At 39.1% G+C, this 576716-nt stretch overlaps 8 protein-coding genes and 1 long non-coding RNA gene across 14 annotated transcripts; 6 read left to right on the plus strand and 3 right to left on the minus strand.

Annotated features, from left to right (window-relative positions):
- Positions 1-4893: 4893 nt before the first annotated feature.
- PLS1 (plastin 1) lies at positions 4894-27554 on the plus strand. Its single transcript, XM_065640117.1, has 15 exons — positions 4894-4963; positions 8284-8447; positions 9659-9788; positions 11370-11502; positions 12439-12520; positions 13840-14005; positions 14101-14243; positions 15757-15852; positions 17393-17588; positions 22441-22519; positions 23694-23808; positions 24503-24636; positions 25567-25690; positions 26848-26972; positions 27419-27554. Exons 1-15 carry the CDS (start codon positions 4894-4896, stop codon positions 27552-27554), a joined length of 1893 nt encoding a protein of 630 aa, XP_065496189.1.
- A 2819-nt stretch (positions 27555-30373) lies between these two features.
- TRPC1 (transient receptor potential cation channel subfamily C member 1) lies at positions 30374-54235 on the plus strand. 3 transcript variants are annotated; one of them, XM_065639770.1, is made up of 13 exons: positions 30374-30578; positions 32331-32497; positions 33725-33826; positions 34695-34897; positions 36265-36396; positions 37642-37837; positions 39516-39852; positions 43484-43623; positions 45578-45721; positions 50199-50374; positions 50553-50754; positions 51302-51496; positions 52330-54235. In XM_065639770.1, exons 1-13 carry the CDS (start codon positions 30443-30445, stop codon positions 52555-52557), a joined length of 2358 nt encoding a protein of 785 aa, XP_065495842.1. In that variant the 5' UTR covers positions 30374-30442; the 3' UTR covers positions 52558-54235. The 3 variants fall into 3 exon arrangements, with proteins under 3 accessions (XP_065495842.1, XP_065495843.1, XP_065495844.1); XM_065639771.1 differs by having other exon boundaries at positions 32343-32497; XM_065639772.1 differs by lacking the exons at positions 30374-30578; positions 32331-32497; positions 33725-33826; ... (2 more) ...; positions 37642-37837; positions 39516-39852 and adding an exon at positions 42150-42562.
- A 2838-nt stretch (positions 54236-57073) lies between these two features.
- PCOLCE2 (procollagen C-endopeptidase enhancer 2) lies at positions 57074-81359 on the minus strand. Its single transcript, XM_065640413.1, has 9 exons — positions 81111-81359; positions 80027-80135; positions 72202-72457; positions 70695-70819; positions 67532-67668; positions 65087-65241; positions 61407-61490; positions 59189-59356; positions 57074-57595 (listed from the first exon to the last, which is right to left on the minus strand). Exons 1-9 carry the CDS (start codon positions 81197-81199, stop codon positions 57459-57461), a joined length of 1260 nt encoding a protein of 419 aa, XP_065496485.1. The 5' UTR covers positions 81200-81359; the 3' UTR covers positions 57074-57458.
- On the plus strand, positions 73716-78842 carry LOC135991645 (uncharacterized). The gene is made up of 3 exons (XR_010606534.1): positions 73716-73759; positions 74718-74800; positions 78773-78842. It is a non-coding gene; the product is annotated as an uncharacterized LOC135991645 (long non-coding RNA).
- A 6002-nt stretch (positions 81360-87361) lies between the features above and the next one.
- PAQR9 (progestin and adipoQ receptor family member 9) lies at positions 87362-111665 on the minus strand. 3 transcript variants are annotated; one of them, XM_065640203.1, is made up of 2 exons: positions 110125-111665; positions 87362-87492 (listed from the first exon to the last, which is right to left on the minus strand). In XM_065640203.1, exon 1 carries the CDS (start codon positions 111617-111619, stop codon positions 110384-110386), a length of 1236 nt encoding a protein of 411 aa, XP_065496275.1. In that variant the 5' UTR covers positions 111620-111665; the 3' UTR covers positions 87362-87492; positions 110125-110383. The 3 variants fall into 3 exon arrangements, with proteins under 3 accessions (XP_065496275.1, XP_065496274.1, XP_065496273.1); XM_065640202.1 differs by lacking the exon at positions 87362-87492 and adding an exon at positions 104062-105039; XM_065640201.1 differs by lacking the exon at positions 87362-87492 and adding an exon at positions 104062-108090.
- Positions 111666-121045: 9380 nt separating this feature from the next.
- Positions 121046-167358, plus strand: U2SURP (U2 snRNP associated SURP domain containing). Of its 2 annotated transcripts, XM_065640055.1 has the most exons (28): positions 121046-121107; positions 128478-128525; positions 132473-132571; positions 133652-133766; positions 134169-134302; positions 135443-135484; positions 136250-136317; positions 138319-138413; positions 138505-138540; positions 138647-138729; positions 139210-139375; positions 140471-140682; positions 141626-141669; positions 144944-145048; positions 146123-146189; positions 146277-146440; positions 147573-147735; positions 148245-148324; positions 149375-149462; positions 150813-150935; positions 152292-152448; positions 152780-152875; positions 153458-153524; positions 154512-154674; positions 161922-162032; positions 164468-164586; positions 165462-165638; positions 166834-167358. In XM_065640055.1, the coding sequence occupies exons 1-28, from the start codon at positions 121063-121065 to the stop codon at positions 166970-166972; spliced, it is 3006 nt and encodes a 1001-aa protein (XP_065496127.1). In that variant the 5' UTR covers positions 121046-121062; the 3' UTR covers positions 166973-167358. The 2 variants fall into 2 exon arrangements, with proteins under 2 accessions (XP_065496127.1, XP_065496128.1); XM_065640056.1 differs by lacking the exons at positions 121046-121107; positions 128478-128525; positions 132473-132571; ... (7 more) ...; positions 139210-139375; positions 141626-141669 and having other exon boundaries at positions 140545-140682.
- Positions 167359-180685: 13327 nt separating this feature from the next.
- Positions 180686-184105, plus strand: CHST2 (carbohydrate sulfotransferase 2). Its single transcript, XM_065640069.1, has one exon. It carries the CDS (start codon positions 180820-180822, stop codon positions 182113-182115), a length of 1296 nt encoding a protein of 431 aa, XP_065496141.1. The 5' UTR covers positions 180686-180819; the 3' UTR covers positions 182116-184105.
- Positions 184106-232099: 47994 nt separating this feature from the next.
- SLC9A9 (solute carrier family 9 member A9) lies at positions 232100-429190 on the minus strand. The gene is made up of 16 exons (XM_065640255.1): positions 428897-429190; positions 421813-422015; positions 417698-417775; positions 417238-417314; positions 385117-385232; positions 377229-377334; positions 350888-351026; positions 349941-350046; positions 340374-340462; positions 321927-322040; positions 320011-320122; positions 314435-314588; positions 288963-289011; positions 283051-283130; positions 236942-237047; positions 232100-236421 (listed from the first exon to the last, which is right to left on the minus strand). The coding sequence occupies exons 1-16, from the start codon at positions 429069-429071 to the stop codon at positions 236206-236208; spliced, it is 1920 nt and encodes a 639-aa protein (XP_065496327.1). The 5' UTR covers positions 429072-429190; the 3' UTR covers positions 232100-236205.
- A 28601-nt stretch (positions 429191-457791) lies between these two features.
- Positions 457792-478123, plus strand: DIPK2A (divergent protein kinase domain 2A). The gene is made up of 3 exons (XM_065640095.1): positions 457792-458505; positions 472548-472851; positions 475301-478123. The coding sequence occupies exons 1-3, from the start codon at positions 457852-457854 to the stop codon at positions 475630-475632; spliced, it is 1290 nt and encodes a 429-aa protein (XP_065496167.1). The 5' UTR covers positions 457792-457851; the 3' UTR covers positions 475633-478123.
- The last annotated feature ends 98593 nt before the right edge of the window (positions 478124-576716 follow it).

The raw sequence follows: 576716 nt of genomic DNA on the forward strand, positions 1-576716 counted from the left end.
GGTATTTGCACCAGAGACAGAGGAGGTGTGTCCCTAGAGCTGCACAAAAAGAACAGCAACAAAAGAAAACAAGCTCTTGAGTCAGCATTTGTCATGTCCATTGTTGTTGCAGAAGCAGCTGCACATGGAAACAAGGCAAATAGAATTTGAAATGAAAAGCTGGAAAAGAAATTGCCTGCAGGGATGGAGGAAACTGTTGGGCCTGATTGGCAATTAACTGCTCTGCTTTTTCTGACAGCTTTGATAACAGGTGAAAAAAGTGGCAGAGACTGCCATTTGGGCTGCTCACTTCATCCTCTGTGGTTGCTCAGGCACAAATACTCCTCTGCACACGAAGAAATACCACGATGGTATCAACAGTAGTTTGTGTCTGTATTAAGGTTCAATGTGGAATGTTTCCAGGAGACCCCAGTAAATTGTCTTCAGATACAAAAAGCCTTCCAGATATAGAAGGCAGGCTAGGGGGAGATGAATATTGTCAGTTCATGTTAAGGCAAGGTGAGGACTTAAAAGAGAATCAAAGGCACTTTCTCACATTAAAAACCGTGTTTGTACCGACCCTGTCCTGGGGCAGCAGGAGATAGTTTAATGTAAGCATAGACTACAGAAAATCCAAGTGTCAAATGAACACTACCAGAGTCCAGAGAAATGTGTTCTCTGTAATCAAATATATCCTTCAGCAGGTAGTCATAGTTCCAATAGAGATGTACCTTTAGAGGCTTAATGTTAAATCTTGTCAGAATTGCATGTGGACTGAGTCATCTTGGGTGGTGCAAGGTATTTATTAGCTTAGGTCCCTATTTCCATATTGAAATTGTCTGAAATGTCTGACTAGTTTAGGTGTCTCTGATTGCTCAAACTAGATGTCTCATGAATGCCAGAACCATGATTGCAGCAATTCTGCCATTTAATTGTCTGGCTAATTTAGCCTGTAATTATATAATAGGGTGTTTAAGATTGTCTCTTTAGAGCAGAGGTATTGGCTTTATTTATCTGCTTCATTCAAGAGCAGGCATTTCTACTGTGTTGCTAAAATAATCATTGTCTTTGGAAATCAAGCATTGGTATTTTCTGAAATAGAATATGATGGAAAATCTAAAATATGAGCCATAAAAGGGGAGGGGTGAAACTAATTGCATTGCAACTTCTTTGAAGTTGTTTTTTATAAAACCTGGCTCATGGTAATGGTAAATAGTTAAAAAACATGAACAGTATGACAGAAGTGGTGTTGTCTTCTGCACCTGTGTGCCTAAATATTTCACTTGTGCTTTGGCATGATGGTTTTTTTACTGTTTCTGTATTTCAGAGGATTGTCTTCTGAGGTTTTGTCATGTTTTGGTTTGGTTTTTTGTTTGTTTTGGGGTTTTGTTTGTTTTGTTGCAGCTACAGAGTCCTTTACATTTCCTTAGAAATTGGGATTTAAATGTTTATTTTTCTCCCCCAATTTTTCCACAGTTCATTATTTCTTTATTTGCAATTGCCACACCAGGCTTCCATTCAAAGTACTTGCACCTCCAGAAACATCTGTAAGGTCTTTTTTTTCTTTTTCTGAATATATATTTCAGATGCTCATTTTGTTTTGTTATGGGCTTTTTTTTTTCTTTTGAGTATGAAGACTGGTACATGCTGCTAGTAAGCTTAGCAAAATGGATGAGTAGGATTTTAGTACTTAAATAAGATCTAGTGACATGAAGGAAAAAGACTTAACTTGCCACCCACACTCAAGGCCACATCCTGTGTGACCCACAGGAGCAGTCCCAGTGAAGACACAGAAAATACTCATCTGGGTAAAACAGACAAACTCTGATTAAAATAACCCACTGTTGTTTAAGAACCCTTTTTATATATCATCATGGAAGAAAAGTAAACTACTGCTTTAAAAGAAGCAGAAACATTTGCTGAGATGAGTTAGTTACATAATGCATGTGACTTGGTTTTTCTCTCTCTTACACAGCAGTGTCAATGGAGATAAATAAATGCTTACGCAGATCGGGCCCAAATAAATATTTTTACTTTTGTACTTTGAGACAATAGTCACATACTCCTGTGACAAAAATGTTCTTGTATTTTCTTGAATGGTCTGGCAAAACAGTTGCTGTCTTAGAAGGTTTTACCACATCTCATGACTTCCAAGTCATTTTCTTTTTGAAGGGGATATCTAACTCTGGTTTCAGATAAGCACAAACCTCAAGACATAAACCCCACAGATATTTAAAAAAAAAAAAAAAAAAAAAAGAAGAAAGGAAAAATACAAGTGTAAAAATGTTATTTAAAAGAAAGTCATGGTATTTTATAGTATTTTGAACTAATAGGTGCTATATTTATTTTAAAAGAGTGTTTTGAAAAAAGTTGCTGGCTACTCATTGCTAACTTCTGAGCATTGCTTGTGTCACTATACATACAGGTTTAGCTACATGTAGGATACCTCGTTCAGCATTTCTTTTTTTAGCTCTAGAGACCTTCCCAGCATTTCCTGCAGAGTATGTTTTTCATTACAAATAGATCAAGAATTCTTAGTGAGTACGTCATAATATGGGATATTCTCTCCCAAGGAGAGTTCTTTTACTAGCAGTAAAAACACCAGCAAAAAGATTGTCTCATTGCCTCTTGTATTAGAAAATCAAAGGTGAGAGCTTAATTTGTGTTTATGAAAATACTGTTGAGGGAATCAAAATCATCCTATTTCAGAGTGCCTAGCGATGTGAATGTGTGCATAGTTAAAGATCTCTAAAAAGCTGAGTTTTTCGTTCAATAAATATTATTTATATAGAATATGAATATAAATGACACAAAGTATGTAATTCTGGGTTCAGCAAAAGGCAAAATAATATGAGGAGGCATGCCATGATACATAGCTTTGGATTGGCAGGTTTGAATAAAATTAGATCTCAATATTCTGGTCAAGTTCTGATTTCTGGCTACCTGAATCTCCATCCAGTGACATGCTCTCCAACATAGTATCCAAGTATGTTGAATAACTATATTTCTTAACAATTTAATATTTTCCCTACTTTCTGTAGCCGCACAAGACAGGTTGACCCTGTGCTCTTTGCCCTCCGAGCAAGGGAGGGCAACCCATGAATGCCATCCAAACCAACAGCTTGTGTGAGGCTTCTCATTTGGTCTTGTTACATAGGTAGGCAGGGAGAGCCAGTTTGTGATACACAAATGTTCTGTTCTACTCAGTTGCAGAATATATCAGGGTTCGACACCACTAATACAGAAGTGTGGTATCTTAGAGGAATAATTCCCAGCAGTGCTGTCACTGGTTATATTTCTGAAATCAGGAGACACTTAACATAGTAAGGCAATGTTACGTGTTTGTGGCTGACCACAGCTGATTTGGTTTGTATTAAAGCTGTTTTCACAGTAGAGTGGGTATCAATCATACCAGCAGTATTGCGGGCGCTCCTGAGGAAACCTCCAGGAACTCTGTCGGACTTGCGTGTGCTGGTGCCCTGTGCGATTGCTTCATTCGTATTTTTTCTCATCGTCAGATCGGCAAGGATTGAAAGAAAACTGACACAGCTAGAATAGTGAAGAAATTATTTTGGGGCAGAAATAAAGATTGATGATGTTTAATTTCTTTAATTCTGAACCAAATTCTGAGTCCATTAATACAGTCTTACGGCAGACCTCCCAGGGATCCTGTTGTTGCTGGCATTGTACAGCCACCTGGTTCTGCGGCAGTTCTTGTGCAGGGAAAGTCGGTAACCTAATTAGTCAGAACACACAGAGGTACGGCCTTGCCCAAGGACATTCAGCAGGGCCATGGTAAAACCAATTGTTGAAATCAGGTTTCCCCTTCCAGTGTCTAGTCCAGTGGGTACAGTTCTGTCGATATGCATGATTTTGGGGGAGAAGCAACTGCATAGAGCAGATCCAAATATAATTATTATGAGCAAATAATACCCTGGCCAGTTCAGGAATATTTTTCTTGCTCTAAAGCAAAACCACTAAATTAGAAGGGAAAACATACACAAGTACAGGACAACTTTGATGAAAATACTTATGTAAGGTGGATTTTTGTTACTTTAGCTTAAAAGCAAAGACAATGCTTCTACTTTCTGGTAGGCACAGCAGCACCTGTAGCACATCGCGCTCTCTACAGCCCTGTGCAGCAATAGCAAATGCAGATATAAACTTGCATGTTGAGACAATTGTGTGTGACTTATGTACAAACTTACGCTTACTTACAAGGGTCTTGCGAAGGTGCCTTCTGTTTTGTGGGGTTTTTTGTGGAGCTGGGTAGAGAAAATAGATTCACATCGAGACTCCAATCTCTGTGCTCACTAAAACACTTTATTCAGCTCTTTGCCAGGCTTGTCAGAAGGGTGGAGGGAAGGGTAACATGCAGCAGCTCTGGAAGGGCTCATCAGCATTCACCCACCTGTAAGCAGGTGCTTGAAAGTGTCCCACTGAGTTTTACTACTGTGCAAATGTTGGGGTGCTCAGTGCTTTTCAGGACTAGATCCTAGCACTAAACACTGGTGATGATGCTGCATTGCACTTAGAAAACAATTTTTCTAAAAATTGTTCCTTGAAATGTAAGGCGATAATGTTGGAAAACCACTCTAGCAATAGAGATAGGTGGTTGTTGGTCAGTGCTTATTCTGTGCAGACGAGAACATCATGTGTATGAAAACAGGTGCTGCTATTGTGAATTCCCAGTCACTATTACAGTGAAAAGAATTGGTAGGTGTGTGTACTTTAAAGTGTTGTTTGCAATGTTTTAAGTGTGCCAGGCCTGGAAATGTCATTCAGGTCTCATACCTTGTATTGAAAAGATCAGTAACTTTTATTGGTATGTGCTTGGAGTTAAAGCTTTATATATTTCCTTTTTATTATTATTAGGTACAAGCAACCGAGGACGACACTTCTTGCTGTCCAAAGATGGAAAACAACATAACTACTATCTCTCGTGAAGAACTTGATGAACTAAGAGAAGCATTCAGTAAAATAGGTATGTTTTAAATAAGAAAGTAATAAGGATGCCATTAACATTACAAAGCCATGCAGGATTTGTGGAAGAAATCTTTATGGATCACTTTGTTTTGATAGGGCCATATTTTCCCTCTGTGTTGCCAGTAATACGTAAGAAAATAAGAATGTTTACATAACCCCCCTTGTTTTCACTGAAACTATGTGTGTTTGTTCACTTATTTCAACTTCAGCCATGACAACAGATACATTTTCTTGCTCGGCAGTTGTGTTATTTTTGCCATTGTATATGCAGCATGATAGGTCTCAAAATTATTTTTTTTAACTCCTTAAATCTGAAAAAAAATTGATTAAGTTTCAATTGTTTAATATATTTTCATGTTAGATGGCTGACACTTCAGTTTTGCTGTACTTTCATGCTTTCGTGAACTAGTATTTTATGTTTTCATCTATTGGATCAGATTTTACGTTTTAAGTAAGCTAAACTTGGAGATTTTTTTTCAGCTTGCTTTTGTAGCTAGCAGGTGTTAATAAATAACTGTACAGTTTTGTATGCTTGACAGGATGTTTGCAGATTAATTGGAGAGTAAACAGAGTGAGAAATTATATAGCAACTAACCCTTATTTCCAGGTTACAATACTGTCGTGAATGTTTAAGTTCACATCTGCTTTATTTCTTGTTTGCTGCAGTTCCGAGGGGGTGATGTGTAACTGTGCAGCTCAGCAAATCAAACAAACATGTTTGTAATCATTCATCATGGGGGAACAGGTTCATTTTAGGCAAGAAGTCTTAAATATTAGGAATCGTCAGCTTGGTAAAGAGGCTGTTGGGAAACCGTATGTTAGAGATCTGTAAGACCATGAGTAGTACGGAAATGGTGAAGAGGGCATTATTCAGTTTCTGTCAATACAGGTATCAGGTGACACCCAGTAGAGAGTCAGCTTAAAGTAAAAGTAGTAACTTTCATTCATTGACAAATAACAGAACCGTGAATCTGTTAACTTGGCATGTTGTTGACACCAAAAAAAGATAGAAATGCTAAAGGAGTAGGATACATCTATGGAAGGTATTTCATGAGTTGCTATTAAACCACTATCTTGATGCAGTCTGTACCTCAAGGTGTCAATAGCCTGCAGGAGCTGCAAATACAGACCAAAGAGCATTGTATACATATATTGACCTCTGTTGGGAGGTGTTAGGGTAGGTAGATACTCCCTTGTGTTGTCTGACAGCTTTTCTATTTGTTTGGTTTTCCCCATCTGCATTCCTCATTTATTTTCCCTTTCTTCCCTGCATGTTTTCACATTTCTGCTCCAAGAATTGTCTGTACTGCTTCTGCTCACTGAAAAGCATTTTCTTCCTTACTGGATTATCCTTTCTGTAAAAAACACTTCCAATGTCTTTATGGATAAATTGCTTGCAGCTATATTGGTAAACTGAGAGAAAAGGCAAGTATTTAACTCTCTGCTTGTCATAATGGAAACTTACCCTCAGTGAAAGATGAGCCTAGAGAAATAAAATAGCTGGTAATCTGAGTGAGCTCCTCAGCAGGTCCTCTGCTTTCTAGACCATCCCTGTTATAACGTGTGTTGTTACATGTCTGTGGGCCAGACAGTGGATGGATTAATAACATATGCAGACGTAAAGTTTGTCTGTGTAGTGATTTGTGAATTGTTGGTAGTATCAAAAATGTAAAAAGAGGTTTTTGTTTATTAACAGGTGTTTTTTAGCTTTTCATCAGCAGTGAAATGAGGCCTTCTAATGAAGCTGTACAGAAGCTACGTAGTGTCGTATGGATTACAGGGAAATTACTGTGTAGCAATCAGTTATGGCTGGAGATGAAAGCATGTGTATCTGCTTGCCCTTCTGTAATGTGATGTGTATTCATCCACTCTGGTATTAGTGGCCAAGTTCTGATACCAGAGACAATATGAAGAGAAGTCTTTTAACTACCAAACAAACAAAAAAAAGGTGGGAGCACCTTGACAAGTCAGAAAAGTGGCCACATCATCTCGCTTCTGCCTCATTGTGTTACTTGTGACGTTCTCTTAAGATGTACTTATCTTGGATGCATCATTTGTAGAACTGGCAAAATACTATTTGTATTTTTCAAGAGCTTTAATGTGATCATGAAAGAGATTGAAAATTGTTGTCAAACATGGAAAACATTAGCATTAAATATATAAAATGATGGGCATTATATCCAGCAGTAGCTATGCTGGAAATGATTTCTTGCATTTGATTGAACTTCATCTATACAGTGTATAGACTATAGCTTTTCTGCTTTTCAAAGTACTTCTTTCCATTGCATAGACATTGTGCTACAGCTAAGACTATTTTAATGGACATTCTCAAATTCTGACAGATGTGTATACATATACATGGAAATACACATAGATATAAAAAATAGGAATAGTTAATATCCATTTATACATTATGTTGGATAAAAACATACTATAGGTTTGTAAAATGGTGCTTTATTATACTAGGACAAGAATTCATGACAGCTTTCTGCATACAGATTAAACCAAGGTGGAAGTACAAAGGGTATTTTTATCATTTCTTCTGTGCTGCTGCGTTATTCATCATGAGTAACACAAATATACTGCATTTTTCTTAATTTATTTTTACGTGATATAGCCATTGATTTCTTTCCACCATTGTGGAGTTATACCATACCTCTTTGTATGCTGTACATGCACATTCCTGACATGTGGTCTTAGGAGCCAAGTGTCAGTGAAGATGACAGTGCAAATTGCTCCCAACAGAGCTAGTTAACAGATAAAAGAAGGGCACCTTTAATAAACAGATGCAGATCATCCTGGATTTATTCTTGACAGGTAAGCCTGACCACATCAAAAGTTTTGAGGAACAGAAAATGTTTATCAGGTATTAGGATAAGAAACAGAACGCAGAGTTCTTGTGTAAGCAGTTTTCCTTGCGTAAGTGTGCTCTTCTAATGGCGAGTTGCATCACATTTGAGTTTACTGATTGCCAAGGGTGTAATATCAACAAAAGGAATACAATAATTGATCTCCCTTTCACTTGAATGTTCGTAGAGAGTTTTATTAGGAGTCTTAAGCTTAAGCTTCGCTATTTAGAAATTTGCCATCTTGTTATAGCTGTGCTTTGGGATTATAAGAGAGTTCCTGAGCAAATGCATAACAAGATGGCACAACTCCTAGCCAGTCGTGCCTCTAATCCACAAGTATTCCTTCATGCTTGCTTATCTATGTCAGAAGAAGAAATAGTCATCTCCCAGAACTGTATTTTTCACACTTGATGTATTCCAAACAGTTACTATACTTGTTTTTTCTTTCTTTTGTGTTTTAATTTTACAGATATTGACAACAGCGGGTATGTGAGTGATTATGAGCTTCAAGACCTGTTTAAAGAAGCAAGTCTGCCCTTGCCTGGTTACAAAGTCCGGGAGATTGTAGAAAAAATCATTGCAGTGACAGATAGCAACAAGGATGGGAGAATCAGCTTTGAAGAATTTGTCTCAGTAAGACATTCCCTTTGGATGTTTCTCTGTTGTCTGATATCTGTTGAGACTATGATAGAAAACTGAAGTGATACAACTAAGTACTATTTTGATAGAAATAACTAATATTTTGGGAATGGGAAAGTTTTCTGTGACAATTTACAATATCCTATATAATTATTTTCTAGTCTTTGTATTTCACTCTCCCATTTGATTTAGTACATCTCATTCGGGCAGCATGTGAGAGCACAGTAGTTTCAATCAGTCTTACTTTCTATTTCCTCAAAAATGAGGGGATGGGCTACATATTTTAGGAACCGTTGGGTTAACGCTTGCCCTGACAAAAGAGTAGATAATTAGATACCAGCCTCTGAATTATCTTAGTGATAAAGTAATGCTTGTGCTACTATGCTTAAATCTCTATACTAAAGGTTATTTTTTACTGGGAATGAGGTAGAGTTTTTCACTTTCAGTGAAGAAATTTGAAAGGTTTAGACTTTTAAAAATTTGGTTCATTGGGTGGTGTGCTTTATTGAAGAGAAACGAACTTTTTAGGCTGTTATGTGTGTATGTTTGGAGATTATTACTACTTGCTTTGAATGTAGAGTACTGCTGCTAATTGTTAGTTACTGATCTTTCTTTCAAACTTTCTAATTTGCAATGGTTCATAGGCAAGATGCAAATAGTTGCATCCAGGTATTGAACTATATCTGTTACTTATACGTCATTGCCCATCTTGAGACCACTACAGTACTTGGGCAAATTTAAAACATACCAGTATATCCAGTATGGTTTGCATATGATGAAGTGGAAGAAATATGCTATATAGTCATTGAAAATGTGTATATCTTTAATTGTTTTCTTCAGTTTACCTAAGTATCTCTGGAAAAATTGTGTAGATTGTTGAATATCTGCTTTTTTTTTAGATGGTATGGCTTAATAAAGGTAGCACTTGAGGTACTCACTGGGAAATAATATATTAGATATCCAGTATGCAAGTTTCATGAAGCGATTTAAATTAATTTTACCCATACAGCTGGGTGGTTTTGTGTTGTGGGTTTTTTGAGGTTTGTTTTGTTTAGAACAGAAGTCAATAGAAATGCCTGAGAGGCAGTCAGATTAAAAACTGTCTCTGGAGTATATACATGAGTTAACACTTAGTTATTTGAAGGTATTATCAATCACAAAATTCTTTCTTCTTTTTTTTTTTTTTTTTTTTTTTTTGGTTCCAGGTAATTCAGGAATTGAAAAGTAAAGATGTTAGTAAATCTTTCCGAAAATCAATAAACAAAAAGCAAGGTATTACAGCAATTGGAGGAACATCAGCAATCTCTAGTGAGGGCACCCAGCACTCTTATTCAGGTGAGAAATGATTAAACACAAGCAATTTTGCATGGAGGAGCGCTCTTTAAATTTGCACTGCAGACAAAGAAAAAAAACAACTGGAAAATTTTGCTGTTGAAAGCAAATTAACACAGAGAGACCATGTGGAGATGGACAAGATAAGTGTGGGTGGTAGTTTATTAAAATGTGGGCTGTTCAGCTGTTGGTAGTTTCACGCTGCAGTCAGAGGTAATTTAGACATCTTTGCTAGACCAAAAAATGAAAACAAGCACTGGCAGCATGTGGGGGTGGGAAATAAATGGTCCCTTTGGTGTACTTCGAGTAGTGCTAGTCAAGTTCTTGGCTTCATTACGTGCTGATCTACTCTTATACCTATATGCAAGAAGAAATGGGTGGAAAGTCCTCCTCAGTTGTCTCTTTGCCATTACAGGATCGTTCACTCCTATATGATTTTTGCATAGTCTATCTCATACTTGAGAAGTTGCTTTTAATATTTGATCTGTTTCTTTCTACCTCCCCATGCTGCTTGTCATTTGTTAATGGTGCCTAAATTGCATTGCAGCTCCTGGTCAGAATGTTAACCAGCTTCCAGGATTCTATTGCAATAAGCAATATCGCAACTTATTGACTCAAGTCTGGGATTTGGTGTGGTTCCAGAAGAGTGTTAAGATTCTATGAATGATGAAGATTCACTTCAGTTAGTTGAAGGCGGTGATAACCTCTCTCTGAGGATTATCCTTATAGCACCAGCTGCACTCGGTGTATCTCCAAAGCAGGGGATTTATTCCATCTCAAAGGCTGCCTGTAGGAGGGACACTATTGCAGCTAATTGTTTAGACTGCCTTTCATTTCTGGAGGAGAGAAACTGACCCCATTAGAGTGCAACTCATCTGATCTGGCCCCATCAGCCATCTAGTTTATGATGAGGTGAAGTGTGCGCTAGAATTGCATGTTTCTTCCTACTGACAACAGCAGAAGTGTAATGAGTCAAGCGTAGATACCTGTCTTGTATGCCTCTTGAGGTGAGATGGTTTTCGCCTGGATACTGATACTTGATTGACTGTCCCAATGAGCATTCTTAGATACACAGTAATAAAGTTTGCACTAAATATGAAAGGGAATTTAAAACTGAAGTGCTAAATTTTTGAAGTTTCTCAAAGTGAAATAAAGCACAGTAACTCAGATGATAGTCTCAAAAACGCTGCCAGTCTCTGAAGTCCTAGTAGAAGGCAGAAGGAAATGCTGCATTTTAAACCAAGCGTATAGACTGAAATGTTGCATATTTCAGATCACAAGTTTCCCTCTTTTCATTGTAATTGCTGAGAAACTGAATTCAATGTCCTCCATTATGACCCATTATGTTGCTCTGATTTTTATGTTGTCCTTCAGAAAATCACCAGGTGTTTAGAGGGTACACAAGAGGAAAGATCCATCTGTGCTTGCCTTTTTTGCATAATTTCCCACCAGTCTGATTCTTTTCATAACTGGCGCCTGTGAAACTAAGGGTTTTGTTGCAGAGGAACCTCTTTGACCGAAGTCTGGTGTTTAGTAGTACGTGTTCATGGAAATGGCAATAGATTAATGCTGGTTTTATTTCAGAGGAAGAAAAAGTTGCTTTTGTTAATTGGATAAATAAAGCTCTACAAGATGACCCAGACTGTAAGCACCTCCTACCTATGAACCCATCAGATGCCAGTCTTTTTAAATCCCTTGCAGATGGCATCCTTCTTTGGTGAGTCCAGGACTGTGAGAAAGAAAAGAAATTAATCTCAAAGGTTAAATGCTGATCACAGTGACATGAATTGGAAAACTTCTGATAGGTTTTAATGTCAGGACTCTACTCTTAAATATTTCAACCAATGTGTAACATGGGGAAAATCTGTTTGTCCACAGAAATGTTATTTTTAGTAATTTTTTCATGTGACTCTCTGAATATATTACAGAAGTGGGTTTCTACTTCAGATCCATAATTACACATGTCAGATGTGTGCTTGCTGTTTATAAAGGAGATAATTGCACAGTTCATATATTCACTCGCTGAAATAATTAGAAATCTTTGCTATTTCAAATATATTATTTTTAAAAGTTACTAAATGTAGTTACTAAACCACAGGATGGGAGGAACAGAAATCTGAATTAAGTCCACGGCAAAACAAAGAGCATATAGTGGGTCCTTTAACTGTAGTCTGCTGTAACTTCCTAGTTAGACTAATAGTACTTGTTCATACACTGTGGTAACAAGGGATTAGTTTATCAGTATTGATGTGAATTGCTCTTTGAGATCCTTGTACATGCTAGATACTATAGAAATGCAGTGCAGAAATATATTGGTTATATTTTGAAGGTTTTCACTAGAAACTGTCTTTAGTTTACAGTTTTAATCTCCTCAAGAAACTTTTTTGACTGCACACACATGCTCATTAATTAAATATAAAACCCAATTGCTCAAGTTTCTTATAATTACATATTATCTGGAGGTTTCTGGATGAATGTGCAATTATTTAACAGGGAGGGGGGATTTAGAGGATGAGGTGTGTTTTGTGTGGTGGTATTTTTTTTTTTAATATTGTCAGAAATATTTACAGCTAGTTTAAAGTGTTAGAAGTTTATAATCAAATAATACGTTTTCTGAGAAATGAAAGAATAATCTCTGACTTTCCTCCTTTAGCAAAATGATCAACTTTTCACAACCAGATACAATTGATGAAAGGGCCATTAATAAGAAGAAACTCACTCCTTTCACTATTTCTGTAAGTACTGCACAGATAGGAACTTCCCAGACATGAAAAAGTAAAAATATTTTTCTATTGCTTTGTTTTAATGACAGTTTTCCTGGTGGAGAAAAAAAAAAGAAAGTCCTATGTATTAAAAAATGTCAAAGCTTGAAATTGTATTTTTCTAACCAACTCTGCCAAATTCTCTTGTTTCTTAGATGATGTACAGGAAAACTTGTATTTTTCATGCTTTCCTTATTTCTTTCCCTGTTCATTATCTTCACCTTGCTTTACTAAGTATCTGAAGAAAATTATGTTACACTTCTGAGTGGATGGTCTGGTCACATTTTAGCAATGCAGAAAGTATCTGTATGGATGTATACTGTATGGTAGGATGATGCATTTTTAGTAGTGGAGAGTGGCTTGGACAGAAGATGAGAAGCTCTATTTTTAATTGTGTATGGAGTCCTGAAAATATTTGAGAGAGAACATTAAGACCTTAGTTTGGGTATATGAAAACAGGTCTGAATCTGGGAAGTAGATCCATAAGTTGCCAGCCTAATGAGGAAAAAAAACCAATCCTGATTAAAAGCCTCAGTTAACTGGCAGACTTTCCAGGCTGTGATATTAAAATGTGAAAAGTTGAAACCTACCATGTTCTAAATCTTCCACATGGGTTTTGTAATCTCTACTTCTTTAAATAAGGTGTGTCAGCAAAGATGATACTACATGTGTTTATGTTGTCTCCGTACATAGTTAGAATATGACACAAGAAAATAGAATAGTATTTATGAGAGCTGCTAGGTATGTTTTTCTTGGAATGTTTCATCTGTGACAATCATTAGCTTTACTTTCAGTGTCAGGATGTTGAATTGCTTGATTTTCTTATGCTATCTGTTCAATTACAGTTTAACAGTTGCTTGAATAAATGTCTCAGCCTATATAAGATGCAAGACGGGATGACATCCTCCTGCACAGCGCAGAATTCCACATAAGCATGTTTTGCCACGGGATCACATCCCTGATATTTTGAGCAGTATTGTTTGATTTGTGTATGTGATACTTATGAGTTACAAAAATATTTTGATTAGAGTATTCCTCAGCAATCCAGGCTGCGGAAGGTGGCCCATGAGTTTTTTTGGTGGGTCCATGTTAAACACTGTCAATGATGTTTTTCGTTAAATTTTTATAAGATACGTGATGGTTTCTAAAAAGTCTCCAGTTTTCCCACTGGGACCCAATGAATTAATGCATTATTTCTTATTATTTTTTCTGAAACTTGTAAGATTTAATATGAAGAAATTTACTAAGACTTACAACCTCATAAATTTGTTAAACAATGATATTCCAAACAGGAAAACCTAAACCTGGCTCTGAACTCAGCATCTGCTATTGGCTGTACAGTTGTCAATATTGGATCACAAGACTTGCAAGAAGGAAAACCACACTTGGTATTAGGACTCTTGTGGCAGATCATTAAAGTTGGTCTTTTTGCTGATATTGAGCTCTCCAGAAATGAAGGTAAGATCAATGCCAAGTATAGCAATATCTGCAATTTGGAATTAAATGAGACCACAATAGCAATGATTTCAGCTTGCTTTCAAACTTGCTTTTAGCTCTTATCGCCTTGCTAAATGAAGGGGAAGAACTAGATCAGTTAATGAAGCTTTCCCCAGAAGAGCTCTTGCTACGCTGGGTGAACTACCATCTGACCAATGCAGGGTGGCAGAAAATCAGTAACTTCAGCCAAGACATTAAGGTATGTAGTTACCACTCTGATAATTGAACATAACAGTATTTTAACCCACTGTGTGTAGAAACAAATGAGCCAGATCAGAAGTATTTAGAAAAATAGTCGTCATCTGCTTTTTGTAGCTATAGGTTCATCCTGCACCACTGAAAGAGCGTTATTTTGATCTCTCACATGGTATGAGCAACCAAATAGGATATATTATCACATCACCATGCAAAGAAAACATTTCCAACAAGCTCATATCCAGGGAAGTGCTAATGTTCTAAGATCGTTATTAGTTACTTAGGACAATTCATACTACCTTATTAGTTACCTTTCCCCTGTCCATCCTTCCCTGCTCCTGGGTCTTCAGAATCCTATCTTTTCTTTCTTTTGTTGTTTTAAGGAAAAACTGAGTGGCTTTAAATCTCTTCCCAGTGCATATTTGCTAATGGTCATTGCCCTTTGTACCTATCATTCTATAGAAGATCAGGAAACCTCTTGAGCAAAGAACAGCTATTCAGGGGGCTGTCTAGAGGAGCTGTTGATGCTTGATCCAAGGAGAGAACAGCCCCCCTCTATCCCTGTGCTTTGCTGGTGTGCCAGTTTACTGGTGCAAGGGGACTGAAAGGCACGCGGTCCCTTGGGGCAGGTGGCAGGCCCGCGTAATTCTTCTCTCTTCTTCAGTCATTCTGCATAAGGTATGCAGAGTGCTGTAGTAAGTCCAGTTGAAGAGAGAAAACCCTAACTTTTTAAAACTAAAAACAAAGGAGAAAGATTACCTAAGGTGGGAAGACCTCTTTTCATTGAAGAAAACCATGTCATTAATTGCTAGTTATATCTTTTGAAATGCCACCAAGAAGGTTGTTATTAAACCAAATTTTAACTAGGGTTTTATATGAAGACTGCTACTGTAGTAAAGATCTTACATGCTATTTCAGAGAAGTATTAAATACTTCTAAAACTAGCAGGTTTTTGTGTCATTTTCCTAGTTTCTTAGTGGGAAGAAAAACAAGAAACATACTGAAAACTGCATCAAACAAATCTAATTTATGACTATTAATTCATCCTAAAAGAGCCACTTGCTCTCCATTTTTAATTCCAGTTACCTCATTGATTAAGATAATCTTTTATACAACAGGCTATTTGAAAAGGATAGCAAAGGAACAGAATACCAACACTGAAAATAAGTTGTGGTTTTTGTGGTTTGTGGGTGTGGTTTTTTTTTTCTGTGAGTAACCTATATAAATTTACCCTGGGTACTTTAATTATAGCTGTCTAGTTCACGTCCAGCAGAATAAATTTAACATTGTCCAGAATAATTAGAAGGCATTCCTTTTCTCTGTCATCTGGCTAAATAAGTTCTGTGTGAAATACCATGGCAGAATGGCTGTATGACCTAACCCATATTAACTGAAATTAGGGTGCAATACTTTTGACTTCTTTGGCTTTTGAACTCGACTATCAGAGCAGTAAATAGCTATGAAAGGCTACATACTTGCTCATTTTGTTTTTAAAAATATTACACTGCTTGTTTTAGGATTCAAGAGCATACTACCATCTGTTAAATCAGATTGCACCCAAAGGAGAGAACCTTGATGAATTGCCCATTCAGATTGATTTCTCAGGATTTCATGTAAGTACCCAGAAATGTAAAAATAGACTGGTATTATCTGAGACCCCTATGTATGTATCCAACATCCTGGTTACAAGGCTGTCCTGGGATCTCCTTTTGTTTTGTAATGCGTACAAATGCTCAGTCGGATTCCTCAATGTCACAAAAGCTTAAATGGGTAAAAAGTTGAGTAAAGGTCCAGGGCGCTGCTGAAACAGGAAAATGCATCCTGCATTGTAAAATTTGGAGATACGTTTTACTTGGAGTAGTGTCTTAAATATTTTTTATTTTCAGTTGGGTTCTTCAATAGAGATATTAGAAGATCCTGCTCAGTTCTGCTTTTCTGGAATTCAGACAAGGAGAAGGAGTAGACTTTGGAACACTTGTGATCCTTCCTCAAACCAAATAGCGTTCAGAAATAACATGTGAGCCTTTCCAAGAACCAGCAGGAAAGGAAAGAGTGGCAGTCATCAAGCTTTAAGTTGTGAAGGGATAGAGGGCCTAAAACCAGCCTAGGTAGATGTGAAAACACTTTTCTCTAAGCTGCTACATAATGCTCATTGGAAGGATTACTTTGACACAAAATTAAACTGCCTGCCTAAGCTATGGATATCGATATATCGTTCAGAATCTTAAGTAGAACCTCATTATTAATTGTAACAATGAAAAACCACATGTAAAATTATATTTGCATACAAGCTTTAGACGCCTCAAACTCCTTCATGAGGAAAGCTCTGTCTTGTTTGCTTTTGTTTGGGATTTTTTCTGGGAATGAAGGAGGACAGTAGTCATTTTTTTCCCTGTAATTTCTTACAGTTCACATGATTGTGTTCTGTAATGGGCTATAAACCAGTATCAACAACATGTAACAACTTCTCCTAGAGCAAGTTTCTGGCTGAGCATACCAATGCTGAATTTCTAACTGTTATTCAGTTCTAACAGAAATTCAATTACTAGTCATTTCCCTATAAACAGTAACTCTAAGTGTTGTGAACATTAGAGGCAAAATGTATATGCTACACAGTTTTGAAGACTGATTTATTCTTTGTAGATTAATAATGAGGATGAATAAGCAAAATAACACATAGGTTACCAACTTAAGATGATTCAGATGCAAAAATATTAAAGGGAGAGCAAAGTAGTGGATTATCAGATTCCGAAGCATTCAGATTCTTATTGAGAGTTTTGGGTATCATCTGTAATTACTATGCTTGAGAATATCAGTTTAAAGCAGTGATGGTGAACCTATGGCGCACATAGCAGAGGATGCACTGCAGGTATCAAGAGTCTGGAAACAGAAATATAACCACTACACTTCTGGCTGCTGTTGCTGTGATTCATGAGGAATACTGTGCAGGCAGTCACAGAAATGAAGGACTGAAAGCAAGCTGAAGGAAGATGGGATGAGGGGAATTGTTATGGGCTGAGCTAGCTCAGGTGTTGGGGGAATGAGGGAGAGACTGGCATGGCTCATTTAAAGATTTGCCAAATTGAAGTTTCAGTAAAGAATGAAAACGTGCTAGTATTCATTACAAATTAATTTTTTTTTTTTTTCTTTTAGGATAAAAATGACTTGAGGAGGGCTGAATACATGCTCCAACAGGCAGATAAATTGGGCTGCAGACAGTTTGTAACACCAGCTGACGTGGTTGCAGGCAACCCTAAACTCAATTTGGCTTTTGTTGCAAATCTCTTTAACATATATCCAGCCCTACACAAGCCTGACAATTCATCTTATGATCTCAATTTGTTAGAAGGTACTCAACTTGCTAAGCATACAAGAGAAAAGAATATTAATGATTTCTATTTAAGTATTCCTTCTAGGCTGTGATAGAGTATCCCTGTGTGATGGTGGCTGTGTTAACACCAGCATATAGAGCTTTCTCATTAGCTTTCAATATAAGCCTGTAGTAGCAGTCCCCGTTACTGTGAATGTTGTTCACTCATGTTCACCTGACCAAAGGCTATTTCTGAAGAACTTTCTGTAACTCATTTACAGGAGCCAAACTTGTCCTCTTACTCCCTTCCCAGTTTCCTGTGCTTCTTTCCATACTATTTACATTTTAGCTGATGCACTGATTCTATCTTTTCCTCATTTGCAGTGCTGTACTATGCAGCTTTAATAGTTTTTTAAAGTACTTTTCACATATTGTGTTTAAATATGTGTGTGTATGTGTATTGGTTTGTTGTATTTTAAAGCAGGAAACATTAAAAAAAAGGCTTATGTGTGAGCAACTTCTGTTAATCTATTGCATCAGCAGCCTGTATAGATCCTAGCATATCAGCAAGTTTGGACTTTACAGTCCAGATCCCTAATGCTAGAGATAAAGGGAGAATTGGTAGCAATCTTTGGCTGTTACGCTTTCTGTGGACCAGCTAATCCAGCATAATGAAACGGCTCCTGCCAGTGTATTTCACAGTTGTTCACTGATCTCAATGGAATGGTGAGAATCAGGGGTGCTGCACTCGGGAGAATCATCAGCAATGTTCACACATTCCTCTGCACTGCCTACTCCTGCCTTCCTCTTACTGTTCCTATCAGGTTTCCTTTCCATCTAGGTGAGTCCATCTTCCTTTGCTCCTCTTTTTTTCATTATTTATCTGCTCTGCTGCACCCCTACGTCACAAATCTTGTATCCCTCAGACTGCTCCTGTTTGAGGCTTCCTGCTCTAGTTCCAGCTGAGTGCCAGCTGTGGTAGAGGTATCACACAGGAGGCAGTCCAGGTAGTCTTCCCTTTCCAGCTGTGATATCCCCAGTCACTGCAGTCCCTGCTGGCCAGGACAAATGATGGAAGGAAAGGCCTGCTCTTCCTCTGCTGCAGTTTTGGTAGAAATATATGCTCTCGGAAACATATACAGGAGCTCTGTGGAGGTGGAACACGTTCAGTTCAGCTTCTCTGTTCTGAACGTAAAGATGCAGGTTCCAATTCAGTCAAATTTAGAAGAGTTCTTACTGGCATGGCAAAAACCAGCTGAACTACTTTCTGAACTTTCCTGAAATAATTTGATGAGATCAAGGTCTTGGCTAAAACAGTTTGTAAAAAAAAAAAAAAAAAAATTGCAATCACCTGAATGCTAGAAAAGGATTCTGTAATGATAAATACTGGCCAAATTTAAGTTACTGTTTATAGTATATTTTTAGAGATAGATAATCATGCCAATGTTATCTGTTTAAAGGCAAGTAGACATCTCTCCTTTGTCCTCAAATAGTAACTCCTGTGGTGTCATGTAGATATAAACCATGAAAATAGTTATTTCAGCCAGAAGACAATGGTTTTGATGTGGTTTTTGGTTAATATGTTTTATTTTTTCCATAAAATCCTGCATTTTTACTAATGTTTTCTGAAGGTAGTGGTATAATATATAAGACATTCATTTCTTTATAGTTTCATCATAGACTATTGAAATCTGACTCATATTTTATAATGCTTTCCTGTTTTGCTTCATGAAATCCAGATTTGACCCCTCCTAATGTAGGTACTGTATTTAGTACTTTTCTGTACTCCGTGAAAGTGTTTACTCTGCATTTTTTACTAGTGTTTTAATCATCTCTATCCTTTTCTGGTTGATTTTTGCATTGTTCTTGTATTTTTCTATTGCTTTAATATGCCATCATCAGTAAAAGAGGAGGAAAAAAAAAACCAAACAAACCCACAGGTCCAACATGATGCATATAAAATGGGGGTAGGACTTACAGTAAGTCAAATGCCAAATAGTTATTTCTGTGGGTTTAACCAGTAGGGGCTTTCCATGAGCAGAGATGTAACACCCTAGGCATGTGTGGGTGAGTAGAGCTTTCTGAAAGTCTTTATTTTCCCGCATAAATTCCATCTTTTCAGTGACTGTTCCATCCAAAGAATATGATGTGGTTGCTGTTCTCTTTGGTTTATGACAGTGAGCATTGTGCATAAATTGACATCTGCTCGGACAGTGCTGAACAAGTCTGGTGATGTGCACCTGTACGCAGAGAGCATATCCCTCTGTGTACTGACATGGCAGTTGAACGTTTGAGGTTATGTAGGGATGGAGAGGGGAGTCCTGACCTCAGCCACTGCACGACATTGAACTGGGTGTTGTTGCTCCGAGGAACCTCTTGCTTGTGGGGAAGGCAGCAGAGTTTGGAGTTGAAGTCACACAGAAAGCTGAGTTCTTGGGGGGAGGAGGGGGAGGGACTTCTGTCCACCCACTTTTCCTCTGCTGCTGTTGCTTAGTCCACTGGAAGCCTTCAAGGCTGTTCCCAAGGGTTCCCTACTCCTGCTCAGGCTAGCTGGCCTTAGGGTCCAAATTGCATCTTGAGCTCTGTTGCATTTGGAGCCCTCTGACCACATCCCTGGGGCTACTCCCCACTCAGTTCCATGGCGTAATGATCTCAAAGAAAGAGATGGCAATAAATATAAAGGACACTACCAAGTTTGCTCCTCTCTCTTTTGTGTAGCTCTGCCCCCTTTCTGCAGTTTTCCAATGATTTTGGCTATCTGCTGCACCACTTAGCAGAAGATATGCTCCTGATAGGATCACAAGGTATATTTTGAAAAAAAGAACAGAGAAAAAATTGGTCAGTTCTGAGCCATCTGGAAACTTATGAACACTTGTGTTGCATGATAAAGGGATTTGTTTAGAGTGGCATATTAAATATAGTGTGTTGGGTTTAGTTCCTGGATTCCCTCTATCCAAAAAGGTGCTGCCCGACTTGTATGCTCTTCCTCCTGCTTGGCTGCTTTGGATTCCTTTGGCAGTATTAAGCATGCATTTAAAAATTCTCAATCTGAGTGCAGTTGCTGAGTATCTGGTTTTGTAGCTACGCTTTGTTTAGCAAGAGTTCATGAAATACTCTTGTTACTGTCTTTGCAATAGATGAGTGTTCCTAGAAGCACTTTGCAGTCAGTGTTTTGAGTATTACAAACAAACTCAAAGTTCAGTAAGCCTAAAAACTTCAAAAAACAAAAAAAGCAAGAGAGACTTGCTTCAAAATACTATAAACTCTTAAGCTACTCTTTATAAGCTTATATATCATGCTTGTATTTTGATTGTATGTTTTTATGGAAAAACACTGGCATTTTTAATAACTTTGTTATAAAATTTGATTCTTTGTCTTTTAAATTTTGGTGTGGGAAGAAATATATGAAACAAAGCTGGTTTTCTTTATAAACATATTTTGAAGTCCAAAGCTTCGTGTTTTAAAAGGGGAAGAGACCTCTATTAAAATTGTAACCTCTATCTAAAAATCTGTTACGACATAGTATTTTTTCCATGACAGAGACCTATTTAAAGGGGTTTTCTTTCTATTCTAATGATAAACATGTGTTTATACAGTAGCTTCATTTTGCAAAAACATCTATTGTTTTGTAGTCAAAGTAGAACTGCAGTACTAAATGAGACCATTTTTGTGTTACATAAACCTCATTAGACAAACTCAGTATTGTTATCCCAAGGAACAAAAAAAACCAAAACAAAACCACCACCACCAACAAAAAAACCCACCACCACATAGTGGGGGAAAGAGGGGAGAAAAAAAAATCCTACTCAGATTTTTACATGTTTCAGGCCTGAGAAATCTGTGCTTTTCTTGTTTGGGGAGGTTTTTTCCCTTCTCAATATCCTTTGTGTTTTCTTAACTGTGGATTATCAGCCCAGGAGAACAAAGCAATGAGGTTATTCCAAGCTCACATATTCAGGCTAAATATTTTCTTAAATGCTGCTTTTTTGATGTAAGGGAAAACAGCTCATGCAGCACTGATTCACATGCAATTGGCCACCGATACATTGTTAAAATTTAGGTAATGTATGTAGAAAATTCATGTATTACTGCGAACTGTAACTTTATTGAGAAAGAGCATTAGTTTAGGAATTCACGATTACAACAGATGAAAACAATCGAAGTCAGGAAAGTGAAGGGTGGTTTGGTTTTTGTTTCATTTTGTTTTTCTACTGAATGTTCTGCATTTCTCCTAAGTAGAGTTCATAGTTAGAACTGCAAAAATAACTATCCTCCGTGGCAATAGAAATAGCTTCACAAATTTAACCAATGCAATACTGCTTTGCTAAGTGTCCAGTGTTTAAAATGAAAAAGGTGAGGCCTGTTGCTTTGCGGAGGACCTTCACAAATTAATAGTGGGAAATTCTGCGTGGAGAGAAGTGGAGCTGTATTTTCTGGAGTTTGATGCAATTGCAATAAGGGAGTTAGTGCTAACTTATAATAAAAATATGCCATTTCAGACAGATTTAAAGACACTGTTGAATGCAATTTTCACTGATTTTTTGGTTTTAGGAAATTATTATTAATCATTATTTTCTCCATGATATATTAATTGTCTAAAGTATGTCCAACAAGCTGTCTGTTTGTGTATTCTATCAAATTGTATTTACACAGAAAAATGTAGTTTAATAGTGCTCCCTGTAGTGCCTCTGACCTTGTGCACAGAACTGAGGGACTCTGGGTGCCATGGGATTGCCTCGACTTACAGGCCAATAGAGACTGCTCTCAGGGAAAGGGTGAACTCATTTTTGGTGGGGGGAAGAGGATGGAAAGAGGTTTGAGAGTCATTTAAACATTGCCTATTGAAGTGTTTTCTCCAATAATTTATATAGAACTATATTTGTCACCATAGGAGAAAGTAAGGAAGAAAGGACCTTCAGAAACTGGATGAATTCACTGGGTGTAAGCCCATATGTTAATCATTTATACAGGTATGTATTTTTTTTTTTAACCAATAGTTTGATTTTTTTTTTTTTTCCTTGGATGAAAGGGGAAGAAAGAAGAAGAGAAGAACAAAGGAAAGTTGTATTTCTGCTAGAACAGTGATTTCCAGGTTTCCACACAGTGTGATAGGAACTTAAAAACTAGCCTGTAGAACCGCATTAAGCAGTATCTGACTCAGATATTCTATTCACAACCTAGAAATACTAGAAAACCTAAAAAGTTCTTATGTACTCCTTTCACTCGTACTTTATGGTGTTTTTAAAAGTTGAGATAATGGTGTTTTATAATGCACGATTTTTATTTTATCTCTTGATGGATGAAATTACCACAAATCTATTAAAACAGTAATGTAATTGTAAACTCTAAGAGAGGATAGATGTATGTCTGCTGGTAGACTGTAAGAATCTGTGCAGTGTGGTATTTCCTCAGAACAAAGGGCTTTTTAACATGCTTTTTAGATGCTTCTGATCACTTTCAAATTGTGCCAGCAGTTGATTCAAATTCTGTCAATAAAAGATGGGATACAGGGAGCAACCGGGGACATCTGCTTGCGTGTATACTTGCTGTTAGGTTTCATTGTTTCCGTTTTCTGACCTCTGTCAAGTGATACCATCAGTAGGTAGCTTAACGTCAAGAATTTCAGTTAGCAAGTAGCTGAAGGGGATTATCAGGAATGCAGTTTATAATGGGAAAATAGTATTTTTCCCAATATTCTTTTTTCCCACAAGATAAGTTGGTTTTCGTGTTTTTTTTTTTTTTAGCAAAATACATCTGTAGGTGCAAATAAAGCATGAGTAACATTTTTGAATCTTCTGGGAAAACTAAAACTAGATCGAGAAATGAAAACTCTTTATCTAGATGTTTTATCTTTGCCTACCCTATGAAAGCAATTACTTAATTAAAAGTTGGTAAAAGCCATGGCTATGCTTACTTCACTGAGATTTGTGAAAATAATAAAATGAAACATACAATTCAAGGTAAATAATTGCAGAAATCATGCAATAGCATATAGGCTAGTTTCTTCACAGAATGACACATTTTTATTTATGTGACTAGAATTTTTCAGCAACTTAATTACACTTTGGGAAGTCCCAAGTACTTACCATTTTCATTGTGAACATGAGCTTTTGTACTAAACCCCATTGTTTTACTCTGGTTTAGTGACCTCTCTGATGCTTTAATAATTTTCCAATTGTACGATATGACTCGTGTGCCAGTTGACTGGAACCACGTCAACAAACCTCCTTATCCGTTACTTGGTGGTAACATGAAAAAGGTGGGTAAATATCCTCAACACAGGCCAGCTTCATTGTCTGCGGTTGTGCTGTGGGTTGTCTAGATTTGGATGCTACTGAGACACTCCTGGGAAAAAAAATAAGAGGAGGCAGGGGAATACCTTCCAGATATTATCCCAAGAAATAAATAGCAGTTATAGCATATATCACTTTAGTTTCTAAATGTGGACACCTTTGGGGAATATTTAATTTAGGGTTTAATTAGGGTATATAAGTAAAAGTTGCAGGCCTGACACATTGCCTGAAGCTCTTATTTTGTATGGTGTTTCCTCACAGAGCAGTTTCACAGTTCTATATGCTCCTAGGAAAACTTGTGCAAGACTTGCAGAATCCAAGCTTTCAGTTGGTTTTGTGATCATTATGAAGCCAGAAATGTAGAGGAAAAAAATTTGTCTAACGCATTTCAATATTTTTCCAAATTCAGTTTTGTTGTAAGTATATATTAGTTCATTGACTTCAGTCGGAGCGAACTTGATTTTTTCAAGTGTGAAAAAAGGTTATCATTGGAATCTTCTTGCATTTATAATAAAAGCTGTTATTTCAGTCACAGTGTAGAAAGGCAAGAAATCTTTATCTGGCCCCCCATATTGCTATAAGTAACAGCAAGCCAAAGCAATTGAAAATACACAGAGATAATAGGTCTGTATTATAGAAATAATAATAATTTATTTTTAGATCGAGAATTGCAATTATGCAGTAGAACTCGGGAAGACAAAAGCCAAATTCTCACTGGTTGGTATTGCTGGACATGATCTAAACGAGGGTAATCCAACCCTGACTTTGGCTTTGGTATGGCAGCTGATGAGAAGGTAAGTTAGGCACAGTATACAATAGATGTGTATATATATGTGTATACATGTGTCTCTGTAAATCAAGACAAATTAAAGCTAGTGTTCAGTTCACTCAATGGGTATTCTAGAGAGCCATCTGTAAATACGCCTCTTCTCAAAGATAAACTTTCATACATTTTTTTGTAGTTTTATATACTGTGTAGTGGTTGAAACCACAGTAATGTGTATATGTACACATCCATATAGAGAGACAATTAAAACCTTATGTACAACTGTGATTAAAACTATAAATCTTGCAGAAAGTAAAAAGAGCACCACGTATTTAATGTTGATTCCATGTATCTTTCTGTAAGTAGACAGTAATTTAAATATTTGTAAAGTCAAAGATAAATAGGAAGAAGTGATATATGCTATAGAAGTTAAAATTGGAAGAAATTTTTAGGCCTTTACAGCTATAGTAATGTAAAAAAATAGATATAAACTATCATAAAATCAAAATCTTGCCAGCGCACTTGAGTGGGAAAAACGTAAGTTGATTTCAATAAAGAGTACTTTATTGCAAATATTTTCCACAAGTTAATTTTCTTACACCTACTCCAGAACACTCAATGGTTTTTGTTTCCTCAGACTGTTTCAATTCAGTTTTTGAGGTGGCTTGGATGGTAGAGATTCATTTAAGCTTATAAAGTAAAATTAGTTATGATGTGCTGAGTAAAACAAATATATGAAGAAGATGTAACAGAGAATAATCTGAGTTTTAGGATGTTATTTTGTTCTTGCAACAAAAGTACCAAATGGTTTATAAGGTAAGAGTACCTTATGAAGATGAGTACTTGGCATTGTTACTTTGCTGAAGTAATATTTTACTTTTTCTTGTAGCTTTGTACTGTTAGCAGAGTTGAGTTCTACCACTCATTTTAACTCTGACTCTTATTTTATTTATTAAAGGTATACTCTGAATGTACTATCAGACCTTGGAGAGGGGGAAAAAGTAAATGATGAAATTATTATTAAATGGGTGAATCAGACACTTGCAAAAGCAAATAAGAAAACTTCAATTACAAGTTTCAAGGTAATCAAATTAATTCTCTTTTTTTTTCTTTTCACATATGGTCGGAGCTGGGATTTTTAACCTGATCTGTTAACAACTTGGTTTTAACAGCGGCTCTCCTATCAGCTAGCATAATTGTGTAAGGAAATATTTCTGACAGGCTGTGAATCTTCAAAAGTATCTTACAAGTCTATTAATAAGAAACAAGAATAAATTATAATGGCTGCTGCACAATTCAAAACAAAGAGAAAACAACAGAAGTCTGAACTTTCAAAGGAGCTTCTGTGTGAAGCTACCAATGTTCGGGCATGGCGTATGTCTTGCAGATTTTTGGATATGGGCACTCATGCTTGTACAAATATGAAGAACAATTTTGGAAATGCTGAGGGGCGGGGTTGGAATCACCATTTTTAATCACAGCTGGTCCAAAAGATGCGCTCTTGCGTGAAAGCCGCGAGAGGGAGCCCAAGGTAACCAGCGACATCTCTCTTCATGGGCACGGCTGATGTGCAGCAGACCTGTGAAAAACAGGGGCTTTTCCCATTCAGCAAATATCAACAAATTGATAAAGGAAGCTTTCCTTTCACATTTTTAAAGTGTTAAATGCAAAAGGAATAAGATGAATGTCGTGTGTCATGCTGTGTTAATCTCATTCTTTAGAAAAGGTAGATTAATAATTGCACTTGCATGCAAATAAACATTCTTACGCAGGTTCATTGTATACTCTGAAACAGTTATGTCTGTGGTTCACAACAGGAACCTAGGAAGTTAGATATTTGATAGCTCACTGTGGTATGAAATTGAATTAGATAAGCATTAGGCAAAAGCTAATATCAAATAATTTTATAGAACAAAATATTTATTTCTTTACTCTAGAAGGTAACTTAGGTCTTCGTCTTCTCAAAAGGGATTGCTGCTTCCCTAGGGAAGGTGGGAGTTTCTTTCATTAAATAAATGTAAACCATTTGTGTAGTAGTAATAATAACAGCAACACTGAGTGTGAATCTTACCATTTTGCAGAGAACATTAGACCTGAGGGGGAACCTTCACACAATAAAGTAATAAAACATGCTGTTCTCTCTTTCAGTAGGCTTGTAGGATGTGCTGTATGGTTTTTTGCATTGTAAAGGTAATAAAAGCAAATTTCTTATACTAAGCTTTTGAGTCTTTTCTTTTAGGACAGATCGATCAGCACTAGTTTACCTGTCCTAGATTTAATAGATGCCATTGCACCAAAAGCAGTTCGTCCAGAAATGGTCAAGAGAGAAGATCTTTCTGACCAAGACAAACTGAATAATGCTAAGTAAGTTTTAAATGAATGCTTTGTATTTTCCTCATGTGCAGGATTTACTGATTTGTTAACAGAGAAAGATTACACTAATATTAGTTGACTTGTTTCAAATAGAATACATTATGAATTCTCATATTCTAGAGCTATTTTTCTAGCATATTTAAAATATGAACCTCAGATTAATAGCTGATGTGACCTACCACCACTGCACTGCAATTGGTTGATTAATAGCCTGCCGTAACCTGTACTGGTTTTGACAAAAATAAATGCTTTGAAAACCAGAAGCAGAATGTCTGCTAATACAATTTCTAATACGTGCTTTCGTCACAATGTCCATTTTCTTGTAGTGTGAGTACTGACCAAACAGGCATATCCTGCTATTGAAATCTGTTGTTATTGTGAATCTTTGCACACTAGTAGATGAAGGGAAATAACAATATTTTCTCCTGTTTTCCCAGGTATGCCATTTCAGTTGCTCGAAAAATTGGTGCTCGTATATATGCTCTCCCAGATGATCTGGTTGAAGTGAAGCCAAAAATGGTGATGACTGTGTTTGCGTGTTTGATGGGAAGAGGACTGAACAAAATTAAATAGTGAAGATATGTAACGTAACTTTCTGCCATGTTAAGCACAATGAATGCCTCACAGTTTACAGAGGTCTGAAGCTTAGTATAAAACAAGAAAATTTGTATTCACAAATATACTCATTAATTACATTTTAATAATGTTCATATTAGTTAAAATTTCATTCAGTTTCATAACACTGATTAATTTATGGGTAATATTGTTTTCAGAACATGTGCATTACCGAATTAACATCACAGATTTGTATTGCTTTTAAAAACCCCACACCATATTAATCCAGCTTCATTTGTATTAGTTTCCGTAACATTGTAAGAATCTGCATCTTATTTCTTATTTCAGGAGCTATTGTGAAACACTGCTTATTTTTTCTTTTGTGGGTGTTACTTACATGTAGTCATACAAGTCTGAAGGTGCATTCTGCTCCTATAATATTACTCCTAACTGCACAAAAGTTATCGTCCTTGCCTTATTCTTTGAGAGCTTAACTCCTGTTGAAGCCAATGAGAGTCTTGGCATTTACTTCAACGAGAGCAAGTAAAGGCCCGTGATAATGTCTGGAAACTAATGAATATTGATAAAGCTGATTAAACTTTTTTTGTGGGAATAATCTTTAAATATATGCAGTAGTTCTGTCACTGAGCAGAGGCTTTTATGTTATGTGTCTTAAGAAAAAAGAGCAAATAATAAGGAGCAGAAATTTAATACGTCATTAGGTCTGCATATGCATTAGCTTTTGCAGTTGGACTAAACATCTGAATTTTTTTTAATTTTTCATAAAATATTGTGTAAAAAACAATAAAGAGCTGGCTAGTCCAGTTTGACGTTTCACATTAATGTATTGCATTTTCTTATAGATTGATCTTTAGATTTTTTTTTTTTTTTTTTTCCTAAAGTGTGTATCATGTGTGCAGAGGTTTTGTCTTGAAAGACTAGTGCATTGTCTGGATGAGATGAAGTCCATAATTATTTTCTTATTAATTTTCAAGTAAGTATTTGTACTCCTTTCTCTGCAGTCATAAATTTTCATTATACATTCTGGAGGTGGACTTTTAATGAAGTTGTTAACAGAAGCCAAACAGTAAGAAAGAAAACTAAAAAACGAAATATTTCATTTTAAGTATGAAGCTGCTACTTTTTCTCTCAGCTCCTGAAAACAGTCGGAAGTCTGGCAAAACCCAAGAAATGCGATGAGTGAACAGTTAGACTAAACTTTGTCTTCAGTATCTTCCACAGCGTATTAACAGAAAGAGGATGCACCCATTTTGTTTCTGTTACATAAGGGAATACTGGGAGTTGAGGGAATTAAGTGCTTGGATTTAGATCCTTTTTTTTTTCTGTTTACTGGTTTGAGTTATCTGGACAAGATCCAGTTATTAGTATTTGATAGTTACCTGGTTTCTGTTCCCAGTTCCAAACAAGGACATGGTGTTGTACAGCATTTGAGTTCTTTGCCCTGAATCTGGAGCCAAATGAGTCTAAGTCCTCATCAACATAGGCTAAATTGAGCCTTACTTAATCTCTGTACTGCAATAATAAACGATCTTTAGATGTGCAAATCTAAAGTACTATATTTACCTGCCCAGGTAATCAGCAACTTACTCTGTAAGGGTCACTATTTCCAGTTGTGTAAACTATTGCTGTAGTGTTTTGTTCACTTTAGGAAAAAATTTGCTATGATTATGTGGCTTGCTAGTACATGTTTAGAATTACTTTGAAGTTCGATTAAATTGAGATGGACTTTCAGTAGGAACCATCTCTTCTCAGTGTAAAAATTTGACATACATGCTAACTAAGAGCTACATCTTGAAGTATAAATGACAGCTAATGCCATCTCAAAAGAATTGTCTTCTCAGAATAACAATATTTTGGAGAGTGCAAGTGTTAACCAAACAAGATTCTTCTAGAGGAGATTCAAACAGCAGCTTTCAGCTTACATCTTAGTCCTTCTAGCTCAGCTGAAGTCAGTACAGCTATGAGCTCTGGTTCTCTGCCTCTGCGTGCTGCAAACAGATGCTAAGGAAGTAAGTGTTAAGTTCTTAATTTTTTCTGCATTATTCTACTATGATATATAAGTTTGTGTCTGGTAGATCATATAATATACAAAGGTCTTTTTGAAGTTTAGGGACAAAATGGCACACTTTTAATGTGGAAAACAAATAGACATGATTTCTAGAAGTGTTCCCAGAAGGGGAAAGTGAATGACACTCTGGCAAACGCAGGGTGTTTCAAAAAGATGAACCTAGCTTCGAGTTGCAGTTGCCTTCAGCTGGGGTCCATCTCCTTGAGCCACCGCGTGTTTGGCCATCAGGGCCCGGCGCGGGTGCCTCCCGCAGTGTGCGTGAGCTGAACCGCCTGCCGCTGGAGCGGCTGGCAGCAAAACACATTCAAGGGCGAAAGCAGAAGTGAGGACTATTAATAGTTAATGTGCTGCGGTGCGGGTGCTCGGTGCCTCAGCGGGCGGCCAGACAACGGGCTCTCTTGAAGGAAACCCGCGAAATCCCCCTCGCAGCTCCTGCCCGGCGTGGCCCGCCCCCCCCCGGCTCTCCGAGCGCTGCCGGGAAGGACGGCAAACCGGGGCCGCGGCACGGGAGAGGGGGCCCGGCGGCCGTGCCCGGGCTGCCTCGCCACAGCCCCGGCGGCGCCGCTCCCCGGCCCCTCCCGCTGCCCGTCGCAGGGGGGCGCCGCCATTAGAGCCTGCGCAGTGCGGCGGGGAGCGCTCGCCCTCCGCCCTGCCCTGCCCTGCCCTGCCCTGCCGTGCCGGCCCGCGGGGCTGCCGGGGCTGCCGGCGCCGGGACTCAGCGCCCCGCTCCCGCCGGGCTGGCAGCGGGCACCGGGGGTCGCGCTGCGCCGCGCCACCGCCCCGCCCGCGCTCTGATGGGCCTGGCGGAGCCGGCGCCATGGCCGCCCTGTACCAGAGCGCGGACCCGTCCGCCTCGGCCTCGCCGAACAAGCTGCTGGCGCTGAAGGACGTGCGGCAGGTGAAGGAGGAGACTACGCTGGACGAGAAGCTCTTCCTGCTGGCCTGCGACAAAGGTACCGGCGCCGCTGCCCGGCCCGGCCCCGCCTGCCTCGCCCTCGGGGAGCGGAGGCCTCGGCTCCGAGGGCCCGACCCCGCCCCTGTCCCGCACCAGCGCAGCGGCCCCGGCGCTTTGGGCGGGGGCTGGCGGTGAATACTGCGGGTGCCCGCGCCTCGCACCGGCGGGGCCCCGCTGTACCACACCGTGCCCCGCTGTGCCGCAGCGGGGCTGCAGCGGGGGCACCGCCGCGCCTGGCCGAGCCGCAGCGCCCGGCTCGGGGGCGCCGCCCGGCCCCGCCGCCTCCCGCTGCCCCGGTGCCCGCGGGCGAAGGGGCAGGCGCGCTGGGCCGCCTCCTGTGCTTGTGAGGAGTTTGGTTTGTGTCAGAGTTCCTAAGATATTTGCTGCCTTCAGTCTTAAGTGAGTCTGTGAGTAGGTAGTTATTGTAAAATTGGGAGCTTATCTAGGCGTTTCCAGAATGAGGGAGACTGGCTTCCTGTGATTTGCGCCCATGGTGGTGGATGGGAAGAGATTTTGCTTTCTAAAATACGCTACTTACTTTAAGCATGTATTTAGTTACTCTTGAGTAGAAACAATCTTGAACTCATCTGAGTGTGTCTGAAATGTTGGACCCTGAGACAGGCATTTAATCATGTGCTGAACAGTTACTGTAGCTCAGGCCGGTTGGAGAAGCCGGTGTGTACGTGCAGAGCTGTCCGCTGGCCGTGTGTGAGGTTAGTTCCCAGCCCTACGAGTATTTCTGCGATGTCCAGCAGCAGGGTTAGCAGGTTTGCCATGGTGCTCTCTGGCGGGATGTGTTGCTGTCAGACAGCCAGGCTGCCCTGCTGCAGCTGGGGCCTGGCCTGAACATTGGACCGACCCACAGCTTGCCAAGTATAAACAGAGGCTCGGGAAGCTAAGAGGTTGCACCAAAAAAAAACATTAAAAAAAAAAAGCGTCTATAACAGCTGGTTTAGTGCTCTTACAGACTCTGTATGTGTTCTGCTGCATATAAAAGCATTCTACATATACTTCTGTAAGTATTTTACAGTAAGGTCTGTTTTTGTCACGGTCTTCTATGTTGCAAAATAATTTGTTATGCTAGAGAAAAATAATTCAAAGCTTTTATCTTTGGCAAGAAGAATCAATTAAACAGAATAATACTAGACATGGCAGCCTGATGCATCTATACTTCAGTCAAATTGAAAAGTGCAGCTTATGTACATCTTACCGTAGTTAGCTTTACTCGCTTATCAAATGTTTGAATTTTGTAAGATTACAGAATCATATTACACCTGCTTTGATATATACACTAAAATTGGAGTGATAACAGAGAATAGTAATGCGGCTTCTGCTCAAGGAAGGTGCAAACCTGTTTGTAGCATTGTAGAGTGGGCTTCTCTGAGCCAATGGCTCTTTTGAACCGAGAAGCCTTCTCTGATGTAGTTGAACTTAATGTTTCTTCTGTCTCACAGGTTATGTATGAGCTTTTGTCCCAGCTTTGAAAAGTACCCATGCTTGTGTGTGTGTGTTTTCAGGACTGGAACTAAAGGGGTGGATTAAAATACATCTTGGTACTTTCCTGAAAGAGATCTCCTGAAATATCTTTAGTTTCCTCCCTGATGAGAGAATGCTTATCTACTTTGACTTCTTAATTGTCTGACATATACAGCATCTGTTGTCAGCTATGGAACATTGTCTTGTTTGATGGTACCTGGTACTTATAATGTTTATCTGCTTTTAGTACTTTATAGTAAGTGACATTCATAAGTTGCTTGTGCAGGTGACTATTATATGGTTAAGAAACTCTTAGAAGAAAACAGCTCAGGCGAAATGAACATAAATTGTGTGGATGTGCTTGGACGAAATGCCGTTACCATAACCATTGAAAATGAAAACTTGGACATACTACAGCTGCTTTTGGATTATGGCTGCCAGGTATACAACACATAAGTTATTGACATTTTTCAGTGTACTTATCAATCTGTGTATTCCACTTTTGATATATTTCCTCTGTTAATCTGTCAGAATTTGGAAGGAAATAGAAATCTGTCTTTATAGGCAGTTCATTTCTTTTTCTGTTTAGTAATTGTGGAAGTGTTTTCTTCTCACTAACTTGCATGACAAATGTATAGTAATATTTTCAATGATATTAACAAATCAGAATTGCATTTTAAATGTTATTCCTGTTGCAGAGATAACGTGTAGATTATCTTCAAGCAATACAGTGTCAGAGTCTATCATATTAAAAAGTGTAGAATGCAGAGATCTCTTTGGATGTGAAATATACTAACTTTTAAAACTGTAGCACAGTTAGAAAAATGCACATTATATGATTTTAAGTTAAGGAAAGCATGTGTTTCTGTAGTGCTTTCTTGTTAAACTGTATCTGTGCTTGATGGCAGAGGCAGTTTCATACCAACGATATTTCCTTAACATAATGTGACATCTCTGCTGCTGCTGGGAGAGTTGCAGCTGTGATGACTTAATAAGTAAGACAAGGAAAAGTAGTATTGTTTGTTAGGTTGTTTGATATTGGATGGAAAAAACCCAACAAGCTTTCCCCTCCCCAGATCACCTTTTTAGTGCAAGAATAAAAGCTGTGTCTTTTTATTTTTAAAGTAAAAATTTGAATTTTCTGAGGTGAATTAAAAAGAATAATATCAACTGTATGGAAAACGAAAGGCTGCTTAGCTCAACTTAAGAGAAGTTTCAGAAGCAGTTACCAGCCTAGAAAAAAAAAGCGCCTATGTTCCTGGCTTTACCGTAGAGCTGTGAATGCGGGGCTGCATCATCTCATATGCCTGAGTTTTGTTTCACAGATACTTGCGAAAATCAAGTCCTAAAGTACAGTTTAACAAGTTATTAAAAACATTTATACAAGCAAGTATCCTGTGTCATCTTTGCTAGAAAGTAGTTTCTGCAACTGGTTCTTCTGCTGTTCATGCAATGAAACAAATCGTCAGTAATGCTGTGCTAACTCCTGGAACGACAACCTCAATATGTGTTCTGACCATACGTGTAGTGATAATACAGAATATCATTATAGTACTTTAAAAATAAGTTAAAAGAAAACCCACATTAAAATGCAGTTTGGCTTCAGATTGACTCTTCATGCTGTTTAAGTCACTACTGTTTTCACATTGACTTGTTTTCTTCCCTTAGTCATCGGACGCACTTTTGGTGGCTATTGACTCAGAAGTGGTGGGAGCTGTCGACATTCTACTGAATCACCGACCAAAAAGATCCTCCAGACCAACCATTGTAGTTGAGTGTTGTTATTCCTTCATTTTTGGTCGGGGAGGTCAGGGGCTGTGCAATTGTGTTCTGAGTAACTGTAGTATGTAAAACAATGTTCTTAAATGAAATTCCACGTCTCTAATGTGGTAGAATCTGTACATTAGGGATTATTTTTATTGCCTCTTTTGTCTTAAAGAATAGAATATGTTGTTTTGCTTTACGACCTAGGGAAACCGGTGGCTTTATACATGCCAAAGGCTAACAGATGCCTAGTTAGTCCAGAAGAGAAAAAAAAAATACAGTGACTGTAAATGTTTCTTGTAGACTGTTTGCAAGGTAATTAGGAGCCTTGACCTATAATGAATATATTCATGTGTTGAAGCTTCCTAGATTTTTCAAGTAAATCTATAAACATCAGATCTTCACCTTGAAATTTAATCAGTTGAAACCTGACAATGCTCAAGTATCAAAGTTTATTAAAAGTTTACAAGTAGAGGTGGAGGGAGGGAAGGAATAAGGCATTGTGTAACAGAGTATGGTATAGTTATGATATTTTTTTCTGTGCTTAGATAGTAAATATAATCATTTTTCTTAAATTAGAGCAAAATTCAGTTTTTAATATCATGCATGTATACTGGAGAAGGTAGGCACTGAATGTCAGGTTTTCTGTGGAAATAAACCAGAAACATTTCTGTGTCCATTCTTCATTTTCCAGGATTTATCTGAGAGGTGTTTAAATATTGTTACAAATTTTTCTTTATTTTCATGTTATGAAACATAGGAAAATATTCTGAAGGAGGGATTCATTGTTGAACAGTCAAAAAAACTCCTACATTTAAACATCATCATAGAACTGTATGTAATAAATTTAGATATTTGCTACATTTTATTCCAGAAACTAATGGAACGCATTCAGAACCCAGAGTACTCAACGACCATGGATGTGGCACCTGTCATTTTAGCCGCTCATCGTAACAACTATGAAATTCTCACCATGCTGTTAAAGCAAGACATATCATTACCCAAACCTCATGCTGTAGGTTGTGAATGTACACTGTGTACTGCAAAGAACAAAAAAGATAGTCTGCGACATTCCAGGTAAGACTTACCAGTCACAGGCAGTGGTAAAAAAATTCTTATCTTAATTCTCTGGTAGTGCTTGGGTCAGCTTCAGTACGTTCCCTTTTTCTCTTTAAGGTGAAGCTTAAGAGTGGATTCCTTTAATATAATGTAACCATTCTTGTGAGAGATGGTAATTCTCAGGGGTGGGTTGTGCATATTAAGCTAAGTGCCGAAACCAGGACTCTTTCTTTTCTACCAGTTGTGTCACAAACATTCTAGCTATGTTGGGCTAGGAGCACTGGAATTATGCAAATAACATTTTTTTGAGTTAGTTAATACTTGGGGTTTTTTGAGCCAGAATGAGGAGGTGGATAATTCTGTACCCTGTTTCTAAAAGTGTTGATGTAGCATATGTAGCATGGATTGATGAATGGAAACTAAAGCCCTTTTTGTTTGTTTGGTTTTTTGTTTTCCCCCAGTATTTTTGAAAGTAGAAAGCTTTTTAATAAAGGCTCAAATAAGGAGGGGGATTTACCAGTCTTAACAATATTTTTTCTGGTTAACTTGACTACATATTTGAAGGTTGAATATGATATAATATGTGAGAGAATGAAAAATCACAGAGCTCAAAGATCATAAGTGGACTGCAATTACAATATATAGTTAATTATTACATAATTACTCTAGTATGTATCCAAAATACTGAAAAATAGGAGAAGTGAAAGGATATTTGTTACTGGCATTCAGCTACTACAGGCTCCATTCTGGTGTCCATCTGATACACCGTGTCATTAACTTCAGTATGAGAAAAAGTGTCAGGGAATCCCAAGCAAGCAAACAAACAATAGAAAAGCTTGAGATAACAGCTCTTAGCTTAAACTAGAACGGATAACATACTTTTTAGTGTTCATGAGGTACTAATTTTGCAAGAGGCAAACATCCCTTCAGATGCTTTTCCTGAATTAATTTTTTTGTATTGCACATTAAAGCTCCTCACTGTCTTAATTTATTTTTTAAAGTAGAAGGTTGCCTTGCATGCTTTACTTCCCTCTATTTATTTCCACTTGAAAAACCGTAAGAACTACTGTATAACACGTAAAATGTCAACATTTTACCAATAATTTTAGCCTTCTGCTGATGTACTGGTAACAACTGAAGTAGTGAGGAAAAGAAGAGGGAACCAGGTGGGCCAGTTTTTGATACTTGGAATAATAAGGATTATTATGTGAAGGGCAGTATCTTCCATGATGTATCACTTTAATGCTTGTAGTCTCTGATTTTAAGAAACCCAATTATTTCGTCTCTCATCTGACCGTTTTAAGCAAACTTTTGGAATAGGTTCTGATTTGGAACTGCTAATCAAATGAAACGTCTTCATTTTGCTTAATGTTCTTTTGTCACAGGTTTCGTCTTGACATTTATCGGTGTTTGGCCAGTCCTGCTTTAATCATGTTGACAGAGGAGGATCCGATCCTGCGAGCTTTTGAGCTTAGTGCAGACTTGAAAGAATTAAGCCTTGTTGAGGTTGAATTCAGGTAGGAATTGAAAACACAAACCAACTTGATACGTTCATGAAATTACATATATAGAAATGTGTATGTATTAGAAAAGGTTTATTCTTAATTTTTTGTAATTGAAGTGTTTAAACCAATAATTAGACATAATAACAAGTTATATAATTTATGCCTCATTAGCAGTCATTCTGACAGTTTAATTACTTTAAAAACTTCTAGGTCTAGACAGTTCAATGCGTATAGTTGCACCAACAGTTCAAATTTCAGCTCTACTCTGGAAAAATAAATAGAAATTATGCTAAATGCTGACATATTTCAAGATTGCACACCTATTAATCATATCAATGTTTCATTAGTACTCTGCACTTTATTTTTCCCTGCATCAGGGTAGAAGTATGCAACACCCTGTTTGTACTGACCTGACTCATGTTGGGAGTTGTTTTGGGTGTTGTTTCCTAATTTTGCTGCTTTATATTATAAGACTCTGAAGAGCATGTAAGATTTCGTGCTGAAAATGCCCTGTCTATTTAATGAACAAATTCTCTGTATAATTTTATGTTTAAACTCTGTAGGTTTCTACTATTTTGAAGCTTACCAGCACAAAAGCATGTATTTTTTCTGAGACCATGAAAGGGAATGTTTGTAGGGGTAAAATTCTACTTTCCTAAACAACATATGAATTTTCTGGTTTTATAGCTGATTGTCTTTCTTGATAAGAGTTTGAATGTTGCATTTACGTGATACAACTTGGCACTAAAATGCACTATGTGCCGGATGAGACAAGCAAATCATGTGCTTTCTTTTCTTGTGTTTATTGTATTAATAAATAGTATTCAGTAAATAGACTTTAATTTTCAGATGACAGGAGTAAAGCAAAACTCAAAGTAACTTCCCTTCCAAGTAGAAAGTCCACATGATAACTTCCCAGTGTGATGTTTTGTGACTACTACGCTTTCTCATCTCCTGGAAATAATTCTAAGCTTTAAATCTTTATATGGAACTCATAAGAATTTGTATACTGCAAGTAATTTCTCATTTTTTCTCTGTCTAGTGGAGTTGCAAACTAAACCGAAGTGTAGTTGTTATGTCACATGGTGAAACTTACTTGGAATTGCCTTTGGAATGCTTGGACCTTGACATGATTGTTGTTTGGTTTTGTTTTTTTTTAAATTTGTCTTAACATACAATCCCAACCAAAAACAGTTAATGATTTGATGGAAAATATGTGAGCAGTGTAATAGTATGTACTGTTTCTATGTCCTTCAGAAATGATTATGAGGAGCTAGCTCAACAGTGCAAAACCTTTGCTAAAGATTTGCTTGCCCAAGCACGGAATTCACGGGAGCTGGAAGTTATTCTGAATCACACATCTAGCGATGAACATGTAGACAAGCGAGGATTGTTGGAAGAGAGGATGAACTTAAGCCGCTTAAAACTTGCAATCAAGTATAATCAAAAAGAGGTTTGTCTTTGCAGTAATTAGATTTCTGTATCATATTTTGCTACTAATTAATTTAATTTTTTGTTCTGCCTCTAGACATAGAAGTGGAAATAAATTTGCAAGAATTATAGAAGAGGTGGTAATACACAGAACATCTGCATGTGAAACAGGGAAATTATATTGCGAGATACTGAGTGTTTCTTCCGTATTTACTGTGGAGAAGAATTTAGTATTTTCTGTATTGGACTATAGACTGCTCTCTTATGAACAGCTCTCATAGTGGCAATTATTTGTTCAGATCCTCATTAAATCCTTGCCTACGGAGGCACGGATCTGTAGGTGCCATACATGATTTATCATCTTCTTGCTTGTCATTAGCTGTTCAGTTTTGGCTCAGGCCTTGTCTGTGCTGTTCAGTAATTATGCCAGACCTGTGTGGGTATAACTGAATGGCGCCTCTGTTCTGGAATAGTGGCGCCTTTCGTGCCATCAGTATGGAACTTCTTTCATGCAGTAAGTCATTGTTGTCTTTATCCATTAACAAATTATAACTCCAGTTTTGCTGTTCTAGAAGGCAAGTGGGTATTTGTAGGATTCTGGTACAAGAACCAGAGACAGAAAGTTTCCTTTCCGTGCAGAATCCATTTTTATTTAGCATTTGCAGAAGGCATTATAACTCTATTCTATGCATTTAGCCTTAAACTGTTTGTGAAACTGTTAAAGTACATAGTGTTTAAAAGTTGTAGTTACAAAATATCCTAGAACCAGCATTACACATTTTTGGTATGCATTAAACAAGAATACTGAAGTATTTCAGATGTTCTGGTTTTGAGCATAGTTTGTTTTTACCATGGTGGTTGGAGAATAACAACATTTTTTTGTGTGGTATGAGGAAGGTATCTTTGAGGAATTTGTTTTATTTCTGACAAGTGAACTATAGAGACAGTTTTTCATGGTGCTTTCTGAAATGTGATTATAACATCAACGTTCTTTTTCTTGATATTTTTTAAGTGACATGGCAAACCATCTTCTAGTGAAATATGTTCTTTTATAACCCCATGCAAATAAGCATCTGAAATTTCAAACTACCTTTGCATATTCTACATAACCTTCAGAACAAAATTATCTTCTTTTGAGTGACCGATACAACATAGCTTACTCTGACTTAAAATTAACCCTGCTGAATAGAGCCAGAATGATTTTAAGAACTGATATGTATAAAACTTCTTGGTCACTTTAGTCCTCATCTTACAAGGTGTTGTGTTTTACAGTGTGGATACTATTGTACAATAACAGTATCTTACTCTTCAGATAAGATCACTGTATTTTATTATAACAGACAATGAAGCTCTCTGAGGTATGATGTTATTTATATGCTAGATTTATAAATAATTATAAATCAAAACTCATTCTGAACCTGAAAACCATTAAAAATCCAGTATGTATAGTTCATGTTTAGTTGCTGGCTTTAGAATGAAATTAAAATATTGGACGTTTATGATCATAATAGGTCCATAGAACTTTTGTTCTCTTATAACTATTTCAGCTTAAAATTCTTGCCTTTTCCTGTTCATTGGTGACTACACATAGTTTGAAAATGGATTTTGTTAATGATAATGTAAGTTAGTAATTTATATTAAGAAACCTGAGACTGATTTCTTGTTTATTTCTTTTTTTTTTTTTTTCCCCTTTTCGCTAGTTTGTCGCTCAATCTAACTGCCAGCAGTTTCTGAACACAGTATGGTTTGGACAGATGGCAGGCTATCGACGCAAGCACACATGCAAGAAAATTTTGACTGTTTTGATGGTGGGCATTTTCTGGCCAGTTCTGTCCCTGTGTTACTTGTTAGCCCCTAAATCTCGAGTAGGTCGAATAATTCACACTCCTTTTATGAAGTTTATTATTCATGGAGCTTCATATTTCACATTTCTGTTATTACTTAATTTGTACTCCCTTGTCTACAATGAGAATAAGAAGAATACAATGGGACCAGCCCTTGAGAGAATAGACTATCTTCTGATAATATGGCTGATAGGTAGGTATGATTTCAGTAGATTGCATGACGATTGCTGATACTGATCAAACGATAATGATTTGTACTACCTTCTTAGGAAATTGGCATGTTACTCATTGCTCCACTGAAGTTTACTTTTTGGAGGATAGTGTTACAGGAAAAACAAAACAGACAAACAAAAAACCCCACTGACCCAAAACATGTTTTGAGGAAGGGTTGTGAAGTGTTAGAACAATCCCTGGTTATTGCAGAAAGTGAAGTATCAAAGAGAATTTTGTAGGCTCTAACAGAAGAGTGAAATTTTTCTTCAGAAGGACTGGTAGCATTCTGAGTGATACAAGTGAGATTCAGTTGTGCAGTAGCAAATTAGTGCAAAAGCTGTGTTGCTAGACATTTTAAAATTCTCATCTTGAAAGAAAGAAAAATAACCTGAAGGCAAAGCAAATGTGTGTTCTTCAGATAGTTTTGTAACAGATAAGAGTCTGACATCAACTAGATGTCGTTAGTGGTTGAGGAATGAAATTAAATCAGACATCACTTCAGACTTTTTCCAGTAATTTTTCATTAATAGGTAGTATTATTTAGTGTGCAGATGGTTTAATCATTGTAAGTCAAACTTGTTTTGTTTTTTCATCAGCAAGCAATCCATTAAACTTTTAATTCTTCCAGCTCTCTTTCACAAGAAGTGTTTGGACAACGCTTTTAGATATATGGTTTAACTTTTAGGTTGCCCTGTGTGGAGTCAGTAGTCGGACTTGGTGATCCATGTGGGTCCCTTCCAACTCAGGATATTCCATGATTCTATGAATTCTATAAAATAGTAGTAGGAATGATCTGAGCTTCTTAATTATTTGTGCGTCTGTGTATGGAATTATGCCACAATATGAATATTACTAGTAAAGTTACTGTTTCTTTGAAAATCTAGCTAAGACCTTACATAATCATAAAGTAAATTAGAAATATTTGTGCATTGTATGCAAGTTACTTATATTTTTTTCTGGATTGTAAATAGTTGGACTAAGCATGCAGTTGCAGTCATAAAATAAATTCCTGCACTGTTTTAATTTCTATTTTATTATGCTCTAACTAGATAGAACAGGAGGATTCTGTACATTTTTGTTGGCCTAGTCCAACTTCAAAGAACTGCCAAATTTAGAGTTCTGCAAAATCTCTTTCATAGCTGTAAATGTGAGATTTTTGAGTATGTACAAAATTGCCACTTCAGTGGTACATCAACAATAAGTAACAGTTGGTCTTTCATGACTATTCTGTAATTCTTGATTTGAAAAGTAATAATAGAATTTGGACTTGTTGCAGAGTTGGCCTGTTGTTTAAAGAAAAAAGTACATATGCTGTATGATTTTGTCTGCATACGTATGGCCGCATGCTCCATCTTAGTCTAATAAATCGAAGGTGTGCGTTTCCCTCATCCTTGTTTTAAAACACAGAAACAAGTGTCATTTTCCCCTGTTACTTTCCCATTCTGTGTGTCATGGTCACTGATTATTGTAACTGTACCCAAACCGCTGCATGTTAATTCTGGTTGATGCAGTAGAGGGAGCACAGGTATAATTTTTGTTGAGTCCTCATGAACTTTTGTCTTGGTTGGAAATTCATAAAACCTTTTAACATGTTTTTGCTTGTTTGGTGTGTGTTGTTTTTACATTAAATTTTGATAAATAAATTAATGGAAATCTATGCTTTAATGTAAGGTGATTAGATATGTACCATTTGATTGACTGGACTTCTAAAAAGCAATGATATAGTTGAAAACACCACAGTTTTTATCTAAGTAGTTGTGAGTGGCTTATTTGTTATTCTATGGTGGGGTTTTTTGTAATGGTGATTCCTTTAGTTGTTTGGCTGTGTTAAAACTGTTGGGTAGTTCATGCAGATTTTGGAAATAGTAAGTAGCCCACACACAAACACATGCAGGTCTTAAACTTGAAAGCTTCAAATGTCGAGTACAAGTCAGTGTTACAGACTGTTCCTTTGTTAGAGATTCAATATCTGATTCTAGAAATTCTTTTGTTCCATCAAATCTAAAGTAGGCAGAAAGAGTGTCATTAGGTGGTCTCGGAAATTTTAATGAAAGGCTATAGAAACATGTTTTCTTCATATAGTATTTTAAGGTGGATTTCAGATAAGAAAAGTAACCTATAAGTAACATAATTATTAAAATCAGGTTATTTTTCACATTATTAAGTCTTAAGATTTTTTTAAATAGGAACTGCATTTATAGCTTAAATGCATATTTTATAATCACATATTGTACTGTTGAAAAGGAATTAATTTAGAAAATGTGTGACAAAATCGGCTGGAATAAAAAGAACCAAGTAATAAGGATTTACCTGCGTTATTGTCTTGCATAGTCCCATTAAAATACTTTCTAACAATCAATGTCAAAATAGCCACAACAGAATTTCTCATACTTAGTTAGCAGCTAGTTTTGTATTCTGCTAGATTAACTTTCCAAATCATGAATACAGTAATTCTCTTTTCGAAGTTATTTAGCCTAAATCATACAAGTGTCTTCTCTAGCAAAATAAAGCAACAGAACTCAAATTCTTGTGTGTGTAAATAACATCAATTATAGCATCTTCTACCTCTCCAGCTCTTTTTACTGATTCTGTGACAAGTTTACTGTAAAATACATGATGATCATATGGAAGGAAACAGAGATCGTGCCTTAGAAATATTGTCTTTATGACCAGGAAGGAGAGAGATGATTGTGAGTCTTCTGATGAACTGTGCACAGCATGCTTTTTTCTTTTTATTATGCCTTCCAACATAGCAGTAGAACTCGTTGAACAAATAAAGTCATACATAAGTATCTGATTTTTTTTTCCATTCACTAGATCTTGTTCTTACTGGGCCAGAGTTTTAGAAAAATTGCAAAGTCTCCAAAGCTAACCCATGTCTAACAGTTTTTAACTACCATTTATACATATTCTGCTTTTCTTCTTGTCCTAAATATAGTAGTATAAGTCTGAAGTACTCAAAAAACCTTAAATAAATGATTATTCATAGAAATCAAAGGTGCCATTATATTTCATCTAATGGTCCTTTCAAATTTTATAAAAATGTCAAGTCTGTAAGAGACATTCAGTTAGTAAAAATCTTAGCAGCTATATTTTTTCATATAGCCAGACATGATTAACAATGGTAAAATTAAGTTTGCTATAAGGATCCTGAATATTTAAATGCATATAGCTCTAAGTCAAACTTTTGATTTTTGCAGTCTTAAGTCATGGTCTCTTTTTGCTGCTAATGTTATTTAATACCAGTTAAGGTAGGAAAAATTTCCACATTTTGGATCGTTTCAGTAACACCTACACACTTCTGAGAAACACTTGATACTTCATATAGGAATGTAATGCTTTCTATAGTGCTTTTCATTTCCTCTCGTGCCCTTTTTTATTGGAGAATGTGTTTCTTAGCTGGAAAGTAGGTTTGAAAAGGTTAACGTTTTGTTGCCTTATGATTAATGCTTTTAATCCAATACAATGCTTTTAGTAAATCTACTTAATTACTCCACTTCTTTCTCTTAGCTAAAATATCATTTACAAAAGCCAGGTAAAAGTGCTTTAGTTGTAAAATAATATCTATTCAATGCAATGGCTTGACTTTCCTGGCTTTTTTTTTCTTGCAGGAATGGTGTGGTCGGATGTTAAAAGACTCTGGTATGATGGTTTAGAAGACTTTTTAGAAGAATCCCGTAATCAGCTTAGTTTTGTCATGAATTCTCTGTATTTGGCAACTTTTGCTCTCAAAGTAGTTGCCCATAACAAGGTGAGCACCCATCTTCAGAGATCCAAAGCTCCTCTGGGACCCACTGGGCAAATATAAATTTAGCACATTGCTGCAAAATATGCAAAGATATGTTATATGTAGTATGTTTAGTTGTAGTGTGTTGTAGTTAAGTGTACTCCTTTAGTAATAGCCTATTACATGGATACAGTTTAGACTTCCGAGTTGTGTTCTATGTGATCTAGGCCATTTGGTTGTCAAGATTGCTGGTCTTGTTGCATCTTGGGCTTCAGAGAGAAGTTGATGAGGCAAATGGGGGCTAGAAAAAGCATCAAGACATCTCCAAGTACTCAGGGACCCCAAACAGGGCAGCTGCCTTCCTTGTAAGAACTGGCTGCTCTTCCAAACAGCTTGATTGGCATTTGGGGAAATCTCCCCATACAACTCATCCGATTTGGCATTTGAGTTCACCCGATTCCATAGAACAGTACCCTCCAGAAAGCTCATAGTAATCTCTGTGTTTAGATTGTCTAACACTTTTTTGTTAGAGAAGATTTTATTTGGCTTTAGATTACATATGCTCAAATGTCATAGGTGGATGTGTTTGGGTTTAGTGTTTTGTTTTGGGGTTTTTTTGTTGTCATTTTGGGTTTTTTATTGTTTTTGGTTTGGTGAGAGGTTTTTTTGGTTGCTTGGTTTCTTTTTTTTTGTAAGGAAAAAAGCACAAAGACCACAGAGAAGCCTTGTCTTTTCTCTTTGAAAAGCCATCTGGATTTAATTGGAAATACAAGTTTTGAAAATTATCATTCCCATTCTGTTGCATGTGTTGTTAGCTGCACAGCATATGGCAAGCTGCCAGACCAATCGAATATGCATATTCTGGCAAAATTCAAGGCAGTGCAGTAGCACCATTATTTTGTATTGCAGACTGTGAGCTGACAGCTGTCTGGCAGCTGGGAGGGAAATAAACTGGTTCAGTTCTTCCCAGCTCGGTATTTGGCTCATTTCCCTATCCTTGCCTGGATTCAGAGGCTGGTAATCATTAGGAAAGCTTCATTTCTTGAAAAAAATAGAGAATACCATGTTGGGCTGCCTTCCCAACCATTTGCTTTGCAACCAGCACGTCTGCAGTAGTAGTTCCTTTGCTGAGATAAGAGCCTTTTGCTGCTAATTTAAGTCGTAACCTTTTTGAAGATGCAGGACTCCTGTCCTATGCAACAGGCACGTGATGGTTTTTTTGCCACTTTTACATGGCAAAAATTATTTTTATAGTTTATATTATTTATAAAACCAAATAAAAATGCTTGGTTTACATCGTAGGTCCATAGTTTAGACACTGATGCTGTAAGAAATAAAGGATGAGTCTCTGTAACAGAAGGATTTGTACATGCAATTGCAATGTATAAAAACATGTTTATCCCTGTTTCTTGCCATCTTTGTGCAGCACTGTTTTGGGCAAGTTATTTTAAGGCAACTTTGAGTTTACTATTTTTTTAACATCCATTTTGAGAGATCAGAAGCTGGTAATATAAATGCTGGATGTTTTCAGCCAAGCCGAAAGTTAGGGATCTGTGGATTATTCTATGAACAGCTGAATAGTACCTAGTGGGTATACTTTAGGGGTGTGTTTACACCAAGTTTACTTGTGATTCCCCTTCTCTGTAGTCATTCATAAAATCCATTGAAGGAACCTCAGATCCTAAGTACTTCTATATCTTTCTAAAGCTGGTTAAGACCAGCTGTCACCACATTGAAATTGCATGGGTACATTAGTTAGGTGTTGAATTTAAATCATCTGATTTCTGGCTCCCCCCAGAATGGCTTTTAAATTGGCTTTGTCTAAAAAGCGTGAGATATCTGAAAGCAGTAAGCCATCTATGAATCATATGTGTTAATTTCTTTAATGCTATTGCCTGTTTTGGAGGCAGAAGTAGAGAGCGGTGCATGTCTGTATTTACAATGTCAGTGATCTCAGTTTGTCCTTTTTGTATTGTAGTTTCATGATTATGCCGAAAGGAAGGACTGGGATGCGTTCCATCCTACCCTGGTGGCAGAAGGTCTTTTTGCTTTTGCTAATGTTCTTAGTTACCTTCGTCTGTTCTTCATGTACACAACCAGCTCTATTCTGGGACCACTCCAGGTGAATATCATTACTGCTTGAGAAAGTGTTAAACTTGATCTTAATTTGCTATGAAGTCTTATGGAAAACAGAAAAAGGCGAAATTAAAGTAAGAAAGTCAGAAAGTAAAAAGTAGAAAGAAGTAATATTGTATTGAAGTTTGGTTTTTTAATCTCTCGTGTAAAACATACTGATTTAGATGGAAAAAGGTAAGAAAAAGAGTTGAAGACCTAGTGTACTTCACTTTCTAACAATATTTTTTTTTCCCATGATAACTGTACCTATACTGTTTTCATCTGTTCTTAGCTTAACAGACTGCATAAGTATCTGCAGTTTGAAAACTGTAAGGATCAGGTTCTTCAGTAAAGTTCTATGCAAATGATCGTCCTAACTCCTCTCTAAAAGGTAAAAGAATGAGATGTGTAGCAAGTGAATAGTAATCAAAAAAGCCTTTTTATGCCTGTGATCTCACTGAAGTTAAATACTGAGTTGAATTGTGTAAGTTGCTTTATTTGAAAAATATAAATCTCTCAAGAGTATTGAAATAGTAATCTATTTACAGCCGGTTATAAGAATCACAGAGTGACTGGGGTTGGAAGAGACCTCTGGAGATCGTCTAGTCCAATCCACCTGCTAAAGCAGGGTCACCAGAGCAGATCACAAAGGAATGTGTCCAGGCGGGTTTGAATGTCTCCAGAGCAGGAAACTCCACAACCTCTCTGGGCAGCCTATTCCAGGGCTCTGCCACCTCAAAGCAAATAAGTTTTTTCTCATATTCATATGGAACCTCCTGTGCTTCAGTCTGTGCCTATTGCCCCTCATCCTATCATTGGGCACCATTGAAAGGAGTCCGGTCCCATCCTCTTGACACCCACCCTTGAGATATTTATAAACATTTACGAGATCCTCTCTCAGCCTTCTCTTCTCCAGGCTGAACAGACCCAGCTCTCTCAGTCTCTCCTCATAAGAAAGATGCTCCAGATGCCTGATCATTTTGAAGCCCTCTGCTGGACTCTCTCCAGTAATGCCTTGGCTTTCATAAACTGGGGAGCCCAGAACTGGACACAGTAAAGAAAGGAGAACAGGTTTCTTCTTACGTTGAATGTGCTGGAACCTTCCCATGAGTAATAATGACAGTAAAAACCCCATATTTTAATTATGTAATACATTTAATCCAGTCATCCAGAGATGGTGGAGGGAAGCATTAACAGTCTTGTGTTGTGATGCTGGAACAGTAGAGACCACAACAGCTTCTAAACTAAATTCGAATTTTTCATTTAAAGTTGGAATTTAACCTGGTTTTGTGCAAAGAATTTGGTTTTCTTTTCCTGATTTGAGAGCAGACATGGAGTTTTCTACTGAGTTTATGCCATGTAGTGGTTTTTTTGTTAGTTGGTTTCTTTTTTAAGCACAGACCCTCTCATCTTAGTCTTGGTGCTATTCACTGTGATAATCTTCAGATAAACTGGGTGGACCCGAGGGTGCAATAATACAGGTGGTCTCGTACCTTTGGGGGTAGGGGAGGGAACATGGACTATTATTAAGATATCACATTCAGATGCAATTACCTCCCTTCATCCTTTTTTAGATTAGAAGGAGGAAGAAAGCAACCTTATAAAAAATATTGTGAGTAGAAGTCACCTCTTATTCTACTGGCAACATTTTTTGCCTTTCTTTGGTTTTTCTGTTCAGCTTTAGTCCTCAGCACTGACTGATTTTGTTACCTTGCCAGTGAGAAGCCCTTACAAACTAAAGTACCTGTTATTAAAAGCGGAGCTCACTGAGAAAAGCTTTGTGTCAGTATTCTTCCAGCTTCTCTGGCCTTTCTGGGAGGATTATGATGATAAATCAGATCAGACAAGTCACTGCTTTTTTGTACCGATGGTTTATTTTTGTATTTATTTTTCCCCTGATAGTGATACGGTTTAGTTAATGTAGCTGGTTGTCAACATCATCACTGGGTTTGCAAGTGTCTGTTGAATGAAAAGATGCTTGGAATAATTAAGGTCATCATCCAGTGATTTATACTGATGGAATTGTCCTAATAGGTCAAATCAGTGCTTTGCCTTCTAAAGCACAGGACTGGTTTTAAGAGCTTTGTGGCAAGAGGATGATCTGCACAAAGGCAGAATAAGTATTTGGGAGCAGCATTTTTTTAAACTCTTGCTCTGCAGCTGGAGCTATACCAAAGCAGGTTCTGAAGTAGATAGTTTTGACTTGCATCACTAGGTCTTGTATCAAGGCTTTAGGATCTAGCTGAAAACCTCCAGCTTGAAGGTCCAGCTCATTTTAATGAGTTAGAGTGTTTGATCTTGCTGCACAAATAATTATCTTTTACAATATTTTTGTTTCATACAGAAAAGAAAAAGAGTTGCTTGTTAAATTGGTCTTCTAAAAACCATCATAAAAAGTGCTTTAAAAAGAACGTTCATAGTTCTTATAACCAGTTTAATATTATTGGAAGATGCCTTTTTCTCCTCATAGCGTTTTGTTTGGTTTACTTCTTGCCCTTTTCTCTCTGGATGTGTTGTTGTTAATTATTTTTATATAAAAAAAAGAAAAAACTTTAATACATTTTTAAATGGAACTGTACTTGAATACTTTGCAAAAAATACTTAAGTCTTGGTGCTGCAGTAAGCATCAGACTTGTTATACAAATTGATTGAACACTGAAGTCTCTCCACATTTTAAAGAGATTCACTGTTTAATGTGGATATTTATTTATGTACTAGATCTTTCACAAGTTTTTTATTAGGAGACTATGTTATGAAATTTTCCAAGTAAATAAAAACAGTCAACAGTCACCCCATTCAGTGGCACACTGAAGCTTATGTTATTACTGTTGGCCAGTATAGCTTGTGCAACAACTCTTACAGTATTTTCTGAAAGTAGGTCACAGAGTTCAAATGGTGGTAATGAAATATGGCATGGAAACCCCACAGCCTGGCGGGGGTGAAGGCAGTTACTATGTTCTCTTAGCTATTAGAGTTCTTTTTAAGCATTCAGTTACTTCACTTATTGATTAATAAAACACATTTTAATACAGATTTGTAAGTTGGCTGTGTGTCATGGTTTTTTATTATTAACAGAAGATCAAGTAATATTTCCCTAGATTAGATCATTAGATTTCAAATGCTTAGAAATTCTAAATACTTAAAAAGGAATAGCATGACTATATGAAGAAAGCAACTGGTATTTGGGCTGTGTTGTTACACACTATTCCAGGCAAAACAGTTTGGGGCGGTTTGCACCATTTGTGCATTTATGTTTCATCTACTTTGTCTCTCTCTCGCCTGCAACCATGTGTGAGTTAAACGGTAAATGTTTTGTTGTGGGGGTTTGTTTGTTTTTTTCTTTGAAAGGACAGATGTGATAAAATTATGATGGGGATTACACTCATCCTCTGACCAAACAAAATAATTACTGCATAGCTCTGCCTGCAGTTGCCAGTTCTCCATGTCTATGGCAAACTGTGCGAATACCCAGGAGCTACTGTACAACAGGGATACTCACTGAGTTTCCAATAGCGTGGGAGGGAGCAGGAGCTGGTGCTTCATCTCCCAGTAAAATCGCACTTGCAAAACCTGACCAGTGATGCAATTCTGGACTAGGATTTGGTACAGATTGTGATTCATGTAGGATTAGGCTTTCCACACACCGGTGTATTTAGACGATTAGATTTACCTGAGTCCATTTTGTGTATTTGCATTGTTTATAACAGTATATTGTTCTCTGAAGAAGTTTGTAGGAAGAGTAGTTGAAACGCTGTAAACATTTGGTGCTGTGTCTGTGTAAAAAATTGTGCTTAACGACAAAAGTAAGTCAAGGTCCTTTCTGTGTTGGAAAGATGCACAAGCATGATTTTTTTAAACAGGTGTTATTTGTATTGTTGCAAGATTCTGTATAGGACATTTTGAAGTGGAAACTAATGATCTGAATTTCATGTCATATCTTCTATATTTTACACCCTTCAATGTTTATGTGCTTACACACCTACATTGTGTATGTTTAAAATCTCACATAAAACATACAGTGAATTAATTCTGTGTTCTGCAGATGGGCTTTGATGAATTATGATTCCAAGTGTTTTGATTAATTCAGTATCCTTATGAAGTGTTTTCTTAACTTCTATGATGGTACTGATGTTCAAGTGCGTTTCATTTACTGCTTTTATCTATTGACTTGTGAGTTCTTTATTACCATTGGGATTACAAATAAAGAATAAGGTGTACATACTGTTGCTTATGGCTAATTGAAAGTAATTAACTCATCAAGTGATGTTAAAACTACTTAAATTTTCTTTTAACATCAAGAATTTTTCACTGAAAAATGGTACAAGGATACCTCCTCGTTTTGAGGTCTGGTTAGCATCTTAAAATTTAAGTAAAACATTTGAAATGTAAATAGATATGTTTTCCTTGATTAGAACCTGAAGGAGAGAGTACGAACAAAAATAACTACATGATTTACTAATACTGGAAATAAATCTACTTCACAGATTTCAATGGGACAGATGCTACAAGATTTTGGAAAATTTCTGGGCATGTTTCTTCTTGTCTTGTTCTCGTTCACAATTGGATTGACACAACTTTATGATAAAGGATTTACTGTAAATGAAGAAAAAGACTGTGCGGGGATTTTCTGTGAACAACAGAGCAATGACACATTCCATTCGTGAGTTTGTTATCTATGAAATAGCTGTGTTGTTCCAGCCCTTAGTTCCTAGTAATTAAATACAACTGGAATTTTTCACTGAACTTGAATTTACATGAAGTAAACATGAAGTGAATTTACATGAAGTCCATAAATTTACATGCTTTACCTAACCATACTTTTTTCTCTTTCTTTGTAGGTTTATTGGCACATGTTTTGCTCTGTTCTGGTACATATTCTCCCTGGCACATGTAGCAATCTTTGTCACACGTTTTAGCTATGGTGAAGAATTACAGTCTTTTGTGGGTGCTGTTATTGTTGGTACCTACAATGTGGTGGTTGTGATTGTATTAACTAAACTCCTTGTGGCAATGCTTCATAAAAGTTTCCAGCTGATAGCAGTAAGTGGTTTCTGATTAATTTCCAATAATCGCTAGCTGTATCTTTGGATTTTATACAAATTTCTTCCTACGATGTGTGGACTAATCTACAGACCTCCGTGGATGAACTCTGTCTCTGAGCTCACAAGGGGCATCTTTCCTTCAAATATGAACTTTTAATTTACTTTGATCCAAATAAAATGGGTACTTTGCATGTCGAACATGTGCAAGGCTTTGACCCGCTGGGACTTGAACAATTTCTTGATACAATGGCTGTTCAAACCAAGATGCTATAAGGTGTGGGGCTTGGGCATTTGGTAGGGGATTTACACCTTCATAGCTGAAGTTTTTATTTACACCAGAGTATGTAGTGAAGAGATTTTTTTTGTATTTGAATTATTTAATATTAGTTACAAATTTATTAACATACCATATAATCTATATGTTAAAATACTATATAATCAAAGTTGAATAACGGTCAGTTTCTAAGGTATGACAACATAAAACTTACGAACTAACCTGTTAATAGTGTTGCTTCTGATCTCTGTTAATGTTTCTGATGCTTTAGAATCATGAAGATAAGGAATGGAAGTTTGCTCGTGCCAAGCTTTGGCTTAGCTACTTCGATGACAAATGCACGCTACCTCCACCTTTCAATGTCATTCCCTCTCCCAAGACTATCTGTTATCTTTTCAACAGTCTCAGTAAATGGATCTGTTCTCATACATCAAGTGGCAAAGTGAAACGTCAGAACAGCCTAAAGGTAAGAAATGATTGGGAAAGCTGTAGGCTCTGAAGCTAGAAAGGTGCTGGTTGCTAAAATGAATCAGCAAATTGCTGCGTGAAGCTGCCTGACACGTGGTGAGTGCTACTAAGATAAATAGGAATTATAGAATAATGTGTAGTGCATCCAAAATATAAATAAATGTTACCTGTGTGTATAAGTAAGGTTCTATTAACTTTCCATTTGGGGAATTTCAACCCCCTTCCCTCTAACCCTCTGTTCCTCCAGAAATAGTCTGGAAAAAATGCTTTTCTTGATTGAAAACTCATAGTAACCTCAAGGCAGTATGTGCTAATCTCAAAAACGGTGAGGTTAGAATGTTCTTTGGGGAAAGTAATTGGCTTTAAACATGTTAGAGAAGTGTCAAAATAAATAACCAAAAAGGATCACTGAAGCCTGTCATTGTTGAGGGGAGGGATTTTTTTTGTTAAATAAACATTTTTATTGTACCCTGTAATTTTGCATACTAATTTTGCATCTTCTTGCTGACAAAAATAGCATTAAGTAAACTAAATTTAAAGACTTCACGGTATGTGCACTGAGAAACATTCAGGATTATGGAACTCTTAATTGCTTATAGGATGATTACCAGCCCAAATAGATTAAAAATTTTCAGTTTTGCTGGTACAGCAAATGATAATATAATTTAAATTTTGCTGGCAATTTGCACGCATTGTACATTTTTGTGCATCAGGATGTATTTTTAAAATAGCTTTGTTATTTTGTTCATATTTATTCTCTGTATAATTGTATACTGGCTTTAGGGCTCAAAAATCACTTTTGCATAGTAAATGTGTCATGTTTGTTTAAAGGAATGGAGAAATCTGAAGCAAAAGAGAGATGAGAATTATCAAAAAGTGATGTGTTGCTTAGTCCACCGTTACTTGACGTCCATGAGACAGAAGATGCAAAGCACGGATCAGGCAACTGTGGAAAACCTGAATGAACTACGGCAAGACTTGTCAAAATTCCGAAATGAAATGAGAGACCTGCTTGGCTTTCGAACTTCTAAATATGCTATGTTTTATCCAAGAAACTAAGGCCTAACTTTTAAACAAAAAGTCTGCACTTTTAGATACCTATAGATGAAAGTGTTGACTAAATAGAAAATATGATTATTGCACAATAATACATTTGAAAATTCATTTGCATGAGTTGCAGCTAGATGCAGAAGTGGTGGAAATAAATGCAAAACCAGATATAGTAATTTTCTTAAGCTTTTAGTGTGTATATAAAATTTGTATATAGGATTTTTTAATGTTCCTCAGATTGTGGCTGCCAGGTGTCAGAGCTTCATAACTAGCACAATGTGTTTATTTCTTCTATTTTTGCTGGCTGTTCCTTTTTGATACTTGTTTTTCAAGTTGTGAGAGAAGATAGGCTTTTTAAGACAAAAATCCAGCCTATGTATATTTTTAATAGAAAAGTCAGATATAGAATAATAGAAAATTTCCAGCACAGTTGGAAATTATGTTTGACTGTAGGTTACAGTGCATGAGAAGACTGTTTGGCTCTGAAAGAGGCAGTTCTAGTGCCAGGTTTTGTATGTTACCCTGGACTGTATGCTAACATTTACAGAATACAGAAAATCAAATCGTCAAGGCTCTTCCCTTTCATGAGAACATTCACAGTTTGAACTCCAAATAGACCAACCATTTCTTGAATATTTATGGTTATATGTAAGACCATCAATTCCTGCTTGGATTTTTCAGCAGTGCTTCAAAAGTATGTTTTACTATTCATGTTAAGATTGGGAACAGAATTTTAAAACTAACCCGTAAACTTTTAAAATTTAACATCTTGGGTTTTTAAAATCTGGATGATAAATTATTTGAAATATTAAAACCTGTGATTTAACAAAAATGAGGGGGAGCACGTGAGTGCTGTTGTTTGCAATGCTGAACAATTCCCGTGGGACACGGTACACATCTTTCTGAGAACATGCCTTGTATCTGCTCGTTGGACAGCTTTAGGCAGGTTTTACACATCCTACTTTTAAACTTGTCTTTCTTTTTTCCTTTTTTTTACCACAGTTGTTGCCAAGCTAAACTTTTTTTTTTTTGGTGTCAGGAATACTATGTTTTGTGAAAACATGTGATTTGACTTTGCTTACAATGGACAGTAAGGGCTTCATGGATTTTCTGTGATAGAGGGTCCGATATGGCTTTATATGCTTACATATAATTCAAGTTGATAAATTGTAATTGAGAAATGTGAGATTCCTGTATTTTAGTTATGAAATAAGTATATTTATGACAGCTAAAGGATTGATTGACAATTTTACTGTTATGATGGTGCTGTTCTAAAATGGTCTTATGTCCAGAAGGCGCAGGTAGCCACAGTGGTCTTTGACCACAATTGATTTGGGGAGGTTGATAAGAGCGGAGGCTTACATGAATGTTTACTTTTTTGGAGGAATTCTTACAAAACTCTTTCTTGTAAAGGTAATATATTTTCTGTACTATGAAATTATGTATATCTGAACTAGGGTTTCATACTTCGCTTCCAGAAGTCTTATAGAGGTATTCTGATAAGTCTGTTGGCTATTCATGTGAATAAGAAGCTAACCTCTTGTGTTCAAAGCAAATGGGATCACTGAATTTTGTATTTGGACTCAGATCTCACGTTTGAATAATACACCAACATAAAAAGTACGTGCTGTGTATGTTATGTATATCCAAGAAAGGAAGCAGACAAATAAAAGCTCTTTGAAAAATATGGTGGTATTAATATTAGTCATATTTGAAACACATTGTATCAGGTACCCTATTAAAAGTACTGTCTTTGTCTTGTTAAGATAGTAAGCTTAAGGAAGGTAGCTGGTGTTACTGTGTTATTACCTTTTTCCCTTGTGGAACCATCCTGTGAAATTCATTGCAATGGCTTTGTGCCGTTCCAAACACGCTAGATTGGATTCCAGTTGCAGTGTTGGCTGCTTGGCGCTCGGCTCCCACTCAGTTCTTCTGGGAAGGTGGGTTTGTGTATCTGTAGGAAGCAGCACGCTAATGTTGCTATTTCTAGTGGCTTTCAGTACGTTGAGCAGAGTCCCTCAGAGCTGGCCTGGTCATTGCACGTGGCGCTCTGTTCTACTACAGAGTACACATGCCCTTAGGAAGAATTGTCTTATTTCAAGGCACTCTTAGGGGGCGTTGGATTGGATGTGGGAGTTGCAGAGTTTTTATTTATCCATAGAAATATACACACACACACACACACACACACATATATATATATATGTGTGTGTGTGTGTATATATATATATATATCTCGATAGCAGAGACAGAGAAGTTTGTTCCCTATAGTACCTTAGTTGTATGACATTTTGCATCTCTGCTTCGTTTGGAAGCTGTTGTAGTCTTCCCATCTACTTGTCTGCTCATCAATCCAGAGTGCTTTCTACTATTTGGTCAATCTTGTCTTATTATTTAGATTTTCCTGCTTCACATGTATTAAACATGCCATTGCTTTCTCATTTAGCAATGTAATACTGGCTGTTCCAGAGGTTGTCTGCAGATGTTGGGGCTCTGATACTTTCCTTCTGGACACTTGGAATGGTTCTGGACATGCACAGAGACAAAATTTTACATGTCTGTTATACTTCTTTAAACTGGGAAGTAAAAAAAAAAGTTTGGAGAAATGGGACCTTACTTGGCTATAGGATTCAGAATTTCATTGTACAAATCTTAGTGCAAGTCATGAAAGGACCAAGTGGGTTTTTTGACACAACCGCAAAACGTTGATTTTTTCTTTTCTTTCACGTTAATGTCTGTTTTGTCTTAGAGCTAACTTTGCCTCGATGAATGAAAAATCGAGATGGAAGTTTTCATGGTATCTCCATTTGTAGCAGAAAGGTCAAAACCATTCATTACTGAAAGTCAGCTTACTCTATGCTCTTGCTAAACTATGGTTTCGATTATTGTTTCTGTTGAAATTATTTCAGAAATTGTATTTCAGATAGATAATTTTGATTATGTTTGGTTGCAGGTTGGGTTTTTAGTGTCTTGTAATAGTTGTTACCTACATTTCGTAACTGATTCTTACTTGACTAAACGGGCGCCAATCTGTTAAGTCCTGGCTCCCGTTCCCTGTCGCGGGGCGGCCGCTGCCAGTGCTGCGATTTGGGAAAGAGACTGGTCTAGAGGGAGTGTTGAGAAGAACAGGCAGGAGCTTTCCCTGCTTACCGGCTGGGGGAGGAGAGGAGCAGGCTGCCAGACCCTCCTCGCCCCGCCGGAAAAACTTCTGTGACAGATGGTTATGTCATCACAAATAAAAATAGATTATTGTAGTTCTGGACAGTTCCGAGCATGATTTCCACGTTGCTGCTGCCCAGGCTGCTGCTGAGGAATGCGGAGAGCACCATGCACAAAACCCCTTAATCTGCATAGGAATCGATACTGGAGAATCAAAATTGCAATTTAAAATTCTTTAAGCTACAGAACTGGATCTGCTTTGCAGAGGAGCGCTGCTGTCGTTTCCCCAGCGGAGCGCGGTTTGGCTGAGCCGGCAGAGCGGAGCCCGGGCAGCCTGCAGCGCGGCTGCAGCGGGAGCGTGCGGAGCTGCGGGGCTCCGCGCTCCCTGCGCAGCCCGCGGCCCGGCCGAGCCACGGCTCTCACACGGGACACGCAGTAACAGCAGGAGAACGGCAATCCACGTTCCCCTACTGAAATAGGCAAGTAGTACTCGGAGTAAGGACTGGGGCTTTCAGCACAGCTTCCTGCCTGTGGTTTCAGATTATCAGAACTCTGCTATGGTATTTGTACACAAGGAAAACAAGTACTCTTAGGTTTCGTTCCGTCCATGTCATTTCTATTAGTGCTCAAGTTTTACCCGGTTGGAAAAGCATATATTTCATATCTGCTTTTGACCAAAATGTTCTTCAACTTGTCGGTATTAATCTTTACCTATAACCTGTTCATATTCCTCTGTCTTTGGTTATAGCCTTTCAAAGTATCAAATAACTGTGTACAACTGACAGACCTGACAAAGATCTCTTAACGTTATGACATTGTGTAACTGCTTCCAGTCTGTTCCTTCCCTTATCCTCAAAACAGCTACTTGTTTAACCTTTTGCATATCGGAATGAAATAAAGGAGACAGATAAGCTCCTATTTACGCTACTGGTGCCAGACTGAGCATTGCTGTATTGTCTGTCCTTTCACAGTAGAGACAAAAATTTAAACTATTTACACGTGTACTTTACTGCCACTAAATTAATTCCTTCTTACCTCCTCCTTAATTACCTTATGGATCGTAATAGTGACATTCACTAACTAGATTATAGTCATCAGTAAAGTATGGTGCTGTTGTACCGTTGTCTAATTCTTTGAAGAGTAAATCCAGTTCATATTAACATCAATGATTCACTGACTTCAATGGAAGAAAAATCGGGCCCTTAATGAACAAGAAGTGTAGTGTCAGTCACGCTGTGCAAGACCCAAACCATCAAAAGCATGTAAATGATCAAAAAAGAGTTTCTGTTTTCAGCCTGCCCCACTTTATACATAATGAATAACTAGTTGGTGTATGATTTAATCTTAAAATATTTTATTAAGCACAGATAATAATGCAGAAATCCATGTAATAAAACAACTTTAGAGAAAAAGCTAAGTTAAAATGAGTTACTATAAATATTGCACTTAGAATTCTTATTTTACATACACAACTCCTTAAAAAAATTGGACACTTATAAATTAACAGCTTCCAAGTAACTGGAATTTGGTATGTTTGAGATCAGATGGCTGTGCTGCAAATCTTCGGCTTTAAGACTTAGGAGGATCTGTTCTCGTCTCGGTAGGTACATGTGATGGACGCCACTTTGTGCCAGGGCGTGCTTAGGTGGATGGGAGGGAAATGGGGAGCATGGTCTTAGTGTTGACAGTCAGTTGTATTTTCATGACTTATAGTATTTTTCAAGAGAGATGATAGAATGCAGCTGCAGAGTTTAGTTATAACATGTTTTGTTTTTCAAGGCATTTAGGATCTTTGAGTTCTTAGTCTTAAAACTCATGACGAAGCTGTTGGGAAAGACTTTGCCTCTACCATCTTCTTCTATCTGGCCCATGATGATGTAGTTTAAACCTACAAAGGAGAGCACGATGTTACAAGACAGGAATCCAGGATGTGATATGGTAAGTATAGTTCTTTATCTGTGGTCTCTATTCATTTGCACTCTGTTACCAAGGCCTTCTAACATTTTTTTTCCTTCCTACCTAAAGCATGTACTTCCTTACTTATCTTTACCATGCTTGTTATGCAATAAAGTACAAGTTATGTAAAAATCAGGTATATAGCTAAGTACTACATAATTAAATATATAGGAGATATTCATTAAATGTAGATTGTCAAATGAGTCTGAAAGACATTAGGAATGTAGTATAAACACTGGATAACTTAGCTACTAACACCCAGAGCGGAAAGTATCACATTCATTTTGGATATTTTCTCATTTGCTCAGCCTGTAGGATAATGCACTTAAGGAATAATGCACGTAGGTCTTTTTGTTCCCTTTTCCTCCCCCAAAGACATGAGCATTTTCTAGATACATAGAGAGGCAGTCAGGCAAGCAAGGTGGGCTTAATGTGTGATAAGCCCTGGCTTTGCAGAAATCGGACGGATTTGCATATTTTTATGGCTTGGAAGGGTTAGGGGTTTGCAAGGCCTTAGACAGGAAGGAGTGGTGTTACAGGGGTATAAGCAGAAACGTTGAGATATTAAGTAATGGCTATTAAATAATTCACAGGGATTTAGGAAGAGAAACAGCAGTGCGTGGCTTGGAGCCGGCAGTCTGCCTGCAAGGAGACAATTTGTTCCACCAAGGATATTATTATGTCTCCCAGACAGGTGTCTGGTTTCCAGAGAACTAAAGGTAAAAGCAAAACCTACTTTCTGACAAGGATTTGTCACTTTGGTGCTTGCTGCCCACTTTGGATGCTTAAACACCAGTAGTATCCCCAATGTTATCAGGGGTTTTTTGATGCTTATTAAATTATTTTGACTGCTTCCTGCTATGGTTCCATTTATGTTCTCCTGTTCTACCTGTTCACTCAGGAGGCAGAGCTGAAAACTGGTTTCTATTTTACTTAGTTACTTCAATGAAAGCTATTCTCAGTGTTTTCTGTGACACCGCAGAGGTAGCCCTTAACTGGAAATTATCTTGATTGATCTCTGTATAATACTGTTTAAGATAGCTGTAGAAATACTGACTGTTTGCAGATATAGAGTGGGCTTAATACCACTAGTATTTCTACAGTAAATGTGTAAATATATACAGGAGAGAAGCAACAGGGAAACATTGATTTTTGTGATTTGCTGTGACATACCGCTTTCCTAGTGTAGCACGCTGCTGTTTTTCCCTTCTAAGTAACTGTGTGTGAAAACTAGCTCCAAAATACATACATGAAAAAACAAAATCTGAGCTTTATTTGAGAGCACAAAATCAGGTTTTACTTTATATCATGTGCATTTTAAAAAAATATATATATATATTTCAAACTGCTTTGATCTGAGTCTAATCCTTTATAAGTAAAACTTAAAAATGCAATATAAACCTGGATAACTAGTTACTTATATCTTAAATTGATTATAAAAATAATTGCTGTAACGTTACTGATAGTGTTTTTCAGAACTGTCTTATATTATAAACAGACGAGGCTGTTATATTTGTGTACTTACCTCTTCTGATGAGAGGACACTGCTTACATACAACAATAATCTTGGCACTCATACTCTTGCCGGCTTGTTGAATTGCTAAATTTCCCTCCTTATAGACATTAATGATTGATATTGTTGCATGCAGGCTGCCAGCCCGTGTTACTGCTGTGATTACAGTTCCGGTTATTACTAGAAGAAAATACATTTGATATATTTTTAGTATTTTTTAGACATATATGTTGAGGCATCATAAAAACCAGGTAAGTATATTAGTCCATAATAAGGAAACGAACAATACTGGAAACAGTGATAAAAAAATGTGGGTATCGCCTGTATTAGGTAAGTCACTACGGACAACGTTTGGTGGCACCGAATATAGAACTGTTCTTAGGATTTATCAGTCTTTTGCAAACCCAGTTCTAGGTTTTGATCATTTCAATTAAGCAGTACAACAGATATTACTTTTAATGACTGATTTTAGAACAGCGGTGAAGTTGAATTGAAAACATTCCAGCAAAAAGCTGAATTCCCAGCTCTGACACCCTCACATGAGTAGCAGGGAATAGTTAATGCCCTAGGAGCTAGATTTTCATCTGTCTGAGGCCTGATACTGATACAAATTTGCCAATTTCAGCTAAATTTAGACTACAGATTAGACATCATATCTCCTAAAGACCTCTCAGTAGGAAAATAAAGATACTCTTTTCTTCCTAGCATGACTAGCTTAATTTGTAGGCCATCTTTATTTATCAAACTGGAGTGGTAAATAGTATTAGCAATTTCTTTTATTCTCGGATCACCTTTTGTAAATAAGCTACTCTATCCTAGGATCAGTTAGAGCTTCAGTTATCAATTATGTGCAGCTGGATTTATTTTACAAATCTTCATAATCCACATTTTGGGTTAGGCATTTGTAAATTTGCATATTATCTTCCTTTATTCCAGAGCTTTTAATTAAATGGGAATGTTCGTGTTCAATTGAAAGAGAGCTGTGGATGTTAAAATGCTGGGTATTGCAGTTTTATTTCTAGAAACAATAAAAATTAAATGCATGATAAAATAGTTCTTATTTCCTAAATTCATTAAGTCAGCAAATGCACTTGGAATCAGTCACATTCTGCAAACAGCACATGTTCTGTTCTTACCTTAGGATACACTTGCATTCACAGTGCATATAAAATATTTTTATTCTTACTCATGCCATGGAAAAGACTGAAAAAATTAATATATTTGACAAAAGGTGAGAGTGAATGTGATGTATTACCCTGGTTTTAGAGGAAAAAAGAACAAGTTTTATGTAGTGGTGTTTACCATCACTCACAAGAGCTGAGGTACGGTCAGTAAGAAGAGACTTTTTTTTTTTTTTTTTTTTTTTTTTTTTTTCCCCCTACCTGCTTCTTTTGGTTTTGGGCCAGGCTACACTGTCTGCAAATTAAAACAGGCAGGTGTTGAGGAGAGGCAAAGGGTCACGCTGCAGTGACTCCGCTCTGCCCGGGGTACGGCCGCAGCCCTCAACTGTTTTTCTAGCAAAATGATGCAAAGCTGCCGCCACTTTCCTAAAACAGCAGATTTCCCCAAATCTCATGGGATTAGCTATAAAGTTAGAGACAGATTAAAACGAACAAACAAAAAGCAGGGGGGGGGGCAAGTTGTCCCATCAAATTTTTAGGCATGTTACAGGGGATTAAAAAAAGCTTCCAGTATTAATACAGGGAAATACTCTGAACCAAAACTGAATAAATCAGCAGTGACAGTGCCATCCAAATATACAGCAGACATCATTTTTCCTGAGTGATTTGCATCTGTGTATGGAAAGCAGCGCTTGTAAACTTCATGCCTTCTAACTTCTTTTAGAAGTATTTTGGAAGTCTATAAACTGCACTGTGGAACAGTCAGCAGGTGCGGCATAAAATGAGTATTGGCTGGTTACAGAGAAATGAGATGACAGTACAGTAACTGAATCGATACTTTCCTGTAGGAGATTGTCTGACACTTTCATTTACTTTTCGGATGGAGAATGTGTGTTTGTTTGAGACACAGATGCAGTGCCTATTTCAGAATATTTCCAAGGATTTGTTGAGTGAAACACAGATACTAATGTCAGATACCCCCACAAGATGGTGTAAAAATATAGCCTATCTATGAATGATAACTTGGAACTACATCTGGTAAAATTCCTATGAGTCTAAAAATACAGTGCCAAGTGAATAGTTAAAAAGAATCAACTTTGCTTCCTTACCAAAGTTGCTTGAACAATAATTGCTTTCGATAGTCCCGCTCCTCTTACACTTTTGCTGGCACAGGGCAACTGTAGGTTTCACAGCTTTTCGAAGAACAAAAAGTAAATTGAAATTAAAATGAGGTGTTTGATACAAATGCAAAGCAATTTGTTTAAAAAAAAAAAAAAAGAAGAAGAAAGATGAATCATCCTGATGTATAATTAACTAGCTCTAGTATTGCAAGGGATGAACACAACAATGACAATATTTCTTTTCTCTGCCATTGCCTCCAAGCATCATCTTTTCACACGTGTCTCAGCTATGTCTCTGTTCTAATGACCTTACAGAATGAGATGTTACAGAAAGTTTACCTTTGATTGCAGCGTGATCTTAAATATGCCACTTATTGTGCCACTAATATTTACTGTTGTTGCCATACAGCCCTAGTACTACATTTGAAGTATCGTAACATTCTATTACAGTGACACTTCAGAGGGAGGAGGTGGCCTTTTATCTGAAATTACTGTCCTGTGATTGAAGAGATCAGAGTTCAAATTCCTGACTCTTTTTTTCTAAATTTTTCGCATAGCTTCATGACACATAGTACTGTATAATTGTTACTGATGACATTTTGAAGCACAACATAATATATCTATTTAATATTACGGGTCAACATTTCATTTCCGTAACAGAATGCTTTGTTTATAAACAAGTGAATACACTTTGCATTTTTTCCTCCTTGGGTGGATGTGAATGGTTTCTGTACTTTACTCAGCTGACCCTTTCTGCGTAATGTGTTGGGATGCAGTATTTTTAAGGCTTTTATGTCCTTTTCAAATTTGTTCGGAATTGGTCAATGACATCATAATTATTGGAAACAGAGCTGAGACGGACAGATTAATAAAACCTAAACCCCTACAGAACCCTAATTTCCAAGAAAAATGAAATTAGTTATGCAGAATATATTTGCATTTTTTAACTTTCTTTAGAATGGAGCATTTTGCAGAACTTTTATTCAGCCTGTACTTTCTGAAAAATAACTTCTGACTAATTTTCCAATCAGTAATCTACACATGTACTTCTCTTCTAATTGCATGAACTCATTGATTCTTTTTATAAATTTCCAAATTTCTGAGATTCAGCTGAATGGCATTAAAATTACTTTGTCTTCAGTGTTATGCCCATGACTGTTAGAAGATCTGCAAACTTGCTGTTTTGCCTTTCAACCCCAAAATTTTAAAATTGGATTCCATATTTTTCATTGATTTGAGACTTTTTGGTTTTGTTAGTGTTTTGGGTTTTTTTCAGTCTTCACATGACTGGTATTCAGTGTGACTCTTCAGACAATTCAATGCCTCCCACAAGGAGTGTTCTGCAGAGCAAGTCACTGTGTCTGTGGAGGCATCTCTAGTTGTATTGTACATGATGTAGCCTCAGTCCTACTGTCAGATCTACATGGTCATGGGAGTGAGACTCCCACTGTCATCACTTCTGCTGTCTTGACGTTTTCTCCACAGTTCTTTCATACCGGTGTGTATTTTCTATTTTTAATTATATGCTGTGTTGCTTTTTGTAAAGTGACTTCTGTGTAGAATACAGTGTAGAAATAATACACTATGTTCAGGTCCTAGAACTTAAAACTAAATGCTAATTTTTTCAAATTATTATTTCAAATTACAGCTAGTGCCTGGCAAGGTGCCATGCCATTTAATTAGTTCTCCTGTCTCACAGCATCCGTTGGTAGGTCAGGCAAGTCGGGTACCTCCTACCTCAATGCCACTCGCAGCACGACCAAAACTAAGATTTTAATGTTCCTTGAGTCTTTCAGTTCAGTGTCCATAGCAGGAAGATAAGAAATGTAGTAGCAGGAAGGTGAGTCGCAGGTGCGTGCCAGTATGGTAGCTGTCAAAAATTTATTGAGGGGCTTTGATTTTTCTAAATTTAAAACTGGGATTATGCATTACAAAATATTCTTGTTTGGTCCTTGTTTTGGTTCAAGTTTTACTTTAGAGTTTAATAAATGTTGGTTGGTGACTTCATTATCATTTGTCAGTAGAGGCTGCCTATTGTTTAGCAAAATATAAATTGCCTACCATTTTACATGTAGCCATATTGTCAGGCAAATGCATGAGTTGATTCAGTGAAATAAGAAAATCAATTACTTAACCATATCTTTTGGATTAATCTTCATTACTTTTATTAGTGTATTGTATAGCATTTATTTGTTTCTTCAAGTACCAATATTTTGATGTAAGACAGAGACTGAGGTAATTTTTGAAAATGTCTGCTAAAGTTAAATATTTCATTAACGCCTGGAGTTCTGTGCAAGTTTGAATAGGTCTGATTTGCAAGATAATAAGCTAAGTCTGTTTGAACTGGACACTTCTGAATGCAAATGATTGATCAGAAATTTAACTAAACTGTAGAAATTTAGTGTACTTTGGTTTGGTTTTAAGATCAGAAATGCCTACACCATGCATAATTGATCAGACGTTGAAAGGACTTATTTCTGTCTGTCTAATAAGTCCTTTTGAACACCTTCCCTCTGTTGTCCCCCATTGCTTTTATTATCTAACACTGATGTTGTCATAAAAACTGATTTGGAATTAATTAGTAAAGTACATCTCTTTCACATGTGCACACACAAACAGCTCACAGAGCAAAATTCAACGGCAAAACCCTGAACACAAACAGTGTGAGATATCTGACAGAGCTGAATTATTTATTATTAGAGTAGCAGTCACAACGGCATGATTTACAGATCATTATGATTTCATTTGTATAATGTTTATTTTCATCTATTTTAAATACCTTTCATTATCAGTATTTAAGCACCACAGCTGCTTGGATTCCTGCTGACAGGCCATTGCTGTCCTGACTTTCGATGCCTTTTAAGTATAAATCAGGTTATGTGTTGCAAAAACATCATAAATAATTTGGTTTTCTGCTATAACGGCATCTTAAATCTCTCACGTCCAGGTTACAGAAACTGTAAGAATTTATCCCTTCAGTATGTCTGTAATGAGGTGGTTTTGGCAATACCTTCAGAGAAATCCTCCTCTGATCTTTCATATATGCTGTGTAGTCTTAAATATAAAAGGAAACTTATTTTTATTGTGACATATTTCTTCATAAGTTCCAAACCTTGATCTTTTTCAAAATAAAAATAATTCTAGGAGGGTGTCACGTTGACAGGATGTCGACAGAATCTGAAGAGGGCTCAGGTGGCTTCCATACCAATTTTCCTTCATCTTAATAACTAGATGAAGAAAAATATGGCCGGATTTTTACATATTAACGCATACGGAAGAAAGAGTTCCTTTAAATAAAACTATTTCTTAAAATATTTAGAACTTCTTATGCAAAAGACTTTTGTTCATCCATTGTTCTATGGAATTTGCTAGTTAACTGTCAGAAATTGAGAAAAGACAGGAAAACTCTCAGCAGAAGCGAGTTACTGTTAGACTGATCTCTTGCCTGGATAGATTTCCTTTTAATAACGTTAAGTAGATTCTCCTTTGAGTATATTAAGATATTCCCTTGAGTATATTAATTTTAATTCATTCTCTCAACATTTGAAATACTAACAAACCATAAAACTAATTTTTCATATACTTTCTATGACATTTTTCCACAACCTTCTCCTTGTACTGGAATAATTTATTTTTCTAAGAAATAAAATAAAGCCAGTAAAACTTACTTGAGGTAGCAGGGAGTGTTGTAGTAGTAGGCAGAACTGTAGTTGTGGGTAACTTTTTTGGTCTAAATTTATAATGGCCAATAAAGCCATCAGCTGTTAAGCTTAAATCAGACAAAAACTGAATGAGCAACTCGTTTCTCTCAGACAGAATAGGCCTGAAATAGAAAACCAAAATATTTCCATTGTTTTGAATGTCGAAGACAAAAACCACTAATAGCATTCTAACCAAAAAAAAAAAAAAAAAGTGCACTTCACTTTAATTATTGGTCTGCATGCAATATCTGCCCTCAGACTAATACTGAAATACACGTTTCTTTGCCGGCATGTCAGACACTGGTGCTATGAGTGTGAAACTCATTCTGATGAATCATGTGAACCTCTGGTTCCTGAAGGCTCTGTCAGTATGCGTATCTGTAAGTTCTTCCGTGTGACTTCATTGCAGACTTCACTTCCATGGAATGGAAGGAGCTAGACTAACACAATGGGAAAATATATTGAAGAAACGCTCAGTGTGCAGCCGAGGTAAGTAAATGGGTTCCTTTATTTGTTTTTGTTTAATGAAAAACACATTACACATTTGGAAGGCCTTAAGAAAATGAATTTAATGTTGGGTTAGGTAATTCTTTGACAAAAACACTACAAATAAAATGGTTTGGGTTATTATTTCTTTCTGTGGTTTCGGTTTTTGTCAATGTTTGGATACTCATTACCAAGACCTTGGAGGTAATTTCTTAGGATTTGAAATGTCAGGGACAAGCACTGTTCAGTGTATTAGTTTTCAGTTCATAAACTGCACAGTACCTACTGCGACACTGCCTCTGGATGTGGATGTGGTGCAGTGACGCCCCATTCAAGGCCACGGTTAGAGAAAACCACGTGGAATGCAGGTCTTGCCAAAGCAGCACTTCTCTCCTTCTTTTGGGCCTTCTACAGACCTTGTCTCAATATTCATTAATAATTATTAACACAAATTTTTCAAGCAAAGCCACAGTTTTTGGAAAAAGGAAGAAAAATATAGGAGCAAAAGAATCTTGGTGAGGGGAGAGGAAAATAGAAAGTGGTTTTAAGATGTAGTTTTACTAAAATAACTGTGGTGTTTCTTCCCAGGAAGTCTGACAGTTCCTGAGCAGTTCTTCAAAACATTTAAATAGGCCGTCAAGGTAAAAAACTCGTGATCCTCTCCCAGTTTTTTGGCAGGTGTTCCAGAAATCAGTTTACTCTGATAGCTGAGTGTGACAAAACCAAAGTGCCTGGTTATGTGGAGTTCTCTAGATTTACAGATGCTGTGGCAGTTCAGGCTTTGCTTGCTGCAGAATTGACCCAGGCTGTGGCCGTAGGAGGGCACAGATTATCAGCTGCCCGAGAGCCGTGCTCTGCTTCCTGAACACCAGGGCTACGACAGCAGTTCTGAAAAATCTCACCTACTCTGTGTGTCCTGTCTTTTTAAAAAAGGCTTTTTGTGTGAGAGGCAGGGTTTTTTGAGTAATTACTTCTCCTAATAAATGGTGATTATTATGTATACCATTAATTTATGTATCCTAATAATTGTATTTAGGAATCAGGTATGTGGCTACACTGCACGCTCACTGGTCTGCAGTTGGATCTGAATTCATCACTGCATCACCAAATCAGTTCAAGGTATCCACTTTACTCATACTTTTTATGTGTACTGTTTCTGTTACACAATGCCATGTTACATTATCTTCTGGTTAATGAGTTCCGCCTTACATAATTAGTGTCAGACAAGCAACTAATACTCTTTATAGAAGGCTTGCTCCACAATTCAGTTTACACACAATGATTTCAGGTTCTTTTACAACACTGGTCTTGTCCTTACTGTTTTTCTGAACCCAGCTGACAAATTTTGATGAGAATTGTACAAAGCTAGTGGAAAATCCCCAAGAGCCATACTTTCCCCCTTCCACTAGACATATAAGCTGCCTACATACAACTCTGCAAGGGAAAGTGACTATGTTGATGCTCTATCTTGGATTTCTGGTTAGAAAGCAATGCTATCCTAAAAGTCACTTTCAGGACACTTTAACATTCTGTAACGAGAAATCTCATCTCTAAGCTCTGTAGCCTGGGTTTGAGCCCAGTCTTCTGCCCTTGCACAAAGTCCAAACTAAAATCTCTGGATGTTGAAGCCCACTAGGTTGGGCAGACCCATTTACAGCTTTGAGATGCTGGGGGATAGGTGCCGAGCCACAGCTGAGAGGTGGTTTAAGAAGCTACTGGTTGGAGCCAGGGCTAGTCACAGACGGAGAGAGAAAAGGGAAAACCTAGGACAGACAAGATACTAAGCAACTCCTGGAAGTCCAATTGGACGTAGAAAGTGTCGTATTTAATAAAAAAAAAAAAACACCTTTTTGAAGCCTAGTACAGAACAGTTAGCAAAATGACACATAGTGGTAGTGAAATTCATAATTGAAGATAGTTACTTACGCTGGTGGACTGTCTCCGCAGTACTTCCCAATTCTTTTAGCGTCATTGATTTCCCCACCGTTAAACACTGCGACATAGTCATATCTGCAGTAGTTGTCTCTCTCCACATCAAACTTCTCAAACTTTAACTCTATTAGCTGCAGGGAAAGTATAAATAACTCATGCAGGTTTTATTATGCAGAATAATTAATGTTTCTTATAGTAAGTGACCTCTTCATATGAACTACTAATTGGTTTTCTATTAAGTCCTTAATCCACTTAATTGTGGAGTAATGTATTTTAATCCACGTGACTTCTCCCCAACAAATAGTTCGACATATGACTCTAATATTCTAGAAAACATTTTGTTCTCAAATATATGCAAGTAACTTCTCATAAAGTTGTTTTTATGAGTGAATGAAAACGGGATAGTATCTGTTAAGTGTTACGCTGCTTTTAAAACTATAACAAATCTAAACCGGAGAAAAGGGGCTTTTAGTGTCATTGTATCACCCAAGATATGCTAAAAAAAGCAAGGGCAAATTTGGCAAGAGCCATTTCACTGACTTCATTAAGAGCAAGGTCTGAATCACTGTGGTTGCCAATGCTGTGCTTACTTGATGCAGAAATAAAAAGGTCAGAAACAAAAATAGTGATAGAAATAAAATCAGTAAATAGTAAGACTAAAACCAAGAGAAAGGAATTGTATTTCCATACACAATTTCCATAAATGTTGGGGCTTTACAGTTTGTGAAAACTAGTATAACTCTGGTATTTCCAGTATTGATGCTATTATCTCCAGCATGACTTCTATTTATGGACTTTTCTACTTAAAAAAGAAAAACAATGGACAAGAAAACAGAAATGGAATTTACTACTCTGAGGCAAAGTCCTGCAGTATGATTCTGTCAGTTGTGTGTAGCAAGGAAGGAAAACACAACATAACCGCACAGTTGAAACTGAGGCAATATCTGCATTTAGGCTGCACAACAGTATTTAAATCACTTTCCCATAATGAGGCTTCAATGACAACACTGAATTGTGTTGATTGTAGATATGCAGAATTTCTCTTTAAAGGTCTGTCTCAAACAAAGATGGTATGAAATCTTTTAAGGCTGTACAAAGAAAAAGGAATCATTTGTACATCGCATGCACTTTTTTTGATTTACTGACATAGTAAAAATGATCTTGTTCCACATTAATAGTAATGATAGCCTGATATCACCTGATGTCTTAGTTTTGCCTGGCTATGCTTTTGCACTATTAAAAAGCGTAAGGCATCATTTTGTTTCCCACAAAGTATGAGTAACCTAGGGGGACTTCGTTTCAGAGATGAGTAACATGCTTGTTTCAAAAACCTTGTCACCATGATGAAAAAATGCACTTTAAATCTAAGTATCCATCAGAATAATACGCTTCTGATCAAAAAGATGGTATAGAAAGAAGTAATGCACCTAGGAGCCTAAGTGCTAAATTTTTCCACACACAGGCAAAACAGCAGGCCACAATATCTACTTTACTACTGTTCCTAAATGAACTTCGCACTAATAAAGAACTACTTCAGGATAGAATAGAAGCTCTTCACAATCATGAGAATCTCCTCCATGTTCTGTAATAAATGAAGTAATTATTGGGTCGTATTAGAAGCAAAGGAGTGCTTTGTTTTACTGCTCAGATGCTTGTGAAAGGGAAGTACAGACAGCAACACCTGAACTTTGGCAAACGAAGAGTGAACAGCTTTTCATGTGCACTTGGAGAGAGATGCTTATTCACTACTTCCAAAAAAGGCTTTTGTCACTGGCAAAATTCTGCCTCATTTGCATGCAAACAACCATTACTGCACTACATGAGAAATATGTATTTGGAAATTTGTAGATTCGTGGATGTTCAAAAGGCACAGCGTATAATGTCCTTATTTTTATGCTTACATAGCCTTTCTTAAGTCTTCTCTACCAGCTTAGGAAAAGTTTTAGGCTTATCTAGAGATATTTGGAAAGAACCAAAGTAATCTGCAGTTTACAGATAAGGTTTTAAAAATCACTGCCTATCTACAGGATTGTTAAATGACCTGTATCTAGCAAGCAAGGAATGTGGATTAAAGAGCAGTCCAGGAAAGACTAAGCTGACATATTTCTTCAGTTCAAGGGAGAAAATATCTTGGGAAATGGAAAAGTATGAAAGATCTGAAGAATATATTTCTCTGGGGCAGCTTTTTTTATACGGAGGATTACAGTCATGAGCAGAAGATTAAGAGGAAAGTTGTCTTTACACGTAGAGGAATTTAAGAAGCTGGACATGGTTAAGAAAAGCAACCTACCAAACATGCCTGGTTGACCAAAACATCCAGTCATTGTAGAATTCCTGCCAAGGTACAGGGCAGATAGCTTGGCAAGGACCAGAAAATGTGAAGCTAGGATTGCAATTAGCCCTACAGTGTAGGGAACACACTTGTGTTTGCCCTGTGTGGCAAACGGTGGCAAATGAGCCCTCTTCATCCGCCGCCACATCTCTTCAGGTCTTAACGAAGTAGTAACAGATGCTCTGACGGCATCTGGCTAATTAAGCAAGCATCTTATGAGATGGAGCCTTCAGAATAGAAATAAAACAAACTTTATGAAATGCACATTGAAAATCCCTGTGCAGGACACATCTGAATATATTCCCTGTACCATAAGCAGAATAAATAATTTCTGCTTCAAATAAATTCAATCAGCTCTGCCTGTGTACCTCAATAACAAACTGCAGCAACACCAAAAATGCTTCAAATGTTGTTAGACTTAAACCTAGAATTTGTCATCATCGTGTTTGGTCCTGAGATCATCACCTGCCCTAACTTAATTTGCATGATGTTGTGCTAATTAACAAAATCACCTTCAAAAAAAATATGTTTTAAAAGCCTCACCAGTCACAGATGCTTTTAAAAGTTAAATTCAGGGGAAAGTAGCAATGCACAGAGGAGGACACGCAATGCTGGGAAGGCACAGGAGTCACTGGAGCGAGGCAGGCACCAGATCAGAGGAAGGCGGCTATCACTGGAGGGTAGGTGTCCTGTGCTCCTCGCACGAACATAACTCAGATTTCAGCCAAATTGTGTTTTAATTGTTTCAGCGCAAGGCGGGCAGCGTGCTGTGCGAGCGGGCTGCTGGTGCGGTGTCGGTCCGCGCAGGCGACGGCAGCCCCTTACCTGGTTCTTCGGGGCGACGATGTGCCAGGAGCAGGTGACTCCAGCTGGGTAGTCTCGCTCTGGCCAGTTGGGTGTTTGGAAGGACCCCGACGGCTTCTCCAGTCGTCCCCCACAGTACTGATCCCCTGCAAGTACAGCGCACGGTGTGACCACAGTGGAAGAGGGACGTGGGTGACCCACAGAACAGGCTCTGTGGAGAGCCAACGATGCAGCGGGGCGTTTTCCTCCATATCTCCCCTCCCAGTCCCAAATTACAAAGCTACATCAGGTGTGTAATTCTTATTTATAACCCAAGTATGAACCTTCTTTATTAAGTTATGACATCACAGTCATTTACTATATCTTTCCAGAAGTTATCAATACAAGGATAGAACTGAAAGGACTAATGTATTACTCACCACCTGCATTGCGTCTTCTCCACAACCTGTCTAGGCTGGTGTGATGCTAACACCAAAAGCCTTGAAAATGAGTCTCTCAGCAGGGCGATACCACCTCCCTGCAACCCCCCAGCTTCTCCCAGTTCATGGCCTTCCCCAGCACAAGGCAATGCCTTTATGTTTAATAATCCCTAAAAGATTTTTCTTTCACGTGTTTTTCTAATTGTTTTTAAACCAGTGTAGAAATTGACAGCCCCCAATGTCCCCTGGCAGAGAACTCCACCACTTTACAGCTCAGACAAACACCACCCTCTCCTTTCCTTTGCCACCACTTGCTCATCTGTTTTTGTATTAGAAGAGACAGCAACTGTGGTCCCCATTCACCTCCTCCGGACCGGTCATGACTTTAGAGCCCTCTCCTACGCTGCCCTTGCCCGTCTCTTTTCCAGCATGACGAGGTCCATTCTGTGCAGCTGATCTTTGTGTAGAACATGTTCCTTAACTCTGTCATATTTGTTGTCTCTGATCCCTTCTGAGAGTTTTATTATATCCTAGTATGAGATGGGAACATCAGAATGGCACGCAGTATTCAAGGTGCGGATGCATTATGGATTTAGAGTGGCATAATTTGTTGTTGTTGTTTGGTCTTTATTCCCTTTTAAAAAATTGTTAAGTTTCTGATTCTTTTTTGATAACTACTGAGCACTGGATTGATGCTCAACTATTGTTTTAATAAATTATCTATTTTACACGTAAGATCTCATTCCTAAGTGGTAGTAGTCAATTCAGAGCCCATTGTACTGTACATAAAGTTAGGGTGTTTTCCCCTTATTTGCAACATTTATCTATATGGAATTCTGTCTGCCATTTTATTGACCAGTTATTACCACATTGCTACTAGGTGCAATTCTTCTGCAAATCTTACAAAGTTAGCCCTCTTCTTTACTATTTCTTTACTAACTGTAGTGGCTAACCAGTTATATTTTGCTATTTGCTAAGCGAGATAATGAATATGTTGAACTGTACAATCCCTTGTATCTCTGGCATCCCATCTTTTTAAGCATTAATGTGGCTCTCCATGGAGTTGTACAATTATATTTGTCTTCAGTGCATACGTAATTGTTAATTACCTCTTTCATGGGGTTCTGCTGCAGAAAACTTTGCAATGAATCCACTTCCAGCAGTATTAGCATCTGAAGTCATCTGCACCAACATTTTATTGCTGTTGGATACGAGGGCACCTGGTTTCACCGTACCACAGAACCTGCCGATGCGTTGTCCATTGGCATGGCCGTTGTATATATCCACAAAATCATACCGACACAAGTTGTCACTTTCCAGATCTAAATATCTAAAAGAAAGAACCACCACTTTTCCTTCTGGGACCTGCAGAGAGAGAGGGATGGAGAGATGTATCCTGAAATGTGACTGACACCACACATCTATCTGATCCCACTACTTGCATGAGTATTTTCATATCCTTCCCTTCTTGCCAGGTAAGCCTTTTTTGTCAACTATAGTCCAGGCAGCGTGGTTTTGAAAATCATATTGGACCAATCATAAGAACAAAGCTCTGGCCATCTCTGTTGCCATTATTTTCTTCCTGATTCAGAGGATTGTCTCACCATCACCACCCAGTTCAGCTTGGCACGTTTCTCTTATTTTCTGCTGAAAGTATGCAACCAGCCATGCAGCTCCCTGTCACCAAGTAAGGTGAGGAGGATGAGATTAACATGGTTGAAAAAAAAAAATGGAACAAACAATTTACAATTTTGAACAAATGAAATGGCCTCTCTTATCTTGCTGATTTGTGCCATAAAGTTTCATAGTTTGAAGGGGTCTTTTTATTTACTGACACATGATTACATTTATAAATAAAATTGGAAACTTTATGGTTATTGCTGTACAACCCTAAAATGTAGCTATTGGAGTAGGTACAATTAGCTTAAAGGCTGTGGCGAAAGAATTATTTTGGAAAGAATATGTAAAACTATAAACAGAGAGTTCAAAAGAACCATTAGTGGGTGTCCTCAATACAGAAGAGAGTTTTGTTTTCCAAAACGTCTGAGGAAACATAAGTCAGGGCAAATCTTTACATGTCTGCATCTGTGGACATTGCAAAAGAGGCAAGACTACTGAGAAGGATGTAAATTAAGAAAGCATAACAGTTTACAAGGAGGAGAACATTTCCAGAGATAGAGTTGCAAGCTTTTAAGAGAATAAGCAGCATACCGAGAAGTGAAAACTATTCTAATAAAGCATTCAATGCTATATTAACAGGACAGGGAGAAGGGAAACAGTATTTTAAAGTATAGAGAGACCTTAGACTGGCAGAGTGTAATTATCTGCATTCAATTCATAGCCCAGTAGAGTGGTTACCCATTAAAATAACTGCAGCTGTTCTGTTTTACTGAGACACCGCTATTATTTTCCGCTTTAATTACATAACACACACTTAACGTCTGTAAGTCAGTCCGTATTTAAGACACTTTAAGAGTTCATGATTTTTTTTCTTTCCTTAACAGTGACTCATTTTAAAACACCAGTTTGAGATAAACTACAACTAAACTACTCCTATATGAAATTGGCAAACAGTGTTTGCATTCTGTGAGTTCCAACAATTAAAAATGCCTTGTCAGGTACAGATGGAAGTGCGACATGTGGAAATGACCACTTAACCCACAGAAGGTACTTAGACAGGCAGCAGCTCTAGATGTTGTGAAAAATGTGCTGTAGATACGTTCGGGTTACTCAATCATGCAGCTGCTTTTATGTCCAGCACTGATACTGACCCTGCAGCAGAACAGACTTTTGCACGAGCTGTTTCCAGCTGCCTGGGTCCACGTACCCGCCGGCTGACCAGCCCCACTGCAGCTCCTGTCGCTGGCGTCAAGAGTATTTTCCTTTGGTCCTTGTTCAAAGTTCTCTCAAAAATGCATTCCATTCCCCTGTGCTGACGTACACCACCACCACCACTACTACTACTACTACATCAAAACCACAAAACTCATCTAATCTTATCCAGAAATTCCAAAGCACAATGACTATGTTTCAGAAAACTTTAAAGCCAGATGTTAAACTTACACTCCTGGAGTGAGCAAACCTTATAGCTGGTATTAGAAAATAACCCACATGTATATTTAGTCCGCATAAGGCCAACACAGACACGTGGTCACACTGTACGATATTCTGTGAAAGCAATATGATTCTCTGAATCGCTGCTCTCATAACTAAGTCTCTTATTATTGCATTCACTTGTCTTCTGGTCTTATTCACTAAGAAGCATTAAGATATGGTCATTTTAACAGGAAAAAGAGCTAAAAGGAATTTGGTATTCCTGTCAGAAGACCTAAGTGTTATTTATGGTTTACTACAAACTTTACGTGACCAGACAAATCAGTTCAAAAATGCTTGCTATATAGTTATCATGTTTTAATATAGACCGAGCTGCTATGCCTAAGATTGTCCAACATTTTCCACTACAAAACACTGCTTACAGTGTCTTGCAGCTTGGCTGCAACTTACTCATCTTTAAGAAGCTTCCCCTTTTCCTCCCACCGTTGCTGAAATTTGAGCAGAAACTGCTCCATCGTATTAGATTAAATAGTTTTGTCAGTGCTTATGAGATTTTTCCCTCCTTTCTCAGCTTGAATTGCTTCTTTGAAGTCACCTACTCCCTCCCTGAGTTTGAAGAAGGAAGTCGAAATGTGAGAAGTGGCTGGTTCTGGGGTAAGAAAAGGTCTTTTTGCTGTCCTTGTAGAAATGCATTCAGATTTAGCCACGTGGTTATCCCTCAGTAAGGCTGGCGGGCGCTCACCGGCAGCACGTTGAGCCAGCGCTGCCCCGCTCACGCCAGCCTCCCAGCACTCAGCCTTGCCCTGGGTTTTCTGCTCCCTCGTGCTGCCCCACGGGACATGGGGAACCAGGACGTGGGACTGACCCGCGCTGAAAAGCAAGAGGATGCTGGCAAAGCTGCCCAACTCCAAATTGCCAGACAACCATTCACTCAAGTCCTGGGTTTTCTGTTTCACGGTGTAAGTAATTCTGGGCAGTGTTGTATGCTTCCTTCTCCACTCTCCACCACTGATTATGTTATAGTATACTAAGTTACATTATCTATTTCTATTTCATCATAGTATTTAATCTCTCTAGCTTCTATTTGTTCAGTCTACCTGATCTTGATTAAGACTGTTCCCCATAGATGTACTGAGTTTCTCAGTTTGGTTTCATGAAAGTTTGTAAGAAAATGTGTAGGAGAAACTGAGCCACGTGGTCATGAATGTTTAACAAGGAGCCAACTCCAGACTTCAGTCGTCAGAATCATCCTTGCTCATATTTAGCTGAATTTGGGGAGAACTGGGTCCCTTAATCACAGTCACTGCTTACTGCCATTACTTTACAAAATAATGTCATTGCCTATTAAAATAATTTTTGTCACTATTCACAAAAATAACGGATTCGTTCCAGCATGTTAAATCAATTAAAACTTTGTGATCTGAGCAGATGACATTCACGAGGGCAGAGGATGGTGATTCCACATTCTGGCAGGAGCCGGTCCAGTTTGCAGCTATTCCCAAGGAATCCCACCCTAAATACAGGCATCTTTGCAAAACAATACTTTTCTTTCATTTCCATCATTTCCCTTTTTTAAATGTCGAAAAGTAATGTGCTAAAATCTGCCAATGTTTATCCTAGAACATTTAAAGTATTGCTTCATGAGAAACACAGGGGAGAACGCAGAGGCCAGTATGACTCAGTTGTGTTTACTTTGAGCCACATCCGAGCCCGATGCAGTAAGAGGATGGGATACCTCAGAGGGAGAATTGGAAGGAATTGCAGCTCTTAAGAAAGAAAAAAAAGAGAGGAGTCAAAGGAAGAGTGTGATGCTTCCCCTGCAGGGTGTGCCTTATTTTTCTGTTTTATCCACCCAGCTGGTATCTTTCAACAGAGGCACTTTAGCTTCTGCCTCTCTTTGTCACACGGTGGGTGACTGACCCATACTTGTCCTTTGCTTCCCTTCTTAACTCTGTGAATTCTTTAGGATCATATATTATGATGCTAACCTCATATGAAGGATGCCTTATTCTTATCGAAGGTTATAGGAAAATAGCACTCTCTGAATTTTTTTAGGGGGAGTTTTGCTAGACCGTAATTCCCTAAAATAATCCATGTCCATTATTAACCTCTTGAAAAGGGCATGATTATTTTATATATACAACCCACCACAAAATAAGATCCCTAGATGTCTTTTTGTTATCATTCTTTGATTAACATTATATTAAATACCTGCAAAGTTCACTTACATTTAAAGTAGTTAAGCTGTGTTTCTGTAGTTGTTCTGACTAAAAACAAAGCCCTCTTGATCATTGCGTCTCTTGCAGTTTCTGGGGGGGATTCCCAAACCGTCATACTTTTCAAAATTACTTGACTTCGATTATTTGCTTCGAAAATAATCTTTTGATGGGGAAAAACCCTTAAGTGCCAGCTTAGTAAGAAAATATTTTGCCCAATTTTTAAACCTATACTGTACATGGGTTTAATATATTTTGGTATATGTTTAATACCAAAATGCTGATTGTATGTTTTGCCATAGCAGTCCTAGGTAGACTTGGAAAATACCTCAGCCACTTGCAAGCCAAACATGTTATTTCTCTCTACTGAGAATGAATGTGAAAGTTTTGGTTTTACACCCTGGGAAGAACCACAGCTCCAGCCTAGTTGCTGGTTCCCTAGCTCCATCCTCTCCAGCCACAAATGAACAATTAAAAAAAAAATCATATTAGCTTGCTCCCCCTGACAAAGGCATTAGATTCTGTTCAGCTATTTCTTTTCTGGCAATACAACCACGCATAAAGATCTGTTCTCTACTGGAAGGGCAGTTTCACAGTGATAGGAGAAAATGAATGCTAAAATGTAGAGAAAATGATTTAAAATACTTCAAAACCCCAGGGCAGATTCCCAACTCCCCCGATAAGTAAATTTTTCAAACCTTGCTTATTGTCAGCAAACCTGCTGGAACACAGCTCCTGAACTTATAAAAATACAATGTTACATAACTCTTGACAGTCTTCAGTAGTATTGTTGCACATAAAGTCATCGGAGTTTTATGGGAACTACACAGTCTGCCAGAAAACAGTCCAGGTTCTCAGACTATGTGACACATTTATGTGAGGTGATGGCCAGGAAGGATTACAGAGTATTAAAAGTAAATGTATATGACATATTTTAGATAAAGCCATATACATTACTATAGGAAAGGAAATAGCTGTACAAATGACTTCTTAGCAAAGCCAGCTAAAAGCTGCTGGGTAGTCTGCCAAAGTTGTAATATAACCACAAGCATGTGCTGAACACTTCTTAGAGCTCTTAGAATAGAGAAGCTGTTTTCTTTAGCCAGCTGAAAAAGTCCCAGTCCCTTGAAATAACAGAACCATAATTGAGTTAGAGAGACTCTTCTAGCTTTAGCAAACCAGTTGGAAAGATTTCAGCTGATGCCTGAATGCCACATTGCTTTATCTGTATCACCCATAAGATTTTCTAAACTTATTTTCTTCTAAAGAATGAATTAGCTGTCACTCTGTTCCTCTGTAGATTTCTTCTATAGACGAGATCCTGTGTTTGAGAAAATAACAGCTTCATGTCTCTTGTGAGCCAGACGCAAAGTGAACCAATGTGTCTTGCAGACTTGTCAGATCCTGCACTAGACAGTGTTTTCAGGAAGGTGTTCACAGCCCTTGGCTAAAATGGACAGGCAAAAAGTCTTAGTCACCTTCTAAGATCAGATGATAAATGAGGAAGCCTAACCGTAACTACAGCATATTTCTTCATGGCAGTGTAACTGGCTTTTAGTGCTATTGCAAGCTATTGTGAGCCTCAGCAGTATCTGGTGAAAGGATTTTGTTGTTTAAAGTCTGGCTAACCAGACCCTTGAGTGTACCACTTTGCCTCAGTCTGGTAAATCATCCTCTTTTTTTAAAGAGGGTTCAGGCTTAGTCTTGCAAATTTTGTAGTCCTTGCCTTCTACACGGTTGACGGGGGGGAAAAAAATCAACTTGGCTTAGTGAGCAATATTGTCTAATAGGGGTTAAATGAGTTGGGGGCGTAAGAAAGCCTGGACTACTACAGTCATGCAGCCCTTCTCTGGCTTTGGGAGAGCTCCAGGGAACAGGTACGCAGCAGCTGAAGAACAGGAGTAAAGGGCAGCACAGCAGAAAAGTGGGAGACGGGATGATCATGAAATGCCAGAAGCCGAGTTCCTCCCGTGGTCAATAAAGTCCAAGTACGGACACAGCTCTGGTACGGCTTTGTGGTAACACTGTTCACAATGTTCAGGCTAACCTGGACACTCACATCTTGTTGGCAAGAGCCCCATTAAGTCTGCAATGAAAGCACTCCGTATGGACTCTTTAAATACAATCAATTGCTCTCTTCTCCCTCTACCCCCAATATATGATGAAGGGCATATGCATGGGATGCTTGAGTAAATGCTTCTTCAGTGCTGGCTCCATTTGTAATCCAAATTTTTTGAATGGTAAAAATTTTATGCTGTTATAATCAGAATTATTATTTACCTGCAGATTCAATTTTGAACTTCTGAAGATCTAATACTGAGTCATACTGGTAAACTAACTTTGGAGTTTTTTCCCTTTTACTTAAGGCATGTGTGTATGATTCCAAATGCAATTTGTGTCTGCTTTTCAGATCGTAAAGTGGGCCATGCTAATTGCTGTAATCTCAGCCCCTTGACCGCAGGAAACAAGTTTATTGATGAGCATACACTGCATTTCACATCATACTCTTCTGAAAAAAGTCAGTCGCTGATTAAAGGTAACCTCTAACTTGGCCCTAATAATAATGCAACATAAAGGTGCAGAAAGCAACTGTTGTAGCTTTACTGGTGTCCGTCAGATAAAACGATTAAAATTACATCACTCGTTTGGTACGAGAATCATTTTAACTGAACACTGTAAACAGATCAATGTCTCCTGCTTTGCGTCAGCATCTCTATAGTAGCAGGAGACAATTATCCTGTGACATCCTATTCTGCTGCCAACACCTAGCCTGTAATGCAGTCTTTGAACTGAAGTTCTCTTTAGTGATCCTGTCAACAAACAGACTAATTTATTTTTTTATGCCTTTTTTTGTTTTTAAGCACATATTCTAGGTCTGAATATCACAGGAGTTCTTAGTGAACTGTACCTAAAAAATTTAGAGGAAATTTGGTGGGCAATTTTGGACAGCTTAATTTGTGCGATGTGAGGAAAAGTAATAATTCATTCACACCCTTTCTGAGTCTGTGGGTAAGGTCACGTCCAGCACTGAAGTGTTTAGTCCCAGCTGTTTAATGGCATTTGCTGTCCATGAAGACGATGTTTCTGCCCTGCAGTCTCATTTCAGCATCAAAATATCAATCGTACCACATGCTTTTGCATGATCATTTATAAATGTAACAACACCTTCCTGTTGCTTTCTCAGCTTGCTGTACGACACGCTCCAGATGTCCTGGCTGGCAGAACACTGTTATTAGCACATTGCAGGCAAACCTGCCTGAATTTTTGGGTTTTGTTTGAAACTTTTTCTACGTCTTCTTGCCAATGAATTTTGCTTTTCATTATGTACACCTCAAAGCTTTACTTTAATCCATTTGGTCTAACTATTGCTTTCTGCAGTGACTCGAAAGGGTAAAAGTTTGTTTCCAAGTGGATTAATTTAAAACAATTGGAGATGTATCTATGGAAGTCAATGAAAATTTGCTTCTGACATTAGGCAAGGTCAGTTCTATTTCAGCCACTATTATCATATTAGAGAAACCCTAAAAAGTTCCAGATAGTTGAGCTGCTCTGAGTTACTGAGTTCATTATTGCATATATGTTATCCAATATAAAACACTGGCATTAACAACAAATAGCTCTTCATTGTCTTCAGCACTGTTTTTGTGATATTAAAAATTCTTACTGTGATTTTCCAAGTACATTTGCTGTTTGGAGGGTAGACTCCAGGAAATCCTTCACTCCCAATAAACCCTGACTCTCCAGATACAACGCCTCCACATGTAAATGTAGGCCTGAGGATAATAGGAAAAATAGTGCTTAAATTTAAAATATATTTCATTTATTCTTTATATAATAGTAAAGAGACATGGACTGTCTTATACTTAAAAACACAGCTAAAATACTTAAAAGCATTGCTAACTTTAAACATATGTTTCATTACTTACATAATTTAATTATTGACATAGAATATGCAATTTAACATGCAAACTTAGGTGTAGAGAAAATGAACTGCTTGGACCTTAATTCTGGGTTTACACAGATTTATCCTTCCCTTAATTCAAAAGATGGAAGACGCAGTGCTGTGATACATACATCATTGCAAATTGCTATTATAATGAAAAAAATATTAAAAAGTCGGTAGTAATTACTTTTTATAGCATGTATAATAGTTAAAATGGCACAGTAGTAAAAATAACTTTACATTCCTATCTGTTCCACCCTGAAATGCTTTGCATTTAACTACTTTAATCAAGTAAGTTGCTTTGGAAGTTTTCTGTACACCACAGGAACACAATCCCCGATGCCTGCAAGTCCTGCTACTCCAGTCTGGTGATGCATCGTACGTCTCGATGTTGACGGAGTGAGATGTGCAGGGCTACAAAGGTCAGGTGGGGGCCCCTGCTCCGGCACCGCGCTGCGGGGAGCCCAGACAAACCCCTGAGAACCACAGCGCTAGTGCTGAGGGCAGGAGCCCTGCTGAGCTTTAGATATTGGGGTATAATATAACATAGTATAGTAGAATATATCGCATCGTATCGGATTGTAGCACATCGGTGTTATGTTATACTCTGTTATCTGGGCGCTGTTTCCGTGGGAAAAGCCCGTGTCCCTGCCCTCCCCGGACGCACTAAGGGGCTGTGGAACACCCGCGGTGCCGCCCGGCCAGAGCGGGGTGTCCGCGCACCCCACGTACGCGCGTTGGGCACCGCTCCTGCGGAGGGAAGGCGGGGAGGGCCGCTGCGCGGGCGCGGAGGGGGGCGCGGTACCTGTGCGGCGGGGCCGCGGGTCGCGCCGCCGCCAGCAGCAGTAGCGGCAGCAGCAGCGGCAGCGGCGGCCGCGGGGCGGCGGGCGGCATCTCCGGGCGGCGGCGGCCGGGGCAGGGCTGGGGCAGGGCTGGGGCCGCGGAGCCGCTCCTCGGGCTGCCGCCTGCTCCTCCCGTGTGCGCTGGGGCCGGGGGAGGAGGAGGCAAAGGCTTCCGCGGCCCTCCGCCCCCGGGGCAGGGCAGTGCCGCCCGCCCTGCCTCCCTCCCTGCGTGGGGCGCGGCGCTGCGCGGCCCGCGGAGCCGTGGGCGCTGCTGGCTCTTCCCCTTCCCTTGGGGCCCGGCCCGGCTGCGCCCAGCCCCGCCCCGGTGTCCCCCGGGGGAGGTGGGCGGCGGTGCTGCAGCCTGGGCCCCGGGGGCAGCCCCGGCACCCCGTACTTTGCGCACGCAGGGACCCCGCTCAGCGGGATCGCCCCAAAGCCCGCGGCGCCCCGCGGCGCCCTGCCGCGCCCTGCCGCCTGTCCTCAGGTGGCACAGTGGGGGTGTTTGTCCTGGTCATGAATGAACTCAGTGTCACCGTTTGTGCAATCGTGTACGGCTTCACCAGTGCTAGAAAAAGAGTAATGCTACTTTAAAATTTCTTCTTTATTTAAATTCTAAAGTAAACTTTAAATGCTTCGTTTTGTTTACCAGTTGGTAATCTTGACCCATTTTAGTAGCCTTTTCACTCTGGCTGTGAAAGATACTCTTTAAAGGGCTGTGGCAGAACTCACAGTAATGAACTCAATACTTGTGTGTTTGTAGGATTTGGGCCAAAGTTGTTTGAGTGAGAAAAGAAATGAAAAATTAAGTCAGTATTCTTACAGAACACAAGAAAACTTGACATTTTAAAAATGTTTACAGAAACCACATTGTTAGTGCTACTGGATGATGACATACAGATTATCATGTCCATAAACGATAATTGATCTTTTAAGGATTGTTTTAAGAAGAGCCTGCTCCTCTTCTTGCTTTAAGTCCTTCTTCCCATATACGCCTCTTGCAAGAGAAGTAAAGTCTGTATTAGTGTTCAGGCACAGCCGACTAAAACAAAGACTGGAGGAACTAAACAGGAATTTTGCTGCGTGCAAGGCAGAATACAAACCTAGTATCTTATTTTTAGCTTATTGATTAAGCACTTAACATTCCTGTTCTTGCAAAATACAAAGAAGGGCAGTCCCACTCCCGAGGCTTTAAATACGTGCTGTGGGTTAGAGAGGATGCTTTGAGGATTAAACAGAAAGAGGATGCTGCAGTTTAGCAGATGTAATACCTGTAATTCCTTTCCACAGTGCTGGATGAAGAAAGCAGTAGAATAACCTGGATCCACGCTTGCTAAATTTCCAAGAGCGTTTGTGTGGAGAGGTGCCGCTGCTATTGGGATGTCCTAGATCTTTGAAGGCAGTCTTCAAGACAGCTGGTAAGTAAGACATGCCAACAGCATTCCTGTGTGCACAGAGGCAATGGAAGACAACAAAGAGCAGGGGCTGAGGTGTGCACGGGCTTTGCAGAGGCCCAGGTTTCGTGTGAGTGCACGTGTCGGCAGCCAGGAGGGAGGGCCTGGCCTGCAGCCCTGAGGAGGGGCAGCCCCATGTCCCCAGTGAGGCTGGAGCAAGGAGCAGGACACATCTAGGTAAGGCTTGGTGAGGGATTGGGGCAGGGAGCTCAGTCCATGAAAAGGAGACTGTGGAAACAGGGAAAATTGTAATGTGATCAGAGCAGCGATAATATTTGCAGCTGTGTTATGAACTGATTTGAAGTGACAGAAATAGGAAATAAGACAGCTAAAAAGGAAATATATGCTTACTCCATGACCAATAGGATGCTGGTTAGCAGCTAAAAGTTTAACCACTCCCTCTAGGTATACTGAGTTTGGTCATGAAGGTAATGTAACATTCATAAAAATTGCTAGATATCTAAGTTAATGTATATGACAGAGAGTTGTATAATCCTCATACCACAGACTTAGGTGTTCCTAAGTCTAAGACTAAGGTGTTCCTGTTAGGTTGACCTCTCTGATGGTCAACATTTTTGAAGTCTAGAGAAGACCCATTACTTAAAGACAATAAGGTATTTCAGGCCTTATATCCACAGAAGAACTGGCCTCCATGCACAACCACCAACAAAGGCTGTTAGTTCCCGTGGCTTACATGTTCAAGGACTCTTTTACATGTGGTTGCTGCAGACTTTTAACCTCTTCCAAAGGTAGTTTTAAACTTCTGAACAGTTAATGTGATAACAGGTTCTGCATTGCTACCCTGGAAACATTCGAGGCCAGGCTGGACAGGGCTCCGAGCAACCTGATCTGGTTGAAGATGTCCCTGCTCATTGCAGACGGGTTGGCCTAGATGAACTTTAAAGGTCCCTTCCAACCCAAACTATTCTATGATAACATCTACAGATCTGTGTAGCAAAGGAAAGTTCTGGGCTGATGAGCAGATCAAGGCAGAGAACAGGCTGCTGGGAAAGGCTGAGGGAGCTGGGTCTCTTTAGCTTGGAGGAGACTGAGGGGCAACCTCATTAATGTTTATAAATATGTCAAGGGTGAGTGTCACGAGGATGGAGCCAGGCTGTTCTTGGTGACAACCAATGATAGGACAAGGGGCAATGGGTACAAACTGGAACACAGGAGGTTCCACAAAATATGAGAAAAAACTTCTTCACAGTGAGGGTGACAGAGCCTGGAACAGGCTGCCCAGGAGGGTTGTGGAGTCTCTTTCTCTGGAGTCATTCAAAACCCACCTGGACACCTTCCTGTGTAACCTCATCTAGGTGTTCCTGCTCCGGCAGGGGGATTGGACTGGATGATCTTTCGAGGTCCCTTCCAATCCCTAACGTTCTGTGATTCTGTGTGAAAGCCCCACGTAGCATGTGCAACCAGGCTCCTGCACCTTTGCTGTATGAGGAACAACAACAGCATCACTCCCTGGCATTGGCTATCTGGGAACACACCCTAAATTACAGACTACAAACAAGGCACTCCATCTAAATTAAACTGTATTTACCCAACGTAAATTATGTTGCTAGAGAGAATTCACCCATGAACTAAACCAGAGACATCTGGCTGGTTTCTATCAACAGCTGCAGAAGGAACAGAAAAGTAAAAGGCCAGTAAATAGTTACCCATAAATAAAGATGTTAGCATTGACATTAATCTTAAACAGATTGGTATCTGTTAGGAATACAGAAATAGGAGGGGCCTTTCTTCTTCACCAAGCACAGTCCCCTACTGTTGCAGGGAACCAAATCCAATAAACCCTTTCATAAACTGATGACACTTCATTTCTGAAGTCAGGAAGTTGCTTGATCAGCATCTGTCAGACTCCCTGTCTTTGTGGGATAAAACTGTGAAATGCATGGTTAGGAATTGTATGTAGGAAATTGATATAGATTAAGCTACAAAGGTTTTAAGCTCAAAACCAAAAGGTGGCAGATTTACAGTCTCTCATGCAGTCTTAATTATGCTGCCTTGTGTATGTATTCTTTGCATAAATGATGCATAGGTTACATGACAAAAATAGTATGGGTTTGCATAAGCATAGAGTCTGTATTAATGTGTGCAAAAATGTCTACCTTCTGACAGTTGACTTTGCAACACAAGTAACTTTCTTTTCTAAGTTTATTTTTGAAGATAGAAGAAAATCTATTTTGTGTTGTATGTGTCTCTGAGGTGTGGTATCTAGAGGCGTGGAAGTGATAAACTATTTAATGTTTAAACTAGAGAGCTAGTGCCATAGTAATTATAAAAACTGCCTGCTGTCCTGGGGCGACATTTCCTCCTGTAGCGGTCTAGCAGAAATGCGCAGCCCGAAGGACCCCTCATCTCCCATCCACACGTGCCAGTGCCCCGGGACTAAGGCAGTGGTGCTGGTCATCCAGGGGTGAGTCCTCCTGCCTCCCCGCCATTGGACAAAGATACTTTACAAACAAAGCTAACGAGACAAATTTCCTAATAAATATCCGGCAAGTGTGACCTTGTCTGCCTGAAAATGAGACAACTGCTGAAGTGGAAAGGGGAAACCTCTACCTGAAATGTAACCCTTAGCGACAGTCCGTCGCTGAGACGTTCTTTGGAAAGACTGGGTAAACGATGTGGCGCTGCTCTTCCACATGCCCCTCCATGCATCCCTTCCACCTCCCTGTACCAAATTTCATAATGCTGTTGTGGTGAAGCAGCCGAAATGGCCTGCTGATCTGACTGAAAATGAACTCCCTCCCTAAAAGCTTAGTTTCTTAATCTTTATGCTCCAGATTTCAGGCTTCTCACCAAATCTTTTCCTCTGTGGAAAGCCATCTGTACAAAATCCTTTGTATCGTGACAAAAAGATGTAAGACCTCTTAGTGCTCTTTTAGTGTTTCTGCACAAGTCCTGTTTGTCTGACACTGTGAAATTATTTTAATTTAAATGTATGTAAATGCTATCAACACCGGCTCTTTCTTTCATTTGAATCATAGAATCATAAAATGGTTTGAGTTGGAAGGGACCTTTAAAGCTCATTTAGTCCAACCCCCAGCAATGAGCTGGGACATCTTCAACTGGATCAGTTTTTTCAGAGCCTCACCCAGCCTGACCTTGGGTGTTTTCAACCATCTCTCTGGGCAACCTGTTCCCCTGTGACACCACCCTTGTCATAAAAAATTTCTTCCTCATATCTAGTCTGAGTCTACACTCTTAGTTTAAAACCATTACCCCTTGTCCTATCACTACAGGTCCTGTTAAAAAGTCTACCCCCATCTTTCTTACAAGTCCCCTTTAAGTATTGAAAGGCTGCAATGAGGTCCCCTCAGAGCCTTCCTTTCTTCAGGCTAAACAACCCCAACTGTCTCAATGCATTCTTAAGTGCCAAAACTTTTATATTTTCACTGCCAAAAGAAGTTTCATATTTCCTGGAATTGCAAGTTGTCCCTTTTCAGAATAGCACTGGACAACTTGCAATAGAGAGGACGTATCCCTATTTTCTTGATAATCCTAGCACCTAAAATGACTCTTACAAACTGATGTACCCACCCAGTTCCCAGGATTCCCAAATTTGCTTTGGTCTGTAAGCCAAGGATTTGTCTATGTTACGCCTTTAATTGAATCTGCTACTTTACAGAAATTAAAAAAAAAAACCCACACAAGAGTTGTCACTGAAAAACTTGCAGAGCCTCCACCCTTCCCTGGGCTGGAATTCCCCACTCTTCTCTCTTTTTGTATGTCAAGCTTCGTTCTCGATTCGTTTATCAAATGATAATGTGGTTTCTGGATTAATATAAAAAATGGCTGTGATGAGTCATAGACCTCCCCCTCCCTTGCTTTCTTTTGATACTGAGATACCAAGTGCAAATGCAGGATTGACAGTATTCCCTCACCTTCCTAGGAATTTAGGAACTCCTTAGGAACTGAGCTTACATTCTTTAATTAACTTTTTTGTCTCTTTGCTGGCTTCTCCTCCAGTGATAACATATTTAACACAGTTGCAAAATTTCATAATTCATATTATTATTTAGAGAGACCAGATGTGATGCATTAATAATATAAGTGCTACAGTTTTTCATTACGGCTTTTCTAATTACCTTCTGGTCCCTTCATTTGTCAGTTTGGGTAATTCTGACACCAGCTTCTAATTGCCTCTTCTCTTTATAGGAACACAAGCTAGTATCCAATTATTCTTTTTTTTTTTAACGTTTTACCCCCTATTGTTCAAAGTCAATTGCTTATTTGCCAGCACAAGAAAATATTAAGGAGAATGGTGCTGATTTATCATTAGTGGAATTGCTTTTCATCATAATATAAAAATGATAAATTGGACAACTACTGTGAAATTGCAAATATTCCTGTAAGCAAAGAGATCTAATAATTATTAACCAGACTGTCTGCTGTCAAGCAGGATGCTCTAGACATTCATAATGTTGTGAACAGATACTCCGTCATAGTACAAGCCTCCGAAAGGATTGTGTCAACATTTCCAATGAAGCATCCCAGGGTCCAATAACCAAAAGCGTGGCTTACAATGACCATATCTCACGACAGGTGGAGGAATTGCTAAAGTATGGATCAGACAAATGGATTCTAAAAGAATATTTTTAAGCAAGAGCTATCTCCCTAATAGTGCATTTTAAACACATCGGTCCAAGGAAAATATTCAGTACATAAAAGGAACAGGAGAATAAACCATGAAGTAGAAGGCCATAAAATTAAAAAGGCAGAAGCCCTGAGTTGCCTGCAGGTACCTGTGACTCGGGCAGTCCCACGGCCGAATCTTGCAGCAGCAGACAGAGAGGAGCAAAGCGCTGCGGTCTCTGCAGGACAGCTTCCAGCCCCAGCATGGGGCAGGTCATCATCAAGTGTCCGTAAATGCTATTCTTATCTAGAGAGCCGTAAAAGCAAGACAGATTAGCTACTCAGTCAGTCATTATCCCAGGCTTGATGTAATCTAAATCAGCAAGTATTCAAGTAGATAATATTATGAAAGAAAATTCCAAAGCAGGTTCCCTTTGCTTTGGTGGATGCAGGAAAGAAACATGAGACTATTAATTATGCTAGTGTTTGGGCAAGGAAATACGAGAGGAGTTAGAAATAGGCTTTCCATTTCTGGATACAAAATAAAATTATTTTTATGTGGGATATAAATAACCAATAATCCTTGGATCCATTGTCCTTGTATAAAGACAAGACTAACTCAGGTCTGTGTATGAATAAATTTCTGGAGACTTAGAGCAGAGTCTGCTTTATAGATTAAGAGATGAAAAGGGTCGATATTTCAAACAATCTACAGCACAACAGCCTCCTCTCCCCTCCAAAAGTGCCACCACCACCACCAGAGACTTTTAAGCTCAGCTCTGGCCCAAATGAAGAAAGTGAGAGTGTGGAGTCCTTGCTGTGTTACACGACACGCTGGGCGGTGCTCACAAACCAGGGATGATCCCAGCCATCTTCCCTTCAAGTTGCCTGCAAGCAACATTGGAAGCATAAGGTAAAGGCACACGTGGATCCACTCAGATATTGTGACTGTGCAGTGAGAGACTTTGTCAGGTACTGTACCTGCAGAAGCAGAGAAAGAAAAGTTGGAAAAGGCATCAAAGGTGCTCCAGAGAAGTCTGTTTCAGACTTAGAGTGTGCTTTTGGAAAGGAAGCTATCAAAAAGAGAACTGGAACCATGAGCAAAGAAGCTGCCTATTTTTTATGTGTGCTCTAATTGTCTTGTGTTCAAGGAAGAGAAAGTTTTATGTCCTCTATAACAAAGTAGGTTTGTATTAAGGCACCCAGCTTCAGTTACAACATGGACTGGAAATCAGAACTAAGTCCAGTGAGAAACTATTTCATGCCAATACCCTCATTGCTTTTCCTGGATTTCCCTCTACTACTCTTATTTATAAGGCTATACACAAAAAGGAGAAGAGTTTGATCTCATTTACTTACTTCAAATGTTCTTAGGAAGAAAAGTGTTGTCAGCAATTTTGGTTTGGCCAATTAAAGTACTGTTTTCCTACTTTTACTGATAAGAAAATTCACTATCTGCTTCCAAACTACCATAAACTGTATGGGAAAGGGGCAATGAGGAATGATCTGTTTACAAAATGTGCAGATTGTATGATAGCCTGTGCAACAAGAGATGGGAGAATACAAGGAAATTACCGTCAGATGTAATCGTTCCTGCACTTGTTTACTTGACTTGAGTAGGAGGCCCTAACTTAACTGAGCAGCACAACAGCTACATCTGAATGACAAAATGGGAGGTCTACGTCTGAAGGACTTTGTTCCTCAAGGGTGAAAATCCAGATCAGGGAAAATACCCTTTCTTCAACAGGCAGACTAGATCGAGAGACCTGAAGCATTATATTTGGAAGGAAACATCTTGATACAGACATTCTCCGGCAGGTACAAAAAGCCTCACTGGATTCTCTTGTTGTTTATGCTATACCCTCCGCTGTCCTTATTCAATCTTTGGAGCACAGAGTCCTTGGCAAGAAGGAGGGTGTTGCACCACTGATGTAAATTAGGGCTGTTCCTGTACAACAATAAATTGTATCAGGGCTGGGCAGTTCTGACTGGGGGAATTGCAGTCAGTCCCTATGGCCTCCTTCCCATCAGAGTACAGGGGTCATGGAATGCAAAATCGGGGCCAGATTGTTCCGTTGGTGGCTGGAACTCAGCTATCTGCCATGTGCGTTACAATGGTATGTTTACTTTTTCTAAGTCCCGAATTGCTGCCCTGGGAGATGCACACATGCGTTCTGGGCCAGAATTTGGAGTTTAGCCTAATATTATGTTTTTTGAACACATCTGGGATCTATTATATTGCTGGGTAATGATTTTCACAGAATCATCATTACTTAATATGTAAAGAAATGTCATTGTCAGTGTCAGTCTCAGCATGGTATTGCACAGCAACACATCCGAACTCTAGATGAGTGCTTATTGCTATGGGAAAAATACCACAGGTCATTAAAATGCTAAAGTATGAGGCCAGAAGTCATAAAAAATGGACCGAACCGATATGGAAATCTGAGGAGCCAAGTCCAGAGACTTCCAGAAAGTAGCCATTTTGTTTACAAAATGTATCACAAAAGTAACCTACACTGGAAAAGCATTAGGGAACTGAAATTAGACATATAGTCAGTATAAAAATACTTCAGTATTTTTGTTGTTATATGGAAACAACGGCTTGAAACTTCTATGCAGTGCTAACTCAGCAACAGTAATTTAGTACTTTAGGAATCAAAAGTGCAGAGCTAGAACCCAGCAGCAGTTTATACTTTTTGTATTCCATGAGTTAGTTGTTTGAATCTTTTCAAGAGCCTCAGACTGGTTTGGTTTTAACAGTCTCTGAGGAAACTGCCCATATCCACCAAACAAAGAAAAGGCCAGACTGAGTCAGTAATATGTCACTTAATTTCAGTGCTCCTGAACTGTATTAACTTCAGTTTGGAGGTGGACAGTTGAGCACAGGCAACTGTTTTGAAAGAGTCTTTATGTTTAAATGCTTCAACTCACTTATTGAAAGAGTACTTTGAGACGAGAAAAGTCATTCCATATTCTAAGCCTGGTCTTTGGACTCATTCTTGAAATTACAGTCGAATTCCTTTTTCATCCTTGCAGGAAAAGAACCAAGAACACCTGCCTCTACCACATAATGTTTTCTAGTGGATGTATAGTGTCTTTGAATAAGGAGCCAGAGAATTTGCAAGGATTGGTAAGTATTTATTTAAATTTCTGTTGTTGCCTGTTCTACAGTTGGACACCTATACCACTGTAACTCCTTCCACTTCAAAAACATTATGCCTGGCTTTCAGTGCATCTGAAAGACTAATCAGGCTCTTGTGCTCCTGCTTTATGTACCCTATCATTCTTTAAAAGGTGCGGTACTTTGCCTGAGGTATGCTGAGAGAGAATTCTCTCATATTTCCAGATATACTGCAGTGCACTGGTAATAATTATTCTGCACAGTGACACCTAGTAAGGAGGTCTTTGCTGCAAATGGTACAGACCCAGATATGTGATGCTAGGTATAAAAGCTCTTGAAAGGGAATCAGAGGGACAGTTTTATATGCAGCCTGAGTTATAAGTGCAGCCAATGGATTGTGATTATTATACTGTCTGTCCAGCACAGCATCTCTGTATTCAGCTTTCCAGCTAAGTTTTCAAAGCTCTTGGTTCTTAGGCTCTATAAACTCTGATGACACTTCTTTCTGCCTTGACCCTAAAAATGCCTAAAATGTTTGCTGGCCTGTGTCTTGGTTATCACCCTCTCATGGCTGCAGCTTTTATCCAGGTGAAATTGTGCTTCTATGGATTCCTTAATAGTTCTCTGGTGTTATTAATCCCAGAGTCTCTCCTTAAGTACCATTATTCAATTATCTGCTTTAAATGTAAGTGAATTTCAAATACATCTAATTAAAGAAAGTGATTCTAAGGTCAGTGTATCTTCTGAAGCACCGCTATGTCTCTGACCCGCCCTGGATTGATAATTTATGAATTTATAGCTGTAGTATCACTTTTGCATTTTCTGTAACGTAGAAGAAGGCTCCAGCATACATTCCCAGCCAAGCTCTAATGCAAGACTTATACCCAAAAGGTTATAGCTATAAAAAAATGATGAGAGGTCTGATGCAAACACCAAGTTTTTTGAACAGGACTTTTGATTATATTGCGTCCTCATTGTGTTCAAAGTTTATTTTGACAATTTGACTCCACTTCAGAATTCTTCAGATACTTTGTATTAATATGAGAATCAGGGGTTAAATCTCCCATTCAAATTTGGATAGTTTAGCAGTCCATTCCACTCCTAAACCTAGTTTGTCTGGTTTGGTTTGGTGTGGTGTTTGAATTACCCTCATAATATTAATCTATTTGTTAAACCATAGGCCATATTGAAGTCACACATCTCCCTAGAAGGGATGAAGTTGATCTAAATACCATCAAAATGCGAATGCAAGCTCAATAGTTATTAGAAGCACAGGTGTAAAAATCACAACTGAAAATAGAAAACCTGTATTATTTGCTAAAAATTAGTTGATACATTTTGTAAAAAACAACCAACAAACTCAAACACTTGATTCTGGGATAAAACAGTCTCTTTTTTGGGCTTTTCATATCCAGCTTTTAAGTCCAGAAAAGAGAAATATAGAACTGTTGAAAGAACAAGAGTTGCTGTTAAAATAATTCCTATAAACTCCTCAGTATCCATGGTACTGGGTGAATGTAGATATTGTGATCACTACCTAAACCAGCAAGAGGGCATCAGAGTAACCTTGCTTTTGCATATTTCTTCAGCAGATGAAGGGAATGTTTTCCCGTTGGTGGAAAGGAAGTTTTTCCAGGCTGTGAATTCCCAGGTTACCCCATCTTTCACAGAAGCCCTTCACTCTGTGACGACAGGTACTATTCACAGTTTTTAAAGCAGAAAGCAAAGATTATCTACCTGAACTCTGACTAGACCAAGACAGAAGCACAGAATTTGTGGAACGCATACTGGTAAACAAGACATTATTTGGAAAGACTTTCCAAATTATTTTCAGCTAATAGTTGAATGAATACTTGGACAGGAAAGAAAATCGCAGTACCTGGCAGCTGAACGTTATTTTTTTTTTTGTATTTCTAAATGAAATTAAGTCCCCAAACTCAGTTTCATCTGGTACAAACTATTCCATTTAATGCTAAAAATGTATTTTATATAAGTGTTTGTCAAAATAATGACACCAATTGATGTGTAAATCCCATAGAGAAAGAGATCATATTAGCATTCCCAAAGAAGTCAGTGCACACCTCACAAAATCTAAGTCTAACTCCTACCTGTGTTTGACAGAAACTTCCCTCTCCCTTCCCTCTCCTCTCCTCCCCTCCCCTCATTAGGATTTGCCTCACAGCAGTGACCCGACCACCAGCCCCTTAGCCTGGAACAGTCTCACTTTGTAAAATATAGTTAAATATTCATGGAGCCAGCTGGTGAGAGAAAAAAACAATGCTCTAGTTTGGTGGTTGGGTAATCCTCCTGGGGAGGGTAGAGATGTTAGTCCCAGTCCCAGTGAATATGTAATTATTTATACAAAGTAGAACAGTGTCAACAGGAGAAGTGACAAGTCCTGTCTCCCAAAAAATTTCCTTGCAGGAATGAAGAAGGCTAAAGAAACAATAATGCATTTGCCAGAAATCTGCCAGGTATAGTTAACAACAGTTTAAACAAACTCTTAAAATAATTTACAGATTATTCCTGAAATAGCTAAGCTTTTGGATGAATAGATGTTCTTCCACATCTCTGAGACAGGCCTTGTTCCTCATATTAAGTGAACAGACCTTTCATCCTCCAAAGCAAAACAGCTCTTAAAATACGTTCCGAATGATTTCTATTTTAAGATCTTAGCATCTCATAACTTCATACCTCTATCCTTGCTCCTATTGACATCAATGGGAGAAAAACCAGTATTTATATGTCCCACAAGCAGACCTGTCTCTTGGAGAATGCTGCTCTATAATGGTTTGTGTCTGACAGGAATAAAGAACTCTTGAGACCTGCTGCCAGCTGAATAGTCACGGCTGTATGGAACTCCAGCAGGAATGTTTTTGCAGTGTGATTGCCGAAGGCATCAAGCAAGGCAAGGTTCTTAGGCACAGATGAGTTTTCATTGAACTAACTAAAAAGACAGACAACGTTTCAGGCAACAAATTCTTATTCAGGGCTAAGACAGAAGGAGCAAGCTTTCAGCTACATGCAGTCTGAGGAGAACTGCTGTCACTTTATCTTAATTTGTGAATTAGACAATGTGACACACTGTTCTAACATTTTCTTACAGTTCATGAGTTAGCATTAGAGAACTCACAAAAATCATACGTAGTGCCAGTGCATTGCTGTGATTTTTTTCAATATGCACATTTTGCTAAATTCTGAACCTTAGAGAGACATTTTGCATGTAGACACTTAACTGTTACTGACACAAAGATGGTATTATATCTTACTGATGACTTGTGTATAATGTGGCACCCTAAGCCAAAATTCTTCTGATGACTAACATACAACAGAAATGGGTATATGATGGGATAAAAGCATAGGAAAGCTATGAAATCTGGACCAGGGGATGAATACGCCAAGCAACACTTAGTAGGGAATTGTTACACTGATAAAATTTGCACTTTAAGAAGGTAGGTCCCTGTGACACCTCTTCCACCACTGCACATGTGAAACCTGGTCCTGAATAACAGCTGTAGGTGTGAAACTCCTGTGACGGGGCATTGAGAAGCAGCAGTGAGTCTCTGCTGAGATCAGGCATCAGATCCATCAGCCTGGCTTTTATGGCAGTGGTGCTACAGCTACTAGCAAATAGGTGAAGTCACCTTGCCACCTTGTTCATCACCCTGCCTTTACTCTCTCTCAAATCTCTGCTCGCTTCCAGCTGGGCTGTCAGACTCTGTGTGCTGGTTCTGCGCAACTGCAGGCGGTGGAGGGTGTAGCACAAACACTGCCTTTGATCTCCCTCTGTCCACCCTCTCCCAATTGCACAGGTGGATCATTACCTAAAACATCTGGAGGCCTGTGGTGGGTGACATTTGGCTGTATAGTGAATTTACCCTGGGCAAAGAGAGCCACTGTTACTGCAGTGAGCTGTTCAAGTCTAATTGAAGCTACTTACTTAAGGCGTCAGAACAAGGAACTTGAAATAGGAGAGTTTCTGAGGGCTTCCAAGCAGTGAGTTTCACCTTGTATTTCTGATCTATAGACTCCTATGCCTAGCCTGACAAAAAATGGCATGAGGAATTAGGAATTCACCACCTCTGGCTTTAAGAGGGAGTAAAAAACCTAAGAGGTTTAAAGCTTTAGTCACCAAAACCAGAGCTGCCTGAAAATTGCTTTTAAAGCTCAGCCGTAAACAGTGTAATAATTCATATTACAGTAACCATAGAGTCATATCCCCTTTGTTAGTCATATGTTTTGCCAATAAAATGACTTTCATGAAACAAAAAAAACTTTACAGAGTATGGAAGGTCTTTCAGGGGACTGTATAATTAAAACACAGTATTGCCTGGCGTCTAGAAAGAAATTCTTGACTGCAGAACAATACATGACCTTTGACATTTAAAAAATATATTTTCAGATAAAAGATTTTCAAATCAAATTTTGAAGGAAAGCTGCTGTAAAAGCAGAGAAATCTCTGTCTTGAAATTCAGGGATGGGACACAACAGATTCCTGCACTTATAACCTATGAAAGGACAAGCAGCTGTCAGCAAGAGGTATGAATCCACCAAGTGATATTGTGATGAATACTCAAAAGTTAAGGAATTAAATATTACATTGGCTCTGGCAGATGGAAGGAGAATGACTGAGCGGCAAGAACTGCATTGAACTTGGTATATGTAGCTGATATAACAGGTGAGCAAGTAAAAACTGGTGCAGAATCTGTATGAAGATTTAGATCAAAGGAGATGTGTGGTGCAAGTATATCAACCAGAAAAAACGGCTTGGAGAGTTTAGCAATAGGTCTGTCCAGATTCTGAGGTAAAGATGAACAAAACTTAGATTGCTGCAGAAAAAAAATTTGAAAGTGTTAATACTTCTAAAGCCATAGCAAGAAAACGCAGAATTATTGAATATTCTGGCATCTTTCCTGTGTGGGGCAGGTCAGCATTTCAGGCCCTTTTCTTTAGGAAGAAATCACAAATTCTGTCAAACACAGACTGAGGCAATTGCAGTGGTCATAAAACTAGATGCTAACACATTTTTCCAGCACCACATTGCTATTGAAATTCAGCATGAAACTGGCACACAACTCTACCTGGTGTCTTGCAAATATGCTCTAATGGCTCTCCGCTACCTTACAAAATTTCTTGAGGCTGGTGTCACAGTGACGAAATGAAGGCACAACTGTATACATATATTCTGAGTATAGTGTATTTTGCTTTTGCAATTTAGAATCTGGAAAGATCTAATTGCAGACATTACAATATGTACAGAAATGTAGTAAGCAAGTGTAGCGGATGTGTATGTTTTTGGAGGAAGCAGCATTTCTCTGTTCCTCTAACTGCTTTGCTATGTGCACCATAGCACCTTGCACAAATCACAGCCCAGCCCAGGAAACAGACTTTGGGCTGAGAGGGTGAGGGCATCTGGCCTTGGGAAATGCATGCAGTGAGCCACAGCCCAGCTGAGGCTTAGGCATCCTGCAGACTGGCTGCCACTGGCCAAGTGCTCACAGAAAACAAACTCCTCTCCAGGCCCGGGTTTCTGATGTGTAGGTGATGCGGCTGTAAAACTGCCTACAGCTGTTCGGTTTGTAGCTGCTTGTCTTTGGGTTTCTCATCTGGGTTTTCAACCATGACTGCCTGACTCTGTCCAGCTCTGCTTCTGGCTGGGCTGTGGTGCACGGTGCTGGGCTTAACCTGGCTCGTTGCCTCATCTTGCTGTGCTGGTGTAGGGGATATATGAGGCTGGGGTGGTGGGGCTGCACAGCAGAGAGCATGAGGCCGGGATCCTTTGAGAGCTCTGGTTGTGCAGCTGCAGGGTATGGGAGGATGAAGGTTTTGCATACAGCTCGGAGAGCCATGAAGCCTGGCACCTCTGCATCAACTTTTTTTCCACTCATAAGTCTGTGGTGTCACACAAATTCTGTGTAGGCTTAAGACAACTATTCAGATGAACACTGGTGAGAACATTGCACTGTAATGCCAACTGGGCCAGAGAATTAGTCTGGAAAATTATCCGCAGTAGTCACAGCTGAGCAACAGCTTAAAATTATCTATTTTTCTTAACAGCTAGTCCCAAAGCAACTGATACTTCTGAAGCTTGATCTCTACATGAAAATAATTTAAGTGAATGTGAGAATTTTCAAGAAAATTGTTTGAGCTAAGAGATGATGTGGGGAAAGTTATATTTCCCCATTACGTTCCTATTTGTTCCACTATGTTCCCATCATAAAATAAAAATCTCTGAACGCACAGCTATAAGTGAGGTCTGAAATCTGAGACTTACCATCAGCATACTCTGTGGATGGTTGTCCTTCCTACTTATGAATGGCCTTATGAAAACCCCAGAGTTCAGTGCATGCTGTGGTAATTTGTGTAAGAGGAATTGTAAATCTTTCAGTGAAACTCACCCTGCTGAATCCTCTAGAAGAGTGTTGTAGGTGAGAAAACTCCCCTACATGTGAAACCTTTCTGTTCTTACCATGTCAACTACAAAGACTCACGGTTTACTGCATTAAGTCACTGTTTACTGCATCAGCTATAATCTAATGAGATGCTTCCTGTGGCAGATCCAGGGCTGGAATAGCTGGACAGATTGTGGTGGTTCTATTATTAGAAGCCTGTTATGTTTGACATTGAGCATAAAAGGTGGGGCTGGTACCGCAGAACATTTCTCACACTCTTAGTTGAGAGTAAATCCCTGCAGTTGTTATCAGAAAATATGGTCAGGCCTCTGGATTCTCATTTATCAGACTTGCAAGTCAGTCACATTGAGATACACAAAATCTGTCAACAGAGAACTGATGACTGATATCCTAAGAACAAAATCTGATAAGAAAAGACAATAAATCTTGCTATTACCAAAGCAAATTCTTCAGAGCCTAGAATTTCTGTCTCACAGATATTTTGTACGTAGCTAGGCTGTGTGTAGGCTTAATTTATAGGATGTGTTTGAAACATCCAGAAAAGCTTTACCTATAGGTAGACTGTGTGAAGAAATAAGTGCGTTCAGTTTTCAGTGGTATGTCAGAATAAATTATTGTGTTATTATTGGATTCAACTGAATGTACAGGCACGATTGCATGTTGTCGTATTTTGACCATACCTCAGGTGGGATGTAGATTTACTCTGCTTTAGTGCTAATACAACCGATGGGATAACACAGGAAGAGATGGCTATCGAAAGGCCACAGGTAGATGTATGTCCTGTCTGTGTCACAGCAGTACGTGTAGCTAAAAGATGTGAACAAGCCTGGGGCAGGGCATTGGTGTGGCACTGACACGGGGGGAAGCTCCCGTATTCAGCACGGGCAGCCTTACTGTCCGCTCCACCTTGGTTTTCCTTGGGGAACTTCCACCCCCATTCGAGGCACTTGTCAGAGCTCAGCTTGCCCTGAAGGAGCCAGAACTAAAGAAATATGGCTTCAGGCTTCCAATTGTGAAGAGAAGGTGATGACTTTGTGAAGAGAAGGTGATGACCTAGTGAAGTTGAGTCAGAAAGTGTGAAGAAATAAACAGCTGGGGAGAACGTTTTTGAAAGGAAGAAAATAGCACAGTAAAGACATTCGGAACCACTTTGAGATGCTAGATCTGTGTCCATGCGGGCAGGCTGCTGACCTGGACAGTTTCTGCCAGCACAAGATGTAGGGCTAACTGGGCATCTTGCACAGGAGCTTGTATTGTAAAATACTTTTCAACATGTTGGTGTTACGTGAGAAAGGAGTGCACCCGACTCGCTCATATCCCAGCTTCGAGGGGCTGTGGAGATCATCTGACAGCCTCAGGGCAGCTCTGATGTGTGCCTGTGCCCAGAATAGGCTAATTCGAAGGATGAATAGCAGACAGGAAAGCAGGGCTGTCCCAGAGGTGCCGTGTGATCTTTGGCTGCAGGTTGGGAGTGAAGTGTCACTGGCCAAAATGAATTGGAGCTCCCCAGGAGAGCTGGAAGGTCATGGCAAGCCAAGAGCTAGGATCCGTGTCTGTCGCTGAGCAGGAGGGATGAGTGGCAACTCTGCTTTACGAACAGCATGGCTGGTCCAACAGCTCCTGCTCAAGTGGGAAACTATGAGCAGGGGGACGATATGTATACTCTGCAGTTGAAGTAGGGGGAAAGGGCTAGTTAACTAGCAAGCATGGATTGAATCATAGCACTGTTATAACACTTTGATTGTCGTTTCAACATTAGAGGGAAAAAGAGGACTGCAATATTTCAGGAAGTACTTTTTAATGCTTTAAATGTTGAAAACTGCAGCATGAAACAGATGTGCATGGTTTGATATTAGCTGGGAATATGGTAGATAGGCTGTGCTGACATAGACAAGTCTGAAAACTGAACAGCACAGTAAGAAGGCTGGTCACATCCAGCAGGCACAGGTCAGCTGTGGTGGGGGGACGTGGTGTCCTGCCAGCTAGGCATGTGCCTCATGGCTAACTTGGGCTTTACCAGGGCTGGTCACGCTCACTTGCCCTGAATTTGTCCTGAGAAATCCCCCCAGAAAGTTCTGGGCCAGAAAGGAGCTATTTCTGAACTGATGACTTTCAAATGCTCGACCTTGTAGCCCTCCAGGTACTGGAGAATGAAATCCTACCTGTTGCCTGTTGAGTTTCTTTGCTTGTTTAGCACACATTAATTTTTAACTGATATATGCATATAATAGGTATGTCAATCTGTGTCTGCTGTGGTATGCATATGGTAAAGGAAACAGAACAAATGAACTTATTTTAGTCAATATATTTAAATAAGAAGTCAACATGGCAAGACACATACTCTTGCTCTGACTGACTCATACTCAGTTTAAGTTCCAGGAATGTCTAAGAGGGCAGCGTCATCCTGTCCAAAACAGTTTTTCTTTTCATTTGGGATTATATCAGCAAGCAGCTGCCTCTAAGGTATTATTTTTGCCAGACCGTCTGGCCCTCTGTGCCAGCTTCTCCCTTAAAGCTTTCCATGGATGGGGCATCCCTTCCAAATCAGCCCTGGGGCAGTGGAGGTGCCCGGTGGTCCCCGAAGGGCAGCGCCGGCAGTGGCTGTGCTGCAGCCGGGGGACACAGGGCGGGGGGGTGAGCGCTGCTCTGCTCCCCCGGCGCGCTGCCAATGGGAAGTACAGGGTGAACTCCCACGGAAAAAACGTGTGCTCGCTGCAGCCACGCAGCTTCCCGGGGCCCGGCCGCAGGGCCAGCCCTGTCCCGAGCGGGCTGCGCGCTCCTCCTGGCGGCCCCGCTGCTGCGGCTCCGGCCGCACCGCCCGCCCGGCCGCGCCGCCGCCCGCGGGCTGCGCAAACCAGCGCAGCCCGGCGGGGTTAAAATAGCCATTGCACTGCACTACACTTCGTTTGGTCTTCACACTCGCTACTATGCTACTGTTTAGGTCTGTGCATTGACTGCCGCGGATTAAAAAAAAAAAAAAAAAATCAGAGTTAGCTGACATTTTTTCATTACATGGTTGGTTGGTTGGTTGGTTTTTTCCCAGGCTGGTGAAATATTAGGTGAGGATTTAATCAAACTCTGAGATTTCAGAGCGCCGATGGCCAAGTTTGAAAACGGAGGTTTGTTTTCTTAAAACTGAGTAAGACCAAATCTTGTCTAGGAAACTCCTGCTGGTTGACCTCAGTGTCCTCTGCAGGTCTGGTGGGCACAGACTAATGTTGCAAAACTTTCTTCTGAACAGCAGGCCCGAATCTCTTTATTCTTCACTTGGCACGGCAGGCAAGGCTGTAATTGCCTGGTTCTGAGGCTGCTTTGACTCAGGCATGTGGGGGCAACCCTTGTGGGATCACTGGGGGCTGTGCGCCACAAATGGACTGGTTCAGCGTGGAAGAGATGTGCTGTGCCACTCTGCATTCCTGTTGCATCCTCTCTGCCAGCACTGGAGTGATGTGATTAGGGAACAAGTAGGGTCAGAGGGCTTTTTACCAGCCAGAATTATTCTTCAGCCCGTTTGTGCCTTCCAGGCAAAATGCAAAGGGAAGTGAGTTGAGTCTGGTCCCTGTTTGTGAATCGAGCTCATGAATCACTCATGAAGGCAACCTCACTGCCACTAATCTGTTATAGTACACATAGGAAGTTTCACCTTAGAGACTTCATTTACCAGTCTGTTTGTTGCAGATTGTTTCACTCATGAGATACTGGGTGACTGAAACAACTTTTAAAACCAAGAATGCTTGATGTTGAGTAATAAGCTGGAAGTCACACTGGGACATATCTGGCAGTTCTGCTCTGACACTGAAGCTAGAAATGATAACACTTCAGAGCCTGAAAATCATAAATGTTTGTCAGCTATATGTGCATATTCGGCTAATGAATAACATTCCTTAGGGTTATTTAAAAGCATCAATATACTGCATTTGATACTGCTAGTTGAACATCCAGTACTTTCCCTGGCGGACTTGCACTCGGAGCCACAACTGCTGTGAAGGTGAGATGACCAGATTCACTGCGGCTCTTCTGTAACTCTGCCTGGAGAAGGTCACTGTGACTTTCAGAAGGGAAAGCAGTGATTACTTCACTTGGTAATATTTCTAAGTCCACCAGTTCATTTGCTTTGTGCGAATCTATGAAACGAGTGTGCCAGTAAACTCAAAATCAACAACTCTTGTCAGTTCTATGAGATTAATTTTTCCCTTTTTTTCATTTAATAAGGAGGACTTCTAAAACGTCTTGTTGGTAACAACTGGAGAACTCAACCATAGTATGTAGGGTACTACCAACTTTTTAATAAATGTTGCTGTCTGAACACAGTTACCATGTAAGTAATTCAGCCTTATGTCTGAACACAGGACTCATCTCAGCTTAACTGTAGTGGAAGTATATACTATTTTCCATTCATTATATCAATTCACTGTATCCTTTGGATTACTGATTATCGCAGTAGAAGCAGATCGTAACGTGCTGGCTGTATAGTCCCTCTGAGGTTTTATGGCTGCTGAGTTAGCCATGACTTTATGTGATCTTAATTATACAAACTGAATATTGCATTTGAGCAGGGTTTGTACTCTTGTATACCCTCAATTCCCTATGTTTCACTGAAATCAGTTAAGTCAAATTATTTTTTATTGTCCAAAGTACATCTGAACTTTAAAATACAGGACATGGCATGCTTCTGTCGGAGTAGAATGCTCATAATTTGAAGGAACATGCTCTGTTGCTGGGGACAAAGGTATTCGGCACAGAATATTTGGCTTCTGTATTTAATCTTTGAGTCTATATAATAAAGAAATAAACATTGTTTTCAACCAGGTAGGCTACTGAATAGATTTTGTAGTGCTCAGTGAGTTTGATTACTGGTCCAGACTGGTTTACTCCAAACTATGGTTTTCTACCAGACTACAAGAAGTGAGGTTTTGTTATTGCAATTGCGACAGTTGGGAAATGTGCAGCTTTATTTCATGACTAAGTTGGTGCATTTCTAGCTTTTACATAGGTATTTTGCTCTTTGTTTCGTATTAAAATCTTTCAGACAACAGTCTGAATGGAGAATGCTTTAAAGGACTAAGGCAGAGGAGAGAATGTGAGTCTTGGTTGTTGGAGGGCAGGACGCTGCCTTTGGGGCAAATGGCTGAATTTGCTGTGCCAGACTCTTGCTGGCAGCGTTTTCCTGGCACTGTCTGCTCATTAGGGCCCTGCTTGTGTAGCACACTTAAACACGAGGAAAAGTTCACCCTGTGAATGAACAAAAATAAACATATATTCATATTAAAGTTAAGCATGTGCTGATGAGCTTTGCTAAATTTGGGATAATAAGAGAGAGAATGTGTGTACAAAGGTATCAGAGAAGCTGTCTCAGGGACCTGTTTACCTTTTGCTCATTATTTATATTATTTCTGAGTGCTTCAGATATTGCTGCTTGTTATCCACCCCGCTGACATTTCATAGTTGTCTTTCCAAGTGCTGCTAAGAAGGAAAGCTGAGATTTTGGGACACTACTCTGTGCCAGTGACTTAATTCCATAGCCCCAGGACTGCAGATGCAGAGAGCTCAGCATATAAAGAGGGAAAAAATCAAGGTTTTTCTTGTTGTACAAGTGGCATTGCCCAGTTCCTCGGGACAACAGAGGAGAGTGGCAGAGAATAGATGTTTCCTAGCAAACAGAGGATAAAAGATGAGAAGTATGCTTAACACCAAAAATGAAGGAAAAATATTTTTTAATGTTTCATCAATCAGGAGGGACACAAACAGATAGATCTTGGAGGCAGGGGAGACTCAAATTAGAGAGCTCTATAAAATTGTTTACTCTTAAAAAAATTGTGCGGTATTGCTGTGTCATTCTCCTGTGGAGCATATATCATACAGCCAAAAGCTGTGCTGCATGGCAAGAGAAATATTTCCAGCTCCACACTAACAGAAGTGTGCTGCCACTCTCGATAAGAAATCTGCCTTGTAACAGCGGGCTTTCTGATGCAGAAGAGTGCATCTGTGGTTGTCTGCCCCAGAGGCTCTCCTTACTGAAACCAAGACTTAGCCTTAGCATTAATACAAATTTGCTTTTCGTTTTTACTAGCTTTTTAATTTTTTAATGAGTTTCATCTCCACTCACAGATTCTACTAACCATACGTTATCCTATGATGAGAGATAAAAATCTGAAGGTTAAAGCTGTGTATAAAACGTCCCTTTGTACCTCCACAAATACACTGTCCTGACTTTTAGGGCCATTTGTCAGAGAAGTGACGTCATGGTAACAAAATGTAGATTGCCTTCAGATTTCCAGCTGGTTATCAGCACAACTATGGAGCCATCCCAACTGCAGGCTGAGGTACTGACCTCAATAAATTGCCTGTCCTAGCAGTGACTTCCATTGTTTTCCATTTTGCTCAGTATTTTGCCATCCTTATAGGCTCCATCAGTTTTGTGAGGTTTTTCTCCAGCATGTTCATGTCCAGCAGTCAGATCCAGAGCCTCCTGATAACATTAGGAAAGGGCTTACTTGTCAACAGTAGGATGCAGTCTTTTGAAGCATCCGTTTGTGAGGTGGCAATGGATGTTTTTGCTGCGCGCATGGAATACTTGAAGTCATTACCATATTTCAAATAAGATGTACAAACTCTGCAAGTAAGAGCTCTCAAGAATTTTAGAACTTTTGAAGGAATTATACAAACCTCAACTAGAAGTTCCTACCATTTTCCTTTGTGTTCAGCCTTTAACAGTATTGGGGGGTTCCTGCAATTACGCTAGGCTACATTGCGTCCTGATCAATTTTGACACAGAAGGCTTAAGCAGATACTTTCTGTAATTGCAGTTCATTGAGTGCTTTTTGGTGCCTGACTTGGATTGAAAACAATATTCTGTCACTTGGAACATTCCTAGTCTGCCAAACGGGAGACTTTGTTTGATGCCAAATAGACCTCTTCATTTTGCAGTCAATATTTTGCTGTGATTCTTGACATAGCTGTTGCTACCAATTTCATGTTTTTTCAGTGAGTACTGCAGGCAGAACACTAATCTCCTTATATGTATTAATGGATTTTAATAAAACAGAGATTCCTATCATTAATTAGTTAGCATTGAAGAACTAAAAAGGCAATGATGCTATTTTATTGCTTTAAACTGTAAAAGGCAATGAGATGGCAACAATACTTTCGCAGTGGTATGGTGTTTACAGAAATACCAACACCACTATAAAAGAATTGGAAGTTCCTGTACTTATGCTAACATCATCTGTGTTTGAAGATAGCTACATTCAACACACTTCTGATCCTACAGGTGTCACAGTAATTTATATTAAGAAATGAAAAAACTTTATAAATGCATTTCTGCAAAAATGTACTCAGAATCAACTTTATTTATAATTCACATTTTTTTTTTTTGCTAAAAATGCATAGTCATTACATATACAGTAGTCAGCATCCAAAAGTGTACAAAGAGTAAATTTTCAAACCCTCCCAACAGAACCAAACAAAATTCACACTTTTTGTTCATTGCATGCACAGACCCTTAAATGTGATACCTCTTACTAAAGCGTGCTTGAATCTCTAGCAGGCAGACTTGACTTGCTATAAACTGTTTCTCCATACTATTAACCCCAGCTACAACCACAAATCCTAAGGCGTTCATATGAAATAGCGAAGCCCTACTTCAGAATCCTCCATGTTCTGAGTATGGCCCAGGAAGCGATTGCCCTGAAAGCAGAAATCTGCTGGTGATGTTTCCTTGCAGGGAACTTTGAGCAAAAGCCTGCTTCCTTTGTCTTGGTCATTAACTTATTACTGAATTCAGTGGAGTGAAGCAGCATCTGTCTAAGCCAGTTGTGAAAATAATTTCACGTTATTCCACACCCAGCTCCAAGACACGAAATGTCTTGAATGGAGGTCTATGTCTTTCAGCGCATCTGACACTTCCTCAGCATCTTGCGTCTCATCTGAGGAAAAGAAAGTCCCAGCTGTAACCTGGGTGTTGGTTGTGTAGCCCTGACTTACACGTGTCTAACAGAAGCTAGGAATATACTCGGGTAGGGTGAATTTCTAATGGTAGAAGCTTTGACTTAATGAACCACTCAAAACCTTTGATGTCTTTGTTCGTTGTCTGGTGGTTGTTTTTTTTTTTTTTGGTCTCTGCTACTGCTGCCAGTTATAAAAGCCCTTAAAAACATCGTCCTCTACTCAGTGGTGCTGTTTATATCAGTCGTTCCAGGACAAGGGCAAAGTGGGTTAGCAGGATGATTAGTCAGGGCTCCACAGCAGAGGAAGGGTACACATCTGTGATAAGAAGATCCAAGTTCAGTTTTCGCTCGAGAATAGGATTGGCTCCATGCTGTTGATTTTGGGGAACAGGAGGGGAAAAGAGAAAGTTGTTTGTCTGATCAATAGAATTTTATGTTCCCAAATGATTACACATGTTTATTTAAAAGCTTCATTTATTTAAGGTCTTTTTACTCTGATAAGAAGTAGTTTGAAGTACGTTGAAATTCCCAATGGCAACTGAGACATAATCATTATCTTACAGACACTGATGGGAAATTTTACTCCATTGCTTCGTGGTAACTGGAATACAATCCATGGCTAAGCGAACAAGGAGGCCTCATGTCAGCATTACAATGCTCCTCGGTACAAGTCACCAGTGAGAATTTCTGAAGAGAAGAATATTTAACTCCTGTATGGTTTTTCTTTACTCCTGACCCTTAAGCATTTAGTCAGCCTGTTTGCTACAGCTTAGGTCTCAATTGCGCCCTGCCTGAAGCCAGTGGAAATTTTGCCAAAGGACACAGGATGTGAACCTCCTAGGAGCAGGGCAGTGATGAGGGTTTGTCCCGAGAGTTCATGATCTAGAAACGTTCATGTTCCTCTCCCTATGAGATGAGGAGCTATGGAAAAATAAAACATTCTCTGTGCCGGAGTTCAATAATATTTCTTCTTAGCACCTAGGAGGGTCTTTGCATTTTTAAGTGCTTTACAAACATTAGCTAGTCTTCGGAGCAACCCTGCGAGGTAGGTAAGGTATATTCTCCCCATCTTACAGATGCGGAAACTGAGACACAGAGGGTCAAATTCAACCCTGGTACAATTCCAGTGTTTTAAATTAATTCAAAATGAACACAGTTTAAATAACTTGCCCTAGATTACAGAACAGGTAGTGGCAAAGCAGGGACAAGAACCCAGGAGTGCCTGACTCCTCAGCTTGTTACTAGCCACTTGGTCATTTTTACTCTCATAGGCAATGAAAAACGGTATAATCTGGGCAATTACTACAGGTATGATTTGCTTCTGTAAGGCATGTGGATGGTAATCAACTGAGTTAAGTGCAATAATGCGCTGCCTCAGAGAGTTTACTTAAACATGAAGTAAAACTTTCATTTTCTACAGGGGCACTGTTGACAAAACCCCAACGTAGTAGCTGGGTTCAGCAAATAAATAATAAGCACAACACTTGGACAACTGAGCAAAACTATCATTTTAGCAAAAACCAATGTGTTTCTACTTTTAACTGCTAAATTTCTACAAGTGCAGCACACCGATGAAACCTTTCCCTTTGATTCCAGACTGCAGACTCCAGTCGTGCTAACGAAGCAGCTCAGAGCTGCACAGATATCCTGGAGAGTGACATTCAAATGATTACACTGCAGAAGAAGAAGTGGGGTGTCGCCAGAGAATATGGGCTACTTACTACAGACCAGGTACATTAGTCTTACACAAAGATGAGCTTAAAGCTTACAGGTTACTCGGCAGTGCCCAGAAGCTGGGCGTATGGAATACATGTAGAGTGCAGTTCTAGGCACGTGGTGATTGCAAGGGGGGGTGTCTGTGCCACCAACACTCCGGGAACTGGCCCCATCAGCTGTCACTTCACACTGGCACAGGTGTGTCAGTCTGAAGGTCAGTGTTGGCCAAAGACAGAAAGACTCATCGGTATTTTCAGGCCACCGCCTTGTGCTCCAGTCCTCACCTCGCCCCCCATCCCCATACAGATTCTACCACAAAAGGTCTGAAAATCCTTTTTGGTTTTAAAGACGATCTGTAAAGTCCATAGTGTAGACCTTATGGCAGGTACCCAGACAATAAAACCATTATGACAGGTACTTTTGCAAAAAAGTTCATTTTCTAGGATGTCCTTATGCATCTAGTCTGCAGGTTAGACCTCCTGTCTAAGCTCCGGACATACTTATGGATGTTTAGCCACACGTGCTTTTACAACAAAAAGAGATCCCACTCCCTTACAAGCCACACAACTGCTGACATTCACTTGTACATGAGCAAATTCAAGCACTATAGTCATAGATGTCTTGTTCCACTTTTAACGTTTTTCACTCAGTTTTGTCCTGTCCATATTTACGGAGACTGGTGACCAGACATAGTAAATGGAGCAATTATCTACAAACATGTCCTTCACTGAATAAACACAGACACTCAGGTAGCATTTCCCTAGATATTCTCCACACTTATTACAACTTTTTAATTTGTAGCCACATTTTAAACAAACATACAGTAATTAGGACTGTTAAAATCTAATCACGTCTCCATGTACCCGTTCATACAGCCTGCTTACAGCGGCTCGGAGAGCAGCACTTGCAACCAGCGTTTACAAATAATTCCACAAAGTGCTTCGGCCCATACACGCGCCTCAACATTTTGCCAATAGAAACTTCTAAATGAAGCAATATTCTTAAGATTAGAGCCAGGTACCAAATCTGCAGCATGACTGGGGCTCACAGGCAACTCTTATAACAGCAGTGAGATTCCAGTAAAATTTCAATTGGTTGCAATCCAACCTTTATACTGTTATCTGTCGTTGAGATATATATAGACGACCCTGCGTGGCCTAACTGCAAATATCAAATGTATTTTTACGAGTTAGCAACAGCCTTTTTTGACATTGCCTCTTGAGATGTCCTCTACATTGTGACTGACAAGCACAAATATAATTCATTATACAACATGCTTTAAAAGCCTTTTTTTAAATTTGGCTTTTGCTGTTGCTTTTCTATGAGACGTCTTCTAGTGCCGAGATTTGGTCTCCCCAGCCTTTTTGATTTCTTTCCTAGTTTTTAATTGCTGGTTGGGCATGCTAGTGGCATCTCCCAGGCAAACCCTTTCTACATAATTGGTTTTGAAACTTGGATGAGTCATTGGGCTCTAACTACTATGCCTCTGTTATTCTAAGTTGAATACAGCACATCTCAAAGATTTCAGCCTCTTTTTGCAGTTGTGAAAATTCATACAATGACATGGTTGCAGGTCTTGATACATTTGCTTTCTATTGTGAGTTTCCAGGCTTTTTTCACAATATAAAGCACATTTCAGGGCATGACAGTGTTGTGGACCAGCATCTTCTCCCAGTGGTGCAGATAATTTTCTACTTCACTGGCAGCTGAATAAAGCAATACCATTATTTATGACAAAAGTTAATGAAAATATGTAAAATTAAAAATACATCATGTAGTTTTAATTTTCTTTTAATGCAGGTTGGCAAATGAAAACAGAACACAGCCAGCCACATAACGCCACGCTGATTTTTATAGCTCATCAGAGATAACTCGAGAGGCTGCAGTTTGGGAACTGATGTTTCAGAAAATTCTAGCCAGTTTCTTCAAGAGACCACATGTGATCCTTCCACAAATTATATAGTAGCAGAATTGAGGTTGGCAAAGAATACATATTTTTGTTAGGCCATTCTCATCATTCACTGAGAATCTAAAAGATCCAAACCATTATAGTTAAAATGGGTTGAGATAAAAGATAGAAAGAAGTGGGTGTAATTTTCTTTTAGCTTATACACTTTCATAGGGCAATCTTCACAAAGCTGACATTAGTACAGGACGTATCAGTTATTGGTTTTTGTGATGATTCTGACCTGTCTTAAGGATTTGACCTCATAATCCCTAGCTATAGTCCTTCCTGTATTCACAGTATAAACAAGTGGGGCTTTCTCTTACAGAAGGCTATGGGACTGGACTCAAAACGTTTTATTGGGGTTCAGATGCCATGTCTGTGAAAATGGGAAAGATCCAACCAGAAATGTATTTCCACAACAGGAGCAAAAAGGCTGAGTTAAAGAGCCACTACACTATTGTGCTATGCGACACCACTGTTTCCTGAGGACGTACCACTCTTCTTTTTGAAAACAGGGTATACGAGCAGTTTCTCACCTGAACTTCAAGTTGTAACCCCCTTGTGTAATATTATTGCATGTCAGACAAAAACAAAATGCATCCATTTAAAATCTGCACATAGTTTACAAAAATGTCTCTTCATATAGAAAGTTCAATCTCTAGTTAGCTGTTTGTCATGGGAGAAGGATAATACCTGGGTTGCTGTGAAAATATACTGCTTTGGAAAATATCTCATAATTCTTGTATTTGATATGCATCCTCCTCCCCAGCTTCTGAAAGAGGACTTCAAAACACCCGGCTGCAGCCACAACTAATCAAAATAGGAAAAGGTGTGGAATGATGAGAAAATGCTGGTATCCAGTACTTGTAGAGATAGATTTTAGGTCCTGAACTCAGATTCAGCAGTACCTTATGCTGCAACTAATTTTATGATGGCAGATCTGAAAGAGTGCTCTAATTAAAAAGCAGAAGAAACCAGTTCCACGTAAGTCTCTAAAAGATCCAGAATGAGATCTCATGCATCAGTTACTCTCTTTACATCCACAGAACTCCCACTGAGCTTGGCAGAGGCTTATAGAAAGTCTGGCATCTGACTTTGACTCTAAAGGGCTGATTTGGGGGTGATTTACCAGGGAAGATAAAGGGGCCCCTTAGCAACCCCCTTAATGCGACAGATGTTTCTGACCTGCTGGGGGAAGAGCCATGCCATTATGCAGTGCCCTTCATTTCCCCCCACCCCTGCTCCAAACTAGCTTGACCCCTTTCTGGTTCAGTTATTCTACATATCCATCTATTTTATTTTGGTACCCGAGTGGCTACACCAACCACTCACTGCCTGTCTAATTAAAGTCTGTCCATCAACTGGTAATTCTGTAATAATTCTCAGCTGTTTTTCCTCCCTCTGATAAATCCATTGTTCCCTGGCTGAAAAGGCTGAAAGACCTTAGAAACTATAGATAGCTATCGATTTGTTTGCATTTAAAATCCAGTATGTGGCTGCAAAGGCCTGTTACAGTATCACAGAGGAAGATAAATGTCAGTGCATAATCTGCTAGGAAATTTCACATAGGAATTGATTAAAAGTCTATGAGTAATCATTGCACAAATGTCTTCATATATATATACATATATATGTAGCTAATAAATATATAGCTATATATATAAATATATATATGTATAGGCAGAGCTAGTTTAAACCTAATTGTTATGAAATAAGTGGCATTCACAGTTCATGCATTCTTCCTAGTAGCAGAGCTAAATTACTTCAGCTTATACTCTAAGCAGCAACATACCAGTAAGCGTTTGCTTGCTTCCCCTGGTAACCTAGTAGTTTAAAGAGCACGAGCAGTTCCACCGTGGTCATTTTCTCTGGCAACCCTCTGCAAAGGGGACCTGGCTCTTCCACAGGTGCATTTCCCCCAGGTTTCACAGCATCTTCAGGACGTGGTGGGGCCAGTGTGAGGGTCACCAGTCTGAAGGTCATTGGCCCAAGGATCTCCAGCTCAAGGGTCACTGGTATGTTGGTTACTGTCTGGAGGGCTGCCAGCCCAGCTAGTCCTGCTTGCAGAGGTCTGTGACATTGAGGAACCTCCTGACGACCACGGCCAGGCAGAGTGTCAGGAGTAGCATATACCCCACGGTGCCCAGGTAGGTGGGGGCGGCCAAGGGTGCCTTGAGAAACTCAGCCAACCCATCCTCTACATAGTGCACCTGGTCATAGATGCTGAGGAAGGTGAAGATGTGGAAAAGCTGGTGGCTGTGCCCCACGATATCGAAGAGCCCTGGCTGGATCCGCTCGGGGATTTTGCTGACGTTGAAGAAGGCGGCCACCAGCAGCCAGCAGTAGCGCCGGTAGAAGTAGACGAAGAGCGTGGGGTTGCGGGTGCGGAGGTCAAAGAGGAGGCTCTCCAGCATGATGGGGCAGGCCATGCTCAGCGGCATGGCGAAGACGAAGGTGCGCACAGCAAAGGGGTAGGCGCAGCAGGCGGCGCGGCTGCGGCAGCAGGCGGCCGTGCAGCCCACGGCCAGCGCCAAGGCCACGGGCAGCACCAGGGCGCGGTAGGCTGCGATGGGCAGGCTGCAGTCCAGCTGCCAGCCCAGCCGCTGCTGCATGTAGCGGCTCATGGCGCCGGCGTCCAGCAGGCTCAGCCCTGGCAGCAGGTAGTAGGAGTAGGCCACGGTGCTGGCAAAGCCGTAGTAGCTGATGGAGGCGTAGTCCAGGTAGAAGAAGGCTGCGCGGAGGCGTGGGGAGAGGCAGCTGAAGAGGTGGGCCGTGCAGCTCATGGCAAAGGTGAGCAGCACCCCGGAGGCGTAGCACCAGAGGGGCAGCAGGGCCGGGTGATGGAAGGGCACGTCCCCGGCACCCCGCAGCAGCAGCAGCTGCCCAAAGCGGCTGAGGAAGAGCAGCAGCGGGATGAAGTGGGTCCAGAAGTTGAGGGTCTCGTTGGTGGGCTGCAGCACCGAGGCCAGGCATTCCTGCGCCGAGCAGTGCAGCCGCCGGTAGCCCGAGAGGATGAAGCACTCCACGAAGTCCTCGGGCACCTCGTCCCACCGCAGCAGGGCTGCAGGGCGAGGAGGCGGCGCCGTCTCCTCCTTGTCCCCCTCTCCCGCCGGCATGCTGCAGCCCCCGCCGGCCCCGGGCCCCCCGGCCGGCCCCGGCCCGCCGCCCGCCGCCGCGCCCCGCCGCCTGGCCGAGGTGAAACCGCCGCTCCCGCAGCCGCCGGCGGAGGAGCCGCGGTGCCTCTGCGCTTCTGCTCCTCCGCCGCCGCCCCCGGCAGCATCACTCATTGCAGCAGGGGCAGTGGCGGCACCGCCGCGGCTCCTCCCGCCCCGCCGCCCGGCATCGCGGTAACTGGAAACCAGCGGCGCATCCAACGCAGCCAGTGCTCCCGGGGAGCGGGGAGAGACGCCCCCTGCGCCTCGGGTAGGGTTTCCCGGGGAGGGAGGCGCTGGACACCCGAGCCGCCGTTAATGATTGATGCGGCCGCTGCGGGGGGGCGGGCCCGGGAGAGCCTCCCCGCAGCGAGGTGTGCGCCGGGCCCGGCCGGCAGCTCTCCCGAGTCCCGGGGGTAGGGACACCCGCTTTGCACGGGGCCCTTCCCTCGGGCGCGTTTTGGTGTCAGCAGCACAAAGGGAGCATCGGCACCTGCTGGCCGCGGGGCCGCGGCTGCGCCAGCGCGGGTGGCAAAAGCCGAGCAGAAGCCCCGAGCAAGGGGAGGGTGACCCCGCGGGGCTGGGAGGTCCCCGGCAGGCGGGGCAGGCCTGGGAAATACCCCCCGACACGGGACATTTGTAGCTGTGTGGATTTCTGCCGTGTGAGCTCCAGTGAGGCCGCCTGAGAGCTGATTTCTTGGTGCCATTATCGGTCGATGGGCTGACAGTAGCTGCTCGGCGTTGATCCTTAGACAAATCCCACATTTATTGGTGGTGTGGTTATGCAAGCAGCACAGTTACATAATTGGAATATAAAAATACAGGGGAAAGCGCTGTATGTGTACTACTGTACCTTAGCGCGTCTGATCTACAGTGCGGTGCAGTGCAGAAAGGTAAGTAACTTTCGCAAGTGGAGGTAGGAACCAGAGTAAAGAATTGGTCCCCGCCGTTTCGACGTGTTTCCTTTTTGTTCGTTTTCAGATCGTCTTAAACATCTGATAGCTCTAGGTTTTCAAATGTCTGTGTTCCACAGTGATATTCAGATATATGTGTATGGTCATATAGTATAAACTGAGGTCCAGTGGAATTAGGACATTCTGCCTAAAGATTTTTATAAAAATCTTATATTCGATAGTGAATTATTACAACATGAAAAATCTTCTGAACAAGGAGGTAGTCAGAAATATGTATCACAAAAAGTAGTAAAAATGTGTTGCTGAAAGAGATTTTCAATGCATTTCTTTATTACAGTAAAAAAATATTGATTTTATGGAACTGTCAAAAGTAGGGCAGACTGGTGACTTTGCTCATAATGTTTACAAAAATTACACAGGAGTCCTGCTAGGAAAATAAATACAACTAAACAGTTCTGACAAGTCAAAAGCAGGGGTAAAATATTAAACTGACTGATTTTTTTAGATAACGGGCCCAACGTGCTCTGATGTCCAATGTGTTTTAGAGGGGGCGTGGGCGATGTGCAGGGCCATACCAACATCACACTCCTCAAGGAGTGACTGACAGAGAGAGGGCTTTGGGGACCCTGCCTGCAGTGAGCCTCAGCAGCATCCACAGCGAGCAGGGCCCCACACACCGGGGGCTCTGCCATGTGTGATTGAGGCAGAGGAACAGCTCTTCGGGACTAAATGAAACATGCTCAGCCCCTGGCCAGGCTTCTCATGGGCTGCTCTGCACTAGACAGGCCCTCCTAAAGAAGAGAGAAGCTGGGTGCTGGCTCGTTTGCTGCATCAGTGTAAATGCACCTGGTGGGGAGGGGGCTGTTAGTTAAAAGGTGCTGCCTCCCCTGCCCTGCTCACACCACGCCACACTTGCAGGTGCTCCCAGCAGGGCTCTGGTGATCATTTCTGCCAGTCCCGAAGCAACAATTCAGTTTATGGTGATGAGTTCCATTGCAGGCCCCAGGAAAGAGGGCTGAAGTCACTGCAATCTTCAGCCTCCCTTGTGAAGGTCAGATAAGGAGAGGTGGGTGACTCGGAGCAGTCTGGTTTTAGACCTGCGCTAAAGAGCCTGTTGGAAAGCCACCAGCAGCTGTCGCAACAGATGGTGTCTAAAGAACAACAGCATCCGCTGCTGATTGGGAACGGCTGGCCTTGCAGCAGGGCTCGTCCAACACGTTCTGACTTTCCTACAACCTCCAGACTTTCAGGGAAGTGGGAGGTTTCCAGCACTCCTGCCTCAGGGGGTCCTGAGGCATCACCTGGCTTCTTAGGAGAGACACCTGCTGGGTTTGTGGTTTTGTGGGGGCAGCTCAGGCTGGGAGGAGCAGGTGGGGTTTGCTTGTGGTTCAGGACTGACAGTCCCAGTGGCCACTAGACTGTTGGGGCACTGGTGGAGATACACAGAGAAGATAAATGTCTGGAAATATGTCCCTACTACTGATGTCGTCCCATAATATTTTAAGATGTCTAACAATAATATATTGGGGGATGAGGGCTTTCTGTTTTGTAGAGCCAAGAATCACTTGAGAGACTTGTACTTACCAGCTCCCCTGGAAGAAGCACAGGCACATGGCGTCTGTCTAGTTTTGTTGGTGTTGTCCCTAGTGGGTTTACCTGTTAACACTGTGCTACAGATAAATACAAGCAGTGTAAAATATAAATATTCTTTTCTCTACCTCTGTGTAGGGATCCAGCTTTGCCTTGTCCCAAGTGCTCTGCTGATGTCACACATGCATGACCTGAGTCTCCTTGTTTGGCCAGAAAGCGCCATGGAGATCCCAGAGTTTCTAAAGATCACAGTTCACATCATCACCAAGTGACAGCAATGTAGCTTTAGCAGCCACATTAATGAAACTCGTTACTAACAATCTGGTTCTTTTGCTTTTTTCTAAGGCTGCCTCCTCACAGGGGAGAATGGTCTCTGAGGACAGATTGGGCTTTCATAAAGACAACTGCATACATCATACGTTGAGTTAATTATTCTGTTCCCAAGCCAGCAGTGAAGCAGCATGCTGCGAACTTACAATTTAAAGCACTTACAACCTCAAAATAGCCTCTTATTCATATGTAGTCCATCAAGGTTAGTATTACATGACTATTATGTGGTAGGCAAGAGACGATCAGGGCACTTGGAGGTCATGGAGAGGAGTCCACGTAATGTAGTGCATGAAAAGGCCTCAGTGCATTTCTCTAAACCAGGGTTTATATTTAGAAGGGCATGGTCGGCGTATACCAGGGTTTCTTCTAGCACATGTAGAATTTTCTGCAGGCTTTCTCTCCAAATAACCTTTGAGAAGACTCCTAAAACACTGGTGAAAGCACTGCCTAATGAGGTAATGGAAGATAATGTTAATCGGTGCTGGCCGGAGACTCAAAGATGTGCCAAAATACCAAATGTGCATTTGTTTCTATATTATAGTTCTGTTTTCTTCATTATTGAAGTCCTTTCACAAAGTATCATTTTGTCTGAATTATCAAAAGCCTGATAAGATATTCTAAATTACTTCAATCCTCCTCAATGAAATTATGCCATTGAGTTAGGAAAAAGAAAAAACTAGTTTTACCTTTTGCACTCTAGCATACTCAGCACACTAGCAAAGTGGCCATACTGAGCCCTCCTATTATCCATTGCCTTTCTGAGTAAGTAAAGAAATTAACTGAAAGCTGCCACGAGAGAGAAAGTCCTCTTGTGAACAAGCAATAGTGGTGTTTGGAAGATTTAAAATGCTTTTGAAGATATACCTTCAGCCTCACCCCACTCACACTGGCAAACATCAATCCTAAGAGCTCTTGCTTGACATAATCCTTTACCGTACAGCTCTGTCTCTCTCTTTCATTTCTTTTTCCTTTCTATTTTTCACCTTCAAGGCAGATTTTACCCATTTCTTTCTTAATAAGAAGTTTTATCTGAATAAAAACATTTAACCTCTTTGTTCTGGATTCTTATCCTTTTTCACTGAAATCTCTTCAGTAAATCTCATTCTGTTCTGACACTTTCTGTGGAACTCCACTGACCATCAGTGAGGGTGGAATTTGGCTCTATTTATTTAAGAAGAGTAGGTGTTAAGGAAAAAGAGGCTTTAGCCTGGTCTAACTCTGTCTAATGTAGCTCATGCTTGCAGTTTCTCTGGGAGAACATCTTAACAGACACACACACATACAAACATGGTCCTTTTGTTCTACGTGATTTTTTTTTTTTTATCCTTTCTCAAGTGTGTATCAGTCTCATGAAAATAATGTCTTGATGGGTAACTTTCTACTGCAGCGATTATGATCTTTTATAATAATTGAGTGGGCACCGTGCTTTGATCTGATACTGAAGATATTAACTTGCTGTTAGAGATTCTACCCCGCTATCTTTTTCAGACAGGATAAACAGGAATCCTTGCATCATTCTGTCCTTCTTGAGTAACTAATTAGGGATAATTATACTTTATAAACGTAATTCCTTAATAGATAACAGAAAGTTAAAGAAACACTTGTATTTTAAAGCCTCACTAGGAGGTGAGACAAGCTAGGTAGGGTAAAGGGAATAACAATAACCAACACCATCATGGTTGCATAGCAATGTTCATTTTAACCTCTCTTTCACCAGGAGTTTCTAATTTTCTGCCCTCTTTATCTTCAAGTTGAATATTTTCAGTTTGTGCTCTTTATGGTTTAAAAATCAGCAATAAAACCAATCTGAAACAATCTGAAAAAAACCTCTAAACAACACAAACTGGGAAAAAGCACTTCACATTTTAAGAAAATTTCTCTGAATGTTTGGTTGTATATTTTTTTTTTAAGATTAGGGGGTAGAACTTGTGTTTTTCTGGACAACAGCAGATCTGAACATAAGTATTGCAGTGAAATTAGTTTCACTGTGATGAAGAATAGCATATTGGGTGTATGCATATTTCCTATATGTTTTCCGTGGTCAGAATCCATCACTGTTCCATCTACCAGGGGCTCACAGAATGGCTGGGGTTGGAAGGAACCTCTGGAGATCATCTAGTCCAACCCACCTGCTAAAGCAGGTTCACCAGAGCAGATCGCACAGGAACGTGTCCAGGTGAGTTATGAATGTCTCCAGAGAAGTACAACTTGTCCTTTGCAAGGATTACAGGACTGAACCCTCACTTACAAAGTGTATGGCTAGGGAAATTGTTTTGTTCGTATGTGCTGAGTGAGAGTGTTTTCCAGAGCACAAACTGTAAGCTGAAAGTGGGGACTTTCGCTATGGACAAAGATTGCTGTTACACTCATCTTGCACTTCCATGCTTTTAAACAGCTGATACATTTCCACATCTGGATTCCAGTCAAGGAGGCTATTTCTCTCTGTCAAGAAGCTACAGGAGAACTTTTGGAATCAAGCCTTCATTTGATACTCGCACTAATGCCTGAAAAATATACTGCAAATTACAAAACTTTCTCAGTCAGCCAGTACAAGTCAGGCATTGCCCCTGCGGCTGATTTGTGTAATGGGCCTCACCACTTGAGGAGTCCCAGGGGGAGAAAGAACCCAGGTTCCTTGATAAGACACATGTCTGAGGAGGGCAGTGGGGTCCTGGGAGGGAAAGCGGCTGCTGAATGGCAGGACTAAAACAGGACTTGCAACCGAGAGAAGGTCAGGAACCAGCACTGAGAGACAGAGCAACAGAGACGGCTTCAGCCAGGAGACAGAGCAGCAGCAACAAGTCCAGGCTGCTGGGCACCTCAGAGCCAAATTGTCCTCTCCCAGCCACCCTCTCTGGCTCTTTTTTGTTGTTCTGGGGGTCCCTGCTAAAGCATCTCACTTCAGCCCAGTGGCTCATAGCAGCTCAGGCTACCTGTGTTCCAGCTGTGCATGCTGCCTGCCTCTGCCCACGCTGCACACGCGCAGCTTCCTAGCAACACACGAGCAGGCTGGGGAGTTTGCATCTATCTATTTTGAGATTCCTTGCCTAGTGGTTTTCAGTCTCAGGGGTGGGAGGAGATGGAGGGTGCAATAAGGGAAAAGAAGCTGGAAGATTGCTGCCTAAGCAATGGGGAAACAGCACACACAGCCTGTGGCTTTAGGGATCTGTGAGCAGCTATTGAGAGCACGAAATTACTCAGAGAGTTGCAAACTTGTACACCCAGCAGCTATGCTTCTGTCCTACTCCCGATCTGCCTGTGTCATGCCTTCCAACGTGCTTCCTTTGCTGCAGGGTAGGGAACTTCCACAGCACGTTAAATCCTTCCTCTCCCCTTCCCTCACACCCACCTTTGCAAAAGGACTGTGGCAGTTCAGCTGTGCTCTGGCCTGGGGTGAGAGCAAGGGAGAGATCTCTGAAAGTAGGGAAAAAATATCCGGAAAGACACGGGTAGTTCACCACAGCATGTGGTTTACTTAATGTAGCTTAGTGTTAATTATTTATGATAATTCATTATTTTCCCTAGTATATTGCCTAATGATATCTGTCCTTGTAACAAAAGTTAATAAACAACTCCCAGGTCTGCATGCAACCAGACCTACTGCATTATAATGAAAAATGTCTAATATTTCCTTTTTAATATTACTATTAGCCTACACTTCCCAGCATTAATTCTCCATATATTTCTGCATCTTGCTTTGTCCTTCCTTTCTCTCTCTCCTCCCTCCCCTTCCTCTCCCATTAAGCCTAAGACACAGGCATGTGTTGTCACTCACTAATTGTGCATGTGTGCTACTGTGCTATTGCAATGTGATATAAATAGCACAGATGCAGGGATACAGTTCATTCTGAAAAATTATCTTTAAAGATGACCTTTGAAACTCTAACTGTATCTTTCCTGTTTTTCACAGCATGCACTGGATCATGGTGCAGTTAATTTGGTGCAGCTTATTAATTACAAAAGAGTATAGAGGCTGAGCAGTAAGCAGAGGATTTAAACAATGAAGTGGATAATTAAAAAAGGATTAATGAGGTGGATTAAATAAAAGGATTGAGGCCAAATGAAGCACAAATTTTCTAAACAAAACTCTAGCATCCAAGGGTATGTTTCTCTTTCCAGCTAGATGTTTGCTTTTTATGCAGAAGCATCAGTCTTTCTTTCATACCAGGTTTATTAATGCAGTCCCAGGAGAACTGACCAGCATCTACTGTCTCCTCGCATGGCCCTAAGTGCCCCTTCTATCCACTACAACTTCCCCAGCTGGTTTACTTCCAACTCATTGCTGCACCTGTTTCTGCTACCATGTGAAAAAAAATTCCAAAAGCAGGTCACAGATGACACTAATCCTGTGCCTCTGCAAGCTGGTGAAGTGCTTCTCAAGAAAACAGTGAGAAAGATGGGGGAAAAGGGGGGCTTGACTTGAATTCTTAAGCAATAAGATCCTGCCTAATCCATCTCTAAAGCTCCTTGGCCAACATAATTCCTTCCTGGGGAAGGGCTCTTCTATGGGCAAGTTTGGAGCTCTAAAAATCCTAAAAAGATTGATGGAATTGTCCCCAAATCAAGGGGTGGGCTTTATTTCTTCCTCCTTGCCTCCAAGCCAGCAGTGACCCCACTTCACATCTGTGCAAAGCCTTGAGGTGCCCACAGAAAGCTGTGCAGGTGGTGGCAGAAATGGAGAGCTGTCCTTCAGAGTGCAAGGTGAGATCCTAGATTGGACAGCATGGCGTCAGCTCTAAGTATAGAAAATGCTTATTGTTGTCATTGCTTATTGCTGAAGGGAGCTCAATAAACACCTAATATCTCTTGATCCTTAGCTGCCAGTCCATTACCAGAAAATTTTTTCATCGTTATTTTGCAAATGGTGGAAGGAGGCTTGAAAACTAGGGAGAAATGCACATTTCTGCCACATTACCCTTCTTCGCCTACCTCACCTTTTCCTTTATTGCAGCCGCACTGTCTGGCCAGCCACTTATTTGACTGCGGCGTAAAGCGGTTTGCAGAATGAGTATTATTGCTATTTTTTGTGTGACTTACAAATCCCGTCACGAACGTGACCCCGTGCAGCGCGGGGGGCACGTGCTGGGGCGCGCATGGTGCTGTTCCCGCCCCGCCTGGGGGGCCGCTCCGCGCCGTGGGAACGGGAAATGCTGGCAGGGGGGTTGTACGCGTGTCGGCGCCGCTGCTCGCACGGATTGATCCCCGTTTTCTGGCTTTGAGGGAGACGCTTCTCCTTTGCTCCGGCTCCTGAGAGACTGCTCGTTTTCACACGACTGTGGCGTTGCTTCCGCCGACCAACCGGCTCCGTCCTGTCGTGATCTACGTGACAGGCAGCGTCAGGAGCCGCACGGTGAAAGCGGCCTTGAACAGACTCACAGCTAAACCTTCCCCCTAAGGACAGCTGCGGGCAGAGCCACGCGCTCTGTCAGCACATCTCCCGGCAGAGCTGGGTGCACATCTGCAGGTTTCCTGAGGGTTTTGCCCTCCTCTCTGAGCTCCCAGCCCTCTGCATTTGCCCCCGCCGTTCTCACGCTCTCATTTTGCCTCCTTTTTGCCCCTTCTGGAAGCTCCCACTTCATCCTCCACTGACAAATGTGGCTGTTGGCGTAGGCCCCGCTCCCTCCGGTTGCTCACAGGGCAGGAGGTGTCAGAAGTTGGTGGATTTAAAGCTTTCATTCATTTCCGTGTATCTGCTGTCTTTGCCTCAAGTATTACCTCCACCCCAGCATCTTCCATGTTATGCTGAAAATCCATAAAAGCACAGGAATGCAAGACTCGTGATAAATGTAATGTGACCTCTGGTTATGATCTCAATAAAGAAAGTGGCTGTGGTGGTATGCTATCAAACCCAGCACCAGAGAATTTACTGTGCTGTCCTTTTCACTATTTATGCCCAGGCTCTTCTCAACCCGATGTAACATTTTGATGTTGTTCAAGACAACGTTGGTTCCATTTCGCTTTGCTAGGTTTAGGTGCAAGCCTCCAAACTGCACGACCGCGCACTGCTCAGCGCCCAGGGAAATGGATGAGGAGCGCTGTGCAGCACGGCCGGGGCGCCGCACCCTGCAGCTGCACAGCCCGGCCCGGCTGACACCGGCCCGCCCGGAACACCCTCTGGGCCCACGGTGAGCACCAGGAGCGCTCCGGGCGTGCCCACACAGGACACCCACCCCGCAGCCTTCCCAGTGCCGCACGCCTCTGCCGACGGCGAAGGGCTTATAGCTGGTTAAACGGTGGGCAGCCCGAGCTGTCCCCAGCTGTCCCCTGCCAGCGTCTTGTAGGAAAACAGGCGCAGCGGCCGAACACCGGCCCCTCGCGTCGGGGTTTCTCTCGCGGGGCCGCCTGTCCCTCACACGGACGGCGGGGCCGGTGCCTCCTCACGGCCCAGGCCCGCAGCGCGGCTGTCGGGCGGCCGCGCGTTCCCGCCGCTGGCTGCTCGCCGCTGCCCGCCTCAGCGCGGCTGGTTGCCAGGCGGATTTGGGTCGCCTAGCGACTTCATTTGGGTTTTCTTCTGCTAATGTGCGAGCAGGAGGCCCAGGAGGGACGCCGGCACCGGCCGATGCCCGCCCCGGGCTGCCCCCGCCGCCCCGCTGAGGAGAGGGCACGGGCACGGGCACACGCCCCGCCCCGGCGGAGGCCGCCCCATCGGTGGCTCGGCCATCGGCTTTCCGTCCTCCGCTCGCGGGCTCGGTGGGATCGGCGCTCGCTTCCTCGCCGCTAGGGCTGAGCGAGGGGAGAGGCAAGATGGCGGACAAGGCGCCCAGCGGCTCGCAGAAAGCCAGTGGGAAGGTGAGGCCGTTCCGTGGGGCGGCCCGGGGCCTGCCCGTCCGCTCCGCCACCGGGGAACGCCGCCGCTGCCCGCCGGCGCGGCGGCGGGGCTCGGGAGTGGCGGGGCGGCGAGGCGCGGGCGGTGCGGCCTGCTCCGTCCCTGGTCTCTGCTCGGGGTGACTGCGGGCCCCGGGAGGGGGGTGGGGAGGCGGGAAGGGGAAGGCGCTGGTGGGCTCGGGCCTCTCCCGGGGTATCCCCGCTCCCCGGGCCCGCCCTGGCCACGTCTCTGTCCCGGGCCGGCGGCAGCGGCCTCCCGGCGCGCCCGTGGCCCGGCGGGGGCGGGGAGCGGGGTCCCGGCGGAGCGCGCTGGATGCGCAGCGCGGGCCGGCCTGTTCCAACCGGCGCATCGCCGGGGTCCGGTGGGGACGGTTCACTAACGGCCAGGTGTTACCCGTGCGCCTTTCATTTCTCTTGTGCTGGGAGCCCTGATCGTCCCGTGGGCTGGAGCCCGCGTGGGGTTCGTTTCCAACCTGCCAGTGTGAAAGAGAACGGTAATTTGAGGCCGAGTCACTTCTTCTGATTTGCGATAAAATTACAAACTTCACAAAATCCATCGTGGCGTTCCCCGCTCGTTTCGCTGTAGCAGCTCTGCTGGGGCGGGAGTTGGGCGAAGTTCGCAGGGCCGCGCGGGGGCCGGCGGCGGCGGGGGGAGCGGCGCGGGGCTGCCCCGCTCAGGGACCTCCCGCCCGGAGCAGGGCGAGACGTGGTTTGCGGGACACGCCGGCAGCTGACGGTGTGAGGAGGAGCGTAAATGGCACTCCCTTTCACTCGGCCTTGTTGCAGGTGTTAGGCCGGAAGTAAGTCTTCCAACTTTTTAAATTTGATTTTGTGTGTGAGTGTGTAAATCAGTCAAGGGAGAAGCCATGTTTTGGCTCAGCAATTTCCAGTGCTGCGTAGATTAATGATTTTAACTCATTTTTGTATTCAGCTAAAACAGGATTTTAATTTTTTTTTTGTTCTGCTAGGGAACTAACTGAAATGTAGTTACCAAGAGCCTTTGCATGTTTACCCAGTTGGTATTATTAGAGTAGGAGAGTTTTATTTTTGTTTCCATTTTATGATCTATTACAAATACTGCCCGGAAACTTTTTTTTTTTTTTTTTTTTTTTTTTTTTAATCATGCCTTTGGCTTGGAGCTGCAAATAAGAGCTGGACAGAATACTTTAGTAGTAAAGTAGGTCTTAATTTATGGAGAATGGTTTCCAGGGAATAAGACATTTTGGGATTTCAAGTATAATTAGGCATAGAATAAGAATTTAATTATTGATTACTGCAACCGATAACATGGTACACAAAATTAACCCAGATGTGGTCTCTTTCTTTTCACAGTTACATCATAGCCTTTTTTTTTTTTTTTGGTCACTTACTGTTTCTGTACTGATGACATTACTTTTTTAATATACAATAATACTTAGTTTATAATAATTGTTTTCTGTCCTAGTTCTCAGTTCTGCAGAGGTATGTGCAGACACTTAACTCTTCACACTAAGTCATCCGTCCCATTGAAGTCAGTGGGACTACCAGAGAATGTAGAGTCAAACATGGGCCTTAGTCTGTTGAGGCCTGGTGAGGACGTTCTGTGTTTCACCATCTTTGTGCAGTTCCCCCCCACCTCTCTAATTCCCGTTACTCTAGCTGTATACGCTGTGTTTCCAGTAGTCTTTTTCCTGTACTTTACATTCTAGATCTTCTTGTTTCGTATTGTCAATATTATTTTATGTACCAAACAAAATAATGGTAGTACATAGCTGGATCCATTAGAATGTTTTTGTTGAAAAGTGAAATAAAAGAAGACATGCCTGGCTCTTGGGATTTATTTCCTTCAACATCAACTTTCTCAAGGGGGGCATGGTGTATGTGGTGTCTTCTTTTTGCCATTTTGTGAATGCTTGTGATATGTATATCCATACAGATACTTTTCAGATGTGTGCAGAAAGACATATAACATAGCAGCACTGAAATTAGTAATCTTCTTATTTTTTGTAATGAATTTATTAATGCAAGGATAAAAATGTGTATTTTTAGTTGAGCCTTTATGAAAATGTTTATGGTTTGATAATCTAAGCAAATAATAATTTTGCTCAATTTTTAAGGTTAATTTTCAAACATTTTGACTTTTTAATCCTTTAAAATTCATTTACTTATCAAAATGGAAGTTTTAGGCTCAATTTGTTTTGGTGCATTGTATTTGCAAGTTGTAAGAATAATTGTACTTGCAAAACAAATATATCTTGTAGGCTCCATAGATTATGTTTCAGTGGCAATTCCAAGATGTGCCTTTCCTGGCTTCTAGCCTTCTTCCTGGGAAGAATCTGTTTGATTCACTATTTGAAAACTGTTGTTGGAGGTGGTCCAGGCCGTGGTCCAGGAGCACCCATTGCCTGTGTCACTGTGGTGATAGCTGCTTTTTATGGTACTGGCAGCTTCTAAATAAGATTGAGAGTCTCCAATGTGAAGTGTGTTGCAAAAGCATCATCTGTTCCTTTGTCACTTTGAGATTAGGATAGAGAGATACATGGTTGAGATTTCCAGAAATCTAAATAGGAAAGAAGGGCAAAATTGAGGAAGAGAAAGGGGAGATTGCCTCAAGACTGCACTGGGGGTCAGTGTAGGATGTGATTCTAAAATGGCAGATACTGATTATGTTCAGTTATTATCCTGATGTAATAAAATATTAGTTGCTCAATGACTCTGCCATTTTCTTATTTTAGCTTCTGAGAATAGTGACTATATTGCATGTCCACTGCTCTTACATATTATACTGTACAAATTTGGTACGATGTGGCAGAAGAGATTATCCACTGCGACCAAGCTATAGCTTTCCCGTTTTTCATTCTAAAAGATGTTTCAATAACATTCCTTAATCTTACATGTATTTCTCAGGCTTTTGAGTAAGTTATGTGTTAATTAAATATTGAAGAACAGCGATTACTTGCTTGTGAATGGACAGCTTTCCTTGGTAAGTTAAAGTGTATGAAGAGCAGCAATGTAAAATCTCTACATGTGGTGAATTCCAGTTAGATGTAGCGTTCTGCAGGATGGTGAAATTCATGATCTTTAGCTTTCCCTATATTGTTGTTCAACTGGTGACCAGGAGAAGGAGAGGCCGAAGCGTGTTCCTCTGTTGAAACATAGAAGATGTCTTCCTCATTTCCTCTGTAGCAGTACAAAATTAAATGTTGGCAGCTCCTGTTCATCTGAGTTTAAGGATATAATATAATAGCATTCCTTGCAAGTACTTTGGAAAAAAAAAGGTTTGCATTTACTTCGGTGTCTTCAAATGATGTCTGTTTAAATAGTGAATAATATTAAAATGCATTATTCCAGTAAATTTAAAGAGTAGGTAGATAAGCCATAGAATAATCTGGAGGTGTTGCAAGCATTTTTTTTCTAGAGAGTCTGATAGGGAATGGAAGAATAAAAAGGACAAGTTAGGCTGGAAACCTCCCTGCTTTTGCTGCATTTTAGCATCTTAATTTAAGCTGTGATTCCGTTTGCTTTTCCTTGGTATCAGTGCTGGCACAAAACAGTCCCAGCTTTACCTACTTTTTCCTCCCATTTTGCTCCTTAGTTGATTTGGCACGATTTGGGGTGGGGGGAGCCTGCTATGAATTGGGAACTGGTTTGGCTGAACCTCGCTGTTGCTGTCATTCCTGGGTGACCAGTTAGATTGGGAAAAGTTTGAGTTCAGTGTGAGCAGCTTCCCACTGTGGGGGCAGAATCAATGGAAGGTGCTGAAACAGGGGAAGAGTGTCTTACAGCAGAGTTTCTTGTAAACTTTACCCTGAAGCTATTGTTTTTTGCAAGGGAGGGGCTTTTATTTATGTTTAAGTTGTAGCCCTTACAGTTGTAAAAATAACATTCAGTATTTGGAAAGCTATGGATTATCTCCTGGGTTTTATTGGCAGCTTTTGTTGCTCTTTTTAAAAAGACAAAAATGACGCTGTTTAGTAAAACAACAAAGGTACTTGATTATGTCATGCAGCACATTTTAAATATTTGTGAAATAATAGCATTGTGCCAGTTTTACCCAGAGATTAAATTTGGAGAAACTATGAAGAGCTGGATTTGTGGGCACTTGCACTGCTGACAGGAAGGAAGATTTGGGAGAGCAGTCATCTCTTCTGTGTTTTCTTTGGAAGCTGCCATGAAGCTGAAAGAAAATATAAACATCAGAATGTGCTCTCTATCTCGGTTTTCTGATAGGAATTTGTCATAAATCTCGTTTGTATAGTCCTTTGGTGACTTTTTTTTTTTCCCCCTCTTGAAGACTGAGTAAACTTGGCTAGACTCAATAATGGAGCTTTGAGCGACCTGACTTCCAAGACTGTGGTTTGACAGGGCTGTATTTTACTGGAATGCCATTTCCACAGCCTGCATTGCTACTTCAGTTGTGCTGGCACAATTCTTTGAGGGACCTGTGCAGTGAAAGAGATTGGGAAAGTGATCCAGCTGGAAAATAGTCTGGTTTAGGAAAAAAAAAAAATCGGTTTCATGCAGAGTGGTAGAGGCAGTGAATTATGGCCAAGAGGACATTTGTAGATTGTTTATGCTGACGATCACTTGAAGTTGGATCCATTCCATTTTTTCTGTCAGTGTTTTGAGCATGAACAAACTATCCTCGTGTCTGAAGACATCATCAGGCACAGGACAGAGCTTTGCAGATGTTTCTTTCAAGAGTTGGTTCAGTTGAGCCACTTAATGTGATGAGAAGAGGAGAAAATCATGTTCCAGATTTCAACACAGGTGGGCTCCTCTGAAGTGCTCCTCTTTGTGAATGTTAGAAAGACACTGTGATTCTGCTGAGCCAACTTGGCTGGTATTGCTCTTAAGGAATTATAGAATCATAACAGAATTGCCCCTTTTGCCAAGGCGGTGCAGATTGATGTGAAGTGCAGTACTGTGAGAATTAGTTTTTTTAATAATTCCTATTTAGAAACTGGCAGATAGCGATGTGTAATTTTGTCAAGAATCATTTAATCTTGTGCTTCATGGTACAGTTGCTTGCATGGTCAGAAGCAGTGTCAAAGGTATGAACTGAATTTATAGATAAGAAGACCTTAAAAGGACTGTTTAAGGAGGGGAATAATGTGGCTCTGCAAAGCTGCTCGTTGCTGTGGGATAAAGTTGGTCTGAAAGGTAAAACTGCTTTTAGAAGTTTTCAGAGTGCACCTTAGCAGAAATTCTGTTGCTTGGCTAAAGCTCAGGATAGGTTGCTCCACAATGCTGTGGTTCCTGCATGTGGGTTGGGGAGCTCAGGGATTTGTAGACGTGTTTGATCACTGGCTGCTTTTCCGCTGTTAGCCGGCAGAATCTCTTGCATGCTGCCATGCGTAGAAAGCCTTTCCAGGCAGTATCATCTGCTCTGTTGCTGGAGAAACAGATTTAATGTCTGTTACTTTTTTGTGTTCTTCCTCAGGATATTGTGTCTTAAGTGTCATTGTATTGAGCATCGGTTCTGTTTGTTACACTGTGTGATGCTTTGTTTGTTGTCCTCCCTGTAAGCAGCTTCAGCACCCATTCCTGTTGGAAGGTGTTGCTTTCCAAAACCTCTGTAAATTAAAAAGATATGAAGAATTGAGACTTAGTCATTTCATTCTGCTATTGCCAAACAGCCTCCTTCCCCCAGGCAGTGCTGGTCTTGACTCTGTTGGTATGCTAAGGCAGATGGTGTTGTATCAGTTCGCCTTTGAGATTTTTGATTTTTCTTCTTAACTGCAGGTCTGTTTTGTGGTCGCTTTTTTCTTTTTCTTTTTTAAGGATGGAATTGTAACTGATATGTTGGTTGCCACAGGGTGGCACCTGGCAGCAGGAAGAATGTTGGTTTCGAACTCTGAAATTCTTTTGCACAGTATCTTTCTTTTATCTGTGTGGTGTTGTGCTGTACATTCATAAATTCTGTGGGGGAGGGCAGGTTTCCTTAGGCTACATTTTTGCAGTATGTAAAACTGTAGGTGACAGATTTGAGTGCCATAGGCAGTCGTGAATCACAAAAAATCCAGCACCAGTTACAGAGGACAAATTTGCAGGAAGCGGTATTAGTAAAAGATGCTTGTGATATTTGCTTCCACGTGTATTTTAATGAATTGCTATTGGTACATGTGAACTGAACTTTCTTTTAACTTCTATGCAAAGATGTGCCTCGTGAATGCTATATAGTGTTGCAGGTAAGTGGATTTGGGAGGTCTTTGAAAGTAAGGCATATTTTTTTTTTCCTGTTTGTTTTTTCCCTCTTTCTCATTCTTAAGAAAACTCCAAGCATATATTCTTAGGAGTCTTTTGCTACTCCCTTTTAAGGGTTGTATCTTTGTGTCTCACTTTGCCTTTGTGGACTTGGTTCTGGTTCTTGAAGTGCTGTCTACCATTTTTTCCAAAATGATTTGACTGCAAAACATAGGAATATACTTGTCCAAAGATAAATGTTGCTATCTTAGTTGATGAAAAAGCATGATGTGAAATGAAAACAAGGTCTAGTAAATTATCTTGTAGAGTAGCATTTGGTGCTTGTCTGTTTTGGAAGACTGAAGATGAGCACCTTATATTACTATTTCTGGTGGAAGCTATAAATTCCTGTAATAAGAAGTAGTGCTAATGTTCTGTAACTAATGAACAGATTTCAGCTAATGCTAATGTTTTATTTTGAATGAAATTTTGATTTAGATATGAATCGTGCATCAGATTGTATCTTTAATAGTAGCTGTTATGTCAGTGAGGATTTCTGGAATTTGGGCATTACATAATTTAAAAGTGTGTTCAGTCCTGTTTGTTTTTTTTTTAAAGCCTGTGCAGATTTTTGTGTATGCTGGTTTACGTGTTAAAGTTCAGTTACAGTTTAAAGTAATAATGTTAGTTAGTACATACAAATTGGACTTCAATTAGTGTTCTTGTGGTGGCCAGCTTCCATCTATGCAAAACATACTAAGAGCAGTTTTGGAAATGAATTTGTAGTAAGGAAAATATAATCGAGCACTTTATGTGATCCTTAACAGTTTTTAATGACAATTCTTGCAGATTCAGTGTGACGAACTTAAAATTTTTTGCTTGCAGTGGTGTTAGTGGCATGTTTATAAAATCCAGCTGTGGAAATTCAGATGTTTTTAGTGGTGGCAAGAACAATCTATCCTTAATCCCTTGTTTGCCTTATATTGACATTGTTCATGCTGTGACCCTGTTCAGATATATCATTAAAATACATTACATGTATCCTTGTTCTTGTGTATTTGGATATTGAAGTTGAAATGAAAATCACATTTGAAGAACTGAATTAAAAAAACAGGTTATTTGGCTGTTTCTTTTTTCTGTGCCTTAACTCCTCTTCATTCACTCTTCAGGTCAGAGCATCAGATGCAGTACACACCACTGGATCTACTGATACACATGTAAGTCCAAAATATTTAAAAACAACAAAAGAAAAACCCAAGCAAAAAAATCCAGCCAAACCCACACACTTAAAACACGCCTGTTCTCTAAAGAAATCTACTTGCTGCAGGCAGACTCTGGTGCGTTGGGTATCTAATCTGTAGGTGTTTGTAAATGAACTGTTGATTTTCATGTTTAGAAATATTCCTTGAATCTTTCAACCAACCACAACTGTAGGAAGCTCTACTGCATGATATTGCATTCATAACAGATACTCGAACAGCAAGAAGCTGTAAGGACTCTGTATGTGTTTGTCTCTTAGACTAAGAAATAGTTGAAACTATGAGGTGATTAATCACAAGAGTCACTGGATATTAAAGTGTCTTTTTGTATGCAGTTGGCTTCTCAAAAATGAGATAGTGCGGCCCTAATTTCATCCTTTGTATTTGTTTCTAATAGAATATACTTAAAGCAAAAGGTAAAAATAATTACCTGCTTGGTTTGTTTTTTTTTTTTCCTCCCACTGAGGAGACCTTCGTGTGGTCATGTGGTTGGTACATTGCTTGATGGCCCACCTATTCTGAGCTAAAATGAAAATGGGCAGCAGGAGCCAAATAGAGTGTTAATACCAGACAATTCATTTTGTGGTTTGGATTTTCTTCAAGATTTCAATTTGATTTTTGTATATGAAAAAGTCCATTACCAGCTGTTAAATCGCTTGTAAGGTAACATTATTCAAGTTATGATAGCAGAAGCTTTTCATAAATAAGTGGGTCTTTTTATTGATTTACTTGCTACAATTTGGAAAAATTACTCTTAAATTTCTTTTGAATATTTTGTGTTGTCCATGTAACTGGGACTTCAGTACTTTGTGTCTTCTTATAGTCAATGCAGCATTCTGGTTAATGGGAGTTTGCTTTCATCCAGTCATTTCATTACCCAGCTAAAAGTTGCTTTGCTTCTGTGATTTGCTTTACCCTTTTCACTGTATTCTTTTCCATCCTTTGAAGGAGGAAGGCCTTCAAGTTTTGTATAGCTCTGTTGTTAGGAGTTCTGTGAAGCTACATCCAAAATATTTTGAAGATAAAGGCTAATAGCTTATGTTTTGGTCTTTGAGTGATCTATTTTCTTGTTCTTGTTGTGATTCTTTATGAGTTACTGTGTGAAGGTAGGAGTTCCCAGATAAGTTTCTTGTCTTGTCTTTGCTTTTGTTACCATTGCCCATGTCTTTAGAATGTGATCTTCATCCTGCTGTCTGTCTTCTCTCTGTGTTTTACTGTCTGTTAACTACCTAAATAGAATCTTAAGAATTCTAATTCCGTATTTTCAAGAAATGACTGTTATGTGGAGTCCTTCCTTCATCAGGATTTGAAGAAGGGACGAATGAAGGTTAAGTTACCTAAAATAGCAAGAATCTAGGAGCTAAATGTGAGGTCTTTTGTTTTATTTATACCTCAAGAATACATTTTCTTCCTCAAGGAAAAATATTACATTTAACCTTGAAGTACAACTGAAATTTGGCATCCATTTTGTTCTTCAGTTACACCTGTTCAACCTTGCACAAACATTCTTCTGGCCAAAGTAGTCAGAAGAGCTTTTAGAACATTTTGTTTTTTCTTCTGGAAATTGCAATGATCAAAAAGGAACTGTAGTGCAAAGCATATATTTCCAAAGGTTTAGAAAGTGTGTGTAGCAATAAGATCTCCAGGCTCTTAGAACAAGTACCCTTCAGATTTCAGCTGTGTTTGAATAATTTATTAAAAGCTTTCTCATTAAACCAAGGATCATTTGTTTTTAAAAAAACCCATGGATTTAAATTTTTTGGTTGTATTAGGTAATGGTAAGTTCAGAGAGAAGTAGAGTCACAGAATGGTTTGGTTGGAAGCGACCTTAAAGATCATCTAGTTCCAACTCCTCTGCCACAGTCAGGGACACCTTCCACTAGACCAGGTTGCTCAAAGCCCCATCCAACCTGACCTTGGACACTTCCAGGAATGGGGCACCCACAGCATCTCTGGGCAACCTGTTCCAGTGCCTCACCACCCTCAGCGTGAAGGATTTCTTCCTTGTATCTAATCTAAATCTCCCCTCTTTCAGTTTACAGCCATTACCACTCATCCTGTCACTACATGCCCTTTTAAAAAGTCCCCCCCACCAGCTTTCATGTAGGTCTCCTTTAGGTACCGTAGGCTGCTATAAGGTCTCCTTGAAACCTTTTCTTCTCCAGGCTGAACAACCTCAACTCTCTCAGCCTGTCTTCAGAGGAGAGGTGCTCCAGCCCTCTGATCATGTTTGTGGCCTCCTCTGGACGCATTCCAACAGGTCGATGTCCCTCTTATGTTGAGGGCCCCAGAGCTGGATGCAGCACTCCAGGTGGGGTATCACCAGAGCAGAGGGGCAGAATCACCTCCCTTGACCTCCCTCGGCCGTGCTTCTTTTGATGCAACCCAGGATACGGTTGGCTTTCTGGGCTGCAAGTGCGTATTGCTGGGTCATGTTGAGCTTCTTCCCAACCAACGTTCCCAAGTCCTTCTCCTCAGGGCTGTTCTCCATCCATTCTCTGCCCAGCCTGTGTTTGTACTTGAGATTGCCCCAGCCCAGGTGCAGGACCTTGCACTTGGCCTTGTTGAACTTTGAGGTTTGCCCAGGCCCACCTCTCCAGGCTGACAATGTTCCTCTGGATGGCATCCCCCTTCCCTCCAGTGTGTTGACCATACCACACAGCTTGGTGTTGTCAGCAAACTTGCTGAGGGTGAACTCAATCCCACTGTCCAACAAAGATGTTAAACAACACCGGTCCCGTTACTGACCCCTGAGGAACAGCACTCATCACTGGTCTCCACTTGGACATTGAGCTGTTGACCACAACTCATTGACTGTGACCATCCAGCCAGTTCCTTATCCACTGAGTGGTCCATCCGTGTCTACAATTTAGAGACAAAGATGTTTTGTGGGACAGTGTTAAATGCTTTGCACAAGTCCAGGTAGATGACATTAGTTGCTCTTGCCTTATGCACCAATGCTGTAAGCCCATTGTAGAATGCCCCCAAATTTGTCAGGCACGATTTGCCCTTAATGAAGCCATGTTGGCTGTCACCAATCACCTCCTTCTTTTCAGTGTGCCTTAGTGTAGTTTCCAGGAGGATCTGCTCCATGATCCTGCTGGGCACAGAGGTGAGACTGACTGACCTGTCGTTCCCCGGGGCTTCCTTATTTCGCTTTTCAAAAATGGGGGTTATGTTTCCCCTTTTCCCATCAGCAGAAACTTCACCGGACTGCCATGGCTTCTCAAATATGACGGACAGCAGCTTAGCAACTTCATCTGCCAGGTCTCTCAGGACCTGTGGATGCATCTCATCAGGTCTCCTAGGCTTGTGCACATTCAGGTTCCTTAGGTGGTCTCAAACCTGATCTTCTACAGTGGGTGGTTCTTCATTCTCCCAGTCCCTGCCTTTGCTTTCTGCAACTTGAGTGGTGTGGGTAGAGCACTTGCCAGTGAAGACTGAGGCACAGAAGTCGTTGAGCACCTCAGCTTTCTCCATATCCTGGGTAACCATGTCTCCTGTTTCTTTCTGGACGGGGCCAACTTTTTCCCTAGTTTTCCTTTTATCACTGTTGTACTTCTAGAAGCTTTTCTTGTTGTCCTTGATGTCCATGGACACATTTAATTTTATCAGAGCTTTAGCTTTCCTAACCTGATCCTTGACTGCTCGAACAATTCCTCTGTATTCCTTCCAGGCGACCTGTCCTTGCTCCCACCCTCTGCAGGCTTCCTTGTTGTCTTTGAGTTTGTCCAGGAGCTCATTGTTCATTCATGCAGGCCCTTTGGCGTACAAGAAGCCTTTTCTTTGTTTTGTTCAGGTTAAATCGCTTGAGGCAGACAGTTTCTGGTCTAGACCAAGGTAAAGAGTAACAATATTTTAGTTGTTTTTTAAAAAGTCTATTTTTTTTCTTACTCCTTTTGCAGCCTCTAATGGAAAGCAAGCTTAAAGCATTCAGTATTGGCAAAATGAGTGCTGCCAAACGGACTCTGAGCAAGAAGGAACAAGAAGAATTAAAAAAGAAGGTAATGGTATATAATGAAAATTCTAATTTGTATGCAGAGCTGAAATAAGTTTGCTTTTAGATTACAATGAGCTTTATCACCAAATTGCTTTATTTTGATAATTGTAACTGTCTAAGAATGAAAGTGAGTTGTATTTTACATGTTTAATTTGTTCTTGGCACCCATGGCATTAAGATAAAGGATTGCTTCTTTCTCTCTCCTGTGTGAGAAATCAAGTTCTCTGGCGTCCTGAAATACTGAATTATGACAGTCCACTGGTTGTTGTATTGCTCAAAATAAAGACAACCATCACCTTAAGTTATTTTCTGTTCTTTGTTTGCTTTCTATCATTGGATTTCAATAATTATAGTATCTCTTATCTCTGAAATTCTTTCAATGTGCATCGTTGTTATTCTGTAAAACGTATTTTTGTTTAATGGCTTCTCTTGGAATTAATAGCAACATTAAAATTGATATTGAATTTTAGGATACCCAGGAGCATCCAAATTTTAGGAAATATGTAGCTTATACTTGGTAGGTAGAAGTTTGAAGATTTTGGCCTTTGAACTTAATACACACAACTCTATTTCAGTGGGATATCTCTTGCTAAGTTGTTGGAAAGAAATACTAGCCCAAAGAAACATGGTAGTGGTAAATTTAGTGCCTCAGTCCCTCATTGAGTTAACTTCTTCTCTGAGAAATGCATAAAGGTGATCCTGTTGTTAATCCCCTTCAGTCACATGGGTTGATCGTAACAGGTAAGATGTCATACGTGCTGTTCTTTGATGCTTAGGTCAACAAAGCTCCAGTCTCACAGTGCTGGTCTTTCACATGATCTTTCCTATTTGACATCTTTTGAATGTGAATGAACAGTCATATTTGAGCATACAGGCCTTGTTTGTTGTACATATTACAAGCTGTGTTCTTCCCACATTTCTCAGAAATCTGAATTCTTCTGTCTAAAACTGAAACTTACTTGACGCAGTTTGTAGCCATGAACTCTAGAAAATTAAAAGGAATGTCACGTAGCTAATTTAAGAATAGCTGTCTGGTGAAGATTGTTCTGTAATGATAGTAAATAGATTAACATTTGCTATGTAGGAGGATGAGAAGGCTGCTGCAGAAATTTATGAAGAATTCCTTGCTGCCTTTGAAGGAGGTGATGGTAATAAAGTGAAAACATTTGTAAGAGGAGGAATCGTTAATGCATCTAAAGGTACAGCTAACCTTTTTTTGGGAGTGGTGGTGGATCATTTGGCTTTCAGTAAAGATTAGGATTGGCTTTGAATTACATTTTAAAATTAATATGTTGCATTAGAAGCAGCAAAAGAAACTTGGTGCTAAAATCTACTTTTATGATTTGACTCAGTACTTAGTGGCATGATTTGTCTTTTAAATTTCAGAGGAAAAATGCTTTGTTTTAAAATACCTAATATTTTTTATTTTTCTTCATATTCAAAGATGCTAAATTATGGAACATTTGTATTGTCACTTTTAAAAAATGAAATAATATTGAGTTGAATGAACAAGACTAAAGAACAGCAGCATTCTTTCTAATGAACAGTATTGCGTGGCATTAGTTAAAATAATTTGTTTTTTAATTTGCCTTTAATTTCAGAGGAGCATGAAACAGATGAAAAACGGGGTAAAATCTATAAGCCTTCATCACGATTTTCAGATCAAAAAAATCAACCAAGCCAACCATCTAATGAGAAGCCTCCATCTCTCTTAATGATAGAAACCAAAAAGCCTGTAAGTTTCTTACTTGAATATTAACCCCATACTTAGGAAGTGCTTAGAAAAAGGTCTGTGTGATCTTGCAGAGTAGTTTTATCTGCATTTATCACATAGTAAAAGAAGGTGGAAATTTTGATTTGCTTAATCCCATAGCAAATAACAAGATGGTGAAATGCAGAGGTTCAGTGGCCCTGTATCCAGCATGAGATACTGGCACATCATGTACTGCACTTGGATTTGGCTATTGTACGTTTTTATTATGTTCCTGCTAATTGAGACAGACTTCTCATAGATGCAGATTTAGTGACTGTTGCAAAGTAACAGTATCTCTAATTCCGGGAATTTGTGAAGTTTTAGAAGCAATTCTTCTGCTGTCTATTTTTATGTTTTTATAACTTAAAAAAAAAATTGACCTTTGCATTGAACCAAGTTTTACTTGGTGAGGTTTTTTAAATTTTTTTTTTTTTTCTTTTGTGGTGATGTTTGCAAAGTTTCTTTATTTAGCTCTTTGAGTTATACTAAATGAGTTGTAGAACTTGCACATTTTTTAAGCTAAATACCATGGTTTTATTTAATTTATTTGAACTTCTGTGTGGTTTAATACTTTTTTGTTGTTCTTAAACTGAGATTTGATCATAAAAGGTGATGGCAATATTATGAACAACCTTAGGCTTCAAGTCAAGTGATAGTTACATATGATTACTGTTACTACTGTAAACGTGTAATGTGTAATTAATGTCTTGGTTGTCTTTAAAAATCTTTTAATAGAGCTTACTACAATTTTTAAGCTTAAGAGAAACATATGATACTGCCTGTTAGGGTGGGAAACAAGATATAATGTGGTAACTGTGGGTAATCCCATGCTAGCCTCCCTCCAGCTTTAAACAAAACTCCAATTTAGACTAGTGGGGTATTACTGGATGGCAGTTTTCATTTTCATTGTATGTAAAGCTCTACAGTTACAGAAGTGAATTGTAGTGGTTTTTGTTATGCTGAGCTATGTTCTGTCATATGAAAGTATTTGTACTGTAAGAATATTACTGCTTTTCAAATTTGTCAGAATTACTTATCAAGTAATGCAATCAGTTTACTCACTTGCCCTGTCCAATGGTGATTGAAGATAATGAGGTAAAAATGATTTTATTTATTTGGCAGACCATCCCCAAAAACAAAAACAAACAAACAACTTTGCCTGGGGTGAGTAGGAAGTCCAGTTTTTCCAAAGCTGTAGTGTGTAACACAAATATTTTGTATGTCTGCCTATTGGAAACGTTTTCATTTAAATTTGATTATGTAAAAGCAATGTGTTGAACTTAAGCGTTCACATGAGTTAGTTAAGGTGCATATGTTACAGTAAAAAAAAAAGTAGTATTACAATATCCATATTTTTTGTCATTCAAGAGTTTTTTCTGAGGACCTTGAACTATTTAGAGTAACTGTTTCTTCAGGCCTGTATTTGTATCCTGAAGGAAGCAAGAGAAGGAAATTATTTTCACATAGAATGTTTGTCTGTGGATAAAACAATTAAAAAAAATATATATATGTAAAGTAATTTACATATATATGTACACACATATCAGTTTAATTAGAGCATGGGGGTTTGCTAGGGGTGTAGTCAGTTTCTAAGTGGAACCAACTGAGAAAATACATCACAGATATTTTAAATATGTGTGTTGTGGAGAGAGTGTTTGATCACACATGCATTGTAATGAGAAGTAACAAAGTTAAGTTTAAGCTATCTTTAATTGTGTATTTTCTAGCTTTGTGTTTGATAGCACTCAGTCTTAATGTTTTCAAGTCTGTTTTTTTTTTTTTTTTTTTTTTCCTCCTGTAGTTTATTGGTTTGAAAGCTGTGGGTAAAATATGCATGGAAATTATCTACAATTTTGTGATATATGTATAATTTTTAATTTTGTTTCATTTTATCTGCTGAAATATCGCCCGATATATCTTTAATTTCAGCCTTTGAAGAAAGGAGAGAAGGAAAAGAAAAAGAGCAATTTGGAACTTTTTAAAGAAGAACTAAAGCAGTAAGTTGAACTAATTTTTACTGTAAATAAAGAAGATGCAAGGTTTTTAACTTGTATTTACAGGCAATAATTAGGACATTCTTGCTAAGCTGTTTTCCAAAGTAGTGTGGTGTTTTGTTTTGTGTTGTGGGGTTTTTTTTGTTTGTTTGTTTGTTTGTTTGTTTTTCTTTTTTCTCCCCAAGTGTTTGTGGAGTGGTATGGCTTAATTAACAGTGGCAATGATAATTAAACATAGCACGAACCCATGCTGGTAGATGCTTGTTATAGGTATGTGTGATTTGTCTGGATAATCATTTGCCATCTATAATGATTTCTCTGGTGTTTCCTGATACTTCTGCCCTTTCTTATGCTGATTGGTGATAGGATGTGTTTACCACTATCGCTGAAAAGAACTTCTGTTTTGAAATGTACCATCAACCAGAGTCTAGAAAATTATTAAAAAAGAAACCAAAAAAGACCAGTATGCTGGCTTAAATCTTTTTCTGTTGAAATGAATGGATTTCTTTGCGTGTCAGAGAGATTTGATTGTGACCTCTGAAGCGGTTTGGTACTGCCTTCCTAAGCAGAAGAATATCCAGAGCAATTAGCCAAAAAACAGCATATAAATGCCTGAAGTATTTGAGAGATGCCAATAAGTGGATGACTGGCGATGTTTCCAAATCTACCTAAGCTGATTTTTGGATCACTTTGTTGTGACTAGAAGCTTTGGTGATTGAATCAACCAGCAATCTACCAGGATAAAAAAATGGAAACCTAGGTTTGTTTCTTTGACAGCTCTCAGTATGTTACTTAGAAATGGAACTTGGGATGCAATTCTGTTATAAATTAGCAAGTGTGAGTCTGTAAATGAGAACTCTTGTTAATGTGGTCTCACACATTGTTAAAGTTAGTGAAGGTACAGTAAGACAAGTAGATACTGTAGTGTATGAGGATGTTCAGGTGTTTGGTGTTCACTCTTCTCTTTATGGAGATGTACCAAAGAGATTGGTAGCAAATTGAAATGTGTATCAGACTTGGAGAATAAAAACTTTTGTCAGTGTCCTTAAAACTATTTATGGAGGAATTATAGTATGAGGTTGAGCTTTTGTATTAAAGCAGAAATAAGACTTGTAATTAAAGTTTAGAGGTGTATTTCAGCTTGCATGATTTTAAAAACAAGCTGAATAATGCTTCAAAACCCGTATTCGTTCACTTTTGAATGTGTTATACAACAGGAAGAGCAGCACATGTATTGAGTGTAACTGTGAGTGCTATGTATTTGCCCTGATATTAGAGATGGAAAACAAAATAATCTGTATGCATTAGAAGACAACAGGTACTGCATTATAAATCCATAAATGGCTCTCGTGAGTAGTGTGTGAACTTAATTGCTGTCTGTTCGTTAGTTGATGTAAATGAATTGAATTGACAGCCTCGTATTCTTGGCACATGATATCTTTGCACCGGGATTTAAGGCCAAACTACAAAGAACCACATAGTTACTTGTATGAGTACTATCCTCAGCGGTACAAACTGAGATGAGGTCCTATATGTTCTGGAAGTGGTCATACGGAGGTGTGTGTCACCTTACAAGGTGACAACCCACGTGAATAAGGCTTAGAAAAGGTGGGAGGAGAAATAGACACTGAGGAGTTGTGCACATCTTGAAGAGTCATCTGAACAGTCAGTGGATTTCTGGCAGTTGGATGTAGAATTTGGGTCGCTTTTTCAGAGCACAGTTCTTATTTCTGGTCTTGTAAACCACGTCTCAAACTAAGTCAATTCTGTTTGAGATTCAAACACCCTGACAGCACGAATGAGGAAGCATGCAGCTAGAGTAATGCTGGGAGATATATCCCAGTTGATTAAATAGAAATTTGAACACACTGGCAATTTGAAATTTTTAACAAGTCCATTGTTTAATATTAAAATTCTCATATTTCTAATGTTAATTGAAAATTTTAGAATAAAAAAACCTCAAAATAGTATGAAGTTGTTACTTACGTTAAGCTTGTTTTGCAGGATACAAGAGGAACGTGATGAAAGACATAAAACAAAAGGTAGATTGAGTCGTTTTGAACCACCCCAGTCAGATTCAGATGGCCAGCGTCGTTCAAGTGAGTAGATGCTGGTTTTTTATGTTTGTTTGGGTTACAAAATTTGCAGACTAAACTATATATATGTATTTTTTTTCTTCTATTTATTCAGTGGATGCTCCTTCAAGAAGAAACAGATCATCTGGTGGTAATATAGATTCTTTTCTCATGCAATATAATATTGTCACTTAAATGTGTAGCAAGTATTATGACTTTTTTCTTGTTGCCTTTTTTTTTTCTCTCCATGATTGTAGTTCTGGATGATTATGCCCCAGGGTCACATGATGTTGGAGATCCAAGCACAACAAATTTATATCTTGGAAACATCAATCCTCAAGTAAGTTTGGAGCCAAGGAGTAAAGTGCAGTGTTGGTATGTTTGGGTCCAGCTGAATTGTTTTCCAGTGGCAATTTCCCCCCCCCCGCCACTTTTTTTTTAAACCATACACACATGTTTAAACACACATACTAGGTACAACTGATGACCGTGTTCATTTGAATAAATGCTCTGTACATGATGCTGCGAAAGTTAAGGTTTAGACTACCAATTACTAGAAGCAAAAATGCTCAGTTAAAATTATTTTTCCATGGATAGCTCTGTGCAAGGTGGATCGTATCTCAAAAATTTGAGCATGCTCAGTTTAAAATGCAATTTAAAAAAATTGTTATTTTTGCAGTGGATCGCATTGAGGGAGGTATCAGTGAAGTGTTGTTTTTCAAGAAACTAAAAAAATTAAAATCTTGACATTTGGAAATAATATGAATGAGTATCTTAGAAATACAGTAGCAAGATGCTAATTTTTACCCTTTTTATGCAGATGAATGAAGAGATGTTATGTCAAGAATTTGGACGCTTTGGACCATTAGCAAGTGTTAAAATTATGTGGCCAAGAACGGATGAAGAAAGAGCAAGAGAAAGAAATTGTGGCTTTGTTGCCTTTATGAACAGGAGAGATGCTGAAAGAGCATTAAAGAATTTAAATGGTAAACAGGTTTCTCAGTTTGGAATTGTAATTATCATTGAGGAATAACTGTAAGCATATCTTCAAGTTGTTTAATCAGGCTAGTGGTAGATGTGCTGTAACTCCAGTAGACACCACACTGGCAGTGCTTTTGGTTTGCGCTGTTTTACTGTCAGCTGAATGTCATCAAACTACAGCTACCCCAGGGCTGGGAGCAGTGCTGGCTTTTGCTGTGGGTAAAGATGTGAAATTTCGGACTGTTCTGAAAATGTGAGCAAGAGATAATGTTTGGTAATCTCTTCTCTTTAAACAGACTATTTTAAGAAGGAAACTATTAGTTCTAGTAGTTCTAGTGTATTTTTTTTTGTGGGTAAATTTTAACTAGTGCACAGTATATAATCAATAATTGGTTATAAATATATTATTTTCAATAATGGCTAAATTCCTAATACTGAAGAGATAACTGTACTACACCAGACATGTAATTTTGCATATGCACTATCTTGTCTATCTTTAATTTGAAAAAAAAGAAAAAAAAATCTTACATAGTGAAGAAAGCTATGTCCTCAAAGTTCAGGAAGAGCCTGAAAATCAAAAATCAGCATCCTCGACAAAAATAATAGAAAGTGAAAGGTTATCCTTGCATCACTTACTCAAAATGGTCCTTTACTAAGGACTGTTAGTAAGTAGGCTTACAATATGTAGAAGTCTAATTGGTTATTACGTTTGGATTGACTAGCAGAATTTGGAATTTCTTATTATGAACAAAACATTTTGAAGAATTGAAGTGCAGGAATAATGTCATTTAAAAATTACTCTGTTAATTCTGATGTGCTGTATATCAAAAGTTTTATATTTTTTTTCCCCCCAGCAATTCAAGTAGTTGTAGTCACCTGAAAATGTACATTGGGGAAGATGAATAAAATATGTCGTGTAATAGGCTTTAATTTGCACATCATGTAGTCTGATAGATGTGATACGTTAATCAGCAATGTAAGCAAAAAGTACATGGTGGCAGGCAAACCTAAATGCTATACTGGCATGGAGAAATGTTGAGCGATGCAGAACCAATTTGTAACAGAATGGTGGTTTTGGTTTTTTTGTGTCGTTTTTTCAGGCAAGATGATCATGTCGTTTGAAATGAAGCTAGGCTGGGGCAAAGCCGTACCTATACCACCACATCCAATATACATTCCGCCTTCTATGATGGAGCACACCCTTCCGCCTCCTCCGTCAGGACTGCCTTTTAATGCCCAGCCTAGAGAGAGATTGAAGAATCCTAATGCTCCAATGTTACCGCCACCAAAAAACAAGGAAGATTTTGAGAAGGTAACTTACAGTACCCTGGGCCATATCGCACTGTTAAATGCTACATCTGTGACAGTATTTCAATGGCTCCATGTATTTGCATTGCTCAGGCTGACTTTGGCAGCCCTTAGTGTACAAACTCCCTGGCTCCTTGCTGTAGCCCAAGGGAACCTACCTAATTCCTGAAGTTCTGTTTCATGTCGTTGTTAGGGTACAGTATATCGGGTCTTGATTTATTTTAGTGCTGCTTCCAATCTGGCTATCATTTTCCCCCTCCAGGCTCCCTGGATTTTTTTCTCCTACGTCCCCCCCTTTTGTTGGCTGCCATATTGCAGTATCTAAATTGTTTCCTTTAGAGAAAATACTACATTTTAATTTGGGTAGCATTATTTTTTTACACTAGAGGAGTTGATATATTTTGTGTAGAAGCTAATTAATCTGGACATTGAGTAAGTATTTTATGCTACTTATGGAGTCAGTTTTCAAACTCTTTTTCTGCAATATTAGCTGTTTAAAAGGGTAAGTATCTTGTAATCACAAACCAACTTGATTTACATTTGTAAGAATTTGTTGATTCTTTGAATGACACTTAAATATTAGGGCTATTTTTGTAAGACTTGGGAATAAAGTAATACCAACTTGATCCAAGTCAAATAGTTTAGAATCTTTTCATAAATTTAAGAAGCTCTTTCTTAATGATATTCAGCGTAGTACCTATTCAGTGCATCAATGTACATTCTGACAGGAATGTTCTGATACTTTGCAATTAGTGAACCTTTATGGTTCACTGACACAACCATTTGCATTTTGTGTAATTGCTTAGTTGTAACTTCACAGCAGTGATTGCCTGCAAAACTTGTGATAGATGTGTAGTATTTTCATTGCATATGTATATTTTTGCTTGTTACTTGTTAACAATACTCACATATTCTATGTTTATTATCTGATGTGACTTCATATACAGACTCTGTCGCAAGCCATAGTCAAAGTGGTTATCCCAACAGAAAGGTACATGTTTTTCTTTATTATTACTGATCTAAATATAGAAAATTTCCACTTCGGAATTTTAAAGAAAAATGGTGATGTTGAGGAAAAGGTAATGGCTTGACTGAGCAATGGTTCTTTCATGACGCTTGAGAGAAATGTGTGTGTTTTATAGTCTTCTTATCCTTTCTTATCTTAATAACCCTTTTTACTGAGGATAGATTTAAGTAATTATCTTTTGCATTGAACTTGAGCACTAGTTTCAGCGTAATGAAGTCACCTGGTGAATGCTAGGGTGAAGTTGCTCAGCTTAGACACTGTGTAAGTCCTGACGTAAACCTCCGAGTACTTCACAGCTGGGATGCAGCTGTCTCTAGTGTAGTGCTGTGGGGTTGTTTGTGTTTTTAAAATTATTATTCTTATTTGTACAGTTTGTAACCAATTCAGTTAAAAATTGGTTTTGATTTCTGTGTGTGGGGTTGGTTTTTTTGTGGGGGGCTTTTTTTGTTGTTTGTTTGGTTTTTAATGTGCAACAGTTAGTTATTTTGGTTGCGGAAAAAGGTAGTTCTCTATTACAAGGATATTTTTTACATTCTGGTCCCAATCAGTGCTCTTACCTTCACACTAGTATAGGTACACTCTTGCTCAGTTAAGCTAAAACCTTTTCCCAAACATAGGAACACAACACTGTTTTAAAAGTAAATAAGCACAAAAGACTACCAAATTCTCTTTGACATTGGCCTTGGTGAGCAACACCAGCTGAACTGTCTGCGGCAGCGGGGGACCAGGAAAACATCATGGGATGGATTGGGAAAGTATACAGTTTTTGACCAGACATTGGTACGATCGGCTCCAATAAATGTGGTTTTATTATAACTGAAAAACTTTTTTTGTTGGCCAACTTAAGCTAAATGGCATTTTAAAATAATGCACTTAAAACTGTCATCTTTTTTACTACACTTTTAATTGTCACAAAGTCCCTTTTTCCTTTTTTTTTTGCGTGTGTGTGGGGGGGAAGTCATAGTGAAACTAGTCATAGTAGTAGATAAATTTGTCAGTAGATGCTCAAGTGCACTAGTATTTTTGATGGAATTTTAGGACAGTACAATTTTTGTTTGGTAGAGACATTAATAATTAGGGTGACCAGGAGGAGTCTTGATTTGAGAAACATGGAGTAGCGGAACAAGTACTTGTAAAACTGCGCAGTGCATGCAGAGCAATTAACTTTCAGAGAAAATTGTGTTTCCATTTTATTTACTGTAGCATTTTGAAAGCTTGTAGGATAAGAAAAGCTCATGTTAATTGAATTGTATTTGAAAATACTTTTAATTTTTCTTTCCTGGTGACTTCCAAAGATGCTAATGACAGCTGCTAAGACTATTATACAGTGCATCACATTGTGCAAAAAATTTGCTTGATTTCAGTGGGTAATACATTTAATTCTCCTTTGTTTGAAAATTTTCAATACCAGTTTTTAACATCTCTTGCTTCTTAGCATTTACTAAGCAGAAGACCTTGAATATACACGATCAAATTTTTTCTGAGAAATTCATTTTCAAGTAGTCATGTCTTGTATACTGAAATGCGTGGAACACCCTCTTTCACATATAGAATGTACTGAATCTTTTCCTACATCTGAGGTCTTTCCAAAGTGGGTGTTCAAGCATAAGCTGCTCTTATGCAACTTTATTTTACTTGATGAAAGAAAAATTCAATTAAAACCAATGGCATTGTTCTGCAGGAAGCCAGAAATGATCACATTGAGCTTGCCTTAAAATAAATGGACGGCGTAATATCTCAGAGGCTTGAAAGCTAATTGCAAATTATTTTCATACCGATGTTTTCAAATACAGTTCATATAAGAACAATCTTGCTATTTAGACTTTCAGAACACTACATTAAATAAAATGGCTACGATATTATTGTGAATATGTCCTCTTTACAATGTTTCTGGGATTATAAAAAGCAAACAAGAAAACTGAGCTGTAGGTAGCTGTGGGCTTTTTTGTGTAATATTTGAGGCAAATGTAGATTTAATGCTAGCTGGTATAAACCAGAACATTTTCTCAGTTTGCAAATGGCAGGGGCAGGTTTTTATTACTGTTTTTAAGTTGAATTTTTTTTGTCTGCATTATAGCTGTGGCAGATCATTGAATAGTCATGGTAGAAAATTATCACCTCACTAAGAAGAAAATTCCGTAGCTTTTCAATGTAACAGTTTTTGAACTTAAATCTTTACAAAATTGCTGAAAGGAAATCTAATGAGATCCATGTAAAGAACCGATATCCATTTGTTAGATCTAAGAAAATAAATTTTAAAATGTAAAAATCTGTATTTTTGTTTGCATCACATTCAAAGGACACGGGCTGTGAAGCTTTTGATATATGTAGGTAATTTATATTTGAAAATTCAGGATCCTGTTTCCAAAAAAACTCCCAAGAGATTGGAAACCAAAGATCACTATTTTTTACAAGCTTAGATGACTGTCTCCTGTTAGCAAGCTTATAAGTGGCTTTGCATTTTCAGATTTGGCTTGAAAAACATGCACTTCACATCTGCTTCTTGCCTGTCTCAGGATGTAGTGCTGAATGAAATGAATACAGATTTTTAATTTTTTTTTAAATTGTGATTTGGTTCATTTGAGTGTATGAAGGAGGAAACATTGGATGGTATGACACAAAATGATGGACACTTTTGTTCTATGCCTGTAGTTGAGTCTTGACTAAAAAGAGGTTCTCTAAATTTAATAAAACTGTTGCCTGTTTTGGCATCCAGAAGGCTATTTTGCTTTTCCTTTCATACTTGAATAGTTTGAAAGATGAGTGCAGTTTCTGTTGAATAGTCAAAATATGTGTGTTTAATTTGGGGCATAATATTCAGCCACTTGCTTGTCTGTAGAACTTTAGCTGACACTTTGGTCTTAGTTCTAGGCAATTTAGATGAGGGCTTAGTTTTTGATAGTTAGTTGTACTTTGGTGTTCTGTTGCCTATTTTTAAGTATAAAGACTATTAAGCTTCTGCTAAGCAAGAGATGGTTGTAGGCTAAGCCGTGGAAATTCAGGAATGAGGTCTCCTCTTAAATTCTTACTCCACCACTCCTAGGCATGTCGTTATTTTAGAATGCCCGTGTCTATGGTGCAAGGCTATAATATGTTCCATGTTACCTTATCTTTTATACCGTTTTCTTAACAAGGCAGCAAAATAATCTCCTGCACAGTTGTAGTGTCTTAGGTGGAGTGTAGTTTTATATAGTGTTAGGTCTGAATCAATTTTTCTTTAACTGTGTTGTTGTTGTAGGAATTTGCTCGCTTTGATACATCGAATGATAGAGTTTGTGGTACGGGAAGGGCCTATGTTTGAAGCCATGATCATGAACCGAGAAATCAACAATCCAATGTTCAGGTGCTTATTACTTTGCTTCAATTTGAAATAGTGCTAAGTATTTTCACTGCTGCTAATATTTTGCATTTTACAATTGTACAAATACTGATGGTATCTTTTTACTAAGACTGCACTTTTATTCCAGTTGTTACTAGTGTGTACGTGTTAAAAAAATACTATATACCCACTATAAAATACATTTGTATGTATATAAAAATAGATAATAGATAAATCAAGTAACATTTAATATATACTTTTCTGAGGGATTCAAAGTCATCAGTGGAAGCAGTAGCATACATTTAAAAAAAAAAAAAAAGAAAAAAAAATTCCCCCCTCCAAACAGGCCATCTCAATATAAAGTCCAGCCTTCCTGGAGCCTAATTTCTAACCTTTAACAAGAGCTGGGAGTAATTTTTCTTTGATGTCAGTAGGAATAAGGATTAGATTTTAGCTGACATAATGAAGTTGTGAGAATTTCTAGCTCTTGTCATTAATGGAATAAAAAAGGAACCAGGGAAATACTCAATGAACTTTTAAAAATGTATCACTTGCAGTAAGGTTAAGTGCTTCATTTTGATTTTTATGTCCAAATTGAGAAAATATGCAGGTGAAAATATCCTGCCCATTAAAAATGGGCTGCTGGTCCCCCGGCCCTCTCCCATCTTGTCATAGCTCTGACTGACAATTTACTGGTGGAAAACTTGGAGTCATTTAGATCTGAGCAACCCAGGTGTGTACCTGTGAGTTCCTGCACCACTTGCGTGGAGATTGCAGTTGCCCCCATAGTGATTCTTTGCACTGATGATTCTTCTGCTTTACGGCGGGGCTGCACAGTTGTTCTTGTTCTGCTTCTAACTTCTGAGAGATGTGGCGCCTTGTGCCGCTCTGCTCTCTGCTTTGTGGGTTGGATGTGTATGTGCGTGGAGCAGTTGCTCGTTCTGCACAGTGGTGCCGGACATGTACATGATTTTAGCTGTCTTGAGTTCACTCGGTAGGTGACGTGGGATTCTGAACAGGATTTTGTTATATTTTTTTGTTAATTCATTTAAATAATTTGTAATATGCTTTGTGCCTCTTCTTTGCTCTCTGGTTTAGGTTTTTATTTGAAAACCAGACTCCAGCCCATGTGTATTATAGATGGAAGCTTTATTCAATTCTTCAGGCAAGTAGAATTTTAGTGACAATTCATAACTTGAAGCATAATGAAAGAAAAAACCACCAAAATAAAAATACCTTGGTTTCTTTGTAGGGAGATGCTCCAACCAAGTGGAGGACAGAAGACTTCCGTATGTTCAAAAATGGATCATTCTGGAGGCCACCACCACTGAATCCGTACTTGCATGGGATGTCAGAAGAGCAAGAAACGGAAGCGTTTGTGGAGGAACCGAACAAGAAGGGTGCACTTAAGGAGGAGTATGAACTTCTATCAATTTATAGTCCTGTTTTAACTGCTAATCTGCTTATTCTTCTCCTGTCGTGTTTTTGTGGTTATAATACGTCATCCTTAAAATGTTATCATGCTTGTCATAGTATTACTTAGAAACTCTTAACCTCAGCACTTTTCAGTTAGTCTTTTTTTGATGATACTTGTTGCTAAATATGTTGGGGATTTGTTTAATTTGTCATCATTGAACAATGAGTCTTTTCATTCCAGTTGTTACTAACCATTTAGTTGAAGGGGATTGGGAAGATGAGTTTTTTGCCATTTTCTGTTCCTGTCTGCTGGTGGGGATATATAGCACCTTTCTCAGCATGGTTAACATCTCATAATAACTAAACAGTTATTATGATTTTAAACTTACTGATGCTGTTCATCAGAAATTAAAATTGGGGGCAGTTGGTAATAAGCAGGAAGAGACAGATCGTGAGTGTTCTTTGCTGTGAATTCCAGGTGTGGTAGGGATGGCTATGGCAGTAGAAATACATAAATTATTTTCTTAATTTTGCTATTATTGTTCCAACTGTGTGCTTAGCAGGGGGATTTTTTTCTTGTTTTATTCTTTTCATTGTAGTTATGATACCAGTCATGGTTCTGGAGATTTTAAGTACATAATTTATTTCTTACATCTTTTTGAAAGGCTCAAAAAGTTGCTATTTTGATAGTGTTATGTTCTCCATGTATGGAGGTCAGCGAAAACATGAAATAATTGCTTCATATTAGCTTTCTTAATTCTAATGTTTCTTATTCCACAGCAGAAATTAGTTGCATGCTTTAGATTTAGCCATTTTGATTTAGGCTTAAACTAAATCTAGAAAGATATTTACTTTGCCAGAGGTACTGATCTGCTTCATTAAGTGTTTCTGTTATTTTTCATTGGTTTCTATATGTAGTCAGACTTGAGTGGGAATTTTTTGCACTTTGTTTATTTATATAATGTGGATGCATATGTCCATGAGTCACTGAAAAAACTCTGGCAACATAATGTAAAAATATTTAAAATTGCTTTTGTCCTGAAGGTGGAAAAATCAGAAACATCATTAAAGGGAAATTCCCCAAAGTATTATTAATTTTATAGTGAAAGTATTACAATTCCTGACATTTCAGACAGAGGGACAAATTAGAGGAGATTCTGCGTGGATTAACACCCCGGAAGAATGATATTGGTGATGCAATGGTTTTCTGTCTAAATAATGCGGAAGCTGCTGAAGAAATTGTGGACTGCATTACAGAATCATTGTCCATTCTGAAGACCCCTCTACCTAAGAAGGTGTGGAGATTTTCTATAATCTTGTATTTTGGGGGAAGAGCTCACTTAGCAGCCTGTGCATATAGTTTACAAGCATTATTTCACAAGTTTCAGATGGCATTGAGGTTTTGTATGAAAACGTGAGCTTGAATTTAAGGATGCATTTTTCCTGTGGGATTTTGTTATATATTTTTATTCTTTCTGAACCTGCTTTTGAGCAATGTTCTGCCTTACTGTGAAGCTGAAAACAGCAGGATAGTCTGTTCAAACAAGGAAATAAAAATTGGAATACCCTGATCTGTCCTTTGTACTACTGTGTAATATCATGTTACAGTGGCTATCACATTGTAGCATAACACTGGGCTAATTGCCTCTTAGCATGTTTATTAACAATGTGGCGGTTGTGTTACGCTTAGTTCTAATTTGATACTTCTAGATAGTTTGTCTTATATTCTTTCTGGAAAAATGCATATATTTTAAGGATAATTTAAACTCTAGAGTTAGCTTAATTTAAACATTCTCTATTGCAGATTGCACGATTATATCTAGTGTCGGATGTGTTATACAACTCTTCAGCCAAAGTTGCCAATGCTTCCTACTATAGAAAATTGTAAGTGTAATATTTTAGGTTATTGATGATTAAAAAAAAAAATCCTTATATTCAGTTTTGTACATCTCTGCGTGCATGTGGTTGTAGAGAAATTCACACTTTTCTGTGAGGATACTGTTACAACACTGATATTTATGTCTCTTTTCATGAAAATGTATAAGATGTAGCATGTTAGTGCGTAGGATGGATTACTTTGTAATGCAGAAAGAAGTATATATGCCTTATGCAAGGGACCATTTTACATGGAACCTCAGAGAGGTGAGAATAACTCATGAGCCTCTTTACAGAAAGAGGCTCTGTAAATAATATTCAAGGTACAGTATAGCTAATAATCCATGTGAAGTTGTCATTTTTTTTTTAATTAAAATATGTTTTTCTAGTTCTTCATCAAGTTTAGAGAACTCAGAAGGAGATTATGTACTTTATTTCTAGGGTGCTGAGCAGAATTTAGGAAAAATATTGAAGGGAAAGTGTCTTTGTCCTAGTTAGATGTGTGATTGTGTCTGTGTCCTGGAGTCTCTCTAAAGTTACGGTGGCATGATGGGGAATATTCAGCATGTTACAAAACTCTAGTGATTGCACATGATGTTTCTCATTGCAGTGTGTCTTTGCTGTGCCAGTTTATTTTTTGCATGTTGATTGAAGCTCAAGAGAAGCTAGGCAGCTGTTACTGTGCTGTCATGGAGGGCCTCATTGAGTAAATTAGAATGGAAACATAACTAAGAATTTTTTTAAAATACAAACTGAATTTTGAGACAATTATTCTGTTGTATGTAAGGTTGTAAAACTCCTTTTATCCTCCTCCAGTCTTTCCAGGCTGTATAAAGAGACGGCAGCAGATGTGAAGATCTCCCTTCACAGTTCTGTTGCTGTCCAAGGTGATTTAACATGTAGTAATCATATTTGCTTTATAGTTCAGTTCATGGCTACTATAGGGATCAGAACCTTGTGCTTTTGAGTCCTGTGTCCCAGGTATTTTCATGAATTATGTATGTCCAGAAAGCATACGTTGCAAAGTTTAACTAAAGAAATGTATATGTTTAATTCTAGTTTTGAAACAAAATTATGTCAGATATTCTCTGATCTCAATGCTACTTACCGTACAATACAAGGCCATTTACAGTCTGAAAATTTCAAGGTATGTATTTTATTGTTATTTACATGACATAGAAGTCGAATAAATAGATGATCCTGCACAAGAGATTGCATACTATGATAGGTGGTTTAAACATCAAGCTTCCTAATTAAGCCTTTTTTTAAAAACAAACCTTAGTTTTTCTGTCTTGCAAAGATAGCCTTGAAATTAAGGAAGAAAATGAGCATCCAGCAGCTGAGGTGTGCTGGTAGATGTACAGCTGTGGAGTTGAGAGGTTATCTGTTGAGTACTTGAATTGCAAACAAGGCCTTCAAGCTTTTGGATTATTGTTGGACCACCTATATTTCAGTTTCAAAAATAAATTTGATCTCCTCAGTGTGAAAAGAAACTGCTGAACATAACCACATAAAGTTACTTTTTAACATTTTGGTGATAATTAGGCTTCATTTTTTGAGGTCTAATAAGCTGGCTGACCATGGGTAGTTGAGAGTGATTTTTGAGTTAAAGGGCTGGGCTTCTCAGCATTCTCATGCTCAGCCTGGCTTTTCTTCTGTTTAAAACAAGAGTGTCAAACTCATTTTCACTGGCGGCCACATCAGCCTCTTGGTTGCTGTCAAAGGGCCAAATGTAATTTTAGACTGTATAAATGTAGGAGTAGTTTAAAAGATGTCTCTACATTTTTTTCTTCTTTTATTTTAAAGCAGAATCTTTAAATACAAAGGTTACAGTATAGTTAGTTTTTCCGTATTAAGGTCTTTATCCTGGCTGTCCTACCTTCTCTGCTCCCAGTAGCTCTAGACTGAGAATCAGTTTTAGTTATCTGCTATTTTTAAACTGTTTATTCCATTATATGGTAAAAACGGGCAGTAGACTTTTTTTTTTTATAGCTACTTCTCCAGCTACATTTAATGTGTCAAGCTTGAGCTGAAGGCCTATCATTTCAAATATACTTCTACCAAAAAGTAAAAGTGGGAAGATAATTTCACCTAAATAATATGAGTAAGCCCATGTTAATTTTAGTTACTCTATTTTAGAAAGGGAAAGATACTTGCTGTTACATTTAGTAGAGACACCTGCTTTGAACACGTGGGCAAAATAAAATTTACCGTTGGGATAGGAATTGTGTACAGCTGAAATTGATAATATAACAGGAATTTAAAGGGAAAATGAAACTAAATGATTTTTTTTTTTTTTTTTTTAAAAAAAGTACTTCCTATATACATAGTTTTGTAAAATTACTAGTCTCACCCAGCATGGTAACATTGTAATATACTCTATTATGGAACTACTTAGGAGTAGCTGTCTACAGTAGCAGTTCTCTGTGGTGTATTTCCGATCACTTAAAATTTCTTAATACAAATATTTTAGCATTTTTTTTCCTATTGCTTCTAGCAACGGGTAATGACATGCTTCCGAGCATGGGAGGACTGGGCCATCTATCCAGAACCATTTCTCATCAAACTACAGAATATTTTCTTGGGGCTTGTAAATATCATGGAAGATAAAGAAACAGAGGTGAGTGACCATGGCAGTGGTGGCAGCAGATGGTCAGGACATATGTGTAAATACAAAATAGGGCTGGCAAGCATTATTTTCATATCTCTGTTAGGGTGAATAAACCTTTTTTTCCTCCGAATCATTGCTCCTAAATACAGGTGTAACAGATATTTTCAGATGCAAATACTGTTTAATCTGCTTATGCATTTATTGCTTGTAAATCAGGTGCTGTGATGCGATTAAATTGTGAAACCCTTTCAGAGCGAGGAGTAGTGCGGAGTAATAGGTATTTCCTTTGTATTGGAAAGACTCTGTAGTATGTGTCTGTGAGTTTTGAGTTAGAATTTCAGGCATTAGTTTTAATTTCTAAGCATTCTAGGTAGCTTGACATCTGGTTATCTGAATTGTCCAGTTCTTTTTGTGTGTGTCACGCTTGGATGCAGTAGAGCCATCTGAGCTTGCTTCGAGAGGAAGGTTGTGATAGGTGATTTACACTGGTGATATTCTACTTGGACCTTTGCTGTGTTGTATTAGAGCAGTAATTTGCAAACTTTCTAGTGCTACAGCATTTATCTTGGCTTGGTCTGGGTTTTTTTAGTGAGTTTTAGTTATTGCATAATGACACATATAAATTGTTATTCAATATTTTGAAGCTCCATGCTTAAAATTTCTAGAATGCCATTAGCACTGAGTGAACGTGTACTGATCTGTTTACAGTTACGTATAAATATTGTTTAAGAGAATCAAGACAGTGAATGCTAATAAATGGATGTATGTTTAGGATAACTTCAATTTGTAACTCTGTGAAAACATGCCTTTCGGAACAGCAGGAGGGAGACCTGCAGTAGAACTGGAAGGTTAGCTGCTTTCCCTTGGCAGCAGAGCAGGGCGAGCGGGCACATATAAGGACAGTGCCTGTACCTAACAAGTTAGAATATGTAGGTGTATTTATTGCTTATGTGTGTTCCTCAAATTTGTATTAATGCTAAATAGTTGATTTCTGTCAGTTGTTCAGGTTACTGGTTCTCAGGGAATCTTTCATGTCTAGTGAGTATAATTTATCTGTCTGTAATTGGCTCATTTCGAGCTAAACCTCAGCTTAATATCTCTTTTTTTTGAATATAGTTATTGCAAAGCTTCCAGTACATTGTGGACAAATTCCAAGTTCTTGCTTATAATTTTTTGTAGGAGGATATTGTCATATTTTTCCTCTGCAATAAGCAATTGTACTAGGTAGCAAAAATTGGTAAAGTTGAGTTTTTTGGATATTAGGTATTTTTAAAACTATTCCTTTAAAGATGAGTGAATCAATAATTGGAGAAGTAAAGAAAAGCAATGTAATTTGTTATTGAAATAATTATTATTTGCTTTCAGGAAGTACCAGATGATCTCGATGGTGCTCCCATTGAGGAAGAGCTTGATGGTGCTCCGCTAGAAGATGTGGATGGAATTCCGATTGATGCTGCTCCTATTGATGATCTGGATGGAGTCCCAATTAAATCGCTGGATGACGATCTTGATGGAGTTCCTTGTACGAAATGTTTCAACTTTACTTTCAGTTTGAATCTCTAATTTTTGATGATGTAGCATGTAGCTTTGCAAAATGTTGAATTGATTCATTTCAATTTGTTCTCAGAAGAACTAATTTAAAAACTGCTTTTAAATTGTTAGCGCTTCAGGGACACAGTAGGTGTCTTCTGGTGTTACACACATCAGGTTCCAAATCCCAATTTCTTTTCTTTGCAAATAATAAAATGGTATGATGTGCTTCAGTATTTAAATCGGGTTGGTATATTATGATTTTTCATTTGAACTTTTGAAGAGCTTTGGAAATGATTTCTCTGTGTCTCTTTCTCTAACAGTGGATACAGCCGAAGACCCAAAAAAGAATGAGCCAATATTTAAAGTTGCCCCTTCAAAGTGGGAAGCAGTGGATGAATCTGAACTGGAAGCTCAGGGTTAGTTTTCAAAGTATATATTAAAATAAAACACTTCCCTAAAGTAACCCAGAAGCTTGAAGTCACCTGTTTCATGATTATATTAAATTGATTTGTTTAAAAGTGTTACTATGATTTCTGTAATAATACGGTAAGATTTTAAATTGTAACTTCTTTTTTTGGCTATAACTCCAGTGAAGGAAAGAATGTATTCTGGTTTTGTTGTTTTACTTCAATAACCTACCAACCTTTAAAAACAATTTCCAGTTCATTAAGAATAAATATTGAAAAAAAATCTGGGTATGTGGTTGGTAGTCTTTCTAAATGTTTGTTTGGAGGATAAGATTTTATGAACTGACAAATATTTGGCTGCTTTTGAAGGATTTAGTGAAACATGAAATGCAGTGTAGGTGAATAGCTCTGTAAATAGTAAATATTTGGATAATGTGCATTTTTGAGTACTCCTATGAAATAGAAAGTCTGTATTAAGTTCTAGATGTTGCTAAATATTATCACATTGTAATCTTTATATCTACCAATACTACTTTTCAGGTTAAGCGGTAACTTTTTCTGTTGTTACAATTATCTTATTGTCTCTTCTAGCTGTTACTACTTCTAAGTGGGAGCTTTTTGACCAACATGAAGAATCTGAGGAGGAAGAAATTCAAAAGTAAATACTTTTTCATTCTGATGAAAACATATACATTTTCTGCCTCTAAGGTTGAGTGTCTGTGGAACTCCCTATAAAAGATATATTTATTGTAAGAGCAGAATAAAAATGAAATTTTGAGAGTAAGAAAATAAGAAAATGGAGAAAAAAATGGGTTCTTAGTACAGCGTGCTTCCAGCCCTCATAGCTATTTTCTAACATGATAAATTGCACCTTTTGGTAGAGTTGTTAACCATAATCTTTAAATTGATGCTGATTTGATAACTTAATGTCAAATAGTAAGAGCTCAGGTGGTATTTTACAGTTTAGAAATCTTGATGTCAGATATGTATGAATGTATCTAAACCTCTGCCTTTTCCTTTTGAGACAAACACAGTGGATACTGTTCTGATGTAGATGTTTCTTTGGAGGCTCATAGACTCCATGGCATCTGTTGGTTTTGGGCAGTCTTTTACTTTGTCCTTTAGGCGATTGGGATTGTCTGTTAGTAATGCTGTAAATATCTTACTGCATCGTATGTAGTACGGCAGCACTCTAGTGGCCAGTCTGGGAATATAATTTTGAATATCTGCCAGGTCTCAGGTTTGTCTCCAAAATGCGAAAGTGCAGTAAATTTTATTCTTTTATAAAACTTACTGTATCTGAAAAGCTCAACTACAGCTCTTAAAGAGATTTTGATGAGGTAGGGGACTTGTTTTATAGCAGAGTTAGATATGGATTTGGTGACTGTAAATTTCAAGAATTCTTCTCCATGCTGTGTATATGAAAAGTATGTATCATCTGAGTAAGAAAACCTAATGATTTAAGTAAATGAAAATATTAAGTTACCTGTCTCACAAATGGAGACTGTTTTGTAGTTGCAGACTTTTACATATCATCTTAATAGATTTCAAATCATAGAAACTTAAGTTGGAGAGGTAGTAAATTTTGTAACAGATAATTGTCTTAAATATATATATTGGTTAATTCTTCATGTTTTCTGTAAAGTCAAGAAGAAGAAAGTGAAGATGAGGAAGACACTCAGAGTTCTAAGTCAGAAGAGCAACATATGTATTCCAATCCCATTAAAGAAGAAATGCCCGAATCTAAGTCATCAGTCAAATATTCAGAAATGAGTGAAGAAAAGCGTGCCAAACTCCGAGAGATAGAGGTCAGTATGTGGTGTTCTGTGCTACCCTTCAGTATCTTTCCAATCCTCCCAGCCCTGAGTTCTCTACATATAATAGGGAGTTATTTTTACTGAAATAATTATAGTCCTATTATATAGGGTTTTTTTCAGTCCAGTGTATTTTTATAGAGGTATGTTTGTTTACAGCCTTGCTTTGCCTTGTTTTTGCTTTCAAAATAATGCAGGAAGAAATGAAAAATTGAGTTGGGGGATGTTACATGGTGAGGATTATTCTTCTCTTTCAGAGTGCTTATTCAGTACCGCTGGTAGCCTTAGATTTCTTGGGTTCCTCTACACTTCCCTCCTCTTGGCAAGCGGGAGTGACTTTTGGATGTGGCCGTAGTCCTATGCCTGCCTTGTTCTCTCTGTCTCTTGCCTTGAAGTGTCTGTATTTTATTGCATTTAGAAGTTGCTCCTTTCACTGTGTCAGCCATCAAATGAAGTAGATGCAACAAAACTGAGTGGTCCTAGAAATCAGGCATTTTAACTGGAAATGTACATGCAGTGTATAGGGCTCACTCGTTCTTTGATCCTTTCTCCAAGCGTAGGTGTTAGAGCTGATGAGCACACATTCTGATGTCTTCATGCTGGTTTCTGAGCTTGTGGTTGACTGAGATGGTAACTGTAACTTGAGTTTAGCATGAGCTGGCAGCAAAGCCTTTCTGTCACACAGTGCAATGCAAAAATTTAAAATTGCATGCAACTTTCCAGCTTGTATTCATTATTAAAACTCATGATATGTTGAATACTGAAATTCTTGTATCTTCTGTTCAGTGCATTAAAATGATAATAAGAAATGCTAAACTACTTGTTGCAGTTGTAGCATCTCCAAGTGACACATTATAATTCGGGTAATATTTTGAAGGTGGAATTGTGGCTGCCTCTCCATTTATGCTATAATGTATTGGTTAGCTAAAATCAGACATAGCAAAGGTCCATAATATTCTTTTAAGATGTACAAGCAATAATATTTTAAAATGTCACAACTGTTGTTTCTCCCAAATATGTTAGTTTAATAATTCAGATTATTAAAATTAATGGACTGTAACTAAGCAGTTAGAAACCTCTTGCTTTGTGTAGTAGTTTGAGTTCACGATACATACCCATTTGAAGTGAGTAAATTCTGAATTTGAGAAGAGCTAAATGGGATTTATGTCTGACTTGACTCATGATGGCAGTAGTTCTGTAGCATATATTTGATGTTAGACTAACTGAAGTACAAGTGAAACCAGTTTTCATTTTTCTGTAATAATGATTGTAGCGGTTACAGAAAGGGCTCCTTTCAGACTGAGTATCTGTTTTATAGATGTGATCCTGGCAGTCATGGAGGCAAATTAGGAAGTTATTTACTTTAACCATTGTCAATTTTACACTGCACGAGTGTTGTAAGGTGTTTCCTAAATGTATCCCATCTGTAACAGTTTTAGGTGGTAAATATTTGAGGAATCTTTATTCCTTGTGGTAACTAAATTACCATCTCAGTTTCAGACTTTTGGAGTCACCAGAAAAGGATTGTAATTTTTTTCATTTTCAGAGTATTTCAGACACTATATAGAAGTACTTAAAATGTAAAATTTCTTCTCAAGTCTGTCATCAACAGGAAAGTACTCCCTGTACTACTTTAAAGCATTCATGCTCAAAGTTTCTTCTTAGTATGTACCCAGTCCCTGCCAAGGAACACATCCATTATTAAATTTGAGGGGAGGAACTGAGGAAAAACAAACAAAGAAACAAAAAAACAACACAACAAAAAAACCCAACAGTTACCAGCTTTAACAATTATGCCATCTAATATACACTGTTAAAAATGTCCTGTAAAATCTTTGGCAAAAAAAAAAAGGCAAAGTCTGATTGTCGGTTTACACAGTGACTACCAGGGAAGCTGAAACACATTTTTTTTAATGCATTTTTTTTTAAATCCATGCATGCAAACAACAACTCTTTCTCTTGGCACACTTAGTAGTCAGCTGGGAGAAGAAAGTGCAGTAAGAAACAAACTTTGGCCACAGCCATGTGACCGGAAGGCAGGTTATTAACGCCTCGTTCGCCTGCCCCCATACCCTTGCTAACCTTGCTGAAGTTTGAATTCTTTCTGGAACTTAGCAAGAGCAGAGCTTTTTTGTAACACCAAAGAACAGTGACTTCTTTATTGTTCTTTTTTAAGTGTGGAAAGATTAGTGCTTTGCTTTTCATTGTAACTCAGATCTCAGAATGGTCTTTACAGTGCTGTGCACGTGTATCTTCTTTTTCCCTGCCCCAGGGACATATAAAAGAAATGTGTGTACCTCTTTGTAAAGAGACCTCAGTGCTATGAAGTGTTAGAAAAATGGGAATTTTATGTTGCCTAAATTGTTCATTAAGCTTTTTGTCTTCAAAGTATACAAAAACTGGTAGACAAAATGAAGCAGCATTGTCCTCTGTGTGTTCTGGATTTCAAGGCCCTGTATACCTTTGTCAAGAAATTGAAATTCCATACAATTTCCATTCTTTCCTTCTCAGATTGTGGTGCTTAGTATGCAGAATACTCACTGTTATGTATTTGTTCATCAAGTCATAGGGGATATCTGAGGCTTGTAACCATCACTAAAACAATATAACACTTTGGTCTTTATAGTCTGTGGAGGTTTCTGTACCTTGCTGATTTGTGGCCACTGCAAAATGGCAACAAGATATCCAATTAAATATCTTACTCATTGTGGCTTAATAATAACAGGTGAGACAAATCTGCTCTTGCTTGACCAATAGTTCTGTTATTTATAGTAGTTGTTCCTTAGAAGATAATAACTAAATTCAGCAGATTCTGGTCTATTTTTGAATCTACTTTTGTTTTACACAAAGAAAAAAGCGAGGAATTGCTTAGCTCCAAGACACGTGGCATCCCACAAGTGTGGCGGAGCATGCCAGATGTGTGTTACCACTGAAGAGGTATTTCACATGTGTACACCAGTGTCGCTGTCATCTGTTGTTGATAACACCATAGCTGCAGAAATTCCACTGCTCATAGACTCACTGGAAAACTCAGGCTTTCAAAGAAATACTTTGCTTTTGGCAAAGTCTGGACTTGTTGCAGTGAGGCTGTTTTAAGAAAAACGGAAACACTTTGGTTTGCTTGGATGTCTATCCTGTCTGTAATCAGTCTATATTTGAATGCAATTACATATTGAACAGAAATTCCTATCTTTCATCAAGCATCTGGCGATACCTTCCTAGTTAGTCCTAGTATGTAGTATGCAGCTAATTTACCTCAAATAAGTTGTGTTTAAACCTGGCTGCTTAGGTTCTGACCTGTGTAAATGTGGAGTAACCTTTTTCTCCTCCCCCCTGCCCCCCGCGAAGACCACTGTGTGTGGACTCAGTATCAGCAGAAATTTAGAAAACCAAGAACAGGTTTAGAAAATAGATTCATTTTGAGCAAGGGAGACTACCCACAGCAACACTTACTTGTGTCAAAATGCAAAAAGCTATGGGCAGGGCTTCAGTTTGCATCAGTCTGTGGTTTCCATGAACCATCATAGCAAGATTTTGCTCTTGTCTGTAGCTTGCTGCTTACTGGTTAGTCTGTAATCAAGACCTCAACTTCTAGGAATGGCTGAATCTTTTAAACTCTCAACTGAGACGGGGAAATTTCAAGATGAGAACCAATAGACAAGAGGCATGTTGTAGAGCTGTTTATCTTGAACTTATGAGAGATATGTCCTCATAGTTAGTGAAAAATATGGTCCATGCATTGGAGTGTTTAGTAGAGATTGTTCATGGGAACTCCAATGATATTGGACAGTTCTGCATTGCAGTCTCTGAAAATCTCTGAAGTTTCTCTGCCCTGGGAGAGTGTTGTGTCTTAAGAATTAGTATTGCAAAGTTTTGGCACAGGGTTTTGAAAAATTTTCCCCATCTATATTACCACATGTATTAATGACTCCAGAGGTAGTCTAGATACAACATATCTACTCCTAAGGATGAACAGGTTTAATAGGTCTTGTCTGTTGGATGGGAATAATTAACCAATGCAATGAGGATATATTAGTTCTTTCTAAAGGCAAGTTTATGAAGTGGAATGCTTAGAAAATTAATCACTAGATGCTTAAGCAGATTTAAGCCTAAGTTTTAAGGATCTCTTTCTCCTGATGGTGTATCTGGAACTGCATGATAGGGGTATAAACATCATATATTCTACATGAAGAGATCAATAGAGTGTTCACTATGGCAAATATGCTATGAATGGTAACATGGTGAAGGGAGACAGCCAAACATGTAAGTTTATATAGTAATTCTGAGCAGTAGAATTCTTTAGAGAATTCTTTCCTGGGCTTTGGGACCTAAGTAATTCCTTTTCTTTTAAAACGTAGTTACAGTGGTGATGTTTTGGAGCAAGTAGCAAAAGCTGTTATACATGATGGCATAGGATGAGCGGATCTCACTGCTCACCTCTGCCGAAAGCAAATATCCTGATCCTACCTGTGAGCTCTGGCACTTGCTCTTTCTTCCCCTGAGCCAATACATCTCACAAATGCAGGGAAAAAGATATTGAAGGCGAGGAGTGGGATTCTGTTGGATTAGTGGATTGATCTGGCTTGTGGAAGGCTCAGCCAAGCACAGCAGCTGCTGAAAGGGCAGGTGGAGGGGAACCCCTTGCTTGGACTGCAGGAGCGGGGAAGGAAGGTGGAAGAGAATGGTCTTTCTGTAATGAGCTATTGATATCATCTTGGCATTCTGTAACACTTAATCTCCTTTTTGAGGGGATGTACTAAAGCTGATTTCGTCTACCCACAGCATCTTTCTAAAAGCAGCCAGTTTTCATGGGTTCAAAGGGTGGCACAGGAGTATGCAGAAGAGAGATCTGCTCATGATTGGTGTGTAAAAGACCACAGCTGTCTCAGGAGATCATATGGTGACAACGTAGCTGGAGCCTGGGGGGGTGTTGAGGCAATGGTTAGTGTACAGGCTTTCCTATGGCACTCTCCTCCTCTAGGCACGTGCTTATGACCACCTTTCCCCCACCTCTGCCCACAGTTATTGGAAAGGTGACATGCAAAGAGTGTCTCTTGGCATTTTACATTTCATGCCAGCGGTGGGTTGTGTGACATGCATGAAACAGGCTGCTAGAAGTTCAGCTTTTCTTTGCATCCAGATTAGTTTATTAAGTCAAGTAAAGCCTGTTGATCAGTTTCCTAGTTTTCCTTAATTTCTTTGGGCTATAGACTTGTGGTTCCTTGCGTTTGAAATATGGTTGAACAGAGATAGTGTCACAACTTTGTTGGCTAAAAATGTCAAGAAGTGAAAATGAAATCTTGTGAGGATGCGGTGGGTTTTTTCTTTTTTTTTTTTTTTTTTTCTGGTGGTTATTTGTTTGCTTTTTAAATTATCTGGTTGATTTAACTCAGAAAACAAAGTAGAAGTTTTGTGAGCGTTATGGGCATGTTCATACCTTCTAGATCAGCTCAGCCTACTCTTTACTTCCTTTGTTCAGAATGAGCTATGCAAGCAGCTAATGGCCTTGGAGTTTACACGATGGTAGAGAATGCAATCTTGATTTCTTACCAGAACAGGTGGTGCAGGGAGACACTTAATACATGGTTCCAAGAGGTATTCCTGCTTTTGAAACTTCTGCATTTGAAGCGGGGATGGAGGCATGTAAAAAAATGCCTTTATAGAAGGTGGGGTGGTATGTGACAGTTGATGTCAGTTTTCCATTGGCTGCTATTTAATTGCCCGAATTATAAGCAAAAATAGAAAATGCTGAAGCACAGATAGAACGTACTCTGTAAATGAAGGAAGTAAGCAGAACATTTGTCAGAAACTTACCGTGGTACAAGATAGCAGAGTTGTTCCACTGTGTTTGAGAATAAAATGAAAAATACGTTGTTGGCATAAGCTCTGTAAATGAAGGGGAAGTGGATCCTGTTCAGAGTAGTGCTTATCCCTGCCTGGGTTTTATATTTCTTAACACATTTGTTCTTGTGATTAGTTTGGTTTTGTGAGCAAAATGCTCAGTCAGTAATTGGAAGGGCTGATTACAATACATGGTATCTTCATATCCAGTCTGGCTTCTTACTTTTGAGAAGGAAGAAAAAACTTGAGGGTTTGATTTTTGTGCCTGCTTCATAATTAGGGAATTGAGGACCTGGAGAATAGGAATCCTGTCAGATAATCAAAATGAATGCAGTTGCAAAGTCTTTTCCTCTGAGTGTTTTCAGTGTGGAAGAGTTAAATATTTCTCAAGAGAAAAATGTTTTGTGTGTTCGCTAAAAATGAAACCTCAAGCACTGGAGAAATCTACTTGTATATAGGACTGCGTAGGTCGTTATTAAAACAGGAAATAAAAAGGGGTCAGAGCATAAGCATTTGGAAGAGGACTGACAAATACAACATGACTTCTTACCAAGCTCTTCCACACCACCCTGAAAAAGAGACACCTCCTCATACAAAAAAGTTGAAGGGTTGTTTGTAAAAGGCCATGGCAGTAAGGATAAAGAATTGACAAATCTTAAGAGATGTGAGTGAAGTTTTATAATGAGAATCAACTTAGAGAAAGATTTTAGTTTCTCTAGACAGAAAAAATACCCACGTGCAAAAATTCTGACATTTGCTTAACTTTGTGACTCAGTTGAGGATATTGTTGTGGTACATTTAGTGTTACATTTAGCAGCGCTAGTGAGCTGAATTTCATTGCTAAGCTTGATAGTACATGAAAGAGTATTATGTTAGTAAAAACAAATTACTTCAAATCATCCAGTTTGTGCAAACATCCCTGAAGAGGAGATGCATTTGTTTTATGTCCTAATTATTTCAGTAATTTGATTTTAATATTTGGGGTTGAATGGAAAAAAGTCAGTTTCTGAAGTAAAACTTGGGGTAGGCAAGAGAAGTTGAAACAGCATATTAAGACACCTGCAGCAAATGATCTCATTTTAAAGAAAAAAAATGGATAATGATCTGAGAAATACAAGGGTTCAATGTTCTAATGATGGAAACAGAATTTAGTAGAATAACAGACAAAAATCCCTTTATTTTTAGTTCTTAACATGTCTGTAAACAACTGCAGGTGCCTGGAGACAAGTATGCGGTTTTGTTGCTTTGATCCAGTTTAAATAAAGTTAGTGTCTTTTTGTGCACAAATTTGTATCGAAAGGATGAAGAACAGATTATAAATCATGGAAATTTCATTTTCAGCCACCTGCGTAACGATAATCGTAAGCCAAATAACCTAATGGTCAGTATTATTTTCACAGCTTAAGGTGATGAAGTTTCAGGATGAGTTAGAGTCTGGGAAAAGACCCAAGAAACCAGGCCAGAGTTTTCAGGAACAGGTTGAACACTATAGAGACAAGCTGCTCCAGAGGGTAAGAAATGTTCTTTGTGTTTGGCTCTGATTCTGTGATAGGCTTCTGTTGAGTTTATCAAATGTAAGGTGGCATTAAGCGTAACAACACATGGTTCTCGTTAAAATTCTACTGCAATGTCAAACTGCATGTCTAAATCCAAATGCTTTCTGCAGGGTAGATATAATCTCTCTTTTTAGTCAAAATAATGTATTTCACACTGTGCAGATGGGTATCATTAGAGTGTATTGAAACCTTGAATAGGTCACTTCTGGATCTAATACATAAAACAACCTGTTAGGTGTGGGAAAGGAAAGGGAGAGCTGTCAATTGAAGATGTTAATCAGACTCTTCATTTTGCTTTTAGCAATTGATCCATTGTGCTAAAGGCTTCCAAAGGAAGAGAAAAAAATAGGATTAAGCAGCATATGTGCTTCTGATTCTCCAGTGTCTAAGATTTCCTGGGTAATTCCAGCTCACACTGTCACCCAAAAGTGAATAGTTCTGTACCATTTCATTGCCGTTTTCAGTAGTCCTCTCTGGACTATGAAGTCAGAGCAGCTTTAAAAGTTACCATCATATAAGCGATGTCATGTGGTCTTGAATATTTGAAACATAACAAAAGAACATGTAACCTGTTTGGACAACACATTCAGTGAGAGACACTAAGTGGCAGTTGCTTCTCTAATCATGGCCTGGCAGATGAATGATGAAGTGAGGTACCCATGCAGGTTCTTGGAAGCTAAAAACAAATAGGCAGTTTTCACCAGGTGTTTTTCTGTCATTTGTTCATTGCGTTATTGGGTGCTCAATATCTGACTAATTCACTAAAGTAATTTTGCACAGTACCTTGAAGAGAGAGACTTGGAAAAATTAAGAAAGCAGATCCTTGATGGATTGGAGGTTGATGTTAACAGTTAAGACTTCAATTTTTATAAGTAACTTTTATAAGTAACTTTTAACTATAATCGTATCCTAAAACTTCCCACTTACCCAGTGTTTTCTGTAGTTGGAGAAAGAATTGATTCGTGCAGTAAGCACAGAATGTTTAGTGAGACAGTAGCTTGAAAAAACAGAAATCGTAATCCTGATACTTTGTTAGATGCCATGTGTTGGATTAGTTCAACCAGATTGCAATATTTTAAGATTTTTAATTCTTATCTTTTCTGTTTTCATTTTTCACTAATGAACATAATATTTAGTTAAGAAAAATTTCAGTATAATCTTAACAGATCTTCTTTAAAACAATAGTAACCCCATTGTTAAGGAAAGGACTTTATATTTTGCTTTAATGCCATAATAATTTTGGTTTGTATAATAATGTAATACTAGTTCTGATTGCATTTCCCACAAACTTGATGGTTGGTCATTGTTTTTTTTCTAATTTACTACAGAGTAAGGTTTCCGAGAGTAGATTTCCTGGTAGTGTTGTATACTGTTAAGAGAGCTGGAACTCATAGCTATTTAAAATACTGTTTATTCTTATTTATCAGAATGAAATAATTAGTTATGCAATGAAATAAGGTGGGCACATCTTAAGAGCCCATTGATTTTAGTGTAGTCTAACAATAGTTTGCAATAGTAGGTGTAACAATAGGGGACGCTTTAAAATTTTACTGCTAAGTCTTACATGTAAATAAAATGTGAGACTAGATTAGTGCAGCTGTCGTGGTATTTCCTGCACTTGTGTAATTATCTCCCTCCGTCCTTTTCTTTTTCCCCTCTTTCTTTCATTTAGCTGAATCACCCCTCTTTGTCGTCTTCATGGCATATGCAGGGAATTGTTTATTTTTTGCCATGGAAGGAATTTATGCCAGTACTTAAGGAAGCACATTTCCTGATCTCTGTACACAGACTTGCTGATGGTTTAGGTTTATTTCTGCATAATTAGTTTTCTAACTATTTGACAGACAAATGAGGTGTGCATGGGGTATATATTTTCTTTCAGAATGGTCCTGCTGGTATATGGAAATGGACCATATTTGTGGGGTTTTTTGACAGAGTAGATGTTATTGCAGAGTCTTGTATTTTTGTTTCGTCTTTAAATGTCTTGTAGTTATGAAATTACCTCAATTTTCAATCTGGATTAATGAAGATGAATGCATATGTTTTACCTAGAAAGGTTCCTGGTATTCTTTCATGTTTAATTTCGTTTAGAAAATCTATTACAGCTGTAATGTTTCTCTGAACATTTGTAAAATTGAAGACTGTTTATATCCAATTAGATACTCGGACTTTCTCACATAAGGTGACATCTTTGATGTTTTTGTCAGTGTTTGTGTTAAAATAAATGTTTCTGCTGTGTACAAAGCAGTAGTAAGGATTTGGAGAGTGGGTGTGGCATGACCATTTGTTCCTTCAGTACTCAGTGCTTTTATGCTGTTTGTCATTAGCGTGTCTTTACTTAATAATTAGTCACACCTCATCTGAAATCATGAATGCTTCTAATAATTTAGGAAAAAGAAAAAGAGTTGGAAAGAGAACGGGACAGAGACAAAAAGGACAAGGATAAATCTGAATCGAGGTCCAAAGAAAAGAAGGAGAAGGAGGAATGTACACCAACAAGGAAAGAGAGGTATGGCTTCCCTGGGAGTAAAGTGGATGCGAGGAAAAACCTCACAGTTACTATCTTTGTATTACCTTGGTAGCCTTGAAATGACATTGTATTACACATCTGATTTTGACAGAAAAACACAAGCCCACCCAAACAAACAAAAGCAAAAAACCAAACCCCCCAAAAAATCCCACCCAACAAAAACAACCAACCAACAACAACAAAACACAACAAAACAAAACAAAAAAGCAGAAACCCCCATGCTTTGGATATTAAAACATGTTTCAAAATTTTAAAGGCATTCTTGATTTTTATCCTGCCCCAAGTCATGTGCCTTTTTGAATGGAATTCCCTTTTCCTCATTTAAGCCAAATATAATGACCAGTTGAAAACAGGTTCTTTAGCTCTCTTTAGCAGTAAATTGACTGTAGTATATTAATCAGAAAACTATGCTGAAGTCACACCAGAAATTTGCAGTGGCTTAAATGTTATTCATCTCATAGTGAAAATTCTTCAAAACAGCTAGTTTTAGGATAGTTGATTGTATACTCTGATCTTCTAATACTTGTGTAGCCCAACTCTTCCATGGCATTAAGTGTAGGTATGGTAAAATGCCTTGCTTTTCAGGAAATTACAACAATGTTTTTACACTGCAGTAAACAAAAATGAGTCACTGGCCTTATTTTTTTTTTTAAACCAGAGAAAGTCTGGTGCACATGTTGAACTTGATTTATTTTTTAAGTCATAAAAAGCCTACTACTCTTTAATTACTTAAAATGATCTAACGTTATGTTGGCAAAAGAAAACATCTGCGGAAAGGAATCGATTTTTCTTAATACACAGTTTTACTTCTCAGCATGTGTATGTACATAACTGCATTTGCTTTCTTTACAAAGGAAAAGACGACATAGTGCTTCACCCAGCCCGTCCCGCAGCAGTGGCAGCAGACGAGCAAAATCTCCGTCACCAAAATCGGAACGCTCAGAGCGCTCTGAACGGTCCCACAAAGAGAGTTCACGTTCTCGATCATCACATAAAGATTCTCCAAGAGATGTCAGCAAAAAGGGCAAACGGTAAGCTGGTATCTTCTCTATGTCAGGTTGTAGAAAAGTTAAGTACATAGGTGTGGTTTTGGTTGGTTTCTTTTGTTTGCGTGTTTTTTAGCAGAGCATATTTGATACACAAAGCCTCCTCCTTGCCTGCTGTTAACAAGGCTGTTCACTTCTGTGTTCTTGTTTACCCGTTTACCGATAATTTTGAGAAATAGCGCTTTAACCAAAGTACCTTGTTTCTTTATTAGCTTTTTATTTTCTAACAGCAAATCTTCTGTAGCCCATAGAACTTCTAGAATTATAGTGAGCGTGCAGTCTTTCAATGGTAATTTGCTTATATGAAGCTCCTGTCCTGTGGTTTCTTTTTTAATGAAAAGAAATCTAGATTAGATGCTGCTTATGGTTTTTCATTTCCAAAGTAGGTATTACCTGTTCTCTAGACTGACACAAATATTTGTCTCCAGTTAATGCTAAACTCAGAGTGAGACTTTATTATTGTATTGACGCTTTTGTAGCTCAGAACTCAGAAGTTCAGCTTGCACTTCCTTTAGAGGTGTAGAATATCTTATTGATATAAGATTCCTCAGACATGCTGAGGAAAATTCCTTTGCTGTTGAGAAGATCATAGTACATATTTATAGTAATCGGATTCTTATGCTATAAGTTAGGAATTCAAGTAGAAATAGAAAAGTATTTGAGATTCTTTTAAAGTTAATATGATGGTCATTCAATTTAGATTATATCAGGTTAATGTATTAGGTGTGGGTTAGATGGCAGTAATTTTATTCAGTTTCCATTCTTTTTCTGTGGGGTTACATCACAAGCGGAACATGTTTAATGAGAATCAGAAGTATTTCAGCATAACACAATTCAATGTAATTTTTCATTTCTGTTCTCTTCTGTATGGATATAGACTGCTATTAATACAAGAGCCAAGGTGTTTGGGGCATATGTGGAAGGTTGTGAATTCCTTATGTTGGTTTAAGAAAGATATGAGCTAGTGTTATTTTACTTCTGGATTCTAAGCACTTAAGCCCAAAATATATTAAAAACCTTATAAAGCGAAAATTGCCTTTTTGTCAAAAGCACGATACCATTCTTCCCCTTAGTAGAGAAAAAATGTTTTCTACCTTGTTTAGCTCAATAAGCGAATGCCAGATAGAAAAAGTTGGTATTATCAGTTAGTATTTGACTTTTTTTTTTTCTTCTTTGGCAGGTCGCCGTCTGGCTCCAGGACACCCAAAAGATCAAGAAGATCACGATCCAGATCCCCTAAAAAGTCAGGGAAAAAATCCAGGTCTCAGTCCCGTTCTCCTCACAGATCTCACAAGAAGTCAAAGAAAAGCAAACACTGACAATGTTAATATTTTTTATGATGCTGTCACTTACTGGAAATGCGGTTTTGTTTTTGTGCCTGAACAGTCTGTTTAAAAAAAACAAAAAAGCATTCCTGATTTTTTTTTTTTTTTTTTGTGAATGCACGTGTATACTCACGAGTATTGGCATCTGTAGACCTGTCATTGTTTTATATTGTACAAAATATCTTCATCGTGACTATTTCCCAAATGAAACATTTTTGTGTTTAGAAGTTTCATCAGAAATGTGTGTAACTGATCTGCTGGCAGTAGTGATATTTTGTTTTAGAATGTTGTGACATAGCAGAAATAACTCAAATGTTCCCCCTTTTTGTAGCTTTGACAATTTGAATTAGATTTCAAATAAAATCTGAACAGAAAATGAAGATGTTGTTTTCTTGCCCCACTGGTGATCCAGATCTCTGAAGGAATTCATAGTTTGTTTGGAAGTACTGTGTATTTCAGACATACTATGGTGCTTGGAGCTGTCAGCACAGTGGTAGCTCTGTGCCAGTTTTCACTAGTTTGACTATCAAGACAAAAGCACCTTGGGAATCCAGTGGATGGGTTTTCTTTACTACCATGTTATTTTACTGTAACAACAGTTGGACAGTCTGGTACCTACCATGATAAGCTTTACAAGTAAATCTTTGCTTCATATTTCTCCATTTTAATTGCAGGGAATATTCGTGACACCAGAGTAATGGTTTTGTTCATTTTTTTAAAAAAGGCCTCTGCAGAGATGCATCATGTGTATGTATAAGGTATATATGTGATGTATCAATAACAAGCCATATTCATGGCATGCATGAGGAACAATAAAAGAACAGCAAGCCTGAGGCTCTGAGACATCCTCCTTAAGTGTAGGTGCACTAATTGCAACCTACAGTTCACTAATGTTTTCTAAAACTGATTTTACTTCAAAAGGACAGCTTTTACATTATTTTATTGAATTTATTTCTCTGTTGTGGAAATTCTTCAAAATGGGGAAATTTTTTTTTATTACTTATTTTATTTATTAATATTTTTGAGCTAAGAGGCTGTTCAACTTTTTGTTCATGTTAGGCTTTCCCTTCTCCAGGCCCATTCTCTGTGTTAGGCATTGATGTAGCTTTGAATCGCTGCACCTTGGTCTCTTATCATGCAAACTTTCTGTGGGTGGGAGGGGAGGAGGGATGAGAAATGGGGAGGGTACAGTGTTTATACTTGGAGGTGTGGGCAGATTGTAATAAAAACATAAAATTAAATGGGATCTGGCCTCCTGTGAACTGTTTCTAAAAGCAAAAGCTGTACTTAACTACAGTGCTGGATGATGGCCTGCTGTTATACTTGTGTTATCTACAGGTTTTATGTTGTTAGAATTTTGTAAATGTGCTGGGCAAAATCTTACGTGCTATGTTCACATAGCCTAAGAGGCAATGCTTTCAGAAGCAGGATCTAAAATGTCTATTGAAAAAGTACATATTTAGCTTAAAAAAATACATACCTATTTTTTCCATGTTTTTCTTGATGGGAAACTTCGTTATAAGATTATATAAATTGTTGCAAATGTGAGAATTAAGAGAGAAGTCTGTCTGCTAATGAGAACTGAAAGATGATCTGGAAAATGGAGAATATGGAGAATGCATGTGTACTGTAAAGACTTTCTTAGAACGAGTATCGAATAGATGCATTAACAATGAGAATACAGCTTGTATCTGTTTATATTATGAAGAATCTGTTTTAGAAACCTGCAGAGTTTATTGTTTATATTTTTCTTTCTCCCTGTAACATAAAAACAGATTTTGTTAGCTTCGCTATTAGAAAGTAAGTTGTTCTTTTCTTAAATGCTGTGTATTCACACCTGGCACAGACTAGATGAGGTTTTGAGGAGCACAAAGTAGGTACTAAAATCAGCTGGGGACTGGGAGAATCCTAACTTTACAGTAGGAAGAAGATCACTTCAGCTACTATTAACTTCTTTAAAACTATTACTTTCATCTTGTAGCTGTTTATAAATGGAGAAGTGATAAATGGCAGTGTTCTGTGTGAAGTGAGACTAGAGATAGTTTGCCACAGGAACATTCTATCTGCAGAATCCATTGTGTATTTCATGTAATAGATAAAAATCCTCAGGGTAGAAAATCACTTAGCATTGTAGGTTAGCCATACTTTTCAATAATTAATTTTGATTTTAGCTTTTATAAAATGCTTATTGGTGATTATAAAAGGCTCAAGCCAAGTAGCTAGAGCGCTAAAGGAGCACACCTATTAGATTTTATTTTGTAACAGCTTTATTATGCAATACCCTTTTCAGTATCTTTATTCCCTAATGGCAATTCTCATACCTCTTGTAAGATGTTTTGTGCTTAATAGTCTTTTAAGAGCAGTTAAGAATCTTTGTACTTAACTGGATGCCTGTTTTTTCTCCTGTTGAAAAGAACGTCCTTTGATCCTACTTATCTTTTAATTTTCTTCCCTTCTTTTATAAATAGTTTTGTTTGTACCTTGGCTTTTCTGCAAAGGGTGGGTGAGACAGCATCTGGTAACAAATCTTTTGTAAAAGATGCAAATTCATATTGAAGGCTGAAAATTAGACTGTCTATGAAATTTATTTTTCCTTAGCTCACGTTGCAGTGACAAGCTGTAGTGACAGTGTGTCGTTACTGTGTGACTTGTGTTTCTGCAGCTTTCTGGGGTGAAATGATGAAAAATCACCTAGTTGGTGTAGGATAGGGGTGATTGAAATATTGATCCTGGGCTCCAGAAAGTAGCATTGAGGTGACTCCTTGTGGAGCTCCAGCCTGTGGAGGTGGGGTCCAGTGTTTCCAAATGGGTTTTCATTGTGCAGGAGCAGAATCCGTTCACCCCCAGCCAGGGAGCACCCGGCACTTGGCTGCGGGAGCAGAAGGAGGCACGAGTGGGACAGGGGCTGCTCTGTCCTCTCCTGCCCTGCGACATGGATAGTACCAGCGGTGGATAGTCATGCTTCAGTGTTTGGTGTATCCAAAGCAGAGAAACTTGAGCGTAGGCTGCTACAGCCCAGCCCCAGTGCCGCTGAGTGACCCCAGCAGCCTGACTCCGCAGCTGGTGGGGCCCGTCCTGCTGTGGGATCCCAGGGGATGGAGCGTGTGTGGTACGTTCCCAGGTAGGTACCAGAGGCTGCTGCGCCGGTACGTTTTGGTGGAGCCTCCCCAGCGCTCAGTAGGACGTGCAGATGTTTATGTGAAGGCCTTGTAGGTACAGAGTTCCGAGCTCGTCTGTTTTTTTCTGAACGAGTCCTGACCTCTCTGGGTGTCTGTAAGAATCAGACTCTTGTGCTCTGAGCACCCGGGCCCTGTCTCAGTGGAGAAAAGCTACTTGGTTGCTTAGAGTCTCCTTCCAACAATTAAAATCTTTCCTTAATGGTGTTAGAGCAGTGTTTATAATTGAACTGCCTTTTTAAAACTCTGACCTCCTTTGACTTCTCTGCACACCAGCTGCATGTGTTTGGTGTAATACTATTTGAGGAAGAGTCGGTTTCTGAAAGTCAACATCAGGTTATTATTTGGGCACTGGGCAGGGTGCATGTGTTCTCGCCCTGCCTCCCCCTTGGAGGTTTTGAAGTGTAAGAATAAACCACTGATGAACAAGGGTAACAAATTATGTTTTCCAAAGCATATATTTAGAATTTTAACTATTGCTAACGTGACTGCAGCTGTCCTGGTGACCCTGAATGTACCCCTGCTTTCTGCATTTACAAATCACCTTCTGTACTAAGACAGCAGCTCTACCTAAGCACGCGTGAACCCTTTGAAGTTGCTAGATTACTGTATTCATTGTGTTTTTCTGGATATAAAACTGCTCCTATGCTTTTTCAATTGCTTACAATTATCCCCAGCACTGGGATAGCTTTCAAACTTGTATTGGTTTCATTTTATACATTTCTGAGGCAGATTTTGTAGCTGAAACTGTGTAAAAATTGTATCAGGCCTGCAATCAGGTACGAGTACTGCCTGAGCCATTGAGGTTACAGAGCACTAAAATGAGAAATCCAGTTTTATCTTTAGCGGGTTCTTGGGGATCTACCAGTGTTTGAGGCATGTTCTTGGCACGTTGAAATGAAAATAGTGCTGTCTCTGAGATGTGCCTGGAAGAGGAAGGTATCTTGAAGGAGTTCATGTAATGTTGACTTAAGAAACTAGACTCTTGTTATGAGAAAAGCAAGGTCAGACAAATCTGTTCCGAGCATCTTTGATCACTTTAGGCAGCTTGCTTGTGGGTTTTTCATCCACACATATTTACAGTGGTGGAATTAATGTTTTTAATAAATAAAGATTAGAAGTGTTGTATTTCCGCAGAAGGATTAAGGTCTGAACTTTGTATCTAGTTTCAGATTGCTGGCTTGCTGTACTTTGTATAGTTGCTTGAGGACCTTGGGGTGAGACATTTCTCAGCTACTGTGGATCTACACTGAATACGTATATGAGGACACATACGTTTGGCTGGTTACGGTGAATGTAGTTTTGAAGGATATATGAGTTGCTGCCTTTTTAGTAAGGATTGGTCTACTTTCTATGCATTTTATTTGCTGAAGAATCTAGATTTTGGGGCAGTTGGGAGAGTCCAATAAGAGGGGTGAGCTCTACAGCTAAAGACAGCAGCAGTGGAATAATCTAGATCAGAATTTTACAATTCTCTTCTTTTAAAAAATCAACGGTCCAATATGAGATTTATCAAATTACAAACCTGATATTAGCAGTCAAACCCTGAAAATTGTCTCAGAGTTGACTTCTGAATAAGGCTGTTGCATTCAGAAACATTTATTAAAACAGCTCGTAGTACTATTTGAAAATTTCTTTTCTCATTGCTGCATGAGCTACTGCAAGACTTTCAATATACCACTGTTTCATGCTGCTGCTGTAGCTGCTCCTCCTCACTTTGTAAGCCACTCTTAAGAATCATAACTAAAACGCTAATTTAGTTTTGTCTGTGTGTATTTTTCACATAAAGGATGCAGAAGTCTTAAGCAATTGCATACTGTTTTTTCCTCCACCTGCTTCTGTCAGGGCAGTCAGTTTTTATGGGTAAGCCTGTTCCATTTGTCATTTCTCAAGTCTCATCTTGTGCAGGGATGTTTTACTGTGTAACTCTGTCATAAGCTGGAAAGTTTTCTGTTTGTGGTTATTTAAAGAGGAAATGAGAGTTTCACATTAACTTTTTTGTCTTACTTGCTTTTGGTTTTGTATTTTATGCAGAAAATTTTCCGAATGACATGGTGACAATAAAACTGTCAGTTTGCCGATATCCAGAAATGGTTTTATTTTTAAACGGGAAAAGAGCACTGTTCGTGCGTGTTATGCTCAGAGCACTTCCTTGGCCTCACCAGCTCTGCTGCTGGTGGGTGCCGATTCTGCCCGTGGCATCGAACTGTAATTGCTGCTGCTGTTCTCCTGTCAACAGTGACCTCTGCGCTGCCCAGAACCTCATTAACGAGACCGGGGCTGCTCACTGCATAGTTGCCTGTAAAATCCTCTCTTGAACAAAGAAAACCTCGCGCTTGGAAGTGCCGCTCAGATATTGAGAAGATGAGCATTTTTCAGGCGAAGGAAGCGGAGCCCGTGTCATCCCCTAGCGCGAGGTTTGCTGTGGCTGGGTGGGTGTTGCAGCTGCAGGGGCTGCAGCTCCTGTTCCCGCCATCCCTGCACCTCCCGCTCTCTTACTTTCGTGTTCCCTCTGCTGCCTTTTGTGCCCTGTGAGTAGCCAGCTGAATTCATTAAGGGAAAACACTTTTTGCACATGCTCGTTTTCACTTGGTTCACTCTCTGCCGGTGTAGCGAGTTGAATTGGCTTGGAGCAGGGGTGGAGCCGGAGCAGGATGGTCCTCAGCTTTGGTAACAGTTCACCTGTAACGTGCAACCTCATCCACAGGATTTTCATTTGGAGCGTATGTTTTGATGGGGTGGGTGAATTGATGCTACACTCTGCATCCCACTCACTTCTGCTCCGGTCACGTATTCCTGTCACTTTCCCACCACCAGCTCTAGCACTTGTTTGACCGGTTTTCTCGTGGAAAGGCCAGACGAGCACAGGGTAGGCAGGTTTGTGTCATGAGGTGCATGGGAGGAAGGAAATGTAGAACTGGGGCCATCTCTCTTAGCAGCAAACCAAATCATCACCAAAATCATCGCTGGAGGTGGAAAACAGTTTTCATCTCCTTAGCCGTGCCGAAAAGGTACACCTTTGATGTTTAGGGAATGATTTAGCCAGCTCTTTTCACCTGCTAGATACTGTGAGAGCTAATGCCGTACTGTTGCAAACAGAGAAATTCAGAGATTGGAAACGTACATTCTGAACTTATTATGGTATAGAGATTTTTATTACAGCTGATGCTGGTCATTTTCATCATAAAATCTGCACCTCTTGGGTTGCTGCTGACTTATTTTTTCCTGGCATTTTAGTTTATCTTTCCTGCACCATGGGAAAAGAACTGTCTGCTCGTTAACTGAATGGAGAATAGTGCCTTGAGCAAACTCTGGAAAAGAATTGGCTATAAAATTTAAGACGTAAGACTGGGATTGAATTCTCGCCATTGCGTGAATTGAGAGACTGTGAATTCTAGTCTTCTGTTTTTACAGAGGGCAACTATACTAGATAATAATAAAAAAATTTCAATCAGATCTGATTTCTAGGCAGTTGAGTTTCACTGGGGATGCTCATCTTTCCCGCCAGCCTGTAGGAACTCCTCACTGAGGTGTGGAGTAGAAATTTGCTAATGTTACAGATAAAGAGTCTTTTTTTCTCAAATCCTGAAGATTTTCAAGAGTTAGTAGTGAACGATTTATGTTACTCACTGAGTTTTCAAGAGGTGCAATGGATTAATTTCAAGTTATTTCCTAGTCATTTATAGCACATTGCATGTTAGTTACATGAGAAACACTGAATTCTCACTTGCTTTTGTCCTGAGCTCTGTATTTAAATTTTAAGACAAGGATTAGGGACTCTCTTCCCTGGGATTTAAAGTTGTCCAATCTGTAGTCAAATGAGGACCAGCTCTTTTGCTCCATCATCCAAGGGCACATTGTCGCGTGGCTTCTGCTGCCTCTTGTCCTCGGGGGTGAGAGGCGGGTGAAGCCCCAGCACCCTGCGGTGGGGCAGGGGCTGTGGGGTGACGCGGAGCCCCCGCGACAGGGATGCTGACCGGGGGAGAGGTGCACTGACCAGCGGAACGGATCTGGGCGCTCCTGGGCACTGCAAACCGTGGGGGTGGAGGGTACTAAGACACAAACTAACTCCGGTTTGTGGTGCTGGTTGTAGGGAGTTCAGAGATACCCTGATGTATGTGGCTGGGGTAGCTCTTCTGTGTGACCTGCCAGGGGTTTTGGAAGCTCTTGATGTGAAACAGGACATCGCCCATTGTGTTATGGTACATGGTTATAAAAGCAGAATCTCTTAATTTCCTTTAGGACATAAAACAGTTACACAACAGTTGAGAAAAGATTTCTAATTTTAATAAAAGTCAAACAGAGACTTAACTACACTGCAGTGTCCTCAGGACATTCATAAAGTTTTGGAATTCCTACAGCTGCACAAATAGGAATTTATAAATATTTATTGAAATTAACTTTTTGAAAACGTCACCTGTGCAACTGGAGGTGAATGTAAATGAGTAATGGGGAGTGGGGGAACAGCTTTCTACAGATGTTGTCCGCTTTGCTATTTATTTCTGTTTTAAGACAAGCTGGTTTAATTTCGGTCCATGCCAGCTGCTTCTGCAGCACAGGCTCTGCACACACAGCTCAGAAGGAACATCCAAGAGAAAATAGGTGCTTTAGAAGGCAGATTGCTGCACACTTGCTTAATGGAATGGCTGTTGAAGACTTAAGCATTATTGGAAAGTAGTTTGTTTTGAGGGGAATCAGCTGCTACTACTGTGCCACACTTCGAATAAGCTGTTAAGGGTTATGCACAGTACAAAAAGGAAGGGTGCAAAATAGAAATATCTGCAATTCTATATGCCACTGTGCAGATTCTTCTCACCCATCTCTAGTGGTGATACCAAAATACCATTGTAAACAAATTCATACATCTCCAGGTTTGGGCAGCTACTCAATTTTATACACATTTTATTCACATTTTGCAATCTATAACTTGTGCTTTAGTTTTAAGAACATAGCTTTTGAGCAGTGTTTGAGGAATTCAGCATCTATATTTATCCTGCATGGATTAGGCTAGATACAGGAATTTTTCATCAACCCCCAGAACTTATCACACGTTAGGTTTATGTAACAGCATAAACCTCCATCTTTCATCCAAAAATAATTTGGTTTAAGATAAAAAGTGTTGCTGATGTTGGGCTTCAGGAAGAGTTTCTTCATCTTGTGCCCAGCCCATCCTTGTGAACATGAGAAAGGCAAGTCTTAAAGCATAAAAAGTAAAATCAAGTCAGGAAGCATTCCAGTAAGGATCGATCAAACCTTTTGCCCCATCACTTAAATGAAGGGATGTGAGGGTGGAAAATCTTGGAGAGTTCTGGCTGGGGTGGTGTCACTTTGGGACGGGAAGAAATCATTCAACTAATCAGGATTTGGGTTTTCTAAATATTACATGTAAAAATCACATATAATTAATATATAGATATAATAAATATAAAATACTAAACTGTAACATCAAATATTTAAGCTTTAAATACATACAATGAGTTTTTTCCTCATAGTTGAAATTGGGGAATTTTAATCACAGTTGCTTACTCCTTGCATTATACATTGCTTGCTGCAGAGTTTGGGGTAAATGCCGCCACCTTATTTATATCTGATGGATGACTGGGTTGCAGTGTGCAACAGCCCACACGGGAAAAGATGCATTATTTTCTCCTCTATCAAAGCAAACAAGATGTAATGTTTAAAAATTGAAGCTGGCCTATAAATAAATCTTGAGGGGACTTTAATTTTATTTTTTAAGGTTGAATTTTACTTCTTGAGGAAGGTTTTATTGTTTGACATAAGTGGTCTAGTACACTGAAACTGATAAGCCTAAATTAGACTGGCGTGAAGTAAAATAGAGGGTGGAAAATATACACTGAAGTATCTGAAAAAATTTGTGAAGGGCTGTATCTGTACAGCTGCGGAATGTTCCTCTTTCACACACTTACGTGTGGCTCTTACCACTTAAGCTTTTATTCTTTTGGTTTTGCACACAGCCAAGACAGTAAGACCCTGCAGAGCCTGAACCCCCTGCTGAGATACCTCCTGCCTGCGCTCTGCACGGGGCTCCGGAGACTGAGCGAAACACTTTACCTTAGAAATTATTTGAAAATGCATAAAACAACTCGTCACTGTGGTGCTGATTTTAATTCAGTTTTCAATTCGCTACAGTAGTATTTAAGCCCATGAGCTAATACTTAAGTATTTCACTGACCTGGGGCTTTATTTCATGGTAGTTTTTACAGCTGCCCTCAGACTTAAAAAAATCGTGGCAGTAGTTCTGCAAGTGGGGTAAGTTATGAGAGTCCTCTTTGGTGAGGATCTTGTCCCCTGGACATATTGTTACAAAACCCTGCCCCATCACATTATTATTATTATTATTATTTTTAATCTATGCTAGGCTACATATATTTTTTTCCACTTCAGTGTAAAGAGCAAGAGAAGTTCTGAACTGCCAGCTGCCTGATGATGACTTTTGTTGGCACTTGGAAATAGATGATTGATTCATTGGTACAATCTCTGTATGTTTTTACAGATCTGTCTTTTAAACTTGGGGAGTGTGTATGAACTTTTCAGCTACTTTTTGGAATGAAAATTACTGGTAGAGGCCATTGCTCTGGTCGCACACACGGCCACACCATACCACATAGCTGACACCTGCCAGCTCCTATTCTAGAAGATCAGCAAACACTTTAAATCCCTGACCGCAGAAGAAAAAGTAAAATTCAGAATCCCTTTCTTAAGAGAGTTCTTTGTATACAAAGACAGTGGCCTGAAACAGTGTGTCTCAGCTTCAACAGATCTGCAGAGCCAGTGATCTGGTGTTTTGCTATCTGCATTTGTAATACTTTCCATCAGATGTGTAGATGGTTAAAATAAACAAACAAAAACCAAATCAAAACAAAAACCCACAAACTTGGTGTGAGTTGAAAGTTGTCTGCGTAAATCTTTTCCATATAAACTTATTAAAAATTCATTGATACTGAGTTGCTTAAAGTGATAACTTGACTACCAGGTCTGAAACTTGTTCCGAGAGGAGCGAATATTGCAGCTGCACTGAACCTGACTGATTTCAGTCGGGTTCTGCATGGGTGCTTGAGTCCACCTGCACAGAATAGATAGATATGTAACTCCAGTTTTGAAAAATAAGATGCCATTTTGCAGCGTGTAGGTCGAATTAAAGATCTGCTCAAAGCCACGTTTTCCTAGGTAGAGGTGGAGCAGTGTATCCATGGCCGGGTTACCGCCGGTGCCCACACACTCTCTGATTCAGAGAGATGTAACTGCTGCGGAACAGCAGGGAAGGTGCAGAATCCAACTACAGCTTTTAATGTTTGGGTTTACTGATTAGTTTCACCATTTCAAATGTAATGCTTGCAGTCCCTGTTTGCTTGTATTTATTTATAACGTGCTAAATTTTAAATTGTGTAAGAACTGGAGATAGCTTTGTAGGGGTTTTTTTGTTTGTTTGGTTTTTGTTTGTTTGTTTTTCAAAATTTCATACCTGTATTCAACCAAGTGAAAGGGAAAGAAGGGATTAATTTGAACTTCATGCTATTTTAATGATTTTTCACTACTATAAATTGGTTTTGCTCCCTGTAGTCTGTCTGTTATTGCGTTAGTGCTGCAGTACAATATTGGTGGGGGATACTGTTTTATGAACCGTGGTGTCTCAGTACTGCTCTTGTTATTCATAATTTAATATAGCTTAATTGATGCTATTAAAGACCATTCCAAAATGAAACATTTCTGCTTTAACTGGGTGAAGGTCACTTCATCTTCAGTGAGCATGTGGAGCCAAATAAATATTTCATCCATGCCTTTATAAAAGTGATATAAGCAGTGTATAAAAACTCAAGGATTAGGACTAAAGAATAAAATAACTGCAAGAGTTTTATGCTGCCAGGTGCTTCAGAGGTATATCTTTTTTCATTACATACTATGTTTCAAAAGTTACATGTCATTTGTTTTATGCTCATCAAGTTTAAACTCTGAATGTATTTTGCCCACTAGATTATTTTTGCAGAATGTGACTTTAAATGCTTCCTCTGGAGCACTGTAGGTAAAAAACAGCTTCCCTTTCCCCCTCACTGTTTAATGAAATACAGATTTTTCTAAAATATTTAGTGTTTGTTTTACTTCTGCTACTAACAAGTTACTTCTCTATAAAAGTCACAGTAACATTTTAATACTGCGGGCAGCTTGTGAAACGAATCCCCTGCCTTGTTCCCTGTGGTTTGGCTGCATTTCCTGCAGGACAGCAGCTGCGGAGGCAGCAGCGTCTCGGACCCTGCAAAGCTTCGTGGCTCGGAGGGGCAAGCAGGGAAGAGTGGAGCCTTCCTGCTATGGATGTCACCCTTCACTTTGGGGCTGGAAGGGTCTCACAAGCTTTTCCGTACAGGCAACTTGGCTGTTGCTGTCCTTGTAGAAAATCTATGAGGAGTACAGAAATCCTTTTGATAGGAGAAATAAATGTTGCTTATACCTTCAGCTCTTTCACCAGACAAGACAAACACCAGATGAATTTGTGTTTTGCCCGCTCTGTGTCAGTGTCAGATGTGTGCATTCAGAAAAGAAATGTTCCAGCAAAACCTTTTGTCAATGGCACCCACTGTGGAAGGATCAGACTGTGTCTGAGCCAGGTGCAGCTGGCCGGGGGGTGGGCCGTATATATATCTCTCCTATGGATGATGAGAAAGGCTACAAGGATGTGAGAGCTTCTGGCTAAAGAAAGCAAGGGAAAGAAGTCACTAAATGTTTCTGTAACTCGTGGTCACCTCTCTGTCTGCTCTGACCTCCCTTGGAGAAATGGGGGAACGTCTGAGAAAGTGCCTTGACATATCGGAGTCCCCGGGCATTGCCCAAAGCCCAGTGGTGGTTCCACAAATGTGCTGTCCCTCCGGATGCACCTCGGGCCGTGCCCGGGTATGTTCTGGGGATGTGTGTCTTCAAAGCACCGCTGCTTGCATTACACTTCATGCAACGCTGCGGCTATAAACCACAGAAGTCATGAACAACTCCTTCTAGTACGTGATAACCACTCCCGGGCAGGGAGTCTCTGGGTTCACCGCCGGCTGTCGAGTCGGGTGTTCGGCGTGGGAGCGCGGCTGGGGCCGGGGCAGCGCCTGCGCTCGGTTCTCATCGAGCGAACGCGGGGCTGGGGGCGTCGAGGGGTGACCCGTGGCTGTGTGCGTGGGCTCGACCATCTTCTCGCTCGCCCGCAGCAGAACACTCACCTTGGCGCTGAGTTACCGGCCGCTCGGGCTCGCTGCCCGCAACCCGCGGCTCCGGCTGCAGGCGCGGTGCGGGAGCGGCCACGCCGCACACAGCGCCCCGCCGCACACAGCGCCCCGCCGCACACAGCGCCCCGCCGCCCGGGCCGCCCCGCCGCACACAGCGCCCCGCCGCACACAGCGCCCCGCCGCCCGGGCCGCCCCGCCGCACACACCGCCCCGCCGCACACAGCGCCCCGCCGCACACAGCGCCCCGCCGCCCGGGCCGCCCCGCCGCACACACCGCCCCGCCGCACACAGCGCCCCGCCGCACACGCCGCCCCGCCCGCGCCAGCTCGGGGGGACCGACAGGCACCTCCGGATTGCAAAGGGACCGGGTATTTGTAACGGTCGTAAAAATATTCTTAAGAACTGAAGGTACGTTTCCGTCTGAGCTGCATCAGGAAGATTCAGTTCGGGTTTTTTATGGCTTTGGAGACGTTCCTGGTGGACCCTTCAGAAATCCGAGCTCCTTCAAGTACCAAGTTAACGATACCGGGGCACCTTGTCTGTCCCAGGCCTTCTGGGTTTTTTTGGCCTCCCCCTCTTGTTTTCTCTCGTTCCCTGTTACCGGCGCAGCTTCACTGCCCGAAGCGTAACCGGTAACGGAGCTGCATCCCCGGGGCAGGGCTGACGGAGACCCACCGCGACGCGGCAGCAACTTTTAACAGCGCCCATCGCCCACCGGCGTTTCAGCCCCGGGCGGGCCGGGTGCCGCAACCTCCGGCCGCGGCCGTTACCGGGCGGGCCGGGCTCTCCCCGCGGGCGGGAGGGGACGAGGCGGGGGCAGCGCTGCCGGCCGCTGCCGGCGCGGGGCTGCGGCTGCCCCGCGACCCCGGCCCCTCCGCCGCCGCGGGGCGCAGCGGGCTCGGCGGGCACTGCGGCGGGCGCGGGACGGCGGCCGCCAATGGAGAGCGCGGGGCGGGGCGCCGCCATTTCGGGCCGCACCTCCGCCGCGGGCCCCTTCGCGGCGGCGGCGGCGGCGGCGGCGGGGGCGTCCCCGCTGCGGCGCGGGGGCGCCATGCGTGCTGGCAGCGCCATGCGCGCTGGCGGCTCGGCGCAGCGCCCTGCCCGCCCTTCCCGCGGCCGCCCCTCGCTCCCGCCCCCGCGGCCGCGGTGCGGGGCGGAGCGGAGCGCGGCGCCGCCTCGCCCCGGCGGCCGCTGTGAGCTGGGCTGCGGCGGCGCCCGCGGCCGCTCGGCGATGGCGGCGCGGAGGAAGCGCGGCTGGCCGCGCGGCTGCTAACTAGGGCAGCGGCGGGGCGGGGGCGGCGGGGCCGTCGCGGCGGCTGCGCCATGCGGGCCGGGCGCGGGGGGCCGGCCGGGAGACGGCGCCGGGGGCGGCGCGCCCTGCTGCCCGCCGCGGGCCCGCGGGCGCCGGGGCGCTGAGCAACAGTTGGCCCCGCCGCCGCCCAGCATGAAAGTGTGTCGGCGGAAGGCGCTGGCGCTGTGCCTGGGCTACGCGCTGCTGCTGCTCCTCGCCGCCCTCAACCTGCTGGAGTACAAGTGGCGGCGGGCGCCGCGGCGCTGCGGAGAGCCCCCGGCCGCCCCCCGCCATCGCCCCCCGCCGCCGCCCCCGCCGCCTCCGGCCGGGAGCCGCGGTCCGGCGGGCGCCCGGCGGCAGCTGGTCTATGTCTTCACCACCTGGCGCTCGGGGTCGTCCTTCTTCGGGGAGCTCTTCAACCAGAACCCCGAGGTCTTCTTCCTCTATGAGCCGGTGTGGCACGTCTGGCAGAAGCTGTATCCCGGGGATGCCGTCTCGCTGCAAGGGGCGGCCCGCGACATGCTGAGCTCCCTGTACCGCTGCGACCTCTCCGTCTTCCAGCTCTACAGCACGGCGGGCGCCGGCAAGAACCTTACCACGCTGGGCATCTTCGGGGCGGCCACCAACAAGGTCATCTGCTCCTCGCCCCTCTGCCCGGCCTACCGAAAGGAGGTGGTGGGCATGGTGGACGACCGGGTGTGCAAGAAGTGTCCCCCGCAGCGCCTCAGCCGCTTCCAGGAGGAATGCCACAAGTATCGCACGCTGGTCATCAAGGGCGTCCGCGTCTTCGATCTGGCTGTCCTCGCCCCGCTCATGCAGGACCCGACCCTGGACCTCAAAGTCATCCACCTGGTGCGGGACCCCCGCGCCGTCGCCAGTTCCCGCATCAAGTCCCGGCACGGCCTCATCCGGGAGAGCCTGCAGGTGGTGAGGAGCCGGGACCCCCGCATCCACCGCATGCCCTTCCTCGATGCTGGCCACAAGCTGGGCGCGAAGAAGGAGGGGGGGGGTGGCTCGGACTACCATGCCCTGGGTGCCATGGAGGTCATCTGCAGCAGCATGGCCAAGACCCTGCAGACTGCTCTGCACCCCCCTGACTGGCTCCAGGGCAACTACATGGCTGTGCGCTACGAGGACCTGGTGGTTGAGCCCATCAAGACCCTGCGGCAGGTGTACGGCTTCGTCAACCTGGCGGTCAGCCCGGAGATGGAGAAGTTCACCCTCAACATGACCAGTGGCCCCGGTTACTCCTCCAAGCCCTTCGTAGTGTCGGCCAGGAACGCCACCCAGGCGCTGAGCGCCTGGAGGACTGCGCTCAGCTACCAGCAGATCAAGCAGGTCGAAGAGTACTGCCACCAGCCCATGGCCCTGCTGGGCTACGAGAGGGTCGGCAGCCCCGAGGAGGTGAGGGACCTCAGCCGAACGTTGCTCAGGAAGCCGCGGCTGTGACGGGGCAGTGGGTGCCCACCAGCCGCCTTTCGGGGGCAGCTGAGCCCTGCTGGGGAGAGGAGCCGTTTGGCCGGCTTGAGTGAGGGAGGGAGCCGGGAAAAGCTGCCTGGTTTCTGATTTCCTCCAGAGACTGCTGAAGGGTAACATACCGTAATGTGATGATTTTTTTTTCTTTTCTTTCTTCCCCGACTCCCCACCCCTGCATTGGGTTAGATGCGATTTAAAAATAAATAAATAAATAAAGTGGAACCGAAAATATGTGTGAAGCCCCTTTCCCCTTCTCTAAAATGCCAGGCAGTGGTTCTGTACCAAAATCTTGTTTATGGAGTTTTTGTGTGTTAGAGGATGGTAACAAAAACTCTTGTACAATTCCTAACACGTCTTTATCTCCCTTGATGCGGAGGGGATGCCCTTGCAAAGCATAATGCTGAAAATCAGACTTTTGTATGAAAGCAAAGGTTCAGGCATGATAGTAAAAAAACCCCCACCAAACAATAAATGATATTCATTTTTATAATTACCTCAGTTGTTTGGGAATTACAATGTTGCTTATATACAGCCGGAGGGGATGCTTGCTTAAAATAGCAATGTGGACTTTTATAAGGGTATGGGTGGAGGACGGGAGTCCAGCATTTGACATGTTCAAAGATTAGGAGCTGCTCTCGCAGAAACAAGTACAGACTTCACAAGTGCAGTGCAGGTTTTACGGCTATGTTAAAGCAGGTTTCTATTTAACTATTGTCTTTTTTGTTGTATTTAAAAAGTCTTTCAAGTGCCACTGTATTAGTGTCCTAAGAGTTTTAAAATGTTTGCCATCACAGCAGTATTTATTTTTGTCTTGACATGTATGTTCAGGAGTCACTGTCAAATAGAAGTGGATCTACAGCGTGACAAGACGTGCAGGATTTAAAAAGACTTTTATCTTACTGGAAACATTAGCATGTGTGAAAACAAAAATAAAATTATATATATTATCTATATTCTATAGTGCTAACAGTGCGTAAGATATGTAAGATATCTCTTGATGTTGGTTGGTAACAGGCATAACAGGGAAGCACAGAAAAATGCATAAAATGATTTATTTTTCCTCTTTGTCTAAGTGTCTGAGGGTATATTTATGTACAAGGAGGAAGGAAACATACAGCTGTGTGTTCATAGCTATAATGGAGCTTTTACAGAGTCGACCTAGCATTTGATTTCAAAGTGCTGGTTAGATATTAGTTTCTTGTAAATTGTCGTTGCTCTGCAGTGGAGCCAGATGGTGGTCTGGCTCTTTCTGGGAGCTTTGCTTAGAGACTCTGTCCCATCGTTAAAACTTGATTAAAAAAAAATAGAAGAGCTTTTACTACTTCTGCTTTTATAATTTCCTGAAAAAGTCATGGTTTATTAAAGGTTAAGTGGTGTGTTGCATATGAGAAGTGCAGACACCTCAGGTAGTTTTTAATCTTGGTGGTGTTCTCTGATGCTGTTTGAAGGCTCATTCTGGAACTCCAGTTTTTAAACAAAAGTTTTTTTGCCAAACTGTTCTCTTTGGAGATTAGAGACTTTTCTACAGGAAGCACATTTTACATTGCCTATTTGGGTGTTGTGCCTTCAGAAAATGTGAAGAGTATGAGGAGGAAAAAGGAAATTGATTTGTGAAAATAAATTTATATAAACAGGATGCTGATAAGTGTGTGCGTGTGTATGTGTGAAAATTTCAGTGGTGTGTAGTACGTCTGTTTCTTGTGTTAGTACTTTAAGTTAAACAGGTGATAACTGGCTACTAAGCTATTTGAGTTCTTGATGAAATTTTGGCATTAGATGTTGAACTTACCCTGAAAAGGAAACACATTTAATAAAATAGTTAAAAGATTATTGCATAAGGTTGCCTGTACACTTGCTGAATGACTGCATTACACACATCCATTCCCTCAGTTCGTCTTCACCATCAATACAAATAACGTAAATAATATCTATCAATGGGAGATCTTATACCTGGTGTATTAGGATGTATTCCCAAATTCCAGGTAGCAGTGCTAAAAATGGGAAGGATAGTTGATTTGGTACTTACGGTGTTGTACAGTGAGTTGTTTCATGTTATCACTATGTACTCTGACGTGGTGCTGAGTGGATTTTGGACATCTGGGTTTGGGATTTTTTCTTTTTCAGTCAACGTGTCCTGCGACAGAGCTTGAGAATCTGTTCTGCGTATAGAGCATGTTGCTTGGTTTTTATCCATCCGCTGCTGCATCAAACACCCCTGCTACCCAGCGCACAGCCCCGCTGGCAGGGCGTTTGCAGCCAGGCTGTGCGCAGGGTGAGCGGGCTTGGGAGCTGCCGAGCGTTTGCAGAGCTGTGTGCTCCCCGGGGACGTGACCCTGGCCCCGGCTTCCCCTCCGGGCTGGGACACTGCGCCGCGATTTCGGCTCCTGCTGTCTTAAGTATGAAACTCTGCTGTGGTTTCTAAATGGGTTTTTGTCGTGACAGCTTATTAGAGCACAAGCTATTTTGATTTTGGGGGGTGAAGCATGGTCATTCATGTGTGCGGAGTTCCTTGGTTTCTTCTGGGAAAGTTTTCTGGGCAAGTAAAGTGAACAGGAATTAATAGCCTCTGGGAATGTGAAATAGATGAACTCGATTGACTTAGCTTCCAAAAATCTCCTTTGGATTCTAATTAAAAAGGTCATCCTGTTGTTCTGAGAGAGCGCTCTCTTCTCTCTTAACAACGGTGCATTGCAAGCATCTCCTTCAATTTGCTGATATGAACCGTGTGCCAGTAGAGTTACAGCGTCTGAATCTGGTCCATCATTTGAGCTCCACCTACTACATTGCAGTAAGGAATTACCCAACATACTGTACAATTGTACCTGAGCATGTTTTGCTGAACAGAAGAAGTAATCCAAAGCTCATTTTGTGAAAATAAAGCACTGCAATTTTGTTCAGGTAAAGCTTCAGGAGAAGTGAATGGGACTCTGCTTGTGTAAAATGCAGGTGGGCTAAGCCCTATATTTAATGCTGCTCCATTAAAAAAATAAGTATGTGAACAACTGGCAGTTAAAAGAGGTCACTTTTAGTCCTTTTTAATATTCAGAAATGAGGATTAGGGGAATTTAAAAAAGCCAAACATAGCTGGGAAAAAAAAAAAGTTTTACATGTGGGAAATTATAGAGAAAAATAGGATATCAGGAAGATTATGAACATGGTTACAAAAGACCTCTGCCTGTTGTGAGGAGGGGCATGTAGCTGAGGTCAGAATACTGAAATAATACTCGACTCTTATGCTTAAAAATAGTGCCTAGGTTTGCTTTTTGTCTGATTTAATAATTACAGTGCGCTTCTTCAGCTGAAGCTGATGCTTGTATTAGTGAAGAATCAATAGCATACACAAGATACAGGGTGCACTAAGTTGTGCTGGACCAGGAGAGAGACTGCTTTGGAGACTTCGCCTGTCATTTTGATGGAACAGAAAGGCCAGTGTGCAACTACGTGTTGTTTTATGCTGTGAACAAAACTAGAAAATGGTACAAGTATTGTAAATGGTAGTGATCACTCTGCGCATGAGAAGACAGGAGAATCCTCTGTTCTCCACTGAATCAACATGTAGAAGTGTGGAAGGTGCTGCAGCTGACCTGAACGCTGATAATGAAACAATGGTTACATAAAGTATCTTTCAGTCTTTCTAACAAAAAGAGGAAGTTGTTCATCTTTCCGATCACTTCGTGATTTGTCAGGTGTTAAGCTTCGTGCCCTGACTGAGAAGAGGAAAATAACTGACTTAATTTAAAACCACAAACCTTATTTTTCAGTTACAATTTTAACTCTGGTCTCTAGAGATGAAATACTGGTGGTTATAACAAATTCTGAAACAAGCATTTTTCATCTCATAGGCCATAAGAAGAGCGGGATTATTCTTTACTTCCTCCTTCATTTCTAATTGCTGTAGTGTGTTCTAATGGCCTGTGAAAGTGAAAGGTGTTTAACACAAGCTTTTGCAGGCACAAGGGGCAGTCTTAGGGTCTGTGTTTCAGTTTTGCTTCTGTGCATCCCTCGAAGTGCAGGTACAGGTCTCCCTGGAGTGGTGAATGCCAATTGTGTCAAATTGTCTGGGGCTGCTTAATGTGAATAGGCTGAATGTTGGGCAAATGCTGCTTGGTTACTTAATCAAATGGATCGTAAATACTCTTATTCTCGTGCCATTTCAATTAAGGGTGTTGTACCAGGATAAATATTACTCTGCTAGAATTATGCATATGAATAAAGCAAGCAGATTTACTTTGGAGTGTGAGACTGCTTGCCATTGATGTATCTGACTTTGATGGCCAGTGCTCTCTGCTAGTTATCCTGGCAGTCATTGGATGCCATTTACATTTTGTATCAGAGCTCCTGAGCAAGATCTTATGAAAATGCGCACGTTCTAAAATAAAAACAAAACAAAACCATGGAATAACATTTCAGCAATATTCATTATATTGCATACCTTTAAAGTAAAAAATACAGTTTGGTATATTTGGATTCACTGATCTCAAATGAGTTCTGTCAATGTGTTTAAATAAGAGCTCTTGGCTGTCATGACATGCGTGATTATTCACATAAGTTATCAATTCTGCAAAGAAAATGCATAGATTCTATACAACACTGTTTTAAGCAAGGTAGAAAATTTCCTTATATATATTTTTCTTTGGGGCTTGGGGTTCCTTGCATCATGAGATCATTAAAGGATCACAAGAATGGGCCTGCATTATTGAGTGTTTAGTGTTTGGATCAATGCAAATCCAATGAGAATCGGTGTGAAACATAAAGTGTCCTGTCTTCCCTTGATGCATGAAGAGCTAACATTCCTCAGACACAGCAATACCATGAAAGGTATGAAAAGAAACAAATCATAATATAAATGGGAGAACTAGGATTAAAGAATCATCTGCTTTTGCAGTGAAACACAAAGCTGTAAAATGCATGTAAAAATATATGGCAGATTCCTTCACAGAAGAAAATTCTATATGAAAAGGACACATTTATACCCACTAGTGTGAGTGAGATCCCTCGTGTCCACTTCAATGTCTGATACAGGAACATGCTTGTCATAAACAGAGTGGTGAGAAGGGAATTGAGGTCAAACAGTAGGTTGCCATCTCTTTGTTCCTGTCAGAGAAGTTGGTGAGTAGCCAGGACAGCCTGCGGGTCTTTGAGAACGAGGTGCCACAAACTCTTGTCTGGATATAATGGCACTATTCTGATGGGGTTTGAATGAAAGTAGGACTTTCCTGCTGAAAAACAAGATGAAAATTGGATTGGAGAAACTCCCCAAATGAAAAATTATTAACAAAGCAATCTGAGCAGGGAAGGCTGGTAGGAGCTGCTGGGCAACCTGTCCCTAATGGCGTCAGTGGAGCTGAAGATTCTAACTGGAAGGGGCCCTGCAGCTACAATTTTAAGGACTCTGAAGATGCTAGTAAGCTTTAAGTGGGATTTTTAAGAATACCGTCACGTGTCATTTTCATTGGAATGGGAATATTATGCAGGAGTCAGTGGGATATATTTCAGGGTGCCTCCAAAATTCACAGCCTCATAAATTCATATTGGAAGGTGCCTCAGCAGGTTTCTGGTCCAACCTCCTGCTCAAAGCAGGGTTGACTTGGGAGCAAACCAGGTTGATCCAGGCTTTATCCTGATGGGTCTTGGAAACCTTCAAGGACAGAGACCGCACAATCTCCCTGAGCAACCTGTTGCAGTGCTTGATGGTCCTTGTGGTGAACCATGATCCTTCAGCAAAGCTGGCCCCAGATCACTATGTTACATAAATTTTTTGTTCCTTGATTTTGTGTTTTGCCTATGACTACTGATGTGGGTCATGTCCTGAATTCCCCTTAACTGCAATAGATGTTGGCAGCAGCTCAGCTGTTGTGAAGGGTCAGCAGCAAAATGGTTAACGAGTAGTGATCTCAGTGGAAAAATGGGGTTTCACAATTAGAATTCTGCATCCAGCAATGTCCCTGGTTTTACCCCGGAATGATAAAGAGGACAGCAGAGGGAAAAGAAATTCAGTTAGAAGAAAGGAAAGGAATACAAAGTGAAGTCTATTGGAAGTTACTCTTTCTCTGCTGTAAGAGAGAAATACCGTTAAGGAAAATGGAAAGAAACAAATGATACCACACAGCAAGGTCAGGAGAAGATGAATAAAGGCATTTGCATGTTAAAAGCAGAGAGTATAGAACCCTGAAGGATATAAGATAAAATGTGCTGATGCTGTGTCCTGTAACCATTTGCAATTAATAATGATATGCAGAAAGAATTCCTCACGTTTAACACTTACAGTTTTAGATTTGCTGGTTTTACTCATAATTTCAAGATGAATTTCAAACATGAATAATTTTCCTGATTATTTGGATACTTTTGGTGTTCCAATTTGTTTTGGGTATAGACAGAAACAGCATAGCTGACCTTTTGTCTAAATATTCCTTTCTTCAGACCTCGATGCATACATTCTCGAGAAGTCCCCAAATCTGCTGAATTCTTGGCACCTTCTTATTTTCCATCTGCCAGATGGCTCCTTCTCCCACTAGTCAGGATTATCAGTAATTATCTGTTTCAAGCCATGTGCATGTCTCATAACAGTTTATAATGGGAGACATAAAATGGAAAAGGGACATATTTAGTGTCTATATAACTTCCAGAATCACTTCTGGCAGCTTTCAGTATTTGCTTATTTGCCACTGGTGGTTCCTATGGATGCTTACTGTAATGGTCTGGGATCAACCCTTCACATCTCACATTAATTGGTCCACTTACTAAAATCAGACACCTTACACAATCAGTGAGCAGGTGGTGGACTAACTTAGTTGGTTGAGTGGTGACCCGCTTCATTCTTCAGGACACCTGTATATCTGCTTGCCCTCTCTTCTCCCGAGTGACAAGCAATAGAACAAGAGGAAATGGCCTCAAGTTGCACCAGGGGAGGTTTAGATTGAATATTAGGAAAAATGTTGTCACTGGAGGGCTTATCAAGCATTGGAACAGACTGCCCAGGGAAGCGGTTGAGTCACCATCCCTAGAGGTATTTAAAAGACTTGTATATGTGGTGCTTAGGGACATGGTTTAGTGGGACTTGGCAGTGTTAGGTTTATGGTTGGACTCAATGATCTTAAAGGTCTTTTCCAACCTAAATGATTCCATGATTCTATGATTCTGATTTTATGATGTGGTGGCTACATCAGACCCCACTAATGCCATATGGGGGTGGTTGGAGACATCTGGGGTCTTTCAACCCATAAAGTAGTGAAAAAGGTCTGAGTGCCAGGTCAGAACTCAGGGTTGAAGCATGCTGACCTCCATGGGGTTATGGGCTTTTCACCTACTTTACTGGCTGTAGCTCCAGCTCAAAGCATCAGAGCTGGCAGTGGTAAAGGATGTCTGTTTCAAAGAGTTTGTGGTACAATGGTAAGGAGTAAGTGGTGGGAAACAGTTATTTGTGCCTCTTTGCTGTGGGAAGGAGCATGAAGCAGCCAGTGCTGACCCTGACGCTTTGATTTTGTAAGAATTTAACATCTGGTCCCTAATTGACCATTCTTTCATGCTGAACAGGGTAAAAATATACAGTATAAAAGTGTAATGTTATGGCTACAGTCCAGAGGATACCTGCTGTGTTGTTTTAACCCAGGAGACCTCACCAGAGGGCACAACTCATGCACCTATGAGCCCCCTCCATTTTATTTTGCTTTAAATAGAAAATGTTGCATCTCATGCCACACCAGAGGCATAACAGCCAAGTTTCAGGAGGCCGTGTGCTGCAGGTGCTAATTAGGAATGCTGACACCTGATGTAGAAGAGGAGCACCTGAAGGTGATTGAGGGGATGGGCTGCTAAACCCTTTTGTCTCCCAGACAGGTAACACTTTCATGGGAAGATGGGATAAAAGCAGAAGTTTTTTTGCCTCCCAAGGACTGCTGTAGACTTGAGGCGTTTGTGGCTGTTTTGTTGTTGTCTCTACAAGTCTGCAGGAAGGGCACTGAGGAAAAATACTTTTCAGTCCTGAGGCCTTGCTGTGCCCTGGCTAACACAGAGAGGTGGTGAGGCCGCCATGTTCAGGCACTATGTAGAAGGTGTGCTTCAGGGTAAAGAGCTGGAAAAACACCTTGAACAGTGTTGGTGAGGACTAAGGATGCTTCTGAGTGCAGTGAGGCAAGAAATGAGACTTGAGAGCGACGCGGATGGCTGTGCACCACGCGGGAGAGATGGCGGGATGAGGAGCAGCTTGTGAGGTGCCTCAGGACTGGCAAGGTGAGCTGCTGTGGGGTGGCTGGGCTGTTGTGGTGGGGAGGGTGAGTGGAGGGTGGGGGTGGCTGTAGTTTTGGGACACTTCTTTGGTTTGTGGGTGAAGGTGAAGCATGTTTGGGAGCGCTATCTGCTAAATTGTGCTGAGGCAATGAGCGCCAGTGGTCTGCTTGTCTTGGGGGCAACAGGACAATGTTGTTTTGGGCTGGTAACTGGAGGGACTGAAGCCTGAAGAAAGCTGCTCTGAGGAAATGTTGAAAATGAGCTAATATGGTACAAACCCCACGCTTCAGTCAAGCGGGCTCTGAAGTGGTGGTGAGATGTGTAGGGAAGGGCTTTGCCCACTGTGAGTGCAAGGTGGCTGGTTGGTGCTGGCTCAGGCTGTTGGTGCTGCTGGGGGTGACCTCTCTGTCTGGCAGCCCAGCGGTGGGGGGCGGCTGGTGGGTGGCCCCGTGGTTGCTGCTGCTGGGGAGCACCAGGTGTGTTTTGGGGAACAGCTTGGAGCCTGTGAGGGGCCCCTATGGAGTAGTGATGCCTGTGGGCTGTTCACTGCTGCCAAGTGGCGGGAGGATGTTGTTCGTGTGGGGTTCAGGCCGCGCGGGTGCTCTGCTGCTGTGAGGACAGCTGGCTCCTGTCTGTGCCACGGTGTGTGTGGTACTGCCGTGTCCTGCCTGGCACCACGGGCATGCTCTGCTGCTGAGCTCTGGCCATCTGAGCACTCCTGCTTCCCTCCATCTCTTCAGGGACATGCAACGGCTCAAGTAAATCTCCTACAGGTAAGGAAAGGCTTCAAGTTGATTGTTCTCACACTGATGTACCGACTGACTGAAAAATCTGTATGTGTTTACTTGCCTTTTTTAAGTTTTGTTGGAGCTCAATGCAGAGTCCTTTAAAGTATCTAGTGACAGGCCTGACCCATGCCTGGAGTCACAGATGGGTTACAGAAAGTGTCTGTGTCTCCTTCCTCATCTCCCTGCAATGGCCGTGGCTGCCCTGACCTCTCATTCCCCTTGCACAGGGGCGAGCTCTTGTCTCCTCGCTTCTCTCTCACTTAGAACATGCAGGTGGTCAGGCTCCCTGTTGCTTAATTAGTTCTTTCATCATGAATGATTTGGGTGCTTTGCTCTGAGTGGTAACCCACTGTTTATCTTTGTCATTTCTATCTGAAGAATTATTTTGGAGTTTAAATCTTCACAACTGCTGGCTTTCACTGTGGCAGAGCCTGTAAACTGTACTTAGATTCCTTAAATCATATCAAGAAATCGTTGGACTTTTTCCTCACAGCAGGCTTCAGACCTTGGTACAGTGTTAAGCAATGGCTCATCATTTTCTCTCATGAGTCCCCATATAGGAGGTGTTGATAAAATGCATGTGTGTGGGCTCACAGCTGATGCCCTTTTGACTGCTCTGACTGCCATGAATGTGTGTCCCCATAATCTATAACTTTTGGCTGAAACAATAAATTAGGCATAAATTATTCTTGCATGTAAACCTTGGATTTTCTTGACTTAAGTGTACAGGCAATATGTAACAGCCTTCTGGATAGCTACTGAATTTATCCCTGTAGGAAGGTGAAATGGGGGGGGGTGAGAAAAAAGGAAAATCTAAACATAATTTTAGAGAAAGAGGAGCTAACTGCACAGGGAGATGATGCATTTAAAATGGCTTGTGTTTAAAAAAAAAAAAAATCCCTCATAACTATGTAGTTAGTACTTCTGTCCTGTAATTAAGACAACTATGTTAAGCGTTCCCAGCAGTCCTTTTGCATTAGGTTACTGAAGCCAAATCAAGATGCCGCTCTTTGGCATCAAGATTTCTTCTCTGACTCATCTGTAAAGGGCTCGGAGGTGGGTGAAGGAGTCCCTAATGCTGTCTTTGGAGGCTTAGTGCCTGGGTGATCTGCTTCCATGTTATGCAGATGGGCTTGGAGGGAAGAGGGGGGTAACCCATGAGATCCAGATGGTGAATGAGCTTCCTGTACCCATGTTGGCTATGAGAGGGTGCACCAGTGTCCTGCAGCACAAGGCTGTGCTGGGTGCTCTGGGAGTCGATGAACAAGTGGGGCAGTGAAGAGATGATAACAAGTCTGACAGAATAGACCATGTTATTGTCTAAAAAGTTAGTTTGACATATGGTTATTCTATCATGAATAGTAAATACCTCATTATACAAAGCTATTACTGTTTCTAACTCGGCTCCTTGGTACTTCTGTGAAAGCAATATATCTGTTGCATTTATTGGACTGCAATAGTGACAAAAATGCAGCACACTGGCATCCTTATGGGTGTGCGGAACACTTTATTTTTCCAGGCCACTGGATACATCACTGATGCAGATCTACTTTCCTCCATTGTCCATGTACTTAGCCATAAAATCTTGTTAAGTCTTGTAGTGGTGGTGTGACCTCGGAAAAGCACACCGGGGCTTGTGTGTGACATCTCTTCCTAACGTGTGTGAAGTTTCTCTGTAGAGAGAGGTTGTGGTGAGGGTGGAAGAGGTCATGTTGCTCCAAGACAACCTTGCGGGGTTGTGACAACCCCAGGTGGTGGCAGGAAGAACCCAGAGCAGCCTACAGGGCATTGTGTGTGGTAGGGGGCCTGTGTCCAAGAGCTCTTAACTTGGATCGCAGTGACCTGATAATAACCAAGGGTTTTAAGCCAATAGCTGCGAGACAGAAGCCATAAATATACAGTGAATCACTTAAGAACATGTTTTTGGAAGGTCTTTAAAAGCGGTCCAACAATGTTGCTAAGCGTGTATACATTTCCATTTCAACCATCCAGGCCTGGCCTATGTGATAAACATATACAGGGGTAGGTGCTGTGGTACAAGAGGTTGTTCAGTGGCTGGGGGAGCAGGAGATGGTGAGGCACAGGGGGCAATTTAGCTCATTGGTTTAACATACTCTAAATTTAAAATCTATGCGTAGTAAAAAATGTTATTGCATTAAAATTAGAATATGGTATTAACTCATGGACACTTAATTCTCCCATAAGTAAAAACAGTAACTGTATTTAAGGTAATTTAGAAAGGGAGGAAGCCTTTTCTATACTGATGCAAGGCATTAGGGAACAAGTGGTGCATGAGCACGCCATGCCGAAGACATGGTATCTGAGGAGTGGAAGTGAAGATCACTTTCATTTATGTATGTAATGGCAAGAGCTTATCAGGCAGCGGAATCAAAAGAAGTTTCTGAAGGCTAGGATTGGGAATTGAGGTATAGGCAGGACTGAGTTTGGATTTACAAGAGGCTAGGTGAAGAGGTGCACGCGTGTTTTGTATAGATGTCCCTTCTTGTTTTAATGAAGCGTATTGCTTAATAACACTTATTCCCTTCTGTTATGCTGAGCAGTCTTTGAAGTATATCTTCCCACTCTCTAAGGTGGAATTGAAATCCCTAATAATTGCTTTCAGATATATTTGAATTGTAATTTAGCCTTGGCTTCTTGGGTTTGGCTTTCTTCAGTCATTGGCACTTCATCTTGCCCTCAATGCCCCTGCCAGTTGCATGCTTTGCTCTGCAGCCTTGTATAGAGCAGTATGTGCCCCAGCACTTGCACTAGCCTGGAACTACGCCACATCTTGGCAACATCTGTGGTGGACAATTGTTTTACAGTCTCTCATGTAGAGTTTTACAGCAATATGTGCCCACGCATTAAGGGTAGCGTTCACAAATTTCCCTGTAATGGAGCTTTTGGAGCCAGAGGAACACTTCTCGTCCTAGCAGGAATTTAATATGATCTCACAGACTGAAACTAGGCTGGCTTTACATAAAAGTAAGGAGAGATTTTGCTTTGTATTTCTGGCAATATTTTAATTATTTTTCTCTTTATAAAAGCAGTTAGCTTCCTGAACATTCCTCTTATTTCTAAGGTGTTTTAGAATGGGTGCTGCCGATCCAGTGCTCTTATCTGCTGCTTCATCATGATTTCACTGTAGTGACACCTGTTGCCAGAAAGTCAATGCAGTGAATTTGGGAAGAGCTACAACTGCGTGGGAAGTGGATTCATCAAGCTAAACAGTTGATCTATCAAGTTCACTTGCAATATTTGTTTCAGTAATGGATTGCAGTCTGATCCAGTTAATGATAGCCTCGGCAGTCACCTCAGTGATAGCTCAGGCTGGCTCTGGTACTTGGTGCTAGAAAAATCTCTTCAGACAGCAGAGAAAATACTCATGCTGGAGTCCCTGAAGGAAAACCATAAAGTCAAGCTTTGGACAAAGGATATGCAGCTCAGTCCTTGTTCCCTCCGTACCCCTTTGACTGCTCATATCCCTGATATGTGGGTGGGCTTGGTTTTTGGTATCAGAATATGCTTACTGAAGTGTTACCCTGAGGGGCTGTCTCTATTCACCCTGTTTTATCACTGTTAAAGACTTGAGGAGAACCTTTAAAATGCAGATTGAGTGAAATGACTAAAAAGGATACTTCCATTATTGCCATGAATCAGGATTCGGATTTGATTGTCTATTATATTCTTAAATGTATTCAGCACAAAATGCCTTGCATTTCAGTATGTGAAATGATAGGCAGGGCATCAGCTGTAATGGGCCATGAACTGACTCATTAGACAATGCATCAGATTTTTACTGAGTGCACCTATTTCAATGGCAAGTTTAGTTCTTCTGATGAGAAGCAGAAATGTTCAGTAGATAATATAGCAAAATCAGCTGGTTATTTGATGGGGATGAGAAATGAATGGCCTTCTTAGTTCAGTGAAGGGTGAGTATTTTTGAATGAAGCTCATCAGATTCATAACCATACCAAATCCAAGGCTAGCTAGCTGTGAAATTTTCTCTGAAAAGCATTATAGAATTTTCTAGAAAACTCCAATGTGCTGGCTGTGAACCTCAGATGTGCTATCATGTTTTAGTACAAAGGTGATGATTAAATGTGTTGGTGGATTGCATTCAAAAAATAAATAAATTAAAAAGCTTTTAGGATTAGCAGACTTCCTCAGGAAAAGCTCTGCTTTCTGGGATCACTTTTTTTTTTCCCCCACAGATACTGTCTCAAAGGTAGTTCTTTAACAGAAGATTCTTGAAGTGACTGCTTAAGAGGATAGATACTTATTAATAGGTTATATTAATGTACTTTATTTTTTTTCTCCTTTTTAAAATGATGTAACTTGAATCTAGTCATGTGCAAATCTTTAAATCAAGAATTTTCCTGTGGATAATGTTCAAATGTTGCATAATCATTTCCCTTCTTAGAGAAACACTGGCTAATGGATTCTGTGGCTTAGAGCTTTCTAGCAGGAACACTTTGCAAAAAGAGTGATACTTTTTCCAAATTGATTTGAATTTGCAGGGTTCAAAGTAGCCATACAATAGCTCTTCACCCCCCTGGTCCAGTGTTATAGATGGCTACAGTTATTTGGGTTGTTTTGGAAGAGAATAATGGAAAGGAAGAGTGAGATTATGGAACACAAATGTGGGATAAGGCTGTTTCTGGCTAACTGTGAGGTACTAAACATCTATGGCAGCCTAATGAACAATGCAAGACCAAATTTCTGTTAAATCGAATGATCTTTAATGCATTTTGAGTGCCAGCTACAGGAACACATGTTGTCTTCTAAGAATCGGCAACCATCTGCTCTGTTCATGCCCTTTGTTAGTGTGACACCGCCCCACCAAAAGCAGTGTGAGGGAGAGCGGACGAGTTGCACAGTCAAATATGTAGATCAGCTTCAAGAGAGGGAAGCCCAGTGCAGTGTTATGCCAGTGCTTTGAGACAACCGTGTCTGTGCATAATGTGCCCTCATCAGTATGTGGGGCATGTTGTGTGTTTCTGGATGCTGAACACAGTTGTCTGTCCATCTCTTTAAATCTTCCGTGATTATAACTCATTATAATCACTCATTGGTGTAAGTGAGAGGGAGGGTGTAATAAACTTGTATAATTTGTTTTCTACTTATTGTCAAGCTCTCCCAATTGTAAATAACATGAATTAAACCATGTCAGTAATCTAGTCAATGTAAGCTAAATCAAATCTAACATATGTTTCAGAATTGGGCTACAGATCAAAGAGGAATACACTATTTGGATGGTTCATAAGACATGAACATCACAATTCTTTGCATACTGAAAAACGTGAAAAAGCAATGCTAATTTTAAGTTCAATATATAACTTTAAATTTTGTATGTTTTAATTTTCTAAATCTGGTAGTAAGGATAGCAGCATTTCAGGTGATCCAGTTTTTATTTCTGTTCCTAGATTTAATCTTTATCCTATTTATCTGCTTTGAGACTTGATTCTGCTGCTTTTTGTACCACAAGGTTTTTGGAGCAATGTCACCTGAACCTTGGTAATTTTGTTATCTTCATTTATAAAACCAAATGACGTAAGACTTCTTTATACACTCTTGGGGTTCCTGAATAAAAGCCCGCACGTGTTTTGTGAATATAGTCACTCTTACTCATGCTATATATATTTGTAGATGAAAAACAATGTGAATAATTATCACTTAAGTAATACCTATCATTCCAAGAGTATCTGAAATTATCAAGGTATCTCAGTGGCAAAAACCAATCTTTTTGCAGAACTTAAGTAGTTGTCAATAATTTCCTTAATTAGAAAGATTGTTTTGGACGACACCTGGATAAATATCTGCTGATGTAAAAAATATGAAAATTCATCTTCAGGCAGAGGTTTCACTGATATTTGACTTGCAGTGGACTAGGTACTCTGTCAACTACTGTCACAACCTGACTTATTTGTAATAGGACCATGAGATGCTTAATATTTGTTCACAGTAGATGTTGCATTATGTCTTTTTTGCTGAAATACTTTGTTAAACCCAGAAGAGGAAAAGAATTGCTGGGTTGAACTCGTGTCTCTAGAAGGCCCAAGTATTCTTAGTTCTTGAAATAATCTAGTCATTTACACTTTTTTTGGAAAAGAACACTATACACCTCAGTGTTTGAATAGGACTTGTACTATTGAATTCTACTTTTAAAGCTGTTGAGTAATAACTACACAACTGGCTTAACTTTTGAAAAATGCCCTTTACAACAATTCATCCCACAAAAGTAATGTGAAATGTATGAACTTGTGCATTATACAACAGTAGCTTATTAAATACTGCTTAATCTACGTGTACCTGGCCAAGTTTAAGTCTTTTGTCTGTAATTCCAAAAAAAAAAGAGTTCTGAAGCCAGCAAACATGGGCTTTCTAATTTTAGTTATTTGAAAGTCTAAATGTTAGAAGAACTTAGTTTTTAGGAGGGAAATGCAAATGTGCGCTAGAGTGGAGCTAAAGCAGAAACAGTGCCTGACATGGAAGCTCTAGACAGGTGCTCACCGCTTTCCTACAGCAAATAACTCATGTGCAATATTCCCTGGAATAATTCTTCAGCCCTTTTGTGATGGACCTGATGCAGAGTTCAGTTTCTCATTGCACAGAGCTACTTGGGAGGAGGAAGGGCTTGAATTTTGAGTTCCATCACTGTAATAATAAATAAATTGGATGCAAGGAGCATTTGTGTTAGGCCTTATGACTTGGTGCTGTCAGGTGATGCTGTGTTGTGACTAATGACTTTTCCCACTTTCTTACTGAAGTCAATGGCCAAACTCCATTTATATTTAAGAGCAAAAGACAAGATCCAGAGTAAGTGACAGAAGCAGATGTGTAACAGAAATAAAAGCAGTTGGGAAAGAAGAGCCCTGTAAAGGGGTACATTCAGAGTTGATTTAGAGCAGTAAGTAAAGATCATTCAGTGTCTGACTCAAGATAAAAACAACAGCCATTGAAGGCATAGGCACCATGAACAGAGGGAGTATCTTCATACACTTTAATTGAGTGGGGGGAAAAAAAAGGTACTTTAATTCCAGATGGTGGTTATAGAAATGATCTTCTAATTGGTAAGCAGGAATATTTCCCTTTGCCCATATTTACTTTTTGAGATTAAACTTTTGCTTGTGCAAAGTGTCTGCAGGCTGGTACACAACAATGAATATCTGTGCTTTTTCAGATCATTAGCACTAGATTAGTAATTTTGGCAGAAATTTTGAGTACTGAGCACTAGGTTACAATACCCGATTTCAGTTGGTCCATAGTAGTGTTGGGTACTATCCCTCCTCTGGCCAGTTTTCCTCTACTGATGTTGAGTCTTTCCTGCCCGGCAGCAGCTGTTCTTTCCCTGGGAAAGCTCTGCGGACGTGCTGCCTTCTGGGTCTCTTGTCCCTGGCGAAGGGCTGCCCAAGAGCCACAGAGCAGCAGCGCACCCTGTGCTCCTGGCCTGTGCGCTGTCTGAGGGGTTGCCTCATAGGTTAGAGATGATCTATTTAAGGAGTTATTCTGAACTTTACATCACCTTAATGTAATACCAACCACCGTTCTGACCCTGTGCAGTGGTTGTAGTCTTTTTTTTTTTAAATTCTGAAAACGTGTTCATATGGACAAGTGATTGGTGTAGCTGTGAAACTGGTCTGCAAGTGTGGAGGACAGTGAAGCTGGGATGTGAATAAATTAGCTATGTAGTATCAGCCTTTGGTTGTGGCTCATTTAGGTTCTAAGGCAAGTGGGAAGATCAAGCTGCTGCCTTCCTTGGTGTGATGCTGCTGTGTTTGAGGAGCATAGGAAGATGCTGTAAGTGTGGAGCTGTTGGGTAACCTGATTAATGTCTCTAACCAGTATGGAGATTCATGTATCCCGCTGGATTTATAGGGATGAATGGCCAGAATCCAAACTGTTCCTTTGTGATGGTGTTGTACGGTGGGACTTCTAATTCTCTGAATCACTACTTTTAGCTTGGTTGGCCACATGTATCAAATGGCTGAATTAGAAGTGATGCCAAGATCACTGATATGATCCCCAGTATTTATATCCATCCTGTTTGTGAGCTGCCTGGGTACTGCTCTCTGTAGCACTGAATCAGCAAGAAAGTTAGGCTAGAGTTGTATGAAGAAAATGAAGTTGTAGAGTGGGCAGTTAAAGAGGAAACTTCTGTTTGAACATCTAAGCAGAAAAGAGGCTGACATTAGCAACGTAGAGATGTCAGCTGATGTTGAGGTATATCCGCAATACAGCTTATCACTAGCATGGATTTTTGATTTTTTTACTTTAAAAGAGTGATTTTAAACACTGTGGATCACAAAACATTTTTAAGTGGAGATATGGACCTCTACCCAGTCAATTTAGTGCTACTGACTATGTCTAAAATGCAGGATCTTAATTTCTTCTGTTGGAGTCCTTAGGAGCAGTTTCTGGACATTGAGGGATTAATTACTTGGTATTAGTTGATTAATTCATGTTGGGAGAATTGCTGGCTTGCAAGAGAACTTGGTAGAAATACACAGAAATATGAATTTTAATTCGACTGCTAGTTAATTAGGAGAAACTCATCATGTGTCTTTGGGAGAAAAAGGGTGAAACAGGTAAATTGCACTGGGGCACAGAGACTGGCACTAGTGTTTAAAGTATTCAGAGCTGTTGGGGGTTAAATGTACCACAGCAGAGTTTCTTGCACATCTCCTAAAATGCAGTTGTTGTTGTCTTCCAGCACTTCTCTCTGTAGCAGGAAAATGTGTGTGAAATTCTGCATTGGCAGGAGCCAGGGACCTGGATCCTGTAGGGAAGACTGCAGTGGTGTCAGGACCTTCCTCTGTGAAGCTCTTGTCTTTGTCACCTGAAAAACAGGGATGTTATTAAGCTGAAGGGGGGTTGCTGTAACATTTGGTTCAGGGTGGTGTTATTCCAATGAGCTCAGCAGTGCTGCATTTGGAAACAAGTGGACTATATGGGCACTTTGCAAGGACACGAGGCTTTCAGCAGCCTGAGTGACATTAGTCTCATCACAACATTTTTGAAATTGTGCAGTATTTTACACTCATCTCATTGTGGCTTCCCAGGGAGTTCAGAAACATACTGGGGAGGGAACTACATGACATGGCACTTGGTCACCTCTGAAGCCACGGTTCATGGCCTCTGCAGTAACCCTACATTTCCCACAGCTCCAGCTGTTGTTCTTCCTCCCTGCTTGTGCCTGGCTGTGGCTCTCTGCCCCGCTGGCTGTGGCTCTCTGCCCCGCTAGCTGTGGTATGACTGTTGTGATGTTGCGCTATGAACTGGATCAGTGAACGGGCAGATGGGTTAAAAATAATCTGCTTTTAACCTAGATTATGTCACAAATCTTGTGAGCATCAATCACATGGCCAACAGACAGGGACCTGCATCTCGAAGGTGTGGATATAGGGAGGAAGGGACCGAGCGCCTGGGAGGCAGAGGTGGCAACCTGTCAAGCAGGCTTGATGCTGAAACCCTGTACTGTAAAATAAGAAGTTAAGGTGCTGCGTGTGTTCAGATCCCCTGCATCAGGCATGCAGTGTAGGTGGTGTGGCACTTAACATGAGGATGGCTGGCAGCCCTGAAATGGGGCTGTGCAGCACCCGGGGTATTTGTGCAGGGATGTAACTACTCCACAGCGGGTGTGAAGGGCTGTGCAAGATAGTGCTGGGCAGGGAGATGCCACCACTACCCCCTGGGAATCGTAAGGCTGAGCTGTGCCTCACGTCCTTGCATGTCCTCGGACACAGGTTAGGTGTGCACTTTGGGTAATGTGATTTTGTGGTGTGTTGTTTTTGTGTGGGGTGTTTTTTTTGTTGCTGTGTGTTGTGGGGGGGGTGTGTGGTTTTTTTTTTTTTCCTTCTTCTCTCTCCCAGGGATACTGAGCAGTGTTTATGCTTTGTATTTGGTGAGACAGCCAAGCTGCTGGAGCACCCACAGAGGTGGTAAGGAGACACAGGTTGATTCCTTTCTTGGTTGTAAGTTTTTCCAGCCGCCGGTCTAAAGTAGACTTTGGATGGTCACTGTCCTGGCCTTGTGTATCTCAAGTATAGTTCTTAGAGCTGGCACAAGACTCAGAAAAGAATGCATTAACTGTGACACCAGAGGGAGGTTGGGCAAGAAAGATCTTGGCTTTGTAGCCCACTAATTAAAGCATTGAGACTAAAGTGATTGTTGGCTCCTGCTTCAAGGACTGTGTTAGGCACTCAGTACAGGGTAATCATCCTCCCAGGAGTGAAGCAGCCACATCTTCCAGATCGCTTTTACTCAAGGTGTTCTTGTCCCAGCATCTGTAACGTTACTCTGAGTTTGCCAGTGCTCTGCAGCTTGTAAGTGGCCAAAGGATGATGGGGAGGCTGGCGAGGCAGGCTAATAAATTAATAAAAGGTTTTTCTGTGTTAATGGTGTGAATTCAGAACTCATCTGAAACAGGGCTTCAGATGGAGCCAAAGACGAGAACAATTAAGGTACCAATTTTTTTTTATTTGGAGCATTTAGTTGTGGGATTTGTGGGCAAGGTCATGTAACCATCTAGCTGGACATATAGACGCAGCTGAAACTAATGACACGCAGCTCTGCAGAGTGTCATGGGTGAAGCAGTTGTAAAATATTCCTATAAGAACCACATTTAGTCTATGGAGTAATTAATATTTGACTGGCAAATAATGTATAGTGGTAATCTATTTACTGTGTAAAGGCAAGTAAGTACATTATTGAAAACCAATGAGAGAAACCAATCTGTAGATGCTGTGTTTGGAAATATCTTAAATAGTCCTTTAATACTGCAGAAATTAGTGGGCTTTCTGTCTTCCTGGGTTTTGACCTTTTATGGGTTATATTTGGCTGCTTTTATTTGTTCAGTTTTAAAAGTGCAATGTTACAAACAAATGCAAAAGTTCAGCGCTGTCCAGAGGCACATGTAAGAGGAATAATGGCTGTTATCCAGAGTCATTTAGCATGTGTCTACACAGTGCGGTGCTTAACGAGGTAGGTCCCAGAAACAGCATAACTGCATTAACACTGTGCTCTGCCTCTGCAAACATACCTTCCTTCTCAGCAGAGCTAATTAGCCTAAATAGAAGGCTGCAATGATGTGTTTGTGCTGTTGTAGGATTGAGAGGACTGACTACATTTTTCTACTGTAAGCCTAGACATCCTTTCATTGAGTCTCTCTTGAAAATTAATCTTCCCATCTGCAAAGTCTCATACTTTCTGTTACTGATATCTTCCTCACTTTCTCCAGTTGACAAGTTTTAATACAAGCTGGAGAGGATGTTTGATAAAGTCAGCAGAAAGTATGCTGGTCTTGAAAGTCTCTCTAGACTGCTTAAGCTGTTGGAGTAAATTAATGCTTTATTTACTGATGCTAATTTTTATTGTGTGTGTTTTGTGTTAGTTTTTTTTAAAGGGTGCTTTGTAAGTGTGATTATTCAGCCTTATTTTTATAGCTCAAGTATATCTATACTATTAAAATAGCTATGCTTAAGCTTAGTTTTGCATATTTGTTCTGTAAGGTTGCAAGATGCTGCAGTTCATATTTTGGGGTATTTTATGCTTCTGAAAACACTGGCATGATACTGCATCTAAGTCCTATGATAGCTGATTTGAGCCTCACCTGCAGAAAATTTTCATCTGAAAACTCTTCTGTATTCCTCTTATAGGGAAGGAAACCATGCAAATATTTTATGAACAGGATGAGATCTTATGGTGAAATAATTAGATTTATGTGCGATGTTTAACCATATTATCTGTGACTTCACATTTCTTGTCATGCTGCCTGTAACTAGGAATACTGACTTGTAAAATCAGTTGTCTTTCCTATAGAGTGTTACAGCTTACCCAGGTTTTGTATTTCAAGTAATTAATACTCCCTGTCTAGATAGGTCTGTTGCCATTTGCTTTTTAGGGAAGCTTGTTTCATTCATGAATCCTTTTCTGTATGTTCAGTTCGTCGTCTTTGGCTTATTTCTCTTCAGATGCAGATCCTGTAACACAGCTGCAGTTGTCACACCTGTGCTGGGAATAAGACAGCCTTGAGCGGAGAGTTTTGCCTTGGGGAGTGTTGTGAACAACACTGCTCATTTCTTGTGAAACCTTCCAAAAGGCACAATACTGAGGGGCTGGTGTGGGACTCTGCTGACGCAGTATATCCCAGAGCACTTAGTGGAGTGGCTTCTGGAGTCTGCCAAGTATGAGGTGTGATATTGTGTGATTTCAGTTCATCTCAGGCTTGTGTTTACTGAAGGTAACTACAGGCTGAGTCTATTCACTGGCCTCTTTTGAGTAAGATGCTGATGACTGCAGATACTGACTCTGGCAAGAATCCACTCTCACAGCTGATTTCCTTGTTTTCAGTGTCAAAGAGAAATCATGTGGCAGTGTCTACAAAAAAATTCTTACTTTTATATTCACTGTTTCATATTCCTGAAACACTTAAGTATTCAGGGCTGTGAACCTGTCACTCCTCTGGAGTTCTAAATTAACTGTGAAAGGATTTTAATATCTCAGTTGAATATCTCTGTATCTAGCAGAGACTATTGTTAATGGAGACTCATCTACCTGTCCATGTTTCATTGTCCTTGCTTTCCCACTTCATGACTTCTTATTGAAGATGTGGCAATGATCTTTCTCAGTGATCTTTAGTTGCTTACTTTGGTTTCATGCATGTTGACTAGATTTTTCTTTTTTTTCTTTCCCCCTGTGCCTCCTTCAGGAACTGTAACTTGTATTACTGTTTGTTTCCACTGGATTTAAGACAACACCTGACTGAATTGGTCTGTCTCCACAGTATATCTGCCTGGCTTAAGGCTGGTCCCTCTAATTGACAGACTTGGCTGTCAAGTTGATTCCTGATAAGACAAAGTTGTTACTGATGGTTGTCTGTTGGCAGAGGTCTGTTATCTTTGCTGGTTGTTTTTCACTGACAACAATTTCCTTCCTTGCTTCCAAAACTTGTTACCATTTTTTGCTTTGAATGTTCTTGGGAAGCTGATATTTATTTATTTATTTGATTTATTCTTTCTACTTACATGAAACTGTAGTAGCTTCAATTAGCAGGCATCCATCTGTGCTCTCGGCACCCTGATGGTAATTAAAATTGAGTATCTCTGTGTTGTCCAAGGCAACTTACAGAAAAAATTTTTCAAAACATTTCTGGAAGTGTCTAGGTGTATGGGTTTCCTCTCCTGCTGGCTTCCCTTAGTTTGTGATGTTGGAGTGCAATCATTGCTGTGAATTAAGCATGTATTTTAACAGCTTTGCCTGCTGCTTCTCTCTCAAAGCTTAGCAGTTTTTCACAATAGCAATACTTCACAATATGTACCGGAGTTCACGCTCTCTGCCGACGGCTGAGAAGTCCATGAGCTCTTGTGAGATGGAAAGCAAAATACACAGTGAGGATGTAAAAGCAAAAATTTTGTGCTAGTTTGTCCAGCAGGCTGTCACATTAAAGGTTGTGCTGGTGGCTTGCTGGAGACCTACAAAAGGGGGCTGTTTCTGGAGCTGATGGGTTCCAGCCTGCAGCACAATCTCCCTGTCAGTGGTGCAGGATTCCTTATGCTTCATTTGGTCAGTCGACCCAGCGTGGAAATGCCTAACCTGCAAACCAGCAGTTTTCCTCCTGTTCAGTGTCTCAAGTTCTAATGACCTCTGTCTAATCATGAAAAAGAAACGCTTTTCATTAGTTTATTCTCTTTTTCTCTTTCCACTCTCACCTCAAAAGCTGGAAAGTGCTTTTCAGAAACTATTATTAAATGTAAAGAACTATGTAATTTTTCTATGCTGCCAGCTTGCTTCATCAGCATTGGCTCATTTGACTGAACCTTCTTACCTCAGTACCAGGAGGCCTCTTGGCAATGGAGGTGTGAGAAGGTATTTGGTTTGTTAGTACAGGATAGAGTGTAATAACCTCACAGCAGATGCATATTGCCCATATCTTGAGATGTGTTTTAAAATAACTGCGGTCTCAGGTGAAAGTTTAGTCCTCTTTAATCTATCAGAGGACAGATTGCAGTACAGAAGGCTGGAGGAGTAATTTCAGGACACTGGTAACCCATGTGCAATTCTGCTGCCTTGGCCTTGAGGCGGTTTTAAGTCACCCAGGAACTGGATAACTAACTTGTATCGTGACATTGCAGACGCCACAAAATAAGCAGTCTGTTTAATATCGTTCAATGGTGAATTTTTGTCTTGAAGGTCCCTGCACTGGTGAATTACTGATAAGTGTAATGGGGGTTATGCTGACAAGCAGATTGCAAGGATTGGGCTTTCTTGTACTGCAGGCCATTTGGATCTATTTTGAGTTTCTTTCAGCTATTAGTTTTTCCCTGTCTTTAACTCATGTTACCAAACAGAGTACGTTATAACCTAGGTGCCCTCAGCATTATTCACACCAAAGCTTCCTTCTGACTGTCTTGGAACAGCGTGCCTGCTATGTGTTGCATCTATTAACATCTCTGCTGTCAGAGTGAGAGATTTTTGGGAACAACGGAGGAGTGGATTGAGGGTGGAAAATTGCATTTAATACCTGAAATATGAGCAGCTCTTCTTGCTTTGAAATGATCATTTAACATGACGAAAATATATTTCTGTTGACATCCTTTAAGAAGGAGCACAGGTTTTAAACAAAATTTACCTCACACTTTGTTAAGGACAAGTATTTTTAGAGTTGCTGTTTTGCTAGGAATGTCAAAAGAAAGGTGGTAATACAGTCCTAGAAATTCAAATTTTTTTTGTTCGGTTACTTTTAAAAATCATTATGCTTCTTACTCGAAGAACTGGCATCCTTAGTATACTGATTTTCATATTTTGAAGTATAGATTGGGTAATACTTACATAGCAGTACTGGTAGGCTTGGCCTCTTGCAGTCATTCAGATGTAAGATACAAAATTTATAGGTTGAAATTATGTATTCTATTGGAATGGCTGATGCAGTTGGAAAAATTCAGAAAGCTTTTGGGCACAAGGGCCCTACGTTAGGCTGGACAAAATTAGTGTGAACTTCAAGCTAAGAACATTAGCTGAAGAGCTATGGCACTTGATGTAACCTCCCTGTATTAATCAGCCGAATAATTTCAGAGAAATGTACAGGTAATTGTAGGTATCTGAAAGTGTTGTTTTCTGTAAAACCATTCATGTGACTGTTTTGAAGGGCTGTGAATGTATTTTGGAGGCAGGCATAATTGCTGGAAAAGACCTTCATGTAAATGGATTTTCAGCTTGTTTTTTTAGGACCATAGGCTGCTTTGACGATAAGATTACTTCAGGATAGTTCAACAAAAATAATTTGCTGGCCAAAACTGGGATTCACTGTGAAATAGTCCATGTTTAATTTGCCATGGCTCAGAGGGCTCTTGGAGAGACCTCTGCATTTTGTACCTTATGGGAAAATTGCTTTGCAGCCAAATCTGAGCCTGTGGATAAGAGCAGGATAAGCACTGCAAGGCATAATCCCACATTACATTGTCAGTCATAGTCAATGTTGTGTGTGGTGGTGTGTTTTTTGTTGAGTGTGTTGGTTTTTTTTGTTTTGTTTTTGTGTTTTTTTTGTTGTTGTTGTTGTTTTGTGGGTTTTTTTGTTTGTTTTTTGTGTGTGTGGTGTTTTTTTTGATTAATTAAGCTGCAGAGTTGTTGGAACATGGGGCTGACTCCAAAGGGGGAAGCATTTAGTTGTAAAATAGGATGTATGGTGGGTATAAGGCTTGGGGTCTGATCTGTTAATCCCACTCACAAGAAAAGAATTTGAAGACAAATCACTTGTTTCAACATGTGCTTGGAGGGCCTGCTTATTATCAGGGGCTTCTGCCTTTGTAGTTATTTCTCAAGTGAAAACTCTCTTGTAAGTACATGTGGTCTAACATGAGGGCTGATAAACACCAGAGTGAGGAATAAGTTAAAAAAAAAAAAAAGGCATTGCGTTTTGATTTATGCTAGACAAATATTGAGGTCAGAACAGTACCTGGTTATGTTTCCTGTGTGAGCTCATTTAAAAGCATGAGGAAAAATATACTCAAGTATTTAACCAATGTCAGCTAAAAATAAATCGCAAACTTTAAAATGCTGTTCCCAGATTAAAAAATAAAAACATACTGCAAAACCCAACAAAACACAGTAGCCTGACACCAGTGTTAGTGATTATTAATGCAAACAATCAGTGATGATTAGATGAAATAGATATGACACATTTAAATGGAATTTTCTCCGGTCCAAATCTAACCCTATGTATAGTTCTGTGTATGTAACTGATTCAAACTATGTCCTCATGTATTTTTTTCTGCCCTATTGTACATCATGAAAATTGTTAGTGCTCAGCTGACTGCAGACTATTCTGTGCTTCTAAGGAATCACAGCAGTAAATTCCCTCTGAGGAACTGGTACTTGAGGAGGCTGGTGCAGCCCCTGCAGCAGCCCTGTGAGACCGTTGCTGTTGGGAGCTGGTGTGCAGGATTGCCTGTTCCAGCAGCACTGTCTGAGCCTCCTGGGAACTCCAACCTGACATCCAGTACATTTTAGCTCTGGAATCCAGACCCAGTCACTTAAAAACATGAAGTTGTAAGCAAGAAGTTATTCACCCAGTGTGAAATGTCACAGGGGAATCTCTATATTTGAACTACTTTTGTGCATTTTACTCTGTGGAAATACATAAAACAAGAGGAAGCCAGCCTAGAAGGACAGGTGGAGAGAAGATGGATAAGGGGAATGAAACCATGGAAGCAGCATCAACGAAGGAGAGAGGCTGAGGGCTGCAGTGTTAATGGAAGGGGAATTGCTGATGGTCTACCAAGTATTGTGAACAATAGACCTTTATTCCACATACACTGTTGTAGTTTGCAGTGCATGGATACTCCCTCTCTTTCTTCTCTTTTCTTTTCTCAGTGAACACAGCTCATGGCCCTGTTCAGGTTTAATTCTTTGCTTTGTGGCTCATTCTGGATCACTTTAAGGTCCTGCATAAAAGCAGATATTGTCCTGCTGGGTTGAACAGATGAACTTGCATTATTCTGGATAATTTTTAAGTCTAATATATTATTTCGACATCATAAGTCTACAGTGTTCCCTTTCAGTAGAATGAAGATGTTCAAATAAGGACAGTGTGATTTACTATGTCAAAGAATTACTGATGGGAGGCAACTAAAGAAATAATGGGGGCTTTTCCTGCCAAATGGGGTTTAAGACACATGAGTTGCAAATACTGTATGGTACAAAAAGATACTTCTTCCAGGTTTGTTAGAACATGGATGTGAAATATTCCCCAGACTATTGGAAGTCTCTGTTTTTCATTGCAGACCACGTGGGCACCATTAGCACCACTTTGTCATTCATAGCAGTCAATCCATGGGAATGGGAATGCAATGCAGGAAGAAAACTGACATTCCTCTCCTTTCATGTTGCTAATAGGCTCTTGGTTTTATACCTAGGTACAGTATCTGTGTCAGTCCTACCTCCCTGCAATGCTATGGAGAGTCTTTGCCTCAAAGACAACCTGGCCTCATGGCCACTGTAAAAAGCGCTGGGATTAATGGGCTGCGGGGGGGAAGGAGAAGAGGAAAAAAGCTTCTACAAGGCGTGTCTAAGTACTTAATGCCACAACCCAGCATCACATGTTCCTTTCTCACTTTTATTCTTCAAGTCTTTTTAAACATGATGAAGGGCATGTTTCTTTGCTTTATCTAATTGAATTAGGTAGTTACATTAAAATTGGCATACAGTAAGTTGGTAAAACAGTTATTGCTTACAATAACACAGTCTGGGCACTGAGCACAGCTCAACATCCTTTCCTGAAAAGAAAACCAACTCTTGAACCACAGAAAGCGAGCTGAATTTGCAAAAATGTTACCTTTTATTCCTTGCTGGACCCTCCGAGACTGTTCCCAAATCAATTCACTCTGCAGAACAATGCAGCCATTGTTTCCAGGCCGGCAGCAGTCATTTGCACAGCTTGCCTCAATGAATATTTTGTCAGAATGCTTTTTGCATTGCCAATCATCTATGCTAAACCCTACCCCCAACTTGAAGCTAATTAGTAATGCATAACAGGGGAGTCCTTTACTTTTCCTCTTCTTGAAATAATCATTTGCCCTTCTAACGGATAATTCTTCTCACCATAAGAAGAGCAAGACCACAAAAATGCTCTTCTTATAGTAAAGATGCAGCAGGAGGAATGGATTCTCTTTCTGGAGCTTCTCTTGGGCTTATTTGTGTGTGGAAAAGTCATTTAACTGACTGCTTCTGTTTCTCAGAACATGCCTTTTTTTCCCTCTGATCTTGACTGTGTTATGTCAAAATTGGATATACTTATTAACTCCATTATAAAACCAGTGGCTCACAAAACCATGCTCTGTCACACCCACCCTGTGTTAGTTTATTATCTAAACTTCCTCATCTGTGCTTTCCTCCTTTCTCTTCCACCCACACCCAGGCACCCTTGCTAATTCTTTTGTGGAGCTGAGCCTGAGCCCTTTAGATGACCTCTGAGAAAAGCATTGTGAGCACTGTGGTGGTCTCCTTTGGGCTGTGTCTCTTCTGAAGATGGTAAAACGCAAATTATATTTGTGCTTGTACAAAACAAAATTCATTCTGTTTTATAGTTAAGAATGGCTCAACTAAAAATCTAATTTATGACATAGTCTAGGGGAAACAATTATACACCAAGGAGAAAGTGATGAAGGGAGAAACAATAGCCAGGCTGAACAACATAAAAACAAATGTATGCTGTGAAAAGCCACAAGAATTGAAGCAGGCAATATAATAATTTATTAAAAACTGTATAGGTTTATTCTTTCCTTGAAGCAAGACAGCCAGTATGCATTAATGCTGCCCTGAACAAAGCCCTTTCATCTTCTGGGGACAATTTTGTATTTGGTAGTATTAAAATATTTCTAACAGAAGCTAAGGCTGTCTTGAAATCACCTAAAGAAATGGTTGTCCCTAATTTCTGACTTATTTTCTAGATACTGTTTTTCATCACTGGACATTGTGTTCTGTTGTAAACTGCATCCTTCTATTCATGAGGGAGTGTGGCTGCCATCTCACGCCAGTAAGGTGGTTCTTGATTTCTGTCAGCATAAGTGACATAAGTCATGTTTGCTTCTTTTTTAAAAAAATTCAGCTCATGGTGTTAATTACGGATGATGGTGAAATGGATATAGTAGTAAAACTGGGAAAGTCTTACATTTGCTGTACAAATTCTCATAATTGTTCCTTGCCTATCAGAGTTCTTGGATATCTGGGATTTGATTGCTTGTGAAATATGGTGCTTACTTAAATAAAGAATTGTGCAACCCGCAGGAGACCTCATCAAATGGTGTGAAATGGAACTTGCATGAGCAATAGGAGTCTTGTTGCTGTTTGTAACGTCTAATATTTTTAATTAATGGGTTGATGGACGAGACCTGTGTTACTGTCTAGTTTTTAGTGTAGTTAAGTTTACCACATGCATGATCCTTATCTTCTCTTTCCATGAATGCAAAACTTCTATTAACTTGACTACAATTTCAATTTAGTGTGATTTACTGAGTGAAGGTTTTTGTAAGACTCTTATGAAACTAAATTTTACTGAAATAGCTGTTTGTTTGAACACAACAAAAGATGATGATGCAGCTACTCTAGAAAATATTTCCCTGAAAGCAGTTTTTAGTTTGCTTTTGTAAATAAATCTGTCTTCAGTACAGCCAAAAGGCAGTGTCAAAATGTGCTTGGCTGTTTCAAGTTTGATCTTGATAGGATCAAACTTTAGCTGAATATGTTTGTGAATTATCAGAAAGAGTTAGGAGGCTGAAATAAAATGGAATTAAGAGGAACTCTGAGAGTTACTGAGAATGTGACACTTCTGTCACTGATAGAAGCTAATATTGACACAAGGGACAACTTCTAAAGAACTACATAAGGTGTAAATTGCATTGGCATTCTTAAAAATCATGATAACTTCTATGTAAAGCTTGCTGTGTGGCACCTGAGAAGGTTGAATGTAAGTTAGTGTATGCTCTGAAGAGCTAGAACTCTTTAAGGATTACATTTAAGCACTCAGAAAGACTTGAAGCCTTAGCCCTGGTGCCAGGACCTAGGACAACTGGAGCAGGGTCATCTGTGGTCAGAAGTGCTCTGTGGAGTTAGGCTTTCTGGCAGAAACCACGTGTGGCTTCTGCACAGGCTCTGCCAGTACGGCAATGTGGAGGATAGTCTAATTATGATCTGATGAACAGACTGACCATCCACCAAAAATCTTTTCCAACTTGCAGATGACCTCCCTCCTGCAAAATACAGTAAATAATTTGTTTTGCACCTATTACATTTTATTCAAGGGGATCACTATGTCTTACAATAGTTCTTTATATTTTCCTGTGTATTCATGGCAGAATACACAGACAGACATTGCATAAGGTTATGTAAGAAAAATAGGTAGACACAGAAATCAATTCTCCTGCTTAATCTGTTTTTTAATTTCTAAGCATTACTTTCAATTATGTATAATATTCAGTAATTTCTCCTCAGTGAACACCTGGTCATGTTAGGCACTGTGCCTTCAAGTGAGGTTCTTCAGTAGCTTTATCACTAATCGGCTTTAGTGGGAGGTTTTTGAGCAGTTTCACAGGAATGTACATCATCTTGCCAGACTATGTTTGTAAGGAACAAGAACACAAAAGTCTTCCAGTAGTTTTCAGGCACAGTTATTAAACTGTTTCCTGTTCTTCCAGTCCAAGTGATCAACTGTGGGAAGTTGTGGCAACATGTCCAGGGTCAGCAGTTCAGCTCCTCTGAGGAAAAGCCAGATGCAGGCTTTAAGGGACTAGGAGGAGTAGACCTTAACTGCAGTCCAAGGTAGAACTAGTCCATGTGAAGACTTGGAGATGATGGCTGTGACAAATCTTCCCTCAGAAAGCAGCCACGCTTTGGGGACATGGCCTGAGCTCCTTAGAGCACATGTGGGATCCTGAATGGGCTTGTGCGAGCCCTGGCAGGTACCAGGAATCTGCAGTGTTGCTGCTATGGATAACAGAGCTGTCTCGCTCAAAGCTAATTGGAGTGTTTTCTGATGTACTGCAGATACAGTTCTTGATTGTATTGCAGATAATCTGTATATGTAACTTATACATGCGTAAGTTTACTCATCCTGAAGGAGAGGAACACAAAGACTGTACAGCATCGTATGTACTACACAAAGTCTTCTAAGGGCAATAAGCTGATTTCCAGGGAAGAGCTGTGCCTTAATTGTCTCAAACCAATAACATTTTCTAACTGCTTAATAGGATGTCTTACAGTTTTGACATCAACTTGCATTATCTTGAAGATGAGTATGTACTTATGCATTGCAAAAATCGTGGAGGAAGCTGTCTGTAACCTGTCCTTTTTTTGTGTCCTTTGATACCAATACAGGATGTGAGTTTCTTACATTGGTTAATGTTGGGTCAACTAGATTCACCTCAGTTAACAAGTGAAAAATGGAGAGCATGGTGTATGCCCGAACTGTCAATGACCTTAAAAAAAAAAAAAAAAATTAAAAAGGCTCCCTTTATTATGGCCTACTTTAGCTCTTTGAGGGTGTAACTGCATTTTCTATTTATTTTCAATGAAGTGTTCAAGTTTGTGAAACTACTAATATGCAGAGTGCCATAAACAATATGGTTATCTGTAACAAAAGACCTGCTATGTACACTCCCAGCAATCGTGGTGAGTGGAAAATAGTAATTTAGCTGGATGTTCAGAGCAAATCTTGTGCCTTTTCCTGTCTTTTGAAGTTTCTATGAGCATACTGCAGAGCCAGACTTTAAAGTTCGACATGACTCTAATTAGTGACAGAGAAAAGGAGGTGTATTTGTGTGTGTCAGCTGGAAAGACGTGCCTTCAAGGACTCTGCTCTGTTGATCTTGGATCTGATTTCAAATTGGCTGACTTGCAAAACAGCCCTTTAACTTAGATTCTGCTTCAGAATGACTGCTGTCAAAGCAGTAGAAAAAATAAACAAAGTCCTATATGTCTAGCCCTGTAGTGTGTGCAAAAAGCAGCTCTAGGAGCAGCATGGTTGGCTGTTATAAATGATGTGCCATAGGCATCCAGCTGTGTAGATGTAAGGCTTTTTCCTGGGGAAATGTGTGTGCATCCCTTTGTGTTCGCTGAGGTGTCATCCAAACTCAAATACATAATATTTTCTTGGGAATTGAACTGCATTTAAAATGTTCTAGTGGCTTTATCAAACAGTCAGGAAGAAATGCAGTTGGCTGCTATATATGTTTGAAAATATAGGAACAATTGCACCCTTTTCCAAACAGGGTCATGTGGGATAGAGATAGGGGAGGTAATACTTTTTCACAGAAAATAGTGAGATTTCTGTTGTGTAACCTCCCAAGCTGTTCTGTGTGATTTCATCCAGCTGTTCCAGCAACTAATTCCATTTTTTCAGATGTATCCATACATTTATGAGATGATTTGAGCTTGAAGAGTTTTAATCTACTGCTGTTTTGGGCTCAGCTTTTGCAAAAACGTATTTACCTGCTTAGTAGTTCTACAGCTATTAAGAGTCTATTGGATTAAAGGAGAGTAGAGTAGTTTATAGACTGATGCTAGAAAGGACTACTCAAAACCTGGAATTTTGGTATTTAAAAAAAATTGAAAAGTTGAAAGGCAAACCAACCACCGTTCAGATTGAACAAGCTTTGTGCATGTACTCTTCAACAAAATGGGAAACAAGTAAACACTTTGGCAGCTGATCCTTTTCTCTTTTGACAGGAAGCAAGATAGACTTTTTAATTATTATGATTTCACCCTCACCCCCTCCTCTGGAACTGATTCTTAGAAATATAATTTCAGACAAATTGAAGATTCATTTTGAAATCAAAAGCCAAAATATCTTCATGTTTCTCAAGAGACTAACTTAATCTGAAAATGTCAAAATTAAGTATTTAAACCTCTTCAAGAATCCCCATCTACTCTTCGGTCGAAAACCTCTTTGCTGAATTTGATGTGGATTTAGGAACACTTTTGTTCCCTCAGAACTCCATTTCTGAAATTGGTAATGGATGGAGAGCAAATCTTCTAATACGACTAGTAGCCAAATCATGCTCTCCATGTCTCCAGGGTTTGAGCAGACACTATGCAGACTCGTGTATTAGTTATTATTTCAAATAACAAGGCAAGCTTGGGCCTTGGACAAAAGCAGACCTTGTGGATTAGGTCTGGAGGGTTTCATGGAGCTGCATGTAATGTTTGGAAGCAACAGAGCTGGAGGAACAGTCTGATGCTGTGAAACAGAGCTGTTATTCAGAGCAGTTCTGCATCTGTGAGTTATAAGCTGCAAATTGCTATTGCCAGGTCTGATCTTCTCCAAGTATATACATACGTGTCAACAAATTAGAGCGGGAGTACAAGTAGCCTGGTGCTCCTGGCTAGGCTTATTCCCAAAGAAATGACCCACTCTCACAAATATAAGTTTACCTTGACCACAGAGAAGTGGGACATGAGTTTAATATTCTGAATAATAAACAGAATACTGAATTAAAATTGGGATGATGAACCAGCCAGGGAATAATTTGTGCTGCTCTTCTTGTCTCTTTTTTGGGCCTTTTGCCTAGCTGGCCAGCACCCAGGGAGCACAAACTATTGCTGTTTGCTCCAGGAAACCAGCAACTGAGGGAAACTGGTTGAGAGTTAAGTCCTGCTTCCTGTTCCTGATGATGAGAGGCACTTACCCAGTGCAGCAGGGGGGTTGATGGTCTGTCGAAGGAAAGCAGCTTGCCAGGGCTCCACAGGGAATGGCAGCTGCTTGGTAAGGAGGAGCAAAGCGTTGGGACTCAGTGATGCAGAAGGCCAAGCCTACGGCTGTAACAGAAAATGTTATTTTGGAAATCCTGAGGTGATGCAAAAAACAGCCTGGCTGAAGAACTTCAGCACATAATACTGCAGTAGTGAAGGTACCATGAGAGACCTGCCTGAAGCACTGAGGCAGCTGGAGGTCAGCAAGTAAGGAAGCAAAAATGAAGCAGCCTGGAAAGAGGTTCCCAGGCTCAATCAGAGACCCTGTGGGAAGGGCAGGACTCTGGCAGCATTGCACGTCCATCTGAGAGAAGGCACCATGTACCCAGAGGGAGAAACTGGGCGGGCATCAGGCTGAATAGGCTGCTCTGTGGGGATGATGCAGCAGAATAATGCTGCACTTGAGTTTGTCATAGGGCACTCTAGAGGTGTCTAATGGTAAATACATCCACAAGGAAAAAACCCTCAAAAACGAAAGCGGGAAGGCTGATAATGTCCCATATGATGTACTCTGAAGTGAAAGGGGAGGAATAGAGCACAGAGAGGAAAAGTGGAGGAACTGGAATATTGTAGCACAGCAGGCAAAAGAGATTCGGGGGCTAAAAGGGTCTTGTGACCAAAAAGTACATTTGTGGGAGCTGCTTCTACTACAAAGTCCCTGACAACTGTTGAAAAAGTAATTACATTACTCAGTGTCATAAGTGTCTCTGCTTTGTAGAAAGGGATGCTAACACTCTTCAGTGTAATGTTTGGTGTTGTGCACCAGTTATTTGCATGTGGGAAGGCCCAGAGACCCCAGTCAGGGTCTGCATCTTGTTATACAAAGTGTTGTAAACAGCAGAAGAGCCCAGACTGCTTTAAAAATAATTAATCTGCAATTTAAGCGTATGTATTGTTGTAGGGAAGCTGTTCATAAGAGCCCCAGCAATATGTTATGGCTTAAGAAGCATATAGGTGGGAAGTGAAGAATAACTGTGAAATGGCAAGAATCAAATAAATTAAGCTCACAAAATAGTAGTTCTTAGTCACAGACAGACAATAGTGGGAACAGATTTCCCAGTATCTGGTAGAACTGAGAACAGAGTCTTTCCTGACATTTCAGTGCAGATAGAGCTTAAAAATAAGACTTGGGATACTTATGAGAAAGGGGCATAGAATTCGAATGGATTCTGATGTTCTTACTGTGAGAACAGAGGAGTTTATCACAGAATTTTAGGGATTGGAAGGGACCCCAAAAGATCATCTAGTCCAATCCCCCTGCCAGAGCAGGAACACCTAGATGAGGTTACACAGGAAGGCGTCCAGTTGGGTTTTGAATATCTCCAGAGAAGGAGACTCCACAACCTCCCTGGGCAGCCTGTTCCAGTGTTCCGTCACCCTCAGTGTGAAGAAGTTTCTTCTCAAATTTAAGTGGAACCTCTTGTGTTCCAGCTTGAACCCATTACCCCTTGTCTTACTGTTGGTTGTCACTGAGAAGAGCCTGGCTCCATCCTCGTGACACCCACCCTTTATATATTTATAAACATTAATGAGGTCACCCCTCAGTCTCCTCTTCTCCAAGCTAAAGAGACCCAGCTCCCTCAGCCTTTCCTCATAAGGGAGATGCTCCACTCCCTTAATCATCTTCGTGGCCCTGCGCTGGACTCTCTCCAGCAGTTCCCTGTCCTTCTTGAACTGAGGGGCCCAGAACTGGACACAATATTCCAGATGAGGTCTCACCAGGGCAGAGCAGAGGGGAAGGAGAACCTCTCTCGACCTACTAACCACCCCCCTTCTAATACACCCCAGGATGCCATTGGCCTTCCTGGCCGCAAGGGCACAGTGCTGGCTCATGGTCATCCTGCTGTCCACCAGGACCCCCAGGTCCCTTTCCCCTGCACTGCTCTCTTAATAGGTCATTCCCCAACCTATACTGGAACCTGGGGTTGTTCCTGCCCAGATGTAAGACTCTACATTTTCCCTTGTTATATTTCACTAAATTTTTCCCTGCCCAACTCTCCAGCCTGTCCAGATCTTGTTGGATGGCAGCACAGCCCTCTGGCGTGTCAGCCACTCCTCCCAGCTTGGTGTCATCAGCAAACTTGCTGATAGTACACTCAGTTCCCTCATCCAAGTCGTTGATGAATATATTGAACAGTATTGGTCCCAGAACTGACCCTTGAGGCACTCCACTAGATACAGGCCTCCAACCAGACTCCGCCCCATTGACCACGACTCTGGCTTCTTTTCTTCAGCCAGTTCACAGTCCACCTCACTACCTGATCGTCCAGTCCACACTTCTTCCGTTTAACCGTGAGGATGCCGTGGGAGACGGTGTCAAATGGTTTACTAAAGTCAAGGTAGACCACATCCACCGCTCTGCCATCATCAATCCACCTTGTTATGTCTTCATAAAAGGCTATGAGGTTGGTCAAGCATGACTTCCCCTTGGTGAAGTCATGTTGACTGCCTCTGATGACCCTCTTATCCTTGATATGCCTTGAGATGGCACCAAGGATAAGGTGTTCCATCACTTTCCCAGGGATGGAGGTGAGGCTGACCAGTCTATAGTTGCCTGGGTCCTCCTTCTTGCCCTTTTTGAAGACCGGAGTGACGTTTGCTTTCCTCCAGTCCTCAGGTACCTCTCCTGTTTCCCAAGACTTGGCAAAGATGATGGAGAGTGGTCCAGCAATAACTTCAGCCAGCTCCCTCAGCACCCGCAGGTGCATCCCATCTGGACCCATGGATTTATGGATGTCCAGATTGCTTAATTGCTCCCTAGTTTATAACTTCTTAGTCTATAACTTCTGTGGCTAGATAAGGTGTGTACTGTTAATTTTGTGATTTGGAATCACAAAAAGATTACTCAGTGTTCAGCATGTGCTTAGCTGGCCCAAACATTGTTGTGGTTGGTTTTTGTTGTGTGGTGTGTGTGGTGGGGTTTTTTTCTCCAGACGAATAGTTTGGGCAGAGTGCATTCAATACCAGTCTGTTTAGAAGGAGGATTGTTAAATGGGAAGTGGTTTATTGATTACTATTTTCACAAGCTGTGATAGCTTATCTTTATCATTTTTAGAAATTCTTGTTTTGCCCCTTCACTTAGTTCAAGGTCATAGAACAATTGATTCAGCATTTGGTACAATTTGCAGTTAAAGGGATGGAAACCATGGGTGAGGAAGTAGAATGGTTGCAGTGTTTGTTTTACTACTTCCCCTTGCTCTTCCTCCCTTGAATGATTACCTGCTGCATTTGCAAGGAAAATGAATAACCAGGTTGTCAATCTACAGATTTCTACTTGATCAGAGGCTCAGCTGGATCTGATAGTTCTTTCTCCAGCATGTGCCGAAGACAGAACAGGATTCTGTGGTTACCCACACCCTCCTCCCTTCACTAAGACAGCAGCAAATCCATGTTGCATGCTTTTAATTAAAGATGTAATATAGCATTTAGGGTGCAGGGCATGGTTATTATTTATTCTTAGCTATTTTTTATCCTTTATAAGGCTCTTGCATAACATGACTTTTTTTTAAAGTTGTAAAAGTGTGATCTGGCTGTCATCTGAAAACATAATTTTAATTTTCTGTTTTTAAAACCACACCACAAGCCAGCACCCAATAAACAATGCAGTGCTCTCATATGCAAGGATGCTCTATCGTGATGTTAGATACTAATTTGCAGTCGATATAATCTGCCTCAGTGCAGTGGCTCTTTCTCCATGGAGGATAGAGAGGTCCTGATGTGATCTGAAGGATGTCAAAGCTAGTGGGGATTTTCAGTGGCTTGGCTTTTGGGTTGGAAGTGCGGTAGCAGCAGCCCTGTGACAACAGCTCTGACACTTTTGCCATGACGAAGTTCCCTAGCAACTGTGGCTGGCAAGTGGGGTGTGCTCACAGGGATGCTGTCCTCCCACCTCAAAACACTGTCCTCCTGCCTCAAAACACTGCCCTTCACACACTGCTGAGAGTTGGGGAAGAAAATGGCCCAACTCCAACCCAGACCGTGTGCCTGAGCAACTGAGTAGCAGCTGCTTTGCGTATGGCAGGCACGCTGAAAAACTGCTGCTGTTTGTGCCTTGGTTTCCAGAGTGATAGTGCTCTCTAGGATGAAATACTTTGGATATTAGCCAGTGTTTATGGTGGTTATTGTCCAGAATATATCATACCAGTTAAAGATTCCTGTAGGAAACACTGTTTTCAATACTAAGGACAAGAATAAGATACAGACTGCAGAGATTTATTTTTCTTTGAGGAAGAGTTTGTGATTAAAATAATCTGTCACATAGCAGCTGTGAAAAGACAATGCAACCACTGCAGTCTAGTGTTTAAGATCATTTTACTTCAAGGAAACACTGTAAGTACCAGAGTGTCTTTAACATTATTTTCATAATGAAAATAGAAATCTCCTGAAGCCTTCTGTGATTAGTGATACTCAGGTACTTAAGGCTCTCTGCAAGCAGTAGCCCAAACATATCTGTGCAACCTCACTAGATAAGGCATTACTCCTTGCTGTTTCTTGGAGAATATTTTCTGTTAACAAACACTATTTAGAGTGTGCAAAGAGATAATTATATCCTGTGCTTCATGAGCTCTTAGTTTCTGAGAATTCCTCTGGCTGAAGCTGAGAACTGTTGACATATTTCACAGGCAAACCATTTACTGTTATCCCTGGCTTGCTGAAAGATTTCAATTGCTTTACCTTTGTAGGTGCTTGTAGTGAAACAGGTGGATGATAGGAATGGGAATTCCCTGAGAAAATTGTGCTATAAAGCACGTTGTGCAACTTCCATGAGAAGTTTCTTAATTTTTGTAGCTTTGCTCTCTAAAGCTGCCCAGATTCAGGAAATGTAATTGTGTATAATGAAGGCTACCTGTGCCATGAAGCCATTTGCAGAGGAAATGTGGGAGGAGAAGGTGGCAATTCCCCTACAGCTAGTAAAAAATGAAGATGCATGATGATTGCTTCAGTTCATAAGGGAACTGGGCGTCTTATTTATGAGAAAAGACAAGCTTATTAGTCTTGCAGTAACCCATGGTCAATAGAAATATTGCTTCATCTTGTTAACTACACTTCAAGATGTGGGGAAGGTTTAACCTGTTTCTTGTCATGCCTTCTTAATTGTATCACTAATAGGAATCTGTGTCTGAGGGCTATTGAGTTTCATGCCTCAGTGAGAGCTGGGGATGCCCAGCATTGGACAGGATGAAGTATTTTGGTTATCTTTTGCTGACGTAAATCAGGAGTTAAAATCCACAGATATGCTGGCATGGTTATAGTGAAAGAGAGAAGAGACCGGATCCCTCTGTGGTTTGTTTGGTGTTTTGTGGTTTTGTTTTTTTTTTTTTTTAAATGGGGATACTGGCTTTTGCTGTGGAAGTCTGCGTGTGTGAATGATAGTGACAAATGAATCAGGAAATGAATGGAGAAGAACATGTCAGGAAATGGCAGTTAATATGAACTGAAAGAAAAATAAGCTGTGTACAGCCTTTACACAGCAAGGGATGAAAGGAGAGGGGCAATATAGTTAATATGGCTTCTCTCATCACATTTAATTTTTTGATGTTGATGAAAGCCTGAAAATAAGCTGGAGGCAGCAGACTTTCTTGTCTAATCCCCAAGCACCTTCCCCTTTTCCTGTGTAACTAGGGGAACCTGGCATTAGTCATTACTTCAGGTGATTGGGGAGCAAGAGGGATTTATGGCTGAGAAGTGAAGGGTTTAGAAGTCAGTCAGAATTCATCTAATCACAGCCACTGAACTGACTTTAATTTGAGAGCATTTGGTGTGTTGTTGGCAAGCTTTCCACCTGTCATAAAGACACCAAACTAATGAAAATACTTGCCAACCCCTTTACCTCCTACACAAAAAACATTAAAAAAGCAAGTGGCAAAAAGATGTGTATGATGTTGAATTAATACTGGCAGGGGCAGGAGAGAATCTATTGATCTGCTTCACATAGGCATGTCTGTAACTCAGACGGCTGTGTTAAGATGAAATAGCAGGTACAGAGAAGTGGCTTCATATTGAGAGAGAAGAAATCCGCCTCTAATAATTATACACATGGGCAAAGCAGCTTTTAAAGCAAATCAAAGTGAAGAGTTTGGTCCAAATTCAACTCTGCTACAACTCCACTGAGGGCAGTAGTGTTATACCAAGGATGGATTTGTCTTTCAGACCTTCACAAAGGGGATGTTATTGAGGCTGGTGAAGTGAATTGACAATATAGTGGGTCTCAGGAGGGGATATTCAGAGCAGTTGAAGCCCTGGCCTTTTTTGCCAAGCAGGAACTGCAGACAGTGCAAAGGGCTCTGTGTTCCCCACAGTGCCACAGGGAGGGATGTTTCTTCTTGTGAAAGGCAAAGGCAGTGATGAGAGAGAGAGAGATGGTGGCCTACCTGCCCATAGGAGTAGTCATTAACATGAGAGGAAATAATGAGCCCTTTGTCTCGGGGCATTGGAAATGGTCAGCAGCCTGGCTGAACAAATGAAAATGTTCAGTCAGGTTATGTGCATCTCTTTGCTGGGGCAGGAAAGGGAAGCAATTGGAAAGACAGTGCAAAGCTCATATGGTAATGCTATTCCCTGTTTTATTTACAGTTCATAGGGCTTCAGCTCTGGGTTCTTTGGCAACGGCTAAAGCGAAGTAGTACTAGACTTCCCAGACAACCAACTTTCCACAACATGATTGTGTGAAGCAATTCTGTTGATTCAGTAAGTGGCACTGTTCTCCCTGACTCAATCCTGTAGCACCATGAGGCCAGGGAACACTATCAGCAATAATCATGACTTCTTGGTTACTTGTGACAGAAAAGACACCTGTCCCTCTTTCTGAAAAAAAAAAAAAAATAAAAAAACCAAATCTAAGAAATGTATTCATGCAGAGGGTCAGGTTCTTCAGCAACAAGAATGTAGGTTGTTCTGAGTGAGATTTATGTCCATTGCTTTATTCAAGTCTGTGAATGTGTAAGGGCTGAAACGACTATTTCTCTGCTTAAATTTTCACTTTTAAAAGTGCAAGTAAAGAGAGGCATTCTTTGGTTTATGCTCCAGTCTCTTCCCAGTTTGAGTGAACTTGACTCAGGCCATTTAAAAAAGCAGAAAAAATAAACTAGTTTTCTGTGGGAACATTAAAGTCTTCACATTTCTGAAGGTTGTAAATAGCAAGAAGAAAGAGGCTTCATTTTCATAATGATGAGCAACATGCTGTGAGCAACAGATTGAAATTAAGGGAAGAAAAAATGAGGCTTCATATCATGAAACACTCTCTTTCAATGAAGCCTGTGTGCCATTGTCACATTCTGAGGAAGAGGCAGAACATGCCAGCAACTGTTTCTTTTAGAAGTGGCAAAGCTGAAACACTGAGCTGTGTAGCCACTGCTGCTCCTGGCAGTGGCTGGGATGATGTAGCTGGTGATGCTGTGAAGGTCGGAGACCTGCATGTTCAGCAAGACAGAGGTTGTCATTTTCTTCATGTGCCTTGTGCTCACTGCTGGCATGCATGGCAGAACCTTGGGTCATCGTGGTGCTCCCCAGCTTGAGCGACGCAGTGCTTTCCAAGCTATGGGGCATATGTAGGCATCTATGGCTTCAGGCTTAACAAACAGCCTGAAATGCTATTGATTAGTTGGGAAAGAATTTATTTTGATTTAGTGTTAGTATATTCCCTTTTGGCACTGGAAAGCTGAAGCACCTAAAGGAGATTTGGGAGTCTCAGACTTCTGGTTAGGTGCATTGCCTTGTGGCAGAAACAAGGCTACAGAGATGAGGGAAATAGTCAAAACCAGAGCTGTAGCGGGAGACTCAAACTGTGATTTCCAGCCTTTTCAAACTTGGGTAGAGGCTATGGAGGTCTTCATTCATGGGGCAGGACCTGGCCCCTCCCAGGACTGGTAGTGCAGGGCCTCTTCTGTCTGAAGTGTGACTAATATCGTATGCAGGGTTTTTGTGAGAGGAGTAAGAAGCAGCCCCTGATGCAATCTGCTCCCACCAGATGGGTCAGCTTTTATTTGCAGTGTTCAGTCTCAGCTCTCTGTTAGTCCTAATGTAAACCCACCATAATGCCGCTCTGTCTGAACGCAGGCTCCCCACCCCATCTGCAGCTTGTCATACAACAGGGGCAAAGCAACACGTTTTTGTTGGAGAAAATAGGACCCCTCAGTTATCAAACAGTTGTGCATTTGCATATAATTGCTTCCAGGAAACACAGTCTGATGCGTTGTTGAAATAAGACTAGATAAATTCAATTTGTGAATTTCCTTTTGATTTTCTTTTTTTGGTGTGTGGGGTTGGGAGATATGAGGGAATTACCCCCCCCCCCCCCCCCCCCCAACAAAAACAAACAAACAAAACCAACCACAAACACACAGAGAAAAAAACCTAAACCAAAACACCCCCCCCCTCCAAACTAAATAACCAACCAAAATAACCAAACTCCACCCCCTCATGCCCCCCCCCCAAACCAACAATAAAACTCAAAAAAGATACACAAACCTCAAAAAACAAGCCCCCAGCAGTGGATATTATCCCATTCAAGAGGCAATTTAGGACTATTAGCGACCTGCTCCTCATTCTGCCCCCTACACCCTTGCTGAGACCAGGAAACTGAGGAGGAATGCACTAAACTGCATCTTGTCAGTAATAATGGTTCAGTGCGTGAGAAAACATCAGTGAATAAACCCTGTCTCGGAAATGTTCTTCTTTAAATGCTGTTACTGACTTTTCAGCTGGGTAACAATAACAGTGCCTTCGAGTCCTTTGTTCCCCTGCTCCTTAGGGTACTGACTTTGGGTCCATCTTCTGGTTCATCAGAAAAGATGACTCCAAAGGCTCTCCCTCAACTTTGCCTTCCTGTACCACAGCACAACTGGGTTCAGCTAAGTGCAGGTACAACATTCCCCATAGCTGCATTGCTTGGCAGCATTGGCAAGGAGGCCAGACATGTGCACAGGGTGGCATGTGGCTTGGGTGCCTGTCCTGACAAACTTTCTAAGCTACATTCCCTAAAATACAGTGAGGAGGAGGTTCTGTTTATTTGTCCGCTTCCTAAATGCTAAGGGAGAGGTGGTGCATTAAGGTGAAAAGCAGACAGGATATTTGTAATGATATCTCCTTTAAGTTCAAAGATCAGCAAAATTATTTGATATTTGCCTTCTGAATTTTTAAATTTCTGAAGTCCAACTGGTTCCCCTCCTTCAAAACAAAAAAAGGCATATCAAGTTCCTAGTCAGAAGGACTGAAGGATTTTTTTTCTCTCAGAAAAACCGATAGTCTTGGTAGTGCGTTAAAGAAATTGGCTACGTTGTCCAGACGTGCTCTGTTCAGCTCATCAGATTTCTGTAGAACCTGCTTTGGGTATTTGAATTCAAGCCACTGATGCAAGACAGGGAAAAGCAGCCCCACAAAAAGGGAAGCGTTTACAGGGCAATTGCCACTGTGTGTGGCAAGCCCCTCTCTTAGCACAAGAACACCGTATGCTGGGGCTGAATTCTCAGTTAGGATTAAGGTTTTTCATACATAAAGATAAACGTGCAGTTCGACTCATGCACAGATGAAGATTACAGCAAGTAGATCTGAAGTTAAGATCACACTGGGTCCCCATAACCTTCCCTTCTCCAAAGGGAACCATACCCACTTTGCTTGCATCTGAGAAAACAGGATGATTAAAACTTGCATGTCACGGGGCTATTGGGAGTGTTGCCAGCAACATTGGTCTCAGTGACACTGGATATAGAGGTGGGAGGTGTGTGGGAGACAGCTGCCTGGGTGCTGGGGGGCAGATGGTCGGGTGTCCCACGTGCTGAGCAGGCAGAGCTGTGGTCGGCAAGCGCTGCTGCTCCTTCTCCTCCTCTAGCACCCGGGGTGGCCAGGGCCGCCTCTCCTCTGGCTGTTGGAAATGTCTGGGTCAGCGCCTCTTACCTCCATGAAACTGAATGCCATTTCAAGTTCTAAAACTTCCTAATTGCTCCAAATCATTTAAAATGGAAAATATTATGCAGAAAAAAATAGAAAATTGATGCTTCTCAGTTACTTCTACCTTCTCAGATTTCTCTGAAAAATAATGGAATTAGATTTTATGGAAACAGGTGATTATTCCACTGTTTGGTTTGAAACTGTATTTTTAGTTTGGAATCATGTTATCAAATTGCAAAAATTCCAAGGGAAAAACTTTGAGGAAAATTAAAGCATTTTTTTTCTAATGTAGAAGTCTAGGTTTTATACTAGCAGAACTGATTTTACTGGGGAAAGGATTAACATATTTTGTCTCTTCAAAATTTTTTTCTTTTCTGTATAAACTTTCTTATATAGTTTTTTCCAGAACTTTCTTAAACAAAACAGCAAACTAAAAAACCTCAAAAACCTAAACTTTGCAAACCTAGGAAACTTGCCAAGTTCCCCAAAATGTGTATGATTCCTATCGTATAGGTTTCTTTTTGACAGAAAGAGATGTGATACTTGGAAATGTCTCCATTTTCTCTGTAAAGGGATTAAATGAATGTGTTTGCCAAATGGACAGCTTATATGAATGACTTATGATTTTATTTTCTTTAACAGAAATCTGCCAGCTATGTACAGCTGGGTATTTAATTCAAACTGAATAATGAATGCAAGAAATTTCTTTTTTGTATTCATAAATTCTTCTTAAAATGTAATCTTAATTTCAGGCTTTACTCCAGTTTAACAGATGCTTTTGCCCATGAGCATATTAATAGACTGTTGTCCTTCCTTTAACTAGTGTGAGTTTCCTGGCTTTGTCGTCATGTTCCCATTTAAACCTCTGGGGGTTTCGAGGCCTTGTCATGGAAAAAGATGATTGTTGTGGGATGGAGCTTGTTTGGGTGAAGCAGACAGGGAGTCAGCAAAGCAAAGAGAGGAAGTCAGCCTGTTTGAGGGTGCTGGAGTTCATGTGATAAATGACTTTTTTTTTTTTACTACCCTGTCACTGCTGGAGCACAGAGATACTTCTCTTTCCTTATCTGGGATGCCTTGTGTGTGGCCTGTGTCCCCTGTGGGGCTGTTGGCTGTAGGGCTTGGGTCTGGGCCTGGAAGCAGCCTGGAAAGACTCTGTCAGCCAAGGTTCAAGGAGACACTTTGGTGTTTTTATAATGGCTAACACTGGGTGGGGGTGGGGGTTAACGGAAAATCTTTGTATCTGAAATATTTTTCCCCTTCAGAACTACAATGAAAACCTGAAATTTCTTATGAGGACCTGAACCAGTGTTTTTTCATAACTTTCATCTTTTAAAATTGGGTATAGTATACGATGTCAAATAATATCCCTATATACTAATATTTAATGTAGTAAGGATATGAATGTGCAACACTTTAACAAAAATGAACAAAAACCAAAACCCTCCTCCCCAACCACCAACAAAAAAACCCAAACAAACCCAAACCAACCAAACAAAGAAGTACAACACAAAAAAACCCCAAAAGATTGACTTCTGTTCCATGGGTTTTTAGTGAAGTCAGCACAGTATTATGCAATGTTTGATTTTGATGTAGAGGTTCTTCTTTTAATTGCAAAACATCTGAACAGTATCTTTGATCAGTTCTACAGCAAGTGCCCTGTAACAGTGAGAGCTAATTTAACTATACCCAGGTTGCTCTGAATCCCATAGCTTGTGGAACAGCAAAGACTGTCCAAGGGGAAATGAAATAATAAGGTGCACAAAATGGACCACCAAGGAATGTCAGACCAGAGGACTCTTTGTCCTGTGAACTCTTGCACTGGCTTTGCCAGTTTTCTGCATTGTTGAGACAGAAAAAGTATTTTATTTATGGGGGGGGCGGGGAAAGGACACAACTGATTCTGAGGGCAAAAGGGCTTATGGCTACCTTCAAAGGGGTGATGTTTGCTGACCTTCACACACTTACGGTATTTTTCAAAGGTTTTGGGGCAGATCTGCCACTTCTGATGACACCAGGAAGGAGAGCGGGCCAGTGCAGGCATTTGCCGTCTGCAGGAAAGTATCAGCATAACTGTGACAGGCACTGGGAATAAGTGATTTGTTTCTCCAGTCTTCAGTGGTGGTAGCTTCTTGTCAAACCAGCTTACCTTGGAGGAAAGTGTGGAAATACAAGTCCCCGCAGGAGGAGAGCAGGAAAGGTGCATTTCTTGTCTGCCTGGGATGGCCATTGTCCATGCCAGTGTCTGCAGGGTCTGGCCAGGCTCCTGCACCCTTGGGAGCTGGTGGATCAGGTCATCCCTTGGAGATGCCATCCCAGGAGCCTGCTCTCATCTGTCTAATCTATCCCTGGCACAATTACAGGCAACTGGTACCTATAATGTCTGGGAAACTGGGGCTGAGTTTGAGGCATGATTTGTCAAGTAGGTGGAAGTGGGTCAAAAAGTCAGGAATAAGGGCTGGGAACTGTACTTTCAGGGAGACAGATATTAATGCATTTTCTTCATGCAGTTATGGCTTGAAACTGTTCGAATTATATTGTAGCTGTAGCTTAACTTGCTAATTATTTGGACATACTAATTTCTAGATAATACAAAGCCTCTTTGTAAAGACTGAAGGTAGGTGATGCATTAGTGAGTTTAACCAGTTTATCTTTAATTAGAAAATCTTATAAGCCCTCTTACTTTCAAAGAGTTTGGGCCTCCACTTAATACTGCAGAGCTGCATGACAGCAAATTCATGTAAACCAGAGAAGTGTTTCACTGTTGTGCAAAATTAAAATTAAAGCATTAGAGCTTCAATCTGCAATTTATGCCTGAAGGAGAAACCTCACAGATCTTACAAACTGTTTTCCCTGTATGCAGTATATCCCAATATAAATTGCAGAGCTCATCTGTGTTTGTAGCTGCTTGTGGAGCATATTCTCTTCATATTTTCAGAATTTGGAAGAACAGATGGTGAAAGCTTCATCTAAATAAACTGAATCCCAACCAGGGCTATCAACACAAGTAAATACTGGATGTTAAAACCACAAGGAATCCAAGAGCTTCAGGCATTCCTTCGCTCTAACAACCACATCTCTAGCCTTACACTGCTGCTTCCTGAAGTGATACCTTTCTGTACAGGAAGTTTGAGAAAATCCCCATCATCTTAGGCTGTTATGAGCAAGAGACCAAATTGTGCATAAGGCATGTGCTGGAGCAGCCAAGAAAAAATAAGCTGCAACACACACTGGGCTTTTACATAAATCCTGGCCCTCCTGAGGAGTCATGCAGACTGCTCCACCACATTGCCTTGGCTGTGATGCTGAGAGACTGAACAAAAGATGAGGTCACCATTCCTCATACTTGCTCAGGTCTTAGCCCAGTCCTCCCTGGGCAGCCTCAACTCTATTTTTTTTTCTTTAAAAAAAAAAAAAAACAAAAAACAAACAAACAAAAAAACCCAAAAACTCCCCAACTCAAATCCTCCTGAAGGAGGTCAGTACTGTTTAGGTCTCCAAATTATTCCTTACACAATAGCTGAGTTGTGCTGCCATGGAAATCAATTTCATTCTTGGAGCAGGGAGCTTATTGTGCTCATCAGAGTAAGGTGCATTTTATGCTGTGCTTTTGTCTTGCAAGCTCTCCTGGGAGCAACGAGCATTTCGGTGGTTCCTGTGGGCTAATTTCAGTGTGACTTTGAGGCCACGATAGATTTCAGGGTGGGCTGCTGGGTATTCTTCACTTCCAAAAATTAGATTATTGAATTAGGAGCTCATGAATTTTAGGAGCTTAAGTTGAGACTTCGGAAAACTATGCTAAGTGTCTGTGGGATAAACCAGTTTTCCTTAGACTTCTGGTTACAGTGGGACATAAAACCAACTTAAGAATGTTATTGTTACTTTGTTCACACAAATGCATTCAAATTGTATATTAATGGTACACACCAAGTGTGTTGCCATTTGTTCACTGTGCATGTTGCATGAGCATAAAGAAGTATTCCAAATTACTTTATGATTGTATGTATTTCTGTAAAATGGCCGTAAGTGTTGTCACTTGGGAAGTTTAGCTGGAATACCTGCCTTTGGTTACAAACATATGCAAATAGTGTTCCTTATATGTGGTGTGTGTGGTGTTTGTGTGTGTGTGTTTTTTTTTTTTTTTTTTTTTTGAAGTGACAGTTAATTGTTGGCAAAGGTGATTTACAGTTACCCTTCCAGAGCACCTGAACTTCACTGAGTCAGGGAATCTGCATCAGTGTTCCTGCCAGTATACTGAAATCCTCTTCCAGTGCTTTAAAACTTCAGTTTAGGGATAGATCATTGCATTCTCCAATGAACCAGGTCAAAGTGAAACCCTGTCAGATGCTGGCATGTTGGGGGCTTGTGTGGGGCTGTGTGTATGTGTTCTGAGCCAAATTTGGGGACTTCTAAGGTCCATGGCAGATTCTCCATTACTGGTGTTGAGGCCTGTAAATATCAGGGTTTCAGTGGCTGCAGACAGATCCTTGCAGTAAACAAAAGTTAAGAAACAGAACAGTGAGAGAGAGAGAGAGACAGATAGATATATAAAATTTTTTTTTGAAATGAACCTGATGGTTCATTCAGCAGAAACTAGAGTGCTTGTCTCAAGCACCCACTTCACATTAGTTTCCATCAGAAAAGGTGCTCCAGTCACTTCTCAAATCAACAGCAGCAGCAGGGTTCTCAGAGTACTGGGAAGCAAACGTGCCTGAACCACAAAATGGTAAGAGAGCAACACCACCAGCTGCAAACCTCTGCTTGGTTTGTTGCAGATGAATGGGAGCTCTCCCATGGGTGAGGGAGCTTTCCCTCCGGGAGCTGCCCCAGCCTGTGGGAGTGTGCACAAAGGGACTGGATTTAGGGTGTGTATCAGTGCTCTGCAGCTGCTGTTGGTGTGCCGGCACCTCCAGCAGTGGCTGTCAGCTGGTGTGCCTGGGCTGCTGAGGGGTGGGCTGCATCCTCCTTGCTATGAGAAAAGAAGGTGCAGACAAGATTGCTCATGTGACGTGGCTGACTGGCTCTGAAACCATGTCATGTCTGCCTCACTGGGAATGGTTTCTGTACCCTTTTATAAGGGTCTTTGCTCCAGTTGGTTCCTGTAGTTAAAATATGAGAGCACTTGCTCTTTAGCTGTAGCGGAGTGGCTCAAGCCTATTGCAATGTGTTAGATGCACCTGTCTTTGGGCGTGATCTCTGCTTGGGGTAGAAGTTATATAGTTCATGCACGCTTGCATCATATTGGTTTCTTTTTGAAGAACTGTTAAAACTGTGTTGAGTGTGGATATTGTGTGAAGTGGAAAAAGGACTTAATAAAATTCTGTTTGCCCAAGTGGTGGGGAAAGTAAAGTTTTCATCTTAAACCAGAGAAGGTGAGAGAGACAACTTGGTGGAAAAAATGGCTAGCTGGTGAAAGAAGCAGAGAAGAAATGAGAGGCTGAAGAAATTATATCTTCAGTTGCTTTTCCACATTTCTGTAAATATCAGGCTTGTATTGCTTTTATTGCTTTGCTAACAGTGCTGTTGAAGGATTAGCCTTTCACCTTAGGTCCTTTTTTTTCATTTTCTTTAAATCTGGTTCACCTTCAGCTGGCAGTGGTGGCTCCCTTTAGGCCTGTGAAATGCCTGAGTTTTACACTAGTAATGTCAGGGATAATGGCTCTAGCAAAGTTTCTAGGAGTGTACTTCAAGTTAATTCTTAGTTTCTGACACTCCTGGCATACTTAATTTGGGTTTTAGTCTGCAGTTGCTATGAATATCTTTCTGATCTCTTTCAATTTGAATATCTTCTTTGGCACTGATTCTTTCCCCCCTTGATCCCCCTATTCTTCTTTCATCATTCATTTATTAATTTCCTTTTGTCTATTATATTTTAACTTCTAGTCAGGCATGTGTTCCAAAGTACTGGGTTATATTTAGAAGGTACTGTACCTCTGGAAGAAGAAATATCATTATGATTACGGGATATTATCTTATTTCAACTCACTTGTATATAACTTGTCCTAGGCCTGCATAATGCCTAACATAACGGTATAAGGTTATTTCTGTCAGTGTTTGGATTGCTAGGTATAGTGCTCTCTATAGTTTCAAATCCTTATTGAATAAAGTACCAGTATTTTCTTGACATCCATCCACCTTTTCTGTAGCATACCAGAAGCAGGCAGCTGGTAAAAAATGATGTAGAACAGTAGCTGGAAAACACTCCTGGGTATTCTCTACTGCTTCTGGAACCAGAATTTCAAGCCCCACCAGGTCCTTAGAAGGATGATGTTAATTTGACTTGCTCAGATTTGGGATCCTCTGAGGTCTGAAACAATTTTTTTTTTTTTTTTCTTCTGTATCTCAGATCTGATTTTTGTAGGGGAATAATGTTGACCAGTGACACTGAATTAGGTTGGGAAAATGTTGACTCTGCTCTGACACTGGTAAAAAAAGAAAAAGGTTTATTTGTGAGGAGAATCATTCCTGTTACATGTGTCACGCAGCAGAGCTTGAACAGCACTTGCTGCCTCCTCTGGTGTGCGGAGGGGAGACTGGCCGGAGCTGGGGGGGCCAGCGTGCTTGGCTGGTAGCAGTGGGAAAGCTGGAAGGGTGTAATTGGAAACATGAAGACTATGGGGTTTTTTCCTGTGAAATTCCATGGAAGTATGAGACAGTCTTGGCTGGTGGCTTTCCCAGCAGCGCAGCTGTAGTGGGCCTGTGCTGGTGGTGCCACGGGGCCCTCAGGAACAGAGCCAAAGTTGGAGACAGGCTTGACACAACTTGGGTTAACTGTAGGGAAGTCCCTATGGTGTGTGGGTGTGTGGAGGGTTGTGTGTGGTGTGGGTGTGTGTAGTGTGTGGGTGTGTGTGTTGTGTTGTGGTGTTGTGTGTGTGTTGTTTTTTTTTTTCCCCCGGATGCATTCCTGTGCAATCTACTCTAGGTGAACCTACTTTAGGAGGTGGGTTGGACTAGATGATAGTTCTGTGATTCATATGGGAAAGACAAACCTGGGCCATTGGTTAGCACCATGGAGCTCGCAGACATTGTTTTGCTTTTTGAAGAATTTGTCTCTGCTTCTTAACACACACTAGGATGTCCAATAGGTTCTTTTAAATTGGGAAGTGTGACTTCCACCACCAGGCTGGTTGAAGGGGATGTTGGCTTGGCTGATGCTCATCATTGCACTAGGGTGTCCTATTCCTTTAACCACTTGAAAGGATGAATAAAAACAAAGACAAGTACTGCATTGGCAGATAAGGCTTTATTTTCTACTATTCAGAAACTTAATGTTGTGATTATGATGTAAAAAAAGTATCTGTAAACAAACAAGAAACTCCCACATAGAAAACAAAAACCACACCAAACTCCAAAACAAAAAAAATGCCAAAACAACAAACAAACCAAAATCCAAGGAAAAACATGTTCAGGTGTTTTGTCTAACTCTCCTGAACAGCAATATCTACCATAAAAACAAAGCTAAAGGAAGGAAGGGATTTCATGATCTGAAAATTAGTATTGGGACAAAGGCTGTGGGTTAAACTAACATTTGCTTAGGAAATTTGGATCAACTGGAAAATTTTCAAGTTCTGAAAGACTGTTTATAAAATAGAAATGTTGACAAGTGTTTTACAGTTCACTGAGCAGAACTCATGTCTGTTGGGATTACACTACCAGAGATGAGCTTCCTTGTGTTAAGTTATTTAAAATGCTCAGAACTAGTTTGCTTTAAGATGCTGAAAAAGGCTGTTTTCCATTTTGATAAAAGGAAGTAGGGGAAAAACATCTTTAGAAGTAGTAGCTTCAAATGTCTAAAGTGTGTATTCAGGATAATTTTTGTTCTCTGAAGGCCATAATTAATATTTGTATCCCAAGAATTCTCAATCTCCAAAACCAGAATTTTGAAAGCACATGTATAATGCTCATGTGCGTCTGAAATACAATTATGTATATTGCTGCATTTATGGTGTACCCAAATGTACAGCGTTACATGATGGCTGTTAGCAAAATACAGACCAGCTTTCAAAAGGAAAGGCAGACCCACTGTACAGATTGCCCTCAGCCCCGCAAGGCACAGAAGTAAGTTGCCAGGTGCAAAGATTGTGAACTGCTCTCATGGTTTCAATGAATTAGTTTAGTGGCTTAAGTTCTACACAGGGTTAATCAGTTTGAAGATAGTGCTAATGTTGTTACTATGGAAAAGTTTGAGCTCTGAACACAGCAACATCAGTGTTTGCTTCCAAAGCCCCCGCTTTTGGTGAGGTTACCAAAAGTTGCACTTCTCTGTGAAAGTTATCATAGTGACCTGATATTTTTAGTACAGTGTCTTTTTAGACTGGCTCTGCTGTATAGCCAGGATTCATTCTGCTGCTTCCAACCTCAGCCAAACGATCTTTGCAGTTCAGAATGAAATTTCAGTTATTACTTCTGAAACCTGAAAGGTTTAGCAATATTGCAGATTTCCATCTTTCCTAACATTTTGGCTTTCATACGGAGTATACAGTCATTACATTTTGACAATATATTTTACATTTCATTTTCCAAGCAGTGTTTTATTAAATTAACTCAGGAAGGATAGCTTCACATTTATCATGAAAGTGACTTGTGTGGTCAGTCAAACACTGTGTAATACTGAGTAGTTTAAAGCTACAGCGTGTGAACTGTGAATTAACATTAAAGGCCTTTCAACATCCATTACTCTGTTTAAACAGTTGAGCAGAATTACTATTTGCTGATAATTTCTCCTTGAATACAAATATTTCTGTTCTAATGTTGCTTTAACTCTCCATCTGAATATCATGAAAAGAATATTTTAAAATCAGAAAATTGCAAGGCTGAATAATGTAATAGATAATTGAGACTTTTATTGCTATTTAGTAGAAGTTTCAGGTTTACTTGCAACTTGAACTACTGATTTTTCCTAAAAGCCAATGATACTTTGGTTGCTGAGTGTGGCCTCAGAGGACAAATACCCATCCTGCTGGGATCTCTTGTATTCAGCCTCTTAATAGTCTTAGCATAAAAATCTGATTTGTGAAGGATGTACTCTTCTGTTGCAAGGAATGACTTTTTTTTGCTAAGTAAAGTAGTCCTTTTAAGGCATCCAGGCAGAATAGTGTGGAGAGTATTCACTACAGACTGTTTTTGATTAAACAGAATTTCAGACCCTAGAGCTCTCCATTTATCACATTGTACAAGTGTGAGAAAGTTGAACATAGACATAATAAATCAGTAAAAACCCTGTAGAGTATGCTGCAGGATGCATTTCAGAGTAGAATCTAAGAGCAGAACTGTTGAAGAGCTTGTCATTTCCAGTTAATGTAGCAGTTGTGAAAAACAGCTTTGCATCTTCATAATACTGCAGCAGTTCATTGATTTGCACTGTAATCTGAGGACAGGGATCTGGAAGCCTGGTGACATACACTCGATACTTTTGAAGGCTGAAATCAGAAGCTCTGGCTACTGCAATCAAGGACTGTGTTAGTGCCCATCCATGACAAAACCTTCTCGCTGTGGTGCCACATTCACCTCACTGCAGTGTCTCTACCGCTTATCCTGCCTCCTGCTGTCTCTGCCGCCTCTCACTGTGTCCTGTGGGGTGCACAGTACTGGGCCAGAAAACCTGACCCCATCTGTTCTCCATCCTTTCTTCAACCTGCCGCACATCTTTAACCACCTCACGCAGCTAAACAAGGCAAAGCGGGGAGCTGGAAATTCATTAGTTCTTCTCATAAATTGTTATCGTATCTGAATACTGTTTGTTTTAAACCACATGGGGATTAAGATCATTTGAAGTTCCTTGATTAGCATTTAGGGGAAAATAAAATGCCTGTTTAAGCTTCTGATCTTTTGTAACAGTATACAGAACGCTGGTGTTCTACTTTATGCTTATAACAGCTGTTCTAGAGTCACATTTAACCAGAAGTTAATTAGCCTGGAAAAGAATAACTAAAAATTGATTATATTTAAGTTTGTATTTCAGCTTCCATCTGTGGTGAAATCAAGACCTATTCAGCTTTAGATCATTCATGGAGATGGCTTGATGATTATTTTTTTTTTTAAATTCTTGTAGATTTCAAATTTCTTGCTTGCTCATTGTCTTTGTATGTTAAGAATGACCTTATTTTAAAACTCCTTATGGTTTAACTTTCTTAGTAGGTACATTATCATGCAGTTTAAACATCTGTGATGAGAAAAGGCATGTGCTGTTCACAACAAAAAGCTTAACAACAAAATTCCTCTGTTTGCACTACTTAGATGATATGTGCAAAAGCTTGATAATAGTATATGGCAGGGAGCTGTAAATATGGTTGACCAGTTTTTTATCCAGTTACTACATTTATGCAGACACAACAGATACTTTAAACTCTTCTGTTTGTGTGTGTTGTGTGGTGTCTGTGTTTTGTGTGTGGTGGTTTTTTTTTTTTATATCTAACCACCACTGTCCTCAGAACTAACGTGATACTAAGTGCCCAGCATAAATAGTGATGGACAAATTTATCCTTGGAGCAGCAGTCTTAAGATATAGCTGTTTTGCAGAAATATTTGATTAGAAACAGCTCACTTCCTTCCCTTGAATGATAAAAAATGAAATAGTTGACTTCTTAAACCAAGGTGTACGTTTAGAATGATCTTGTAAAAACAACAAAATTTTCCCTGGTATGTAAGCTCTGTGTGCTGTGAAGCTGTGATGACGAACGCCTTGTGGAATAACTGATGTATAAATAGTGGTCATGCCCACTCAGTGCAGCAGTAACAGGACCTGTTGTTGATTTCATAGACTTTTAAGTCTCCTATCCATGTTCAGTTTGGCAGCCTGGTGCAACCCTACATGGACTAGGTTATAAGGTGCATTTAGAAAGCAAATGTAGGGCTGCTTGTCAGCAAAAGTCTATACTGTGAGCATGAAGGAGGCTGATCTGCCAAGACTGAGGTGCTGCAATGCATGTGTTAAGTATTTTTAGATCACACTCATTGGACAAAGAGTCTTGTGCTTTATCCTTATAAATCTAGTAGCTACTGCAGTAGCAGCTATCTGTGGGTCTGCTCAGGACCAGCTGTATAAAAAGCGTTGTCATCATGTGAGCACAACTATGTTAGGAGCTGTTTCTCTCTATTCCAGCTGACTAAAGGCTACAAGCAATGTTCAAAGGCCTGTGTCTGTGTGGGGGGCACAGTACAGTCAAGTGCCATGAGACAACACGTGACTGTCATGAACTTGCAGTGGGCTGGCAGTGCCCTACGCCTTTTTATTAAAAACAGAAAACCTGTGTATTGTTGAAGGTATATGGATGATGGTAAACTCTTTCCTGGGGGGTGCAGGCATTTAGGTGGTAAAATCTAAGTTTTCTTTGATTTCTGTGCTTAGTATATTTTCTAGCCTCTTGTTCACATACTAGTATATTTTTCTTTGTTTTTATCTTATTTCTTGTGATTAATGTTACACTGTTCATGCCAAAGAATTCATCTGGGGTTGACCTGCAGGCTGTTCAAGCTGGAGTTCGTAGCCTCCTAATCCCAGGTCTCCTTCGTGAATGTCTTCCTTGCCCGTAGCCTGGGTGGAGCCTGTTCTGTCCGGCACTGGTATGTGAGCAGACAAGTCATAGTTTTCAGTCAATTCATCATTATTTATGATACAATCTGTGTCATCACCCTTCAGTTTATCCTGTATTCAAACAAATAAAAAGTTCAGTGGCAGGAAGACTCTTAAGGAAAATTTTCATTAAAGCTTAGATGAGGAACAAGTCTGATGCAATTCCACTGTAATTTTTATTTCATTCTTTGTTTATTTTCTCAGGTCTTAATTTAGTATCTTGATGTTGATTAAAGCAAATAGTTTCTTACCATGTTCTGCTCTTGAGCAGTGTTGAGAAACATAACCTATCCTTCAGATCTTTAAGATAACTTCAATGCTTAAGTATCACTGCTGGATAGCCAATACTTTCAGCATCCGGCTGAACTATTTAGCATATGTCAGTCATTTGAAGCTCACAGTATTTGTGGCCATTCTTGGAAATGTAGCTCTGCAACTTCCAAGATCTCTTCTCTACAACCGTGGATAAATTGTGTAACTTTTAGCCTTAAAAGTAATAATCTTTGGGAAAGGGACTTTACCGAAATGTTTCATTGAGTATGTCAGGTTTTGGAATACACGTTAAATACAATTAACCAAGATAGGTACTTACGCCATATGCAGAGGGGCTGGTCAGGAGCCTGGCAACGGGATTGCACCATTCAGGTAACGTTGTTGTGAGAGGTGGACCGGCATGTGTTAAGATAGGTTTTAGGTATCTGTGAAGTTTGTTAAAGAATATTTCCCATACAGATATTGATACTAACATGCTTCTCTATTGCACAAAGAAATTTCATTGTAAAGCGTAAGGGAGTCGTCTAACTGAATGGAAACATAGAAAATACCATCTCTTTACTCACCCATTGCTGCATACATTCACCTGTCATCAGTCTTGTCTAATGGTTTTCAGTAACAACAAACAACCTTCAAACTGAAAACCCAACCCTTTGCTCCTCCCCCCCACATCAAACCCAAACACCACCAAACAAAAAAAAACCCCAAAACACTTGATGCCCCAAATCTGTCTTGCAGGGTACCAGAATTGCTGAAGGGGATGTGTTGTGGGATACATAAATGCAGTAGGAGCCGGAAGAGAAGAAATGTGAGCTAGATTATCCTCTTTACTGTTCCCATCTACTGTTTGTTTATGTGATCTCTTATGTAATTTTAACAGGAAACAATTTAAGATGCAACTGTACCACCTACTTTGTGTAAGAACAGTAGTGAACATTTGCTTAAATGCATACTCAGCTTTTTGTAATATCAGTGCATTTCTTCAACAGGCAAAATATACTTCATCAAATATCAAGTTTCTATATCACTGGGAGCGTACATAAGTTTTCTCTGTAATACTTTATTTTCAGCATCCAATGCATTTGTTTTATACTTCATACATCAGTGATCCTTTGTATAAAATTATGGAAGTTAGGAACAAGTTTTATGCTATTGTCTTGCACCTGTCTTTCCAGTCTTTTCATCCAAAAGTGCTTTATTGAGATAAAAACCTGCTCATCTTGAGCAATTATATCATCCTCAAATCTGTCAATAACAGCTTTCCCGTGAGTCCCTCAAGTTGACTTCTCTGCTACTTTTACTTGCAAAGTAATTTTCAGCGTTCTTTGGGAAGCAGGTCTGTCAGCTATTTTTGCTGCTAGGGAAAACTTGATTTATTGATTGTCATCCCCCTTTCTCCCCCCTGCTCCTTTCTCTTGCTGCCTTGCTTGTGCCCCTACTCTTTCTCTCTGCCTCCCTAAAGAAGAAATGAACAAGGGTAGAACTGAGTAGTGATTTGAGCTCTGCAACAATATTGTAGAAAATAAGGAGTAAATAAGAGTGGGTCTTAAACCTAATGGCTACAGATTGGAAGGCTCCACAACTTGCTCTGTCCTCTACACTACAGCTGAGGAAGTTGTTCTAGAGTATCTGGGGTTTGTGTGTGTGCGTTCTTATTTTTTTTAAAAATTAAGTTGCATCTGTTTGGAGATTGTGTAATTCCTTCATCCATGGTCATATACTGAGTTAGTGTGAAAAATTGAGTCTGCTTCAAAAAATAAAGATTTTAATATAAATTCTTATCAGAACCATGATCAAGGTGGCAATCTCATGAGATCAAATTGTTTAGGGAAAACTTAGATCCACTTGCTTCTGTAAAAGTCAAATCACACTAAACAATCCTTTACTCATCTACTCCTGATCTTATGTGAAACCCCTAAAGTGCCAAGCAGTTAAGAGCTATTATTAAAAAGCAATGTATGAAAGCCATCAATTAGGGTTGTTTTGTTTTCAGCACTTAAGGAAAACCTAATTAAAAGGCCAAAAATGGAAGCAGGAGCCTTACTCTAGGTTTTTAGTCTTTGGAAATACTGGCTTTGTTAGTGCAAACAACTTGAATTGTTTGAACTGAGCTGTCAGACCTAGCATGAAAAATACAGGCTTGTAATGGAAGTTGCATTTGATTAAACTGAGTTCTGTCTGCTCTGTTCTTTTATTCTCTTTCAGAATAAGTAACTGAAGATTTGTATTACTCTATATTTCCTCCTTAATCTCATGATCTCTGAGCTAGGCCTTACTTCTAAGCAACCTTATAATTTTACTGAGCTCTTATACCTCGCATGTGAAAATGAGTCCTGTTTTCTTCCTGTGCTTGCATGAAGCCCACAGCACATCAGGCAGGAATAGGGGGTACATGCTGAAACAGGCTGCCACTACCACTTTTATCATAAAACTTTTGTGTCTGGTGTGTTTAACTGGTTGCTATGTACATACACTGATATTTTTGAGTGATGGCTTCTCTTTGGGCTGCAACAGGTCCTCCAGGTCCCCTTCCTATTACATTTGCTCCAGCGTGTCCATTGTGCGTTGGGAATGTTTCTGCTTTGAAGCCTCTTGAGATACAGTTTAAAGTGAAGACAATTTTCTTATGCTTGTTGTGATGTTTCCGATTCTGTAATAAATTATTTATCTTTTCCTTTAACTAGTTGTTATTCAGCACCTTAAAGGAACTGAAATTGCACTGGCCTACTTTTTGTTGTTTTAATAACCTATGCCATAAATGTTTCCTCTTTACTGACACAGTTGCTTTATAGTATTACAGACATAATCACATGGTTCAGTGCAGCATGAAAGAGGAATTCTAAGCCATGTGCAGTGCTGGCATTTCAGAAGTATATCAGACATGGGTCTACAGCATTTTAAGGCTGGCAAAAAATCTTATCACACTCCAGCTGCTCTGGTTGCATCTCCAGGGAGAAATAATTTAAATAGTGTAATAAAAAAGGTACTTTTTGCACTAAGGTGGCTTTAAAAATTGGAAGAAACTAAGTGTAAACCTCTTAACGTGACTCAGAAATTACTGCCAAACCAAATTTGTGCCTACCTAATTCAGAAATAGGGAAAAGATAGTAGGAAAACATTGTATCAGTAAGTCTAGATTTGCACTTCAGCCCTCCATGGGCAGGACAGCCCATCTGCATGGCTCAGGCTCTATACCATACAGTATACCGTGTTAAAGGATTTGATTAATTTTGTAAAGGTGGTAATGTCTAAGCTGGGAGACTGAATTCAGCATGCCTGTATATGCACATGTATAGAATTTTAATCCATGTACAGTGCTGGCACATTAGCATGCCTTAATTTGACAATCAAATACCAATTTTTCTATCAACTCCTTACATCTCCAGGCTTCCACTCTTTTGTTCACATGCCCAGGAATGTTCACCCTGGGACCCTTCATTGCTATTGGAACATCCTTTTTCCCAGGCAGTCCCAGTCTCCCCTCACCACTCACCAGGCACAGTCCCTTTCCCTTCCTGTTTCACTGACACCAAACTCAGTGTCTAAATCTGTTTACCCCTTCCTGGTTCAGCTTCTGTCTCTGAGTTTGACTCATATGATGTCTTCTGTACGGCCCAGTAATAAGCAGAGAAGGCAAGGCCATTGCAGACAAGACGGTTGGCAAGTGTCTGAACAAGGCAGCCTAGAGCTGAACCACAGGCGGGTTGTTTGCTGGGGCTGGTGAGGCTGAGCAGCTCAAACATGGCCTGTGCACAGGGTACAGCATACTCAATAGCAACAGACCTTCATAATTTAGCTCTTGAAATTGAAGAGGGGTGGTGTTTTCTTTTTAAATTTTTTTTCCTAAAAAAAAAAAAAATGGTATTACCTATGTGATAGCCTAAAGAGCAAACACTTCCATTGTGTTTGAGTAGGAGCAGGCAAACCATGAAACTTTGATTATCTGGATAAGTTCTGCATGTGGCTGGCTACTGCTAACAGCTGACTGAGATTATTTGCTTACTTTATACAATAGCTTGTGTGCATGCCTGAGCTGGTGAAGCACAGAGACATCTCCAGGTCTCAAGTGCATGCACAACAGATTAGAATCACCCAAAGGAGAGGCTTTTTTTTAGAGGGGTCTCTCCTCCTGACTCTTGCAAGAGAGGATGATGTTTTCTCATGTACAACAGAATTTTCTTCAGAGGATGGTGAGTTATTAGTGTAGACTAGTTGAAAAGTGCAGGGCATGGTTATATTGGATCTAATTGTTAGGATAACAGGTCTGTTTTTGAACAGACCATGGGATCTACAGTGACTTGACATGTAAGGACAACCTCATCTGCACTGTGGAGAACGCTGAGGAGGATCCACTAAATCTGGTATAAATTATATTTTCACTTAGTTGTTACTAGTGAATTCTGCTCTAGTTCTTTGTGACATTTAAATCTTTTAATGGAGTGGCTAAAAAAAGGAAAAAAAAACCCAAACAAAACATCCCCCCACCCCCCCGACAACAAAACAACAAACTGCTAGTGTTTTAAATTAAAATACTAAACAACTGAGAATAAATGGAATCACACAATAGTCCTGCAAAGTAGGTGCAGACTGAGAAGCGGCTTGTTCTCTAGTATGCACTGCGTAACATGTCTGGGATTTTTGCAGACTATAGCTTCTAGTTTGAGCTTACTGAAGCAGGAAGGAAAATTGAGACATCTTACTTAAGTTATTTGAAGCCTATTACACCCCAAACATAACACCTCTGTGCAAAGAAAAAATCTGAGACATAAAGACTTGCTTATATAGTTGATGCATGGGTAATGCAGCTACTCTTGAAAATAGGAGGATAGGGCATGTGAAAAGATAGAACACCACTCACGTTCAAAAAGAATATATGCTCAGACACTAATGTCAAACAAATTAACACTAGAAAAAGCTCTGGAAGATGCAGACTATGTGAGGCAGCTAAAGAGAAGAAGAAAAAAACCTCTCTGATATCAGCTTTATGATAACAAAGAAATGACCCTCCATCTAAGAAAAAAAACAACCAATATACAACCAGCTAAAAAAAAAAAAGGGCACTGACAGAGACAAGAGTCAGCTACACACAGTGGAAAGACCGTTGCACTGGTGAAATCAGCATTGATGACATGCATGTGATTCTTCAGAGAAATGTGTGTGGTTCAAAGTTGCCATCATTGGTAGGATTCATCTCTCCTATCTTCAGTCACCTTATAGTAGGGTAGCTGAAAGAAATGTAATCTTCTGGTCTTACTCTTTCATCAATAAAGAGAAATGGGCAAATCCCAGGGCAATTAGTCTCATCCTGTGGTGCTGGAGTTAATTGGAATGAATTGAAACTAGGATGAGTTTCTTTCTCTCTATTGACTATAAGAATCTGAACAATTAGATTAGACTAGGATGGCTAATAATTAAGTATCTAAAGTTTGGTGAAATGAATCTCCCATAAGGGCATAAGAAAATAGAACCCCTGAGGTAAAAATGTAAGAAACCAAACACACTAGCATCATCCGTACCAAGGAAACTAGCAGGTTAGGAAAGGCATCCATTTTCGTAATTAGGAAATACTATGCTAAATGTATTTAGCAGAAAAAAAGAGAAAAATAATATAGACTTTTGTGTAATAAATATGGCATCAAAGTCAGCAGCAGAAACAAATTTTAAAACCATGAAGCTTGTGAAAACCTGAATGACCATGGAATTCGTATAAAAACTTCACCTCGATAAAATTCAAAAAGGTTTTCTGGCATGTTTGAAGGCATAGAGAACTTCTCAGGACATTGCAAAACTGGTATTCTTGTGACTTGGCAATAGGGTTGCTTTTCCTGCAGAAAATGAACTTCTGCATATGGTACATCTTTAGCATGATTACGAAACTGGAGATAGCATTGGCCATGAGTAAGTGAAATGATTGCCTTAGAAAGGATGAACACTGGTGTGACCCGCTTGTGCGTAGACCCTTAAGGCCTTAAAAAGCCTCTAATGCCAGCTGCCTCAGATGAGATCACTTTCAAGCTCTTCATATGAAACACATTCATTGTATAAAATGCTTTATCTCTGGTACTGGCAGAGGGAATGAATGTAGAGGAGTGAGCAAGTTAGCAGGGATTTCTGTGCTCTGTGTGAAAGATTATGTTCCATGAGAATGTCCTTGGCATCACCGTCTGAGAAGTATTCCAGAAAACAGATGTGTGAAGTATGAGGACTGGCAGCAGTTACACACCTTGCTAATGCCCATCTAACACCAGTGGCACCACGAGTCTAATAATTTGTGAGATGCAGGGAGAGTAAACTTTAAAGATTAAATGCAGTGAAGTACAAGTACAAATTGCTTTTGATCAAATGAATTACTTCAGTTGCATTATAGAGGGGGAGAGAAAAGGTCTGATCCAAATAAAGTGAAAGCTATAAAGCTTTTAAAAGCCTCAAAACCTCTAATCAATTACATTTGGTACAATTAAGTTGCACCTACTAAGACAGATACTGAGGACAGGAATGGTTGTAGCGCCTCTGCCCTGGGAGACCTGGGGACCAGGAGGGTGGTGGAAGGAGTGGGTAGGAAGGGAGTGATGCGAACGAGACTTCCCAAACAAGATGGGCATCATCCTGTTTGAACTAAAATAATATAGTGAGAGCAAGGCAAAAAAAAAAAAAAGGCTGCTAGAACTTTGTAAGCAACAGCTGGATTAATATTCTTGCTATGGCCTTCTGGTGACATGGGTTGAAAGCTGAAGCTAGTGCACCAAAACTGTACTCAGATAGGAAAACAATTATTTGGCATTTTTCTCAGGAAGTCAGATCAGATATTTCATCATTACGTAGATACAGCTGCACAATAACTGTTAAAATACTTTACAGATCTGTGAAGACTGTTTTTTGACAGATCTCCAGCTTCTGCATTGCCAAGATTCAGAGGATGCTCTCACAGTTATAAAGTGAGAACTTGAAAGGGAAATATGATCTCCTATGAGAAAATCCTGTAAAGAACTTCTCTTCTTGCACAATTTTGTTGAAGGATGAGCTATGAACATGGAGGAAGGCTTGGAGGAACAACGTGTCATATTCTGATGCTTGTGTTTGTAAAGATGCTAACAAAAACAGACACAACAGTTATATTTCACTGTATCTTTTAGAAGAAAAAATAGGATCTTTTTAATAAAAATAATAGAATCTCTCTTCCTCTATCTGAAGACTCTGAAATAAAGAGTAAATAAGGAGATGGGTGTCATGTCAGTAGGGAACAGAAGAGTAGCTCCAAAGAAAATGAGAAGTCTTGAAGTTTCTTGAGGACTGATTGGTACAGCAGCGATGACAGACCAGAGAGCTATTCTTTTGGCCCAGCAGTATGGATGTGCAGCCAGAACTGTGATCAGGGGTGTGTGGATCCCCTATAGAACATGAAACCAGTGCACCAAGGTGACCTGTGCTGGGTGAAGCCCATGGCAAAGCTGACAGCAACAGGATAATGTGTCATGTATTATTGAAATTATATTATTGTTTATTTGTACAGGTGTGAGAAACCACACTCATTCCAGAGATGGAAGTAGATTCAAAACCTGTGTGACAAGATCAGGACACGGTTTAGCGCTTTTGTGGAAGAGTATTTTACTTAGTAATGTGTTGTACTTCTGTCCAGTCAGGTGGTGAGTAAGAGGTGCTGGGAGTGACTTTAAAAAATGTGTATTTTTTTAGTCTCTCTATGCTGAGCTGGTGAGAGCAGGAGAGCCTTTTAAAGGCCTTGTTAATAGAAAGCTTGTTTAGTGTAATATATTCTCTGAGAGTCTCTAGTCCTGTGAGCAGACTGGTCCAAAGGTTGACTTCAGATTCTCCAGCAGGTTTTCCCAATGTGTAACCCATGTTATATGCACAACTAGATAGCTGGATGAAGTTGGAAGTCTCTAGAAGGTTTGTGAAAAAGAACATTAAGAAGTGGAGGGCTCAGTGTTGAGGATGGGAAGACGTATTGCACAGGAATAGGTTCTGCTGCAATCCAAGGAAAGCACCCTGCTGGCAAGCCAGATCCTTGCTTTGTAAAGGTATTTTAAAATGGAGAAAGACCAGTTAAAAAAACCCTCATGATATAATGTTCCCTAAGAGGTATGCAAAGAACAATTGAGGATAATCAATTATGTTAGATATCTTAGCAAAAAAACCCCCAAACCCCCAGAACAACCAACCAACAAACAAAAATGAACAGAGATAATACCAGTTTTTATACTGCTAGAAATGAAAGAAATGTGAGGTATTTATTCTAATACTATAATTTAAAATTTTAAATGCATAAACCAGGGTATTTTGTTTGGGAATAGTGGCAGATTAAAATAACAGTATAGAGGATACATATTAAAAGAGATCAAAACTGTCTTTTGATAAGCAGAGAAGCTTACCAAAAATAAAACAGAAATAGGAGAAAACTCGTAATAGATTTCCAGTTGGGATAGTTCATCTCACTGCTCCTATCACCACACTAGTCTGGAGCAGGATAATCAAACTCTTATCTGTCTTTGTGCAAAAGGCTTTCCTGTGAGTGCTGGAGAAAAGTGTGTTGGGTGAGGACAGTGTGCTGTGGTGGACAGAGTTTGAGAGACATTGGGCAGTGGGTGGCTGGGGTGGGAAAAAGTGGTGTGTGGTTGTTTGTGTGTGTGGTTTGTTGTTGTTGGGTTTTTTGTGTTGTGTGTGGCGCTTTTTTTTTTTTCCAAGTGTGACGAGTGACTTTTGCTGTTTGGTTAGAAATATAGTTGGGCAAAAGTGGAAAAATAATCTTATTTTTGGTAAAGTGAAGATCTGAGGGGGATATAGTTTTTCCAAGCTATGGTACTCCAGATGAGAAGCTGCAATGAGAATTTCTAAGCCTTTCTTCTGTTTTACTGTCTTTCTAAAGGAATGTGGTAACTTAATGAAAATACAGAGCACTCACTTCCAGGCACACAGAAAGATGTATGATTTTAGAACAAGTATTCAAGGTGCAGCAGTCATTGCCTGAAGAGCTCATGGAGCCTGTGATAAAGGGAAGTGTGATCTGATAGCGTAATGCGATTCCAGCCACTCAAGCCAAGGCACTGGTGGGGTCCCAGGCCTTTGGGAAGGAATTCCCCCACTTCTTTCCGTACAACCCACAAGATGCATTTGGAGGGTTTTATTTCTGCCAGCAGCATGATAGTAAATAATGGATCTGCCACAGCATGAGGAAATCTGCACCCTTGTATTGTTGTTATTGCTGTGTTTGGCTGAGGTATGAAATGCTTTTGTAATTCTTTTTAATGGATTATTTTCACGTGTTGTTAGAGATGTTGCAGGTACTAGTCAGGCATCAGTTTCAGAGAGATTAAGCCAGTCTCTTAAAGCTTGCCTGACAGTTCATTATGTTTCCAGTGAAAGATTCTGGAAACAGATTATGAAAGATATTTTTGTTTTAATTTGGCATCATTCCCTTCTATTTGTTGGCACAATACACTGCCTACATGTACCAATGCTGGCACTGACCCAAATACAGACAATAATAGAGGTGAGGAAAAGTACAGTGCAGTGTGAAATGAGCATGAGGTTTTTTCATTCTCAGTGTTTCATTACAGATGGAGAGGTCACCTATTGGGGTTTCAGTCAGGAGTTGCTCATAATACAAAACCAGCTGTACTGTGCACGAGCAAGTGTAGCTGTTCCATGAATGTGATTTGGTTAAGAAACACATTCATTGAGATCACCGCTTTTCTTTTCCTTTCCCATCTCTGACAACTCCTGCATTCAACTCCTAATCTAGATCTGATTTCAAAACTGTTTGCTACTCAGATTTCACTCTAATGGCTTGTTTCCAAATACCTTCACATTCTAATTGATTTAGACCTAGATTTGTATTCAAAAGCCTAGCTCTGTGTGAATTTATGCTGTTTATTTCCTTCTTTCACAGCTATTTTTTCCCCATATAAAACTGATGTAGTCGCTTTTTTTTGTAGATGTATGGCCTGCTCTCTAATAGTTTTTTGAATCAAAATTCATGATGGTACCTTAAAAACCCAAACCAAACAAAAAGTCCCCCCAAAACCCACAACCTCCCAAAAAACTTGTAGAAGGTGTGACAATCTAAAATATTTAAAACATATTAATAAGCTCACTGGATATCTTAGCAGTAGCAGTCAGATTTTTGAGTATTTAATTAATTTTATGTAACACTGCAGTACAGAAATGGCTGGCATCAGTGGACTCTCTCAGAAGGTACAGAGCTTGCAGAGCTGTGTGAGGAAATGAGCTGCCTGAAAGATTAAAGTCAAATTCTTCTAGAAAAAAAAAATGAAAAAGAAATAGGGAGGAGAAAAACATCAAATGTTTTGGGTTTGCCAAATTTTGAAATTATTACTCTCTTGCGCTAGACATTATTTAAATTTTCAATTAATTATTTTAAACTAGACTACATTTAGCTTCACCCTACTCACTGTGGAATCTGGGGACTAACTATCAAACAGGCTTAATATTGTGAGTTGTCAAAAATTATTAAAAAACCCCCACCAGCCCAGCACTAGTGAATCAGTTTAAAATCACATAATATAAATTTTAAAAATAAACCTGTATGTTCTGGTGTTTGGTATTGGAAAGCTTCTCCAGCCTCTGCAATATAGTCCTTGGAGACAGACCATTTTAGGCTCTATGTGGAACCCTTTTCCTGTGGTTTCAAGGGAGAACAGAACTATCACGCAGTGGCAATAACCTACATATAGGGCTGTTGAAAATGTTTCTGTACAAATTGGATCTTGTCAGATGTATCTAATTTTACCTATTAGATACAATAACAAGTTTGATAAAAATGACCTGCATTTAATATGCTTTAAGGCATTTTGAACGGTGTTATGATAAAAAATTAGTTTGCTACAGTATTGTCAAGACATGCATTAAATTGATTAAGAATTGGCTGGTTGATAGACCTGAAATAGTGATTGCCAGTGGAGAACTGCCGTGAATTGGTGTGTGTTTCAGTGGAGGTTTGAGAGGGGTCAATAGAAAACTTGATATTAAATAATTTCACCACTATGAAGTCACTAATGATAAAACATGTGGATGATGCAGACTAAATCATGGGAAGGGCGGAGCAGTCATATAGACATACCTCGGTTGCCCGGTAAGCTCATCTCATTCAAATATATTTCCTCTAATTGCATTCCTGAAAACAAACAATCAAGAAGGGCCAAACTTCCCTGCAGTGCCTGTGGAGTGTAATGCCAAGACTTTTCTTGAGCTTTGAGGAGAGCAATGTGTGCAAACAGTGAGTAGAGAATAGAGCGCGTGTGCCAGTGCTTCTGTATTAGACACTAGTGAGTCTGGGGCTGCAATACCATGTCCAGAGTGGTGGTCCATCTCTTAAAGTGGTTTTCAAAAAGTTGGGAAAGATGTAAGAAAGAAAGAGCCCCCTCAGTCGTCCCCCAAAATACCAAAAATAAAAGGTAAAATAGTGACTTAACGAACTCTTTAAGTACCTTTTCATGAAAAAATACATGATACTGGAGTGTTTATTTTTAAAATAAACTAATGCAGGCAATAATCTAAATCTGTGCTAAAAGACACAAACCAGATGTTTTAGCAGTGACTAACCAGTGCAAAATATTCCTAAGGGAAGTAATGAACTTTCCACTGCTGATATTTTTCTGATGAGGAATGGATACCTTCCTAATACCTGGTGTCCTTTAGCTGCCACAAGTTTCTGAAATCAATACAGGATGAAAGTTAAGAGTCTGATGTCCAGGAGTTCAGACTTGATAATGTGAGAGGCCCTGTGCACACCAAAATTTAAGCTCTAAGAATTTAATTAGTTAACACTTTAGAAGCCCTTTGGCACTAGAAAAGTCATAGAAGCGCTCACTCAAGTTAATTCCCCCTGGAAAGATAGTTGGCTTAGTATCTGAGAAAAATTTAATCTTTAAGATTTTATTTTTATTTTTTTTAAACTTATGTGCCTAATTGTCCCAGGTCATGTCTGATGTGACTACACTTGCTAAACCCTCTTTTTCTAGTTACTTAGCTCTGCTTCATTTAGCTTGCTAACATTCTGCGGAAGCACATCATCTAAGCTCCTCTCTGTTCTCTACCACTGGAATAAGCATTTCATTTTCTTTGTGCCAACCTGTAGTTCTTGAATGAGTTTTACAATACTGTATTGGCTTTGTACTCAATTATAATAATTAGCTTCAAGTTTGTCAACAACAGACTGCAGAGGACACTTAACTAATTTAGCATCTTTAGAAAATTGCTGTGTGCAAGTTATTTAAAGTAATTTTTATTTTAATTTTTTTTAAACTCCTGTCTACAACATAGATGAATACAAATACTGAGACTGACCATTCTCCCTTATTCTGGAAAAAACATCCCCAAATCACACTGAGGATCTCATGGAAATTGATACCGATTCAAAGATTTTTGTGTCTGCAGAACTGTTGTTAGTAAGCTGTAGCAAGGGATTTGATGGTGCATGGAGAAAGCACTATCTCAGCCAAGATATGATTGGTGATGGACAGCTTTCAGAGGGTCAAATGCTTATTTTGCTGCAGGTGTCACACGCAATACATGTCCCAGGCAATAAAATACCTTCAGTGCTGTCACAGAAACTGACTTAAAGCTGTGTTAACTAGACTCGATCTTCACAAACATCATGATGATGTGTCAATGACTGGTGAGCAGTAGTAAAATTACCAGGCTGTGGTGCTATCTATAATAGGAGTTTAATGCATGGCCCTATATCACCCCAGGCAGCTGGGATCATCATCTCTCCATGCTGGTTTTTGTGGTGTGTGTGTGTGTGTTGTTGTTTTTTTTTTTTTTTTTCCCTCCCCTCACTCCTGTGCTACCCAGTTCCCATCCTAGTACTCTGCACAGCTGCTGCTTCTCCCAGAGAAGGGCTCCTTGTCCCTCCTTTCTGCACAGCCAGTGGTGCTGCTTCCTCTGCTCCCCAAAGAGCCAGAGGAAGCTTCTGTGTGTTGGGGGATCAGTGGGGGATTTCTGGACCACAAAAACAGCAGTAGAGGAGGAAACTGTGGTGGGGCAGGGTGTTCCCAGTGCCTCTAGCTGTGATAATTTCTCTCCCAAGGACAGATGCTCATCTTCTTGGGAGTTAGCGAGATGCAAGAGAAATACTAGGTATGGTCTCCAGAAACCTGATTAGCTTCTGATCCACAAGGCTTAATAGTGTGGCAGTAGTTGGTTGCTAGAGTGTGGTGAGTTGTGGGTATCAGTATCATGTAAGACTTAAATAAGGTTGCCTGTCCTTAGTTTCATTTCAGCAGCCCAGAGGAACCCTCTGGACAATTTCCTTTCATCCATTTGGATCATTGACATTGCCATTACCCAGATGAGGGATTATGACAACTTTACTAAAAATATATTTTTTGCCTCTAATTTTCTTCCAGAGCACAACTGGAGCAGCTCCCTCTGCTATTTTTTTGACATACACATCTCTAGACTGCAGACAAGAGCTCTCTGTCTGCCCCTTCCTAAACTAATTTTCTGTATCTGAGCATGATGGTGTGTGTTATTCTGGATTCTGTCACAGTAATTCTTGACTACTGCATATGCAGGAAAGCTCTTTTTTTTTTTTTGATCAGAGTGAGGGACTCAAACTGCAATTCCTGAGAGATGCTAAATTAACACTTATAATAAAAATATCTTTGATTTCTCAGATGAAAGTGCTTCTAGGTTTAGATGCCTGACATTTCAATGAAAAGTCAGAATTTTCCAAGGGCATTTTCATTCTGTCAAAAATAGTTTTGAGCGAAAATATTTGACCAGCCCAGCTAAGGAAAACTACATATACAAATACAGCTTTGTCTGACCTATGATAGTAGTCAAGGACAGAGGATTATAAGTATTTTGTATTGAGGATTGCTTTGTAAGTCCCACCTCAGTACTAAGTGAAGTCTTTGAACACCTTTTGAAGGAAAAGGGTAATCCGAGGACATGAAGTTACATGGAAAATCAGATAAAATGCAGTATGTTTTTAACAAAAGCTGATTGTATCAGACTACACCAGTATCTGTCTTTGATAAGATAACTGATTTGCTAGACAAGGTTGGAGTAACAGATCAAATACACGTGTAGGTTTAAGTAAAGCATATAAGGTACATTGCCTCACGTGAAAATATTAGAGAGACAAAAGGAATAGTATGGACTAGAAGATAAATAAGAAATTAATATCCAATTTAACCAGCTTGGGTCATCTTACAAAGGGTGTTTAAGAAGGGCCAGAGGCCATATGGGCTGTGCCTCAGGCCCCAGTCTTGGGAACACACCTGTACACAAGTGAGGGTGATGCATGAGAGAGTGTTCACAGGCACATTTCAGGAACAGGTGCAAAACAAACCCAGGATGGTGTCACCAGTACTGAGGAGGATTTGGTTACTCTCCTTGAGCAAAGAGAGAATCTCGAGGAAAGCAATAATGGAAAAGGAAGAAATGTAATAATATAAAATCCAGTCAAGCACCTTGTGGCTAATAAAATGAGAACACAGTGCAAAACATTCTTGTCCAATACATTTTCCTCCTTAACTGGCAAGTCCTTATTTTTACATAACCAATAACGTCATCTTATTAGGCAAGAGGAACTTAGTAGTTGCAGTGCAAAAGTAGCATGGCTTTGAGTGTCAGTAAACAGATGCAATTTGCTCAAGAATTGCTTAGATAAATTATTTAGGCACAAGGAGACTGGTCATATCAAGAACAGCTTTTCAGGATGTTTCTCGTAGCTTATAGATTTGGTTATGTGAAGATGCCACTTGAATAACACGGACTTATGTTTGCTGGCAACCCTGTGGATGTGTGTGCAAATATATTCACAAATTATCTTCAGAAGGGGCCATCAAACCTTAGAGGGGAGAAACAGGATTAATTTGATCCATTAGGCCTGTGACACATTTTGAAAGGAAAGCATGTAAAAAATCTTAGTTTGTTTAAAAGCATTTGATGACAATGTATTCCTGTGTCTCAAGTTTGATTCTTAAATGTTTGGTTTTAATCTTACTTTATTCTGACAAATTTGCTAAGTGTTTACTTACTGCTGCTCTTTGCACACTCTTCACTAGAAACTATACTCGTAAGGTATAATCGTACTTTCCATGTCTGCTTCACAAATACTACTTGAAATTTACAAAATCACAACCTTTCCTGAGCTTGGGAGGTGGGAATCCTCGCTCAGCCAGTGACTTGCCTTGTAAATGCATTTTTCAGTTTGTCATTCCATAAAAAATGATTACCAATCTGATATTTGACCTACTTGACAGGTATGTTGTAATCTGTTATTTTTGAGAACTTATTAACTCAGCTCTTGGTTTCTGATTTAAAGTTTCTTTAAAATATCTTGAAAAAGATTTACCATTTGAAAAGTAGAGGCTTTTGTATCCATAGTTCAAACTATAAATAAGTAGACAAATTTTCAAAAGAACACGACAGTTCTGAGTATTGTGGTCTGTAATGTTAACTATTTTTAATTCACTCTGTGACTGTCCAAGAAATGAGATAATTTAAGTGGCTATGTTTTAAAACCTTGGTATTAGTTATTTTTGAGACTGAAAGAGATTTGAAACTGGGAGAAACTAAGATCAAAAGGAATTAAAATAGGGTGACTTTTTTTTTTTTTAAAAAAAACCCAAAGTATTCTATCATTGGAGTGACTTAGTTCCAGTTTGAATGCCAGGGTTTTAATATCACCATCGGTTAGGCTGATTTACAAAGTAGACAGAGGTAAAATAAAGCAGGTAGTATAACATTTTGGCAGTCTTAATCTGAGACAGAATTTGAAATGAAAATGTGTTTAGATGACAGATTCATATGCGGAGTAAAATGATTTGTCTCTATCTGCAGTAACGCCATCAACCTAAATAAACTTGAAATTTACTCATCTCACTTCACTCATCTCTTTAAATTCACTTTACTCATCTGACTTTTTGAAATCATGGATCTCAAGCAGCTTAATCTTAAACCAATCTATTGAGAAGATGGTAAGAGGCACTTTCTAATAAAACCTCTAAAAAATGTTATTGGCATAAATGTTACCAGATTAGATCCTTTTTCATGAAGTCAACTCAAGCTGCATGTCATAAGATTGTTGTCTTTTAAGAAAGAAAATCCCCCCCGCTTTTGAACTGTGTGGTCTTGTGTATTTGTGTGATGGCATGAAAGAAATGGAACGATACCAGATGTTGGAAATTAGCAGTGCTAGATAGGCACCTGATGGGAAAGGAATCATACTGCAATTTGAACTCCAGTTTGTCATAATTATTTACTTCAGCCTCTTTATTGTAAGAGTTCATCCATCATGGTCATTGAGCCTGTTTGTTCTTAAGTGATATAAGTGGTACTTGGACACCAACCCAGCTATTTTAATACTTTCTCTATTGTTGGCAACAGGTTCTGTGTACACACTGAAAAATGGTATTTGACATATAATCTGTTTTGGAATTAGGAAACAATCTGAGCCTTCAGTAAAAGGTTGACCTGTTTAGCTTTAAGTCCTTTGGCCTGTTTGCAAATGTATGTATTTTATTTTGTTTCCTAGTATTTGTGTTCATGTGCTTCTGCGGTGGACAAAAAGAAGCATCTTTCATGCGCCTCACAGCAAGGAAAATTAGAGCACCTAGCCAGACATCCAACAGCCAACACAGCATTAAGGATACTCTGGAAGTTATCTTTCTGAGCTCTTTTGCTGGGTTTGATTGCTGCTCTCCTCTGTAAGAGAGTGGATCCACAGTATGTGGAATTTACAGGCTTCCACATTTTTTTTTTATGGATCATGGAAAAGATTCATTAATTTTTGTTAATGTGGGTTTATGTACATATCACCTAGGCTTTATGCAGCAATTTTCTTCCAAATGTCTGAACTTTCCTAATCAATACTCTTTGTCTGGGTTGTGTATGAGATACTTTTTTGGACCTACAAGAAATTCTGAGACTTTTCAACTTTTGTGAATTTGTTTGTCCCCTAAGGAACAAACTCCTGAGTTGCTATAAAATACTTGATTTGATTCTTCATCCTCTTTAGTTGCTGACTCCTGAATTAATACATGCAAGTTCATTTAGGTTAACGGTATTATGCAGATGAGTAGACACAAATCATTAAACACAGCATATGAATCTGTCATTTAAACACTTTCCTTTCAAATGCTGTCTCAGATTAAGACTGCTAAAGTGTTATACTATTTGCCTTATTTTACCTTCATCTGCTTTGCAAATATTTTTACGACGTGCTCAAACAAAGATTTACCAGCTATATGTTATATATTTTATGTATTGCAAATGATGTCTCTTTTCCTACCAGGACAAAGACGAAAAAGGGAAAAATAAACCATTGATCGGCAATTGTATGTGACAAATTCCAGAAAAGTGTGTTTTAAAAGGAACTGAAAATGAAAGGGCTGGCTCTTAAAATTAAAACTTCCTCTAGCCAAGTAACTGTTCAGTGATGCTGTCTATCAGGAGGAGAAACAGATTTCCTAAAAATCTGTAGGTTATGCTCAATAATAAATTGGTGGTTTTCACCTTTTTTGTAAGGTAATAAAAAGAATGCTGGAATGATGCTAGAAACTATAGTATGTGTTAAACTGTTGGAGGCAGCTATTGGAGTAATGTGACTCTGTGCTAATTCTATGAAAGATTATATTTTGGTGTCCTGTGGTAAGCAGTTTGGTGACCTCGCATGATTTCCAAGATGTCAGGTCTGCCACAATAAAGAGAACTCAATCTGAATTTATATGGTTCACAAGGCAGTGAAATGTGTTGGAAACTGTATGACGCAAAGTAAAAAGTCTACATCCTTCCTGGTCGTCTTATGACCTGGTTTCTGATATTTGACATGCCACTTAACTTCACATATCTTTCTGTCTTTTGTCTCTGATATTAGTGGTAAAGACATTCACTGAGCACTTTGAGATCTACGGCTTAAAAACTTGCCATGTGATTCATAGGTATCCTTTTTGCAAGGTATTTGTGAAGGAGCTCAAGGGCTGAACTGGTGGCCAAGGGAATCAAGCCACTCTTGCTGCCAAACACACTTGTTCCAAGTCAGAGCTGAGTGTAGGAAGGTGGAGGTGGTGTCTGTGGTGATGCAGGGCTAGCCTTCCCTGTGTTGGTGAACAGCAGTTACAGAGATGATTACCTATTATTTGTATAGTATGATTCCCTCCTTATTTTTATTTCTAGTTATTTCTCTCATAGTATCAGGCTGATTGTCACCTATAGTAAAGCATTCTGACAATGTGAGAAAGGTGCCTGAGAAGAGCAGATTTCCACTCCTGTCACTCTGGGACACTGGGGGATGCTCCTGCGAACCTTGTCAGGTGAGCAAACTGAAAGGAGCCTGTAACATGTGAAGTGGAAGGAATTTAAGGCACAGAAATGTTTAACAGCAGAGCATTCCTTTGACCTCACAGTTTTGACAAAGAAACTCCTTACAACATGATCTTAAGAGCCAAGGGCAAGGTGCTTTTTTTTTTTCCTTCTTTTTTCTTCTGAAAGAAAAGGTGTCAGCAGATTTTGTCTGCAGTAACATTGTCTGAATGGGTTTATTGGGCTCCTGTGTTTGTTTAAGCATGAGACAGAACTTTGAACAGACCTAGCATCATTTCGAGATGCTATGTGTCAGGTAGTCTTATTTGCCTGCATCTCAGTTCCATCACTGAGGAACTGAGACAACTCAGTCTTTAGCCATACCCTGCTGAGCTACATCAAGTTCTGTCTCCAGAATCGGCAATGGACAGAAAATACTCTTCAATTTCCTTGAGGAATTGAGACTGACGGGGCCCAACTCTCAGGTAGTATTTGTGGCCCTGCTGCATGAAGTCATTCTGTTTTACTCTGTATTGCGTGGTCTTTACCTGCAGAGTTGGACTTTCTATTAAGGTCTAGCAGTAGGTCCCTGCGTCTGTGTATGTGGGATAGCATTATGAGATGGCCTAAGAAAAGGTAGAAAACTCAAATACACAATACTAGTACTAATATTATTTTGATTTTCTTATTGGAAGTGTAGTGCTGTCTGAAGCATCTCACTCAGACTGGACAGTGTGCTGTAATCTAAATAGTATGTGTTATAAAACACTTCATGATCAAACAAAACACTATTTCAAGGAAAAGTGAGCTCTGTAGCACTCATCAAGTGTTAGTAAGTTTTACTTCATGGTCCTCCCTCTGACAACAGGAAAGTAGCTAAGTTATTTGAACTCATATAAACATTTGCCTTTTGAACATTTTTTAATAACCGAGGGATGCTTGTTTTAGGAAAGATTTGTGATTCACTTTCCTTTCTCCTCCAGTTCTGGACCTGCCTTAATGATATTTCTCTCTTGGATGTCAAGATAAACTATTGTACATGTGCATTTAGGCTTGTGCTATTAAAAAGTCACTTCAGAGGGACTGGGAGGTAGTAATAAGGGATGATGAATAGTGTAATTGAACAAATTTTGCATTTGGGTGTCTGTCAGGCAAGCTAGATGGAGTGGGTGGGGGAGGAGGCTCACCAGTTTAGTTGTCATCTTATACTCACTCTTGATGTTTGGATGGACAATCAGGAGGTGAGCAAAGTCCTGCAATGGGAAGGTGGATGGAAAAAGGACCAGCATGTGCACGGATTACTGAAACATGAACAAAAGAGGTTTGAGGGGAAAAAAAGGGTTTGTGGAAAAACATTAGTTTGTATCATAGTGCACGCTGCATACACAAAGGGCTGCATGACAATAATAGAGATATTTTATAACATTGAAGACTGTAAGACTGCCGCTTCATAAGAAGAGCAAAGTGTTTTGCTGTGCTCCTGTTATTAAGAGTGAGATCCTGCTATAAGGGTTTGACTTACGCACTAGATTTCAGACTTAGTGATGATTAGTCATGCTAAATCCCAGGGGTGTTTATGTACATTGTCTGTCCTCCTCCTTTTTTCCATTCCTTTTGGGCTCTTTCCATTTTCCCAGATTTTCTGATTGAGAACATTCATGGATTTGCCCCACCCCATCATCCATCTCTCACTCAGGATTAAGAGTTTTATGCCTCCATTTGTCAGCATCCTAGCTTGCATTATCTACCTATTAAGTTTTCCAGAAAGCATGTTCTTTATTTTGTGTTGCCCTTCACACTTCCATTGAGTTTTCTTAGAAAAATATTTAAGAACAACTTTAACTGTTTAAAGTTCCTTAATATATTTTCTTAAAACTATGCTGCTGTTATGTCACAGATACCTATCTCTACCACACTCTGCCCTAAATCAAACAAATCCTACCCCTAAATGACCAAATAATATTCAATGATTGTTAATTATCAATGTTTCAATACCTAAATCTATTCTCCTGTCATATACTGTCTGATAATTTTCTTTTGTATCTTTTCCTGTCTGTATCTCCGCAGGCTATAATATCTTGCAGGTTGTTGTCCTGTAGGGTGGGGGGAGCTTTCTCTTTGGTTTCTGTGTGGTGGTGAGCACAGTGCAGCCTCCAGTTTGTTTCTGAAGGTTCTGAGAACAAATAATTTAGAAATAACAATGAAAATATACATACGTGATTTTGCATTTATATTGTGCAGGAGTTTTCTATCATAATTTCTATACACACACTTCCTCACACCCCACCCCCAAATTTTAGGCATAGAATGAGGTTTAAAATTAAAATGCTGCTCACTCAGTATTTTTTCATTGTTCAGTTAAAGATTAAAATGAAAACTAGAAAATAGATTAAAAAAACCCCCCTAAGAAATAATAAAGAAACAATGTGGTGTTTTTTCATTTTGTTGTCTTTCAGCTTGCTCATATTCAGTACCACTTTCACCAATGGAGGAGTGATTTCTTCAAAATGAGTTTCCATTTGGCTTTTAGGCATTAATGCACTGATTTTTTTTTTTTTTTTTTTTTTCTTTCTACTACCAAGTATTATCTGATTCTGAAACTGGCTACAATGGATTATAGGATGTTTCTGTCAATCACTGCTCCTCATCTGAGTTTTATTGGGGCTAAAATTGGAAATTCCTTAGTGTTGTGTTGGACATTTTCTCACAAGGGCCAAGTCCTGTTCCCTTCTTCCTTGCTCCCTGCCTGCATTGCACGTGTGACCAGCTGCAGTGGTTGTAATCTCAGGCAAAGTGGGTGAATCTCTGTTTCACCTTGTGCAATGTGAGGGCTGCAATGGTAGGGAGGAGGCGTTAGCTGAGATTGAGAGCTCATATGAGCTGTTGTTAAGTACCGCAGCAACACTCCTGGTGCAGCGGTTGTTGAAGGGTGAAGCTGTTGCTGCTGAGTAACTCATGAAGATTGACCCAGAGCACACAGCCACTTTTCCTAGGTTGTGCAGAATACTGCTTGCTTCCCTTTTACCTGCCCAGCTCCCAGAAAATGTCAGAATAACATAATGTTCACATATCTGCCCCTGTACTAACAACTGCTATTAATAATTCATAACTTTGTTTGCAAAGGTTAAGTTTACAAGGGCACTGTAACTTTAAATCATGAGCAAAATTTAATGAAAACTGTACTGGGAAAGAACTACAGAAAGCATAAAGGTTTTATGAAGTGATGGCAAGAAATTAATTTGCAGAAAATAAACTAAAAATACAATTGAAGTATGGAAAGAGAACGCAATACACTATATGCGCCATTTTCCTTATAATCTATATGACTGAGCTGAGTAAAGGCAGTATTCATTTTTAATCTCTGTGCTTTTGCATAGCATAATATTAAGTCTAATTTCTGTCCAACTAAAGTATTGATCACTGCTTCTTCAAAGAACTCATAAAACAAATATAAAACATCCTTTTTGCAAGTTGTTTTCATGCACCTTGTGTTGTGTGTTTGATATAAGTAGGTTGTGTCATACACTTTGTGGGAAATTTGGTTTAAATTCATGAAATGTAGCATAAGCCAAGGCAGTCATATGAATTCTAGTGCTGCACAGTCTTGGTGTTCAGGAAGTCTTGGGGAGTTAGGAAGAAGGCAGGATTCAAAAAATTGTAACTGGGGGAAGTAGTCTGCCTTGGGTGGATTTTCTGACTCCTCTGTTTGTGTTTCTGAGAAAATAAGTAAGCAAAAAACTTGTGTTAATGAAAGTGTGATAACACGTTTAGCACAGCTGAGTGTGGTACCTTCTCATGAGGCTGTAGGTGGGTGCTGGATATGCTCGAGAGATTTTGGCAATGGTCTGTCATGGTCCAAAGACAGAAGATATCGATAAACACCCCTCTGACAGCCTCTGCTTAGGGAGAATACTTCAGCGTTACAAGCAGAGTTCGCTCAGTCCTTTGGAGCACTGACATTTATGGTTTTTAAATTTTTTTTAAGTGGAGTAAACTCCTGCCTTATTTGCAACCAACATGACCAAATGTCACCTACTCTCAAAAGCCTTTAAAAACATTCTCCATGTGGGTAATTAAACTTCATTGATATGATTAAGGGATTAATGAAGTAGCTTTGCTTACAGACATGGAAAGATTGCAAAAATACTACTGAAAGCACAGTAATATTTTCAGGTTTTGATTCTAAGGACATAATCAATATGACTATTCATATGGAACAGTTTGCAAAACAGGTGCAAGAAGTTGTCCAACTTGTTTCAGAAAGGAACTTTTGGGCTCCTGTTCACATTAGAGATATTGATGAAGGCATAGCATGCTGATGGGTATTTGAATACACAGAATCCCCATTAGCATACTCGCATGTGTGTGCAGATTAATCTGTTCATACCGGGAGCCAGTGCAACACAGATGTTACCTTTGAAAAACTGATTTGTTTGTAAAAAAATTATTTGGTTGGTCTTATTAAATTTTGGCATCTCTTCAAAGAACTTTAGAATGCTCAGACTTTTTGCTGTGTTTTGCTACTTAATTTGTTAGCTTAGGGCACATTTATATTCAGAACTGTACCACTGAAACTTAAATCAGGTAATTCAATCATAAATTAGGTACCTTGTGCGTCTGGTGCACTAAAAGTGTATACTCAAGGTTTTCCATGACTTTACGTCAGTTTTAAAATATCACCATTGAGCCAGCATGACTCTGAATAAAGATCAAAAGATATAAGTTCTCCAACCTGTTTAACTGGGTAATACTGAGAACAGAGGAAAGAGATTTTTTTTTTTCCATAGTAACACTAGCAGACCAGCAGTCACATAAGACAAACTGCGAGCTGAAAATAGTAAGCTTATGCAACACAGTCTTCCAAAGACGGATTGCTTCCCTTTTCTCTCATCCTGTCTAGCCAGTGTGACTGGGCACGATTTTCTGTGCTGAAACAGGAATACCCTGTGCCACTGCCTGGGCTGGAAACATCTCTTTTGAGAACAGAAAAGGAAGTAACTCATTTTTGTAATCAGCTGTAAACCAAGTGTGGTGGTAATTAATAATAATAGTTAAAATGTTAATGAAGATTTACATACAGTTATGATATTTTGCTATAATAATAGGTCAAGAGATTCAGTTTATAGCCCTTGCTGGTAATCCATTTTCTCACCAAATTCTGTGACACCGGTCATCTGTGTAGGTGCACAGGAGTTACAGAACTGCCTCTGCTGAGGTACTACATAGTCCTTAACAAAAGTCACTCTGAAACTGGTTCTTTGGGGTACTGGGGTGTTGTAACACTCAGCACTGCACCACCTAACACCAGGATACCAAAGTGCCTGCTGGAATCGTGAGCTTTAGGCTTGGTAATAACAAGACTTAAGCATAAAAAGACTTCAGAGTCCAGATGAGTGGGAGTCCACTGAAGATGTGGAGGAATGAGATGCTGAGGAAGGGTAGGAAGCACAAGTACCTCTCCCTGTTGAGTGTTCTGCTCTGGCAGGCACTCTCATCAGGAGATCTGTCTTCTCTTGGGATCTGGAACTGGAATCTGGGGTTAGACATCCTCTGTGAAAATAAGGCCTCCACCCCATAACTGCAGACACCTGATGGCCTGGGAGCTGGAGCACATTCAAAAGGCTTGGTTCAGATTTACTTTGCCTGATCCAGAGCTGCAAGTTGAACCACAGCCAGGAGTTCATGGCATTCTGTGGTGGAAGTCTGTGTGTCCCACCTAGGATTTATTAGTATTAGCCCATTAGACATGGTCTTGAGCCTCAGTTTTCCTCACATGAGACACAGATAAGCTTTAGAGACCATTTTTCTCATTTGATTACTTAGACAAGATAAAGTAGCTGTAATGGGAGAAACTGAGAGAGATCTGCACCCAAAGGGATTTCTAGAATTTTTTCAAAAATGAGATTCAGTCTCTGCAAACATGTGGCGCTCTGCACCTTACATAGCTGGTGAGTTCTGCTGGGATGGGGAAAAGCTGTATTTAGGTGGCCTTGTCATCTTCTGGGTATGCCTGAACAATAGGAACAGGCTGGGAACACAGGCAGAGGATGCCAGTTTGTGAGTCACGCTCTAGGATGGCAGCAGCAGTTATAGTTGTGACCCATGCTTTGCCCACTGCTGGAAATACAGACATCTGGAGCAGAAATTTAGCCACCACGAAATAAAGGTGCTTCTGGGGATAGCTCACAGGGGAAGAGTATCATGTCTGCCTTTTAGGTTGATAAGCAACAGCATATGCGAAAAGCTTGGGAGCTTCTAATTTGTTTGGACACTTTTCTAGGAATTATAGAACTCTCTATGCTACTTCTCATGCCCTTGTACATTTAGTTGAGTATACTGACAGTGTGTCCTTGAATTCAGTGTGTGTGTGTGTTTTTTTTTTTTTTTTTGTTTTGGGTGGGTTTTTTTGTTTTATCCTATAAATTATGCTATAGCTATATGAAACAAGATTAGAGCCCTAAATATACCAGAAGCCTAATCTATGTTTTATTTTAGCTCAGCACTGCAACCATTCGAGAAAATTATTTACACAGCGAAGCACAATAATAGAAGTTGTAACTCACATGAAAAATCTATGCAAATCAAAACAATATACTAAAAAACAACAAGTAATTTATATCCTTGGGTGACAGACTAAAGAGGAAATAGAAAAGTGAGAAATATTTTTCTAAATCTAAAAATTATGTTAGAATTAGTCTGTTTGGGACATCTTCCTGCAAAGTGGAAGAATAACTTATGGATTTTCATTAACACTAGTTAGTCAAGAAGACTATTTACTGTGAAAAATATCACTTTGGGCTGGTCCTTTCTGCTTCCAAATGGAGCACAGTCCAGCGCAGAGAGGCAGTACTTTTTGCAGCCTTAGATGCTTATCCAGAAGATTGTCTAGTCACACTAAGGATTTTCTGTACTGAAAAAGCCAGGTGTGTGGGACATAGTCTTTTCTAATGAAGTCGGGCCTTTTTCAAGGTTATAACTGATTTTATTTTAGTATCCAGATAGACACATCCTCTGTGTGTTTTGAAGCTGGACACTAAAAAAAGAGGCTGGTGGTCAGTAAAAAATGTGTTTATAGTGAATAGATACAGAAAAAAACATCGCTAAATGAGTATTTTGGAAAAACAATAGCCTAACAACTAGGCTTTACCCATATTAGGCACTTCTGCTGTTAGAACTATTTTTGTTCAGTCTTAATGTCACTTTAAAACATTAGGCAAAATAATCATGCCTTACTTGATATCTCATTAAAGAGGTGGAATAGTGCTCTGCCACTTAACAAAAAAAAATATCAGATACCCGTCCTCCCAAAATGTTTGTTCTTAAGTTTTCTTGCACCATTCCTTTGCTACTAAATGTCGTGTGCTACCTCTGCTTGGGACCCTGCTCTCCAGTAGCCAGGGCTGTGGAAAGAGAGTCACCCAAAGTGGATGGAGCCACAGAGAAGAGCAGGAAAGCGTGGGAGACTTCAGTGGTCTCCACTAGTCTTTTGCCTTTTATAGCTTCTGTTCCAGGTTTCTTTCTCTTCCCCCATGACTCCGTTTTTAATATACAGGTAATATCTGATTGGTTTTTTTTTTCACATTCAGAATTAAAATGAAAACTTCTGCATTTAATATTCTACATTGTAACTTGGCATCAGTAACAGCCGTCTTAGAATTTTTTCACTTTTCTTTGTATCTAAACCTGTAAATACTTTAAAAATAACTATAACATTTGGCCTCCGTGATTACTAAGCCTGAACTTTGGTTTTTGATGTTTTTACTCTATGCTTTTCTATGTCAACTGAACACTATGATTGAATTAGGTTTGTGGATTATAATGCAAATTTCTTGTATAGTACTGAATATAGGTTGGTTTTGTGGATTAGTTATAATTTACTCTAGCTTTTAGAAAAGAACCGATGCCCTTACTTGATATCTGTCCAAAGAACACTCCAGTTTCTACTCTTGAAACTAAACATACTCTTTAGTTGTGATCTGAAACAGGTTTAGTAATCTACTGCTCTGCAGAAAGCACACTCTCCATTGAGGAAAAAATTTCTTAGTGTTGTTTGAAAGTTACTACAGTGAGTAAAGTATGAGGATCTATTTTATCATTCATTCTCGCTTGTGTCAGGCATTAGATTTAATATTAGGGACTAAATAATTTCTGCATTAGCCGGTATAAAATTTTTATCTTGTATTATGCATTTATCATGGAATTCGATGGTATTTGAGACACATTCTGGTTTTCCTGTGAGGAACATTTAAATACTTCTACTTGGTAGAGACATTAAATTACTACAGTGCTTTATCTACATCTTCATTAAAAAATCGAGTTTTTAAATTGGAAAATGATTGCTTGATTCATGTGGAATGATACTACTTCACCATCCTCTGTTCTGAAGTTCATGACATGGGTGTCTTTCACATCTGTCAAAATAACAGAAGCTCATTTCTCTGTATATGAGAGATATTACTGCAGCTATGGACATGCCATCATAGTGTGGTATAAGGACACAGTGTCCTTAAGAAACTTAAAAGAAAAAGAATTTGTCTTCAAGAAAGTCTTCTTGATCTGCTTGGTAAATGTTACTAGATGAACATTGCTGATGGTAGTTTGTTTTAGATTGGCAGACAGTATTATCTGGTTCACATAAATATGACAAATAAAAGGGCAGATGAGGAAAACATCACTCAATCTGAGATTCTCATTATGATCTTTGTTGAAATTCAGAGCTACACCAGAAACTTCAAGATAAAAGAACTAAATCTAGCCTATGATAAAGATACCTGAATGTCACCCTTTACAGGTATATCACCCTACTGGTAAACACACAGTTTTTGTGACAAGACTCAGAGATAACAAAACAGAAAACAGAGAAAATTTTATAAAATGCAGATTAAAAGAAGCAAAATATAGGGCTGTGCTACAGTCTTTAGAATTTCTTTTAAGTCTAGGGATGCCAGTTAAGAACAGGGCTTGGATCTAGCCAGTTAATCTATGAAGCCTCTCTATGGCAGCTTGATATGTGGCATAAACAGATTCTCAAGAGCAGTATTCTGCGCAATCTTTAATCTGTTAAAAAAGTTGTTAACTAGTAAAGACAAAACATAGTTAATATTTTTAGTCATTTGAACAATGTAAGAAGGTGCATTTTAGTCTCATTTTTACTACCTCGAGATACTTTAGAACTATTTTCCCCAAATTAGATTACTGCAAAGGTAAAGAACACCACCTGATAAGAGCTGAAGTGAAAGAAGTGCACGGCACCTCTCAAGTAACCATATGTGCTCCTCTGGGTTTTCCAAGAATAGCCAAGGTTGGCACTCCAGCTGCAGAAACCAGTGAATCATTCCCCTCAGAAAACACAGACTTTTTTTTTTTCCTTACAGAGTAAGAAGGCTGAGAGGAAAAATGTAATAATCTATGGAAAGGAAAAAAGTCTACAATGAATTTTCAAACAGTAAATCAAATGGTTATGTCAGTTTTGGGGAATCTATATATTTTTAGTCATTGTAAGTTGTTTGCATAACATTAAAACGTATTTTGTATTTGTGGTAGATAGGAAAATAAGAATGTAGATCTTTGTGCATTCTGGAAAGGACAGATGCTATTAGCTTTCTTCCTAGTAGGAAATCTTCTGAAACCATCAGGCTTCTGCATATAAGTAGGTCGAGGAAGACTTCTTCCCAAACTTATACTTTTTAGCTGCAGATAGGAAACTATTCCTCATTTTCATGTCCGAAAGGCCACATTAAACCTGACCTTGAGCTTATGTACAGTTTTGCTTGACCTTTATTTAGAATCCCCTTTGCTAGAGAATTGTCTTTTATTGTCACTTGAAATATATTTCACTGCCAATGTTAGTCAGTGTTCAAAGAGAAGAGCTTTCAATCCAGTACAGATGTATAGCAGAATCCTGATTTTACTGATGTTGGTGGAAAGATTTCCACTTACTCTGATGGCACTAAGATCATCTTCTACCTACTTCACTGTACCAATTGCTTTCTTTATTTTTTCCCCTCTATTTTTCCTCTGGATTAAGAAAAAAGTGTTCTTTTGACTGAGCAGACCATGTGTTTGTATATATAGAAGTATGCAGTTCTGCATTTATGCAATGACAGTTACATTTGTGTAACTGGCATTTTCATGTTTTCGTCATTCTCATCTTTATGAAAGAAATGTGGGGTTTTTGCTTGTCTTCCATTGCATAACATCTGCACAAAAGCAGAATTCTCGAGCATGCTGCTTGTTCTGTTATTTCTTCTAAATATCAACCTACTTTTTTCTTTTTGTAGCAATAACAGCCACCCTGCCTGCAGACAGCACACTGAATAGCATAAGAAATGCTCACTAGCTGCTTTTGTGGCTTGCTTCTCTCGCGACACCAAATCTGATGAGAAAGTTTTGATAAGAGCTGGAACAACAGCAAAATAGGGATCTATCAAGTTACTGGTTTCTTTCTTTCCACCACTTTTAAACAATCTAGTCTTTTCTCTCCAGGCTGTCTACCATAACACAAGCATTTTTCCATTTCTGTTGTATCCACAACATCTGAGAAGAAAAAGATCCTCATCCTAATAAAAAGGGTGAATCATCTTTTGAATGCGAAGTTACAGGTGCAATTTATTGTTACTGCATCTGTGGAAAATGGTCAACTGGGTCAACAACTGGTGCCTTAACTACTGTGTGCTGTGGTTTATTCAGCTGCAAAAAGGGAACAATAATATTTATATCACAGGACATTTTGAAAGAATAAGTATTGTAAGGTGCTTTGAGACCTGTGCTGACAGACTCTACTGATACACACATTACAGACCTTTAGTTTGAAAACTGGGTCAAAAAAGTATGCAAATCTGCAAGTATTATATTAAAATGGATGGAAAAGCTTCCCTTGACTTCAGTGGTGCTGACTGTGGCCCATGCAACTTCTGTGAAGTTACACAGTGAAAGTGTTGTGAACCTGGGAACAGGAGCATAAGATCCTTTAACTCGCAAACGTGTTTTATATGCTTAAATAGGTGGTAAAGTATGGGCTTCCTTAATATTCTTTTTACAGCTTCAAGGTATTTGTAATTCAGCAATTCTTGAATATTTTGCATGTTTCGTGAAATTTATCTCTTAAAATTAGAGACATTTTTAAGGGGAAAAAACCCAGAAAACATAAGAATCCAACAATTTCCTGACTCTGTGTGATGATTGTAGCTCTTTAGAATCAGTCTTGAACATTGTTTGATAGTTGCAGTTTTGCACACAGTAGCTCTAAAAAATGTTCACTGCTGAGGAGCTCACACCCACCTCTGTAAGCAACTAGAATCCAAATTAATGATAATGAGAATTGTTCATACATCAGAAGGAGAAAATAATGCAAGAAAAGTCATTTGTCTCCTGAAGCAGGCTGTCTCCTTGACTCTGTCAGAGGAAGGAATGCATATCTTAGGAAGTCAGTCTTCTCTTGTTAATTCCAGCTGAAATGTCTCAAAAATGTTTCTTGCAAGTGTTTTGACAGAAAGTACAGAGAAAGATAAGAGGCCTATTCCTCTGGTACTTCAGCTGGAACTAACATAGGAAGGCTTTTAAAAAAGAATATAGCGAGGGGGCTCCTCCACGGTCAAAATGCGAGCTTATGCATTAATATTCAAGTTAAGCTTCTCTATCTGAAAAACTAAAAGCAAAACAATAAAAAGCAGGAAAACCTTGCTGCAAAACAGAAGCCTCTTAATATATCAAAAATCTTTAACAAATGGAAATAAGGACTTAGTCTACTTCTCCAGTGTCCAAAAGAAAAAGGGCTTACAAAGGCTGGTGCTGACTGCATGTAATCTAATGAGAGGAAGTCAGGAACAGCCCCATGCGCATCAAATGCAAAGCAAATAAGCATTTTAATTCAATCTGTCAAAATTAATTAGAAACAAGATTAAAAACCCCCTCACAATCAGATGAAGCATTAGCTTGTTAATGTTAATTCTTGTTCTGTTATTGTTTGTGATAAACTGAGTCATAGCTATTTGCTTTGCAGCTGATGAACTGCTCTACAGAATCTGAATTTTCTTTTTATTTACCTCAGATATTTTCCACTCAAATTTTCAGTCTGTAGTGACAAGCTCACAGTGTATTTCCCCAGCTGTAGGCAGGGAGGGTTTTTGGGCAAGGTCTTGCTGAGGCTCCTGCTGCAGGAACTCCCCTCCCCACCCTGGAGAACAGCACACCTTTCAGGGACAGGCTATGGGAGCAGGTCCCAGATGTATCTTATGAGGAACTCCTGAGAAAGCGTTTATGATGCATTTGCCCTGAGCTTCCAGCCTGATCTGATCTGTAGCTATTTGCTGCAGCTTCCTAGCTGTATTTCGTGGAACCCCTACTTGTTTTTTTCCTGCCACATGCACCCAGGAGATAGCAGCTCCAGCTTGGCACTGCTCTCGGGGCAGCACAGCTTTTGGATTGCAGTTACCTTGCACGTGGAGGCAAAGCAATCATATGCCTGCTTTCCAGCAAATGTATAACAATTTTTGCTCATTTGCTTTGACTGGACCTACTGCTCTGTGCATGAAATCACACTCCAAACTTTCTTTATGCCTTGTGTCAAGTTTGGTCTGATCAAACCAGTAGGTACCCCTATTGTAAATCCCACTGTGTGAAGTGGTATTGTGCACTCTCAGAAGAACTGCTGTGTGTCTGGACTAGAGGGCCAAAGGTTTGGTCCAGGAGGTATTTATTTTTATCAGACATATCTAATGTTAGGAAAACACTGTGTATCATTATTGGAGTAGGTAAGAGATTATTGTTCTGTGCTCTGCAAGGGGTGGGAATGTAGACAGAAGACTGAGAAAGCAGTCCAAGACCATAATGCTAATTTTATAGTTGTACTCATAATGTAAGCATCCATGTATTTATGCTTAACAAAATAGGATCTAGCTTTTCTATGTGCAAAAGTAAGAACACCACCATAAATGGCTGTCTTGTTGAATAGGTAGCAACAGAGCCTAAAGCAAAAACATAGAGATGTAGATGTATTTATTACTATATAGGAAATTAAAATAAAAATGTAATTTTCAGCTATCATTTATGTTGTTGGAAATATTGCCGAAGATGCATAGTCCAATAAAATGAACAGAGTTGGCATTTCACACTATTAAGAATAAACCACAACTCACCTGCAATATTAGCCACAAATCTCCTTAGGTTTCTAATCATATCCCTATGTATGCTAAGAAACAACCTGGGCTGGGAAGGGAGGCATCAAAGAGGTAGTCACTGTAATTTGGAGAGAGCTGTGGAAATATTTCATTTCTGCCTTATTTCTTAGAGTGGCATGATAAGTTAGGTGTCCTTGTACCATCCCTGACTCAGTGAGACAGCAGTGAACTCAACCAGAAAATTTCAGCTACCAGGTGAGTTACTGGCCATTTTTTACATAATAGCCTAGGTGTTAAAGCACTGATCTGGGAATTGAAAGACCAGGATTTTTGGTTCCTCTCAGCCCAAGAGGGTTTGAATCAACTGCATCTATATCCTGAAAGAATATCCTTGCAGGCAAGACCCAGAGCAGCCTGTGCTGAGGCAATGCTTTCCCTAGAGAATCCTGCTGCTGGGGCTGCACCACTGTGTAAGTGAGAATGAAAGTGAGGGAAATGACAGCTGAAAAATATTATTACATTCCGTATGGACTACATATGTATGTATACATTTATTTTTTCGTATTTTATTCTTTCCTTTATTTTAAGATTTAAGGTATCATTGAATTGAGTATCACAGATAATGAAACATAAAAACTGTATCTTCTTGTCTCTTTAAATTTGTGTAGCAACCTGTGGAACAATCAGATCCAGAGTTGCTTTATCTGCATTTTCATGGATCATTAACAAATAGCATTTTCTGCATAGCACAAAGTATACGTCTCTAGTTTAGCTAGAAGGACCAAGCCCTAAAGATCAATCTTGATTCATTCCAGTTCCCACTGATACTGGCCATGATATAGAGTATCATTAGCAGTTTAACTATGTATTAGCAGACTATATATGTATTTTTACATCTGAGTTTTAATGAAATGTGCATGAACCTGACATGCAGTCTTTTGTGCAGCAAGTGTAATCATATTTTATGCACTTGAAACTTTTGGATGCCTGCAGTACATGAAAAGCACTTTATGGTACTTGCATTATTGCATATTTCATTATAATGTATTTCTATATTGGATATTCCATTTATGCGGAATCCAAAAATAGTTTGTGCTGTGTAGCAATGCAAATTTCAGTGAATAATCCACAAAGAATTTCAAAGCCTTAACCATTTGTGACATGTGCTATTCTGTATCTTTAATGAGGACTCAACCTTTTGAATAAATCATACTGGGGTTTTTTTATGAGCAAAAACTATTTCTGTGCTTCCCTGTTAAAGAAGGGTCTATCGTTTCTTGTCTTAATCACACTGAAAATATTAGGGCTTATCATTACTATTCAAAATTCCTCAAACTATTTTTACGCGTTCTGCCAACAGTTAAAGTGTAAATCAGGTTTCTGTGCTCCCCCTTCCCAGCTGATGCTGATCACTGGAGAATGAGAAAGCAGAAGCGGTTTCATGACCAAGGCTGTGCAGGATAGTGCAATGGCTGAGGAAAAATCCACTTTCTCCATATTTTTTTCTCAAGGAATCCAAATTGAATCACTGTGGAATGGAGGGAATTTCTTTCCCGGTAGTCCGGGGAAACGGTGGATATGAAAAGGGATGCTTTGTTTCACTTAGTGCAACTGAGGCTCTAAAGACACTGAAGCCAAAGATGTGTAATGGAAAGCCCAAAGGCTGGATGCAGTGACAGCCTCTCTTGTACTGGCGTAAACCAAGACTAATGGACTACACTTAAGTTAATGGTATTACACTGATGTAACAATTGCAGTTCAAGTTGCCTCTGAATTTAGACCCCAGGTCCTTAGCGGTGTACCAAACACAAAATGAAACAAGGAAGGAACTTCTTCTTGAACTATTTATGGATGTTGCAAAGCTGGGGCTGTCTGTTCTTTAAAATATGTAGTACTGAGCAGGTTTGGCTAACAAGGATATAATAAATAACGATTTACTGCTTAAAATGTAAAGATTATGGTTGATGCCAGTGGGTTACTTTAAGAAATTCCATATTGCAAAAAGTGTAGAGAAATGTTTCATTTTTCAACTGGTTTTCCCTACTTCTGCATCCAAAATTAAATACTTAAAGTATCATAACATAGTAAAGAACCAGTTCAAAAAACCACCAGGTTGCTTTTAGCAGATTGTATAAAACACCCCCTATAAACTTCTAATGAACAGATAGCAAAACACTCAAAGTCCATCAGCATTGGTTAGGAACTCTATAGAATTTGAGTAAGGTTTTACCATTCATAGCACGAAAGTATGTTTTTAGTATGTATGTACATGGAAGGTCAAAACAAAATCTGTAAAAAATGTCTGCATGAATAATACAACTTTTTGCAATGATTTTAAAAAAAAACATTTAACTTTTTTCATCAGGAGTAACAGGAGAAATTAAAAAAAAAAAAAAAATGACCATGATCATCAGACCAAAATAGTTATCCCATTCATCAGTGTAATTAAGTATGCATTTCCTAACCTTTCATGAAAGTATTTCTTGCTTTTTGGAACAGCAGCTCCACAACACTGAACCCATAAAATTTTGGTGTTACTTTCATGATTTTTTAGGTAAACTATATACACTTTGTCAAAGTTATTTTATGGTCTATTGTTATTCCTCTCTATCTGTGCACCCATATGACCAGTTGTGAACAAGCCACAAAGGAAGCGCCCAACAATGTTTGTGCTGCCACCTATTCCTCTGCTGTTCTAAATTAAGAGGCTTTGTTTCCGTAGACACTATAAACTGACTTCCATTGGAACTCGTAGTAGAGTTTAAGATGAAAGGCAGCCTTTGTCTCCCCTGCTCAGGACTTTAGCATCCTCTAACAATTATTAAAGTGAGCTCATAAGATGTGATGATGTACTCTAATACCTCATGCAAATGTGAAGTCAGCCCTAAATCAGTATTTTCATCCTTCTGATTTATCCTCTCCCCTTTCACTTAGCATCTCCTTCAGAAAAAGTGCTGAATTAAGAACTGGTACTAAGACTGGTTGATTCACAATGTATTTGAGTGCATAATGATGCATGTGTTCTAGTGAAGCAGGCACCTATTTCAATGTCAGAAAACAAAAAACAGTTATTGAGTTTCTCTGCTGCCAAGAATTGCATTATTTAGAATCACTGATTACCAAAGTGTTCTTAAAACTAGAGACAGACAAGTTTTTCCTTCACACGTTTGCACATTTGCTTCAGGCTTATTGGTGGTTCTGTATTAGTGTGTTGACGTAGTTGAACTCAACTCAAAACTATCACAGCCAGCACAAACTAAGGATACCAACAGTGCTTTTTCCAGAGCTACCACTTAAAATGGGAAGAATGCCCAAATACAGACTAAGCTTCTAAATAGGACCTGTATTGAGAGCCTCATCCACACCCACTGAAGGTACTGGAACATGTCAATGACTTTAAGGGTTTTGCATCCAGATATTAGCTTTCTGTGAAAGAGTTCAATTCAAGAATACTTTCTAGTAGAAAATCATTAACGTGCCCTTTGGCATTCCTGGTAATAACCTTAATCATCCTGAATTCCTTTAGTCTCACAGCTTTTACAGGAATACCACCGTAATTTAACATTAATAATAGACCCTTACTAGGAGGTATTACCTTTTTCTTGCTTAGCTGATGTTATAATTGGAAATATCTTGCTGTGACAATTGCCGCTGTAAAAGAAGTGCCATTTAGAGATGCTATTATATATGCAGCATGTGCTGCACGCACGTCTAAGCATTCTAATATGTGCTAAGTGACTGGAAAGGTAACAATGAAAGATATACATGCAGAAGAACATTTAAAAACACTTTAGATGTAATTCAAAGTAACTTTTTGCGCATACAGGGATGTAAATGAAGTAGTAAGTGACTTGGAAGAAGGTTTTAAGTTATGCTTGATTAAATCTGCTTCCTGTACTCTTATATCATAGTTGGGTCTCCTGGGTGCTGTTAAGTATTGTGAGCCAACAAACTATAATTTCATGCTTGAGTGGACTAAAACAAGCCTTGGCTTCTGCCTCTTTGTATATTCAGACTACAGTACACTGTAATAATAAAGTGAAAAGGGGAGGAAAAAAATAAAGGAAAATAAAAAATTGTCACATGGAATAATAATTCATACTTATCAGTAAAATCAGATGCTACAGTGGCTTGACCTATAATTTGTTGAAATCAATAAACTGAGTCCATTTACTTCAGTAGGCTTTAGATCAACTTCTTCAAGTTCCGTATTTTGATTTGACAGGTACTGTAACAGACAGCCATATAGGTAGAAGTAAGCTGCAGAAACTGGATGGTGTCGTCTTAAAAGTAGCAGTTTTTTGAGTTGTCCATGCTGCAATACTTGGCTCTTGGTCAACAGCTATTAATATAGCAACTCTGTATAAAATATGCCTATGAGAGGGATCTTCTGTACTTAGTTGTGTCTTGGTGGCATATGTGCTGTATTTCTCCTATGCTGAAGTGTAAATCTTGATACTTTCTAGTTTTAACATGCTAGTGCTGTATATGGTGGCTTCCTACAACTGGAAAATAACATGGAGAAAAACCAAAGCCAGTTCTGTAAACTGGATTGTCTGACTGAGGCCTTTTTTTGTATGAAGTGCTACATGCATTTGGTGGGACTTGTGAGCATCTGCTGGTCTGCTCAGCAGTGTGAGAAACAGCCCTTGGTGATTTGGGAGGAATGGCTCAGGTATTTGAGCTCTGGGGTGTCAGGCTAAGGGTCCCCAGGCCAGGGGGACTGGCTGCTCACCCCCAGGCAGGGATGGAGCATGGAGTGGTGCTATGCACAGAACTGGATTCTTTAATGCCAGCCACTTACACATACTGAAGGAATGAATCATACACAGTCAAAAATTTTTTGGGTGTGTTATCTCTGTGTCTAAAGTGCAGGTTTGCTGAAACTAAAAAAAAAAAAAAAAGGTAGTTTCAGCAGTGTTACAGACTGAAGCTTTACCTGTTCCCTGCCCCTTTTCCCTTAATTCCCCTGGCTCCGGCAAACCATGTGGAAGGCACATTAACAGCCTCTGCTGAGCGCCCTGCAAAAGCCAGATTACTTAGGGCTCCGGTTCCACTTCTCTACTCTTTTGTCAACTTTCCGACCTACTTGGTGGGCTGCCAGACTCCTATGCTGTTGATGAGCATCAGAAACACTTATCACAGAATCACAGAATGTTAGGGATTGGAAGGGACCTCAAAAGATCATCTAGTCCAATCCCCCTGCCAGAGCAGGAAAACTTAGGTGAGGTTACACAGGAAGGCGTCCAGGCGGGTTTTGAATGTCTCCAGAGAAGGAGAATCCACAACCCCCCTGGGCAGCCTGTTCCAGTGTTCTGTCACCCTCACTGAGAAGAAGTTTCTTCTCACATTTAAGTGGAACCTCTTGTGTTCCAGCTTGGACCCATTACCCCTTGTCTTACTGTTGGTTGTCACCGAGAAGAGCCTAGCTCCATCCTCGTGACACCCACCCTTTATATATTTATAAACATTAATGAGGTCACCCCTCAGTCTCCTCTTCTCCAAGCTAAAGAGACCCAGCTCCCTCAGCCTTTCCTCATAAGGGAGATGCTCCACTCCCTTAATCATCTTTGTGGCCCTGCGCTGGACTCTCTCCAGCAGTTCCCTGTCCTTCTTGAACTGAGGGGCCCAGAACTGGACACAATATTCCAGATGAGGTCTCACCAGGGCAGAGTAGAGGGGAAGGAGAACCTCTCTGGACCTACTAACCACCCCCCTTCTAATACACCCCAGGATGCCATTGGCCTTCTTGGCCACAAGGGCACAGTGCTGGCTCATGGTCATCCTGCTGTCCACCAGGACCCCCAGGTCTCTTTCCCCTACACTGCTCTCTAATAGGTCATTCCCCAACCTGTACTGGAACCTAGGGTTGTTCCTGCCCAGATGCAAGACTCTACATTTCCCCTTGTTATATTTCATTAAATTTTTCCCCGCCCAACTCTCTAGCCTGTCCAGGTCTCGCTGGATGGCAGCACAGCCCTCTGGCGTGTCAGCCACTCCTCCCAGCTTGGTGTCATCAGCAAACTTGCTGATAGTACACTCAATTCCCTCATCCAAGTCATTGATGAATATATTGAACAGTATTGGTCCCAGAACTGACCCTTGAGGCACTCCACTAGATACAGGCCTCCAACCAGACTCCGCCCCATTGATCACAACTCTCTGGCTTCTCTCCTTCAGCCAGTTTGCAGTCCACCTCACTACCCGATCATCCAGTCCACTCTTCCTCAGTTTTGCCGTGAGGATGCTGTGGGAGACGGTGTCAAATGCTTTGCTGAAGTCAAGGTAGACCACATCCACTGCTCTGCCATCGTCAATCCACCTTGTTACGTCTTCATAAAAGGCTATGAGGTTGGTCAAACACGACTTCCCCTTGGTGAAGCCATGTTGACTGTCCCTGATGACCCTCTTATCCTTGATATGTCTTAAGATGGCACCAAGGATAAGGTGTTCCATCACTTTCCCAGGGATGGAGGTGAGGCTGACCGGTCTATAGTTGCCCGGGTCCTCCTTCTTGCCCTTTTTGAAGACCGGAGTGACATTTGCTTTCGTCCAGTCCTCAGGCACCTCTCCCGTTTCCCAAGACTTGGCAAAGATGATGGAGAGCGGTCCAGCAATGACTTCAGCCAGCTCCCTCAGCACCCTCGGGTGCATCCCATCTGGACTCATGGATTTATGGATGTCCAGATTGCTTAATTGCTCCCTAACCCAGTCCTCATCAACTGAGGCAGACTCCTCCATTGCCCTGCCTTCCTCTGGGGCCTCAGGGGTACGGGGCTCCTCAGGACAGCCTCCGGCAGAGTAGACAGAGACAAAGAAGGCATTCAGTAATTCTGCCTTCTCTGTATCTTCTGTCACCAGGGCACCCACCCCGTTCATCAGTGGGCCTACATTGCCTCTGGTGTTAGTTTTATCTGCCATGTATTTGAAGAACCTCTTCCTGTTGTCCTTGACCCCTCTCGCCAGGTTTAACTCTAAGGAGGCCTTAGCTTTCCTAGTTGCCTCCCTACATCCTCTGACAGCAGCCTTATATTCTTCCCAAGTGGCCAGCCCCTCCTTCCATGATTTGTAAACCCTCCTCTTCCACTTGAGTTTGCCCAGCAGTTCCCTGTTTAACCACGCAGGTCTCCTGGCTCCCTTCCTTGACTTCCTGCGCGTCGGGATGCACTGATCTTGAGCTTGGTAGAAGCAGTCCCTGAAAGTTAACCAACTATCTTGGGCGCCTTTACCCTCAAGCAGCCTTGCCCACGGGATTTCCTCCAGCAACTGTTTGAAAAGGCCAAAGTCGGCCCTGCTGAAGTCCAGGGTTGCAATTCTGCTCGGTATTCTGCTCCCACCACAGGAGATTCTGAACTCCACCATCTCATGGTCACTGCAACCAAGGCAGCCCCCCACCTTTACTGCTTCGACCAGACCCTCCTTGTTAGCGAGGACGAGATCCAGCAGCGCACCTCTTCTAGTCGGCTCCTCCACCATTTGCATCAGAAAGTTATCGTCAATGCACTGGAGGAACCTCCTAGACTGAGGCTGGCTGGCTGAGTAGTCCTTCCAGCAAACATCAGGGTAGTTAAAATCCCCCATAACAACCAGAGCCTGTGACTGTGAGGCCACGCTCAGCTGCCCGTAGAAGGCCTCATCAACTTCCTCACCCTGATCTGGTGGCCTGTAATAGACTCCCACAACAGTGTCACCCCTGCCAGCCTGCCCCTTAATTCTCACCCACAGACTCTCAACTTGCTCCTCAACCGCACCTGGACAGTACTCTATACATTGCAGTTGCTCTCTCACATAAAGAGCAACTCCACCACCACGCTTGGCTGGCCTGTCTTTCCTGAAAAGGGCATAGCCATCCATGACCACATTCCAGTCATGTGAGCTGTCCCACCATGTCTCTGTAATTGCCACCAGATCATAATCTCCTGACCGAACGCAGGTTTCTAACTCCTCCTGCTTATTCCCCATGCTGCGCGCACTTGTTATTTAACTCATGTTTAGTAATTTTTTTTTTCTTGTAAAAAAAAAAAAAATACCTGGACATGAACGAGATTTTTCAAAGAATTGACATGAGAGAAGTCTTGATTTTTTTAAAAATAGGCTTTGGAGTTGTTTTGCACTGAAAAGATTAAAACGTTATATTTCTTCTATGAGCAATTTTGCTTCTAGATTTTAGAACTCCTTTTGGGATGAGGATTGACGTTTCTAGCTGTTGCAGATTTTAACACATTTCAAGATACTTTTGCATGAAAGAAAGTGACATAGTTGCATAAAGACCCATGCATTTATGTTGGGGCCACTGGAGTCTGTGAAACAGTCTTTATACTCAGTTGTGGCCCTTGTTGTCAGAAATTGAGAGAACCCCTTGAACAGCACGAGCAAAAGGTATGCTACATCAAATGACCTATGATCTTAAATAGAAAAGCTGGTGATTCTACACTGAGCCAGGTTCTGCCTTAGATACTCAATGACCATTCAACGCACAGAAGAGAAAATAGAACCTGGCCCAGCATGTCTTTGGTGGATGACAACAAAGATTTGACAACAGCTTACATATTGATTTTTTTTTTTTTTTTAAAATAAATCACATAAATTTCCCCTATGTATTTTTTTCCTTAAAGGTAAAAGCATTGCATGCTTCTATGAAGGTTTTAAAGAAATAAAGAAACTTGACATAATGGCTTTGCTACCAGCAAAGTAAAACCTTTGGCAAAAAGTAGTAATTTTCCAGAATGACTTAATTTGTGACATAAGAGAGAAACTTAGACTATGAAAAAGAACTTGATCTTTCTGTTATCTTCTCTTTGTCAATTCTTTTTGTTCCTTTTTTTTTGGGCAGGGTACTCAATTACTGTCAGGGTACAAAACCTAAATAGTAAAAATTTCACACTTTATCTCCTTTTGATTATATTTTGTGCAACCAAGACTCCTGCAGCTCCCTTCTTTCTTCAGGATGATGATGGGGAAAGGGTGCGTTCAAGTATTTATATTTTGCAATAAAAATATCAAGAAACTATCACAATCTTTATATATGTGTCTATGCAATGGAAGGGTGAAAAGGATCATATGTCTCATTGTAAAAGAACCAGAGAGTTTTTTTTTTATGTGAAGCTTTTATATTTATCTTTGCATTCACACTTGTTATTTAACTCATGTTTAGTAATTTTTTTTTTCTTGTAAAAAAAAAAAAAATACCTGGACATGAACGAGATTTTTCAAAGAATTGACATGAGAGAAATTTATAAATGAGAATGATTTTGCTTACATATTCAGTGTGGAATTGTTTAAGAATTATTTACCCAGGTTTCTTTCTGTGAATGGAGGACAAACTGAGGTCACTTATTTATTTATTAGGTTAACTCGCAGAGTTTCAACAATCTTGCGTCCTTGGAAATGGTTGGGAAATAGCACCAAATCAGATATACTGATTATCTGTGCTGTAAAAAGAACAATGAGTTTTTCTAGATCATGTGCTTGAAAATGTGTTGTTGGAATGAGTTTTGAGCCAAGTTCAGGCAATTGTTTCAATAATAAAATACCTTTTGGGGACCTTGTACTGCTCAAGTTTGCAGTGTTTAAGGAAGCCTTATGATGTAGTCAGCTGCTCTTGTGTCACGTTCATGTTGTGGTATCTACTATAATTCATTTAGTAAGATTTATTTCCTCTCAGCTTTTATTACGATCTGTTTGTAACAGCTGCAAAACTGATTCTTGTGCTCTATTGGTGTGTCTGTGCTATGATATCTACCTTTCCTGCTGGCCAATTCTACTGTTCATGGCACCTGAACTTGCTCACATTGCATTATCTGATGCTTCTTTGATTCATGATTAGACTGAAGTCTCTCTAAGACTGTCTTTTCTTTGTTTGAAAACTGCCTGGTGAAATGAGGTTCTGGTCCAAAACGAGGACACTAGGTACTATTTTGCTGTTGGCACTGAAGTGAAGAAGAATACCAAATCAGAATATTAGTAATTAAGAAACCTTTCATTCTCCAGCAGGTAAAAAACCAAAACCAACCAATCAAACCCCCAAAACCAATGGTGTGCACATACATGCTTATAGCTTTTTGCCTTTTCTTTCCAAAGATGTCTGTCTCTGAGTAGCAAGTCATTCCATAAGAAAAATTCACCTGAAGACCACAAAATGCTGAATTTTTCCTTGATTGTCAGTTCACCCTGCAGCACACTTTCGCTTTTAGTAGATTTTCCACTTTCTCACAGGCACAGAATAGTACTTACCTTATTCAATAGGCAGCCATTCTGTCTGTTTTCTCCACATACAAAGAACATGAGAAATAAAATGATAGTTACCCTGATAAGTTAAAGAGGATAAAGTTTTGGAGTCTACAAATAATGCAATTCCTTTTGGCTGATTGATTTCAGGTAAGTGCAAGGGACAAAACCAGCCTTTTTTAAAAACAAACAAACAAACAAAAAACCCCCACAAAACTGAAAGGAATGCACCTGAATGATCGATAACTGCAGTTCAAGTAGAAACACTTTCAGAAGTTGCTTTATGGAGAATTGGCTCACTCTGTCTCAGCCTCCTGCTTCTGTTCAGTGCACCTGAATATTAGTTCCTCAGATTGAAAAAGAAATCTGTAAAGAAGGATAAAGCTCTTCTCCTACTCTATTCGTGGCAGTGTGCACGTGAGCTGCTCAAAAAGCAAAGCTCTGTGCAGGTTAGGCAGCTGCTTTGCTACTTGGTAGCTTGGAGCACTACCAAGGCATGGAAGCCCTGTCATTGAAATACTTGTGATACCCACGCTGGCCAGCTAAGAACAACCGTTGTATTTCTTGTGCTTCCTCTCACCCCTCACCCTGCCAGAGATGGGCAGCATTAGTGCTCTGGTCATGTTGCTTACTCCTGGAGAACCACATCACACTCTCATCCTCACCCCATTGCCGGGGGAAAAAAATGATTAGACTTGGCTGCAGGTGGGCCCAAGGCCTCTGTCTTGCAATTTAACACTTAAGTACTCAAAGAAACTTACCGTGCATTTGAAGCCTTGGAGCCTCTTCCTTCCCTTCTCTTCTATTGTAATCTTGCACACGTCTTCCTCTTATGCAGTAACTATTTTTTCTCAATGCAAGTTTCAGCGTGTGCTATTATAGTACATATCCTGCAACATAACGTAGGCTTCTCTTTATGAACACGGTGAGCGTTTATGGATGGAAATATCTTAGCATGTACATTATGGTCTCTTTATCTTCATTTTCAGTTATTTTTGCACTTTTGTGTTTTGGGGAAGCAATCCCAAATCCTTCCTTCTCCTCTCAGTGTATGGTGTGAGAAGCCGGGAGAACAGTGTAGTCATCTTCCTGATGGATGCTACAGACAGCCAGTGAGGGAAAAATGCCCCCACAGGAGAAAGTGAGAATTATATGAATACAGAGAGAGAAGCCTTAGTGGACAAAAAGCCTTGTGTAAGATCAAGTTAAGATAGAAATGATTGTGGGAACTTTGTCTAAAGTAGCTGGAGAAACAGGTGAAGATTGTTTGAGAGACACTTTTATCATCCTAATTTTACCTTCATTCAGACTGTAACTGGGAATAAAAGCCTATGTTGAGGAGGAATTCTAACTCTAGTCAGGTACACAATGTCTTGGGACTAGGCAGGGAAAACCCAGTGATATTTATTGGAGTAAGCAACTAAAGAGGTGTGGGACTGAGAACAGTTAAAAGCAAATTGTTGCTAGCCCAGAGCAAAGTTATAATTTTGTTGTGGGATGCTCCGGAATGGGACAACTTTGCTCACCATTTATTTGAACTCTGCCCTTATATACACAGATTCTTGCCCTTGGAGGACAAAATTTCCACCTACTTATTCATTTGTTGGCTAAACTTGGCTACATCTGCCTTGGAAAAAACCCACAAACAACAATATAAAGCCACGTATATAGTGCTGGATTATAGATCTTGTTTTTTGGCCTTGATAAATTATTGAGATACCTTTCTTTATTCCATCACTTTTCCACTAGCCTTAAGTAGGATATTATAGCTTAAAATGGTAATGAATTGTAAGCTGTAAAAACAAAGGAGTTAAAATAAATTTACTGGAATTACCCACTGTCAGATACCAAGTATTTTATTTTGCATTTTCCTTGTTTAAATTATCAAGATGAAAATCCAAGAGGACACCTCTAAAAACTTACATGATCTGTCCTTAATTCTTATTATTCCTGTATTAACATTTCTTAGTCTAGATTTTGGAGGATGGGATATTCTTCTTAGGTGTCAATACCTGATGCAAAGACACTTGCTTAAACAAGCCTTCTTGAACCCAGCTGGCTCTGGATCAGGCTCCTATTGTTTCTTTCAGAATAAAAATAAAGTTTGATTCTCAAACAGAATTTCAAGCTCTCTTTTGTTTAGTTCTACCCTAGCGTGGCACGTTGCCATTGCCTATGACTGCTGAACTAAGTGAAAATCGTTCATAAGGTCAGCAAGGCACAGTACAACTTTTTCATTTCCTCAGTGATATTTCCTCTCTCTTGCTTTTCCCTTGTGAAATAAATAGGCAAAGAGATGGTATTGCCAGAAGAGTGGGTAGATTTGTGTTAATGCTGAAGAGCAAATGTCAAACTATAGATTTGTCACAGTTTTTTATGCTTTCAAAATATATAACCAGATTATTATTTTGCTGTATTTTTTCTTTGAAAACTTTATTATAATCTTGTATGCAATCTTTTATTGGTCATAAATACTGGGCTGCATGACAATTTCTTCTTCAAAGTTTAGCAGCGCAGATTTGTAACATTAGGCAGGGAAAAGCAAAAGAAAGTTTGGGTGGATAATTTCCCTCTCTGAAAAGAAATGCTCAGAGCTGTGAGTCACAGCATTAGTGGGTTGAACCGTTATTCTATGCAGGTATATGGGTATATATTTTCAGGATTAGTAAAATGTAGAAGTATTATTTGTAATAAAAATCTATTTTAGGATAATGGCAGGGACATAGTCTCTGAAAATCTGAATTCTAAAGAAAGATTGTGATTTGGCTGAGAGAGAGATTGACACTTAAGGGTATTTTTTTTTCTTTTTAAGAATATTTTAAAAAATCACTTAAAATATTTTCTTGAAATGCAGAAGACACGGAAACCAGACTTTCTAGCATAAAGCATCAGACACTCATATTTCAAGATTTCTACTGTAAAGAATAACCTCTGAGAAGTGGCACTTCTGGTGCATTCTACAGTCCTTTCCTTTTGCATATACTCTTGTCTGACTTCTTCATATTGATTTCTCTCTCCCTTCTGCCTCTGTCCCTTGTTTTCTTGCTTGTCTCTTGTTGTCTCTTTCATGTCTTTTTTTTTTTTTTTAACTCATGTCTGTCCTGTTCTTTCCTTCCACATTTTTTCCTTTTCCTTTTTCTTTTTTTTTCCTGTTCTTCTCAGAGAAAGGTTTTTTCCTTGTTAATCTGTTCCTTCTGACTTACAGTTTCTAAGATACCACAACCACAGGCTATTCCTTCTGAAAAAGAAGTGGGGCTGAGTGGTAGTTAAAGCCAGTTATGCTGGTACTCAGCATCAACATTTAAACACATTCCCTATTTATATCCAGCATTCACCTACTATTTCAAAGCATTCTTGAGGAATTGTCATAGGGAAACATTTCAATACTAAGTGCTTTTTGGCCCTTAAAACTGGTCTGGTAGATTAATTAGGGCAATACATTCATTCATAACCAAAAATGTTTTTTCCATCAAAAGTCTCTGAAGGATAACTTCACTTGAATTCTCTAAGGAAGCTGTATTCCCAAATAGTTACAATTTTGTCAGCCAAAATATTTCATCCTAGTTTGCTGCAGCTGGTATCAGAAAAACATACATGTAGCCTGAGCATTAGTCTCTACTCAGTAGTGCGGGGTAATGGCCCAAGTGACATGCTATTGAATAATGGAGCCTACTGGTAGAGCTTTGCCTGTTTAGCTCCTGAGCCACTATGCATGGAAATCAGCAGATGGGCTTCTCTTATGTTCATTGTATGTCTTTGTTAAAGGCTTAGGGCAGGGCTGTTATTGTGGGATCTCACTGATAGCTAAGCAAAGCCTTTGCAGAGTCAGTTTAAAATGGCAATAAATTACAACGTTAGTTTTACCATCTTTGCACAGGCATTAGTGACAGCATGGATGTCAAAGGGTGCATGCTCTACCTTGGCTTTTGGGAGGATGTTCTTTTTAAGAATATTAAAAAATCACTTAAAATACTTTCTTGAAATGCAGAAGATATGGAAACCAGACTTTCTAGAATAAAGCATTAGACACCCATGTTCAAGATCTCTACCACATGTGCCTCAGTAAGAATGAGAATAAAAGCACGAAGGCTCAAGAATCCATGGAAGAGAAGCCCTGGGAGCTACACCTTCACAAAGGGTGCATCTTTCTCTGTTTTAAGAGGTGTGGGGAAACCAGCCCAATGGCTGCTGCCTGCCCACATATTCAGAAAGCCATTGGGCTGCTTCAGTCTCCAAGTTCCTGGTTTCCCAAACACAGAATTTACACCCTACCTGATTAATAATTGGATTAGTTTTATCCTGGAATTTAAAAAGGTTCATTTATTTAAAGCTGTTGCCTATATACTACTGTAGGGTGGAGTTGCTTAGCTTGCTCGCATTCCACATAGCCTCAATCAGGAATGTACTTACTACTGCACTGCCCAGCTTTTCTAGATCTTCTGTTTCTTTGAACTTCCAATATTTCTTCTTCTTACTAAACACATTCAATTATGCTTTTGCTCTTAAAAGTATATATTTTTTTTTATTCTTAAATATTTTAAAGGTGCTAGTTGTAATGCAACTATCATCTATGGCAGGAGTGTCAAACTCATTTTCACCAGGGGCCACATCAGCCTCGCGGTTGCCTTCAAAGGGCTGAAGGTAATTTTAGGACTGAATAAATGTAGGAATAGTTACATTTTTTCAGTCATAAAATTACCTTCGGCCCTTTGAAGGCAACCACGAGGCTGATGTGCGCCCTGGTGAAAATGATTTTGGCAGCCCCGATCTATGGCTTAACAGAAAAGGATACTTGTGGTCAAAGCCGTACCATATTCTGAACAGCCATGCGCTCTCAGCTTTGGTTGTATTTTTATCCAAGTTAGATGCACTCTGCAAAATAAACAAATGAATAAAGTGAAAAGCATTTTTATAACATAAATAAAACATGAAGTTCCAATATTAAAAATACGTGTCAAACCAAGTGAAAATTAACTGCACTTTTTTCTTTTTTAATTTAAAAAGCTGCTTTGGCACACAAATGTCATCTCTGAATCAGTTTAGGAGCAAATTGGCTCATATAGCACATTTCTCATTGCTATATACTCATTGGAAGAGCGCAGCATTTACTTTTATTAATGATTCCAATTTTATTAAGCAGCTGAGAAGCACTATATTCTGAGATCAATAAAATGATATTTTGATTTAATTGCCATTGTGGGATTACTTCAGTTTACTCCTACAAGATCAGATGTTATTTGTGTACATCTAACAAAATGTCATTCCCAAAGGGATCATGATATTCTAATAATTATGACACTACTTTTCTTTCTGTGCTTCTTTCCAAGGGGAGAGGAACATGAGTAAGCAAGACTCAAAATGCTGCTTTCCTTTCTGCAAGCTAATTCTGGGGTGTGCTGCAAAGGTAGATAGACTGTCCTTTTACTCAGGGTCATAATTTGGAACCATAGAATCATAGACTAGTTTGGGTTGGCAAGGGACTTTTAAAGATTGTCCAGTCTAACTCCTGTGCAATGAGCAGGGACATCTTCCACTACACCAGGCTGCTCAGAGCCCCGTCCAGTCTGATCTTGAACATTTCCAGGGATGGGGCATCCACCACCAATCTGGGCAACCTGTTCCAGTGCCTCACCACCCACATGTTGAAGAATTTCTGCTTTGTATCTAGTCTAAATCTACTCTCTTAGTTTAAAACCATTACCCCTTGTTCTATCGCAACATTTTGTTTGCAGTCTTTGAGATACCAAGGCTTACAGTCCAGCCTCCAGGTCACTCTCTGCATGCTACTTGGCTGTAGCCCCTCGCTACTTTGGGTGTTTTGGACAATAAGAGCATCCAAACCCACTACTGGGTTTACTACTAGAGATCTTGAAAAGTGTCCTGAATAGCCAGAGTGGGCACCTGGGAGCACCACAGGTGGTGCAGAATTCCTAGGTCCAGGGAACAGTAATGATAATTAGCTACTAGGGGTTTCTATAGGCCAGCAGTGATTGTCACTCAGGTCTGCAGCTCTTCTGATGGGTATTAATACCACCTGTGGAAGGACAAGCCCTGTTTACTCAAGGCTGTGACTCTGTTCTTGAAGTTTATGGTTAGTGCAACTTTCGCCTTGGCTAAAATGGAGTCTTGTGTATCCCAGAGCTTCCTCAGTGACAGTGAACCTCTTGGGCACAGCGTGGTGCTGTATGCCAGCAGTGTCTGTCCGTGGTGAGTTATCTTTTACTGCTTGCTCTTTTTGGAAGTACTGGTTGCCACCTGAGGCTTGCAGAGAACTATTTGCCTTGCTGTTCCTGAAGAAGGCAAACTCTGCTTCTCACTGTGTTGGTTTCTTTGATGCTTGGAGGGCTTATGATTAGTATGATTTGGGATTTTGGTTATTCTCTGATACCCAAAAGCCCTAGTACTCTGCTGCACTTATCTGCTATAAGGATTTTAAGCTATTTATGGTGCAGTACTCCAAATGTCTATGTGAGAATTCTGCAAGACTGTGTCTCTTGTTCAACAAATTTGTGAGAGGCATTTTATGTAATTCATGTGGTGTCCATGACTAAAGCTGTTCCTGATTCCTAGCTTAAATTGAGCTCTTGAGCACTTTGGTCTTTTGGAGGACTGAATAGCAAGCTGCTGTCAAAGGCACAGCTGGATTCTTGGCATAGCTATATTGTCTCCGAATGTCTGCTACTCTGTCTTTTTAGAATGAACTCTGTAAGAAACACTGTGGGCACTGCTTGTGCCACCTTGCATGCAGGTACCCACAGAAAGGAGTTTGACCTTAGGGATTCTACAGGCTTGGGGAAGAGTGGCTGGAAAGTTGATTAGTGGAAAAGGACCTGGGGGTGTTGGTCAACAGCTGGCTGAACATGAGCCAGCAGTGTGCCCAGGTGGCCAACATCATCCTGGCTTGTACTGGCACTAGTGCGGCCAGCAGGACTAGGGCAGTGATTGTCCCCCTGTACTTGGTGCTGGTGATGCCCCACCTTGGACACTGTTCAGTTTTGGGCCAGCCTGGAGCAAAGGAGGCTGATGGGGGGAGACCTTATCACTGTCTACAACCATCTGAAAGGAGGTCGTAGCATGGAGGGTGTTGGTCTCTTCTCCAAGTAACAAGCAATAGGATGAGATGAAACAGCCTCAAGATGTACCAGGAGAAGTTTAGACGGGATATTAGGGAGAACATCCAGTGTGAATGCTTTTGGGCTATTGCAGATTTTTGGATCCTATGATCTTAGAAAGTAACTTTTCACTCTCTTTGCATTTCAGAGAGGTAGAAGTAGGGAAGGCAGTACACCACATCTTCTGGATGATTTTTCTCTCTAGCAAGTGAGAATGCCAATGTTTCTCATCTCTTACTTGGGAATTACCCATATGGAGATTATTCTCATTAGTCACTTGCAATAAATTCACCAACAAGCTGGCAGATGAAACTGATGGGGAAAGTATAGATAATTTCCTTATTATACTAATAAATATATACGGATGGTTAAATAAACTGTGAACATTATTTTGGCAGAGATGATATTGCTAGATGTTTTGCAGGCTATTTAGTTATCTCCCAAGATCAATACTACATTCAGAAATGCTTGTAGAAAATATATTCTTTCACTGTCTCAATAGAGATTAATGGAGCAGAATTTCTAAGATAACATGAACCACCTGAATAAAATATGCTATTGACTAACTTTGCTTATGGGAAACGTGTTAAAAAGCCCACTGCCTTAAAAGCTTTTGCCTTTGTTTAATAGATCAGCTTTGTAGTTCTCCTTAGTAATTATGTATCCTGTATTCTGCTTATCAGAGTTAACTTTTGGTGTTTATATTCTGAATTTATGTGATATGCAGCAAACTGCTTTTGTTTATTTTTATATATTATTTTCTATAAAATCCTATATATTGCCTATAGTATATATTATATAATTTGATTCTTTTAGAACCGAGTTGTGACAGTCCATCAATAAATAAGCAGATATGAATATGAGGCTATTTCTTCTATTTATGCTTATATTGTGATAATGATTTGATGATGAACACATTTAAGAGAAGGTAGAACTGACATAAAGAGATGCTTTTGATGAACAAGGTCATAGTGTGGAGAAGTACAGATGCTAATTATACATAAAAAAGCTCTACACCTTTGCTAGGGAAGGAGCACTGCATTCCAGGTCTTCCAACTTGAACTGGAATTTGCTGCTAGCTGACTGCCAAAATTACTGGGTAAGCCAGTCCAGAATAAAGCATACTCAGAAGTCCAGAAACAACCATGTACATGAAAGTCTTGACTAAATCAAATTCTTTCAGAGAAGAGAAAATTGAATTTGTGGAAGGGAAGAAAAGGGAGATCAATATGAAGAGGCAGGAAAGGAAAAGGGCCATGCAGCCATAGAGCTGCTATTGTTTCTGACATAGTACTCATGAGGTGGAAGGTTTCTGCCCCTAAAAAAATCCAAGTCTGGTTACAGATATGGATTGAGAGGTTTCTGCAGCAAGATACCCCGTGTCCTGGTAGTTAGAGTGGTCACAGAGGAGACAGATCCAAATCTCTGTAGCTGACCTTGCGGCTTCCCCATTCTGGCTGAGTACTCTGGCTGGGAAGGGAGTAGCCTGGAGGCTTATTTTCCACTAATTTTGCTGTCTTTTAAACATCTTATTCTTGAGAAGATACTCAGTTCTCATTTCTGGTACAATCCCCCTGAAGCTCCAATTAACAGAATTAAGAGTTGGCATGTGGTTTAGAGCTCATCTGAGCATGAGCTTTAACTGGCAGTGGGAGGTGCTGGCACTTGATATGTTATTTTTCCAGGGATATATGTAAGAAAAACCACTGCTTTCACTGTGAAGACACACTAACATGGGAAGAAAATGAAAGCTGGATAAACTAAATAAAAACATTGTACTAGAAATAAAGAAAAGACGATGAAGAGGAAGAAGGAGAATGAGAGATGAGAGAAAATGATAAGAGAGAACCTGACATAAATTGAATAACTGTGATAGGTACTGAGTTAAAACAAAGAGGGCTATAGAGAATGCAACAGAGTTTTTAATTAGTAAAAGATGGAGATGTCAAAAACAAAAGTTCAGACAAATGAAAACAGAATACAATGTGGGGGAAGAATAATCAGAGCAGCAAAATTATCTTCCAAGGTAAAATTTACTACTATAAGGAATGCTGACTTGGACATGATAGGGCATGAAAGGTGTTATATTTATTTACACCTCCTGTGTTGTATTGCTGAGTTTTGTCAACAGAGATAGGTGTTAAATCACAGGGCACAGTTGGGACACTGGATGTGTTATTGTTATTCATGAATATTATTATTCTCATTTTTAATAAAAGGAGAAAATTAGGTAGTTATTGACTTCTGAAGAAAACAGGTTTGGGCAAAACATTCAGTCAATTTTATACTGCATTCTGTGTTCTCTGATCTTTGATAATTCATGAGTGCTGCAAAGTAGAACATTTCTGCAATGATATATCTTTAAAATCCAGTCAAGAGTAGATTAAGGTTCTGTGTCCTGGCCTTGTTCAGAATTTGGGCAGAGGCATTGCAAGAATTCCTACCAAGATGCTTAGGAGGGTCATACTAGTGATAAGTCTCCTCAGACTCAGAATAAATCAGTATCTTGGCATGGTACAATGGGATGTTATGCTCACCCTCTAAATAGTGACTGAGTTGTAAAACTAAGATATGAATAATATTATTTTTCCTTTTTTTCAAAGAAACATTAGGACAGTTAGGCATCTGAATACCATTCAGTTTCAATGAAAGCTGAGATCCTAAATGCCTTCAGATATGTGCAAATATGTAAATGTTAAGAATACTCAGTATGTAAGATGTATTAAAATTCTGCCTAATGATATCTTTAATGTGTTTTCAAGTGAATGGAGTATCTTATTCATGTCTTTCCCTAACTTTTCTACATTTATATCACTGTTGGGTGATTTCTAGTTCAGTCCCAGTTGTGCAGTCTGACAGTGCCTGGGCTGATGCTGCCTGGAAACAGGAGCACAGTATTCAGCACTTCTCTTTGCTTTGGCAACTTGTCAACTGTGGCATCGCTCCTCCCTGGTCGTATTGCTGCTCCACTCACTGTGCTGAAGCAGGCGTTATGTCTCTGTACCGACTTTCTGCAGATTTCTTAGTGTTGCTGCAGGCAATGCTGCAATTGAAGCAATGCCATACATGCATGACAAAAAAGGGAGGGTGACAGATGAACAGCTGCAGCTTGTTAACTTTAAACCAAAGGAGGCTATTTTTCATGTTTGCAATGTACTTAAATATATTTAAAACCCTGACCTACTAGAATTAAACATTACACATTCTCCTTTTTTATTGCAGTGAATTAAACACTGTTCTGAGATGTCTTATTTGCATAAATGAAGCATTTGGAAGGTCATAAATATTTGGATTTATCAAGGTGATACTTCTATTATTTTGTTTATTAGACCTGTAATGATATCTTCACATTTATTTATAATTTTCTTCAAAACTCTAACATTTTAGTTAAAAAATTGTCATGAGTGCATGCACATTGAAAAATATATATCCTTTCTTTGTACCTTTTACAATAAAGATACTTTGCAGCTACTTTTTATTTTCAATGTGCCTGTTTTAAACATTTTCAGCTACAACAATATTTTGACAAACGTGATCTGCCAACAACAGAACAATTTTTAATTCTGTATGTGAGTCCAAAATCCTGACATACCTGGCTTTCAGCTGCTGCTTTCAGATCTTCATCTGGATCCACGCCAACTCTGTTAAAAACAAACAAACAAAACAAAACAACACAAACAAAACCCAACAAACAAAACAAAGACAGATGATAATGGTCTGTATATTAAAGAGCCTTGAGGGTAGAAATGTTTCTCTTGTGCCACTCATTTCCTACTAGGTGAGAAATGCAAAGAAGAGCTGGCAAAACATTAAGATCGCTTCTTTAATCAAGGGAGTTCTTAAGTTTTAGGGAAACTTGAAATTCCTTTTAACTGCCACTCACAACACCTGAGATTAGATCTTTACCTTGGCTGTGATCCACATCTGGGGAGAGACAACCAAGTCATTAACCAGTGCTATGAAATCCTCAATTACTTGCAGAAGAGAGGTGTTGAGGAGGAACTGGAGGGAGAGAGGTGGTATGGAGGGCAGGACTGCAGGACTCTGGTGTTTCTTGACTGTGCTGCATTATGGATTTTCTGTAGCATTTGAAAAGGGCTTTAATTGGTGCACAAGGTATGGGGAAGCAAACCAGAAGGGAGAGGAGTTTGCAGTGGGTGATGTGCAAGATGAGGAGAACCTGGGTGGCGTTTTACTAATATGGACAGGAAAAAAGTAAAATGGGCTGTTCAAAGTGATGTGGTGGGAGAATTGACATATTTTGAACATGGCTAGTACTCAAAACTGAGGAGAAATGCAACTGAGAAATGAGTTGAATGACGGAGGCTTGTGCTGATGTTCACAGCAAGGAAGGAAGTAGAGCAGTGAGGGATGATGAATAACAAACGTTCTTATCACTGGAATCTGAAGCCCATGGCTGGAGTGACCAACAGCCATCACATGCCTTACAAAGTCCCACATAATATCAGGTCTACCAAGCTAGTGCAGAATTTATGGACGCAAATAAAATGTACTCTTTCACTAGGTATTAATATAAGGCCACTTTACTGTTTTTCTGACAGTCATCCTTCTTGAGTGTACTTTTCCTTTTGGTAATAACACATCAAAATAGATTTTAAGATAATATTTTATATTAACAATTACATCCATCAGCATTCTCTCCTGTAAGTATTATGCATTTGCTCTTATTCAGAGACAATGACAGAAACTATATGCAAAGTAGATGCTTTTTATATGTAAATACTGAATGGAAGAGGGGAAAAAAAAAAGACATTTGTTTCTATCATAGCTCTTGAACTTCAACAGGTCTTAGTCCTTCAGGCATAAATATTTCTATCTTCTTATTAAAAATAAGGATCCTGATGCTGACTCAACAAGGAGACAGAATGAATAGCTGTTTCTTTCCCTTGTTTTGTCCTGTTCTTTAAATTGCTAGAAAAAACTTCCGATGGCACTAACCTAGTCATTAGTTTGGAGTACAGCAAGTTAAGTATTTTCCATTTCATTAAAATTGAAACAGTACATAGATTTAACCACCTGACTGATACTGGATTTGCTGTTGTCATGTACAGGGCAGTGGGGTCCAGGGCCTTACCTGTTGTCATGTCATTGCACGACCAAGCGGTGTACGACAGCCCAGCACCGCAGGGTGTGCAGCGGGACTGCCGCAGGATGTGGAGGCTGAAACTGTGGCAGAAATGGAACTGCCATGGGCCCAAACTCACAAAACAGATCAGAATCACAGAGAGGCTCCTGTTCTCCTAAAGGCGGTTATATGTTTTTCAAACTATGCTTGTTTGCTAGATATGTTCACCAACAGCACTCCTTGGCCAATACACCAGCAGTACAATAGTTAAGGCTTTGCACAGTTTTGTAAATAAAAATATTCAAAGCATTTATGCATGGTAGATGCAGCTGAAAGACTACAGCACAAACTTCCCCACACTCTTTTTCTTAATGAGGTTGACTTGACCTCAAAGAATCAGTCTTCTGGGACAAAAGTAATTTTGCCTTCATGCAGTTCTGAACTTACTGGAGTTGAGAAACTGCCAGTTCTGACTGATTGTGTGTGTTGGAGTTGTGATGCATTTATTACAAAATGAGCTAAGACAACAGAAAACATTTCACCCAGGACTGTGACTAAAAGTCACTACAGTCACTAAAAGGACTGTAATAGCAAATGGGAAAAGGGTAGGCAATGAACGGAGCCAATAGGAACTGGAGTTTTTGGCTGTGATATTGTTTCACTAATGGTGATATAACTACTAAGTAATAATTGACAACAGGAATCCCCTGGCATAGAAAAAAAAAAATCTGGATTTTGAGTTCTTGCAGCATTTGTGGTATACTTAAGCTTTTCTGCATGTATAATTTCTAATCCTTATAGTTTAAGAGATAGCTAGCTGTTTTGCCTTGTTTTTTCTGTAGACAATATATTATTATAAAATGGCACATATGAAGATACATGAAATCTTAACAGGAGTACTATATTTAAAGCCAGAAAGAATTGGCAATAAATATCTAATGAAATCGCACTTCTGATTTAAGATTTTCACACATGAAAAAGAAAAGAAGGCTTCTATGCCACAGAGCCACAGCTGATGTTTTCCTTTGGTCTGGTATCTACTATCATTTAAAACACAGGACCAGATGCCATTGCTGTTTTTCTCATGGAATGGTATCTCACTCCTGGAAATTAGTGTGGGTAATGCAATCTTACCTATTGATTTGAAGTCCTTTGGGAAAAGGACCAGATCATTCTTTGCATTCTATGGGAGAGTTTTTTTAATGCATTAAAATAGCAATATATTTTTGTAATAATTTGAACATTAATAATTTTATTAAGTTTGTACTAAGCAGACTCAGTTCAGTCAATTCTGAAACTGAGGCTATCATTATTTAATATGCAAACATAGGCTTGGGAGCCTACCATCAGGCACGTAGCATTGACAATCATGGTCTGCTATAATTAACTCTGATACACTTGACATGAACCAGAATGCTATTTTTAGACTGCAAATGTTGAAAAAACAAAGCATAACAAATTATATGAGACAGTCAAGACAACTGAAATTAAGTACAGATACGCACTTCAAGTTTATATCCTTAACTTTCTCAAAAGACCTGCTATATCTAATATTATTGCCACTAGAATTTGCAAACTTAAAATTCATATAAATTATTAGGAAGACCTTTAAGAAATACTCTTGGTAATATTTGTATAAGCACCTTTCCCCCTTTAACCTTCCTTGTTTTCCATTTCCCTGAGAAGATGTAATAGATGGTCAGAAAAATATTTCCTTAGTGTTTTTTCTCCTTTCTTGCTGTCAATTTTGTCTCTTTTCTCCTGGTACTTTGTTTTACTTCTTGAAGTCTCCCTTTTCCATCCTTCTGTCCCACTTTCCTGGTTGCTTTCTATTCCTTGTACATTTCTTCTTGGCTCTTCTAAACATTGTATGCTTTTATTTCTGCCTTTCTATTTTTGCATTTTTTTATACATTAAACACTTAGGATGACTTCTCTACTATAAAAACAAATGCAATGATGTGTTAATCAGCTCTATATTGCAGTGGAGTTTATCTGCTCCGTGTATTTAGGTAGGCTTTAGTAATGTCTTGGATTCAAATGCCTTAGACATGGAGGAATTCAAAATCCTGAAAGCTGCTCTGCCTTGTTCTTTTTCCTCTGGGTATTTCTTTTGGTGGGGGGGGGGGTGGGGTGGGGTGGGGGTTTGAGGTGTGTGTGGTTTTTTGTTTTTAAGTAATGGCTGTATCAAAACCTGAATTCAGAGATTGTTCAAAATTGCTATATTCAAAATCTGGAAGTGAAGCTTGTGACTTCAGCCAGATACAAGCAATTAGGCCTAAGCATCGCTAGGAACTGTGCATTAGTCTGCAGAAGTGCCCTTTACAGTTGACAGTATTTAAATCCCTGTGTGCTATCAAGTGCATCTTTTTTTTTTTTTTTTTTTTTTTAGCCACAGTCAGAATGCATTTGGTAGTTAAGAGGAGGAATTTGTCTCTGAATACAAAGCGGTCAATAACATCTTTTCTTATGTGGTTTGAAATGAAAATGGATGGAAAGATAAATCCCAAATTGTCAGGGGAACTAGTAGTAAGAAATACAAACCCAATCCATAGGAATACTGAGTAGTAAATCACTATTCAGGCATTGCAAACTCTTAATTTCTTCACTTCAAATCACCACAAAGTCAACACAGTTGGATAAAAATCTTTGCTTTCTATGGTGAAGCCAGAGAAATATGTATAGACTAGTGTTTTCATGAGGACCTAGGCATATAGAGCAGAACTTTGGGTGTCTATACTTACAAGTGTGATTCACAGCCCTCCCTCACTTTAGGTGACAGGAAATCTGTAAATAGAGATATTTCTCTGAAATCTGAATTCTGATTACTGAAATTCTGCTTCTGGGTCTATACAGGCTTTCTGTATTTGCAGATGGAGCTTGGTTCATGCAAGCTGAATCTTTCTTGCAGTCCCACCTAGTCTGCTTTGCTGTCAGATTTAGCCATGGCTCCTCTGCTCCCTTTCCAAACCAGTGGGGAACCAAAGGCAATTCAAGAAGTGAAAAGTCTGGCATCTCTTTCTGTTTGAGGCCTCATACTAGACAATGGGGATAATAATACTTTCTCCACCCCGTTGCTCACCTGTTTTGTGTATTCAGCTTGCAAGTACATGTCCTTCATTATGTTTGTATAAAATCTAGCTTAGAGCTATGATTTTGTTTAGAGCCCTAGGAGTGCTGCTGTGTAAAATAATTAATAACAATATTGGCCTCTTTGCCTGTCAAAGGTTTTACTGGCAGAACTCACGTTCTCTGTGCAATTGCCTCAGCCTTCTACTGGCCATCTCATTGTAACTAAGAGAGTCTTTAGGCCTCAGTTTATATCTCAAAAAACTGCACATACCCGGAAGGTTTTTTTAAGTAAGTGATTTATAACCCAATTTTCAAAGATGGCCATTGAACAGCATTTGCAACAGGAGTCTTGAATATTTTTGCATGAATAAATCTGAACCTTTTGGCTATCCATCATCAGCATATTGCATTCAGTACAGAATTATTAACTGTGAAGACTAGAAACATGAGCAAAATCCAAAAAGATTGTTTCACCATCTCTAATAAATCATTAAAATTGAAATTAAAAAACCCTTCAGGATGAATAATGGTTGCTCAGGCCGTTATTCTTGTCCATGTGGCAGTTAAGTGTGATGTGTATTCCTAACAGACTGACAATTAAAATCTGCTTTTGCTTCTAGATTGCTATATTGCTACTACATATTGCTGTTGCTGTGGACTGGTGCTGTCAAAAACATCTGCTTTTTATAGTACAATATTTTGATTGACATGAACCCTATTGAGGCTTGTGGCATGAATATAGATCTTCAAAGTTCATCTCAAGCTGATTTTGTTAATAAATGAAAACACTTTAGGTTTAAGGCAAGAATAATCAATTGTGTCTCAGCAGAAAGAACAAATCAGTTTAATTTCACGCTGGGAAGGATTAAAATAAATTATCAGGTAAATGATGCTTCCTAAATGGTTATGACAGCTGTTTGTCATGTGGCTAATGCTTTCTATCTTATAAACACAGCATACTGAAATAAAACACAGAGTATTATTTTAAACCTGTAGAATCATGTGAGAAAAGGGGGGCATAGTTTGACTTTTGAACTTGTAATTTTGTAAAACTGGTGAGATTTTTTTGGAAATGATTCTGCAAAACATTAGTCCTGTGGTCAAGGTCTATGGACCATTTTTGGCGGACATATGGAGAACTACTTGGTTGTAGAGTGTGCAATCAAATTAATACAATAACTGTATAAATGCTTTCCAAGTAAAGAAGGGTTGCAACGCATGAAGATAATGTGTGAATGTAAATAGATGAAGCTGAAGAAGAAACTGTAGTACTCTATAAGAGATTCACAAGTTATAGTCTCTAGATGTGATCTTAAGTATCAAAAAGGTTGTAAAATTGTGGATAACGTCACTGCATAAAATTTTACCAATTGCTTCCCTACAGCTGTGCAGCTGTGTGAAGTATAACACTAAAATTTAAAAATAGATGATGGCTTTCATTTACATTTACATCATGCACTTATGCAGATAGCAACTAGAACAAAGAAATGGATCTTTAGATTGCTGGTATCTGATTATCTATTCTGTTAATCTTATCCTGACATTGTAGGGAGGGGCTAAAATAGTTTGGTCACTTCAAAGTCTGTAGAGCATAATGTAATATCAGACAGCTTACAACCACGACAGCATGGCCGTCCAGCTCAGGAGTTCTGAGCAGCAGTGATTTATGTCTCTATAATGCTTCTGGCACACACAGTAGATTATGAATGTCATTGTGCTATGTGAATATACCTGTAGTGAGGAATCAGGCCTCTTGCTTAAAAATATGACTCGAAGTTGACTAAAATGAGCACCAGTTAAGTTCTGTGAAATTTTTAGAAATTATAATTTGTCATAGTATGAGTGCATGCAAATAGAATTGGAATAAAAGCATGACGGTTGGCAGCAACCAAAATAATGCGAACTTCTGTGTGGTGACAATGTAAGAACTGGGACTTGTTTCAGATTTATGGAAAGATCATTATAGTAGGTTCTCAGTCTAGAATAAGAGGCATTTGCTATATTGTTCATTAGTATACATTATGATACACAGGCTTGTTATACCAAAGATTACCAAATCTAGCTAGATGGGAAATGCAGGTTGTGTGTTTATGTTCACAGACATAGTAGTTGTATTAATTACATTGAATCCCATGTTGAATTGGAAAAATAGCAGCTACTGACTCTGCCAAACCCACTGTGCAGGCTCACCTTGCCCTAAGGGCACACTGCCTACAGCTAACGGAGCAGATCGGACTCGCAGCATGTTGCTGGAAGTCAGTTCAGGACTCTCTCATATTCGGGCCATGGGCTGTATGTGATTTCCATTTTAAAGCCTGATTCTGAAAAATGTCAGGTGAGGCTATTTTATGTTCTTGTGTATATATGTACCCATGTGCAGGCTTTCGGGATCCAAACCCACAGTCGCTTCCTGCCTCTGATACTGGGTGCGTGAGAAATGTGATTTCTGTGCTTTCTCTAGAACTGTTTTCTTGGACTTCACAAGAGTTACCCTACTAAATATGTTCAACACGTGGCCCGCAGGCAGGTAGTGAAACCCACGGACCCTTGGCAGCCATGTGAGCCAGCCAGTCAGGACATCAGCTGATCAGCACTATTTTGCTGCTTTTCTGTACTGATGTCTCTCCTGTGAAAGTCTCCCTTGCTTTAGAACTTTTTTTTTGTTTTCTCCTCTATTTTTGTTTTTCAAATGCTCTGAACACAGTTCTGAAACTGTATTAATAAAAAACCCCTGGAATGTTATTAAAAATGTATTTTCATTTAACACAAAAAGACAAAAACACCACTGCATTACAAGAAGTACCATTTCTGTACATAGCAAATGTCCTAATTGCTACTTTTATGAACACTATGGAGATGAATACAGCTTTCAAAAAAAAAAAAAAATAGTCAGGAATTAGGCCATTTTGTTGGCATCTTTCTTAGACTACTAATGAGCTTTGCCAGCCAGGAAAAATGAGAACTGATTTTACAAAAGATCTGTTTGAGGAAAAGAAACTGCGTTCAGATGTATTTTGACAATTTCCTACAGATGAGGCTAGTTAATTCTTGGCTCAGAAATAGCAGTGCCCTCCAGTGAATTATGTCAATGATTTTTAGAGCAGTAAAGTGTTTGTTTTCTGAATCACTTTAGGTGTCTGTTCCTTTATTTTCCTTGAACTTAAACAGCAGAACTTTGGAAAGAAGCCCAGGCCATTGCAGATGCATTACATTATTGTTAATGTTATTAACCCAAAGTAAACCATTAAATGCTCCTGAGGCATTAGACTAACTAATGAGATGACCAACTCTAAGTTCCCTGGGCTCACAGCATGGGGGAAAACATCATCACACTTCATCTTTCACATTAATGTCTGAAGTCTATCACGTAGAGCTGGTACTGGGAGCAGGTCTGTGCGTAGCCATTGGAAGTGATGAGGAACGCTGGTCAAGCCAAATTTGTGCTATGACCGAAGCACACTGAGTAAAGGCTACTGGTGTGGCTGCTGAGGACTGGGACAAGGTACCTTGCATGAAAGCTGTCACTCATCTTTCCATTGAGGCTGTTCTATTCACAAGCAGTTTGTAAAACAGCTGAATTGCTTAAATTAATGTTTAATTTCTGGTGTGAAACATGTTCACTGAATTTCTATCTGAAATGTTCAGAATAGCAGGAAATGATACTAAGGACTTATAGGGATTGATTGACCCAAGGCTGTATAAAACAGCTACATGGTATATTGGAGAATATACCTTTAAAGATATCCTGTACAGTTGTTTTGTCAAAGGGTATGTCAAACTGGTATTTCTGAATTCTTGAAATCGTCTTAACCATGCAGCACAATGGTCTTTAGAGCTGAGGTCACTATGTTCGTTAGTGGATACATTGCTGCTGGTAATCTGAGTAAGTATTGATAGGATTTTTTTCATGCTTTCTCACCTAGAAGTAAACACTGTAGGACAGAGAGTGCTCAGTTAGCTGCGACTTAGTCATATAAACATAGAAAAAATACTATGAAAATTTTAAATGTTTTTATTTTTATTTTAGTTATCTGTTTTCAGATCAGATGCATAATCGTTGAATTTTGCCAACTCTGGGCATTCACCTTCTTTTTACATTTGAAATGACAAATCAAGCTTTATAAAAAACCAGCCTAGGGAAAAGTCTCAGACCGAGTAAAATGTTATGTACTAAAATGGAAGAATTTGCCTAAATTTTCCTTGTTTGTATGCAGTGTCAACAATTATTACCCTTTCAGCTTTAATGGCTGAGAAACACCTCTCCACATCCATATCGAAACACTCTTTAAAGCCATTTTACATACAGTGGGATAAACAGTAGTGTCATTTGTGAAGACAATGTTCTAAAACACTGCTTAATGGAAAATTTAACTTTCCATTTCTTTTGCAACGCTCTGCTTTTCAACAACAAAGAGTTAAAAAAACTACTCAAAAAGACAGCTATTTTATTCAATTTTGTTATTCTACCATTTAAAATCTACATAGATTATATGCTCCTGATATAATAATTATATCAGTCAAAGTGTAATAGTCTTTTTGATAGAGAACGGCTAAATGGAAATGCTGGGAAAGTATGCTCCCCTTCATCATTTAGTGTTTATCTCATTCTATATTGTTTTTTAATTCATGAGTTGTTTTATTCCACTATAATCTTGGTCTGCTAATTGTACTGTTTAGTTTAGACAGTGTAGGTTTCATTTGACTTTTAAATTTGCTTTTGCAATATAATCCTTACTTCAGAATCTTGACCATCTTTATCAGTTTCAGGCAATACATTTAGATCTCACGTGGCTGTTTCAAATAATGTTTAGGGTGTTAATATAAAAACTTATTGTCTCCAAAATAGATACTGATCTATAGTCACACAGTTTGTAATGCTAGACAATACAAAAACTATTTTTAATATATATGTGTGTGTGTGCATGCTCACAGACTTTCCAGCTCTGTACTACAGAGGCTCCAGAAGGAAAAAAAACTTCTAATACAGTCGGTAAATCTGGAGCAGATGCCACCCCTGAGAGTGTAAGTTGGGCTAGTCACACTGGTCATGGAGCACTATATAGCTTTGGTAGAATGCTATTGTTTGTTTGTTTGTTTTCCATTTTGCAGCAGGGTTTACTTGTACAACAGTAACAAAGATGTATACTTCTACCTTAGTTGCTGTATTTATCCAGAACTACAGGAGCTGTCGCTTATGTCATAGTATGTTAAGTCCCTATCTAGAGTTCAGAAAGTACACTAAAGACAAATGTTGGGGTTGGTTTTTTTACTCTTGAATATAGTAGTCTCTCATTTTAAAATATGCATGATTTGGTAATAAACTAATTCATCTGGAGAGAACAAGAGCTTAAGTGGAATGTAAATGATCCAGAAGCCTGGGTCTGGTGCCCTAACGTAAGTGAAATTCAACCTATATACATACATTTGCATTATGTCATGTTGTATTCAGAAGAATTCAGGAAATGTCAGGCACTTATTTTGCATTTGCAAATACTTATTCTGGGAAAGGAAAGGTTTCAAATGTCAACTCTAGCTTTTTCATTTTGTGTCAGCAACTCAAATGTGGCTACAAACCTCTTGATTATGTGAATTCTGTCCATCTCAAGTAAAAAAAACTTCCCAGTTTTCTTTTTTGTTTTTTTCTCTTTTTTTCCTTTTTTAGGTGGGGTAATGAACTGAACTGGCATTCTTGGCTGGTTTACTGGGGACTCTCTCCTAAACATGTACTGTTTTGAGATTTTTTTTTTTTTTTTTGTGCTGCCTCTGCCAGTCCTTGCAAGCCTTTCACAAGCAGCCAGGAGCAGAGTTAGTCGCTCCCTTGTTGAGTAGCACTTACTAACTGTGACGCTCTAGTTAAGGTTGATAAAACACTTTCATTTTAATTAATTAAAGCATTTATCTTTTTTACAAAAGCTTTTGGAGACACTCTTCAAAGCTTCTAGAATGGTGGGTTTTGTTCCCCTTCCCCCCTCCCTTGTGACCATATATACAGTTTGAGCATAAAGCCTGAAGCTCCAGTTGAGGCTGACTGCCATTTGAAATGGGTGCAGTGGAAAAGGAGCCCTGGGAGGATGAGATAGGGAGTGTGCTAGAAAGATTCATAGTTTTACTCTTGCCTCTTGTGCTGCTTTGCAGTGTGCTGAATGTGTTTGCTGCATTATGATTAAGAAAGTGACTCCACTTCATTCCTGTTGTGATTTTGCCTTCTTGTAAAAATAAGAATAAGCTAATGCATGTAGCAACTATGAGCCAACATCTGAATTCAAACAATGATGACAATGGAAGCTATAGCTTGCATGAGATAATGAAGAAGCAAAGTGAAGAAAGTAAAGAGTGAGAAATTGCCTCAATCAGGGATCCCCAAAGCACGTTATACTTCTGCCTACAGGTCAAGAAAATAAATGGATGTTATGACAGCCTGCACCAGCTGAGGATCTGTCCCCATTTATCCACTGCCACTTGGCTTCCCTGATGCTCTAAGTAATTCTCTGTGGCTAGTGACTGCAGGCATGTGTGATAGTTCTGCCACTGTATTCATAAATATGTGATACTTGGACATTGGCCTCAGGTTTCCTGCCTTACTGAACAGAGCGAGAAAACTTGATATCTGAAAGGCAAGTCTAAGGCTCAAAATTCCACATACCCCGCACCATAATGAATTAGTAAATACTGTGAGACAGAACTTCTAAGATGTAAAGGATTTTCCTTCTGTTCATGGTTTAACATTGGGATCCGGAGAGAGTGTGTATATATACAAGAGTTGATTTGTAAACCACAAAAGCCGTTTAAACTTTTTAAAAGCCCTATAAAATGTAACTTTTCCTCTTGTTGAGAGACAACACTTATTGATAAAATCATCAATAAATTAGGCGTTTTAAAAAGGATTTTGTTTAGTTCTTTGTTAGTATGATTGCTGACAGTCTGTTTAGCTTGGTACAACTCAGAGTGTGGCACCCCAGGGAGCTTTTTATCTAAAATACAAAACTGGGAGGCAAGAGGCACTGAAACTCAGAAAAGATAAATTAATTATACATTAGAGAAAGAAGATGCTTGTCCCAGAAAGGAGCAATATGCTTAAAATGTAAGAGTAGTGCAAGTTGAGGCATATGTAATAAATGGGATTGAAAGCTGTGACACTTGCTTAATCTAAGTTGAAGAACTTGTCCCTTGTTTATAATTCAGATTTTCAATGTAAGTGATAGCAAAATAGCTCACAGACATTATGAATTAGATTTCATAGCGATAGGGCAATGTAAATAAATTATCTGAAGTCCAATACAAAGTTTGTTTTTCCAGTACTGCATTGAGCATAAACAAGAAAGGCTGTAGGCTTTTTTTTGGAATCAGGGTGGGCAAATGGATGATTTTTTTGCTTATCAATGTTGGAAGTATTAAAATAGTATTTTTGAAGATGTGGAAGAAGGAAATAATGCTGCTTAATTGGTAAACTAAGACATGGCCATTGAACCAGCTTTGGCAACTCATTTTATGGGCTGAGAGGTATTCTTAGTACTTTCAGAATCAGTGAAATGTAAACCCATGCTCAGTTAGTAGTTTAGAAAGGAACATAAGTACTGAGGACCCCAAATGGTGCCCATCTAAAACGGGAGTTAGTCGCCCACAGCCTGAGATATTCAGATCAATAAAGGGACAGTCAGATTGGTGGGAGATAATGTAGTCCCACTGATCTCAAGGAAAAAAAAAAAAAAGATTTTTGGTCTTTTTTGAACACCTGATCTTCAGTAAATTCAAATATGTGTATACGTAAGGGTTATTAGGTCAGAAAGCACATGAGAAACCATTCTGTATACTACCGAATAGGGTTCTGATCTTTACTATACAGAAGATTACTGTATTTTAATTGACTCATTTTACATAAAACAGAAACACAGGAGTTAAAACCTCTCCAGTGAACACATTAACCCCTAGTCTACAAAATAATTTTATCTCATTTTCTGGTTCAGTAAATAAAAATTATTTTCTGCCCTTTCTGCTTGGCTCATCTCCTGGATACGTATCCATACATGTGCAGAACTGGTGATGTTTGGGCTAGAATTCCTCCAGAAAGGTGGAAGAAATAGGTGCGAATCCAAGGAAGCAGAGAAGCCCAGAGCTGCTGAGATGCAGCAGGCGAGGGAGAGCTGGGCCTCTGCTGCTGGGTCTGAAATGAACACAGAGCTGCCACAGCATTTGTAGGAATCCCTTTGGGTGGGGATTAGAAAAACTCAGGGAGATTCAGGCAGACGGCCCCAGCCTCCCCTAGATGCCTGACCAGGCTTAATGTCCGTGGGTGAGTGAATAGCAAAGGACACTGGGAAGTTTCACGGTCATAACACCTTGTCTGCTTGTAAGATCAGTTCAGCAAAGCGTGGGTTTTTAGGGTATTTTATAGGGTATATTTATATTTTATTGTTAGGGTGTTTTACATAAACAGCCCTTTATATATGTTTTTATGTAAACCGTTGTTATATACATTTATTTACATAGAAAATATCTTGGCTTTATAAAAATAGAATTTTATGTACAGTTTTAAAATTCTCTTATATATTATTTGTTATCTAGAAACCGATAATATGCTTTAAGTGCATTGAAATCAATTACTTCTTGCTGAGATAAGAGGTAATTTTCTCATTTAAATCTCATAGATGTACTCACTAGCAAATCACTGTTGGGCTGTTTCTGCACTGATAATTCACTACAAAAAGCCTGTGTTATAGTGTAATTTGCTGTTTACTAAATGCTAAAAAGCCCACACTGCTATACGGAGCCTAGGTTATTTAATATCTGCTTTAATTACCCTTTCACATTCAACTAATTCTGGAACAATTTGATAGGTTTGTTATCAAGGGTGCCAGAGCTTTTATTCCACTCTACAGAACAGAACAGAAAGTTCAGAATTTCCAGAGAAAAGTTTCAGGAGACATGAAAGTTGACGTCACACAGTTCTCTTCTGTCACTAAGGTCCTCTGCAAACCCATATACAGCCACTTATACCAACATCTGCTTCTGTTTAGATTTACAAGTTTTCTATCAGCCTATATACTGTATAAGAGCATTAAGACCTAATTCTCTTCCCAGTTAGCATCTTTTTTCTTGGTAGAAGACAAAAGATTTTACTTAGTTATTTTTCTCCTATAGTTTGTGTATAGTTTAAAAATGGAATTAAATGTTCTTGCACTCCATAAAATAATTGATAACAGAGGAAAAACACAGGAAAGCTTAAACTGAGAAAGACTGAGATTATTTTTTTTTTTCAGACTGAAACAATATTTTAAGTCAAAATGAAATGAAAACTTTCATCCCTTTAAAATGAAACATTCATTTCACATTTTCTTAGTAAAGGAATTCTAATATTCTTTGTCAAGCAAAATGAGTGAAGAATGACCATACACACTTTGGGAATTAAGCAAACTAACAACTGTGAAGAACATGTTCATTTCATACCCTCCTATTTTTGAGGCCAGCTGACAGTATTACACAGTTCTTAAAATGTGAAAGTTCAGTGAATTTTCAGAGCAATTATTTTGCGAAAAGCAACACTATCTGATCAGTAATAGAGTTAAGAGGTATCTTGATCAATATCTAAAAAGCAGGGATACAAGATTCATCTCAGCAAACGTGATCATTATTTTTTCTATAGCCAGGATTTTGTACCACATATTTATATCAAACTTTTAAGGGCTCAAATTATTTTTCTCTACCTTCTGCTTACCCTCTAACAACACAGTTTTGGCACATGCTTGAAGTCGACTGGGTTTATGATTGCACCAATTTAATTTTGGTGGACTAGTTAGAGATAAGAGTCCAAAATAATTGGGCATGTTTTGGTAGAAAGTAATAAATCATCGGTTTTGTTCTGAAGACCCAGGTAATTAAGACATTCTCTAGCAGTATTTCCAGATAAGTTAGTTTGATTCCTTTTTTGTAGTTTTAACAAATTCATCATGTCAACTGTTGCATAGCAGCTACCTTTTGTATAAGAGAGAGACATTTTAATGGAAGAAATAAAAGATTGCATGAAATGGAAGAAAACGTGTGTGTGTGTGTGTGTGTACTCAGATATCTCAAAGCAACAGTATTTCGAAAGATAATAAATATTTTAATTGACACCCATCCTGCTGGAAGCTATGGGTTTATTTATAGTTTTCTGGAAATATCTAAACTATCCTGGGTTTTTGGCATGTGGAAAATTCATCTTATAATTTATTCCTGGTAAACTGAAAGGCACGGATCTTTTGTATTACTCTGCAATTTTCAGTTTCTTCTGTGCTAAATATTCTAGCAATAAAAGTGTATCTTTCACTTTGTCCTTCCTTTCCTGTTTTCAGTTGTTATGTAGAGCTAGAAATAAAAGGTATGTGAGGTGGGATTTGTCTGCCGTGTTAGGAGACTGTGCCCCAAATTAGACCCCTCTGGCCAATAAGGACCAACAGAGTAGGCAGCAGGAGTCGGGTACGTGTCATGCACAAGTCACAGTTGCCATCCAAAATCTCCCATTCAGCCACTGCCCAGGGCTGCCTTTCACAGTTGGAGTCAGAAAACCCAAGTCCTCTACATTTTGGTCTTTTTATTTTGTTATCACGGACTATTGCAACACAAATGTTTCTAAACCTCATTAGAGTATCATTCAGGCAACATGCTATGGTAAATAACTCTGAAAGATCAAATGCACACCTTATCTTAGCAGAAAAGTAACTTGCGAATAAATGATACGCATTTCAGAAGATCACTGAGATTCATTACCTGGATGATTTCTCATTTTCAGATAGAAATGAAAGGAAATTATCCAATTTCTCTTTTTATAATAACATCCAATACATCTAATGCCCAATTTAATATTGCTTCTTGATTTATAGCATTTCCCAGGCTAATTGTGTTCTAGCTACTATGATAAAGCAGATATTACATTAACCCTTTCAGCGTGGGTGTGCCCCAAGAAGTTTTCTCTGCTCACAGGTAATTTTGTGTGAAGCACAATGTATTTCCCTAATATGTCTTTAGTCAGGAACACCAGATTGTTTCCTGTTTCAAGTAGATACTACATACATGCTGTGGGTATACATTCCCATAAATCCAGAACTGGTGGCAAAGACCACCAGGTAAAGGGAAAGTATTACATCTAGCAATATGTTTGTATAACAAAGATCTTTAACTAGTATCTAAACCAATGTTTTAGTCTGTGCTAGTATAACAGATCAAAGGGAATGAAGTGATAAAACAGAATCTGATCTTATGATCTCTGTGACCCGTGTCACAAGTAATCAATAGATTACTGTGCAAATTACTTAAGTGCTTAATGACAATGATCTCTAATGGACTTGACCCAACTTGAAATTGCTGATACAGTGGCTAAAAGTCTTACAGCTGAAGCTGAAACTTTGCCTTTTCCTGTGTCTCCCTGGATTTCTTGTTACCCATCTACTGCTGGACAGAGGGACTGACAAGCCAGTTTCCTACCTAAGTCAACCCTAAATGACTATTTTTCTGTCACACCTGGAGTACTGTGTGGGAGCAAGGAGAGGGCTTGGCAGCAAAGATGGGTGTTGTGACATAACTCTCCCTTGATAACCATGAGACAGTGTCTGCTTTAGTTTTATTTTTAAATAATTTTCATGGTGTTCTTTGTGATTGTGAGACTTAACTTTTAAATAGCAATGTAGATTTTGTGACCTAAGAGTCTGCATGTAAATCAGTAGTATTCTAATGCTGAGGAGAGCCTAGGGAGTCAGCAACAGGGTTTCTCATGTGTATGCAATTAGTGTTTGTTGGTGCAGGAAAATTCAAGCTATCATCGGTGTAAAAGATGCTTGGCAAAATGCTGCCCTTGAGATGTTCACAGGTGCAGAAAGTTGTACAATTAAGGACAGTAGCAATTTTAAAATAATTGCAGCATTAATGGTTAGAGTTGTTACATTACAGGTGTTTCTGGATTTGAGAGGGTTTTGTTGGGATTTAAAAGACTTTCTACGCAAAGACAGTGTGATCTCTGTTGAAAATGTGTCTGCATTAAAAGGAACTCAGTGGGCTGAAGTGGCTTGGCTGAAATTGGACTCTCAACAGGAGTATTTATTGCAGCATGATTTAAAATATTTACTGTACTATGGCTAAAGAGGAATATGACTCTAGAAACAAAGAAAGGACTTTGTTTATTGGAGCTATTTCTGTCAAAGAGAGGGAATACCAGTTAGACTGATCATGAGTATTCTCAAAACAAAACAATAAACAGTACAAAGTGCACAGAAATATAATAGTACTTGAAAATGTACTGCCTTTAATTGAACTGTTCATCTCTGTGTTGTGGTGACTTGCAAATTACAGTTGAACATGGGCTGATATTCCGTTTTCAATACTAAGTCAACAGATCCTTCACTTTCACTAAATTGTTTTCAAGAACTCTAGAGGAAGTAAGACCCAAAGGAATACAGTTATAGAGGAGATAACGTGCCAAGGCCAGGAAAAAAAACCCCATTTAATTAAACCTCCTTTTCTAAACTGACCTTCCTTTCTCTTGGCAAATGATAATAGGAAAATGTGTTCAAAGAAATACAAGCAAAACAATTAAGAAAGTTCACAAATGCCCAAGAGACAGGTGCTGTCTGTCCTTTAGCCATGCAGCAGGCTGCTGCAGGTTGTGTCCATCCTCAGTAACTGAAAGGCTTGTATGGGAACGTAGCGCAAGACTGACGAGGAGGTTGGTTAAATGTAAATACGCTCAAGTGACTCCTACCTGTCTGTAGAAAAAGCACATACATCACACTAATTGTTTTACTGACCTTGTGTGTTTGATGAGTAGAACCTCTGTGTTAGATAACATAGGCCTGTGAGAAACTCTAGGCACCTTATCACTATGTCTGAGATTCCTGCTTTGTTGTGAGCAAGAGCGGGAGGCTGCGCCTGCCTGAAGCCTTGAAAAACAGGCGAGCTCAGCAGGCCCAGCGATCTTCCAGCAGGGCTGAACTTACCAGCGCCTGCGTCCCCGCTTGTGTCACCTCTGCCTGGGAGCTCAGGTGCGACTTCGGAGATCCCCCAGTAGAGAGGGAACTAAAATAAAACTTGCTCTTTGCAATGCATTCGTGGCCTCTGGCTCTTCTTGTGACCTGCCTGCGTATGTGTACACAGGCTCTTCCTCGTTATCAGGTAAAGATGAAGAACCCCAATCTAGTGATGGAAGAAGCCTTACATGAGAGGAATTTTCTGTCAAGTTAAAGTTGAAAATGAGCAGTGGCTGGTAATAGCTTGATCATTCAGTACAATGTTGAGTAATACACAGTTCTACCCGTGTGCCCACAGCACAGCAGATGTTGCAAATAGAAGCTGACATGAAAATCATGAATTTTAATATTGCTTACATCCTGTTTAGATAACTTTTAAGGCAGTTTGTTGTCCAAAGACTTCCATTAAGCATACATTATGGGATTAAGCTAGGTGATGTAGGAGTCGAGTTATATCACCACCTCTCCCATAGATCCCATTCATACACGTTTCTACAGATGTGCTCTTGAAGAAGATATTTTTCTGTTATAACTGACAAAGGAGAGTGAATAAAGCTATGGTACAGATGGTACAACCCTATGATGCCAAAATGGAACTTAATTCTGGCAGAACTCAGATTTTTTTTTTTTTTTTAAATAAGAAAGACTCTATGTCATTATAAAAAAAAGGAAGAAAGTACAAATATTTTTGTATAACTGGTAAATATAGTAATGTAGGCAGCACCATCTACCTTGCCTAAAACAATCTGTTAATCCTTCGATCTCAAGTGCATCCTTCCTTGGTTCCTGCTCAGAACCTCCCTTCTGGAGCCCTGAGGCTCAGTCACATTTTTACCACCATTGCAGCCCTTGAGATTTCTTACCACAGCTGTTGCCTTGCTAGATAAGGCAGAACTCTTGCCGAAGTCCATAATATTGTTTTTTTTAATTTGAAGGGGACTCTTCTGGGAAGCAGAAAGAACAACTTCAGAAACTTAAAAGTACAGACCAAATCTGATCAAAGCTTCCCACTTGGCAGCGACAAGTGCTACCACTGTGGCATTGTAAACTGTCTTTCTGCAGCATCTCTTTGAACACAGCTGAACACAGAGTTTGGGAATAATGAAAAGAATATTTTTGTTACTGAAACTGTAGTGCTGCAATACTGGCCAAGGTCATGTTGTAACTCCAGTTGCTCTGTCATGAAGTTCTGTCTTTCAGCAGTCTATAATCAGTCAATAAAGAGCTGGGATAAGCACAGAATCTTACTTTACCAACCAATTTTTTTGGTAGACAGCCATGGTCACAAGCAGTCAAGCCACAGCACTTAGTCGGGCTGCCCACTTGCATCCCTAATGGGACATTCTGGTGAACATACGCACAACCTCAGCCTCTGACACTGGAGAGATGGATTAAAGGGTTGGATACTAAAAAAACCCCCACAAAGTCTTGACTTCTTGAAAGATTAGCTTATCCCTACATTACATTTTCATTGTGAAGGGATATATTAACATTCCCAATGGCATTAAATTCTGCTGGCTCATGACTTCTGGGTGCTGATGTCTGCTGAACGCTGATTTCCTACTGTATTCAGTAGTTTTGCAATATGGTAATGGGTGGGAGTTTAGAAGTTAGCAGTGTTTTGATCTTCCAACTTTTACACCATAACACTGAATCATGTTATTTTGTGTTTCAGATGTGACAGAGTCAGTTAGCTGACATTATTTCAAAAGCATAAACAGCTAAGCCAGATTCTCAAAATGTTTTGGAGACAGTCCTATAATGTTTTTTCCTTTTTCATTCAGAGAACTGTGCTGTAGCCATACCACAAGGAAACCTCCACAAAAGATTCTGGTCTGTTAATGTTTTACATGAGAACTTTCTAAAAGTGGAACAACAAGAACTCAGAATAAAACTTTAAAAACTTTGTTTTAAAAAACGTAGTTTGCTAAAATAGCAATATATTATATGAGTTGGTAAGAAGTCCTCCAATCAGATCTTTCTGTAACTTTTTGTCTGAATTCTTATGTTCTGTCAGCATTATTCAATGCAGGTTTGCTGTCAAAATATATATGGGTAAACTGCATAAGGGTACGTATTTGGGCTGGTTGAATGATTTGGTCTATGAAGAATAAAGAGAAAGACCTTTGAGACAACTCTTTTGACTTTGGTGGCTTCATATCAGTGATAGAGATATGTCTATGTGTAATCCGTAAATTATTTTTGCTTTCCTTCATGGCCGTAGATCTGGTTGGGGGGTTACCGCATGCCTGACCCTTGCAAATAGCAGATTTTTTTTCATGCTGATAACAGTATTGCTCCCAGTTTACCTGCACTTGATTCTTAGCCAGTCAGCATCGTGTCCCGTACAAAACAGAAACAAGTTCCTACAGCAATGATATCCCCTTGGCTTATGTACTCATTTCAAACAGGTCTGAGCACTCTTAATTTATAGAAGATGAGTCCTTTCATCTTATTCTTGTTATATGCATTAGGTTGTTTTTTGAGTTTTACTTTTTACACTTGACACATTTTTATGGTTTGTGTTCTCAGAGATCACTGACTCTATTAAAGCACATGCTGTATTTATGGCAGCACAATGTGAATGAATGACCAGCTGCTGTTCACCATCAGAGACCTTCTGGCTCCAGTGATGCAAAGAAGGTTTTGGAGGTGTATAACCTTGACAGTTTTAGGTTTAGTTTTGCCTAGATGGGCAAAGAGAAACAGCTGTTGGTAGTTATACAGCTGTAACCTGAACAGTGAATAGAATAAGCAGAGCTCTGGGAAACTTCTGGAAGTGAATCTGAAAGTTTAGGTCAATTAGAAGTTAGGGAAGCCTACAGCTGAAGGTAAGAAGAACAGTTTGTTTAGATTAATTTCCTGGGTTGGTGCTTTCTCATAGAATAGTGCAATGAGGAGTTTCTCCTGCTGAGAATGTGAGTTTGGACAGCCTTGGTCATCACCCTAAATGTGCTATGCCAGGCTTCTGGCATTAGTATTTGGAGAAAGTTGGAGGTCTAGAACTGCAGTTTTAGGTGAACTAGAGAGGGCACGTTTTCAAGGGCAGCCAGGCACATGGGCACGGCCAGATTCTAAAATACACACCAAAGGCAATGGCCAGATAGGCACAGTATTAAAAGTTACTGTTCAGTGCTGCTGAGCATTTCTTTAGAATATGGAATAAAAATCTCCTTATTCACTGAAGAACTGCTGCAAAGAGATATACAAAGAGTCTGGAAATCCCTTGACAAACATTTACACAGGAGGTGATGATAAACAAACAGGACCTAATACCTACCACAATGCTTTTATAGGACATGTTTTATTAACAGCTTTGTATTTTTGCTCTGCCTGTCAGGAGGATCCTTTATCCCCAAACCTCTCATTGCAGGCTTACTGTAAAATGTAGCTCTCTATTTTTAATCAGAGTATAGGGAATGAAGTGAGACATATATCCAAAAGCTTTAGCAGGTAATACTCAGCATCTCCAAAGGCACATTTATTGAATACTTCAATTTGACTGTGAACTCATGCTTAAATGACTTTGTTTTGCTGTTGATGTATCATGATATTATTCTCACATGCTGATGCAGGTTTATTCATTGTCTGCCAAGAGCAGTATTTTGTAGCCCGTTCACATGGGGAGTAAAGGTAATTTTTTTTCTAGTTATACCTCTCAGATAAGCCAAAAGATAAAGTATTATTTAGGAACATGGTGCAACTGATTCTGCTCTCAGAATGCCAGCTGATAACACTGTTACTGACTGTGCATATGCCTCTGTGCTCAGAAATGTCTTGTTACTGCACCAGACAACTGGGAACATTTAAATAGGGCCCAATTTTCAGATAGGGAACACTCAATGCTTTCTGAAACTCAGAGTTTAATGTATCTGAAAAAGGAGACAGCTAAAATAAATAAGTCATTTCTGAAAACATGTCTCATTCTTTTAGAACAAAGTTAAAAAATATTCAGATTTTGCCAAAAATTTTAAGACTCATTTTGAAGGCTGCTCTGCCTGGGTAAATATGCTAGTAAGATGATGAGAATGATTGGTATGTGTTTCTTTTCAAACTATAGTTTGGCTTATGGAGACACGTAGACATAAATCCTGCCATGAGCAGGTCAGGTTTCCAAGGCTTTAAGAACCTTTCTTAGATTCAAGCTATAGTTTAAGCAGGAGCATATGCTTCAATATCATTTGTTTGTTAAATGAAGGGACCTAGAATTGTGAACCTAAAACTTGGGTTAACTCCTGGGATCCATTTAAGCTTATTTTTACAAAAGCTGTCAGCACAGCTGGCCTCTGCAACCTTTTGAGATTGTTCAGTGATATTGATGTATTAAATGGGAGATGGAAATGGAGCCTTTTTCAGCAGTGCATGGTTAGTTTTGATAATATCTTACTGTATGTTTTGGCAACAATTTCCAAGTGTTGTATAAGCCACACATATTCATGGAATAAATCAGCTGGTAGTTATCTCTGAGGACACATCTTCATCTTTTCTCAAAATAGTGACAGATTATATTTACATTAAGTTGAATTTTAACTTAATAAAAAAAAAGAAAAGCAGATCAGATGCTATTGCTGTGAGGAGAGGTGGAAGCTTATGGACATTCTGGTTATTATGGAAACAAAGATTGATTTTTTCAGAAGACTATTACTACTACTGTTTAAAAATTGTCAGCGTTCTATTCCCTGATACTCTGTTGATACATGAGGAGTCTTGGTCACCATTATAAGAATTTCACAATGCAAATTACAGAGTGTCCAATAAATCATTGAAACATAGTATAATATGTAGAGAACAATTTACATTGAGAGGGCTGTACAGATTTTGAATACTGTCTTTCACCTTGACTAATGCTGTAATGCATTATGGTAGAGCAAATGGTAAATATATTAGTGCCAGTTATTTGCCATTTATGTTATTTTTATATATCTTCAACTTAATGGATGAAAGGTTTATGCATGTTTTAAAATGAAAACGTGGATCAGTTTGTTTGTAACATATAAACTCAATCACTTCTATCTAGGATAAGACTACTGATAGCAGAATTGTAGCCTATTCTATACAGCTAGATTGCACACAAAATGTATATGAATAAGATTCAATTCATCCAAATAGTTTCAGAAGTCACATATTCCTCTTTATTATCCTCTGAATGCCTCCTGTTCAGTGAAATACATTATCTGCTGGATAATAATTTTATAATTAAATAGTTAAAAAAATAGTTAAAAAAAAAAAAAGCAGCACACTCAGATTTGGAGTGTTATTCACTTGATCACTGTATTCTTGATTGTTCCTGTCTCCTGAGAATATTTACCTATACAGGAACTCATAGGGTACATAGGGAAATCCACTGTGGTCACCGACCTTAAAACAGCCATTCATATATTTTTCATTTCCTGTAAGTACTTAATTTTGATAATGTGAATAACTATAGTTGTTTAGATTAACTGATTGAGTGTTATGCTTTGGATTTGGACAACAGTGGTAAAGCTGGTTCCCTAAAGCATTGGAGAGTCATACAGAAGCGGTTCACACTGTAAATCCACATCAACTGAACATGTAAGGGCTAGTGTGGGACCTCTCTGCCTCTTCTTACATAGTTGCAGCATTTCACTGGCTTCATCCCTTTTTTTTCTGTAACTGATGACATACCAACCCATTCCAATGAGTCTCTTTACAGACAATCATATAATCTTTGTACTCATAATACAGTTTCCCTTGGCTTTGTGAGCTGAACCCTCCAAACTAGCATGAAAAATACAATCTCTCTCTTCTAATTTTATATAAAAAAAAGTGGAGATAGATACAGCGCAGAATTGCTGTTCAGGCACCATTGCAAACATATTGGGGGACTGTGCCCCAAGCATGATGGTGGAATTTGGAGTAGCCCTATAACTCTCTCAGCAAACCCAGGTCTGCTAGAATCCATACAGGTATCAACTGGCATGAATTACCACCACCTTTAAACACAATTACTTAACAAATTTACTTAAGGCTAAACCGACAAATGCTGGTAGCTAAGCAGAAATTCCACACTGAGGTGTAATGAATTATAAAGACAGTTAAATATATTCACTAGAAAAAGAAATCAGAGCCTCAAGTTACATTTGTAATTAAAGATGTTGATTTAAAGTTTTATCTCATTTTGACCACACACTCATAGTTTATAAAGGTGTGTGTTCTGATGTCAGGAAAGCAAGTGTGAATCGTGAACCTAATAGCTTTATAGTAAGAAAATCTATATCCTTGTTACAAAACCAAATTATTTGATTGGTAAATCTGCCTGGCAGATCTGCTGGGATTCAGATGAGATTCCCAAAGACAGGAACATTTCAGACCAATAATGACTGTCTACTTCCAGTATCTTTGGTAAAGTCAGTTGTACATGTGGGTAAAGAAAGAAGCACGTGCTTGCATTGAAGGGTATAAGTAGTTAATATGAGTCAGCTCCTCATTTGTGGTCTTGTGGGCCTTCCTGCCACTGGGTAGTACTAAGGAGCAGAGGAAATGCCACTGTATCCAATTAAATTGCTTGTGTTAGTGAAAGCACTTGGCAACGTTCATTGTAAAAATTACCTAGAGAGCTAGACCAGGACGGGCATCCAGTGACCGAAGCCCTTAGACTGGACACACAACTACTGGCCCACCTACTTTTTCCCATACTATATTCTCAAAGTTATTCCTTAATGTCCTGTGACAGTAATCCAAAGCGATTTGGTCCACAAGATCTGGTGAGAATATTCCTCCTCCCCCATACTGCTGTTGCCATGTAGAGCAACGTTATTGCTGACCAACAGTGAAAAAGTGGCAAATCTCAGAAAGATGAGTGATAGTGGCAGAGTATACCCAAACTGTAATGAACCTGGTTGACGTTATGGGGCATAAGAGAGATGTCATGAAAAAGAATCAAACTGTCACAGAAATGGGAAGACGCCCCATTGCATACAGATGACTGCATTTTTTGTTTACACAGTACAATTGTGTGCTAGTCCTTATTTTGTCTGCAGGCTTTTATCTATGCTCTTTGTTAAACTCCAGTTTAGTTATCTTCAGCTGATATTTTATAGCAACCATCTGACACTAAGGGTTCTTAATCAGATATCATTCTGTAAACAAAGAAAACATATGCTATATATAGAAAAGATGATAAGGAATTCTGAATTACAAGCCTACCTTGATATTGAGGTTTTCTTTGGCGACCTTATGAATCACAGCAGTGAGTTCCAAATGGGTTATGAAGTAACCAGAACTCAGTAATAGTGTTACACTGTTACTATTAAAAGTGGTGTTTCAAAAAAGCACACTTGTCAGGATGCTACATTTAAATTAGATACTCCTTATTCTAGCTTCCTATTTGCCTTTTTTTTTTTTTTTAAATCTGCCCTGTCATTTATTGCTGCCTGTGAATACAAGTGACTATGAAGTAATTTAAAAAATAATGTAGTGAAGGAGCATGTATAAAACATGAGTAATAAATCAATGGCTGAATGATGCACTAATGCAGCTAGATTTTCTAGTATATTCACATTATAATCAGAAATACATTATTTATGATATGTTTGTGTAATGAATACACATTTTGGATGAGGGCAATATCTGCCTTTATAGATCTTTCTTCAACGGTGAGGAGGACGCTGCTAACATTTATTCACGGACTTTAAAAGGAACAGTAGTGAAACAAACTCTAAGGAAATAAGGATGGATCTACCTCTAGGTCCAAACCCACAACAATCTTTGGAAGAACCTGTTCCTTGTAGTCTTGAATCGCTGCCTCTCTTTGGTAGCCAAATACTTCCTTTGTGGTTGCACAACTCTACTAAAAAGCATGTAAGTAAGCCTCAGAAAGCTGTAGGAACTCAGTGATAGATCCATAGTGATTGCATTCTATTTTGATGGTTGATATTGTAAAGAGTGTACTAACCTGATCTGAAGCCACGTGAGCATCGGTGTTGTGCCCCCACCAAACACCCAGACTGTGAAAAACACAACAAGCAGCGCTGTGGTAAACATCATTTGTTTGGACTGGGATTCTGTGTCTTGAATAGCCAATGCAAATGCTATTGCACCACGTAAACCTGAAAAACAGACAAGAATGATTAACTTAATGTGATGGAGAAACAGAATTTTACTCTTTTCAGCCCAAAGCCAATTCCAAGGGCAATGGAAATTTTCACACCATGATCATACTTATAAAACGCTGAATTGTGCTAATTGAAAGGATGGTGTTTAATGGAAGTATAAGCAACCTTGCAAAAGTGGACAATGAAACTACTCTCATATTCACACATTTGTTTTACATCCACTGAATCCTTCGTCTTAAATAATTGCAAATTAATTAGTAATCTGGACTTTATGCATGTTAAGAGAGAAATCTATTCACTGTGTTGTTTTACTGACTTTAGTGGGACTACTGAAACTAGGTGCATGTGACAAAGAGGGTTGGCATTAAAATCTGTACCCAAGTATGCTACCCATGTCTTCCTTGAAACAATAGAAAATTTCTTTTAAATGTATTTAAAATCTTTCAATGTGCTAAGAACAGTCATAACAATTAGGACTTAAAAACAATGAATAGTTTTTAGAAGATCATTTGAAGTATCTAAAAAGGGGATGCAGAATGAATGTAGATTTTTAGCATTATAATAGTTGTAAAATTATACACCTACAGAGACTGAGTAAACAAAAACTTTAAAATGTGGAGAGGACAGCTAAAAGTCCTCTTTTTAAAAAAAGCCCCAGGTAGTAATAAGCTAACTAAATAGGTCCTCACAGAGCAACACATTTAAAAAAAAGAGGGAGGAAAAAAGCCAACTAGTCCTCCAGCCCTCAGGATGTATAATACAAGTAATACTCTATATTTTCCAATGTTTTTTATTTATCTATTTAAATTTACTTCATTGTTTTCTCAAAAAAAATCCACAAAATAAATGTGGAGAGTAAGACCATTACATGTATACAATACACACTGAATCCAAAAAGTACTTTGCAAGTATTGAGAGATTAAATCTAATAATTAAACCTCTTGTAAGGTCTTGATAGCATATGCAGAATCATTTAATCAACTGCTAAAAAGCAGCTATTTTTGGAGTAGAACTTTAAAGCTCTTTAACATTACATAGCTGGAATGTGAATTGTTTGGTATAGAAGATAGACAGTTTACCAGAGAACAACACAAAGCCATTTCTGCCAGGAAGTACCAGACTGTAGTTACGGTAGCCGAAAATGGTCAGAGGCAGCAGGTTTAAAATCTCTCCTTTTATGAAAATAACACTGCAGTCAACAAGTGGGCTTGTCCTTGACTTTGCTTTTATGTAAAAGACATAAGGATGCACATGCTTTCCTATTTTCTTATGGGGAAAAAACACCAGCACGTTTTGAACGTATATCTCAGGAGGGGATGAACTGCTATTGAAAAGGCCTTTTTTCCAGTGGTTATAGTGGTAATTCTAGATGACTAACCCAGATTAAATGCTTAAATTATTGGTGGCTACATTTTGGTGGAAAACAATGCTGCTTTCCACAGCTGCATCACAATGGTATGTGAAATATTAAATCTCGAACATGTCTTTAGGGAAGAGTTGTTAATTAATATGTCATTAAGACTCTATTTCTTGAGTGCTGGACTGTGTATTTCTTTAGTTCAGAGAAACAGTGAGTGCCTTCACTGCATTTTTCATGCATAAAAGGCTCAGCGTGGTCTGTAAGAGCTAATTCAGGTTCAACTAAGAGGTTGTCTAAAGTAAAATAAATAAACAAAGCATTTGCTTCCAACTAAAGCAATGGGAAGCAGATGAATATAACCTAAAATGTAAAGACTTGATGAGAGCAAGGAACATTATATACTTTCCAGGAACACATTCCAGATAACACCACAAATGAAGGAAGGGATTTTTAACAATCTCAGAAGATGGTAAGATACTGAACTAGACTGAAGATAAGGAAGGTCAGGGTTTCTGTCACACCTCAGGGAAAAATACCAACAAAGAACAATGGAACAGTTGGTTCCAGTGGACATTGGTATCTCAGCTACACCTGCAAAAAGTGGAAGAAAAAGGCTCTGATGAACCATTAGCAGAGATTGTCTCTCCTCATCTTTCAGAGATGCAGCACTGACAGCAGCTCCACATCTGTGCTGTGATCCATCGATCCTTTGGGCTCTGTCACAGACTTCCTACCAGATTTTCCTGCTAGCTGTGCCTGCCTTTAGGGATCACTTTTTTAAAAGATATTCTTTCACGTGTCAGGGTCTCCAAAGAAAAGCACTCCCAGGGTTAAGCTTAAGTGGCCCACAGGATGAAAAAGTGTTTTCTATCCTCTCCTCACACTCCACAAACACACCACTCTGAACCTGTCCTTCTGAAGAGCCTTGGAGGGCAGCAGTGTTTGTGGGTAGCATGGAGAGAATCTGCCAGGAAAGGAGACTTTCTGTACGTAAATCTGGTGTTCTGGTTTCAACTATAGTGCTCTGATCTTTTCTTCCTTGCTTTCTTTCCCCTTTAGCTGATTTCATATGTATCTTCTTGGTAAAGTTCACTTTGATGCTTCCCACCACCGTGTACATATGACTGTGCAGATGTAAATGCCTGCACAACAGCTGCCTGTACACAGGCTTTCTTTTTTTTGGTTTTCTGCTGCATTTGTGTTCCACCCTTTCAGGCTCCACTGCTGCTGTAATGTCTTATGCTAACAGCAACCACCCCTGTAGCACCATGTCCCACAAGCCTCTCGCTGGTTTATATGCTGTAGAAAAGAGGAAAGCACAGTAAAAAGGAAATAGAGATACTGGAAGAAGCGTGGAAGGTGCAGCACTGTACCTGTGAAAAAAGTCCCCTCCTGGCTATGTAATAGTGATGCCCAAATATCAAGCATGTTATTGCCATTAATAAGTCCACCTGGATCTGTTTAGTTTCCTTCCCTTTTAATTTTATTTCTAGCTAAAGGCATCATAGTGGGGTCTGAACTGACACGAGGCATTTTTCATGCAGCATAGACAGCTAGTGTATAGTGATAGCTCCCTTACAATTTAAGACATCAGAATATTTCTTTTTCACGTGATCAGAGACTGCTGGCCTACTCATTTTAGCTGATGTTGAACTTAATTTGAGAAGCTTGGGCTTATACAAAGACTAATCCAGTTCTAATTTACAATGGAATATTATCAAGAATCATGATTAAACGTAGTTGTAAAAGGGAATCTACCCTCTGTAATGTGTTGTTAGAGGAGTGGCAGAAGCAGATGAATGTAATAAATCAAAATGCTACATAATCCACTTACAAGCCTAACTCTTCCATGTTTTCTCAAATGTATTAATACTCCTCAAAAAGCAGAATTTAATTACTTTGGTAGAATTCTTTGCAGAGTAAGGTATACTCAAATGCTAATTGACAATGTACTTGCCTGACCTTAATTGCTTTTTTCAGACTTTGATGTTCATGGTGATTATGGCAGCAAAACTCAGCAAAGAAAGCAGTAAATATTTGGTGTATTTGGCAATGATAAAATGGAAAACCAAAGTAACCTCAAATTTGTTGTTTACTACATCTTAGTGTGTGGTGCTGTGGTGAGGGAAGCCCAGTTTCCCCCATGTTTGATTAGAACCTGATGTTTTACCAGAATATTGCTGCAGATCTCGTATAGGCAGTAAGTGTCTTCCTCCAAACTCAAAATTTAATGCCTTGTTTATGCATATCAGAAATGTGTCTTTCTTCTGGCAGTCACTGTCTTCACTGTTTATCGCTATACACAGGGTGATCAGTTTATAGTAAATAAGAATGTTATTGTTAACTGAGCACAAATTAAAAAGTATAATTCCACAGAAGATTCACAAATCCAGTGTGTTCTGTGAAGCGTGAAGCTGCGGGCATCGTGACGTGCAGTCAGTCTTTATTGCTCTACTTGCAGATGATGCTGTTGACTTTTTTATAATGTTGCAAAGAGATTTTTCTCTGCAAAATACAGTGTTCCTTTGAAAAGAGTTAAACTTTACTTTTCTGAGTATTTTAACATTTACATTTTAGAAACTTTCAATACTACTACTTTCAGTTCTCAGCTACCAGATTGTACTGGAAAGCTAATGTGTGAGAGTGAGTTCTCAAGTTCACTTGTTGGCTTTCTGCTTTCTGCTCCTAGTTCTTTGGAGGATAAAATTTGACTGGAGAAAAGAAGGACAGAGAAGCTGAAGAATAAGATATATTTTTAGAAAATTTTTAATTGTATACTTCATCTGACGAAAAATAAAAGCAAAAATGAGGCCCAGAAACTAGGTAACTAACGATATGAAGCTGTTTTTCATGCTGTTTTCTAGTTGGCCACTTGTTAACTCTACTGGTGATCCGTGTATACGTCTTACCCAGGTAACAATTGTAGGCGAGCAGGCAGTCTCAAAGCCAGTTCCTAATGCATGTATGTCACCATCTCCCACTACGGTCCAGCTGGTATTAACTGACAATTTCAGTGGCCGCTTTTAGCAGAAGGATTTGAATGGATATAGAAATGAACAACTGTGTTCTCTAGAGAGATGGAATTATATAGGCATAAATGAGGCACCCTGATGTGGAGAACTCCTGATGAGAAAGCCTGAAATGTGGCGCACTGTACTTCACTTGTTATCTGCCTAAATAGATCAGTGTACATCATGGCTGTCAACCTAACTTTTATCTATACAAATTTGTAATAGCTTTTTTATAAAAAGCAAGAAAAGGAAGAAAAAAGTGCTAACTTTCTAATTTTAGAAAATTATTTGATCGATGGTGCTGGGGGATCTGTGTTTCTGTCTTTTACTGAACAAATATTCTTAGCTTATGAGTGAGTTTTTTCTAACTACCATTAGAAAATCAAGTGGAGGTATTTCTAGCTTGAGCAAGTCCAAAAATATAGAATCTAGCTGAGATTTTAACAGTTCAAGGGATGATGTATAAATCAGAATAGAACATGGTTCCCTCTTCTGGATTTTTTTTTGTTGTTCTGCAATGTTAACTAGAGTTAAAGATGAATAAAATCTGAATTTGGAAAATAAAATTCTCAAATATCAGGCTGGAATACATATGAAAAAATCTGTGGAATTAAAGTCTCCTGGTCTCATGTTTCAAGGTAAAACTGTTCCTGAAGTTAGAGGAATTGCCAAAGACTGTGTCTGATTTGTGTATCAGTACTAATATCTTCAAGGCTGGATATTTATTTGCTGGTATGTAAGCATACGGTCAGGTGTACTACAGGTGCCTCTAAAACAACACAACATAAAAACATAGTATTCCCAAATTGTCCTGGAAGTGCAGATAGATGTTGGACAATGGGTTGAAAGACTGGCTTCCTGGGTGGTAGGTTTCCAAAACAAGTTAATTAAAATAGGTCCAGAGCACAATAAAGTTGTTGAGGATACTTCCATTTGCTTCAGTAGCTTTGAAGATACTATCTTGAGTTTTAAGATGACTTCTTTGTGATAGCTGGCTTTGTCAGTTGTTAAATGTGGACAGCAAAAATACTAAAATAGCACTCACCTGAAAACATCATCATATGCTGAAAGTTCCTGGGAATCTTTTGTTTTCGACCCAAATTCAAAAGGAAAGAAAGTGGATATATGTTGCAAGCTCTTGCTGCAAAAACTGCCACCTAAAATGTAAGTTGTTGAGGAAAATGGTGGAGGAAATACTGAAAAAAACAGTTAACTTAAACCAAATATTTCTCCAAAGTTTTAAAAGTGTAATTAAAATGAATATGAGATTATCTTCCTTAATATTTTACATGTCAGATCCTTCTTGTTCCAATTTCATTATGCAGTGCAGTGGCAGAGATTGTCTTCCCCAGACATCCTGATTTTATATTCATCATTATATATCCCACTTCAATCACTCTGCTTTTACTCATCACATTTGTATCACATGTGACTTCATCTTCAGTCCTTCAGTAAAATGCCTGCCATCAGTTGCAGAGATGGTATAATCTCCTTGAGCAGCAATTTGCAAAGAATAAGTGTACTTTTGGACATGATTACTTTCTTATTTCCTGACAATTCATGTTGTCTATATCCAACATTCTTTGCTTTTTTCCCCCACTGTTTCTTTGGAGATTTTTCGAAAGGAGTTCCTTGTTACTCCTCTGTGAAACGATTGTAAAAGTTACCTGAATTAGAAACATGGGGCTATTTCAGATTTAAAAAGACAATCAGAGCTCCTTATACATGCGTTTAGCAGGTTCCGTCCCCGCCTTGTCTTTGTGGCCCTTAGGGCTCGGTTGTGGCACTGAGTCTGAGCCACGCTGTGGCCTGTAGAACACACGAAGTACTTGAGTGGCAACGCCTGGATGTATCACATCTGCTGGGCCAAGAGCTGCTCACAGCTCCTGTGTGCTTGGGAGAACACACCCGAGCAGTGGTAGCCCCCGTGCCCTGCGCTCAGCCATCATGCAGCCCCGCTGCCGTCTGCCAGCCCGTGGCGAGAGCTGGGGCAGAGCCGAGAGCCCTGGGAGCCGGGGGCTGCTCTGCCCTGCACCTCCCTTCCCAGGCTGGGGGTGCAGGGGACACTGCCCACTGCCGCACTCGCCTCCTGCTGAGGGGTGCAATGGGCTTCTCTGTCACCTAACCCAATCTTGTAGCCAGGGGATATGTGAGGCAGTTCTTCTTATTCATTTGGAAATTACAAATAAAAATTACTACAAATAAACAGTATGATCCCAACTTTCAAAGCTATTACAGATCATCAAAAAGTGATAAGCAAAGGGCTGCTGCTCTGAGCCAAAACAGTCATTGTGTGAATTGTTGGCATGAAAAGAATCAATACCACTGTACAAGTAAGCAACAGATCTGTTGAGAAACCATGGCAGAACTAAAGATACAGGCTTTCTTACCAGTGTCTTAGGCACATGATGATATAAATAATTCCATGTACACTAGAGATATCAAATACAAAAAAGGAAAGATTTGAGCAATGCAGAACTGTGTGCTTTTCAAGGACTTTGTATAATTTAAGTAGCTTTGGGGAAGTTCTGTTTATGGCACATATTTGTCTGAAGGCAGATTCACAGTTGGTAGATCTGCATGGGCTCTGGAGAGGCAAAAAGATTTTGTGTGCCTCCAGCTGCCCCCACAGGTGTGTCCCAATGCACATCCCCATTTCCCACCCCACTTGTGAACCAGTGGGAAAAGGTCCCCATTAGGTTTAATGCTATTTGCCTTGTGGCAGATCTGCAAAACAGCAACTGTCACAAGACCACGTGCTTACCTGCATTGAGCCAGTTATTGGGATATACGTAATAAACATGATTGGCTTTCGACTTGACAAAAACTTGAGTTTTAGTACTTAAAGAAGAGATTGGTTTGTGTGTTAACTTTTTCACATAGAGCACACATTATTTTTATATATATAAAATATGTATATACATGTAAATTAGCGTTATACTTCTTTAAAACAAAGGATACAAATGCACCAAATATAAAAAGAGGATTGAAGATATGATTTTGGAACGTGAATAGCGCGAGTCCCATGTAACAGAAGATGACATTCTCAGCCAAAAAATTCATGAACTCGAACAACTTCAATGAGAGAGAAACAACATAATTATGACTCATGTCTATAAGTGACTGCTGTTTGTCACCAGATTCCCTTGGAATACAGAACGGTTTAGAGGAAAGAAACAGAAATCACACCTATTTCAAGGGTGGATTTGAAAACCATTCAATTTGCCATATAGTATGTGCGGTGTCATTTAGCTTTAAAGAAATCATAGTTGTCTATTTGTGTGATTTGTGTGTGGAAACTTGACATTGACTACTGATAAAATATATAAACAGCAAGTAAGTTAAAGAAGTTTCAATGCAAACTGCAAGGAAGCTGAGGGAATTTAACTTCCCTCATGTTTACACAGGTGAACCTGGGAAGTGGCTCAGATCCTGATTACACATGTGATTATGCGTAGCACAGAACTGGGTATGGGCACACTAATGCCAAGAGAGGAAAAAAAAACCTAAACGGACTTCTAAGAATCTGTGCCTTCAAAATATAACATGATTATTTTTATTACAGTGAATATTATCCTGCAGATTAAAACTTTTATGGCACTGTATGGACATCAATATCAATTACCGATTTCAAACTAAACTATTTAAGATATCATTTAAACATATTATAAAATAACCCTAAAATACATGATTATGGTAGGATTTCTTCTGTGAAAAAAAGAAGCAAAGCCAAAATATTCATTTGCCTTGAGGGGGTGTTCTTGATTGCATTTGCAGCTGATTATATAAAAACTAATAAAATAAATTTTCATATTTATCCACATCTGGAAAAAATCAGTCATTGCTGCTAAGTAACTACAGAGGAGAGAAAAAGAGGTCTTTTCACTTCTGAAGTCACTTCTGGGCTCAGGAGACAACACTAACAAATCCTGATACAGAATTAGGGCTGAAGTTTGTCAGTCTGTCTACAACCAGTCATACATCACTATCTGGAATGTTACTATGGAGATATTTTATTCATCCTCAATGGGCTTATGTATTTTTTGTAATATGTTTGTGCTTCTAAAAATAAATATCCAGTAACAGTCACTAAGATCTAACAAAGGAAAAACGAGAGCTGTCAGAACCGTTATTTAAAACAAATTTCAGAGGCAAAATGGCATAAAACCCAGTAGCATACGGGAAGATATTTCAGATCTCGTGGCAACCCCATCAGTTATCCCAAGCACACATTCCATAGCCCCCATTTTCTGCTGCAATGCTGAACAATGTGAAGATAAAACACAAGAAATATTTGCAAGTTAGTAGACTTAAATTACTTAAGTTAAATTTAAACAAGAGAAACCAGTTGCCAAAAAACCTCAAAGTATTGGAATCTTGTGACCCGTGTAAATTATTATGATAAATCTTCACATTTCTATTTTGGGACTTACACATATATAAATATATATATTTGTGTGTACATAAAAAAAACTTTTGGGGAAGGGTACTGCTATAAGGATCCATAACTGCACACTTCTGTTGTTGGGATGAGATAGAGATGCTCCAGAGGTTTTAAACCTGAATGATATTTCACTCTTCATTTACAAAATCTCATTCACGGCTTAAAGAAATGTAAAGTAGATCTACTATTGATGCGTTTTGGAAATACGGATTCCAAAACTAAAGTTTCTTTCTTGTATTTTCCAAACTTTTTGTTGACATACATTTTTTCAAGGAAAACAGGTTTTGCTATATCATTGCTTTAGCTGTATACTCTTTTTCAATAACATTCAATAGTACATTTAAGCTTTTACTCTTGCCTGAAGTGCTTTCCTGAAATTACTGCTCACTCCTTGTCTCCCAGCAATCTGGTCAAGATGCAGTCTTTATGGCTTTCTTGTAAATTCAGTTTAGTGCATCTTTTACCTTTCGCTATGGCTTTACCTCAATTTCTGGCTACATGCATCCTGTTGCTTCCTTCTTCAATGCAGCTTCAAACCTCCAGAATCATTTCAGTAAGTGATTCTTAAAAAGAAAATCTGTAATTTTCACTATGTGTTTCCAATCAACAGGAATAATATATCTTTCCTTCGCTCACTGGGTCAATGTTTCCTGCACCACCAGCACAGGCCTATTAGTTTTTTTAGCCTATATTTACAGTGGATTTAACACTTTTTAGCCAGATACGTGCAACACTCTAATCTATTGCAGTTCATGAATCATATTGCTGGACATCAACTGGTTTGTTTGCCAGAGCAGAGGACTGCTTACTTGCTAGAAGATTAAATCCAGACTAGTTTCCTTCCTTTGTATAGCAAAAATCCAGGTGCTATTCCAATAGCCAATTTAGAGCAGGCTCATTTCTATTGCAGGCACCGCCATGATAGGGGCACTTATGAAAGGTTCAGCTCCTTGGAACAGTAAAACTAGCTTGTTAGCTTCATTCAGAGACTTCTCTATTCGCCATATAGTTTGCTTTCTCTTTTTAAAAATATATCCCTCATGTGACACATTCATTAATGGAGTGCAATCGATCCAAATTTCTCACCTTGAGTTAACAACAACAAAAATTTTTAAAAATATTGACTGCTTTGCAACTAGTTATTGTCACAAAAGGAGTGATATTTGAATGCCTTTTCCTGGAACACAATGCTTGTAGATATAATGTGAAACTTATCCACCATCCTCCAGACTTCACTTTTATTCCCGTATTCAGCAGAGTGTTTTATTTAGTGTTTCTTCTACTTCTGTGTTTTGTTCAACAGTAATACAGAGCCCATGGAGATGCTCCATTAAGCACTTAACTGTCAGCACTGTGCAGTATAAATCCCATCAGAACAACACAATTTATTCTAAAGAGATCTTCTGAAAACCATGTTAAGAAACATCTTCCACAGAAGCATTTTCCCAAATTGTCATGACTTACACGCAAATGCTTGTCAGTATTTTAAAGATGAGATGTCAAGACCTTTTGATAAGAAGCAGAAGAACAGGAGGAATAGGTTTTCATCTGGAATTTAGAATTTCCTGAGAGAGTCATGGAGTTCCTAGAAGGAACCGTGCACCGTGAAGGAACACCGTGCACATTAGCCTCTGAGAAAACATTCTTTTTTGTCTGAGTGGCCGTAAGCCAGGTCCATGCTATGGTCCATGGTCTGCTTAAATGCCACTCAAAAATTTCCTGTATTTTGAATATGTGTAGTTGCAAGTGGCATTACTCGCATTTAAAAAAAAAAAAAGTTAGGATTAGAATTTTATATATCGAGTCCTTGGAAGTATTTTGTCTATAACCATAAATTCCCTTCCCTTGCCTCCCACACAGACAACTCACCTCTTTCTACTCTAAATGAAATTGGCACTAAACTGCTCATCTGCTGCCATTAGTTTCCCCAAGGCTACCAGAAAATTATACTAGAAACCATCTTAATATACACATAGTAATAAGACATTTTTTTCTATATAAAAACCTCACTTGTAATGTGTTGTTTCTATCTCTCTATGAAGTCTATAAATCTGCTTGTAGGTTTAAAGTAAGAATCGTAATAAATCACTAGTGTCAACACATTGCAGAGTAGAATATTAATTACAAAAACACCAGTTCAGAATGAATCCAGGCACTTGGTTTAGGTGTTTAGATCAGTAAGTTACTGAAACTGGTATTTGCTTGGCTTTGGTTATTTTCTCTGTAGAAATGGATATTACAAAAGATTTATCTTAAAAAATGTCTACTAAAATTGACATAATATTTATGTATTCAAAACCATATTATTTTCCACACCTGCTTAGGTTTTCTATTACTCTCAGCCATTGTAAGTACTAAGAGGGATGTGCAAAACATCAGTTTTAATTTGGGACACTTCCGGAAAATACTGCTTGCCATTCAGTTCTCACCGGCAGAGGAAGGAATTAGCCCAGCTTATCTACACCTTAAGCCTTGCTGTAACCACTAAGTTTATCTTATACTGATGTTTTAACTCAAGTGAAAAATTTTATATAATATCAAAACTGTACTAGTTTTATCTTTTGAATGAGATAAGGGAAGTACCTTCTTTTCTCTTCTCCTTCCTTCCCTCCATCCTCATAGTTAAGTTCAAGCCAATTAGAGAAACAAGCTATGCCAAAATGGGTTTTGCAACTTGACCCGTTTTATAGATCTATTTAAATTTTCACTGAATATTAAAGAGATTATCTAGGTAGGTAATTAGTGCACCTGGAAGATGGGACACACTAAGTTCCAATCTCAACTGCAATAAAAATAGAATTCTTTAAAGGAGCTTCAAAAGGAGAAAATGAACATATTCTGTGACACTATCCCCTTGTGGTTAGGGAGATGGAAAATAAGATTTCTCAAATCCTACTGTTTTAAACAGCATTTCTCATCTCAAGGGAACAAAGATAGTATGAGGGTATTGGGTAGAGGCTGAAGTACACCCACAACTTATTTCCAGGAAAATCTGGTGAATTTTATTCACCGATGGCAATAGTACATTCTTTCACTTGATTTAACACCTGCTGAAGGAATGTCACCCGCCCCTTGCAGGTACCTGGAAGCCTTCTCTAGTTGCATTGATTTTTGCTGGTAACATGGAGGAATGCCACCTGTCTAGGGGTGACATCTTACAGTGATATATACTTACACGACATCAAAAGACAGGGAGATTTTCAATAGTGTAACAGCAGCTCAGCAGCTAGGATGTAAAATTGATTATACTTTTTAAGAGAGATTTGAAGGTGACAGAGAGCTATTAAAGTCCTAAGCAGTCAACGTTAAGTGATGGTTATGAAATTTATTATATTTGAATAATGCTATTTAATTAGAATACAGCTATCAAAAATGTTCCATGAAGTCAAGATATTGATAAATCCATAGTTGATTAAAATTGCTTTTCCTAACTATTTTGAATTAAAATGCTGTGAGAATTCAGACTACCATAATTTTTCTGAGATTGTAGAAGCCTTTATTATAGCCTAATTACTTTATTTAATCTTTCTATTTTGATTAGAGGTTTCAAAATCAGAAAAAGGTTTGAATTTGAACCCCTTGCCTGAAATACTTTATACAGCTATACTGAATCTTCACAGCATAGGGATCATAATGCTCATTTCTAGAATAACATACTTAGAGGAAAGAATCAGCAAAAGTAACTTAAACTCATGATAGAACATAAACCTGTTTATGATGCTAATTTTGATATCCAAGCATATTTCACTGTGAACGTACAAACACACTAGCAGAGAGAGATTCTTACAAGACCTTTGAGGTCCTGGGGCAAAATCCTGGCCTTTTTTATCAGTAGGCTTTGCTACTGAATTCAATGAGTTTCACCCAAATGGATTTCTGGAAGGCACACAATAACTTTCTATTTCCCTGTAGAGCTGGGAGGTTTAAAACATTTGTAAGGCCTGAGGAAGAACTGGGAAAGTAAAAGAAATAAAGAAAACTGCATCACCAAGGGAGAGGCCAGCAATATTTTGCGTTTACACAGTATGGAATATTCTTTCTGGTATAATCTACACACCAGAACCAAAGTCCAGCTTGGGAGAAGCTGGATAAATTACTGGCACAGAACACTCTTCTGACCAGCAACAGTAAAAAAAAAAAAGTTGGCCTCAGACATCAAGGCACCTTGGAGTGTACTTGTGGCAGCACAGCCAGACTCAGAGCTTCATAAGAATTTACATGTTGCCTTCAACAGACTTTGGATCTAGCTGTAGAAAAATTAATTATTCTGTCATTAGTCTTGCTAAGTTGCCTAGGAAAGGGTGTTTCTGCAAACTTTGTTTTTTTCAAATATGGACTGGTTTGTAAGAGAGGGAACCTTTTTAGACAAGTATCTCCCTTTCCTGCAGTGCAACCAACTTTTGCTATTATGCATCAGGCATTAAGTTGTACCTAAGAATAACCCAGGAATGACACCTTAATGGAAAGTATCACCAAAACAGAGAGGATAGTGCTGTTGCTCCTACAGCTTGTCATTTAACTTATTGTTTGGCTCACAACTAGAAACAACTGTTTTCAAAGTGCTTATTTATCTTAAATTCCTGAACAGAGATGCCGCAGGCACAGAGGAAGGAGGAACCACCCGTGCTCGGTTGTATCGACACCAAGTGCTCAGGGAAAAGCTCTCTATGTTCAGCGGTGCTGTATTGTTTGTGAGTAGGAAGCAAGGGTCCTGTTCAAGATGGGGCATAACAGATTGGAGCTGGAAAATTGTTCAAAGGGATATAGGTACTTTTGACTGGTCAGCAATTAATGGTGGTACTAGAATCACAGTGTTTAGGGATGAATTTAGAAATTTTTGGAAATACCAATGGCTGTTCTGTTCGATGGTAGAGGGATAATTACAGTAGTGGAAAATAAGGAGGCCGTGAACTGCATGTGCTGTCAAAGATTAGGCTAGTATTCTTATAAAGCTGGAATCAGAGAATAAACTATGTGTAGAAAAAAGCATAAAAATGCTTCAAAATATTAATAACATCAATAAAAATGAAGCTCAAGTGTATGACCTATAACTTGAAAGATACTTTCTTGGAAGGCACGTTTCCAGGGCAGTAAATTCGGCAGATCAGGTGGAAGCAGGGACATTACGCACTGACAGTGAAGAGCTATAGAGAACAGTGGTTAAAAAATAAGTGAAGCAAAGGAACAACTTACAGCTTTGCAAAAGCCAATTCTAGCTAAGAAAGGAGACTTAGATGCTTTATAACATGAGTGTTCTCCTGGTCAAAGAAAAACAGTAAAGTTATGAATGTAATCTGGTTGTTTCTACATTTATGTTAGAATTAGAGGAACTGCTGCTGATTTTTCATAAGTTAAAACACAAAATCACAAAATCAGTCTCATCTTCCTCTTTTTTTCTTTCTGTGACTTGCCATCACAGTCCTAACCTCAAGGGATCAATTCAATTTCTAAGGAGGACAAATGCAATTTATTCCATTTCGATTTGCTGTGAGGAAAGATTCTCTAATATTAATTCTTGAAGTGAGTTCATAAAAACAATTTCCTTCCTTGCCCAGTTTTGGGTGTTGGAAAGAAATTCAGTTAGCCTTTGACATATTAGGAACTAGTAACGAATATGAGGGCCTTTAACCTATTAGGAAGAAAAAAAAAGAAAAAAAGAAAAAAAGAATTCTTACGAAGTTTGTGATGCCTTCACATTTTCCATAAAGAATCAAGAGTGCAAAAAAATTATCTGGTGCTCATAAGATTTCCATTTCACTGCAAATCCAACATTCTACAGAACAAATACTTGCTCTCTTTGCACCTGTTCTATAGAAATTATATTGCAGCTTCTATCTATCCATGTTGATGCTTCTCTTTATAATCTATAAAAATACTCCTGTGGAAAAATCCTGTAGAACTGTAAATCAAGAAAGATTCTATCTTAATCCAGAAAACATTAGCAGCAATTGCATGTGTTTTTCTGATGACATGCAGTTTTGTTTCTAATCAGTGCTTAATCTAAGATAAAAGAGTGTTTACCAAATAACTTCTCTACCTTCTTTGTAGAGCTATTTGTACATCTATTTGTTCAGGGTTTTTCATATACATAGACTGTTTTGTTCTAAGTCTGCTGAGAGAGGCTGGAGGGGAATGGACACCAGACCTTACCTCTTTCTAACCCAGGGAGAGGCCCCTGCCTCTAAGAACTGTTCTTGCTCTAATTGGTGTTGAATAGCATCAGGTCCTGATGATATTAAGCTCTGTTTATTATTTTTAAAGACCTATTACTGATTATCCAGCTTTTAACTACATTACCTTGGCAGAATGCTACTCTATAGTTCTATTCAGCAGTATTATTTGCAATTACTCTGCAGATTCTAGTACCAGTTTCTGAAGCAGCATACTGGATCAGTACGTACACTGATCTGCTCTTGTATGTTTAGGGTAGGAATTTGGGGAATACTCTTTTTTTTTTCCTTACAATCATCTTTAGACATCTTCCCTGCCTCTTGATGTAGGCTACTATTCAAGAACTGATGATTCATTTGGACAAAAAGACCAAGAAATGTGAATAGCAACTATGATTTTTGTATGTCGCTTTTTTCTTAACTATTAGAGCATATTACTTTTCTCATCTAACAGTACTCTACACTTAAAGATATAATCTACAGTGCAGACTGTACTTAGATGAGACAAATGAGACAGAACGTGAGAAGGATTTGCTTGAACATTAAACGTGAAAAGTCCGGTTTCTTAAATACGGAAAATGTCAGATGCTGGCTGGTGGTGTACTTTTTGCAAACAGTACAAAAGACCATCTTGTAAATAAAGCACAAGAAAGCTGTCATCAAATACAAGCCAGCTTCCAAGTGCCTGCAGCTTCTAGTGTGAGTAAATAACTGTCTGTGCTGAAGGGCAGTGACACCCCGCACTTATGTCTCTGAAATACACCAAAAATTGTAGACAAATGATAATTGCAGAAAATGAACTTAGAGGTAATTATTAGGGCTGTTTATATGTGCCTTTTATACAGCACGGAGTGTATGTGTGTGCACGTGTCTGCATACACTAATAGTGTCTGCAAAGGCCAGTGGCGATGAATATGTAGTATTATATTATGCACAAACAGGACAAAGATTAATCATGTCAAAAATGCAAAAGGTACAGCAGTTGGAAGATGTTAGGGTGCAAAGCCCGAAAAGTGAAATCTTGCTTTCAAAGTAAGTGTACACAAGCCTGAAGTGAGCCCATGGCTATTTGAATTTATTTGAATTTAAATGATAGTTTCATAATTAATTTCACTGGGGCAGGTTTGCATCTGGCTGTAATGAAACTCTGGCTGAAACCAACAGAAGCTGTTGGAGAAAGTATTGTAAAGCTTTCCAGTGTTTTCAGGTCTACTAAATCACTAGTGTTCTCCTTGGTGATGTTTATTAATCCCATTCCTGATATCAGACCCTCCCCCCAGTAAAACAATCAGAAATTAAAAATCCTAAACTAAGACACACCTTCAACTGTACTTAAATCTGAGAGCTCACGACCCACTTTATTTTACAAAAAATGAAGTATCTGTAGTGAAAAGATACAACTAGTCATTCTTTAATTCACCTTAAAAATAACTCCTGATAAGAATCTGTAGGAAAGCAAAAGGTGGGTGGATTAGGGAAATATCATTTGGCACCTCATGTAGAGAAATGTTTTTTCCAGAGAAGTATTAGTCACTACATGAATGTGTGCTGTTGAGGATGCTGAATGTCTGGTTGGAATTCTCACTCAGAACTCTTCTCAAGCTCACTGGAGGCAAAGGGTGGTCAACACCCTCGTAAATTAGTATGACTAAAGCAGAATTAAAAGTCAAAAGCCTGAAATAAATGCGCAAACTTGCATGCTATCTTCGTTGTTTTAGGTAGGTACCACACCATGTGGAAGGACAGGGCACTTATTAGCATCCTAGTCATGATTTAGGTATTTCATCTGAAGGATTTTGACAAAGGGCGCTTTAGCCCTTACTCATTTCCACCGATGGCACCAGGAGAAAGAGAAGAGCTATAGTCAGCTGTTCAGTATTTCTTGCACTGTTCTACCATGTTTTACAAATGTCACCTTTGAAAGTAGGAAAACCTTTAATTGTGTAATGGAAACACAGCTGTGTGGTCACTAAAAAGATGGGATGCTGGCAAGTGCTGTAGACTACTATAGTGCCTTATTTGCATGTATTTATTTTTTCTTGCAGGTTATTGTGTGAGAATTTTAGCATTAGCTACATATTTCAAGAAGTTTTGACCAAAGATTTGTGCAGTTTTTTAGCTAATATGGAATTTTGCAGATGGTATCCCTAGAAAAAGAACCGTAAGGTATCAGCACTGATGCAGGAATCATGTAAGTTAAAAAGGAGAGAGATATAGAAAACATATTTCACATTGCAAGAATGGGTCTTTGTCAATAGCAGTTTGGTAATGTCAGAAATCCCACAAGAGCTCAGATTCCTTAAGGCCTCCCATTGATTGCCCCAGGGTTCTCTGGGCTGTGCAAAAGCATCGCGGTTTGCCAGGGAACCAGAGGCCTCACAATATTGGCAGAGCTGCCAGCTCCCAAACCACGCCGGCTTGCTCCGGTGAGGTCAGTGCACATCTGTGACAAAACGCTTGATGCTCCACAAAGATCACAATGTCACCTATCTACCTACGCTAGAAATTGCTATCTTAATTTCTTTATCAAATCCAGTGACCCCACAGTGAGAGAATTGTGAGCATGTTGACATAGGCTTATATAAGTGTGAGGCACCACAGAGTTATAACAAAGGAGCCTATTAATAATACCCTCAACATTAAAAACTATGTAAACCTGTGTGCTTAAGAATTTTACTGCATTCCAATTTAGCAGTATAATGTACCTATGCATAGAAATAAAAAACAGGTGTTGTTTTCTAGAGGTGGATTGCATAATAGGAGAATTTATTGATAAATCCTATACTAAAATCAATTAATACAATAAAGTCAAGTGTTAGTTTTTCAGACAAAGGTTAGAGAAAACTATTGCCATTAGGACATATCTATATTTTAGGAAAGAATCTGAGTGGTTTTACTTATATTATCGTTATATTTGGAACCTCTTCATTTACAGTGTAAGCAAAATCTCACTAAAGACAAAGGGCTTTGGTTCATGACATAAACCTCTATTAAATTAGTTTACCTGTATGAAAAATGAAGAAAGGCTTAAATAAAGAATCCTACCTTTATTTTTTACCTCTGTCACAAATTCTTAGATGAGAGAGTTGTGACCAACTACATTTAAGGGCATGTTGTAATTGTCAACTTCTAGAAAACATGAAATTGAATAAGATATAATTTAAGCTAGAGAGAACCTTATGTACTGTAAGTATGTGATGTTAAACTGAACTCTGCTCTGTTTCAGCCCTACATGTTGATGATACAACAATATGTTCTTAGCCCAGGATTAGATTGGTTTCAGTTTGTTTTTTCTGCCTCTGTATTCCATAGTTGCAGTGATGAGGAGGGTGGCAGGAAGGGACTTGATTTGACAGCCCATACACTTAGAGGAAATTCTCTTCACAAAACTAGATGTGCTTGACAGAGGTGGGGTACAGGTAAGGAGAAACATTTCAGAGGTCACTCTTCAAACCTCTCATGAGAAGATCGAGAGAGAGACAATAACAGACATGAGCAAAGTAAAATTACATAATCTGCACAGTTACATAAACTGGTTTTTGATTTGGCAGTCGCTTACATAGTCACATACAGTTTGACTCCACAGATGAAGACATATTAAAGTCTCATTTGTGATTCAGGGCACCTTTCAAAGAAACTACAACATGTGTCTTAGTTTGGAATTCCATTATATATTTCTCCATATGCCAAGGAGATTTTGGCCTATAGGTTTTAATTCCAAGTGGTATATGTTAGCTAACTGCTGGCATCTGCTACTGTGCTCTAAAGAGTAAACTATAACCTTAACAATCAAAGAACTTTATTAATATTTAAAGAAAATGTTTAATGTTTAAACAGATTATAAAAACTTTAATGAAGCAATTTGGAAACTAGTTTGCATATGGTATTACGCTCCTTAGCCTACCAGCATCAAAAATGACACCATTTTTCAACAAGATCGGCTTCTCCGTAGAACTACTGACTTCACTGTAGCTCTAGGTTTCTTCAGGCTATAGAGTACATTTGAACATGTCTATTTTCCAGTTCCTGTGCTTAACCAAAATGAAGGAAAGTTGTTTTCCTTTGTTTTACAGAAGACGATCTCTTCTCCATAGATCCAAAATACTATTTTTATTCAGCGGGATGTGTGCACGTAAGATACTAGACTATGTGTTCTTTACAAAATGCTGATGACAAAGGGACACGTCTGATGGGAACTAATGAGGCCAGAGTAAATCTGGATATTCTCAGTTAAGGAATAACTAAAGCATGTGTGCAAAAACAGAGGAAAAATGGAGATTAAGGAATTAAGTACAGAACTGAATATTCTGTATGAGATTTCTGTATGTGGACGCCCAATATTTTCAGTATTATGGATAGGATAGTAGCTATTTTATGATATAAATCATAAATTATGCAGCTACTTTCAGGTATACCATAGTTATAAGATAATAAGTGTATTATCAGTGTATTTGTAGCAATGTTTCCTAGCTGTTTACCAGGAAAGAAACAACTACAGCATTTCCACATAAACTTAAGAGGAGCCACATGTAAAGAGACTGCAGATTAACGTTCTTTTAGCCTGGTTAAGTAATCAGGAACATCAGTAAGATAATGAGGGATTTTGTTAAGAAATTCAGATTGAAATACATGGTAGTATAATTCCTTTTGCAGAAATCAAGATTTTGCTGTGTTTTTATGATTCCTGTTGTTAAACCCATACAGTAAGCAGCTTTAGCTTTCTTTATAGCATTATACTATTCTACAGGGTTCCATAAGATCTCATGGTACATCTGGTCAAACAATGCATCTGGCGCATTTCCAGTCTTCAGCTTTTTTTCTGCTAAACACAGAAAATAGCTGTGTAGAGAACTGGAATTCATTGTACACTTCCTGTCAATTGCAATCCATTTTAAAGGCAATAATTATTACAAGCACTACGCATGTGGTGCATATCCAATTAGAGATAAGAAGGCAATTTATAAACGAGGGCAGCCTGTTTGTAAGAGCCCCAGTGGCTCTGCAGGGATGCAGGAGTCAGCGAGCCGTGCGGTCCAGCTCGGGAGCGCGGGGCTCAGCCAGCGCCGCAGCTGGAGCCGCTGGTGCCTCGGGGGGGAAGCGGGAAGTTGGACGGGAAAGTGCTGGACGAGAATGAAGGGATGCTTCTCTTCAGGGTCCTCAGGCTAGAGCTGTAATGATAGCTCGTATCCAGAGACATGAGAGCTTTTGGATTTCTAGAAGGGTCTACACTGTGACTGATATTGTTTTCAATAAGTTAGATGCCTCAAAGTTAGCAGAAATGTCTACCTACAATTTCAGGTTTCTACTCTTAACAGCCATGTGCTAAATGCAGCACAAGCTGCTTCTTTTGACTCCATGCTTATAACCTTTTTATGTCTGTATCAGTTTATTCTCTCAGAAAGAAAAAGAACGTGGGAATTTCTATGTCCTCCCTGCTTGTTTTGAACAGCTGCGAAATGTTTTGCTATAGGCCTTGTCTAAAAAAAAAAAATCTGGTTAAAATATAAGAAACTATGAGAAAGGCTTTTCCCTAATGTAATTCATTTCCAGAGTGTTTACTGTAAGCAAATCTGGCTAAAACAAGAGCAAAATATACTGATACTATTCCAATCAAAGTAAATCTTCCCAAATGCTATTTTATTTTCTTGTTATCAGAGGTACTAATAGCTACTTCTTCAGGCCTTTCTACTGACCACCTGGACTCTTTCCTGAGCAGCACTGCCTGAAGGCCCAGTCTATCGCTTTTGAGTCTGAACTTGCAGGGGTTCCAGGAGGTTGGAAATTGGGTTTTTTGTTGAGCTACAGAAAGGGAACCATGAGACAGAAGGAGGCTGTGTCCATCAGGGATAATGCTTATGCTTAGTCTCCACTTAAATGGAAGAAAGTACCTCATGCATGCAGCCTGTTTAATTCTAACTAGGAATTTAGACTCTACTGGATCCTTTAGGCAAGAACCTCTTGTATACTTTTCAAAGAGTGCCAGACCTCAGTGCCATGTATTAGTTAAAATGTATTTCCAGTTTACCCTCAGACAGAGTATTAGCCATCAAATATGTTATCTTATATCAGACAGCCAATGGTGCTGCATACCTTGGAAGATAATGAAAAAACATTCTAGTATGAAATTTTCCTGCAGGCACCATGATCGTGACGTGCTGGGAGAACAGATGTCTCCTGCACAGCACACATGTGCGGAGACTGATTAGAATCTGGTACTGGTGGTCATCTTGTTTGAAAGATAACTTTCTTTTCTCTCAGTTTTTCTCTCTGCCAACCATTCATGTGGAAACACCTGACCTCTTGTAGTGCCTTAAAGGTCATTTTTTCCTAAGTAGAGTTCCTGGAGAAATCACAACAGCTGCTAATTAGGATGCTTGTTTCAAAAGGATGAGAATTGTATTTTGTGGTGGTTGCTGCATTGCTAATTATCAAGGACATTTTGCTGTAAGTAGGGTTTTCTTCAATCTAGAAATACTTTTGAATTTTTTAACAGTCGAGAGACTGAATTGTGAGAGCCATTATAACCTGCCATTTGTGTGTGCTTTTCTTCCTAGAAGTGTAAACTGTCCAATGTCTGATAACAGAAAATAGTAGGCATTAACCATAAATTAGTTCGTATAGGCTGTGTGCTTCAGATTAAGCACAGCTCTAATTGTTTGGTCTGTTAAACACTCATACAAATAGCAGGACCAAAGCCACAGGGCACACACACGTCCTGTGTGACCGTGGAGGGTTTAGGATAAAGGCACTAAGCCCATTTCTGTTTGTGCTCTTGCTCTCTATGATTTCAGAGGGCTGCTTCTCCCAAATACAATCTGGGTGCTACATATTTGGAGCGGGACCCCTGGCGAGCAGCAGACAGATGCAGTTTGGGCAGCAGCAGCACACACCCATCTACTGAGCTGCTCCCCTTCTCCCGCAGGAAGATACAAACAGTAGCTGCAGTTATTGGCATCTGCTTTTAACAACAGACTTCAGAGAAAGCATTCCACTACAGGAGCTGAGTTTGCAGTGTGTTATTTCTTTTCTTACAAAAAGATAGCTGATGGAAGAATCTTGCAGTAATTGTATCATGTATCTGGAGAAAGGAGATTGGTTGTTTCAATGCTGGGTGCAGTTCTGCTTGTAACTTGTTTATAAGATAGGCCAGCAGAAAAGCAGTAGAATGACTAGATCACAGTGATGGTGATTCATTTGGATACAGTGAGCTAAAAAAGGACTTCAGCCACCTCTTTGCCTTCAGTCCTACAATGCTCTTTTTACTAAACATTGTCAGATTGCTGTTCAGGAAACACTCATTTGAGTGAAGTGTGGTGGTGTGTGGTGGGTTGTTGTTTTTTTATTTCCTTTTTTTTTCTTCCCTCCTTTCAGTAGATTTGGACACCTCCATTGCCATACTTTACTTTTTAAGTTATGCTCTCCTGTTCTGATTTCCTTCAGAAGTGAATCTATAATTATGGAAGAAAGAACATCAAGTCTGAAGTCCATATTGAGGCTATTTGATGACATCAGTGTGAAGAGACTATAATGATTTGATTTACAGTTTTTGAGGAATTAAAAAAAATGTTTCATGACTTTTGTCAGCGGGTTTCAATTAATATGATTAATTAGCATTAAATCAATATGCTTATTAACACAATCTTTTTACATTACTCAATTTATGATCCAGCAATCAGCTGATTGATCCCTAGCCTGTTTGCTTGTTGGAAAATGTATCTCATAAGTAAGCTAAGCAAGTTTTGAAAACAATGTATTTTTAAGGGATTTCTAGGAGATATTAGCTGCTCCTCTGCAAAGTGATGACTTCTAATAATCAGAGATAATCATGTCTGCTTTATAGTGTGGAGATTAAAATTTGAAGCAATCAGTTCTACGTCCATCAGTGAGCAAAATCCAAAGATCAGTCTGAACTTTGAGTCCTTCAGGTGTAAATTAATTTGTTCAAGCAGTATTAGTAACACTACCTGCTTTTGTAAAGTTACTCAGAAGTTACACAGCACTGAGTTCTCTTGTTTTACCTTTACCCCATTCTCAAGCTTGTGTAAAACCTTGTAGATGAAGTGCTGCTGCAATCTTCATGCAGCATCTCGTGCTCACTGCACGCCCTGTGCAGCTGAACAGTCAGACCAGAAGCTTTTGTCTGTAAGGCAGCTGTTCCCTCATGGGATTGCTATCAGGATCAGCGAAAAATGTGAGTAACTGTTTAACTGGTAATGTGGTTAGAAAGGCTCTTACACTGAATTTGAGAAAGCAACCTTCAGGAGTTTGTTAGAAACAACTGTTTCAGCGAAGACTATGTAAACAAGGGTTAGACTGGTGGAATGAATGGAGACGGGCAGGGCAGTATGTGACATACCCCCTTGCTGGCTGGACAGGCTTCCCTGTGCCTTCCAGTAATTTCCTGGCTCTGCTTCCATAGGAGGCACATTTCAGAATTCCCCTTCTGGAATTTATAACTTGCTGGTACTGTGTTTTGTATGAAAGCGGAATTCTCTATACCCTTGCACACTTAACCAAAGAGAGTTATTGCTCTGTTTCCTGGTCTCTTTGTTGTGGCTGTTCCCTGGAGTTAAGGGAACATAATCAGAAAATGATATAACTTGTAAATATGATAGATAACATTTATAGACATTAGAGAAAGTGAGAAGCTTCTTTTAATACCCCACCACTAGGAAACTGTGCTGGTCTTAGCGTGGTGTTTGAGTGAAACTGCTAGAGGACAGAGAAAAAACCAGCAAGGACTGTCTTGCATTCCTGTAGAAAACACAGTATTGTTCCTCCACCCCTTCCCAGAGCTGGCCTGTAGGGATTTACAGTCTGTCCGCTGTCAACAAACCAGAACTTTCTATTTACCTAGCAACACCCTCCCCAGCCACCGAATTACTTGTAGATGAGCAAATCAACCCAGCCCAACTGTACGTCTGAAGAACCCAAAGTAAAATCTGAATTATAATGTCTCAAGATTTAGAAGTGACTATTGTTTGCCTGCAGCATAATGTGAGTTTATACTGGCAGCTGTAAATAATTCTAGAGAAAGCTGCACAGAGTCAAAGAGCTTTCAACTGGGTCCTAGCAGTTTCATCTTCTCTTTCGCTGGAGATATATTGGATAAATTAAACATTAACTGTATGAAATGCAGGACCTCTCTGTTTGACCTGACCTTGTTGCCACAGATGGCAGTGTCAATTTTAAAGTTAAAATCGCTACGACCATAGTCAGATCAATGATGATAACTTTAAAATACTGCCAAAAACCATCTTTCATGTTAAAAACAAACAATAAAAACACAGAGAGAATGTTTCTAAATACTTAGTGAGAATTGGAATAATCGGATTGAATGAAAACTCTCTAAAGCCTGCATTTTCACTAAATCTTTATCTTACTTTTCTTTTGACAGTGCGAAAATAATCCATTGTTTGTAACAAGATTTGAGTTACTTTATACTTTCAGATTCTGTAAGTTTCAGATGCTTGAAATCTAATACTTCTTTTTCATGGAATGTTAAACAGTGATTGACTGGATAATGAAGGATACATGGAGACTAATAATTACATGGCATCTTTTAACAGGCATTCTTAATAGAGGTTCTTCAATTCTCATTTAAGAACTGTAGATAAGTTTTCATTTTATATCCATATCTGAAGAAAATCATACCAGTTTTTTCAGTCTTTTTTTTTTTCTTATGTATTCTTTTAGAGCAAATAATGAGGTATTATGAGAAATGCAGAAATCAGCATCATGGCCAGACACACCACCTCTATCATTATGTACTAAATTTTACCATTCAGCTATGAAATTTTAACGGCTAGTAAAAAATGTAAAGAAAATTGTGCAAAGCAGTAGAGAAAAGCATTTGTTTAAAAACAACTAACACAATTTCACAATCCGATTTACAGTTTCAAATCTAATTTCCATGGGTTTTGTCAGCTTTAGCTTCAGCCTTAGCTCACTGTTTTGTCAGCGTGCATTACAGTTCACCAGTCCTTATTGAACGATCTGTCATATTGTAACAAAAGAGAGAGACTGCCTTTGAAAAATTCTATAAATGAACAGAAAACTCCTAGATTTTGGCCAGTAATGATTAATAAAAATGACTTAGATTGGGAGCGAAGCCATCTGTCTGAGCAACAATATTCATTTAAAATGCACTGAAGTCACATTTGATTACAAGTATGCCAAGCGTGTGGCTTAGTAAATTTGCTTGAAGAGAATTCTTGCGGGGAGAGAAAGAAAGAGGCAGGGCAGGTCTCGCTGAAACAGCTGCATATGAAAGGGTACTCTTTGGATTGGAAAATAAGTTAGAAGAAGTCAAAGGAATTTAACAACAATTTTTGAACCGTATCGTAAGGGAGGCTGAGGATTAAGAGCTTATAGGGGAAGAGAAAAACAGAATAGAAGGGGTGCATAAAACTTGTAGCTCCGTAGAGAAACACATAATCCCTTTCCTGTCTGTCTAAGAGTGGACTCAGTTTATTTGCAATATTTTGTTTTGCATTGTTGAATGGGAGGCAATGAAAACATAGCATTTTTGTATGGAAGTTGGTGTAACCTATTCTTTCCTTATCCTCATCTCCTTGACTGACATCTCAGGTTTCTTGGGAAGAACAGATTCTTACATTTTTTGCTTACCAAGAGAATTCTTACTGTTTTCCTGGCAAAATCTTTCCCCTTATGAAGACATAAACCTCTAATTTGCATTAATGAGACTCCATTCAGCTGTGTTCCAGTACCTCTGACCTCTGTCTATTCCTTACAGCCACTGAAGACACAAAGTCAGTTATTTCCATGCCCTACCTGTTTAGTTCTCATTTTGGAATCCGGTGATAGATTGTTGAAGGTATAATGGGCCTGTGTGACTCCGCAGAAAAGGACTGCAACAATACCTGAAATTCAAAGGAAAAACAGAGTTAGCTGGTTTTATTTTCTTACTCAGGTTTGTCAAAGGGCTACATAAAAAAGCTAATTAGACCATTAACAGCATTTTATAACAAGAGAACTTCACGATATGTTTTATAAGAGCATCTTGCAATCAAACTAGAATTTTTTTCTTTGCTAAAAATCATGAAGGTCTTGAATCTTCTACTTGGTCCATCAGGCATTCATAGCATTTCTACTGTTGTGTATTTGGCCCAGAACTGTAGCAAATTTGTTCGAATTAATACATGGTTAACATCTGATCATAATTTGACTGACAGGCAAGACTAACATAATTGTAATATGAAGGACTTCAGACTATTTGAAAATTTTGGCATAGACTGGGTAGGAAAGTAAAAACTAATTTTATTACATTTAAATGTTTTGAAAGCACTTGGTACTGAATGACTGCAACAGGGGAACGTCATTTCAATCTGTGCCTGACTGTTACCCTTATGGTAAGCAGTGAGTAACAAAGTGCAGGGTAGACAACAACAACATATCGCTTGAAAATGATGTTCTGGCAGGTGCAAGCCACACTGCCCACAATGACTATGCCAATGACTGTGGCCATGTGGCAGTAATTATACTTCCCAGCTTGTGGAAGGTCTTGAGGAGCAGGGCAGCAGTTTTGTCAGGAATAATAATAAATTTGAATTATAGTTATATTTCTTATTTTTGAATACTTCCTCCCTGTCCCTGGTCCTATCTCACTAGAAACATTGAGTAACTTTACTGTAATGTGGTACAATAATTAAAGTAGCTGATAAGATTGTAACTGTGATTTCCTGTCAGCTCTGGACACAGATAAGGCAGAAGGAACCCACACAGGGAGAAAATGGAAAACCAAAAATAAGTGTCCACCAGTAACCATATGCAAATGCCCATGGAGGAAGAAAGCTCTGTGCTTTTTTTTCAAACTTGGGGCATGTCTACATAGATAGTTATATATGCAAGAGCTCAGGGCTTGCTCATGTCCATTCCAATCATCATTCCCTGACAACGTCCACGCACATTTCCTGAAGCACGAGGAGCACGCGAGCCCTGCTGGGTTCCCAGGAGCAGCGCTGGCCGTGCACAGAGCCAGCCCGCGTGGCACCGCACGCCTGCGCTCCCCGGCGCGCACACACACACGCAGTTTCCACCATCCACCCACAGCGCTTCAGCTCTTGTGTCTTTCAGCCCTAATACTCACAGCTTCCTAAGAGCTACAATGTGCCCTAATTAGTATTTTAATTCTGCTTCTTCATGGGTTGCTCTGAAAATTTTTAGATAATTTTTAGCTCATAGGCTGCTGACATGTACTGAAATAAGACTGGTGAATCCAAAGAAACACATTGAGGCAACAAAGCAAGCAAAAGTTACCTGTGCAGGTTTAGGTAATATTCATTCTTGCAACGTGACTGTGCAGCAGACTTCTAGGCATTTATTGGGTTAAACTAGCATGAACTGAAACATACAAATCAGCTCAACTGGAAGCAAAGAGGATGCAGTGGAGTTGTGAAAATAATCCCAGCCTGTTCTCCATCCTGGACTTGAAACTGGATAAGGCTTCCTCCAGCTTCTCCAGGATGGTGGCATCCCCAATTTACAAAGGCCAGCAAGAAGAGACTCAGGGGGGCAGAATCTACAGTGCTGCAGGCTTTGGCGTGGTAAACCCAGTATAAAACAATCTGCTACTTCAAAAGGATTAGTACGAGCAGGCCAGGCTTCAGGCAGTCACAGGAAAAATGGATGCTAATGTACTGAACAAGTGTCAGGTGAAAGTTCTGGTGCCTCGATAGGTTCTTTACTAGGCTTATCCAAACCTCTGAAGGCTTGAATTTTAGCAGGGGGGGCCTGGAGGTAGGTGGAATATCCTCCTCCCCTAAAGCACGGTATAGTTAAGGAAACATGGCAAATAAAAATTTACACAATGTTAAAACTGTTTCATGTGGGGGAGTGTGTGCATGTGGGAACAGCACATTGCCATATACCAGTTAAGGTAATTATTACTTTACCAAACTTTCTCAAATTTCGGACTCTCTTTGGATTGCTAACCATGAAAATATTGCCCAACAAAATCCAGCTTACTTTACTTGCAAGACTTTCTTGTTTCTGGGAAGAAGTGAGGCCTGGAATTAATATGCCTTTGATAGAAGAAAAAAGTATGGAATAAAAAACTCCGAGATGAATTTGGCACAAGGGATAACTGCCATCAGAAAGAAAATGAGAAAGCAAATATATACATATCTTTTTTTCCCCACAAACCACTGTGGACATTTTCTTTGCTTCTGGGTTGTCTTGATGTTGTAAATTTACCTGTATCACTTCTACAGACCACAATATCTGTATCCAAGAGAAATTCCACTGAGCTTTAACTGCTGTGTCTTTGGTTTTTGGTGTTTATCTTCTTATATCTGGTTTTCTTTTTTCTAACTATACTAAGACTTTCTAGTAAATAATGCGGGGAGTAGTGAGATTGTTACTGCTAAATACGTTTCAGGAAGTTCATGTTTTTGTGAGGTCTAATTGTTCTCTTAAATGAGACTAAGTATTTTTTCTCAGTAAGTGTATTTGATTGTGAAGAACTGATGTGGGGAGTTTAAAAATTCTCAAGGCATTAATAATATGCAATGGGATGCTCAAACGGTGAAATTTCAGTTAAAAAATAGAGCTAATCAGTAACGTTGCTAAGCATCATTAGCTCCAGGCTCAGTAACAGAAATGGAGATAAGAGTTTCTGATTCGCTTTCTTCAACATGAATCATCATCATGCCAAGCCTTGCATTTTTAAAATTGGCTATTAAATTCAGCTATGATTATAAAATGTTTTTTTGACTGCTAAGAAAGTGCTAATTATGGGTAGTGAGAGAACTGAGAGAGTGACATGAGGAATAAAATGGCCTAAATCTGATTTTACAATAGGAATAAATGATCTGAACCATGCAATTATGCAAGTGTAGAAACCAGATACCCCGCTTCCAGGGTAGACTGGGGGAATGCAATGGAATATTTCAATTGCTACAATTGAAGGCTTAATATGTACCAGCCATGCGTCTTGCAATGAATGCTTCATTAAAAGGCTTGGAGAAAATTGTTAGTAATGCATTTCCATGAAAATGATTACTTAAGAGTAATGACCAATTACACGTTAATGTAACTACAAAGGAAAGACAAGTACCTAAAGAAAGAGGCAAACACAGAACTTTTCAGTTAGAAGGAAAAAGCGATCTGGATTTCTTTGTAAAGTCTATTTAAGCTGGATTTTGAAGTTAGCTGGGTAGCAACATATAGTATGAACTGTGTCTGGCACATAAATTAGGTTGTTAAATTTTTGCAAGCTTTCTTTCACAGAGAAACAGATAAGACCAAATATGACAATACTGGAATTGTAAACAGAAAGTATTTATTAGATGCAGGGAGGCAGCTAAAGTGAGATGGTCCTTTTACCATCTTTAGTGCTCTGAGCTTTAATTTCAGGGAGTTGGAGCCCCAGCTCACTTTTTCAGTGCTGTTACATAGTTTCATTTTTAAGTGGCAAATTTAGCAATTACAGAGATATGTAATACTACAACTACTGAACAAAATGCTAACCTAAAGTAAACAGGGAATATTTTGAATTAAAATGCGTGATCAGTCATTAAGTGCAATACAGCCGCTTGTATCTATAAAGTTACTGAAATTTTTCACTCAATATAAAATTGAGAAACCTCACAGTAAAATATTGATAGTCACTAGTAAAGTTTCAGCTACAGCTCAACCTCTTTGAAGAGGTCTTATTAGAAATAAAAGCCTACACTTTTATTTTATGTTTTTGCTCCTTATATAATAGAGAAATAGTGCTGGCTTGTTACCTGCTTGTACAATTAGAGAACTTACTCTTACGTTAGTTCTGCCGAATACTTGTAGTTGAAACGTATGCTAGGACAAAAGCTGGTAATATTAAAATATAGTAGAGGATAAAGCAGTAACTTATATCTTTAAAAGTATTTTTCTGACAGTGTGAACTTTAACATGATAGTGTGAGCATTAGTTTATAAGTGTTAATCTAAAAGTAGTTCCTATATTTTTACTGAAAGACAATTTCCGTTTTTTGATAGTTTAATAAATGGGCAAAAGGAAGCGTACCTTTGCTTTTCAATATCTGGTGCTAAGAAAAAAAACTGGCAAACAGTCTGTCTTTTGTCAGAGAAGGGCAGCATGTACAGTGTGCTTTTAGTGCATACTTGCAAGTGACTGGCCACAATCTAAGCCTCAGAATTTGCTAATTTAAGACAATAACACTGACATTATGTCTCCAGGTGTCAGGTCTTTTAGTGGTAAAAAAAGGAATTTGGAAAAATAAAAAAGTCAAACCCAAACCTCTACCCTCTGGGGAAACAAGGGAGTGGGTAAAATGTATAACTTCATTTGAAAAGATCTGAAGGTAAACTGACCAGTTTTCATCCCAACTTGGAAGCACTCCAGAGCTTCAGGGATGTCTTTCTGGTGATGCACAAGCAACAGGAACTGGTCCTTCATCAAATGCAGTGAAATGTGGGGAAAAGAGAACAATGAGGACTGGGTAATAGAGAAATCATTTAAATCAGATAACATTTACCTTGGAGTCATACTTATGTCAGAATATCTCCACAGCACCTACTGGGCACATCCCAGGACAGCCTGAATGCGCGAGTGGCAGGAAACGAGGCACCGTCATCTGCATCAAATTGTTGCAGTAATAAGGCTATGATACCAGTAGCAACAATATCCCTATTCAGTCTGTTTTCACTGAGGGTATGAAGTGTGACTAATAATTTTTTTTTTTTATACTGAAGCAAAGATTCAAGGCTTCTTTCACCACACCTGCACCAATGCAGAACTAAAGCTGGTGCTTTTTTCATGAAGCTTTCATCTGTGGAGTTGTCTGAAGTTGATTTTATGTTGAAGTGACAGAAAGAAACAAAAAACTGAGCTGAGGGAATTTTTAGGCCCTCTTCTGAGGAATTGGTTTTGACCTGGCTGCTTCAAGTGAGACCTGCATTTCAGTGTTGTACTTTTGCAACTCCAAATGAATTGTTGCATTTGATTTAGATTGGAAACCCTACAGTGAGACACACCAGGTTTTATTCTAGACATGCTAAGAGTGCTTACCCTGTTTATCCTGAGCCTGTTCACTAGCAATATGACTCCACTATCCTCATTTTATGCAACTGATCATTGATCTCAGCCTAATGCCATGCTAGAATATGTACTTTTCTCTAAAAACAACCACCTTTCTTTTCTTCCCTTACTGTCTTAAAAGGCTATACCTCCAGCAGGACCCAAGTTAGCCAGACCCAAGCATTGACTCAAGTGCGTTCGTGGTCTGGTCAAGTGATGCTGTTGAAAGGGCAAATGGGATAAGTGAAACTGCACAGAGTATTGTATCTAGCTTATATGTCAGCAAAGTATGTCTAGAACTTCCCCTAAAGTACAGGATCCACCTGACATTCCCATCTTACAATACTGCATATCATCCAGAGCCATCTCTGAAGTCCTACAGGCAAGCGTTGGGTTAGTAATTTGTGGCACACTTGCCCAGTTGTCACCTGTGTTTGCACAGCACTGCGAATGCCATCTTATTACCTGTGAAGAGCCTGCTTTCCTAATTAGACCCAAATTTCATCCTTTCTTCCTGGGAGTGATAGAACTACAGCTTGAGTGCTGAGACCTGTCTCCTTTTGACCTAGAAGCCAAGCTGTCCCTTCTCCCTCCTTCCTGGGAGGAGTCTACCTTCCTCTCTATGTGACACAACATGGCACAGTACTTACGAATAAAGGAAAAAAACCCCACAAAGTTGAGAATTTAAAGCCCAGAATAACTTCCTTTTTGGAATAATGCCGGCCCAGTGAACTAAAGCCAATGAGGTACCAACCTGCGTTGCACTCGCAGTGTTCAGAACTGCAGACAAATGTTTTGAAAGAACCCTTCTGAGAGTGATACAAGAAGAGCTGGTCACAACAATTAAAGAAAACAAGGAGATAGATGATGGATCCAAGACAGATTACAGCAAACAGATCAGAACAGCAAACAGCCACGAGAATAAACGCACTTTGTCAGCAGCACTAAAGGAAATGGAAGTTGGTGATATTTGTTCTTGCTATTCCTAAATACAAAGGTAGCTCAAAACTGCCCCAGTGAGAAACCAGATCATAAGAAGCTGCTTATTTATTTTTGGAGGAAAAGTGTTCTCACTAAGTGGACTGTGCTCTCCTGTGAGCTCCTGAACAAGAAGGCAGGTGTCAGACATATCACAAAACGTTCAGACGAGAATTGCTGTGGGTGAGGAAGCAGCAGTAATTTATTATCACAAGCTATTTCCTTTATAATGATCAGAAAACAATGATTTTGGGCTGGGCTTTGAAAATCAGTAAAGGAATGAAGATGATCCCCTTCAACAATTTTTCCTTCATGATCTATTGTCTTTCTTAGCTCCATAGCACAGGTCTTTGGTGTGTAAAAATCAGAGGTGGTCGGGATATAATTTTGATGCTTTTCCACTGATAAAACCTATGTGACTTTGAAGTATGCATTAACTGAATGCATAACTGCAAATAAATTCACATACATATATTTGAGTGCATTTGTGCAGGTATATTAATCTCTCTTGATTTGAACATCTACCTAGTTCAAACAGCTATATATAGAGAAGATCAAACTGAGGTGAACATTAAATGCCCATGTGCATCATGGAATCTTTCGCAGACTAATTACTGAGTGATCAGTTAAAAAATAGCAAATTTTGTTAATTATAAAACAAGAGAACAAGCAGTTAATAAGTGTAAGATGTACTTTCCTCATTTATTTTGACAAGTGTTTAATATAGATTATGATTTTTTTTCATAGCCTACTAGTAAATACTCCATAATGAAGTTTGAAAATGAAAGCAACTATATTAACACTGACCTTACTATAGTGCGCTGTTATTACAACTTTGCTCAGCAGTCAGGAATTATATACTTTGGAGCAAATGAGAAAGTGCACAAATTAGATTCTACTGTATAAAAATCAATTTATAATGTGTATGTCACAGCTTGATGAAACAGCTATAAGATTAATAACCATAACATTCGTTTATAATTATCAGTATAACAATAATTGTGTAGTCATCTCAGATTTTTACTTTGAATTGCTGGTTTGATCACATCCATTTTTCAACCAGGGTCAGGCCCATATATTGTGTGTTATATATCACAGGACATCTTGAGGTAGAAGAATGAAATATTTAATAAAATATTGACCTTTACTACTCTTCATTCACATTTATTTAAAAAATCTGCAAGCTAAACAAGGGAGCTCTACCACTTACTATACCTACCCAAAAACCAGTATACAGTATAGCCCGTTATTGATAAATTGTGACATACTTCAATATTAAGACATCAAAAGGCTCATAGTGACTGAAGAACTAGTGTGGAAAGCATTATAAGAATAAAATTATTTTGCAATTACATTACTTGCTAGCTACAGGGAAATACTGATGCTTAGTGTTAATCCTTTGAAGTTCGTTTAGAAGGAATGAACAGAGGAAATGTGATATCCAAGGAAAATGAAGAATAATATAGGCATAATGTACAATGGATCAAGTTAATTTTTGAAGCAAGCCTACTGAAGTGAAAGACTTCAAACTAGGACTTCAGCTGACGGAATGGAGCGGTCCAGCAGGGTCATTGCATGGTTATGATGCTCTCTTAATTGTAATGATTGCTTTTGAGGACAGACACACTTGAGTGTAAAACAGATGATGTATGCATTAAGTAAGACAAGAGGCAAAGCAAGTAAGGTGAAAAAGACTAGAAATGGTAGAGTCTGAATTAAAAGCTGAGTGTGTTCTGAAGGATGAGTGGCTTTCCCTGGGCTCCCTGCGCCTTCTGCAACAGTGTGGGAGACTGCACTGCACACATAACTGCATCTTACACAGATTGCCTGAGCACGGGTGTCAGAAATCAGAGCCACCTCTGAAATCTATGCTCCCAACAGAACCTAAGTCAGTTGAAAATTTCTTAACCAATACAGTAATTCTCCTGCTGAAGTGGAAGTTTAAAATCATATTATGTAAGGAGGCAAGACGCAGTTATTTCAGACCAGACTGAGAGAAGATGAAAGCAACATCAAAACTGGTTAAACCAGACAACTATAAATATCCAATCTAAGGTGTAATGTTCGTGCAGTACTAATGAAGTCAAAGCATTTATAAAATATAGCTTTGAACTTCTGAAGCTATCCTCCTTTACTTCCATTTCCATGTAGTGATCATGCACATCTCTGGGAGCTATTAAGCATAGAGACACAAAATGGACACAGTCCAGCTGGTAACAGATCTTCTCTGTGTGTTGGAATACCATCCTTTTGTTCTGTTCATGTGCTCCTCTTTTTACTCATTGTCCTGAAGATTCTGGCAGTAAGCAGCATGCAAATTTGTGTATTTAATAAGGCAAAGATGCCAGAAGATGTAGATGTTAATAACCTTTTGGAAACGGTTTCATTGTGGCTAATATTAAAAAAGTAACATGCTGGCTCCATAGAAGTCAGTAGAAGTATAACTGTTGACTTGAAAAGGCTTTGAACTATTTTGCAAACAAACCAGCATGGGCTGCATTAACATTCTGTTAAGCAGTTTTCTTCCCCTGACTTTCCCTGACAGTAACTAGAGCACTAGATTTCAGAGGTGACAGCATCAAAAACATCAAAATGATCAAGCTCTAACAAACTGTTCTTTCAAATCCCACTATACAATAGCTTGCTCACGAGGTAAACCATATTCATTACAATTTTTGCCTAAACTTCTGTGGACTCTCTATGTTGTAAAAAGCAGTCCCTGACCATGTGCTTGGCTGCCATTGCATGATTTCTTTCTCAGTATTGACAAAAATCAAATCATACGTCTTTCTGTCACTGGGACATGACTGTACCTCTCCTGTTGCAAAAGGAGTTTTAGCCATGCACTGGAAAAGATGAACATTTATTTTAAAAATCCAGAGGTGGGCGCAACTCCCTGGCAATGCTGAGGATGACCCTGTCCTCTGTTTAGTCGCTGATGGTTGGGAAAAAGGCAGAGGGAGCGGGACATGTGGTGTGTGCAGAGGGGCACAGTCTCCGGCAGTCACAGTGCCCTGTATGTTTGCTTCCTCAGACTTACCATCAGCTCTGGTCCTACAGCTGGGCAGAACAGACTGGGATTAATGGTGGGACTCGTAGGGACAGGACAGTGTGAGAAAGGAGGGGAAGAAAGACTGAGGGCTTTAGCTTGATCTAATAAGTCTTTGTCTGGAAAAACTATTCCATGTCTCTATAGATTTATTCTTGAAGGTGAAACCATATCCAGTATAGCAACTGGCTTTTGGAAGTTTTATATATCACATCATGCCTAAAATAAACAGGAATTTTTCCCGCACTACAGGCATATTTTTAAACTGCCTTTATTCAATAAAATGAAACGCTTACCTGTAAGACCAGCAGCTTCTGCTGATAAGAAGGCACTCCAGGACAGGAGGAAAAACAGTCCTGCCTCCAACATTGGGAACTCACACAGTTTTGTAAATTTTGTCAAGTGCTGAAAGGTTGTTGAGGAAAAATAAAAAAGCAGCTGTTTTGTGAGCTAAAATTGCCCCAGCCTGATAAAGGATGAAAGCAAGCGAGCTCCCCCACCATATTCTTCTATACAAGTTGAATGCAGGAAAAACTGTACAGCTTCTGAATTCTCTCAAAGAAAGAGGAAAATCCAGCACAGGTGTTAAACAGGTGAATTCTACAAGTTGGTTATTTCAAGTGCTTTTGTGGTTTTTGAACTAATGCCTAATTGGTTGCATTTTGCGTATTCTTTTCCCAGAAAAAGGGGAAAGAAAGTAATTTCATACAGTTTTGTAAACAAAATGGCTTTTGTTTACATTTGCATCAATGCAAGACAGATGAAAATTGCTGCCCTTTTGATGATAGTATTTTACAGGAAGAACTGTAAAACACAAGAAAAAATGCAGGACAACAGATATGCCTTTTATTTCTAGTTTAGTAGTCAAGTGACTGACTTGATTTGTAGCCTAGTGTTTGCCTTTTTTTGTATAATTGCTGATAGTTTGTAGCTCATAAATAAGTTGCTGTAATTCATAAATTCATGTTTTAACCTCAAAATATCTCAAAACACTTTTGTAAAAATGTGATTACTTACAAATAGTAAACTAAAGACCAGAGTCTTATGTAATGTCAGAAAGAAACTTATATAGTTATTTGTGGATTCTGACAAGTGAAATTTCCAGTCAATTATGATTTGGCTGTTTGCTTGCAGGGTTTGAATCACGGTTTGGGCTCAAACTAAAGAAGGTCAGTCTCAGATATCGCACATTTTTTCCAACATACATTGAAACTTTTCTTTGAAAACAAACTATAAAGGATATTAAAGCTGTGACAACAGCATAAGAGGATCCCATGGCAAATGATCCAGCAAAGATCCCCAGGAAATTTCCCACAGACTGGAAGAAAGCAGCAGCATCAAATGCATTAGGATTCTCCTTAGGACTGTAAATGGATATAGAGCTGAAAAGAAACAAAGGGATGGGGAAGAGGAATAGAAAAAGGAATAATGAATTCAATCACACTGTTACGGGAATCAGTAATTGAAAATGGATATTTTCAGGGACTCAAAATGCAAAATGAGGCTTTTCTGGGCTGATAGCAAATGGAAGAGCAAAGCAGATGGAGACTGAGGGGCGGAATGGTTTATTTTCAAGGTATCACACTGGAAATCAATAGTCTGCTGCCAGTCAGTAAACATTTTTATACTAGAAGTGCCATAAAGAATATTGTTTCCAGGCCAACTAAACATTAAAAGGTGGTAGGTGTATAACAAAACTGCAAAGAAGATAGATAACTTTGAATTATTTATTGGCCATATGTCTTTGGAGCAGTTATATATTCACAAATATTGTTGATAAAAAGTGCAGCTTTATGGCTGAGGCTCAAATGGGTGACACAAATCACAGCAGGTACCAAATCTGCAGCAGCAATCTTGTCATAAACCACCCAGTAGTTCCCTTCTTGGTGTAACCCTTCATAAATAGAGCTGAAAGCACATCAAGAGCTCAACACGGAAAACCTTGCGGGTAGAATGACTGTTGTCCCACAGAAAGAAATTGCTGCAGTTGTCAAAGGTCATCTCCTGTATCCCACCCCTGGGTACCACCACCAGGAGTACTTTTGAACGGAAAATGGTGCCACCAAAGGGAAGGCTGTGCACTGAAGTGTTTTGGAGTTTCAGGGTTATTTGCCGCTAGTCAGTTACTGCACAGGACACTAGTAACACCAACTATGCATGCCTTTTTTCTTGTTGAAATATTAAATTTAACAGCTACAAAATAGCTCTAAGACTACCAAACTAATTAAGCAACATTTTAGATCTTTGTGGTTCCATTGATTTCAGTATTGTAGGTATTTTATGTTCATGGTCAAACAAAATGTACTGAGCTTGGCATTGGATTCCAGAAAGCAGCTTGGATTACTGGAAAATTACTGGTATTTTACGCATTAAAAATTTAGAATTTTTTAAATGTCTTGAATATTTTAAGCTTTTGCATATTAAGAACGTGATCCCTACAGTCTGATGTCTTCCATCTGGAAATGAGGCTTCGAGATAAAACTCCGTGTGGAGGATTTTCTAAACCGTTGCATTCATTTAGGAATCTCCAACTAACATGAAGACATGAAAATAGACCTCATGCTTTCAGTCTGTAAAAAAGGCATATGGTGGAGCACCACTAAATATGAGGGGTGAATACTTACCCAATCCAACAGAAGTTACTAGGCACCAAAATCCGGCATCTTCAGTTACACTGATTAGCACCACCACAAAACTAGTGAGATGATTTGTAGTGGAAAGTGCTATTAATAGAAGTATACAAAATATTGTTCCCAGAGCAAATGCTAATTGACAACATGTTGCTATCTACATTTTCAGTCCTCTTTCAACTGTGACTCTCTTAGACCAGGGGTCAGTCTTTGCTTCTCTTGCCTTCAGATGATTCTTGAAATGTTCCTTGTCTCTGGCCTACTCAAAATGTTTTGGTTTACATCCCATGTGAAATAAAAACTATATTAAGCCATAGAAACATTATCTAAACTGATGGAAGAGCTCTATGAAAGGAAATCCCATTAGCTGTGATACTGTATGTTTATAGTTTAATTTGCTAAGTGTGTTTTGCATACTTAGGTAGGGTTTGGTTAGTTATTTAATATTGAAACTATTTGGTTGTGTAACCAGAACTGCTAGATCTAAGACTTTTAGGCATGTCTTGACACAAAGCAGCCACTTGGTTCTCTGATATTTGCCCCAAATAAGTGTAAAGAGACTGTGGCTGCTGTTCTGTATTGCTTAGTGAACTATAGATCAGGAACTGATCATTTGTGCCACTGGTGCTGCCACAAGCATAGAGTGGTGAATTCAGAGAGGTCAACCTGATTACACTATAAAATCAAGGAAAATTGTTCTATTATGGGCTCTGCCCATAGAAGGTATGCTCAGTAATAAAAAGTAGAACCAAAAAATCTTGACATGGAGTGAAAATTTAGTAGTCAAAAGTAAACTCGCTATTAACTGACTTTTCATTAAGTATGTTAACCTTAAGGCAAGAAAAGATGACTTTGTTAAGACCCGTTGGAGTTCCAGTTTGCCCTCCAATTTACCAATAGCTTTCAGGTATGGAGAAAACTAGAAGAAAGCATTCTATTCTTAATGCAGTTGTTTAGGAACAAATATAGAGTGAGTCATTCTCACTGGGCATTTTTTCTACTCAATATGCCCCCAAACTCCATGATTTTTTAAAAGCACCATAAGACAACATATGCTCATTATGCTAACCGTGGTTTCTGGACTAAATCTTTCCAGAACTCAGGCTTCCCTGCAGCTCAGAGAGTATTTAGTTCTGTTTTTCATTTTGCATTATTCTGTACTAGAGGTATTATTGTTTATTTTTTTCTGAATATTTTTCTTCTTTAACACTAACTTTTAACCCTTTCAAGCATCTAAAATACATACTAATTTAGCTGATAATTTTTCTATATATGCTATATTTCAACAGAATATAATTTAATCCTGTTTATTCCAGTACTTCCTGACAAGCCAATTATTTGACCTAAAACCAAAATTGCAATGTTTAACACTGGAGACAACCATAATTAAACTTATAGTGCCTCTAGTCTTCTTCCTTTTCTTCAGATCAATTCAAGAAACATGCTGGCATGACTTGCTATTTCTGCTATCTGATACAAAAGGGGTTGATAGCAGTTCACTAACAAGCAGTGTGAGAGCTTGACACTAAATTTGAAACTGTGTTTAGTTTTTAAATATTAGAGGTTTTCTAACTGTTGAGCTAGTATGAGAAAAAATGGGTTTATTTCTGTAAATTTGTATCAGAGGTGGATTAAGCAAGTTCTGAAAATAAATGCAGTAGAAAACTTTTCAGAGATTGATAAACGAACAGGACTAATGGTAAAGATATGCTTTACCTACCACCTGTAATGAGATAGAGTGGAGGGACAGGAATAACAGATTTTTGTTGAGTCCTCAGTGAATGCTTGATAGACATATCTCACGAACACCTGCCTCACTCTGTACTGCCTATCTATATGTAAGTTTGGTTATCCCTGCATCTACTTCAGGTTGGAGTAAAGAATAATAATTTGCTTCCTCACTGGTTCTTATAGGGATTAGCTGACACTTTCTATATTAGAAAACTATTTAACAGATCTCATTTTCTTTCCAGTTCTTATGTGCTTCTTTGACCAAATAACAATGGACAGGGCCAAGTGCTTTCAGAGCTTTCAAAAAGGAAATACAGGCAATATTTATTTATGCAATAAATTGCAAGTTAAGATGGTAGCTTTTGCTTGAAACAGAAAGAATGATTAACCAGTTGAACCATGCTGATCATTCCGCTTCTTTCCTCCTCTCATCTGTTAAATCATCTTAGGATGAAAGCTCAGCGTGGTGAAGAATGTTTCTTTCTGTGGACTCATAAGGGGATATAATACTAAAGGTCTCCATTGCCAAGCAAGAAGTGCTTTTGCAGCAGAAAGATTACAGTCACATTTCCAGTCACATCTTAATCAATTACTTTTACGTCTTCAGTTATTCTCAAGGAAAATCTCTTTTATTCATAAGATCCTTTTCTTCCTGTAAGTTTTCCAAGCCTGTGAACATAGCAGATGGTATTTTCCTTTTTTAAAAAAATTGAAAGCATTTAGGATTAGAGCAAAGATTTTTCAGTAAGTCATGGAAGTTTTTTGAGGAAAAATCGGTAGGTGAGACTAACTCTTGTGTCCTACCTTTTGTTCCTGTCAAGATCTGACATGCCTAGGGCTAGTGTGGCAGCATTAAATAGAAATGTAACTAGCAGAATAGCACTAAGATCCTTGGTTTCGCTATCAGCCAAAGTGATGCAATGCATGGATCAGACAAATTTTAGGAAAAGGCAATATACTGAAGAAAATATACTCAAGCACCAGAAGGAAAATGTGTACAAACAGCAGAAAATTTCTACTTGTATAATGTGGAATCAATGATTAGAAATAACCAGTAAACAAACTGTTTTATTCCTTTTTTTTCTTTCTTCTGTCTGTTTGATCAACATGAAAACAAACAGCTTATTATCTTTGTATTATCTTTGGAGAAGATTTCTTTCTACTTGCTAAATCAAAAGGCTTCCTCTTGCCCAGTGGCCTCCTTCCTATTTGCTGCACTATCATGTGCCACGTAATACTGCACAGAAGAGAAGCAGGAACAGCCTTAACAATAAAAAAACTCCATACCTGAAAATACAGGAAGGTCAGATATTCCTTAAAATACCTTCACTGAATGAAGTGGGATCTCCCTCAGGTGATAAATAATTATAGAACCACATTGTGATTTTACCAGCTGCTAATTAAGAAAAATAAAACAGGCCAGGAAAAAAAATAGATTTCAAGGTTGTTTTAAGAGGGAAAGAAGGTTTTTTCCTGACATTACACAGGAAAAGGTAGGTCACTATACTGTGTTAGAAAAATCAGAGCTTTCAGAGAAGTGGATTGAACTGAGCAGTTTCTGTTCCCACACAACATTTTAACTATATAATTTTCCTAAAAGTGTTGTAAGAAAGCTGAAAAGACAGAACTGTCATTTCCCCACAATGTAAGTGTTGAACTGGAAGCTAGAGGGAAAGCACATGGATAGCACCAGACACCTACACCTTCTCTTGGCAAGGTTTGTGTTGGTAAAGCCTTCCAGGCCTCCTCATAAATAGATCCTCACACAGTAATAGTAAGTAGACGAACTATAAAAATGAAATCAACCGAGGTAAGATTGCAATGTGAGTATGCAAAGCCAACAAAAGCACATGTGAAGTAGAGGTTTGCAGACCATTGAGGGGGGGCAAAGGAGGGACACACCAGTGCAGGAAGGTGTTGAGAGTAGCAAAAGCAGCTTGAGGCAAATATCTACAGATCTTCTGGATGAAAATTTCCAACAGCAAACAAGCTTACTGTATTTTTCAGATGTGTTTAAAACAGCAACAGAATGCACAGAAGGTGCATTAAAAGAACATAGATGAGCATTCAGTACATTCTTCTGTATAAAGAAATCTGTCTCCCTGGAATTTATTCCTGACAATATTTGCAAATGTTTAGAGCATTAAGGCTCCAGAAACATGGATTTCACAGAAATATACATATTAAGCTTTCTATTTATACAGGTATAAGAACTGAAGAAAAAAAAAAATCCTGCTGACTGAGTTACTGCTCAAGTGGCTGGATTTTGAGAGCATTTGAGCCTTTGTTTTCCTGGATATCCAAAACTTTATGCTCCTTGGCATCATGGTTTTTATTCCACTCACAACCTGGTTTCAGCACATTCCTAGTAGTGCTGTTGGTTATAGTTCTAGAAAAATGTCTAGCAGTTATTTTATAAACTATCTTCTAGCTGGGATTACAGTGTTCCTTTTTCTCTGTCTCATGGCATATTTGCTTCCTCTCTTTTTTTGTCCTAACTTTCGTTCCTTTCTAGGCTTTTCCAGACTTTATGAACTCTTACAGAACATTTTGTTTTGATTATTTTAAACCAAACTAACACTTAGCTGTTGTCATACATAAGGCTTTTAGTATTTATGGAAACCCTTCTCAAAGTGGATTTGTTATCAGTCCCAAAGCGGACAGCTGATGGCAGACGTCAAAGCACCAGCAGTACTGGAAAACTAAAGCTGTCACAGACTTTAGAGAAAAGGTGTTTTCCCATTTATAAAGAGAAGCAACATCTGCATGAAAATAAAAACCAGATTCATGCGCTCTGCTAGATTTTTGCTTAGCATAACATATCATAGGCTAGTTCTACTGATAGGCTTCTTTTTAAGTGTCACAAAGCACCGTCAGACCTGATGTACCTGGAGGGCTTACTACGTTTTTCGGTGGTATCACAAAGCAGCTGCAGCTGTCCCTTAACCTGGGCAGTCAGAAATCAGCTTAGCTCATCAGGAGTCATTTTTGGAAGCTAATAATGAATATTTTCTACGCTGGTAACTCCTTCAGTTTTCTTCTGTGTTCAGGCCTGAGGTGACACAAGGCAGCAGCTTGTACTACAGCCAGAGAAAATGAGTTGTTTGTGTTGTTCCAGGTAGACTTTCCCTAATGCAGATCTTAGTTCTCAGCTATCCCCAGACATCAGGGATAGCAGAAAATCTGTCATTCTCCCTCCTTCTGCTCTGCCTCCCCAGCCATTGCCCCTAGGACGCCTGCTCTACCTCTTCAGGGAGCCTTGGAAACCATCTTTTAATCGCAGTGATCCCGTTCTTGCCCTGAAAATTTCACCACCTTTGCCTTAAAAGGTTCTGGTAGCTCACCCACCTCCATGGGGTTGAACCCAATATTCTGGTGCCCAGGAAAAACCTCTGCAATCCCCTCCTGACAGAGGTGCTGGGAACAGCCCCTCCCTCCGGTCCTGATCAGAACTCGGTCACTACAGACATGTCGAAAGGAGATGTGAGATGACAATTTTGACAATGAGTAATGACCTAACGGGCCTGCAGGCTGAACTATTTCAAGTCTAAAGTCATATCTGATCTGGTGAGGAGCTTCTCTACCCTTTTGCATCTGAGAAATGGTATGTGCTGTCCTAACGTATCTGTACAAGTATCTTAACTTTTCATTATCTTGTTCTAGGCAAATACTACCCTATTTTTATCTTTGACAGAAAAAAATTCTGATGAACGGCAACCTGAACTTAAAATTCTTTGTGAAAGAAAACTAAGGCTTATTAAGTAAAATATGCTAGCATTTATCTGAGGCTTGATATAAGAAAGTTTCATTCTTAAATGGCTGCTACTGCTTCTAAATGCCTAATTTTCATAAATCTATTTGAAAACATCACCGTTATTTTCCAGTGAAAACTCTTTTCCAAAAAGCCTGTCCCGTATCTTTGAGAGGAACGGTGCCCATCAGCAGAAGACAAATGGCCGGTGGTGGGTCGGCTGTGGCAGCGTGTGCTGCATTCTGTGTTACGCTGTTACCAGTGTCTGATTGTCCTTCCTTGTGAGCTGGTCGTATCAAAAGGCACATAATTTACAGATTTCTGTGCCTGCAACTATGACCCCTTCTCATTTGGATGTCTTTTGGATAGCAAAACTGTAATCCAACTCAGTGTTTAATTTCCATTCTTTTCAAACATTGCATAAAGAGAAACGGCCTGTGTATCTAGGGCGGCTTGAAGTCTGTCCTCCCTGTGAGGGAGATCTTCAGGGCTTCATCAACTGTGAAGGTGAATATAGTGTGAAGAAAGTAGAAACAAAGAATCAACCACCAAGGAACAGATATATATGAGTAAATTATTACTGTATTAATAGGAAGAGCTGGATTTCTGCCCTGCCTTGCACCTCTCTGTAATCACTTATGCCTACACAAAATAGAACTTATAAAAAATATGCAGGTTTTCTGCACAGAAAACACAACTGTAGAAGTTACAAAGCAGTGATGTATCAAACCACCAATTCTCTGAGTTAACAACAAACAATGAACAAGGAAAAAATTCTCCAGTCAGTATCTGGAGGAAAAAAAGAAATAAATTCCTATATGTTTTTTGAAGAAAATCTGCTGCATCCTGCTAATTAAATTACCCAGGGAGAGCATATCCATTGAATAATAGTACCTCATGCTTTGTGAAGGCATCTTCAGGGACCCCAGAAGTGCAACAATCCCCAAGATGCACATCAGCTAAAACTGTTCCCTGAACAGGAAGAAAATGGCAAAAACCAAACAGAAAACCTAGTATTTAAATTTTTATATTGTGCCAGTAAGGGAATTAGATGTACTGCATGTGTTAACACTATTACTAACATGTATCTATGAACCTGAGCTACCTTTTTGCCTCCCTACGCCTGCTCCCGAGTGAAGGGAACTACCCCCCACTCCCAGCTCTCTCACTACTAGACCCAACCATCTGAACTTGTAAAATGATCCTAATGATTCGTATTTCTCTAATAATAAAATAGTGTGTAGTACTTACTTTCTTCATATATGGCTAGACCTTTATCTCCTATCACTTTCACATTATTGTTCTTCATTACAGCATTCTTCACCTTTGTATTATCCTCCAATTTCTCGTTACGAGCCTCCAAAGTTACTCAGAGCAAAGCTGATAAATACTTATCAAAAACATTTGTACAACCTTCCATTTATAAGAGAGTTCTCACCACCAATCCAGGTGATGAGACCCTAAAATAAGGATTTTCAGTGAAAATTATCTCTCTTTTGAAAGACAAAAATCGAATGAATGTGTAATTGCAAGTGTTCAATGAGCACTTGGGAAAAGAGTTTAATGTGCTTTTGGAGGCCTAATTTCATCTGCAGGTCAGGTTTATTTGTACAGAAGTGGCAAACCATGATAGTATGGGACTTAATTTACTCTACGCACAGAGAGTGCAAAGAATAAAACATCAGAGCAAACAAACGAGAAGCTGACTGATGTGGCTGTAAGAGGAGGGAAGGTGATTACTGGGAGGATGGGTGGTCTTAATTAAACCTTCCTTTTGTACTTTTTTGTTGGGATAACTCCAAGATGAGATAACGAAGCCTTTCAACTACCCTCATCTTTTACAGTGACCACACTCTTGCAATTAAATGTGACATTTATCCATGTCAGTTGAATTCTACCCCCTGTTGATAAAACGATGTAGCCTGATGGTTGCCTGCACTGAGCGATGCAGGTGAGAAGGCTGCAGCAGGTACCACTAAATGACTGTGATTTACTGTCATTCTTCTTGAGTGCTCTAGATGAGAAACTGCCTCAAACTACTGCTACAATGATGAGTATCTGAAGTAACTCCGCTGATTCAGTGCAGTTGTTCCAGATTTACACTGACGTCACAAAAATAAAAAAAGTAGAATATGACCCAAACACTTCAAGGAACCTTTCAAGGAGCTTGGTTAGCCATGAAAAATCCTTTGCTCTTATGGGCAACTAGTAAAGATTAAGCAGAAACAGTTTGCACTGAATATTTACTGAATTGTAATTTTCTTAGAATCACACAGCCCGTGATTTTGCTCAGGAGAAGCTTAAGACTGAAATAACAGAAAATGATGTATATTTCGTGCCAGACAGTGCTCCATTTACGTTTTGACTCATGTTGCAACATTGTAGCAGAACTCACTACACTGGCCTGCAGTGTGAGGTGCTGAGGGGTGAATAGCAGCCTTCCCTTTGTGATAATAGCTACTCCTTATCCTTCACAAATAGGTAGTTCTACTCACATCAGCCTCCTTTGGGGTTTGAATCAACTTCTCCCTGAGAGTTAGATGGTTAAACAGTACTGCAGCACACTGTAATCTCTGAAATCCCCTTGACTGAATCTGAATGAAGGGGTGGAGGGGCAATATCCAACTGCTTAGCCGATCAATGAAAGAATGTATACAGCAGGTTCTTATTTAATATTCCAAGACCTTTTCTCTCCTGTGGCCTCTGCTTATGAAGATCATGGGACTGATATGTTCAAGGGTGATGTGTCCAATTACTGTGCATGGACAGCACGCCAAACTGACTGGAGACCTGTCTGTAGACAGCTCACTGCTCCCAGAAACAGTGTGAGGAAGCTCCAAGGGCCCAGTCCCTCTCATCTGAGGAAAACAAACAGCCTGTTCTTTTGTGATTCTCTCCTCTTTGTCAGTGAAACAGGACAGAACCCCACTCTCACCACTGGTCTGCCAAGCCCAACTGTTCCGTGTAACTGCTCTGTCTTAACAGAGATGTAAAGCTTACTCGTGAATGCTGAAGGACAGAATTGGCAGCATGCTACTGGTGATATGCTACAAAGAATTCAAAGCATTTAGTGAGGGAGCAGAAGCAACTGAAAGGGAACTGCATCTTTGTGATTTCTACCAGATATCCGTCTCTTAAAAATATAATGTACGAACAACATGCTTTCGTAGATTTTTCTCTGGCGTGACAGAAGTAGTTTTGGGATTTATTTTGTTTTTCCTCTATGTTACCTGCATGAAATAAACTGTCCATGACACAAAAGTAAATTAATGAAGCTGAACTAAACAATAACTTTTTTTCAGAAGAAACCTAGAGTTTAGTAGGTAGTCAATGAAGTACGGGTACTCAGTCTGTTGAGAGATCTATAAGCTACTGGTTGTGTTTAAATTATTATATCCGAGGCAGAGCTGAGGTTGCTGTTCGAGGGCGCAGGCGGTGGCTGGGGTGCTGGACAGGCCATTGCCAACACTGCAGGGCTGCGCCAAACGTCCAGCCTTCCAACAGCCTCGGGCTTCTTCACTTCCAGAATGTCTGCTGTAGGAGATGAAGGGCGGAGCCCCAGTCTCCCTTCCCACAACTTCAGCACCCTTAAGAACTTGTGAACAGAGCAGTATGCTGAGGGGCCTGATGCTGGATGCAATTGATGAAGATAAACTACATTATGTCCCATAGAAATTAGAGTGAAAGGAGTCTGAAAGTTTCTCCAAAGTTTTTTTCTGTTCAGTGTTCTCCCTCACTCCTGCCTAATATGTAACGAATAGGAAGAAACGTGATTCTTGGCATGTGTCCACAGCATGGTATGTAGTCCCTGTACAGTCTGTACTTGCAAAACACATTTTATCATTGTCAGAAGGGGCTTAAATAGGAAAACAGTTTTACATTTCATGTGTATTTTCAACATCTGGAGTACAGTTTGTCAATCTTCTACACAGATTCTTGTGGAGATTCTTTTTTTTAAAAGTTTAATGCTCTGAGAAATATGGGAAACAGATGCAAATGAAATAGGCCATGTGATTTCTAACATACCTGGACCATAAACTGGATGAGACTACCTCAACCCTGACTTGAACCAACATGACCTCGAGCTCAGTGCAAAACTTCCCTCTCGGGTACCATGGTATGTTGCAAGCAATATGAAGCAAAATCTTAAGGGAAGGATAGTTCATTTTCAACAATTTTGTGTTAGCATTGCAAAGTGCCTACGAGTTTTTCCTTTGCATTAGACATCAGCACTTTTCAAGGACGGGTCACATCTTTGCTCCCCCCAGGGAAGACACACCCAGTGTACTCAGTTTGCTGTCTCTGTGCTGCAGTTGAGAACATAGCTAGGATGGGAATGAGATTTTCAAATCTCGGTACCCCTAACAATTTTTTTCATGTGCTTACCAAATAGATGATAATTTTTGCCTCTTGCTAATCTGGATTTGAGATGAGGCAGTAATCTAAAGAAGAAAGTCTTTTTAATTTCCTGAGCAGTTCAATCCCACCTACATTTCTTTATTCAAAATATTTTCTATAGTTTTTTTAAAAAAATAAAAGGCTAGGAAAAAATGATTCTGGCATTGTCTGAATGAAATACTATCCTGATAACAGAGCTTCTCTCACAAATATTAGTTCCACTTCTATTGCTTTATAATAAATGGTTGCAGCTGTTGCCATGGCAATTCTCATTTTTAAAAAAGTATCCAAGTGAAGACAAGAAATGCAGCTGTTATCATGAGAAAGTCTAAAATAAATCCAGATGTGAATCGTATGCTCTAGTGTTGGCAGTATTAATGTCAGAAACAAAACATTTTACATGTTTTGTCTTCTTGATATACTGGAGCTGAGGATGGGCATTTAAGGATATTCTGAATTGTAGGTCTCTGTTCCTGATCTAAATATAGCAAATGAACAGACTGAAGTTTCACCTTAGGGAAAGGCACTTGCTAGAAAAGCTGGTCAGTCTTGAATAGAGAATGGCAGTAATATTCCTGTAGGAACAAGGTAGGCCTGAAGCTCTCCTCATTTACCTTTCTGATAATATGTTAGCATTTTGGTTTTTACAGCTTATAAAAAGAAAAATCCAAGCCATGCTTGTTGACTTGCCACTTTGTAGCCCGAAGTTCTTTAAAATTACTGCTATACCTTTAATGTTAGACAGAGAACATTAAAACAAAATTACTGGGCAATGCTCTTCAAGGAAAGTGTAATTCAACTAGTCCCAACACAGGTACCAATAGTTATCTGCTGGAAAAATGCACTGTGTTGGGAAGGTATAGTCCATTTAAGAGAGAATTTCTGAGAAGGTGATAGCTCTGGACTTATTTCAAAGCAAAAACCAAGAGTTCGAAGTTATATCTCTAGCAAACGCTATCTGGAAAGCAGTCGCACAAAGCATGAACAAGAGAGGTGCTTAGAGACAGACTGTGTAGTCTGACAGAGTGTGGGACTTGGGCAGGATGGCAGATGGGTTGAAAGGTGCCTTTGCACCTGGTTGTACCTTTTCTCCTTGCCCAGGAGCTGCAGAAGATACTTTGGCTGAAGCCATCCTGAACTGCAGCTGGCTCAGTGGTTCATTCCAGCAGCTCGGGGCTGCTGAGAACAACAGACAAGTAGCTGCTGAACTTTGTGGAAATTATTTTGCTCAAGCGTTAAGTCAGTTGTGATTATGACACCTGCAAATACCCTTTGGAGGATTACTCAACTTCACTCATGGTAAAATAAAACAAAGAGGAGGAATCACCAGCTAGGCAGTGAAGTTGACATGCATAGAATTTCAGTCCCAAACTCTAAGTCAATCAGAATGGCAAAAATACTTTTTATCCTTAAATATTATAGCAAGAAGAGAAATACTAGAATACACACATTCCATATTTCTGAGTTCTGTCTTCAGGGATGTTTTTCTCAAAACTCTCGGTACAGTCTGTCTTTCTCTATCCTTGCTACAGGAGTTTCAAACGATAAACTAACTTTAAGCAGTGCTACATAAACACATACTGCTCTTGAAGGACAATCTGAAAGCTAATTGAAATCTTGAAAATAATCCGGATAATAAAATCCTAAAAAACCTCCACAATTTCCTAAATATACTGCTTAATCAAAGAGACCTTTACCAAATATATTGGATGGGAGCTTTTGCTCTGGTAAGAATATGTCATTCATAAGTACATATGCTAAGGTTTTTGGACATATAACTGGCAACTGGTCATGAGTTATTCCTCAACAGTAAGATTAAATGAAGTTAGATCTCCTTGTCTTTAAAATCAAGGTATCTGCTGTTACCTGTGGCCTAGATCCAATGCACTGTGGAAAATCTCACAGAAATGATAGGCAGATAGATAGACAATTTTTCCTTATGGAAGACTCCATTGATTTATGGATAAACATTTAGTATAACTCAGTAATTTCCACCACTTAGTTTTAAAATAGATGCTTTCCCCAGACAGGCAGTTCCATGAGGCTTAAACACAGCTATTAACAAAATGAAAATAATTCTGACTAGCTTCATTGCACTCATAATTACTTGAATGAAGAAGTCTCGCCTCACAAACTTGTGCATTCACCTCACTCTAACGTTAAACGCGCAATGAAAATACTCTCCTAGCTATGGGCTAAGTCCTGCTAACTCTAGAAATAGAATGCAAAGCTTTGAACAACCTAAAATGATGGTTTAGAAATACCTTTACATTACTCTGTAGGAATAAAAATACTGTAATAAAGAAGATGCACACTGTTAAATGGTCTAGGAGCCTGAAATATTTTCTTCAGAAATACTTTAAACTACTATAACCGTTTCCAGTGTGTCTGAGGCACAGAACAGCAGCCTGCTAGGCACTCCATTGTTCTCATTTCTCTCACTATCATTTCTGGCTGTGCTTGCTACAGGTCAGTAGAACAATGTAGAAAGGAAGAACTGTTTGATTTCTTTTAAGTGAGTATAAATGTGCAATGAGTGGGGATGCAAAATGAAAATGCTGTATATTTAAAAATGATTTCACTTTTGTGAGATTTTGTAATGGAAAAATTACAAAGGGAAAATTGCGAATATCAGTTTATTCAATGTATTGTTGGGATGGTATTTTGTTCAAAGTTTTAATAATATTTAAACATTCCTTTTCAAAATGGAAATTCTAATGTCACTATGTCTCCCCAGAAATGTACTGAAATTTCATGGTGAATTCAAATAACATAAACGTATGCATATACATTCAGAATATGTAGATCATTATAACTGGCAATTAAGTTTGGGAACATCAGAGTACCAGACATATTAGGAGCTAACTGGTAACAAGGCTAGATTTTTTCTTTGATATGGCGGTCTTTACAGCAAATGTTCATAAGTCCTATTTTCCTAAATGCTGTAGAAATGAACAGGCTTTGTCACACCATCCACTCTCAGGGCCACTCGCACAACTGAGTGTCCCCAGTCTCTCAGTTTAGCTCATACCTGTGTCATGCCAGGTAATGCCCTCCTTTTATTTGGGTGTTATTTTTTCATGGTTTGTGACTTTACCAAAATGACACCATTTTAGACTACATTTCCATATTGTATTTGCCCTTTTTCTGAAGATTTTTTTTTTCTTTTTTTTTTGAAATTTAGCTATTCTCAGCACCTGTATAGAGAGAATATACGTGTGCTTATCTTGGACAGAAACTGTACAACCATACAATTACAAAGCTTTCTCACTGTACCACTTTGAAATTCAGACTCGTCACTTCTAAAGGGAGGAAAGAGGAAATTACTCATCTGTTACTCATGAGTCTTTCACCTGTGAAAATGTGCCAAAACTGAGCAATTTTTAAAGGTTTCTGAAATGTTTAGTTGACAAATCTCAGCAGATATCTGATAAACTTCATCAGCTAAAAATCTTCTAACATCTCATTTGTATTAGGCATGTGCTATATAAAATGTAAGTATTTTTTTTCTTGCAATTGCTGCTCCCCAAACTCTGCCATCTATTGTTTCACCAGCCTGCAGAACTGACCAGCAGCATCAATCTCCCTTGTCCTCATTAGCTTCTCTGTTTGTCACAACATAATAAGGAGGATAACAGAGGTGCAAGTATCAGAAATAAAGACAGGGTATCTCTTGGCTTTAGAGAATGAATGAGATCGGGTTAAGAGTTTAGAGTCTTAGCTTATCTTTAGAAATAATTTCTTTCCATCTCAAATGGGAGGCAAAAGGACTGGTGACTGCAGCAGAAATGGTGGAGTAGGTCATGCAATTCAGGGGAATGGGCAGAGTGAGAGTGAGATGGTGACACTCATCTGTTGAAAAGAGAAAGGAGAGAGAAAGAATAAGATTGAGACCAAAACAAAAGAAGGAGGAAAAAATGAGTGGACACTTATAACCATTGGAATAAATTCTAAGAATAGAAATTTACTGAGTCTTAGAGTTTAAGTGGCTCTGAAATGTAGTAGCTTGAAGTATACAGTCCCTCCTCCTGCTGTGCCTGGCACTCAAGGAAGGCAGCAGCACGCTACTGTCATCAATTATTCTCTTTGCTCAAGAGACTAAAGTATATTCTGAAAACGTTAAAGTTCTGAATCCAAAAGGTGAAACATGCACACTGAAATAATGTCTTGGGTATGGAGAGAGAGAGGTTTCTGCGTATGAAAAAATAAACCTAAAAATTACATTTGATTGAAATGTTTACAGAAGGTGCCTCTCAACTCCCCTTCTGTAAGACATGAAAATATATTTAGGGGATTATGTAACTTTTAAGTAGGTGATAAGCTTTGCACTAGTTTGATGTGCTTTGTGGATGCTTCACTGTGCACACATAAGTATATATGTGCTCGTGTGCACATACAAAAGAATTTCATGTAGAGTGATGGCAATTCACTCTAACAGACTCAGCAGCTTAAGGATTTGAGTCTTAAAAGATCAAGGCTTGTAGCGGGAACCAGTTTACCTGATGTTGCTGTTAGTAAATAAATAAATAAATAAATAAACAAAAGGCCTTAGAGCAGGTTAGAATTATGAAATCCAAATTAAACTGTATAAAACTGTGTATTGAGCACATAGGTTCTGGAGGGGTTCACAGAGGGATCAGTAGAGACCTCAGCCTTTCTCAGTGCTCCTGGGTAGCCACTGGAAATATGCAGTCCATTCTGCCACAGTGTGAACGGGTTTTCCTTTCATGTAATCACAACCTGAACTCCAAAGAATAAAAGAATTTTGATAGGAGTCTATCCTGTTGTAACAAAACCTCTGTCTCTTTGAGATAGCTGTACTCTTCAATACTGTATTTCTGGAAAGGTTTTGAACAATGAAGAAGTATTGGTGGGTACCCAGTAAGTGAAATGTCAAGCTCTCCCTCACCTTTCCCATACATAGTCCTCTTCTGTCTTCCCTGCCAAGAAGACTTGAAAAATATGTTGATCTACTGCAAGTACCAGACAGACTCTTACGCACAGTATCTCATCCAGAGAGAATGAAATGAGTTTTCTTTTGGAAAACTTCAAGGGAAATAGTATCAATACGTTCATTTTAAACTAAAAGGGAGTTGTCTGTAAGTAGAATTAGACTCTGTATGTAATTATCTTGCTCTCGAAAAATCTGTCTTATTCACTAGAGAAAGGTTATTTGGATAAGAAAAAAAACATCTGGAAGAGCTCAAAAAACAAGCTGACTCGTACCAGGGTGTACTTCAGTTCTGAAGAGTTCCCAATAGAAATCTTTGGAATGAAGAAGCTTTGATGCCAATTTGGTCATTTGTACAGAAAATGTAGCTAAATAATTGCCTCTTGGATGTGATTTTCAAGCACTGCAAGCAGCATTCTTAATTCTGAGCTTGCATTTCATATTTTTAAATGTTATCTGTTTGTTTGTGTATAAGTGGACAGAAATACCTGCAGCTACTCTGATTTGATTGGATATGACAAGTACAGACGTTCCCAGCTGATTTGAGCTAAGCTACATTTTCATACATCCCTGCAGGCAACCTCCATAACAGAACTCACTGAAATCTATTATAGCTTAGCAGACTGCAACCGAAGGCTGTCTATTCAAATAAATTGCATAAACAAAACAAAGCCAATTAGATAACTTATAGCTAGAAATACCTTTAGCATGTCTTAACTAGAAGCTCAGTAAAATTTCAGTGTGGAGCTGATATTGCAAAAAGGGAGATGAAATATTAAAAAGTGAAAAAAACCCATAGTGATGAGGACTGCCTCCTGAAAACATTCTGTTCCAAGTCTCCATTTTCATACTGAAATTCTAGCTATAATAAACATTACAGAAATTCCATAGCATTTTCCCCCTTGACTGTAAGCACAACACTGGTCTGTACAGTAAGGCTCATAGAGAAAAAGAAAGCAAGTTTTATTAAGCAAGGATGCTATCTGTTTATGTGGGATTTCATCTATTCTGGGAAAGAAGCTCTTTCAAAGTTCTTGCTAATAGCAAGTTTGGTTAGTGCCCCAGTGCTCACGTTTCCTGTTCCAGATGGTCAGTGACGTGAAACTCTAATTATCATCAACAAAATAAGCTGGGACTAAACCCTTCCTCAAAGGTAAAAAGAGCAGATGGACAACCATAATTTCATTATTACAGAAATAATAGATGGAAAGGATTCCTCATCCACTTTTATAAATCACTCACTAACTTTTTGCACAAATAACTCCTTGTTCTATTAATTTATAAGTTACTCTGTTATTTGACTGGTTGAATGCTGCTTAGTATATAAGCCTTTCTAACAACATTGGGAATAGTGGCCAAATCCATCTCATCTATGGGTAACCAGTAAGTGTTTGGGCTGAGCTTCAGTCCAGCATTTTACTCTCTTCCAGGTTTTCAGGTAATTCTATTTTATTCCCCTCCACAGTGTTACAGTCATCCCTCCTCAGGAATTTTCATTGGAATAACATCACAAGCAGTAATTATCTGGAATGAGGCTGTGGCTGACTCCAGAGGTCCAGTTAGTCATTTGTCCAGAACAGTAGCTCACAGGCACTGAAATCCCTGAATCTTTGTCGAGGATTCAAGGTCATGTAAGTCAGTGCCGTTGACTCTTCCTATGAGCAGTGACTCTTCCTATGGCTGTTGTGCTCCCGTGCTGGTCTCACTTTGATCTGTGAGTTCTAGGTCAGGTTTTGTGAAGGCAACCACCCATCTAAGCCTGCCACTGCTCAAGCTGAGCTCATAGAAGCCTCAGTTCCTTCAGTTCCACCAAATTACTTTACATAAAGATGGCTACAAAGAAAGGGTCAGGGAAAACTCCCTGTGCTTCTGGCAGAATCTCATTCTTTTTCTGAACTCAGATTTATCACCTGATTGCAGCATACCGCTCTTTAGAATGGCTGACAATTCCTCTACTTTTCAGAGTTTCTTTACAGTTCAGGAGCACATTTTGATGTACTACTTAAGGATTTCACACAGGTGTTCTAACAAAACAACATAAAACTGAAAAATTGCACTAGAGAAAAATAATCAGATTTTCTTCTGCATCCCTATGACTAAACAAGCTTTCCTTCCTTTTGAAGAGTCCCAGCTACAGGTGTGTGTAACACTGTGAGGATCTGTACTTACACAGTATGCCGTATCTTGGTTTTTCACCATGTCTTTTCTCACTCTTGCTTCTTTTTTTCTAGCCATGACTTCATAATCTCCATTTGTTGCTTTCATCAGTTCAACATTTTACTTTCTTTTTCACCCCTCTTTTACCTTCTCTTCCCACCCTTAGAAATCTATATGCCACCTGTTTTCTTTCAGTAGGAAAATGTTACGCGTGTTAATCCTTTTTAACTTTTTGTCATGCCTGATGGCCCAAGTGTTTGTATTTCCCTCTTTTCTTCCTTGGCTGGAAGCCTGTCTCTGTGCAAACTTTCTACAATAGTTGGCAAGGAATGAGGCTTATACACTTTTCAAAAATAAGTACCCAGGCTGAACAATTTTACATGTAGGTACACTAAAGCTATTAATTGTGTGTGCATAAGGGCCCACTTATGAATACAAGTTTTTATTTACACTATTACTTATATACTGATATGTCTAGGATGTGTGAATAACATTTTGTCTGCACTCAGACACATGTTGGAAATATAAATAAACTTCAACTAATTTCTTTTTCACTCTGGTGGCTGAAATAGTATAGTAAAAGACACTAAGAAATTACACGAATACATGTTTAAAAATGCCTTAAAATACAAGGGCAATAGAGAAACAAACATTCTTTTTTCATGTGATGAGTCAGTACTGAAGCAATCATATTTTTTGCTCTTTGCTAAGAGTGCCTAATAAATCTCAGCAGGAGGTGTGCGATACAAGCTGATGTATCCTTAGACTGAATGAACTCCCAGTTACCTGCAGATAAGGAGGAAACTGAAACAAAGAGAAAGTACTAACTGATAGAAAAGTGTTTGTTTCTTAATTGACAACACATGATACAAAAGATTTTGAGACAGTACATATTGAAGCCCATGATGTCACTTTTAAAGGCCACTTTCTGACTATAAATGCAGTTTAAGGGAAAAATACAATATGAGAACTTTCCGCTGTCTTTCCTTTGCAAAATTTGTTATTCAGTGGGTTCAGAGATCAAAGCGTGGCAAAATCTATACAGAATAATTCTTCAAAAATTGAATGGCAAAGGATCCAAATTAGAGACAGTCCATGACAAAAGAAGAAAGCTTAAATAATTGTAAAGGGAGTCTCACATCTACTGAGATATGTGCAAAGGAGACACCCATCATAGTTTTCAAAGCTGATATTATTTCCCACAAATCCCAGCTCTCAACTTTATTATTCAGCAGTGTGTTGCAATATCTTTTTGTGTCCTTTGTGGAACTGCTGATTTTAATATATAATAAACAAGGAATCACAATTAGAAGTTGTGAAAAGTAGGAAGGCAACACTTGCAGACAATGGATAGTTACCTCACCAAGCCAATGACCAGCTTAAGTGAAGCATAAACTGAATATTTGTACCTATATTTGGTGTTTGTCAAATGTCTGTTTCTTCAGTCTCTGATTACATTTTACTCCCATGTAAGCTACCTTCAAGTTCAATGACATAATAACAGACTTAAAACCATGGAAGAAATAAAAATACAGGTAAACAACTACAACCAGAAAGGTTTAAAGGTTCTTATTGATTTTCTATTTGAGACCCATTTGATCGAAAGAGTTTCTCATATTTTGAAGAGATCTGAATTGAACTAAAATTAGTAACATCATGAGTGTACCTATCAGTAAGAGTCACCAGTGTGACAGGAGGAATTCTCTTGACTTCTTAAGGCAATTATAGGGATCAGTGTCTGAGAAATGTCAACCTTAGAGGGTGCTCGGCAAAAACTGAACCGAACTCTGGCTTCGGAGTTATTTCCCCTGGAAATGGATACTGTTTTTCAATAAATTTGTCTCAGTTAACTTTGCTGTGTTATTTTAGAAAGCTCTACACGAGCTTTCAGGAGAACTTCTGCCAAGAAAGAATGGTTTGAGCATGATATTAACTTGTATAAGGTATTTCTAGACTAGAATGAAACTATTTTTTGAGCAGAGAGTTATGCTATGACATCTGTTGGCTCAAGTCCATCCTGAAAATGTGTAAGAGGATCCAGGAAACTACTTTTACAAGGAGTTTCCTAACTGGCCATAGCAAAGCTGATCATCACCTTTATCAATTTGCTCTGCCCCTTTTCCCCTCAATACTATGCCCTGGTATAATGAACACATTGAATAATTTGAGTTCCTCCTTTATACTTTATCCTGCTGTAACAGATAAGCTCTGTTTACACTAAAGAAGGAAAGACAAAAGCAAGATGAAATGGGTAATCTCCAAACCATTTTTAATAAATTTCAAAACTTTAAAACTTTTAAAAAGGGGTCTGGATTCTATAGATAGTTAATTTATGAAGCACAGATATGGTGTCATGTGCTGTAGCTAGATCATGAAAAACTATTATCTATTGTTAGAGAAAAAATATGTTCTAAGAACTTTGGAAAATGAAATTTCTTCATCATGGTAAACTGCTTGGTAAGTCTTTGAACCAATCCACAGAAGCTTATTTATGTAGAAGACGGTTGCAGTATTTTTCTACTAGCATAGTGTTTTGGTTTTTTTTGGGGGGGGGTGGGGGGTGGAGAAAAAAAAAGGGAAAAAGAAAGAAAAAAGAAAGAATGTTACCTATTTATTCCAGACCATCTTATTTGGCCAATAGAGGCTCACTGAATTCCTGAAACAATATTGCATCTATGAGCATCAGTAGAAATATGAATCTCACCAACATACACTGTTCTATCAGTAACGGGTCACACAATAACAGGATCCATTCCACCTCCAGTTCTTACCTCATTCTAAGAATTTAGGCTTTTGGAGCTGGTCCTAGACTTTTGTGAAGGGAGCCTTACAGCCTGACTCTGTCGAAATCTGGGCCTTCCATTGCCTAATTTTTGCTAATAGGCATGAATGAACTTTGTGGAATCTGTATAACCGATAGATACTTTACAAAAGAGGCAGGATATCCATTTCAAAACAATCCAGTATTTTTTGTTTACTTTCTTCTTCACCTTCTGAACCTTCAAGATTATTGTCTCTTCCTTTACATACCATTTAAGGCACTTTCCTTAAAAATGCCAAGCCAACCTTCACAAGAAAACTATGCTTGCAGTGTTACTTTCCTCGCTGCCCGGAAGTATCTATACTTCTAAGCCTACTAGGGCAATTAGTATTTTGACATTTGTCAGCCAGTGTCCGTGTTCTCTGGCTTCATCGCACACTTTTTATCTCCAGGATTTCCACTTGATGCATGTATCAAACCGTCCTTGGTTGCTTATAACAGAGCTAGTAAATCCATTCCTTGCCACATGTCACAATGTCGCATGTCCCCTGGCTGCCACTCACTCGTTCAGATTACTTGTGAAAGACACTGCTGTCTGTTGATGTCCCTGCTGCCTGTGTGGCTGCCGCACCATCGCCTCTCCTAGGAAGGGGATGGAACTCCTCAGGCCCACTGAGCAACAGTCCGGAGCCAGCAGAGAAACGAAGTCATGTCTTTTGCATAACGATGATACAAATGCTTCTGACATTAACTACAATGGAAACATCTCTCATGTAATGTTCTCTTAGATAATTTGTTAGCAGGGAAAACGTATCAGTATTCATTACTGCCTTCCACATCCTGCACTCACTGAGCACTCAGCATGAGAAAGATTAAATAGCTCTGCTAAATATACTGTCTCAATGCTAATGACCTGTTCAGCTACTTTTCAGTCATATCTCAAGCTATTCAATGCTTTTTCTACAACTCCTTCCACACTTTCTTCATCAAATTTCTCTGTAAATGTGCGAAAACTATGCCAAGTCCAAACCTACAGCATGTTCACTCAAAATATATATGGATGTTTTCTTCAATAAGTGGTACACAGTATGTAGGCAGAACAACGAAAAAGGAAAGAGGTTAACCTTTATGATTTGCTCAAAAATATCCATAAATTATTAATTTTCAGCCAGATTCTACAGACTTCGGTGCACACAACTCCAACTGAAGTTACTGGGATGTTTCTCAATTTCGATCTTTAGAATGTGGTCCACAGCTAATAGGTGCCTAAGCACACAGACAGTTCATTTGGTTTGTCTGTAAAGTACTATCTACAAAGCTAAGCAATGATAGACATTCCTGGGTCTGAAATCTGGGAATGAAATAGGTCACCTTGACTGTTGCATCCTATAGCACGAATGCTTATGCAGATCCAAAGCTGAACAAACTGCTGCTTTGTGATGTTCAGGGGACTGGATGGCAGAAGGTTAAATCAATAGCCAAGAGAACAGCTTTATGTGTGGTGGAACACTTGCAAGCTAAATTTTGTTGTTAATATTTTTCAAAAAAACCTGAAGAAGTTGAAAACCCAAGCGTTAGAGGATACAGACAGTGGTAAAAAAAAGCTATCTGGAATCTTTATGAAAATGTGCACTACATCATAGACCAACCCCCAAGAAAGCAAAAGAAGTCACTCTATGTAATAGATATTATGATCCAGCAGTACAAGAAACAACCTTACATGATATTCTTTCTGGAAGTTATAGTATAAGCTCAGGTAAACTATTTGTGATGAAATACAATGTATCTGAAGAACTGAGAATGATTCTCAGAAATCATAATAGAATATGATTGAAAGTTATTTTCATAAAAGGTTGCTATAATCTTTTGTCTAAAATTAAATTCCAAATAGTGAAAAAAATCTCTAACCATAAAGACTATAAGCATATTTAAACATACTCAGAAGCAGCTCAAATGTCTTTTCCTAAATATGTTCTATTTGTTTGTTTTAACGATAGCATATATAAAATACTTCTACAGATAAAGCTTAAGCTGCAAATAGACATAGGAAGTGGACACAAGTGCTGGGTCCATTTCCTGGAAAACAAAGTGTGTAGGAAATATTTGTGGCATAATTAGTCATATAGGTATTTCTGGGTAAAAGCAGACACGTTTAGTCATCTAATAGGTATTGTCTCGTAGGGCTCTGTTGTTATTTTTCTTAAATATCTTGAATTCTCATTTAAAACAGGCTCAAAATTTGCTCATTTTGAATGTTTAAATCCTCATTTTCTTCCAAGATGTTTATTTTCTGTGAGAGTTCTCACAGACTTTTTATTAAAAGGAGACTTTTGTCCTAGTAATGAAAAGTTGCAAGCAACTCTGCAAGCTACTTCTATAGAAGAAAATCCTTATTACGTCTCCAGTCCCCTCGCCTGCAGAGGCCCTTGTGTGCATGAGCTCTCCCAGATGCACAACAGCTTGTCAGCCTTTCTGCAGCCGCTGCTGTCAGCTTGAGTCACAGTGATCCCTCCTGCACGGATTAGCTTAAAATAGCACAATAGAAATGAAATCTTGCAATTATCACAAACACCCAGGTGTTAGGGCTGGCAAGATGGCCTGCAGGAGAGTTGCTAATTTGGCCTGGAGGACTTGTGCGCTTGGTCAGTGCGTCCTGAGGACGGTTGGCCACAGTGTCTGTACATACCGTTGCAGCAACGCCCAGCTAATGTGACTCACTAAATCCATAGGCAAAATGTGGGGAAGCTGCTCCTGCTGCTGTCCTTAAACTAAATGATAAAGAGCAGAGGAAAAATCGAGGTTGGAGGGAGAAGCCGAAGGGAATGAGAGAGATCAATATAAAGCCTTGTTGGCAGACAGCCCCGCGGCCTTCACCTTGCCAGACTGCCACAGCCACCCGCAGGGGCCTTCCCGCTTTTCTCTGCCTCCCTTTCCCGCAGGGAGTCACTCCTGCAGACATTAACTTGGTTGTTCTCTTAGCTGATGAAAGACACCGTGTATTCTCTCATTCTCTTTTCTGTTTACCATTATGTAACGTATAAAATGACACATTATTGCTTTTCCAGATTTGTAAACATTATTCTCACACCTTTTTTAATAGTCCCCTATTGCCGTAATTATGAACATATTGTGTTTGCACCACCCTGAAAAGTGGTATCTGTTACAGAGAAAAAAAATAGCTGTTCTTTTGTAGTGACAGAAAAATAATGTTCTTAATTTAAACTCGGCTCGGTTCAGTGGGGTGTTATTGCACTGAAGCTGACATTATTAACAATATACCTTTACTTAAAAGGTTACAGGAATGAAGATCATGTTAGGTTGCAGAAACATTGTATTTGTGCAGAAGCTGATCACTTAAGCCAGAAATTGATGAAATATGAAACTGATGATGCTGTATATTCTCTTCAGCTGGTACAAATGCCTAATATGTTAGAGAAATTAAGGTATCAGTCACCTCAAATATAGAGAAAAATACATTAGTTTTCCAGTGACAATAGATTCCATAGTAGAAAAGAGTTGTAATCTTCCACGTACAAAAAAAACATGAGAAGGAGACACCCAGCATTTGCATCAGGCATCCTTCCTATAGATTTCTGTATCCATTGCAGGCTGAGGGTCAGAGCCCAGACCTGAGTACTGGGCAGAGTAGAGGTTAGAAACCCAGGAATCGGGTACTACCTGACAGTACTTTGCTGTCTAGATTTGCTTTGCCATTGAGTTGCACCTTTGAAGAGATCCATGTGCTTTGACATCATAGTGACTGAAAACTGCAGACACTTAAAATATTCTGGGTTTCCTAGAGCTGCTTGTAGCCTGGCTGTTCCGCCATCTATAGGAACCTTGCACCAACAGATGAAGAGTCTAAATGAGCTAAAAACATCTAGGCCTTATTAAACAAAGCCAGTGAGAGAAAAAAAATCTCAGAGTTTCTGTCACCTACATGCTTCTTTCCAATTCTAATAGCTGCTTTAATGCTTTTCTATCTGTTCTCCCTACCGAGGTTTCTGTTCTTTGCTTAGGTTCCCTTTTGTGCATTTTATTTTCTGATATACAAGATGCTCTGCTGAGTGACACATTCCAACCACAGTCACTGCATGTGACAGCCATACTGTATCTCATCATGAAATGCCCTGCTCAGATACTTGACAGCGTTTGAAAACACTACTCTTGCTCTAAAAACAATGAGGAATTTAGTGTAGGTGAATGTAACTAGACTGGTAATTCTCTGAGAATGATAAATTGAATAGGAATACTATATTTTTTTTTATTTTGAAACAATTTGGTGGCTTTTTTTGCAATTTAACTTCTATAAGTTTCTCCGTGGGGTTTCAGACAAAATATAAGGCTCAGTTTTAACTACCATAAACTATGTAAAAGTCTGGTTTTCTGAAGGATAGGATTAGTCCTAGTTCAAGGAACTATATTTTAAGGAGAGAGGTGGCACTGAACTGGGGCTTACTGTGAAGCATCTTCAGGCATCCTGGAAAACTGGATTTGATTTGGCAGAGTTTTGTTACTTTTAAGATTATCTGAGAGGATTATTTGTATTTCTAGCAAAGCTCCAGGAAGCATATAATACATGCAGAGCGGAGTTAACTTGGGATCCCGTTAATCATGTACTTAGCTTCTATGTTTTTAGGACAGCACATACTTGTATGATTTTGGCCCATCATTTGTGATCTGTTTGAGGCTTCCTGAGAATAAAGAGGCTATATATAAATTTAAGATAATAAGATCAGCTGAAGCTCTCTCAGATTCAGTAGGCAGAAGTAGATAAACTGAGCTACTGTGTACCACTTTGTGGCGTTAATCTTGGAAGGTAATAGATTGCAAAAAATAAAGAGAACCGGTCTCCAATGTTATAGTTGCCCTATGTCCTAGGTGCTCATTCAGCATAATTTTTTCAAGATATCTTGTTTAGATGAGAAACGAAATTATATTAAATTAAATTTACACATTTTATAGAATGTACTGCTTTCTAAGCTGAAGAAAATGAACTAAAATTACATTCTGGATACATAGTTACGATTAACAATATAGGAATTTTGGTGTTTAACAAATGAAGAACAACTCCAGACCTACCTCTCTGTAATGAAACCTTTGAATTTTATATCTATACTTGCACAAAATGTATCAGTGAGAATTATCAGCAATTAAAACTTGTAATTATCTTACCAAGCAAAGAATGGAGGTGGATGTACTTACTATGTCAGCACGATAGCCACAGCATCATTTAGGACACTCTCTCCAAACAGGAGTGTGTACAGATCTGTATCCACATGCAGCTCGTGGAAAATAGCAAGGACTGTCACTGCATGGAGACAAAGCAAAGCGAATTTGTTATTTTCATATTTCTCTGGCAGTTCAAGAGATAAAGCAATGTTAGAATATGGGTTTTGAGAAGTCCTGTCCTATTTATTACCTAAGTGGATAGCAAAAAGTTAAAAGGGATCAACTGAAGTATATAAATTCCTTAAATCCAGCAAGTCTATGAGTCTTGGTGCTTCAGCCAAGTTAGGAAGAAACTTTCCTTCTCACACAGAGAGCCATGCATAAATGAAAATGTCACAGCATATTTTACTGTGCATAAAATACTTTGATCTTGTGACCAAGGAGAAATAAGGGTGCTGAAAAGATTTGGGTTTTGCCATAGACTTTGTGCATGGTGAGTGTAGCACTTTACCTATTTTAAGAAGGATCTAATAACACTTATCCGTCTGTTCTGCACATTCGCTGAGGAACATGCGAAATAACCTTATACCCTGTCCCACCAGCAGCAGAATCACTTTTACCTCAAGTGTAGCATATTGGTAGTCATGAGGCCCTTTCATCCAGGTACAGGTATCTGATACTTGTAACCCATTTTAAGGTTCTTTTAGCATATCATTAATTTAAGTCCCTTTCTTCTCCCTGAGTTATCTGCTATATTTGATTTTTAGCTTACCAGTGCAATAGAAAAAAGTAGAGTATGTTGAATTTAAATTGAAGTTCAGCAAATCATTTCAACACACATCCTCAAGGGCATTTAGACACTTGGCTTATATTCAGGTAATTAAGTCCCGTAGTTATTAAAAAACACCTTAGTTGGTTTATGCCTCATTTTCCTTACCTGTAAAGAGAGAATCACAGTCCTTCCCAAGATCTACGTAGCGCTTAATCTCCAAATTAAGAAGGCTATCTATGTTCTGTGTTGATATTATTCTCTCTTTGCGTGGATGAAGCAGAGCTTTCTCTTTTCAAACAGAACTTAATGTAAAAGCCTCCAATTATTTGTGTGGTTAACAATTACACGGTAGCTCACTGTTTCACTGGTGCTCATTCTAGTACATAACTGTGCAACTGACTCTGTCCTCATAGCCCAGGAATACCAAAGATTAGGAGTGCCTCTGGGATGCCATGTTAACATCTGACATTTTGAAAATGAAAACTATTTACTTTTACATTGAGATGACTGCTGATAATTCACACAAAAACATGAACAGGTGATTATGGTTTGTGTTAATAACATTTCTTGGAACTTTGAAATCATTACTGATAATATTTTCTAAACGGCACTTAAATATCTGTGTAATCTAAAAATTAGTTTATAAACCCCAAACAGATTCTCAGTTGTCCTGTGAGATTTTTTTGTCAGAGTGATTGCTGTTGTTGAGTTATCTTTGAAGAATTTATTCTGAAGTGTTATTCTACAGAAGACTATTTAGGAGATGTGTGTAGCTGAACATTTGCTGATATAGCTATATTTAAATTAGCTAGTTATATTTAACCATCCTGGTAACCTCATCCATCTATTCCCAGTGCAGTTATAATTTAAACTAGGAAAAGAGTTCTTTCCTCAGAACAGCTCAAAGGTGTAGGAAGAAGTTTTTTGGCAAAAGATATTTTCTTGGTTTTCCAATATCTATATTCAGGTTTTTGCTTGAAGAGCAATGCTGCCTTAATGTGCTATGTGTGGACCCAATTTAGTCTCCTATTCTTCGATGTCATTGGCACAACAACAGACTTGTTTTCTAAAACTGTTTGCCACTTCCAGCTTTTGCTTATTAACTAATCAGTTTGGGCTCACATTGATAGTCCCTGTGAAAATGATAGATGGAAAATAGCAATCAGTCCAATGCACTGGTGGTGTGTCTGTGCAGCAGGCCAAGCCAATTAAGCAGATGCTTTCACATTCCTCTCTTTCCTCTTGCCTCCTAAGACATCAACAGCTTTCTCGCTTTCTCTCCCCACTCTATTCCAGAAATCTGACTTAAAGTCTTTTCAAATGAAAGCAAAATGATAAAGAAAGCAACACAGTAATGCAACAATTGCTTCTTTTGGGAGAGACTCCCCAGTTCTCACAAAATAGCTTTCAGTGCAAATGTTTCTCCCATTCCAAATGGAGGTTAATGGATCTTCCCTACCCACCACTGCTGACAGATATTTATCTGATCTGTTTTTAAAGAACTGAAGTGATGCTGGTTCCACAAATCCCAAGGGTGATTAACCTGCTCTTCAGTATTCACACCATTTATAAATGCAGTTATTCCTGAATGTCTAACCTAACTCTCCCCTCCTGCTCTTCAAGTCTGTAATTTCCGTTCCTAGCATAATGAGACATTAATAATTTGTTACGTTTATTCCTTTTTTCTTTCCAGCAATATTTTGTCTATGCCAAGACTTATTTCAGACATCTCCTCCCTAAACTGATTCACTTCTTTCAGTCTCCTCCTTTTAGTAATGTTTTCCAGCCCTGTAATCACTTCTAATCAGTCCATCTCTTTCCTGAAATACAGTGCCCCAAATCAGATCTAAGTACTGTAGTTGACGCTGTCAAGAAACAGAGTGAAAAGATGCTGTAGAACATGTGTTCATAAATCCTGTTTTCCTTTTTTTGCCATGTATTTGGTACTGGTGGCTCATTTTCAGGTTGTAAACTTGAAACCCTTTTCAGCAGTGGATGCTCATTTCTTATCTTATATGAACCTTATTATCTCTAAGTGTAGCATTTATCCTTCTTGATTTTAAATCATTGCAAGAATCATATTGAGTTCTAATCATGTCCTTCAAAGTATTTACAGTCTCCTCTCAGCATAGTATTATATGTTAAAGAAGCGTCCTCTATTGCATTAGCCAACTCATTAATGAAACTGTTAAATAGTATCTGCATAAGAACAGAGAACTGTAGAGTCTTTAGCACACCCACCCCATTTAAGAGTTCAATAAGACATTTTCACCTTGTTTTGCCACCCATCATCTAGTCATTTCCTCAAGATCACATTTGCCTTCATTAATTATGGGAATCTATGGTTATAATTCAGAATGAGCATATTAAAAGGAACATGATAATCTGCTATGAAAGGGAGTTAATTTAAATTAGTCTCTGGATAGAATAATACTCTGTGAATAGTCATCATTGTCCAAAGTAGTCACATCATGTTTTGTCTGATGGATGACTTTAAAACTCAAGATGATTAATTTAAAAATTCAGTATTTGCTGTCCTATATGACAGTTACATATCTAATCTGGGAGAACTTTCATATCTAAGTAAAGATCGTAGATACTACATTGCAGTAAGTCTGGCCTCTCTGCCTTTCTGAAGGCATTTTTGAGGAACAGTAAGTAAGGTTTGTTTTTTGCATGGTAACTACTCAAAGACTGGTATAATTCATTAGATACAATATGTATTATAAAAATACCGAACAACTTTTCATTAATGTACACAGCATATCTTCATCTCTTATTTCAATCTAATCATATGAGGGCAGAGACAGAGAACGGTAAAGAAATATATATCGCTAGAAGGGCAGGAAATTGGGGCCCAGCAAACAAACATCTTTTGTGGCAGTAGAAAACTGACACAAATAGAAGAGACATGTGTGTATCAGCTCCTGACTCAGAAAGGGTTGTGAACTTCATGAAAAAAATGAGTGATGGGAAGCCTGAAAAACGAAGCATCTAAGGTTTTCTCAGTACTTGTGCCAAGAGAAATCTGATTCACTTCTTCCTTGACTTCATGGACTGAGATAACACCTGTTAGGTACTAAGCCCAGCAGGATTCTGGTTGTACCCAAGTCCGAGCAGTGTCTGTGGGGCTGGTTTGTGACAGATATCTTTTGACATATGTAGAAACAAATTGGCTTCTTATTAATTCTGTAAAAAGTATGTATAACTGAAATATCAGCAAACTACAACAATCCCTAAGCTAACTGTGTCCAATACTTATTTGCTGTTACATTTGAAAAGAATAAGGAAGCTCAGAAAATAATGAGACCATTATATAAAGTACTGGTACTATAGTACCTCGACCTTCTGACTAGCAGTACTAATATATTTCATAGCTCATCAGCCTAAATTATTTTAGGAGGACAATATCAAATGAGAAGAAAATAAGATGAGAGAAATCTCACTTATATTTCTTAACCATTTTTCTCTAAAAATAACAATTCCAATTTTAATTATAGTCTCCTTTCCCTACTAATCAGTCACGCCACTCACAGATTAGTTCAGTGGGGAATAAGAAGAATGCATAAACATATTTTAATTAAAAATGGATTTATAAACACTCTTATATAACCACTGCGTAAAATGTATTACCTTGCTGTATTTATAAATTATGCTTCTTAATGCAAAATGCTTTGATTTTATAAGAAACAGAAATGGCTCTTTCTGATAAATACCCAATTTTATCAATAACAACAGCAGTGGAACTCACATCTTCAGCTGTAACCATAGTAACTTCAAATAGAGAAGAGCCTTGTGATTATCAATAGGACCAAAGGTAAGAGAGTTCATGTAGCTCAGAAATAGCTGTGCTTCAGCCAACCCTCTGAAGGTAAATCTGTTTTCTATGCTTGAAATGTCAAAAGTTAAGAAAAAAAAATGCCAGAGATACATGAAATATCTTTGGATTGGAAGGTCATTGCACAGAATGTGTTAATAGCAACAGCTGAGACAAACTGCCAAAGTTGTACTTCCCAGTTATTTTTTGGTGGCTAAGGCAGAGGTGAAATCTTTTTCAGTCACGTGCCAGTTTTGTTCTGTCATCCCCCTTATCCCCGGAGCAGCCTGTTGCTGAGGCTCATTGCTGTGTCTGCCCTGCAGCCACAGAGGAGAGTTGTCCAAAAACCCTCACCCACACTCACTCGTGAGGCAGTTTGGTTTTGCAGGTCTCTGGTGCTCAGGGCTGGAGCACTGATACTTATTGATCATAATAATTATGATAATGAAAAAACACCACCACCACCCCCCCGCTGGTCTGATGTTTTAAATCAAACACTAATGAATGGAGAATTTGGGAAAACTTAAAATTCTATTTCTTAGAAATTAAACCTCTCACCTGAAGTCTTGAAATGAGAAACTTTTTCTGCTGAAAATGGTAAATTATTGGAAGGAGGTATTTCATGTAAAATGAATGATTCACTTGAAAGCAACCTTGCTTAGTCCCTAAAGTTTCAACCTTTGCTTTCTAGAGACATGAGAGCTTTTTGAGGCATTCCGAAATATCACAGATGTTTGGGGATTACAGTCTATGAGGCAAAACACAGCCCCAAGTACATCCAGCCATAAATTCATGTCTTAATCTTGGTTCAAGCGCTAGTTTTCTATTTAAGAGAACTCACAGCATATAAGAGCAATTCTTCTGAACAAATTTTATGCAAAACTCTCTGTATTAAAGATCTTCAAATACCCTTCAAAACTAAAACCTACAAAGTGCTATATGACATTATTTCTTTCTTCCTAACAATATTAACAACCTTTGGCTGGCATACATCTGTTTACTGCCCTGGTAGCAAAATTATTCATTTAACAGGTAAACATCTACCAGTCGTCTTTACTATTAAAAATAAGGAACTCAATCAAAACAACTTCTGTCAAGTCAACAGATCAGTTTTTAACATCTTTTGAGACTTAATTGCTTTACACAGCCAAGGGAAATTAAATTTCTTTTTGAAAGAAGCTTATAATCCTACACAGTGAAGAATTAAATGAAAAGTCAGGTAGTAAATCTGACAGGAATTTATTATTTCATTTTAGGACAGTAATTTATTATTTCTTTAAGCTAGATATCACATATAAAATCATTCGACTGATTATTTTGTGCCCTAGCATGTACCAGTCCTCCAGGGGACCATATTTTAACTGATTTTGGAATTCCAATGATCTCTTTACATGGCTTGAGATTATAATTCATCAGCAAATCCTACAACACAATGAAATGTTTTCAGCAATGTCTACCATTTAATTAAGCAAAAATTTCATTCAAAATTCTCTAAGTCTTCGAGGGACTGAAATTTATGGATAAGATTAGCAAAACCATGAAACAGCTTAGACTATTTTTAATAGAGGGAACAAGACTGAACACTAAAAAAACCTCTTGTACATGCACACTCTGTATAAGCAGAAGAGTAATTACAAACAGTATTAATCAATGATTGTCACACTAAAAGTAGTTCTCTCAACTGCAGTGTTACCTTATCAAGCCTGTGTGAAAATCTGGGAAAAGGAATCCTTGTTACTTCTCACTCCTTCCAGCGCAAGAGGAGCTTCTCTCTCTTTTTTTTTTTTTCCCCCTCATGATTGTTCCAGATTAATCAGTGGTGATTTAATACTCTTCTAATCAAAATCAGTGAGTTTGTCTTATATATTTCTCTTTGTAAGTCAACATGTTCATTTGTGAAACTAAATAGTATAGGATGGGAAAATGGGAAAAGAAACTAAGCCAACTGCAAAACTCTATTCATAGCACAATCAAGAAATGTACTTGGAAGCTGTAAGCAACCTTGTATTCCACAAGCAATTTCTTTTCCTAGATTTTCTATGTGCTTTCAGTTTCTGTGTTTTTTCTCTTGCTCTGAGGATAGGCTTCAATCGCGCTGAATCTTATTAATGTAGCTGGGGAATTTTACAAGTGGCAGCATAGTGAATGCTTGGATTAATTTGAGAATAACAATTTGATGCAGCTTTTACAGCAATCTTGGCAACAACCAGTTTTGTGGAAATAAATTGGTTTAAACCATATTTTTAAGCCATCAGAATGATAAATCACAAGCTCAAAATATTTTGTTAAATGTTGAGTGTCTGTTTAAAGAATGGAACAAATTTGTAGAACAATGTTACGTTTTGTAATTTCTTTTAATAGCCATGAATCTGAAAGATTTATTCATAAGTTTCTCAGAAAAGCTTCTCAAGGGTAGTCAACACTAATGCAGCATGTCATGTGCATCACAAAATGCTTTCTGTTCTACTTTCTGTAACAGTTCAACTGAAAATCTAGCAAAAATCCAATGTACCCTTGTCTCTTTGTAGATAACATTAAAAAATCCTTTTTTTTTGCCTCCTCCTTCACTGTCATCTCACAGATGCAAAAAGTACTACTTGCTTTTTAATATCACAGTACTCTTATTGACGTGTTCGACATAACAAAATCTGGACAAATCTATCAAACCTAGGCTAACTTTGAGGTTACCCCTGTTTTGATTAGGAAGTTAGACTCAAAAGACCTCCAGACATCCTTCCAAATCTAAATGATTCTGTAGTTCTGTGTTTCCAAAATTCTCCGCATTTGTTTCCCAGACTTGGCTATTTACTGTAACTTCAGGCTTTAAATCTCACATCTGCAAATTCAAGTCAACCTGTTGGTGTCTGTCTTTTTAGATTTGTCTTTATCATGAAACACTGCATTCAAATTGTAAACGGATACCTTATAAACAGTATTTATGTGGCTAAATCTGAAAGCTAGGTTCCCCATATCTTTAAACTGGAACACAAGGTCTAAATTATTAACCACGAGGCTTCAGCGTTACAGTGGTTCTCACATCAGCAATGAACAGATACGTGTCCTGAAGATTGGAGAACATCATCTTTCCAATCTCCCCAGCAACTTCATTTATAAAGTTTGTGAGATAAACATAGGTAAACCAGTTACCAAAACAAACACGACGGATCTCTGGAGCCAATTTGACTTACGATTATCAGAATATCAGACATTGAACAGCTACGGAAATAAAAAAATCAAAACAGAGACTTTGAACATTTCTGTGGCATGTACAGTTGTTACGTTCTTGTTTATTCTTCTGACTTTTGGAAAAGTAATTTATTTTAAACGGTTACCTGGATCTGTTGCAGACATCAGCGATCCAAAAAATAAACAGTCGGTGAAGTGGAATTCCCATCCTTTTAACTGGCCAATGTGTACCATGGCCTTCACGAAACCATACATTATCAATCTGTCAGGGGAAAGATAAGACAGGCATTCAGACAGAGTATATAACACGCTTAATTTGCAGTATGAAGCAGGTTCTTATTCTCTCCAGCTTCTTTTAAATAAATGTATCATGTGAATAACGAACATAAACTACTATAATATAAAAATTCTATTTCCTATTCAGCTCTTCAAGTATTGTATTGAAATGTCCGAGATAACTCCAAAGCAAAGACTTTTCTGAATAATTGTCATCTGCTGGTAGCAGAGGACAATGCTTTTAGCTGTTTATTTTTCAAAAGGAAAGATAAGGTAAGCTTAAGAAGGCATTATTAAGACTAATTTGTAGAACATTTAAACAAAGGCAGTTCTGCTATCGGCTCTGTGGCTTGCTCTAATATTTCTAAATGAATTGTTTTATTCTATCAGCTTTTAAATGTTAGCTGTATTCAAAGTTCCAGATAAGGTCTCCAAATGAGACAGATATTTAACAACTCAGAATGACAGTGAGGCAGCAAAGTCACACTTGAAAACGCACTGCTAAATCCTCCCTAGTTTCACAGGAAATATTATCATTGGTTTATATAACTAGATAATTCTATCTGAGGTGTGTATTACAACAAGAATCTTGAAACACTTTGAAAAAAGGAATTCATTTGTTGTTAGAACCGGTAGTAGAATTTTAAATTTTTGTACATTTCCAACCTAGTTAATAAAAAACCCCATTGCATTCAATAGCTTTTGCATAAACACGACACATAAATTGACAGCTATGCTTTTCTAACGACAAACTTGAAAAAAAAAATCATTTAAACAGAGCTACATGCATTCACACACTTAGCCACATTTTTCCCTCAGCTTTGTTCCTAAGATGTTCCTGAAGTCGCATATGTATGGAAGATCTGAGTGACAGATGAAGTGCTACTAAACAAACAGCCGGAGAGTTAATTACAATTTGTTTTCAGATACTTTACCAAGCTGTACATTTTCTGACATACAGTGACCTTGTTACACTGAGAAGCAAGCAGACAGGTGGGTGCAGGGTTCCCCAGTGGCCCCAGGTATGTGTGTTGTATTTACATGAGCTGCTGGCAAACTGTTGGCCACCAGTCGTTCTGAAACAATTTATCCAGCTGTGGGTCTCCTTGACTGATGAGCTCACTTTCCCTCCATTCCCAAAGGATAATGATTCAAGACCCTGCAGTGACATTTTTATCCCCAGCACGAATAGGTTTTCTTTAAGGAATTAGTTCTTCAAAAAGTGATTGTAGTGCTGCTATCCTGATTTGCAATTGTCTCAAAAGTCAACAGGAATGGAAGTGAGCATACGTGTGCCTTTCAGAAATAACTGCCCAAACCTGCTTGCAGTTTTAACCAGAGACACTCTTCTGACTCAGTTAAAAATATTTTAAAATCATAAATAAAAATTAAGTTTTGGCTATCTGGCAAATTTAGTCATGATAATTCTTTCAATACCCAGTGTAGACATCATCCTGGTCTTTAGTATAGTTTCTTATATATCACTATATCAGTATATCTCTGCTTGCTGTCTGTACAAAGTTGCAGATGAACTGGACAAAATTGGATTCAGGAGTGTTTCATTGACGTGAGAGGTCTACTTTTGCCATAAAGTTTAGTACAGTAGGTTTACAGAACTTGGTCTTAGTTCACATACCATTCAATTCTTGGCTGCACTGAAAAAGGAAATAAAACTGTAGACTGGACTAAACAATGGTGCTGATTTAATCACTGAGATGTTAACTCTCACCCAGCAGCGAAAAGAGAACAGCAAAATCATAATATTATGCCTCTTTAAAAAAATAAATTCATGAACTACTTAATACACTTCGGCAATGCTAAGATGGTAAAGGTCCAATTTTTCAAACATAAACCCAACTAAGTATGTTTGGATTATGTGAGAAACTGCCAGTTTAAATAAACCACAAGAGTATGTACTTTTACCTCGCCCTCTAACACATATGAAAACATGCACAGAAATAATTTCCTTTTGAAAATCCTTTGAAAATTTTATCTTCTCTTTAAAAGCTGTATAATTTTAATGAAAGTAATACATGAAAGTGATAATCATAATTTATCAGTGATTTCTTACTAAACAGCCATACCAAATGCAACCCCCTTCACTTTAAATAACTTCACAATAACTTTAAATAACTTCACAATAACTTTAAATAATGTTAAACCAGAAATAACTTATTTAATTTTCAATTATAATTTTCTAATTACCCCCAAATTTGGTTTCTTGTTATCTTCTTCAAACTATAGAAAAATTTCTTCTAGAGGCTATTTTGGAAACTAGAAATCAAGGGGAAGTTCTGAACTGGAATAAGTTATCTGACATTTGTAAGATTAACAGAACTGTGGCTGTTTATACCAGCAGAGAATTTGCTCTCTGGAAAATAATAAATTAATTGTAATACAGGGTATACTTACACATGCACTGAAAAAATGGGAATTTACCTTATTGTATGTCTCCAGATATATCACAAGCCGAGTATGTCATGTATTTAGTATTTTTTAAACTTTCATTTTAAATACAATTGCTTCTCTTATGCCACACATGACATCAGATCCTCTTCTCAGTTTTACAGATTAGAACTAAGAGAATTTCCAGTTTTAAATCTCAGGATTTACTCTGCATTTTAGACTGGTAAAACTCAGATCGGACTCTAACCCTGTGTATTCCAGCTTGTAATTTTCTATTATGCAAAAATGTTACTCTGGCTCTACCATTGTCTTCAGTGACAGAGATTATTCAGGTGACACAGTCTAATATACAGTCAAATTTAAACCATACAGCAATTTATCTGTGAGAAATGTTAATAACAACTCTTTTTAGAGTACTAGTTGATGATGTAGTGCAACTTTCCCACTACCTAGTGAAAAGCTGGATCTCAGCTGGATACTTGAGCTCCCAATGATAGTGACATTAAATGTCATCCAGTATCATACAACGTAACTAACTGCTCTTAATGAAAATCCAATGAGGAAAGGCATAGCCCGGTGACAGCAGGGCATTAATCCCACAGAAACACCCTGCACTGATGTCTCTATTGCTATTATAGACTAGAATTGAAATTATCATTGATTTTGAGGGCTGCTGTCATTTCATTCGGTACATCTAGGCTATTTTTAGCAAGTTTACACCTACCAAGTTTCAGCAAATCTGATTGGTCTATTTCTCTTCAATAATTCATTTAATATAAATGTTCCAAAAATAATTAAAATATCTGTTAAAAAGTTGTAAATAAGTCAGTGTCAGTGACTCTGAATTTCCTTCAGAATGTTCCTGTCTCTAGAACACATTCCCAACCCAGCACTTGCTGTTGACACAGAGTAGGCTATTGAAACAAATCAAGTTAGCAATATTAGAAACTCTGACTCTGTTTAGTAGGATGGTACTTCTGTATTTCTGATTCCTGTCTGTGAAATCATCTTTTTTTATTTCATTTTAAAATTTTTTACTAATCTAGAATTTTATTTTTTATTCTTTTAGTATATCAGAACTGAGATCTTCAAGGCTGCATAAAGGACAGAAATGAGTTGCAGATCAATGTAACCCTAATTTCTAACGTGGCTTTGAAAACCTTAACTTTAAAATATACTTGCAAAGTAATTTTATTTCGTATACTTTAAAAATTCTTGCTTTTAATCTACATTGTAAGTTCTTTGGGGAGGTGGTTTCCCCTTAAACTGTGGGACCTTTATCTCCGTGTTCTACAGGATAGTTCTCTGATAGTAAACATCATAAAGTGCTATTTACTGTATATGTCTGGATTTTGCATTTACACTGCAAAGTGTGCATCATTGAGAATACTGTATTAGCCCCTTGAGATAGTGTTCTTTTCCCAAAATGAAGAGCAATTAGTGTTCTGTGGGACAAAAAGAACGACGTACAAATCTATGAAAGTACTTAGATAGGAGACTTCTACTTATGTTGAAAATCTGAATGCTCCGAACTGCTGCCTTAGAGCTCTGCTACACTTAATTTTCATCCATAAAGACTGTTAACTCACAACAGGTCTTTTCTGGGGGTTTGTCCAGCACTATGTAATGCATGTACTGGTTGTCCAAAGATCCTTTGGGATTCACAAACCAGCAAAAACCTGTCTTGCCATTGAGGTCTGTTAGAGCGATGCTGAGACCTGGCCATTCCAATACCTGAAGCAGAATGAAAAAGAGGTGGTTCCACTTCACAGTCCCTTTTCACTCAAATCTAATAGAGCAAGACATGTGAGCCTCAGGTTCAAAACCCTGCTTCAATTCATTCATCTTCATTTTTCCTACATACTAAGAACACGACTAAGAGAGCCTATAGGTTCCCAGTGCCTGGAAGCTGCTCCACCTTGCCTATCATTAGCCATTAGTCATTAAACTAAACGGCTAGAAAGTGCATGAATGTGAAAGTGTGATATGTGGTGTCAGGTGATTTGGGTCCTCATCCTGGCTGATGGGAGTCTGAGCTTGAGCCTATGCTTTGAAGTCTATTTTTTTTTTCTGCTGTGTCTCCAGTTTTGTACAGGGAACTTGAAGCTGTTAATTCTGCTAGGTGACAAAATGTCTCAGACCGTGTCTTTTCTGCATCTAGGAATATATGAGTGTTCAGGGAGCTACATACAATCAATACAGAGCAGGGAGTTGATTTGGCATTGGCCCACATCCTTATCGACTTGTAGTCATGAATAAACATGCAAAATCAGCAATTTATTTGTGTGATCAGAAACTAGATGATTACAAACATTATACTTTAGAAAGAAACAGCAAGTAAATTGTTCAGTAATACAGTCGCTTAATATTTCTTAGTCAGACTCAGTGATGGTTTAGTACTGCAAATAATATTTGTGAATAACTGGTTTGGTCATGGCCTAGGGCAGTGATCATCCCCCTGTACTCACTCACTGGTGAGGCCCCACCTTGAATCCTGTGTTCAGTTTTGGGCCTCTCACTACAAGAAAGACATTGAGGTGCTGGAGAGAGTGCAGAGAAGGGCAATGGAGCTGGTGAAGGGTCTGCAGCACAAGTCTGATGAGGAGCAGCTGAGGGAGCTGGGGCTGTTCAGCCTGGAGAAAAGGAGGCTGAGGGGAGACCTGATCGCTGTCTGCAACTGCCTGAAAGGAGGGTGTAGCATGGACGGGGTTGGTCTCTTCTCCCAAGTAGCAAGTGACAGGACAAGAGGAAATGGCTTCAAGTTGCGCCAGGGGAGGTTTAGATTGGAGATTAGGAAAAACTTCTTCATGGAAAGGGCTGTCAGGAATTGGAACAGGCTGCCCAAGGAAGTGGTGGAGTCACCATCCCTGGAGGGGTGTAGATGACATTCTTGGGGACATGGGTTAGTGGTGAACTTGGCAGTGTTAGGTTAACAGTTGGACTCAACTTTTTTTCCAACCTAAATGATTCTATGATTTAGAATATTAATAAAGTGACAAAATAGAAGAATAAAACTTAGATTAGCTTTGCTGCAGGACAGCTGACGTTTTCTACACCCAAACATTGTTTTTTTTTGTAAATATGGGGAGGAGCCCATCAAGCTAAAGCAAGTATTTTGCTACTTTTACAGCAAAAGAATAAAACAGTAATATAATGAAACACAGGAGAATTCAGAATTTTCCAGATTATGCAAGTCTGGCACTTACAAAGTGCGTCCTCTCTAAAAAATGCTACATACAATGCTGTCATTACACAGTAGAGGAGATGCCATTTAAATATTTGAATTGCTGAAGTAAGAATCATCTTCTGGGAAACTGAGCTTTAACTACCATAATTTCTAGTATGAATCGGCAAGTAGACCACATAAAATCTCAGTACGGCAATGCAACATAAACTTCAGACTGGCAAAAATATCAAAGTAAATGACAGACACTGCAGAACCAGAACAAAAATTCTGCAGGGCTTTAATGATTCTGAGCACTGGGCTGTCCTTACATTTTTGAAGCTGGACTAAATTAAAGCTTGCCTGTGTGAAAATGGAAGAATCTCCAAATGTAAAAGGCCCAGGATTTTTACTACCACAGTTCTGCTGCTAATAACCTGCTACTACTAGGTGTTGAGGAAAGGAGTTTGGAGAGCACATTAACTGTCTGAGTACTGCTGGATGTTTCCAGTGAATTTCTTTATAAAGATGCTCGCTAAGAATGCTACTCTGGGACTGGGACATTCTTGAACTAGCTGTTTAAACATAGAGGAAAAAAAAGAGCCATCTCCTAAGGACTTTTCAGAGAAATTACTACACAAGAAACTACCTAAATGCTCAGATGCAGCTCAACAGAAGTCTATTTTTTTGCAAGAGCAGGTTTTAAGAAGGGATCTAAAAAGAGACAGTGAAATTGCTTTGGGGGTTTTGGAGAAGCCTTTGTCAGAAAGTTCTAAATAGTAAAACTTCTGTCCAGCATATTTGTAATTTTAAAGTAGAGGCAAGTAGGGTATGTCTGATGCAGAACAGAATGAGGAGGCTGGAGGAAAGATGCAAAGAAAGAAGCTCTCAAGGGGCTGGGAGAATGATATTAACAGAAGCCTTGTGAAGAGCCACAAATGGGGTCAGACCACATCTGTGAAGGAAAAAGATCCTGGAGTCATCAAGAGAGGAAGGATGAAAGCCTGGTAAGAGTCTTAGCCATATGGGTGGATGAGAAAGACCATACAAGAGACGTGTCAGTAGGCAGCATACTCGACATCTAAACACATAACAAAAGGCTGTACAGTACCTAAATGCAGCTGGTAAAAAACACAATCCAAGTTACCAGCATTTCTGGGAATGGAAGACAACATGGTGTCCAAAAGAACTGTTGAGAGAGGCTCTATATGCACGAGCAGTGAACAAAGAGGGACAAGATGACAATGACAGGCAGGCCACCTTTGCATAACGCAGCTTAGGTACATGTGAGGTAAGACAAATACAAGTTGAAATAAATCCTACAAATCTCTCATGGTAAAAACAGGCCTGGATCGTGCAGTCAGGTGAGAAGTCTTGTGCTGAGATTTGCTTCCAAAAAAAATCCTGGCCAAATCCTCAGCTTGCATAAACTGGCATCACAGCACCTACCCCTCTGCATTAGAGCATACTGGAAAAGTATGGTAATGAACACAAATTGGCAGCTTGGTTTATAGGATGCTGCTTCTTTGATAAGTAACTGCATTCTTACATGCAAGTTAAAGGGAAAACCTATCAGTTCTAAAAGAATCTACTCTTAATTTAAATCCATAAGGGACATAATTAGAATGTGACAGAAACTGCTAAGTAAAGGGGTACAATATAAACACCGTATCTTCAATATAGACAGCCCCATCTGCCTGATGATTTTATCAGCAGTTGTATTTTCTTCAGTTTTGTTACTCACTGCAACATCACTGCTGAATCTCACTACTAAGGGTCTGAATTGTGTTAGGGACTTAAAAAGCATAATTCCAGACTTAAAGTGTCTGTGCAGTTGTGCTATGTAGCATGAATGAGACTTGTAATTTAAATCTTTCTTGCCAAATATGTTTTCTAATCTGCGGAGAATTTTTCATCTCATATTTTAACTCCCTGCAGGATTTTACTCTAGCTAGACATGATTATCTTGTAGCCTGAAGCCAGCTGAACATAGCTACAGGTTGTAATCATGCAAGAAAAAGATGAAAAAACCTGAGTTGGAGTTCTTTCTTGTGACGACAAATAGCAATATTAATAAGCCAACAATAGGAAAAGTAGATGATTTTATTCTTGCTCATGTATGAAGTAACATAGTGATTGATCAGGATCACTACAGTAATAAAAAGTCACTAGTAAGAATTTAAAATGTATGCTGAAAAACAGAAGTAGTAGAGATGAAAATGAAATACTCATTCCTCTATTCCAATCTTTCTATTTCTACCATACCGATATACTTCTACATCTTTTTCTGTACAGTGCAATGCTTCACATCAAATATTATGGCTACAGTGATTCATTATTTTGAAGCGGTCTGTGTACTAGTATATTCTTCTTGTCATATCTTAAATTAGTTTTGGGTATTATCATGGGATTTTTCTTCAATAAATCATTTGTTAACTAATCCAAGCAAGAGAAAAACCTCAGCAAAATGTCTCAGGTAACAATAAACTAATAATAAATTTACCATAAGCTATGCTGTATAAATCACAGAAGAAGAAAACCCCTTTGGCTACAGAAATAACTGGAAGAACAGAAAAGAAACTGGCTTTACAAATCTGCTGCATACCTGCTTACCTGAGGCACAATGATTGTTCAGCAGTCGAGCATTAGAACTATATGCACAGCTATAGATCTGACAAACCGTTCAAGTGAGCACAGCTGTGCTCCTGGCAGGGCATTTGGTGGTGTAAGAAGAGCTTTTGCTTAGCATTTCCCAATGAGCAATGGAAAAGAGCTACCACCAAGACTTTTTTAGCAGTCACAAGTTATCTTCTGTTTGCTTCTTCAATCAGAGGTTTTGATGGGAAGTCTTAATGAAGAGAAACATACTTTATGCCCTAGAGATATTGTGTACGTGGATGTAAGAAAGGCTGCATTTCAGTAACCACGGTACTATTGGTAGCTTGTTAGATATTCCTATGATATTGGACTTTTGGGAAAGCGATGGCTGTTCAGAGTTATTCAAACAATCGAGCAAACAGATACTGAATGTGGATGAAAAAAATCCAGCCTAGGTTTCTGTATCAGTCAATTTGGGGGCCACTGGTAACAGAAAAAGTTAAGAGATCTGCCGCATGCTTCAAAATATTTAGCTTGGGTCCGACAACCCACCTTAATTGGTACAGGACCAAAGTGAGAGACTGTCCTTAAGCTGAACCTGGGAGAGAGGAATTGAAGCACAGGCAAACCCAGGCAATCCTGGGCTGCAGCAGGGGTGTGAGTGCAGGGGCTGCAGAGGCCCATGCTGCTCTGTCAGCCCTGAAGCAAAGCCAGAGGCAGCTGCGCTTGCTGTATCTGCACCTCCTGCTCTCCCTCTGCCCAGTTGCAAGGGTGTCGTGCCCAAGTAAGCAAGGTCCTTTGACTTTAGGAAAGACCAACAATATTTGTGTTTGATGCTTTAGGACTGGCTGGTACAAGACTCTGTAGAATGCCCAAGTGACCAGAAAGCCTGAATGTCTGAGCCTTTGCTCACTTAAAAACAACCTCCTATGGAGTCATGCTCGAGAAAGTAAAGAATTGCTACATGCCAGTATGAATTTTATTTTGGGTAGTCTTCTGTAGTACATTTAATCATGGAAAATATCTATTGAGATATAGGGATGCTTTCCTTTAAAATGGAAAAAAACCATTTTGCCCAGCTTCAGAATTTCAAGATGCAATTTCACTCAGTGAGGAGTGAAAAAAAAGGGGGTAAGGTGTGGACCTATATGAGCTGAAAAGTTAGTTGAGGTCACCAGACACAGTTGGAAACTGTCAATAAATGGTATTTCACTTTTTGTTTTTTTAAACCCTCTTTTTTCAGACTGAATTTCAATCAGCCCTTACTGTACTATAGTTTTACATTTTGCATCAAAGGCATCCAAGCCAATTCACCACAGCTCACAATTGCAGGACACTATTTAATGCATTTTAATATTCCTCTAATGAGTATAACACAGCTGCAGGATCCCTGTGTTCCCGAGCTCCATTTTAAATCAGAGCCATTATGCATTATACACATAAAAACCTGAATCTCTTTGCAATGAAAAGCTGCACTTGATTTTTGACTGATGACTAAAATCTCATCATTACTTGGGCAAATGAACCATGAAACACTGTCAACTGTACTGTGTCCAAATCATAGTGCCACTGCATATTTTATTGCGCTATAAAGATTTAAACATTATATCAAGATCTACTTTAGTCAGTAATGTTAATTGAGAGACCCTCCAATAGATACTGAATAATAGACAATGTTACACACATATTTGGAGACCGATATCCTCATGGCAGTAAAAATAAAATCTAAAAAAGTCAGACATAAGTGTAGGATTTTCCAGATACAATAATGGTATATTACCATTATATGAAAGGTGGTAGAATTCTAAGAAAAACATTAGTGACACTAAGAGACTTCCATATGAAAAGAGAAGGATTGAAAATGCCTGTTTACAGGGGGAAAATAAGATAGTGATGCTACGTACAGGAGTTAAAAACATTGTAATTAAACGTTAATAGTTCTGATTTCTCAGATTACACAACTATTGTCACATACTGAACTAAACCATAAAGTCAGTGTGTCAGGTAAATCAGATTCACTAATTAATTGGCTAATTCATTCAGTAAGCAATGAATTCTGTTCACCAGTTTGATCATTGTTATAGCAACCGTAACATGCAACGTTCTTTCTTTACCTATGAGATGTCAACATCCTGAAGAATTTAGTCTGGTCAAAACATTCAAGAATTTTCTAAGTTCAAGAAAAGCTGTTGCAGCCGATTCTAAAATTGCTTTCTGTAAGAGAAGTTTCTTTCTAGTTCTCAGCTCTGTGGGTGCTTTGTATTCTGAAATGTGAAGACCCTTAATCCCATCTCATTATCAATATAAATGTCTGACTTTAATAAAGACTCTGCTAAATCCATGGCTTTAACAACATCTGATAGCGTTAAGTATCACAGATTAGCTACAGACCAAGAACAAAAGTTTGTATCTGTTTTCTCCATCTTCGAAGCTTCAGATGTGCTAACTTTTAATATCATTGAGGAGCACCTCATTATTATATTGACAGAGGGATATAGGAGGATCATTTTGACTTTTCAACCTCAAGAACATCCCCCATGTCAAGAAGACTTTTACATGAGTTTTCTTCAGAACTCCATCTAACAGTAAAATCCTACTTTCAGAAATAAGTTTCAGGATAGTTGAGAATGTTACTGTAAAAGACCTGAATGATTAAAAGGGAAAAAAAGAAGTCTGATTCAGCAGAAATTCAGAAGAGAAATATTTTGAGTCAAGAAAGTGACAACCAATAATGTTTTGAAATCCCTCTCCAAGTACAGAAACATTGCCAGATACTAACCTGCTATCAATCTGTGTGGAAGACAGACTCAGGCTTCTGGTTATTATTCACACTGAACTGATTCATTAATAATTCAGCTATTCTCTAAATTTCCAAATTAAACCCCCCTAAAGATTCTGAAATAGCAATATTTTTGCCACACATTTAAATATACAGTGTAAACATTGAATTTTATGCATAAAATATGAAAATATTTCAATGTAATATTTCCTATCAAAATACATAAACTCCATGATCAGATGTGCAAGGACCTGTTACAGTAGGTTTTCACTGGAGCACCTGATGTTCTCTTTAAATAAGTTTGTATTACTATTAAAAGATAATTACGAGCAGTTTGTGATTTCAGAATAATATAAATTAGATTAGAGAAAAACCTGCTGTAAAATAGGGCATGAAATGAACTACCGAGAAACACGTTTGAAACCATTTTAGCATTTTTATTGGATTAGGTCAGTCAAATTGTGATACACATGCTCAAGAACAAAGAAAAGAGGAATTTGTAGCCATACCATAAGTGGAAGTGTCAGGTACCCTAAATGGACATTTAATTTATAGTGCAGTTTTGAAATGTAATAATACGTTGTTTGATGAAACAGCGGATGTTTTTAGGACAGACAGGGACGTTCTGGAGGCTTGAGAGTTTTCGTCTCCCATAGAAATAAGGGACACTTAGAATATCAGCCCTGACTTCCAAGTTTCTAAGTGAGGGTGTGGTTACCTCTTGGGATATTGTTCACTCTTGTGCCGGATTTTCTTCCTTAGTAATTGAAATCCAAAAATTAGGCCTCTGAAAGTCTGAGAATCTCTGTAAGTGTATACACAGGAAAAGAAACCCATCCAACCTTTAACAAACATACTCAGTTTGCGTTTATTTTTTAAACAGCATCCTTGCTATAGCAAACAAGGATGGAGGAGAATGACAAGGTTTCTAGTGTCCAGGCTAGCGTTCTGTTTCTAGGGATATAATGTGCAGTGATGTTCATTGGTCAAGTGAAAAGCTCGATTTTTTTTTAATTGGAAAAAAAAAATTAAAATCAACTGAACGACAGGCATGCAGACAGGTCTAATGTGTCACAAAACTAGTGTGATAAACTTTCACAAACAGGAACCTTCTAGGCCAGTAAATAACTTCTCAGGGTGATAATATTTGTCCTGATGTGATTCAGAATGAGTCAGCAGGACACGAGCTTTGGAACGCTTAACTTCTGGAAAACAGGTTATCTCCTGTTTATACTGCTGTCCTTAATTGGCGTGCTGGGTAGAAATGTTCTTTTAATACATTAAATATAGTAGTAGAGTCCCAAAGAAGCCTGCTGTTTTGCTACTGTATTTTTATTTTAAAACATTTTTATTTAATAGGTTTGTGGCTTGTAAAGTTGTAACAATAAAAAATTTGATAAGTATCAGTGTCCTATAAAGAAGCTGAGTCTGCAGTTATAAGTCTGCAGTATTACAAGAGTTATATCTTCCCCAACCTGCTTATATTCCTGTATTATACACGTTACATTGCTCAGTAGGTACACAAATATTTCCTTCCCACAGTGTTGTCGGTTCTGCTCCATATAACATAGTTCTTTCTTCATTGTAGTTTTGTTATTTTTATTTCAAATGTGTCAAATGTGCATCTGTTAAAACAGTTCTTTAATTATGGCTAATTATGATAATAACAGTGTTGTGCTGAAGATTTGACTTCATTTTTTTTCTGATACCACAAAACACCTATGGTAAAGACAGCTCAATGAGTTACTGTACCTGAGGAGCACAGGGAGTGGGAGAAGGGGGAATACTGGGAAACTAGACGGGAATAAGACGATTTGTGTTTCCACATTCACTGTCCATTCCAGGCCCTGCTCCTCAGGCAGCCTCAGGGAGGGGTTTATGCCAGCGACTGGCCTGAAAGAGGGTCCCAAAAACTTCTGCCAGATTCATCGCCAAAAACGTCTACCTTCAGCCTCAAGAAGACCAAACTAACTTGCTCCAGCCTTTTCACAGAAAATCCCTTGCGGCAAAGACTAACAATAACCAAACACGGGCACGTTTGGCAGCTGCTCTTTGTGAAGTGTGAGGGCTGAGATCAGAGAAGCCATTCCCCAATCCTCGGCTGTTGAGCATGTTTAAAAGCAACTGACAAGTTCAAGGTAATGGATGACAGTGCAAATGAAAACCTATTGTCCACATTACCAAGAATATACTAGATATTCAGAGTGCATGCTACTTTTTGTCAGATGTGGATTCAACTAGATTGATTCATAAACTTCTGCCTTATAGATTTTAACCTTGTAAAAAGTCCTATGTAGAATTTTTTTTTTCTTCTTTTAATAGAATTCACACTGCACGAACCCCAACCACACAGCAGTACATTTTGTGGCTCTGTCCTATACCCACACTCTTCACTGACAACAGCCAAGCGCAGGTTCTGTTTAAGCTTAGGAAGTGCCAGGAAATGTGGTTAGTTGTTGCTAGAAGAAGGCAGTAGGTGGAAGTTATTGCTTATTCCTTTTAGTTTGTAGGACATAAACCTATAGGATTCTGTAGGATTGAGCCTCTAGCATAAATCTATGGAAGCATCATGATCTACTTCACTCTCCATCCAGTTTTGCATTTCCTTTCCTCTGAAGGCAGAACAACCTTCTAAAGAATTGTATTTTATTTTACTGGTACTAGGATCCAGTTAAGAAGACTTACATAGGCACAAGTCAGACATATAAAAGAGAGTTTTACCGCAGCATTTCTGAACGGTTTGTGGAAGTAACATCTTTAGGACAGGTTGACTCAGTGCATCTCATGAAAGGCACTTTTCTAAACTCCAAGGCTTGCACATGCCCAGCTACAGGATGTGCTATTCCTATTACGAGGTCTTCGTAATGTTTATGTGTCTTGTGTAACAAATAAAATTTTCCATTCTACAAGATGAGGCTCGACAGTTTTTAAAATCTAAATCTACTACTGTGGCTTTTAGTTGAAATGATTAAGTGGAAAATTGTCTTAAATGTTTCCTGGGTGAGGCAAAGGAATGATAATTAAATTGATTAAATGGAAATGCAGTTGTGAGGTATTGGCTGCTTTCACATGGAAAATTTACTTTGTAAATATACAAAGAACAAATGTTTTGATGAGAAAAGATTGAGATATTTGTATAAAAGATTCTGACTTTGGAACAGCTCTAACATAGTGACAGTGGAGGACAGGAGATATAATTCTTGAATGCATATGTAAAAACCTCAAACCAGGGGACAAATAATTTTTGTCTAACCATGTGAACTCCATATCAAATCGAATACAAACATGAATAAGGTAAGCATATGTGATTTGGCTAGTTGAAAAAAATGCTGAAAAACTTTTGTGTCTCTTGTTCTTCATTTGTCCAGATTGAATATAACTCCGAGACACTGATTCCTGTCAATAGGGTGTAAGTGCAAACCAACTGCATGGATAACTTCAGACGTACATCACTATTCACTAGGCATGACTGTCAGTCCCTGACACCACCCTGAACATGTTTTGTGTATTTTACTGATATTTGAGTGTTAAAGAGCTTGGAGAAAGAGTCCCCTTTTCATTTTCAGGTAGAAAGAATTCTGTTAGATGAATCATATAAACACTTACGTATCAGTAAACCACATCCATGTGATACAACGCTTTACAAGCCACGGTGTTTACTAACATAAATTAACTGATAGTAAAAAGAAGGACAGTAAAATCAACTTCCTCTGTAAGAACAAGCTGTTCATTTCATTGCAAGTTACACTTTTCTTTTTTTTCCCAAGTCTGTGACAGCTGACTGAATGGTATTTTCCCTTTACGTGGTACATTAGGGCTCCTTCAGCTGAACCAAGGGTTATCAAAGAGCAAGCAGAGCTGGAACTTAGGAGTAAGGAATGAGCTCTCTTCACCTCCAGCATGTCCACGGCTCACATGAGCAGCCCAACAGTGCCAGTTCTGTGCTGTTCCAGCCGCCTCCTTCTCCTGCTGGGATTTGTAACCTGGCCAGGTTACAGCTGTATCAGACCTGAGAGCTGTGTCGTGGGCTTAAACTGACCTTAAGTTTCCAGGTTTCTGAAGGCAGAACAATACTACTGATTGGTAGAAAGCGGGTGCAACTTACTCAGAGTCAGGGTAAATTTATTTATAAACAAGTGTCACATTGTGCAGTTAACGTTTTCATCAGAATGTAGCAGTCGCTCTAGTGCTTATCACTCTGATAAAGCATGTAGAACAGGCAGCGAGAAATACAGCCTCCAGCCAAAACTGCAGGGAAAGTCTGGGTGAGAAAAATAAGTATTATGGCTAGTAAGGATATTGGGGCAAATGTCACTATTCCTGCAAAGGTGGGCCATGGGATCTTTATACATGCATTATTCAGAGTTTTACAGTTCTTCCAGAAGCACAGTTACCCTTGCTTGTTGTGCTGGGCAGTATGCTATTAGAGGTGAAAGGAGTATTTACTGAACCACTGACACTGCTATATTATGTTTCATACATGCGAGCACTGGCTTCCAAAATTCTCACTGCAGCCTTTTACTAATGTGGGCCAGGACATGGGTGGAGTAAAGTGGCTCTGTAGTAATGCACTGCAATCAGACATGGATTTAACAAGAGGCTGGAAAATATTTTTCCACCAATAGGACAGATTAGACATTCACAGCTAGAGCTGAAGCACTCTAGAAATGCAAACAGTTTTGTTCTCTGTAATGGCAGCAATTACTGCTTTACTTCATCCTATAGCTGGATCAAAGCATAGAGAAAAGGACTGACATTTCTGCAGACTAGAAATGCTCCTCCATTATTTCCATGCTCCCAGGTTTTTATGGATAATGGACAAGGTACCCAAGAATGCACTGCAGTTGCCTTTTAGGGATGGAAGAGTGAGCTGTATGGCCTAATAGCTCTTTTCTTGCTCTGATTTCTGTGCCTCCATGATCTCCTCCTTTTCATGACTTTAAAGATCAGAGAAAGATTATATTCCTAAACGAGCAAGACTGAAGAACATTCCCTTCTTGGGAGGACACTGGTACAAACTAACTGATATTACATCACTGACCATTGCCTATGAAATGTGGTAACTTTTGGTTGTGATAATCTATAGCAGCTGTAGACAAATTTGTTTAACACACAAACACGGTTTCACAGAGTGTATATTTAGACTTCACTGTAAGCTGTAAATTGCAGATTTTTTTTTTCCTCTTTAATCTCATATGGACAATTGGTTACTCGAGATGCTTGCCAGTAGCAGTTTGTACCATAGGATGAACCACAGTCCATGAGATACTGCTCTTACCACATTAGAGAAGTCTTTCTTAAGTCAGGCTGGGCCTCCACAGATGCGAAACATTTTCAAGACTACTCACAAAAGTAAAAAGTGCTTCAGAAACAAGTAAATATTATTTGGTTTAGGCTGCCTGTTGGTATAGCTCTAAGTAATTAAGTATTTCAGAAATTTCTTGACAAAACTTTAAAAATTGGCCTTAAGATCTCTACTTCCTTCAATTTGGAGTTCTTGCTATGTTAACTTATATATTATACTTTTTATATTACAGTACAGTTTTTTATATACCTGCATACATGCAGCCTTCTATTTTTCGTAGAGATTTCTCCTGTACAATAGCCACTGATTTATGTTTTGGAGCATTGAAAGAGTTAGAGACGTTACAGAATTACTCATGCTTGTCAAACACCTAGTGAAGTCAGCAGACATTTGGGCTGCACAAGGAAATAACGATGACAATGTTTTTTCTAGTTACTGAATGTACAATAAAATCCAAACAGAACATGCAAGACGAGGCAGAAGAGCACAGCAGAGCTGTCTGCAGTTAAGCAATAGCACTAGCAACAAGGGAGCATGGAATAAATCTTGTTCCCCCATGATAGATGAGGAAGCCTCGAGACTGGAAATGAATGTTAAATACCCGTTCAGTTGCACGAAGCCGCCCGGGCTGCTGGGGGAGGGATCACCAGCTCCCACCAGCACCCCCAGTCCGCCTGTGAACTGTGCTCTGCCACCCTCTGCTGCCCACACCTCGCCAAGCAGCAGCCAGTCCTTCTACCCACAAAAACCTTGTTTGAAGCAACTCGTGTTTTCTGGGGCACGTGGGTATCATTGTCTTTCAGTAGCCTTTTACTCTGCAAAATGTTACCTGAGCTTGGTTCTGGGGTGTTTCCAGCAACCAGTACAGACCCAGATAGGGAGCTCTAGACACAAATTTGGTAGATTTTGTTTGCCACGTCTTTTTAAAATGCTTCAGCTGGCTGCAGCTGGGACGTGACACAGCATCAGAAGGACAGGCAGGATTCTGCACCAAAGCTTCTGGCCCCGAAGCCAACTTACCGCTACCACGTAGCATAGGATTTTGAGCCGGCCTAAGATGTCCTTAAGGTTGGACTGTTCCCAGTTTTCCTGTTCTTCCCCATCCTGTTGCAGCTTAGGCCTGAAGAATACCTGAGCCTTGTTTGATTGTTTGCAAGACTGTTTGTACCTGCTTTTGCTGATTGAAAATGATTTCCATCTCAAATTATTTTTAGTGAGTGTTAGAACTTCTAAAGGATAAAAAACCAGATCCAGGGGCTCCATTTACATTCAGTGAAGCTTGAATCTGTACAGTGGCATAGAAAGCAGAACCGCCTGCAACACCTTGCCAAGAGAAAAAGCACAGATGAAAGGAGGAATCACAGTGCTAAGGATTTTACATTTCCGTTGCACTTTGATGTTCAGCTCTCCCTGCTCTGCCTCCCCGAAGCAAGTGAACACCACAGTGTGGGACTACGTGCTTCTAAGTGGTTGAATCTGCCTCCAGGCACTCTCCTCCTAGTCTTCCTTGCTCCATTTGAAAGATCATGTGCCTCCCCAGCATCTGTTCATGAGTGATGATGATCAATGCTAAAGGAAGAGAAAGGGCATCCCAATGGCAATTTTATCAACTGGAAATCATACATGAGGCTTTCAAAATGTGCTAGCAAGAGGAAATTAAGGATAGGCTAGACTAGAATGATCAAGCAGATCAAAGAAGTGAGAAAAAGAGGGGAAAGTAACTCAGACATTTTTTTAGAGGCAGAAAGCCCTGCAGAAAAGGAAGCAGAAAGACACAAATATCTCAGCACAGCATCTTGGCACTGCACTGTTACACATCCCCTGGAGAATAAGGGCTTATATAGTATCACTGTGGGAAGAAGAGAGCATTCCTTTGGCTGAATAACACTGCAGTGCTTCCATCCCCAAAATGTTAAAAAAACACCAAAAGATAAATAGGAAGTCCTCAAACAAGATTTTTATTAAATGACATAATTCATATTCTTTGCATGGTTCAGATTTTAGTTTGCACTTGGATTGTGTTTTCCAGTTTTTCTTCATAATGAGGCATTAAAAATAATGAAATATGAGTCTTTTGAACAACAAAAAATATACTCAAGTGTGGCACTTTCATGAAAATATCAAAGATAATGAGGTTTGCCAATAAAACCAGGTTTGATAACACAGAAGTGTGGCACACCTCTGAAATGTGTTGCCTGGTTCAGCCATCTGTCCTGACTGTTACCAAAGGTTTTTGTCCTTGTAACACAATGGGGTTAGTTGTTGTCGAAAAGAGAGATGTAGGCAGAGTTTGAATAATTAATGCCTTCAAAGCAGAAGCCACCCAGAGGCCAGTACCTAACGAACAGAGGAGGAACACAGAGGAGAAAGAGTTCTGAACTGTGTGGCTACAGACGCCTTGTTTACAGCCCATGACAAGTTAACCTCGTGGTGTGGATTTTTTTCTCCTCAGCAGAGAAGCCCTTCTGAGGCTCTTTAATCAGGGGGAATATTATCTGAGAAGCTTTGTGGAACTGTTTGTCTTTCATAAAACAGTTGTGGTCAGTTATTGGGAACTACGTCAAAACTGGTCCCAGGGTGCTCTACTGGTATGGACGTGGCCCGCCTGGGTGCTCCACAGCTCTCCCAGGTCAGCCTAAGGAAAGAACTGCCTGGTTTAAAGAATCTATGAGAAAAAAATGGATTTTGTCCTTACCTTATATTGAATACTTTTGCCTTCAGAACCCAGTGGCTGTTTGTCTCTGCACTGAAAGCCTACGAACTGGCAATTCAGCCAGAGAATGAGGGTGAATACTGTGAAGGAATGAAGTCTGAATAGCTTGTGAACGTTGGGTGCCTGTTGCTATCTGTCCTATTAGGCAGTGTTTTCTCCTGGCCAGACCTGAACGCTCATGGACATATATTTGAGTCCTACGCGTTTTACTAACAGGCACCTGTTCTCAGGGCAAACACTGAAACCAAAAGTACCCTTCCCTCAAAACGCGCTTTGACCACCAGCTGATGACACCACCTTTCCTACTCTAATAGCACATCCATTTGTTATCCTGGCTTTGTTACTCGTTTCTGTTTTTCTCTTACTCAATTGCTCTACCAGCAGGCGAAAAGTCTTGCTACCTTCTTACCTCCCAGGCACAGTTAGGAGATAATAATGCTCCTTTAACACATGCATCACACATGCTTTCAGCCAGACTGTGGTGTGAGCGACACGAGGGAGTGCTTGTGGACACTCGTGGCAGACCTATTCCTAGTTACGCAGATTTCTTGTATTAGTGGAGCATACGAACAGGATCACCTACTGCCTGTCTGATAACAGCTGATATTGCCCTACAGTAATGTTAATGCATTGCAAGTCAATATGTAATTAATCTCTTCTTTCATTAAAAAAATATATATCTATATACATCATCCTTGTCATATATAAGAATTCTATAGAACATACAAATCATTGAAGAAACAGTTTTGCAGGGAGAGAAAGTTACTTTATGTTACTTTATGTGTCTTGGCTCACTGGGAAAATATGACAAAATTTATGTCCTTGTAATTATCATTAGATCTTAATTTTTGGCAGGTTTAACTACTACCTTCTCTTCCCATTTATTTTTAAGTGAGTTGTGTGTTCGTCAATGCACCAGTTTGATAGCCCCAAAGACAGAGAGCATCTGTTTGCCTATCAAGGAAATATACTTACAACATTCACTTCCACAAACTGCTCCCAAAAGAGCACTTCACTCACACACTTGAGGGGCTAACAAGAGGATCAGCAATGTAAAACCTCCGTCATCTTGCCAAGATTTCTAATGAGGCTGCAATTTGCCAGTGAGAGGCTGCAACTGTTAATGGGTTTTGCAGTCTATTCCTTTTACTAGGAGCGTGTTGTAACAACTAGTTCAGGCTTCTGAGTCACATTCAATCCTGCATGCGTTCCCATAACTAATGTCATTTTGTTAGTGATGTCCTTAAATCATTGTGTCATGATTCCCGTAACTAAGTCCATACTTAGAAAACTAAGTGAAAACATTTGAAAGTCGGGCTGATTTTTAACATTCTGACATTTAGGCATACTGGACAAAAATTTTAGCTAAGAGACTGTGACCATGACACCCCTAGTTTTCTAATAATAGCTAATCAGAATTGCTTATTTACCGTGTTGTTCAGAATACTTGGGTAGACCAGTGTTTGAAGAGTGAGTGATGTGTAAAGGGTTGGGTAACTCCTAGGATACCCTTACAACCAGTGCTTGAAGTTGGAGGAAAGAGGAGTGTCCTGGCTCCTGCAGACTTTGGAAGCTGTTCCCATCGCACAGTGAACAAGATTGCTGGCACTGGGTCTTCCCAATTTGGAACTGAAGCATTGCCTCACTCCAGTTATCCTGAATGTGGATGCCCCCAAACTTGGCCGACCATGTGGACGGGTGACCCCAGCACTGACCTAGAGAAGAGCTCTAAGTAGAAACCAGGCATTTGAAAAACTGTTGAGATAAAATGAAATGTTGCTTTTCCTCCTTAATGCTTTTCTTTAACAATCTAAAAACGAACACAAAATCTGCCTTTGGATCAGCTTGACTGCCGACTCTCCCTGCTCAGCCGCGCACACGCAGGTCACAGGCCGTGCCCAGGAACCCCCGGCCCTGAACTCGGGCTCAGTCCCAATGTTCTCCCGCCAGCCTGACCCCGGCGGACGCCGTGCGGCACTGCGCCTGGGGCGCTCACCGGGCTCTGAGCCACCGCTTCGCCGCCTTCTCCCGCCACACAGACGCGACACCCGGTGCCGGGCCGGGCGGAGCGCAGGGCGGGCTGCCGCGGGGCTGCGGTTAAGTCGCGCCCAGCTGAGCAGCGCCTTAAACCGGCCCCGGCCCGGCCCGGCGGACACGGCGTGGGCAGAGCGCGGGCGCCACCTGCTGGCTGCCGCTGGAGCGGAACCGTGCGCCCGATGTGCGCTGTTGTAATCCTTCTCTCACTGCAGTACGGGATGCTATCGGTAAATACTTCCATTTGCGGCTTCTCTCATTGTCTGTTCGTATTTTAGAAGTAGTTACGATGCGTTTTTTCTCCTGGGTGGGCTGTGCCTGGAGCAGAGCAAGGGCTCGCAAGCAGCACAGCCACACGTGCTGCACGTTAAACATACGGCAAAGTTCAACGGCAAAATAGGACCATTCAGCGTCTTCATAAAACCGTGAGTAAGGCTCTTGCACTGACTGCCTGACTCAGGATGAAACACAAATGTTCCTTTTGGCCACAGCCGAGGGCTGTTTTGGAAAGATGCCAAAACGGGATTGTGATTTGGGCAGGAAAGCAGATTCTGAGTAATCCAGCTACATCTGCCAGCCGGCTGGCTCTGGCTCTGCCCTTTGATGCCGGCCTCACCGAGGCCACACTCGCTTTCCCTGTACATGAATTTTTGAGCCACCTGAACGGTGGTGCGTTTCAGACCCTCCCAGCTGTACAGCACATGGCGTATCACAGCGCGGGGATCAGGGCAGGGCATGGGGCTTTGGAGTCGCCTCCCAACTCTGCTACTGGCACTGTGTGAACAGTCCCATCCCTTCACCTGTCAGCAAGTGCATTTTTCCAAATCTAAAATGAGAACAATATTCTGTTTCCTAGAAGTCAACCCAAACTTAAAAGTATTTTAACACCTCTGAATGAGAAGGTCTGCATAGCAGGCAGGTTAGACAGCTAGCAATGCTATGCTAGAGGACAGATAGGGGATTTCTGTATGGGCCAGATGACATAGCATTAAAGGAAGATCACCGAAATCTGGTTAAATCAAGTCACTCACCATAGAAGGACTTGTTGGTGGAAAACCACTCTCCTGCTGGGCTCAAAAAGTAATGAACATCGGTTTGAAATCCAGCTAGCACTTGGTTCCTAATGATGCTCCTCAGAGATGGATACTGAGGTGCATTCAAAACTTGACCAGACAAGGCTCAGAGTAACCTGCTCTGACTTTTGAGGTTAGCCTTGTTTTCGTCAGGGGACTGAACCTGAGGTCAATTCCACCCTAAATTATTTGATGACTGTGACAAAAGAGTGGTGAAGGGCAGTCTCATTCAGAACACTGGTTGAAGGAAGATAAACTGAAATCAGCTGTATCCATATCCTGATGAACAATAGAAGGCAACTGCATAAACCAGATAACATGATTTGCAAGAGGACTGAACAACATCAGATAGGTTCCTCTGCTTTCTGAATTTCATTTTATGTTATTCAGGTTCCACAGAGATTACATAAACACACACGCTTTCCTCTCCCAAAATTAAATAAATGAAGATCACTCTCAGGGAACACACCTAATGTTTTCATGTGCAGTCTCACTTGGATTAAATCAATTAGGCTAACAGAACTCTGAAAATAATCCCTATTCCTCAGCAAAACGAGTCTTTCCTTATGTTCACCACTGAGGGGGTTGTAAGGATGGGTGAAAGGCAGGTGAACAATTAAAAAAATATTTTGTATTTCTTTTTCGATCTGGGTAACAGCAGTAGTACAACATAAGCAGGCTACAAAAAGGCATGAGTGGTGCAGTATCTAGGTCAGTCAGTGTGTCTGTGTAGGACCTTACATTCTTGTTGCAGAGTTTCATTATTAGTCATTGTCTTTTTACAGAGCAGGTTTGTGGTTTATGTGGATTTTTGTTTGTTTGGCTTTTTTTTTTTTTTTTTTAACCAGTGACATCATCCTGCTCAAAATTTGCAGCGTGCACATAAATACCACGTAACAGATAAAAGCGATCCAAAAGCACTCATGCTCCCAGTAAGGGAGAGGTCAAAAAGGAGTGGAGATTATGGTCTTTTAACACGAAATGTTACTTTTGGTTACCGCTAAGCTTCACAGGGAGGGTGGTTTGCTGGGAGAGGTGATGGTGCAAAGAGCAAGGAAATGCCCAGTCAGTATGTTACAGAAATGAAAGTGACTTTTCCTTAAGGTATGGAGCTGGCTATGAACAGAGGCTCATTAGCATTTTAAGAGCCATCTTCATGTATAAAGTCCTTGCTGCAGCAGGAACTGAAATAATCCCAGTCATTTTTCTTCAGTAAGCTTTTTTATTGCAAACTCTATACTTCAATAAAAAGACGATGAGAAAGGAAAACTGCCTGGGAAATGAATTGTTGGGTATGGAATGATGTGGACTAAGGTAATTGAATCAAAAGAAAAAGTGGTAGAAAAGTTGAAAGTACAAAATGTCTGAAAGGAATGGACTAGGCGCAGAGTATGTTCTGCTGTAATGTATGTTGTTTATAGCATCACAGAACTGTAGACTAACTTAGGTTGGAAGGGACCACAGGACATCTCTAGTCCAAACCCTTGCTCAAAGCAGGGTCAGCCATGAGATCAAACCAGAGTGCTCAGGGCTTTAGCCACTTAGGTCTTGAAAACCTCCAAGGATGGGGATTGCACAGCATCTCTGGACAACCTGTTCCAATGTTTGACTGTCCTCATAGTGAAAAAAATTTTGCTTCTATCAAGTCAGACCTTTTTTAAATTACAATTTATGTCTATCAATTTGTCCAACATAGTCAAATGTATCTTATGGAGTCAAATGTAATGGAGGTCTTCTCAGGCAGAAAGTATTAAGAGGACAGCAAGGCTAGTGAAAAATCTTAGATGCTTCATTGTCATCTTAACAACCAGGAACTGAAGAAAAGCTCTGTATACTATTTAAATGTCATCTGTCACAGTGGAGAATCTGACTATCTGATCAGACCAGCTATTGTAGGTTCTGTCTCCACTGAGTGTAGCAACTGTCCCAGAGCCATCATGAAAGCAGGTGTGTTTATAAAACATTTCAGCCTAATAGCAGTTACGCTCCATAAAAGATTTATCAGACGCAAGCATACTATTTGATCAACTGGTTCAGAAGAGGGATTTGTAAAATGGTGGTGGGTGGGTGAACAAAGCATCTTTTGAGTTGGCTTATTATGAATTTTTCAAGGTAACAGGCAGGAGATCTGTGTCACCCTCTCCCTTTTTGCTCGAAATCAAGCACACCAATGAGCTACTGCCTGTACACTTCCAACTGCTGGTCAACATTTTATCCATTTATCAGTAACTGGTCAGTTTGAAGAGACTAAAGGTTGCAGGTAGATCCATGCTACTGAAGTAGAACAGGGTTTTCCTCCTCTGTTTTAAATTTCTGTTACACCTTTCACCCTGAAGCAGTGCCAAGCACTTTACAAACAATTCACCCATTCCTCTGGGGTTTTTTTGTTTTGTTTTGTTTTGGTTTGGTTTTTTTCCTGGATTCCTGGAGAACATACTGGTATCAAATACCAAATAAATAATCTACTTGATTTTGGATGAGTCTCCTAGTATTCCAGGTTCTGTTTGTCTCTGCAGTCCCACACCTTTAGTGTTTGCCGTAATACAATTCTTTCAATATCCTTAGTATGCTGAGGAGTTCTTCTAGAAGATACAAATAATTATACCCTGCTGTTCACCACATCTGTTTATGAGAAGAAAAATTGTGTTTCCTGCATGATCAACTCTGCTGCAATAAACAACGTCAGATGTTTATTGCGAAAGAGCTACAAATTCTGACTGAACTCACAGCAACACACATACTTGAATGCATCTTGGAAGAACTTCCAGCTCTGTGTGGGTGTTAGTGGCCTGGGAAACACTATTTTATATCAGTGTCTTGATTTAACACAGCTTATTATCCATAACTTGACAAGTCATGCAAATGAGAGGCTTTTTTTCACTACTTTATAACTTTTAGGACTGCCAGAACTCTCTAAGAATTGCTTAAGAGAAAGCCTCTTCTTTTTTTTCACTCTCTCTGCAAAATTCCTACACCCAGATATCAGAGCAAGAGTATACTTCCACGCTTCTCTAAACTCATACTTTACTAACCCATTTCAGATTCACCAAACATCTTTAAACAAAAGTGATAAGCGAGAACTACCCCTTGCAACTGCAGCTGTGAGTTGCAGTTTGCAACTCCACAGACAGCAACAGAATTCTTTTTGATTTGGACTGACCAAAGAATCAAAGTGACCACGCTGGGGCACTGAGCTGTGAGTGCATGTTGAGTTTCCTCAAGTCAATGCAAAAATGGTGGAATACTGCCTCATGACAAAGAAAACACCCACATTTGCACCAAAATGGGACAGGAAGGCAGCCAAAAAATCCAAAAAGAGTACCAACACAGGTATTATATGCTTACAAAAGTTATACTACATTCAAATGAATGTCTGCTTACTAGTTTTGTTTTTATATCCAGTCATAGGCTGAATATCTGACTTCAAAAGATAAACAGAAATCATTAAAGACACACATCTGATTTCAGGGGGCTTCATCACTGGGGAGGGCAAATGGCCTATATATAACTTTTCCCTTTTTCTCCCTCGGTTAATCTCTACAGCACCAAGATACTTTAACACTCCCCCTCACCAGTTTCTGTTTGTACCAAAAATAAAGCTTTTATGTTTTCTTGTGGGGAGGTGAAGCATTTGCTATTTACAGCTGGCCTGTGTAGGAAAGATGGCCCTGAGGTTTTTTGCATGATTTGGTGGGAACAGGCGGTAGAAAAAATATTTTAATTAGAAAAAAAATACTACTTGTACAGGAACTAATTGTGAATTAATACAAATGTGATCATCTAGGAAGGCAAGAGTGTAGTTCGTGTAGCAGCAGATAATACTCGTAAAGATATTTGCCTAGTTTATGCAGGGCTCAGTAACAAGGATATTTTTTTCTGTTACCCTTAACCTGGCCCCATTTTTACTTGCAGAAACAGTTTCCAAAATCCAGAAGAATCCCATAGCACTGTACAGTAGATTTAAGCTGAACATTTGGGTTTGCTCCACTGCAACACGTAGCTACAAGTATGTATTTTCCAAGTTGTAAAGTTTATCCATAGCCCTCAAATGACAAAGAATAGTTAGATTATAAGCTCTATACCATTTCACATCAGCAGACACTATTCGTATGTTCCATCAAGCTTCAGTCAGAAAGTGATATAGAACATGCCCGTAGCCGAACTAAATTCAATCTAACATTTGCCAAACTACCAAAATATCTATGAAAAAAAACCCACCCCAGAGTCATGCAGTGTTCAGCAAACATAACTATTGCATCATGAACCCCTCAGGCGAGTGCTGCCACGTGCTTAGTGAGAGAGGGAACCTGTGTCCGCTGGGACTTTGTCAATATATCAGTATATCAATATATCAAAATCAATAGTCGTATCTCCTGTTTCTACGAGGCCAGAGCAAGCTACTTGTAGTTGAGATGAAGGCTGTAAAATAACTAACTTTTCAGGAGGAAATGAATACATACACACACACACATAGAGTAACTTTTTTGGTTTTTCTGAAAGGCTGTTTTCTGTACCAAAAATGGTTAATTGTAAATAGTCTAAGTGGTAAGCCAGTGGAAGGAATTTGTTTCTTAATCTTTAGAAGTACGTTTGGATAGGTGAACTGATGAGAGAACTAAATCTTTGACTGTGTAGTTAAGTCAAGATGCATCATGCCCATGTAGTTGAACATTTCTTGCTACTGCTGCTTTTTTGCAATGCTATTATTGATCCAGCCCATTGCTTCCTCCTTTAGGAGGCACAAAGAGGGGCTGTTAAAAGTGCATAGGTAAGAGTAAAGAAAAAACATTTTCACAAGCTGATGGAATATCGATACCAGAGACATTTGAAAGGAAAATGTCTACTTTCATAGAAAGGTTATGATGGAAACCTCAATCTTATGCCTTTTTTTTTCCTTCAAAAATATCTGGAGTAGTATTTTGTATTTCTTGATGTTTCTTTCCTTATCTGTTATAAATTTGTATTAATATATGTGCATGCCTATATTTTTAAAAAATGATCTGGTTTTAAAAAAAAATCTAAGATTCAGTTTTTGAAAGAAAGAATTTAGAAAATTCTATTCTATTTTGAGCTTTTAGTGATCACATGCAACAAGCATTCGAATATTCATTTGTAGAACAGTGAGGAATGGCAAGGGAAAGAATTCTTGACTGCCTATGAGAATCAAGTATGATGACTTATCCCTTACACTTTCATTTAAATGTCAGAAGATACTTCTTTGTCCAAACTGTTAGTCACTGCAGTTAAACACAGATGCACAAAATGAATATTTTGATTCTATGTGGGGTTTTTTGTTTGGTTGGTTTTTTAATTAGAAGTTCACTTTTAAGCACTGTTTACCACAAAACAAGCTGATATGCTTCTTCTAAAGCAAGCATCCATGCACTCGTAGACTTGTACTGGAATTAATCAGACCAAACAAAGCAACTTTGGCTCTAACTGGAATATGGGGAAGTCCCACCTCTCCAGCCAGAGAAGGTCATGCAAACTGAGTAGCTTATATAAGCACCTACATCTTTCTGCTTGAAACAATGATCATCTTGGAATGACTCTTCCTAACACCAGCATTATCAGCTGTTTGTATTTCATAACTTCACTGTCTTGAAACTACAATTACTCTATTTTTTTCTGATCCAAATTCTATTTTTTCTCTCAGCTTTATTCAAGCAAAATTCTCACTGCAGCCACACAGACTGATCAAACTTGGCCTAAGTTGTCTGCAAATAAGTTTGCTATTTGAGTTGCACATTCACAGAGCTTTAAATTTCAGAAAAATCAGGCCTTGCCAAATGTAGAAGGCAAGCTGGAAAAATATGAATGACTGCAAACATGCTGCATTCTGAGTATCTAAAATGTGGTTTTGGCATTGCATTTCGAGAGAATCCAAGTGAAACTGAATAAAAAATCACAGATAAGGACAACTTTATGAAGTCATCGCTCTTTTGCATAGGCATCTTGGCCTTGGACGGCACCGAGAATGCTGATCTAAGAAGTCAGGATGATTTCAAGAGGGCAAAAAATGCAAATCTTTCTACTCCCCCTGCCATTCAGCACCTCATATGTTGCTCTGACAGATTGTTACTATAGTATCAGGATTTTTCCAAATGCTTAAGCACTCTTCCACTGTCAAAATTGAAAATATCTATCACAGGCATGAATTCTGGAAGATGCATCCCATCAGCACAGTTTATTAAAAGTAAAATCAAAGGCAAGAGAGAACTGTTCCTTGCAAAAGCTGAAGTCAGGCCCTTCTTCCTGCTTCTTCCTAAAAGGTAAAAAAAGCAAGCGGAGGTGGAAGTTCATTTAATTTTTCAGCAGCCCAGTTTTCGTAGGCTCACTGGGTAGCATCAGCTCAGTGCTGCTTCAACCCACAGTCAGTCATCAGTACACATCTAATATCCAGATACATGTTGCAAAGATGGAATAAATCCATGCAACAGTCACATGGGTGCGTGACTGGCCAGAGAGCGATGTGCAGAAAACCCCTGGAGTCCTGGAGCATACAAGTTGGGTCAGAAGTGAACTTCATAATTGCAGCTATGAAGGACAACTGCAAACCACGTTGTGTTCATGGGAGCAAGTCAAGAGAAGTGATTAGGCTCTTCTTTATGGCACTTGTGAGGTGGCATCTGGAATAATGTGTCCGGTCTTGGACCCCATGGACAAGACTGATAGGAGACAGTCCAGCAGAGAACTACCAAGATAATTAGGGGGCTGACAGGCGTGATGTCTGAGGAGAGATAAAGGGATGAGTTACCCCAGCCTGTAGAAAAGCAGCTCAGCTTTCTCTTGTTACTAGGAGGGGAGGTAACTGCCGTCTTCAGCTAACAGGTGGTTATAGAGAACATGAAGCCACCTTCTGAGGGATGCATAGTGAAAGGATGGTTACAGGGCAATGGTTACCAGGTGAAGCAAGGGAAATCCCAGTCGGATATACAAAAAAACAGCCTTTGTAGTGAGGGTGGTTAAAGACTGGAACAGGTTTCCCAGAGAACCAGTGGAATCTACATTCTTTGAGATACTCAAAACTCAGCTGGACAGGGCCTTGAAGAACTGGATTTAAATTTGAAGCCAGTTACTGCAGGCATCCAGACATTGCTTCCAACCTAAATTATTCTCTGAGTCTGTGAAATTCAAGTAGTCTGTTAACAGCAAGGGACTGCCCACCCTGTGTCAGAGAAGGCCTCAGAGAGAATGATTTTTCCTAGGAATGACAGTATTTGGAATTTAGGCTAGACTCAAGATATAATGTTTGTTTTAACAAGCTTATCGAAGCTGCTCTGGCATTTTCCACTTACAAAGGGCAATGACACATGTCAGAGCACATAAACCAAATGCATGTTTAAGAGCATCACTGGGATGGACAGCCCTATTGCTTTTCTGCAGTCTCACAGAGCTGTTAGCAATTGCTTTACAGGAGAGAAATGGTCAATGGCTAAAACAAGTGAGAAGAAGCAGAGGAAGAGTCCGAATGAGACCCAGAACCACTGTTACTTCAGTAATGTGCTAGCATTCAGCTCAAACTGTTATCAGAATGCAGATTTTTTACTGAATTTATAATTCTAACCTTTGGGGTGCTATTTGCATATGGGTATGAAAAGAATCAGGTCCAAGACCTAGGGTCATACAGAGGTGTAAAAAAACAACAGGGGAAAGAATGAGTGGTGTAGCTGTCCAAGCTGTGAACATCATGGATCTATGCGCAGGCATTCACCTCCAAGTGACAGTGCTGTGATGCTGATGTTTCTCTTTCACATGGATAAGTGCTTTTGGAGCTCTATCACAAGCTGTAGAGCCTCACGAATAAATGAATAGGGAGGTTTAAATGTGGGGACACCAAGTACCCAAGCAGGAAATTGTTCTGATTGTTTAATTTTGTCATTTTGTGAAATTCTGTATATTCTGGGTCTTTAAAACTCCAGATGTATTCCCCATTAGAAAAGAAGGATCCCCAAGATCCAGAGTTTTCTGCCTCACATCCTTTTCCAGAGGAGAACAAGCAATAGGAGAGGTGAGAGGATGAGGTGCCATTTCTCAAGGAAAGCAAAATTTCAGAAAGAAAAGCAAGATTAAGTTTTTCTACTCTAATAAGTGAGACACATGGCACATTTTCTCCTGGAGTTACAGATTTTGTCTGAAATCTTAGGTATTCTTTCTCCTTAGCCCATAGATATTCAGCAGTTTTTCTCCCCCGGAGGGAAGACAGCCACATACGGAGCTTACACTCCTTGGTATTTCAGCACAGAAGGTGATCATACTTTGAATGTTGCTTTTCATTGTGGAGTTTAAAATTTCCTGACATTTGGAGTGACCATAACTTGCAGAACATTTAATAGCCACAGTGCCTCAAGTACATTATGCTTACTAAGCTACTTGTTTATTAGGAATCTAGGATGTCAAGACAGATATGATGACATACCTATAAAAGAACAGTTTTAAAATCATTGAACTCTAAGTTATAGGTCATTCATGTGTTTTACTATTATCAAAATGGCATTAAAGGAAAAACTTCCATCTCATAATAATGCCAGCAAGGAGCTTATACCTTGATGCAGTGCATACATCTTTACTTAAAGGCCTATTACAAAGAAATGGAAAATATAGAAACAAAAAAATAATTGCTTCTGTAATTTTAAAATGCTGCTTATAGGTACAGAATTTTGATCAGTTTTAAATTCAAGCACCCTCACAAAACCTGAAGTGTTTCCATAAATCTTTCCATATCATGTAGAGATTTAAATGGTACATTTCAGAGTTCTACAGCCCAGGACCTCAAGTAAGCCCTCAAGATGCAGCGTGCTTCCTAGTCTAAAACCTGAACACCAGAAAGTTCTGTGGCTTTTTCCCATTTTGACTCTGCACAAACCCAGCAAGGTCAAGGCCTCTCAGGAAGACTTACCCACTGACATGCAGCACTGCTCCACCACCTCCACACACCACACAGACTCCGCAGCACAGAAATGCCACGGGATGCCCGGTGATGCTGAGGTTAAACTGAACAGTGCTTGGTTTTTCTCTGTCAGGCTCTGTGCAGGCACAGATACCCACTCACTGCAGAATCCAACTCTGGTCATTTGTTTTCACCTGCACTAGGAATTTTCCCAGAACGGGAAAGATGAAGTGTCTGTGTAGTATTCATAAATATTGCAAAACACACACACTTTTAAGATCCAAAAAGATTTTTAAATGGTTTGTTTAATTTTGATTGAGCTAACCAAACAAAATTTTCACATCATGACAGCCTGGAAATATATAATCCATTTCTGACTAGCAAATTTTTTCTTTAATTAGGCAAATTTTGAAGGAAAATTAGGAACTTTTCACTAAGGAGGTACAGAAATAAAACAAGATATTTTGCCCCTCTGTTTTTTTCCCTTCCTCTTTTCCAGCAGAAGCCATTTAGATGTATCCGGGCTAAATTCACACATAGTGCCAGACTGAGGCTTTTGGCATGATCTTCCACTATAAAGTTTCACATAGCCTTGAAATTACTCCAGGTATTTTACATATATGCTACTAGGTATGTCTTCCTCCCCTTTTTGAGATTTAAAGCCCTTTTTTTTGTTAAAGACTTGCTCTCCTCTAGAAGGAATTCTGGTTAGAGGCATGGAATTTCATTTGAGAGAATGGTCCTGTTTCTCAGAACAGATGGTTAAAGCTGCAGGGTTGTAGGAAGCAGTTCATGCTTACATCAGTCATGGAGCGGAAAGGAAGGACACATTTTCCTGAATGCCCTGGACAGTTTGTACTATCCAAGAGTTTTGCCTTTTCCATCTCAGCATTCCCTGATAAGGAATTACTTTATCTGTTCCACAAGTTGTGAAGGGTCCACAATTATTTTTACACTTCAGTTTTTAATTGAAAAAACCACCAAGCACTAATAATGACTGCAGCAATAATAGCAGCATGCATGTACTTACCCTATGACAACGCAGGAGATGGCAGTTCCCAAAAAGGCATAGGTTAAAATCGATCCTAGGTTACGAAAAAAATGTCTCTGCGGAGGAAAGTTTGAAAAAAATTCCTTTGTAATACAGTAAATAGAAGAACATTCAGACCTAGCTGAAACACTGCATCTTAGAAGCACCATTTGTTACAACCCATATCTGAAGTATAAGATGAAATATAAGATTGATATAAGATGGTCTCCTCTGAAAACAGGAATGACCGAGTGTTATAAACCTCACAATCAAATCTTTGTACAGACACAGAAAGGGAGCAGAATGAGATACATGCATCTTTCATTTTCTTCCATTCCTGTTAAATTCCTCCCATGCAATCTAATTGTTAACTGACTCTTTTTACTGTCACTCGCCTATTGGATTGACAAAGTAGTAATCATATTCAGTCACTTTTGTAACGTAAGAAAGAGACACATACCTTCTTTAAACTATATCCAGCATGAAATATAATGGGTGGCAGCAAAATATTGAAGAAGATGGAAGGATCAAATGTCATCTGCCAGAAAGGACAAAAGAGAGGGTAAGGACACATAAAGTAGCATTTAATTTGATGGGTTTTAATTGTAACTTCTTATCAGGATTAATCTCAGGATCAGCTTCAATGTCTGCAGGCCAGAATGTTACTCTGAGTTGTTTTCTTACAGGTATCAATGTGCAGTTCCTTACTCCTCATATATGTAGAATACTACTTGAAAAGTTTTTCTTAAAGAAGGATATCAGTCATGCACTACTTTAGAGGGAAGACATAGAAGCAGTGTTACCTGTGGTAGCATCTGCACTAACAGACATCCAGTTTATTCCCATGGCTTAATTCCTGGTTCAGACCTAGAATTCCCGTTCAGTTTCAGGGAAGACACACGGCCAGTGTTGTGCCTCAACTCCCCACGTACAGAATGACGAGAAAAGAAAAGGCCTACCCTACCAAAACCAGTGTAATGTTTTCTTTGAAGCATACCTATTTAGACACAGACAGAGCTTGCTAATGTTGCTTAATGAACCACTGGCTGTCAGCTAATATGTGCTTTCTTGAACTACTGCACATGAAAACTGTGCATACTTTGACTGCCTTCATTACTTCACTTGAGTTAACCTAAAAGTGATCAAAAAATTATTTAATCTCACATTTTCAGCAGGCAAGGAACATGCACAGGGCTAGGTAACGTAGCTCAGATGCAATATAACTTATTAAACTATAACTGTATGATCAGTTCTGCTAACCTGCCAGCACAGATTTCTTGTCCTAAAGTTTCTCAGTAAATCTGCTGACTGCTTCTCTAGCACAATTTCCATTGTAACACATCTTGTAAAATATAATCAGTCCAATCCAGTCAATCAGTTTTTGCCTGACTGCAACAAAATAAGCTTTAGACTCTCTGCAGTAACTAGCTATTTCTACTTCCTAACAAAATGTAAGTTTAGCAAAGCTAAATTGTCCTTTTTGACAAAAGGATTGCCTACACAGACATGAAATTCACAAATGGCATAAAGCCTTTTCTTCCAGATTTTGATTTGAGGGTGTTGTGACGGCCTTAATTATTAGCAGCTCAACTAATTTACTAGTAACATCCTCAGTTCCTTGCTGTCTTTTCCATTTCTATATGTGCTGACATTTTAAGTCATATTGTCATGGCAATGAAACTGTAATTTACTTCTGGTGACAGTTATCAATCTCTGTGTTCCTGAAGATGCAACATATCCCTGAGTTATGAAATCTAAGAGGCACTGATGCTGTCCTATTGCCTACATATTTTGTACCTGTTTTATAGGCAAAGGGGTTTCCTTATATCTTCGGTAAGCTAAGGACTAGATTTTCTTATATCCTCAATTATGTAAGGACTAGGTTCAGCCATCCTGCAAAGACTAACTGGATTTTCTGCAAAGACACAGCTAAGGTTCTATTTGCCTTCAGAACCGAAGGTGCGCTGCTGGGTTAGTCTCTTTGCGGTTCCTGTTCCAGGCCACTGGCTGCCACAGCAGCCGGCACGACTTCATCCTCTGTTATGCAGTTTGTTACACTCAAATGCCTGTGTAATGTAATACATTTTTGTTTCCACAACAGCCAGAAACAGTTTACACAATACCCATTAAAATTTTTAAAGTCATGCTAGAATGAGGATGATGTTAGGCAAGGCAAAAAGTTCTTACTCCAGCTGTTGTTGGTACACTGTTCGTAATTACCTTCAACTTCAGGCACAGAGAAGGACCAAGGACAATGTTTAGTCACTGCAATTCATTACAAGTAGCTTTCAATAAAATAGAGTCCTGTTTAAAAGTACAGTATTGCTGGAGAAAAAAATATTTTAATTCGCCTGCGTACTGCTTACTATTCTGTCATTGGTCTGGAACCAGGCCTCGGATCGCAGGCCAATGCTTTTAAAAGAGACAGACTATAATTAATGCAAAGGCTTGCAGGTCCTTTGTCCAGATGAAGTGCTATTTTGAGGCTATAGTAATCTAGATGAACTATTTAGCTTCAAAAGAGTAAGATCTGCCTACAAACTTACTTCTCTCTTCTTACTAACAGATAGCTTGATTTGATAAACAGGAAGTGAGAGCTCAGCCTGTTTTCCATTTTGCTTACTCTGAAATATAAAGTTGAAAAAAATGAGCTGGCAAATAATGTGCCAGCAATTTTAGCTATGCTGGTAACATCATTGAAAACACGGTAGGAAAAGGGTTTTCTTCACTTATAAACTAACAGCCCCCAATGTTAATTTTGGAATTAATACAGCAAATATGTTGAAGTATTTTTTCCATATGCATCAGAAATCCTGGCTGCGAATTTTATTATCCAAACCCATGTTCTAATGAATACATGTTTGTAAGTCATGGCACAGTCTCTTCTTTCTGATAAACACACTTAGTAAACTCTTAGGTGAAAAGGGAATTACAAGTGTACAAAAAATAGTGCATGGTGTGATCATATTTTCTGGTTTTTACATTAGTGCTTCTGTCAGTCAGGAAGGCTGCCAGGCGTTGTTATTCTCTCTAAATACTGCTGAATTCCTCTCTCTTTCCTTTTTAAATTATTTTCTTTCTAAGAAGGCATTTGGCAGATAATTTTAAAGGAAAAAGGAGTGAAAATCCAGGCAGGCTGAGGCCTCTTCAGTAATATAGAGAAACCCACGATTCACCGTTGCCACTTTTAAGAATTTTCCAGCGAAGTGAGACTATGGAAAGAAGACTGGGCAATGCCCCCCCATAAAGGCAAACAAAACTTCCATGGGAGTTGGTGCTCCTCCTTGCTTGTAACACAAGTCAGCTTCAATGTAACGGGTTTGATGAAGATGTTTGAATGTAATGGATTAGTAAATATACCTTGCAAACTAAACACAACCTTTGACTAAAACAAACTTTACAACCAACCAGCAGGAAAGAAGATAAAGATTCAGCAAAATCTGCCTAGTCTGACTGCCCCAGTGTTTTCCTGTCTCCACCCACCACAGCTGGAACAGCCCTTGACACTCTGGGTCTTTCTGAGAATGGCAGAGTCTGGTGCTGCATCAGCAAGGAATTTGAGCAGATGGTTAAACCCTAATTCTGCTGAGTTCCCCAGTGTACATTCTAAGCATAACTTTAAAGTTTTTATAATGATAACCACTATCATACACAGGAACATGTTATTACTGTGCTAGATAAACTTGGAAAAAATGAAAATAATATATTGCAATGTTGTAAAAAAACCACTGCTTAGGGCTTAGAAGCTTCATGTGAATATGTGATGTCTTTGAGCATAAAATCCAGCTTTTAAAAAGTCCCTCTGCACTCATGAGTTCCTTAAATTGCTGTAATTCTTTAAGAAAGTGAATGCTACAGGAAGTAAATATTGCAAGGGTGGGGAGAGAATATACTAACAAAGTAGAACATTTTAATTGTTATATACTGGAAAGGAAAAAAGGCCATGGCATTGTAAAAGACTCTGTAAACTTTCTGCCGTAATTCTCTTTGTGCATCCAGCCTGAATTCCCACAATGCTGTCTCCCCAAGCTTGGGGGCAGCCAGTGAAACCCCTGCAGAGGACCACTGCAGGAGTGAGTGGATGTTTGAGAATGTTGTCATGCATTTTAGCACCCCACACTTATCTATGGAGGTTTATATACTTATGGGTTTGTATTTAGTAAAATGTTCATAGTTTGTAGTTACCTGTGTTGTATACAGGAGGTAAAACTCCCTTGCATTTTGCTGCCAGAACAGAGGACATATAGAGATATCAGTGGGATTTATAAAGTTCTGGTGTCAATGAATCTAGGGCAATAGCTGTGCCTGCAAGTGAACACGGTGTCTGCAGGAGGTCGGTCTGTCACCTAAAGAGTTCAGGCAACTATTCTGCCAGCATACAGCCAGCTGTACGCGAAATGGTGCTCAGGTTTTTACCGCATCCTATTTCCTTTCCTGTTCTCTTTCCTCACCCTTCTCACACTAAATTCAGAGTAGCCTCTCTGTGTCACATTTTAGCTTGAAACTTGTTTTCCTCTCTCAATGGTGTAAATAAAAGAAATTCTTACATAGTTTAGAACAAAAATAAGGTTTTACCTTTTGAAGCATTGCATTGCCCTGGTGACCATTGATATTGTGGTGGCTGATCTCTCTTTTGTATTGATATTCATAGACCTGATCAGTTATATTAATAAGCAGAGTGGATGGCCCAGATTTCAGCTTTTCACATTCATAAACAGTTCCACTTTCAACATCTGATGCTTTTGTTGCGTATCGTATAATTAATCCCATTACAAGGCCTGGAGAGTAAAAAAAAAGAAAAATAAAACACAAAACCAAAGAGATTCAGGTACTTTAAAGTATCTGATGGTACACAATTATTAATTTGGAGAAAAATGAACTCTCTTAAAACTATGACACCACCTTCTCAGTGTTTCCACCTCCACAGAGCTACACCTCACTCAACACTTCATGGACAACCATAAAATATTCTTCCAAAAGGGTCAGTTCATTAGGATACAGCTGTCAGTTTGACACATTCTCAGTTGTACTCCTATTTTTGTGATCCAGTTGCTGGAATCATTCTGATATAGTTATTAGCTGAGTTGCTCAATCACTGTATTTTCAATAGATACGCAGAGAAGGGAGATGCCTCCATAACTAATGTGCTGTACTGAGCACAGAATAATCAGCTGTACTTTTGGTGATTTTACACACTTCATTTGTGGGCGCAAAACTCTGACATAGTACCCTCAGGTGCATTCTGCTTTCTGTAGAAGACTATGTATTTTTGAGACTGTATAAACATGGGAAAATATAAACAGAAAGAAGGAAAGGAAGATTAAGACTAGGATTAATTGATCTGATTATCTACAATTTAGAACTCTTCTGTAAGACAGACATTTTAGCTCCCTTTACTGCTAACAGAGAGGAAAATGTACTTCTGCAATTGTCCTCTGTACGCTTCTTTCTGTCCACTCTAGTGGGAGCTTGCATGATTACCTCAGGAGAGGTGACCAGTATTTAGCTAGACAACATTACTGAGGTTATTTCCACCCTCAAAGACTTGGATTTGGTTTCAAATTTAATTTCCATCCTTCTTTTATGTCCTATATACTTTAAGTCCCATGTATTACATCTTCAGCTGTAGTCTCTAGCTTTCTCTGTAGGAATTTTCTGGAATGGAAACAAATGCAAAGATTGTAGATCCTAGTCCTCCAAGTCAGCTCTGAGTATAAATAAGTCCATTTGCAGAAAAGGCGTATTTTAAAAATATGATCATGGTAGCTGTAGAGAAATAAAGATCAACACTGACTGAGATTTACAACTGCAGTTCAAGTTAGCCTTTTGGGTTTTCTTCTACCAGCTTTAGATCTTATTCTCTAATGGAGTCCAGATCCTGATAATGCACAGAGCCACACGAATAATGAAATGATAATGGAAGAACAAGGAAATTAGGAGAGTATCCAAAAGCATATCCAAAAGCATTGGAGAAATTACATTAGAGAAGATTCTAACAATCGATATTCTCAGGACATCAACAGGTCTTTGCAGTCCTCGTAGCTCTGAAGGAAATTCTATAATGTATTAAATTTGAATAAAATGTGGACAGGATCCATAATGATGGGTTGATTCAGAATATTCTCAGATGCTCTATGGAAGATTCAGACAAAGACAATTGCTCTCACTACACTATATTGTAAGAGTCAATGTAAGTGATGGGATTGTATAATATTCTTCCTTCAGTAATAATAAATGTGCCAAAGACCCTGTATAAACCCACCAGTGAATTAAAAATCTAGGAAGAATGTAATTAATATTTTAGTAGGTGTATCACTTATGGAATGCACTTTCTGCCTTAAATCATTATATAGCATTTGTTTCATGATAGAAGCCCAGATTATATTCCAATAGAAATAATTCATTTTTAAATAGGGGTATAATGCACTCTCTTTTCCATTACTCCCCCTTCCAAACTAAAATCATGTTTTTGTAATGCGTATTTAGAAACATTCTTTATAGTTCATGTAAGGAAAAAACAAAACAAAAAAACCCAAACCAAATAAAAAACATTGGGGAAATATTGATTGGATGTATCTACTAAGAGAAGACTAATAATTAGTTATTTCCTTGCAATCAGTGTTTAACGGTAGAATAAGTAAACATGAAAATTTTCTCATGAAGTTCTGTGTTCTTTGCACAGAAAATATGTTTTTACATAATGGAGTCCATAGACTTTTCTGTTCATGCTAACCAGTACTTTCTGTTCTGATTTCATAGTGGCATGCACAGAAAAGCAGGCTTTACCATGTAAGTCTTGTAATCTGGCAGTTAAAACTCTCTGAAGATGAGTCAGGAATGATGCTTGCATCCGTTACCTGACATCGCAAGTAGCTAGTATACTAGGATACTGGTTAGCTTGAATAAAAACATTTCAAATAGTATTACATCAGTTAAGGATGTCTGTAATTGTAAATGCAAACTTTTATGGAAGGCTAAACAGAGTGTACTAGCACAAAGTAGAGTAGACATCCTGTAGGATTTTATCTAGCCAGCTGTTAATATGCCTTCCTTAATAATGACACTCAGGAATGCAGTTTTAGCCATTACTTGATTTTTCCAAATATTTTAGAATTTCTTCCAAATTTCTTTGACTCAAGAATGCTACCCCTCTCTTCATCTACGCTCTGCAAAATGTCAGTTTCTGCCTTGAGCATGATTTTCTCATGCTTTCCTCTGAATCCTCACAATCTCTCTTGACTACAAATGCTGCAATCATGAAGACAAAGAAGTACACTTAATTATTTTATTGAGGCCTGGAGATTCCTCTTTCTGGGACTTGTTACATCCATTGCTGCCTTTGAGAATTAGGGGTACACAGAACACACATTCGAAAGGAAGCTACAGTTATTCTGCAAGAGAGGCACAAGGGATTTAGAAGGTGCAAGAATCATGTTGCCTAATCATCAGACGCCTCCACTAAAGCTGAATCAAGAACTCTGATGTGTGCCTCACTTCTGAACATGCCGTGCAGAATCCTCAGAAGAGGCTGGGGAAGGGCTCCTGTGCATCAGCTTTCCCATTCACACCTGCTGAGAGCTGAGCAATTGGAGGGATGCAAAAAAACCAGAGCAGTGGACCTCAGTCCCCTAAAAAATCAGGAAGCATCTCTAACCACAACACCACGAAGCCATTTCTTGTGAGTGCTACAATGACTGTGTTCTGCCATTCAGCCTTTCTAGGTTTTCCTTCTAGTCTCATCGACTAGTCCCACAGAGCACAACTTTGAAGACAGGTACATCTTCAGTCAGCCTCCTCTCCACCCTGATGGGCACCACACATTCCCTAGGGGTGACAACCATGCCAGCTGAGAACAATTTTAACCAAAGTTGCTAACTAACCTGGCAGATAAAAGGCATGGAATGCATTGGTGGGTTGTCTGTAGTAGGTTTTGTTTTGTTTGTTTGGGGTGGGTTTTTTTTGTTTTTCTGGGTTTTTTTTTTTTTTGGTCTGTTAGTGGTTTGTTTTTTTTTTTAAATTGTTAAAGTTTAATTCTGGCTGCCTACCTGCAGGAGTGCTTTAGACTCTTAATCAGAGGTAACTGGTGGCACCTGTATGCAGCCCTGAGGATGAGAAATTTGGATACTCACACTTAGTTTTTCATTGTGCTAGCTCTGGGCTATTCCCCCACTAATGAGGGGGACTATGGCTTATGTATTAGATGGGGAATGGGCACCTACCATTTAATGATGGAGTCAGCTAAAGATACCAGGCCCTGCAGGAGCTGGCTAATAGGCACCTAAGTCTTTTATTTGGTCTAGTGCTAAGAGGCCGTCTTCTGGGGTCTGGTGCCAAGAGAGAGGCCACTGAGAGAAGCAACATTCAGGTTTTGTTACTGCTTGTGTAGGCTATGCTGTTGTACAGAAAACTGTGCTGAGAATGTATATAAAGGATGCTCTTCCCTTTTGGGGTGGCACAAAGTTACTCTTTCATGTCCACCTCCCTCTTTGATATACAGAAATCAGGAAGCTGAGTTTACTGTGTGGGGTCTGTTTGTCAAACCAGCTACAGCGTGCAGAGAAACTTCTTCTCTAAGATACTAGAAAATGAAGGGATGAATGAATAAACAGGTAAGTCTGCATTCTCCTTCATTGTTTGTGAGTGATTTTTCATTTTAGTGTCAAAACAATTTGACTATATAAATAGTTTCAAGCTGAATGCCTTGAGATGTGTATATACACACATATGTATATGTATACATAATTTTTTTTGTGAAATAATGTTGAATTCCTGTTGAATTAATCCTTGTGAATTAATTCTGGGTTATGATAAATGCTTTGGCTTTTAATTTGCAAGTGCAGGAAGGTTTTTAATTTAAATACAGCTGTATTTAGTTTTGAAACATAGACTTAAAAGTCTGTTTTTTAGGTTTATAAATGGACAGTTCTCCATTATCGGCTTTTATTTAAGCTGGAACTATTCAGCCTAAAAATGCATTTTTCTACAAAGCTCTTGCAAAAAACAAAACAAAAACCAAAAAAACCCACAACCCTTTTATTTGTTCTATACTTTAAATAGAAGTTTCTGTCAGGCTGTTCCTAGTGTTCGATTTGTGGCTGTTCAGCACTTTGCAGAAACTGTAAAATGCCTTCCTGTTTTTGTGTTTCTGTGGGTCTTTCTTTTCCTCTGGTCTTCCTCATATTTCACTTTCTTCATCCTTTCCACTGCTATTCCCATGATGGCACACTTGATAAGGAATACAGACCCATCTATCCTCCTGTGGGACAGTCTGCAAATAAGTGGCCATATTGTTCTGTCAAAATTATTGGTTTCTTGTGCTGCTATTCTCCTATCTAGCAAATAGTTCAATGGGCTGGAGTAAAACAAACTGTAGCACAGAGACTTTAGGTTTGTACCAAGCAGGTATAAAACAGAATTGTTCTCATGATGAAGGCAAAAAAATAAGCAAGGGCAAGATTTATGTCACTGTCAGTGCTTGGTGTTGTGAAGATCCTCTCCTGAAGTAGCTGCCTGTTGATCTGACACCTCTCTCATGACCTCTGACGCTCCACTTTTTCAGTATTGCTATTCCACAATGCTAAAGATACCTGAACTCATATCCAAAATTTCTAAGGACAAAAAGGACATCAGCAGCTTTTTGGAGCCTATGAATAAGCTTTTTTCCCTTTTTGAACCTTGTCATAAATAATGCAAGTCTACATAGATAGTTTATTTACAGTCATTAGAAATGTTTCCTTTGTTCATGAATGTTTTAATAATTCAAAAGCTCTGTCCTGCTGGAGCACTAATCTCTTAACTGAGCAAAAGAATATCATGAGCTGGTTCTCCTCAGGATGTCCAGATTATGTTCTGGGCAGGCAATGAAATACAACCAAAAGGTAGATACAACTCTCATTAAATACTGATTTGTTTGTGACGTTGTATTCCCACATAATTCATTTCTATTTTGATAGGCTTTTGTCTAATCTTCAACAAATGTTGTCAGCCTCACATGGGAAACAGTACAATAGTGTACAGGAAGCTGCTATAGAAGAGTCACCCATGTAATTTGAAAAACATCATTGTAATTTACAAGTTGATTGTAATGAATATATTTCACAGTGTTTCATGGTTTTCCTTTTGACAGATGTTAATAGAAATGCAACAACCAAATGTATTCTCAGTGCTGCTGTGTAGCTTGTACCCCATAAAACTGTTAAACAATGATCTAGGTGATGTCTGACAATGCAAACCATTGCATTTAACTGTCATGTGACACGTATTTCATTCTCAGCTGATTCAGTTGAAGTATGTTTTCTATGTGAAACAGATTAGAAAAAGGGCATACTGTCAAATATATTTTTTCACAGCTTTAAAATAAACACAAGGCAGAGGAGAATCAAGAGATCCCACAGGCTGCCCCACCCAGGTGTCAGGGGCTCAGTGACTGGCTTAATACGAGCCTCTTGTTTACTTGCTTTCCTTCAAAGTAACAAGTCACTTGTGAAGACAGCCAAGAGGATGAAATAGCCCGTGTTCTTGAAATTTCTTACAGTTATCTAACGAAATAGTTTGAAAGGGATACAAGGAAGACTGATCTTCAGCTGTAGTCCTCCTATAGAACTGAGATAATCTTAAAAAATGCTTGATATAGAAAGAGCAAATGAAGTTTTTACCTCAAAGTGCAGGGGTCAGTTGCCTTTTCTATTGCAGGCTTGCAGCTGAACGTCCATAAAGTTTTTTTGATGTGGTGTGCCATGATAAATGAATATTCTTCAAAATATGCAATCTTAACAAAACCAATTTTGGGTATTACACTGCTAGAGTATATGATGCACATAGAATGAGCCTGAGTCAAACCAGGCTGGTATTTCGATACGTAATGACTGAGCTGTTGATTTATATCTTCCATTTTGACAGTTACCCGCCTATGTGTATTTTATGGTAACAAAAATGGCAGTCACACACTTTTCTCAAAGCGAAACAACAGTAAGAGAGAATGACAAGATAAATCATTATACATGTAAGTGTATGCCATTAAACTAGTGAGTACTTATATCAGTGGACAATGCAGAAAGTTCTACATGAAAGTGACACACAATATTGCAAAACTTCATAAAAGAAGATTAGAACTAGACAGGTAAACTGAAATTACAGTACAATGACAGCATTTAGAGAAGACTTGAAAGAGACACTCTTCATAGTTTGTTTTTCAAAGGCACAGAGAAAAAACAAAAAGATCTCAAGATCATTTAAACTTTATTAGACAACATGGCTGTATCCATAAAGCTCCTTAGTCTAATACCTTTGAATGCTACACAAACCAAGCACGGAAAATAAGCAAATTAAATAATCTCTCTCAATGTGGGCATTTAATTATTTTGAAAACAATAAACTCCCTAGCTTCTGAAGTATCATGTAGTGGCTGTTTGCCCATAGAGGAACATAACGTGCACATTGTGAGGATAACCAGATCACGAGTGTCACTCCCTTACCAAGTCGGCCTCCCGCTACTTCATGGGAGATGCTGTTACGTTATTATTATTCAACTGTACAGTCATGGAGCCGATGACATTTCACTCGGCACACTTTCCGAGCTTTGTCAGCACTTGATCTCGAGTGCCTGATCATAAATATGCAACTAGTCCCAAGTTAAGCTGGCACTTGAGTTTATACTCACCATAAAGCATAGCTCCTCCAGTTTCATGCAGAAAGCGGAATCGATGGTTTTTAAACAACCAAATTGTTAATATTGTAAGAATGAGCAGAAAGTTAAAGACTAGCAGCTCCACAGCTCCCTGATGATAAAACTGATCTTCATCTTTCACTGACACGTATTTCTTCAACTTCTCCATTTCATTCACTTGATGGAAAATATGTGCAAAATAAAATAAAAAAATCACAGGAAGTAAAGTTTTATCACCTTTGGTACAAAAAAGTCCAGATACTACAGAAATTCACAGAAAGCACATCTGTTTCATTTGCAGCCTCAGGGTAAAGTGCCCCAGCTCAGAATTCAGCTGGATTCTGGTTACAGCTTCCTGCTTCTCTCTTAAAGCCGCCCTGTCTCATTTTTAGTGTCGTGGTTGCATCGCTGGACTGCGCTTGCTCCAGCTGCAGATGCAGAAGTTGCTTCCAAGTCTCAGAGTCTGTCAAATTCTAAAATTTCTTGTAAAACTTAGTCTGTGTTCATAATGCTTGTTCCTGTAGTTTACAGCATAATCTCTATCCTAAAAATACTATTTTGTCTTGATAGTTTAAGATGGAAAAGCTGATGTTAAAAGAATGGCATAGCAACCTTTGCTACATTTTGGAAGCTTAAAAATCTTTCCTCTTTCCTACTTTAAAAAGAAAACCAAACCAACAAACCAACAACATTTTGGGCCAAACTAATCTGTACAGTATCCATTCCAAGTCAGGTATTTATCAAAGGTCACTAAAATAGAAACAGATACTTAGGTATCCATACTCAGTAATTTCAGGGCTGTAGCTCATCTTAGTACGAGTGTTCTGGAGGAGGTACTGTTGCTTTAAACTACAATGTTTTAAAATAATTTTTGCTTGGCAAACAATCAGTTCTGTCCTCTGTGTAAACTAATCTTATCACGTTTTACAAGTTTTCATTTTTTTTCTTTCACTTTGTATCAAAAGCAGCTTCCTTCTACTTCTTTTATAATTAATGTTTTTTCTTTGCCTAACAGATTTTTTTTTCCAATCTCTATCACTGGTTTTACTCTATTTTCTCCACTGTTTCACTATCTTCTCTCTTCTGTGTTTCACTCATTTTCTTTTTGTGATTTTTATCTGATAATTTGCAAATATAGCCTGGATTATTTAACTCAAAACTGTATTTCTGAACTGATTATCAATGGAGTCTCTGTGAGATGAAAAGTTCGCAAAAAACAGCTGATAATTCCCAAATTACTGAACCATGCAACTCAATTTCAAGTAAGGATAAAACTTTGATGTTAACTAGTATATTTTGAGAATTATTCATTACTGTAGTTTGAATGACAAAATAACATGTAAGGGAATTAGGTGTAACAATTTCATTCTATGACTGATGCAACTCTTTTAAAAATGTTAGTCACATAGCCAAGGCTTATAACTTTTATAAAGGACAAAAATAAAAATGAAGACTTGATTTCTGAAGCATCATTCATATGAGGAGAGACTGAGAGAGCTGGATCTGTTCAGCCTGGAGAAGAGAAGGCTGAGAGGAGATCTCATAAATGTTTATAAATATCTCAAGGGTGGATGTCAAGAGGATGGGATCAGACTCCTTTCAGTGGTGCCCAATGATAAGATGAGGGGCAACAGGCACAGACTGAAGCACAGGAGGTTCCATCTGAATATGAGGAAAAACTTCTTTACTTTGAGGTGCCAGAGCCCTGGAACAGGCTGCCCAGGGAGGTTGTGAAGTCTCCTCTGGAGACATTCAAAACTGACCTGGACATGTTGCTGTCCCATTTGCTCTGGTGACCCTGCTTTAGCAGGTGGGTTGGACTAGATGATTGCCAAGAGGTTCCTTCCAACCCCAAACATTCTGTGATTCTGTGTGATTCGGATATCGTATTCACAGTTTAGAAATGACAGTCACCCTAACGTTGTAAGACTGATCATCTATCTCCAATGCATAAGTATCAGAAGCAAAACAAAAATAATTTTAAGATAACCACATTCAGTATCTATCACAATGAAAACCAAAATTTTATTTATGATGAAAACCAGAGTTCTTTGCTGCTCTTGTCAAATAGATAATTTGCAGGTGCTTATAATAAAATTAAATGGAAAAGAAGCATGAAACAGTAAAAGGATGTCATTTTATACCAAGAATCTCAGTGATTAGACTATTCCCCTCAGATCTGGGAGACTAAGTTCAATTCCTTTTTCTATTTGAATTTATCTGAACCCTATTTTTCACCAGATGATAAAGAATTCCTCAGTCTTGCTGCTAGAGCAGTTGCAGTATGAAATATTTGATAGGTGTAAGTGTTAATTCCCCAAAGCTGCATTTCCTCTTTTGCAAAATAGGGTTATAATTCTGCCCTATGTCACAAGATAATCTGATGCATGTTTGTGAAACAATCGCCCGCTATAGCAATTTGCAGCATGCCAGAGCTTAAATGGAAACAAATAATTTTAGATTTAGTACCAGATTTGGATAATAAACATATTTTAATTTATTGACTCATAACAGGAGGTGGAAATGATAGGAATTTCGGAGTTTTGTTCTCTGTGTCCTACCTATCTGCATACCGGTCACATGATTTACATTAAAAACCAAAACAAATAACAACAACAGCAAAACCCAAACCAACAACAATAAAAAACCCCAAACAAACCACAGTATTTGATCATATGAATAAAATATGCTTAGGAGCAAAGGGCACAGAATTTAGATTGCATAAACAACTTGAAATCTTTATTTCCCAGTCTTTTGCCACTCCCTCTTTTAATATGAAGTATTTTAGAAGGTATTGAACATCTTCAGAAAAAATATTAAGAAGAATATGGTGACTATCACATATACAGTACAAATTGCTAGGCAATATATTAGTGGGAAAAAAGTAGTACAGTTTCCCTGGCTTTCATTCCCCAGTAACGCATTTGACATAGAGCTTCTAAGTGTGGTTTGTTTATTGTCTGATGTTTTTGGTCTGGTGTGTGTGTTTGTTTGTTTGTTTTAAATTTATTTGCTTATATTGAAAAGTATAATTCAGGGGGAAATCTAACTTATATGGTTGTTAGATAACCACAGATTGGACTTTGTTTAGGAGGAATTTTCTAAAAAATGAACACACTGTGAGAATAATTTGTGTAGAGGTTGATCAGTCATATTTCTGTGTGTGGAACTGTTTAGAAAGAACTATAAGGTCACCAGAGAGAATGGTGGTTTGTTTTTTTTAGAGAAGTGCTGAAGGCATTTGCAGACTTCTTTTATGTAAGAAAAGACATCTGTGTCAGGAAAAGATTTACTCAAAAAACATCATTGTCCTCAGGAATGAGAATTTGGACACTAGCAGTCTTGCTTCAGGCATCACAAAAACTTGCCCTTATTAGGTAAACGTTACGGATTTTATGTTTGTTTAACTGGTTTTATTTGTTGTTTTATATCTACTGAACTAAACATGACAGGCTTATTCCAAGGTTTACTTTTTTGTAGGTTCTAAGTCTCTAATGTTTGAATTTTAACAACATAAGGGCTTCAAAAAAGACTATATGAACAGACCAAGTGTCCCAATTCTATGAACTTCTCAGCATGTGCTTAACTTAAGTCAGTTAAGTCACTGATTCAAACCTCACTTACTGAAGAGGTTTTGGACTTAAGTTAATCTAGACACATACCAAGCTTTCATCTTTACTGATAAAGGGGTATGTTTCCTTAATGTTGGCATAATAAAAAGATGCTTATACTTCGAGACCTTATTGCTGTAATGGTTGAAGGACAAATTAAGTATTTTATCACTTTAACTGCTTCCACATTCTGGGTTGCATAGAAATGAATTGTTTTAGTAGAAAAAACCCACAGCTCTATAGAAAATAGCTAAATATTTCAAGTCAGACTTTGAGGTTATGTAGCCATAGTTTTGGATCCTGAGACAAAACCTTTCTTTTCTTTAAACTATCGGAATATCTGTGATAGCCACAAAAAGGTTGGGAGAAATGACGTTGCTACATAGACTGAGTTTGACAAATGATTTTTTTAATGCTTTCCTTCATGCATAGAAGCACAACACTAGACACTAGGGAAATGTTCTAATCAGAGTTTTCTATTAGCTGGACGACAGTTTTAGGCTTGCAGGTGTTGGATTTGGGGCTTAAATTCTGCCAAAGATTCAGCATGGCTCCTTATATAATTTGGGGGAAATCGGGTTCTAAATAGCATTCATCATGCTACAGGACTGTGCTTTCAGGTATTGCTTTCCTCTCAGAGATGCAAGACAATTCTAAATCAGCTTTCCAGACATAGCACCCATCATAGTTGCAGCTTATGAGGAATCCAGAAATGACATCCAAAACTGTTGTTGTTCTTCACGTTCTCAAACTTCCTATTAGTCCTTCACAGAGCCATGTGTGCTTGTCTAATCCTGTAATTGTATCCTTGTCTGCAACTGGCACTAACAGAACTTTTAGCTTCTGTGACCATTATGCCAAACAGTAGTTTTCTTTTCTTGTTTAAAGATAAATTTTGATTATTTAAAACCGTCATCTCCCAAAAAAATGGTAAAATCTCCCCCCCTTTTTATTAATTGCATGTGTGGGTGTGGCTTTGTGTGTGGTGGGTTTTTTTTTTTAAACATTCTAAACTTCATTAAATGGCTTTTTTTGGTCAATGTTTTTCATCTTCCATTTCATTTGGTGCACAGAGCATTCTCTGTGAATTCCAACCATTGCATAAGATTTCTGAATCCTAGGCAAAGGTATTTCTCCAAATTATGAATGAAGGTTTTTTTCTTTCTAAATGAAATTTGTAATTTACGTGGTTTTGTTCTATCTTGATGAAAGACTTATCATAGTGGGATTTTTGTGTTTGTTGTGTTGGTGTTTTTTGTTTGTGTTTTGTGGGGTTTTTTGTGTTTTGTTTTGGTTTTTTCTCCCAGGGACTTTGTCCTAATGATTTTAGGAAACCTCTGTTCCACTCCAACCAGAACAGGTATTTGTACTGTGCTATTTTAAAACAATTAATACAGGTTTGCATCACTGGCCCTCATTTCCACGTAGAGTCATAGAATGTCCTGAGTTGGAAGGGACCCACAAGGATCATTGAATCCAGCTCCTGTCCCTGCGCACGACAACCCCACAGTTCACACCATGTGTCTGAGAGTGTTGTCCAGTCTCTTCTGGAACACTGTCAGGCTTGAGGCTGTGACACCTCCCTGGGAGCCTGTTCCAGTGCTCCAGCACCCTCTGGGTGAAGAACCTTTGCCTCATGTCCAACCTAAGCCCCCCCTGGCACATCTTCCTGCCATTCCCTTGGGTTCTGTCGTTGGTCGCCAGAGAGAAGAGATCAGCCCCTGCCCTTCCTCCTCGTGAGGAAGCTGTAGCCGTGATGAGGTCTCCCCTCAGTCTCCTCTTCTCACATACTGAGTTAATCTTACATTTTTGGGAAAGGAGATAAAATAGGCTCATGAGTTAACTTATTGCCACTACTAACATTCATGAAGCTTCTCAAGAATCGGGTATGTAAAATGGTCATGTTGAAGCAGTATAAGCCTACCCATAGGTGGATCTTGGAAGAAAGTCTGGAGCAGTGCTAGGAAGTAGAAAGCTGGTGCTGCAGACTTCTCTAGTGACTGAGCAGTACAGACTCAAATATACTATTACTTTTCATCAGGTGATATGTGCTAAGGGCACATAATCTTTCTTTAGATTTGTTTTTGCCTTTTTTTTTTTTTAATACAGAGAAGTCTGTCTGTTTTTATAACTGAGAAATGTCACATGTCTCACAACATGGTTGTTTCCTATTTGACAACACATTTGCAAAAAATGACCATTTTTCATTCTAATCGTTCTAATTTAATGTCATCATTCACCATGAAGAATTACTACAAAACAAGAGGTTGTATGCGTTTTTTTCTACAAAACACAGGATATTTGGGTTTGGCAAACCCCTGCAATTTACCTACACCTGTAGAATACCATTGATTTAGGTTGGTTCCTTACAGATACTACAATGCTTTCTAATTTTAGGATTATTTTATTAGAATAAAGGTATACAGAACCAGATACCGCTTGAGCTAAATTAGCTAAATTAAAGCAAATTGCCTCTCCAGGTGTGGGTTTTGGGGTTTTTTTGTTTTGGTTGGTTGGTGGTTGTTTTTGTTTGCTTGTTTGTTTTTTCTTCACGAATGTTTTGCTAGGTACAGTTCTGAAAAAAAAATGAGTCTGGGTAGGTGGGAAGCAGCTCTACCGAAAAAGCAGAGCTTTCTGTGAAAAATACACAGAAGCACAGTGAGACCTCAGAAAACCTTACCAGTTATTTGAAGAGCTCATTTGAAAAATTTTTGGCAATAAGACCAAATAACCTGTTTGATTCTGTGCTCAGACCTTTCCATGTTCTTACATGTACCCGCATTTTCAGTGGTATTCAGCCCCCTCATCAATTTCCTCTCCTAACTGAAATAACTTCTTTCCAAGTTTTGGTTGCTTTGCAGGTCAGATAGAACAATGTTCTGCAGCAGCTGCATCATATTTGCAATATTGATAACACAAAAAATCAAGAAGGAAGGGATCTGGATAAAATAAAGCTAGATTTTGTTTTCAGAACAGGCTATCAGGTAAATGAAGAAAGTTTTCACAGGAAAGATGCTTTGAATATTACTTAACTGGCCAAAGAAAGAGCCAAAATAAGTTAAAGTTTCTGTTGCAAGGTAGAATGTCAAGTAATTCTCATAATACCGTGCTCTTACTACAAATATTTGCTTCATCTCCCTTGGCATGTAATTTTTACAAACAAAGAGGTAGTAGTCTTGCTTATTTTCTGTGTTCACCTTATCAACTCTATGAATTTCACAGAACATTAATCCATTCCTCCCTTAGCTTGGCAGATGTAAAAGTCAGCTCTCACAGAAACTACCAAGTTGGAATAGAAAGCGAGAGTAGTCCTGTAACTCAGTAGAGAGATTCCCATCTTGGAAAACATAAAGTCAATAAAGAAGCACAATTTAAAAATTGTAATTAATTACAGTAATTATAGCTAGTGGGAATTCCAAGCAAAGAGACAATGCTTTTAGCAACACTGGCAATTATGCAAGCATAGGAAAAGTACAGCCAAAAATAAAAACAAACATTGAAAACAAGTGCATCTGTGTGTAAATAAAAAAAACCCAAACAAGCAAAACCAACTCTGAAACTGAGAAATCAATCACATTGCCAGTGCCCAGATAACAAATGTTCTGTCACAGCTCGCTTGCCTAAAATCCCCAGACAGGCTGGAACAGGATTAGTGGGATCACAAGAGTTATCCTTCTCTAATCCATTCCAGCCAGGAAGATCTGCCTTGCTACCTCCTCCAGTACACAGCTGCCTAGGAAACACAGTGGGCAACGCCACTTAAGGCCACTAAGCCCATGGTGGTGGGCTGTCAGTTTATAATTGCCAGGCCTCAAGGTGTTTTGAAATCTGTTCTACTGCTTAGAAGAGTCTTCCCATGAAATCAGGCTATTTGCTGGTTGCTATTGATTGTCTCCTCTCTTTATTTCTGAGATCAGATTCTGGTTTTATTATGGCTTATTTGGTATTTGTGGCATTCTATCTACATGAGTCACAGAGTTTCTAGTGACAGAAATAAGTCTACCCAATCTATATATCTAGTATGTCACAGCTATTACTCTTAGTTAAAAAATAGCTTTAAAAATAATTTTGCTTACTGGGCTACACTTTTCTGTCCAGAAGGCAAAGTCTAATTTTTTTTTCCTCTCTTTGGTTTGGAGCCTGTTTTACTGCCTAATCAAAATACAATACTAATTTTCATAAATATACATTGAGTTGCGTGGAATTGGACTTTTAATCTCCCAAGAGAGCTGTGATATTTCTGCTCATACATCACTGTCTCCAGGCATTGTGTCAACACAGAAAAATCTTTGCTCCATTTTGAGCACCAAGGAATTCAATGCACCCTGGGATGTAACAACCAGCTCAACACATGGGAATCATCATGCTGGGACCAGCCTTTACAGACCAGTTTCAATTAGGAGACAGCTGAAATGTTCATGTGCATTTTTCCTTCTGAGAAGACAGAAATGCCAGATCTTCTGGAGAAATTAAAGCTCTGAAAGAAAGAACAGTTTGCTTCTCTGAGTTATCAAAGTACAGTTGATCTCTGTTTTAGACAGTTTTAGCCAATAGGTTCAGAACTAAGACTAATTCTTATGAAATTCTGAGAAACTTTCTGTGTGTTGGAAGGTTCTTGTGCTTGAGGAAGCTCTCTCTGAAGATCAATCTGCTCTCCTGGGCTGCTGACATTAATAATACCCCACCCTTCCATATGAACAGTGATATCACATCACTGATTCAGTTGTGTTGGATATACGGCAACTACACACTGCCACGCAGCAGCAAACATCCTGACTGTGGCTGACATTTAAATCTTAAAAAAAACCCCAAGCAAACAAAAAACCAACAAAATCTGCCTGACAAAGTATATTGCTACAGTGCTTTTTGTTTTTCTCAGTTAGATTGTTCAAAACTATGTCATTTGGTGGCTTCTGTTTCAAATACAAATTATCTTACATTGTATTGTGTAGTACTAAGGAAAGTGGGAAAAATACCTGATTTAACTGGCTGTTACATGACAAGGACTGTTCTTTTTCACGAGTCGCATCTGAAAGTATATTCCACTAGAGGGCTGTCTTTACACGTGAAAAGAAAATTGGACTTTAGCAGTACTGGATCTTCTGTCAATTCTTCAGGTTAAAGAGGGCTTTGGTTTATGTGAGAAACACATTGTAGTGCATTACTGTACTGGATTGGACTCCATTCGGAACATAGTTATTTTTGTGTCTTCATTTTCAGAGGAAGCATGCTGGTACAACTGAATTATTTTTAGTCTGTGAACATGAACATTTTGGATAACTCCTAATTAAATTAAACATCTCACCCTAATGAATATCTTCCCAAGGTCAGTAGGAATCAGATTTGGCCAAAATTGTTATTTTATGAGTTCTGACAGTATCATGAAAGTATTTTTTGGTGGGGGCTTATATTTACAGATGCTGGCTTTTTAATGTGAAAATAACCCTGCTATCTTCCTGCCTGAGAGTCTAAAAACGTATTTTACTAAAATAGGCCTAAGATGACCAATGCTGTTTTCATCTCTATCTGTATCCAAACAGCAGCTGTTCCTTTTTTCACTTGAACACTGTTTAAAAACTTGTAAATAAGAAACATTAAGAACAGTTAACCGTTGTTTCTATGTAATTGCACCATGCTATCAGCAGCAGTACTTCAAGAATACAGGTTCCATTCTTTCATACTGTAGAGAAATAGGCTACATTTGTAAAGAAACGTAGGCACAAGAAGTGCAGGCAGGTGCTTTTGAAAATCCCAGTGCACTTAAACTCCTACTGGAGACAAGGTTTACCCCTGATTCTTTCCTGTAGTAACCAGTCTTTCTTTAAGAGAATTATATCTAAGACATAACTAGTTTAGATCTGGGAATATCTGCCTGGAGTGCTTCCCATACCCAAGGGAAAGTCTGAACCGCTTCCTCTCATCTCCAGTCCGGCCCTCGGCCTGCGCTTTCGGTTCCTTTGCCATTGTCTGCGAAGGTTCTGGACAATCATTTCTCTTCATTCCGAGCCATGTTTTACCCTTGTGTTGCTTTTAGTTCCAACCTTCTTATTCACAGACCTCTTTTCTTCCAACTGACAGTTTTCAAATATTTTCCTCTTGTACTCTGGAAACTCTAGTTGCTATAGAGACACCTGATGATTACAAAGACAGTGACTACCTTTGTTAGAACCTCAGTTGCTATAGCAATGACTGTTGGCTATGGGTTCAATGAAATCTGCTACGTGGTTCATGCCCTTTTACACAGCAATACAGCTTGTAAAAGCTTCTTTTAATTGTTCTGCTCAGTAATGAGACTGTGAGCCAAATTCTGTTCTAATTGAAGTCAGTGAGAGTTTTGCCATTAACTTCAGTGAGACCATGGTTTGGTCCTAAACTCCCATGTGCATGAATAACAAAAGGAATCTACTTTCAGCGCAGCGGAAAACAGGGTATGAAGGTATGGCTTCATACCTGCTATGAACCCAGTAACAAAACTTAGATGTCTGTGACTGACTGTATTTTAGCAAAGACTGGCTTAAATGATACTTATCTCTTTCGGCTTATTATAGAAATAGTAAATTCTCAGATCAAAAATATCATGGTCCTTGGGGGGTGTATGTATTCTTTTAAAGAGAGGAATTGCAAAATAAAAATGTCGTCTTTAAAATTCTTAGATCATTTGATTTTCTTCAAGGAGAAACGTTTCCCTATTGTTGCTTTGTAGAAATAGTCACAAGAGAGTAAACACTTTCAAGGAAGTATCTTCACAACACAGAAGCGGTATCCCTACTGAAAAGGCACATGTAATGCTGTTTTTCCAAGGGCCATTATTACTTGGCAGTCTCCCTGAATTTTTTTTTGACACTATGGGAATGACCTCTGAAGAATGTCTTAAAGCCAACTTTATGTTTGAGCTATTTCTGTTCTATTTGAGGTATCCTGGAGATAGTTTTAAACTTGTGGGAGTCCAATTCAAATACAAGTTGAGTTTAGAAAGCACTATATTTGATGTGTCCTTTCACTTATGTTTTGTTAGGCTATAATGAAATTATCATATATTATGACTGTTGTAGTCACTTTTTCCTTCATCTAGCGGCCTTTTTAGGAACTCATTACTGTTCTCCTGTTTACCCACTGTTTTTGTGAAGCTATGTGGAAATCTGCTGTGAGTTTGTGTCAGCAGAACAGAAGTTCTTCCCCTTGATCCCCTCCGTAAGGTCGAAGTTACTGGCAAGATTACAAAATGTCTCATTTTCAGCATGCTCAGAATAAAAACTCTGACATGCCCACTTCAACAGCTGCTGCAAAATTAGAAAACACTCGGAAGTCCTCTTACAGACTTCTGCCATGCACATTTTGTATGAAAATCTGCTCATTTTAAGCAGTCAGGAACAGATGAAAGAAAATAATGAAAGTACCTGAAATAACTACCATTGATCCCTTTCCAAAGATCTGGACCAAAATGATCACAGTGGAGTTTTTCATTTGTAAAGAGAAAAGTGTAGAATAGAGAAATGTTGCCATTACAACAGAAAAACTGAAGTCTTTAGTAAATCATACCTTGTACCAGCACACACTTTGTATAGATTTCTAGTGGAGTCACTCCCCAAGTACTGTGAGATACATGCACAGCACTAGAACTCTATACGTACTGCCAAGCTTTTGGTGTGCTTGCTGCTCTGTAGCATTTCTTTGGGCCCAGGCCAAGACTCTGAGGGAATCCAGACTCACTCCTCTTTCCCTTCATGTAATTTCCTCAAAATCTGGCACTTCTTCTTGCTGCAGCAGTCATTTCTGTTTCTCTTCTGCTCTCAAAGAGAAGCTGTGAAAGACTCCTAAAATAAATAATTTTTTAAAATCCTTTCTTATGAATTCTGCTCTCCTCTGGTAATCAGTCTCATCTGATTATCAAAGTCCATATTAGGCGTTTCTTTGTTTTGATACTTGCCTGTTGGGCAAACTCACTCTTGCGATTTACACATGCTAGGTTTTCTGTGAATAGAGGCTCATGAATTGTTAACAACTGTCTATTATGAATCCGAGGCAACTATCTTTTGGAATTTTTGATTGATATAGCATCATAACATCAGAATGAAAGAATAATTCAGGTTTGAAGGGACTCCGAGGGGTCATGTGGTCCAAGGTCTGAGCCAGCGTAGATCAGGCTCCAAATTGCTCAGTGCTTTGCTGTTTCATTTACTGGGTCTTTAACTCACAGGTAGAGAAGAGAGGAAGCAAACAAGTATTGCATTCAAATTAAGTTGGCAGTTTGAAGAAGTTATATAGAGAAAAATCATTTATAAAGTAGACCTGAAATTATAAAGATATACATAAATTCCATAGTACTCAAAGTATGGTGACTCCTGCATTTTCATTCCTCCATCAGTCAGGTCACAGAATAACATTAGAACTATTATTTTTGTTTCACCTTCTTACATTAATATTTAGTATTACATTAATATTTTCTATCAATCTGTTATGGGGAGGCACAGGAGACTAAAAATACTGAAAATTCTTGGAGACCACTAATTTTGGTGAGATTTTCCCTGACTCACCTTTGCAAGAAAGGTCTTGATGAGTTATGTCCTGACTAAGCTGTTCTATTTCTGAAGCATGTGAGGAATTCTGTTCTGTCTTCTAACATGTGTATACAATGTATTTTTTGGATTATTCACATAGTCTGCCTGGATGCCTAGTGCATTCTTGTATGATTTATGGACAAACTATATTCTGGTATTTGAAAGAGATATTATTTTTCATATCCTTCTAGTAAGAATACACAATCTGAAAGGAGCAACAAACTTAAAGCTGTGTCTATTGCTATCTGAGGGAGAACAGATACTAATTCCCTGCTTGAGGATGTTCTTTCCATCCGTGCTCCATGTTAAAATTTACAGCCGTTGTCTGGCACTGGTTGGTAGGGAGAGAAACTACAGGGGCTCACCAACCCAGTTTACTAAAGGCTTGGAATAAAGCTGGATTTGTGTGTCTTCAAATCAAACACGTTGTTCTGGCAAGTGCTCCTTAAGTGCTTAACTGATTAACCAGTGTGCTTCCAGGACACTGAGACTTCTGTGGATTTTCATGTCTCTCACAGATTAGGTGCTTCTTAGGAAAAAGAGAGTATCTTCTCAACATCCTTAGCAGTAAAAGGAAATAATTTTAGGAGAAATCAGCTAATTATCCCAGACGGGAAATGCTGGCAAGTTATTATTCAGACTGAGCCAGCACTCGTGGTATTGCTGCTCTGTTCTTAGACTTGCAGTTAAGAGTCTTCTTTATCCACCTCGTCGTCTCCTCTCTTGCCAGTCTTCTTCCATCTCCATTGCATGCAGGCCAGGAGAAACAGTTGTGCCTTGTAAGGCAGCTTTAGCGAAAAGAAAGAAAAAGGGTGTTGAACTTAAATTTAGATATTGTTGTTGCTTGACTCTTCTCCTCTGGTGCACAGCTTGAAGTCTTCCATGAGGAATTCCATGTCTGACAGCCCAAACCTTGGAAGACTCTACCTGCTGAGTAGAGCCCTCCAGCTGTACAGAGGATGGCAAGATAGGTCCTCACCTACCAGCACCAAGATTCTCTGAAATGAGAAGAGCCATAAATAAGGGATTATTAGATCAATGTCTCACAGCGGTCCTTTTTTTGTTTGTTTTAGTGGCAGCAAAACCCAGAAATTGTGTCCATCCACATATTCTGTCACTCTGAAGTGGAGTGAATTGGACTGGTCTTGGAAAAAAGCAAAAGTTGCAGCTTCCTGATGAGCTGAATTTTACTGGATTTGGAGACATGACAGTCATAAAGATTCAGCACTCCTCTTGTTGCTTCCATTTTCTTCCCACCTTCTAAATGTCAAGAGAAACAGCCTTTGAGTGTAGATCTTCCTATATTCCACAACATTTCACATGCAAAAAAAAAAGGTCTTTGGGAGTGTTAAATGTGATACCTTACATCATGAAACATGTTTGCCAGGTTGAGCTAATGTGCAGGCTTAAAGGTTCTTTTTGTGACTCTGGAAGACTCTGCCAGTGAAGCACACAAGCTATTTTGTTTGACTATTTGTTAAATCTGGTTTTGAATATGGCCTTTTGTTGAAAGACACATTGGGGTAAGCAAAAGGTCAGTTATTGGCTCTGAAAGAAAGTAATTTCTTGTGTTACATTTGCATCTTGCATGCTAATTAATTTTTAGTGGTTTTAAAAGAAGTAAAACTGAAAAAAACCATTACTTTCATGAGTTGTTCCTTTATCTAGGAATTATGCATTTCAAAAAAACCCATTAAATATTTGGAATTTGGGTATTCTAATGTTTTATAATGATAGGTATTTTTCATGTCTTAAGATGGTAGAAGAAAAGTGAGAGTATGTTAGTATTCTGATAACACAATGGGTTGCATTTTCCCAATGAGAATTCAGATTTCAAAGTCTCCTCCTAAAGCCCCCATAGAAATCAGTTCCATGGAATTGAATAATTCACATCTCACAGAAGAGCTAGACTTTTAAAGAAAAAGTTAGTAAAAATGTTTTAATATATTATTTAAAGTTACTGACTAATAAATGTCATTCAGCATAATGCCAGAATGGAATATTGTATGCTAAGAAATGCCTTTTACTGTACTGCTCTTTTTTAGAAAGAAGTGGGTCACGTAACTTTCCATGTGATATTTCAAAAGATACATGGCATTTTAAAAGATATGATAAGAGCACACCTTAAACTGAATTGCAGTCATAGTAGGCAAATAGGGGAATATTTGCATACCAAATGGGAACTGGCAAATGCATATATCCTTCCTTAACATTTTTAAAATTTCTATTAAAATTATAATTTTGTAAAGTAAAATAGTGCAAATTTTGATATCAAAAGAACCTTTTCAAGACAATCCTCAAATTTATCACTCATTTGAAAAAGATGGGAGGAACCATAAGGATAGCCAGCCAGATAAACAATGTACAGAGTGTTTCAAAAAGACAGACCCAGTTTGAAATCACTACTGCTTTGAAATTGGGTCCATCTTCTTGAAACACCCTGTATTTTAAACAAAATAAAATCTAGAGTTAGCCTGATTAGTCATCTGCTCAGGCATAAATTATTGTAATTCTGCTTGTGCTTGGCATTTTTTTTTTTCTGTGCAATCTAAATCTAATGCAGACATACTTGTTTTGCAGTTCATAAAGGTGATATTGCCGTAAAAACAAGCAATTCACTGTTTGTTACTTGTGTTCTGCCATTCTACTTGGTTTCATTAGAAAAATAAATCCCATTTCAGATTTTTACATATGAATTTAGACACTTGAGGCCTCTATTTCTGAAAATACTCGCTAAAGTGATTAAATAGAGTATATGCTTTGTCCTACGGAAGAATTGCAATTACTTTAAATTGTCCAAACATCTTCATGTGAGATAACATTTTTCAAAAGTACTGTAAATAATGGATTTTGTTTCCAGGATTCATATCAGTAAGGAGGAGTTGCTAGGAATACCATTACTTGAGTGTCTGTTGCAAAGCAAATAGAAGTCAATAGAGTGTTATTTAATGGGGAAAAGGAGATTTATTTCTTAAATAATACTTAAAAATGTTGGGTTTTGTAAGTAGGATTCCTTTTTTTTTCTCCCACTCCTTTTCACATGATCTGCTCAGGGAAAAAAAAAACCCAACCAAAAAACCAGCCAGTGATTCAGAAATCTTGAAGAAAAATGTAAAAGGGCTTGTGAAATAAAACTACTTTTTTGAACAAGTCACCGCATTTTTCTGTCTTCTTGAGACATTGGACAATTGTTACAGCTCATGGCAGTACATCTACAAAGAAACTAGGAATAGGCCCCATCCATCTTTCATGAAAAGGCAGAAACTGTTTCCCCCAGGACAGTCATTTGGTCTTGTAAGAAAACTCATATAGGAAGGACAGGCAAGCTCAGTTAATATGTAGAATCAAGGAAAAATTCAAAGCCCTCAATACTGAGACTAGTGCTTTGTGAGAAGGCAGCGTCATTCAAATGTATGGATCCTGTAAACTGAGAGTAAATACTGCCCCAAAGCACAATGATTTTAGGAAGCCACTTCTCAAAACCTCCTTTGCGGTTTTTGTTTCCTCTTCGAACCTAGCATGACCATCTCAGGGCTATGATGCTCTCTTTTTCAGAAATGGATCTTCTTAGTATGACAAAGTCAAAATTGCTAACTAAAAAATGTAGAATTGATGAAGCCTGCTTCTTCTAAAGTCCAGATCTAAGAGATGGGACATGTGAATTCCTCGCCTTACTTTGCCATGAACTTCCTGTAAAGATGTTGCCATTTATATGTTGTAAGATTTACTTTACTCATGTTTCTGAATGATTTTGGGATCCCTGAATAATTACTATACAGGTGTTTGGTGTTATTACGAATTACCAAGTAATTCAGGCATTTTCCTAAAGGAAGACATCCAGCTACACAGAGGCTTAATATTTTGATTCCACCACACAAAATCTTTTATTTGGATATGCTGTTGAAGAAAAGCTGCCAATAGCTATACAGAAGACACATCTTTTCTTTGAAGTCTGCCCTCCATTTCAGTCCCATTTATAGAAGACTATTGTCTTTATTGTCTTCCCTCTGCACTAAAGTATGGAGTGAAACTCGTGGGCCTCCATTTTTAAGTTATTTCCTCCAGTGGATAGAGGTTTCCATGGACAACAGCATTTCTAAAACCGCAGAATAACAGAAAGCTGGAATCTTGCCAGTCATGCAGCCTAAACAGTAAAGGATTACTGTGGCATACCAAAAAAATCTCTCTTCAGATATGGTACTTGTCACTTCTGCAAAACTATGACATATGTTTTGAATCTTCTGGGAAACTAGAAAATCCCATGCTATAGTCAATGCTTTGGGTGATGTTCTTATTTGTCCCGTAAATCTCCAGTAACAATTTCCTTTGCTTCAGTTTAAGACAGAGTAGGTAACTTGGAAACACATGTAATAGCTTTCTTTAATTTTTCAGAAGTGTTTTGTACTGCTTCAGTTGAACTGTAGGAGTCCAAAATTATGGTTGTTAAATGTGAGTGTACACAATTTTTGTGTGTACCTCTACAGTGTGAAATGTATATTGACTCCACTGAGAAATATTATATCATAAGTAGGATAAAAGAGAGCCTTCTTTTAACTTGAACACTGAATCGTGTACTGAGGAAGGTGAAATCAACACCATTTAGTGCCAATGTGGAAAAAAACGATGGAATCTTTGTGTTAAAAGGTATTTTTCAGAACCAAAGACCTGGCTATTCAGCATATCTGAATACATGGTGCTCTTAATGTAAACTCTGCAGTCTTTTTTTTCCCTTGTAGCATTAATGTCTAGGAAACAAGATTTTCATCAGTAACAGTGGCATTTAACCAGACCTTTAAAAATTTCATTGAAAGAAAAAAAACAGTCACTGTGAGTTGGTTTACTGTCCTGTCCCTGCTGGAGACTTACGGTTGAGTTCTGAGTTGGGTCACAAATGAGAGAGTAATTTGATGCCAGTTACCATCTGTGCAGCATCGCAACCTTAGCATACATTCTAGTATCATTCAGAATGTTGTGAAATCAAAGTTACAAAGACACGCATCCTTGCCTCAGTAGTGAGATGTACTGATAGTGTGGCTTGGGAACACTTAAGCAGCACTACTGCATGATGGTTCATCCTGTTACTGCTTCACTTATTAAAAGCAGATTCTCATCTCTTGCATCCGAGGAAATGAGATCACCATTTGGCCCCATAACAGTGAAATAACTCATTTGCAACCTAATATGCTTTTCCATTAAGCACCAATATACCAACCAGTCACACATATAATTCCCTACTTCTTGTTTTAATCCTGGTACAATTACAATTTCAAATGTACTTCTAATGTTGGGAGAATTTTTCTGTATGGAAATATAATTATGTCTTTAAGTTGGGACCATGAAACATTTGCATCTGGTGATGATGGTTTTGATACCTACAGATAGATTGCATTAAGCTAACTTCGCTACTGAAAACTGACAGGGCTTACAATTATGCCATCACTAGATCTGCAAAAGCAGAGCAGGGAAGCAGCCTCCGTAAGACTGCTTTGTGCCAGATGGCACACCATGTCGGGAAAAGCTATTTGAGCCCTTGTGTTCTTGCATTATAACCAGCAGATTGTCAGCTGGAGTAAAATACAGAAAGCAAGTAATTTAAGTGACTTTGTCTCTGTAGGAACTGATTCAGAATCAGAGGATGAAACTATTAATGTTTTGACTTGGTGAGGCCATTTTCTTCATATGAGACGTATTGGTGATTGATAAGGACTACTGCAAAACTCGCTCTGAAATGTGAATCATTTGTGAACTTGAAAGACATGCCATTTTAATAAAATATCACTCTCTAATATTGCTTCTCAATCCTATGACCTCAGACACCTACAATTTTCTTTGGATTGCAAATTACAAAATACAGCTCTATTATTTTTCATGGTTACATGCTAGAAACCATATATTTTCAGATTGCATCTTGAACTTAAAACTTCAGACACAAAATCAGGCTACTCTGTAACTGATCTCTAAACATCCCTGGATAAACCACTTCAGTCTTCAGCGCATGTTGTCTCCTAACAGAGTGTGGCCAGTGAGCACCAACCTTTCAGTTACTTTCAGGTTCTGTCATTAACGTACAAAACATCAGGTAGTGCACTCACAGGTGAACTGCTTGAGAACCCTCATGGCTGGGTATGCGCACTTGGGTGCATGCTCTTCATCACTTTATCTCTTAACAGGGAAAGATGCTCACACTGTCTATTACTATCATGGTAGAGTTCTGAGAGTGCCCTACCTTGGATTCAGCAAAACTTTGTTGAACCCAAGATAGTTAAAATTAAAGACTTCAGAATCTATGAATGAACGTTTTCTAGCTATGTAACCAGCAACAAATTATGGTCTTTTAGGGAACCCAGTTAAAAAAATGCAGGCCATCTGTCAAACCAGTCATTACTATTTATTCCTGTAAACTACTCATTTATCAATGAAAACCAGTGAAAATCAAATTTGAAATAAACAAAAATGAAATAAGAAGTTCTACCTTAATTGTATCCCCTCATTTCTTCCAGTGCTTTAATTTTAAACAATCAGCCATACTGTTGCTTTCTAAGCAATGTGGGGCACCTCGTTAACTTTTTTTTCTCACTGTTTGTAACTAGAGTACCACCATGAGCATTTTTAAGCTGCCTTGGAGCCTGGCAAATGTTCAAGGCTAATACAATGTATGAAATCAAACTGGAGATCTAGCTGTCTCCTGAAGAGGAGGCAGGTAAATAGAAAAGGTTTGGCCTTAAACTTAGATCTTTTTGAGTGCTTTAAAGTGCAAACAAACAAAAAAAGTATTTATTAGGACAAAACCTTCAAAATATATATTACTGGCAATGCTGTCTTCATTGTTGTCCAAATGTTTCACCTTGTAGAGCAGTTTTCCTTTCTTTTTTATTTTAGTAAGCAGTTAAACAATAAGTGAATAATGGCTTTTTAAAAGGCATTTGTTTGTCTTAGATCTCTAGACCTTTTCCAGTTAATGAAAGTCTAGATCATGCAGTGAATTAATGAGTAGAAAAAAAGAAACCAACCTCCACCTCTGCACACTGTTATCCTGCAGGCAAAGCCAGACTGAAGTATATTCATTTCCACTAGCTTGGGGTTAAGTTTATACTTTCTAGTTGTAATATTTAAAGTGTAGTAACTAAAATGATTTTAATGGGAGTTCTGATTATGGTGCATTTGCATGCCAAACCTGTATTTGAACACAGGTGATTACATCTTGCTCATTGTCATAGGACTAAGGTGATGAATAGATATGTCAAAATTCTGTGTATCGTTTTGCTATGCCTTTTTTTACTATTGTTTAATTTATGTTCCCAAATTCATATTTAAAAAGTCAATAACTTTTCTGTCTGTTATATTCCTAATCCTCTAGTTCCCATTTACTATATGTGAATTAAAATAATTTTTTCTTTGTCTATCTGTGGCTATTTTTTTCTTTAGATCTGTGTTGTCACTAGTGAATCTAAGCTTACTCATTTCTCTTGTTCTTCCCACTACGATAGGTCTATAATTTGATCCATATGCCAGTTTTTCCACTCATAGACTACTGTTTCTATTTATGTAAGAGTACATCTTAACACTCTTGCTTATTTTGAATATGCTACTGTATACATGTTATCCAAGAATGAACTATGCTCGTGTAACACTTTTGAGGTCCATTTAAAAAATATTTCTAGTTATACAAGCCAAAACTGAATATTGCTTCTGTAGACAAATACATGTTAAAAGTCATAAATGTGCTGTGGGCCACCATAATAAGACTTCCAGAAAGAAAAGATCATTTCTAATATCACTGAATTTAAATCTTGGCTGAAATTCTTCATTTGGATTCTACACATACTTTCAAGATATTAATCTCCCAAGGTTTTCCTGACCATTCCAGCTCCAACAATGGCTGTGGTTTTGCTCCCTATTTTTAAAGATACAAATTCAATACTTTCCCCCTTTTTGGTATCTTTGCCTATTAACTTTCTGCAACTAGAGGATTTTAATTAGCTGTCTGTTAACAGATGAATGAGCAGACCTTAATTATCAAGTGGTTAAACCCATTTCTCTCTTAATGAATTTTTAAATTATTTTTATGGGGTTTTTTCTCTCAATTTTTTTACGAGTGTTTGGGTTTTGCTGTTGGTGATGATTTTTTATTTTTTTCTTCTAATTCTCTTCTTCCTTTTCATTCATTTTTGTCTTTCTTAGGTTTGTAGCCACCTTACTAAGCAGAACAGCAATACTTTTTTACTTAGGTGTGTTTCTTATGATAAAAGAAACATATCCTTCTGGACTACTTAAACTGAATTTGCTGTGGCTGTGATCTATATAAACCACAGTTGTGTGGACAAAACAGACTTTACTGAAAGTCTGCGGCATGATTAACCGTGACGCTCCTTATTCTAGCCATCTTAATTCTGAGGTCTGCAAACACGTAGGCCTTGTTACAGTGTTCATCTGCAAAGCAGGGTAAGCACTGTATGGTTTTCTATATGCAAGACTGTTGGCTGAAGCAAAAACGGGTTAGAACTGGCTTTTAAATTATACCAACTAGACAGTAATTTGTTATTTATTTCTCAACAAAGTTTCGAGTTCCCAGACTTTTCAATGTGGTAGACTCCAAAGGATGGTCTTTGTGGTGTTGTGACCGTATTTACAAAGGGCACCACTACAGGGGATCATTCATATTGCTTTTCAGCTCTTGACCCTCAAAAGTGGAATCAAAAATCCTTTGTTAGGCTCTGTACAATGCAAAGATGGGATAGCAGCTATGTAGCTATGACTGATTGATGTGATACGTCTGGTAGATGTGTCCTTCATCCTATTGAATGAAGCCACTCAGGTGACACTGGCAAAGGATTGCTTACTGTTGTTTTCAATTCTGAAGGGACTAAAGCTTGAAAGGATGCTCAGCCCTTCTGAACACAGCAGAACTTCAAGCACATACGTATTTTTGCTAGCAAAATATGTCTCCATTGTTAGATGACATGGCAACCTTTTAAGATTTTGAGATGCTAAGGCCTGAACTTACTTACCAACTCCTACCTGTGCTCTACTGTTTCACTGCCATACCATATGTTCTGTCATTATTCTTCATATTTTATTCTCCTTACTTAAGCTTAATTCCTGTTATCATAGTTTAGAATTTAGTTTTATATTTCTCATTACTACCATTCTCATTAGTTGTCATTAACAGTTCTAGCACATACGTTGTATGACAGTAAAATTTATTTCATTCTTTTTTTTCCTTTTGAATAGTTACTCATCTGCCCGGTGGTGCTTTAAGATTTTTTGGCAAGTATAGCATATTCAAAATATTTAATTTCCTCCAAGATTTTTGTATTGCGTTTAAGTGGCAAAGTTTTGGTATCTGGCGGGGGCTGCAGGGCTGGTATGAACACACCTTAAGCTGTGTTCATGAAGGAACAGGAAAAATACCAAGCTATTAAAAAAGTAGTGTCCTTTGTGGCAGCGATTTCTAAGTTGTACATTTCATTACTGTGGGAAGTATTTCCAGTGTCAACAACTGTTTCTTTGTTTCTTCCAGTATGACTTAATTTTAATGAGCCAGTGATTTCATATTATTTTCCCTACTCTTGAAAGTTAACAAATGCAGTTAGGAGAACTACATACTTTAGAAGATTCATCCCAGTGGGAGGAAACTCAATTAGGTTTTTAAAAGATATGTCAATAAATGGACATGAAAGCAAGTGTTTAAGCCCTTCAGTTTATACTGAAGATCAATCGTTTAAAAATGCAATGTTTTACAAACAGAATAATAATGGACCTACTGTCAAACACTTGATCTGCCAACAACTTTCAAATATTTGCATTTGTTTCATGTCTGAAAACCAAATATAGCAAGACTAAACACCTTACTGTTGTTTCATATTTTGAAAGGCAATGCTGTTCACAGGCTATGGACATTTAAGGACAAGCCTACTGGGCCAAACCAAATACCCATGTAGACCAACATCTTGCCATTAACTATTAATATCTCCATGAAGTGGGTGCCTAGGAAGCAGTAGGAATAGCATGGACATATAATTTTGCCTAATATTTTTGCAGACTTTTCGCACCTGAGCAATCCTTTTCCGATCAGGGACTTCAAAAGTCAAATACAGTTTCTGTGTACTCAGCCTCAATGTGCTGCTCTTTTGTGGGCCTGCCCAGTCTTCCTTAGAACCAATATAAACTTTGAGCATCTGCAGTCACCTTTGCTGTTGCAGCACTCATTTTATTGCTCTGAAACAGGATCGAAATAGCTTAATTTGTGGGTTTTTTAATTGGTACTTGTAGTTCTTGCAGTAGAAAAGACAAAAATCTGAGACATATGCAGCCTTTCCATTACACTCACCATCTTGTATTTCTATCATATCCCTCCATGATATCTTTTTCTCAAACCTAACAGTCCTAGTTTACTAAATTGCTCCTAGTAAGGAAGTTATTTTTTTGATCACCCCTCAGCTCTTCTCTGAACCTTTTCCAGCCCTAGTTTACATTTTTGATATAGCAGATATAGCATGGTGAACTGTAATGCAGGATTCTAATTCTTTTGACCCTTCTCTATGCCAAGTAATATTCTACTTCCATAAGTAATACTTGAGATTTCAACCGGACTTGTAATCTTTCTGTGTTATATTTTCCTCATCTTTAAAGCAGGGATAACATAAAATACTTCTCTCACAAGATTGTTCATGAGATTAATGGGATTATTTTACTGTTACTGACATAAGGAACACACTTTGTTCTTCCTCTGCCTGCTGGACCAAGAGACAGGCTGTTTAGGAAGTATCTAAATAGCATAGCAGAATGGCATAGCTTAGCTCCAAAGACATCTCTGAAAATGGAAAACAGAGTACAGCGTAGAACCGGAGGACAACTGACTAGATTTTAGTCCTTAGAATACAGGACATTGAAAAAAAAAAAAATTCTTCCTGCAAAGGCTGGCAAGGGAGGAAAACTTCTTCACAACTGTTGACTGTGATTACTATAAAAATTGATAAGTATTGATAATGAAGACATTTTCTGAAACTAATTATTGGAAAATCTTCTCATCTTTTGAATTTGACAAAATAGTATGAAAGGGATTTTGTTGTGTTACCCTTTTCTGCAGTAATTTCTCATGGCACAAAATCACATTCAAGCTCAGGTTTTAGCTGATCTTCAACAACTCTAAGACTGAAATTGAAAGACGAAATATACCTAACTCATAGATTGGCTTCATTTGACATTAGATATGTAGCTTTTGAAATGCTGATGTCTTTTTTTTCAGGTTAAACACATTAAAATTGAAATAAGAGACATTGTAATCTTTAGCGTATCTATGCAACAGCAAGGAAAAGCAAGCAGCTGCTGTTGTGGATCACAGTTACCATAGCAATGCATTCCCATAATCACTTAGAGATTCATTTATAATAATAGCGACTTTAGTTAAGAAGAATGTGAAAGTTGCCAGTAGCATTCATGGAGTTTCCTGTATTACACATTTCAACTGTTTACAATAAGATGACTTTATTAACAGATGAACAGTCACCACTGAATGACCATGATTAAATAAATTAGAGGGTTGGCTTTCAGTTCCTTTCTTCCAACCTGAATAATTACTTGTAAATAATCCTTTGAAATCAGTAACGTCAACTCATTAGAAGTCCAAACCAATGTGCAATCAATGATCTCTTATCAAATTCGGTGCAGTCTTATCAGGCTCATACTTATATAAAATAATACAAAAAGAAGAATAACTTTCAGGGGCCCACAATTCCCATGCCATGAAAATTCTGATTACTATAAAATAAAACTTGCAGGCTGATCATTGAGTGGTATACAGGAAGAAAGGAAAAAAAAAAAAAAGAAAAAAAACCCCTAAATCCTCGCAGCAGACAAACCTGAAAATCCACATGAAGCAATGAAACATTTAAATAAACAGATATATGAAATGCTATATAGTACCTATACATAGAATTAATTGAACAAAATCTAGTTACACATAAAAGTACCAAAATTTTGCAGTGAAAGAAAAGATCTTATGTGTTTATGGTAAAACTATTGTGTAAAGTTTGACAATGAAAACAAATCATTGTTTTAGTTGAGAAATTCCAGAATTTCCATGAGCAAATTGAACAGACTTCACACAATAACATAAGCACCGTGACCTTATTGGTACACCAATATAAAGAACATACTGCCCGAAATCAGAATGAAAATAGATGTTGACTTTAAAGGACAAAAATAATGACCATCCTTAATCTATACTTAAAGATGTGAGGAAAGAGAAAAAAGAACTTAAAAATACTTTTGCTGCTTTTGGTATTCAAGTTCAGTGCTATAATCAGCCAATGTGTGTATCACGATGATAAAGCACATTTGCTAGGACGTTGATTCAGCAAAATAACTTGTAACATTATTCAGCTGTTCAAAGCATGTAATACTTAAGACGGCAATCAAAAGGAAGAAGAAATTGAGTAAAAATGCCAAATTACTCAAGGCAAAAATTCTACAGAGCCAATATTTCTGCATTATGCTGCAGCATGTACAGTGTGTTATGTGCATGAAATTCAACTCAAAAATTTGATGATTATCTATAAAAAACGTAACCTTGCTGCTCTTTTTTCATTTTGCTTGCATTCTAAGCAGAAATTAGTATTGTACATAGACAGTTAAACCACCTATTTACTGCAATTGTTTATTGGTTAAAGAAGGACACTCCCTCCCACTTCTCATATGATAGATTAACCTAAACCACCTCTTAGGTGTTCTTTTTCCAGAACCACAATACTAATTTCATTTTGCCGTACAGTAAATGGTACAACATAGTAAAATAGATTTTAAATCTGCAGAAGGTGGAATACAGAATAGAGGTTGTGCTACATGTCCTCAGACAACAGCAAACAGTGTCGCTCCCTCTTGGTCTCCAAGACAACTGGGACAGATGGTTGGCTGGACAGCCAGTTTACACAGCCCAGCCATATATCCAGGTTTCTTCAATATGTTATCTTTTCTGCCAAAAGATCAAATGTGAAAGTTGTCTAAGGATACTGCATGTTTGCCCCCAATCTGTGGATACCCTCTGACATAAAAAGGCAAAATATTCAGAAATCTCAGGCATGCCCACTGCAGCCATTCCTGCGACACAGGCTCCTGAGCTGTGTGTATGCACTCACTCTGATGTGTGTAATAGAAGTGTGAACAGAAACTCTTGATTATAAAGGTGCAGAACTTAGAATTGTTCTTCCCAGCACATCTTTCAGACTTGCCTGGTTAAAGTGACAAGGATCCCTATTTTGAAAGTGGCAAAGTGATTCTGTGAATGTGGGAATGAGTCTCTAGACAATTTAAAAAAAAAAAAAAAAAAGGATACCCCAGACTATTTTTCAGTATCTGCAAGGATTTTGAGATAGCTGTCATTTTGGACAGCTGATGGTTCTGCAGTTTGAAATAGAAGAGCTCAGAGTCAAGTGTCCAAGTAAGCCAGAGTCTGTTATTGAACCTTTACATAGAGCTGCTGGATTACCTTTTCATTCTAAATTGTTTAAATTCTGGGTGGTTGCTTGCTTTCTCGTTATGGAGAGAAAAGGCCTGGATCTAGTCAAGTCTTCTTTCAAATCGATATACTAGATAACTTAAAGTTGTGTAAGACATCTCTGTAGCCATATGGTCTGTGACTTCCATGAAGCCTCTCGATGTCTCTGAAAACACTGGGAATATATTATGTCAAATCACATTAAAGGTCCATGCATAACTCCAACACAACATTGTTATGGGAGATGTAAAAAGAATCCATATATGGAGCCAGCAATAATAGGTAACAGTTAGAATGACAGTCTGTTAGAGCAAACTGAGATCTTATTGCTAAGCTACTGCAGAGCAACCCTCTGCAACTGAACTAACCTGCTGTACATCAGAGAACTCCACACACCTGCACTCCACTGATGCTCTGTGTTTTCATTCCAGTCATTGGAATCTTTGATGAATGACATTGTCATATATAATGAAGTCTTCACAGGAAAACTACTGTAGTTTGTTTTGAAACTTAGTCAGAAGAGGGCAACTCTAGAAAAACAGGAAATGTAGTACAATAATTGTAGTGCAGCTTCTACTTTATTTTGCATTTCCCTACACCTGCTTTGCTTTTACTTACCAAGTCTTCCAAGGTTTTTTTTTCACTTTCCAGTCTTCCAAATTGAGTCAGTTGCATCTTCCTTTCAGTCTGTTTCTTTTAGCAAAATTTGTACATCTGTGAAACCAAATTACAGCCACGTTGTATAAAAAGGCAGTTTCCACCCTCCTTTATCCCTCAGAAACCCCCAAAGTCTCCAATGAATACCAGTGAAACCAGAAATAATAGCAACTTTTATGTAACTCAGAACAAGCTTACTGATCTGCTTAGAAACAGCAGATTTATTTATTTGTTTATGGATTTGCAATGTCAATTGCTTTAAGAACACTCTAGTGTTCTTAGAAAAGCGTATTAGTTAAACTATTTAAAAGATTCTTTGTACTTTAAAATGATGGGTTTATCTAGTAAAGATTAAAATATTCCATTCCTATTTAGAAGGATCAAGCTGTTTCTGTATAACTGAGCAAATGAGAAACCTTGAGAAATAAGCAATGTAGAAAATAAACAATAATTCAATATATTTGTTTATATTTGGATTTGTTAGTGACTTAATAAGTTACAGACTAAATATTGTTAGATGAAAAAAAGAGTACCAACATGTAAATAAGACCAAACTTGTTTGGCTAGTGAGTTTAGAGTTTATATCCAGAAAAAAAAAAATCAGTTCATCTATCAGCATCTATTATTATTATTTGAAATGTGGCACCAAGCAGTGTGTCCACAAATTAAGACTTAAGGAAGATTACATATACTTATTTGTTATGTATAAGCATTTATCTTTTAATAAAACCAGTGGTTTGCTGACCAGAAGTTGCCGATTGGATGTTTTGACTCTACCAGCAGCATTTAACAAGGCATGTTGAATGAGATCTGGCCATGCCTGACAAACACCAAGAGGTGCGAGTTCACTGTACACATTCAACAGTGACAAATTCTCAGTATGAGGGATTCTTTAAGCTGTTTTTATACATATAAATGTGAAAACACAGTACATAGGGAGATAAGTACATGCTAATGTATATTTCCAATATTCTAGATATTAAGTACTTAAATTTATCTATCATGGAAATGAAATAACTGGAAATTACCCAGTCTGCTACATTTCTTCCCTCAACGACCATATCTGTACTGCACTTTTGAGACGGAACAAAGCAATATGAAGGTTGTCAAAGTAGAGAGAGTCCAGGCTCACTTTTAGAAAAGTGGTGTTGAAAGAATTGAGACTTCCACCTCTTGATGGTTTTGTTTGTTTCATTCTTAATCTCTTTTTCTCTGTTCTGTGTTAGTTTTACGGAATGGTTCTTACGCTGCGGCCAGCTAGCATGGGTGGGAAGGCTGCGAAGCTGCAGAGCGCGGTCCGTCCGCGCTCAGCCGAGCGGGCGCTGCAGGCGGCGCGCTGCTCCCTCCACCCTGCGGCGGGACGAACGCGCTTCTGGACACGCTGTCGCGGTCCCACGATAAAACTCAGACATCGGCAAACACTCGAACTGCCCGTGCCAGCTGGAACCTGAGCCTGCTGAACCTGCCCCGCGGCCCCAGCAAACCAAACCGGTTTGTGCAGCTGGATGACTGTATCGTCTGTTTGTAAACTACAGAGCTGTACAGGGTGCTTCGCACGGACCTCAGGTCTGTGCGTCTTTCCTGATGAGAAGTACCGCGAGCGGGACGCGGCGGGCAGGGCTCCAGCCAGCCTCTCCCGAGGGCGGCAGGCCGGCTCCTGGGCGTCCCGGGCGCCCGCGGTGCATGTCCGCCGGCAGCCGCTGCGCGGCAGCTCTGAGCCGCGCGGGGCCGGGACCGCCGCGCCGCAGCAGCGACAGCGGCCGCACCGCCGCGGACACCCCCGAGGGCGGCTCGCGGCCCCCGCGCTGTGAGGGACGGGCTGCGGCGGGCGCTGAGGGGCGGGTAGGGCCGCGCGGGGTGAGGGAAGCCGCACTGCCAGCAGCCCCGCCGGTCATGCAGCACCGCTGGCGCGGGCCGGCCTTAAGCAGCCGCTTCCCGCTGGCAGCCAGAGAGCGCCCCTGACCGGGGCCACGGGGCGGGAGCGCCCAACATGGCGGCGGCAGCTGCGGACCCTCCGCCCCTGACCCGGGCGGCGCGAGAGCCCGGCGGGGCTGGGGTCGAGGAGGCGGGAAGGACGCGACGCCCCGCCCCGCCCCGCCCGCGCGCCCGCCTCCCGCCCCGCCCCTTTTTCAGCGCGCGCACGCGGACCTCCCCGAGCCCCGCCCTCCTCGCTCCCACCCCGCGCGCGCGTGGCGGCCCCTCTCTCCGCCTCCGAGGGGGGGCGGGCCGCACGCGACCGCGCCGCATCACGTGCAGCCAACCGCCGCGGCGGCCGGCGCTCGCGCGAGGCCCCGCCCCGGGTGGGCGGGGGCAGCGGCGGGAGGAGGAGGCCCCTCCGGGCGGGGGGCGGGCGGCTCGCGCCCACCTCCGCGGCGGCGGGAGCGGCGGCGGCGGCAGCGGAGCCCGAGCTCCTCCCCCGGGGGCGGGGCCGGCCGGGCCGGCGGGCTGCTGGCGCCTCCCCGCCTCCCCTCCCCTCCCCCTGCCCGCCGTCCCCTCAGTAACTTGGCCGCCTTTTATCGGGCGAGCCGCGAGGCGGAGAGTTTATTGGTGCCGGAGCCGCGGCGCGGCCGGGGCGGGGAGCGAGCGCGGCGGAGGGCGGGGGGGCCCGGCCCGGGCCCGTCCGGGACGATGCTGCGGCTGGTGTCGCTGAAGTTGGGGCGGCTGTACCGCTACGTGAAGCTGGCGGTGCTGGGCAGCCTGGCGGCGGCGCTGGTGCTGAACACGCACTCGCTGCTGGCCTCGCTGCAGCGCAACGAGCTGTCGGAGCGGCGCTTCCTGCAGCTCAATAAGTGCCCGGCCTGCTGGGGCACCAGCTGGTGCCGCAAGTTCCTGAACGGGCAGCTGCGGCTGGAGAGCTGGGGCCGCCTGCGCCTCTTCGACTTCTTCAACGTCAAGAACGTCTACTTCGCGCGCTACGGCGAGCCCCGCGAGGGCAGCCGCCGCGTCGTGCTCAAGCGCCTGGGCTCCGCGCAGGAGCTCGCCGACATCGACGCCAAGATCTGCCGCCGCGCCACCGGCAGGGGCCGCTGCGACCTCTTGCAGGCCCTGCACGCCACCGAGTTCGCCAGCCTGAACGGCGACGTGCGGCTCCTCACCCCCGACGCCGTGGAGGGCTGGTCGGACCTGGTGCACTGCCCTTCGCAGCGCCTGCTCGACCGCCTGGTCCGCCGCTACGCCGAGACCAAGGACTCGGGCAGCTTCCTGCTGCGCAACCTGAAGGACTCGGAGCGCATGCAGCTGCTCATCACCCTCGCCTTCAACCCCGAGCCGCTGGTGCTGCAGGTGAGCGCGCCCGACGGCGCCCGGGTGGGCGCCCGCCCCCGCCTGCTCTCCTTGGTGCCGGGCGGGGGCCGGCGGGGCCCGTGCTGAGCGCCCGGTCACGGCCGAGCGCCCGCCCTGGCCCCTCCGCCCCTTGCCCCGCCGCGGCCGGAGTCTCCTCGGCCGCCGCGCCGGGCGAGCAGCGCTGCTGTGGGCTGGCCTCAAACAGCGGCGAGCCGCCGGGGTCCTCCTCTCGGTCTTTGCCCTAACAGTGACCCGTGTGAAGATACCGGCCGGGTGAGCCGGGAAGAGGGTCTCTGATGCCCACTCCGGGCAGGAGTCATTTCTGTATCTCGCTCGGTCTCATAATTTTTCTTTCTTCCTCGAAGACTTTGTGTGTTTTCACGATTTGGCTTCCTCCTCGGCGCTACCGCACCTGAAGGCTTTAACTCGTGGTCCATCCTTCTTGCCTTTCTGCTGGGTGTGGAAGGGTGCGAGCAGGCAGCTGTGGTGCAGGAGGCAGACAGGGTGCCACGCTGTAAGGCAGATGCTTTCTGGTGGATTATGCCGTTCTTACAGTTAAGTGTTAGGCTTTAATCCTACAGCATCTCCCATAATACGTATATTCCTAAGGCAGCTATGGGAATCTGTGATTAGTTTCTTAGGGTCTGGTTTAATAGTTAGCGGGTGGAGTCTTTAATGGTGTTGTGCTTTCCTGTTCAAAAACTGACTTCATGCCATGTTGTGCTCTTATGTGACCTATATAAAATTCTTGTTTTTCTTTTGGTAAGAATTAGAAATAGGTATTCCGTAGCCTGAAAATGAAGCAATAAATAAATGAACAGTGTTGTCTTTTAAGTAGTTACATATTTTACCTTCTTTAATTAGGAGGACTGGTTATGCATGCAGAACAGAGATTTGTGCTTTAACATGTAATGTAAATTTTTAGGTGAAAAATTTGTAGCAAACTGTTTTATTCTGTAGCACCACTTAGTTGCCTTATTGCATATCTATTTAGATTGGTATCCTTGCATTTAGGCTCTTTACACTACTGAGGGAACTCCACAAATGCCTTTAGTGTGTAAGTTTGGACTCAGAATTGTTTTGTCTAACTACTGGACCGTCCTTGCCTCTATCTAATGTATGATAAAAAGAATATTTGCAAATATGTTTGAAAGCATCACTGCATGATTACCTTTGTAAACATCTCTTGTTTCTCTAGTAAGGGCCAAGAAATAGCTAATGCTCAAAGAGCAGTGCTGCAGGCTTTACCCTCTAGCAAATTCACCTACCGATTAATTTATAGAGAGTGCGTTTATGAATGCTACTTAATTAAAAATAAGTTTTGGGGTAATATGCCTCCTGCCCTGCAGTCTCTAGATGTAAATACAGCTCTTGGGTTTTGTTTTCAAAGTTTCCAGTTTGCTGCTCAGTGGACTTAGGGTACAGTGTGTCTCTTCCATTTTACTGTAAAGGTACTCCTGAGCACAGTGAAAAAGGAAAGTCCACTTCAGTAAGAAAATCAAAACTGCTTTGCTGAATATATTTGGAAATTCTTTGAGAATAGATTTGTTTTGGCTGCATTTCATACAACTTAGTGTTTCGAGTTTGAACACTGGTTCCAGCATACCGAGCATAGACCTGGACGCCCAGAAAGCAGCTCTGTATTACAGTTTCTTCATAATTTGCGGGGCTGATAAATGCTTTACAGACAAAGGGTATGGCACAGTTGTGTGTACTGTTGTGGAGTGGATCAAAGGCAGTGGGCAGCACTGGTTGAGGTAAGAGCCTTGATCCCTGTCAACTTCTTGATAAGCTGTGGATGAGCCCTGAGGCTGTCAAGCAAATCCGTTGAAGAGATGAAAATCTTTTGACGTGAACTTAAGCGCTTTGCTCACCATTTATCTTGGCAAAGGTGCTGCTGAGAGCAGAGTAGGTCAAACTGGTGGGAAGTGAGACAGCCTTTACCAGTGCAGAGAGTGGTAAAGTTGTCTGTCATCTCTTATCAAATCAAGTCTTTTGCAGGGTCTTTTAAATTTTTATGTATAGGTATATCCTGGGAAATATTTCTGGGGAACTTCAGGCCAGCTTTGTGTGTTGAAATGCACGTTATGTAGTTTCCAGAAGAGTATTCCTCAACTTCGGTAATGAGTACTGAAGGCTTGAATACCTTCCCTCAGTTGGGCACAAAATATCTTATATATATGAATCTGGATGAACTTTTCTCATGTGCATAACAGGTTGCATACCTTTCCATTCTCAGCCTAAGAAACACGTAAGGAATGGATAATCCTGTGTTATGTGGCTATTGCAACAGCGAGATGCAAGGCACTCTTTAACAGAGGTGAAGTTACTTTCCAGAAGTGGTAGCCAGCTACTGAGAAGTTTGCTTGTATTTATAGATAAGACGTGTAACACAGATCAGGTGTGTAAAACATCTCATGGTATAGTTTCTGCAGTATTGATGAGGGCAGATATTAGCACAGAAATAAGACTCATAGGCTTGTTCTAAAAATCAACTGCTTCCAAGAAAGGAAACCTGTGTGAGGTCGTGTGAAGATTCAGATGTTAATTTTAAATAAATAAATAAAACTGATGCATTTAACTGATGCAGTCTGTCACCGGCAGGTACAAGGAAAAGTATTGCTAGGTTTTGCTTTGAGCTTTTCGTGAAACACTCCTGTGACTGTTTAAACACTGTGATGAATAACATTTTCGGTTTAGAAGCAGAGATAACTTCTAAATTCTCAGTGTTTAGCGCATTGAAGTTCTGTGTTTTTAAGTTATAGAAGCAGTCAAATGTGAATAGGCACTGAATTTAAAACTTGATCTTTGCTTTATAATAGAAAATTCACTGTAATAATCTACTAGAGCTAGTAATTTCTGGATTTTAAGACTTTTTATCAGAGATCAGGATTTTAGCTTGAAGCCTATTTGGAGTATGGATTATTCCTAAAGTGGCATTGCTTACAAACTGTATATTGTCACAACTGACTGACAGCCTTTGCTGCAGGAAGTTTTCAGATGGGGCTCTAGCCCATAGCATGATATACTTTTGTTACGAGTCTCTGAACAGTGGTAAACCAGCAGTTTTGTTTAGATTACTTATTGTAATGCTAATCCAATATTTATTTTTTTTAATAGCTTTTTTATCCACATTTGTTAAACAGTCATGTAGGTGTACTCAGTGAAGAATTCAGCCCCTTTTGCTGCTTCATGAAGCAAACAGAAGGATATCTGCATTAGTATTTGGCACAGTTTACATCTTTTCTGGGTATTAAAATATTATTTTTACTTTTGTAGAATCTCACTAAACTACTCAGTAATTAAATCCTCTCACATTTTTATCTGAATTCACATTTGAATGAAACACCTTGTACACAAGGGTTGAGGAAAGAATTTTTTAACTTGAAGTGTAAATGTTTAAGATTTAACTTCTGATAGGTTTGGGTTTTTTCCTTCCTCTTTCTAATAGCCCTTTCCTGCAATAAAGGCAAATACTTTTTAGTAAAATGAGTTCTGATTGGTAATCAAAATTTGCTACATCTAAACCAATATTTCATATAAACACAAACAGTTTATTTGGACAAAAGCAACAAAAAAACTTGCTGCTGTTCCCTTCAACTCATTTAATGGATGAGAGATTTTTTTAAATAGGAATCACCTGGAGGACAAGATCTCTGCATGGCATCTGATTCATAATTGAATGTAATGACTATGTGCGTCAAACACTTGCAAAGATAGGTCAGCCAAAGTTGCCTTGTGGAAAAAATAGCAAAATTTTAAAAATAAATTGGATTACAGACTGACTACAGTGTGAATATTTGCTTCTTGCAGAATTCAGAGAACCAGCATGGATGTAAGTAGATCTGTCCTCGCCCCATGACTTTTTATAAACCACCTACCTTGTAGTTTTTCTTTTAAAAATAACTCTAGTGCAGAAACTTTCTTCATTTTTTTTTTAACCATGGCATGTGCTCAAATAATTAATGTTATTTAACTTTATGAAGTAACATGAGTAATTTTTATCTTCATTAGCAAATAGAAACATAAACTTGCCGTTATAGAATGAAAAATGTCTGCTGCCTATGGTTAATTTCCATAGAGGCTAAGGTTTAGTCTTTGACTCTTGTTTCATTCCCCAGTTCCTAACCAGATTTTTTTCAAAACCAAGGCAGTTGAACAGAAAGGTTTGGGGAATAGTTAAGCTTTCTCTAGACATAGCTCTTATTTTCCATAGAGCTCCTGCACTGATCTCTATCAGACTCCAGATTTCCTATTTGGAGCCACTGCGACTGTCTCAGTTTTCCAGCTGCTGCCGTTGTGCCACCGTAGCTGCCACTGTAGCTGCCGCGCTGGGAGCCACAGTCTGTGACCACTTGTCTAACACATGAGGGCCTGTGGGCTAAGTTTTAAGTTATGTACTTAAACATGAAAAAAACCCAAAACTCAACAATGCCCCGAAAAACGGGGCAAAGGGGAGAATTCCTTGTTCTGGGAGTTGAGGAAACTACAGTATAACTCACTTCTGCTGAAGTAAGAAATTGCTTCTAGATAAGAAAACTGTGTTTTTCAGTAAAGTGGTTGTATTTTTCCTGAGATGTTATGGTTGGCTGAAAAGACGGTTTACATCTGTCCTGGTGAAACTGAAACATTGGTTTTATTAATGGTAGTGGCAAAAGTGCATTCTTCAAAGAATGATGGTGAACATTTGTATCTTGTATGTAAATTACAAGTCTGAAAGACTCCAACTCTTAAGAAAAACTCTGATACCTATATGGAAAACAGCAGCATTTCTGCATTTTTAATAGATTGTGTAAATCATTGCCTTTTCTCAGATATATATTTAGCTTTCCAAATGCTTAATGGCTTTATTCTTGTCACAACTTCTAATCATTGTTATTCCTAGTGGAAAAAAATAAACAAAACTAAAGAAAAAAACCCAACCACACCAAAACAAACAAAACCCCAACCAAACAAATAAACCCAAACCAAAACCAACTGCTGTATCTGTATTCCTAGTATAATTACTGTGCATGAGCATTCTGTTGCCACAGAACCTAAAATTCTTCTGGTTTCTCTTCATGTCATCATTGAGGTTTCTGTTTGGTTTTGTTACGGGAAGAACAATAATTTACATCTGGTAAACATACATTAAAACATTAACTGTGATCTCTTTGAAACAATTTCTTGTGCTGAATTCACTCGAAGTAGCAATTTAGCCAAATGTTTTACAGAATTGTTTTGCTGATCCATGCATAACTCGGTGAGAAGTAAATGGGTAACTTCTCTTGCTTGGGATTTCTCTCTTTTAAAAAAAAAAAAAAATCATGCACGCTGTTCTACTCATAGGCTATTTTCTGTAGTTCTAGTCTAAATACACTGGCAGAATGCCATCTAGTTTTAATACTTGGTGCCTTTTAAGCTTGCTTCATTTCTGAATTTGGCATTTCTGATATATAATTCCTATGCTAAATATCAAGTAGTGAATTTAAGGTGGTTATCTGCACTACCTGATATGTCCTCTAGTGGACTTGTATAATATTATTTAAGTCCTGGCTCATACAAATACTGGTATTTTGACAGACAGAGTAGTATTTAGTGTGTAGGATTTTAAAATGTTGACTGTTTACCTCTGATTTATGAAAAAGTTAAAACTTAGTTTAAGATCAGTTGTTACTAGTCATATTATCTCTAGTTGCTTTGAGGCTTTTCAATTATCTGCAATTTCATACATTATTTCATTTTAAAGATTCACTGTAGCCTGCTGCAGATTATTAGAAATCATGACTTCCCATGTCCTCAAATTACTCCCATGTAGTTGGACTCTTTGTTTGTTTGAAAGCTATTTTCTCTTTTTGCAGTAAACATAAGCTAGGCTTAAGGAATGTCTCTACAAATGCTACTTTATGGTAAATTGGTTTTTTTTTTTTCTCCTTTTCACATCTTAACTTTTAAAATTCTTTTTTTTTTTGCACAAACCAGTCAGCTGACACCTGTAGAAAAGATAATTCAGAAAACAAAGGATTTAAATTTTAGGTGTTAAAATCAGGCTTTAGTTTTTCTTGATTCCTGTTCTACATACTCCTAATATTGTGGAGAAAAGAGATGAATTTGTTGTCTCTCCCAGAATTTCCATTGTGCATGTTTTTAAAAAGAAAAAAAAATAATTGTTTTGTTGAAATAAAATCGAGTAGCCTCATGTTACAAGACTATTTCACTGATTTGATTGTATTGGAAATAGAAGAGTTATTTTTTTGCAGTGACATGTGAGCATACGTATTAGGCCAGAGCCGGCTCATCCTTGTCATGTTACCATATTTAATTATGTTCTGTAAATGATCAAAATGATTTGCATCCTTCTTTCTGGTGAAACTTTCCTAAAGCGAAGACATGTAAGTAAAGTATAAGGAATGTTTTAGAATAGTCTAGAAATTCATGTTTTTGTGGGTATATATTATGATGAATAACTGTCTTAATTTAGATGCTGCTGAGAAATCACCATAAAGACAGAAATCCTCTTGATACATTGTAACTCTGTGCAGTTTTCAGTAACACAAAAAAAGTGTTTTACTCCACATTCCACACATGGAAATACCAATCTTGTCAGTTTCATCTAGTATGTTTGATGCGGTAGGGAGCTGTGTTTTATTTCCCTGAATTAAGTAATTGAGGCTTCGTTTTAGTCTCTTTAATGTTGCAAATTAACTTTCAGAAGTAAGAGTAGGCCATCTCTGCTAGGACTTTCTGGTGATATATTCCAGACTAATAACTGATGACATGGAGATACTGATCACTTTCATCTGTTGCAAATTTAATCTGAACAAACTTTTATGAATTACAAAGTAATCTGAACAGGTAACAACCAATACGACATTCAATTTTCTTTACCATGGTTGTTGTGTTTAATCATTATTCATTAATTTGTTTGGGGAAATGACGTACTTCTGCTAACATTGTGAAATATAACTTTTACAGTTCAAGTGTTCAATTCCATCAATAAGCAAGTTCTAATTCTGATTTGATTTCTATTTAGAGTTGTCTGTGTATTTTTGTGTATTTTGCTGTTATGAATTGTATATAGTAACTGGTTGAAACGTAATGAAACTGAACAAAAGTCAAATGAAGGAAATGTAATTTCATTGGGAATACTAATATTTAGAATATTTAATGAAATCTACTCTTCACTCTGTGTGTGTAGGCTATATATGTAGATGCTTATCTTCTGTGGGAGTTTTAGTTGAATGTCAAGTAATTTGGCATATAATTGAGAATGAAATTTTCTTCACTGTACTCACTAGCATTCGTGAATACATTTGAATATGTATCTTCTAGAATGCCGATTGAACGAGGGCATCTGATTTTAGGCTGTGCTTTTTAACCTTTTCTCCACGCCTGCGTGGCTCCAGAGCTTCACTTATTTGCCTTGGTGACTAATGCAAGTGCTACTTCTGTTACACTGCAGAATCAACAGTACTCTGTGAGAGAGAACTGATTTTTTTCCTTTTGAGGAAAAGCCCATTATTTAAATTCTACTTGCCATGCCAGTTTGTGCCTGGGCAGAGTTTAGTAGGATGATTTTAGTGAAGGAGTCACAGAGAGTGTAATTTTGCCATCAAGGTCTTCAGGATCATAAGGAATACGAAAAGAAGTCCCCACTCTGTTTTGCATATGTTTTTTATTTCCATTGTATTTAAGGTGAACTCTTTGTTTCTTTGTTTTGGGTGGGTTTTTTTGGGGGGGGAGGAATTCACCACATACAAAAGTTGGTAGCGACATGTAGCATCTTTCAGGGTAGTTTTGAAAATGAAAAGCACTTTTTTTAATAGTACCGTGGAACAGCAGCTCAGAGATGTCAGCTGTTACTTAAGCTTTTGGCTTTTTTTGGACTTGATTATTAGGATGAACTGTATGCCTGGTTATGATAAACTAATATTTTTTTAAGTGTTTAATTCAAAGAGGATTTGTGTTATTGCAGACTACAATAGACCTTATCTCCTTCAAGCTGCTGAGTCTTTACTGCATCATCTAATTCACAGCTCTGAACATTTAAAAGCAGTGGCAGATTTGTGTATCTTCTCATGTTTAGACAGACGGAAGTGAGGAAGACAAATGCACTGATAGTGTGTTTCATGCTTCAGTGAAATGATAAATTCACCATATTAATTCTCAATATTTATTCTGAGACTACAGTGTATTCTTTTTCAAGACATAAATGCAGTATCATTCTTGCAGGAACAAAGTGACCTTTGTCCCTTTGACAGGATGGGCTTAGGTTTTTAAGCCTTGCTTAGAGAGATATCTTGTAGCTATGCTAATTAAGGCAAGTAATTTTTTTTTTAATGTATGTGTCACAGGGAATAGAGGTAGCGGAATTTTTTGTCATATTTACTGTTTTCCGTCTTGTTGTAGAAGATTATACATATTTCTGTGTGAATAGAAAAAGGTAACGATTTTAATGAGGAAAAAGTTCCTAAGCTACCTGTTTGTAGTTTTTCATATGCATTGCTATATTTTAAAACACTTTTTAAAAGCTTAATTGCTAGTGGTTTCCATGGCATTTGTGTGTATATTCACAGATAAAATGAGTGGGTGCATCAGAATTGCAGATGCTTTTGTCAGCTGTTTGTGGTTTTGAACGAGAGCTTAGTTTTTATCTTAGCTGTCAAATGCACATTTTTAAGTCTTCAAGTAGCATATTCAAGTACAAAATTCTCAAATTATTAGTAGTATAAATATTAGATAATTAAAATAAAAACTGTATTATGTGTTACTCTACAGAAATCTGAGATTTTTGACAGATATTACTATTTTTTGTTTCTAAATGCAAGTTGATTGTGTGAAACATGTTTAATGACTGTAGAAGTGTGTGTTCACGTCTTACTGGCTTTCAAAATTTTGATAGAGGAAGAAAACCAAAATCTTCATGTTAAGTTAGCTGCAATTTCATCTAGAAAAACGCTTTCAAAATAGAGTAGTACACAAAGTTACAAATCTGTCCTTGCAAAGACAACAGATCTGCACTTCAATTAATATTCTTACCAAATTCACTGAGTGAATATAAAACTGCTTGAATGAGGCACTTGTGCATATTTTTATCCCCTTCTTCGGTTCCTGACTTGGGTAATGAAGTGTAGGTGTGGCTGTTACATGCCAGTTGGAAGGGAGCCAAAACAGAGATGATGTTTGTACATGTACAGATGTTGGCAGGATTCCCTGCACTCCTGTTGTCAAAAGATCTTTTTATTGCCATAGAGTTATAAATATATTTGCGTTACAGTATGGCATGCAGATATTTTACCAGTAATGTTAAGGATATTAACTTCTTAATAAACCAGACTGCTCCTAGAATTTCTTGCGTGAAATGAAATTCAGTGCACACAATGCAGGAAGCAGAATAGATGTGTTTTGAAAATCAGTGTACCATTGTGACAAACGCTGTACGTTCAAAATGACTTTAATCTGTTACATAAGTCCCTGCTGCTGCTAGAAAGCAAATGTCCTCTCAGCTCCTTTACTCTCTTCTGTACCTGTCTGTTCAGGACTTCTCCCTTCCTTTTGTTCGTACCAGCATGATGCAGCGATGTGATGAGCTGGATCAGGCTGCTGATCCAACAACACCAGCCCAGCAAGTACTAGCTGCATTGCCTTCCTCATGATGTGAAGGATGAGATTGAAACGAGTGTGCTTGGTGTGCTAGGAGAGATGGACACCTTCGCTTCCGTGATAGCATGGCCTTTGCCAGGTTCAACCATTTGTGGTTGAATTTGTATTTGAAAAGGCAGGCAAAGTTATAAGCCGACCAGGACTGGAAAGGGGAAGAGCAAAAAGTAAAAGGAGTGGCGTGGTCCAAAGTCATACTTCAATAAAAATATTTAGGTATCATTATTGTAGCAATTGAATTGAATATATTGCATTGAGTGCTAATAAAATGCAGCAATATTAAAATGTTATGCACAGTTGGTGAAATCAGTTAAACTTTTGTTTAACAGAAAATGTAATCAGAGTAAATTTTCTCAATTTTAAGATATAAATTTGGTTTTATAAGATATGGATAAAGTAGACTTGCATGGGTACAGGTACGCACATTCGGACTTCCCCAATACTAAGCTTTATGTCTTTTTCCTGATAGATGCTGGTAGGTAGTATTTTGAATTTTCCCATATGCCCCTTGATCCCTCTCACTGGAATGAAAAATTTTTGCTTACCCAGAGTTCTCTGGAGATTATGCATTAGCACCAACTCCTGTTTGCTTCTTTTTGAGTGAAATGACATGTTCTTTTGTAAATAACTAATTTCATTTGATGGACAACAGCTGTTTGGTTATTGGTTTGTTTTGATCCAGGACTGAATACAGAAATGGTAAATGTGCATGGAATCTCATTTTGGTGGCATTTATTGATACCACAGGCATGAGTTTTCATTATATTGGTCTGTTTGTAGAATAAGTGATGAACACAGAATTAGAACACACTTCATTTGTTGGAAGGTTATTTTGCTAACCACAGAACAAGCTAAAAAAACAACTGTGGAATGTATCACTTGACTTGCCTCAAACCAGTGGATGTTTGTCCATATTTACGACCTTCATAAATTGCCCTGAAGCCTACAGATAAAAAGCCTGAGGACTGTACAATGTCGTCGTAGTTGAGTAGTGGATTCAGTTAGAGAGATTTAGTTTTGCTCAATTATATGGTACCATAGCTTGAAAATATCATGCTGGTCTCAAAACTGTCAAATGAGTTCTGCATCATCCTCAGGATTTTTCATGACCAGATTCACCTGTGTGGGTAGATCAGGTGATCAAAATAGGGTAGAAATACAGATACTTATGTACCCCCAAAACTTTGAACCTACTCTTTTATTAATATGGGTCTGATGTCCTTTGGACCAACCAAGAAAGGTTCTTCTTTGCAATGATATACATAGTTATTTCCCCTAAAATTGTCTTCTGCACTTGCCATGTTAGGGGTTAGCTTAATGGCTTTTGCCATAAAGTTGACAAACTATGTCAACAATATATATTAATTATGATTTTGGTTTCTTCACATGTACCATGTGGGCAAGCTTTGTTATGTAGAAACTTCCAAGAGTCCTTGAAATTCCATAGAGGACATATTGAGCCAGAATAGTCTGAGATAGATGCTCAGCTTCAGTAGGATCCAGTAATCAAATAGTATTAACAGTTAAACAAATGCGTATTTTTACTGCCTCAAAATTATATTTGAAATATTTAATAACTTTAAAACTGTAGATGAACAAATTGCAATATTCTTAAGTATTCTAAACAAGGACTGCTGGAAGCTGGGTACAAGTTAACCTGGTACTCAGCCTTCATTTTAGATACGGGCTCAGTTAGGGTCTCTGTAACATTTTATTTAATGCTTTAATTAAACAAATTTTATTAAACAAATGCCCTTTTAACAAAAACCACTTAAAAGTGAAAGTGGGCATCTTTCACTTGTGGAAAGCAGAAGGCTCATCTTCCTGATGAGAGTAGCTAACAGATAACTTTAAGCAGCGTGTCCTGACATCATAAGGCTTGTATTCAGAATGGAAAAGTTAAAGTGGTAATCCTGTCTGATGCTTACCTGCTGTTTAAATATTTTATGGTTTTGGTAATAATATTAGCCTTAAGCCTTTATGTTCTTAACTTTATCAAAATGAAAATTTAGTAAAGGCTGTCCTTATGCCGGAGGATTAAGCACTTCAGGTTCTCACTGGCCGTGTGATCAGAAGTACATCAATTCCTTCTTATTTGACAGGTATATATATCTGGGAAAAGACATATAAACATTCCTCACCTGACATAATGAAAACAAGGAAGGGCTGTGGGTCAGCTGGCACAAAAGTCAGCAAGGAGCATTCTTCCAGAGCAGAAACTTCAATCCTGAATCTTCTCTCTGTCTGAAAGGCACTTAGAAGAGGGACGGAAATGACTGTGCTGTCGGTAGGGGAATTGGTTTGCTGGGCTGCAGACTCTACAGTTCTGTGCTGGAAATTTAAAGTGAGAGCCATATGGAGTGTTAGAGTGACGTTCTCTGGTATCGGCATAGAATGTAGTAGTCTCCAAAGTAGATGGAGACAACCTCTCCACCAACTTTTGTTTTTTACCTCTGGAAATCTGCAGCTGTTGTAAAATACTGAAAAATTGATATAACCAAGAGAAACTATTGTTGCAGTGCTGAGCAAGTGTTCCTCTTTAACTTTTTCTTCCTGTGTGTTTACCAGCAGTGTCTTTTGAAAAAGGTAGAGAAGACAACTATAAGAATTTTCCTCTTGGATATTACTAAAGTATTCATTGATCCAATGACCTTTTGGGTCGAGGCCAGTTAGTAGTCTTTTGAATGAAACTTGGTTCCTGCCATGGGAGTGTGCTCACGCGGAAAACCACTAGTGAAATATTTGAGTTCTGTGAGTAAAGATTGGAGTGTTTATTTGTGATTTATATTATCGTATTATGATCTAAGCAAATATGTCGTTTTTTTCAGGGCTTTTTTAATACTAAATTTGAAGCCTTAGTGTGTGAACTGAATATAGCCTTAACTTTGCTCTTTGCATTTCAAAAACAAGTATTAATTCTTGGGAGTAGATGTGGCTTGCAGTTCCTTACGTATGACAGAGATGCTAGTGTTTCTGACCAACATCAGTATTCTAACCTTGGCTTAGTGTCAGCTGATGCCTAGTGCTTAAGATAAAATGGTCAAAACTTTGTTATCTAAGGAACCACAGACATAGGTAAAATTAAGGATTGTTGTAGAGGAGGTATGGGTTCTAAAGCTGTGGTGATTTGATATGTAAGCACTCTAACTTTTCTAAATCTTTTTTTAAGTGGGGTACATACACAGATAGGTGACTGCTAGGTACCTCTTCCCTGACTGGTCTTGTAGTTCAGCTCTGTTCTACGTGATGTGTTTCCTTCCTGTATTTCTTTTCTTGATTTACCATAAATGTTTTCTGCCGTCGTGGATTCTGGGAGGTATAAAGCTTCCATTCAGACTCAAACCCACCATATTGTTCAACCCAGGTGTGGTAAAACCTTTGCTACATGATCATTGCAGAATTGATTATGTGTTATTTCTGGTGACACCATAGCAAAGTGGTGCATGAGGAAGGAGCATGTCCACGTAGTGGTATCTCGTAATTGTTAAAATTGGTGTACATTCTAATCTTGGAGAGTGCTAACTTCTATTCATTTGGAGCTTCTTAATTTAAATTTTTGTGGTTTCTTCCTGATGCATAGTATGGAGGATACTTTCAAAATGCTTGTCTGATCATATTGAGGTCTTAGGGCACATTCAGCACAACTGAAGTAGGAAAAATATGCTGGTGTGGTCGGGTTTTGTTTGTTTGGGGTTTTTATTGCTTGTAGTATGTTATTACTGTTCAATCTCTTATGTTAACTTCCAAGAAAGCTACTATTGGAGACATTTTTACTTTTAGTAGAAATGTTATGTGGCTGTGTGTAATAAACACACGGAGTATGTATGTAGCAATTAAGGAATACTAGAGTCATAAGAAACCCTCAGCTTTTTTATGTCTTAATCTGTTCTGTAATCCTTCCTGTGAGAGTTCTTCAAGTGAGAGGATTCTCAAAGGAATCCAATCAACTGGGGAAAATGGGAAGGGGGGCATGGTCGTGGGGAGAAGGAGGTGCCACTTCTTAAAGCTTTTTCCTTTAGGTTATTAAAAAAGTTGGTTTTAATAAAATATATCAGATGCAAAATTATTTTGATGGGAAGTATATTTGCATTAGTACAACAGATGTGTATAAAACACCGTTTGAAAAAGATGGCTGGTGGAATTATGTATGTGAATATATATATGCATATATAGAACATGGAAAGCTAGATATGTGTTGTATATTATCTCAGGTCCTCCAACTCTTTCCCCTTATTAGTTGAGCAGGGCCTCTTGCTCACATAAATATATTTTGTGCTGTTTATTCTTTCCCTTCAAAACTTGGAGGTATATGGAAGTGTCTCTCCTAAATTTTATTGAACAGCCTTTTAATATTTAAGCTGTTATGTATTAGTGAAAATTTTAAAAAATCTTTGTATTTACAGAGTTTTCCATCTGATGAGGGTTGGCCGTTTGCAAAGTACTTAGGAGCATGTGGAAGAATGGTGGCTGTCAATTATGTTGGAGAAGAGCTATGGAGTTACTTTAATGCACCATGGGAGAAACGAGTGGATCTGGCCTGGCAATTAATGGAAATAGCTGAACAGCTGACAAATAATGACTTTGAATTTGCCCTCTACCTCCTTGATGTCAGCTTTGACAACTTTGCAGTTGGACCGAGAGATGGGAAAGTTATCATTGTAGATGCAGAAAATGTTCTGGTAGCAGACAAAAGGTTCATCAGACAGAGTAAGTCTCTTTTTTCTCTCCCCTCACCCCATGTCTCTTGCTTTCTCTGCAAGCACAGTATTGAAAGTATGTGTAGTGGCTACATACCCATTTTGTTGGCTTTATAGCTAGACAACTAATTAACAAGCTAATTAGCTTTCTTCTGCAATTAGACTACTAATTAACTTGACCAATTTGTCAATTTTTACGAAGTGTTTACCTGAATGGGACTTACGTATACGTTTAATCTCTATAATCCTGCTTAAATGCAGAGGTGAGGGTGGGAGGAGAGGGTTTGGATGTCAGACAGGTTTGTACAGAGGGATGGACAGTTAGATGGGCTGGCTGGCTGACTGGTCTGCCTTAGCTAAAATAGAGAGGTTCCTTTCGTCTTTTCCAGACATTAAAGTCTTGGCATTCTATTTTCTGTGAATGACAAGACATTCCTACTGCCCAGTTTGCTTTAGTTACATAGCCTGCCTCTGGTTTGGTTGTAATAATGGAACTGAAGGAATGGGTAATTTTAGTGCTGTTTCCAAATGGGAATAGTGAAAATTCGTTCATCTTTCTGTCATCGATAAAAGCTCAAAGCAGTGGCAGCAGGAGAGATGTTTAACAAAGTGGCGTTACGTGGATTTATACTCCTTTTGAGCTTATAAGGAAAACTTTACAGACCTAAGGGCTGGAGACACTCAACATGAAACCCTGGATTCTGCAGAAGTTCATGACAGCAGGCCAAGTGACTCCAGTTTGTTGAGTGAACGGATCTTTTTAAGCTTTGCAAATAGACTTCATATGCTGTGCTGCTGAATCAACTTTAAGACTATGTTTTCTATCCACATATTTTTGTACAAGGAAGTATGGTGTTTGGTTGTTTTTTGTTTGTTCTTTTTTCCTCTCCTCTCTTTTTTTTATCTCCTTTTTTTTTCCCCTCTTTTCTCTCTTTTTTTTTTTTTCCTCTTTTCTCTGGTGGTGTGGGGGTTTGGGTGGTGTTTGTATGTTGTGGTGGGTGGTTTTTTTTTGTATTACATTTATTATATGTTCTCAAGGATCCTAGATTAAAATTGAACTGAATGCTGAAAGTGTCATGCTTAAATCTGTTGTCTAGTTCCCAGACCAATTTGGATCTAACTAGGATTTTGCAGCATGATTTGTAATCTGACAGTTCATCAAAACCACAAAACAAATGAGGACACAAGAAAGTTCTTAGTCTTTATATAAACTTGACACTTAATACTGATTTCATTAATCTTCTGGAAAGTTTCTTTGAACAGTCTTTGTCTAGAGTGATTAATATACCTGTCTAGATATTTGAATATGTACATTCTGTCCAATTGCACTGTACAGTAATATCTAACTGTACTCTATGTGGGATATCATATTTCAGTTTGCTGAAGTACTTTTTTCCCATTCTCCTTTGTTGCTGCCTTTTTTTTTCTGTTTTGAGTTTGCTGTTCATTGTACAAATTTTACTTCACATTTTATAGTTTTGGCAGTCATCCTTCAGGCCGCTTTTTTTCTACACTGGCTTGCGGTGCACCATAAATGAATAGACCAATAGTCAGCTCAGAGACTACCAAACACAGATACATTTTTCTTTGTATATCATAGTGCTAAAACTACGAGACTCCATGATAAAGACATCTTCTGAAAGCTGGCAGTAATCTAGAAACTTAAGATGAAAGTTCTCTAACAAAACGTAGTAATAACTCAGGAGATCTTGTACTTAGTAACCTTTTATGTATTATTGCTGTGTGCAGTGTTTTCTGTAAACCAGCTGTGACAAGGTCGCTAGTTACACCTTCAAATTTTGGTAACGTTTTTAATATATATATATAAAGAAGGGTTTATACATGGACGTAAATGCCATTTGCTCTTTTGGATTTTTTTTCTTTCTTCCAATATTGTACGTAATGCATCGGCTTTTCTATATGCACTTTTTAGTACCATGTAAGAGGTTGGAAGGTAATGTTTCAGAAGTTTATGGCAATTACTTTGCAGTGTTATTTTTGTTCTTTGGTATACCACTTGCCAGTGTTAGTTCCCAGGGCAACTGGAGAAACCAAATCTACGTTGCTAAAATAAATCCTTTTGCTTGTTTGTTTTTTCTCTCAACTTCAGCTGTGGATCATTCTCTTGTACTTGTTTGTGCTATGTTTTTTCCCACTGGGTATGTGTATGCATGTAGATTTCATGTGTTCAGTGTGCTGGTTTTTCTGCTTCCCCCTCTTTGCTATTTAACCCTCTTTCTTTCTTTCCCTTATTTTTCTGTATTGCCAGGGCCATTTCAGCAGAATGGTATATTAAACTGTCTGATGCAATCTTAGACTAGAACATTTAAAAGTTCACCTGAACAAAGTTGGTTTATAGTTGCTGTGTATTGAGTTTCTGATTATACTAAGATGCACATGTTCGTTCTTCCTCTCTCTCACTTTATTATTGTTTTTTACTATCTCCTTATATTTCACAGATAAACCTGAAAACTGGGATGTATGGTATGAAAGCAAATTTGATGACTGTGACAAAGAAGCTTGTCTGTCCTTCTCAAAAGAGATTCTTTGTGCTCGTGTCACTGTGGACCACAATTATTATGCTATTTGTCAGAACCTTTTATCAAGACATGCCACATGGCGTGGCACTTCTGGAGGACTACTTCATGACCCCCCAGCTGAAATTGCCAAAGACGGCCGACTTGAGGCCTTGCTGGATGAGTGTGCCAACCCAAAGAAGCGATACGGTAGATTCCAAGCTGCAAAAGAACTACGTGAATACCTCGCACAATTGAGTAACAATGTGAGGTAGTCCACAGTGAAAATTATTTGCAACACTGGCTAAAACACTATTGCAAAGACACATAGAAAATGAAGTTTTAAACTTGTGCATTAAAAAGAGAAAATTAAAAATAGAAACTAGTTTATCAGTTTTCTAAATACCATAAAAATATAATTTTATGGTGTTATAATGTTCCTTTGCAAACAGACAAGGTACTTACTGAATCAAAACTTGAGCTACTATTGACTCTCCTCCCTAACTATTTAAAAGGGAGCAGGTCAAAAAAGACTGTGATAGCTTCATTGACAGCTTGTGTGTCAAAGGGTACTTTACATAAAACTGCATTTGTGTCACAGTTTTGTGAAGCTGATGTTCTTACTTGGAAAGTCAAGTTAGACTGATGGCCTGTTTTAAAGGCCTTTTTCCTGACATCATTGTCTCATTTTTGTGTTTGTTTAAACACCTTGAAGTGGCATTTACATCCAGGTAAATCTAGCTGTCTGCATTGCTTCAAATTTAACAGGCTTTCATGTTAATGCTGTGCAGTACATTCCTACTGTGAGTGCAGGATTCCCACATTTACTGTCTAATTTTAGGGGGTTTCACACTGTTTTACTATGCTTAGACATTGTGTGGTTTTTTTTAAGATCATCGTAAACTCAAATGTCATTTGAACTAACATTCATTTGATGTCTTTTGTAGTTCTGCCATTGGAAATATCACTTAATGTAATTACTGTACAAAACTTTTACCCTTCGTTTCATGCCAGTATATACACATGACTGTTTAGTGGGAAATCATGGTATGAGCTAACTCTTATTTTTAACAGAGATAATTTGAGAATTGGAGAGAGACTACAATAAAAAAATCTGTATGACTTTAAATTGGGGATAGAATATTGACTAAAAGAAAAAAAAAAATCACTAGTCCAGTGTAGTTGAGCATAAACCAAAGAAAATAAAATGGTTTTGTTTATTAGTTTCTAAACAAATAGTAAAGAAAAAATCCTATACTGTAGTGAAGCTAATAATTCCCAAAATTTCCGTAGTCCTTGATTACTCTCAAGAACTTCTAAAACTATGTGCTTATGCTAGAAGAAAACACTAATTTGAATAATAGTGTCTAGAAAGTTAGCAGTTTGTTTTACATCAGTACCGATTCTGTGGAATTCAAGTGTAGTGGAGTTTATCGAATATTCATCTTTTGGTTTACCAGCTAAATTGATTAAGGTGTGTTCACTCCAGACACCTTTATATGAACCAAGTTTGGCTATTCCCAGTGCAGTTAAAATTGACTTGTTGAGGTTTGTGTGAATCTGGAGTTGTTCTTGTAAATGACAGCTTTTATAAAAACCTCAGTTACTGCTATAAGAACTCACTTCAAAGCTTTCAAAGCTTGCTTCTCCCCCCCCCTCCCCCAAATACGTCACTTTCCTGAAGTCTCATTCATAAAAAAATACATTTAGGAAATGTATGCGTATTACTTCTTGTAACAGTAATGAAGGAAACTAATATTTCCTAAATGCCTGTTTAATACACTATTTCATGCAAGCTAAAAATATTTCTGAACAAGGCAGTATGTGCTGCCTTCAAGAGCGGAGTTCGTATGGCTCATACTGTGTCAAAAGACTGGTGGGAACTGCTGCTTTACCAAATTGCTGCAAGTGCAAGGTGAGGAAGATGGCAAACTCACTGACTGGACCTTCTTTCTCAAAGCTCAAAAAGTGGAGCCATATACAGATGCAGAGTGCTTTTTGATTTCTTACACAACTCTATTAGGAATATTTTAGAATACAAAATTCTCACTTTAAGTCATCTTTTCCTATGTAGTCTTAATTTGCTCTCAATCCCTTGTCTCATTTTCTGAAGGTAGAGTGCCCAATGCAGCTTTCAATTTTCATTTCTCTCCTCCCATCATTTGAAAACCATTTTACATGCTTGCTCTGGCACAAGCTGTCAGAGAAGGTTTGTGTTATTTTTCATAAAAAAATCCACTTATTTGAAGAAAATAGACTAACTCTCAGACTAGTTAATACTACCCTACCATAAAAGTCTTGACTTATCACTAAAGTTGACTTTTAAACATCTACCATATTTCCCAATGAGTGAGTGGAGTGTGATTGTTGAAGTTGTAGAAGAAACAAACACTGCCAGTTCTGGTTACAACCTGAGGCAGTTCTGTAACTGTCAGAATGTCCTATCAGATTTGGTTTGGGGTTTAGTTCCCTGAGAAATAAGTTACTAAAGCTGATTATGAACGGAATGTGGAACTTTAAAAACAAAACAAAACAAACTACTACAGGGAAAAACACTGTGGAGAGCAATAAATCTTGTTCCGTTTGCACCTATCAGATATTTATTGTACAATAACAATTTATATTTTTAATCATTGCCCATTATTATTGATGAACATGGTGAAATATTTTTGAATGAGATGTTTGGGGTTTGTATGTGCATTACAATTGTCCTTTTGTACTGTAAGTTACTGTTTGATTGGAATATTTTATCAAAACTGTCTCCCTGTGCCTTTATATTACAAGAAAGTTGTTTCTGCAACTTTTAATGATGTTAATAAAGAATACTTTAAGAACCTCATCTCAGATACTCATTTTTAGATCAGTAAGTCTTTAAAGATTTACTTAGTTTAGGATGCATTACAATATACACAGAACTAGTAGTGATGCAGAATGCACCGTCATCCAAAGTGACTCTTTCTAGTAGGCTACTTTGATCCACAGTATCAGGAATCATTTTGTTTTGGGGATTATCGTAAGTAGGACTATTTTTTTAAAAACAATTTGATCAAGCCATATCTTTCTGTTAACTTGAAAATATTTTCAAGTTAAACAAGTTGATATCTTCTCTACTGTTTGAGAAACTTACTTTTCCTTGTATGTGGTCATTTATATTGCTAGTACCACTGTGTCTTCAGTATAATATTCTAGCAGTCAATGTAATATAAATTCATAATGACTTTTGGTGTTGTTTCTTTAATCTGGATTTTTCAGTGAGTGTTTGCATTTGAAACTAAATCTGGAAGTTTTACTGGAGTATATGTTACCTTCTCACTTTCTGAGCCTTTGTAAAGAATAGGAACAACTTGCCTCGAAAACACTTGAATTTTTTTTTTTTTTTCTTTTTTTAAAACTTACATTCCTTGTGCTGTAATTTACATCTCCAGGAAGAACTGCAAACATGTAGACTGAAATTTGTAAGCTCGTCAGTGTGCTTCAGATGTCAAGGTCGCTATGATCTGAAGAAGAAACCAGCATGAATAACTGTGGCATCTTTTGACAGTTTCCAGACTGTAGCATAGTCTGATCCTGGTTGCCTTATACTTCAAGACTTGGTGTATCTAGTACTTTCTTACCAGGTATGTTTTCATTGGGAGATATTCTCTATGAGACGCTTCAAATGCGTTACTCTGATTTACCAGAAAGACTAGGTTAAATGTGATTTTCTTTACATTTATTAGAATGGAGACCTTGGCTACCTTTAAAAGTCACCAAAATATTTTGGTTCTCTACAGTCACTCTAATGTTTTTGTAGAAACCAGCAATGGTGCTTCATGGGTGCCTTTGGTTTTGTGTTTTTTCTTTTCCATGTTACATGTCTAAATTCAGTACTAACTTCTAAGCTTATTTGTTAGTTATCTGTTTTGTTTGAAGCCTGTGATTCGGAGTTTAGGATAGACTAAACTGTGAAACCTCTGTAAAATGTGTGTGTCTAATGAGTATCAGAGGAATGTTCTATTAGGGAAGTGTATTTCTCAGTTTGAAGATTTGGTGTGCTGTCTGCTTAAACTGCTTTTGAAGTTCCTCACGGTTTCTATCTCGGTGTCTTCCCAAGCCATTAAAAATCCAGTCCATCAAATGAAAACTTCATTAGTGTTGATTTCACCCACTTTTTTTTGCTGAAATTGCAACATACAGACCTGCTAATTTATTTGATAGTCCTCACCTGACTAGTTCACTCATTATTAGCATCACTGTTATTTCTGCTTTAAACGTTTGCCAGATTTTGTTGTCTGTTTCCTCACTTTCAGATCATCTTCAAAGATGTACAACTAGTTTAAATAGACCTTTATCTCCTTCAGTTTAGAGTGTTGTAAAGAAATTTTTTCTATGCTGATTTGTCTTTTTTTAATGTGTTGGTTTGCCTGAGGCACTTCTAAGCATCAGATTCTTTTTATATTTCATACTGAGTTTTATGAACATGTCTCACTGTTCTTCCAGGCAAAAGTCTTTGGTAGTCTCCCTTGTACAGTGTGCGACACTAATGAGCTTTTCTAGATGGAGAAAGGCCCTGTGCCTGCTAGGCATCTTTGCAGAGTGTGCATGTGATGTTAGGACAATAAAGTCAGTTGTTTTGGCAGCACATGAGTCTGTTGTTGCCACATTGGAAGTATGAGAACATACATGTTTTGTGTGGTTCAAAAGCTTGACAAATTTAAGGAGCATTACTAACAAACATTTGCCACGAATACCGACCTGCATGTTCAGATCAGAGCAGGAAAGTTCTGACTTGAAAAAAAAAATAGCTAAGACTGTTTTTTATATTGGGTGGGTTAACTCAGCCTTCTGAGAACAGAAATGCGAAAGCAGAATATACTTCAAAGCAAAATAGACTGCTTAATATACAGCTTGTATTCAGATAGAAAAAAGAGCATTATTTTTTAGGTCAGAGATTCAAATAGCTTGTCTATTAGTCAAATAACTTTAATACACTTTCTATTCTGAACATGGTGCTTTTGTATATGCTTAACTTTTACTGCAGATTCTAGCTTTTGATATTATTAATGGAGGCTTAGTGCATCTATTTAATGTGCCCTTGGTATAACTACAGATTCCCAAATAGATGGACTGTATCTTTGAGGTTTTCAAAATGTAGTGCATTTTTATTTTGTGCTTTTTTCCCCTCCAGAAATACTTCTGAAACTCCTCAATAGTTGAACAGCTGATTTCATTACTGCCAACCATTAATGCAGTTTAATTCTGACTTGAAAGTTCTCATCTTTTTGGGTATTCAGTCAGGGATAGGAACATCTGGACCTTAGTAGATACTTTTTCCTTGCAAGAAAACTTAGTTTTCTTATTTTGTGGAGATTTTTTGCAGTTTCCTATATTAAGTTGTTTTCTTACTGTAGCAAATTAACTTGCAGTTTCAGTGTGGGAAGAAGGGCTGATCTCCATGTGGAGAGAGCATGAAGAACTAATGATCAGAATTCTGAGGAAATAAAAAATCAGGGGAATATTTTGAACTTGCTGACTTCAGTGTCTCACAGTAGAAAATTAGTATACCAATAATGGGCCTAATTATTTCACTTCTTATAGAATATCAAGAGCAGTTCTAGCTCTTTATTTAGATACTCATTTTAGAAACTATATGTTGAGGTGGTTGAGCTTAACATGCTCGTGCTTGCTTTCCTGAGGGTAAATGTAGAGCTCTGGCAGAAAGCAGATGTAGTTGTCAACAGCTTGTAAGAATTGCTCTCTTCAAGGGAGCTCTTTCTTTCCCAACAGCCAGCACACCCAGTGACGGAGCGGAGCATGTTTGTACAGTGAATGCACAAAGTTACATGAATGTGGCAAAACATACTCTGGGTTTTGGTTTCTTGAATCTCCCACTTGTTATCTAGTTCTAATATGGAGCATTAATCAATATACTTAAAAAAAAATGTGGGTTTCTCTCTTAATTTGTTCTATAAAGGCTATACATGTGAACACCAGACTTTTTTTAAAGTCTGGCAGCTGTGCCTTTGTTTGTTTTAGAGGAAGATCAGGCGTGACTAAGGATGGAAAAACATGTTTGTTTCTCAGGCTACAGTCTTACATTGGTTGACTTACATGCTCTTGGTTGTTTTTGTTGGTAGTGATGTTTTGTTTAAAAACTTCCTACTTCACAAAGGAGGAGAACTTGACAGGAAAATAACAGTTTAACAGCTGTCCCTCTGTCCCTTCAGCTGTTCACCTTCCAGTCCTCAGCTGTGCATACTGCTACGATTCTCCCTGGTCTTTTTTACAGATACTGTCAGCTATTCCATTACAATATTTTTTCTAAATTATTTTTCTAATAACTTGGAATACTGTGTTTTGTGTTTGGGTGTGTGTTTGTTTGTTTCCAAAGGCATTATACAAAACTTAATATTAGAGCTTTTCTTAATATCTTTGTTAGAAGAGGCGGTATTTTGTCTCTGCAGAAGAGTAAAATGATGTATACTTATTAAATGATATTTTTTATTTTTAGATTTTGTTTATTTTCAGCATAATCATTAAGTGCAGTCCTAGCACAAATAGATTGGATTTGCATTCTCCTAACATTGTATTTTTTCCTTAATAATTAATTGGCAATTGAAGCAAAGGCTTAGAGTCATGTCATTCCCTGTTCTTTTTGAGAAGGTGTGAGTTAGGTAAAAAGGAACTGGCTAATGGAAGCATGGTGGTGTTCACTGTTCAAGATGTGAAAAATTGTATGGACCAATATCTAGTTTTATACAGCATATACAGCATATACTTGCTCTGATGTACACCTGCCCCATCACCGAATACAAACATTGTCAGAAACCTTTTTTATATTTTCTTCTGGATGCAGCTCTGAGTTTATAAATGTTTGTCGTATATATGACTGCACTATCCAGACACTTTAGCAGCAAGTACAGTTGGAAGAAAACAAAAGCCTTGGGAGGCCCTTGTCCCCGGAGCCGTTCTTCCCCTAGCCTTGCCTGCCCAGTCTCTGCGGATGGGGGTTTGCTTTCCCCCACCAGCCGTGCCCAAGGAGCTGCTCGGCCAAAGCCTCTGCATCTTCGCTGTGTACACATCTGAGGTTTTGCTTCAGCCTGAATTAAGACTTGCCTCCTCGACTGAACACCTTCAGTAGCTTTGTGCTCAATTAGCAGTTTGAACTTGAATGTATCTGATAGGGCTTGGAAGATATTTGCACATGGATAAGAGCTTCTGGCTTCGTTTTCTCTGCAAGGAACCTGTTTCACTTGCATCAACACTGCTCTGCAACCAGACCAACACCTGGAAGAGGGAAGATGGTAGAGAGATTCACTTCAAATCTGCCTTACTTCTCCAAAATGTTTGTGTAAACCCAGACTCTAATAGCTAAACGTGTTCTTTACTAGGCAGTGAGGACCTGCATGAACTGACCTTCCTCTGAGTTGTCAAGTTCATACATCATTTATCTTATTTTTTTACAGATGTCATATTCAAATTTTATCTCTATATACAAGTGTATGCACGTTTATAAATATATACACACTAATTTGACATATAAATATATAAAAATTAAATCTCTATATCTACACATGTGTATACCTATGTATAATATATTTAGCATAAGCTGCTATTGCAAAACTCTAATTGGACTCCCAAGTTCTCAGCTAAGAATGATGTTTTACATAATGGAAGTGTTTTATTTGTGAAAAGTCTAACCTCATTTCCCAACTTTGTTGCCTTTATCTAAGTCACTTTCATCAGCAGATCTTATGTCCTAAGGACCTAAAAACTGATCTGACGCTGGTGTTAATCTATAACCAGCTATCGTTTGGAACGGCCTAATGATCTTCCTATTCTTATTTTAAGTAATTCTTAAGTTTTTTGTTTTCTGATGCAATAACTGAGATTACATAGCACTGTTGTATTTGTATGATAAGGAACTGTGATTATTGATTGTTTTGATAATTTTGAAGGTGTTTATGTTGTCTCGATTTGGAATACTAGTCTTACAGACTTCTGAATGTTTTGTCAGTAATGTGAGAAGGATTGTGACTGAGCTTTAGATATCCAGTGGTCCTCAACAGAGCCGATCGTAGGAATTCTGAAGTGCACTCACAAGGGTCCCATCTCTTGTCAATCACTGCATGCGGAATTGAGGCAGACTGTTTCTTTTAATGCCTGGATGTTAAAGTCATGAGAATATTCCTGTGTGTTGGAGCAACTGTAATCTCCCTTAGGGTTAAAACCTCGTGAAAAGGAGAAAATGTATTCTTATAGATGATTTTTAAATTTTTTTTTTCCCCTGTTATGGTTTTTTTTGTTCTGCATTATTCCATACTTGTCTGGAGTTTGTGATGACACTTAATGAGATGTGTCTAGTTATGCTGCCTTTATAATGTTAAAATCTTGCAAAAGTCACATTTTAGAAATTTATAGTTGTTACTTTTTAAAGTAGAACTTTATAACTTTAATGTGATGTATTTCCATAAATGAGAAGTAATTGCAAACACTTTTGCCAAGTGTAACCATATTTTCATATTATGATTGTTCTTAGACACTTTTTTGCATATTTGGGCTAGTGGTCTATTTTGTATGTTGAACTTTGGCTGCCTACCAAAAACATCACTTGTGTCAGACTTGGGTTTACGCAGGAGGCAAGCTCGCTCTTCTGTTATCGCTTAAAGTCATGTATAGCATGGACTCTACTGTAGTTGCGCTTATCTTCTCCTGGCTGGAGACCTGTCCTTGGTCTCTATCACTGCTCTTTATTAGTGGGTTATCAGAGCTTCTCTGTTATTCAAACGAACAAAAATGTATTCTGTTGCTTCAGTACCATTGCATTAACCACAATATGAAGTATATTTGTGTGAATTAAAAGTACTTGGGACTGCAAGCAATAGCTGCATTAGAAGCTTCCATAGATGTATTGCAACAATCTCATTTTTAGCAAATAATAAGATACATTCATATGCTAGGTGATTGTGGAGAGGTAGCAGTTCACCAGCCTTAGACTGCTACCTAGCAGGAGTCCAGAAATTAGAAATAGTGCTTTGAGGAGTGGAACAAAGAATAATATCACTGCATGGATGAAGCAAGCACAATTTGGGTAAGTAAAGCATCATAAGTTATATTGGGATTTACCCAGTACACAATTTTTTCTTAGTGAAAAAGAGAACTGCTGTGACTGGGATCTCTGTGTCTCAGCAGGAAAGGAGCACTGCAGGAGTTCAGGGCGCTGAAGAGCTGGGCTGCAACGTGGCCTTGGTCAGCAGCAGAGGAGCCTTTACCACCAGCACTCCTGTGGACTTCCCTGCTCATCTGGATTTGTTGCTATTCCTGTGAGCTGCCCAAGTCCCAGCTGTACTGGAGTTTGTATCTATGCCATGAACCATTCTGTTGATTAGTCTGCTGCTGTATAGCAAATGTCTCGGGTATGTTTTAGCTGTGACAGGTGGGTTTCTGTTAGCATTCATCTAGCTCGCAGCACAGCTCATGTAAGGTACCATGTTATGTCAGACTTGTGATCATGACAAGCAGACAGGTTGAGCATCAGAGAAAGGAAAGAAAATAAATACATGCACTGTACAAATGGAAAAATCTCAATTTGTTTTCTCTTTTGTGATTACGAAAGGATAGAGCAGATCTTTTATGGATGTGGTATGAAATAATTTTAGAAAAGATAACTTTGAGAGGCATGGTTTTCAACCTAGAGATTTTTATATAATACATAAAAATTAATCAGAAATAGTTCAAACTTGCTTTCGCTGTTACTAATTAAGCCTGTGTTAGATACAGAATAATACTTAGAGGATCGTAGGTAACAAAATTTTTGTAGCTCGGGCACATTGATCCAGGTATGCTCTTTTAGTAGTGCTTCAATAAGTGTATGTTGCGTTGTGTGCTGCTGTACACTTCAAGCAGTGTACTGTCGGAATAATTTTTCTACAGCGAGGGGGGGAAGGTATTAACTGGGATCCCACTTAGCCTGGGCCTGAGCAACAACATATATGTGCAAGAACCCAAGAGAGTCAAAGGTAAAGCACAGCAGTTCCTTAGTGATTCCACACTTCCACATATATTTGCTGTGAGACTGTAGAACTCTTTTTCTAATGATCCTGTTATGGAATCCTGCTTCGGGAGATCTGTATATAATGGTATATTTGTATTACCTGGCAGTTCCCAGTGAAGTCAATGGTTCAGGGCCAGGTACCTGAAACCTGGGATGGCGAATGAACTGCAGACAAGGTTTAAATGAATACTGCCAGAACTCCACTTAGGTAGTACTAATAGTGGACTTCTGAGTCAAGAAAGGTAACTTTCAAATTAAAGATATATTGTTTTGACTTGAAGACCATCCCTAATAAGATTTCAGAGTTGTAGTTATTCCAGTAAGAGGCAGACCTTGCTATTCTTTGGCTTAGAATTAATCTTTCTTAATTTTTAAGTCTACATTTTGACAAGGTACCTGTAAGTAGAGCGCTCAGGTGATGGAAATGTAGCCTTATATGGTCACTTATGCCATTAATTTTTAAAGCAGCTCTTAAAGCTTTTTTCAAAAGCTAGCTCAGATTGCTGTATTACTTATTTTTCTTTGGAGCCCATGCTGTGGACAACTGAATTTAGGTTACCAGATGCACTGGTTTGTAGCATTTCACAATGATTTTGAACACAGATTTAGGATTTAAAATGTGCTCTTGGTCTCACTTGGACATCATGTGATTTGATGTGTTAGGAGAGAACATTTGGTTTTGAAGAGAAACAAAGGCAAAGCTGTCTCTCCTATGTAATATTCTTAAGGAAAGCCTCTGATGAAAATATGTAAAGGACACAGGATCTCATTAGCAATATTTTTTTTGTCTATCTTGTTTTTCTAAGAATGTATCAAAATACTTTCTAATACTTGGAGATGCAGGAGCTAAGGGTTTAAAGGGGAACTGCAGATGACTAGCACAAGCACAGTGGGAGTGGGTATGCCAAGAGCAGCTCTGATCAGGACTGTGACAGTTACAGTCTCTGAGTGCCTAAAGTCTAAGGCCTTGCATACTTTTAAAAGTTGCTGTATTACAAATTTAAATCAGACTTCCACAAGTTGCTCACAGGATAGAGATGCCTCTGCAGAAGCGCTTTGCCTTGCTAATGACGTCCTTTTCAAAGGGCAGGGAGAAGAGCATCCAAAGCCAGTTTGCATCTGATGACATTTGCTCTTCTTAGACATTTGGAGTTTTTATTTTCTGTCATCATTTCCTATCTTCCCCTTCAGAGAAGGAGAAACCTTCAAAATATCTGCACAATTAATTTAAGGCTATTTCTTAACCTTGCATTGTGTTTGGAAAGGTAAGCGAGGGAACCTGTGTTACTGTTTAGGTACCAGATCAGTCACAGAGTGGGCAGAAAAGCTTGGGCTGCAGAAAAGCTTGGGCTGCCCAAAAACCCACAATTAAATCAATTTTGTATGACAATGTCTTCATCATCTTCCTGATAATTCAGAAATATTCATAATTCATAGTCCACCAAGTTGAGAGGTTATTCCTATTATGTAAATGTTATTAAAATCAGTATTAAAATTTAATATTCTTTGGCCAATTTAACTTGTAGGATGAAATGTCAAGGCATGTGGGAAACTACACTGTGGGAATAGGCAAGTAACTGAAAGATGTGTGAAAATAGAGCGCTTGACTGTCTGCTAAAGACATCTAGGAGATTTACACAGCTACAAAAGACCTTTAGGTAATTTATAATCACCATGTTATGGTGAGATTAAGAATCTTTTGATGTAACACAGGAGTGTGTTACAGTAAGTATCTTAAAAAGCTCATTCCTGCTGTAGTTTTAAATTAATATTGAAAACATTTCTTATGTCCTTTATCTTAAAGGTCTTCTCCAATGAAAGCAATTCTATGATTCTGTGAATTCTGTCCTTTTACAGCTTTGTGGTGGATTCCGTACAGACACTGTGCATGGGGAAGAAGGTGCTGCACAGTCCAAATGTGGTGCCTTCTTAAATCCACCTATTTCTGTGATGTGTTCTGTCTCTATAAAAATGCTGTAGATAAGTAGAAAATGGTATTAGTAGTACAGCAGCTGAGTGATAAATGGTTTCTAAGTGCATTTGGTGATTTAGGAAGTATTGCAATAAGATGAATGTAATTTCTTAGGTTAGAGAAAGTGGGCTAATTGAAAATACACCATAGCAGTGGGGTTGTAAGTCAAACTTCTCTTATTTCACATGCATTGTAGGGAGAGTGAACCATGTCTGAGAAAACCCACGCACTGGAAAGTCATCCAGAGAGAAGAGATTATGTTTACAAGAGCTTTTGTTCCCAGTGAGCTACGCATGGTAATTGCATCTGGTATACAATGACGTCAGCTTACTGAATTGCAGGAAGAGCAGGTACTGGGGGGGGTCGGGATCTGTTTTTGAGATTTATTAGTGCTCAATATTTAGCAAGAAGAATAGAAATATAATTAGAAAACCATGAACCAGGGTAAGAGTTGTTTCTTCCAAAGAAGAAACAATGAGGGGAGGATGTCTGCTGAAATACCCCTCGGTCCAGGCAGCCAAGAGATGTCCACGGAAGGAAATCTGTTCAGCAGCCTATAATCGCTCTGAGTTCCAGGTAGATGTTGATCTTTTGTTCTACCAATTTCCTTTTGGTAACTGTTTTCTGCTTTACAATCAAGAGCTAGAATAAATTTAACCTATGTTTTTCCTTATCTAGTGACAAAGGAGTGTATGGCCAAGTGTTGATAGACAATCGTTGCTCTTCAGGGAGCAAAACATGTTAGAGAAGCAGCATGCAGGTAGAGGCGGAATTCTTCACCTCCACAGTGTCCCAGATTTCAAAGTGCTTCAGATACACTATTTTCTAGTTCAGTTTGATGCAAAGTCTTAGACCCCCCAAAAGGAAGACTACAGTGACAATATTAGTCAGCGTGCTTTTGCCAGGGTCTGTAAAAAATGAGATTTTGATGCCACCTGGATTTCAGTGGCACAAAACAATGCCGGGAGAAATTGTCTACCCCTGTGGACAGCTAGTAAGGTGCAGAGCATTTAAGGTTTTTGCCCTGTTGTAGGAATCTAGGGGACATTCTTGCCCTGGTTCAAGTCAAACATTGATGTAGCCACAAATCCCTGAAAATCCCTGGAGGCATCTCTCAGAATAAGTATTGAATTACCTCGCTTCCTGACCTGTTATTCCATCCTGTCCCAGAGAAGTCCTTCCTCCAAAAGTCCTTGGAAGACAATACTGTGTTTAGAAGACAGATAGTCCAGCAAAGCAGGGGAAGGGTTCTGTGAACTCTTCTACCACAAACATAGTAAACGTACCCGGTTCCTGTCTCCTTTCCCCCAGTCAGCGCTTCCTTTGGCTGCTGCCGTGTATGCACTGAGGTGCAGTGCAGGTCACCATGGCTTAGCCAGGGACAGGCCAGTCTGTGACACGTCTGTCTCCACTGAAAAGACATGTACAGCTGGGTTTTTTACGAAATAGTGTTTGAGCACTAGAACAACACAGTGAAGGCATGCGATGTGTCAAGGTCTGTGCAAAGTTTTAAAATCAAAGGGTTGAATTTCCCTTACTGTTGTGCTACCAGTTGCTGCTGTGTGTTACCAGAGACTTTACCAGCTTTTGAAGACTGTTATTTATAGAGAGCTGTTTCGGAAAGGGAAATATTGGTTGCTACTGCACTGAGATCATAAATAGGGAATGTACATCATATTTAAGTGCTAAGGTTGTATTTTAGTATTGTTATTCAAGAACGGGCTCACATACATCAAAGCAAAGCCTGGACTTGTTTATGATGCTGTTAAAAATATTTGTATGACATATGTAGTAGCATTAATAATGATATAATTATTAGTAGAAGCAATTTATATTATGGTAATGTCTAGGCACTGCGAGGACTGAGCATCTTCATGAGAGACCTATGGGAAACAGAGAAGTAAGGTCACGATCTGGACCCAGAGAATAGCGATTTAGGCATTTGTGTACATGTGGATGGATCAGCCAAAGGTGTGGGAGCAGGTAACAGTAAAGCAAATCTGGTCAGCATTGTAAGGTCCTCTCACAGTTCCCCAGCCTAACTGCCCTCGTTGCGTGCTGTCCCTAGGCATCGTGGAGCAGGGGACTAGGGAATCTCTCACCACTTTACAATTCAGCACAGAAAGGGTGAGGTTCCATCAGTGAGGGACACAGAAGAAATCACTGTAGTTGGTGTACAACATATATAGATTTTAAGTAGGCTGTTTTGGGCCAAGTCTTTCCCTGAAGGGAACTCTTGCTGAAACTATTTAAGCCCGCTAAGCAATCCTGTTGGGTAAGTAAAGTGCTGTATTCGGGACTGAGCTGGGAAAATCTCTCTCACAAAGGAGTGGAAGTTCAAGGTTCAAACTACAACATGGATAGATTTATTTATTTGTAAAGCATGAAACAGGAAATATTTCCAAGTCTGGAAGGAGAGGCATAATAATGGTCAAGCCTGTTTCTCTGGCGTATCACGGGGTTCACAAAGGGAAAATTCAGGTGCGTGGGCTCAGAGGAGTGTAGGAGCCCCTTGAGAAGCTCATTGTAGCACATAAGTTGAAGTACAAAAGAGAGGCTGAGAGGTGGCAGAGAATTGGTTAATCCTGAAGTATAAAGTACATGAAAAATCTAGGCTACAGTTCTGATTTTCAGGAAATATGTATTGCTGGGTGAGATTCTCTAGGATTTTATACATTGAAAAGTTTTACTCCTTTCCCGCCTGTCCGCCCAGTTACACATACGAATTTTTCTTAGTTTTTCTTCAGCTTTTTGATCTAGGTTCACAAGACTGTGAAGTAAATGCATTTATATGCCATACCATAGTATGATAATATTTGTCTATACAGAATTTCGTAATGCAGACCTCTGTGGAAAAAGGTAACTCAGGAGTTCCAGCAGTAACTTTTCCTTGTTCTGTCTTGGAAAAAAGAGAAAGATTTCTTTGTGCTCTTGATTCTGTTTACTCCAGTGCTTTCCTGTAAGCTTGAAAGGATCAGAATGAGCCTGTCCTAATAAAAACTGGTTTTGAAAGATTAACATTTAAACACTGCAATCTTGGATTCAGCAAAACACTTAAACACACACTTTAAATTGAAATTTAAGTGAAGTTGCACAGAATCTAGTTTATATTTGTGTTATTTTAAAATGCGTTTGAGGACCATTAAGCGCATGTATCCTTTCAGGAAACCTTTATTAGACACCAGAGGAAACGAATTATGTCCAGATTTTATGTAACCTTAATATGTACTGGGATTGCTGTCCATTAGTTTTCATTTTTATTGATGGGAATAGAAAATTAAAAACAAATGAAATATTTAGGAAACTATTATGACTACATCAAGCTGGTCATGCAACTGAAAGGTTTTTATAATTGTGAAAAGAATACGTTCTGTAAATTTTAGAGATATAAGTCTGTATATGTTCCGTTTCCAGCTGTTGAATAACAAGTGTGGAAGCTGATGGTTCCGTTTAATTTTACTTCTCTGCTAACAGAAGTCTTGAATCAGAACAACATTTTTAAAAAGTTGATCTCTTCAACTTTCTCCTACAGTTGCAATAATATTTGGCTGAAGGAGGGCAGTAAATTGAGCAGACTGGTTTAATAAAAGACATAATCCTTTTCACATATCTCTAGTACTTTTCCAGATGGGAAAGAGCTAATGTATTTATTAAATATACTTGCAAAGGAGAAGAGCAGCTCTGTAGTAGATGGTGTAGCGCTGTTTTTCCTTGGTTTACACAAAGTTACTCAGTTTTGCTGCTTTGGATTTTTGAAACTGTCTTTTCAGTAGTTATTTTAAAATTTTAAATTTATTGAAACTAAAACTTGTTTTAACTTGGCATGATAACAGAGGAATTTTTTTTAAAATATTGGCTTCATTGAGAAAGAGTCTGAATATCACCTCTTAAGTGCCTAAGTTCTCTTTCTATAATTAATGGAGAGAAATTTGAATTTTACAATATTACCTAAAAAAAAAAATTAAAAAAGACAATATTCAGGAAATGCTGCTAAAGAAACAGACAAAGCAGATGCTGGTGCATGGATATCACATTTATTGGCATGGATTTTCTGAAACATGATGAACATATGAATGCGGGACTCTCATTTAATATTTCCCAAATGAGATTAAAAAGGTAAAAATTAAGAATGCTTGTTCTAATAGTGTGTGCACAGGAGTGCTGGTTAAAATTGTAAAAGGTTCTTCTTCAGAACTTTGAACTTCAAAGATGAATGTTTCCTGAAATGTCACACTTCCATTACATATAGCTCATAACCTTTAAATGCGGTTACAGTAAAACAAAATGTATTTCAGATTCAACACATTAATCCTCGATGAGAGATGTGCAGAGTTATTGTTTTCAGCAAGCATTCATATATGGTCACTTGGGTTTTCCATGGGTCTGTTCCACAGAGACACTTCGCCTTTTAGCAAGTAAACACAGATTTTTTTTTTTAAATTATTTTTTTTCCCTAGCAAAACTGAGAACAATCTGTCCTCAAAGAAAAGCAGCTCTATACAATCTCTAGTATTGCCCTATATTTTTCTGTAAAACCTTCAAGAGCTAACTCCATTTTCACAATGCAATGCTGTGTAGCACTGTGGTTAAATTTGCCTTTTTTTTTTTTTTTTTTTTAAACATCTCTAGTGAAACATTGTCAGTGAAGCTGCATATTATCACCCGAGTGCCATCTGGAACAATCAGTCTTTAAACCTGACTATTTAAAAATGAGGTGATTAAGCCAATAATGCTGGATAATATATGGTTCCTGTATTTTCTATTTTGGTTTTCAAATTCGTTCACAATATGTGCTTGGCTGCGTACCCCAAACAGTACTTAGTATTTTGGAAGAGTGGCTTTTCTGATTAGTTTATTATTTATTTACCAAACATTATATGTGCAATGGGTCATTAAGTAACATGGCTCTGAAGCGGTATTGGGTTTTGGGGATAGCAACATTTCCAGAAATATTTTTAAAAGAGCAAAGGCAAATAGTTCAGAGGCAAAAAGTCTATGGCGGTTGGATCCCTCTGCCTCTATGACTTTTATTCCATAAATTATGACAGAGAGTCATTTCTGAGGGAGGAAGGAAGTTGAATGCAGAACCATTTGTGCTGAGTCTCTGGTATCTTTCCTGCCTGAGCAGTGAAGGCTCATGACATCAAGTGGGTCCAGGCTGGGGACTGGTGAGTTGGGCGAGAAAAGAGGAAGAGCAAAAGCGAGAAAACTGGGTTGACATGAAAACATTTTACTGAGCAAAGGGAAAAACCCTCAGTGATGCAAACACAACCCCTCACCTCCTCCAACCAGCCAAGCAGGGCCCGGCCAGCCTCTGACCAACAGCCACCTTGGCAAGACCACCCTCGGCTTCGTCCCCTTCTGCCAGCATTACTGCTGAGCACGGGGCTCGGTGGCACGCGGTGTCCCCTGGGCAGTCCTGGCTGTGTCCCCTGCCAGCCCGTTGCCCACCCCAGCCTGCTCTGGGGAGGACAGAGTAGGACATGGCAACGGCATTGACAGGGTGCCAGTGGTGCTCAGCAATAGCCGGAGCACTGGCGCCTTGCCAGGCTGGGTTTAGCCACAAAGCCAAACCTGGGCACTGTATGGGCTGCTGTGAAAAGTTAACCCAGTCCTGGGCAGAGCATGATCCAGGTGAAACTGTGAAAGAAAGACTCACAAGGGTGACACTTACAAGTAAAGATGTTTAAGGACAGTATTTTGTTTCAACTGCTTATTTCAACAATTTATAGAATCACAGAATCATGGAATACCAGGTTGGAAAGGACCACAAGGATCATCTGGTCCAGCCTCATAGAATACCAGAATTTAGTTTAAGTCTCTTGGATTTTGGGGGTATTCTTGTCTTGTTAGGAGAGATGATCAGCTGATCTCAAATGACTAGTGCTTTATTGAACATGACCTAATTATAATGAGGTGAATGGGAAATATTTTCTGACAGGCTGAGAAAAGCTCTGTGGGAAAGAGCTACGCAAGGTTGCCTTAATTGGGGCAGGAGGGGATGAATGGAAGTTAACTTTTGCGAGACTGCTCCAGGCACTTAGGTAATTGGATGATAGGAGCTATACTGGAACCCAGATAGAATAATTCAGACTTGTTTGAAGTCATTAAAGGGACTAAATCCACTTCAGAGCAGCAGCGTGATTTTGAGTACAGTTTCTTTGGAGAGCCCTGCAGTGAGTGAGCCTGTGTCTCTCAAAGACAGATAGCTAAATTAGTGCCCACTGTACTTTTCTCAAAGGAATTTGAGTTTGCAGCGGTTAAAATTCTCCCCATAGGCATTAATGATTACCTATTACCTCAACAACACCACGGGACTGCTATTGTTTTGAACATGATGCTCCATGGGCTGCACAGTTTAATGTTTCTTTCAAAATGCCTGAAATATGCCAGTAAACAGTTATGGAGAAAGTAATCTTGTACGTCAAGTCCCAGAGATGATATACATTTCCTACTAGTTGCATGATAATAAAAATAGTGGCAAATGGCCCCAAAGACCTGGAAGCTGGACCAAGAGAAGCGTGAAAGCAGCGGCTGCGCTGTGCTGGGTTTGCTGCCAGGTCTCTGTTGCTTTGGGATGTGACACAGCAGAGGAGCTGCAGCAACGGGGCATAAGTGAGTTTCAGTAAAACTGTGGCTCGATTTTTCTGGCCTCTATTGTTAATCAGGTAAAGCTGAAAACCCTATAATCACCCAAAGGAATTACAGTCTTATTCTTAAGCTCTTGAGATCTCCCATCTTACAAGCTTTTCATTTGATTTCAAGAGTGCGGCCTGGGAGAAATAATATAATGCATAAGAGACAGCATCATTTTGGAGTCGGTGTGGGGAGAGAACATAGAGAAATTGGTTGTAAATGCCCCTCTCCCCCTTTTCTTTAAAGAATACTGATTTAATAATACCTAGACTTTTAAGCTGTAAAATTGCTATTACCATAAACATAACTAACAAGGCAAACAAATTATTTTTTCTCTTTGTGTTCTCATTTTATAATAAATATGTAGACACAAAAATAGAAGCCAATTGCACAGAATAACTGCAGATTCTGGAAAGAATTTTGATCATTGCTAATATTTTGAAAAAATGAATATGCACTGTAAACTCTGCAAAAGTGTGTTGGATTTATCATTATGGACGATTTAAAGAACCTATATACCTATATTTGAATGCACTTAAAGAACCTATTGTATTCCTCTTATCATTATTTTAATTTTATTGTAATGGTTTCATTTCAGTGACACAAAACTTTGGTTTCAATTATTACACACGTAAGGTCATATTAAATTAAATGGTAATTTAAAAATTGATTCTGATAATTTCAAATATGGATACAGAAAAAGTAAGGCTGGATGAAATGCTAAATACAGAATTTTGAAAGCATTCTTATTGTGACTTACATTTTTTCTTGTTCAAATGTATTTGGGGTTTTTTTATGGTATTCACAGACTGGAAAATATATGTTATTTTCCTTAGGTAAGAGAAACAGCTTGTTTCTTAAGGTATTAAGTGAATTAAACTTGTTTGCTGTAGACTTTGGTGTACCACCAGCCCCCAGAAGCAGTTGGTTTCAGGCCAAGGGCAGCAGTGCTGCAGTTGGACAGCAGAGCGCTGGCCGGTCTGATGGTTGCTGACAAGCAAAAGTCTTTAATGGTCAAATTCTGCTAGTCTCTCCTCTTGGGATGTACTAAGTTGGGTCTCTCTCCTGCAAACACAAGCTGACAAGAAACCTTGAGGATTACAATTAAGTTTGAAGCCACAGCTCCTTTTTCAGAGTTGCCTGAAATCAACCAAAGGATTAAAACCTGACTTGACAGGCAGCGTGGCTGTGTAAGCATCGCCTTTGTAGGAAAAGAGTGAACCCTCACCCCTCTGCAGGTCTCCTTCCTGAACCACCCACTGTCAACCAAAACCTGTTCCCTCTGGGATTTTTTTTTTTTAATTATTTTTTTCCCCCATTCACAAATCTTTAAGTCTTTGTCAGGTCTGAAACCACGTGCAATAACTTACTCTTTTACAAAATAAAAGTAAAAATCACCATTCTCTCATAAAGTGCTGACTGAAGAGACAAGGGGTCAGTACTATATTTCATTGGTAGTTTACATTTGGGTTGAGTTTTAGATGTTTTATGGCATTTAGGGAACAAAATTTGATCCTATGTTATTTTAGGGAACTGACTTAATGTATCATTTTACCCTCTTGAAGAGATATAAAGCTCAGTGTATTCTATCAACTGGGCATTATTTCTATTCAAATTGAATGGAAGCTCTAACATTTTAGTTAGCATTCAGAACAATGTTTTTGTCTTTTCTTGTTTCCCTTTGTGTTTTTTTTTTTTTTTCTTCCCTCACCAGAGATCTGTAAATATTTTTTTGCTCTGAACAGGAAAGTTGTTTCTGGTAATGTGTTAGAATATGTTTGTCTCCCCTAGTCTCTAAAATGAGTTCTTCCTTATCCTGTATTAGAAGTATTACAACCTCTCCTCTGCAAAAAGCACATTCTGTAAGAAGTTAATAACAGTAGGAAATTAAGCTAAGAAGCAGGTGCCAAATAACCTGACTGTACTTTTCAGAGTTATGAGTAATCTGCACTTCTCTTTCCTAATGCCTTTACTAAAAAGGCTTCTTTAGTGTGTGCTTCAAACTGTAATATAGTGCTTCATTTCTCTCATAATTTCTGAACCTGGGAGCTAAAATAATGGTTTTTTGGGCCTTAGCACATTGCTTGATCTTGCAAAGTCTATTTCATGGTCTGCTAGATCCTAATGGAGATTGTTGGTAATGAGATAACATTTATTTATATAAAAGTAAATTTACTCCCAACTGCCTAAAACTTCCACGCAATTGAAGTAACAGGTTATTTTTAGTTTTTAGTTTATTTTATCAGCATGTAAGGAAATATACAGAGGTCACAATTTCAACTGTCTAAAAAAAGCCACAAATACTCTGTTTATGTGTCATGGTATCAAGACGTTGTCTTTGCAAACTTTTAAATGAGGCTGTATGTTACTGTTTCTGTGGGAGACGGATTTGTGTTTGGAGCTTCTGCTTCTGGAGCCATTAAAATCATTTGGCAATAAATGTTACACCTCACTCAGTAAAATCAGATCTTATGTGCATCTGTTAATGTAGTCAACCTTAAAGCTTAACCGTATGCAAAAAGATGGGGAACTTCTATAGATACTCTTGACAGGCTTCGAGAATGACCTTGGTATTAGCTGTGTTAATAGCATTTCTGAGAATCTGCAGTCGGCTTTTTGCCTAGAGCCACATTGTAAATTATTGCTGCATTGCAGATTACAGTTTAATTGTTCAAGGGAAGTAGGGGAAAAATTACTGTTCTAAATTCCCAAGTGGGATCTATAGTACATCAGCAAAGGCCAAACTGGAAAGTCCAGTATGACAATATAGATGCTGCACGAACCAAAGAGAATCCAAAGATTGCTCTTCCCCCAAAGAGCTCATTGTGCAGCGCACACTGTCTGCGCTTTAACTTATAGGATGCGTCCTTTTAGTGTGCACATAGAGTTTATTTTCAAATGGTGGCAATGTGGATGCCCCATTTCAGAGGTTTTCAGGATGTTTTGTTTAGATGTTGCTAGTTTTCAGGTGGTCATTTGTTTCTAATCCAAGAGATTTCTGATTTGGGATCATCAAAATCACATTACTTTTGCAAGCATGAAACAAGTTATAAACAACTAGACGTCCAAAAATCTTTATATTAACCCATGTATGCATTCACATTAGGGGGGGAAGAATACTGGGTAAGATCCATCTGTTGTTCACAAGGTTATTAATTGGATTCTATACTGATTTTAAGATCAATTCTGTATCTATAGAACAGACTGATAATGTAATGAGTTCAAGGGTTTCATGAGTTCAAGTTTGAAATAGTGAAGCCATGGCTTAATTTTGTAGGTCATATCAATTCTGTGCCAATAATTTTTTGGATGATGGCACATTATGAGTGCACCTACTAATTTTAAAAGGGTAGAGACACTTAAAATGTCTATTAGCTCTGTTTTATTAAAAACGTCCTATGCAGAGTGCTGGAGACACTGATGATTAAGAAATCAAGTATAGTGGCCTCAGGCAAAAGAGGACATTGCACCTAACTTTCAGAAACCTTTCCAAGTTATTTAAAATAATACCTTCTTCACTTTTTATATTTTTTTAAAGATTCAGGAACTTAGGGGCTTCTGAGGCTATGAAGTCGGCAGTCTTTACTGCATAGAAAGGTTTACTGAGAGATATTAGTTTTACAATCAAAGCATATTAGAAGTTGTAAAAGATGTGCGTTACCTTTTCATCTGAATTTAGACACCGCACAAGCAATGTGGAACATAGCGGGTTTAAAAGGTTGCAAGAGAAAGTTTATAACAGTAAGATGATGGAGCAAAAAATTGCAAGCTTTGTCAGTGTTATGGGAAGTGAGATTTTAGGTTTTGCAGTGGTATGCTTTATCTTGTTCTTTGAAAATGGTGTTAGGCTGAAATTATACAATTTTTGGTTTGTTTTATTGGTTGTTGGTTTATGTTTTAGGAAAAGATTTAAAATATGGGTTGAGAAGATACATTTTAGGGAAAAAATCCCCTTTCATCTGCACATATGCTACTGGGCGTGATACCTTTTGCTCTTTCCCTGGCTTTGTAGGCAACCTAACACTCGAGGAGGTTTCCAGAGAGCAGCTGAGGCTGCAGGTTCAGCTGTTCACTGCTGCACCCCCAGCTCTGTGCTCCTGCCACCGTCCTCATTCAGGTACTGCGAAACATGATTGTTTGGTTAGCCTGTTCATGCGGCTGGATTGAAAACTTGTGAGAAAAAACAAGCTTTTCAGCGCTGGGATTTCTGAATCAGCTCCACGAAGCAGTTCACTTGGCATTCTAGTTCTCTCTTCATCGCTGGGGAAAAAGCTGGAAGGGGCAGGGTGGGACTGGAGTGTGACACAGGTCCTGCTCTCCCACAGCCAGCCTGAGAGGGCACAGATGGTTAGCTAGCAGTTATAATGAGGCCTCTTCTGGCCAGTTAATTTAATGTTATCTGAGATTGAGGAGATGCTAGTCCTTCCTAAAATAAGTAGCAGTGTGTGCTTTGGTGCCCAGAATGGCTGTCTGCCTGTCCTGGGCTGGCAGGTGGGTCTTGGAACAACACAGGGTTCACACTCTGCCTCTTCCCCAGAATGGCTTCTTCCACTGGGATTGGGATTTTACCCCTGCATCAGGAAGAGTACAATTAAAGCTGCAAATCAGCTAAGTAGTTCACTTTTCTTGAACGTAGGTTAATTCCAGAGCAGATTTATTTTGTGTTATTTTGTGTTTTTCTTCTGAATTTATTAAAGGGCCAGAACTATCTGTTCTCCAGGCACTTCAATCAACCAAATTAAAGCACAGACAACTGGCGAATAAACACTATAATCAGTGCGGAAAGAAAACAACTAGTAATTACCAAATACCTAATTCAGTAAGTATGCAGAGCCAATGATTAATAATAACACCACCACACCTGTGGCATAATTGCCCTTCAGCACTTTTAAAACACAGTGCTTAACAGCCTTGCAGCACATCCAGGGGCTCAGACAACTGGCTATTCCAAGTAATAAAGCAGGAGCATAGTTAAGGTACCAAAGTAGTTTCTTATTTTTTGAGCATAGGGCTGGCCTTAGGGCATCAGCTGACTTCAGGTGCCATGTTGCATTCGTGGGGCAGAGCCAGACACTCAGCTGCGCCGGCAGCAGATCTGCCAGGGCTTAGGTCAAAAATTGCACCTTGGAAAACTGCAGGTCACTCCTATGTGCTATGAAACACTCATTTAATGTGTTCATGGTCACTTGCTCTACTTAGACTTTACATAAATTCCCTCCAAGTTGCTGTCTTGTCCTATTTCATTCTTAGGATGAATATAAGCCCGGTATTGAGGCTTGTAGCAAGCTGACCAAACACTGACTGAAGAAGATAAAGTGGACAGAAGTTAAGAAGTGATACGAAGAAGAGATGTCACTGTGCTTACCAAAAACCTGCAAGACAGACTAGGTATATGGGATTGTCATTAGAGGCAATACCATATATACTGTTGAAGAGGTATAGCAGTATCACAGATATCATGAATCATTTAGGCTGTATCATTTGGAGCGGGTCCAGAGGAGGCCACAAAAAATGATCAGAGGGCTGGAACACCTCTCTTATGAGGACAGGCTGAGAGAGTTGGGGTTGTTCAGCCTGGAGAACAGAAGGCTCCGGGGAGACCTCATTGTGGCCTTTCAGTACTTAAAAGGGGCCGATAAGAAAGATGGGGACAGACTTTTTAGCAGGACCTGTTGTGATAAGACAAGGGGTGATGGTTTTAAACTACAGGAGGGGAGATTCAGGCTAGAAATGAGGAAGAAATGTTTTTGTAGTGAGGGTGATGACACATGGGAACAGGTTGCCCAGAGGGGTGGTTGATGCCCCATCCCTGGAAACATTTAAGGCCAGGCTGGACGGGGCTCTGAGCAACCTGATCCAGTTGAAGCTGTCCCTGCTTATGGCAGGGCATTGATGGTCCCTTCCTACCCAAACTATCCTATGATTCTATGATTTCCTGGGTTGAAACCCAGCTTAGCATTGTAACAGCCAAGGCTCTCATCCACGCTCGTGGTTTTTGGAACGATGAATGACATTTCAGATTTTGGGTTTGTTTTTCAGCCATCATCACCATGATGGCTCCAAATGCAGCACAAACCTCTCAGTATCAGCAGAGACTGTACAGACACAATTTTGTATGCATAGAGGCGAGTGCTTCCCCGAGGCTCGTGGTGAGATGCTCTCACCTCCAGCGTCCGCCAATGGCCCAGTCTGGATCTAGGGTACTACACTGACATTAAATTATTGAATTGCCAATGTCAGCTGGATAAATTACTCTTTACTTTTTGTGGAAGGTTGCTATCTATTATTAAATGATTCCTGTATTCGACATCTGAAGCACTGCTTTGCAGAAGTACGGCTTTACAGTAACAGGCAAACTAAGTCCTGTACAATCTATAAAAATATTCTTGATTTTCCTGGATGAAAAGTATTACAAAAATATAAATGATTAATAATTTCTTAACATATATCTAGATTTGTTTGTATTTTAAGCAAGTGGCTTAAATATTTAGAGTCTAAAATTAATAGGTCAGATCATACTGAAATGTTAGACTAAGTTCTAGAAACAAAGAAGTTGCTGCATTGTTTAAAATGTTAAGTATATCTTTTATATCTGAAATAGGTGCTTTTCAAAGTAACATAAGTTCATATTTTACTTGAAATGGGAAAAATAACTTTATCTGAAAAGATTAAGTTCTAGGAACCGCAGTACTTTACTCTGACTATTATACCTTTTACTAAAATACAGCATAATTCAAGATTCTTTAAAAAATAATGGAATTTTTGTAATAGTTTAATCAGTTTAGCTTGATTTTTGAGCTCAGAAAAACACATCAGTGCGGAGAGCCAGATGGAATTACAGATCTATATTGGAATAGAGCTAGTATGGTAAAATATTAATAAGAATGATTTTAATCTACTCTGCATTGCCAAGAACCGTTAGCTTGAGAGAAAGCTGTCAAAAAGATGTGATGTAGTACAAGTCATAGCTGGAATTGAGAATGCTAAACAAAATTATATGCAAAGCAGAACTGAAATGACATTTCTACAATGGTATCTATGTGTGTGAAACCTAAATTGAAGGTTATGGATGAAATTCAAAACAACAGTACTGGGAGTGGTGTAATTATTGTGCTGAGCTATTATTGTAAACTCTTCGTTCAGCTGAGCCTTCCAGGGTGCCACATATAATGAAGTTTAGATGCTCTTACTTAATTTAAAGCTGCATGCACATAAGGGTCAATTCCTCTTGGCAATGCTGCCAAATGGTGTTGAATCTTAAAAGGGAGCAGCAGGCTTTAGGAAGTCATGGTGTTAGATATAGGTCACTTCAGTGGATCCTGTTGGATTTAGAGCTGGTTTTGAACTGTAGAAGGAAGTTAAGAGTGATACCGTCTCTCATGGTTCATGGAGGTGTGAGAAGATGACGTATGGATGACCCTCAGCTGTGTAGAGACATCTGAGAACTGCACCTGCCCAAGATTCAGCTGGGCAAAATGTCCCTCCATGGCCACTTGGATTCAGTGCTTTGCTGGAATCCCCTAAGGTACCTAGCATGGACTTTGAAGCATTTGATAGACTAGCTATATTTGAGCCTTTTATGATATTTGTACTATTCAACCTTGACAGACACTGGGTTAAACTCTATTCTGTTCCATTCCGCTTTTTGAGTCGGTTGACCAGGGTTGTTAGCAGAGGAGAGGCACAGAGAAGCCGAGACGCTTCTGGAATGCCTACAGCCAGATCTGCTCAGACTATAAAACGGGGTTCCCGCCGAGGACTCCTTTTGCGTGGTCTTCTCGGAGCAGCGGGTCTGCAGAGCCCTCCGGAGCCCTCCCCTTAGACGGGAACGCCATCTGAGGAAACGTCCCGGGATTGGGAGCGCCTCGCCTCCTCGTTTGGGTGAGTGATGGATTACTGAATATATCCTTGAATAAGTCCTTGCCGAAATGGGCGGGTGTTTATCTCTTGCGGGCAAAACGGGGCAGAGGGCTCTCATTTTTTCTTGTGAGTGCGTGCATGCACGCTGTGGATCCTCGTTATTCTTATTTTACTGCACCCCAATAATCTCCTCAACTTGATATCCGAACCTGTATCTTATGTTATCGGAGTGCTAACTAATTGTATAAACCCTGTTTCTAGTTGGTTTATTGGCTGTACTTTTCCAGCCAGAATAAAGGTTGTTTTGGACCTTGTTGTCCGCCTAAACTGATTTTGGGGTGCCTCAGTGACAGCTGGGCTGTGTTTTAATGATATAATAAATTCCAATTTAGTACTCTTAGTTCTGAAAAATTGCTATGGGCACATGGCAAAAAATGCTGACCCTGTGTAAAACTCTTTGTAGGTTCTGATAAGTTTTTAAACTATTGACAAGTTAAATTCACCCTAGTCCATTTGTACTGAACAGGTATTATTTATCTTTTGTAGCCAGAGTAATGTTCCGTAAAAGTGTAACCCAGCCTGAATTTCGGAATTTCTGCATTGGCTAACTTGAAAAATGCAACTGTGTGAATACAGGTTCAGATCCACACACTTCGGTGTAATGACAATGACTACGAGAGAAAAATTCCAGCACTGTGTATGGCAAGGACTGTAAACAATGCTGCAAACAACAGCATTTCAGCAATGCTGAAACATTGTGAGCTCAAATTGCTATCTCATATCTTTATGTCAATAATTTTGAAATAAAATTATGACATAATTTTATAAGCAACTATTGCTTGCCCTTCAAATAATATGGGAAATGACAGAACTAAATTTAAAGTGTTTTGGACCAAAAACACTGAAATAGTGATGGAGGGTAGAAAAGGATGTTTAGGAATGGTTGGAAAAGCGCTTTGCAAAGGTCAGCAGTACATTTTGTTTTAAAAGCAACTTACTCTTTTTGAACACAAGGAGGAGTGGACATGTGAATAGTGTTTAAGTAAGATCTCAGTTTGCCTTTGAAAATTGCATAGATGCAGATGGCTGGGAATCGGGTCACTTTGTGCGCCCATGTGTTTTTAAATGATAGATAGGCAAACAATTTGAACTGTTCTTTTTTTAAGGTACTGTGAAATACTGATGCTTATGGCAGACAGGAATTTCTAGAGCCATTGTATTTTCCTTCAGCACTAGTTGATTTAACCTATAAAACTCACACCTTAAAGAACTGGTCCTGTTCTAGTTGCCCTTGCCACATTTTCTTCCCTGGTATAAGTTAGCTGTGTAGCCTACCTGCAGTACTAGGACTGCAATATTTTTTTTTTTCTATTTCAAGAACTGTGAATGTCTTCCAAAATGGGACTAAGTGGGATTCCCACGTAGAAAAGACAAGAGGCCTGTTTGCATTCATGATGTTTGGAGGAAGAAGTAGTCTTGGCAAATAAGATAAGTCTTCCTAAAGTAAGATCTTGGAAAACAAGACACAGCGAGCTGTTAGACCTCATGTTTGGCTACAGTAATGAGAGAGGGCTCCACCGGGCAGAGGAAGTTCAGATATTGCTGCCTTTGGCTCCTCCTAATTGCCGAATTCCCTTATGTTCATCAGAATTCACTAGTAGTGAGAGGTTGCCGGTTTTGATGGAAATAACCAAAAACCTGAAGTGAAGGGTGAGAAGACTGGAACATGGAGTTGTTGTAATGACTGATGAAATCAGAATGAAGGGTGAATGACACTGATGCCTGTATGATAAACACTAGTGGGTCAAAATCTGAGCACTACTGTACCCCAGGAAATTGCAGTTATATTTAGGAGAAGAAAAAAAAAAGCCTGAAACTTGCCTGTCAAGTTGCATTTCTCTTACTTATGTTTACTCTTTCACTGATGTCTCCTCAGGTTTTCCTTTTCTATGTGTTTCCTTCTGAGGCTTGACAGGCTAGGCAATGCTGTTACATTGACATATTAGGGTAGAATAAGAAATTTAGAAAAGCATTATGTGAAAATGGTTGTCAGCGCAACTTTTGTGGTGTTCTCCTGGACTTTTATTTAAAATATTAGATACTGAAAGCTCCTTTCTAGCTCTTACCTCATAATTTAATCTACCAGTTTATCCTCTGGACCACAGTACCAGTATTCTGTAGCTGTTGCTTTTCTTGTTTCCTATGACTTGTCTTTCACACTTGGACTCTTTCATGAAAGAAAAATCAGCAGAGTTCTGCCCATGTTGTCCTGCATATGTCTGTCTTTGGTGACATATAAGTCTTTTTGTTGTGGCAGTCCCTAGTGTTTCAGCAATTTGGTTCTAAATAAAATACTTAGAGAACACTGTTGGAAATAAAAGTAAAAATGCTGATGCAACAGAAGATACAATATGGGGCTGCCAAATAAGTACATGGATTTGATAAAAGTTACTTCTTCATGCCGCTGTCTGCTCACGTGCCCAGCTCAGTTTTAGGAAAAGACATCTATTCACAGTGGTATTCAAGTACATATTTCAGTGCTTTACTGAGTCAGAGTTTCAGTGATCTGTTTTTTAAATTACTCACACATGGCTTTGGAGCATAAGTCGCCTTTTTGAGATGTTAGCCTTGTAAAATAAACAAGACTAAACCCCAGAGGGAAGAAAATCCACATTCCATTCTACATTTTAGGCACAGGACTCTACTGCAGCAAAGCCTTTCTCTTCCAGTAAAAACTCCTGTGGTGAGTTCAAGTATGTATATTTTTTGTTTTTCTCTAATATGATCTTGGTGATTTGAAGAATTTGGAATTCACGCTCCTCATCCTATCAGAAAACTTTTATATATATTACTTGTGGTGGAGCTGCACAAGCCTGCAGGCCAGGGGACCTGAACACCTCTCTTTCGCCTCTTGTACGTGGAAGAAATGTGCTTTCACATCAGACTTTTTCTCTAGGATGGAAGTAGGTTTGAAATCAAAATGGCATTCTTGGAGATTTCTTTCCTGGAAACAGGCCCTTGAGGCTACCTTTGCTTGTCTGAGTAATGAACCGTGACTTGCACGAGAGTCTTAAGCACAACCCAAAGTATTTCACTGCAGAGGTTTGGGATTAATCACATGCTTGCAATCGAACAGGTGTTTACTTGCTTGCCAATCAAGGATCAAGCCATTTCAGTAATTGCCTTTTATGCTAAAAAATGACTACAAAACAGTTCTACTTCTCTGACTTTTCCCAGTTAGCCAAAATGAGTACTTTAAAATCCTTATCAACATAATGAATCTCATTCTCATATAATGCAGGCTTTTATTAGAAAACTGTAGTCATATGTCTCTCTCTCTTCTTACTCAAGGCTGGTGATTCTGCAAGTATAGACAAGATAAATGTGCATCGTTCTTTCTGGGATTCTGCACATTCCTTATTTCTCACAGCTCCTTCGCTTCTAGGGTGGACATTTGTTTAATCAGAGCAGTCCTGCCAGTCATATTTAGTCATTCTTGGAGACATAACCTTGGCTAGTAATTAATTATGGTCTGAATTTGTTAATGAATTCAGGTTCAGGACATCTTAGTATATATTCCTCTCTTATATCATGTATTGTACCTATACCCTAGACAAACATAAGTGATTATCTTGAGTAGGCTGATATTCATGGCATGCTTGAAAAGATGTCCGATTTCTTTGAAGCTGTGATCCTGTAAGGTTAGGATCCCTATCAGCTCCTGGAATAATTGCAAAGTGTGTCTGATAGAACTGCTCAGCAGCTGTTTTCTGTGCTTTTTTTATCATCAAATGCCTACATATTGCATAAGGTAAGTATTCTCCTGATTTTTCAGAAGAGCAAACTGAAGAACAGCAGTGATGCCATTTGCAACAGAGCAGAAGGACCAGAGTGGCACCTTTCTGGCTGCCTCAGGCCAGGACGTCACGCTTCAGTCCCTGTCCTCCTTGGTTTGGGGAAGGAATTTGCTGTACAGTGGTGCAGAAGAGGCAGCATTAAAACTGTTCCCATTTGCTGGACACTGTCCGGTCAGGGAGTGGGCAGGCTGGCAGGAGCTGCTTCCATCTAACTGCACACGGTCTGCAGCCTTCGCAGGAGAGTTAATGCCTTTCTGTTCTTCCGTGGGAGTTCTTTTCAGTTTCTAGCTTATGAATATAAACATTAGTTGGGAAAATGAAAGATTTTCTTATTGATAAGCCATGAAATTAAGTTCTCCTTTGATCTTTGCTGGAAATGATCATATACAGTGACTTCTCTGTTCAGCGAAAACGGAGGATTAGTTGCATTAAACATCTGGAAAATAAAACAAAAGCCGTGACCATTTTCCTAGGGAATAATGGTGTCGCATTATGCTTTATCCGTATAATTTATCTATGCATTCTGTAGAAAATAAATCCTTTTAAAAGGCTATTGTGAAGAATAATTAAATAAAAGTGCCACTATTAAAAGTAATCAGCTGAGTTTTTTTCAGCTGTGGCCAGATCCATAGATCCAAAACCTGTTGAAGCCAATAAAAAGCCTTACACTGATTTAAGCTGCCTTTCGTATCATTCCATATAATCATGAGTATGCTGCATGAAGGCTGTTGTATTGTTTTTCTCTACCATATCATAGTAAGTAAAACATTCAGAAGTTAGAGCAAGAATCAAAGAAGCTTATCAATCCAGTCTCACTATAATTTGTCTTGAAGCCGCATTTTGAATGCATTTAGGTGCCTAAAGATCAGCTAAAGAACCTACTGGGCTTTTCAAAATCATGCAGGCACTTTCATGGTTGATCAAAAGGCCTTCAGGTCTGTGCTATGGAAGCTGGTGAGACTCTCAAGATCGGGCTCCTAGATAAGTGCCCATTTGATTTTATAAAGGATAATTAGTCATTAAGTCACTGAGGTGCCTTTGCAAATGCTACCCAGACAAACATCTTCTCATTCTAGAATATCTTTTAGATTTTCAGTAACTGCAATGTGCAAATTCTGTCAAAATAGGACCCCATCCCAGCTGCAACTGGTCAGCAATGATTCTGGAATATAAGGCTATAAATCAATATGACTTATAAATCATCTAAACCAGGAATTGTTTGGTCTATTATTTTAAATACAATTATTATACTGAATGAATTATGTTTTAAGAAAAGGATAAACAAAATGTTTGAACAGGTCTTGGAAAAAGACTGCAAAAACTTATTAGCGAGAAAGATGTTAGTGTTGTGAAATAATAGAAAACTTTCTAGCTGAAACATGAAGCAGAATAAATGGTTTTCCTCATGATAGTTTTGACTCAAGACGTTGATTGTAATGGAAACATATCTACAAAGTCAGTGCAACTTAGAAGTTATGTAATTCCAAATTTTAACTTGTCCTGGAAAATGTCCTGAGAAAAAAATCTCTATTAATTTTAAGAAGCAAGCAAAAAAAGATAATATTGGTTATGGATCTGGAGTGACATTTGAAGGTTCCTAGAAGTGCTTTGTTTGTTGAGAGCTGAAAATTTGGAATCTGAAAAGCCAGAGTGTGTAATACAATGCTACCATTTGTGGAAACTCTGCTGTGTGTTATCAGATATTCGCAAAAGGCTCCTGGGTATAAAGTTTAAAGTTAAATAGTGAGTCAATGTAAAAGCAATTTAACGTTTAAAACTGTGGAATGAAGAACAAAAGTTGTCAAATGGCCAAGATAAATGCAGCTCCCTTTTGGTAGTTGTTTTTAGGCATATTCTAGGACTTCTGTGTACTGTGTTCAACCTATAATTTATGAAATGCATTTTAATTGTCTTTACCTTCCATTATGGACCTATGTAACTAAAAGATTTTTGCTGCCAGGGAGTGTGTGGAATTTACAACAGTCAAATTAATGACTCAGGCAACCTTAAAGATTCTATAGCATTAAACTGCTTTTTATATCAAGAACACTGTTATTAGTCAACACGGTTTGTATTTAAGCTTTCTGAAATTACTTTATTCTCAGGAGAAACTGTTTTACAATGGAAGCCTGATTTTTCAGTAACTAGGTGTACCTGTATGTACCTAGTAAACCTAGCATAATTAATGCAATGTAGTTTACAAAGATGATGCACAAATACAGCATCAGGCATATGGTGAAGGTATGAAATTCTATACACTCATATAATTGTATTCAGAAATTTCTGAAATTACAGTCATTTACCGCTAAATCCGATCAATGAAATGGAGTTTCTCTCGCCGCCATCTCAAATGTGTAATCTTAAAAATAAGCAAGCATTAGGAACAGCACTGCAACCCCCACCTACCCACAAGTGGCAGCTTGTCTACTTCAAAGGCTACTTAAAAGCCTTGAGTTCTGTACAGGGTCTGGATGTTACCTGTTAGCGTTCATCAGCAATACCTGTGGATAAACACAGAATGGTTACTAGGAAAGTGAATACAAATTACCTCCACTAGAGAAGACTAGTCATTAGACCTCAGAGGTAAGGAACAGAAGTACTTTTATGCTGACTTCTCTTTTATCTTTTTTTTCTTTCCTTTGAGGAAGGGAAAATGAGAGAAGACCGCATTCAGTAAATGTGGAACTAAATGTGCAGTGCCTGTTAGTTGAAAAAAGCAACCAGCGCTAGTCCCATGCTGTCAAATGTGTATAGTATGCTTTACTGTTGTCAGTGCAAACAACTACCCGGTCAAGTTCATTAAAAAAAGGTTTAAAGCCTCACATAAACTTTCTGTTTCTCAAATGCAGAATCTTAAATGAATCTTAAAGGATCTTGCTGGATTCTTGATAATTTTTATGTCTTAGGAGCTGAACAGTTGTTGACCAATAGCTGGTGGAAGCTTTGTGATGAACAGTAAATGGCTTGGATTGAGAACTGGCCAAAAAATTTCCAAGGTATGAGGAAAAATAAACAGCCAGGTCTTTATTAACATCAAAGACAACAGTGCAGAGTGCCCAGAGATAGCTGTGGAGGTTGCCAGAGTCCCACATAGCTACCAGTAACCTCTGTGGGCTTTTCTGCTTGAGGGATGGCAAAATGGTGAAAGTTACCCATAGTCTGAGAGCATTTTGGCTGAGAAAATCCAAAGGTTTTACTCCTACGGAATCCGAGCACCAGATCTATAACTTCAATATGTGATTTAATCTGAGCTGTATCTGATTTTCATCCATAATCAAGCAACAGAAATGCAAGTGCTGTTTGTCTTTTCTGTATCTATTACCCATAAGGAAACTGAGAAGGGCCAATGTTATGGAAAATTGTCTTGCAAACTGTGGAGACGGACTTGTAATTAAAACATGGTAATCTCCACAGTCTCTTATTGGGCCCAGGCCAAAAGATACAGCTCCTCTGACCTAGGGCGCAAGAACAAATATAATATGTAAGTTTAGCAGTGGCTGACAGTATTGATGTTTGTGGCTGCACTGCAGTTATCTTTAGACTTTCTAGCAGAAATGACCTACCTAATATCGCAGACATCCTTTCCTTGAGGGTAGGGTAAACCTGGATGTCTCTGAAATAAAATAATCACATGTATTATCTGATTCTGCAGGCAGCTGAGGAGAGTAAATTTGTAACTCCCAAACTGTTCTCTTCTATGTAGACTGAACTATGTTGACAGGAACCACTAAAAGCTACAATATGATGCAATTATTGCTTAGCTGTGTGAAGTAACATCACAAAATGCTTTAATACAGCAAGTGAAATACCTAGTTAAAATTTTAGAGGAAATGCTTACTTCCACTATAATGTACTTAGAGACTTAGCTAAACTTTGATTTTTCATTGCAAAAAAATGCTCTAAAATCTTTAATAACTTCAAAGGTTGAGGGCTTCAGTTTTACAGTAGCAAAATGCTGACTGAGCCTTTCCTCAGGACGAGTTCAAAAGCAAGAGCACCACTTGCTTTGATCAGAGACATATTCTTAATTATATTATGGTTCTAGTGAAGTCTGCATCGCCTTGATAACTGCAACTGACAAATTTTACCCTTCCATTCCTCCATCACACTATATGAAATAATCACTTTCCACATATAACTCATGAGTTAATAAATTATCTCCTACACTGCATGGCCTTGCCTCTGATCTCTGATTAGATCAAGATTTTCAATATATGGCTGGAAAGCCTTCCATGCCTACACACTGGCAGAAAACAGGAAAGGAAAACAGCCATTTCTAGGGACCGTTTAGCCAAGCCAACTGCTTAAAATTTCTGAAACCTGTATATTATAGAATGTATTTTTCTTTCATTTAATAACAAAGAACTATGCTCAAGTCTGGCAGGTCATGGCCATATTTACCAACAGACAATTAATTACATCTACCTGAGAAGGGAAAAACTGAAGCCTGCTGAGAACAAGAGAGCAAGAGACTGCTATTATGCAATTTAATGCCCCTTACTGGGACTAAATATCTGCCAAGGAGCTGCCTGCTTTTATAATCCTTACAAAAACCACGAAGTACCTTTTATGATTGCGAGACAGGCAAAAGGAGATGCTGCTGAACTATTGATACTTACTACAGGATCCTTACTACAGAGCTTCAGCAGGTGAGACTGAACATGAGGAAAGGCTTTAGACAAATTGAATTGCACCCAAATTCTGCCAACTGTGCCAGAGGAGACAGGATGAAAAGCATCACAGATCCTCATGTAAATGATGAAGGTCCAATAATTTACATGTATTAGCACATGTGTGTGTCTTGGATGTCTGTTCTCATGACAATTGCCTGAACTGTCCACATGAGACCTTGTCACTACCTTCCCTGCCCCAGCCTGTTTCTTTCTACCTACCCTGTCTTCAGTCCATTCCCCACCTTGTTTTCATTCCTTGCCTTCTAAATTCTGTTCTATTTTTCTATTTTCTTCAGTCTTTCGTACTATACTGTTTCCTTTTTTCCACTTCTCCCTGTCTCTGGCAAGTCTTTTAAACTTGCTGTCTTTCCTAATTCTTCCCAGCTCTTTTCTTCTGAATTACACAGCTTTCTCTTCAACGCCAAAGCTACAGAAAACAGCAGTTTCTCTTGTTTCTCAAGCATGGTGTTAAATTACTCATGGCAGTTGTGCAATTACAGAAAAAAAGTTTCTTTAGTCCAGGCTAGAAATTGCATATTCAAAGCATTTTACTGTCAGGCTTTTCCAAAAACCTCAACTGTTCACGTGGGAACTGAAATTTTGCAGGCTTATATCTTAACCAAGTATGGGAGGATTTTCACACCATGACACTGCAGTGATACTTTCCTTCTGCCAAATTTCAATTTCTTACTCTGTAGCTGGAAGGTGTTAAAAATTTTAAATGAAATTTTCTTTTTTTTTGAATGGTAAATCTTTATTGACTTGCAATTTTCTTGAAATCAGCTCATCTGTTTAAGCTGATACTTTCCAAAATCTTTCAGCCCAAGGCAAGCACCCAGCAGCACAGGAAATTCCCAGGAATAGTCAACACTGGCAAAGTTATAAACAACTAAAAATAGGTCTTGTTGTGAAAGGCTTTGAAAATGCTAACTGTAAGTTGTACTGTGAGCTCCACATGGAAGAGACAGAACAGAGAGCCCGACTTTCCTGAGAGGTACCTTGGCAAAAACCTGCCCATCTCCTGAGGCAGTTCACATGCACACAGTTTCTGGGCACATCTCCAAAGAGAGAGTGGAGTAAATGCTATTCCGCAAGCCAGGACAAGATTGAAAAACTTGCTCTGTAGTCCCTGTGCTCTCCAATTCAATAAGCAAAAATGGTAGGGCGAGACTGTGGTTTATATCCTCTTTACAGATCCCAGAGATTACTGTCTCCAGCTGCTCATCGCCACCTCTTCTGGAGTTCATAATCTCTGTTGATTTGCCAGTGGCAGATGCAAGTGGTGGGTTAGATCAGTTGACTCACTGATGCATCAAATATTAAGGAAAAAATAATCAAAAAGCTGGGGAAAGTTAGGTGTGTGGTATTTTTTAAATTTTTTTTTTTTTTTTTTCCTGGAGGGACACTAGCATAGTTACTATGCTTTGGTGTAAAGGCCAATTTACTACTAGTTTGCCTTACAGTATTTATTCTCACAGAAATGTTAATGTTACACAGTTCATTTTCAAGTACTGATAGATTAAGCACTACAGCATTTTTAACCTCAGCTCTCCAGTACCAGATCAATATGAGCCAATGGTTTTCTGATTAGGCCTATATTGATTTACCTTAATCTAAGTGTAATGTTTCCCCCTAGTAACAGTAATTCCTCAGGAATGCCATGGCTTCTTTGATGATAGGTGACATAATAATCTTCATCACCTTCTTTTTGTTGTGGGGTTTTTTTTGTGACATAGCTACAGTTCACAAGTAGTGTATGAGCTGTTTCTCCATGAAGAACATAAGCCCTCTCTGACTTACTGCTATACTTTGGTCTGAGGGGCATGATCTTTAAGAAGATTAATTAATTAACTTTTACAACTTTTTATTTAGATATCTGCAATTTTAACTTCTGTGGCATGAACAGTTTTCTTTCTTTTTTTTTTTAATTCTTCATTATCCAAATAAAAATAGTTTATAGAAAATAGAGGAGTATGGTGTGCCATTATGGACAGGGGATGAGTGCATAGCAATATAGTTTTGCTTTCTAGAAGTAGGTCTCTTGAGGGGAAAAAAAAAAAAAGTCTCTCAAGGCTAATTGAAGCCTAGTTATGCTATGTCTGTAAAGAAAGTGTCAATGCCTCAGTAACTTTTTGTCATGGAGATTTATCTGGTGTGCTCAGTTTATGTATAAAAGACTTTCTCTGATCCCTGTTAGCCCTGTAAACAGCACCTAACATCTGAAAGCCAAGGTGGATAATTTCCTTTTCAACCCTGCTAGAGCACCACAGGCTAGATTATGCCATCATTTACATTGTTTGCCCCCATTTATTTCTTTCTTAAAAGACATCTTTGGATAAACTTGTCCAAATCTATTAGTTTTCAGCAGGATTTGCACAGGTGTAACCAAGAACAGTCTGGCCTGCAGCAGTTTATACAAGTGCAGGTGGCAGCACAGGAAAACACACATAATTCAACACGTGACCTGGACATGTCTGTCTTTTACCATTCTTTACCAAATAGAAGTTTATTTTCAGTATCACAAAATGATTTACTTGTCACTGTTTCAATATAATTGAATTGGTGTAATACGAATGGAATAAATATTCGGTCACTGTAAGAAGGAATATTCTCTTCCTTTTCTAGATCAATTCCCTGCCAGTAGAAGGTTGTTATATACTGACTTTGGTGTTTTGGATAGTTCAGTTTTAAATTCTCCAAGTGACAAGGCATCCACTGTTGCCATTTAAAGGCTATTTCATTTTAATAGCTTCTACTAGGATGGATTTGCACCTTCCCTATTTTTTAGCTACATTAGCTAAACCTGTGCGTGTCGTAGGAGGTAACGAGCTAAAGAAACTGTTCTCTGTTCTCAGCTCAAATTATGGTTAAAGCACAGCGGTTTGGTGTCCCTGGGTGCTTACAGGAATCAAACTTCTTTAAGAGGTATGCAACACCTACATACTGTATTTGGCTATGTTTTATTCTCTTTAATCCCATTTAGTGTAGTCACTTAAAACACATCTTGCTGAGAAAATGACATTTGATCCAAGACTGGCTTAGCAACTTTTGGGACTGCCTCATCAGGCAGCTTGAGACATACTTTGAGTTAAACCCAAGTGATGAAATTTTGCTGTGGGTGCCTGAACTCATACCTGGGAAATAATGACTATTTCAAATACAGTTACCATTCAGGAACTGGTTTATGCTCTACAGATTCTGATGGGAGAAGGTGGCAATTTGTGCTTGCAGAATCAGCTGTGCTAGAGGAGGTGAGAGGTTTTTATTGGGAGAGGAGGTTTAAATTCCACCTGCCTAGTTGAGAAGCTCTTTTAACAGAGGCTGCCTGGAGGAAGGGTGCTGCTGTCCTGCTCTGGCTCTACTTCTCTTTAGTTTTTTAAGTATAATAAATTAGATAAATCAGGATGTGGAGTTGCAGATAAGACTAAGAATGATTTTGCCTTTAGTTATTGTGAGAGATGATATGTATGTGCACCTATTTAATGTTTTGGGGTGAAATCCCTGGAGGTATACCCAACTGGTAGAAAGCCCTGGCAGCACATTGGCCTGGGGTTCACCAGCTGGTGTCTGCCTGGGCCCCTCTTTGCTCATCTGAGTTCTCCTGAGGGGCAGGAAAGTACATTTGTCACTGTCTCTTCTTAGTTTTACTTAGCTGAGCAGTCCTGACAGCAGCTTAGAGATGTTGCCTAAACCTTGGAAGAGAGAGCTAATGGGGTTACCCAAGGGACTAACTGGTTTTGTCTGGCCTGTGTGCCGCTTTCAGCTTTTGCTGGCCGTGGCACAAGGAATGCTGTGGGTGCGTTCTGCTGCGGCAGCTTTCTTGGTCTGTCCACAGTGAGGGTGAGCTAGAGCTTAACCCTGGAGTTGAGGCAAATCTTATTACTAAGGTCTACATTAATCTCCCTGACAACTGTGCTCTTCACCTCAGTGCGTTTCTACTGGATCCAAATGAATTGTTTTTCCTATGGACAGTAATCTGCTTTAAATATAGCAAGCACCTACGCAGCACACGAGGAGACAAGCAGGAACTTATGCCAGCATGCTTCAGCTATATATTATTGGGATAGTTCTTACAAAAAAGCTAGCTCAGCAAATAGGAAAGTGATGTTTTGTCAATCCTGTATGGGATCTGTCTACCATTATCATACATATCAGGTTGCGTAAGTAATAAATCAGGGGCAAGTAAATTGTATGATGGCAGAAAGCCAGTCAGTCATTTCTAATCATCACATTATGCTTGGCTATATCTTTAGAAACTGCTTTTGTTAAGGTGGGGATGAAGGGAACCTTCCTAGTACAATGTCTACCAGCTGTTCTGTTTTCAGAGGTTCGAAAAGATGATACTAGGTTTTGAAGATAAAATCTGATTTATGTGGGTCTTTTTTTTTCTTTTTTATTTTTTTTTTTTTAAAAAGTACAAGTAAATCTGGTGAACATGGCAGTTGGCTTGAGAGTGATTTGGGAAAAATGCATGTGATAGAAAACCATTTGTTAGGCTTCGCAGAAGCAGAAAATCAATTTGACTCCTGCAAGGGTGGTTGTTATCTCTGGTGTGCATACTCACTGCCCATGTCAGTCCATCATTTCTGTGGCCTTTAGGTTAAAGATATTATCTTCTTTAATGAAATTTAGTCCATTTTCCCAAATGATCTCGATGTCAATTACTATTTAAAATACACACTAAATGCAGTTCTGGTTTAGGTTAAAGAAGGTTGATCTCATTCCACTAGTGTAAAGGGGCTACCAGTTATCATATTTTATGGACTGTATAGTGAAACCAAGATCAGTAAATCCAAAAGGCCTGTGTTCCTTTTGCATTTCCTTTCTACTTCTCCCATCAGCTATTTTGTGGCAGTGACTGCCCCCTTGGAATAATGCCCTTGTTAACATAGTCCGAGTCTTCTCTTTCTTCTTCAAAAACAATCTGAAAACCTATCGGCCCTGGAAATATTTCCCGTCTTAGTATCAATACACATTTTCTAAAATCATTGTTTCATTAGTTTTCTGGTTCTTCGCCTGCAGTTATGTAATTTTACCTTTAGTAAAACACTATAAACTACAACAACAAAAGTTTTACACAGTGCGAAAAAGGATAATTTCATTTCCCACTGAAAGGATGTGACTGCAAGGGGTAGACTACAACAACTATTTAACAGAGCTCAGCAGTACTGAAAATCTGTAGATCAAATCAGTGTTAAATTGGGAAAGACATTTAAATAGATACAATCAAATTTCAAAAGCTGGTGTTTGACTAGGAAATGGGTCAACATTCCTTTTATTAAGATAAATAGCATTAGATTTTAACCAAGTAAGTTTCTGTGTACAGATAGGTGAAATTCTAGTGTCTATGAGCTAATTGCTCTGTTCTTAATGGCTTTGCTATGGTCGGAGTCTTGTCAGCTCTTGAATAGCATTGAGCTTAGGGGCCAGTGGAGAGATGCTTCAACGTGACTGTTGACATGTGACTTACAGAAGTGAAATAGTGGGATCAGTTGCAGGATTGGAGCCTGTATGACTTGAACTATCCAGCAGCAAGTTCCTATCTGATTTTCCTTCCTGTTATCTGACCTCAGGTGGTTACTGTTCTGCCTGCGATGCTGAGGCCTTGCTTGTGTGTTGGTTGTTCGGAAGGATGGACACATTTGGTATGGAACGATTCAGAAGTTAAACTATGAAATATGAGGAAAACTAAGTCTGTATAGAGAGCTTTTATTCATCAATATTGCAGGGATTGTGTACTATTGCATGAGACTGAGGTCAGATTCTAGTGCTATATGAATGTGGAATTTTTAATATGAAAGGAGAAAGAAACAAATCCATTCTGACAATTTTACTGGAGTATTTATTACTATTAAGTTGGGGAAAAAGAGAGAACTACATTCTACCTTGCTTTTGCCTATTGATCTTGCTGAAATTAGCTGCACACTTTCCTATTAATACACCTCCCCTTCAAGAATATGCCTAATGAAGCTTACAAGAATCCCATGGGATGGTTTATTGGAGAACACAATACTCACATTTTGTTTCAGGCTTCAGGTCTGTTTTGAATCAGATACCATGTTTCTGGCTTATTTTGGGTAAACACAGAATTGAAGCAGGAAATGAGGAAATAACCCTCCTGCATGTTAAACTGATATAAAAAAATACTACAGGAGTAAATATGTATTTAAATACTTTGGTGATTAACCCTCTTTATAATCTGTGACAGCTTAATCTCAAAGCTAATTATGCAATGACTTTACTAGTTTCTGCATTGGCAAATTTACCCTGAAGACACATCTCTTTTTGAAGACACATCACTTTTAAAATTTGCAGTAAGAGCTGAGTCAGCAGCTGCCCAGCTTGAAAGGCAGAGTGAACAGTTCAGCATATTTTTATCAATGCAAACAAATGAGTTGAAGAAACATTGTGATTGTCGCAGAATTATTTATTTGTCCAAATCAATTAGCCCTTTTTGCCTTGCTCTTTCCTCTGTCAAGCTTCTTGGCGTGGATTAGCAGTTGTGGACACAGGTGCTGCGTGCCAGCTCTGTTCATGCTGCACTGGTATGGCTCCGTCCCAGCAAGGGATGCTCCTTGACATCCTTCCAGTTAAAAAAAAAAAAATGCTGGGAGTTATATAAACAGTCAGATCCTGCAGATTACTGGTGAGTATTCCAGTGCTAATTTTCACTTCTCAGAATTTGATAACTCACTGGCTGAGAAAGAAAGATGGATATTGCAATAAATCCTTGGTTAAGCATAGGTTTGTGTAAAGCTCTGTGGTTTGCAAATCCATTTGATTGCCAGTTGCCTCTAGGAACACTTATTTTTAAAACAAGATGGCTAACTGTTTATACAGTTTTGTCTATCTTCATCTTTTTTGGCCTATCACTGAAGGATATGACTTGTTTTCCCTGCACCACTACTTGGACTACACTGCGGCCAACACTTACTAAAAGAGTGCTTCTAAAAACACAGCACAGGCACGTGTTCTCACTCTCTGTTAAAACCTTGCTTTTCACATCTTTCTCCTTCATTTATTTTTGCTTCTGGTTTTGCTGCTGTGTTTTCCTCCTTGGGCTCCTGTGGTGCCGCCTCTCTCCTTGCCCTGCTGAATGAGGTCCCAGGCTGTGGCGGTGCCAAGTTGCTCTGCTCCTAGAAAAGTCTAGTTCCGGGCACAGATACAGAGCATTGCATGAAAACACAGAACACCCCGCAAACCCGTGTTCTAAGACAGTTGCTGACGAAGTGATCAGGAGTGTTGAGGGGCCTGGTTAGACCCAGTGGCGGTGGGGCTGCCTCCAGCCTGAGGTGGGTGCGAGGGAATTGCCGAGGGAGGGAGCAGAGGTGGGATGGCCTGGAGAAGGCAGGAGGGGAGATGCGGAGGACGTGTCCCTGCTGGGGTTTGGCAGCCCTTTCACACTTGTCTGTCTCAGCTGGAGAGCCGTGCGCCCCAGGGATGGGGTCAGGCGCTGCCTTCCTCCGCGCTGCTGTGTAAGATGGCTGTTGCTGTGGAAACCACCTGCCAGCTTGTCAGTTGTGTGCTGCCGACACTGGCTGCCCGTGACATGTCTCAGAGCGAGCAGAGCGTGATCTGGCAGCACGGCTCCCCGGGGGACGTGTGTTTTGAGTAGGTGTGAGGCCCGGGATGGAGGCTCCTCTCCTGGGCAGGGTCCTTGTCGCCGTTGTGCCATGGCTGAGAGGAAAGCTGAGGGGAGGGCGCGGGCTGAGCTCCTTCGAGAGCGCTGATGGGGGAGGCTGGCAGTATAAGTTTATCTTAGTGCTCCTTCTGGAGGTGTCCTTTAGATAGCTGTTTGTTTTGGTTTTAAGTGTAGAGAACACACACACTGTGTAGGTGAAAGCAGCACTGGAATCCATACCTCACTGCCCAGGCATGGAGGGTCCTGGGCACAAACCACCTTAGTACCTCACTGGCATGGCTGTTCTTTCCTTAAAAATTGTAAGTCTTTTTTTCTTGATTTTTGCCTACCGTCTTGCTAAGAAAAAAACCCACCTAAAGTAACGTACTGAAAGCCACGCAACAGTATATGGTGAAGTGATGCCTGAGTTTAAGCTTATAAGTGCTTCATCATCTGTGTAGTCAGTGTACAGCTCAGTTACTTAAGCAGCTGTCAGAAAACAAAAATACTCTGGAGAGCAACATATTCTTCAGGCATCATTTCAGATTATATAGGTAATTCAGACAACCCTGCAATACTCGAAGCTTCACTTTTCTTTACATATTGTCATAACGTTAATGTACCTTTATAAATGAAAACAAGATTCCTTTTATTGTCAGTTTCAAGTGAGAGCAGTAGTTTCCTTTGGTTTTATATCATGTCAAAATGTTAGTATATCTAACTGCTTTGTTCCTTGGTCATGTATACATGTAGTGTTTCTAGTCTGGATATTGTTTCCAAACTTGTCTTTGTAATTCTTCCTAATATGAAAGCATATAGTATGTTGAATTAGGTTACACTGAATTACTGTTTGTACCGGATAAAACTGCTTGAGACACAGTTTAGGTGTCACTGCGTGACCTAAAAAGTTAGGATTACTATTGAGTAAGACTGTGTGACTCCACCAGGTAAAATAAAAATAAAAAAGGTACTTAATTATTTTCTGCCTGAATGATACTGCTGGGATCACCAGAGAGATAATAAATCTTATTACTTCGTGTTAACTCCAGCCACCTTATGATCCTTCTATTTTGATTATGGGTGCTGGTTTGCAAACAAGACACTTTTCGTACTTCATATCCTGTGCATGTTTTGTTAGTAATGTATTCAGACTAGTTGTAGATTTTTGTTGCTTTTTCCTTAAGGAAATCTTGGACAGATATTCAAAGAATATTGACAATAGCAACAGAACTCTCTCTCTCCTTCTGTTGAAAAATGTCATCAAATTCTGAGCAGCCAAAACACACCTGGCAGTCTTCTCCACTGGAAATTTGTGAAACAGTGCTGGCATAATTGAAGCTCTTTATTGTTACAGGCTGATAATCCTGACTATACATTTTAGGAGGAATCATACTGCCTGACCTCATATATCATATGGGAAGATTTCACAGAGAGCTGCAGCGTCATGCCCACCAGCTAAAACAATTGCCTATCTCTAACCTTCAGGTTTTGATATGAAGACATAGTGAGTGTTGGAAGCCCGCCACATATCTCGATAAGCTGTTATAAAGGTTAATTACACTATTTCACTTCCTTGAAAATCTGTTTCATTTTCTGGTCTGAAATTTTCAGCTACTGTGGCAAGGGAGCATATTCCTGTATGAAACATGGTCCAGTGGGAACATTCATGGGGCCAGAGTTCATTAGATTAAGGCATTTGCTGAGGGGTTAAGTCAGGCAGGAGACCTGTGAGAGGCTTGTGGTAGGTAATGTGAATCTGATGAGAAAGGCCACAAGAAGCTGAGAGACAAAGGTTGGGGGTGAGGGGGGAGAGTAAGCAACAGGGGGTGCTATATTCAGTATGAGCCTTTTTTAGAATATTTCTCTTTTCTGATTGGACTTGAATTTGTACTGTGTGCTTCTGCAGAAACCCACTTGATCAAGAAATCTAATGCACAGTCTAAGACTGGAGCTCTGAACTCTGCCGTTCAGACTAGCAGTGCAGATCTGAAGAGCTTGAATACTGCATGAGCTAGAATGTGGTTTGAATTGACAGTGGTGATAATCTCTTAGCAACTTTATCCAGTGTGATAAGACATAACCTCCTCTGCCAAATGACACATTGTCCTGTTCACGAGTAGACTGGAAATGGAGTTCCTAGTGAACAGAAATAAGAAGCTACAGCTGAACAATGAAACCTATTGTGTTCTGTCCAGTAACTTGGAAATTACTCCAAAACTGCAACCCTCATTTGAGAGAGTCGCGGAGTTATAGCAGCTGAGTAATGCTGCCCAGGTGCTTTGCCTGTGCAGGCCAGACACAGGCTGAATGCCTTGGGGACAACAGAGGGTTGTCATCACCTTCAACAGGCTGACCTGCAGTGTCCCTCTTTCTGCTCTGGCTGGTCTGCCCAGAGCCGTTGCTGCCTGTCGTGCAGGGGACTATCAGCTTGTGTGGGTCAGCTCTTCAGCTTAGTAGCCAGGGCCTGTCTTGGGCTGAGCAGGAGCCTGCTGTAGCCGCCTGCTCACGGAGTTGTCTGAAGAAACGCTTCTTTTTCCTAGAAGGCTCCCTAGAAGGTTCCCTCTCTTGCACTCCCCATCCTGTATGAATGCAACTGCAGTATATACAAGTACTTGTGTTGTATTTCCTGTACGTTTTTACATAGGTGAGATAGTGAGCATAGTGGTGTGTCAGTGTAAGTCTGACAGTGGTATGACTCTTCTGGTGAGAAAATTCTAGACAAACATCGAGTTGCAGACTTTCAAATGCAAACCAGAAGACCTGACGTAAAGATTGTGCTTATAAAGGGGAGTAGATTTAAAGGCTCTGCTCAGATTAGATTCTGCTTAGATTCATTTGAAATGGCTTTATGATCTCTTTTTTTTTTTTTTCCCCCACAAAGACTGTTTTATTGTTTTCAACACTGAAATATGGATGTTGTGTAAAAGAAAGCATGGATTTTGGAAAAAGTTCATTTTCTGTTATGCACTATTCAGTTTGAAGCTAACATTATGTGGTCAAGAGTGTGAAACTTTTCTGTGGAGACTGTAAGCCTGCTGAATTGTACTCCCTGGTTGATGGGCACCCAGAAATTATTTACTCAATAGCTAGAAAAGAGTCACTCTTTTGGAAAATATTTGCATTTAAGCAAACGATGCTGCTGCTTGGAACATTCACCATGTCATTATTGCCCTACACCCTGTGAATCAGAGATCTGCTCTGCTTGTGTTAATGCAAGACAGTTCTCCCTTTAAAGTGGTAGTTACTTTGTAGTGGTTTAAAAGACTGTGTAAAATGCAGTGCAATGGTTGTTAAGGCCTTGTGCATCCTAATTTAGAAACATTTTGTGACACCAGGTTTCAAAGTATACAATTATTTTTTTGCTTTAAAAAGGAATCACTAAATCCTGTGAAAACAACCTGCCAAGGAATGGAAAATTCAAGGCAAACTTTAAAATAGAAAGCAAAATGCCTTCTGGCTTTTTGTTATATAATAGTTTCTATTCAGCTTGCATGCAGTTGCAACTCTTGTTGGCTCTAACAGGAGTTGGATTTATTTATATGTCAGGACTTCTGTAGTTCAATAGTTTCAAAGATATCAAAGCATATGAAACAATTGTGTGTGTTTTGAACTTCTGTGTGGTTTGAAAGCTTATTTTCTTCATAGTGCTGCATTTGCATCCAGAAGATTTAAACTTTCAAAAAATGAAATTTACAGTCTAGAGGTAAGCTTCTGTTTTCCTCCTATCTGTTTAAATAAATATTAGTGTTTGTTCTCTTGTGAATACATGGTTTGGGTTTTTATAGAAGAAAAATGTCTGACCTCACTAGGTGAATACTGAGGTTGATAGCATTTTGAAACTTGAGTTTGAACAGGTACAAGTATTTAACTACAAGGTGCAGGCACTTGTATCATTGTATTTTTTTATATGGAAGGTTTCTGAATCTTAAGGTCGTATATAATACTAAAATTTTCCCATGTTCGAATGGGAAAACCCATTTCTTCCACATATCATAGAATGGTTTGGATTGGAAGGGACCTTCAAAGGTCATCTAGTCCAACCTCCCTCTAATGAGCAGGGACATCTTCCACCAGCCCAGCTTGCTCAGGGCCCTGTCCAACCTGACCTTGAATGCTTCCAGCAATGGGTCATCTACCACCTCTCTGGGCAACCTGGGCCAGTATTTTGTGACTCTCAAAATATTAAAAATTTCTTCCTCGCACTAGTCTGAATCTCCCCTCTTTTAGTTTAAATCTATTAACCCTTGTCCTATCACAGCAGGCCCTACTAAATCATGTCTTTTGCACAGCTTGACAGATATTGGGCCAGACATTTATTGGTGTAAGCAATGTTGTGTTCTAAAATTTAGTAGAGCTATTTTGATATTAACCCAGAAGGGAATTGGCATTTAGTTTCTGGAGGTCTCTCATGTGATTGTTTTTCAGATCTTCAGGCAACGAAAGCAAAACCAAAACCCAGAAGCCTACAACTTCCTCCAGCTTTTCAGAGTACAAGTGAAATGACAGGATTTTCTTCCAGGTGTAAAGTTGAAAGCAAAGGTGTGTGCCTCATTTTGAATGTCCTCGCAGTCCTGTGCTTAACAAATGTACTGGGCGAAACTCTACAGACAGGCATTATGCAAGTGACTGTTTTGTGGAGACTAGTCTGGAGATGGAAGTAATAATCTATAAAGTTAAATACAGAATGTATTCTACTTTTGAAACATCTGTTGTTAAGATATAGAGGCAATGCTGGTCTCCTTCATTTCAAAGACTGGAAGAGGGTAATTGTTGTAAAGAGTGCTGTTGTGCAATGTACTTCAACCTGTGATGTCTAATCTGACTGAACTGCAAGTGATCACAGAGGCGTCAAAATATTGTCTGCAAAATGTTTGCCAAAAACTGAAGTGCTGACAGGCTTAGCTGGAATCTGACTCCTGGTGATTGTTAGCACTTGCTGGCAACAACAGCTACAAATTGCTAGAAATTGCCAGCAAGCAGTTTTTAATGCTAAAATTACAGTTCTGTTAACCAAACTTGTTATGTTTAGCTCAGTGATAAGTACCACACTGGTCATGTTTCCAGTGAAGAACGGGGACCACAATCCTTCTAAGGCAAATCAAAGCAGCTAGACTTGTCCCTCCCTCCCCTCACCTCTTTCTCTTTCCCTATTTCCCTTCTCCAAGTTTGAGGTTTCAACAGGAATGTTTTAAATAGAAAACTTACTACTTGCCCATACTATTTGAGAATGCTTTCAGTTTCCCATTTGTTTTGGAATCTTGCTGGTACAGGAATTGGCAATGGCAATTTTAAATATGCTCAGGTGTTTTAATTGAGAGATCATGCTGCAATACTACCACCTTTTCAAACTAACAGGAAACTAGCAATGAGTGAGGGAAAAATTTAGGAGTATGTGTTAGATTAAATGACTTAGACACATACAGCTTCAGACATTGACACATACAGCTTCAGACATTACACTTTGTGTCAAGATATAGTCTCTTTCTGGTCAGAACCTGATATAAAGGTTATAGCAGAATACAGTATTTTTTTGCATGGATCTTATTATTTACATTGATTAATTTTTCTCATTTATATAGCTCTCTAGATACTGCAGTTAACACAACTCTTAAAATGGTCCTTTTCTTTGCTGTGTTCCTTTTTCACTCTTGATTGTTCTTGAATTCTGTAATTTTACAGATGGTTCTACCTTCAGTGGTTGGTAGCTACTATAAGGAAAAAGTGCTTCATCCTGTGTTCAGCAGTATGTGTGAAGTTCCTTGATGCCTTAACTGCATTGTGTCTGGACTTTCAAGAATTTTGTGAAAGTACAGAACATGGAGTTGTTTTTATAAAGTACATTTGTATATATCCACATCGCGCTTCCTCTTTGCCCCACTGGTTACCCATTCCCTGTCATGATTCTCTTTTGCAACTGCTTCTCCTGTTTTATTCCCCCTCTCACAAATCCTTATTGTAATAGCAGTGCCTCTGGCAATATTTCTCCTGTTGTCTTGCTTTAACAACACCACAGCTTCCCTGGAGCGTACTCTTGCAATGGTGACTTGTGACTATCTCTGTGTATCAAGGTCACCCAGCCACCCTGCCTTTGTCCTTCCCTCCTTGGGGAGATGCAGCCTTGTCAAGGACTGGAAATCTGCCACTCGCTCCGACTGTGATTTCTGACCCAAACAGACGTGCTTTCGGATCAGTGCGTTCTATACATCACTGACACTGATATATTTTGGAGGCATCATTTAGGACTGGCTCCCAAAATCCTATAGTACTCTTTAGAGGAAAGCAGACCCTGTTAGAGTGCTGAATGCTTTAGTAATTGGAATTGTCCTTTACTCTGAAAGTTCTTCACAGGTCATGAGAACCATCAATAATATAAATTTGCTTCATTGAAGCACTGCTTTATCAGCAATTTTAGGCCCACGTGGATTACTTTGTAACAGGATTAAGAATTCTAATTCTTCTAGTAAGGAATTTGATTTCTAGAAGGGATACTGAAATTCTGTTACATAATACTACCTCTTTTTGAAGGAGTGTTAAATAGACAAAATGCGTAATGTTAAAATAATGCTTGTGTGTTTACATGTATGAAAGATTTTTATACTGTATGCTATTGCCTTTGCATCCAGAAACTGGTGCTATAGCTTGATTCAGCAAGCATTTAAGCAATGCCTAATGTTAAAAATGCATAGAGCTAGATGAGATCAGTGAGGACTACCTCAAATTGAAACGGTTTTCTGGATTTGGTCCAGAGGGGCAGACTGTGGGGGGCATTTAACTCTTGATGTGTTCCTAAGAGGTAAAAATGCCTCACTTGCCCTGATGTAGTTACATCCCCCCTCCCTCCCTTCATCGGGCCTTGTTGTCAGTAGGTGTGGGATATGGCATCATAACGACAGCAGCATGCTCCTTGCAATTCTTTAACTTTTGTGGACAGGAGGAGATTTTTAAAAATTGCTAAAGGATTTTCATTGCAGGCCTTCCATTGGAAGCCAGTTATTCAAAACTGCAGATACTGTTATGAAGTTGACAAAATCATTTGACCGCACTGATGATTAATTTATCAAGGGCTTAAAGGCATTAAACCAGTGACCTGGTAAAAAACATTGTCAGATAAAGGGATGCCTACATTCCTAGAGCTGAGGCCTTTTAATAGCTTTTAGATGAAAAGTATCTATTAAAAGAATGGTAAAAATGACAGTGCTCAGAGAACAGGGTAGCCAAAGTCATTTTCAAAAACAAATAGTGTGGTATTTTTGCATACAGATTTTGCTTGTTGTGTATGCTAATCTAGGGCTACAGCAGTAATGAGAGATGAAAGCTGGAGAAAAATAAATTCTCACCCTCTTTCTTAAATAAAAATTAAAGTTGATTCTATATTTTTAAATGCTTGGGCAATAGGAAACTCACCTCCTCTTGTAGTTTTGAATCCTTGCATCCATCTGAAGCCAGATTTAAGCTCTTTCTAGAAAAAGTGTCTGCCTGAGAACTGTACATTTTAGCAAAGGTGTCTGTGCGTATTCCCTAAGACCATGTAGTGCTCTGATATCGCTGGTTATCTCCTGCCTTATATCTGTTCATAGCATATTTATGTAAAGAATTTCTATATACTCTTCACCATTTAGTCTAGATAGTACTGTTAATACTTAAGGCCTTCTGATTCTCGATTAAGTAGAAACCGGGCTTTTGTATGTTAAGTTCTGCAATTCAAAAACATTATGGGAAGGTAAACTTTTATTTTTTTGTCCATATAAGCTAATTGCTTGCTAAACAGTCCAAGAAACTTGTAATTGTGAAACATGTCTGCCTCAATACGTCAACATGACTTCTTGACTACTTTGGCATGCAATATTCTGAACTGGCTTTTTGAGGCAAGAGGGTAGTCACCTTCCATTTATTTACAGATTGACTGTACTGGATAGGGTCTGTCAGGGTTATTTGCTCACGGGCAGCACTATGTCAATGTGACAGTATGGCTTCAAATGTCGAGGTGATATTATCAAGCTTTGCAGACCTGTGCACTGCAGGAGGAAACATCCCCAATTCATCAACACCACCTATTCAGAATGATTTGCCTGGGATTTTGCCCCTCTCCTGTGACCATATCTTGTAACTTTCTGTACAGTTTAAGACCCTAATTGTCATAACACTACTTCTTCCTTTATGTTTTAAATAGCTTGGGATAATGTAAGTTTTAAACAGTAATTACTACTGTATTAGACATCTTGTTTGCTCCAAGGAAAGTTCACACCAATTAGATTTTAATTAATAGATGTAAAATTTAAACCACTGGTCTCCATCTAGAAAATACCCACTGTGATGAGTCTATCATTGCAGGCACATAAGGAAAAGCAATTCACATTTGTGGTGGTTAAATGACAACACCCTTTCCTTGAACTTTTGTCCAATTTCTACTATTCAACAATGCTGTAATAGAATATCAAGTCTTGGGCAACCCATGCGATAAATAGTGGAGACTATTGTGGTTAATGAATGACCTTGCCGACAGAAAAAATCATTGCAATTCAACATGGTGAGGTGGTTGTTCTACTTGTTGTTTAAACTCTTCTCCCCTCAAAAAAAAAAAAAAAAGGTGTCTTTCGTTTAAAGAAGGAAACAACCATCAGTTTGCACCTGGGTTGTAAATGAAATAGCACAATCTTCAAACATCACTGCTGGTTTGTGTTATTAGCAGACGATGTGCACCTGCTGATGTCTTCTCTAAAGTATTTTTAGCTGGTACTTAACAAGCAAATCTGGAGTTTATTTACTAACATAATCTTTCTTGGGACACGGACAATACAGATACAGGAGTTATTTCTCGGTAGTGGTATAGGCTTAGTTCTCTTCTCTCACTCGTGTCTTCTCAATTCTTACTATTTTTTGAGCAAGAAGCTTGGTGAGCCAGAGTGAAAAACTCATTTGAACTAAAAGCAGCCACTTATATTTCCTTACTGGGAGGAAGGTTGTGTTAGTCCAAAAGGCTCTGTAATTAAAGGATACTTTTGCTTAAATATGTATGTATTGCAGTAGATAATTTGCATTGTCTTTCTTTGGATGGGAAACTGAGTCAGAAGTCCAGTGACATTGCCTAGATTGAAACACGGCTCCTTTTTGCATTCTTTCACTTATTTAAACCTTCCCATCCCCAAAACACTGTAGAAGAGAGAAGCAGAAATCCAAAGAAATATTAATAGTGGGGAGTATAGAAAAACAATTGAATAATTTTTTCAAATGTATTGCAGTGTTGTATTTAGTTCACTGTATCCAAGTTAAATAGAAAAGTAGCAGTATTGGGAATTTCTGGAAAAAAACAGCTTTTAGCTTTTTTTCATTGTGCTAGAGTGAAACTGCCTTGTCTGATTTTTGCATTATATGCTCTTGTACATACTGTGTGCCTTTAATGTTTCAAAATGAATTTATTTAGAAAGGTAAATTTACAAAATCTCAGAGTTTGTATTGAATTAGGGACACTGTAGTTGACACACAAGAGGGCAAGTTTTTGAGACAAGTTTTGCCCATGAAACTTGGAAACTCACTTTCTGTCCTCATTCAAAATATGACTCTTTCTTGTTGTAGCTCTTCTTGCTGCTAAAGTGATTTTTGTTGTTGAGGCTGAGCAAAGTAAAAATGTAACCAGATGCATTAATCGATGAAAAGAGGGAAAATATTTTAAAATTACACCTTCATTATTAAAATAAAAGCTACTGACTTTTTTTTAAACCCAGGAGTCCTTTAACATAAAATCACAATTTTTTAAGTTATCTCCAATACTATCCTGGTAGAAGATTGTCCTGCTTATTCTGTGACAGGCTCTCTTCACAAACAATAGCCTGCCATCTCTGTGTTGTCTCTCTATGAGGTTTTGTGTAATATGTTCTTTCAGAGAACATTGCAATTGGAGCTTGGGTTACAGTTTACCATGATAATCCTTCAGAGGAACCTACTGTTAAGAAGACATGTGGTTTATGTTTGTGGTTTTATTTTTTTATAAAAACCAACCCTGAATATTTTGAAATGAATGTTTGGCCCTATGTTGAACAAGCACTAATCTAGGTCTAGTTTTAGAGGGAAAACTTGTCATTCCATATGCCTTCTTTAATGTTAGAGTAGAAGTGAGAAAATTAATTCATTCAGAATCTCTTCCAAACACCTGGTTGAATTTGACTTTTTTTTTCCTTGTGATTCAAGATGACCTTTAAAAACTTCCGTCAGACTGCATCTAAAGTAGAATCTGAAGAGTAAGAGGGAAGAAATGGTTCCGACAGTATACTGGAGCCTTTGTGAGCCCCGAAAAAGAAGTAAACCAAAAGGGGAAAAAACCACATGAGACAGTTGCGATTTCTATAAAAATTGCCATGTAAACATTTTTCTAAGATCCTAAATTACCAAATACTGATTGTTCTTTAACACACTGTGTAGTAAAATAAATGTGTTTGTTCCCTCGGGCCATCTCTTTATATTGCTATAACAGTATATGTTGTATCTTTTGGAGAGAGATGCATTAGCATTTATTAATAGTAGTTGTCACAGGAAAACTCTCACTGGGATATCACCTCTTGTCATAAAGTAAATCTGGAACAGAATGTTGTAGAAAAGATTTTGTTATGTGGATCTGGTTTTGCTTTACTGCTCCCCTTTAGCCATCTGTCACAAATGGTTTAAAGTTAAATACAAAGATCTCCCATCTCCATATTCTTAAATTAATATCTTCAGTTTATATTTTAGTTTCTTATAGTTTTATAAGTTGCACTAGTTTTCACTTACTACGGTATTGCTGTGATCCTGCGCAGTTTGTTGTACAGAAGTGGATATTGATGCCGGGGCTTAGGACTTGTCACTCCAGAGTTTTAGAGCTCCTTGAATGAGGCCCCAGATGCACAAGTGAGATAAGCCTGATACTCAGAGAGCCCCTGGGATTCTTCCTCTGCTTTTGACACATCACCTTCTCTGCGTGAATGGTTTAGATTCAGTTTCTTCAAACTGAAGCTGAGCACATGGACTCAATTTTTATTTGCCTTGAGAGTTTTGTTAGAAAAGTGGCAGAAATTATTTAACAATTAGGGCAAACTGAATTAAAAATACAAAATACATTTAATTTTTATTAGGCAGGGAATGTAAATAAAACATTGAATCACTTGTGCAAATAGCATAGCTGCTTTTAGCTACACAGATAAAATTCCAATAACTCACAGAAAAATTTATTATGGCATATATAATTGTATTCAAGAATACTTGACGTAGTAGTTCAGCAGTAGGTACCTTCTTATACAATACTATTTTAATTTACTCTTCTTCACCTCACGTAGAGTGCATGCTTCTGTAAAAATCACCTACGTTACCGCCAGGGCTGACTTCGTGGTAAGCGTTGTGGTAGGAGGGGGTTTTTGGTGAAAGGGCTGGTCAAGGTCATAGAATACAGGTATTCACTTTCCAGTTTGGCTTCCTTGTTTCAGTGTGGACATGCACAGGAGGCACTTCTGTGGGCTGCTGAAAGCAGAACACTCCTGCAAATGTGGGTCCTTTGCTTACAGGATGAAGTGGGAGCTGAGCTCTTCAGAATTTGACCCTTGGGATTTGCCGCTTTCCCTGTTCTACAGATGAGCAACATTTCCAGCATTTCTTCCTGGGTCTCCTCTCTGCTGATGGTGCCTCCTTCAAGGCAGGCCTGTCTCCTACTGCTTTTGTACTCATATGCTCTGAATATGCCAATGTCTTTGATCTCCAGGGGGGCCCTGGTGCAAATAATAAATGAGAAAGCTCACTGGCAGCAGAATGCTAGACTGAAAATACTTCCAGTCCAATGTTGCTGAAGTGCATTTTTAAGTTATTCCTGAATTGCATTTGCCTTGGAAGCAGAGCTTTGTTCCTTCAAGAATATGTGCTTTGTGTATTTTTTAATGGGAAAAGGACTAAGGTACAGGAGGCTGCTGGGTATAACATTTCCAGTTTCTCCTTTCACTATGCACCATTATCTAAACTTAGCCATTACTTTAAATACCACTTGGTTACAATCTTTTCCTCATTTTTCGTTCTTTCATTTTTCATTTATTTATTTATTTATTTAAAGACCTAATAAAAGCATATTCAGGCACTAGGCTTCTTTGGAGAGCGGAATGATTTGTGAAAAAATCTTGCAATTTATGACAGCCACCTGCTCTCTTGGTCGTAGATTAATAACACCTGACCAAGCATGAAAACATGCTGGGGCCATCTGCTGCTCCCCATACCGGGGGGCATTGCGGTGTTGTCTGATTAACTCCACAGCACAGCATCCCATTCAGAGCCGTATTTTCAGTTCTGTGCCAGCCAGCTCGTTTGAGAGAATGTGGGATCTGTTCGTACGGGACCTTGGCAAGCAATATTTTTATGTGGACTCCTTTTGCCATAGTGCTGTGGAGTCCTCTGAGTGTGATTTTTAAGAAGAGCGTTTATTGTTAATATTCCATAGAGATTCTTAGTGAACCTTTGTGAATGAACCTCAGGGATGCTGCCGGTGTCTGTCTGACTGTGTCTCGCACGACTGCTGCTGGGTTCTATGTTCTTGCTTAATTCTGCAAAGTGCTAAAGTATGTTTTCCACTTTCAGCACAAAAATGGTCCTATCAAAATAAGTACCGGACGGAACAAAAACAATCACTAAATTAAATTTTTATTGTTCTTTCAGAATTTTAAAGAAAGAAAAATCTTTCTTGGAGCCTAAATTCTGCTAAGATACCTGTAACAAGCAAACTGCATGTACAAGTGGTGGCTTACATCCACACAAAAGATGTTGCTTAAAATAGTAATGATAATTAGTACCTTCAGGAGCCAGCAGCTTGTACTGTACTTGCACGAGACCAAGCTATATAATTAAGTGATCTTCTTTCCAGTTTGGTCCTTTCTTTTTCCACAATTTTCTGTTCAGATCTCACAATCCTGTCTGCAAAGCTTGACACTTGTATTTGTGTTACATCAACCAAAGCTTGAGCCTTTATTCTACAGGTAGATCAGCATGCGCAGAATAGCTTATAGCATTAGTCCAAAAGTTTAAGCTCCTTGTGCCAAAGGCCCCTACCAAAGCACTTTGTTTCTAGACAAGATCTTGACTGTGATCTTATGTGCTATAACAATGCTAATGAAAGATATAAGTTCTGCATTCTGTAAGGCTTTTACAAATCTGAGTAGAAAACAAACAGGTAAATTAGTTTGCAGGAGCTATTATAAATAATGATGTAAGTAAAAGTCAGAGTTCATGGACATTAAAGCTGAACTATAATTTTGAAAGAACACATCTATTTTGGAATGAAGCAGATGCCCGCTCTTTTTCAGAAGACTGTAGCCCCTCCTCCATTTTTGCCTCATGTCAATACTGAAATTCCTTTCTGATGAAAATATATATATATCAACTTATTTTAAATGGAGACACAAATTGCAGTAATTCAGTGGGAGTTAGAAGGACATATGCTGGAGTTTCTATCTCCAGTATATTCTGTAGGTACAGGATGGTTTGTGAAGGGCTTTGCTAGCCTTTCTCACTGCACACCTCGGCTTTTCAAATTGTTGCTGTTTGGAACTTTATGCTCAAACTTGTGGTTGAATGAACATCTGGAAACAAGCACTGTATGTGGTTGTATCCCACATTAACTACTTCTGTCCAAATATTTTGCTGCTGTTCTTTAAATCCTAGGAAGGGAGAAAAATACTTTGCGGTGAGAAAATGAAGTATTTTGCTTGACTCAGAATGGTTACTCAACTTTTTTTATTTGTGGGAACAAATTTAGAAAGCACTCATGTTCCTCTGCAACAAAACTTTTGTTTTGCTTCACCTCTGAACAGAAAACTGTTCTTCATTGTACTGGTTTTGTCTGGGATAGACTCCAAATTACTAACATGGTAGCATAGCTTGAGTGCCTATGTAACAGAAAAAGTTAGTAAAGAAATGTTGGTGACATATTGATATGTCTACTCTTATATTTGCTACACAGCTTCTTTTGTAGTCGGTGGAGAAGAGAGGTGATTCACTTACAGGGAACATCATTTTGGGGAATAGAAGGCGACTGAAAGTGCAATTACATGTAATATGAGTTTAACTCCATTTCTAGATATGTGACATTGTTCAATTTAGAATGCCAGATCAAAGAAATTACTTTCACCCCATTTCTACCACATCCTAAGCAAGCATTTTGTACCGAAAATTTATGAAATGTAATTCTTCTGATGATAGATTTACTTTCATGATAAAAAATTAAACTGGTTGCTTATAAGGCTTATATTATGCAGTGTATTTTTATGCTTTGATAAATACTCTTGCAATATTTAGTCCCATTTACATAATACATTGTCAAAACAGGAATTATTCTGAAATGTTTATGTTCTAGGAAGATAGGAATTTCTCTCCCTTTGGAAAAGAGAATCAAAAGAGAACATTGATCATTTTGTGAAGGTAAGAATGATCTTATCCAGTGTAGCCTGCCAAAGTAGTTTTCAAATCTAGTGAATTCATTCTTATTCAAGAATGGAAATAAAAAATGTCCGGAAATGATTTTGTTGTCACCCATTTCCTGCTGGTTCCTCCTTATGAGTGTTCTCCCCACCTCTGCAGACTGGGACCTCATTTCACAACCAAAGAAAGGCAGCAACTCGGTCCAGACTGATCCCAGTTTTGGTAGTCTCTTTTTTGTCTTATTCTTTCTTTCTTAACTTTCATAACAAAAACCAGTCATACAGGTCAAAGAAAACAGGCTAAATGTGCAACAGAATTAGCTGAAGGTTGAGCTGATGAAATAGTTTTCTGCTGGAAATAGGACCTTAATGAAATTGGAATATCTTAAAAAAGGAAATTAGCTAATTTGACTTTACTCTTATATTTTAAGAAAAATTAAAATGTCCTTTTTTCCTCAAAATGTAGCACTGAAATTACAGTAGAAATATTATAATCTTAATGAAATAACTGATTGGCTTAAAAATAATAAAGAATCAGTATTTGTATAATTTGGAATTAAACTATTTCAAAGTCTTGAATTTTCACTGGATGAAAATTACTGGTGGCTTTTTTTCTTTTATGAACACAGCTAATGCAGATAAAAGGCTAGGTAGCTAGAAAAAATATTATTGGTAGTATTTCTCACTGTTCATATGTATTAAGCTACAGTTCTCCCTTCTTTCCCAACACACTCTTTAGTCTCCAAGTAAAAAAGCTAAAGGAATATGTAATTCATATTCTTCATCAGTGTTGCAGAATAGAGAGGATATTGAGTCCTGTGTTTGCCCTGTCACTGACCAAGAATTGCAGAGTAATAGTTCTGTTGGCTCCGATAGACACATCCATTCCTTTTCTCTCCAAATTCTGACTTCTGCTCCTCTTCTTCCTTCTGCTTTATTGACTACTTCATTTTAAACAGGTAACATCTCTATCTGACAGCAAAATGCTGCCTTAGCAGTCTGTGAGGCCATGTAGTTTGCTTTCAAACCTCTTACATTTGACTCTCTGGGGCTGGTAAAACTGTAGGTAGAAATTAGATTTAATTCTGAGTAACTTTTAGCTGCCTTATGATGCTTAAAGGTTATTTTATCCCCCCCACAGGCTAAAATATTCTATTGCAATAATTTTCACAATGTGGCACATCATGAGGGAAAGTGCTTGTTCGGTCTCAAACTGCTGTGATTCTCTGGCTGAGAGCAGCTATTTACCACATCTCTTTCAAGGTGGGAATTAGATTTACAGCCTCAGCCTTCCTAGTGTCTCCGCAAACATACACTGAATGGCCAGCTTTTGTTGTTACGGTCAGACAACCACCACATTACTTTTCATAGGTTTGCAGGTTGCAGATACTCTTACTAATTTCAGAGGGCCTTTGGATTTGACCTTTATTGGGAGAACATTCTACAAATTTCACTTGCTGACTATATAGATTGTCTGTTATACCTGGTTTTTAATTACTGTGATTTACTGAAATCAAGGCTTTTTAAATTAGAAAACCATACTTGGTGAAAGCATTTATGCAAAGGAACACATGGAAATGTCAAGTTTCCTCTGCTTAGGGGCTTGTGTTTCACAAATGGGCTCTAGTGTGTTGACATTTCAATCTAGGATCTCGCTGGCTACCCTTGGGTGAGTCTGCAGGCACCTACGAGCTTTCTGCACAACTCTCAACTAACAAAGTCTGTCAGACCCGTCAGATTTCAGTTCTTTGTCTATCTTCATGGCCCATATGTTTCTTATCGGTGCAAACTCGCGACAGATCTTTAGCCTCTAGTCTATACTGCTTTGCAGGCTTTTCTCTGTGTATAGGAGCCTGTTTGCAACTAGGTGAAGACCTTGTATTATTTTACTTTAAAATTAATACTCTTCCAATTTAATTTCATATGCTTTCTGGTTGCTGAACTGCAGTCAGTTGACAATTCCTTGTATGGTTTTCCATTGCAAGGCTTTTCTACATAGAAAGAAGCTCTCTGCTGCTCTGCTTTGTTTTGCAGCAGTATTTTCCACAAAGATCTGTCATCCCCTACAACTATTAATATCTCAGTGTTGACCAATGCTATGGTACGTATACTGAGATTTTTTTGTTTTGCTCTGACTGCTCATGGCCTTTTCCAGAACGTTCTTGTTTGTATAACTGGAACGTAACCTTAACCATCAATTTGTCAATATTTGCCTATTGTGCTCCTACATGCATTGTATTAAGGGGACACAAAAATAATACATAATTGTAAAGGGATAGTTTATCTAGAGTTCAGTGTAAAGAAAGCTTTAATTACAGTAGTTGGTGTAGAATTACTGTAAGAATTAAATGTTTGAAACAATGAAAGATACATGCTTACTCTTGCAAGTATATGGTGTTGAATTAATACTTGAATCAATTAACAAGTAGTATATAATCTCAGCCTCAGGGTCAGAATCTGGTATTCATAATAACGCTGATTATGAGCTGCCTTTAGGGAAAGTGTAGAATGAAGTACTATTCATTGTAAGGACGCCTTGCGGCGCACTTCCCCGAGATAGTAAATGTAAGCTAGAATTGCATGTGTATTAATCTGGCATGCAGTTACATTGTTTTAGGAAAATCTGTCTATCTTGCAGTTTATAGATGAATGAGAAGGCCAGCAAAGCACTCAGACTATCTGCCATTTTCTGAATGGTTGCCAATAATCATGTCTCTCTTTTGAAATGATCTACAAGGAATTCAAACTGATGAGAATGTAAAATGTGCCAAATGATTTGGCAAAACATCAGGTATCTCTGAACATGGCAGTTCCTGCTGACCTGCTCTATAAAATGACATAATGTGGTGTGACTGACACAGCATAACATAAAGCAGCATGTAAGAAATTGGAAAATACAGTGTTTTCAAGGCCAGGGTAGTGAGAAAATACTTTTTTGATGGATGTCTAATTAAAAAGAAATCCTGCTGTTTGTGAGATGTCTTTTTGGTCTAGTATTGGAGAGGAGAGAATAGATTTTATTTCTGGATATTAGCCTTGCCTCTGATCAGCTAAAATATGCTGTTGAAGATATTGGGAAATGTGTTAAATTACAGGGTAAACATTTGGATCTGCTCAAGGTCTGTTTTCTTCTGGATAGAGAGGGAGAAGAAAGTGAAACTTCCCTTAATAGACTGAATCAAAAGCTTAAAGAAAAACTTAGTGATGTGAGCTATTATCAGAGACTGGGATTCTCTTCTGGATTCAGAGTTTTGTGCTTTAACTTTAAACAATAAGTTCCAAGCAATGAGATTTAAATATCCTTTGTCTCATGTGTTACTACCTTGCCCCATGCTCTGATCTTGCTGACATGAACCAAGCTGCTCTCGGAGCAAGGGGATGAGGGGTGATGGTCTGGTCTACAAACAGATGCATGTGCTGGCACTAAACTGAAGAAGATTTACCAGTTATGAATGGGCAAAGGCTTACCTGTGAAAACAGGCTGATGGAAATGCATACCAGCTTGCCAAAATGCCCTAAGAAATAGTCAATTGTCTCTGTAAAATAAATGGTGCTGCTTTTTCACGTTTTCATTGTTATTGTAGTTAGAGTGAGGAAAAGGGATGAGTAGAAGCTGCAAAACTAATAGGATCTTACCGGCTTAGGTTCAGAGTAAGAGCCTGTGGAAATGGATTAAAAACTTGGACCTGCTATGAAGTCAAACTTTTAAGACTAATAGCCTTGTTGTACAAGGAACTAAAATGATTGAGTGTAGCATTCGTCTGCTACTGCTAATATAATTTGTTTTTCCAGCAACTTTGATTTTTTTTTCAGTAGTGCAAAGAAATACTTTCTTTGGTGTGGTGGAGGCTTTTTTTTTTCTTCGTATTTTTTGTTTGAGCAAAATGCTGAGCAAGTTGGAAGTGCTGCAGGAGGAATTCAGGAAGCATTAGTCCAGAAACAGTCATGATTGTTGTCTTGTCTACATTTATTTGAGGCCTATAGTGATCTACAAGCCAGTGAGATTTCACTTTGACTTCAGTGCTGATCCAGCTGCCCTTCTTGAAAAACAAGAGTGGAGCCAAACCTCTCTCCAGTGCTTACCTGGCTCTTCCAGTACTTAATGCAGGTATCCTGCTGAATTTTGTGTGTTACAACCTGAGGTCTGAGTAGAGCACCAAATAAAAGAGAAATTGTACCTTGTTCTTATTCTCTAGGAAGGGAGTACAGTCTACATTTCAGCTCAGCTCTGTGAGATTAGACTATTGCACGAGAGGTTCCTGAGGGGAATGGGAGCAGTTGAAAGAGGAAAAATGAGGCAGGAAGGGACACTGTCATCTGCATCAAAAAAATGCCCTACATTGATAGAGAGAAGTGAACTATGTGATACCAGTTCACTGGTATTATGCATCCCTAATTTTTCTGATTGGACACCCTTGCTAGAAACACTACAATAACTGCACCCCCTGAACAGTGTCATATGCCTTCTTAGGATAACACAGGCCCATACTTGAGCAGAAACTTTTTTCCACTCTAGTTTTTTGCTAATAGTTGCAGCTCTGGGAATCTTTTTGCTGATATATAGGATGGATAGGTTGTTATTCTTAGCTTAGTAAAATGAAATTGCTATGGATATGAAAGCTTTGATGTGAAAACACAATGAGGTGGCAGGAAGCTAAGATTACTGCACCGTTGTCCCACAGAATCTTCTTTTTTGCATATTTTGTGAGTCATTTTGATGCACAGAAGCATACGTGTACTGGAGAATATGACACCAAATAAATAGGGAAAGGGAATCTTACATCTTATGAGCAGTCTTCTGAAATAGAATATTTGATAAAAGTTAATCAGTGTTAACGTGATTTACGTGTTTGCTCTCCAACATTACTTCCAGTTTTTTCAACACTATTTTCCTCTGTAATTTGGTTTTAAACTTGCAAGTTTCCACAATCATTCCCATCTTTCAACATTAGCCGAAATTTAACTAAGAAGTTTCTCAGAATTCTGCTGTTTTCCTAGTATGTTACTTTTATTGAATTATGACTCCCCATTTTCTAACCATGCTTTCATTTTACTGGTTCTAGGGCTATGTTTCTGTGTAGTTATAATAACTTTTATTACTATACATATAGATTATTTTTTCCTGTGCCTTTTTTTACACCATTTGTATGCTTCTCAGCTGGTTACTGTGTATTTGTAGATTCTCCTGAAGTGTGTGTAAGGTGTATATAGGTGAAACATCACGTGTTAAGTTGACTTCGCACATATTGAAGTCAATGGGGATAATTCTTGGATGGAGAATTACTCATTCACTTAATTTTTTTCAAGATTGAAACCTAAGACTGCAGCAATAATTTTAAGCTTTTCTTTTTGTGTCAATTAAAATTAAGCAAGCGGAAGTTATTTATTTTTTAGCATGAATAAGCAATGAGAGGAATTTTTTAGAGGAACTTGGAACTTTTTTTTTTAATGTAGCTGCAGTGGAATTTTCTGTTTGATTGTAACGAGATAACCATGTCAAGATGCTGTTTACCAGACTTTGCCAGAGAACTCACTCATCAGGTTTTCTGTCCAGTCAGCATGGTCTCAAGTGTCACAAATGCCAGAAGGCGTTTTAGTTAGCTCAGTCTAAGTTTGCAAGAAGTACAAACTACTATAAAGCCTTTTATTTTCTGACATGAGTAAATGCAGAAGTTCAGTTTAGTCTGTAGGCTGTAGCTTCAGTCATTGGGATGGAAACACCTCTGAGCTGCACAGTTCTAGATGGGGCATGTAGGTAGAGGAAGGAAAATTTCCTTTGGCATCTGGCTTTGCATACTTGCCTGCTGGGGGTGTGGGTGAGAGATAACATCACCGTGGTGGCTCTATCGATGCTGTTCTTCACTATCTTGAAGAAAGAACTAGAATAATAATTTGCTTATCTCAATATCACTGTGGGCCAGGGTCATTACTGTGGAAAACCTTGGGTTAGCTATGCAATGGACCCTTCCTACTCCTTCATTCAGCATCCTGGTAGAGATATATATAGGCTACATGCATCCTAACATGGCACTGGCAGAAACTGGAAATATCACAAATGCAAATGATGTTTGAAATGCACCAAGTATTATAATGATAGCTTAAAAAAACTAAGGCATAGTCTATGGTATGCAGAGGTATAAACAAAGCTCATTTATTTTTCAGTTTGGGCAACATAGAATTTACTACTTTTTAATGTCCAGGCTGGAACAACACTCGCGTTAGTTTTCTTTCTTTTCAGTTTTATTAGCCCATAGTAATGATGGACGCATGCCAAACAACAAACAGTGCTGTTCCCAATTACTTTTGGTTTTCTTTTTTACACAGATATAAACAGTGAAGGTAATTTTAGTTTTAGGTTTTGTTCACGCTTAGTGATCTTGGCCAGCCAAAGCCTTATGTCCCATTTAATTCCAAGTCAAGGACTGGGCTCAGTCATGCCTGTGAAAACTTGTCAGCTTGCCAACCATTCATCTTCACAGCCAAGGAGCAGGAAAAATGTCTGCAGCTGAACGCTGCTCCTCCCCCAGATTGCTTTTGTCTCTTGCTTTACAAAACTGTCCTCATGCAACGCACTTAGGCTGTGACGTAGTGATAGCTCCAGTGTGGCTTTCTCAGTTTTAAGTCATGATTGCCTATTATATTCTTTCTGCCTCAAGAGCTGTTCTAATTATATAAAGAGAACTGGCTTTTCATAAAAATAGACAGACAAATCGCAGCATGCATAAACTTTCATAAGGAAAAACAAGCTTTTGTCACTTGCTATTAATTTCTACCATATGCTTTCTGTATGAAGGGATTAATGGTTTTGATTTCATAGTTAGATTTTTTTTTAATGGTTTTGTTTTTCCCTTTCATAGCAACGGATGTGAAATAGTCATGCTCGAAAGTCAAAATAGTCATTGCTGGTTTATAGCTGTTGCAGGATTTGTATTTTGAATGATATTTTAGTTTCCTTAAGAGTTCAAGGAGTGCTTTAGGTAGTAGTTTTTATTAAATAAAAGGAATAAATAGGAGATCTAAATTGCAATTGAATGCCTGTGGAAGAATAGGCATCTCTGAACAACGTATTATTTTAGCCACAGTGTAGAAGTGCTTTCTTTCCAGCTGGCAAGAATGTTAATGATTGCAATTACCCATTTATGATAATGAATGGGGAGGGCTGGAATGCAGCATTCTTCTGATGATATGACTGCATGAGTGATGTTCAAATAACTTTCAGTAAGATCCATATTATAGGTCTGCAATTAATTCCCCTTCATTCTGTCTTTCAAATGAAAGTGTTGGAAGGTCAGAAAGCATATGCATTGCAGAGGAGAGTGGTAAGTCCATAGATGATAAGTGTTCGCTTAAGTGCTATGGCAAGTGGTCTGAGGAAATACTGGCATTAAGGATATTCTGTGTAAGATGCATTGGTTTGTGGTGTTGGCAGTGATGCCAGCTGTTTGTAGGACTGTGCCACAGTTTCCAGCGGTGGAGAGAGCACGTGGTGCTCTCCCAGGTCCCCGGAAGGCTCCAGGCTGGATGAATTGTGGCAGTCCATGAATTCTGCAAAGGCCGCAGTGTTGCCATTGCTGGTGGAGCCTCTCAAGTGTGTATCTTCTCATCTCCCTGCAGGTGGATAAATCAAACTCTCAGTAATTAGGAGACTGTGAAGCTTAATGTCCTCCCAAGAATAAGTTAACTGACCTTGAGACTTCTCACATGTATGCTGCTGAATGGCACAAAAGTTTTGCTTATGGAAGCTGGTGATGCTCCATTGCATTGTGCTGAATGGCACAAAAGTTTTGCTTATGGAAGCTGGTGATGCTCCATTGCATTAAAATATACTGACTTTAAACTTACAATATACTGCGTTCCACATGAGGTTGTGGACTATTCTGTAGTCTCCTGCCTGCTGAGAGGGAATACAAACCCTTTGACTGCAGAAAGTCTCAGGGGCTTGAGGAAAGACATCAAAAGTAGAAATTGTTTTTCCATGTGGGATGAGCAGTTTGAGAGAAACCTGAACACAAGAAGCAGAGGAAGGGAGCGGAGTATGTCCCGCTGCTGTCCTGGTGCTTATGCACACAACACTGCATTTCAAATTTAGGAAGAGTATGTTAGCGTGGGCTGCACTGATCAAATTAAAAACAGAAACCATAGAAATGTACTGTAAAACTTGTGCTTGATTAAGCATTGTCTCTTATTCCCCAGCCTGCATACTGCCAGGACAATGTGTTATAAATTGAGCACTTGAAAACTCCCATACTTTGTTCCTCTGCTGAAAACATCCCTGACAAATTCTTCCCCTGAGCAAGAGCTCACTAGCAAATTCCAGTAACGCTCTGGGTAGTTGTGTGTCGTGTAAACTTGTCTCTTAACCCCTGAACTCTGCTGTTTCTAATTTCAGCTAAACATGTGTGACAGGCCAGGGCTGGGGCTTGTGAAACCAGCTGTTCTGTGCTAACACTACAGCTGTGCTAGGCCACCAGGCACTGTCCCTCGCTCCTTTGGATAAAGAAAATATTTATTCAAGTACCTAGTCTTGAAGCAGCAGTGTTCATGATGGAGACATGGTACTACTTGTGTAAGCTTCCCTTTCTTGCATTCCTGTGTTTTTTAGAAATGTATGACACAATTCAGACAAATGGTTTGATGATAAAATGGTTCACTTTATAGCCAAATTCCAGCTGGCTATTGTTTATGTCTAGCTGCAGCTGAAATTTCTGTTGAAAAGAAAAAATAAAGGGAGGGGGAGGCGGGGGGGCAGAAGTGTTGCTTTTCTGTCTAGAGCTGGTCAAATTACTCCAGTTTCATAATATTTTTTTTTCCCAAATAGGAAGTTTCTATTATTGGCATAGCTTTGCTGACAGAGATGCTTGTCTAGAGTAGGAAATAACTTAAAATAACGTCTGACCTTTCTGCTTAAAACCCAGCAGAATCCCAGGCTTATTATTTAGATTTAATAACTAGAGGTATTAAGTCGTATATGTGTATCATAACACAATTAAGTTCTACAATTATATAGATTTCCTTCTATTCTTGTTATCTGTAGCTTTGCTGGTTTCTATGCAAAGAAAAGATAAGACAATTTAATTTTTTCTTCTTCTGCATTTTTTTCTTCACTTTTCTTGTCATTTGGTGAATTGTTTAATGAGCAGTTGTATTCTTCTGCAGATCAGTTTCTTTCTTATTCTAGCTCATGACTCAGCTGTATTTCCAAAGACTGCATCTAGTGTGCATCTTCCCCCAACCTCCCAGAGTAAAGAGTATTTATAGAGGTCACTTTTCAAAATACATTTTTAGTTCAGTCACTTCAAGTTCTGAGCTTTAACTGGCATGGCTGAATGCAAGTTCGTGGAATCCAAGCATACAGCAGTGACTCACTCTTGGTTAAAATTGCACATACCAAATCTGACATGTCTAGCTACTATTTAATATGCCAATTATCAAACTACTGTATGCTACCTATTGCTAGTATAATAGTCATACTGCCCTCCCTGTTTAATTATGCTGCCTCCTCTTTATTTTTATTGGAGAGAGATGACCACCTCTTTTCCACCCTGTGCATAAATGTATGTTTTTGCATGGAGGCAGGTGGTGAGGCAAGGCACTCCTCTCCTTGAGAATCTCTAAATATTTGAACACGTTTTTTTAAACTTTATGCAAACTCAGGTGTGGTTTGTTTGTGGGTTTTTTATGTGTGTTTTTTGTTTTTAATTATAGGCAGTCAGAGATGGGGAAAACAAACAAACAAAACCAACACCAAAACCAACCAACCAAAAAAATACCACCAACCCCCCCCACACACTAAAAAAACCAGTGTTGCAGAGATCAAGTACTTTCTGATGCACACGCTGCTGGTAGGAGAAGGCTGTACTGAAGCTGTTTCAGCTTTCCTTCATGTAGATGAATGAGGAATAGAAACTGGACACAGGGCACAATGGTGGAAGTAGAAAATAATGCTACAAGGGTTTCAGTACTAGCATAAAAAAGAGAAATGAATCACAATGAAGCTGTTGTGCCACTGCCTAACAGTAGCCAACATTGACCTGGGAGAACGGATCTAATGACCTCGGAGGAAAGAACAGATTGTGGTTTCTCTCCACACTGCTTGCAAATTGGTTCCATTCCCCTTCTTACACACAGACTCTTGTCTGCAAGCACCTTATATCTTTCTGCTTTCCTTGCATTCAGTGTCTGCCCTAGGTGGCTGATGGTTTTCTGTAGAAATGCTTTAAGACACACCACTTAATCTTCGTGAATGAATCTATGAAGTTTTCTGTGTTAATATACAAGCCTCCCTTGAAAGTTTTTGTGAGTATAGATAGAGTGCATTTGAAACCTATGCCAGATCAATTACCTCTTTCTTTGTCTGTTTAATGGCAACTTTTTGAAAATAATATGCTGTGACATCTTTATTATGCTTTAGTGATGAGGACAGTGAGCACAACAATAATTTAAACCTCAATAGGTTAATGCAGTTAGGCATGTCACCATACATTATAAAAGCAATAAAAAGTGGTTTTAAAGAGTTTCAGTTGAGTGTGAATCTCAGCTTTATATAGCTCAAACTAGAGAGGGCCTCATGACTGAGCATGTTGTCCTGCTTTGGAAACCCACTAGAAGAAGAAATTTCATCTTGTGGCACCAAACACAGGCAGTTTGACCATACCAGTGAGTCCAAGGCTTGTGTAGAGAAAATAGAATTTGAATGAAGTAGAGTGACATTTACAGATATATTTTAGTTGGCCACCTGCTTTACTGTCTCTATATTTGTCATGACTGAAAACTATGGCTGAAAGGAAATAGTGTATACTCTGGGTTTGGTTTGTTTTGTCATGTGTTGGATTTTATGTGGGTAATTCAAGCCAAAGAAAATCTATAAACACTGTCTCCACAATATATAATGTATTACTTTTGCATTGTGGCTACCACAGTGCTCTTGTATATAACTTCTTGCTGAGGTCTGTGGGAGGAATCTGCCATTCCTGTAGTGCCTAGACATCTAAAGATTTTAGAGTTCTAATCTTGTGACTTCCCCAAGGTAATGCATTTGTACTATTTATAATTAAAGCTAGGCTCATGCCCCAACACATCAGACCTTTTTTCCTAGTTTCAGGATGAGGCATCTCTGTTTTCCTAAACTTTGTCACTGGACTTGATAATGTACATATCTTGCCAGTTTGCGTTTCCCTATGAGGTCCTAAAATGATCCAGGTTCCTTTTTCTAATCCTTTTAACCTAAAATATAAAAGTACTTCATTGGTGCAGAGAGGAGACTCTGAGCGCTCTGCTTACTGAAATAACTTTCCTTATCTAGTGGCAAGTAATGAAACCTCTAGGAGCATGTGTTATCATTGGGTAGAGATTGGCTGCTGCTTGCCTCTGCTCTTAAGGCATTAATCCTGCCCATTTGTTCTGTATATGTTGTCACTCAATAGTTTTCTGACTAATTTCATGTGCTGTGATTCTAGCTTTGTAATTCCAACATTGCAGCTGCATATAGACGTGGGGATGGTTGAATTGTTACTCTCCTGTAATGGGGTGGCAGTCACTTTCTTTCAAAACCTTTTCTGAGATGGTTATAATTTTCTGAATAACTTATTTGTTCTCACAGATTGTCTTACTTGCATTCCACAAAATGAGATTTTAAAAATGATTTCTATCAAAATCTTTATGCTAGTTAGCATTTTCTGACCCTGAAAATTTATGCGTTGAGAAAATGATTCAAAAGCTCTCTTTATACTTCACTAAGATAATCACCTTTATAAAAGTTCAAATTTTACATGTATATAGGAGATATATTTTGATGCTCAAAATTCTTGTCACTGGTGCAGAGGAAGATATATGGGTTTAAAGCTCAGGTTTGGACCACGAGGTCTGAAGCTCAGCAGACTTGAAATGACTTCAAGCGAGAATCTTTCTTAATGGAAACGAGGTGTTACTGTGATATTCCTGGGAAATGGTGTGCTCTTCCTATTTGCCTAAATGTGAAGTCCGGTAGAGCTCACTGGCAACTCATTCTGTACATAATTGCTGACTTTATTTTCTGTGATGGCTACGTGATAGAAAGAGATGGCTGCTCCGCTTACTTAATTTCTAATTCAATTTGGGTGAAGACATTTGCTTGTCAATTGGGTCCCTGAGAAATTTCCAGATTTTACAGTTTACAGTGTTATTCTCTGTTCTGCAGATGCTGATGATCTGTTATCCACACTCCTGATAACAGCCATCTCTGCTTCACTTTTTTTTTTTCTTCTCTCAAATGACAGCTACTCTTTCTCTCAAATTTTCCAGTTAATTAACTTAATTAGGTTAAATCTTGGTCTTTGGAGGCTGTGATACTGAGGGACCTTTTCTTGGCAGTTCTTTTTTCCTAGAGCAGTTCCTGTGCGTGTTGTTTCTTTTCAGTTCTTTCAAGTTAATCGCTACATATGGTGCTTAATTTAAAATAACAAAATTGACCACTTTTGACTAGTGAACTTTGGAAGTCTGACTTTATCTTGGAGCTGATCTGCCTCTGAGTTTTGCTAGTATAGTAATGCTATTTCAGAGGATGGGTACATGTGTGTTATGAGCTAGGGTCTCTGTTCCTCCCCTAGGTAACAGCCCCAGCACATGGAGCTGCTCCAGTCAATGCTCTACTGTATATCTAAGTGTACCAACAGCCTTTGGAGACTTATGTGCTTTGTTTAGAGGCTGGTATAAGCTATTCTAAAGGCAGCTGATGAAAAACACTCTTCCTCGAAAATAGCTGTGGGAAATTTTAAGGAAACCAATGGGAGCTATCACCACAAGAAAGGCATAGGTAGCAAGTCTTGAGGGTTTGTTCTGTGGTGATGCATCTTTCTGTAAAGCACAGAAGTGAAGTCAATGAAAATGAGACAGAAGAAGGCAAAAAACTGGTGTGGCAGACATGAACAAACAGTTGTGTCTACAGTTCTTCTCCCAGTGCTGGCTTCAGCAAATTTATTCCAATCACTATAAATTCCTACAATATGGGTGGAATCAAAGGTAAAAACAATATTGCTTAACAACGAGATTACAGTGGTATTTACACTCATTACCTGGGCCCTGTCAGTGTTGCTGGGTCACTGAGTCATCAGTGTGTTTGATTATACTGTGCTGAGACCAATTACACTGTTGCACAGAGAAATTGGAGGCTACAAAAGGGAGCCATTTTTTAGAGCTACTCTATTTGTACATATACACACCCAAAGGCAGAAATGCTTTTAATGTGAGCTGTGCTTTGTGACTTACTGGCTGGGCACCACTCGGTCTCTGAAATGCAGACCTGATTGAGGAGCATATATGCTTGTCTGCTTGGTGGTTGTTGTGGTGGTTTTGGTTTGGTTGTGGTTTTTTTTTTTGTTGTTTTGGTTTTTTGTTTGTTTTTGTTTTATTTGTGTTTTTTGTGGTGTGGTGTGGTTTTTTTTTTTTTTCCCCCTTCCTTTCCACTTCTCTAATATTAACTTTGAAGTCACTCTGGTTTTGCAAAAAATTAAACATCCAGTTCTGGAGGGCAATTCAGAAACCTAAATATATCTTCTGCTGCTTTTCAAATTCTTAAGCCCTTTTTTACTTTATCTGTCGCCTTTATGTATACATTTTTTTTTCTGAAATGATGTCTTTGTCACATAATTACACTTAAAAAACCAGTCTAAATATGAAAGAGTTATTGGAGACTTTTATTTGTAATTCCTCTCTTCCTTTGCCATATGGCTAATATCTCTATGCATAACTGGGGCTCTGGCATAATTGAAGGATTTCTCTGTCCTTGCACTTGCACCTGTTTTCACCAAGGCTGAATTCAACTTTGTGTTTTGTGATTTGGATGTTCTTTAGGAGAAAAACTTAAAGGACTTGAACGAATAAGCTACGGCAGATTTAGCAGTGAGGGGTTAAGACATCATTCTCTGCAGCTGCCTGCCTGTCCCCTCAGCTGTGGTTCCAGCTAGAACAAAGCTGGCAGCATCAGACGTGTCTCCAGGCAAAGCACCCGCTTGCTCTGGCCTCCGTGGCCGACAGTTCCTGTGGATGTGCCAGACTGACTGACGGTGGCTGAGACGCGCATGCGTGAGATCTGATGGGGGCAGAAACTCCTGGCAGAGGAGCTGAAGATGGTAATATCTACAGCTACCTCAGTACCACCTGATTTTATCTTGGGAAATTCTGGCTCTGTTTGATTTAACGTCGTTTCTTTCAGCCTGCCGTTGAAAACAGGATATAGCAGAGTCTTTGACAGAGAAAACTATCTTCTCTCTGGTATTTCTACTGGAAGGAATACTGTCCAGTATTTCTAATGAATTCTTTTAGTAATAATTCTAATGCCTTGGAATCACTCTTCAGTGAATAATTTAGTATAATTTTTATTACATATAGTGATTTTTTTCTTTATCAATGACAGTGATGAACAAAGGTTATTTTCTGTTTTCTCTTTATAAAGAAAACTCATTCTTTTCCCATTTCTGTGAAGCTTTATTATAAATCATTCACATCTTATTGGGAATGCCATACTTTATTTTCATTGCATGTATTTTAAAAGGTTTTTCAGTCTTCCCAATAATCTTGAGTCTCTTATTTTTGAAGCATTTTTCCCTTCTCATCTGTATCTTTGCTTTATATGCACTGACAATCCTAATCTTGCCAGATCAGAGTTTTGTAATTTTGCTCTTGCAGAGCATTTAAGTACTAATGGCTTCATAGTAGTGGCACTAAAGAGCTGGCACCTTGCAGTACAGGCCTGCAGGATAATGTCGTCTTAGTTCTGATTTGTACAGAGCTAAGCAAATTGCTCCTGTCAAGGGATATGTAAGAGTAGTGCTGGTTTATAACTGTGGTAACTAGAAATGGATTGGTCCTTTAAAATCTAGTTGTTTGCCCTGTTGTATAGTATCACGCTTACGCTGGCAAATCTTCCCACAGCAAACCTCACGACTGCTCACCCCAAATGGACTTTTGTATTTCTCCTCTTTTCCCATTCCTATGGTCTTACAGTCAGCTACAGGCTGGAGGCCACATGCACATTCTCTATGGACAAGATGATGGTGTAAGATTTTTTTTTTTTTTTTTAAAAAATACTTCAATTATGAAATTGTGTGAATTTCATCACAATTTAATCACTCCAGCCATATCTGTATTCAATGAATTTTGGGGTTATGGTATACGATTGTCCAATCTTGATCCTAGCAATGTAATTGCACTTTGTCTGTATTACTATTGTTCCTCAAGATAGTTCTAGAAACCATCTCAAAATTAGCGTGCATGCTCTTTCTTTTTCCCATTTTGCTGCTGCTTCTTTGCTCTCTTTATATGTATCCTGGATGCCTGGTGACAGGCCTTAGTGACATTGCTAATTGCTATAAAAAGATGGTGGAACATCTTTATTAGATCAACACATTTTCACTAGGCTTTTAAAGAAATTCATTGAATCCATTTGAAAAGGTGATGATTTATAACTAAGAGAGCTGAGTCTTCAAGTATATTTTCATTGCAAATTTTCATACCCTGTGTAATAGAAATAAAATATTAAATTAAATATGAGTACTTCATTCCAAATCATTTGAAACATATTCAAATACATTGTGCAACTACAGAAAAATGTGTGTGAATTTTAATATATCATAGTTTCTTTTGTTTGTGGACTCTGAGATCAGAATCACAAAAGTTTCTTCCAATGACTAATGATTAAATCCACAACATCTAACTTATGTGGCTGAGTATGAATTTAGCAGTCTAGTATCAACCATGCACTTTTTGCTGTACTGATATTTAGCGTTATTTTCTTATTTTACTGTAGAGTTTATACTTTTGGTTGCTGCTACTTTTCAGTTTGGCTCTCCAAAAAAGAATGGTTGCAAACTGTTTCATGCTAACAATTCCTTTTCTTCATATCCTCACTGAGACAAAAATAATGTTGCCATGTGAATGTGTGGTGCTTTTTTTTCTTTCCTACAGCACCAGGTAGAAAGTAGTAAAAATCTACGTTAATGTTATTTTGTTCAGCTTTAAGTAGTTCTACAGTTTCAGCAGAATAAACCAGACCCATCTGACCCAGAGCCAAGAATAACAGTAGTCTCATCTTTCTTCTCCCTCTTCTTCCTCCTTTTCTCACAGAAAAAATAAAATAAAATTCTTTATCATTTGGTGAGCCCAAACAAGTTAAGGCCCTACATCAAATATTTTTTGAACCCTTTAACATTTCTGAAGTATGATGACATATTTTACGTTGATTATGTGACACATAGTTTACTTATATTATGCTTGTAAAAATTTCCATGGCCTATATTGGTGGTTAGAAATGCTGCCAGTATGCATGAGTAATCACAAGAACAGCCGTCGGTCTTCAGATGAAGTCAGTATTTGCTTGTGTTTCAAGTTGTGAATATGTTTGCGTGGGACCTTAAAACAAAGTATTGATAAACAGTTTGAAGCCATCTTTATTTGGACCAGAATAGTAGCTAAGGTGGTGTTATTTAAACTGTATTAGAATTGTGCACAAGAACTATGCTCCTTGCTCAGTTTCTTCTAAAACATGACACTGAATTAAATGTGAATTTACATGATTTCTACTTTAACAGATCATCTTAGTGGGGTCTTGAGGGTTTAGAGAGAAAAAAAACAACCTCAAAAAATGCCTATGTATTAACATAAGAACTAAAACTTACTATTCTAGCTTAATAAATCCAGCTGGAAAATATTTCTGTTGATGTTTGAGATAATTTTGTTGTTGTTGTTTTATCCTTATTTTTGCATTAGAAGCACAATCAGAAAGTGTGTTGGGGTGCAACAAAGGAGAAGCTCTTGAAGGCATATTTGGATTGTAGCTTATGGTCTTCCAGACTTCACTTTTGGAGGGGATTTGAGGAATGAGGTGAGACTGGAAGGTTCATGTGTTCAGTGTTCATTCCTGCTTCTGGCAAGAGGAAAAAAGCAGGACTTCTCAATATTGTACATTGAAGTAGGAAGTGGGGGTGTGGTGGCTGAAAAAACTCTAATGGTATATACTGCAACACAAATTTATATACGTATGAGATCTTTGGCATATGAACAGCAGCTTTCAGAGCCATCTGTTCTTTTGTTGGGGTTGCAGCAACTTGCATCAGTTCCAAATACTCACTGATGTGGACTAAACATGTCTCATAACCACCTATTGAAAACGTAGGTTACAGGAAGCAAATCCCATGTTGTTTCTAGACAAATCTTGATGATTATTGTGGTATATATCCGCTTGGCTAGCTTTTGTCTGTGCCCTTTTGTTTTTCTTTGGGGATACTGTGGCTGTTCTGACATGTTCATTGGCTGGTGTTGGCATTTTCAGAGACCAGGGAGACTTACAGTGATGAGAGAAGGAGCTCTGCTGTAGTGAGGGTCAAGAGCTCTGCCCTTCTAGGAGGGCAAAAATCTAGAGAGAGGAGAGGATAGCAGCCTGATGTGATCTGTCTTTGCAAAGGAAAAGTGGGCTTGGTGAAGGATACAATCCAAGTATCTCTCAAACTCTACCTCTAAAGCCCAGTAGAATCTAATGGCTGACTTGGACTTACCAGCCTTTAAACTAGGAGTCTATAGTTGTCTCTCAATGAAATGCCAGCCAGCCCTGTGGCAAAAGTGGTTATGATACAAACATCTGGATGTGGTGTTGAAGTGATGCACTCTGGATCCCTTCAGACAAAATGCATCTCTTTTACAGTTCTTATAAATTGATATTAGGAAAGGATTCAGCTCAGATCCTCCCCTCTTGAATGTTGCTAAGTCTATCAAGCAAAACATTACAAACTAAGAAAGTCTGATGGAGTGCTTGAAGGTAATTTGTGTTGGCTATTGATTATTCTAGGAGGTTTGGGAAATGACAGACTTCTCAGCTTGCATTATAATTATGAAATTATAAGCCCTTTTTTGTTTTGTCGGTCCATGTCCTCTCCCTCCCTGCTCCCCTGCCCCCCACCCCGAGTTTTCTGTTGAATTTCTGATTCTGGAAATGTAAAAAATTCAGGCAGACAATGTAAACTGAATGTTACTTACTGGGGAAATGCTGACTTTAACTTACTTTCTATTCAGATCTTTACTCTGGGCTACCACAGAAATGGGAAATAAGATGATAATTCTGTATTTAGTTGGTGTTGCTAACTTTCTCCCAATTCCTGATTTGCAATAGTTACCTCACAGATTTCAGAGTATCTGTCTGTAACTGTGAATGTGTCAGAAGTTGCTAACGAGCACTTGTAAGTGTGAAAACTAAAGTATAAATATTTTTAATCAAAGTCATTCTTAAATTATCATAGTTGGTGGATGAATAAGCATCTAGTTAGCCATTACAATTTGTTTAATGACATCCTTGCTGGAGAAAACTATGACCATCCTGTCACCCAGTGACCAAGATCAGGCAACTGCAAGTGTTGAAATGCATGAAGTATCTAAAATATAACAACGATAATCAATTACAGAACTCAAGGAAAGAATGCTTCAGAGCTAAAGAATTTCAGGCTTATATATTTACTGGGCTTATATTTATAAATTTCTAAATACAACATTGTCTTTTAAACCTCCTACCATAATTTCTTTACAAGCACTTAATCTACAGAATATAAAGTATTGATCAAGGCCTGTCTGTCCATTAAGACAGATCTGAAGAAGGTATAAACATAGTTGCCATACTTGCAGACGTATCAGCAATATATGGCACCTTAAAGCAGAGGAAGCTCCGTATTAAAATATATGGCATGGTGAAAAATTGTTTCATCCTAAAATCAACACCTATGAAAGGACTAATAAATCCATGATTGAATGAGAATTTTTTTTACTGTAGAGCCCTGTGTAGCTGCTGAAGTAATGTACATTGTAAAATCCAAACTATTTTGTCTATTTGTGCTCTTCAAGATTCAGTTACCATATCAAAACCAATACTGTGCAAATTCCATCAAAACACAAATGAATTTCTCCCACCTATTTCTGGAATTATTAAGGTAATGGATAATTTGATATAGTTTGGAGAAAAGTGCAGGCCATGTTTGCTTTCTATGACAATGCCTTTATCTCTGTGTCCTTTTTCAGAGTAGGAGGTAGTCTCTGGACTAAGGATAGGAGTTCACAAATTTGAAGTTGAATAATTAATTCAAACTATCCAAACTAAACTCAGTTACTCAGTAGCTGAATAGGCATATCCAGTATGGTAAAGATTTTCACACAAGCGTGTTGAAAAACGTTTTTCATTTATTATTGGGTGCCATAGATTATTGTAGACTTGCTGTCCCCATTCAGATGACCAGTGCTCAGTGGAGTTCTTTGCTGATATTCTCAAAAAAGTCCCTGAAGGGACGGGAAAATCCAGAGGTGTTTGACTAGTCTTTGAATGGGAATTGGAAAAGTTAGGTCTTCACCATAAATATTTTCAGTTTTAACGTAGATAACATCTTGTTACATAGAAAAATGATTTGTATGTGGCTGATTTGTAGTTACTGATGAAACGAGCCAAAGTCAGAGTGATGAACAAGCAGCCATACATGCACAATTTAAGCCTGTAAGTCATGATAGTTGGAGATTTTAGGCTTTGAGATTAATCTGATTTTCTGATTGTATTTGCATATCTAATTAATATGCATTATAATTTGCATTATGACATGATCCCTAACTTCAGGTCTTAGCCTAACAACATATTCCCTTAGCAAGAAGCCAAATGACTGTGCTTTAATCTTACAAGTGCTGGAACCCAATGCACTAGAATTAGAGAAAATCTCTGTCCTGGGAGTAACTGAAGGAAGTGACCCTGCCACCTTTTAGTCTGAAAAAGCTGTTTGCAATTTCTTGGAATGATTGAAGATCAATGCTCTGCCTTGGGTTGCTGGATGTCTTTCTCCTGGGTTCTCTGTAGCTCCAATCCTGGAGCAAATTGGATGAATAACTGAATTTAGCAGTTCTCTAGGCAGGATGGTGTTCAGCGCTCTTTGGGAAGAGGCTGAGTCACTCCCCACAGCTGTCATGTTATGCAGCTTCCTGTAGAGTGGTGCCAAATCTTGAGATTTTCAGTTTGCTAGTTCTGATTTTTGGCTTAACGCTCAAGTTCATTCATTTATGAAATAGTGATTTCAGTTTTCGTTTAAAACTGAAAGCAACTTTAACCGTGATAGAAATGTAGGAATCTCAAACTGTGAAACAGTACAAACTAAGCTCCATGATGTTCTAAATTTTTTTTTAAGTTTTAAAAAAATCAACTTCACTGCTCCCACCCCCACCCCCCCCATCCTAGAAAAATAAAAATATAGTAGTGTTTTTGTACGAGATCATTTCCCCTCTTGCCCCCAGCCTTGTGTGGGAAGATTCTAGACAGGGCAGCCTGTGTCTGGGACTGACAGTGGGAGGACTGGGAGCAGGAGTGACAAGGGCTGCTCTGAGGTGGGATGAGATGAGAGATGATGATGTGATCATTAGATTGTGGGGACTGTACACTGTGAGGAGCTCTGTGTCTGGAGCAACTGGGAGGCACAATCCCACCAGCAGGGTTCTAGGCTCCTGTGTGGCACTCATAGTTTGGGAATACTGAAAGAAGGGCTGTGCCCCTCTTTAATTTTCCCTTACCTGCGTTTTCCAAAACACCTCTCTTGTTTTCATCAGCCTCTGTGGAGTTTCCTCACTTTTCACAATCTATTATACCTCAAAAAATCAGTCATCCTGCTTCAAACTAGTCTCCTTATGTCCTGACTTACCTGGGCTCCTACTGTTCTTTCACTTGTTCTTGTTGGTGTTTGACTGTGGTCTTTAGCCTGGATTTTTCTTGCGCAAGTGAAGCCCAGCTTCTGCTCCAGCAAGTTTTAAAAGATGCTGGATAGAGGATGAACATACCACAAACCTCCCAGGACTGAGAAAAGTGAATGTGCAAAGTTAAAGATGGTCATTATAATAGAATTATTCCAACTAAATCAGGACTTTTATTGCATTTTTAACCTGTTCCAATTTACCTGAGAAAAAAGGCCAAGCAGTGGCTGCTGCTGTTTCTAGAAAAGCAGTCAGTACAAGGAACTGGAAATGAAAAGACCATTCAAGCCTTTAGTTTCAATGATGAGAAATTTAAATGGAAATAAAGAATATTTCTTGGTAACAGAATTATCTTATCTGACACAGGAAGAAATGTAAGACTCGAGAGAGTGATAAGTAAAATGTTGAATACTTATATTGTTTGGCTACAGTTACACTGATGAAGGTTGTTTTTATTTTTTTTTTTCTTTTTGTCCATTTATTTTCTTTTTGTTCATTTTGTTAAATAAGTCTGGAATGCCACTGTTTTCTGTTAGATAACCAACAGCTGCTTAAGGCTCATTTTCTTGGCTTTTCTAATGAGATTATTGTTTTGTTAGCTCTTTTAGTCCTTACAGAGTTGGTAAGAGGTGAATTTTCATTGTAACAGTTTGTTTAGGAGCTCTGCACATGACCTAGGGACTACTTCAGGCATAGTAACCATGGAACAAAAGCACAGTTGCTACATCCCCTTCTACTCACCCTGTGTGTCAAAGGCTTTAAACTGAAACGTTTTGCATGTAAATACTATTATTTTTTTTTCCCTAGAAACTTAAAGACTGGTTGTAGGTCTAGTAATTGCTGTAGGATTGATTACTATAGCTCTTTTCTTCACAGGAAAGTTCGTACACTATCCTGGCATGACTCTTTATAACAGAAATTGCTGTTTCTGCTTTGGGCATTATTCAGCTAGTTTAGTTAAGTTCCTACTGTTGGACACAGTGTCCAAGAGATCAAGGCCAAGTATTAATGTCTGGTTTTGATTTGGGGGGGGGGGGAGGGGTTTGTTGCTTGTTTGTTTTCTCCTGCCACTCCTTCCACTCCCTTTTTGTTGGAAAGTGCTGCCCACCTTCTGGATTTACTCAGTCACTGACAGCAATGAAAGGGCGAAGCCTTCTCAGAGCCAGCGGAATGATGGGTAGTCGTCAGATACTGCTTACTGGAGCTTTATTTGCTGTAACAAATATATCTGGGTCCCCTCAGATCTGTCTTTTATTTATTGGCAACCTAATAGCAATCACCAGGTCAAAAGAAACCCTCCACGCTCTGGGGGCTCGTCCTGAACTTGGTAAAGTTTGGCCAGAAGAATATTATTTTGAAGTTGCTGCAAGTTTTAGGATTCTGACCCATCCTAGCGTCTCAAGTTTATTTTAATATTCTAATGAACACCAACAATATAAAATGCCTGCAATTAGTGACTAAGAACAGGAAATAAATCTTTGTCAGATATGTTCCAAGCAAAAAACCAAATATTCTTCCTAGCCTATTGAGCCATTTCTTAATAAAATGTGTTCTAGGTATGCCTCTTTGCATTAGTCCTTAACTTTCAGATCCAGCTGCTGAGGAGCCATCCATAAAAGAAAAAAAAGTGAAATGTATCGTACTTACAGTATTTTATTTTCTTCATTGCCTTAAGGTGCTCAACTGTCTTCTTTGAGTAGAATTTGTAATAGTGTTCCATCAGTCTAGCCTTTTTTTGGAAACTATTGAAAGTTTGTGGGTGGGATCATGCCTGTTTCCCATGGCAGCAGACTGCCTTAAAATTAGTGGTCATACTATACTTCAGAAGAAGATTGATGCAATTTTTTGAGGTACAGCATTCTTCTTGGCTGAATAGACCCACTTGTCATTTGAATAATGGGACTGCCTGGTACCTCATTATGAACATTTTGTACTGAAAAATGGCAGAAAGTGGCACCAAATGTTATTGTTTTTAAAAGCAGCATATGAAATAACATAAGCATTACTGAATGTGACAATTTTCAAGAATATTTGAGAATTGGATTATATGGGCTGTCTATATGAAGGACATATAGCAAGTCTCATTGCAATGGGCAATGTCAGAAATAGACTGAGAGTGATGGGACCCGAACTGACAGATGTACTGAAAGATATAATATACTTATTGTTTAATCATGTGGATAGAATAGAAGATGGAAACATTGAGAATAAGAAGCTTACAGTAAGAGCTACTGCTTAATCTGAGCAATAGCCTCTGAGGCTTCTTAATCTACTAGGGGAATTGTATAGATGCAATAAGTCTGACAAGACAAAAGAATAAAGAATCTTGTAAGTCAGTGAAATTCTATATTTTCATTTCTGCTATTCTATAAGGGATTGGGGAAAGGGAAATAAAGAGAGGAAGACAAAAAAAAAAAAAAAAAAAGAATTGCCCTGCATTAGTTCTGTTCATGATTTAGGAAATGGAGAAATGAGTCTAAGAGGGCCATTTTTTGTTTTTGGAAGCTTGGAATCCCCAGCCTTGCCTGAGGAGTCAAGATGGTTCCACTGCTGATTGACGTAGTTTGTGGTTAAATATTGCCATGGTGTCAAAAAGCCTCAGCTAGGTCTGAGAAAAGCATGTGGTAAATAACTCTCCCTGTCCCACAGGCTTGCGGTTTAAATGTTTGCAAGGAATTAAAGGATGTAAAGATCTGCGTGAGAGGTACGTAAGTGCTGCCCACAATGATGTGCTGGGTTGGCAGGATTGCAGCAGCTCAGTTTTGATCAATGGGAATGATGCGGGATGGGTGGGAGTGGAATGAGGAAAAAAGTAGTAGATCCTAACATGCCCATCTTAATACTTTAAAAATGTTAAGACATTTACAAAGCTGGGCTTTTCAACAAGCGTGCTTGTGTGGGAGTGTATCACTTTTGGCCACAGAGAGCAAGGTAATGCAAATAAACGCCAGTAATCTATTGGTAGTTAGAGGGGCTACAGATAAACCTTCCTTGCACGTACTGCAAGAAAACACTGCTTATTGCAACATGTGTTTGGGGAACCATAAATTAGAATAATTTTTCGAAGCTAGAGAATCATAAAAGCTATTTAGCATATTTATTATTACAAACACAAGTCATTAGTGTTAGAAGCCATGTAATGTAAACAGACTGCTTTCTCTGACCTGTCTGTCATGCTGCTTGTTGAAGAGCACATTAACTTGAACTGGAGCAACTTCTAAATATTCTGTGCAACGTCCAAATTACATCAGGAGGAAAGGTATTTTAGGAAACTTAATTAGATACCAAAGCATGCAGGTGCTTGAAACTCGATTGCTCAAAAAGGATGGATTGCTAAACATTTCATAACTTCATTTTTGTTCATCATCTTTGCTTAATTCACACTGGTTCCATGAAGGCCAAGCAGTGGAATTTTTAGCAGAAATTTTAATAAACACTACACTAGACGGTTAAAAACTATATACATTTAAAGTTCTCCTGAAGTCTGTAGTAGATATAAGATGCAATAATTTAAATTCTTCTGTACTTTATTATAAGTACCTTAAGAAAAACTTCTATCTCTTTCAAGTCCAGCAAATCTTGTGCGAGAAAGAAATGCCCTATGTGGGTTTCTGCAGTGTTGAAGGTTGTCGTCAGCCATAAGCATTTAAAAAATATAAACCATAAGCTTAAAAAACCAACCAAACAAAACTTTTACTACCCTTTCTTTGCTAGATATGGCTTTCTCGCTACCTTAGAGCTCAACATGTTAGAAAAGTAGCATCATTCTGTGGCTTCATGTCTGTTGAAAGAGATGGCCAGAAATCATCGTTGTAATTACAATAAACTTTCATAAGAGCTGGCAATTTCAGATAACCTTTCCCTCTCCTAGGTGTCTTCTCTGCTTGTAAAGTGAGGACCTCAGAGTTTTTGCTCTGAGCACATTGCTTTCCAGACTGTATCTGTTTCCCTACCAAGAATGACTTCACGACTCATTCTTTAAAGTCTAAACAATGAAACTAAAATATGTTTAATTAAAGCTGGTATGACTAATGATTTAATCTCCCCTTTCCTCTCCTCTGTATTATCACAAACGGTGCTGGAATGTCTTCCCCAGCAGGACTGACGTGAGTTTGTCCACTTGCTGCTGTTCTAACTCGCCTGAATTTGGTGCTGTCAGTACAGACCCCCCAGCCCTGCCAGGGAGTGTCCCAGGAACATGCCGGATGCGCTGGAGCAGGAGTATCGCTGTATTTCACAGAGACGTGTGCTGAGACTCATTTTATCCCGAGCGGAATTGTTCTGGTTGCAATACTTGGACAGTGTTTTCATAACATGAAAGCGTTTCTGTGTTGAGAGATGGGAGGAAGGTTATACTAACGAAAAGATAGTTTCAACAATGTTAGCTGCCCAAGCTGTTTGAAGACTTTTCAGAATATTTTTTTTAGTAATCATTTAGTTTCACAAAGTCACACATCTCAATGCAATTGGTGCCACTGGAGTTACTGTGTCTGGATGGCTCTGTGGGTGTTCACGCTTGGCTAGCTTCTCAAAATAACACTTACAGTTCCTTTGGAAAAAAAAAGAAAAAAAAAAAGAAAACAAAAAGAAAACACCTATTTTTTTATGTCATCTTGATTTCCAAGAGGTTTCACACCAATAGTGATCTCTCTTGCATTTCCTCCTTGTTTTGGTGTATGTGTGTGGGGGGGTTGCGTGTTTTTTGGTATGTGTTTTGGTTTTTTTTTTTTTTAATATGATCTAAGGACTTTGAATTCCTATCCAAATACTGGTGAAATTACTGGTGAAATGTAGATTCGTGTCCATCAGCTGTGCAAGAACTTTACAGCTGTAAAGTGCACCTGTCACCTCAGCCTGTGCCCTCTGCCTGTGTGGAAAGGAAATGTTGATGGAATGACTTTTTCATTGAAACTGTACAGCTGGGAAGGTTAGGCTTTCCTGACAACTATTTAATTTTTACATCCTTCTGTCTCTTAGAATTGATCTGTTTAGCTTACATCAAGTGCTTTTTTGTTTGTTTGTTTTGGGCTTCGGTCTTGGTGAGATATTTTGAGGGTTTATGAGGCGTTTTGTGGTGGTATTTTGCTTTGCCTTGAATTCCTGAGGAAGGTATAGTGTTGATAGTACTGTGGAAATGTCCAGTTCAAAACTGTACATTTAAAGCCTTGAAAAATGGTTTTAAAAGTGGTCCTAAATCAAATATGTTATGTTATATTTAAACCCAAATAACTATTAATCAGTGGAATCCACACTGTGTACTTTATAAACACCAAGTCTCAAGGTAGGGAAATTAGCAAAGAACCATCATTTCCTTAGAGCACAGAGAATTACATCAGTGAAGATTCAGGTCATTTATGTCTTAGATAAAACCAATGGAATATTTCCCACATATAGCGAGCTGGTTTTATCTGAAGAAGGGACATGAGGAAGACCTTATCTGTAGATGAGGTTTGATACTCACTGAGCAAAATGCACATAATCAGCTCCCAGGAACTGTTATTCCATTCACTTATTGACCCTAATCAGGTTTTCTGGTTCAATGAGATGAGTGTAAAGGTTATTAAGGCCATTGTGAGTTAATGAGAAATAGAGATAGTTAAAGAAGATTTGTAGTAATTTGTGGTACCTAGTTTTGCAATTAACATGTGCTGTTTTCTATTTATGATCACAAATAACCCACTGCCTTCTGTAATATTGATTGGCACATAGCAAATTGAATCTATTTACCTAATCTTCTTAATACATCTCTGTATTAAATGAAGGGCAAGACAGCTGAATATAAGCAAGTAAATCAAAGGAGCTGTCTGCTTCCATTTGTTATGGTGTAGAATTCTAAACTACAAGGGGTATTTCCCTGGCAGACAACTTATTTCATAAGGCAGCCTAAGAAGTGGCTTTGAGAGAGACAATCTATTGTTCATTAGGAAATGGCTTTAAAAATATTGTCATAAATAAATCCCTGGGAATCACTGATTGGAGTAAGGTGAATTATGATTTACATCACAGTTAAGTCTAAGATATTTTGTTATGTTTTTTATATTCTTACTGCAGATTTATAAGAGCCATTAACTTACATCCTGCAATTCTATGAAGATGCATCCTTCTGAAAAGGAAAAGGTTATTTTGGGGGTTGGTTTAATGCCAATTTATCACTCTACACAAGAGCACATATGTAGGTGCACAGGCACATACTCTCAAGGCTTTTATAGTAGTTTGTGCTCTGGTCATGTCCTGGGTTATACTCCTTACTGGACAGTTAAGCTGATAAAATTGTTCTTAAGATGTTTCTAGCTAAGATACTTTTAGCAGATTAAAATGGATAAGCAGGATGAACATTTAATGTATAAAGAACACCGTATTCAGCAGGCAGGTCCTGCAGCCTCCGTGGAAGATTTCTGCTCTGTGATTGTTACCAAACCTAGTTACAGAAGATACTTGTTGACATCATCGTGTCAGTTGTCCTAAGGTCATTATCGATAGGAGTTCTCATTTGTGTAGAAGCGTCAGAGTAAAAGGAAGAGCATGTGGCCGTATAATTTAGTTGCTCCAAATTAGAAAAAGAAACATGAATGTTCTAAGAAATGCACCAGTATCAAGAGAAATCTATAAGATAAAATTTCAGTATTTATTATCTGTTTGTCTTCAGCCAATGTTCAGAACCAAGGCATGTCCCAAAACCACAACAGGGGTAAAATTTTTCCCTTGAAGATGCACAAAGAATTCCAGAATGCCTTGGAGGCAGAGGGATTTGTGAACACTAGTATTTCAGGATTGACTTAAAGAAGATTTATTGAGCTGCTTTTTTTTTGTGAAGAAAGTAAGATTTTTTTTTTTTAATTAAAATAATTTTGTTGGAAATGGTAACTGCAGTTCAGCATGTCCGTAGGTTATAGAATGTATTTTGTTTTTTTAACAATGAAACACACAATTTCTACCAAATAGTTGATGGGCTGTTTTGAAGAAGAGTGTCTGTATTGATCTTTGTCTTTTCGTTGTTGTTGGTTTTTTTAAGTCATCTTTTTTTCTTTTACATAATTTCTAATGGAAAGCACATAGGTTAGTTATCGTTGAGAAAATGTAATGCTTCACACAAACAGAGAACTGCTTTTTCCAAAGGTAACTAGGAATCATGTGAGTGCTGATATGCAGAAGTGTCCTATACCTGAAATATCCCAGTTTGTGAAGTTGGTCAGACATGTCTAATTCGTTGTTACCAAGGTCAATACAAAATCTGTTTGGGAAGATCTTAAAGAAAGGATTCTATAGATCATCTTCCTTTCCTCTGAAAATTAAAACGTTAGGATTGTTTATGTAGCGTTCAAGATCAGAAAGCTTGACAGCTGAATCTAATCACTTCTGTGAAATTTCATTTAGAAACTGAAGCTGAAAACTGGATTCAGTGAGTGGTTCCTCAGAATTGAGGCAGCTGCAATAACAACATTTCAGTTCAATGTTGTTTGACTTTCACCTCAGAGCAGACATGAAAAACAAGGTCAGGATCCCCTCAGTGGTCAGTAAGGGATATTTTTGAGTCTGGAGCTGTCCAAGTGTGGTGAAATTTAGAGTACCAAGTGTTTATAATTGGGGAAGGAAAGTCTGAGAAGAGGGATGATAGCAAGGTGTGACCTTTTGTACTGCTTCCATTTCTTTTTTTCCAGTTGACCAATCTCGGAATCCTTAGGAAGGTAGTTTCAAGCATCAGAGATCTATTAATATCTGGATTGAGCAGAACTACCCTGCTGCAGAAGCTGTGCCTGAAATCATCACTGACACATCTAAAGTGGCTAATAGCATGGTGATCGGTAAATCTGACCTGGTGACTGGGTGATTGTTCTGTGCACTTTACACTGTTAGTGTTATTGAGGACTAGTCCAGTTATCTTGGCTAAGTCAATTTGTACTTTCCTAAGGCCATGCAGCTGTACTAGAAAGAGCAAGGGAAGAAGAGGTGACAAATCCCTCAAATTTGGAAATGCTGCACGGATGCTTTTAGGTAGCAAAGGACCTCTGTGCTTCTGTTGATGCTGCTTAATGCTCAGAGAGGATCAGGCAGTTCTTGGACAGTGTTAGATTTACTGTGTTACCTTCTTTTTCTGGAACTTCCAAAAAGAAAGGCACACTACATGTTTCTCTGACACAAGACAGCAGAAAGGAGTGTTTTCTATGCTTTTTGAGGGCATTAAAATGCACTGAGTAACTTTTAAATCTGCACTTTTTCTGTCTGCTTTTAGTTAGTGCTGTAACATCCCCCGGCTGATTTACTGCTCCTTGGAAAAAGTACGGGTCTCATTTGAACCACCATGAAGCACGTGGGTTGTTGTTGTTGTTGTTGGTTTTTTGGTTTTTTTTTTTTAATCCCAGTCCCCCGCCATCTGTGTTAGCAAAAATTGCCACAATACCTTTTGCTCTCTTGAGACCAATCAGTCAGTCTCCAATCAGTCACTTTCCTCTTGAAACTACTTTCAGAGATTGCTTGAGGGGAGAGGACAATCTAAGAGCAGCAGTAGGAAGACTATATATATATATATTTTTTTTTTTTTTAAAGATGCATTTCAGAATTTAAATGAAAAGAAACCATTGCAGAGAAGTCCATTAAAATCGACTTTCTCAGGAAAACTGAGACTCTATCTTTGGTTAGCTACTTCAGATTTGGGGTTATTTCTGCCTATGTCTTTGTAGTACTCTGACTTTTTATATTTATTCACTTTAAAATATATGGGGTGATTTGTTTGGTTTTGTTTGTTTGTTTTTTGCTGGTTTTTTTTGTTTGTGTGGGTTTTTTAACTCTTCTACTTGTTTTATGGCAATTTAAACTACTTAAGTAGAAAAAAATCATTCTGGATAAATTTTTCATAACTGTAGAGCTAGAAAAATGCTTGTAAATTCTTATTGATGCTCACTCAAATTAGATTACAAACAAGAACATTAATTCAGCTAATGTAAACTTAGTATAGCTAGGGAGAATAAGTGTCTATGATCTATAAATATCCAGTCAAAGAGGAAAAGATCTGCGTGGTAAGTGGCTTCCAGTGAGTGATAGTAGGGCTACCCAAGTAAGCGATCTTCTTGTGGCAAAAAATTAGGAATATTGTATAAGGAATTATTTACCTATTTACTTCTAGGTTTGAAACTGGGTTGTATGCAGCTTTTACTCTAGAAAAATAATTCTATAACCTTTAAAAGAATATATTGGTAGCACGCACCATTACATGTGACGTGAAATACTGCTTTGAAACATCTGTAAATAGCCTTGTTCTTCTGGAGATGGCTGGCATGGCTTTTAGCTTACAGCACAGTGTATTTATCCATTCACTAAAGTGTACAAGATAATTTGAGGGAAAATTAACATGTCAGCTTGAACCAGTACAGAAATGTTTTTATTCCAAAAGGGTATAGAAGTTCTCAAGTGTAAATAAATACCTGCTGGTATTTTAGGTTAGCAAAAGTTGTACACTTGCTGCTCCCTGAATTAATGGGTGTAATTTTGTACAATTTTCTCTGAAATTTGAAGAGTGAAAGTATTTTAACTTTCAGAACTTTAGTTCCTTCTGATTTTTGCTTATCTCCTTTTCTGACCCAGGGGGGAAGGAGAAAAAAAAAAAGCTGGTCTGAAAAATACTTAAGTATTTGCTCAGAGGTTGCAAAAAAAGTGACATAAGCACAGCTAGAAAGAGAATTATTTCACTTTTATTCTGATGCTGTTTCTTCACACTAACCCGGAAGAGTTTTCTGGAGGGGTTGGTGTCTTCAACACCACCCCCCAGCCTCTGCCATGACTGATTACATGCTAATACCTCCCTGCAACTGATTAGTCTGAATAACCAGGTTGTATTTACACTTTTATGAAGTCATGCTTTCAAAAAGTTGACATGAGCGTACATGGTGCCCTCCACACCCATAAGATAGGTGTTATCAAGAAAAATGAAACTACTTTTTTTTTTTTCTTTTGGTGGGCTGCAAACAAACACCTAGGTAAGGTAAGTTCGAAGCAGGTGGTGCAGTAAAGGTGAGGAAGGATTTTACGTAGGTTGATTTTAGCACAGGGAGTCTGGTTTCCCTGTGCTCTCTTTTGTTGTTGCTCATGATGGCAGACGCTCCTTCAAGAAAGCATAATCTGAATCTTACCTGTACTCAAGAGGATCGTATCTCTCTATCCATTGAGTATATAGCAAACATATGGCTGTTAACCTCCTTGGAGTAAAGTAGGGCTTTGTAAATACTGCCATGCTGCTTCTTCCATTTTAGGAAACACAAGTAGTGCTCTGTTCTGTGATACAAGGTCAAACAAAAGCTTAGACATATAGATAAAACATATGGGGCTGTTTATGGCTTTGGACAGCTTTCTAAGAGTCTGGGACTTGTTGTCAGGATCTGATATTTGTGCAGTAAAAGAGGAAAAAAATTAATGACACTTTTTCTTTCTGGTGGCTAGAAAACACCTGGTGTTTTATAGACATGCTTTGTTTTCAGTGATAACTAAGTATCCAGAACCTAAACACTCATGCTTTTATTTGTGTAGACAAATCAAAATCAGTATTTATTAAATAATTTTCCTTATATGTCTGGATTAAGATTACCCAATCTCACAGAGCTACTACCTGTACAGAGCTGCACTGCATGTACTGCTGTTTGCAGGATCTTCATGGGACTGTAACACTGGATAGACAGTCAACAGAAAATTTCAAATATACCAACATTTTTATTAGAACCTAATGTTAAAGGGTCACTTTTTAATATACAATAACTAAAATGACAATAATTAATGGAAATAATTTCCATTTTCATGTAATTGTGAAAAATGACCTATCCTTATTTTCCATATAATCTTTACATGCCACTTGGCAAGGTGAGATTGCACAAGATTTCTTTGATGAGGCACGGAATAAGTACACCTTTCTGTGCATTTGCCAGCTTTTTTTTTTTCCCCGTGTATGTTGTCCTTGACTTTATATACCTTTTCTAAATGACCCATACCCATAAAACTCAGAATTTAGGCCTGTCTCCATTAATGTATTGTCTGTTATGTAAGATGACGTTGTAATTTTAACCCAGTCAAGCACACAGCTGTCTCCTGAGCAGGTTACAGTTTGTTTTAGCATTTTAGTGTATGTGGGAAATAATAGGATTCTGTCTATACTACAATAATCAACTGTGTAACAAGGAATAACATTGTTCTAATCAGCATCCTGGGTTAATTATAACTGTGGTAATGATGAAACTCAAGAGAGACTGGGAGGCGGGGTGACTGGGATTGTTAATTTGACATAAAGGGTTTTTTTTTTCCAGAAAGCATTTTGATGCCACGTGGTCATTTCTCACAGATAAACAGGCAGCCATCAAATGATGCAACCTCTTGGGAACAAATCTTCCTGTATTTTATATAGCAATCCCTCAGCCAGGCCGCTGAAGTAACTGTTTTCTGAACGGGTGTCAGAAATAGAGCTGTCTTGTACCTGCAACAGGGCTCTTAACACTTAAGCACTAATGTTTTTCTACCTTGGGAAGCCTTGGTCAGTATTAAGAGAACTGAAATTGAGGTTTTCTAGGGATATTTAAATGGAATATTCTACATTACATCAGAATATATTTTCCTCTTGTTTGTGTGCCTGGTGTTCTCTGTCTGTCCCCTGCAGGCCTATCTTCAAATATAATTCCTATCCTTTTCAGTCATCTTTCCTTAGGTCTGGACAAATACATTTCCCTGTTTGAGCATTAGAAACAGCTGAACAGGCTGACTGCTTTTGTTCATTTTAGTGTGAAGAACACTCTCTCTTGTTGGTATTGCTGTGTCCTAAATGTGTAGGGCCAGACTTTTAATTTTTGGCTATAGCTGCTGAAGTCAAGTCCATCAAAACCAGGAATTATGTACTGAGTGACCAGTTGTGTGTTGTGATGGCAATCACAGTCATCAGTATTGCACTGCCAACCTAGAATGAGCTGTGGAAATTCACTGGTGGAATAACTTGCTGCTCTGTGAATACTTTTAGTCTGCTTTCCTATATTTTGCTTGGCTATGTGCTCCATAGCCTGCTTCACAGAGCTGTAGCAAAGCATGGAAAATTTAGCCTCTTTTTTCCACTAGGGAAACAATGGCTGGTGGATGAGGCAGTGAGCAGGGAACACAAAAGGAAAGCTTCAGTTGTCTTGTATACAGATCATTTGGGCAAAAATTTCCTCTAGTATCAAGTGCAGATCTGTGCGTATAAGGAGCCATAAATCAATTTTATCATTAATTTGATTACAGTAATAATTGCGGGACTTGACCATAAGAACTGCTTTTGGTAAGTTACAAACTAGCAAAGTGAAGTCATTCATTCCCTTTATTCTTGATTAATATATTTTCATGCGTGTCGCAGCTTGTTTCTAATTCTTTTAGGATTACTCCAGTTCCTCCATAGACTTGCCAAAGAGTGACAATAAAGCCAGCTTTGGCAGGTTGCAATTTGCCTCCCACAGCAATGTAGCAGCTGTGACAAAGATGTGAACTCCTAGAGCATTAGCTTGGAGAAAGCAGTTGTCTGCGCCACCCAGATTGGCACTTCTGAGTTGGGTTGGAACTAGGAGTTGAGGACTTGAAGTCATGACTTCTCTGACACCTCCTTCTTTCTGGAAGTTCATTGACATGAAGCTCAGTGTCTGGCAATATCAGCCTTAAAAGCGACTGTGGAAACTTGGCAGGAGACAGTTGCCACTCCTGAGTTTCCACGGTAGGTTGCATACTCTAAGACATTGTGCACTAACCTGAGCTGCCATGCTTGCCATTGCACAAACAAATGCAGCCTTGGTTTGTCTTCTTCATCTGGATTTGCCTTTGATACTAAACAAACTGAAGATGAAAAATTGCATGAAGGCTTATTGCAGTGAAACAGAAGTCTAAACTTCTGCTATGGAAATGCAAACGGTTATGACAGGGAAAACTAAAACATGAGTTTAGAGCACATGACACCAAATGACTCTCTTTAATAAGATACGTTGCAGCTGTGAAGACAGTGAGGCAGCTAAGTTAATTCATTCTTTCAGTGCACTTTGAAATTACTGTTAAGGCCAACTTGGGAATAAGAAAACTGGAAACCCAGCTCTTCTCTCCTTATGCACAGGTTGATAGCTGTTTGAGATCTTTCTTTTTCCCTTTCTTTGAAAACAGATCATCTTCTATCTTTATCTACTGCTAGTCTTATTTCTTTTTTTTTTTTTTCCATAAAATGAAAATATATATCTCTGACCTCTGCTCTGCAAGACGTATCATTAAGTTGTGTCTCTATCGTTCAGTAACTAGCATATTCCCTCCTGCCTGAATGCCTCCCTTAGTGGCCAAAAAGCTCTATAAAACATAAGAAACATTGTGTGTGCATCTTCATAGTCATTAGTTCCTCCTCGTGCTCGGCTTTCATGGATGCTGCATGTAATTCACTCAAGGCAGACTCAATATTAGAGTGCATTAGTCCAAGTAATTTCACCTTTTATTTTAGGAGTTCTTGGCATCAAAAAATCCAGTATTTTCTATCGAGATGTGAAACACACCAGTGCTTCTCTTCTGGTTACAGTTATCGCCCCTGGTCTTGCACAGCCTAGAGTAGAACAACATGCTAACAATTACATTTATAAAATGTATCTCTAAGTGGAATATGTGGTAGGGAATGGTGAATTTCCTGACAGTCTGTATTCTCAGCCTAGATTAGTGGCTAACTAAACATATTTCTTACCCTCCTCTTATCTGCAATTTCTCTCTCAAGCATTTTCTGCTGAAACACTGAATACTCGTTCCTTTTGAAGGTAGATGTGATGTGTAGCAGCCTCTTGGTTATAAAGCATCCTATTAGCTGTAGATTTGGAATAGCAGTGGTTTGGGGGAGGAGGGTATACTGCAGAATTTTCTTTGTAGCTTTTTAAAGATATTTTGTATAAGCAAACAAAGAGAGCTCTTGATAATTTGAAACAAATGGGCTAGCAGGTGAGGAAGAAAAATAGAAGCTAAGCAGAAAAATGTTGGCAAGAATCAATATACCTGAGCTAATTTGATCTAAATTTTTTGCTTGCTAATGTCCCCTTTAAAGTTTTTTTCACTTGTGTTAAATATTGTCTTTTTCCAACTGTTTTACTTAATGAAGTGTTTCTGTCCCCATTCCCTCTAGTGACTGTTCTTCTGTGCTGTCCTGGAAAACTGCAGAGCCTTTGCTGAGGAACAGGAAACAGCAGCTGCTTGGTGTATTCTTCAAGTGGTGAACACCTGCGGCTGGAGAGGTTCTCAAATCCATGCTGCACGCAAAGCTCAGAACAAAACCAAGCAGGATCCTGGAGCTCAGACTCTGAAATTGAGAACGGTACCTGTTAGAGAAGCAGTGCCTCTTTCTTGGCCCAGAGAGAGGACTCACCAGAACAACATGTGGTTGGGAATTGAATCCAGGTTTCCTGGGCCTAGTCTGGTGACCAGGCCACAAGCTGCAAGTAGTTGCCTGGTCAATTAGTTAAAGACTTTGGATTAATCATTAGAATAATCTCCAGAATTGTCACTCTAGGATCAAGCTTCAGAGTTCTGTCCAGACTAATGCTTATTCTTTTATTTTGTTGTGATCAGAATCAAGTAAGTGTGAAATTCTGTAGTGTGAAACTAAGTGTATTCCTGTTCATAAGTAATTAAGATTTGCATCCCTAATACCTGACAAGCTGGGATCATGCTGAGATCAAAAAAATGGGGGAAACCCAGAAACTTAATGACTCAAATTCTACTGGTTGGATAGAGAGAGCATATGAACATGAAAGCCTGTGATTAAATCTATCCTTGTGTCTCTGTTTAATCTTCTGCCATGGCTGTCCTTGCTGCGCTGCTCTCCAGACATTCAATCCTTGTCTCGTTAAGTGTTTGTTCTGATCTTTCTTCTCTGTCCCCACTCTTAGGCTTTTTTTAATTCTTTCTACCCTTTGGAGTCGGTAGCACTCATGCTACAAGGATATTGACAAGTAAAAATTACTGTTCTGAACAACAAGGGCTGGATGAAATTATGGCCCCTGCCCTGATGTTCGTTAGGAAATGCATGATGTTTACCACTGTGCTATGGCTTAAGGTCACAGCACAGGGATGTAGAGCATAAGGGCTCAGATGCCTGGAATCCTTCATATGTCGCATATGAACTTCCTAAGTGCACAGGCTGAGGTTTGAGTGCCTGAGCCATTCTGTTGTTGAAAATAATTTTCATTCCCAACTGCCGAGAAAGTGACACTAGTGAAAAAATAAACTAGTTTGATACATGTTTAGTGCAGGTATATTTTGTGTTGCTCAGGAATCCAAAAAAATCTGACTATTCTAAAGAGAATGGACTTGAAATTTGAGTGTAAATTCATATTTACTGTATATGTGTTCTTTCAACTTTTGTTTCTGGTCGTAAGTTGGACTAGTTGTTGACAGTCTGCATAGCTTCCTCTTGATACTACTGCAAAGAGAGATCAGTGCAGCGTATTACAGAAACCGTTTGCTACTGATCCTGTGCAAAAGAAGCTGCGTGAACTGCTATTAGCTACACATAACTTCAAGATTCTTTTCAACAGCATGACATATTCTTTCTAAATGAGGAAGACAAAACTTAAAGGTCTTGGTGACACTGAATCTCTGTTACCAATAAGTACATCCTTAAGCCATAGAATTTTGTGATAGGCTCATCAACATCACATACAATGCCTGCATCATTTTGTATTGCTTTTTTTTTTTTGAAAAAAATCCCCAGTAGAAGTTCTTTTCAATATTACTTCACATAAATAGAATGATCCTGCATTGTCTTTGAGGGGTGATTTCTTAGGGGAGGAATTGTGTTTTGTTTTCCCTCCCCTTCCTCCCCCCCACCCCCCAGTCTATACCTCTGCTCTGCTTTCCCGTCACTCTGACTTTCAGTTGCTTTTTAATGAAAACTTTGGTCAAAGGGTCAGGATGCCTTGAACTTAGGCTGAAGGATAATGTAGGATAGGAATTGTATATTTATATAAATCTGCTTTCATTTAGTACACTTCTGGTAGGAAACAGTACTTTAAAGTTAGAGCCCAGAACTACTGCATCGACTTGAAGAATGAGTTTATGTATTTAAATAACATACTTTAAACAAAATGCCTGAACTTTTGCTTTAAATGAAACACTTAAAGCAGTGCTTTTGAATATTGGGTCAATCACAGAATTTTCCATAACTCTTCCACAAGGGTAAATATTAATGATGATTTATGAATTGTTGCTTATATGACACATATACCAGAGTTTCAAAAGATTTAACAGTCTTGCTATGAAGTGTTTGCTGTCTGACTCTGCAGTCACTGAATTGTTACTGTGTTTAAGTGATGTGGAAATAATAGTCTGAAGAACTGCACTAAGCCATAGTAAGAAGTTGAAATCTCAGCTCTTGTGAATGGCAGTTAAATGTTTCTAAGCACTCAGACTAGAGTGCTGAAATTTTATTACTTGTAGCTGCTCAGGCTTTTGTCCGGATGTTGTCATGGGGTTACAGTTTTCTCTTAACTAGATCAAGAGATATTAAGGCTAATTTGGTTTGTGTATGTCTGCCTCACTTCAGAGCTGAGGTTTTTCTACCCTTCTACATCTTGCTGAAATTAAAAAAAAAAAAAAAGTATGTGGATTTCAACCCCCTCTTTTTCTCTCCTTTCTGAGTATTTTGCTATTTAAGAGGCTGTTAGCACAGAGGAGGCTGCAGAAAACAAGCAGTTCTAGCAATAAAAAGACTGTACACATTGCTGTATTCCTTGGAGTGCTTTCCTGTTAAACTACATAAAACTATGTCTGAGAAGGTATGGCAGGCAGACTACATCTATTTAGTTTAGTTTCCCTATTCAACATGTTTAAAAGCTGGCACAAGCAATTTATCTTACACTTGCAGAGAGCTGAATACAGCTGCCATAAATCAAACATTTTTCACCTAAAATGGGTTAATGTGTGTTTAAATAAAGTGTCTATCTGCTTTCACACTTTGTTTATTGTATTAGTATCAGAAACACAGTGATCAGAGTTCCCATCTGGTAGGATTATTTCATATTTCTTTTGGTTCAGGTAATTTCTGGTTCGACTTAGGTCAATGTTCATGTGTCAGTCATTCACCATCCACTTTTGCAAAGAAGGACAAATCTGTAGCAGGGACTTTTACAAACACTTATTCTTTTTCTGTACAATACACAAGACTTTTTTGAAAAAATGTGTAAAGAAGGCTATGCTCAGATGCTTAGAGATGCACAGGAATACTGAATTCTGACATGAGATCTAAATTCATGCTTTTTCTCTTTTTTTGTTAATACCAGTGAAACTGACAGTACTTTGTGCATTGTATAGTAATGCTCAGGTCAAGTGCAAGTCATATTTAAACTCCATATTTGGAGTTTAAATAAAAGAAGGTCTATAATATATCTACTGCTTTGGTCTCTTCCCCTGAGCAAGGAGAGGAAGAAAAAAATTCAGCAATTGGTCTGCCCCCGAACACAGATGCAAGAGAAAATCTGGCACCAAGGCCAAAGCACAGAAAAAAACTTATTCTGTTATTGCTCTTGATGTGCCTTATCTTTCTCACCCTTTTAATACCTCTTAAACTAAAATAAGGCAATTTATTCTTTGCAGTGTTCAGTTACTGCAAAAGGAGAGTGCTGGCAGCTGGGTAGAAAAGGAGCTAGAAGTACAGAGGAATTGTGATGTGAGCAGTTCGGCAGCCGCTGTTAGTTGCTTGAGTTTACTTGCTTGTTTGTTCTGTTTGTTAGTTCTCGGGGTTTTTTTGGTTTCTTTAACATACAGTTCTGTTTCTTTAGAGTTCATCCAGTGCCACCACTTGCAAACCGGAAAACAATATTGTTTATAGTGTGAAATCAAGGTTATGTTTTATCTTCGGAAATTTACATTTCATCCAGCAGTATGTTATGACTCTAGTTCCTTATTGGCAAGATTGTGACTCTGAGTCTTTACAAGCATTTAAGCCTCTTCAGGTGTTATGTGAACTGGCCTTTTTTTATTTCAGAAGCTCTATAATACTTCATGCTTCTTACAAATTAGACTGAGCTAACAAGCTTTCTAAAAGGCACTTGTGATACTTGAAACCACACTGAAACCAGTTGGGGAGGATATCTTTCAAAAACTGCTTGACTTAGTGACCAGTGTAACACAAGCTCACAACCTGGTCTGTGCAGGTATCTGGAAGATAACTTCAAGATCCTGCTATTCTGTGATACATTTCTGAGCTGGGGCAGGTATATCTCACTTTTCAGACATAAACAAAGTTAGTTCAGCAGATCTTAATCTCCAAGTGGGTTGGAAAGCAAAACCTCCAGCCACAATCTGTATTAGGATGGTTATACAGAAGGTCTGATTTGAGTTTGAGAACCTATTTTGAATTTGAAGGACAGAAAATTGTAAACGTCCATTTTTTTTCCTCTGTTAGCTAGAGGAGGATAATCTTTACTATCTATTCGAGCTTTTTTCAGTTTAAAAATGATGCATTGATGATAAATATATAGCATTTTATTTAAGATGTTTCAAATTAGGATTTTGAATAAATGCTGTCTGTTCTTTAGCTTCTTTTGGTGACTTTTGTATAGATACTTATGTTGTAACAGGATATACATATTTATGTATATGTATAATGAGTTCAGACAGATGAGGGGACAGATGCTTTCTTCAGCCAGTGTCTCATTATGCATGTTCTCACTACTGACAAGGTTGCTTTAAGTAAGTTTTCTTTAGAATTTTAATCTTTAGCTTGACCAATGCTTTAAATCTTTGGGTTTGTTTCAAGCTTTTTTTAAACAATATATTGCATGAGTTCATTGCTACCTGTCTCCATGGTATGAGGATTGTTCAATTTTGTTCTTATTTATACTTTTACAATCCTGATAAGCATATAAAGACAATTCTGCCAAATATTCTCTTTAGTAAATACCCAGAAATTTTATGCATTCTGTGGTTACTGCAGTAATGGAATAACAATTTTTGCTCAGCTTTTATGTACAAATTTCTGAAATATCTTTGCGCTAAGGAAGTATGTTATTTATCCCTCATTGAAGTGTTTAGAACACTGAGAGTCTGACACTTGAGGCAGCTTTCCCAGGCTGGCGGCAATGTGTTTGGTGGTATGTGGTGTTTTTTGGTGGTGGGTTTTTTGGTATTTGGTGTGGTGTGTGGGGGGTTTTTGTTTGTTTTCTATTGGTTTGGGGTTTTTTTTTGTGTCGCGTTTGTGGTTTTGTTTGTTTTTTTCTTTTGGTTTTGGTTTGGTTTTGGTTTGTTTGTTTTCAATCTGTGACCTGAGTAACTTTTCCTCCCAGCAGACAGGAGCTCTGCTAGAAACCCCTCCAGACGGTTCTGTATTTCTGCAGTGGTTCCAAGCTGGCGGGTCGGGCTCTCGAATGGCGCAGTGCAGCTGTGCTTGGGGTGGAGAAGTTTTAACAAGTACCTGACCGCCTACACCATGGCAACTGAGGATTATTAGAACGGTTGCCTTAGGGTATCACTTGTATTGGAGGAACCTAAGGTAGATAAAAGACTTGGGAATCACGGAGTATTTCACCTCGGTGTTATACTTTTGGGGTTGCAGTTGGTATTCCTTGCTGAAATCAGGATCTGACCAAGTGTCCTGTTTTCCATCGAAGCATTGCTTACTTGTGATGTGCTGCAGGAATCACATAACAAAATAGCACAGATCCCCAGGGTAACGTTTGAACTAGGTCTGCTTTCGTTCATCTGGTTTTCTCTTTGCTTAGCTGCCAAACATTTGTTAAACTTCATGGTTATCGATTTTTCATTGTGCTGTCTTTTTAAAGTGCAGCATTTCTCCAGCCTTCCTAAGATCTTCACAGAATGCTATATAAATGTGAACATCTGAATGATTAACAAACAGCCCAGTTTTGACACACTTCATGTACAAGCATTCAGCTCTACTGTTACTGTAAAATTTCTTACAAAACGTCTTCAATACAATGAATATTGATTTTTTATTTTTTTTTTTCTTATTTTGCTAGCACTGGTAACTGCTTTTGTCATCACCTTTGGCTTCTTATGACTCGTTAAATGATTTTTGAGGGATTTAAGGATTTTCAATAACTTTGACTTTACTGTTGTGTTCCTTTTTACTTACACGCTACATCAGTAGTTTTCAGCTTGTGTTCTCCTGTTTGGGGTGTCGTGGACACTGGCCACAGGCTGCCAGGCCTCATGTAGTGGAAGCAACCGGCATTTCCTACACATCATGGGTCTGGAAGAGAAATGCCTGAGTCACTGTGAACACTCACAGCAGTCAGGAGAGAGTGGGAAGGAGATGTGTGAAAAGGAGATAGCAAACCTCATCTGGATGCCACATTAGCTCTTTACACTTCCATAGGCAGTCAGGTAACATAAACCAAGTTCTGCTCAAATAGATTAAGCACTCTGATGCAAGGAGGAGGTGAGAACAGGCTGTTTCCTGACTGATTTTGAAGTGTTTCTGATTTACCTTCTCTTTTGGGTCTGCCAGACATTGAAGTAGTTGAGCAGCTATCCCATGAAGCAGGTAAAGCACCTTGGTCAGCTTTATGCCAAAAGACATCACCTTAACATGAGGGAACTGTCTGGTGTCTCATCTTTCAGTGCTGCAGGTGTCATATGGGGAGTGGTCCTAGTGGTCTGAAAAATTCAGCCTTTTCTCTCCATGCATACACTCTGTAATTTTTTTTTTTATGATTTAGACCTGTACATTTCTCTTTTTCTGCACCATGGACCAGAATTTTTTCTGATATGTTTGTTTGTGTTGTCAGAGGAGTTCCAGTTTGTCAGTGTGATGCTAGATGTAATAAAGTGGCAGAAATCCAAGGATGTTAACAAATAAAGAAATGTTTTGTGATTGTGCCTTAGTGGGGTAAAGAATGGGAAATGATTACTTTTGACAGGGTAGGCTGAACAGCACCACTCTTCTGCATTACGTTTTGCATTTCAAATGTTAATTACAGATACTAGTTTAATGAAAATGTAAAGGGTATGTGCACCTTAAATGTAGGTCATACTGCTACATATGAAAACCTCTGCCCTTACAGCTGAAGATATGCCAGACATTCTCTCTAGGGGCAGCAAAGACAGGGTACACTTGACCTGATCTACATAGTTCACTGGATCTAACATCTGTGTTATGATACTGGAGTTTAGGTGCATCATTTCGTACCTTATTTTGTCACTTAATTCCTGCCAAAAGAGGATAGCAACTGAGTGTGAAATAAACCCATGTTTGCGTATGCCAATGAAGTATTTGCGATTGCATGTCAGATTTTTTTTAAAAATTGTTCTTCAAGAGTCATTCAGCAGCTAAAAGGAAAAACTTATTAAATATTTAGTGTCTCTGAACCACTCTAAGACTGAAATAATCCTGTTTCTGCAGCTTTGGTTTAACATAATGGACTATGAAAGGAGGCCAATGATTACATGACCATTTGAGAGTCACAGTCAAATCTAAATTGACTGTGTCAGCAAACAATGAAAGACTTTTGATAAAAATCATCCTGACAAAAATATAGCAGAAATATAACAGAAGTAAAATATGGAGTGCATGGCAGTTCAATATTCATAAAATAAACTATAGCCTAACGTTAAAAAATGAATATACAGTGCTCTATATTATTTAAGCATAGGGGATGTTTTCTTTCACCCTTGGTCAGCAGGAGTAGCACTGTATTTTGTGGATGTACCTGCTCAAACTGGACAGACTGGCTATTCCTGGCATGAAATGCTACTCAGTGGGACTGTGGCCACCTGAATGCTGCACTTCTGACAAAGGATCAGCAAATTTCAGAGCAGTGCAGAGCTTACTGAAAGTCGGGGAAGACCTCCATTTTGGATGGAAAAAAGAAAATAGAAAAACAAACAAACACCAACCAAACAAGAAACAAACCAAACAACCACCACCACTGAAACGAAACCCCAAACAAACAAAACAAATGTTCTTTCCCAGTTTGCTTCTGGAAATGAGTTCTTTTTTAACTAGGGTTTCACAGTTTGGGGAAGCAGGATGACAGGTTTGGCCAGAACCAGTCAAATGTCACTGTGACTCGTACTGTGCTTGGCGTATTATTTGACTCCACTTGTGCAACTATGAAAATAAATAGGGTTTTGCAGACACAGCTAGAGAGGGTAAAAACATTGTGGTTTGCATTCAGATACAACGCAGTCTGCTGAAAAATGTCTAGCTGAGTGACATAAAATAAAGCATCCCTAATACTCTGTGAAGAGTAATTCCAGTCCTGAGTCTAGAATCCGAGTTACTCCGATGGGCTTTCAGAGATAGTTTCAGGTAAGGCTGAGCTGTGTTTCTCTGATGGACATATCAGGTGGATGCTGGACACTTGTCATTAAGTTTTTTCTTTCTTCTCTTCCTCCCTGCAAGAATTTAAGAGTAGCCACAGCATTGGAAATCTGAGCTATCTTCATGTGAGTGTGAATCTAGTTTCATTCATCTATTGACACCCTGTTGAATTTGCCTTTGAGTCGATATTATTCAATAAAACCAAGGCTTTGTGGACTAGTATTCTATTCATTATTTTTCTACTCAAGGATGTGGAAAATTGGAGGAAAATTTGAAAATTTCTCTATTCTTCCTGTTAGCAACTGTAATTGCAGGTGCTGGGCAAAAGATGATGTATTTTCCTTTAATCAGTCCTACACAACAGGAACATAATGGACTCCAACTCTGCAAGAGCTAGGCAACAAAGGTGAATTTACAATTAAAAATATCAAACAAAAAAACACACCAGATTTGTCAAAGTGACATTTAAAATAATGCCCAGTTAAATCTTATACTAATTAATTTGCCTTAGTTTTTAAAACCAGACTTTTTGTTGCTGTTGTAACAGAATACACTCAGCTGATTCCTCATCCCGTGCTGCTGGTGTTGCAGCACTAAATAAAAACCACATTTCTTTAACTCTTTCATTCACTATTCCTGCAGGGCCTAATTTTCCTCACCTTGCTATTGGACTTCAATGAACTTCCATCACTTTCAACATGATGAAAACGAGCCTGTGGCATGACGATTTTGATGTGTGATTTTAATTTGGTTTTTGATTCTGCTTGCATAATAATTTACAATGACAGAAGATGTTGCAGTTGAGCAGGACCAAAATAAAAATTGTTCTGAGATTTCAGCAGTTAACTTGCATCTGTGGTGGAAGTAAGAGCAAAATATGTTCATGAATCATACCTTTGTTCCCTCAGTGCATGAGAACGCTTCAACTGAACAATTACCTGTGGATAATAAAACCTCTATTTCCATTCAGGCACTTAAATTTCCTTTTGATTAAATAATTCTATGTTTGAGTGATGTTCACAGGTAGGACACGCTTGTGTAAACTCCCTTGATTAGAGTAGCATCCTGAGGAATTTATCACTTCATGATTTTTAGCTTGAGTATGTTCTGGCAGTGTGAAGCTTGCTAAATAGTCTGCACGTCTAGTCCACCAAGCTTTTTCACACTGGCTTTAGCATAAACCTCTAGCTTTAGAGCACTGCTTCAAGTGTACAAACTGCTAATTGTTCTGGGGTGCAGCTGCCGGAGTTAGATTATCAGTTGTGGTTTACT

The sequence above is a fragment of the Caloenas nicobarica genome, chromosome 8 (genome assembly GCF_036013445.1).
Source record: "Caloenas nicobarica isolate bCalNic1 chromosome 8, bCalNic1.hap1, whole genome shotgun sequence".
NCBI lineage: Eukaryota > Metazoa > Chordata > Aves > Columbiformes > Columbidae > Caloenas > Caloenas nicobarica.

What these genes read in the sequence shown, in the direction of transcription:
- PLS1 (XM_065640117.1), top strand. Translation starts at nt 4,894, where the DNA reads ATGGAAAACAACATAACTACTATCTCTCGTGAAGAACTTGATGAACTA. An exon ending in TCACTCCTTTCACTATTTCT is followed by an intron (nt 12,521 to 13,839) that starts GTAAGTACTGCA and finishes TATTCCAAACAG; the next exon opens with GAAAACCTAAACCTGGCTCT. An exon ending in TGATCTCAATTTGTTAGAAG is followed by an intron (nt 17,589 to 22,440) that starts GTACTCAACTTG and finishes TTGTCACCATAG; the next exon opens with GAGAAAGTAAGGAAGAAAGG.
- U2SURP (XM_065640055.1), top strand. Translation starts at nt 121,063, where the DNA reads ATGGCGGACAAGGCGCCCAGCGGCTCGCAGAAAGCCAGTGGGAAG. An exon ending in TGATAGAAACCAAAAAGCCT is followed by an intron (nt 134,303 to 135,442) that starts GTAAGTTTCTTA and finishes TTTATTTGGCAG; the next exon opens with ACCATCCCCAAAAACAAAAA. An exon ending in AGCTTTATTCAATTCTTCAG is followed by an intron (nt 146,190 to 146,276) that starts GCAAGTAGAATT and finishes GTTTCTTTGTAG; the next exon opens with GGAGATGCTCCAACCAAGTG.
- TRPC1 (XM_065639770.1), top strand. Translation starts at nt 30,443, where the DNA reads ATGGCCGCCCTGTACCAGAGCGCGGACCCGTCCGCCTCGGCCTCGCCG. An exon ending in CTATTCTGGGACCACTCCAG is followed by an intron (nt 45,722 to 50,198) that starts GTGAATATCATT and finishes TCTACTTCACAG; the next exon opens with ATTTCAATGGGACAGATGCT. An exon ending in AAAGTTTCCAGCTGATAGCA is followed by an intron (nt 50,755 to 51,301) that starts GTAAGTGGTTTC and finishes CTGATGCTTTAG; the next exon opens with AATCATGAAGATAAGGAATG.
- DIPK2A (XM_065640095.1), top strand. Translation starts at nt 457,852, where the DNA reads ATGCTGCGGCTGGTGTCGCTGAAGTTGGGGCGGCTGTACCGCTACGTG. An exon ending in CCGAGCCGCTGGTGCTGCAG is followed by an intron (nt 458,506 to 472,547) that starts GTGAGCGCGCCC and finishes TTGTATTTACAG; the next exon opens with AGTTTTCCATCTGATGAGGG. An exon ending in CAAAAGGTTCATCAGACAGA is followed by an intron (nt 472,852 to 475,300) that starts GTAAGTCTCTTT and finishes TATATTTCACAG; the next exon opens with ATAAACCTGAAAACTGGGAT.
- PCOLCE2 (XM_065640413.1), bottom strand. Translation starts at nt 81,199, where the DNA reads ATGCCGCCCGCCGCCCCGCGGCCGCCGCTGCCGCTGCTGCTGCCGCTA. An exon ending in TGCGGAGACAGTCCACCAGC is followed by an intron (nt 65,242 to 67,531) that starts GTAAGTAACTAT and finishes TTTCTATTTCAG; the next exon opens with GCCTATTCTGTCTGAGAGAA. An exon ending in GTGTCCTCTCATCAGAAGAG is followed by an intron (nt 57,596 to 59,188) that starts GTAAGTACACAA and finishes TCTCCTTTGTAG; the next exon opens with GTTTAAACTACATCATCATG.
- SLC9A9 (XM_065640255.1), bottom strand. Translation starts at nt 429,071, where the DNA reads ATGGAGAAGTTGAAGAAATACGTGTCAGTGAAAGATGAAGATCAGTTT. An exon ending in TGGAGGAGCTATGCTTTATG is followed by an intron (nt 422,016 to 428,896) that starts GTGAGTATAAAC and finishes TTTACTCTCCAG; the next exon opens with GCCTTGTAATGGGATTAATT. An exon ending in GTGGCTATCGTGCTGACATA is followed by an intron (nt 351,027 to 377,228) that starts GTAAGTACATCC and finishes GTTTCTTTTCAG; the next exon opens with CTCTATATCCATTTACAGTC.
- CHST2 (XM_065640069.1), top strand. Translation starts at nt 180,820, where the DNA reads ATGAAAGTGTGTCGGCGGAAGGCGCTGGCGCTGTGCCTGGGCTACGCG.
- PAQR9 (XM_065640203.1), bottom strand. Translation starts at nt 111,619, where the DNA reads ATGAGTGATGCTGCCGGGGGCGGCGGCGGAGGAGCAGAAGCGCAGAGG.